Source organism: Staurois parvus, unplaced genomic scaffold, assembly GCF_062004578.1.
Source record: "Staurois parvus isolate SC_StPar_1 unplaced genomic scaffold, SC_StPar_1.0 ptg000086l, whole genome shotgun sequence".
NCBI lineage: Eukaryota > Metazoa > Chordata > Amphibia > Anura > Ranidae > Staurois > Staurois parvus.
Genome location: NW_028317882.1, coordinates 14967 through 543306, shown reverse-complemented (window position 1 = coordinate 543306; position 528340 = coordinate 14967). Strand labels below are relative to the sequence as shown.

The 528340-nt window shown below is 41.5% G+C and overlaps 2 protein-coding genes and 1 pseudogene across 2 annotated transcripts; 2 read left to right on the top strand and 1 right to left on the bottom strand.

The window, feature by feature from the left end:
* Nucleotides 1–24901: 24901 nt before the first annotated feature.
* LOC149468456 (neuronal acetylcholine receptor subunit alpha-7-like) lies at nt 24902–245627 on the top strand. Its single transcript, XM_089669961.1, has 10 exons — nt 24902–25405; nt 86823–86962; nt 134141–134185; nt 137278–137387; nt 154288–154367; nt 156463–156630; nt 159241–159435; nt 164421–164507; nt 229232–229341; nt 241618–245627. Exons 1-10 carry the CDS (start codon nt 25327–25329, stop codon nt 242140–242142), a joined length of 1539 nt encoding a protein of 512 aa, XP_089526087.1. The 5' UTR covers nt 24902–25326; the 3' UTR covers nt 242143–245627.
* Nucleotides 115524–115698, top strand: LOC149468457 (U2 spliceosomal RNA; annotated as a pseudogene).
* A 38316-nt stretch (nt 245628–283943) lies between the features above and the next one.
* Nucleotides 283944–521757, bottom strand: DNAH6 (dynein axonemal heavy chain 6; the record flags this gene model as incomplete). The annotated part of the gene is made up of 57 exons (XM_089670117.1): nt 283944–287260; nt 290653–290875; nt 297197–297348; nt 307010–307082; nt 307196–307381; nt 309411–309538; nt 315030–315159; nt 319155–319276; nt 323757–323876; nt 325077–325215; nt 330128–330274; nt 343147–343235; nt 345207–345367; nt 346671–346861; nt 351884–352047; nt 357201–357336; nt 363230–363463; nt 367704–367883; nt 372815–372995; nt 374174–374241; nt 379041–379205; nt 383050–383175; nt 385396–385599; nt 390624–390820; nt 397901–398024; nt 399219–399480; nt 400912–401147; nt 402481–402648; nt 410571–410813; nt 416624–416764; nt 418485–418637; nt 424827–425058; nt 426253–426407; nt 428138–428211; nt 429238–429384; nt 446140–446311; nt 450394–450525; nt 458489–458646; nt 470095–470242; nt 473718–473939; nt 475641–475784; nt 479469–479651; nt 489314–489436; nt 490409–490964; nt 493077–493184; nt 494260–494408; nt 496410–496577; nt 500938–501075; nt 501353–501514; nt 505013–505168; nt 506957–507082; nt 511866–511979; nt 512121–512285; nt 513716–513911; nt 514584–514680; nt 517110–517290; nt 521638–521757. Coding segments are annotated over 57 exons (9273 nt in total), but the record flags the coding sequence as incomplete, so codon positions are not given.
* Nucleotides 521758–528340: the final 6583 nt, after the last annotated feature.

Genomic DNA, 528340 nt, shown 5'->3' with positions numbered 1-528340 from the left:
AAATGTAGATTTTGAATGAACTTAGACTATAATGTAAGCTCATGAGTGCTAATAAGGAAAATATGACTACTGTCTAAAAATTGTCATTAAAACATTATTACAGATTCTCTTATATTCATCTAAATACAAATTAGTGCAAGAAGCCTTATCGGTCTCAGTCTATATCCAAATCTAGTATGATGGAATCATGCTGATATTTTAACAGCAACATAGTAAACGATACATAGACTAATGTACTGTAAGTATACATAATCTATGCAGGATGTATTCAGCAACGGCTTATTTCATATATCTGTTTATATTGTTAAACCATTTGTATAGTGAGTGATTAGAAGTAACCAGGAATTAAGCCAAAATGAATATGCATTTTCTGTAAACTCATAATACTGTGATGTAATAATCACTGTTGTCAGTTTAAAGTTTAGTTATTATTTATGTGAAAATCTATGATGGCCATCAGCATTTTCAAATGACCTATGCAATATAATAAGCATACATGTAAATAAACTATTTTGCAAAATCTTAATTGTAATTATTTATTGTTTAACACAATGTTTCTCGACCTTTTTTCAGTCAAGGCACCCTTTAAAATTATGGATAGTCTTAAGACACTTCATTCTAAAATGGGGTGCCTCCTGGACTGTCCATAATTTTAAAAGGACACCCCATTCTAAAATGTGAAAAACTATTCTAATAGTTTTATACAATGCAGCAACATCCAGGACACCCAACATTAGAGGTGGTTTATTCTTCCAAAGCAAATACACTTTTGCACACTGGTACTGAAAAGTATTCCAATGTTTCTCTTCTCCCTCTATCACTGAGCTAATGTGACCCCAGCAATGATGGAGAGGGTGTAAAGGAATTCCCTTGATACGGCTGGTGAATAGACGTGCGCATGTGCACAGAAATGCACGATTACGCACACGCACGGTGAAGATTGGCGCCAGACTATTTAAGAGGTGCCTCTGCCTGTGCTGAGTGCTGACTGGTCTTCAGCTGTTCCCCGTTTCCTGCTCGTTCCTGTGTGATTTCCTTGTTGCTGACCCGGCTTGTTCCTGACCTGACTCTTGATTACTCTCCTGCTTGATACTGGTTCCTGACTCCGGCTCTGCTCCTGACTTTGGCTTGTTTATGATTTGGTACCTCGCTGTCCGCCCGTTGATGACCCCTGCTATTCCTATGATATTGTTCCTGTCTCCCATCCCAGCTTCCTGCCTTGCTCTGATGCACACCTGGCGACCCACCATACCAGCTCTGCATATCCCTACTGTTCCTGAATCGGAGGTTCATCAGTCTTTCCAAAGTCTCCAACTGCAAAAGCTGCAAACAACATCTGCTGGCGCTCTTGTCCCCCTGGTCCCCAGACACCCTCTGTTCTACTTCCAGTGGGGTCAGGGCTAGTGACACAAGTGAGGCCGATCTCGTAATTTCAGTCTCCAATCAGGTACGTGACAGAGGGGCAGGCGAGGGTCAAACTAGGATGCTGTGCAGGCAACTGACATCCTCCTTATCAACCGATCATGTCATTGGTTGTCAGGACGCCGGTGGCTAGAAGGTCATAACGGTGCACAATGAAAATCTGTGGCTGTGTGTAACTAAAAGGCAGACTTGTTCCACCCGCTGGCTTGTATACAAGTTTTGGGCAATTTTTAGACATTTTGCCAAGGCACCCCTGAAGAATCCTCAAGGCACCCCAGGGTGCCTGGGAACCCTGGTTGAGAAAGGCTGGTTTAACACAGTGCCTACAGTTCTGTATGAATAATATTCCAAAAATCAGCCAATCATCAGTCATTGTCCATTGGTCTGACCCTTAAAAAAAGAATCCCAGTGAAAGCCTATTGGCCAATTTCAGTTATTTCAATTTGCACACCATATTTGTTCTTTATATTATTTTATTATAATAAGATTGCATGTGAGCGCAAGGTAAATTAAGCAGCTGGCATCAAAGGTAAAACCTCTTAACCACAAAATAGTCCAATAAATATAAATGCAGCGCTAAAAGTGGCAATAATAAAATAAGAGTCAATATTAATAATAATAATAATAATATTAATAATAGTACTGGTATTAATAAAGTGGGTGCTGTAGAGGGCTAAAAGGTGCTAAAATGTAGATAGTGAGCCATCATGAAATGACGCATACAGCTAGTACAGGCAACTGGTATAAAGTGACTGAAGTGCGTTTTTAAATACACAGAATGCAAAAGTCCAAATATAAAGGTGATCCGTGCTCCATGCTGGTGATCTCTGTGACGTGGACCAGTAATGTGAATGCACTCACCAGAAGCGCAAAAGATATGTGCATGTATATATATTATCCAAGTATGGTCATCTGAGTGTAGGCGAGGATGGCGGAATCATCTGGCACACCATAGGCACACAAGGCAACTCCAATCACTCACAGGACACTTTCAGCTCCCAGGGACAGCTCCAAGTAAGAGTCAGACCACCGGATCAATATCATCAAGAAATAGGAATATCTCCACTTTGGAGGCTCATATAAACCAAGCCAGAGAAATATGAAGCACTAATAGTGTAGTATTTTATTTTAGCGCTCTAGAGCGCCCACTTTATTAATATCAGTATTATTAGTATCTCTTATCATATTATATTATTATATGAGCCTTCATGGAAGTAATATTTTAAAGTGACATTTTAATATTATTAAAACACTACATTATAACAACGCTATAGAGTTATTACATTTGAGCAAAATTGTAATTGTGAGTCTAAACCTTTATTTGCAAAATGGTATGAACAAATATTATATACAGTATATTGGCCATCACAAGAAGTGTTACCATCTCTTGCTTTGAAGCATGATTCAAGAATTATTGTAGTGCTCAGAGTTTTCTTCTGAATATTAATACTTGAATGCTTTTCCTTGTAATGTCAATACCTAATTCTTGTACCTTGTTGCATTGCTAAGGGTACATTAATTTTATTTGAAAGGTTATTACTATTGGAGTTTGCTCTGCTCATGTCATTTTACAGGAGCAATGCTGGACTTTTAAATCACTCTTACATGAAAGAAAAACCTGCATGCCCCACCCTCTCCTAGCTTATAGTTAAATGGCCTGCAAGCCTGCTAGGCTGATAACAGTTTTTATATGCGTTAGCATTGGGCCAGCGTTTCAAAAGAATGAACCCAAAAAAGCTCACCCATTTTAAAACATAAGCTCAGTCAATAGGGCTCTTCTGTAAGAGGTGTAGTAATATTAACATTTAAATATAACTTACCTTGACTTAGGTAGCCTAGTAAAACAATCTTTTGGAATAAATGTAAATTATACACCGATACTGAAAGAAAAAACTCCTTGTCAAATGTAAGCAAGTACCCAAATTTACAACTTGAATAAAAGGAAAATTAGAATAAAAATAATATTCTTTTTTTTTTATCCCTTGAATCCCACTCTCGCTGTCCCATATGTGGAACTAAATTTGGACCGCCCACCTGTGGACTGAAATGAATCTTAAAGTTATAGGTCCAGGGTAACGATTCAGAGCATTGAATTCCTATACTTCAATAGGTTAACTGATACATTTTGGAAACACTGTAAGAACTTTTGTGAAGACAGCATCAGCAATGGAAATTTTTATTACAGACACTTATATAGCACTGTCAATTTATGCAGCACTTTAAATATATATCATACATTCAATCCATAACCCTGAAGGAGTGCACAATCTAAGGTCCCTAACTCACATTCATACACATACTAGGGCCTGTTTAGCTACCAGCATGTCTTTGGAGTGTGGAAGGAATCCCAACCAGGCACAGGGAGAACATGCAAACTCTGGGTAGGTAGGGCCTTGGTTGGGATTCAAACCAATGACCCCAGTGCTGCTAAGCAGGAGTGCTAAGCATTTAGCCACTGTGCTGACAACTCCTGAGATACCAATGTTTTTTGTTTATCTTAAACCAAGTACTTTTGTAACCCCTTCGTATTGGATGGTAATCCAGATCTTAATGTCTGAACCCATTTTTGCAACTTTGATATGTTAGTAAAACTTTACACAACTATATGCAAATAGTTAGTATAACCAGGTGAATTATACCTTGTTTTTTTCCAGGACAAATTGGTGTTTTATTTTGATGATAAATGTTAATGGCTATCTCCAGATTTTTTTTTACTATCAAAGGAAAACTACCACAAAATAGTAAAAAAAAAAAATACATTAGCTGTATATTTTACTATTAACATAACATACCAACAAAGAACAACCTGACAATAACAGCAATACCACATATGTATATTTTGCTTGTTATTTATACCCATACACACTGACACTATCTGACTCTAATACTACATTTAAAAATGGCTTTTTTAATCCTACCTAAAATACACTTGATCCTGACCTTTGACCCATACATGTGGTCCTGACTCTTAACCATAACCTTAATCCTAACTCTAACCCTGACAACGACCTAGATCAAACCCTGATCTAGCTATTTATTCTTTATTTTTTACACAAACTGTTCTTTTTTTTACAATTTGTTTCCTCTAGTAAGGAGAAAAAGATGCAATGCATTTTTTCTTCATTCAAGAGGAGAGAACAACACAGGGGTGAGGCTATCACAATGATCAGGTGAGAGCTCAGTCTTTGTGGGAGAAATTCTTAGTATGAACACAGTGGCACATACTGTATATGTGGCCCCACAGATAAAGACCCATTTCTGTGAGGCCGTATATATACGTACATTTGGAGGGGTAAAATTTAACTTGATAAATATGTTGTAAAATACAGCTTTGAAATATTGCTCAGCGTTGCTTGTGAATGTTTCAATATTAACCTCCCTAGCGGTCTGATTATGTCAGTATTTCTAGGCTCAAAGCTGTACATTTTTTGCATGGAAATGTGTATTTTTTTTATTGTAGGCCTGTAATTTTTAGGAATAACTCACTGAAATCTGTACGAACAAGAGTCTAGTAAACATCCCGGGTATGTTACAATTTGAAACACGAAATCATAAATTATAATATAAATAATCATAAAACATAATAATATAATAATAAATTTAATTCAATAATATAATCAAACCAAAAACACTGAAATTTGAAATTGAGCGTAAAGTTCGCACATCACTGAGCAAAGTCACAAAATCTTTTTCAGTGTCCGATGATGAATTTCACCACGAATCATTATCACTCAATTCTGCAAGTGGTTCTGATTTACTATCGCTGTTCTCTAGCTGGTCTAAAACCGCTTTTGGCCTAAAGGGATGCTTTTTGGATGCCATGGACATTTCTCAGTTTCCAGGCAAAAAGAACAGTAAAAATGCAGGCAGGGCACAGGGCAAAGAGCTAGGGACAAAATGTATGTGAAATGGTTTGATACAGTAATGTTTTACTATGCGATTTTAGTGTATTTAGTGAATGTCACTTTTTGACATTTTCAAATTTCCCACCTGTTCCGTCCCCCGTACGTCCCGACGCTCACAGGGGACGGAACCCAGATGACAGATGCCGGCATCCGCCAGATTACATTGCCGGGGACACTGCAGGAGGGACATCGCGGGAGCTCAGGACAAGGCAAGTGATCAAGGGATCCCGCAGCAGCGCCGCATGGTAAGCCTGAGTGTAGCTCGGGGTTACCGCTTGTGGTACTGAAACCTTGCCCCGAGCTACACTTGGGAATACCGCCAGGGGGGTTAAAGTGGATGTAAAGGCTGCATTCTCTACATTAAGGTAAAAAAACTTCTACTGTCAGCCCCCAAATACTTACCTTAGCCCGAACTCAATCCAGTGCTGTGCTCGAGAGCAGCGGCTCTCTCTGCACTCTCCCTCCTCACACTCAGTGAGAGCAGTGGGAGCCATTGGCTCCTGTTGTTGTCAATAAAATCCAGAGACAAGGGAGTGAGGGGTGGAGCTGAGCCACACAGAGCATGGCTTGGAATTGAGCCTGCATGTGTGCCACCAGAGGAAGTAGCTTCCTCTGGTGGAACACCGAGAAGAGGAAGAGCCCAGAGTACTGGTGGGGGGACCCCAGAAAAGGAGGATTGGGGTTGCTCTGTTCAAAACCATTGCACAGAGCAGGTAAGCATGATATGTTCTCAAAGACATCATAGGTAGAAAAACATATAGGCATTATAGATTCTTGCCATGTGGTGTGGGAAAGTGTGCATGGAAATGGATGTTAGGATGTCTTTTTACTTTTTATATTTGATGTTTTCCATGTCATATTGTAATTAAATCTTGGTCATAAGCTTCCCATCATATCACATTTCCTGGGTCCACTTGCAGGGAGGAATTTTAACACAACCCAATTCCAGCCAAACTTTTTTTGTTGTTTTTGTATAGATTGGGGAAGGCTCGAAACTTCATTTTAAAATGCTGTCTGTGTCCCTGTTAAGATGTTTCAGTCAGATTTTAAATGCAAAATGTGTTTTCGTGTATGTGATTTCTGTTCTTTTCCTGTTCTGTCTGAGATCACCTGGATAGATTTGTATACATTTCTATTATAAAGTTTGCATTTTTCTGCTGCCTATATCCGCATTGGGAGGATTTGCCCTCACTTCTTGACACCTGTCAAATTCACAGGAGAGTTCTTCTATAAGGGAATATAGATAAGCCTCAAAAAGCTGGCTGAGCTTGGCCAGAGTTGGGCTTTAAAATTACCATATGAGAATAAAATGCTGCCTTGGGACTGAGGCACTAGAAAATGAGCTATCTACTTCAAACAAAGGTATGAGCATGATTAAGATACCACCTTTGTCATTTGAGGCCACAATGAAGAGTTGCTCTTAAGTCATCTAGAGGATTGTAAAAAAAAGGAAAAGGAAGAGATAGCTCCACATGTCCTAAACAAAACTCTGCTCTTCCAACGCAAATACTACTGTGGACACAATGCCAATACGGGGCAAACAGACACAAAGTGGGGGAGAGCTACTAGACTTTGGTCTGGCTCAGGGGTGGACTGACCATTTGGAAACTCTGGCACTGCCCGAGGGCCCGGGGTCAGTAGGGGGCCCCATGAGATGCCCCTGGTACCTTTTTCATAGGCTGTTTTGAGTTTGGGCAAGGACACAGGGGACCCATGATCCCCTATTGCCCAAGGGCCCCATAAGTTGTCAGTCTGCCCCTGGTCTGGTTACTGACCTGCTATGCAACAGAAACAAGATATAATACCTGTGCTCAAATTCCAATAGTTTGTACGTGCATTTATCTATCAGGTGCTAGAGGAATGTAGCCTCATATTAACACTAGAAATCCCAGAGGAACCCTCTGCACACTGCTAGTTACCTTTTCCAGCAAATGTTGCAATAAAAATAGGGATTTTTAGTTCACAAATATTGCAATAAATGTTTAAGTTGGCCAACTGTGTCAAAGTCATCCCTCTATGGCCAGTCCTACTCTGCTCTGCCAACACAAATACTACTGTGGACACATGTATTGCAATATGTGTGAACTAAAAATCCTTATTTTTATTGCAACGTTTGGACCCCTCACACAATCCCCCTCCTGAACCCAATCCTCCTGTGTGCTCTTAGCAGCTGCTGGCAGGAGAGGACAGGAGGGAACCCAGAAGTGCTGTGGGGGACACGAAGTGGAATAATAGAAATGGTGGGGGAGCTCACAGGGGGGCAGGAGAGGAGAGAGGGGGGTACTGGGTGTAGCCACAGGCACTGTAGATTCCCCTCCAAGGAGATTCCCCTCTAATAGAAGAACCCAGTGTACATTGAACCGTGAAGTCAACTTTGTGAGTGTTTGCTGCTTCCTCCAGCCTTCTCCCTGCTCTCTGCCTTGCTCCCTCCTTGCACACTGCTCAGCCACATTGAGAACAGTAGCTTAGTTTGCCCTGGTCTTGGGGCCCCCCATATTGGTGTAGCACAAGGACCCAGTCGCAAGTGCGACCTTTGTGACCCTGGTAATTCCACCACTTGTGGAACTTCCAAGGCTCTGACTATTGACATTTATTAAGTGATGGCATGTTCTTGCCGTACTGGTTATATTCATATTTAATCACTTAAGGACCACCTACCTGCAATGTACTGCAGACGGGGGGCTCATACAGGCACAGGAGTGTACCTGTATGTTGCTGGCCTCTTCCAGGTACAGGGCGCACGTGCTCCCCAGCCTGCCAACTCCTGCTGTGATTAGACATAGCAGGATTTTGTCATTAGGTCCCAGCCAATGATTCGTGGCCGGGACCTGCTGATTGGCTGTATCCAATCACAGTCCAGGACCCTGTGTTGACAATCAACACAGGGCTCTGTAGAGCAAAGCAGGGAGAAGGGACAAATGGGGAGATTTACTAAAACTGGTGCACTAAGAACTTGATGCACCTGTGTTTGGTAGCCAGTGAACTTCTAAATTCAGCTCTTCAGTTAAGTTTTGCAGATAAAACCTGGAAGCTAATTGGTTCCTATGTACAGTTGCACCTGATGTTGCTCTCTCCAGCTTTAATGAATAAACCCAAAATATTTTAGTAAAAAGCAGCACATAATACATACATTAACACTTGTTAGGCACACACTTAACCCTGTGATTACACCAAGATGTAAATCCCTTAACAGCCAGTGTCATTACTACAGTGTCACTGGTAATGTCAGTGTTAGACAGTTCCCACCCAGTGTCAGTTAGTGTCAGATTCCCTGCTACACTATCAAAGTTCCACTACAAGTCGTTGATCACGCCATTAGTAGTAAAAAATAAAAAAGCAGTAAATAGTTTGTACACACTAAAACTTTCATGCAATCCAATAAAATACATTTATTGGGGTTTTGTTTTTACCAAAAACATGTAGCAGAATACATTTGTGCCTAACTTTATGAAGAAATTTGATTTACTTTATTTGTTTATATTTTTTTTTTCAGAACTTAAAAAATAAAAAATAGAAAACCCTTTGGTGATTAAATACCACCAAAAGAAAGCTCTATTTGTGTTGAAAAAGTCATACATTTCATTTTGGGCACAGCGTTTCATAACCTTGCAATTACCAGTTAATGTAGCGCAGTGCTAAATAGCAAAATCTACCAGAGCTGAAGTGGTTAATCTATTCATTTGTTTTTCACTAAAAAGGGCTTAGGGGTAAAGTGCAGCACAGATTTACTGTAGTACTGTAGGTGTCAGTTTTACTATTTAAGTATTTTATGGTGTATAGGATCAATATTAGGTCAATGCTAATACATGGACATCTCTCTTTCCTGGTACAAAAATACCCTTGTGCTTGCAAGATGTCTGTTTGGTGTGGAAAAAAATTTAAGCAAACTGATTTTCAAGGGATATTATTTTATGTTTTCTTATATCCTAAATTTATGTGGCAAATGAAACAGAACTATCCTTAGGCCAAAGTAATCAATGATGGAATGTGGATCTAACTGTAGTATATGAAATAGGATTTTGTCCTTTAGTAATAACAGAAATGAATGTAAACCTAAATTCAGTTTTTAGTGTGATTGGATTCATGCCTCAATCTATACAGTTTTCCTAAGCAAATCATTTTTGTGAAAGTTTTGCGATTAACATACTCTTAACATATATTACATTCAGTTAATAGAACAACACCTCCAAGAAAAAGTAACAAAAACATCCCATTAGGTTCAGGGATTACATTTTAAAGACTGCTTGTCTAAAAATGATGTCATAGATGGTTCCAATTGGTGAAATATCTTGCATGTTGAATATGGGATAAAGAGATTTTTACAGGTGAAACTCGAAAAATTAGAATATCGTGCAAAAATTAATTTATTTCAGTAATGCAACTTAAAAGGTGAAACTAATATATGAGATAGATTCATTACATGCAAAGCAAGATAATTCAAGCCATGGTTTGTCATAATTGTGATGATTATGGCTTACAGCTCATGAAAACCCCAAATCCACAATCTCAGAAAATGAGAATATTACATGCAATCAATAAAACAAGGATTGTACATAGAACAATATCGGACCTCTGAAAAGTATAAGCATGCATATGTACTCAGTACTTGGTTTGGGCCCATTTTGTAGCAATTACTGCCTCAATGCGGCATGGCATGGAAGCTATCAGTGGCACTGCTGAGTTGTTATGGAAAACCAGGATGCTTCAATAGCGGCCTTCAGTTCTTCTGCATTGTTCGGTCTCATGTCTCTCATCTTTCTCTTGGCAATGCCCCATAGATTCTCTATGGGGTTCAGTTCAGGCGAGTTTGCTGGCCAATCAAGCACAGTAATCCCACGGTCATTGAACCAGGTTTTGGTGCTTTTGGCAGTGTGGGCAGGTGCCAAGTCCTGCTGGAAAATGAAGTCAGCATCCCCATAAAGCTCGTCTGTGGAAGGAAGCATGAAGTGCTCCAAAATCTCCTGGTAGACGGCTGCGTTGACCCTGGACTTAATGAAGCAGAGTGGACCAACCCCGGCAGATGACATGGCTCCCCAAATCAACACAGACTGTGGAAACTTCACACTGGACTTCAAGCATCTTGCAGTGTGTGCCTCTCCATTCTTCCTCCATACTCTGGGTCCTTGTTTTCCAAATGAGATGCAAAAGTTGCTTTCATCAGAAAAGAGGACTTTGGACCACTGAGCAACAGACTGGGTCTGTTTTTTTTTAGTCCAGGTAAGACGCTTCTCAAGTTGTTTGTTGTTCAGGAGCGGCTTGACAAGAGGAATACGACATTTGAAGCCCATGTCCAGGATCAGTCTATGTGTGGTGGCTCTTGATGCAATGACTCCAGCCTCAGTCCACTCCTTGTGAAAGTCCCCAACACTTTTGAATGGCCTTTTCCTGACAATCCTCTCCAGGCTGCGGTCATCCCTGCTGCTTGTGCACCTTTTTCTTCCACATAACTTTCTTTTTGTTTTTTTCCATAAGGTTTATTAATAAACTCAGAGCATACAATTAGTACAGGTAATACAAGGTATCAGTCGGAAATACAATAGGAGGTAATACACATACAGTGAACAAAAAGATACATAGCAATACATAGACAAAGAATCAGACGTAAGTCATCCCAGGGGAAAGAAAACGGGAAAAATGAGAACATGCGAGCGCAGGAACATTAAAGGCATATCTGGTCTCAAGCCCTTATTCAGCATATTGGAATCACAGCACTGGCATGGTCAATGATATATAACCTCAGTTACCGAGCTGCAGCAAAGAGCAGGGCCAGCGAGTCAAAGGTTTGCGCTGGAAATGTATACAGTAGGTGTGGAGGGGGGGGGGGGGGTGCAAGGGCTTGTAGGATATGGCCTTGTACTTTTTATGAAACTGAGGTAACCCACTACAGGTTGGGTGGGTAAAGGGTTCGGGAAAGGAGATATGTAAAAGTAAAACATATGCGCAGCTGGATTGCAGATAGGGTGTAGGGCTCCTATGAGTAGAGAAGTGTACCAAAATAGAAAGGGGGGAATGAAAGCTAAACTCTGAGTAAGAAAGCAGGGAAAAGGGGATTAAGAATAAGCATGAAAAAGAAGGGAAGAGAAGAAGGAGAGTAGGTAAGTCACCTTTACTCTAGACTCCCAGGACATGAGAGATACGCACAACTCTGGCAGAGAAGCGAGCTGGGGACAGTTGCAGGCGTATCAGGGTGCCAAGCTCCAAGCAGTACAGGACATCGAGACAAAGGACCTCAATCACAACCTTGAAAAAACAGAGAGTCAATATATTGCCAGAAACACTAAGGGGTATCAAAGAGATTCAGAATCAATCAGTAAGACACATGAAAGAACGATATTCAGGGGTCGTTCGGAAGTGAATCCAACAGGACCACGTATGAGAAAATTTAGTAGGGTTATCCAGAGAAGAAGCAATCAGCTCTTCCATTTCAGCAATTCTGTTCAAGCGTATGAACCAATCTCGCACTGTGGGGGGGTGAACAGACCCCCAGAGAACCGGTAAGCAGACTTTGGTCACATTAAGCATATGCATAGCCAGAGATTTGAAATATAGATGTTTGGGAAGCGGAGTGTGGGGGAGGAGGAGTTGGGCCGGAGAGAATTCAATATCAAGAGTAGACAACGAAGAAGTAATCCGATGTACCTCCTGCCAAAAGGGCTGAACCATAGAGCAGTCCCACCAGATATGAAGAAGAGATCCAACAGGAGCCCCACATCTCCAACAAATATGGGGTCTGGATGGATTAAAATGATGGACTCTAGAAGGTGTATTGTACCAACGTGTCGCCAACTTGTAACCGTTTTCTTGTGCCAAACTTTCAAGAGCACTTATGAGAAAAGGTAAAGATTTGGTCCCAATCAGAGGAAGAAAAGTCAATGTTTAAGTCTCTTTTCCAAGCTTTGCAGGCGGGAAGTGAATCAGAGGTTCTGTCACCAAGAAGAAGCAGATAGGTAAATGAAACTAAATGCCTCCGTGGTTCAGCCTTTAAACAGAGTGACTCAAAGGAGGTGAGAGGGTGGACCCATTTATGGCGATATGCAGGAGAGAGAAGAAAATGCCTGATTTGAAGATAGGCCCAAAAGGGAAAGTTGAGATCACCCATAGTACTTGCCAGGGAAGAACAAGACTTCAGCTGACCTTTGTGAAAAAAATGGTTCGCTAAAACTTGACTGTGTGGCCAATGTGCTGATGGAAAGGACTTATGCATACCGGGAGGCAAGTCCGGATTGAGGCGAAGAGAAGTTAGTGGGTTGGGGGCATCCGAAATGGAGGCCGATTTACAGGCTAATCAAAAGGTTTTAAGGGAAGGACCGATTATTGGATATAGGAGGAGGTCTTGAGGAATGTGTTTGGTCAGAAGCCACGGGATTGATGCCAAGGGGGAAGTGGAACAAGAGTGTTCCAGCTGGACCCACACTTTGGTCATAAAGTGAATATTCCAATCGATTATCCTAGTAAGATGGTAGGCCCGATGGTAGAGTTGCAGGTCAGGTAGTCAAATCCCCCCTTTGGATTTGGGGAGCACAAGTTGGGAGAAGGAAATACGTGGCCGTTTATGATTCCAGAGAAAAAGAGAGCACATTCTTCTGGATGAAACGAAAATGGCGGGTGGTAAATGGATAGGTAAGGTTTGAAATAGATAGAGGAGGCGCGGGAGGATATTCATTTTTAGTATAGCCCTACCAAACCAGGAGAAGCATGGGCGATGCCAACTAGTTAGGTCTGCTTGGATGGCACCAAGGGTTGGAAGAAAGTTTTTGACATAAAGATCAGAGAGGTTACTCGTAAGCTGTATTCCCAGATAGGTAAGGGAGTCCCTTTCCCAGTGAAACAGGAACTCTGACTGACAAAAGGAAACCAGGTCTGGGGGAAGAGTAATGTTTAAGGCATAGGATTTGGAATGATTAATTTTGAGGTTCGAGATATATTGAAAAAAGGAAAAATCCTTAAGTAGGTTGGGCAAGGTGATCCGGGGCTCCGTCAAAAACAAAAGAATGTCGTCTGCGTAGGCAACAAGTTTGTATTCCTTGTCCGCCACGGAAATACCCCTGATATCTGGGTTTAAGCGGAGTTTGCGTAACAATGGTTCTAGTGATATCACAAAAAGAAGCGGGGATAGGGGGCAACCTTGGCGCGTACCATTCCCAAGAGGGAATGGATGAGATAGATGCCCATTCACATGGACCTGAGCCGTTGGACCAGAATACAGTGCCATAATGAAATTGAGCATGGTGTCCCCTAAACCAATCGTCTGTAGGGATGCCTTTAAGTAATCCCAGGACACCCTATCAAAAGCCTTCTCGGCATCTAGGGAAAGAATAAATCCTGGACTGCAAGAATCGTGAAGCCGGTGGAGAAGGTTAAGAGCCTTGATGGTGTTATCTCTTGCTTCCCTTCCCGGGATGAAGCCCACTTGGTCAAGGTCAATCAGGGAGGGTAACAAGGGAAGGAAACGGTTGGCTAGGATCTTTGTGTAGATTTTGATGTCTACGTTCAAAAGAGAGATGGGTCTATAATTGGTAACCAAAGTGACATCTTTACCTTCTTTGGGGATGACAGTGATATGAGCTTCCAGGAGGTGATGATGTTGCGTGGGGGGGTGAAGAGAAAGTGTTGAAGGCGGAGAGGAAGGGTCCACTCAAAATATCTAGAAACTCCTTGTAATATGCCACAGAAAGACCATCAGGGCCCGGGCTTTCACCAGGTTTCATTTGCTGGACGGCTCGGGAGAGTTCCTCCGCCGTGATATGATGTTCCAAATCCTGAACAGTATCATCAGGTACAGTGGCAGGACTATAGAGGCGAAGAAAGTCAGAGATTAGGGTGTCTCTAGGCTTATTAGCGACATTCTGGAGGGAGATTGTATAATGTTTTGTAGTATTGCTCGAAGTGAGATGCTATATCCGCATTTGAGGTGGCCAAAGAGCCATCCAAGCCCCTAATCTTGTGAACCTTTAAACTCGACATTTTTGTCTGGAGGGATCTGGCTAAGAATCTCCCGCTTTTGTTAGCAAATTCATAAAAAAATTTTTGCGACAAAATTAATCTGCGCTTAGCCGCCTTGCCTAGTTAGTTTAAGAGCTGTGTGCGGGTGTCCGTAAGATCAGATAAAGTCGAGGCGGCCTGATTATGTTTGTGCGCCTTTTCCAGGAATTTAATGTGATCTAAGAGTTGTTGTAATCGAGTGTGTCTCTCTTTTTAAGAGTTTTGTGGCCATAGCTATTAGGACTCCTCAAATGATGCATTTATGTGCCTCCCATTGAGTTAACGAAGAGGTATCTGAAGTTTGATTGTTTGAAAAATAGTCCGTTAATTGGGAGCGAACCTTTGCTTCACTGGCCGAGTCCGAAAGAAGAGAGGCATCCAAACGCCATATCTTAGAACGGGAATGTTTCTCCGGAAATCGTAATGTCATAGTGATAGGGTGATGATCAGAGAGGATCATCGGTTCGATGGAAGAATCATGGAGGAAAGAGAGGTCAGCTTGCGTGATATAAAGAGGTAATCGATTCTGGATTATTTGTTGTGTGGAGTTGAGAAAAATGTATAGTCTTTGACATTTGGGTGGAGGACTCTCCAAGAGTCGTGAAGTTGCAGATCTTGAAGTTGAGTGTGAATCTGTCTAATGGATTTATATGGCAAGAAAGAGCTTCCCGAGGAAGAGTCCAATAAAGGGCATAAGGGAACGTTAAGATCACCTCCCAAGATTAGGATACCCGTCTGGAAGGAGGAGAGTGAAGAGGTAATGGAGCGGAAAAAGGATACCTGTCTAGTGTTGGGTGCGTAAAGATTTGCTAAAGTGATGGGCCTATTGGCAAAATTACCTTTTAGAAACAGGAATCTACCATCCGGATCCAGAAGTGACTCCGAGATAACCAGAGGGAGGTGCTTTGCAATCAAAATGGAAACGCCTTTAGATTTAGCATGAGGGTTAGGAGAATGATAAACTGTCGGAAAACGGGAGTTAGTAAGCTTGGGTATGGCATCACAACAGAAGTGCGTTTCCTGAAGAAAAACAATATCCACTCTCTGTTTAAAAAGGTGCGAAAGCAGGAGAGTGCGCTTTTCAGGGGTATTCAGACCCTTCACATTAATAGACAGAACTTTCAGCGAAAGATGTCCTGACAGGAAGTTCAGAGAAGGCATGTCTGGGAGAGTAAAGGGAACCTAAAGGGATGGGAAAGGGGGTATGGGGAAGAGAGAGAAGAGAGGAAAGAAAAAAAAAAGGGAAGGGGGGGAGAGGGGAAGGAAAAGAAAGGAAATTAAATGAAAAGTAAGAGGAAAATGAGGGGAGAAGAGAGAGAGAGATAACCGGCAGTGGGGGTAGACCAGCTGACCCACCAAGATACAGGAAGGAGGAAAGAAGAACAAGAAAGAAGAACAGGTAGGAGGGAAATAGCAGAAAGAGGAACAAGGAATGAAAGGAAATGAGAGGCAGAGGACAAGGGAGTAAAGGCGGCTGGAAAAAGTTCAGCGAGAGCTCTCAAAACTTGCTGTGTGGGAAACGCGGTGGACTTAGATCCAAAAAGAAAGAGTCCGCAGGGCCATGGACCTTAAAAATGCAAGAATCGGGGAGGGAGGGTGAGCACAATTCGTTTGAATGAAGATATAGATGGGGCACAACCGCTATCATCCGACATAATGGGTGAGGTAAGACGCAGCAACAAGCTTAGGGATATCAGAAGGAAAATGTAATAAATGTCATGAGGGCAAGGAAACAGAATATATATTATTAGGGCATATAGTGGTGGAAGCATTGTATGTATGGAAATGAGAAAATGCACATCTAAGTGGAATGCAGTTGTGTCATGATCCTAAAGTTATGGGCAGAGTTGTGGTATTGTAGGTGTGCCGTGGTAGGGCCAGTGTGCGAGTCCATGCTGAAAATAAAACATCAGTGAAAGCCAGATGGAAAACCTGCATATCATTAATATGAAAAGCAAATCGTATCATAATCTGTTTATGGCAAAAACAATGCAACATCATAGAAACAGCAGGGCAACCATTCAACAAAAAAAAAGCAACCATCAAAGGAAACAATTGGGAAACATGAGACATAGTGCACCATTTATTTTTGGAACCCTAAGGTATCTCTCATCTGTCCTAACTCTTCTCTTCCCGACTCCCTCTCAAAAACTCAAACCATCCACCTCCCACCCCGCTCCGCAGGACTCCACGACATTCTAAAAATCAAGCAGCACCTCGTGTCTAAAAAGAAAAAATAGCGGTAGCTAGGCAAGGGGAGAGGGAAGAGGACGGGACCGGGGAGGAGCTCAGCAGAAACTCCGAATGATGGTTTCAAAACCTGTAAGCAGTAAATGTGGTTTAGATGGGTGTTATGACATGAGGTGAAGGAGGGGGCCGGACCCCGCAGGGAACAACACCTGGAGAGTGTAACGAGGTGATACTTGATTTCAAACAGATACAGTATGTAACATAATAATACTATGGAAATGACAGCCCGGGTCCCGGACCCCCTCCTTCCCCCAACCCAGTCCTCCCCCGCCATCCCACACTACCCCTGGAAAACGTATAAAGGCGAGCTGGAGTATGAAACCTCTCACAGTAAACTCTAATGAAGAACAGTAGGGATCATGGTCAGGGAAATACAGACAATATGTAATGGAGGGCATGGAATTCACCTCTGACCACTGCAAGATCATCAAAAGACCCCCGGGAAGCCATACAACTAAGCAGGGGCCGGGCATAGAGGGTCTGGAGATCCATACTCTCCAGAGACTCTATGCAGCAGACAAATCAGCATATACATTACAAACAGAGCTAGAGAAAGACTGTAGGACCATCCCCCAGGCTTCCATCAGAGGTAGTGAAAATGCAGCAATAAAAAGGCCAGTGACATGGAGGGTGCCTGCGGAGGTACATCAGGACTGGGGGTCCATTGAAGAAGCTGAGATGGAGAGGGAAAAGGTCTTCATGATCGATTAGGCGATTTTGGCAACATCTGCAGGGGCATCAAAAGACCTGGACCAGGGCGGATGGGATAGAGAGCAGAAAATGAAAGGGTGAAGGTGTCCAGTTAAATGGCCAAATAGGACCCGAGGTGCTACCGGCATGGTCCTGGAGTCGGATGAGAGGGATCCGGTAAGATCATAATCTGGATAAGTATTGCTGATGAGAGAAAGTCAGGGAAAAGATCAAAGAAGGGTCTTTAGGTATCATGGCGGGGTCTGCGATGTGCAGGAGAGGCCGTCGGGCTGTTGTTGGTGGTGGAGCCTCTAGCAGGAAGTCTCGGAGGAGTGGAAGGGACCGATCGGTGGTGGCGGAGATGGGGGCCTTGCCAATCCATGTCACTTGGTACTCGACCAGATTCAGTAGCATTTGGAAGACGCAAAGATCTGTACCAATCTGGAAGCTCAACTAGAGGAATGTCCAGTGCGGAACAGAAGCTGGGGAGATCCTCTGGAACTCGCGGGTAGGCTGTGCGCCCCTGAGCTTGAGCGGAGAGACAGAATGGAAATCGTCACCTGTATGGTATGTTATGAGAGTGAAGTGTGTCCAGCAGGGGGCGAAGTTCTCGCCTTTGTTGCAAGGTTATGGAGGAGAGGTCCTGGAACAGGTGTATCTCATTACCCTGAAATAAAGGGTGTCTTCTTTCTCTGGCCCTTCTGAGAATGTCTTCTTTGATTGGAAAGCTGACCAAGCAACACACCACAGCTCTTGGGGGGGTCAGAATCTCTGCCTCTGGAGCGAAGCGCTCTGTGTGCACGTTCCAGATCAATGGGTGCAGCAGGTGGATGGCCCAGCAGATCATTGAAGATCGCAATTACTGTTTTGGGGATGTCGCTCGGCTCCACAGATTCAGGCAAGCCACGCAATCTGATATTATGTCTACGACCTCTGTTATCCAGATCTTCAATCTGTCTATAAAAATCACGGATATTAGATGTGTGCGATACTGACAACTGCTGTATCTCCACTATGGCATCAGCATTAGATCTGCTTGTGAATTCCATCGCCTCTATTCTTGTACTTAACAAATGAAAGTCTTCTCTTAGGTCACTGAGGGCTGTGGTAAAAGTAGCTTTAATGTCAGCTGCAAATGCCTGCAGATCTCTTAAAGAAAGTGTATGAGTGTCTGAAGAGAGGTTATGCTGTGGGACAGATTCCATGCCAGCCCCAGTGTCTGTGTTCTGAGCACATGTTGTTGTAGTGGAGGGAGGAGGGGGATGCTGCTTGTGGTCTGTCCCTCTGCTGAGAGCTGAACAGCTCCTGAATATGTCTGGACTGCTTGGGGTTATGTGCCCGCGGAGAGCAGGAACGAGAGCCGGTGACCTTCCGGTCCGCTTTCCCCATCATGTAATGGCTCTGTCTCACCCGCTCCTCTGCTAATATCGATGCAAGGTCTCAGGCTGGCAGGAGCTCCCGTATCACATGAGCATCTTGGATCTCAGCAGACCATGCCCCCCATAACTTTCTATTAATGTGGTTTGATGCAGCACTTTGGGAACATCCAACTTCTTTTGCAATTACCTTTTGAGGCATTCCCTCCTTATGGAGGGTGTCAATGATGGTTTTCTGCACAACTGTCAGGTCAGCAGTCTTTCCCATGATTGTGATTCCTACTGAACCAGACTGAGAGACTATCTAAAGGCTCAGGAACCCTTTGCAGGTGTTATGGCTTAATTAGCTGATTAGAATAGGACACTTTGAGCCTAAAATATTGCACCTTTTCACAATATTCTAATTTTCTGAGATTGTGGATTTGGGGTTTTCATGAGCTGTAAGCCATAATCATCACAATTATGACAAATCACTGCTTGAACTATCTTGCTTTGCATGTAATGAGTCTATCTCATATATTAGTTTCACCTTTTAATTTGCATTACTGAAATAAATGAACTTTTGCACGATATTCTAATTTTTTGAGTTTCATCTGTATATCAGCTTGGGAAGTGGTTCTTTAGAAAAAGATTGGTTAAGATGTGACATACTGAGCAATATGAAATAATAATTGAAAAAAACTGAAAATAAATAATGTTTATTTCTCACTAAGGTTATCCATCATTATAATATAATTATATAATTTTTTTAAATATTTGAAATGATAAATGGACCTGGAGTGGAATTAAATGCTTAGGAAAAAATGTTTTCAACTTCTTACAAAATTGTCAACAGTTGTACCAGATGTTTTGTTTTACCACACTCTGGACCAAAGCTGCATGATCTGAGACCTTGATGGACAAGGGTCTCATTTTGCCTAATGAACTTTGTAACTACAACAACTATTTAATGATTAATGTTTGAATGTCCAAATCCAACTTTGCGTAATTCTAATTCTGTAGTTGTTGTGCATCAATATGACCAGAAGATGGTGGCAGAATACAAGATTCTTTAGTGAATGTGTATGGTCTGCCTCCTCTACAAGAGTACTGACACCAGGATCCACGTAAACTACATACATTTTGCAAGATAACAGAGCACACCACCCATTAATATTACAAAAAAAAAATGACAATTGATGCAAATGATTCAAGCTAATACTGAGGGATCTTTTTAAATATTAGTGATGCTTGCTTTGAAAAAGCTTGCAGATAGAAAGTGAAATGACCATGGGCCAAATTAGCCGTTTTTGAAATATGCTGTTTTTTTGCTACGGATTAAAAAAAGCAGAATGGGTGATGCCTAGAGTGCCTTTGTGAAATTTTCTATTGTATATTATACATGAACTAAATATACACAAGAGCACTGAATATTTTTTTTCTTTCTATTACCCGCTGTGGTGTACAAAAAGCAAAACACCAAGAATTGAACTAAAAAAATGTATGTGAAAAACACACAAAAAAGTACACTTAGGGGTTTGTCTCTAGTCCACCCTCTGAAAAAGTAGGACCTTCCCTGATGCTTGGCTTTTGACAGGGGCAAGGCACACTTGTGCTCCATCTAGCCAAAATGCCTGGTGGACCTCTCTTTCCATGGTCAGCCAAATTCAACCACTGAGGGTCTCTCCCAAAGAGGGTCTCTCCCAAAGAGAAACACTCGATTCAGGTGAGGAAGGAATCTGATAGCCACACATCCTCCCCCAAAACTTCAGGGTAGGCCCAAGGACCCACACCCTTTATTCAAGTGAAAAACAGATAAAAAAGCAAGTGACACACATGTGGAGAGAAAAATAAATTAAATAAATGCCAGTGCTTTGCACCTGGTAACAAACATTGCCCATGTCTTGACCCAAGAGGTACAGTGCAGAAAAACAGGGGGTGCCATGACCATGTGCTCATTCTCACAGTGGGTTTCTCAGATCCAAGTGATGCTAAGAGCACCCTTGGGGCGACCAACTCCCAAGGGGCACTGACACCGCTGCAGGTTCTCTGCCTTCCCAGCCCATGACCAGACCAGGTAGCATCATCCAAATCAAGAAGCACTGCCCCCCTATCACCGTGAAATTACTCACATGCTCCACCTTACCCATTGAGCACCCTAGTTTCTGTTCCTATGGAACAAACCTTCAGAGCCCCCCCCATCATACCAGCAGAGGTATTATACAGCCAACCATTTCTGCCAAGAGACCAGAATGATGGTAGAGCACCCCTACTGGACACTGATAAGAACAGATACTAAATTTGATCTCAGCCAAAAAACAGAGCCTGTTCACTACCTGGAAAAGTTAAACATTTATGTATGGGGAATTCCTATGGCAACCGGTCTTTCGACACCAGCTTCCATCTGCCGTTGATATACGTATGTAATGGTGAGTGCCACACAATAAACTTTTAATGGTTTCACTAATAAAAGAGGATGCCAAGCCTTGATATAAAATTAGTACCTTACAATTTATGCAGAGCTCCGACCAAAAACAAGGTAAAAAATAAATAGCCCATAAAAGACGAAATACCAAAACCAGCTTTTGATGCAAAATTGACTTTCAATACAGAGACTTCTTCTCAGTACTGTTTTCTGCCACTAGATTTCTTCAATCTGATGGCCGGCATCATTTCACTCCCTTCCTCTGAGCCAAGACTGTCCTGGACCTGCCCACAGCCTGTGACTAGACAGTGAATGGTGAGCAAGTACAGTGATGAGCTCATTACTCTGTCATTCTTCTCTCTTCTCCTATCAGCATGCTGTTTATCACAACATGAACTGATCGTTAGCTTCTTGTACTGCTTCTTCCTCTCAGACTCCAGCCATAATGCACATGCAGAAGGAGGGGAGACGTGTCAGTCCTTGCATTCCTCTTGCTATTGCTTGTTTCATGAAAGTGCTCAGAGCTGAGATAAGCTGCAGTTAAAAATCAGCCATCTCCTTCATAGCTGTTGTTGGATCAGCTGTAGCAAGAGGGGAGAGGGGCAGGTAAGACGCCATAACTAGAGTTGGATGTTTACATGCAGTACTTTGTCCCACAGTTGACATAACTGTAAAAAAAATAATGCTCCCCTTCCATATTACAGAGTTTCATGGAAGCAGGCACATGTATCATGTATGTGTAGTGTTATAGTGTTATATCTCGTTATATAAAACCTACAGGCAAGGCACTGGACAGGAGGATCTCTCAGCCTCACTGGTCCCCAGAGCAGAGGACCACCTGTACAGCCAGGAAAGGAACCTGCCCAGAAAAAGACCTGAAGGCAGCCACCTACCTAAATCTGAGTGAGTGAGTAGTCCTACACCCCCTGGGCCAGTTAAGGGAAAATGAGTACTCTGGTGGGAAACCTGATTAGCTCCATACCCGGGACTGTATCATTTAAAGTGGCAGGCACTGGATTCCCTCTCCTAGGGATTCCCTCAGGCAGCTGGATAAGAAGAGGATTATCTGGGGTCTGGGGTGGTACACCAGGGAAGCTGAAGAGCTCTCCAAGAAGAGCTTCTGCTGTGTAAAGACTGGTACATAGTTGCTAACAAGTTTGTGCTCTGTTTGCAGTTCCATTGGGCATCCCATACACCCCTTATCCCATCCAAGTTTAACACCCCTTTATAAAATAAAAAAAATAATCTCAAGGTCTGTTTACTGACTCCGAATGCAAGTCTGTTGAAAATGCATGTTGTCTGGGTGTTCTGGACTATAAGTGGACACAAATCTTCAGAAACGCCTATGGGACGGGGGTAAAGCGACACATATTCAAGACAGAATGACACTCACCATGATTACCTGTTATCTTTCATCATCACATCATACAACTTCATCTCATTGACTCAGAATATGTGAATAGAATCCAACTTACCAGTACATTTACATGATGCTACAACCTAATTGATTTGTGAATCAGGAAAAGGTAGTGTAGTTTTAAAAGTGATTTATCTCAAATCCATACAGTTTTATATATTAAAAAAAAGACATGAAGTTTTTTGTAATGCAGAAGTGTAACCAGTAATATTACAAAGGTACAGTAACCCTTTACAAGCAATAGCATTTTATTCTGCTGTAGACAGTCCCATATATGATTGGTTGGTTTCTTCAATGCAATGTATACACTCTTTAAAGTGGTAGTAAACCGCAAAAAAATTCTAAAAGATCTTCTTCCTGCAAACTAAGAGCATAATATGCTAGTATGCATCGCATACTAGCACATTATGAATGACTTACCTGAAAACGAAGCCCTCCAGCGGAGTGCTATCACGGCTCTCCGAGGCTTCCATCTTCACCCAGTCTTCCTTCCGGGTTTGCAAGTTGTGACCATCTGATTGGTCGGGCCGCGATGTCGTCAATCCCACACATGTGCAAAGAGAGTTTCGGCCGCGGTGCTGCTCTCTCAATGGACGGCACACTGTCCGTGAGAGCGCAGTGTACATGTGCCGGTGACATCAAAAGCGCTTCTAGAGTAAATATCTCTTAAACGGTGCACATTTAGGAGATAATTACAGTACCTACAGGTAAGCTTTATTAAAGGCTTACCTGTAGGTAAAATATGAAAAAAAAAGAATTTATTTCCACTTTAAAGCAAACAGCTACTGCACATACACACATGAATTACATATAAGAGAGTAGTTTTACCTGCCAAGGATGTTGTAATCATGCCCATTCAGTTCTGAAATATATACAGCCCCTTCACACAGCATAGCCCTGTCTAGTAAATCAGGAGACCAGATGTTTCTCTTCTGCAGTTAAATGGCACTTACAGGTCTTGCCCCTCCTCCAAACCTATGACTGGACAACAATTGGAGAAGTGTCAGAATGATGAGCTTGTCAATCAATGTCAGTCTGCATTTACCTCATATTAGCACATGTAACACAAATAGCTGGCTCTATAGGCTGCTTCTCACGCAAAAAATTACCTGCGTTTGTGTAGATGTGCCAACGGGCTCTGTGAGGACCTAAAAGCTGGGCAGAGTTTGTGGCATATCTGTGCATGTGACATAATGGTGGCAACGTGGGGTGGTGGAGCCTCCTGAGAGGTGGACTGAAGTTTCTCTTTAAATCTGCACTGATCTGGTCAATGATCTATGTCAGGGGTCTCCAGACTTTCTAAACAAAGGGCCAGTTAACTGTCCTTCAGGCTTTGGGGGGCCAAACTATGGCCAGTGGGATTAGAAAATGCCCTGGCATCAGTGGGTGGAATAGTGCCTCATCATTGGTTTTAGTGAGAGGAATGGTGCCCCATTGTTGGTGTCACTGGGAAGAATGATGCCACATTATTGTTGTCAGTGGGAGGAATGGTGCTCCATCTTTGGTGTCAGTAAGAGGAATGGTACCCCATCATTGGTGTCAGTGGGAGGAATGGTGCCTCATGATTAGTGTAAGTGGATGGAATGCTGCCTCAAGGGCAAGATAAAAGCAAGAAAAGGGCCACATCCGGCCCAAGGGCCGCAGTTTGGAGACCACTGATCTAAGTGATTGCTGGAAAAAAATCTTCCATCTAAATGCCCATTTTTACTTACCTTAACTGCTGTCGCATGACACCAAGTCCCTCTTCTATTGACTCCTGCTTGGGGTCCTTTGTTAAATGTCCATATTATTGCATACTCAATGTGGACACTTCCCATTGGATGGCTGGCAGCGGGGTCCTGATATCATCAAAGGGGAATGGTAAGGGACCAGTGGTCTTGGGGTGCCATCACAGTGCTGGATAACGGAACCCGCTGCAGTAAGGGACTTGAATTGGGGACTTAAGTGAATATTGCTGGCTACACCAGGCAAGGGGGGAAAAAAAGGTTGTCAACAAAGGTTAGAGGAGTTGGGAGGGATGGGTGGTAAAAAGCATTATGCTGAAGTGGGGCTAAAATAAAATATACTTCCCTTCTGGGTAAAGAGCTGCCCATTATATCATTCAGTTCATTCTTATTTTAACTTTCCATCTGGCTTTTTTTTTTTTTTTTTAAATCTAATAAAGCTTTTATTTTAATAAGCAGGAAAAAGTTCAGCCAAAACCGTACCAAGGTTCAATTTTATTAAATGAAATTTAGCACCTAATAAAGTAATTTAAAGTAAAATCATGCACCATTGATTATGCAATATACCTATGGAATGTAAAATATATCCAGTATTTTAAGTGAAATAAATATATATATATATGTGTGTATCTTGCCAAGAACTGAACCTGTTTGAGCTAGGAGGGCTGTAATTTGTGCTAGTACCACTGCTGACCCATCTGATGACTAAGTGGTTGTAGAGAAGAGTGAAAAGAGAGAGCAGATCTCCTAGGTGTTTAAGCTGCTTTGTGCTCCAGAGCTCTCAGCATCCTTTACTCTCTCTAGTCTTCCACATGCAGCATGCTCTGTACATACACAGCAAAGCACTGACATCCCTCTTTATCCAATGAACAATATCTATTGGCTCTCTTTATCCCCCTTGCTTGTTATTTCTGTCTGTAGAGGAAAGGAGCATCTAGTGCTACCTGTCTAGCCTGATTTATGCAAGATTCAGGAATGTAGCAACAGCTGGAAGTTTATGTCATCTGTGGGGTACAATGTTTTACTGTTCCTGCTGCTTTTTCAATGAAGATGCTTTATTTAGAGAACAGCTAAAAAAGATTCAGTGCTGGATCTATATCGGTTCAGTGTGTGACTTGCATTGACTTCATCTCCCTAGCCCTGTATTGCTAATACAATGCTTTTGGAGAACTGTCTGAGATTTCTAGCTTATGGTTTTTACCTATGGATTTTTCTCTTTCTGACCTTCCTCAGAGGTAAGTAGTTATGTTACTATTTCATCAGCTTTTACTTTCTTTTGTTAATAGGAATGCATGCAGTACACATGACTATTGAGGTAATGGGACACAAACTAAAACCTTCATTGATTATTTACAGGCAACTGTGACATTGTGACCTGTAGCTCAATGTCAGTGTAAAGGAATTTAAAACCACTTTTTTTAGGTGATTTTATGGTTTATAAATGAGTCTTTGGGTTGAAGGCTTGCAGGTATTTATCACCTTTGCAACAAATACTTTTTTTTTTAATGAATATGGGTAATAATAGAATTTTATTATATTAATTCCTGTTTTTGCATACATTTATCATGTTCCTCATATTATTATGCAGATTAAGTGACAGGTGTCAGTAAAGGGGTCAAACTATAATACTATAATACTACTTTTATGCAAACATTTATTTATATTCATAGTATTTAAATATTCTTAAAAAAACACTTGCTACAACTACTCAATCAAACCTGACTGTATTATAGTTTGTCCAAATATCTGTCACTGTCACGTTTTATGAGCAGCTTAGTCTGTGGAGAATAATATATATAGAGGCAGGATAAAAAAAATTATACTGAAAACTATCTTTACATGTATACTTTACATGTATTATCAGAATGCAATATTTTTCACAAAAAGTTTAAAAAATTCAAGATCAGTGCAAAATGTAATCAGATTTGCATGGATATAAGAAAAGTTTTACACAGAAAACTATCATTTTAAAAATAGCATGCATAAGTGTGAATTTGCTATCTTATTATTAGATATCTGTGCATTGCATTTTGCCCCTGTTTTCTATACATGACCCTCTTTTTTTCTGTAGAAGTATATAATATGTACATATGATACAGTGAGTATGAGTCATGAAAACTAGAAAAAAAAGAACAATAATACAAAATTGGAGTTGTTTTCCATGACATCTCATCCGAATTTATGTTTTCTAAACAAATTAAACCTGATCTGTCATTATGAGCAACAACTCATTTTTTTCTTCATTTTTTAAGAAGATTTCAAGGATTCCCTTTGTTCAGAAAGGTTTTAAACACGTGCATACACACAAGAGTAACATAGATATATATGGAAGTTCTCCTTCAAGTCATTGCAGGTTATTTACTAAAACTGGAGAGTGCTAAATCTGGCACAGCTTTGCATAGAAACCAATCAGCTTCCAAGTTTTATTGTCAATTGAACAAGCTGAAGTTAAAAGCTGATTGGCTGCAATGCCTGGATGTAGCAGATTCTGAGCGCTCCAATTTTAGTAAATCTTCCCCTGTGCTTGCATAGTAGACCTATGCATGCTTAATATTTTCGTTTTGTTTAATTTGAATGCATTCATTCATTGAATAATTTTGTTTAATCATATTCGTTATGTTAAATCGATTCATTTTTAGAATTAATTTCCTATCTTCGGCATTCATTTCATATATTCGTGGGTCTGGGTGGATTTGAAAAATTTTGTAGGTTTTTCTGGAAAATTGCTATATATTTGTTATATTATTGAATTAAACTGATTTAAATCAGACGGATTCCATATTTTCGGACGGTAGTCCAACCCACCAAGAGAAATGGCATGAGCCGGTTGGACAATATCGATTGGCGTCATGTGCATCCAAATTAACAAATGGAACAAAATTTGGATCCATTCATTATCCAAATCCAAATCAAAAAAAAAAAATTGAAAATTGAATTAATTTTCCCATGGGCCCAAACAGGTATCACAGCATGTGACATCATCGGAATTAAACAAATTAATTCATTAATTTTGTTATATTATTTTTTCTGATTCGTTAACATTTGTCACTATGTCCATTTGAAGACTTGTATATACCTGAATCTCTGAAAATGACATTTTCGTCAGAAAAAAGAACCATAACGAAATGCACATATCTATTGAGTAGTGATTTTTTTTTTCTGTATAAATAAGTAGATACATTTTGCTGCCATTTTTCAGAAAATGTTGATTCCGTGACTGTCATAATGCTGGAGGTTCAAGGCTTCCTGTTGGAGTCCAAGACAGCCAAGCATTTTCAGAAGGAGCAATGGCAGCCTCCATATTCATCTCATGACAGGTGTACATGGGGTGCTACTGGGGTGTATATTAAGAGACTGGAGTTTAGTCATTTACTGTTGTAAAGATGCCCCTTCTGTCTTTTAATAACTAATTTAAAAGTGTTTTGTTTGAAACCTATGGCACCCTTAGCACAAATGGATCAGTGAAAGGTTTAAATGTTTATTGCATGTCCTAGAAACAGGAATTCTTCAGAATTAATTAGCCATAAATGCTATTATATGCTATATATCATAGGAAATATTTACAATGAAAATTATTATAGAAAATACAACTTATGATTGTCTATTAGATTTAGTACATAGGCTGTACATGATCGGTATGAGAGAATTGGGTTAATTCACTAAAGTAATATGGACTGATCAAATACCAAACTAATTGTTCCCTTGCACATGATTGGGTATTCAGAGTAAACACCGTTTTACCTTTTTCTCTAAGGTAATTAAACATTTACTTTACTATGTGAACCGTTCCTTTACTAACATGTAAACCAGTATGATGGTGGATAACTCAAGCACCTTATCCCTGGAAAGTTTATAGCAAAAAGAACTTGAGTTCTTTTTGCTCTGTTTCTTTACTACATCGACCCTTTGTAAAAGAGTAGTCTCCACTATAGCTGGAGATGGTTCATAGATGTATAGATTATAAAAGACGATTACTCCAGGAAATACACTGGAAACATATTGTACAAAATCTGTCAAATGCGCCATTTGGTTCCTCAAAGAGAATCAGCCACAACTGGGTTTAAGGAAATATTTGCATTATCAGTCTCTAATGATTGCATATGCAAAGCCTACTCATTATGGAGTTACTGTATATTTACCTGTTTATTTAGCTTTGAATGCCATTTTTGTCAATGAATCTGAGAGCAAACTTAAAGTTGGCCATAGATGCCTCATTTAGTTGTCGATAAGCCAGAGGGGGATTCCCACATCCACACAATCAAGGTGGATGGAGGAATCTTCCCTGCTGTGCTATTGTATTCTGACAGTGGGATGCCTTTGCTGTCAGAATACACTGATCCTGGCCTGTGACCTGTCTTTTCTGCACCTAATCTAATCACTGTCCAAATCTTGTAGACTTTACCTCCATAACATCTCCAAAATATGCCCCTTTTTAACCAATAAAACTACTAAGCAACTCATTCACTCCTTTGTTATCTCTCGCCTTGACTATTGCAAATCCTTCTTCATAAGCCTTCCTTTATTCAGGCTATCTCCCCTTCAGTATGCCATGAATGCTGCTGCCAGACACATTCACTTTACCAAAAAATCAGTGTCCACCACCTCTTTCTGCCAATGCCTCCATTGGCATCCAATTTGCCCAGCAAATACAATTCAAAATACTAACAACATACAAAGTCATTTACAACTCTGCCCCTAGCTACATTCCCAATCTTGTCTCAATATATAACCCAAACCATCCTCTCCATTTCTAACAAAGCCTTCTGCTCTCTCCTCCCATGCTTGTCTCCAGGACTTTTCCAGAGCCTCTCCTATCCTGTGGAACTCCCAACCACAATTTGTCCGGCTATCTCCTACTGTCCACTTTTAATTGATCTCTGAAAACTCATCTCTTCAGGGAAGTCTATCCTGCCATCAGCTAACAACTGAATCTTTTTTTTTCCCATCAGTTCATTCATCTCAGTTAATTATCTTTTGTTTCACTTGCCCCTCCCTACTACATTGTTCTCAGAAGCAGGGCCCTCTGATCCCTCTTGTATTGAATTGTATTGGTACTGTACTGTCTCCCTTTCTATTGTAAAGCGCTGAGCAAACTACTAGTGCTATATACCACATTTTTCGCTCCATAAGACGCACTTTTTTCCCCCCAAAAAAGGGGGGAAAAGGTCAGTGCGTCTTATGTAGCGGCCAGTCCGGTATTTCCACCGCTGCCGTGTCAGAATACTGGGCCGGCCGCTCAGCTCTGCAGCGGGACCTTATGGAGATGACTGCTGACCTTTGGGGAGGTGGGGAGCGGGTACTTTGACAGGTACCCGCTCTTACTTCCACGGAGTTGTTCTTTGATCTTACCTGTTCCTCTATCCAGCGGCACGCTGTCTTCCCGGCTTCTGTAGTGTGGGCACTGGGCTTGACAGCCGGGTGCCAAGTGCGCATGAGTAAGAAGCAGTGCTTTTTGTGAATGGTAAGGCAGTACCTGGGACACATGACAGATCCCAGAAGCCACCGGACCAATCAAAAAAGGGCAAGTGCTTCTCGCTCATGCGTACTGGTACCCGGCTGTCATGCCGAGCGCCCACACTACAGAAGCCGGGAAGACAGCGCGTGGCTGGATAGAGGAACAGGTAAGATCAAAGAACAACTCCGCAGAAGTAAGAGCGGGTACCTGTCAAATTCAGGTACCCGCTCCCCCCCTCCCCAAAGGTCAGCAGTCATCTCCTGTACTGTCCGCAGTCTCTGGTCATCCCCGTGCTGTCCGCAGTCTCTGGTCATCCCTGTGCTGTCCGCAGTCTCTGGTCATCCCTGTGCTGTCCGCAGTCTCTGGTCATCCCTGTACTGTCCGCAGTCTCTGGTCATCCCTGTGCTGTCCACAGTCTCTGGTCATCTCCTGTACTATGTCTGCAGTCCATTAGTTCAGAATTTTTTTTTTCCTGTTTTCTGCCTCTAAAACCTAGGTGCGTCTTATGGTCAGGTGCATCTTATGGAGTGAAAAATACGGTAAATCCTGTATTATGTTAAAATAATAATAATCAGTGGCTTCAGCTGACTGACTGCAGCTGGCTGATTGAGAAATGTTTTCTAACAGTCCCGTTCAACAGAAGTCAATCATTAGATCAACTTCTGTTGAGTGGGAACAGCCATTGATGGCAAGTTGCTGTTCTGTGAGCTGATAACAGAAAATCCTGATCACTTCCCCAGGGAAGTCCAAAGTTACTATGGTAACATTATATTGCTCTGGTCACAGTGTGTTAAAAAAGAAAAAAAAGAAAAAGAAAAAAATGCAATAAAAAAAGAAAGAAAAAAGAAAAAATATTGAGAAAAAATTGTTTTCCTTTTTTTTGTACTGTCACCAGTCAGTGTCCCTGATTACCGCCACACCAGTTATATGATGGTGCTGAATGGCACTGGTGACAGTACGTAAAAACAAAAATTGTGAAAACATTTCATTTTCAAAAACAAATTATGACAAAAAAATTACAATTTCAAAAAACGCGCCATGCCTCTTACTGTTTTTATTTCCTAGCCCCAGTTCTGATTATATCTATTACTAAGCCTAAACCATAACTATACTTTGTATATCTATATAAGGCCACAGATTAAATATAATGTGATTTTTGTTTTTTCTAAAAAGCTGTTTGGCAACCAGTCAACCTGTAGGGTCCTATTGCCATTATGCCACTGTTTTTATGTTCCATATATATTCTCCTCACCTTTGCCTACCCCCAGTTCGCTGTTGAGGTATTGGAAGTTAAATCTCTATCAGGCTGGAGGATATTCACTGTGAGCCAGTCTAACAAAAGACCAGTTCCATTTGTCAGATGTAGACTGGGAGCAGGTGCCAGATGACTATATGTATAGTCTGAGGGTATAAACAATGGCAGCAGGACCCTAAAGGCATCTTCATTCTATACCAGATTTTCTGCAAAAGAAGGCACTCTGTTACATGTGTTCAAAAGAGGGGATTTGTGAAAAGAAATTCACAGAAAAAGCGGCTACATTATGAACAGAATGTGACACTCAGAAAAATTTCCAAAAATTATGCTTTATTACACATATATAAATATGACATATGGGCATTCGCCCTGGTTTACCATCACCTCAGTATGAGACAATACACACAGACCTAAAACCATATAAAATGACACCAAGACCGGTCTAAATGCATGTGCAACAGAAAAAATGACTACAAGAGTCTAATGTCCCTGTAGCACAGACACATAGGTGAACACTTCCCAAAAGAGGTGTATCCAAAAATTATACCATAGGCATACCATAATATTGAATATTATAAATAGAACAATACCATTATGGTGAATCCCAATCAGGGAATCCAAAAATTGTACTATGGATATAAATATCACATGTATGCAATGCAGCAAGCACAATATGCGTCAAAAAGAGAACAACAAGCCTCAGGCCTGTATGGAGGGAGACATGAATGTCAAATATGTGATGCAATACATTCCTGTGCCGGCACAAGTGGTTGGGGCCCATTCATCTGTAATATAAACAGCTGTATCCTAAAGCTCTTGAATGAACATATGCCCCATTTATTCCCAGGGTGGAAGAAAAGATGCAAAAAGCAGCACTCTGCTTGAAATGGTTTAGCCCCCAATACCATTTCAAGCAGAGTGCTGCTTTTTGCATCTTTTCTTCCACCCTGGGAATAAATGGGGCATATGTTCATTCAAGAGCTTTAGGATACAGCTGTTTATATTACAGATGAATGGGCCCCAACCACTTGTGCCGGCACAGGAATGTATTGCATCACATATTTGACATTCATGTCTCCCTCCATACAGGCCTGAGGCTTGTTGTTCTCTTTTTGACGCATATTGTGCTTGCTGCATTGCATACATGTGATATTTATATCCATAGTACAATTTTTGGATTCCCTGATTGGGATTCACCATAATGGTATTGTTCTATTTATAATATTCAATATTATGGTATGCCTATGGTATAATTTTTGGATACACCTCTTTTGGGAAGTGTTCACCTATGTGTCTGTGCTACAGGGACATTAGACTCTTGTAGTCATTTTTTCTGTTGCACATGCATTTAGACCGGTCTTGGTGTCATTTTATATGGTTTTAGGTCTGTGTGTATTGTCTCATACTGAGGTGATGGTAAACCAGGGCGAATGCCCATATGTCATATTTATATATGTGTAATAAAGCATAATTTTTGGAAATTTTTCTGAGTGTCACATTCTGTTCATAATGTAGCCGCTTTTTCTGTGAATTTCTTTTCACAAATCCCCTCTTTTGAATGCCTCTTTTGGCTACTGAATGGAGACCAAATATTGGGTGACATGATAATTCATTTGACAACCTCTTAATAACTACCTTTAATACTCTGTTACATGTGGCCTTTGTTTTTCCAAGTCCCAAGGACTACACTTATCTATTAACATGACCTAGCCATTTTCCTTGTCAGCATTTCCAGGTGTGTAAAATAGATACAGTGGGGCAAAAAAGTATTTAGTCAACCACCAATTCTGCAAGTTCTCCCACTTAAAAAGATGAGAGAGGCCTGTAATTGGCATCATAGGTAGACCTCAACTATGAGAGACAAAATGAGAAAAAAAATCCAGACAATCACATTGGCTAATTTGGAAAGAATTTATTTGCAAATTATGGTGGAAAATAAGTATTTGGTCAATATCAAAAGTTCATCTCAATACTTTGTTATATATCCTTTGTTGGCAATGACAAAGGTCAAACGTTTCCTGTAAGTCTTCACAAGGTTGGCACACACTGTTGCTGGTATGTTGGCCCATTCCTCCATGCAGATCTCCTCTAGAGCAGTGATGTTTTGGGGCTGTCGCTGGGCAACACGGACTTTCAACTCCCTCCAAAGGTTTTCTATGGGGTTGAGATCTGGAGACTGGCTAGGCCACTCCAGGACCTTGAAATGCTTCTTACGAAGCCACTCCTTCATTGCCCGGGCGGTATGTTTGGGATCATTGTCATGTTGGAAGACCCAGCCACGTTTCATTTTCAATGCCCTTGCTGATGGAAGGAGGTTTGCACTCAAAATCTCACGATACATGCCCCATTCATTCTGTCCTGTACATGGATCAGTCGTCCTGGTCCCTTTGTGGAGAAACAGCCCCAAAGCATGATGTTGCCACCCCCATGCTTCACAGTAGGTATGGTATTCTTTGGATGCAACTCAGCATTCTCTCTCCTCCAAACACGACGAGTTGTGTTTCTACCAAACAGTTCTATTTTGGTTTCATCTGACCATATGCCATTCTCCCAGTCCTCTTCTGGATCATCCAAATGCTCTCTAGCAAACTTCAGATGGGCCCGGACATGTACTGGCTTAAGCAGGAGGACACGTCTGGCACTGCAGGATCTGAGTCCCTGGCGGCGTAGTGTGTTACTGATGGTAGCCTTTGTTACGTTGGTCCCAGCTCTCTGCAGGTCATTCACTAGGTCCCCCCGTGTGGTCCTGGGATTTTTGCTCACCGTTCTTGTGATCATTTTGACCCCACGGGGTGAGATCTTGCGTGGAGCCCCAGATCGAGGGAGATTATCAGTGGTCTTGTATGTCTTCCATTTTCTAATTATTGCTCCCACAGTTGATTTGTTCACACCAAGCTGCTTGCCTATTGCAGATTCAGTCTTCCCAGCCTGGTGCAGGTCTACAATTTTGTTTCTGGTGTCCTTCGACAGCTCTTTGGTCTTCACCATAGTGGAGTTTGGAGTGTGACTGTTTGAGGTTGTGGACAGGTGTCTTTTATACTGATAACAAGTTCAAACAGGTGCCATTGATACAGGTAATGAGTGCAGGACAGAGGAGCCTCTTATAGAAGAAGGTACAGGTCTGTGGGAACCAGAAATCCTGCTTGTTTGTAGGTGACCAAATACTTCTTTTCCACCATAATTTGCAAATAAATTCTTTCCAAATCAGCCAATGTGATTGTCTGAATTTTTTTTTCCATTATGTCTCTCATAGTTGAGGTCTACCTATGATACCAATTACAGGCCTCTCTCATCTTTTTAAGTGGGAGAACTTGCCCAATTGGTGGCTGACTAAATACGTTTTTGCCCCACTGTATGTAGCTGGGGATACTTGGGTGGAGACAGTAGTATTTCAATGATATTTTTGTCTTAGCCATTTGGCTTTGTAAATACTCTACCATATACTATAAATATACTGTATACATTTTACTGCTATCTAAGGCCTTCATAGTTACACAGTAGTCAGGTTGAAAAAGGGAAAAAGGCACAAATCCATCTGGATCAACCAATAGAAAAAAATTATTACACTAATAGAAAAATTCCATATACAGAACCCTATACCCACAGCTGATCCAGAGGAAGGCAATAAAATTCCTATTAAGCATGTTTCAATTTTCTCCAGCTGGTGAAAAAATTCCTGCCTGACCTCCCAAGACAGTCAGATATTCCCTGAATCAACAATCCCTGGTGTTATTGCCTATACATGTTAATATCCAGTTATATTTTGTGAATTTATAACTATTTCCTGAGGTTGTCTATTACACATTTTCACAGCTCTTACTATGAAGAAACCTTTCTGTATGTAGAGGTTAAACCTCTTTTCCTCAAGACTTAAATAGTGCCCTCTTGTCCTTTGTAATGACTATAGTTCACTATATGAACCGCTTATGTATTTATGCATGGTAGTCATACCCCCTTTCTCACCTCTTCTCAAATTCAGTTCAGCAAATTTTTCTTCATTGCTGAGGTCCTCTGTGCCTTCTATCAAATTGATTACCCTTCTCTGTATTTTCTCCAGTACTTCAATATTCTTTTTGTGAATTGGTGCCCAAAACTGAACTGCATATTGCTATGTATAGGCACAAAATGTCTCTCATTCTGTGGAATTTATGCTTCTTTAATACACCAAAGTATTTTGCTTGTTTTAGAAACTGCAGCTTGACATTGCATGCTATCATGAAGTTCATGATCTACCAAAACAGCCAGATCCTTCTCCACCATTTATTCCCACAGTTGATATCCTCATTGGCATGTATGATCCATGCATGTTTTAGCCCCCAAGTGCATAACTTTACATTTATCAACATTAAACCTCATTTGACACATAGCTGCCCAATTAAATAGTGCATTGAGGTCAGCTTTCAAGTTGTAGACATCATGTAAGGACATTATTTCACTGCATAGCTTGGGGTCATCTACAAACACTGAAATATAATGTTTAATCCCAAATTCTAAGTCATTTACAAATATATTAAAAAGTATGGGTTCCAACAGTGAACCTTGGGGTACACCACTAATAAGCTTGAACCATGCAGAATATAAATCATTAACCACTACTCTCTGAATACGGTATTTTAGATAACTCTCTGTCCATTTACAGACTGAATTTTCTAAGCCTACAAACTTCAACTTACACATTAGCCATATGTGGAGCACTGTGTTGAATGCTTTTGAAAAATTCCAAGTATGCTATATCCACACCTACTGCTTTGTCTAAGTTTTTGCTTATTGCCTCATGAAAAGAAATCAGATTTGTTTGACAACTCCAGTCTTTTGTGAATCCATGCTGACTATTGTTCTAGCAAAAACATTTTTATGTGGTCTTTTATCAAAAGCTCAAGTATCTTCCCAACTATAGAAGTTAAGCTAAAAGGTCTGTAGTTACTTGGTAAAGGCTTTGATCTTTTTTTTAACCACCTCAATACCAGACAATTTTACCTCCTTCCTGCCCAGGCCAATTTTTAGATTTCAGCCCTGTCACACTTTGAATGATAATTACTCAGTCATGCAACTCTGTACCCAAATTAAATTTGTATAATGTTTTTTACATAGATAGAGCTTTCTTTTGATGGTATTTAATAACCACTGGGTTGTTTTTATTTTTTGCTATTTTCTTTTATAACATTTTGCAAATAAATAATCTATCTTTATAAATATAAGCTATAATCTTTGGTAAAAATAACCAAAATCACTATATCAATTAAAAGTTATGAAAGTTATAGAGTCTACAAAGTATGGAATATATATTTGAAAATTGATCAATCCTAATGTACCAACTGACTCTTGAGGCCCTAAATTGCAAGGACAGTACATATACCCCCTAAATGACCTCTTTTTGGAAATTAGACAGTCCAATGTGATTAGTAAGAGGCATGGTAAGTTTTTTTAAGTTGTCATTTTAACAAGTTATGTCTCACACACAATGTAGGCATACTCATAATTACACCCAAACACATTCTGCTATGCCTCCCAAATATGAGGATACCACATGTGTGAGACTTTTTCACAGCCTAGATGCAAAAGGGGCCCAAAATCCAAGCAGCACCTTTGGGCTTTCGAGGAGCATATTTGCGCATAATTTCCTGACTACCTATCACATTTTGGAAACCCTAGAGCACAAGGACAGTGGCAACACCCACAAAATAACCACATTTTGTAAAGCAAACACTCCAAGGTATTTTCTAAGAGGTATAATTTGTCTTTTGAAAATACAAGTTTTTGCCACAATGAGAAATAAAATGAAAATGATTATTTTTACACAAATGTGTCAATTAATAAGCTATATCTAACACACATCATAGGCATACTTAAAATTATACATTCTGCTACTCTTCTCTTGTATAGCGATACCACATGTGTGAGACTTTTTTACAGCCTAGCATCAATGAGGCTCCTAAAATCCAAGGATCACCAGCAAGCCTTGCAGCACCAGGACAGTGGAAACAACCATAAAATTATCACATTTTGGAATGCAAACATTCCAAGAGGCATGGTGAGTCTTTTGAAGACTTCATTTTTGGAAAATGTGGAATGAAAATGAGATATAATTATTATACACACATTTTTCAATTTAATAAAGTATTTCTCACCCACAGCATTGGCATACTTAGAGTTACAACCCATAACATGTTCTGCTACTTCTGCTGAGTATGTCGGATATCACATGCAAAACTTTTTCAATGTTTGGACTGATTATATGTACCAGGCATTGTATCTTGTGTATTACACTAATCAACCAATTGCATAAAAACCAACGTACTGTAATGGTCACCTCTATACGAGTGGTCAGGGAATATAGTTTAGTGTAGCATCACCTATATCAGCTCCAGTTTCTATAAGACAAGCAAGCCTAGCCTACTGGTGTGTGGCTGCTCCAAGGAATGCCATGCTCATTGGCCAGGAAGTACACAAGACTAAAGAAAGGAACCAGCTTCCAGCAGTACAGTTGTTCACAGAGGATGGCTGGGACATGGTGTCTCTGAGGAATGTAATGATGTGCAGATAGGTCAGTTTAGGTGCAGGCAGAGACATGATCAGCAAACAGGCAAAGGATCAGTCCAGGCAACAGGCGGAAATGTGGTCAGTAAACAGGCCAGGGTTAGTACAGGCAGCAGGCAGAGGCTACCCTGCACTGTTGTGGTGGCTATAAGGAACACTGTTGCTGGTGTACACTGGTCTGGTGACACTGAGACTGGTGTGGTGGTGGTCAAGAAAACTGTTGCTTGCGGCACTAGTCTAGTGTGGTGGCAATCACGAACACTGATTTTAGCTACACTGGTCTGGTGACACTATGGCTGGTGTGGTGGTGATTGGCGAACTGTGAATGGCTACACTATTAGGACTCATTCACACATGAGGTTGGAGGTGGTAAAACATCGCAGTTGAGCAACGGTGTTACCACTGTTCAACCGCTATCCCCTTTAGTTGCAGAGGGAGCGGCTGGGGGTGTATACAAGCTTTGCAGCTGTGGCTGTGCTTTGCAGCTGTGGCAGGAATTATACCCCTGTACTTCTGCTGATCATGACACATTCAAATGAATTGAGTTGCTTGTGTGGGGTCCAAGGGGTTAAAGCAGATGTAAGGAGGCTATGCTTCCTCACTACCTGTCAAATGCTCTCCAAAGAGGGAACCAAAAATGGATGACACTTCAGAGAGCATTGCACATGTGAACTCCTACAGTTTCCTAATGGTGAAACTGTAACTACAGTGACAGTGATCAGAGACACTGTAACCGTTGTGGTGGTGATCACGGACACTTTAACTGGTGCAGCAGTGATTAGGGACTCTAAGTGGGTGGTTTTGATTAGGAACACTGGTGATAGAATGTAGAAAACAATTTATATATATATATATATATATATATATATATATATATATATATATAAATAATTTTTTTTTTAATTTTTTATACTGTCACCAGAGTAGTGCACTGTCACTACTCTGGGGGAGTGATCAGGATATTTTTTTACACTGTGATTGTAACAGCAATCATTTTAACTCTCATGAGTGGTTTCATTCATGACTCTTGTTTACTGTTGTGATGCTGTGACTGGCCACTGCTTTCACATGGTACAGGGCTGCTGTGATTGGCCCTGTACACCATGTGATAACTGTGACCATACAGAAGATCACAATAGTTAGCAAGCTGTCATGAATGAAAGCCATTCATAACATTTGCTTTCTTGTGATCATGTGATTGCTATGATTGGTCGTAGCGATCACATAGTACCTGAGCCAGTCACAACAGCCCTGTATCGATCACTCTGTTCCTAATGGCACCTGCATGCATCTAAAAACGCAGCACATTTTGCGATTTCTCGACCACTGCATTTTTAAAATGCTGCCTTTTTCCTGAATAAAACACAGCCACAGCAGCCCATTCGAATACAGGCTACAAACCCACCATAGTGTGAACCAGGCCTTACTGTGGGAAAAAATATTGAAAAGGGTTTTGACCCTTCCATACTAAAATGAAAAAAAAAAAAAGAATGGCTATACATTAACTTTAATGTGCAACATGAATTATGAATACAATGTAAATATATTCGCTGCACATATCCTAACAATATATATGTAGTAACTGCTCAAAAAAATTAAAGGAACACTTTTTAATCAGAGTATAGCATCAAGTCAATTAAACTCCTGGGATATTGATCTGGTCAGTTAAGTACCAGAGGGGGTTGGTTATCAGTTTCAGCTGCTTTAGTGTTCATGAAATTAACAGCAGGTGCACTAGATGGACAACAATGAGGCAATCCCCAAAACAGGAATGGTTTTACAAATAGAGGTCACTGCCATTTTTTCCCTACTCATCTTTTCTGACTGATTTTCACTAGTTTTGCATTTGGCTAGGGTCAGTGTCACTACTGGTAGCATGAGGTGTTACTTGGACCCTACTGAGTTTTCACAGTCGGTCCAACTCCTCCAGGATGACATATCAATAAGTGCCATTGCCAGAAGGTTTGCGGTGTCTCCCAGTACAATCTCAAGAGCATGGAGGAGATTCCAGGAGACAGGCAGTTACTCTAGGAGAACTGGACAGGGCTGTAGAAGGTCCTTAACCCATCAGCAGGACCGGTGTCTGCTCCTTTGTGTAAGGAGGAGCAGGATGAGCACTGCCAGAGCCCTACAATATGACCTCCAGCAGGCCACTGGTGTGAATGTCTCTGACCAAACAATCAGAAACAGACTTCATGAGAGTGCCTTGAGGGTCTGATGTCCTCTAGTGGGCCCTGTGCTCACTGCCTGGCACCATAGAGCTCGATTGGCATTTGCCATTGAACACCAGAATTGGCAAGTCCGCCACTGGCACCCAGTGCTTTTCACAGGTGAGAGTAGGTTCACCCTGAGCACATGTGACAGACATGAAAGGGTCTAGAGAAGCTGTGGAGAATGTTATGCTGCCTGTAACATCAGTCAGCATGACTGTTTTGGTGCTGGGTCAGTGATGGTCTGGTGAGGAATATCTATGGAGGGACGCACAGACCTCTACAGGCTAGACTAGGGGTGGGCAAACTGCTGCTCTCCAGCTGTTGCAGGACTACACGTTCCATCATGCATCTGCAAGTCATAGCTGTAACTGTCAATTTTGTAATGTTGCAATGCCTCATGGGAAATGTAGTTCCAGAACAGCTGGAGAAACGCAGTTTGGCCACCCCTGGGCTAGACAATGGCACCCTGACGGCCATTAGGTATCGGGATGAAATCCTTGGACCCATTGTCAGACTTTATGCGGTGCAGTGGGTCCTGGGTTCCTCCTGGTGCACAACAATGTCCGGTCTCATGTGGCGAGAGTATGTAGGCAGTTCCTGGAGGATGAAGGCATGGAAACCATAGAATGGCCCTACGCTCTCCTGACCTAAATCCAATAGAACACCTCTGGGATATGATGTTTCGGTCCATCCGACACTGCCAGGTCACACCTCAGACTGTCTTGGAGCTCAATGATGCCCTGGTCCAGATCTGTGAGGAAATACCTCACGTCACCATCCATCGTATCATTAGGATCATGCCCCGATGTTGTCAGACATGCATACAAGCACATAGGAGCCATACAAACTACTGAGTACCATTTTGAGTTGCTGCAATGAAATTTCAGCAAAATAGACTAGCCTGCTGCATCATTTTTTACTTTGATTTTCGGGGTGTCTTTGAATTCAGTCCTCTGTAGGTTGATAATTTTAATTTCCATCACAAGATGGGGCATCCTTACTTTCCTAACACATTACCCAGTCCATTCCAGATCATTATAGATATCTAGCATGATATTTTTCCCCATTGAGATCTGATATGTTTTCAAAGTGTTTTTTTACTTTTTTTGAGCAGTGTCTATATATATATATAAAAAGGTAGACTAGATCAGAGTTCCTAGCACAAATGGCCATGTATATTTTTTGTTTGTGTTTTTTTTTATATGCATTCCAATTTTTATGTATACGTGTCAGGAAAGGTGTTGGTGGGGGTGGAGTAGTGAGGAAACGGTTCTGCTAATTTCAGTTCCACTTCAAAAAAGTAATTGTTTATTCCAGAACTGAAGAGAAAAGATCACTTTGGAGGTCACAAATCAGTATGCGGCCTTGTGCTTTTGTATGGTAATGTAAATCCTCGGTGACCTCTAATATCAAATGTTCCCCTTTAGGAAGTGCACTTCAAAAAAAAGTCTATTTCTTTTTGTGACTCTTTTTATTTTTACAACTGAAAGAAAAATTAATTGCTCAGATACAGCATATGTTTGTACTGTTGCTTTAAGGATTGTCTGCATTTCAAAACACACCCACATCAGTTGCTGGGTTACTATTTTTTTTACTTCAATTCACATTATACAGTTGCAAGAAAAAGTATGTGAACCCCTTGGGATTACGTGGAGTTTTGCATGAATTGGGCATAAAATGTGCTCTGAACATCATCTAAGTCACAACAATAGAAGAACACAGTCTGCTGAACATAATACTACACAAACATTAGATGTTGCCATGGTTTAATTGCACATAACATGTAAACATTCACAGTGCAGGGAGGAAAAAGTATGTTAACCTTTGGACTTAATAACTGGTTGACCCTCCTTTGGCAGCAATAACCTCAACCAAATGTTTCCTGTAGTTGCAGATCAGAGCAATCAGATTGTATTTTGGTTCATTTATTAAAAATCAAACCTAAACCAAAATTAAAAGCTACTGGTGCTAGTTTACTAAAGTAGTAGAGAATGTTCTCTTAGGAAAGAAAATGTTCACAATGCAAAGTGAATGTTCACTGAGCTTAATAAGTAAAATAAAGCCATGCTCACTTTAAACGCTTCCGCGCCACCCCATAGCAGAAATACTGCTATAGGGTGGCATGGGTGCGCAAAATCACGTATATATACGTGATTTTGCAGTTCCAGGTAGGGGGTGCCACCATTCGTGGCCTAGGCTGTCAATCACTGGGTCCCTGACGGTAATACCCCGCCGCCACCTGGTGATATCTAAGGATTTCCGCTGGGGGAGAGACCTGTATGTAAACAATACAGATCTCTCCCCTGTCATCTCTTGCACACTGCTTTGCATGGCTCTGCATAGCAGAGCCATACAAAGCAGTGTGCTTACAGTGAAACACACACACAGCCCCCATAGTAAAACAGCATACAGTTAACCCTTTGATCGCCCCAGATGTTATGCATAGCAGAGCCATACAAAGCAGTGTGCTTACAGTGAAACACACACACAGCCCCCATAGTAAAACAGCACACAGTCAACCCTTTGATCGCCCCTTCCTGCCCAGTGCCATTAGTACAGTGTCAGTGCTTTTATTAGCACTAATCACCGTATTGGTGTCACTTGGGATGTCAGTGACACCAAGTCAGTCACTGATCTCCGCCATTACTAGTAAACAAACAAAAATAAAAATTCCAGTATATACCTCCATTTGTAAACGTTGTAACTTTCACGTAGACCAATTAATTTACACTTATTGGGATTTTTTTTTAGCAAAGACATGTAGCAGAATACATTTTGGCCTAAATTTATGATGAAATTAGATTTTTTAAATTTTTTTACTGGACATGTTTAAAAGTAAAAATATAGTTTTTTTTTTTCAAAATTGTCAGTCTTTTTTTGTTTATAGTGCAAAAAAATTAAATTGCACAGGCGATCAAATAATACCAAAAGAAAGCTCTATTTGTGGGAAAAAATTTCATTTGGGTGCAGTATTGCATGACTGCACAATTGTCAGTTAAAGTAACGCTGTGCCGTATCGGAAACAATGACCTGGGCAGGAGGGGGGTAAATCCTCTGGAGGGCAAGTGCTTAAACACCTACTCATGACAAAAGGAAATAAGAAAAACATGATTTTTTTTCTTGCACTTGATTGGATGATTGAAGTGAACTGGATGATTGAATTGAACGCAGCATTATCATATTAACTAAGCTTAGTGAACATTATCTTTGCAAACTGAACATTCAGTTTCCTAAATGAGCACTCTCTACCACTGACACAAATCAGCATCATTATGTTATATGTAAAGGCTGTTGAAGATAGAACATCTCAGGGGCCATTAATATGCTTCTTTTTTTCATGTCAGTTTTTTGTAAGCACCAAAAAAAAAAACATTTTAGCTGTCAACTGTCTGAGGACACGGTTTATATTACTCTTGCAAGAACACATAAAGAAAAGAGTGCTGGGACTTTTAAAGGCTTGATAGACATTCCTACATACATAGAGATGAGTCATAAAAATGCTTTTTGCGTATATTTGTTTGAAGTGTACTTATTTTTTCTGACATGATACATGTATTATTTATAATGTTCAAGTACTTTTTTTTATAATTTGAGGTAAATATAAAGCGTTAGCGTTTTCTGTAGAAATTGCTCACTTTTCAGCTTGAAAGACTTCTGAAAACATTACCGCTGACGGATCCCTTGAATAAAGATAAGTTGAATAAACATACATCGATTTGTAAACACATAAAAACATAAAACATTTCTGCTTTTCCCAAGAGCAGTCACAGTCTGCAAATCTGCAATCTGTAAATGCAACTTTGCTTCTGCTTACCCGATGCCTGCTAGAGTTAATACCTGAACTGTACAGAACATTGCTGCAGTTTTCAAGGTAGCTGCTACAAGGTTACTGAAAGTGTTTTAGGTATATTTCAAGTTGACGTCTTGGTACACAAGAACATAATGATGTTGGAACAAGGTGAACAAAAAAACAGAAAGTGGTGCCTGCTTTTACTGTTCATTTACTTTTAAAGTATGGATTTACCAGTCTCACCTCCAACGATGCTGATGGGGACAAATAACAACATATTAAGCAAAATGTATGACGAAATTTGATTTTTAAAATTTTTTTTACTGGACATGTTTAATAGCAAAAAGTCAATAGTTTTCAAGGTAGCTGCTACAAGGTTACTGAAAGTGTTTTAGGTATATTTCAAGTTGACTTATCGGTACACAAGGAGATAATGATGTTGGAACAAGGCTATAAATACCGGTACAACACGGATAAGCGTTTTGGAGGGAAAAAAAAAACAGAAAGCATTGCCTGCTTTTACTGTTCATTAACTTTTAAAGTATCGATTTACCAGTCACACCTCCAACGATGCTCATGGGCACAAATAGCAACATAATAGGCAAAATGTATGATGAAATTTGATTTTTTACATTTGTTTTACTGGACATGTTTAATAGCAAATAGTCAAAAATAGTTTTCAAGGTAGCTGCTACAAGGTTACTGAAAGTGTTTTAGGTATATTTCAAGTTGACGTATTGGTACACAAGGAGATAATGATGTTGGAACAAGGCTATAAATACCGGTACAACACGGAAAGGCGTTTTGGAGGAAAAAAAAACAGAAAGTGGTGCCTGCTTTTACTGTTCATTAACTTTTAAAGTATGGATTTACCAGTCACACCTCCAACGATGCTGATGGGGACAAATAACAATTGCAATAATAATAATTAGAGATGAGCGAAGTATTCAAAAATTCGATTCGACTGATTCGGCGAATTCGTGGAAAAATTTCGATTCGAGTCGAATATATTCGCTGTGAATTTAACTTAAAAAAGGGTGTTTCTAGGCTTCAGAGAGACTTAATATTAGTGCTGAACACTGTACCTTTAATTTAAATGCCCTTGGAGTCTGCTGGGGAAGAGAAATAATACTGTCAGGCAGTATGACATGCAGATGAGTGCCGTCGATCTTAGAATCACCGCACACTTCACTCATTTGGCCAGTCACGGGGCCAAAACCAGAGTGTGGAGCCACAGTGTGGCGGTGGAGGCAGCAGCAATGGGAGGCCATACAGCACCCTATGACAAAAATGGAAACCACCAGCAGTGTGAGGAGACCTGAAAGTGGCACATGGCAGAGTGTGGCGATAGAGACAGCAGCAATGGGAGGCCGTACAGGGACCCATGACACACTCTGGACCTGGCAGCAGCATGAGGAGGCGGTACAGGGGCCCATGGCAGATTACGGGCCTGGCAGCAGCATGAGGAGTCGGTACGGGGGCCCATGGCAGATTACAGGCCTGGCAGCAGCAATGGGAGGCCGTACAGGGACCCATGACACAATCTGGACCTGGCAGCAGCATGGGGAGGCGGTACAGGGGCCCATGACAGATTACGGGCCTGGCAGCAGCATTTGGAGTCGGTACGGGGGCCCATGACACACTCTGGACCTGGCAGCAGCATGAGGAGGCGGTACAGGGGCGCATGACAGATTACGAGCCTGGCAGCAGCAACTTGGACAGGAGGACGTTCAGTTTCTGCACCGTCTGGTGCGTGCTCGCAAACTGCTGTCTCTTGGAAACGGATTCCAAGAAAGACTGCTGACGGAATCCGTGAAGAGGAGTAGCAGGAGAAGGAGCATCTGAACGAGCGGAATATGCCAACAAGCGACAACAGGGGCCCATGACAGATTACGGGCCTGGCAGCAGCATGAGGAGTCGGTACGGGGGCCCATGGCAGATTAGGGGCCTGGCAGCAGCTATGGGAGGCCCGTAATCTGCCAGCACCCTATGACAAAAAATGGAACCCACCAGCAGTGTGAGGAGACCTGAAAGTGGCACATGGCAGAGTGTGGCGATGGAGACAGCAGCAATGGGAGGCCGTACAGGGACCCATGACAGACTCTGGACCTGGCAGCAGCATGAGGAGGCGGTATAGGGGCCCATGGCAGATTAGGGGCCTGGCAGCAGCTATGGGAGGCCCGTAATCTGCCAGCACCCTATGTCAAAAAATTCTACACACCAGCAGTGTGAGGAGACCTGAAAGTGGCACATGGCAGAGTGTGGCGATGGAGACAGCAGCAATGGGAGGCCGTACAGGGACCCATGAGAGACTCTGGACTTGGCAGCAGCATGAGGAGGCGGTATAGGGGCCCATGGCAGATTAGGGGCCTGGCAGCAGCTATGGGAGGCCCGTAATCTGCCAGCACCCTATGACAAAAAATGGAACACACCAGCAGTGTGAGGAGACCTGAAAGTGGCACATGTTTGGGGCATGATTCATGGCGGATTTAGTCAGTTGTGTCAGGAACTGGTGGTTTGAAATCCAGACTAATCCACGCCTGATTCATTTTCACAAACGTCAGTCTCTCCACACTTTGGGTGGACAGTCGTGTCCTCCGCGGAGTTGCAATACCTCCTGCCGCACTAAACACGCGCTCCGATGCCACGCTACTGGCCGGGCATGACAGCCTTTCAAGGGCAAATTCAGCTAGTTGGGGCCAAAGGTCAAGTTTCGTTGCCCAGTAGTCAAGGGGATTGTCTACCTCGGTTGGCAGGGTGCTGTCCAAGTAGGCCTAAGCCTGTTGTTTGAGGTCCTGCTCCAGGTCCACCTGATGCTGCTGCTGCTGCTGCTGCTGCGGCTGGTTAGTAGTTTCCTCACTGCGCTGGTGAAGAAAGCTACTCATCATCGACTGCAGACTGAGGCAGCCGCTGCTGGTGGAGCTGCCACTGCTCCTACCACCCCACCCCTCCCCTGCTGCCATGGCAGCGGAACGCGAGCGCACAGGGCCCACAGTGTCTGAGGATGGACGTTGGCGCAGACAGGCAGAGACCAGCTGACTACATAGGTGGTTTTTATAGTACGTTATTTTGGCCTCCCTCTCAGCAGGTGTGAAAAAGGCCACCATTTTTGAACGGTAGCGAGGGTCCAACAAGGTGGACAGCCAAAAGTCATCCCTCTGTCTGATGGTTATTATTCGGCTGTCGCTACGCAAGCAAGCGAGCATGCTATGGGCCATTTGTGCCAAGGAATGCGAGGGACTCCCTGCCTCCATCTCCACAGCATACTGCCACGGTGCGTCTGGGTCCTCTGTCTCCTCCTCCTCCTCCTCTACCAGATGCTCCTGCTCCTCCACTCCTGTCCGCTGAGTGGAAAAACCACCCATTTCACTCAATAATTCCTGAGCACCAATGTCCTCCTCTACCTCCTCCTCTTCTTCCTGTCCTGCCCCCACAGGGGTCATGTGGCGTTGAGATCTGTGCGCCACGTCTACCGCACCCTGACCAGCCATTGTTAACAGCATTTGTTCCAGGACGTGCAACAGAGGAATGACGTCGTTCATCCCATAGTCCTGCCGACTCACGAATAGCGTGGCCTCCTCAAAGGGCCTGAGCAAGCGCAGGTGTCACGCATGAGCTGCCAATGGCTGACATCTAAGTTACACAGGGAGTACCTTTATCCGCTTTTAACATCAGGAAATCGGTGATGGCCTTTCGCTGTTCGTAAAGGCGGTCTAACATGTGTAGGGTTGAATTCCACCTTGTTGCAACGTCACAGCATGAGGAGTCGGTACGGGGGCCCATGGCAGATTACGTGCCTGGCAGCAGCAATGGGAGGCCCGTAATCTGCCAGCACCCTATGTCAAAAAATTCAACACACCAGCAGTGTGAGGAGACCTGAAAGTGGCACATGGCAGAGTGTGGCTATGGAGACAGCAGCAATGGGAGGCCGTACAGGGACCCATGACACACTCTGGACTTGGCAGCAGCATGAGGAGGCGGTATAGGGGCCCATGGCAGATTAGGGGCCTGGCAGCAGCAATGGGAGGCCCGTAATCTGCCAGCACCCTATGTCAAAAAATTCTACACACCAGCAGTGTGAGGAGACCTGAAAGTGGCACATGGCAGAGTGTGGCGATGGAGACAGCAGCAATGGGAGGCCGTACAGGGACCCATGAGAGACTCTGGACCTGGCAGCAGCATGAGGAGGCGGTATATAGGGGCCTATGGCAGATTAGGGGCCTGGCAGCAGCTATGGGAGGCCCGTAATCTGCCAGCACCCTATGTCAAAAAATTCTACACACCAGCAGTGTGTGAGGAGACCTGAAAGTGGCACATGGCAGAGTGTGGCGATGGAGACAGCAGCAATGGGAGGCCGTACAGGGACCCATGACAGACTCTGGACCTGGCAGCAGCATGAGGAGGCGGTATATAGGGGCCTATGGCAGATTAGGGGCCTGGCAGCAGCTATGGGAGGCCCGTAATCTGCCAGCACCCTATGTCAAAAAATTCTACACACCAGCAGTGTGAGGAGACCTGAAAGTGGCACATGGCAGAGTGTGGCGATGGAGACAGCAGCAATGGGAGGCCGTACAGGGACCCATGAGAGACTCTGGACCTGGCAGCAGCATGAGGAGGCGGTATATAGGGGCCTATGGCAGATTAGGGGCCTGGCAGCAGCTATAGGAGGCCCGTAATCTGCCAGCACCCTATGTCAAAAAATTCTACACACCAGCAGTGTGAGGAGACCTGAAAGTGGCACATGGCAGAGTGTGGCGATGGAGACAGCAGCAATGGGAGGCCGTACAGGGACCCATGAGAGACTCTGGACCTGGCAGCAGCATGAGGAGGCGGTATATAGGGGCCTATGGCAGATTAGGGGCCTGGCAGCAGCTATAGGAGGCCCGTAATCTGCCAGCACCCTATGTCAAAAAATTCTACACACCAGCAGTGTGAGGAGACCTGAAAGTGGCACATGGCAGAGTGTGGCGATGGAGACAGCAGCAATGGGAGGCCGTACAGGGACCCATGAGAGACTCTGGACCTGGAAGCAGCATGAGGAGGCGGTATATAGGGGCCTATGGCAGATTAGGGGCCTGGCAGCAGCTATGGGAGGCCCGTAATCTGCCAGCACCCTATGTCAAAAAATTCTACACACCAGCAGTGTGAGGAGACCTGAAAGTGGCACATGGCAGAGTGTGGCGATGGAGACAGCAGCAATGGGAGGCCGTACAGTGACCCATGAGAGACTCTGGACCTGGCAGCAGCATGAGGAGGCGGTATATAGGGGCCTATGGCAGATTAGGGGCCTGGCAGCAGCTATAGGAGGCCCATAATCTGCCAGCACCCTATGTCAAAAAATTCAACACACCAGCAGTGTGAGGAGACCTGAAAGTGGCACATGGCATGAGACACTGTGGACCTGGCAGCAGCATGAGGAGGCGGTATATAGGGGCCTATGGCAGATTAGGGGCCTGGCAGCAGCTATAGGAGGCCCGTAATCTGCCAGCACCCTATGTCAAAAAATTCTACACACCAGCAGTGTGAGGAGACCTGAAAGTGGCACATGGCAGAGTGTGGCGATGGAGACAGCAGCAATGGGAGGCCGTACAGGGACCCATGAGAGACTCTGGACCTGGCAGCAGCATGAGGAGGCGGTATATAGGGGCCTATGGCAGATTAGGGGCCTGGCAGCAGCTATGGGAGGCCCGTAATCTGCCAGCACCCTATGTCAAAAAATTCTACACACCAGCAGTGTGAGGAGACCTGAAAGTGGCACATGGCAGAGTGTGGCGATGGAGACAGCAGCAATGGGAGGCCGTACAGGGACCCATGAGAGACTCTGGACCTGGCAGCAGCATGAGGAGGCGGTATATAGGGGCCTATGGCAGATTAGGGGCCTGGCAGCAGCTATAGGAGGCCCATAATCTGCCAGCACCCTATGTCAAAAAATTCAACACACCAGCAGTGTGAGGAGACCTGAAAGTGGCACATGGCATGAGACACTGTGGACCTGGCAGCAGCATGAGGAGGCGGTATATAGGGGCCCATGGCAGATTAGGGGCCTGGCAGCAGCTATGGGAGGCCCGTAATCTGCCAGCACCCTATGTCAAAAAATTCTACACACCAGCAGTGTGAGGAGACCTGAAAGTGGCACATGGCAGAGTGTGGCGATGGAGACAGCAGCAATGGGAGGCCGTACAGGGACCCATGAGAGGCTCTGGACCTGGCAGCAGCATGAGGAGGCGGTATATAGGGGCCTATGGCAGATTAGGGGCCTGGCAGCAGCTATAGGAGGCCCGTAATCTGCCAGCACCCTATGTCAAAAAATTCTACACACCAGCAGTGTGAGGAGACCTGAAAGTGGCACATGGCAGAGTGTGGCGATGGAGACAGCAGCAATGGGAGGCCGTACAGGGACCCATGAGAGACTCTGGACCTGGCAGCAGCATGAGGAGGCGGTATATAGGGGCCCATGGCAGATTAGGGGCCTGGCAGCAGCTATGGGAGGCCCGTAATCTGCCAGCACCCTATGTCAAAAAATTCAACACACCAGCAGTGTGTGAGGAGACCTGAAAGTGGCACATGGCAGAGTGTGGCGATGGAGACAGCAGCAATGGGAGGCCGTACAGGGACCCATGACAGACTCTGGACCTGGCAGCAGCATGAGGAGGCGGTATATAGGGGCCTATGGCAGATTAGGGGCCTGGCAGCAGCTATAGGAGGCCCATAATCTGCCAGCACCCTATGTCAAAAAATTCAACACACCAGCAGTGTGAGGAGACCTGAAAGTGGCACATGGCATGAGACACTGTGGACCTGGCAGCAGCATGAGGAGGCGGTATATAGGGGCCCATGGCAGATTAGGGGCCTGGCAGCAGCTATGGGAGGCCCGTAATCTGCCAGCACCCTATGTCAAAAAATTCAACACACCAGCAGTGTGTGAGGAGACCTGAAAGTGGCACATGGCAGAGTGTGGCGATGGAGACAGCAGCAATGGGAGGCCGTACAGGGACCCATGACAGACTCTGGACCTGGCAGCAGCATGAGGAGGCGGTATATAGGGGCCTATGGCAGATTAGGGGCCTGGCAGCAGCTATGGGAGGCCCGTAATCTGCCAGCACCCTATGTCAAAAAATTCTACACACCAGCAGTGTGAGGAGACCTGAAAGTGGCACATTTCAGAGTGTGGCGATGGAGACAGCAGCAATGGGAGGCCGTACAGGGACCCATGAGAGACTCTGGACCTGGCAGCAGCATGAGGAGGCGGTATATAGGAGCCTATGGCAGATTAGGGGCCTGGCAGCAGCTATAGGAGGCCCATAATCTGCCAGCACCCTATGTCAAAAAATTCAACACACCAGCAGTGTGAGGAGACCTGAAAGTGGCACATGGCATGAGACACTGTGGACCTGGCAGCAGCATGAGGAGGCGGTATATAGGGGCCCATGGCAGATTAGGGGCCTGGCAGCAGCTATGGGAGGCCCGTAATCTGCCAGCACCCTATGTCAAAAAATTCTACACACCAGCAGTGTGTGAGGAGACCTGAAAGTGGCACATGGCAGAGTGTGGCGATGGAGACAGCAGCAATGGGAGGCCGTACAGGGACCCATGACAGACTCTGGACCTGGCAGCAGCATGAGGAGGCGGTATATAGGGGCCTATGGCAGATTAGGGGCCTGGCAGCAGCTATGGGAGGCCCGTAATCTGCCAGCACCCTATGTCAAAAAATTCTACACACCAGCAGTGTGTGAGGAGACCTGAAAGTGGCACATGGCAGAGTGTGGCGATGGAGAGAGAAGCAATGGGAGGCCGTACAGGGACCCATGACAGACTCTGGACCTGGCAGCAGCATGAGGAGGCGGTATATAGGGGCCTATGGCAGATTAGGGGCCTGGCAGCAGCTATGGGAGGCCCGTAATCTGCCAGCACCCTATGTCAAAAAATTCTACACACCAGCAGTGTGAGGAGACCTGAAAGTGGCACATGGCAGAGTGTGGCGATGGAGACAGCAGCAATGGGAGGCCGTACAGGGACCCATGAGAGACTCTGGACCTGGCAGCAGCATGAGGAGGCGGTATATAGGGGCCTATGGCAGATTAGGGGCCTGGCAGCAGCTATAGGAGGCCCGTAATCTGCCAGCACCCTATGTCAAAAAATTCTACACACCAGCAGTGTGAGGAGACCTGAAAGTGGCACATGGCAGAGTGTGGTGATGGAGACAGCAGCAATGGGAGGCCGTACAGGGACCCATGACAGACTCTGGACCTGGCAGCAGCATGAGGAGGCGGTATATAGGGGCCTATGGCAGATTAGGGGCCTGGCAGCAGCTATGGGAGGCCCGTAATCTGCCAGCACCCTATGTCAAAAAATTCTACACACCAGCAGTGTGTGAGGAGACCTGAAAGTGGCACATGGCAGAGTGTGGCGATGGAGACAGCAGCAATGGGAGGCCGTACAGGGAACCATGAGAGACTCTGGACCTGGCAGCAGCATGAGGAGGCGGTATATAGGGGCCTATGGCAGATTAGGGGCCTGGCAGCAGCTATAGGAGGCCCGTAATCTGCCAGCACCCTATGTCAAAAAATTCAACACACCAGCAGTGTGAGGAGACCTGAAAGTGGCACATGGCATGAGACACTGTGGACCTGGCAGCAGCATGAGGAGGCGGTATATAGGGGCCTATGGCAGATTAGGGGCCTGGCAGCAGCAATGGGAGGCCCGTAATCTGCCAGCACCCTATGTCAAAAAATTCTACACACCAGCAGTGTGTGAGGAGACCTGAAAGTGGCACATGGCAGAGTGTGGCGATGGAGACAGCAGCAATGGGAGGCCGTACAGGGACCCATGAGAGACTCTGGACCTGGCAGCAGCATGAGGAAGCGGTATATAGGGGCCTATGGCAGATTAGGGGCCTGGCAGCAGCTATAGGAGGCCCATAATCTGCCAGCACCCTATGTCAAAAAATTCTACACACCAGCAGTGTGAGGAGACCTGAAAGTGGCACATGGCATGAGACACTGTGGACCTGGCAGCAGCATGAGGAGGCGGTATATAGGGGCCCATGGCAGATTAGGGGCCTGGCAGCAGCTATGGGGGGCCCATAATCTGCCAGCACCCTATGTCAAAAAATTCTACACACCAGCAGTGTGTGAGGAGACCTGAAAGTGGCACATGGCAGAGTGTGGCGATGGAGACAGCAGCAATGGGAGGCCGTACAGGGACCCATGAGAGACTCTGGACCTGGCAGCAGCATGAGGAGGCGGTATATAGGGGCCCATGGCAGATTAGGGGCCTGGCAGCAGCAATGGGAGGCCCGTAATCTGCCAACACCCTATGTCAAAAAATTCTACACACCAGCAGTGTGTGAGGAGACCTGAAAGTGGCACATGGCAGAGTGTGGCGATGGAGACAGCAGCAATGGGAGGCCGTACAGGGACCCATGAGAGACTCTGGACCTGGCAGCAGCATGAGGAGGCGGTATATAGGGGCCTATGGCAGATTAGGGGCCTGGCAGCAGCTATGGGAGGCCCGTAATCTGCCAGCACCCTATGTCAAAAAATTCTACACACCAGCAGTGTGTGAGGAGACCTCAAAGTGGCACATGTTTGAGGCATGATTCATGGCGGATTTAGTCAGTTGTGTCAGGAACTGGTGGTTTTGAAATCCAGACAAATCCACGCCTGATTCATTTTCACAAACGTGAGTCTCTCCACACTTTGGGTGGACAGTCGTGTCCTCCGCGGAGTTACAATACCTCCTGCCGCACTAAACACGCGCTCCGATGCCACGCTACTGGCCGGGCATGACAGCCTTTCAAGGGCAAATTCAGCTAGTTGGGGCCAAAGGTCAAGTTTCGTTGCCCAGTAGTCAAGGGGATTGTCTACCTCGGTTGGCAGGGTGCTGTCCAAGTAGGCCCAAGCCTGTTGTTTGAGGTCCTGCTCCAGGTCCACCTGATGCTGCTGCTGCTGCTGCGGCTGGTTAGTAGTTTCCTCACTGCGCTGGTGAAGAAAGCTACTCATCATCGACTGCAGACTGAGGCAGCTGCTGCTGGTGGAGCTGCCACTGCTCCTACCACCCCACCCCTCCCCTGCTGCCATGGCAGCGGAACGCGAGCGCACAGGGCCCACAGTGTCTGAGGATGGACGTTGGCGCACAAAGGCAGAGACCAACTGACTACATAGGTGGTTTTTATAGTACGTTATTTTGGCCTCCCTCTCAGCAGGTGTGAAAAAGGCCACCATTTTTGAACGGTAGCGAGGGTCCAACAAGGTGGACAGCCAAAAGTCATCCCTCTGTCTGATGGTTATTATTCGGCTGTCGCTACGCAAGCAACCGAGCATGCTATGGGCCATTTGTGCCAAGGAATGCGAGGGACTCCCTGCCTCCATCTCCACAGCATACTGCCACGGTGCGTCTGGGTCCTCTGTCTCCTCCTCCTCCTCCTCTACCAGATGCTCCTGCTCCTCCACTCCTGTCCGCTGAGTGGAAAAACCACCCATTTCACTCAATAATTCCTGAGCACAAATGTCCTCCTCTACCTCCTCCTCTTCTTCCTGTCCTGCCCCCACAGGGGTCATGTGGCGTTGAGATCTGTGCGCCACGTCTACCGCACCCTGACCAGCCATTGTTAACAGCATTTGTTCAAGGACGTGCAACAGAGGAATGACGTCGTTCATCCCATAGTCCTGCCGACTCACGAATAGCGTGGCCTCCTCAAAGGGCCTGAGCAAGCGGCAGGTGTCACGCATGAGCTGCCAATGGCTGACATCGAAGTTACACAGGGGAGTACCTTTATCCGCTTGTAACATCAGGAAATCGGTGATGGCCTTTCGCTGTTCGTAAAGGCGGTCTAACATGTGTAGGGTTGAATTCCACCTTGTTGCAACGTCGCAGATCAGGCGATGCTGTGGAATTCCGTTCTGCCGCTGCAGCTCAAGGAGGGTGTGCTTTGCGGTGTAGGAATGGCTGAAATGCATGCAAAGTTTACGTGACATTTTAAGGATGTCTTGCAGTGGGATGGTGGATTTTAAGAACCGCTTGACAACCAGATTGAACACGTGAGCCATGCATGGCGCATGGCACAACCTTCCTTGACGCAGAGCAGACACCATGTTCTTTCCGTTGTCGGTCAACATGGTTCCGATTTTCAGTTTGCGCGGAGACAGCCATCTGTCGATTTCTCTGTTCATTACACTCAGAAGTTCCTCCCCTGTGTGACTACGTTCGCCAAGGCATACCAGGTGCAGAACAGCGTGACACCGTTGCGCCCTGCACATGTGATATGCCGGTCGGGTAATGGGACTTGGCACGGGGGTGGCGGCTGAGGACACGGCGGAAGAAGAGGTGGTAGAGGCGGACATCTTTGCCGGACCAAGGACGTGCAAACGTGGAGGCAAAAGCGGCGTGACCTGTCCAAGTTGCTGGTGCGGCTGTGACGGCACCACGTTCACCCAGTGGGCCGTAAATGACATGTACTGTCCCTGACCATAGTTACAGCTCCACACGTCGGCGCTGCCGTGCACTTTGGCAGAGACCGACATGCTCAAAGACTGGCCCACCATGTCTTCTACATGTGAATGCAGGGCTGGCACTGCCTTTTTGGCGAAGAAATGACGGCTTGGCACTCTCCACCGCGGCGCGGCACAAGCCATCATTTCTCTGAAAGGTGCTGAGTCCACCACTTGGAAAGGGAGGGACTGCAGCACCAGCAACTTGGACAGGAGGACGTTCAGCTTTTGCACCGTCGGGTGCGTGCTCGCAAACTGTTGTCTCTTGGAAACGGATTCCAAGAAAGACTGCTGACGGAATCCGTGAAGAGGAGTAGCAGGAGAAGGAGCATCTGAACGAGCGGAAGATGCCAACGAGCGACAACTCCCCTCAGCAGAGGTGTTGGAGCCTTGACTGGCTGATGGAGGGCGATTGACGTCGGGTGACGGAGCAAGTAACGGAGCGGGTGATGGAGCGGGGGCTGGGGCGGGCAGAACCGCCGTATCTTTATCACGGTTTTCCCAGGCCACCGAATGGTGACGCTGCATATGCTGCCGCAACGCTGTAGTCCCAACATGGGCCCCCTGGCCACGCTTGACTTTCTGGCCACATAGTCGACATACGGCTACGTTTACTTCCTCGGGCGGCTTGACGAAAAATTGCCACACCGCCGAGTAGGAAACTTTGCCCCCGATACTCCTCACTGGCTGACTGCTGCTTCCTCCGTGCACACCGGCACCACTACTGGCCGTGGTGGTAGGCTGCAGTGGAGCTGGTGCTCTACTCCGTGGCCGTTTGGCTCCACTGACACTGCTGCGACCCTGCTGCTGTCTCCTGGGCAACCCACCGACTGTTTTGCTCGCTGCCAAGCTGCCACCCTCTTCTCCTGATGATGCGGAAGAAATTGCCTGATGACGACGAGGCTGCCAAGTGCGATCAACCTCCTCATCATCAAGTAGGGTCTCCGCCTCACTACTAGCCCCCTCGGCTGCGTCTGGGTCAGGAGACAGACCTGTCTCTAGACCGGCTACCGAGCCACTCTCCTCGCCACTACTTCTTCGCCTGGCTGCTGAAAAGGCGGATGTCTCCCCCCGTTCCTGACCGCCCTCTGTTAGCTCTTCCTCACTGTACAGTGGGGCTGAGCCCACAGCATGCGATACTTCGCTTGGTGAGGGAACACCAAAGGACAGGGGCAGGTAGAGGACACGTGATTTCAGTGGGCTTGGTCCCGGGCCATGCCAACTAACGGTTGTGTCTGACGTACCCACCGACCGTTGGCTGTAGGTGTCAGAGGTGACCTGGGAAGAGGAAGACGACCGAGCCAACCAATCGACGACGGCAGGGTTGTCGGTGGAGACACGACCGCTGGATGACACCGGGAGCACTGGCCTCTGGCTGCGAATAGTGCTGTCTCGACCCCTTCCTCTGCTGCCACGTCTGCTCGCTCCTAAAACATTGCCTCCTCTGCCACTCCTCTGCATGTTGTCTGACATACTCTTTAATTAAACGATTATGTGTCCCTGAGTAACAATTCTGTGTCCCTGAGTAACAATTCTGTGTCTGTGCGAGTAACAATTCTGTGGCCCTAAGTAACAGTTCTGTGGCCCTCAGTAACAATTCTGTGTCCCTGATTAACGTTTCTGTGGCCCCAAGTAACAGTTCTGTGGCCCTCAGTAACAATTCTGTGTCTGTGCGAGTAACAATTCTGTGTCTGTGCGAGAAACAATTCTGTGGCCCTAAGTAACAGTTCTGTGGCCCTCAGTAACAGTTCTGTTTCCCTGAATAACAATTCTGTGTCTGTGCGAGTAAGAATTCTGTGTCTGTGCGAGTAACAATTCTGTGGCCCTAAGTAACAGTTCTGTGGCCCTCAGTAACAGTTCTGTGGCCCTGAGTAACAATTCTGTGTCTGTGCGAGTAACAATTCTGTGTCTGTGCGAGTAACAATTCTGTCTGTGCGAGTAACAATTCTGTGGCCCTAAGTAACGGTTCTGTGGCCCTCAGTAACAGTTCTGTGTCCCTGTGTAACAATTCTGTGTCTGTGCGAGTAACAATTCTATGGCCCTAAGTAACAGTTCTGTGGCCCTCAGTAACAATTCTGTGTCCCTGATTAACGTTTCTGTGGCCCCAAGTAACAGTTCTGTGGCCCTCAGTAACAATTCTGTGTCTGTGCGAGTAACAATTCTGTGTCTGTGCGAGTAACAATTCTGTGGCCCTAAGTAATGGTTCTGTGGCCCTCAGTAACAGTTCTGTGTCCCTGTGTAACAATTCTGTGTCTGTGCGAGTAACAATTCTGTGGCCCTAAGTAAAAGTTCTGTGGTCCTCAGTAACAATTCTGTGTCTGTGCGAGTAACAATTCTGTGGCCCTAAGTAACAGTTCTGTGGCCCTCAGTAACAATTCTGTGTCTGTCCCTGAGTAACAATTCTGTGGCCCTAACTAAAGTTTCTGTGGCCCTAAGTAACAATTCTCTGGCACTCAGTAACAATTCTGTCTGTCCCTGAGTAACAATTCTGTGGCCCTAATAACGTTTCTGTGACCCTAAGTAACAATTATCTGGCACTCAGTAACAATTCTGTCTGTCCCTGAGTAACAATTCTCTGGCACTCAGTAACAATTCTGTCTGTCCCTGAGTAAAAATTCTGTGGCCCTAAGTAAAGTTTCTGTGGCCCTGAGTAACAATTCTCTGGCACTCCGTAACAATTCTGTCTGTCCCTGAGTAACAATTCTCTGGCACTCAGTAACAATTCTGTCTGTCCCTGAGTAAAAATTCTGTGGCCCTAAGTAAAGTTTCTGTGGCCCTGAGTAACAATTCTCTGGCACTCCGTAACAATTCTGTCTGTCCCTGAGTAACAATTCTCTGGCACTCAGTAACAATTCTGTCTGTCCCTGAGTAAAAATTCTGTGGCCCTAATTAAAGTTTCTGTGGCCCTAAGTAACAATTCTCTGGCACTCAGTAACAATTCTGTCTGTCCCTGAGTAACAATTCTCTGGCACTCCGTAACAATTCTGTCTGTCCCTGAGTAACAATTCTCTGGCACTCAGTAACAATTCTGTCTGTCCCTGAGTAAAAATTCTGTGGCCCTAAGTAAAGTTTCTGTGGCCCTGAGTAACAATTCTCTGGCACTCCGTAACAATTCTGTCTGTCCCTGAGTATGAATTCTGTGGCCCTAACTAGCGTTTCTTTGTCCCTAAGTAACAGTTCTGTGTCTGTGCGAGTAACAATTCTGTGGCCCTAAGTAACAGTTCTGTGGCCCTCAGTAACAGTTCTGTGTCTGTGCGAGTAACAATTCTGTGTCTGTGCGAGTAACAATTCTGTGGCCCTAAGTAACAGTTCTGTGGCCTTCAGTAACAATTCTGTGTCTGTGCGAGTAACAATTCTGTGTCTGTGCGAGTAACAATTCTGTGGCCCTAAGTAAAGTTTCTGTGGCCCTAAGTAACAATTCTCTGGCACTCAGTAACAATTCTGTCTGTCCCTGAGTAACAATTCTCTGGCACTCAGTAACAATTCTGTCTGTCCCTGAGTAAAAATTCTGTGGCCCTAAGTAAAGTTTCTGGGGCCCTGAGTAACAATTATCTGGCACTCAGTAACAATTCTGTCTGTCCCTGAGTAACAATTCTCTGGCACTCAGTAACAATTCTGTCTGTCCCTGAGTAAAAATTCTCTGGCCCTAAGTAAAGTTTCTGTGGCCCTGAGTAACAATTCTCTGGCACTCCGTAACAATTCTGTCTGTCCCTGAGTAACAATTCTCTGGCACTCAGTAACAATTCTGTCTGTCCCTGAGTAAAAATTCTGTGGCCCTAATTAAAGTTTCTGTGGCCCTAAGTAACAATTCTCTGGCACTCAGTAACAATTCTGTCTGTCCCTGAGTAACAATTCTCTGGCACTCCGTAACAATTCTGTCTGTCCCTGAGTAACAATTCTCTGGCACTCAGTAACAATTCTGTCTGTCCCTGAGTAAAAATTCTGTGGCCCTAAGTAAAGTTTCTGTGGCCCTGAGTAACAATTCTCTGGCACTCCGTAACAATTCTGTCTGTCCCTGAGTATGAATTCCGTGGCCCTAACTAGCGTTTCTTTGTCCCTAAGTAACAGTTCTGTGGCCCTGAGTAACAATTCTGTGTCTGTGCGAGTAACAATTCTGTGGCCCTAAGTAACAGTTCTGTGGCCCTCAGTAACAGTTCTGTGTCTGTGCGAGTAACAATTCTGTGTCTGTGCGAGTAACAATTCTGTGGCCCTAAGTAAAGTTTCTGTGGCCCTCAGTAACAGTTCTGTGTCTGTGCGAGTAACAATTCTGTGTCTGTGCGAGTAACAATTCTGTGGCCCTAAGTAAAGTTTCTGTGGCCCTAAGTAACAATTCTCTGGCACTCCGTAACAATTCTGTCTGTCCCTGAGTAACAATTCTCTGGCACTCAGTAACAATTCTGTCTGTCCCTGAGTAAAAATTCTGTGGCCCTAAGTAAAGTTTCTGTGGCCCTGAGTAACAATTCTCTGGCACTCCGTAACAATTCTATCTGTCCCTGAGTATGAATTCCGTGGCCCTAACTAGCGTTTCTTTGTCCCTAAGTAACAGTTCTGTGGCCCTGAGTAACAATTCTGTGTCTGTGCGAGTAACAATTCTGTGGCCCTAAGTAACAGTTCTGTGGCCCTCAGTAACAGTTCTGTGTCTGTGCGAGTAACAATTCTGTGTCTGTGCGAGTAACAATTCTGTGGCCCTAAGTAAAGTTTCTGTGGCCCTCAGTAACAGTTCTGTGTCTGTGCGAGTAACAATTCTGTGTCTGTGCGAGTAACAATTCTGTGGCCCTAAGTAAAGTTTCTGTGGCCCTAAGTAACAATTCTCTGGCACTCCGTAACAATTCTGTCTGTCCCTGAGTAACAATTCTCTGGCACTCAGTAACAATTCTGTCTGTCCCTGAGTAAAAATTCTGTGGCCCTAAGTAAAGTTTCTGTGGCCCTGAGTAACAATTCTCTGGCACTCCGTAACAATTCTGTCTGTCCCTGAGTAACAATTCTCTGGCACTCAGTAACAATTCTGTCTGTCCCTGAGTAAAAATTCTGTGGCCCTAAGTAAAGTTTCTGTGGCCCAGAGTAACAATTCTCTGGCACTCCGTAACAATTCTGTCTGTCCCTGAGTATGAATTCTGTGGCCCTAACTAGCGTTTCTTTGTCCCTAAGTAACAGTTCTGTGGCCCTGAGTAACAATTCTGTGTCTGTGCGAGTAACAATTCTGTGGCCCTAAGTAACAGTTCTGTGGCCCTCAGTAACAGTTCTGTGTCTGTGCGAGTAACAATTCTGTGTCTGTGCGAGTAACAATTCTGTGGCCCTAAGTAACAGTTCTGTGGCCTTCAGTAACAATTCTGTGTCTGTGCGAGTAACAATTCTGTGTCTGTGCGAGTAACAATTCTGTGGCCCTAAGTAAAGTTTCTGTGGCCCTAAGTAACAATTCTCTGGCACTCAGTAACAATTCTGTCTGTCCCTGAGTAACAATTCTCTGGCACTCAGTAACAATTCTGTCTGTCCCTGAGTAAAAATTCTGTGGCCCTAAGTAAAGTTTCTGGGGCCCTGAGTAACAATTCTCTGGCACTCAGTAACAATTCTGTCTGTCCCTGAGTAACAATTCTCTGGCACTCAGTAACAATTCTGTCTGTCCCTGAGTAAAAATTCTGTGGCCCTAAGTAAAGTTTCTGTGGCCCTAAGTAACAATTCTCTGGCACTCAGTAACAATTCTGTCTGTCCCTGAGTAACAATTCTCTGGCACTCAGTAACAATTCTGTCTGTCCCTGAGTAAAAATTCTGTGGCCCTAATTAAAGTTTCTGTGGCCCTAAGTAACAATTCTCTGGCACTCAGTAACAATTCTGTCTGTCCCTGAGTAACAATTCTCTGGCACTCAGTAACAATTCTGTCTGTCCCTGAGTAAAAATTCTGTGGCCCTAATAACGTTTCTGTGGCCCTAAGTAACAATTCTCTGGCACTGAGTAACAATTCTGTCTGTCCCTGATTATGAATTCTGTGGCCCTAACTAGCGTTTCTTTGTCCCTAAATAACGATTCTGTGGCCCTCATTAACAAGTCTGTGTCCCTGAGTAATGGTTCTCTGTCCCTAAGTAACTTTTCTCTGTCCCCAATTATCGTTTCTGTGGCCCTAACTCTGTCCCTGTCCCTAGTACAGAGCGGTCTGCCTCTGTTCAATAACTGCAGGCAAATGAAGAATTCCAAAATGGCCGCTATTTATAGCTCGACCATTACACAGTGCTGGCTGGCTGGCTGCTGATTGGCTGATGCGATCACATGTAGTTGAGGAATGCATTATGGGTCAGCGCGCCTTGTCTGCGCGCCTTCCCAGACATCCCCGCTCCGTCGCCGCACATGTCAGCCGCCATTTTCTGAAAAATTTCGATTCGCGCGTCCGAATTAGGCTATTTTTCGGATTCGGCACGAATCGAAATTTTTCCGATATTCGACTCGAATTCCACTTCGGATACTTCGATTCGCTCATCTCTAATAATAATGCCCCTAAGGAGTGGCTTCAGCATCGCATTTCTCAACTTCCTCACAGATGTACCGCTTTACGCTATCAGACATTTGCAAGTGCTGCACATTACCTCTAAGCCTGGGTTCACATATGTGCGGTGCGGTATATCGCACAGGAACCGCACTGCATTACTGTGCAAATCACATGCGATTTGTGTGCGATACAATTAGAGCCATACATTTTGTATGGCTCTATTCACAACGCACACACGAAATATTTTAAAAGACCTCCTGCGCTTACATGGAATCCTAACCTTAAAGAAAGCTGCTGGCACTAAACTTATACCCAAAATAAGTGAATGATCAATCAATAAACAGTGCAGCGCTAATCAATAATATATATATATAAATATCCAATAAATAGGTGATACAATAGATAAACTCGATATACACCCCTGGGAGTATATATCCAAAATAATCAATAATAATATATTAATATCATGCGTGTAATCCCTTATAAGGAATATCTGGTGCAAAACGTGATAAATATAATCATAAAACAATATAGTGGCAAAAAAAACGTATAGTGCTCAAAACAAGTGAACCAATATTCAATTTCAAAAAAATGTCCAAACAATTGATAAAAGTAATGCAATGCTTAGTGGTAATCTTCACACTCCACTCTTCATGCAAAGAATAATGAGCAATGTGCGTGATTCACACGTGCCAATCCTTAACGGCCAGAATGCCCCCTCACCTCCTTACTTAGACCCCACAGGGCCAGCACGCTTTAGGATCAAGCGATCCTATCAGAATGGATTCCTCTCTGGATCTCACCTTTCACCTCCAGCACACACACCCGCACCAAAAATATCCAGGACACTTTTTTGGGTCCACACTAGAATCGGATTGCATAGATATTCGCACCTATGCAATTCTGCACATCACACAGCCTTTTGCTGACTGCTTTCGGGGTGTTGTTAGCTTGACATACACACCCGCAGCGATTCACATGAACAGGGTGTGATTCTGATGTGGAATTTGCACTGAAAACACTGCAAATTCTGTTCCGCATCAGTGTGAACCAAGGCTAAATCTGCAGATCTTTACCCAGAACACACAAACAGCTTCTCATTCTCACTCATCAACAGTGCAATGCAGTGGTTTATTACACCAGCTGTCACTAATTTGTATAATGTCTATAGTAAATTTGCTATGCTATCACTGACATGCATTTTTTAAGCAGCAGTGCTCACTGTCATTAGTTTATGTCAAGTTTGGTGGCTTGACCAGTGCAGTTTATTTATTTTAGTTACTTATATAGCACCATCAATTTGCGCAGCACTTTACATATATAGTGTACATTCAAATCAGTCCCTAACCCTCAAGGGGTGTACAATCTAAGGTCCCTAACACACATACTAGGGACAATTTAGACAGGATCCAACTAACCTACCAGCATGTCTTTGGAGTGTGGGAGGAAACCAGAGTACCCGGAGGAAATGCACACAGGCACAGGGAGAACATGCAAACTCCAGGCAGGTGGTGTGGTGGTTGGGATTTGAACCAACAACTCTAGTACTGCCAGGTGGGAATGCTAGCCATTTAGCCACTGTGCAGTTAGACAGGATCAGTTTTAGGATCTACTGGTTACACAGGTTGAAACAGCAAAACATAAAATAATACTGTAGGGATATATAAATAAAAAACAATGTAGCGCTACTCACATAATAAACAAGTGCATATAAATATATGTACCAAGTGTATCAATTAGTGAAAAATGCCAAATCAACTGTTGATCAAGTGATTTCATGCAAAAATCCAAACAATTATATGTAAACACAAAATTTAATGGTGATAATAATTGGAAACAATTGATGCTGATTAAATGCAATCTTCAAAAATAGTTATAATGACCTAAATCATATGGACAACATATATATATATCTATTTGTACAAATCCATTCAGTGTAAATAATACATAAAATCACGCATGCATATAGTGAACATACTATAGTGAAACCACAATACAAAAACAACTAAATCAGTGCTCTTCAAGTCCAATATATGCCGATGGTAACACTTAGATGACACACACTCGTGCTGATATTTGTGTGCAAGTGGATATGACAATCCGACCACCGTCTGGATATGCCTCTCACCTTACAGCTTTGACCCTTGCGGGTCAGAGCGCTTTACTGGATCCTTTTCACGGATCCTCCAAGCCTGCTATCACTCCAAATGGTCGCTCCTTGTCGCACTCAAATCCCTCAAGGGGTCAGCACTCCACTAATGGCTCCTCTCCAGGTAAGATCAAGTGTAGCACAAATCTCTCATATGAGACATAAAATAGATCCTCCCATAGTGTAGTAAGTTTATTTGTAAAGTAGAGACAATAACAAAAATAATAAACTCACATAGCAGCAGTATCCAGTTGAAACCTCATGCTTTCGGATGAGGAAACGAATGTATGGGTGTACAACAGGTGTACAGGTGTACCAAGATGGCCGCTACGCCGGAAGTGTGTCACTACGTCAGGCCGACGCGTTGCGTCACAATACCATGTGACTTCCTCAGAGCCCTACAGAGGACTGAATTCAAAGACACCCTGAAAATCAAAGTGAAAAAATGATGCAGCAGGCTAGTCAATTTTGCTGAAATTTCATTGCAGAAACTCAAAATGGCACTCAGTAGTTTGTATGGCCCCCATGTGCTTGTATGCATGCCGGACAATGTCAGGGCATGCTCCTAATGAGACGATGAATGGTGTCCTGGGGTATTTCCTCCCACATCTGGACCAGGGCATCACGGAGCTCCTGGACAGTCTGAGTGCAACCTGGAGGTGACAGATGGGATAATGATAAAAAAGTGACATTCACAAAATACACTAAATTCACATAGTAAAACATTACTGTATCAAACCATTTCACATACATTTTGTCCCGAGTGCTTTGTCCTGTGCCCTGCCTGCATTTTTACTGCTCTTTCTGCCTGGAAACGTCCATGGCGTCCAAAAAGCGTTCCTTTAGGTCAAAAGCGGTTTTAGACCGGCTAGAGAACAGCGATAGTAAATTAGAACTACTTGCAGAATTGAGTGATAATGATTCGTGTGGAAATTCGTCATCAAATAATGAAAACGATTTTGAGACTTTGCTCAGTGATGTGCGAACTTGACACTATATTTCAAATTTCAGTGTTTTTGGGTTGATTATATTATTGAATTTAATTTATTATTATTATTATATTATTATTTTTTATGATTATTTATTAAATTATAATTTATGATTTCGTGTTTCAAATTTTAACATACCCGGGATGTTTACTAGTCTCTGGTTCGGACAGATTTCAGTGAGTTATTCCTAAAAATTACAGGCCTACAATAACAAAAAGACATATTTCCATGCAAAAAAATACTTCTTTGAGCACAGAAATACTGACATAATCAGACCGCTAGGGAGGTTAAACGGCTGGGTGGCAGTCAGTGGGAAGGGGTTACAGAGATGGTACACAAGAACATATTTATGTATTTTCCTTATATTTGTGCATTTTGTTACATGTTTATCATGACATTTTGTTACGTTTAACAAAAATGTACATTTTTTTGCACCTTTTTCCTATTGTATAGAAAATTTGTATGAAAAATCTAAATTTCAGCCATCTCTGCATTATTTTGGCAAACTTAAATCTGTTATTTATAGAACTGATTGTCCAGTTTATTCCAATGCTCCACTATTAGGTTGTCAACAATGTTTGCTTTGTTTTAAATGCCAGTTTATGCAATTATATACCTTCTAAGAGGCAGCATGTGTGGAGTGTATGAGCACTTGCTGAACTGGCAGAACACAGGCAGCTTAACTCTTCAATAGGGTAGGCTTAATTCTTCAATGAGTCCAGAAGTTTAACCTCTTCAATACCAGACACTTTCACCCTTTTCCTGCCTAGGACAATTTTCAGCTTTCAGCGCTGTGACACTTTGAATGACCGTTATGCGGTTATACAACACTGTACCCAAATTACATTTTTATCATTTTTTTTCATGCAAAAATTTAGCTTTCTTTAGATGTTTTTTAAATTGTTTCGCTGAATAAATTGAAAAACACAAAGTTTAAACAGAAAAATTTTTTTTGCTTCTGTTATAACATTTTGCAAATAAATAATCTTTCTTCATAAATTTAGGCCAAAATGTATTCTGCTGCATTTCTTTGATGAAAATAACAGAAATCAGTGTATATTATTTTGTCTGTAGGAAAGTTATGGAGTCTTCAAAACTATGGGATATATATCTGAACGTCAATCAGTCTTGATGTACTGATGGCCTCATCTCATTTTTTGAGACCCTAAAATGTCAGGACGGTACAGATATCTCTCAAATGACCTCTTTTAGAAAGCAGACAATCCAAGGTATATAGTAAACGGCATATCGAGTTTTTTGAAGTTGCTATTTTTTATCACAATTTTTTGGAAAATGAAGAAATTTAAAAAAAAAAATTTCACATTTTTTTTTTACATACTGTCACCAAGACAGCACAGCATCGTCATATAAATGGTGTGGCAGTGATCAGGGAATTTTTATTTTTTATTACATTTTTTAACACTCCACTACTCTGGGGTGGTGGAGAGGTGATCAGGATTTTTTTAATATACATAACTGCAATAGTCACGGTGATCGTCACTGTTATAAACCACAATTTTTTCTGAATGAAATCCATTCATCCAGTGTGTACTACTGTGATTAGCTATTAGTGGCCACAATTAATCACATGGTACAGATGGGTTGTGATTGGCCCTGTCTGTACCATGTGCTCACTGCGACCAATCACATAGATCAACACAATAGTACATAATGAATTGTATGAATGGAAGCCATTCATTGTGTAAAGTTGTCATGTGATCTGCTGTAATTGGTCATAGGGATCACATTGAACTCAGAATGGGACTTTTAGGGGTCTAAGTGTTATTCGCCCATTTAGAGGCTTTTAGATGGACTGTGCTAAGAAGTTTAGATAATGGAGACGAGTGTCCTCTGATCATTGCACTGTGTTTCTGGAGTATTCCACAGCTCCCTGCACCCTAACCAAGTTCAACCTATATTAAAGCATCAAAAGATACCCCTAGACCAGTGGTCAGCAAGCCACGGCTCGCGAGCCACATGCGGCTCTTTACACACTCTAATGCGGCTCTTCTGTGTGCCGGGCGCCCGCTCCCCTCCTCTCGGGCGGCCGCCCCAAAAGTCAGGACTCTGCAGCTAGCCCAGCAATGGGCAAACTACGGCCCGTATACGGCCCGGCGGACCTTTTAATCCGGCCCGCGGAGCGTGGCAAACATTGGCTGTCAGGATGTAGGCGGGGCAGCGTGACGAACTCCTCTCCTCTCACAGTCCGCCCTGAAGACCGGAACGCCGTGGGAACACGGCGAGAGGAACGCGTGGAGCAAAGGTAAGTGAATTGACACAATATGGGGAATGAATTACTATAGGGGGGATGAATTACTATATGGGGGATGAATTACTATGGGGGATGAATTACTATAGGGGGGATGAATTACTATAGGGGGGATGAATTACTATGGGGGATGAATTACTATATGGGGGATTAATTACTATGGGGGATGAATTACTATATGGGGGATGAATTACTATGGGGGATGAATTACTATATGGGGGATGAATTACTATGGGGGATGAATTACTATATGGGGGATTAATTACTATGGGGGATGAATTACTATGGGGGATGAATTACTATGGGGGATGAATTACTATATGGGGGATGAATTACTATATGGGGGATTAATTGCTATATGGGGGATGAATTACTATGGGGGATGAATTACTATATGGGGGATTAATTACTATATGGGGGATGAATTACTATATGGGGGATTAATTACTATGGGGGATTAATTACTATATGGGGGATGAATTACTATATGGGGGATGAATTACTATGGGGGATGAATTACTATGGGGGATGAATTACTATATGGGGGATTAATTACAATATGGGGGATGAATTACTATATGGGGGATGAATTACTATGGGGGATGAATTGCTATATGGGGGATTAATTACTATGGGGGATGAATTACTATATGGGGGATGAATTACTATATGGGGGATGAATTACTATGGGGGATGAATTACTATATGGGGGATGAATTACTATGGGGGATGAATTACTATATGGGGGATGAATTACTATGGGGGATGAATTACTATATGGGGGATGAATTACTATGGGGGATGAATTACTATATGGGGGATGAATTACTATGGGGGATGAATTACTATATGGGGGATGAATTACTATGGGGGATGAATTACTATGGGGGATGAATTACTATATGGGGGATGAATTACTATGGGGGATGAGTTACTATATGGGGGATGTATTTTCAGTTTTAAAAATGTGGCTCTCAAAATAAATTTCAATCGTGGTTTTGGCGAGATTTGGCTCAGTTGAAAAAAAAGGTTGCCCACCACTGCCCTAGACTGATCATTGAGCCATGAGAGTGACTGTGTTATGTGGCTGTCTACTACTACACCAACTTTGGAAAGGAACATGGGGACTACTCAGGGGCTCTTTTGGGAGTGAGAACCACAAATACAAATTATTTTTTTTCCAGTCTTTTAAAATGTAAGTGGACAATGAATTTTCTAATCCTTGTCTCAGCTTGGCAAGCAAAACTATACTGAGTTGTAAAGTGAGAGGCAGGGAGCGTATATTTAGGGACTGTACTGTCAGCACCTAACAGGAGGGAATCAGGGGAACAATAACAAAAAGGCTGCTGTGGCAGCACAATGCTTCTGTCGCTGAACCTCAGCTCTCAAATTGCTAATGTTTGCTGCAAGATAAAACCTATATTGTGGCCTCTTTCAGTGCCCAGACACTTTAAAGTGTCATTCAATATTCCTGTAGCTTGAACTCAGCTGCCAAATTTCTAGTGTTTGCTCCAGGGTAAATCTTGCATTGTACCTCAAAGTTTAGGGCCTATTATGCTGCTCCAGCAGTCAAAAATATTTGTGGCTATTGTCTCTCAAATAATACATTCTAAATTCATATTACATATTGGCAAGCCAATGGGCAATATTATTTAAACCAAACACATAACTGAAACCTATATTTTAAATTGGAAATATTTGGAGATACATGAATGGGAGGTAGTTTGGAGAATATGGGTTTTTGGTTTTGAAGTGTTTTTGTGCATTCTAATTTCATTTTATCAAACTTTTAGGACAATGTAGTGTGATACTGTGAGAAAAAACAAACAAACAAAACGATACTATTAAATTGTTTTGACACTGACCAAATTGTATGAAGTGGAGGGCTTTAGCTTTATTTCTGAAAAAGCCAACATTCCTATAGCTTTTAGATCTGTTGTGGTTTCTACTTCCACTAATCAGATTTGGCCTATTGCTCATTGATAAAAAAAAATCAAGTATCACAGCCAAAACTACCTAAATAATCATATTTATTTTCAAGTTGGAAGAATCACATTGGAGTGCTGCTATTGTATTTAAGCCAAGTTTAATAAACATTAAAAAAATATCAATTACATTTCCAAAATATGTGATACCAGAATAAGGTGTTGCTAATGCTGCCTGTGTAGATCGAACTATTCTGTAACACAGGTAATATAGCATAAAGACATCTTTCAAGCATTTAATTAAAAGGGTATTTTTCCACATCATATCAAATGGACCCTCCCCCTGATATAGTATTTTTTATTCTTATATTTTATTTATTTTTATATTTTCTTTGTTGAATGTGTATGGCAGTATTAGCTTTGCAAATGGCCAGAATGTAGCATCAAGTTTGCCATCCCCCTCCTCTACCCTTGGTGACTATATCTAAAGACAATTACTAAATGTTGAATGAAGTAGTTAAGTCTATACATTTTTAGAAACAATAGCAGAGTTATGATAATAACAGGGGTTCATTTTCTTAAGGCAAATAAACTGCGCTTTGCAAGTACAGTTGCACTCATTTTCCGCAAAGCTTAGTAAATGAGGTGAAGCTCTGCTGATTTCCATCATCCAATCATGTGCAAGTAAAATGCTTTTTTTTTATTTTCTTTGCACCTGATTGGGTATTCTTTCCAAAGTGTAGTTGCACCACATTCACCAAGCTCTGGGGAATATGAGTGCAACTGAGCTTGCAAGTGCACAGTTTTTGTCTTTAGTAAGAAAACCCTACAGTTTCCTTAGTCCATTAAAAACTGATATTTCATTTTTGGTTAGTGCTGAAATATTAAGTAAATGTAAACCTTAACTGAGTGATATTTAGTTTGCTAAAGCACTATATATCTTAAACAATTGCATTTTGTAAAGTAAAGTAATTGTTTTCACTTTTTTCATCCTTTGTATGATGTCAGTTCAGTTGATCTGCTGCAACCACTTCTTGTCTACATACATGCACTGAAGCAATGGCTGCATGGCATTTCTTAGGACAGGTTTTTTTTTGGATGATGACAAAAGGGCTCATACCTGTTTAATGTGAATTGACGTGGCCCTTTGCAGTCTCCACTAGGAGAAATCTGGCAGAGTGACAGAGCGCTGTCACCCCATAACATTCCTAAGGAAGATGGCAGGGTCACCAGGTATTATTTTATCACACCACCCTACAGCAGAAATACTGCTACAGGGAGGCACGGGTGCGCAAAATCATATATATATATATATATATATATATATATACATGTGATTTTGCAGTTCCAGCTAGGGGGTGAGAGCCACCATTCGTGGCCTCGGCTGTCAATCACCTGGTCCCGGCAGGTGATTCCCCCTCCAGCACCCAGCGATCTCTGAGGATTTCCGATAGGGAACAGACCTATATGTAAACAATACAGATCTCTCCCCTGTCATCTCCTGCACACTGCTTTGTGTGGCTCTTCATAGCACAGCCATACAAAGCAGTGTGCTTACAGTGAAGCACACACACAGCCCCCAACAGTACACAGTTAATCCTTTGATCTCCCCAGATGTTAACCTCTTACTGCCCAGTGTCATTAGTACAGTGTCAGTGCTTTTTATTAGCACTGATCACTGTATTGGTGTCACTGGGGATGTCAGTAACACCAAGTCATTTCTCCCAGTGTCAGAATGCTCACTGCAGTCCCGCTATAAGTCGCTTATTGCCGCCATTACTAGTAAAATAAAAAATGCCAGTATATATACCGCCATTTGTAAACGCTATAACTTTCACGTAAACCAATTAATTTACACGTATTGGGATTTTTTTTAGCAAAGAAATGTAGCAGAATAGATTTTGGTCTAATTTATGATGAAATTTGATTTTTTTTAAAAATTTTTACAGGACATGTTTAATAGAAAATGTCAAAAATATTGTTTTTTTTCGAAATTGTTGAATTTTTTTGTTTACAGCACAAAAAATAAAAGATGGACAAGCAATCAAATACCACCAAAAGAAAACTCTATTTGTGGGAAAAAAAGGACATACATTTCATGTGGGTGAAACATTGCATGACCGTGCAATTCTCAGTTAAAGTAACGCAGCGCTCTATCTCAAAGAATGGCCTGGTCAGGAAGGGGGGTGCATCCTCTGGAGGGCAAGTGGTTAATGAAGCTGCAGATTTAAACTTATTGAAAATAACTTTTGAAATGACAATACAATGTCAAAGTGTATATGAGATTTTTGTGATTGGGTTTACATATACTTTAACAAGGAAGTAGCAGAGTAATCATTTTGACTGGTGTTTATAACTCGACAATGGCTTGTAAATATTAACATTTTTTGGCAGGTAATTTCACTTTAAGTTAAAATCCAACTTTTTTATTATCTAAGTCTTGTACAGATTTTCAAACCAGAGCATATGGGGGGGGGGGGGGGGGAAGTAGAAGGACAGTTTGTATAGATGACACAGTTGATTTCACATGGTACTGACTGAATTCCCTTGAAAGTGTAAAATGCGTAAGAGTATATTTTACAGGTTTCTGAATGTAGACTGCATTTCATAATACAAATTCTCCAGGCAATAGTAAAATTTCTAGCATTTGCATAACAGCCATACACTTCCAGTTTCAGATCTCATCCCAAACCCCAGCTTGGTACAATTCTTGGTAAATTTACAATTACACATAAGCATGAGCTTCATAGCATCACTGTTGTGAAATTCATTTTCATTTGTTATTGTAAGAAAAGCCATTGAGCCATGAAACTCATTTACATCTAATAGATGCAGTCACCCCAAACTATTCAATTCGTAGAAGTAATTCCTTTATCATATTCAGTATCCTAATCAGGAGTATATTTTCCCTAAAGGAAAGAAATAATAGTGTTCACAAGCAGTGGTACATCAAATCCCATGTGTTACTTTTCCATTGTGTTTTGCATATTTCCTACTGTTTTCACCATTCATATTTTTGAAAGCGTCACATACCTGCAGTAACCTTTACAGTAGCCAAATTATCTCCGCAAGGTTCAATGAGGCTCTTTTTATAAAGCCTAAAGTAGCAACACTTTAATTAGCATACATCAATAGCTAATTTTAAGATGACAGATAATCAAATGCCATTTTTATTGGACAAAGGGCTAGATCATCACATAACTTTACTAAGCATTGCAGAAGCAAAACAGGAGGAAAATTATTTTAAAACCAGCTATTAATGTATGAATTAGTTAAGGTGCCTATATGCTGCCCATTTGGCCAATGGACTATACCACTGAAAGGTCAGATTAAAATGGTGTCAAATTAAAATTTTTTTTTTTTAACCTTAACCACTTCGCCTCTTATTCCAGTTCACCCCCTGCTGGACCAGAGCATTTTTTACACTTCTGCTATGGACCTGTTCATTCAGCGATAACTTTTTTGTTTTAACTTTTTGAGCCATGTTAGTTTAAAAAAAAATTGTGTTACTGCAGATAAAAAGTGTACATTTCATTCTGTAATTTGTCCTGTTTATTTGTATTCTGGTACAAAGCTCTGCAAAGGTATTTACAAATTAAATAAAGGGTTTTTTTTTCAATTTTGTGCTTTTTTAAATGAGAAATGTGTAAATATGTAAAAATATTACAAAACAAAACAAAAATAGGTGATTAGAAACAAAAACAAACAAAACTATCAGCAGGAAAATAATAGTTGAAGTGAAAAGGAAACTAAGGAGTTAATTAGGGCTGACAAGGGTAAACTAAGGTTTGACAAGTTGCAGATCTAATATTCCTTTGAACTACAGATGAATGAACAGAAAGATACCAATGTAACAATGTTACAATGTATCTTTGTATAACAACTTAAGCTCCTGACTATTTTAAAAATATATTTTTTTAAAATATATTCTTCAGATTTTCTTTAACATATAAAAAAGTCATTTTAACATATATTTTTACATATATTTGTAAATGCATTCCAAAATGTAGATTTGTATTTTTAAAGACATACAGTATATTTGAAGTGTATTTTTAAAATTTGTTTTTATATATTTTGTAATAAAAACGCATTTCAACATGCAGTATATATATATATATATATTTATTGAAATATATTTTGAAATATATTGAATATGGACAAAATTGTAGCATTTCAAATACATGGCAATATATTTGGGAAGAATATTTTTAAAATATATTTCAAATATATTTTTCTTCTATATGGGGTGGCATATAGAGGAGTAGATGCTCTCCATTTCCCACCTGCAGCTGCTGAATGCAGGAGGGACAGAGAGGAGGAGAAGATGGCTCTCAGTGGCTGCTGGAGGGAAATGGAGTGCATTGGTTTCTTTATATGCTGCACTCATCGCCCCACCTAAACAGGTGTAGACAAATGTGACAGGGGAGCTGCAAGGGCCCCCTGAAGCATGGGGCTAGATCACAATTGTGACCTATATAACTATGCCTCTGGGCCAGGTATTGCCTGGAAGAATGTGCATGTTTTGTGAATTTAGGTGAAAACTTTTTTTTTTTTTTCTTGGCAAAGGCATTCCTGCAAATAGAGAGTAGAAGTTAAAAAAATATGTATCCATACAGAATTTGCAGGCTACTGGTCAAGTTTCAGCCCCTCCACAGTTTGTGGGTTGTCTACTGATTTTCTCTGTTGGCACATGTTGCTAAAGCCTCCTGGTGTTCCATTATCTGAATCCCCCTTCTGTCTTTGATAACAACTTTAGCTTCCACTATCACCAGAAACAGCTTTAGCCCTTACTGTTCCTCACAACTTCACTTTGCAATGAAGCAGCTGTCATACAGGAAAGCTTTTGTGTGCTTAACTAGTACTCAGGTAGCCCAAGGTTTCTATACACCAGATTATAAAACTGCTGGCCCAAAACAGAACTGGCTAATAATGATGTACATGGGCCAATAACTGTACTTAAGAGCTAAACTATGCTAGATGGTCAGATGAAGGAAGGTTTCACTATGGATAGGGTAGACAACAGAATATCAGCAAACCAAAGTACAGCAGTGCACTCCAGAATTAAATTATCCTTTGTTATGGGCAACAAAAAGTTTTGTACCTTTGCCTAAGACATACTGACCAATCATTGAGTGAACTGAGACATATGTTCTTCTACGTGCAAACAGAAGGAAGCACATACGCAGCAGTTGATCAATGGGGTATTGATGCCCAAGCAGGATAAGGGTTAGTTAGCAGTGAGAGACTGCGAATAGAAACTATGTGCCCTACTTTAAGAACTTGTGTGCATATGCAAAACCACTCACCATACAGAGAAATGCGAGTTTTCATAAAGATTCACACTATATTGCCAAAAGTATTGGGACACCCCTCCAAATCATTGGATTCAGGTGTTCCACTCACCTCCGTGGCCACAGGTGTAAATAATCAAGCACCTAGGCATGCAGACTGCTTCTACAAACATTTGTGAAAGAATGGGGCGCTCTCAGGAGCTCAGTGAATTCAAGCATGGTACCGTGATAGGTTGCCACCTGTGCAATAAGTCCATCTGTGAAATTCCTTGCTAGTAAATATTCCACGGTCAACTGTTAGTGCTATTATACCAAAGAGGAAGCAACTGGGAACAACAGCAACTCAGCCATGAAGTGGTAGGCCACGTAAAATGACAGAACAGGGTCAGCACATGCTGAAGAGCACAGTGCACAGAAGTCACCAACTGTCTGCAGAGTCAATAGCTAAAGACCTATATAAAGAATATTGGCATTAATGAACACAATACAGAAATGGAAGTTCTTCAAAAAGACTGTACAGGTGAAACTCGAAAATTAGAATATCGTGCAAAAGTTCATTTATTTCAGTAATGCAACTTAAAAGGTGAAACTAATATATGAGATAAACTCATTACATGCAAAGCAAGATAGCTCAAGCCGTGATTTGTCATAATTGTGATGATTATGGCTTACAGCTCATGAAAACCCCAAATCCACAATCTCAGAAAATTAGAATATTACATGCAATCAATAAAACAAGGATTGTACATAGAACAATATCGGACCTCTGAAAAGTATAAGCATGCATATGTACTCAATACTTGGTTTGGGCCTCTTTTGCAGCAATTACTGCCTCAATGCGGCGTGGCATGGAAGCTATCAGCCTGTGGCACTGCTGAGGTGTTATGGAAGACCAGGATGCTTCAATAGCGGCCTTCAGCTCTTCTGCATTGTTCGGTCTCATGTCTCTCATCTTTCTCTTTGCAATGCCCCATAGATTCTCTATGGGGTTCAGTTCAGGCGAGTTTGCTGGCCAATCAAGCACAGTAATCCCACGGTCATTGAACCAGGTTTTGGTGCTTTTGGCAGTGTGGGCAGGTGCCAAGTCCTGCTGGAAAATGAAGTCAGCATCCCCATAAAGCTTGTCTGTGGAACAAAGCACAAAGTGCTCCAAAATCTCCTGGTAGACGGCTGCGTTGACTCTGGACTTAATGAAGCACAGTGGACCAGCAGATGACATGGCTCCCCAAATCAACACAGACTGTGGAAACTTCACATTGGACTTCAAGCATCTTGCAGTGTGTGCCGCTCCATTCTTCCTCCATACTCTGGGTCCTTGGTTTCCAAATGAGATGCAAAAGTTGCTCTCATCAGAAAAGAGGACTTTGGACCACTTCTTTAGCCCAGGTAAGACACTTTTGACATTGTTTGTTGTTCAGGAGCGGCTTGACAAGAGGAATACGACATTTGAAGCCTATGTCCCGGATCCGTCTGTGTGTGGTGGCTCTTGATGCACTGAGTCCAGCCTCAGTCCACTCCTTGTGAAAGTCCCCAACACTTTTGTTTGGCCTTTTCCTGACAATCCTCTCCAGGCTGCGGGTCATCCCTGCTGCTTGTGCACCTTTTTCTTCCACACTTTTCCCTTCCACATACCTTTCTATTAATGTGCTTTGATACAGCACTTTGGGAACATCCAACTTCTTTTGCAATTACTTTTTGAGGCATTCCCTCTTATGGAGGGTGTCAATGATGGTTTTCTGCACAGCTGTCAGGTCAGCAGTCTTTCCCATGATTGTGATTCCTACTGAACCAGACTGAGAGACCATTTAAAGGCTCAGGAGCCCTTTGCTGGTGTTATGGCTTAATTAGCTGATTAGAGTGGGACACTTTGAGCCTAGAATATTGCACCTTTTCACAATATTCTAATTTTCTGAGATTGTGGATTTGGGGTTTTCATGAGCTGTAAGCCATAATCATCACAATTATGACAAATCACAAAGTTACATTACTAAAATAAACGAACTTTTGCACGATATTCTAATTTTTCGAGTTTCACCTGTATGTGAACACACTGCAAAATATATTCTCATGGGCAACAAGTTTAAAAGACTAAAAATCAAACCTACGTGGCTTATGGCGAAAGTTAAAAAGGCTATAGATAATAAGAAAAGAGCTTTTATTCAATATAAAAATGAAGGAGCACAATATCGTTTAAACATTACAAAGAATATAACAGATAATGCAAAAAGGAAATAAAGGCCCCAAAAATTGAAAACGAACGACAGATTGCAAAAGATAGCAGGACCAACCCCCAATAATTCTTCAAATATATTAATAGTAAAAAGGTTCGGTCCGAGCATGTAGGCCCTTTACAAAATAATCTAGAGTGCGTGACTGTGGATACAGATAAGGCAAATTTATTTAATACCTTCTTCAGCTCTGTGTATACAAAGGAGCATGGGGGAGCTCTTGTCCATAATGGGCTTGGTATTGACACAGCTCCAGATGATCCACATTGGCTCACAATTGATATGGTCCAAAAATATTTAGACAGAATAAAGGTGAAGAAAGCACCTGGACCGCATGGCATACACCCATGGGTCCTTAAAGAATTTAGCTCTGTCATTTCAAAACCATTGTTTCTAATGTGGTGCCAATATTTAAAAAGGGGTCAAAATCTTTACCAAGTAATTATAGACCTGTTAGTTTAACTTCTATAGTTGGGAAGATACTGGAGAGTTTAATAAAAGACCACATAGATGAGTTCTTGCTGGAAAAAAAATATTTTAAGCAACAGACAGCATGGATTCATGAAAGACAGAAGTTGTCAAACAAATCTGATTTCTTTTTATGACGGGGTGAGCAAAACCTTGGACAGAGGGGTGGCGGTGGACGCGGTATACTTGGATTTTGCAAAAGCGTTTGACACAGTTCCCCACACACGGTTAATGTGTAAGGTAAAGTCTACGGGCTTGGAAAAATCTGTATATGTAAATGGATAGAAAACTGGCTAAAATATTGTATTCAAAGAATAGTCGTTAACCACTTCCAGAACGCACACTTTACCCCCTTCCTGACCAGGGCAATTTTCAGCTTTCAGCGCTATCACACTTTGAATGACAATTGCACGGTCATGCAACACTGTACCCATTTGAATTTTTTATCATTTTTTTGAGACAGATAAAGCTTTATTTTGGTGGTATTTATTCACTGCTGGGATTTTTATTTTATTTGCTATGTAAATGAAATGTCCAAAAATTTTGAAAAAAGTGGTTTTTTTTATAAAATTTTGCAAATAAATAATATTTTACCATAAATATTGGCCAAAATTTATTCTGTTATCTTTTTAGTACTAAAAAAAAATTAGTTTATAACCAAAAATTATAATTTTTAAACTTTTTTTTTTACATTTTTATTTAATTTTTTTATATTATTATTTTTTATTTTTTTATTTTTTTTTACATACTCTCACCCTAGCAGTACAGTGTCACCATGGTGACACTGTACTACTTGTGGGTGGGGATAAAGATTTTTTTTTTTTACACTGATTGCTCTTACACCCATATAGGATGTAAAAGCCATCATTTCTCTCTCTCTCTGTCTGCATTCTTGCAGCCATTGAGAACTACTGAGTGAGCTGTGATTGGTCACAGCTTGTCACATGGTACAAGGCTGTTGTGAATAGCCTTGTACCATGTGACCTCTGTGATCATTCACAAATTTCACACGTAGTAAGCAATGATGTCACAAGTGACATCTTGCTTACTACTTTGCATGTGATCACTAATTGGCCAATCAGTGATCACATGATCGGGACCTCGTACAGAGGTCCCGTCCGACGATCGGTGTTTAACTGTGTTCGGAGGACACAGCGGGCACCAGATTGCGGTACTGCACGCTCCCAGGGAGAGCGCACAAGCAGGGTGCGGGGAGGCCATTTATAAACGGCCACCCGACCCTGCACTGCCACCGTCCGGCCGTTTATATATAACGGCCGGTCAGGAAATGGTTAAGTCATACTCTGAATGGTCTAGGGTTGTCAGTGGTGTACCCCAAGGTTCAGTGTTAGGACCCTTACTTTTTAATATATTTATAAATGATATAGGGTCTGGGATTATAAATCCCATTTCAGTCTTTGCAGATAACACCAAGCTGTGCAGTGGAATAACGTCCTTACAGGATGTCTTCAATTTACAAGCCGACCTCAGTGCACTGTTTAATTGGGCAACTTTGTGGCAAATGAGGTTTAATGTTGATAAATGTAAGGTTCTGCACTTGGGGGCTAAGAATATGCATGCATCATACATACTAGGGGGGGGGGGGTACAACTGGGGGAATCAATGGTGGAGAAGGATCTGGGAGTTCTGGTAGATCACAAGCTTAATAATGGCATGCAATGCAAAGCTGTGTTTTCTAAAGCGAGCAAAATCCTCTTTTGTATTAAAAGAGGTATAGACTCCAGAGAGAGATATCATTTTACCCCTGTACAAATCATTAGTAATACCTCATCTGGAATATGTAGTTCAGTTTTGTGCACTAATTCACAAAAAGAACATTGGGGAACTGGAGAAAGTACAGAGAAGGGCAACTATACTGATACGAGGCATGGAGGAGATCAGCTATGAGGAAAGATTAGAGGAACTGAATTTATTCTCTCTTGAGAAGAGGAGATTAAGAGGAAATATGATCAACATGCATAAATACATCAGTGGTACATATAGTGAACTTGGTGTACAGTTATTCACGCTGAGGTCATCACAGAGGACAAGGGGGCACTCTTTACATCTGGAGGAAAATAAATTTATTCTCCAAAAACGGAAAGGTTTTTTCACAGTGAGAGCTTTGAAAATGTGAAATAGACTCCCTCAAGAGTTGGTTCTGGCCAGCTCAGTGGATTGCTTCAAAAAAGGCCTGGATTCTTTCTTAGATACACAGAATATAACAGGATACTAACATTTATAGGTAAAGTTGATCCAGGGAATATCCGATTGCCTCTCAGGGGATCAGGAAGGAATTTTTTTCCCTGCAGGAGCAAATTAGATCGTGCTTTGCTGGGTTTTTTTGCCTTCCTCTGGATCAACTGTGGGTATAGGATTATAACTTTTTTTTTTCTATGGTTGAACTGGATGGACTTTTGTCTTTTTTCAGCCAGACTAACTATGTAACTATGTAACCTCCAAACTTTGTGTGGCCTTCAGATTAGCACAGCAAAAGTGCGTAGAGAGCTTCATGGAATGGGTTTCCATGGTCAAGCAGCTGCATCCAAGTCTTACATCACCAAGTGCAATACAAAGCGTTAGATGCAGAGGTTTAAAGCATGCCATCACTGGACTCTAGAGCAGTGGAAATGTGCTCTCTAGAGTGACGAATCACACTTCTCTGTCTGGCAATCCAATGGACGTGTCTGGGTTTGGTGGTTGCCAGGAGAACGGCACTTGCCTGACTGTATTGTACCAAGTGAAAAGTATGGTGGAGGGGGTATTATGGTGTGGGGTTGCTTTCAGGGGTTGGTCTTGGCGCTTTAGGTCCGGTAAAGGGAACTATTGAGGCGTCAGCATACCAAGACATTTTGGACAATTTAATGGTCCCAACTTTGTGGGAACAGTTTGGGGATGTCCTCTTCCTTTTCCAACATGACTGTGCACCAGTGTACAAAGCAAGGTCCAAAAAGGCATGGATGAGCAAGTTTGGGGTAGAAGAAGTTGACTGGCCTGCACAGAGTCCTGACTTCAACCTGATAGAACACCTTTAGGATGAATTAGAGCAGAGACTGTGAGCCAGGCCTTCTCACCCGACATTAGTGCCTGACCTCACAAATGTGCTTCTGGAAGAACAGTCAAACATTCCCATAGACACACTCCTAAACCTTGTGGACAGCCTTCCCAAAAGAGTTGAAGCTGCAAAGGGTGGGCCAACTCAATATTGAGCGCTATGGACCAAGACTGGGATGCCATTAAAGTTCATGTGCATGTAAAGGCAGGCATCCCAATACTTTTGGCAATATAGTGTATGTTGGTGTATGAACATCTTTATAAGAGTAAAAGTAAATGTGACCAAAATGTAGAATATGATAGTTAGAAATGATAAGATACTTCAACTTATAGAGCCACTGATCTGTACATGTTACCTAGGCCCCCTATTGCTGCTTAGGAGACAGTACCAAAAGGACTAGGTTGCAGCCTATTTACTTTTTTATGAAATAATTCCATCTCTCATGATAGCTAGCGATGCTAGTCTCCTGTGCATCATAAAGCAATACCTGTAAAAGAGAAGCATGAGGGAATGTGTGGGGTAGAGAGGCATGAAGAACTGTGCTTAATATGGAGGTGTTAAGGTATAGGGTGTAATAGATGTGAGACACAGGTTATGTTCAACACAATGGTGATGTAACTTCTAATTTTACAAGGTAATAACAGGTTTGTAAAGGCTTTTAACACACGCAACGTAGATTTATATCCTTTATGGTTATTGAGGAATATACTGTATTTCAACAAATGTTTTTGTGTCCCAAATTCAGCTTTAAGTCCCTGCACCAAAACTAAAGTAAACCAGCTTTAGGAAATATGGAACTGCTATGGCTGACCACATCTTGGAAATGCCTTTTGCTGTCTCCTATACTAAATACATAAATTAACAAGAAGAAAGAGGGTTTGTATGACACCCAAGCAATTAGCATTTTCAGATCAGAATAGGAATCCTCCATGTCTTCTCAGGACAAGTTTAATTTCATAGGTAAGGTTTGAAAGTTCACCAAATATTGTATGTATCCCTCTATGCTCAAAGAAATTGGAAGATGAGCCTGATGACTATAAATCACAGTTAAAGTGGTTGTAAAAGCTGAAGGTTTTTTACCTTCATGCATTCTATGTGAAGTCGCACAATTTCAAAGTCTGGTGAGATGCTGATTTCAGGTGCGATTTGCAAGGCATCTACTTTAGAAATTGGTGCGGCTTCGACCAAGTCAGAACCGCACCGATTTGACAGCTCTAATTGCGGACAACAAGGTGCGACTTGGCATACGATTTGCAAGTCATATGGCATGCAAATCACATGCCAAGTCGCACCCAGTGTGACCGGGGTGTTACTCACCCAGCACTTAACAACACACCTTGCGATACTTTAAAAAATGTATTAGGCCAATCATACTAAAATAAGAGAGGATTAGCAAGTATACTTATATAAACAATCAATAAGACATTACCATTACCCTGCAAGATATGGTTAAAAACCTGCAGTATTCTGAATAACAGTAATTAACAGAACTGAATTGCATTTTTTTAGCAACAGCATATAATGGCAGTCATAGGTGTGCACACAGGGTGTGCCGGATATGCCTGGGCGCACCCTAATCACCCCACTTGCATACCTCTGAACTGCCCTGGATTGATTGGGAGGGACCAATTCATGCTGTATCCCACAGCACTTGGCTCTAGTAATTAGTTTCTGTGTCTCTCCTGTAGCTACAGAATAAACAATGCATGTTTATTCCAGAGAGGGGACAGGCAGTAAAGGCCGGTAGGTAGGCAGAGCTGTGAATAACAGTGATTGACTTTGTACGGGAAGGGGGCGGGTGCTAAAGGGCAGTGCGGCAGTGGGGGCAGGGCTACAAGCTAATCATAGCCTTGCCCCTACTCCCCTTGCCATTCTTTGGTACCCGCCCCCTCCTTGGCATAAACAAACAGCACAGCTGCAGGGGAGACACAGAAAGAGGATTTTTTTACGTCTGTTCTTCTCCCTGGGCCTCTTCACAGTACTTGGGGTAGTGCAGCTTTGGTTCTTCTCCCCTTCTCCTATTCCCTGGTCCAATGGGCAGGGCTATGAGTATCTGTAATTTAGCTCCACCTAATGGGAAAGAGAATTGGAGATGGAGGCAAGAGCCAAAGCTGCACTACCCCGAGTATTGTGAAGAGTCTCAGGGAAAAGGAGAGCACAACTAAGCAGTACAGAGGTGAGACAGACGGTCACTTACTACTTCACTCTGTGTCATTACTGACCCCTAACCTCTGCCTCACTTAGCTCTGACCACTGTACCCTGCCTCACCTAGCACTGACCTTTGAACTCTGCCTCACCTAGCACTGACCTTTGAACTCTGCCTCACCTAGCACTTACCTTTGAACTCTGCCTCACCTAGCACTGACCTTTAAACTCTGCCTCACCTATCACTGACCTTTAAACTCTGCCTCATCTATCACTGACCTTTAAACTCTGCATCACCTAGCGCTGACCTTTAAACACTGCCTCAGCTAGCATTGATCTTTGAACTCTGTAGTAAGTGATGCAGAAGTGAGGTCAGTAGGAAGTGAAGCAGAGTTCAGAGGTCAGTAGTAATTAATGGTCATTTTGGCTTTTAGACTAATTCAGTGCAGTTTTCTCCCACCATGGGTGCAGCACAGTGTACCCATGGATTTCATGTAGGTTAGATGCGCTTTGCTATAGACGTCTATAATGTCCCACGATTTTGATACACTTTCTGAAAGAGCACCAAAACCACAGTTTCAGTTTTTTATTTCAGAAAGTGCACCAAAACCGTGGGACATAATAGCAGTCTATGGCAAACTGCAGCTAACCCACACCAAAACCGTAGGTACACTGCGTTGCACCCATGGTGTGGGAAAACCACATTGCATCAGTGGGAAAGCTCCCTACTGGAGGGAGGGAGGGAGGATCAAAAGCATATTTAATGGGTACAGGAAGGCTTTTGTTTTATTTAACCATGTCCCTTTAAGCCTCATCCATTGTAAATGCAATTTGGCCAAACCCACGATTTGCTGCAACTTTGGGGTTTGAGTTTTGGTGTGCACACCTTAATGCATTAGGCTGTGCACACCTATGATGATAGTCTTAACTTGCTATGACAGTGCCTGTATTGTCACACTGGCCAGTGAATGATGAAGAAAAAAAAGTTGTCCGGCAAAGTTGGGGCCTTTGAAGAAGCCACAACAGTTCCAAGCAGACAGAATAACTTTTATGATGTTAATCTCTTACCAGACCCAGGACACCCACTTCTGGGTCTCCAGACACATGCTCTGATTCAGTAAAAGTCAAGTTCAAGTCAGACAGGGAAAGTTGCTGTGATCTCTCTCCTTCAGTCCTGCTGAGATGCTCCCTCTTTTTCTTCCTTAAAAGTGTTGGGAGTCCTCTCTAGTCCAGTCTTTGTAATCCAAAGGGACAATTGGATTGGATTGTTTCCAAAACAAGGGGAGTTAAGGCAACACCACGGTGGCAGAACTACTACACTGAACCAGAAAACAAGAAAAGTCAACCACAGTAGGCACTCTCCAGGCATTGCCATGTAAGTTTGCGAAAGGGTCCTCCCTCATAAGTTATCACCTAGCAGTAGTAGCTAGTGGTCTTTACCTGATGGTCAGGGTTCTGATGATGGTCACAATCAGTCATTGCATCCAGCAAGTGAAACACTGATCCTCAGTGCAGGCTTTCTTTCAGAGTATGATGGCAGCAGCAGTCTCTGATTAGCACTCTTCTCCTGGACAGCACAGCATCAGATATCACAGTGAACTCTGGCCACACACCACTGTTACCCCTTTACAGCAACCTTGTGGTCCACTCTCCCAGATGCAGGCCCCTTCTCCTTGCTTTGTTGTGTCAGCCAATCACCTCCACAATTGCATCAGACCAGCCAATATGGCTGCCCCCTGCAATGAAGACACTCCATGGATGAGTATTGTAAAGTGGTCTTCCTAAAGATGGCTGCTGTACTTCTGTATTAATGAATATTCAGTTTAACCCTGTCTACACAGCGGAATGATAACACAGCAGCAACAAAGGAAGACGTTTCCCAGCAGTTAGCAGCAACAGTCCAGGTGACACCTAAAATGGTTACTTAAAGCAGGAGAGATACCTGAATTTGACCTGGTATCCACTTTTTGCAGTCCCTGTACAGCAGGCCTGAAGTGTGGGAGAAAGAAGCAGTACAAGGAGCCAAATAAGTTCATGTACTTACAAGAAGCATGCTGATGAAGGAAGAAAAAGCAGGGCAACTGAGATATACAGTGAAGGAAATAAGTATTTGATCCCCTGCTGATTTTGAATGTTTGCCCACTCACAAAGAAATGATCAGTCTATAAATCGAATGGTAGGTGTAAAAAGAAATGCATGTCTAACATATTATGCACTGATTTGCATGTTCATGAGGGAAATAAGTATTTGATCCCCTTCACAAAACATGACTTAGTACTTGGTGGCAAATCCCTTGTTGGCAATCACAGAGGTCAGACGTTTCCTGTAGTTGGCCACCAGGTTTGCACACATCTCAGGAGGGATTTTGGCACACTCCTCTTGGCAGATCCTCTCCAAGTCATGAAGGTTTGGTGGCTGACTTTTGGCAACTCAAACTGTCTGCTCCCTCCACAGATTTCCAATTGGATTAAGGTCTGGAGACTGGCTAGGTCACTCCAGGACTTTAATGTGCTTCTTCTTGAGCCACTCCTTTGTTTCCTTGGCCGTGTGTTTTGGGTCATTGTCATGCTGGAACACCCATCCACGACCCATTTTCAATGCCCTGGCTAAGGGAAGAAGGTTCTCACCCAAGATTTGATGGTACATTGCCCCATCCACTGTCCCTTTGATGCGGTGCAGTTGTCCTGTCCCTTCGCAGAAAAACACCCCCAAAGCAGAATGTTTCCACCACCATGTTTGACAGTTGGGATGGTGTTCTTGGGGTCATAGGCAGCATTCCTCCTCCTCCAAACACGGCGAGTTGAGTTGATGCCAAAGAGCTCGATTTTGGTCTCATCTGACCACAACACTTTCAACCAGTCCTCCTCTGCATCATTCAGATGTTCAGTGGCAAACTTCAGATGGGCCTGGACATATGCTTTCTTGAGCAGAGGGACCTTGCGGGCACTGCAGTATTTCAATCCTTGTCGGCGTAGTGTGTTACTAATTGTTTTCTTGGTGACTGTGGTCCCAGCTGCCTGGAGATCATTGACAAGTTCCTCACGTGTAGTTCTGGGATGATTCCTCACTGTTCTCATGACCATTGACACTCCACGGGGTGAGATCTAGGGAGACTGACAGTTGTTTTGTGTTTCTTACATTTGCGAATGATTGCACATACTGTTGTCACCTTCTCTCCAAGCTGATTGGTGATAGTTTTGTAGCCCAGTCCAGGCTTGTGTAGGTCTGCAATCTTGTCCCTGACATCCTTGGACAGCTCTTTGGTCTTTGCCATGGTGGAGAGTTTGGAATCTGGTTGTTTGATTGCTCCTGTGGACAGGTGTCTTTTATACAGGTAACAAAATGAGATTAGCAGCACTCCCTTTAAGAGGCTGCTTCTAATCTTAGCGTGTTACCTGCATGAAAGACACCTGGTTGCCAGAAATCCTGCTGAATGATAGGGGATCAAATACTTATTTCCCTCATGAACATGCAAATCAGTGCATAATTTGTTAGACATGTATTTCTTTAGAATTTTTTGTTGCTATTCTGTCTCTCAGTGTTACAATACACCTGTCATTCGATTTTTAGACTGATCATTTCTTTGTGAGTGGCCAAACATTCAAAATCAGCAGGGGATCAAATACTTATTTCCTTCACTGTAAGCTCATCACTGTGCTGCTCCTCCTTTCACTGTCAAATAACAGACTGGGTGCGGGCCCAGGAATAAACTAGGCTCATAAATAGAGGGTGGAATGATTCTAGTCATCAGGCTGAAGATGTCTAGTGGCAGAAAAAACTACTGTGGGGGAAGCCTCTGGATTGAAGGTAAATATTGCAGTGAGAACTGGTTTTGTTATTTTATCTTCTGGGCCTCATGTGTACAAACATTTATTAGGTGAAAACTCCTCAATCCTAAAATTCCTGGTGCTTGCCCTCACCTGGAGTGCTACAGTTGCCATGTTCAGTCACTATTGTAAGTGAATGGCTGTACACAGCTGTACTTGTTCTGTACTGGCTTTTTCCCTGCATGAGTTTACAGTGTACATTTCCAAATGCAAAAGTACATTTGGGGAAATACACTGTATGTGCAAGCATAGTTAATTTTTTTATAATAGCCATTACATTTTAGGCACCACTGGTAATGAACAGAAAAATCAGTTGGACAATCTGATTCCTGATTTACCCATATTTCCCCTTTCTTCATGTATTCTAACTATTCACACATTTTACTTTAAACGTACCCCTCTTTTTACATGGATGCTTATTACTTATGTTTTTAGAAAGTAATTTACATTTACAGTGGTTAAAAAAATGGTTTACAGCTAGAGAAATTATTTAAAACCACATCCAACCAAAATGAACCTTTGAGTTCTGGGTGAAAGCAGACAAGCTAAATTATCATCTACAATTCTTTTAATATCTCAAATGACTCTGTACTGAAACCTAGCTTCATCAACCTGCCATTTACATTATGGTTCCCTTGCAAAAATTAACAATATATTCATAAAATTTACATGACCCAAAAATCCTAAGTGCCTTTTGGTGAGCTTTTATATGCATGAGACCGAATGCAAAAGCAGCTTTTGAAGGTCAAATGGTGGTCAGCTACTGACCTGTATCTGCAATTCATATGTATACATCAAGTAATTCTAAATGTTCTCAGAAGAGTCTCAAACTCGTGTTAAACTGACATGCCCAAAGTCCATCTACACCAGCCCAACTAGTCCTGGCAACTGGAGGAAGGCTAAGAACTGTATGATAGAATCTCAGAGAATCCATGATATAATATTGGGGATTCAGCCCACCAGTGTCCACCATACACTGTTCCTCTTGAAACATAAAGATCAGAATAAGTATTGTGTCTCATGACCCTTTAACCAAGGCTCATCTTAATATCACTTGATTTCATCTAAAGTACTTTTTGTCTTGAAAGGTTCCCATCAAGGTGAATATCAAAGGAAACTTTACAGAGAACTTCTAAGGAATTACAATCGTCTCGAAAGACCTGTTATGAATGACTCCCAGCCTTTACTTGTAGAACTACAACTTTCTCTTCTTCAAATAATTGATGTGGTAAGTAAAACGTATATTTTGTATGTAGGTGATAGAAAAAAAGAAAACTGGCAAAGAAAAGAAAATGCTCCATTGATTTATTTTCATTACAAGCAAATTGTTTTTATTTTATTTTGCTTTGTGCTTATAGTGATGATAGCACTTAGTTACATTTCTAACAGGTAATTACACTGAATCTTGCAGTCAAACTTGTTTACATATTCACACACATCTTTTGTAATTAGAGTTGTATGAGCATGAATATCCTCTTGGACTAATGGGTATTAACATAAACTGTGGCTCGAAAACCCATAGTGCAAACATTGAACATGTTTTTCCAAAGCAGCTGCATGTACTAATTACTCAAGTAGGAAATTCAAGTTTTTTGTTAAAAGTCTCTTGAACTGATACGAACTTTGAAGGTCACAATTTTACAATTGCCCTATGTACTGTTACAGATACAATTGCAGGTATGTATAAAAGAGCAACCAGACTGAACAATTTTCTGCAAGACAGACCTTGCCCTGCCCTTAAACTCTCCATCTCTTCCATTAATCTGAGTATGCCTGTTCTTATATCCAAGGCCAAAGTAGATGAACAAATATCCGAGAGGTAACACCAACAAAGTAAAACTATTTTGATTGTGAAATACCACAGTCACATTGAGGAAGATTTATGAAAAGCAAATAGACTGTTCACTTTGCAAGAGAATGTTGCCTAAGCCTAGTAAAAGAGCTGAAGCTATGCTGACTTCCATTATCAAATCTTTTTCTTGCATATGATCGGGTACATTTTGCAAAGTGAAAATTCCCTGGCAAAGTGAACAGCCTATTTGCCCTTAGTAAATCAACCACATTGATTATCAAACAAAAATAATACGCTTCCGCCGGCCATATGCATATATGGGGCCTCTTGGCGGGTGAGCTTTAATGCCGCATATATGTTTCCCAAATCTAGACAGTCACAGTGGTCACATAATTGGAAAACTCCCGATCACAAGTAGGCATCAGGAGCTTTCTGGCACCCACCTCTAACTGTGCTGGGAGCGCGCACCCTGCGAGCTCCCAGCACAATTACCGGCAGGTATAGGAAAGTTCCCGATGCCTACTTGCGATCAGGAGTTTTCCAATCATTTGACCACTGTGACTGCTAATCACAGTGGTCACATGATCAGAATACCTGCTCTGTGTAACAGTTTTGCACAGAGCAGCCCCAATCCTCCACTTCCCCCCACCGGTGCTCCTGGCCCTTCCCTCCTGCCAAGTGCCCCCAGAACAAGCTGATTGCTCTGGGGGCACTCGTGAATGCTTGCTCCCAAGTTGGCCCTGTATGTCCATAAGACATATAGAGCGCAGCTCGACCCAGCCCATGCTTCATCCTCACTGGCTGTGATTGAGTGCATCAGGAGCCAATGGCTCCTGCTGCTGTATCTCAGCCAATGAGGAGAGAGAAACCTGGGAGAGCCAAAGCTCTAGTGCACAGCACTGGATCTCGATCTATGCTTGAAGGTAAAAAACCTTCAGTCTTCAGAACCACTTTGATATACCTAGAAATACATTTAAAAAATGTGCATTCGTATTTTAATAACACCTTCAACAATTTATTTATACAGACCTGAAGTAAAGAGCTTTGGGTTATATTTACTAAAGCTGGTTCAATCAGAATCTCATTTACCTCTGCATGGTAGCCAATCAGTTTCTAACCGCGGCTTGTTCTTTTTTTTTTTTAATTTAAATATTTATTACATTTTTCATGTTAATACAAAAACCCAAAAAGGGAAATAATTCTCATACAAATAGACATTTATAACATTTCTACCTTTCCCTTACTAAAAAAACTCTTTTCTTTCCCATCCCACTAACCCCCCTTCCCGCCCCTCATCCCCCCTCCTCCCCCTCTGCAGACTCTAGCCTATTCTAATCTCTTGAGGCTTATTAATTTTTTGCTAACATCCTAGATCATATTTTCCTATATTTCTCTTTCAATCCTGCTCTTTCCCACTTTTCCCATCTCCTAAAATAAACTCTCATCCTATCTTCCTGCATATGGCATGATCTTTCCATTCTACCTATCTGGTTTACTCTATTAATCCAGTCTTCCTCCTTCGGGACCTCAGATTTCCCCCAAAACTTGGGTATCAACCCTTTCGCCGCATTCAAGAAGTACCATATACCTGAATCTTTATATTTATTTACAGATGTCTCCACATTGTGTAGGAGGCACGTCGTTGGGTCTAACCCTATGTCAATTTCAGTTATTTCTTCAATCAGTTTGACTATTATCTTCCAAAAAGCCTGGATTTTCGGACATTCCCACCATATGTGAAACACCGTGCCTATCTCTCCACATCCTCTCCAACACATATTTGAATTTTCCCCATTCATCTTGTGTTCTACGCTCGGTGTAATGTGCCATCGTGTCACACACTTATAGTTAACCTCAACCTCTTTCATACTAACATTATCGTGTATCAATCTAAACAGCTTTCTCTATTTATCCTCATCAAACCCAACTCCCATATCCCTTTCCCATTTTGTTATAAAAATTAACTTTGTGTTTGTGTCTAATTCTGTGAGTATTCTATACACTTTTGAAATACCGTGCTTCCCATCCCTTCGTGTCTCTAACAACCTTTCAAACATATTCCACTCCTGTTTTAATCTCAGGGGTTTCGGTAGATTTCCAATAAAACATTTCAATTGATGATATTTCCACTCATCTATTCTAATAAAAATATCTCCCTTCTTCTCTATTAAATCTTTAAGTGATCTCAATTCCCCCTCCACCAAAACATCTCTCAGTTGGGTATCCTCCTTTCTAAACCATCTCCCTGATATCTTATTCTTTCCCGGGGGAAAGTACTCAGTATTTGTGAGAGGCATTAATATAGAATTCAATTCCCATTTCATGTTTTTGTGTAAATTGTCCCATACCCTAAAGACATTTAAAGTGTAGATACTTGTGCTTTCTTTAATTCCCCTGAACTGTGGTGGAACCCATATCATCTGACTCAATCTATTGCCACTAAGATCATTTTCAATTGTTACCCAACTTTTCCCCTTATGGTTAAATGTCCAGTCATATATTCTTGCTAAAACCACTGCTTTATAGTATCTCTTGACATCTGGTAGGCCCAATCCCCCTTTCTCTTTAGTCCTACTCAATGTTTCATATGCTATTCTAGGTTTTTTATTCTTCCATATGTATCTTGTTAATATTTTTTTCATTATCTTAAAGAAGGCTTCTGGAATTTTAATTGGTACCATTTGAAATCTATACAGTATTTTAGGCATAATTACCATTTTGACTAGGTTTATACGTCCTATCCAGGATGGATTTCCTCCTTCTAGTCTTTTTAACTCTTCCCTGATCTCATTTACCAAAGAGATATAATTTAATCTATACAAATGCTTAGATGAGGCAGTGAGTTTTATTCCTAGGTATTTTATCTCTTTTTCTCTCCATATAAAGGGGAATTCTTTTTGTAGTTTTTCTTTTTCATTCTTTGATATGTTAATATTCAGGATCTCTGTTTTCGTTGGATTAATTTTTAAATTTGATAGTTCACCGTACTCCTTCAGAATCTTCATTATATTTGGGAGAGTTATTCGGGGATTCCCCACATAGAACAATAAGTCGTCCGCAAAGGCCGCTACTCTATGTTCTATGGATTCTATCTGAATTCCCTTTACCGATCCACTATTTCTTATTATTAACAACAGAGGTTCGAGTGACAATACATATAGCAGAGGAGACAGTGGACAGCCCTGTCTTGTACCATTAGACATTCCAATGGGTTCTGATCTCTCCCCATTTACCGTGATGATTGCAGTAGGCTCCCTATATAATTTACTTATCCACTCTCGCATTCTATCGCCTATCCCCAGTACTTTTAAGTTGTCCATCATAAAGCCCCAGTCCACTCTATCAAATGCCTTCTCTGCATCAATTGACAAGAGCACCACCGGGGCTTTCCCTTTTCTACTTTTCTGAATTAGCATCAGGGTTCTCAAGCCTTTATCTCTACCTTCTCTCCCCGGTACAAAGCCCACCTGGTCTCCATGGATCCATTCAGGCATCAGATCCCTCAACCTGTTTGCTAACACCTTTGCATACAGTTTAGTGTCTGTGTTCAATAATGAGATAGGTCTATAGCTGGAGCACTGAGATGGATCTTTTCCCTCCTTGTGAATAAGTACTACATGGGCCTGTAGGGATTCTCTCCTCACTTCCATCCCACCTCCCAGAGCATTCATGTATTTCTCCAGCTTGGGTAACAGTACTTCACTAAATTTCTTATAGTACTTAACTGTATAGCCATCCGGGCCTGGGCTTTCCCCCCCCCCGTGCTTCTTAATGCTATTTTAATTTCTTCCTGGGAAATTTCTGCGTCTAGGGAGTTCAACTGTGCTTCACTTAGTTTTGGTAATCCCGCATTTTTTAAGTATGTCATCTTTTTTTCATTAATTCCCTCTTGAGCTTCTTTTAGAGGTCCTTGGAGACTAATATTATATAACTTTTTGTAATATTCCGTAAACACTTTAATAATCTCTTTATTTAAGTGGACCAACTCCCCCTTTGAACTTTTTATCTTTTCTATATAGTTCCTATTTTTCTTTTTATTCAAAGCTCTCATTAGATATCTTCCTGGTCTGTCTCCCCATCTATATCTCTCATTCAAAACCCTGTTGTATACTCTTCTCTTCTCCTCATCCATCAACCTCTCTAGCTCATCTTTTTTATCCAATAACTTCTGTCTCGTATCTTTTGTTATTTTCTTCTTATGGTTCTGCTCCAAGTCCAATATTTCTTTTAAAAGCCCACTGACCCTCTCTCTTCTTTCCTTTTTCTTCCTTGCTCCTGCCGCAATCAAGATTCCTCTTATGAATACCTTATGACTTTCCCAGACTGTAGCTATCGATACTTCCTCTGTTTCGTTCTCCTTAAAGTATACCTTAATCTCTTTCTCGATTTTCTGAACTACATCCTCATCCAGAAGAAGAACCTCATTTAACCTCCACCCTAATCCTCCAGTCCACCTTCTTCCCCATCCCATTTTCATTACGACCGGGGCATGATCCGAGAACGTCCTTGTCTCTATGTCAATTTTAACCAGATGATCTATAAGTTGATGGTCTATTAAGATGTAATCTAATCTCGAGTATATCTCATGTGCATTAGAGAAGAAGGTATAGTCTCTGTCTTTCTTATGCATTATTCTCCAGGTGTCCACTAGTTGATATTCATGCATCACTTTTTTCAAAGCTCTCAGAGACCTGCTCCCCTCTCTTTGCACGGAAGAGGTATTATCCTTTTGTGGGTCCATACAGAAATTTAGGTCTCCAGCTACTATCAAGCGCCCTTTTTTAAATTCCATTAATTTTTTCAACAGACCCTTCATATACATCTCCGGGTTTTTATTAGGGCAGTATATATTAGCTAAAGTACACTCAATCCCCTGAAGTCTACCTTTTAAGAATAAAAACCTCCCCTCTGGGTCGGTTCTTCTATCCTCCAGCTCAAATCTCATATTCTTTGCCAAGCCTATTGCAACCCCTTTTGCTCTTTTAATTGGAGAATCTGCATAATACCATGTTGGATAGTATTTGGATTTCAATTTCACGTTTGCCTCTATCTCAAAGTGGGTCTCCTGTAAAAATACCACTGACGTAGCCCTATGATGTAACTCATTAAACAACCTAAATCTCTTCCCTGGACAACTCAGCCCGTTCACATTATAGGTTATAAACTGTATTTCTTCCATCATTCCCAATTAACTCCATCTCTCTTCCAGATTGCCTCTTCCTCTTTATCCCTTCCGTCCTGCAGAGTATTGACCCAATACCTCCTCCCCTCCCTCCCTCCCACCCAACTCCCGTCCCCTCCCCCCTCCCTCCCACTCTCCCAACCCGCCCCCCTCCCTCGCCTTTCCCTCCACCCCCCCTCCCACCCCCCATTTTTTAGGCCCTCAACCCTCCCTCCCATTTTCCCAACCCGCCCCCCCTCCTTCCCCCCCCCTCTTTTTAGGCCTATTAATTGCCTACCAATCATTTGTGGTAATACTATCCACTTTTGATTTAATCTATAGGGCAAAAGAACTCCCGCCATGGACAGCTTTCCGCCCTCCCCCACCTCCCCTTTAACCCCTAAGTCCTACCAAAATATCTCATTAACAGTGGTTTGAGGATGGTAGGGATAAGGCAGAGAGAGACAGGAGGTAGAGAGAGAGAGATAAAAAAAAAAAGGGCTATCTCTCTCCCTCTCCTTCTCCCCCCCCCCTCCCCCCACCCCTCCCCCCACCAACACATTGCCAGTCCTCTTTTCTTTTCGTTCTGATTTCCCAGTGTTCTTCTTCCCAACCAGGAATCTCCATTCTTTGTAGTTTGAGTCTATCGCAAAAAATTTTCAAATCTTCTGGGAACCTAAGATATGCTGTAATTCCATTTCTCCATCCTATTAGGCACTCAGGGGTCCCCCATCTATATTGCACCTTCTGTTCTTTCAATCTTTCCAATAGAGGTCTAAGGGTTCTCCTTCTCCATAGAGTCTCTGGTGACAAGTCCGCATATATCTGTAAGTCCTTTCCTTCAAACATAATTACTGATTTTCCCTTTATCCTCTTCCAAATTTTATCTTTATCTAGGAACTCACAAAATTTAACAAGTATATCTCTTGGCCTTTCCTTTCCCAAATTTCCTTGGAGTTTTCCTTGTCTAAAAATTCCTTCTATTTTAGTCTTTTCCATATCAGTACTGTCCATTATGGAATTTAATATTTTACGGACCACCTCTTGCCAATTTTCTCCTTTTGAATTCTCTGGGACCCCACGTATCCTAATATTTCTCCTCCTGTTCCTATTTTCTTGTGTCTCAGCCTTATAGAGCAGTTTTCCTTGGGCTTTCCCCATATTAATTATTTCTTTTTCCAATTCAGCAATAATTTGGGACTGATTTTTAACTTTTTCCTCCGTTTCTTCCACTCTCGCCAAAAGGTGTCCCAAGTCATTTCGAATATTTACAATTTCTTGTTTTATTGTTTTCTCCAGATCTTTGAACATTTCTGCCATTTCTTTTTTGTTTGGTATTTGTAGCTCTGTCTCCATCTCTATATTGGCCGATATTTGTTGGCTGCTAATGTCAAGGCCTAATGATAGTCTAGGGCTACTTTCCAGGCTTAGATCTACTTCACCTTTTCCACATTTACCCTGAGACCTTTCTGGAGTTATATTTCCCTGGGAGGTGTATTTTTTAATAGTACCAGTCTGAGTCCCTTTAAGCCCACTTCCTTTTGCGCTTTTATTTTTCATTCTTCTATGGCTCTTATTCTTCTTTATAGGCTCGGGGGTTAAGGAGAGATAGCTATTAATATACACGTCACACCTTATCCACTCATTTGATTTTCAAGCTTTTTCATTCGTCTTTCCTCTTCTCCTTTCCACTCCTTTACATTTCCCACTCAAGGGGGTCCCCTCTCTTCTCTCACACACTGCCTCTCTCAACAGCCCACAAGAAGCACGTTATTTATCGAGACTCGATCAGAGTCACTCACCCTGATCGTGTCTCTCTTCTTCTCGGGACCCGACCAGCAGCTCTCTTCCTCTGTCCTTCAGCTGGGCAGTGTGTTCATTTTAGGGGTTTCTCCAGAGAATCCTCCGCCTTCCTCTCTCCAATCCCCCGTGCCTCTCCTCCTTCACCAGCAGGGCTCAAAACAGTGGGCCAACCAACAGGGCCCCAAACAGTGGACCGACCAGTATGACTCCCAATAGCTTAGTACAGTCAAGGTCTCAGCCAACAAGCCAGCAGACAGAGCTCTGGGTAGGGCCCAGCTGACAAGGCTCTGAGCACTGGATTGACAGGCAGCGCTCCAAGCAGTGAGGCGACCAACAGGGCATCAGACTTTCAGCCGTCAAAGAGGAGACCAGGTATTGGGTCGGCAGCCGTGCTCCATGGAGTAAGTCCGCAAGCCGGGCGGCTCCTCTCTCTCTGCACCAAACACCGGCCGGCTTCCTGGTTTCCCAGTGATGCTTAGCGGCTGGCCACGTGTCTACACCGCTCCACCTTGTCTCCCCGCAGCCCGACACACCTTCACCTCAAGCGCCGCAGCCGATTCCCGTCCCACGGGTCAGCCCTCCCGCAGAGCTCCTCCATCCATCCAAGGGGGACCACCGCACCGCAGCTCCACATCACAGGTAGGGGTTTGGGGAGGTGGGTGAAGGAGCTTGTCCGAGAGCTCCTACATCGGGCTCTCGTCAGCGGCCATGGTTAGGCTCCGCCCCCGTTAACCGCGGCTTGTTCTATTAAGCATTAGCAATGAAACCTGGAAACTGATTGGTTTCCATGCAAAAGTGCACAAGAAACTGAGTGAACCAGCTTTAGTAAATAAACCGATTTGTGTCTTGAGATATGCTGTCTTAATATTATAAAACAATCTCTTGCTGTCTATCAAGCCCATTTTTTAGATACAAATTCACCTGATTCCTAAAAATGTAATTTAACAAAGCGTAGTTAGTTTTTATCCATAGTCAATTTGAATAATATATGACATTTTAATTGGAACATCCTACTTGGTCCGTTAAACTGTATCATTTGTACATTCATTTATCAGCTTGAGGTGATTAGGAAATAAAAAAAATCACCAGTTTAACCTTGCGACACATAAAGGTCTTATTTAATCAACTGTATCCTTAATGAAAGATTTTTAGTGGAAGTGATTCTGAAATGTAAAGCTATCCATAGATTTTAGATAGACATTAGATGGTTTATGGACAATCAGGTAATGCAGCAAATTCAAGTCCAATTTGTAAACACCAGTTTGTAGTTCACATATAAAGTGCCTATACAAAGCTGTAAAAGGATACAACATGAATACAATACTAGCGATTCATTAGCTACAACACTGGACTGATCAAACAATTCTTCTTCTTCTGCATCATGCATTGTATTGGACAAAAACAGTTTGTGGCTCATGTAGTGGATGCCCGCAATGCCGTCTCTGCATGCAGAAGATAAGAATCCAGCAAGAAATAGTAAAATACAACCCCCTAACTCTGTACAGAGACGTACTACGCTAACTGTAACAAGAGAGACAAGGAATAACCAAGCCCAGACTTTTTTTTCTACCAATTATTAAATTAGCTTAAACTGTAGCAGGGACACAGAGGGCACAGTGGTAACAGCCAGATTGTAGGAACAAATCTTTTATGCCTTCACCAAGTCCCCCTGATATGAACCTGATAAGCCCAAGTTTGAATTCAGATCTGTGCAATGCAGTTGGTAACAGATTATAAATGTAAGGATGCCAGAATTTAATGCACAAAATTATGTAATGGGACCACACTTATAATTTGCCGGCTTAGTTGGGCCCTTAAGATGGTGCACGTCTGATGAAATTCACTGGAGCCATCATAGTCAAATCAATAAGCCATTAAACAGAATAAACTCAGGTGCTTGTGCAGATTACTGAAGTCAGTTTCAATAGTGTAGCAAGTTCAGTGTAAAAGACAGGTGGGAGGAGAAAGGGAGATTACCCATGATATGAAAGTTCGGGTGGTGAAATAACAAAGTCAATGCAATTGTCTGCAAGTGGTCTGATTCGCTGGGTGGGTTGTTGAAAGGATGGCAGAAGCAAATTGTGGTACACTGAAGTGTCAGTATCTGTTAAACAATGAAAAGGATGGTTTAGCAACCCTCTCACCAGATCCTGCACTTCAGTGGTATGTCCTGTCGGTGGAGTGGCCCTTTATATGCTGATGCACTAAACTTGGATGAACTTGTTTTGGTCTTCTGCACACTCAGGATGATTCCACAATCTGATTAGGATCCTTGTGTTTCTGCAGGACAGACTGGTGACTCTTGTGCGATTGCAGAACACTGCAAGCAAGGCCGGTGCTACCACTAGGCAAACTAGGCAGCCACCTAGGGCACACTGCTGCCTAGGGCACAGCCATGGTCACTGGTTTCCCTAATTTCTGCCATGACCAGACCTAGGGGGCTGCTAGGGGAACTGTACACAATGAAAGGGGGGGAGGAGTACCATTTGTGCTGAGATGAGTGGTTTGTGCAGAAGGGGGATGGGGGCTATTTGTGCAGAAGGGGCATAGGTAATGGGGATGATGGGGGGGGGGGGAATTTGTGCTCAGAGAGGGAATAGGGGGATATGTGCAAGGAGTAGGAGGGAGGTTTGGGGGGAGTTGGGGGAGATTTGTGCTAAAGGGGGGGGATTTGGGTAAGGTGGGAGGATTTTATGCTGGGAAGGGTAATTTGGAAGGGTTTTAGCTAGAGGAGGAATTTGTTCTAGGTGGGGGGATTGAAGGAAGAGGATTGGTGCTGGGTGGGGGATTGGGGGGCTAGTGCTAGTTGGGGGGATTGGGGGGAATTTGTGCTAGGAGAGGAGATCGGAGGGATTTGTGTTAGGAGAGGGGATGGGGGATTTGTGTTAGGAGGGGGGATCTGAGGGTGATTTGTGTTAGGAGGGGGAATTGGGGGGGTTTGTACTAGGAGGGGGGATTGGAAGGAATTTGTGTTAGGAGAGGAGACTGGGCAGTTTGTGCTAGGAGGGAGGAATGGGGGGGATTTGTGCTAGGAGTGGGAATTGGGGTGGGTTATGCTAGGAAAGGGGATTTGAGGGTGGGTATTTGTGCTAGGAGAAGGCATTGTAGGGAATTTGTTCTAGGAGAGGGTATTTGGGGAATTTGTGCAAGAAAAGTGGGATTGGGGGGATTTGTGTTGGGGGGGTTGTACTATGAAAGTCAGATTGAGAAGGGTTGTTCTAGGAGGGGAGATTTGGGTGGGGAGGAAGGATTTGTGCTGGGAAGGGTAATTTGGAGGGGGTTGTGCTAGGAGGAGGGATTTAAGGGGATTTGTGCTAGGAGATGGGATTGAGGGATTTATGCCAGGAAGGGGGGGTTGTTGGGGGTGAGGAATTGATTTTGTACTAGGGTGGAAAATCTGAGGGGAGAGAGGATGTGTGCTAGTAGGGGCAATGTAGGACTACAGGTAAAGTTTGATTTATTTTGGGAGGGAGGGTGCAAGTAGCTGGTCTTGCCTAGGATGCAAAATAGTCTAGCACCGGCACTGACTATAGGTGGACTGACGCCTCCACCTTAACCTCCCAAGCAACTGCAAGCAGATGAACAGTGCCTCCTTAGATCACTGGGCAGATGAGGAACTGACTGTGTGGAAAACTGGTGCTGCAGACTCCACATTTTTCTTTCCCCTCTGTCTCTGCCCATGATCTGGCACCAAGTGTTTCCAGTTTTCCTGGGTGGCTTTGTAAAATTCTCTCTCTCCCCCTCTTTGGTTGCAAAGGCCCCTGGGAACTGTAGTCACTATCCCAGCAGAAATCCGATGGAACTACATATCCCCTGATTCTTCTCTTCAGCTCTTTCCTACCCTTGACATCCAGTCTAAGGCGGGACATTGGAAGTCAGTGTGCAGTCATGCTGGGACTTGCTAATCCCACAGTAATTGATGCAAACAGTTACTGTTTACTTAAGGGACTTTATGCCAGCACCTAGGTACATATGCATAGAAATTCACCATATCAGACAAATAATTTCAAGCAGTTTACATTCTGTAAATAACATCCAACATGTCACTGTAACAAAGCAAAAAGCAAAAAATTACTTATGAACAATCTCTGAGATGGGGAGTTCTGCAAATGAAAAAGAAGAGTAATTTTGCCAGCAGGAGTGACTAGAAGAAAATCCCCTGCAGCTTTGCTATAAGCAATCATAATGTGTAAAAAAATATACCGATCACTTCGCCAGAGTAGTACAATGTTACTATGGTAACATTATACTACTCTGGTCTCAGCGTGTTATAAAAAAAATTACAAAAAAAGAAAAAATGTAATAAAAAAATTAAATGTAATAAAAAAGTAATAAAAACTAAAACAAATGTGAAAAAAGCATTCATTTTTTTTCTGTACTGTCACCAGTCAGTGTTCCTGATCACTGCCACACCAGTTATATGATGACGATGTACTGCAATAGTGACAGTATGTAAAAAAATGTTAACTTTTTTTTATTTTCCAAAAAATTATGACAGAAAATGACATCATCAAAAAAATTGCCATGCCTTTTACTAAATACCTCAGACTGTCTACTTTCCAAAAAGGGGTAATTTGGGGGATACCTGTACTGTCTTAAATTGTTTGGGCCTCAAGAAATTAGGTCAGTACAGTAGGATTGATCAATTTTCAGATATATACTACAGTTTGTGGACTTTCCTACAGACTAAATAATATACTTTGATTTGGATTATTTCCACCAAAGAAATGCAGCACTATACATTTTGATCTGAATTTCTGAAGAACAATTATTTATTTGCAAAAACGAAGAAAAACTTTTTTTTTTCAACATTTTTGGTCATTTTTTGTTTATTTAGCAAAATATAAAAAACCCAGTGATGATTAAATACCACCAAAAGAAAGCTCCAGTTCTGTGAACAAAATAATAAAAATTAGTTTGGGTACAGCGTTGCATGACCACGCAATTGTCATTCAAAGTGCGAGAGCTCTGAAAGCTGAAAATTGGCCTGGACAGGAAGGGGGTAAAAGTGCAAGTATTGAAGTGGTTAAACATATCAAGAGAGGCATAATATGTTCAGTCTGGAGGAAATAAGGGAAAGGGATACATGAATTAAACCTTTAAATACGTCAAGGGGATGAAGCAGGTTCAGGAGTGCAGTATTTTCAATATGAAACCAAAATCAAGAACAAGGTGACATGTCCTCAAACTAACAGGAGGAAAGTTCAAAACTAATCTTAGAAAGTATTTTTTTTAACCAAAAAGGTAGTTGATGCTTGGAACAGATGTTAAGCAGAGGTAGTGACTCAGTCCACAGTAAGTGGATTCAAACATGGTTGGGACAAACGTAGATCTACACAAAAAACACATAAAAGAAAACAAATGGGGCAGACTCAATGGAACACTTTTTTCTGCTGTCACTCTCCTAGTTTTCTATGTTCTTAACTGTGGTATGAAAAAAACTACACACACATACACAAAATGGAAAACCCCAACACACTCTAAAAAATAACAACCATGTAATATTTTTAGACCATATGGTCTCAGAGAGTTAGTAATGATTTACTGCAAGTGTTAGAAACAGCATCACAAAGAAGGTTGTTCTGCTTTCTCTTAAGATGTCCATGATACACACATAGAAGAATAAAAACATTAGACAGGTCCATATTCTTCTTCGTGTTGTACAGTTACAGCATAAAAAGTTGCAATATATTTTGAACAACCTGCCCCATTAATAATTAAATTCTCTCTTGTTTTGCTAATGTGTTAAATTATATACAGTTGCAAGAAAAAGTATGTGAACCCCTTGGGATTACGTGGAGTTTTGCATGAATTGGGCATAAAATGTGCTCTGAACGTCATCTAAGTCACAACAATAGAAGAACACAGTCTGCTGAACATAATACTACACAAACATTAGATGTTGCCATGGTTTAATTGCACATAACATGTAAACATTCACAGTGCAGGGAGGAAAAAGTATGTGAGGCCCTAGCTTAATGACTTCTCCCAGAGCTAATTGGAGCCAGGAGTGAGCCAGCCTTGACTCCAATCAGTGTGATGATATTGGATGTGTTGCTGACAGCTGTCCTGCCCTTAAAAAACACACACCTGTTTTGGGTTTACTGGTTTCAAGAAGCACTGTCTGATGTGAACCATGCCTCACAGAAAAAAGCTCTCAGAAGACCTACGATCAAGAATTGTTGACTTGCATGAAGCTGGAAAGGGTTACAAAAGTATCTCCAAAAGCCTTGATGTTCATGTGTCCACGGTAAGACAGACTGTCTACAAATGGAGAAAGTTTAGCACTGTTGCTACTCTCCCTAGGCGTGGTCGTCCTGTAAAAAGGACTGCAAGAGCACAGCGCAGAATGCTGTATGAGGTAAAGAAGAATCCCAGAGTGTCAGCTAAAGACCTACAGAAATCTCAGGCACATGCTAACATTTTTGTTGACATATCTACAATAAGGAAAAGATTAAACAAGAATCGAGTACATGGGAGGACACCACGGAGGAAGCCATTGCTGTCCAAAAAGAATATTGCAGCACGTTTGAAGTTTGCAAAAGAGCACCTGGATGTTCCACAGCACTACTGGCAAAATATACTGTGGACAGATGAAACCAAGATTGAGTTGTTTGGGAAGAACACACAACACTATGTGTGGAGAAAAAAAGGCACAGCAAACCAACATCAAAACCTCATCCCCACTGTAAAACATGGTGGAGGGAGCATCATGGTTTGGGGCTGCTTTGCTGCCTCAGGGCCTGGACGGATTGTTGTCATTGATGGGAAAATGAATTCCAGAGTTTATCAAGACATTTTGCAGGAAAACGTACGACCATCTGTCTGCCAACTGAAGCTCCGCAGATGATGGGTGATGCAACAGGACAATGACCCAAAGCATACAAGTAATTCGACAAAAAAATGGCTGCAACAGCACAGAATACGCCTCCTGGAGTGGCCCAGTCAGAGTCCTGACCTCAACCCGATTGAAATGCTGTGGCATGACCTTAAGAGAGCGATTCACACCAGACATCCCAAGAATATTGCTACACTGAAACAGTTTTGTGAAGAGGAGTGGTTCAAAATTACTCCAGATCGTTGTGCAGGTCTGATCTGCAATTACAGGAAACGTTTGGTTGAGGTTATTGCTGCCAAAGGAGGGTCAACCAGTTATTAAGTCCAAAGGTTCACATACTTTTTCCTCCCTGCACTGTGAATGTTTACATGTTATGTGCAATTAAACCATGGCAACATCTAATGTTTGTGTAGTATTATGTTCAGCAGACTGTGTTCTTCTATTGTTGTGACTTAGATGACGTTCAGAGCACATTTTATGCCCAATTCATGCAAAACTCCACGTAATCCCAAGGGGTTCACATACTTTTTCTTGCAACTGTAGTTACATAGTTAGTCTGGCTGGAAAAAGACAAGTCCATCCAGTTCAACCAAAAAAAAAAACAAAAAAAAGGTTATAATCCAATATCCACAGATGATCAAGAGGAAGGCAAAAAACCCAGCAAAGCATGATTCAATTTGCTCCTGCAGGGGAAAAATTCCATCCTGATCCCTGAGAGGCAATTGGATAGTCCCTGGATCAACTTTACCTATAAATGTTAGTATCCAGTTATATTCTGTGTATCCAAGAAAGAATCCAGGCCTTTTTTGAAGCAATCCACTGAGCTGGCCAGAACCAACTTTTGAGGGAATCTCTTCCACATTTTCACAGCTCTTACTGTGAAAAAACCTTTCCGTATTTGGAGATAAATCTTTTTTCCTCCAGATGTAAAGAGTGCCCCCTTGTCCTCTGTGATGACTTCAGGGTGAATAACTCTACACAGAATTCATTATATGAACCACTGATGTATTTATACATGTTGATCATATCCCCCCCTTAATCTCCTCTTCTCAAGAGAGAATAAATTCAGTTCCTCTAATCTTTCCTCATAGCTGAGCTCCTCCATGCCTCTTATCGGTTTGGTTGCCCTTCTCTGTACTTTCTCCAGTTCCCCAATGTTCTTGTTGTGAATTGGTGCCCAAAACTGAATTGCATATTCCAAGTCCTGTCCAGGGTCTTTTTATATTGACACACATGTCTGGCAAGCATTAACAACCTTGACAAAACATGAAGTACCTTATGTGAAATAGCCTTTGGAAAGGTCAATTGTTTTCCTCTGTAATATTTGTGTTACCTAAAGTTCCTTTTGTTAGCTGTGAATGCCCCAGCCTGTGTTGTGAAGTAGACCGATAGCTGGTCTTTTTTTAGGGAGTACTGGGGCCTGGACATATGGGGGTTTATTTACTAAAGCTGGAGAGTGCAAAATCAGACTCACTTCTGCATAGAAACCAATCAGCTTCCAGGTTTCATTGCCAAAGCTTCATTGAACAAGCTGAGGTTAGAAGCTGATTGGTTTCTATGCAGAAGGGAGTCTAATTTTGGACTCTCCAGCTTTAGTAAATAAACCCCATGGAGTCACCTAAAACACTTGGAGTCCTCCTGGACACATTCAGCACATACATGTATATTTGACAAAATTGCCTCCCAAGTATAATTTCTTCTATCAACTGTTACCACTGCTCTTTGCATCATAAGTCACACAAATAAAAAACATGATTTTTTCAATCCGTTTTAATAGTTTTCCCTCCAGCCAAGCTGGTATTAACTGCAATCAATTGCATTGCTGATTGAACATAAAAATAGAAAGTAATCAGAAGAGATATTTTTTAAAGTGAAACTTCACTAGACACACGGTAGAAATGATTAAAATATATGCTAACTGTACCTTATATTATCATATAAAATGATGTGTGTGCAGTGTACAAGTGACATTTTGATTTACAGATTTTATAACAGATGTAAAAACCAGAAGTATGGTAGATGCCCATAGCAAGTTTGGCTGTTAATGAGTATGTTCTTTTAACTTGTTACGCAGTAGTACTCATTTTATTTGCATTATTATTAATCTATACAGCATCATCTTCTGAAACACTTTACAGACATAGAGACATACAAGATATAAAACATATACTAATACAGGAAAAATAAGAACGAGAACACTCACTGAACAAAGATGCCTAGAGGTATCTTATAGCAATATTTCTGGATTTGCATAAGGAATAATTCTAACAATATAAATTGATATTTAGCAATTAGATTTCAGATTTAGCAATATATTTTTTAAACAAAGGGCCAGTTTACTGTCCGTCAAACTTTAGGAGGGCTGTGAAAAATGTCTTGGTGTCAGTGGGAGTAAACAGTGTCCCATCTTTGCTGTCAGTGGGAGGAATTGTGCCCCATCATTGGTATCTGTTGAGGGAATAATCTCCCATCATTGGTATTAGAGGAAATAGGGCCCCATCATTGGTGTCAACTGGAGGAATAGTATTCTATCTTTGGTATCAGTGGGGAAAAAAGCACTCCATCATTGTGTCAGTGGGGGGAATACTGTCCCAACATTGGTGTCAACAGGAGGAATAGTATCCCATTGTTGGGGTCAATGGGAGGAATAGTGCCCCATTTTTAGTGTCAGTGGGAGGAATAGTGCCCCATCGCTAGTGTCAGCAGGAGTAAAAGTGTCCCATCATGGGTATCAGTGGAGGGATCAGTGCCCCATCATTGGTGTCAGCTGGAGGAATAGTATCCCATCGTTGGTATCAGTGTGAGAAAATTTGCCCCATTGTTGGTGTCAGTCAGTAGAATATTGCCCCATATTGTTGGTTTCAGTGGGAGGAATAGTGCCCCATCATTGGTGTTATTGGGAGGAAAAGTGCCCTATTATTAGTGCCAGTGGAAGGAATATTGCCCATCAGTGGGAGGAATAGTGCCCTGTTGTCAGTGGCAGGAACTATGTCCCACTGTTGCTGATATCAGAGAGAATAATGACCCAGGGGCTGAATAAAAGCAAGCAAAGGGCCGCAGTTTGGAGACCACTGCTATATAGCATATATATTTCACTATAATGTATATAAATAACTATAGAGTACCAAGACTCATTAACTATATTAAACACATAATAAATACAATACTCAGTTGCTGAACAGGTTACATAGCATGTATTCTCCTGTAACTGCTCAGAAATTGTAGTATCTTTATAAATGACTGTCATGTAACTTGACAGTCCCCTTCAGATTGCATCAAATGACATCATTACACTTTTCACAAATAAACACTATGCATTCACCACAGCTTCAATTAATATTGTTATCCCTATGTAGCACACCCTTGGGTGATGCTTGGCTAGATATATAGGTTCAGCTCCCACCTGAATCTGGTGACACCTCTGATTATACCCAGAACACTCCGACACTCTGAGAATATTTTTTATGGGTTTTATTGAAGAAGACAAACCCTGAAAAAGAACTAGCCGATTTAACGCAGGTAATGTACATAAAACACAGATACCACTTTGCATAACACAGTAAGAAATCACTCTTCACTCGCTAAAGACTCCAAAAACTGACTAGTATCACATTGACTAGGGTGGCACATGAGAGTGACATTGACACATGAAACAATACCTGTTAATGAGGTTAAGCAGCTTATTGACATTTGTTATAGCAGTACTATCTAGAGCAGAAATAGCCTACCTAACCACTGGCCAGTGGGATGAAACTTAAAGTCTCTCAACGTTGGGGCCCTTTAATCAATGGAGGAGCACTCACTCTCTGCATGGGAGAGTATTTGTAATCCAGTGGTAGCAGGATAGCACAGTCTCCTTTAAGCAGAATCTTCCAGTGAACATTGCAATAGAAGAAAACAACACTTCAACAAATCTTTACCATACAGGTGAATCATGATGTATTAACACTTGCTCAGTATATTTAAAACAGCAAGGTTCTGTGGGGACTTGGAACTAAACACACTCTTCAGCCACAGCACAAATTTTGAGGAGACAAATCAGTAATATACAGAGACAGAGTTCTCTCATCAATCAGCAGCAGGAATAGCTAATTCTGAGCAGCTTGGGCTTTCCAAGATCTGTGTCACTCTGAGAATTAGAGAGCAGGCTTTCTCATGACCATTCTCCAGAGATAAACAGCAAATGCAGCAATATCAAAATCCCCTTTCATCACAGAGTACTCACTGTTTCTGGATTGTCCTCTAGATAGCATTAGACAGCAGTAGAAATCCTCTCTCTTTCAGCAGCTCCAAACTTTGAGAGACACATGCACTTGAGTGGCTGTAATCCTGAGTGTCAGGCAGGACAATCCTTGGTTTGCACACTGTCCTCCTGCAACAATTTCTCTGCTACACACTCCCAGCCCAGTCCATGGGCTCTAGCAGCACAGAGAGTGAGACTCTGTGACTTCACACCAGGAGCCCTTGCTCTATGCGGTCCCCTGAAAATGTCTGCCTCTCCACATGTGCTTCTTCTTCCTTTTTCCTCTCTCCCTTCCTCCACAGCCAATCATAAGTTCAGCTGCAACAGTGCTGCTATGGGTGGATCCTTCTCAGCTGTAGCAACCACCAATCAGAGCACAGTCCTGCTTTTCCTGTCTGTCACTCACAAAGAGGGAAAAGAAAAAAAAATGCTTTGCAACTGCTGTTAAAAATTTAAAGCAACCAGCACATCTCTACACTTACTTATGGAACTAGGGGTACACAAGAAAGGCACCTTTTTAGGGCATACCTTGAATCTGACATTTATTAAAACATTTTTTTCTGGGCTATAAGTTCAGTAACATTGATTAACCGAGGTGTATTTGCCACGAGTCAAACAAGGTGTTTGCCTTGGGTGGCATTTTTCAGAGGAGCAGTGTTGACCCCTGGAAGATGGGAGGCTGGTTGTTCTGTGTCGCACCAAGGAGGCTTCGAGGGGCACCAAGGCTGGGCAGCAGGCGGAAAAGTAGAGTGAGGGGAGCCAGGGGAGTGGCCTTGAGACTCTGGGAATGGAGCCGGGGTTCCGGAGAGCTGTGATGGTGAGTCTCAGTCTTTCTCCTTCTCTCCCAGGGAGGGGGGTCTGGGCGCCATGATGTGCGGGAGGGACATAGTATGTGTGGGGGTCACAGGTGGGGTGGGGGGTGAAGGGGCTGTCAGAATTTTTGTGTTGCCTAAATACACCACTGTACTTAGCTCTAATGTAATTTATCTGCTGTGATGTTGATTGCTGCTCAGTGTAGAAATGTTCCCTAAAGTGATGACAGGTCCTCTTCACATCACATAACTAACTGTAGGGGTTAGATTTTTCCGATTTTTCAGCTAAACTATTGCAGTACATTGAAAATGTCCCAGCAGTGATGCACCCTTTTCTATCCTTTCTTCCATTCAGAAAAGTCTGTGTACTGTTTTCACAGAATGCAACACGTTCTGTAAACAGAGAAGAGGATCCTGTCATTCATCTCCCTTTCCCCATTTACAGAATGTATTTCGTTCTGTAAAAACATACACAGACATTTCTGAAATGAAGAAGACCAGAAAGTGATGGATGGCTGCCAGCACTTCTTCCATGTACAGCTATGTTAGAGCCAAGGAAGTTTAATGATGTAAAGATTACCTATCATCACTAAAAGGAACATTTCTACACTGTGGAACCATCAGCATGATATGATATACACTTCATTAGAGGTAAATCATGTTAACTTTTCAATGATATATTTCAATAACCTTTAACAGTCTATTTAGCAGATCAAAAGGCAGAAAATAAGAGACCTTTACTAACATGCACTTTACAGTCAAACCCTATTCAGCTTAACTGTACAGAAGGATGGATATAGGAAGATGATAAATATGGGTGCTGTTTCCTATTGGTGAATAGCCATGAACATCTTGCAGAAGACTATGTGCAGCTTCTGACCTACGGAACTGCCACTCTTGCTCCTGTTTTGAACAGGTCTGTATCTTGACAGTCATATATTCTTCCTGCTTTGCAGCTTTCAAGAAAAGAGTACACTAGGGTAAACTCATGACCTGTATGCTTAAGGCCGCCAAACAAATTATAGCTAGAACATGGCTGACATATGCCTTCGCCCTGGAAGCTGTAATATCTAAGGAACAATGGATGCTTATGAATGATACATTGATGGCTAAACTTACTGACAACATACGTACCGTACATAAAACCCATGGATCACGAAAATTCATACCTACAGACTTTGATTGCTGTCTCCTAGATCTGTGAGCAATCATTCTACTTCCCACAGGCTGAAGGGAGACCTCCTAGCCTATCATGATGCTCCCACTCCCCCCATCTCCTGCCACCCCCCTTTTCTACCTACCCTCTTTTTTTCTCTTTCTCTCCATGCTCATTTCTTCTACTTTTTCATCTCTTCATTGCAAACCAGTGTCAGTGTTCTAGGGCACAGAGGCCATCAAGTGGTCATACTTATCTGCATTATATTGATTACAAAATAAATATTCCATATGGCACTTCAGCTGAAACCAGTCCTCTTAGATGGTGTAACTCTTGGACAACCAGATATGATAAAGGGGTGGGTGTATATTAGTTGGAGCCAAGAGGGCACTAGAGCAGCTCCTTAGTGAGTGGAAGCAGACTCTGAAAATAGAAAGAACACAAGGAGAAGGTGCTTCTAAGTGCAGCTGTTGTGGCGATTTATTGAGACACAAAGGTTAAAAACACTTACAAGATAGTAAGAGACACAGGCTCATCATATGTATCCAGGCTCACCATATATATCCAGCTTCTAGATGTGATAGCAGGGACCATTGAAGGTCTGATGAAGGAGCTTCTGAACATTCTCCAAAACATGTTACTGACGTCACTTCTGACGTATGCGTTCCACGTCAATCGGGGAACTGCGGCTGCCATCTTGATCCTGCACTCCACAGATACCATAGCCGCTGTTCAGCTGAATGGTCCCTGCTATCACATCTAGGAGCTGGATACATAGGATGAGCCAGGATACATATGACAAGCCTGCATCCCTCACTAACTTGGAAGTGTTTTTAACCTTTGTGTCTCAATAAACTGCCACAACTGCTGCACTTAGATGTACCTTCTCCTTGTGTTCTCATTATATTGATTAAAGCAAGTTGCGGGCTGGTTGCGGGTGCAGGAATCGCACATGTTCCCCCACAACCACCCGCAGCCAAATCGTGCTGCTCTTGCGTGACACACCGTGATGCCATTCATTCTAAATGGCACCCCTACACATCTTAGCCCACAGTGTGATCGTGGATGCGAACTACATGGAAACCACATCATGAAAAAGACCATGCGGTCTCCCTGCGGCTGCGTTTTCAGAAAGGTGCATGTACATGATGCATTTGAATGGGCTGCCATGCTTGAGCAAACGTGGGACGCACATCCCACAATAGTGTAAACCGAGGGTTGCACTTACTTATCATAGGCCTGCGTGCCTTGTTAATGATGTATGTACTTTGCATTGGTCATGGCATTTTGTGCCATCTTATGAAAACATTATTGATGATTGAACATGAACAGTAGGAGGGTGCCGGTTTATATGTTTATATGTTTATATGTTTCTTTTATTAATACTTGGTCAAGCCTTTTTAAATGTACATGTTGTGTGTCATTTTGGACACTATATAAAATAAAATTATATATATATATATATATATATATATATATACAGTATATATGTATATTTTTTTGTTTTTTTTAGGGGGGGGGGTCAATATACAGTGGAGCAAAAAGTATTTAGTCAGCCACCAATTGTGCAAGTTCTCCCACTTACAAAGATAAGAGAGGCCTGTAATTGGCATCATAGGTAGACCTCAACTATAAGAGACAAAATGAGAAAACAAATCCAGACAATCACATTGGCTGATTTGGAAAGAATTTATTTGCAAATTATGGTGGAAAATAAGTATTTGGTGAATATGAAAAGTTCATGTCAATAATTTGTTATATATCCTTTGTTGGCAATGACAGAGGACAAACGTTTCCTATAAGTCTTCACAAGGTTGGCACACACTGTTGCTGGTATGTTGGCCCATTCCTCCATGCAGATCTCCTCTAGAGCAGTGATGTTTTGGGGCTGTCGCTGGGCAACACGGACTTTCAACTCCCTCCAAAGGTTTTCTACGGGGTTGAGATCTGGAGACTGGCTAGGCCACTCCAGGACCTTGAAATGCTTCTTGCGAAGCCACTCCTTCATTGCCCGGGCGGTATGTTTGGGATCATTGTCATGTTGGAAGACCCAGCCACATTTCATCTTCAATGCCCTTGCTGATGGAAGGAGGTTTGCACTCAAAATCTCACGATACATGGCCCCATTCATTCTGTCCTGTACATGGATCAGTCGTCCTGGTCCCTTTGCGGAGAAACAGCCCCAAAGCATGATGTTGCCACCCCCATGCTTCACAGTAGGTATGGTGTTCTTTGGATGCAACTCAGCACATTCTCTCTCCTTCAAACACGATGAGTTGTGTTTCTACCAAACAGTTCTATTTTGGTTTCATCTGACCATATGACATTCTCCCAATCCTCTTCTGGATCATCCAAATGCTCTCTAGCAAACGTCAGACGGGCCCGGACATGTACTGGCTTAAGCAGGGGGACACGTCTGGCACTGCAGGATCTGAGTCCCTGGCGGCGTAGTGTTACTGATGGTAGCCTTTGTTACGTTGGTCCCAGCTCTCTGCAGGTCATTCACTAGGTCCCCCCCCCGTGTGGTCCTGGGATTTTTGCTCACCGTTCTTGTGATCATTTTGACCCCACGGGGTGAGATCTTGCGTGGAGCCCCAGATCGAGGGAGATTATCAGTGGTCTTGTATGTCTTCCATTTTCTAATTATTGCTCCCACAGTTGATTTGTTCACACCAAGCTGCTTGCCTATTGCCTGGTGCAGGTCTATAATTTTGTTTCTGGTGTCCTTCGACAGCTCTTTGGTCTTTACCATAGTGGAGTTTGGAATGTGACTGTTTGAGGTTGTGGACAGGTGTCTTTTATACTGATAACAAGTTCAAACAGGTGTCATTGATACAGGTAATGAGTGCAGGACAGAGGAGCCTCTTAAAGAAGAAGGTACAGGTCTGTGAGAGCCAGAAATCTTGCTTATTTGTAAGTGACCAAATACTTATTTTCCACCATAATTTGCAAATAAATTCTTTCCAAATCAGCCAATGTGATTGTCTGGATTTTTTTTTCTCATTTTGTCTCTCATAGTTGAGGTCTACCTATGGTGCCAATTACAGGCCTCTCTCATCTTTTTAAGTGGGAAAACTTACACAATTGGTGGCTGACTAAATACTTTTTTGCCCCACTGTATATCCCTCTATTTTGTGTGTCTTTTCTCTCTTTAATAGTGGATTTGGGTCAAAGCCAGGTTTTTTGGTTGATTTTTCTTGGTAAAAATTAGTACTGGCAACTTCATTTTATGAGTTCAGAAAAGAGTAATAAAATGGGACTTTGAGAACAATTTTACTGATTGGGTTCGCTTTAGGATTCTTACAGCATATAAGCAGCACATCACATTTCACCTCACTAGAGATGAATGCCATGCCTCTATGAATGAAACAAAATCTATGAATTGAAGGGGTGGGCCTATTAATCATCTGCTCATGCTCCATTCTTAAATCATGTTGCATTCATAGTTTCTGTAGCAATGTCTTCTGTGAATGGAGCTGATTGAAAAGGCTGGGCATAGTTAGGCACTCTTGATGAGAGCCTGTGACAGTCTCTTAGTTCTATTAAACTCCACCACACCAGAAGATTACAGTAGCAAAGGGGGGACACATGGACTGAGGGGGATTTTAACTAAAGGGAGAGGCATCAGAACAAGGGACACATCATACTGACTGTAAGGTATGTTCCTTGGGCTGATTTTTCTGGTTTTTATTTTGTCTGCACTTACGTTTTAATACTTTGTCCCTTGGGCCAGAAAACGATATAAAAAAAAATTTTCTAAGCAAGAAGGACATTCTTGATTCAAACCTTTATATTGAAACACGACAGCCCTATCCCATAGTGAAATGTGCCATATTAGCTTACCTATACCTATAAACCAGCAGTTCGGTGATTTCTTGCTATTACAGCATTGGTGGATTTATTAGCTTAGGCATGTCAATCTGGTGTTTTTTTATGTTGCTTGCAGCCCTCTTATTGCTTCTTTTTGGTCCTTCAGGCAGTTTAATCATTATAATTGAATGAGTCTACATGCTGTTCTATGGCTCATAAACCTTTTGCTTCATTATATAATTTTGCAGGTGAATAGTTCAGAAAATGCTTTCCTGTACCTTTATTATTAAAAGATTATTGTGATAAATATTGTGATGGCAAAAATAATGTGTTTGAACAAAGCGCTTATGCTTTGAGGCCGCTTAAAATGTTATTCTATTAAATTTAACCTTTGGTACAATAGGAGTTTGACATATTTGCCATTGCTATTAATTTCATGTCATTATAAATCTGGATGGAACAAGTGCCTTACAATAGCTTACGAGGGGGTGCAGTAGGAGAACCCTGTTAGTTTCTAGTACATGAAAGGGTCCATGCAAGAAGTCAAGAAGGAGGACATCCCTTTGAACGATGTTTAATGTGTAAGCCGCATTCACCACATTCCTGTACAATTCACATGCAATTCAGTGCCGTGCAATTTCAGCCTACTCATTTTGAATGAGCTGAAATTGCACCGCATCCGCACCAAAGTCGTGCATGCAGCAATTTTGGAAACACACTGCAACCAGCTTGCATGGTCATTTTGTACAATGCGATCTGGTGCAAGCAAATGCACTGTGTTTGTGACCTGTGTTTGGGGTGTTGTTAAGATTGTACTGATATCAGCTGCAGATCTCAAAGGCAGTGCTATTTGAGCCCTGGTTCACACAAGCCAGCATGCTGCGAGCATGAATTGCACCTGTTCCCACACCCGCAACCACCTGAAGCCGCATTGCGTTTCCCTTGTGAGACGCACGTGGGTGACATGGCACCCCCATGCATCTCATCCTGCAGCGCAAATGCAGGTGTGGGAACCATACAGAAACCACACAATCAAAAAGTCCTGTGGATGCGTTTTGGAAAAAGTGCATGCACCTTTTCCTTGCGTGAAACACAGGCACAGCAGCCCATTCAAATTAGTGTGAACCAGGCCTGAATGCATGGATTGTGGGTTTCCTGCATTGAATTCTAGTGTGAACTGAGGCTAAGTTTCAGAAAAAGGGTGAACTATAGACAATATAGGAATTCTATGGACATGCATCTCTATGGACTGACCAATCCATCAAAAATCCTGAAGAAAGAGTAGTTAAAGTGGTTCTAAAGTCTCAAGGTTTTTTACCTTCATGTATGCTATGCATAAAAGTAAAAAAAAACCTTCTGTGTGTAGCAGCCCCCCCCCCCCCCAACACTTACCTGAACCCCATCGGGATCCAGCAATGTCCACGAGAGCCTTGGTTTTGGGTTCAAGACTTTAGTATCACTTTAAGCCCCAAAGTAATATACTCATGCTGTCTTGTTCTTGCTACTCTTTGAGACCTGTGTGCAGCTCGACAACTAAACTTTCCTATCTTCCAATAATTTACAGTGCATGAATAAATCTTGCAGCTTTATTTAAAGAAACAAGGTGGGTGAACTTGAGAAGAAAATAATGTAATAAAGAACATGCAATCTAAACACATGTAGTAAAACAAATAAACAGAGATGCTGGTAGGGTGTAACAAGTACACGTGTAACTCTAATGTCCGCTGCCATTAAGTGGAGAGGGAAGTGTTTTTCTTTCATGTGCATTAAACCATGGTGGCTGGGCTTCTAGGTGGTTCTTCTTCTTTTGTGTATGGAATCAAGGGAAGTACGGTGGCATGGTGCCGTCAAACACTGCTAAAACAGCTTTATAAATTAGAAAGAAGCAGTGTTGTTTTGCCACTAAGGGGAGCATAGAACAAGGTCAATAGGTACAACATTAAATATATTTAAACCCTATGCTGGAGGCATGACAAACATATACAGCACAAGGAAAATAATGCATTTGACTTATTCTATATAGTGCTACTATGAACACCATCAAAAGAAAGAGGACTAAAAGAAATAGTATACAGCGGGGGTCAGCAACCAGTAGATCGCAATCTACTGGTAGATCACAGCCAGGTGTCTGTTAGATCGTGGTCTGGGCTTGCTGACGCGTCATCAAAGAGCATTAAACAGAGTGCAATGCAGAGGGACTACTTGTAAAGTTGGAGTTGTAGTAGGGAGTAAGAGCAACATAGACCGATGCCTGCTCTGTAGTGCTGGCTCCTGTCCCAAGCGGATTGATACCAACTGCACTCCACCTCTTATCCTGGCTAACGGTCTCCAGAGTGGTGCCAGCAGCAGGAAAGAAGAGATCTTCAGGTCAGTGAGGCAATACACCAGGCATAATAGTATAAGCCTGCTTTCACTCTGATGCGCTGCGGTTTACCCACGCCGTGGCTGCAGTGCAGTTTATCTCCAGCTCTCCTGTGGGTTTGCTTTGATTAGCCATAGACTTCTATTATATCCTGCAGGTTTGGTGCACTTTCTGAAAGCGCATCAAAACTCCATAGAGTTGTGGAGCAATTGCGGAGTGGCCCTACTTACCTGAATAGGTCAAGAGTGGCAGGCGGTAACACCCACCAAAAGCAATGGGGGGTTAATTCCTGTCAAAGCATGTGTACACCTTTGGCTGCTGGCTGGCTGATTGGGAGTGGTAAAAGCGCGACTCAACCACAGGTTTTCCACCCTCCAACTTTACGTGTGAATGAGCGAAGGGTGCCTCTGCCAATGCAACTAAGGGCTCATTCACAAGGTGGTGAGGAAGCGATATGTTGCCTCCTCATCACCTGATTTAAACCCACGACTGCCACACAATGAATGCGATTGTGACATGGTAGAGGTCTAAATCAGGTGTGCGGAGGTGACACTGTGTCTCTGTGATCTTTGACTTCTCCCACGTTGGTTAGGTAGACTTCTACCTCTATAAGGTTGCCTACCCCTGGTATACAGTATGTATAAAAGGCCCCCTGAGCCGCTGATACTTACCATGCCAGTGCTCCCCCTCATTCCTTCTGCTACCTCAGCAAAACCTTCTGGGGCTTTCAGGTATAGGGGAGCATGTGACGTCCTCCTATGTGTTGGTGCTTGGGTTAGGCTCTACTACTGTCACTTGACAGAGAGAGTGATGTCACTACTTCTTCTAGTGGCCAACGCTGGGGATTGTGGTGCTGCTGCAGCAGGAGATTGCTGGCCAGATAAGTATCAGTGGCTACATAGACACATAGGGGGTTACATAGACACTGTCTCTTTTCTCTGAATCAATATATTGATAGTGTGTCTTTAAATAATATGAAAACCCATTATTTCATATTCCTGAAATGTGCCTGCTGTACCACGCACTTGTATGAAAAAGTATGCTGTTATCTTTGTATTGCTTCCTTTTTGTGACATCTCTGGTGTTCCTGCCAGTAACTCTGCTTTCCTATAAAAAAAATTGACCACACTAGGCATGAGAGCACAACATGGTCAGTTCTCTGAAAACTCACTGTGCTCTCCTCCAATGATCAGACTTGTCCTGACATGACCCCCCCCCCCCCCCTTGCACAGCCAAGAACAGGATGCTGCCATTTCTCCTCCCATAGCTCTTATGAATCTGAGAACAGAGGGTATATAATCACTTATAAAAAAAAGCAATAAAAGGTTTATATAATGTTTTTATATCTATACACAAATGTTTTGCCTTACATTTCTATTTTAAACTGAATGGGTTGTATTACAAGGCGATAGTTTGCAATCACTTTAAAAGAAAACAAATTTAGCCCCCCTCTCCGTCCCATGCTAGGCACCCTCTGGTGCCTATTTTTACCTTTACTGCCACTTGCCTACTGGTGCAGTCATCGAGGTAGATGGGGGTGTGTGTCAATTAACACAACTCTTCCTTCCCCAAAATGCATAGCTTGATGGCTAAGTGGCCAATTTGCAAGTCCCAGCTCTGTCAATAGGACTTGGGTGAAAGTCCTAGAGTGTACAGTTAGGCCCCTTTCACATGGGTGGTCTCTGACAGCAGATCTGCCTACTTAGTAGGGGACCTGATCCCCCCTGAGCAGGCAGATGACAGGTCTGTGTCCGCTCTACTTATACAGTCTTCACAGATACAGCCCACTTTTATGGGCAGTCAAATGTAAATGAGGCTTCTCGGCCTTTTGGCTAAGATCAAGTGTAGTATCTGTTCTTATCAGTGTCCAGCAGGGGTGCTCCACGATCATTCTAGCTTTGCGGGGATGACTGGTTGTATAGTACCCCTGCTGGTATGATGGGGGCCCTGATGGTTATTACGGGGGGAACAGAAACCGGGAGCCCATTGGAGTTGGGGCCTGGGAGTAATTCCCCTTTGGAACGTCAGAGGGCCCAGTGTCTCCTGATTCGAGCGGATCTACCTTGCCTGGCCAGGAGCCGGGAAGGCAGAAAGTCCACAAACCAGTGCCCCCTGAGTGGTCGCCTCAGGGGTGCTCTTAGTAACACCTGGGTGTGGGACCCCACAGTGTGAAAAGGCACATGGCCACTGCGTTTACCACTTTTCCTGCACAGCGCCCTCAGCACCAGGCCTTCTGGCTAAGTTCGAGGCAATTTTTGCTACAGGCCTCAGGGCCTGGTCTGTGCACAATTTGGCACGACCACTTTTTTTATTTTTTATTTATTTAATTTTTCACTCCGTTTTGTCACTTTTTTCTCTTATGTGTGTGTTTTTCTCACAGGATGGAGGGTGTGGGTCCTCGGGCCTGCCCTGAAGTCTAGGGGGAGGATGTGTGGCCTTTTGGTTCCTTCCTCCCCTGTCCCTGGGGGGTTTTCTCTTCGGGAGAGCCCCCTGGCCAAGTACTGGGTGGCTTGCTTCGGCTGGCCACAAGGAACGGTGGTCCGCTAGGCCTTTTGGCTAGGGGGACCAAATGGGAACCTTGTCCCTGTCAGGAGCTACATGCCCCGGGGGATCAGGGTAGTGGTCCATCCCCTTCGGGGGAAGGACAAAGCACACCCCTAAGTGCACTTTTTCGTGTGGTGTTTTGCACTTGCACTTTTTTTGTGAACACTTACGGGTTTTTTCGTTATTTCGCACGTTTGCGGACTTAAAAAAAAGCAAAACAAAAAAACCTGTCCATTTACATCCGACTGTCATCCAATCCACTAGATGGATAGGGAACGGATCCCCCATTCGTCTGTTTTTGGCGGATCAGATAGTATGCAGGCGGGTGTAAACATACACATGCTGTTCCATAGAGGGTATCGGATGGTCGACAGGCCCAATCGATCCACCCATGTGAAAGGAGCTGAACAGACGATGCTAACTCCTTCTGAAAACATTACCTGTTAGCAAAAAGCTGGTGCAGAAATTTTGGATGCAAGCCATTTTTTTTTGTCCACTTACGTGATAGCACAAAGGAATTGGAATGAATTGCTCCTTTATTCACTTTCATCAAGAGCAGAGATGAGATCAGGTCTGTGTGGATCCTAGTCTGAACCCACCTGAGTGATCCCACCATGAAGCTGTCATGTGCTTAGCCATATAGCAGCTGTGGTATTCCCCATCCCATCAACCCTTGTATTTGTGCTGCTGCACGGTGGGTAATGTTTTAGCCACTTATGATTGGCCCAATATAGATGACAGCTTCCTGGCTGGGATCCAAACACTCATGCACACATCCCTAATCAAAATATTCACAAAGGAGTAGCATCATAAGGATCATAGCTATAATATCCACAACATTTTGAATCCTGTCTGACCATTTCTCAAACCAGGGCTGCACTAAATATCATATCACACATCTCATAGCCTTTAGTCCAAGCCCTATCACCCAGGTGTGTGTGGTTCTCAATACTTGATACATCGGCACTCTGTAATTAAATGACCACTGATTACAATGATCACTTGGCCATGATCACTGTAATACTGCACATAAATTCAATAGAATGAGTACACATTCCAACCCTAAGACACTAGGGGGTCTATTTTTTTGTTAAATCACAGTATGATTGTGACAAACATTTGCACAGCTGCAACAAAAAAAATCTAATATGATTATTTCCTATGATTTTCAGCACCATCTAGTGACCATAAAGAGGTATTTTTCCTGAAATATCTCAATCAGGAAAAATACCAGATTATGCCCCCTAGATGGTGCTGATGGTTATAGGAAAAAAATCATATTATAGAAAAATACAGCAATTTTTTGCAGCTGTGAGAATGTTTGTCACATTCAGAAATTCAAAGAATTTTTTTTTGTATAAATGTACCAATGTATGTTATTGTCAGGATCACCAGGTGCAAATAAAGGAAAAACGTTAACTAAGAACCACATCAAAGGACTGGTAAGATGCAATTTATTACATTTTTGTTCCTGGGTTTAGATACGCTTTAAGCTTCTAAGATCTACCAAACAGCATTATTTAAAAACATATACATCCCAACCTTATGGTGTATCATTTCTGAATACTTTAAAAATAAATTATTGTTACAGTTTATTTCATTTCTGTATTTGTGCATATTTTGCGAATATTAGAAAGACTTCAGTAAACTTGTAATAGAGTGCTAGTGCCTGAGGGTCAATCTTGTCTACCACTTGAAATGCGTTTTTTATGTGTACATTCCCATACCAATACCATCTGTTATTTAAAAGACTTTTTACAGAACATTATCAACGCTTAACTTGTTTTACTCCATAGCAAAGTGAAAAGTGAAGTGACCACAAGTTATATAATGCTAGCTTTACTTTTTTATACAGAATCATTGCTCATGTCTCCACAAATGGGCTTACATTGTGAAACAACAATGCCTTTATATTTACAATTCTACTTTCCTTTGCTAGACTGTTCACAGTTGAAAGACACACTAATGTGCACTATATTGTAATATTCCGAGGCATAGTAATTACAACTAGCATGTTATCATTTCCTTTATTGTCGCTGAACTGTATTTATTGGATCAGCTTTGATATGCTCCAAATGGTCATATTTTTAAAGCTCAGTTTTGCAATTTTGTTTCCTTTTGGTAATAAAAAATCAAAAAAACTTCACTAATAAATGATTAAAGCTAAATTTAAAAGATAGAAAAACTATTAAAACTATAGCTTTTAGCTAAGAGTGGTATGTGCTATTGCCAAGCATCCCTTCAATCCATAAGGATAGAAAAAGCCTGTAATAAAGACTGATCTTGCTGTTGAGCTATACATGAGATGACATACAAATAAAAAAATCTTCAAAACAGACCTGCAGCCAAAAATAACAAGATAAAAATGAGAAGTCCATTAAAACATAAAATTTCAAAACTAGCCTTTGCTGAAATATTTAGCTTCAATCCAGAATCCCCCCCTCCCCCCCCCCATGCTTATTTTCTGCTGCTAGATATCCTCCATTTAATGGCCAGCATCATTCAATTCACTTCTTCTGACCCGAGTTCATCCTGGACTTGCCCCAGCCTGTGACTGCACAGTGAAGGAGAAGCAGCAAAGTGATGAGTTTATCTGTCTGTCATTCTGCTTTCTCTTCCTGTTAGCATGTTGGGAGATGCAGCTTGGTGCGGGTAGTAAAAAACAGAGTCTGGTTGCAGCAAAACGTGGAACTTGTATTAAACAGAATGCCAACATTACAGACACCCTGGCGGGAGAACACCACTAGGGAAATAACTCACATTTCAATATAATAAGTATAGGAGGAGATGTGCCGACAGTGTCTGTTTCAGATGGTGAAGCACGGTCTGGCCGGTCCAGTCTCAAGAGGCAAGCTCCTTTCCAGGATAGCAAGTCCCTAATCTTTTCCTCCTCACTAGGAATATTTCCCTACCGCTAGTTACTGTTCCTAACAAGTGGGGCCTCTCTCCATACACTAGCCACAAGCACGCCAAAACAGGAACTTGAATAGACTCTGTTGACCCAAGATGGTTATCGAGGGTCACATGGGTGCAGCATAGCCAACCGGAACACTGCTCCATTTACCCAGGAAACCATAGAGAAACATTGTTTCTCTTGGACTTCCTCTCCAGGCTGACGTGCCAATCAGTATAAGCTCCACCTGCAGTGAAGAAACCAAACTGCACCTGCCTACAAGCGTGCTTCTTGTTAGTACGTAAACTTATTTGCTCTTTGTGCTGCATCTTATTCACAAAATCCAGCCCTGCTGTCCAAGGTCTGCAAGAGGTGGTTACCAGGTCAAATTTGGGTATGTACACTGCTTGCATTTAAAATTTACATTTAAAGCCAAACTCTGGGCATTGCAGAAAAACTTCTGAATCCTCTTATTACAACTCTTTTCAAAACTTGATGATAATTTCACACTTACATGGCTGCTTGACATCATCACAGGGCTCCTCTCCAGTTTTCCAAAGGAGCAGCAAGTGGGAGTGGTCAGCAGAGGACCCATGTGTCTTTCTGTACTCGTAGCTACTCCTTGTCAGATTACAGCCAAAGTTATTGTCATATCAGTGCTTTCCAGTATTTTGCCCCACCAACGCGTTCCAAGTTTCCTCCACAAACCAACACCTTCAACTAGTTGCATGTTTTTGCTGTGACTGACAAAGGCAGAATTTTGTCCTTACCGCTGTCAATCACAGCCAGTGAGCCAATGACAAGAGAGAAGGGGCAGCGCCAAGCTGCAGTTCCGTATGTGAATGGACACATGGAGCAGCAGGTGCCCCCATAGCTGTGGGGGCATCCAACAGGAGGTAGGGGCCGGGGGACCAGAGAAGAGGAGGATCTGGTCTGCTCTGTGCAAAACCACTGCAGACAGCAGATAAGTATTGTCATGTTTGTTATAAAAAAAAAAGCCTTTAGAATCACTTTATTTGCTGAAGGCAGAGTTGTAAAGAGCTGGATCACCTGAAGAAAGTCAGCCCTTGTTTTTTGCCTGTTTGCTACACTGCTGCCTTGGATGGAGCAGTCGGCTTCTTAAAGGATAAGTTCACGTATGGAAAATGTTACACACTCCACCCATTTTTAGGGTAGAAAATGTAACATGTTCCTGATCCTGCAGCCACTTCCCCGTACTAGCTGTCACTTTTTAAAAACAGCATGGCCGTGTGGGGCTCTGCCCATGTGGCCACATTATTCATTCATTCACAGTTCTGTGAATGAATTACAAGTCCTGACAGCCCTTGCGGCTGTCAGCTTGCAGTTCTCAATGAGCTTATCATGGCACTGTGGAGCACTGTGCTAGTTCATTGATTCTTTCTGTCACAGTGTATCTTCTTGCCCGTATAAGATACAAGCAGACAGATACACTGACAGGTTTGCAGGAGTCCTGCATGGCAGCAGTGATTTATTGATCACTGGTGCAATGCTTTCCAGACACCAAAAAAAAGCGAATGCACATTTCTTTTACTTTTTTTTTTTTTTTAAGTGAACTTATCTTTATGCTGGTCATACACTATACAATCTGTTGGTACAATCTGCTTTTGATTTACAAAAATGATGTAAAAGGAGGCCAAACCTAAACAATGAATTGATTCACTGATGTCAGTGCTGCCAAGCCTTTATGCACAGGGGGCCAGTGATGCGACTGGACACTTGTGTATGGGAACGGGCTGCAATAACTGGTCACCGATTTTAGACACTTTTTTTTTTCAGCTTTAATGATGCACTAATGATTACAGAACTACATTTGTGTCTTTTATATCTGCCCAGAGAAACTGGCCCATAAACTCTGTATTTCTTTTAAATACCCAGTCAGGTTATTAAAAGAAATAAAAAATACATTTTCTCAGGGTTAGTCAGATGTTTAAAGTAAGTTAGGTTTGTCATGGCAGTATAAAAATTGTTCCTTTTAGAAAATATGTTTCCTAAAATAAATTACAGAGAAAGCAATGCAACAGTGGTTCCCTACATAATGGACTGTAACCGTTGATGGTACTGAAATTAATGAAGCATCACAACTTTTTTGTTATAGAAGCTAGAGTGACAGTGCATTGCCATTGATGCAAATGACATGGTTTTGGGTCTTTTTAACTTGCATAAGTACAATCACTTTTTGGAATACTAATGCTGCAGATCAGAAGTTCTTAGCACTTAGGTTTTGGTATAGTTTGTAGAGTTGATCATGTTTCCTAACCTAACTCTAAAACCTTAGGCAGGACTTTAGTGGGGGGTCTCAATTTATTTGAAAAATCTTGCGAGCCAAGTAATAAAATTCCTATTGTTGGATCGCAAACTTCTAACACATAACTACCAATGTGACAAAGCGTGAAATAAAAATGTAGTATTGCGCTCACAACCTTCCAATCTATATAACTAAACAATAAAAAATGTGTATATGATATACATAGATGACTATTTGTGAATCTATTGAAATCCACTCTCATCAACAAAATTCAAAAAACAGTGAAAAATTACTAAATAATCATAATATAATATAGTATGATAATAATGTCCCACAGAAAAATTAGTGACTTTGTGCTGAAAAATCTTCAATATCTTTAAATAGGTGACTGCTTGTGCCTCCTCCCTCAAGTGAAGATGTGCGCTCACCTCATAGATAGCCTGCAATTAGGCTATTAAAGCTTGCGGTTCACCTCCTTTGGAACCTACTTGTATAGGAACTCCTGTTTATAAGATAACCATGAAATGCGACATGTGCTGTGGAAAAATATCCTCTCACTGGGTGCCACTCCAATGTCTTCTTTTATCCATGCGGTTCTCCATATATAAGAAAAATCCTGACATGGTGCTTTATCGTTTTAAAAGCTTTAATGAGTAGCTGACAGGTGGCACTCACATAAATCGTATAGTGGTAGTACAGCTGTCTCAGACCTCCGCTGACTGTTGGAGCTGTGCGCTCATGGTCCGATGGCCGGACTGACTCCCTCCGAGTGACGTGAACAGTCCCACCCCTACGCGTTACGCCACTAATCACGTGGCTTCATCAGGGGGATTTGATTGATTTTAGTGGGGGGTGTCGGCAGGAACTTTTCCCGTAATGCTCTTCTTCAGGGTAGGGTATCTTTTTTCTTTTTTTTTTTCCTCCAAAACATCAGACCCTTTGGGGTTTATTTACTAAAGCTGGAGAGTGCAAAATCAGGCTCACTTCACATCAGCTTCTAACCTCAGCTTGTTCAATTAGACTTTGACAAAAAAAACCTGGAAGCTGATTGGTTTCTATTTGGAAGTGATTCTGATTTTGCACTCTCCAGCTTTACTAAAAAACCCATTTGAGTGTGGTATTGATTTTAAGGAGGTACCTCACACAAATAAAAATTTTTAAAAAATGCATGAGGTCCCCCAGAAAGTCTATACTCTTCAGGTCTGATATGGATTTTAAAGAGAACTCCATGCAAAAAAAAAAAATCTTTTGAGGTCCAGTTAAAAATCCATACCAGCCCCTCCTGTCCACCTAAACCCCCTCCCTAAGTCAAAGTTAATCCCACTCACTTCACACCCCCCCTGCCACAGCACCTATCAGTTATTGCACCCCCAGTTGTCACAGGGCCTCTCCACCCACCTCACCCAACCAACTCTGGCCAAAGTACCCAAAATCCAACTCACCCATATCCTTGTTCACAGCACCTCTCACCTTCCTAATACCTAATACCTCTATTCTGCTCACAGAACCTGTCCAATCACCTTAACCAACCCCTTCCCGGGCACTTTGCACAACACCTCCCACATGCCTAAGCCCCTCCCTAGTCACAACTTCTCCACCTCCATCCTCACTTCCTCATCCACAGTGCCTACCAACAACCTCCAAGCAAAAGCGCATCTACCCACCTTATCCGCTATGGTCACAGCACCTCCCTTCACCCTACCTCTCCTGGACAAATCACCTTGCACCCCCTGTAACTGTACCTCCCACCACTCAGCTCGCTTCCCAGGTACTTCCAGCCACCCACTTTACTTAACACTGATCGTGCTACCCTCTCATCTCATCAGTTTGCTCACACTCCATTTGTTCCCAGAGACAATGTAGTACTCCCAGCTCACCATCCTCACTCCTCTATCATAACCACTGCCTCCATTTCATCATAAAACAAATAGCCTTTTTGCTCCACAAGTATCACGTATTAATATATTCTGAATAACCTCAGAAACATCTCAAACGGATGTCAAATAAATGTCATCAACACAAATCCAAAGTTTGTTGACGCAGTTCCTAAAACACACAGCACAGTACAGCACAGAATCTATCATTCTTCCAAATGGGAAATGTAGAACACCACTTTCCTCAAAAATGGAGTCTGTTGTGCTCCTGCATTGCTTTTATATTTGTATTGTGTTTAGTGGCACAGCCCTGTCTAGTTGGCAGTCTGGATGATCTGGTAGTCACAGTGAAGTAGCTTGAGACTCCACTGAAAATGACCAGGAATGGAAAATTATATAAGGTCTGCAACAGGTTGTAGATACCTTAGAAAGCAAATTGGTCAGTTCCTGGTTCACACAAAGCTAGTTGCTAATTTATAGTTTAAACTTTGAAATATGCTTTGAGCTTGTTAACATGAAGTTTTCAATTGTCCCATTTCTTCAAATCCTTCCTGAGGTGTATTTATTCATCGAAGATTTAACATCTTTTGAACAAGAATGTCATCACTCTGGCCTTCACATCATATTCTCTCCTCCTATCAACACTGACTCCTGCTGAGAGCTCCAAAATACTTTTATTATCCTACAAATTATCTTTCAATAACAAATAAAAACTAGGGTTAAAAACTCATCATGATATGGAATCAGACTCCTGCGAGACTTCACACTATGTATCCATTACTTATTTTTTTTTACCTTGGACTGGTCTGTTGTGGTGCCCTTCCTCCTGGTGTGCTTTTCTTCCAGCTCTTCTTCGTTTTCATGTGTGCATTTTTTTGGGTTTTTTTGCACTGCATAATCATAGTGTCTATCTTTGTTTGCTTTCTATGAATAAAGCACTTAGTCATAGACCTCTGTTTCCTTGCTGGCACAAGCACATGACTAAGTTTCATTATACACCTGTAAAAAGACTAGGAAACCTACAATTATGAAACCAGTTTATTGTTGCATTTTGCATTGCATAAGGGTGAGATTGTTTTATACAGTTTTGTGTATGCTTTACTTTTTTTTTTTTTTATTCCAATTTCTTCTTCTGACTTGGATACCTCATGTGGACCTCTTCTTTGATCAGGACGTAAGGTGCACAACTGTAACAATGCTGTTTCTATTCGTAACATTGCATTTTCATGAGAAATTACTTGTCAACAAAGGGCTCATATGCTGTTCGTTCTCTTGTGATATTTCCTACCTTGTAAAGGTATTGAAAACCTTTAAATAATACAAAAATTTGATCACATTTACAAAGTGGAAAGAATATCTCAATTAGAAGGAAACTTAGTGATATGTTTAATAGTATAAGTGCTTTGTGTGTGTCATCAAATTAAAAAATCAGCCTTCATTTGTTCCTGAATCACTTTGAGGATGATTTACTAAATTAATAATTTTAACAGTTCTTGAAATAAATGTGTCACCTTGAAAAAATGTTTTATTCCAATGTTTTCCACATACTTCAATATTTTAGAGGGCCACTACTGCAACTTCTATTGTATTCTGCATGCTTTAATACATTTAAAAATAGTATTGGGTATATGTTTATTTAAAATTATTTTTCTGCATATTTACATACAGACTAAGCTGTGCAACATAAATGACAGGGGTTGGGACAATGCCTCCAGGAGTGCTTTGTTTCTTTTGTCACATTATATTTAAAAAACAAAGCTGTTGCTTGTACAACTCATGCACTAAGGAATGGGCAAGCTTGCCTCAATATGATTTGCTTGGGTTATGTTGAAACCTGTTTGAAATTCACAAAACCCGAACTTAGTAGTGAATTCCACTACAGTCTAAGGGGACAAATCTTGATACTAAAATATGCCATTGGCTCCTGATGCTGTCAAACATAGCCAGTGAGGGGGGATCGAGGGAGAGGCTGAACCCCATTTTGTGTGTCTTATGGATGCACAGAGTGGGGCTCGGGAGGTAGCACACCCAAGTGCCCCCATAGCAAGCAGTTTGCTATGGGGTCACTGGGAAGTGGGAAGGAGCCAAGAGCATCAGTGGGAGACCCAGAAGAAGAGTACAGACCAGGTACAGTGCATTCCTAAAATATCATACTCCCCTTCACTTTTTTCATTAATCTACACTCAATACACCATAATGACAAAGTGAAAACAGAAATGTCTGTGAATTTATTAAGAAGAAAAAAACTGAATATTTTTATGTATTAGCAGCTCACAGGTAATAGGATAAAGCTAAAAAAAAAAGAAAACCCATTCTTCCCTTTTAAATATTGAGACCTTTAATTAGTACTTTGTTGAAGCACCTTTGGCAGCAATTACAGCCTTGAGTGTTTTTGGGTATGGAACGACAAGTTTTGCACACCTGGATTGGAGGATTTTCTGCCATTCTTATATGCAAATCCTCTCAAGCTCAGTAAGCTTGGATGGGAACTGCTGTTGGACAGCTATTTTCAGGTTTTTCCAGACATGTTCAATAGGGTTCAATTTACGGCTCTGGCTGAGCCACTCTCGGATATTCAAAGAGTTGTCCATAAGTCACTCCTGGTTTGTCCTGGCTGTGTGCTTAGGATCATTGTCATGTTGGAAGGTGAACCTTTGGCCTGAGCTCCTGAGTGATGTGGAAAAAGTTTTGATTGAGGATATCTCTGTGCTTTGCTCCATTCAGCTTCCCCTCAACCCTGACTAGTCTTCCAGTCCCTGCTGCTGAAAAACACCCCCACAGCATGATGCTGCCACCACCACGCTTCACTGTTCGGATGGTATTGAGCAGGTGATAAGTGGTGTCTGATTTCCTTCAGACATAACATTTAGAATGGAAGCCAAACAGTTCAATCTTGGTTTCATCAGACCAGAAAATCTTGTTCCTCACAGGCTGAGAGCCCTTTAGGTGCTTTTTTGCAAACTCCAAGCAGGCTTTCATGTTTGCACTGAGGAAATGCTTCCGTCTAGCAGCTCTGTCATAAAGCCCAGATCGGTGGAGGTCTGCAGTGATTGTTGTCTTTCTGGAACTTTGTTCCATCTCCACACAGGATCCCTAGAGCTCAGAGTGACAATCAGGTTCTAGGTCACCTCTCTTACTGTGGTCCTTCTCTGATTGCTCAGTTTGGCTGGGTGACCAGCTCTTAGAAGAGTCCTGGTTGTGCCAAACTTCTTCTATTTGAGAATTATGGAGGCCACTGTGCTTTTGAGAACCTTCAGTGCAGCAGAATTTTTTGTAGCCTTCCCCAGATCTGCGCTTTGCAATAATCCTGTCTCTGAGCTGTGCAGGCAGTTCCTTCGACCTCATGGCTTTTGCTCTGAAACAATATATATTGTTAGCTGTGAGGCCTTGTATAGAGAGGTGTGTGCCTCGCCAAATCATGTCCAATCAATTTAATTTACCACAGGTTGGCTCCAAGCAAAGTGTAGAAACATCTCAGCATTTATCAAGAGAAATTACAAGCACCTGAGCTAAATTTCAAGTGTTGTTGCAAAGGGCCTGAATATATGCCAATGTGATATTTCAGTTTTTTCTTTTTTATACATTTGCAAACATTTCTAAAATTCAGCTTTCACTTTGTCATTATGGGGAAGATTAATGAGGAAAAATTAATTTAAACAACTGTAGTATCAGGCTGCAACACAACAAAGTTGTACTTTTACTTTATAAATGCACTGTAAGTATAACATGTTTTTTTAATTAAAAAAGTGGGCCTTTAATATCACTAATCTTGAAATAGAAATTAGAGTGTATAGAGTGTATTATTTGACAGACAATAACTGCAATTTCTGTACAGTGGATGGACAGTATGTAAGCAGCTTAGTTAGGCTGCAATATTAGAGGGAGAAACAAGACAGCCACAGATAAAGGGTTCAGTGATTGTACAGTACAGCTTCAGCAGTCAGTGGGCAATCAGAAAAAGTATAAAAAGCTACACTGTAAAGCTGGGGTACACATGAGTCGAATTTCGATTTGTGTGTAGCCCTCTCTGTTCAAAAGAAGCTGATCATTAGATCAGCTTCTGTTGAACGGTTCTGTTGGAAAACCTTATTTGATCCACAGCTTGCAGCCAATCGGCTGCTGTGTTGATCAGTGTATTCTGACAGAGGAGAGTCCTCGCTGTCAGAATACAATAGAACACTATGGATCCATTATGGATGCAGTAATCTGTGAGTTTTGTTTCACTTGTTGAATGGAAAAAAAACTCAAAGTGTGTACCCAGTTTAACCATCTCTGAATCCAGTGGACAAAATAATTGACAAAAAAAAACTGCCTTGTGTTTACACATTTCAACCTATTGATGCAGCTTACATATTGTCCTGCCTTTGTGAATTTGATATACTACACTGTATATTTTATTGTAGAAAACACATTTTGCCTTTCTTCAGGTATTTTTTTTTATGTGTTTCTGGGACAGCTTTTATCTTCAATGTAACAAAACATCTTAATCATCTTAACCTTTTGCCGCCTGGCCAATGACCGATTCAGCGTTCCGGGTGGACGCCATATGGCGTCCTTTGGGGCATGCGCAGTTTGCGCGCCTGCGGAGCCGCGCAGTGGCACGATCTGTCACCGGCCATGTACCTCGGACACAGCCGATGACAGATCTGAGTACCGGCCCCGTTGCCGATACCATGTGACCTGCTGTGACCAAGCACAGCAGGTCACATGACAGTTGTATACAATGGATGGCTTCATTCAGGCCATCCATTGTATATTAGTGTGTCTAGCTGTGAATGGTCACAGCGATCACATTCACAAGCTAGGCCAATCACAGCCCAGCTGTGTCATTTAATTAGCCGTGGCCAAATCATAGCTAAGCACAAAAAAAAAAAAAAACCCTGAATGAATCGATGTCATTCAGGTAAAAGGTGTTAAAAAGAAAAAAAAATACTGATCACTTCCCCAGAGTAGTACAATGTTACTATGGTATGGTATAGTGAAATATGAAAAAAAATCGTAAAAAAAAGAAAAAAATGTAATAAAAAAATATATAATAATAAAAAAATAAAAAAAATATATATTTTTTTTTCATACTGTCACCAGTCAGTGTCCCTGATCACCGTTATGCCAGTTATATGATGACGCTGTACTGCACTGGTGACAGTATGTAAAAAACAAAATAGTGAAAATTATTTTTTTAATTTTCAGAAAAATTATGACAAAAAAAATACAACTTCAAAAAACTCGCCATGCCTCTTATGAAGTACGTCAGACTGTCTACTTTGCAAAAAGGGGTCATTTGGGGGATATCTGTACTGTTCTGACATTCTTGGACCTCAAGAAATTAGATTGGCTGTCAGTACTTCAGGACTGATCAATATATACCATATATACCATAGTATACCATAGTATAAATAGTTTCTATGAATTAACTATTTAGTAGCTACAAACTAAAAAATACATCCTAATTTGGGTTATTTTCACCAAAGACATGTAGCTGAATACATTTTGGCTAAATTTATGAAGAGCAATTATTTATTTGCAAACCTTTATAACAGAAACAAAGAAAAACGTGTTTTTTTTCAAAATTTTTGATCTTTTTTTGATTAATTTAGCAAAAAATAAAAACCCCAGTGTTGATTAAATACCAGCAAAAGAAAGCTGTGTGAAGAAAATGATAACATTTTAGTTTGGGTACAATGTTGTATGACCGTGCAATTGTCATTCAAAGTGTGAGAGCGCTGAAACCTGAAAAATGGCCTGGGCAGGAAGGGGGTAAAAGTGCCCTGTATGGAAGAGGTTAATAATCACATCTAAGTTTTTTGTTCTTCAACCTGCATACAAAACGATCCTTCTGCTGGTCAATATTTTTCTTTACACCCCGATCACATTGATCCTGACTTTGAAATTGTGCGACTTCACTGTAAGTCGCACGATTTCAATGTCAGGATATCATTGCGATTTGAGGTGCGATTTGCAAGACATCTGACACAGATGTCTATGCAAATTGAACCAAAAGTAGTGCATGCACTACTTTAGAAATTGGTGCGGCTCTGACGAAGTCGGAACTGCACCGATATGACCGCTGTAATTGCAGACAATAGAGTGTGACTTAGCATGCAATTTGCAAGTCACATGGCATGCAAATCACATGCCAAGTCGCACCCAGTGCAACTGGGGTCTTAGTGTCTCTGAGATGATATATTTGAATTGCTAGCATAGTAGCACACCTGCCTTGTTTGTGTGTCCAAATTTTAGCCCATTCAGCCTGGTAGCATTCAGGTACTGTCCTGGTAGTGGACAATTGTTACCAAACTGTGCCAAAGGGCTATAGCTCTGATATTTGTGGAGGGGATGGGAGGGGCTGGCTCAGACTTTCAGTGGCATGGTGCCAGCTGCCGGTGCCGGTGCAGGCATCTGCATGGATCCCGACTGTAAAGTCGTGATCTTTCCCGAGCCTGGACCGCTGTGTGACATGAGCAGATATCAGGCTTTAGCTGAAAATGGGACTAATGAACTGCATTCCTGTGATCCATAGAAGTATAGCCAAAATAGCTTTGGCTGTACTTTTTCTTTAAAGGTTTGCATTTTTTTCATTTATCATACTATAGATCTATGACATCCATAACAGACCAACACATTCTTACATTCTTTGATGTGAACTATAGATTATAAAACCAGTAACATAATCATTTGCATGGGTTACAGATTTTATATGCAGTCATATAGTATATGCTCACAGACTTGCTCTTACTTTCACACTAAAGTCAGGATCCCACGATGAGAATATTGTACGGATGATCGTCTGTTTTTTGGGGGTTTTTTTGAATGCTTGTCTCATATCAAAAATGCTTAGGTTAGTAAAGTTATGAAAATTCTCTTAAGACAAAATACAACTTCAAAAGTGATGTAATGTTTTGTATTGCATTGTAATGTATTCTTTTGTTTCTGAGCATGTTTGGTCTTGGTCACTCAATTTTTTTTTTCGTACTATGCTAATTACACAAAAATCGTTTGTTCTGTTATCCTCGAGAAAAATTTTCATGCTTGTCTCTTCAGATAGTTTCACATGAACTGTCATGATGGTGTCTTAGCAATCAGATTATCAGACGTTCACTTTGAAAGCTTTTTTTCATCCGATTTTCTCATCCGGTGTACTAGGCATAAGTCAAATTTATAAAATCACAGTTATATTTTTAAAGTGCACCTGTACCAGGACTATTGGCTTTAAACTTTTAGCATATTCATAACAAGCAGTCAAAGAGAACCCATCACTGATTTATCTGGCTGCAAATACTGTGAAGTAATTCCTTCTCAAAGATACACAAATATCACAATATCTGAAATGGGGTTTCAGTCAGTCAGTGCTGAGGCAAGATCATCCAGGGCCCAAGGCAAAGATAGCAAACTGCACCCCCTGAGCTTAGGGGTCCCTACTCCCAGCAGCCACCCACTTTATTTATAAATAGTACATGAGTGGCCAGAGGCAAAAAGAAAAGGGAGAGCATGCATGGCAGTCACAGGTGAGTGAGTAGTTGCACAGATTAGGGAGAAATAACAGGTTAGTTATATCAGATCACCTATCTATGAATTAACTATTTAGTAGCTAATATGTTAAAAAGGGAAAGGGGGGGGAATAGCAACTATTGTAGTTTTAACACTGGGTACATTCTTACCTCTTTACAATTTAAAAGTCAATATTTGAAATTTTGTTTACTTTTTTGTCTAAAATAGCTTAAAGTGTTAAGTTCACTTTTACAGAAAAAATGTAAAGTTGAACTAACATCATACACTCTCACTACCTACTAGTTTCCTGGTGTACTTAACTCTGAGGCTGCTGAGTTGTCAGAGCCGATCCACCAATCAGGAGATTTGAAATCCCCCCTCTCTTCTCTCTTTTCTTTCTGCAGGGCTTCCAGGACAGATCAGAATTAATTTGATTGGTCAGTGCATGCACATTGAATCTCTCTGGTCTGCCCCAGAAGCACTGCATGGAGGAGAAGGAGAAGAGTGGGACTTCAAATCCCTGGACTGCTAAACTAGCTGTGTGGACACTGACAGATCAGCAGCCCTGGAGGTAAGTACAGTGCAGTGGAGACTGCGGGAAGAGGGGGTATACGGGGTTAGTTCACATTTTAATTTTTTCTGAAAAGGTGAACTAAAACTGTAAATATTAAAATACAACAAAAATATGCAAACGTTGAAACAATTCTGATCTTTGAAGTGAGTACAATGGTCTGTCACCATTGTCTTCACTTCAGCTTCGACAAGCAATCCGTTTCTAACAGCTTACACGCACCTGCTATGTTTTTGAGCCAGTAGTGTGGCAGGCTTCCAAGATTCTGCTGTCCACAGAAAATAACAAACATTTCTTAGTCACTGTTGTGAACTTTGAAAAGATATTTCTCCATAATGCCTATAATTACAGAGGTGAATGAGTTTTTTAAAGTATTTTTAATACTTGTTTGGAATATATGACAACTAGAATGTACATAGTCAAGGTACATGTTCATTACTCTTTTAATTTGTTCTGCTTAAATGGTATGTATATCCATAACTAGAAAACTCTATTCTAAAATATATTCATCTAAAGATATTAAAGTGTATGTAAAGGCATTTTTTTTGTTTGGAATACAGTTGGGAAGTTTAAAAACCCCTATCTGTGTCATGCTGAGGAGTTTTCCCATTGCTTACTGAACAACAGAAAGTCAGAGGAAATCTTCCCAAAATTAGAGGAATTTCCATTTAAGACAGTTGCTAACAGAACATGTGTCCACACACATAGATTTCCTATCGCCTTTTGCTCTCATGGTAATACTAAAATGTAGGACTTCCTCTACAGGACCTTCTGTCTGTGTGATAGTGACTACCAGGACAAATAGAGGAGTGAATCTTCCTAGCATGGACACAGTCCACAATTAAAAACGTGGCAGAGAGCTGTACCCTTTCCTACTCTATCCAAAACGCAGAAGGGTTTACATACACTTTAATATCTTTTGATTAACATATTCTAGAATAGTATTTTTAGATTATCCTGAAAAAAAGTATTTAAAGTAAACTTGACATGGAAAAATAGGGGGAATGCCAATGTTGACCTTTTGAAATTACTACTTGCGTGGCTGTTATGCTGACCAAATGGCTTTAGCAATTTCTGAGCCACTAACCTGGAACAAGTATGTAGATTAGGAGAGTCAAGATAAAGTCATAAATCCATAATTTAATTATTGCTTAATTGTTTTGTGTTACTTTTGAAGCAAGAGAGTCAGCATGGCATAACATATCTCCTGTTGAATGGCCAGAAGTATAGAAATAGCTTTACTTCCCAGCATAAATAAAAGTTGCCTGAAGTATAGCGATATCTTTACTTCCCAGCATGAATAAAAGTGTAAACTGTAAAGAACCACTAGCAATCGAGAAAGTGGCATCCACCTGAGTGCACTTAGCTATTTGTTAACCAGCAGATTTTAAATAAACATTTTAAAGGAGTTCTTCTTTGATGTCAAACCCAAGTACCTGGTGTCAAGGACCTTTTAAAAACCCCCAAAGGCTAACAGAACACCTGGAAGGCCACACAGGTAGGGCAAGCATTTCACCTCAGTGAGCATCAGTCAATTTTAGATGCACAGCAATAGGAGTTTATTGTCTCACTCCATTCTTTAGGGAGAGAGGGTAAGGGCACAGGACATGCATGAATTAACAGAGTCTGGAAATATGGACCAAAAGTACTTACAGTCTTCACAGATGGGGAACCTTAAAGCCAACCCGGCACTCTGTTACTGACGTTCCTGATTCCAAGGCTCTTGTCAGTTTAGCTGCCAACAGCCTTGGGAGAAGACAGCATACTCCAGTGGGGTCCAAACGTCAAATTGAAGCTTCTCCAGCCCCTGAAGACATCTGGAGAATTTTTCCATGGTTCCTCAATCCCCAAAATACACAACTGCTACTCTATTAAAGAACTGTTTTTATTGCTGAATGCTTTATCTTTAAAGTGACTTATTCTATTACTGCCATGATATAGGGAAGTAAGATGAAATCTCCCCAATGAAGACAGAGACAACCACAAAATTCTATAATGGATCTACCCTCACACACTCCAAAAAAAACAGTTCCACTTATCAAAGGCTATTCCAGTATACAGGGCAAAATTGTTATTATGTTTAATGAGTGCAGTTGGTGTTAAAATAATACTTTTTAGTACATTTTTGTAGAACATAGAAATTTAGAAAGATCAAGTATACAGTACCTCTCAAGCAAACAAAAAAACACATGGGAGCTTTTATTGTTTACCTTCTTCTGTAATAGTTGCCTGTCTGTTATCCTGAGCTCAACACATGAGGTGAATTTCTGTTGATCCTTCATTCAATCATGTGCAAGCAAAAATGTTGTTTTTTTTATTTTCCTTGTGCATGATTGGGTATTCTCTGCAAAATGAAACTTCACTACGTTTACTAAGCTCTGGGAAAGTATTCCATTGCAAAGTGCAGCTTCGTTTGCAAAGTGAACATTGTATTTGCCTTTAGTGAATAAACTCCACTTTTATAGTGCTTTTCAAGCCACTGACCTGGAACACACCTGAAGGTCAGGAAAGAGCTTCACTTGATTCACTTAGCTCTGAAGAACATTTCCATGCAACTTTCCTTGCAAAGTGCAACTTCCTTTGCAAAGTGAACAGTCTATTTGCCTTTAATAAATCAAACTCATAGTATTGCATTAAGTGGGTCATCATGAAAGCATCTATGTTTTTTATTTCATGACAGGTTTCCTTTAAGAATACCTGTGCTAGAGTGTGCACATTGGTGCTTGAAAAATAATTACTGAACAGCAATTTTGAAACATTGACTCATTTTCCAAATGTATTTTATTCTCCTAGGATGAAAAGAATCAAGTCTTGATTACAAATGCATGGCTTCAGATAGTAAGTACAGATTTTTTTGTCATTTATGTCTTCAGAGCAGAATTTTATTACACTAATGAATTGCAGCACAAATCTCAATAAAGACCATTCCATTCAAGCTGTTTACACAAAATAACAATTACAATAATGTAATTTATTTTAGTGCCAAACTTAGTTGCTTGTGTGAGAGAAAAAATTAGGCTGCACCATTTAGAAACTCTATGCACTTTTCCTTTAGCACCTGTATGCTTTAACAGGAGCCAAATGTGTGAGATGGAACTCATGCAGTCTTATGGTTTGTGGCTCTTTTTAATTATTAGATAACAGAAAAAGGTTATTGTTTCTATGTCTGAAGAACTAACAAGCTAACCCATAAGAGTGTTCAAGGTCATATTCACAAGTAGAGTTTTTTGTTATAAGTGTGCTTATAAGCACACTCTCCTTTATAATCTACAACAGATAAAAAAAAAATCGCTCTGCCCCAACCACGTCTATGGGTGCCGCATTTTCTGCTCTCCTTAAAATCTAGCTACCTCTTTGTTATTCTGTGCCTTCAATACTAGCTTCAATATTTGATCCTATTCCAACTATTCTATTTACTCCAAAATATAAGTGTCTATGAGAGTTAATATGCAATATTATTAATTTACAGTAATATAATGTTATTGTTATGTACATATTGTAATATATATTAGAATCCATTGAAAATAAATATCCCAAGAGCCTCCCTCACTGTGCACTGCATTTGATTTTGGCATTTTCACTTAAAGCCCTACACCCTGCTTGGACCAAAAAAAAAATCCATTGTGTAGTGCAGTGTTTCTGAGCCTTTTATTGAGTCAAAACACCCTTTAAAATGAGGGACACTCTCAAGGCACCCTGTAAAATTATGGACAGTCTTGAGGCACCCCTTTCTAAAATGTAAAAAACTATTGTAATAGTTTTATATAATGCAGCAACATCCACACACATAGGACACTCAACATTAGACGTGATTTATTCTTCCAAATCAAATACACTTTTGCACACTGGTACTGAATAGTATTCCAATATTTCTCTTCTCCATCAGGCAGGGCAAACAGCTATGCTGTGCCAAACATCCTCCTTATCAACTGATGATGTCATTAGTCATTGGGATGCCGGTGGCTAGAAGGTCATAATGCTGCACAATGAAAATCCATGCCTTTGTATAACTAAATGGCAGGCTTGATCCATCTCTGGATTGTACACAATTATTGGGCAATTTTTAGGCATTTTGCAAGGCAGCCCTAAAGAGACCTCAAGGCACCGCAGTTTGCCTAGGCATCCAGGTTGAAAAAGGTTGGTGTAGTAGTAGATAAAAAAAACAAATATGTGGATTCTATACTTACCTCCTTTTCTGCACTGTACCCTGCTCACCCAGTCACCCATGCAGCGACACTTCTCTTTTGGGTTGAATGATGCACAACATCAATCCACTTCCTGTGTGTCTTGGTGTCAAGGACCTGTCTCCCATCCTGCACTCAGAACAATGCTGCAGAAAGTGGTGCCACCTGCAGCAATCAGGATTTAGATGCCACTCGAGGAAGAAGAGGGTGAATAAGACTTGTGACATCACTATAATGGTCCAAACACATTTGAGAGAGAGAGGGACACAAATGATGAGGGTAATCCCAAAACCTGGAGTTGGTCTTTAGAATGAATTGATCACAAAAAATACATGAAGGCTACCGGCCACTGCTGACCTCCTTCTGACAATAAAATTCACTTGGATGTTATACTTTAGTACTTTCTGAGACATTGCCCTGGAAGTATGCACTACAGATCAGAAATGTAAAAACTTTGTATCCACAAATGTGTTCCAGGTCAGTGACTTCTGTAAAGTAAGAGGGCAAGCAAAGCAGGCAGGCAACTGACATTTTTAGGCAAGGTGAGCAAAGGAAGTTTTTGTGTTTTTCTTCTGAAAGGTTTTAAAAGGGTCAATTCAGTGTCACAAAAGATCAATTGGACATTTTTCTGCCAAATGCAAGCATGTTCATCCCACACTTGATTTAGAAAATCACTCTTACATGTTACAATCTCATGAAGTATTGGCAGAGAAAACATTTAGTAAATACTACCAAAATATAATAAATATTTTATTTCTCAAAGCAGCACATTACAGATTAAGGACCAAATAATACTTTTGCAAGCATATTAACGCAACACACGTTAATGCACATTATATTTTGAATGACTTAAATTGCAAGAAAATGGAGCTCCAACGTACATGTGTTGCAACAAGTTAAAATACACAGTAGCTGACAACAGTACATTGTGGTTCATGGCATTGGATAAAATGCTGTCCATTTTTTGTCCATTCTTGTGTGTTGGCAGCTTAATCCAAATAAATGGGCTGCTGTAATGTAATGCACAATAATGGCAAAGTGTGAATGGGCCCTTATAGGAAGGTAATTGTTATTACACCCCATGATGGCACAGATTTATAAGTTTTTAGGTCTATGATTCAGCCCCAGTGTCTTCCATAAAAAGTAACAACGGAACAAGCCATGTCATGTACACACAAAATTGCTTAATTTGTTATTAATTTTTATTGAAGGCACAGGGGCTGAACCATAAAACCTAGAAAATAGAGAATAAGAAGAAAAGAGCTTTTGACTATAACAGCCAATCAAATTCTTGTGTAACCATTTTGTAAAATAAAAGGTATAACTAGACTGAAAAAATGGCCAATGTTCTGTGAATAAATCATATAATACCTTTAAAAAAATACATTGTTGGAAGGAAGTATTGTTCATGTTGCCCATAGTAATAAATTAGTTTCTCCTTGTCATTTTCTAACCTGTCCTAGAAACATGAATTTGATTCACTGCTAGAGGCAACACAGACTATTTTTCCTTCAGACACTGATTTGTCTGGAGTTTCTAAGTAAAGGCTCAACTAAGTTTCTGCCATTTTATTGTGGCCTATCAGTAGGCATATACAGAAACCTTTATGACTTGTTAAAGAAAATTTTAGAAACTTTACCCATGGTACTTCAAGCATAAATTGCTGCAGAGAATTAATGCATTTTGCATAGCATCATTGGTCCTTGCACTGCCTCAAAATTTACCAAGCAACATTTTTTTCACCAGTACTGGAATGATGTCTACTTAACATGGGACCAATCTGAATATCCTGGAGTCCAAACTCTTCGTTTTCCATCTGATCAGATATGGGTTCCTGACATACTATTATACAACAGGTAGAGTACATGACACTTTTTTTTTCCAAAAATACTTTACTGTTTTAAGAGAAGACAAAAGCATTTAGAGCATGTACAGCCATAGATCAGTCAAAACATAGACATGACATGTTGCTTTCCATTTCGCAAACGAGACAAATTGTAAACAGTTGTGCAAGACGAAATCATGTAGAACAGTACACATGACACTTTTTTAATGCCATATCTTCAGCTCTAGTACATAGGATTCCATTCCTTACAGGGCTCTACATTGAAAGTATTGCAGAGGTTTCTGTAACATGTTATATGCTGTCATAATTATACTGTATGTGTTTGCAAAATTTCTTTATAAACAGAAATCATTTATGAGGTTAGTGAAAGTGTGCCCTTCACTGAATGGTAAAATCACTTATACACTGTTTTGTTTTGTTTAGTTTGTATAATGTTGTTCTCTTCTCCATTTTCTCATTCATCATTATGGTGTCCCTAGAATTGTCCCCTATCCTTAGCTCAGCAGCAAATTGTACCCAGAAATGTCCACATCCAACTTAGTTGTGTCTCTGCAAAGAGCGATTCTTTCCATCTCTAGCTCAGATACACATCTGAACTATTGTCTCTATGCCTTCATTCCTACCCCAGTAGCTGCAATGCATTTCAACTGTGATCAGTGGATCCTGCAAAATTCTGCTGACTCTTCCTCCAACTCAGGTCTGTACTGAAGTATGGACCTTCATTTCAGAGCTTTAGGAGAGTATTATTGGGCTACAAATACCCTCTACTGTGGTGGCATATGGGACCTGTAGCTTTTTCATTCACAGACAACAAGAGCAGGCAGGGAACAGACCCCAAAATTCTGAGCGGGGGGGGGCAATTTGATGGAGTCCTGTGGATTCAGATCATGTTTTATGTTACATGCTGAATATGGGTATAACCTCAAACGTGGTAAGAAGGATGGACTTAGCTTTTATTTACAGGGATCAAAATTGGTTATAGGAAAAACAAAGGTGTGTTCATTCCCTTTAGAGCATCCATGATGCGTATGGAACGCCAGGATACACTCACTAAATATCCATATATTGATATTCATAATAATTTTCAGTAGATTTGCATAATGCTTCACTGTTTTAATGCCTCAACAGTTTATTTAGCCTCAGCATAATGCCTCAACAGTTTTTTAAGCAATGTTTCTTGCCTGGAGATCCTGCCAGCTTCAGCACTTCCTGTTTCGCGATGACAACACCAAGCCACTGCTTCACAATAAGCAGCAATATTAGCCTGCCCTGTGCACATCTTCAACTGCCGGGCTCTTTATTAGGTGGCAGCTAACCAATCAAGTGTGGAAATTTGCACAGTTTTAACATTACAGAACTATACCCGTGTTTATTGTTGCTTAGTACATTTAGAATGGTAATAAAAAAACAGACCTTATAATTTTAATCGAAAGACCCGTTTAGTTAAAGGCATAAATGATAAATAAATGCAGTGATGAGTTGATATTTTTATCCTAATAGGCGTTCCATTGTAATCTGCCTGGGTGGACTGACCTAATCCTTGCTGAGCCTATTAAAAGATCCTTCAATCTTCTTAGTAATACAATACTGGCACCATTTACAGAATGCTCAAGTTTTATACCCCAGTCTCAAAAACAAGACCGAATGGGGCTCCCGCTTTTATTGTTTGACAGGGAGCATAGAAGAATTTAGGGTTAAATCATCTCCCATTTGTGAGTTCATTGTGCTAATAATAAACTGGCATGCTACTTTAAGGTTCCTCCACCAGACAGTGATCATAGAATTTCACAGGATCCCAACTGGATCTAGTCCGTAAATGAGGTGATCGGGAAACATACAGTATTGCATCCTGTATATGGTGTCAGACAGTGAAGGGAAACCTGTCCAAAAGATATCATCATCACTGAGACCTATGTGTTTGGAAGGGTGGAGAAACAAAATCTATTAAATGAGTTGACTTGTTCTGGAAAAGCTGCTCATTTGAAACAAGGTTTCCCTCTGGTGAAACCCAAAAATGTCAAAGCATACAAAGGTCAAAGCATACAACATACAACAGGATTGCCAAACCAAAATGTGAACAAGTTCAAGTTGCTTTAATTAAACAGCCAACACATTTTGGGGGCTCACAAAACTTCCCTTTCAGCAGGGCTCAGTAAACTTTGACTAGGCTTACATAGGCTCAGCAAACTGGATAATCAGATAAAGCGATAGCTTGCTGGTAAATGAAAAAATACAATTGTGCAGCATATGTCAGCAAATGCTTTGCTATGTTTTATCCTTACTAAATCTATTTGCAATTCACCTGGCAAAAAAAAAAACTTAGCTTCAGCTGCACTAAATGTAGAGTGGATTTACTGATTTGGATGGTATTTCTCCATTTTGAATTTTTAACCATACAAAGTAAAAAAAAAAAATCAATACTAATATGAACAAAAATATATACAATTGTACAGAAGCTAATTCTAGTCTGCCAACAACTGAAATAAGTTATCGGCCTAAACAATCCATACACTATACAAATGTGATATAAAATAGAATGCTAGTTCTGCTGTTCCAGATTATTAAGCTATAGCAGTCCTCTTTTCTGAATTATGTTGTTCTTTATACAGGTATATACTATAGAGCAACTGCAGGTTGCATCTCAGGGCAATAAAAATCATACTATGTGCAGAATAAAAATACACAACTTAGCTAAATGAAAAGAAGTAAGAAGGAAAATTATACATTTAGCACAAGTTGCAAGAGAATTAGTATAAGGCTACAGAAGAAAAAAGAAAGCCATCAAAAGATGCAAATGCCATTGAAATGACAGATATTCTATAATCAGGTATTCAGGAGTGAGATAAGCACTACAGGGCTGTTATAAAAATTAGAGCAAAAATTGTGTATCTGTCCAGAGCAATCTATCACATCCTTTGCTTCATTAGAAAGCACAACCCTGACTGACTACTCTTTCCTATTTTGCCTTCGTTTTCGTTGCTTTTGTTTTTGTAGTTCAATCTTCTTGAAGCTAATATATGACACATAAATGAAGGCAATAATGGGTCAGTAGCCTACAGAGCCAATAATCCTTTGTCTGATATAGGTTAATTAAATATTTAGATTTAAATTGTTATCGGATTCTAGTTATCCTTGCACCAATTTTCAAAGGCCATATCTGAGTTCTCACCCAATTCATAATAGTTCCTTTTTTTAAAAAAAACTGATATTCTTTATACCTCCTCTCTGCTTATTATGTGACCCATCTCTTCTTTTCATCTTTTTCCTGTGTTTTACTCTTCTTGTTTAGGTAACTGTATCTAATTAAATCTGGGAACAGTTTAAAATGATAGAGTGGTTAGATTCATCCACTATTCTAGTTTTGAAGATATATAGTAACTGCTTATTAGCAGTCTTCCTAGCCTTCACACAGATATATTATACTGAGCAAGTATGAGTCTTTCTTCATCTGGTTCTGCCAGTCTAGCCATTGAGAGCAAATGAAACATATCAGCCTTGGTAAAGGCTTTTCTATAAATCTTCTTTCTACCTAGAACAGCTAAAAGAGAGAGATGCAGCTTTAGTCTGTCAGATCCTTTGTATATGAGTCTAAGATATCATTGTTGTTAGAAAAAAAAAAGAGATATTTTAAATCAGGGCAGCAGGGGCACACACTATTCCCGCAATTTGTCTTTCTCTAGAGAGCCATATACCAGGAGCAAATAGAGTAAGATTGTTTTTTCTTTGGCATTATATAAATAAGTTTCACATTTTATCTGCATTTTATTGACCCTATTTAATCATCCAATGAAAGGTTTCTTTCAGTAATTCAATGAACACTGTTTGTGCAAATAATTTCAGGCTTTCTGGTTCTTCAACGTAGGTTTCAGTATGATGGATGCTTTAAGTTTGATACTAACTCACCCCCCCAAAAAACGACACTTTGAACTTCAACAACTTTATATATTCAATAAACAAATCATGAACTGAGTTTAACATATGGACTTGTAGCAACCCTCTAGTGTGGTACTGGAATAATGTAGACAAATCTATTGTGTATGACTCATGGTAACTGTGTGAGTCTGTGATTAAGGTTGGGTTACTGCAGGTCAAGCTGGATGGCTTAACAGGTTGGGACTCTATTGCCTCCACCTGTTTCTGGAGGACCATGGGAACCTTCCATAAGCCAGTAGGTGAAAGAGGTGAAGACCTAATCTGCATGTTTATGGGAGTCTAAGCAATCCCATGTTTGGAGGCTCTGGTAGAGTGGTAGACCAGCCCATAAATATGAGATAGTCAGGCCGGCTGGGGAGTCAGGTGGAAGATGGAGTGCTGAGGAGACTGTTGGTGACCTAGGAGGGGTTCCCTAGGTCTAGGGGGGCTGGCCGTCAGGCTGGGCTTGGGCTAGCTTAGGAGGATCCATTCAACAGTATGGCATGAACAGGATCAAGGTCTGGAGCAGTGGGAGCAAGGAAGACATAGTGAGCATATCAGCACACCCAGGGTTTCACAAATGGAGAGACTGCCATATGTAGCAAGCTTTCCAACGACAGCACTGTGCTTAACCTACTATCCTTGTCCTGGGAAATGTTCAGAGCAGCCAGGAGGGCTAGTAGTGTCTGCAGTCTGTGGAGCTGGGAGCAGTTCTACAGGGGAGAGGAGATATCTTTCCATGTAGTTTACAAATCAGGCTGATTTTTAGAGGGGGGGCTGCAAGCTGAAAAGACTAATGGCTTTCAAGGAAAAGAACAGTCCAGGATCTGTTTCTGTAAATAGGAAGGAAGTTGTCCGCATATATTGATTCAGTCAAGTTGGTCATCCCATAATCCCTATTACCCTAGTCTTTCAATTAGGATATCCAACATACTATAAAGTCACAAAAAAAAGAAGTTAGGGGGAAATGAAAAGAAGAAGAGGGAATGTGGATATCTGTGACTTGTGAGTTACTGTACTTAAAGAGGTTCTTCAGCCAGGTTTCCAAAAATTAAAAGTTAGCAGCTACAAAACTGTAGCTACTGACTTTTAATAAACAACCACTCACCTGTCCAAGGATCCAACAATGTCCTCACTGGGGCCAGTTCTTTGTTGGTGTTCATGTCCCCAGCACCAGCATGTTAACTGTGGGAAGCCACCTGCACTCCTTGCAGCTTCGCAGCCAACTTCCCACTGCACATGCACAAGCCACACTGTATATTGTGAATGATCCCACAGCTTCTTAGGACCTGTGACATGTCCTAAAAGGTTGCAGGTGGTGGGGGGAGGGGTGTGAACTTCCACTCGGATCACCTATGAAATCTGAGTGGAAGAAGGTATTTGTCAAAACTAGGTATGCACTCCCTAGAAAATAAAATTCCAAATATGGTGGGAGAGGGGAGGGAGGAGGAACAGCAGAAGTTCCCCTTTTGGGTGAATTTCTGTTTTAAGAAGTCCTCAAACTCATCCGTACCATCATAGGGTAAGAATAAGGCAATCATCTAAATTAGAAAGTAAGTCATAATTGACTAAAGGTTTTTCAGAATTTTGGGCATAAAATCATTACATTTTTCAATCAGTTTTGTCTCTTTTACTTTCATCATCTCCATGGTAGGTGTATTTTTATGTCTGCAAACTGAAAAGTTATGGTTTTCCATGACTTGACAATGAACCCCTATATTGCACTGGCTGCTCTACATTCTGCTATGTAAAGCAAGCAAAATGGATGATATCCTACAGAGATGCACCTGCCAAACTGGAATTTATTTTCTTTTTAAAAAAATATTTATTTGTATTTACTGGTAAATTTCCTTGTATACTTTATTTTATATTTTGTGCTCCCAGCAGATCATCTGTATGAGGTGACACTAGATAATCAGAGCTGTCATTTGAATGTTCACATAAAGCTGTATTTCTAATTGCTGATCTATTTGTTCATGCTTGATATATGCATTAAATCAGTTTGATAAAACTATCACTGTGCTTATCATCTGGAGATTGTGACAGCTGACAGCATGACCGGGATGGCTTTCACATCACATTAGGTAATTTGTCCAGCTTATTATTCACAGCACAAGGTTTGTGGCAATTGTAATTTAGATGCATATGAGATTTGGGGCTATCAAAAATGATTAATTCTTTTCAGTGTTTATACTGCAAAAGAAGGTCACGGTAATATGGGTATGCACAAATGAAATTATTTATCTAGGTAAGGAATTTCTATTTTAATTATGATGATATAGGAGTCTGTTGAACGTAAAAGTATAGATAAAAAAATTAAATGACTTGCTGTAGATAACTGTATATTGACATTTCAGTATTATTTGACAATATTATCTTGTAAATTCACAGTCCAAAATCATGAGTATGGAGAGCCTACCATGAGTACCAGTAACATCATCTGTGGCAATCACCATCTCACAGACAGTCTAGGCTAAATATTATTAGGGTTTAATGTACCCAAGACTATCCAAAATAGAGCATGGTAGAAATGTACAATCACTTACACAGGAGACACCAGCCAAAGCATAGTGGACTCCTCTTTATATCTATATATTTACCATTACCACATTACAAACATTAACAAATAGATAAAAAATGAACTAAAAAAGGCTGTTTTAATGGTTGATACAGTAATAATAGCTAATCCTTTTGTATACGAAGCTGCAAAATATATTGTTTGATTGATGAGCTCTACTGTATATGGATTTCTTTATAGGATGCAATTTATGAGAACTATTATTACTACAATAAAGGCAACAGGAAAAAGAAACAGAGGGGAATGAAACATGGTTACCAACAGCATTAAAATGTATACTAGAAACAATGAACCGTTTACTTAAAAATAGCAAACATTTCATATTTATCTGCTCTGTGCAATGGTTTTGCACATAAGAGCCCCGATCCGCTTCTTTTTGCGTCCCCTGTCAGTGCTCTTGTCTCATCCCCCTCGACCAGTACCCCCAACAGCAAGCTGCTTGCTATGGGGGCACTGATGTGAGCTCATGCCTGAGCCCCGCTCTATGTGTCCATGGGACACCTAGAGCTGCAGTTTGGCCTCCCCCCCACTCTTTTCTCATTGGCTCACTGGCTATGATGGACAGCAGTGGCAGCCAATGGGTACCGCTGCTGTCTCAGCCAATGAGGTAAGAAAGATCCGAGACAGCTGAGGCTCTTGTGCACATTGCTGGAATAAGAGGGGGCTCAGGTGAGTATTAGGGGTACTGGGGGTAGAATACTACACAGAAGATTTTTTTACCTCCACGCATAGAATCCATGGAGGTAAAAAACCTTCAGCCTTTACAACCACTTTAAAATTACTGAGTAAAGTAAAAGGTGTTGAGTACAATACACAGAACAGCCAGCCAAATGTATATTCAGAAGAGAAAAATGGGGCGACCATCGGGTGGAAGGAGGTCATGACCCAACTTATACCATAGTGCCAATTCCCTATTAAATAGTAATGGAGAAAAAGATATTGAGTGGACTTTTTAGGCACAAAAACTCAGTACACAAAAGATAAAATCAATGTTCCTTTATTCACATATCACCTCTAAAATATGCCTTGTATATAGTTAAAATTACATTGCACACTTAAACCATAACTGATTTCCCACAACCAACCAACCATAACAAACTGATTCCAACAAGGGTGTTGAGTACAGATGGTGAGGACAGTATATTCCTTCCAAAAGTTGGGGAATATTCAAGCTGTGCAACAGACTCCCGACATGTTACGCAACTGAAGTTGCTTCTTCAGGGAAGCAATGCATTGCTAGCCCCTGAAGAAGCGACTTGCATTCCATTTGATTGGTAAGGGGTTTCTGATGCAAACAGGAGCCTGTCAACACAGGCCCTTGGTTGTGTCAACAGCTGTGTAGCCGATCCAAAAACATTTTTATACACCCATTTTTTTTCTTGTCGTTTATTATTATTTACTAGTAATATTAAATATTTATTTATTTTATTATTGTCAGTAGTTTATTTACAGTGGAACCCCAGCACAAATTGTGAAGTCACCACCTCTATGAGGTCTTTTTTTATATCTATGTTACTGGGGTGTATTTTTATGTCTATGTTACTGGGGTGATTCACCATCACTTTTTGCCCTGGGATAGAAAGTGAGGGGGACTCCAAATGTTTACAGTTTTACAGTCATCAGAACAGAGCATAAGACAATGGTTTAATCCACAGTGAACACTCGTAAGTTCCCTGTTGATCAGTGTTGTAGCTTACATGGGGTTAATGACCTCTTCTTTTTCCCTACATGACAGGGTTTGGACTTTGTGATCGAACATACAGGGCTGGGCACTGCATCCTAGAAGTCAGAGGCAATAAGACAGATTCCCTTTAAAGCTTTTGACACATCAGGATATCCCACTTTGTTCAGGCAGCTGGATCCTGGAGAAATCGTCTGTGCAGGAATGCCCCATCCTCTTTCTGGCTTGGAGTTTCTGGCGCTTCAATGGTTGGGGTTCATCAAGCAGAACAGCAGTACAGATGGCCTGACTGAGACACGCACCCTCCTTCCTCCTCCTCCACTGAGAAAACATATTTCACTGATTATACTACTTGTAACCCATTCTGTGAATGGGGGGAGAGAATCCTGTGACTGATCAGAATTTCCTCCATTCACAGATTGTGTTACAAGCAGTGTAATCAACAAAAAATAACTTTTTTTCAATGGAGAAGCACCATCTGTACTGCTGTTCAGCCTAAAGGGCTAAAACCATTAAGCATTGCAGCGCCTGAAGTTCAGTAACCGGAAGAAGATCGGTATCCCTGAAGATTTTTCTAGGATCCAGCTTGCACAACATGGGACATAGTTCATTACAGTTAAGTGATTAAATCTGTATAGATTTTTTTTTTTTAGCTAAACCTCAGCTTTAGGCTAACCAAGACTGTCTTTATTTTAGAGAAAGCACAGAATGTTTATGAACAGTTTGCATAAACGCAGGCTGATTAAAGTGGAACTTCACTCTCTACATCAACATTGGCTATTTGTAATCCTTATGCTGCTAGCATTAGTAAATAGATAGGAAAGTATATCTTATTTACTTATTTAAACTTTTTTTTTTAATGTATTCAGTTACTTGCTGGTTTCCATGCCTAGGAAAATGGTGTCATACATCCCAGTCGTCTTCGAGGTGGGCTTTCTCAGCTAAGCACATCCTCCTGTCAGCATGCCTAAACTAAGGGCATATGGATTCAAGGAAGTAAATGCTACATGAATCATCTGCCCTTACTCAAGATGGTCACATCCAGAAATGCTAAGGGGGGTTCAAAGGTTTTTCTCAGCAAAATAAAGCATGGAGACATGGATGGATGGAGGATTTTGCTTCGAATATAAAAAATTGCTTAAATAGCGTTTTTGCTTTATGGAGCTTAGATGCACTGTAGGTTTTTTAATCATATCGTACCTAACAAGGCAGTAAACATATTCTACTATTTGTTTTTTGGGCAAAAGGTCACTCTGTAATACATTTCCTCATAGATATTTTCTAGATAAAAATATAGAAGCACAAAAATCTTACAGTATTAAATTGGAAATTCTAATAAAGAGTCATGAAGGACACTTATGTAGCTTTATGGATAATAATGTTTGCATTGCTATGTCATTTTAAAAAAGCTTTAAAAAGCCAGAGCTAAAGACAAACACAATTATTTTCCAATATGTGAAAATGTTACACTTCAGCAACCAAGAGGTTTAATCTGCACAATCTAAAGAACAAATTTAGTCCTTGAATGTATTTTTACTGACATTTATATAATTGCCTTTAGTTATGTTTTTCATGTTATAACATACTGATTTACTTTGACAAGACACTGTAATCTGCAACAAGGTTGATATCAGTAGAAGAATGCATTGTTATCTCACTGTTTGCATACAACAGAATAGAAAGACATTAGAAGATGACAGTAGGAAGCCTATCACCTTTCAGATGAATACAATGGAGTTGTGAAGTGTAAATATAATTTCAATGGGTTACATAACCCTTTATTGCCCTGTTGCATTTAAACATTTAAATGTTACACAAACACTACCAATGCCTGCAGCAGCTTGGACAAGGGACAATACTTTTTCATGGCCCACTGGGTCAACAAGCAATTATGACACATAATGACAGAGGGAAATTGTAACAGTGTTAAAATTTCAGTATCAAACTAGATATTCACAGCACCTTGGAACTGAATACCAGGTATACGTGAAGGCCAGATAGATGAAAAACCTGGCATCCTGATACCATAGCAACCAAGAGGCATCCAAAAAACATAACCTGACTAGAATATATCTCATGAACATAGAGTTACCAAGAAGATGCTTAATGTTAAGGGTTTTTTAGTGGGGATAGCAGATCTGGATTTCCGTCATTGGACTCTGCAGGCACGCAGACTTTGGCACTCACAGCTACAGCCCTATGCTAGCAAAATATGATCTGGTTGGCAGTAGAAGATCTTCAAGGTTGAGCCCAAAGGAATAAATGTGAAACAAAGAGGGGAAACAATCAAACACATTTTGAGAGCTTAGACCACTTCTTATGACACAGGGAACTTACAGAGGCTGTGATGGGCGTGTCCTGGGCCTTGTTAAAGAACACCAACGCATCATGCTGTTGACTAACAGGATACAAATCACTATAGGGCCTGTGTCACTGGGCTTTGGGCTTTTGTCAATGGCATTAGTTTGGAATCAGTTTGAGAAGCTTCTGAGATCCTTCAGAATTAGCTGACAGATGCATCTGACATGTGTTGACTTCTTTCTGAGGTTACCTGCTTTAAGCTAGCTAGCTATCCAGTAATGGCAATTATCGTTGCAGGTAGAACAGGGGTATCAATAGGTATCTGTGCTACATAACACTATCAGAACCTGGCAACATAGTACAGCAGCCTAGTGACACAACAGAGCTTAGGGGCTAATGTTTTATAACCAATGAAATGCACTAATCATTGAACTATTTAAATTTTTTGTAAAAGATTCAATATGGTTGGGATATATGTGTTATGTAATGCCTGTTATACTTATTCTTAAACAGTTGTGCAAGCTTTAGGGATTAGGTTCAGGTTCACTGGTACTATGAATTTGCAGCAAGTCCCTGGGGTTTGTAAAGCCTTTGCCCCTGGTCAGTTGAGTCACAAGAGCCAATAAGTTGGAAGCATGAAAAAAAAAAGGGTGAACTCATAACAGCTATATTGTCAGTGTGTATTTAAACTGTTGTGAGCTGACAATTCCGTGTAGGGATTTTTTTGTTTATATTTACTATGTTTTAAATTTAAGCATGATACATGTCTGCCGTGGCAGTGTCTGGCTTACTGCTTGACAACGGGCTGATGATTAGCTATACAAATGGCCAGAATTAAATATCAAAATTCACCCCCATATAGGGTGCTTCACAAAGTTTGTGAACTACAAGGAGGAAAACTGTTTGTATTCTGAACCTAGGCAGATTCTCTCAACCCTAGAAAGTTTGAATAATTTAGGTTCCTTTTACACATGTGTCATGCAATGCTGGACACAATAACCAAAAGCAAGTCATATACACACAATACACAGGTAGTCACACCCAGGTACGTTTAACCAGCATTTCCACCATTATTCTAAGCATGTGAGGGAGCCTCTGCCAAAAGAACACCTGCCCTGGCACATCATAGAATTCACTCGGCACTCCAAGAAATAACAGAATCTAACTGCAGTATTCTTGCACTGTCAAAACCTCCACTTTTATTATCACATGACAAACAGGAGGATATATCTTATAGTCATTACAATCTGCATAATAACACACCACACCAATAATAATGTGAGCATTACAGCATGAAATAGACACATCTTTAGACAGCGTCACTACATAGAATTAATACATTACCAAAGCTACGGGAAGACGGGAAGGAACAGACCCCATCGGAATGCATAGGGGGTTGCGGAGAAGCCTTAAACGCGAGCAGTCGATGAGCCCATATAGCCTTGGCAAGAGTCCCAGCACCAGAGCATCCCCTTTTGCATAGGAAGGCTCCTACCCTGACTGCGTTCAAGCTCTCCATTTTAAGCCCTGTTTCTGGCAGCTTTCCTGAAGTGGGTGGGCGCCGTGCCCACTCTAGGAGGAGCTAGCAGAAAGGTTCCATGAGGAAAACAGAGTCACGCCCAGCCACTACACTGAACAAACAACGTTATCTCTCCATATCACACTTTTGCTTCTAATCAGCTTCTTATCTAGCCTAAACCTAAAGATTTCTAACTTCTCAAACAAGTAGACATCTTTAAATGCACAAACAAGTTCCTATCTAATTTAATGTAACATTTCTAGATGTCACAAACACATTCAATCTCACAAATACTTCTTATCTGCTTTAAGCAGTCTAATATCTTGTGACTCTGTTCCTTTAGCCTACAGAAATTATATCAATGTCATTTCTCATGCTCCTGGCATCTGGACAACGATGCTTTATTGTAAAAATTCCCCAAGAAACAAAGGGTCCAAGGCCAACACATTTCAAAGGCATTACAACATGTGTGGTGTGTTACAGTATTATGCGCATTAATTTGCATTGCGTTAATACAACCAAATCACAATGCACACATTGCTCCTGTTTTTGCATTGAGGTGTAATGCAATGCATACGTTTTGAGGTGAGTTTGCAAAGTGTGTTGGGCTGCCATTAAAAATAAATATCACCACAAAAGCACAGATAATACTTCGTTACCATGCCCTACCGTAAGGCACAGTAAACACACATATTACTGTGTTGTCACAGTACAGAGTACACAGAAGTAAAGCCAGTCATAAAGAAAGAGAATCTAAAATTCCTGAACCTCAGAATAGAAAAATACAATCTAATAGTATAATCTCCTAATATTCATTTGTAAGATCGTAAAATCACACTGTAACGTGTGGACAGCATTACTGCATGACCAAGCTACACCATATATACAGTATATTAAGTTTAGGTTGACTGGTGATTTTTAATTACATTATGTAACATTATATTCAATCCTCCATACAGCATTGTCCACCAAGAGAATTTGAAATAAAATACACTCAAACCCAACGGTTGCATGGTGGTGAGTGTCAGATTGACAGATGCCAATTATTGCTGATTTTGGAGGACCACCTCTTTCTCTGATAATGTACCTGCTTTTCAGTATTGCTTGTCTGGTTATTTTGGTGCAGGTCATGGATGTTACCTTTTTAGATTGGCAGTTGTGAGATAAATTATGGATTTTTATGTCTAAGAATGTCACAGATGTCTCATATCTAGAGAGGCTTGCGTGTTACTTGTGTTGCCTGTGTGGAAAAGATGTTGCGAAGTCCTGGGTGTCACCTTCTCAGGGATGTCTGCAGATCATAGTTGTCACTTTCCCAGAGGGATGCAGTTTCATCACCTGTCTGGGTAGCTGTGGAAGTGACAGGTGTCACATGTCTGGGTTTGTGTGGATTGTGAGTATCAGTTCATCTGTGTGTAGCTATGACTCCCTAAGCAGCTGCTGGAAGGTTGTTTTTTTTTCTATCCTGCCCAGTGGTGACCTGCTCGTAACTGGATCTGACAACTCCCCAACACACCAGTAGTGATAAAATGGACTATATTTAAGCAGGAAGAAGCCATGTAAGAGAAGTTCAGTTTAAACAGATGTAACAATGTTACATAACCTAATTTCAAAAACTGAAACAATTATAAGGGTAACAAGGTAAATAGCTACCTGTGTAACAGACCCTCCAGAATACACTAGGTGAGCAAAACAGAAATGACACTAACACCACAATAACAACAGTAACTAAAATACCAAATAGTTCAAATAACAGTACAAATAATAGTAAACATACCTACTGTGTGTAGGCAGTTTTCAACTACTGGCCAGTGAAACAATAAACCAGTTTGACAGTGGTGGGTCCTTTAAACTTGCATAGGAGTGATCACTCTTTAAGCAAGGATACCTGCAATCCACAAGCAAGAGCGGCGATATAATTACCTCTGGCATGTGGGTAGCTGCAGCAAATCCAGTTGCAAAAAGCAAAAAGATGTATTAAAGAAAAAGCCCGACTCAACAGACAGCCCAGTGGGAGAGTGCCATGCCAGGAAACACTCACAGTTCTGTGTGACTTTAGAATACAGCAGGTTTAGATGCACCAACAGCATCTGTCTCAGAGGTCAGAATGTAGCCTGGCTGCTCCAGTCCCAATGGGGAGGCATCTGATGTAGGATGGCATGTCCCTAATCATCTGGAACCACTATCACTTTCTCTGACAGACGGGTGCTCTTTCCCTCCCCTATCCACTTTGCAAAATGTTTGCTGGGGGCAGGGACTTTAAAAGGCTCTGCTGACCCAAGATGGCAACCAGGGATTACATGAATGCAGGGTAGCCAACCGGGATATTTCCTCAGAGGACCAGGAAACCATATGGAAACCAAGTTTATCCTGACTTCCTCTCCAGGTGCAGTATCAGTCCAGTTGAGCACCACCTACAGTGGAGGAAGCAAACTGCACCTGCCTACATTATTATCACTTCATTGCTATCAAGCCAGTACAATACATATGATAGCCAAACGTCCTCTCACCACACCAGTGCTATGTACATGTACTGCTTGTACTATCAGTGCAATTGGCTTCACTACAGCCTTAACTATATAATGGGGTGATTCCATTCTCCCGTACCATCACCTTATATTCTGCTGCAGAAACTATATAAAGGTCACAGATGTACCTGCATTAAGTGTGGTGGAATGACTAGCCTAACACAAATAATATCCAACCCTCTGGGTTAGGCATATAGTAATGGAATCATTGCATATGTACTGTGATTTTTGCTTATTTATGAGATGTGTTTGGAGCTTAGGAGACTTTGTAGTCAATTGGATTTAGTTCAGCATCATGGATACATGCGTATTTTCCAGCTAGGTCAGGAGACTACAATGGAACTTAAAACAATGAAAAAACTCAAGCGCCAACTAATCAATGTGCAATCAAGTGTCAGTGAATAAATGCTGCAGCTGACATCAATATATGTTCCCACATGAATGTGCAAAATATTGAAAAAAATGATAATGTAGCGCTGCTATCTAAAACATATTAGGATAGTAAACAATAATTCTTAATAAATAACGTGATCCTGTGCGAAAATAAAGTGCTTATACAAATCGTCCATAACAACAAATCAATTGCTTGGATGAATCAGTCCATATATCATATATGTGACCAACACCACTGATTTTCAAAGTGAATAATTCTGAATGCGCTATCATGGGATATACACATATTAGGCTTCATACGTGTCTATCCCTTGATAGTGCAGTCAGAATTGTGTCTTAAATCAAACGCAGCAATATAATCTGGTGCAACCTTTGATGTTGGGGGCTCTACCAAGAATGTGGTTTCAATGAGGAGTCATCTATCAAGACCTAGGCCCCTTTCACATGGGCGTTCCGTATGTCCGTTTTTCATCTGTCCGTTTTCTATGGACTTGCGGATGTAAACAGATGAACATCTTTTTACATCTGTTAATGTCCACATCCGTTTTTTTGAATGGAAGAAAATCCTATTTTTCTTCCGCAAAAAAACCTAGAACGGACGAAAAACGGATGTCAGTGGATGAAACCGGATGTAAACGGATGAAAAATGGATCTAAATGGATGAAAAACGGATGTAAACCAATGTAGATGGATGAAAAACGGATGAAAAAACAGATGAAAAAAACTGATGTAAACAAATTAAAAAAACGGATGTAAACTCATCCATTTTTTTCTTTGAAAAAACGTGACTTAACTGAAGAAAAAAAACAATGCCCGTGTGAAAGGACACTTAGACTGTTACTAAGATCTAAAGAGGAGGAACTGCTGTTAATTTGGATTTATATTTGTTGCTGTGTTGAGGACCCTGCATTTATTTACTTCAGTGTGGTTCTGATGTATGGACTATTTCTGAAGAATAAACCCTGTGGGGTTTATTTACTAAAGCTGATTTACTCAGAATCTCGTGCACTTCTGCATTGAAACCAATCAGCTTCCAGGTTTCATTGTCAAAGCTTAATTGAACAAGCTAAAGTTAGAAGCTGATTGGCTACCATGCACAGGTACACCAGATTCTGAGTGAACCAGCTTTCGTAAATCTCCCCCTTATTGTCTACTCTATATCACGGCAGACCAAAAAAAGAGGTGTAACATAAGAATTTGTTTTGCAAACTGCTATTTATGGATTTCTAAAATCAAGTGTATATTTTTGTGTATGTTTTTAAGTTTATGCTGTTTTTATTAAATGCATATTATTTAAATTACTAAACCTCAAGTGAACTCTACACTAATATTAACCAGACTTAAACCTAAATCTAAATAATATACTGTGTAATAGCTGCAAGATAGCTGCCTACAAAAATACCCACAAATAGTTTGAGTTGCTTATTCACAGTTTGTATTTAGCACTATTGTATGATTATGTGCAGGTCGCAGTATATTTAAAGAGATAAACACACTAAGAGACAAGCACTATAGAAATATTGTTTAAAGTGACAACGCTTTAGACACTTATTCTGTTTTTGTCACATTATATTTAAAAAGACAGTGCTTGGTAAAAGGTATATTGGGACAGCGCCATATATGTATGTTATAAAAACATATTATTAAAAGCTATATATTATGAAATTTGTGAATGTCTTTATATAGCTCATGTTGATGCAACCTAATAATTAGCTGTGCCTTAGGCTGGGCATACATTATACAATTTTCTTGATATTTTTGCTTTAGATTTACCAAAAACCATATAATATGAGGTCAAACCTAAACAACACTTTCAATTGCACCCAATTAGGCAGGTCCTTGCACAACATAGTTTTAGGTAAACCTAAAGAAAATTGGGCAGAAATTGGACAGAAAATTGTATAGTGTATGGCCAGTCCTAGTCTGTATCAGCACAGGCATATTGCACCTAAATCTCTACCACTGTCCTCTAACTCCATTTCTCTGTTTGTGTTTCAGTGCAGATGAAAGATTCGATGCAACTTTTCATACTAATGTCTTGGTCAACTCTACTGGTGCCTGTCAATATATTCCACCAGGTTAGTGTAATCTTTAAATACACAAAATAAACAATAACTTCCGTGGAAGCTTAAGAATAGTATTTTTGACATGTTGTCTAAAAATGTAGAAACCGCCTTTCTGCATTGTATGTTAATGAGGCATAGCTTACAGCAGGGGTCTCCAAACTTTTCAAAGGGCCGGTTTACTGTCCTTCAAACTTTAGGAGGGCCAAATTGTGACCAGTGGGGGTAGAGAATGCCCTGGGCCCAGTATCAGTGAAAATAAACATGGGGTACTATTCCTCCCATTAATACCCATCATTGGTATTAATGGGATGAATAATGCCCCATCATTGGTATCAGTGTAAGAAATAGTGTCCCATTGTTGATGTCGGTGGGAGGAATAGTACCTCATATCATTGGGAGGAATAGTGCCCCAAGGGCCAGATAAAGGCTAGCAAAGGGCCACATCCGGCCATTTGGAGACCTCTGGCTTACAGTATATGTGAACCATCACCTTGTAAAACAACCCATTCAGTTAAAAATAGAAATTAACATTTGTGTATATGGTATGTATAAAAAAAAAATACCTTTTTTCCCTTTTTTATAAGTGATCACATACCATCTGTTCTCAGCTGCATAAGGAGCTCAAAAAGCTAGGGGAGAAGAAAGAGCAGCACACTAATCTTCCCAGTGAAGTGAATAGATGGTCATGGGGGGAGGAGTGTCACTACAAGTCTAATCATTGGAGGAGAGCAGGCTGTGTTTCTAGCACAGATATAGAACTGACTATGCTGTGCTCTCATGCCTAGTGTTGTCAGTTTTCATTAGGAAAGCAGAGGGACTTGTAGAAAGAACATGTATTTCACACAAAAGAAGCAATGCAAAGAGAACAGGATACTTTTTCATACAAGTATATGGTACAACAGGCACATCAGTAATATGAAATGTTAGGATAACATATTCCTTAAGTCTGTGTGGGGACAAAGACACTGTGAAGCTTTCCACAAATTCTTCAAATAAGCCATAACACCTTCTCTTAGAAACATCTAATAGGTAAAAAATATATACTTTTTAAAGAAAATGTAGGCATGGTGGGTGATTGTGAACACATAACAAACATATAGTGGATTTTTTTCAAATGTACTTGCAAACATGGACATGTGCTTTAAGCTGGTACTTTGACTGCTGCCCCAGGTTTCAGGGTGGCTCCTTTCTTTTGCAGCGTCCAGTGGAGCCACCTTTTCATGCAGGCATTAGACTTGTGTCTCTCTACACCAGTGTTTCTCAACTCCAGTCCTCATGGACCCCCAACAGGTCATGTTTTCAGGATTTCCATTATTTTGCACAGGTGATTTGATCAGTTTCACTGCCTTAGTAATTACCACAGCTGTTTCATCTGAGGGAAATCCTGAAAACATGACCTGTTGGGGGTCCATGAGGACTGGAGTTGAGAAACACTGCTCTACACTGTGTGCATCAAAAGAAACAAACAACTCCATAACCTAGGGTTTCAAGGCACTTCCCTTCTCCTCCCTTCTCACCTGTCCAAGCTAACAGACTGACTTTAGACAGCTGTCCACTGTTAACCCTTTCTTGTGAAGACTGGAAGTTCAGAGAAGCAGCAGAGAGAACAGGCACTGGCAGCATTGAAAGTTGTAAACTGCATGTGCTGTGGTAAGTATTTTAACAAATAGTTTACTGAAGAATATTTATTTTATTTTGGTTAATATGTTAAGCTAAAAAAAAGGTGTAGGTTTAATACTACTATGGCAACACTAGTACTAGATTCCACATGGCCATATTATGCAATCAATCAAACACATGATCAATGGAACTGTAGCAAGCAGTGCTGGCTTGGCATTCCTGATTGTCTTCTGCTGATTTCTGATTCTGAGGGACCTCTCTTGATCACTGTCTTTATTAGATGAGTTTATAAGGTATCTGCAGACACATAGGCACCATGCAGTCTGATCCCTGCTGAAGGTACACAGCCAGCAGCCCAACCACAGTAAGGAGGGAGTTTCCTCATGTCCCCAGTAACACCGATCTGCTCCTAGCTTCCTTGGTCTCATTGAACTATAATAACTTAATACATTAACTTTTCAACTTTTCTTCTCTTACATTTTTTCAGGAATTTTAAAGAGCACATGCTATATTGATGTACGGTGGTTTCCTTTTGATGTGCAACGGTGCAAATTAAAATTTGGATCTTGGACTCATAATGGATGGCTTCTTGACTTACAAATGCTAGAAGCAGATATTTCAAATTACATTTCTAATGGAGAATGGGATCTAGTAGGTAAGAAATCTGAACAAAGCCCTTTTTAATTAAGAAACTAAATGCCCACTAAATAGTTAAGAGAAGGTTATACCTTTCCAATATTTGTTGTTGTTCGGTCTATAAACAAATTACCTTCAGCTATGTGGAGTTGCCATCACTAGGATCACAGAGACAAAACATTACCTTATGTTTACAAGCAAAGTTCTGCCATTTTCTGAAGGACACAATAAATACTTCATGGGTCTGCTCATGCATACAAAGTAGAAGGAAATATATACTAGATAATAAGTAATAGTTGTTTTACAGAGAGTTGATAGTTTCATTGCCTTGTCCACATTTGATATTTGGCCATATCTAGCTGAATCAACATTTAAGGATTTCATGGAATATTAGCTGATCTGTTTCCTTTTTGTAATACACTATGTACAGTAACTAGAATAATTTACACTCTCCGGCCACTTTATAAGGTACACCTGTTCAATTGCTAATTAGCCATTCACATGGCAGCAACTCAATGCATTTATGTATCTAGACATGGTGAAGACAAATTGCTGAAGTTCAAACCCAGCATCAGAATGGAGAAATAAGGGGATTTAAGTGACTCTGAACAGGGCATGGTTGTTGTTGCCAGATGGGCTGGTCTGAGTATTTAAAAAAAAAAAAGCTGATCTACTGGGATTTTCATGCACAACCATCTTTAGGCTTTACACAGAATGGTCCGAAAAACAGAAAATATCCAGTGAGCGACAGTTGTGTGCACGGAAATGCCTTGTTGTTTGAGGTCAGAGGAGAATGGGCAGACTGGTTGCTGCGACATTCAGATGGTAGGGTCAGAATTTGACATACACAACATGAAAGCATGGATCCATCCTGTCTAGTATCCACAGTTCAGGCTGGGGGTGGTGAATGGTGTGGGGATATTTTCTTGGCACTAGCAAGGTGTACCTAATAAAGTGGCCAGTGAGTTTATAACATAATATAAAAGAAAAACAAGTCTCCAAAGACTTTTTCTTGTTTTAATAGGCTGACAATAACAATAATGCTCTTTGATATTTGAGCTTGTCTTAATGTTATTGTGAATTAATTTTATTTCCCCCATCCTCTGGAACTCACTACCCCAATCCATCAGACTGTCACCTACCCTACTCACCTTTAGGCGCACCCTGAAAACCCATCTCTTCAGGGAAGCCTACCCCGCCCTCACCTAACAGCCGATCTCCTCCACTCCTCCTACCACTCCATCCCCCACAGCCACTCCCTCCTGTACCAATATCCCCTCCCTCCTAGATTGTAAGCTCGAAAGAGCAGGGCCCTAGACCCCCCTCGGGTTTGTTTTGTTACTGTATTGTCTCATGTTCTGTCCCCCACTATAATGTACAGCGCTGAGCAAACCTTTTAGCGCTATATAAATACTGTATAATAATAATTTCATTTTTACTACGTTTTCTTTTGCATTCAATTGTTTTCATAACTGGGCAGATAATGTTCCAGAATGTTTATTTAAATTTTTTTTTAAGTTTGACACTCATTTATGTCAATGCACATACATAGACAAACCCAGATTTCCTTGAATGCATGTTTTAATTTTACACACTTCATAGCATTGATTTGAAATGTAACTGAAACCCTTTTAGCACCATCTGTTAGTAAGAGTCTAATTCCTCATGAGAAGGAATGAGAGAATTTTCACATAACCTATTTCAAGCTGTTGGACACCGACTGGCATCAACATATACAGTATACGATATAGAAGTATTTCCTATATGCTGTTTACAGGATTTTTATTGCCTTCAGAATTAACTTATCATCATAAAGAATTTTGGCAGGTGTGTTGATGATGTATTAGAAAATGTATTCAAGAGTAAATTTTCCATAAAGTTAAAGGTACACTAAAAGTTTAGTGTGTTGGTAAGCATCCCCCTATGTCAGGTCAGACAAATACCACATAAAATGACCTGCAGAAGCTCAGATTATGGCTGGTGTGTGTGCTATAGATGACAATGTACAATTAATGTGTCCAGTGACAGATTTGGCTATTTTTAAACTCCAAAAATCTGAACACCCAGCTGAAATACATACATGGGAAATGTTAAATCTCTCAAAACAATCATTATTTGCAGCCCATTTTGGTCCAGGCAATGCTGCCAAACAGTACAGGTGTGTGATTTCCATTGTAGCATTGGTCAAGGTGACAATGCAGTGGGAGCATGTAGATGAGGTCAGCCCTCTGCTCGCTCTCCTTTTTCATTCAGAACTGTCAGCATAGGTTTTTCTACATACACTTAGCCTTCCTTTAAACGTCTACTACAATACTTGCATTAAAAATACATTTATTGTTTTAACTAGCTGTATTAATAGGTCTTTTATATACTATGTCTCCCTGGAGATCAGATTAACATTGCAGAGATTATGATCAACGGCTATCCTCTATGCCAAAGAATGAGCCAAAATGTAATAGCCAAATATAATAGCTGTGAGTGGGATCTGTGGTGCAGGTTCCAATTAATTACTTACCCAAGGACTGCTTCCACTGAAAGCATTTAAATTTTTTTCTTACAATGGAAACATTTCTAATGCTGTGCTCCTGGCATAGAATAATTTCTGTACAATATATTTTACCTCTTTTAGATGTGCCAGGGAAAAGAAATGAACTATATTATGACTGCTGCAAGGAGCCATACCCTGATGTTACCTACACAGTGACCATGCGTAGACGCACTTTATACTATGGATTAAATTTACTGATACCGTGTGTCCTTATATCTGGGTTGGCATTGCTTGTGTTCCTCCTGCCTGCTGATTCAGGAGAGAAGATATCTCTAGGTAAGCAATAGATTATTTACAAAGTAATAATGGAAAAGATCTATAATATATGTTCTCAGAACATAATTATGTCTTATGATATTGTCTGCTTATTATTGCTTCAGCGTCTAAGCACAGTATTATAGGTTTGACTAATTTGCTAAATAACAATTTACAAAAACCTTAATGTTCTTTGTAATGTATCATATGTAGCGAGATAGTAGTACAGCAATTTAAATTTAATTAAAAGTCAGCATGTAAAAACATTATACAGTTGTACGTAAATAATTAGGAATACAGCCATACATTTAAAAATAATCTGAAATCGGCTTCTCTAAATATGTCAAATTAGAAGTTTAAATTAATCATCTGGCAACAGATTTTAAGACTCTTTCCTTATCTTCTAATTTCCAACAGCCATGTAGTATTACGAGAGATTGCTCCCAACCTTCAAATTAAACATTTAAAACCACAGGGCATATTTCACTCAATCTAATCTCCTACACCTCCTCAAACACATGTCTCAGTTGGACCATAGTTGGACATAGGTGTCTGATTATGAACCAGCAGTAATAGATTGCTGCTCAGTTCTCCGGCATTCTCGGAGAACACAGTTCTCCTGTGAATGCCGTTTATGAAGCATATGTAGATCATTTCTCCAAACAAAGGAAGAACGGTCTACAAACGCTAGAAAATGGCTGATTTTACTATAATCTCGTGAGATTACAGTAAAAGATCAGTTTACTAAACAGAGGTAAATTATCTCTGCTTAGTTTTCAGTCCCTCCGATTCTCCAGCTCTGGGCTGGAGAATCTGGAGGGAGAACACAGATCTCCAGACAAGGGCTGAACATATTCTCCTGGGTGTCATAAACTGTGAATGACCAGAGAACAGCTGTGATCCTCTGAATCTCAGCTATTCTATGTGTCATAAACGGACACCATAGTACCACTACAACAAAAACAGATCCTTGCAAGACCTACAAATCATGACAATTGCACAAAAATTGGCACTGCTAGAAGGTATCGATCTGAAAATAAAATCACCAAGTCCAACAACAACTGTTGTGAACAATGTTTTTTATGCTATTTTACATGAAAAGTAATATACAATGCACATTACGCAAAAAGTACTTATTAAAAGTACATATTAAAAATAATGAAGCTTAAAGAATACTACTTATGCACACTGGACACTCTGTAAAAGCCTTTCTCCTGGCAGCAGGAAAACATTTGACACTGGTAAACACATGTACCACATTTAGCCCCTTTGACATTTAATTGGCCAGAATAATAATTTATTCTGGCCATTGAAATAAATAACGCTCAAGTGCATCTAGCACTAATGAGCTTTTACATGTGTTTTTGTCACATTGAGCATTTATCTGCCAAAACTCTCTTCAACTAGATTCTTCTGCATTCAGGAGAGGAGCATTTTACTGCCTCTAAATGCTGTTGCTCCTAAACTTGAGTAAAAGCCTTTGTGTGCATGGACATATAGGCTATTATTAGGTTGTGTGCAGAAGCTTTGGCAAAAAACGCCAAAAACTCCAAAACATGAGTTTATAAGCAGCAGTGTGTGCATGAGGAGTTAAACTCCTTGAAACTGTGATTAAGTTCTCTTTGATAAATGTTATTTTTTTTTTCACTTTTCACTGTGTTAAATATAGTATTGTTTTAAACATCTTTTTTGAAAAAATGAAAATGAAGGAAATATGTAAGACAAATTAGCATGCAGTATAAATGTTCAAATTGACCAGTAAGCTGGTATGCTATGCAAAATATTACTTTTTAAAGAAAAAGAGTAAAAACTAGTGAGTGCTCTTTGTATATTGGGGCATACTGGGTAGCACAGTGGCTAGCTCTTCTGCCTAGCAGCTCTAGGGTCATTGGTTTGAATCCCAACCACAGTCACTACTTGCTAGGTGTTTGCATGTTCACCCTATGCCTGTGTGGATTTCCTCCAGGCACTCCAGTTTCCTCCCTTACTCCAAAGACATTCTGGTAGGCTAATTGGTTCCTGTCTAATTTGGCTCTAGTATGTGTATGAATTTTAGTTACAGACCTTAGATTGTAATTTCTTGAGGGTTAGGGACTGATGTGAATGTACAATATCTATGTAAATTTATGGCTCTATATAAGTACCTGTAATAATAATACTGTGTGAAATTATCACGGTGCAGTCCCCTAAATAGAGGAAAGTGTTGCAATGACTAAACAGCTTTGTGCATAAAAAATTGTATCACATGCACAGTTTCTATCTAGTTATAAACAACATGCTTGGGTTGATTTACCAAAGGCAAGGGAAGTTGCACTTTACATGGGACCTTTCCCCAGTGCTTAGTGAATGAAGTGAAGGTCTGCTGACTTCCATCATCCAATCAATGCAAGAAAAAAATTATGTTTTTTTTTTATTTTTCTTGCACGTGATTGGGTATGCTTTGCAAAGTAACATTTTACCACATTGCATTTCCCATGCAAAGTGCAATTTCCCTTGCAAGGTGCAATTTCACTTGTGAAGCTCCAATGAAGAGCCTATTTTCCTTTAGTAAATCAGCCCTGCATGCTGGAAGAGCCACAGCACATTGTGGCAGGACATAGACATCTGACACACCCATAAGTATCGGATGTGGAAGATTCTAGTGGTGCCTGTAGCTCTGCAAGAGAGCAATGATAGGTATCAATGCAACCCATTCCAGTGGCATTGGACCCAATTCACGAAGAGTTATTTCCCTCTTTAAAATCTGATATAAAATAACTCATAGCTTTTTTTCAAAGTTTTTTGCAATTTATAAAAAAGCTAATAAAATAAAGCATGAGTTATTTCATCAAAATTTTAAGTATTTTATTCCTGAAACCATGCAGTATTTTATCTCATGTGAGATCCAGTGGGATAAATACAGTGGAGAAAAATTAGAACCCGTCAGTTTGTATTGCTAATGTAGCAGATTCTCTCCTGTACCACTGATGGGTTGATGGCTGCTACCAGGTCTTTTAGCTGGGCCGCTCCTTCCCTGCTGTACTGGTGGTCCTCACTCTGGGGGCCAGTGAAGCTCTGAGTTTTTCTCCTTTCCCACTCTGCTGCCTGTAGGTGGGCCCCTCTCTCCATCTGGGTTCCCTCCCAGGCTCCTGCCTACCTCACATCTTCCTCATTGTCTTCCTCTCGAACTTTCTTCTGCTGCTGAGTAGGCTCCCTTACTTTTAAGGGTGTTCTGGCCCCTTACCAAGCTTCCTGTTGGGGATTGGCCAGGATCCCTCAAACGTACAAGCAAAACACTCCTCAGATCCACCCACTGCCTCTAGGCCTTCCTTCAAAGCTCTAGAGCAGGGGGAAATTTCAGAGGGGCCGGCCTGCAGAGCCTCTCAGCAACTGACCACAATTTGACCTTCTGATTATTACACCAAGGCTACTACTCAGCCCTCCTCTCTAAAAATCAGGACTCTAGCTCCCCCTACCTAACTAGGAGGACCCTACACTAATAAAGGGGTAAAAATGGTTTAAAACATAGAAATATGTCAACTCACTAAGTCAGTGCGGTCCCTGCAGCATATGTATTAATACAAAAGAGAAAATGTGACTAGAATACCAGTCAAAGTAAAGCTGCTTTCACAGGACATATCTGGTTTTTCAAAAACAACTTTGCTAAATTAAGTAAATGCAAAATATTTTTATACAAGTAAAATATTGAATGAAAATAGTATCATAAAATTACACACATACATAAATATCCTTCTTCCACCAATAAAAAAGACAACATGTCACTGGGGAGATTTCCTTTCACTTCCTGTCACATAGAAAAAACAAGTGAGAGGAGAATCCCTACAAATTAAAAGAATCTCTTGAGGACCTCCAGGTCACCAGAAGTAGTGTCCCAATTGGAAGATTTCACTTCTATTACTTTTCTGGGGACAACTCAAAATTTAGGATTTTCTTTTACTTTCACTTTCAATGATAATGGTAAACAGGACAAATAGAGAGGGTGAATCTCCCTAATGGGGGCACAGATGGCAATAAAACCTGACAGGTGTTTTAATTCCTCTCCACTCCATCCAAAACTAAAGTTTTCCCTAGTGAGTCTTTATGTAAATAAACTCCAATGATTGTGTGTTTTTCATATTTAATTTTCTATGCATTACTGTTGAGAAACTGATCCAAAAAGGTAAAGACTGCTTCAACTTGGCTATTATATTTTTACATTCCTTAAAGGGATAGTTCACCTTCACCAGAAAGCTGCCCAATGCAGATAAGGGGTGTTTGTAGGAAACAACAAACTGTGCAGCTCTGACTAAAGTTGAATAATGCCCTTGTTAAAGGTATAGTCCATTTACATATCTCATGAAGCCTGACTGGAAAACTCCAAGTGCGTAGCTAGGTGAGGCTTGGTTATTACTGCTCACCTCCACCATCACAGAAGTAAGCTTTCAGACGCTGACCTCAGAACTACTGCATCAGAGGAGAGAAAGAGCAATGTGAGGGGCTTTGAGTCAGGAAAAAAGCTAACTCCAGTGATGGTGGAGGTGAGCAACAATGACTAGGCCTCACTTAACAACTTCCTAGCAACATCCTGGGAGTATTCCAGTCAGGCTTTATTAAGTACATAAATGGCCTACACCATATCAAGGGTATTATTCAACTTTAGTCAGAGACACACAGTTTATTATTATCCTCAGACACTCCTTTTCTGCATAGGCAGGTTTCTGGTAAAGGTGAACTAACACTTTAATTACTGCATACCTGGACCACTACATATTTAACTTATGCATTTATATATTTCCCTTATTGAATTGACTTTAACGCTGTTTTATGAGGTATTTACTGAGTGTTTTTGCTTTTTGAGGTAAATAACTCATAAAAGGATACTGAACTGACAATTTCAGCATTGCATGAGATAACTGGAAAAAATATGTTGCGCGATTCATTTCTCTCTTTAGTGAATTGAACCCATATCTGTAGCTGACATGAAAGAATATTCAAGGATTAATTATTGTATTTCTCTGATAACCTAGGCATCACCGTTCTGTTATCACTGACAGTCTTTATGCTGCTTGTGGCAGAAATTATGCCTGCAACATCAGATTCTGTACCTCTAATTGGTAAGTCTGTTTGGTTTTGTCATTATGTGCTTGGGTTGTACCATTTCACAGTCGAAAAGTAAAATGTTGTATATTAGATGAAAATCAAAAGCAGATTATCTTAGACATTATCACATCTTATGCCCCCCATATACGTATAGAACATCAATGAAAATTTTAGTTTTTGAAAAGATCGTTCGATATTCGTGCTGTTAGTGAACTCAACTTTCGATTTCGAAAGTAGGTCCGGCTAATGTCGATGGATCCGAAGCAAAAACTTTCATCGTTTCAACCAAAGTGTATAAGTTTATGTGGTAATCAAAACAAAAAATACCATGTCTAGTATTTCCCATGTCCTTTGGTGAATAGGAGGAAGAATCTTTGAATTAATTTTATTCTATGTGTTTAGTGGACAAGTCGTTGTCGAGAGACGAATAGTCATTCGCACTGTAAACGGCCGATATTCTATACGTGTATGGCCAGCCTTAGACTGTAGTAAGTGAAAAGTATTTTATGCTGAACTGTATGCACACAACTAAATACAGGAGAGCTGTTTTATATGCCAAAGGTTTTGTATTTTTGTCTATTCATTCTGCAGGTTCACACAGCTATGGCAAACAGCACAGCTGTGCTGGAGGCCTGACTTTTCTCTGCGGAAATTAAGAATACCATTAGGTCTTGTCCCTGCCCCAGCTTCTGATTAGGGCAATGAAGATGTAGCAGCAGCGTGATGGAACTTTGATTTTTTGTTCATCCATTACTGAGATTTATGCAGCCTGGCAGTTGTTTTTACTATAAGTCAGCAGCTACAAATACTGTAGCTGATGAATGTTAAGAAATAGGCACTCACCAGCCCAGGAGTCCAGCTCTGTCTTTACCCAGGCCAGTTCTTTAGTCTTCGTTCCTCAGCTCATCTATATTGGCTGTGGGAGCTGGCTATGACTTGCTGCTGTTTCTTAGCCGACTCTCCACTGTGCATGTGCCAGGTAGCCCTGCACTGTCAGATTGGTCCCTCAGCCTCCCGGGACATGTGATATGACCCAAGAGGTTGCGTTCAGGGGGTGGGGGGCTTTGGCCAAACTTGCATAATTCTTGTCTAGGTGAGAAAAGTGGAATATGAGTGGGTGCTGGTCAGAAAAAGGTATATGCCCCCCCCCTCAAAAAAAATCTTTCAAATATGAAATGGGAAGGGAGGCAGATTAGTGGTACTCTCACTTTCAGGTTTATACAGCCTATAGCTAGACAATGAAGAAGCAACTGATGGACCCATTCCTCTGCTCACCTCTCCATTGGCATGTTCCTTATCAATTCACTTTTATGGAGCATACTACTGCTGCCCCTACTTCTCCTATTGTGAATTCTTCTGTTTAGGTTATACCAACTGGCTCACATCAAATTAAATTGGGTACTTATGCTAGCTGCATTAACATTAGATTTAATCATATGTACTGAATACATATCTACCATAATTGATTTTTTTTTAAAATATTTGCCTGGTTTAGGCTTTTTCATATGCACACTACAGTTGCATCTTTATTTTTAAAATGTTAAAGTGGTTGTAAAGGCTGAAGGTTTTTTTATCTTCATGCATTCTTTGCAAGAATGTGAAAAATCTTCTGTGTGCAGCAGCTCCCACCCCACTAATTACTTACCTGAGCCCTATCACGATCCAGAGTTGTTCACGAGAGCCTTAGCTTTCAGGGGACTCTCTCTCCTCTTTGGCTGAGACAGCAGCAGGAGCCTTTGGTTTCCATTGCTGTCAATCACAGCCAGAGAGCCAATGAGGAGAGAGGGGGGGCAGGGTCAAGTCATGGCTCTGTGTGTGAATGGACACACAGAGCAGTGGCTTGGGAGTGAGCCTGCTTGGGTGCCCCCATAGCCAGCATCTTGCTCTGAGAGCACTTGGCAGGAGAGAAGGGCCAGCAGCGCCAGCAGGGAAACAGTGAAGAGGAGGATTGAGGCTGCTCTGTGCAAAACCACTGCACAGACCAGGTAAGTATGGCATGTTTGTTATTTTTTTTTTTAAAGATGCCTTTAATATCACTTTAAGTCACTGTTGACACTGAGTATTATGCAGTTGCTGCAATATAACAATGTTTGTAAAGTGGTAGTAATCCCCAAACCTGTAGGCACAAGGAATATCTCGTAAAAGTGTACTGTTTAGGAGATATTAACTATTTCTGGAGCCGGTGACATCACTGATGCATGTGCACTGCGGTCTGAAGGGATGGCATGCCGAGTATGTTGTCCCTTCAGCAAGGGCGGACTGACAACTCATTGGCCCCCTGGGCAATAGGGGATCATGGGGCCCCTGTGTCCTTGCCCAAACCCAAAAAAGCCTATGAAAAAGGTACCAGGGGCATCTCATGGGGCCCCCTAATGACCCCGGGCCCTCGAGCAGTGCCCGAGTTTCCAAATGGTCAGTCCGCCCCTGCCCTTCAGAGAACTGTGCCGCCATCGTAGCTCTTGTGCACATGTACAGGAGTGATGTCATATTGGCTCAGCGGTTCAACGGCTGGAGCCCATGAACCAGGAAAGAAGACAGGGTGAGGATGGAAGCCCTGTCAGTGGTGACAGCAAGCCGCTGCAGGGCTCCATTTTAAGGTAGGTCTTTCATAATGTGCTAGTATGTGATATATACTAGTACATTATGACATTAATTTGTAGGGGATTGGATTTTTTTTTCAAGACTTTACTACCACCAAAAAAAGTTTCAAATAATATTACTATTAAAAATATATTGTCAAAGCTCAAGAATGTATTTTGTAGAGACAGATTCTGATGTGTAGTTCACTCCCAGTGGTTATGATGCTGACATGTTGTTATGAGTATCCATCAAGCAAAGGGTGAATGTTTAGCCCATTCATCTATATTCAATATATTATCATTAAATATTCCATGTTGCATTCTGTGCTCATCTACATCTATGTAGACAACTGGTTGTTATACCTCTTGCTTTTATATTGTCACATACCTTGGTTGGAGGTCAGGTTGAGGAGAGAGGCTTCCTTTGTAGCTTTGGTCCAAGCACCCCTGAATGTGGTGACAGAGGTGCAAGGCTCAAAGAAACAAAGGTGCCTGTAGCTTGATAACGAGTGACTGCCACAGTCAATGATGTAGTCAAGGTGAGCTAGGGTCATACACGGTGAGAGCAGCATGGTCAGGAGGCAGGCCAGAGTCGGTACCAGGGAAGCAGACAGAGCAAGGTCTAGTACCAAACTGAGGTCAGCACCAGGGAAGCAGGCAGAGAATAGTCAGAGGCAAGCCAAGGTCAGAATCCAGAAACCACAGAGCAAGGTCAGGAACAAGCTGGGTCAGCAAAGGAAGATCAATCAGCAAAAGCAGAAACACAGGAACACGGACCAGGGGGAGCTGAAGAACATCCAGTGATTAGCACACAGCAGGATCTCCTTTAAATAGAGAGCTTGGCACCAATTCAGGGGGACGTGCACACCGATGCATGCTGGCGCACACACAAATGCAGCAAAGTGAATGCTGGATATTAGCCCTAGCTTTTCTGTGTGCCGGTACACAGCTGTACTAGTTTCCTGCCATATATGTTGTATATGCACACAGGTAGCTTAATGCCTTTCATGTTAGTTTATTAAAGGGGTAGTTCTTTTGCATTAAACAGCCCTTGTAATCAAGGAGTCCCAAGTAAATGCATCCTCTTGTGAAGAAATCTGTTGCTTAATTTAGACTGATTTACCAAAGAAGTTGACAATCTTCGCACACTAAATTGTGTTAATATTCACTGTTATTGTCCAGTCATATGAAAAGGCAATTACTGTGCACTTTGAGTACCTAATCATGTGCAGATGAAATAAGTAAACACAGAAATATTTAGTAAATCAGCCTCATCATGTTTATAAAGGATCCAGTTTAAGTTGACTTGACTGGCAAAAATGTAAGGACTTTTTTTTCCAATAGATAGATGAGCCACTAAAATTTATGTGTACTTTTCTTTAAAGAATTTGTATGCACATGAATCATTTTGGTATACACAAGTATTAACATTTAATCATTCAAAAATAAAGTGAGCTGAATGAGACTAATTCATTCATGGTAAATAACTGCAGATGCCTCGAGGAAAACATTCATGCAATTCTGTGGCTTGGATGAACTGAAATGTTTCTAATTTGCTGGGTTAAAAATATTTGATCTATATTCCAATAAGGACTGATCTAATTGACGGGACTAAATAGATCAGATTTTTCTCTTCTCATTCATTATATTAGAGTCTTCTGAAATGTAGAATTCTGGGTGACAGTAAAACAACCAGACTTGTCTTGTTTGTAATAGTTACAGTATAAATAACCACAATAATGTCTTCCATAATTTAAAATCTTTGATAATATAAAAATATATATTTATGTTGTTTGCAGTGGCTACAGTAAAATATCATTTAAATCATCTCATCAAAGTCTTTGTGCTGTAGACGTTTTGGTGACACTGTGTACTGTTTTTGTTTCGAATGATACTGGCACAACATCAAGTAAGGAACAATTGGTGTTTGAGTGTTGTGCCTCATGGTGGGACTTAGATTAGTTGTGTGGGATAGTTTGTAAAAGTACATGTAAACCTAGTCACAAAAATCTCATTATTCTCATTGTAATAATTTAAAAGTTACATTTCAACAATTTTTAATTGTCATCTTTCATTACAATTAGAGATGAGCGAATTATTCAAAAATTCGATTCGGCTGATTCGCCGAATTCGCGGAATAAATTCGATTTGAGGCGAATATATTCGCTGCGAATTTAACGTGTAAAAAGGGTGTTTCTAGGCTTCAGAGAGCCTTTATATTAGTGCAGAACACTGTACCTTTAATTTAAATGCCCTTGGAGTCTGCTGGGGAAGAGAAATAATACTGTCAGTCAGTATGACATGCAGATGAGTGCCGTCGATCTTAGAATCAACGCACACTTCACTCATTTGGGCAGTCACGGGGCCAAAACCAGAGTGTGGAGCCACAGTGTGGCGGTGGAGGCAGCAGCAATGGGAGGCCATACAGCACCCTATGAAAAAATGGAACCCACCAGCAGTGTGAGGAGATCTGAAAGTGGCACATGGCAGAGTGTGGCGATGGAGACAGCAGCAATGGGAGGCCGTACAGGGACCCATGACACACTCTGGACCTGGCAGCAGCATGAGGAGGCGGTACAGGGGCCCATGACAGATTACGGGCCTGGCAGCAGCATGAGGAGTCGGTACGGGGGCCCATGGCAGATTACGGGCCTGGCAGCAGCAATGGGAGGCCATACAGCACCCTATGACAAAATGGAACCCACCAGCAGTGTGAGGAGACCTGAAAGTGGCACATGGCAGAGTGTGGCGATGGAGACAGCAGCAATGGAAGGCCGTACAGGGACCCATGACACACTCTGGACCTGGCAGCAGCATGAGGAGGCGGTACAGGGGCCCATGACAGATTACGGGCCTGTCAGCAGCATGAGGAGTCGGTACGGGGGCCCATGGCAGATTACGGGCCTGGCAGCAGCAATGGGAGGCCATACAGCACCCTATGACAAAATGGAACCCACCAGCAGTGTGAGGAGACCTGAAAGTGGCACATGGCAGAGTGTGGCGATGGAGACAGCAGCAATGGGAGGCCGTACAGGGACCCATGACACACTCTGGACCTGGCAGCAGCATGAGGAGGCGGTACAGGGGCCCATGACAGATTACGGGCCTGGCAGCAGCATAAGGAGTCGGTACGGGGGCCCATGGCAGATTACGGGCCTGGCAGCAGCAATGGGAGGCCATACAGCACCCTATGACAAAATGGAACCCACCAGCAGTGTGAGGAGACCTGAAAGTGGCACATGGCAGAGTGTGGCGATGGAGACAGCAGCAATGGGAGGCCGTACAGGGACCCATGACACACTCTGGACCTGGCAGCAGCATGAGGAGGCGGTACAGGGGCCCATGACAGATTACGGGCCTGGCAGCAGCATGAGGAGTCGGTACGGGGGCCCATGGCAGATTACGGGCCTGGCAGCAGCAATGGGAGGCCATACAGCACCCTATGACAAAATGGAACCCACCAGCAGTGTGAGGAGCCCTGAAAGTGGCACATGGCAGAGTGTGGCGATGGAGACAGCAGCAATGGGAGGCCGTACAGGGACCCATGACACACTCTGGACCTGGCAGCAGCATGAGGAGGCGGTACAGGGGCCCATGACAGATTACGGGCCTGGCAGCAGCATGAGGAGTCGGTACGGGGGCCCATGGCAGATTACGGGCCTGGCAGCAGCAATGGGAGGCCATACAGCACCCTATGACAAAATGGAACCCACCAGCAGTGTGAGGAGACCTGAAAGTGGCACATGGCAGAGTGTGGCGATGGAGACAGCAGCAATGGAAGGCCGTACAGGGACCCATGACACACTCTGGACCTGGCAGCAGCATGAGGAGGCGGTACAGGGGCCCATGACAGATTACGGGCCTGGCAGCAGCATGAGGAGTCGGTACGGGGGCCCATGGCAGATTACGGGCCTGGCAGCAGCATGAGGAGGCGGTACAGGGGCCCATGGCAGAGTGGCAAAGCGTAAGCAGCTTAAATTGAAGGCCATACAGAGGCCTATGTTAAAAATAATAACAGATTACGGGCCTGGCAGCAGCAATGGGAGGCCCGTAATCTGCCAGCACCCTATGACAAAATGGAACACACCAGCAGTGTGAGGAGACCTGAAAGTGGCACATGGCAGAGTGTGGCGATGGAGACAGCAGCAATGGGAGGCCGTACAGGGACCCATGACAGACTCTGGACTTGGCAGCAGCATGAGGAGGCGGTATAGGGGCCCATGGCAGATTAGGGGCCTGGCAGCAGCTATGGGAGGCCCGTAATCTGCCAGCACCCTATGTCAAAAAATTCAACACACCAGCAGTGTGTGAGGAGACCTGAAAGTGGCACATGGCAGAGTGTGGCGATGGAGACAGCAGCAATGGGAGGCCGTACAGGGACCCATGAGAGACTCTGGACTTGGCAGCAGCATGAGGAGGCGGTATATAGGGGCCCATGGCAGATTAGGGGCCTGGCAGCAGCTATCGGAGGCCCGTAATCTGCCAGCACCCTATGTCAAAAAATTCAACACACCAGCAGTGTGAAGAGACCTGAATGTGGCACATGGCAGAGTGTGGCGATAGAGACAGCAGCAATGGGAGGCCGTACAGGGACCCATGACAGACTCTGGACTTGGCAGCAGCATGAGGAGGCGGTATAGGGGCCCATGGCAGATTAGGGGCCTGGCAGCAGCTATGGGAGGCCCGTAATCTGCCAGCACCCTATGTCAAAAAATTCAACACACCAGCAGTGTGTGAGGAGACCTGAAAGTGGCACATGGCAGAGTGTGACGATGGAGACAGCAGCAATGGGAGGCCGTACAGGGACCCATGAGAGACTCTGGACCTGGCAGCAGCATGAGGAGGCGGTACTGGGGCCCATGGCAGATTAGGGGCCTGGCAGCAGCAATGGGAGGCCCGTAATCTGCCAGCACCCTATGACAAAAAATGGAACACACCAGCAGTGTGTGAGGAGACCTGAAAGTGGCACATGTTTGGGGCATGATTCATGGCGGATTTAGTCAGTTGTGTCAGGAACTGGTGGTTTGAAATCCAGACTAATCCACGCCTGATTCATTTTCACAAACGTGAGTCTCTCCACACTTTGGGTGGACAGTCGTGTCCTCCGCGGAGTTACAATACCTCCTGCCGCACTAAACACGCGCTCCGATGCCATGCTACTGGCCGGGCATGACAGCCTTTCAAGGGCAAATTCAGCTAGTTGGGGCCAAAGGTCAAGTTTCGTTGCCCAGTAGTCAAGGGGATTGTCTACCTCGGTTGGCAGGGTGCTGTCCAAGTAGGCCCGAGCCTGTTGTTTGAGGTCCTGCTCCAGGTCCACCTGATGCTGCTGCTGCTGCGGCTGGTTAGTAGTTTCCTCACTGCGCTGGTGAATAAAGCTACTCATCATCGACTGCAGACTGAGGCAGCCGCTGCTGGTGGAGACAGCCATCTGTCGATTTCTCTGTTCATTACACTGAGAAGTTCCTCCCCTGTGTGACTACGTTCGCCAAGGCATACCAGGTGCAGCACAGCGTGACACCGTTGCGCCCTGCACATGTGATATGCCGGTCGGGTAATGGGACTCGGCACGGGGGTGGCGGCTGAGGACACGGCGGAAGAAGAGGTGGTAGAGGCGGACATCTTTGCTGGACCAAGGACGTGCAAACGTGGAGGCAAAAGCGGCGTGACCTGTCCAAGTTGCTGGTGCGGCTGTGCCGGCACCACGTTCACCCAGTGGGCCGTAAATGACATGTACTGTCCCTGACTGTAGTTACAGCTCCACACGTCGGCGCTGCCGTGCACTTTGGCAGAGACCGACATGCTCAAAGACTGGCCCACCATCTCTTCTACATGTGAATGCAGGGCTGGCACTGCCTTTTTGGCGAAGAAATGCCGGCTTGGCACTCTCCACCGCGGCTCGGCACAAGCCATCATTTCTCGGAAAGGTGCTGAGTCCACCACTTGGAAAGGGAGGGACTGCAGCACCAGCAACTTGGACAGGAGGACGTTCAGCTTCTGCACCGTCGGGTGCGTGCTCGCAAACTGTTGTCTCTTGGAAACGGATTCCAAGAAAGACTGCTGACGGAATCCGTGAAGAGGAGTAGCAGGAGAAGGAGCATCTGAACGAGCGGAAGATGCCAACGAGCGACAACTCCCCTCAGCAGAGGTGTTGGAGCCTTGACTGGCTGATAGAGGGCGATTGACGTCGGGTGACGGAGCAAGTAACGGAGCGGGTGATGGAGCGGGGGCTGGGGCAGGCAGAACTGCCGTATCTTTATCACGGTTTTCCCAGGCCACCGAATGGCGACGCTGCATATGCTGACGCAACGCTGTAGTCCCAACATGGGCCCCCTGGCCACGCTTGACTTTCTGGCCACATAGTCGACATACGGCTACGTTTACTTCCTCGGGCGGCTTGACGAAAAATTGCCACACCGCCGAGTAGGAAACTTTGCCCCCGCTACTCCTCACTGGCTGACTGCTACTTCCTCCGTGCACACCGGCACCACTACTGGCCGTGGTGGTAGGCTGCAGTGGAGCTGGTGCTCTACTCCGTGGCCGTTTGCCTCCACTGACACTGCTGCGACCCTGCTGCCTCCTGGGCAACCCACCGACTGTTTTGCTCGCTGGCAAGCTGGCACCCTCTTCTCCTGATGATGCGGAAGCAATAGCCTGATGACGACGAGGCTGCCAAGTGCAATCAGCCTCATCATCATCAATTAGGGTCTCCGCATCACTACTAGCCCCCTCGGCTGCGTGTGGGTCAGGAGACAGACCTGTCTCTAGACCGGCTACCGAGCCACTCTCCTCACCAGTACTTCTTTGCCTGGCTGCTGAAGAGGCGGATGTCTCCCCCCGTTCCTGACCGCCCTCTGTTAGCTCTTCCTCACTGTACAGTGGGGCTGAGCCCACAGCATGCGATACTTCGCTTGGTGAGGGAACACCAAAGGACAGGGGCAGGTAGAGGACACGTGATTTCAGTGGGCTTGCTCCCGGGCCATGCCAACTAACGGTTGTGTCTGACGTACCCACCGACCGTTGGCTGTAGGTGTCAGAGGTGACCTGGGAAGAGGAAGACGACCGAGTCAACCAATCGATGACGGCAGGGTTGTCGGTGGAGACACGACCGCTGGATGACACCGGGAGCACTGGCCTCTGGCTGCGACTAGTGCTGCCTCGACCCCTTCCTCTGCTGCCACGTCTGCTCGCTCCTGAAACATTGCCTCCTCTGCCACTCCTCTGCGTGTTGTCTGACATACTCTTTAATTCAATAGTGGTTGTGAAGCAGAAAGTAACGATTCTGTGTCCCTGAGTAACAATTCTGTGTCCCTGAGTAACGATTCTGTGTCCCTGAGTAACGATTCTGTGTCCCTGAGTAACAATTCTGTGTCCCTGAGTAACGATTCTGTGTCCCTGAGTAACGATTCTGTGTCCCTGAGTAACGATTCTGTGTCCCTGAGTAACGATTCTGTGTCCCTCAGTAACAATTCTGTGTCCCTGAGTAACAATTCTGTGTCCCTGAGTAACAATTCTGTGTCCCTGAGTAACGATTCTGTGGCCCTAAAGTCTCTGTGTCCCTAACTCTGTCCCTAATACAGACAGGTCTGTCTCTCTTGAATGACCGGAGGCTAATGGAGAATTCTAAGATGGCCGCGATTTATAGCTCCACCATTACACAGTGCTGGCTGGCTGGCTGCTGATTGGCTAATGCGATCACATGTCATGAATGAATGCATTATGGGTCAGCGCGCCTTGTCTGCGCGCCTTCCCAGAGATCCCCGCTCCGTCGCCACACATGTCGCCGCCATTTTTGGGAAAATTCGATTTGTGCATCCGAAGTTTGCTAATTTTCGGATTCGGCGCGAATCGAATTTTTCCTAATCTTCGAAACGAATTCCACTTCGTCATGTTCGATTCGCTCATCTCTAATTACAATAATGCCTGGTGATCCTGCAAAAAAGGTTTTAGGCAATACTATGAATAGGAGAAAAGGAGTGCCCGATGTCCAAAAGAATGCACTTTTGATGGTAGATTAGGAGGCTTTTATTGAGAATATCAGCAAGTTCATCAAGCTATTTTGGAAGAAAAGCCCCTGCCTTCTTCAGGGCTGTTGCTGATCACTATTAAATGGGAAAAATTCCCACGTCAGTTATATATTTTCCAGGTTTTGGAGGAAAAAATTAGTGACTGCTGTCATTCCAGGGACAGCAATGAGCTGCATAAGCGCATTCTGTTGGACATCGGGTGCTCCTTCTTTTCTACTATTCCAAGTATACATGTGGAAACAATCTCTAAACCGTAACAGAAAGGCAGCAGCCCAAACCCTAAGAGGGTTTACCGCCAATATCCACCATTGGGTACAACTGACTAGAGGGACTTCTACCTACCCACCCACGCAACCACCCACCTACAACCAGTGACTGATCCAGTCAGTCCAGCATAGTCTTCAGCACAAACAAATTAGGCAATACTATGTCCCTTTCTCCCAGTTGTGTTGCTTTGTTCTCACTCTGTCACATGGGCTTCTGATGGAGATACACATTTTATTGGTATAGTCCACTGTTTTTACAATCAGAGAAATTTTAAATAGCTGTTGCTGGAGCACATGTATTTAGACAGGAAGTGACTGCAGGACAGGAAATAGCAAAGATGCTGAGGGGGGATAACAGTTTATAATTTACAGGGAATTCAATTAGCAGTTACATCTAATCTTAGATTGTCTCCGAAGTCCAGGACAATTACTGCTTTTGATCATTTCTCACCAGAAGTTTTTAGTATTAATCTCCTGCTTTCTGCATGTTTTGAATTCCCCCTGACGAAGACAAGTGACCTGTGACAAAACATGTTCGGTGGAGCTTAATGACGACATTGTGCATCAATCTGGAAGTGGTTGTAATTTGCTGCTAGAGGTTGTATATTGTTATGTTGGCATAATATTGATGAACAAAATATAAAGTGAATTGGTGCAGCGCTACCCCAATTCTACCCTACTCCCACACTAGCCTATACCAAAAAACCATCAGATAAATATAAATAAACAAATAAATGAATTATATTTATCTGATGGTTTTTTTAGATAAGCTAGTGTGGGAGTAGTGTAGAATTGGGGTAGCACTGCACCAATTCACTTTATATTTTGCACATTATCCATTTGGTATATGGTTGGGTGTTTAGCAGCCCCCTCCCCAGAATTGTCATTAGTCCATTTTGAGTATCGCAGAAGGTCCCTATCAATTTATCGATAATATTGATGAAGTTTACCTGTGTGCACTGATGAATAGGTGCACATTTCAATTTGAATGTGGTTTTAAAGCTTTTGAAAAAATGTGGTTTTAAGCAGTACACACTGTGTGGTATATTTTTTTTTTTGCCTTGAGTGATGGTGGACCAGATTGGTGCATACAGAGTCTGGACCCCAGGAAGGGGAAAAAAGTTTTCTATGATCTCTATAAAATACAGGTCATCCTTTTAAAGTGAGAGCACATCTACACTTGTGGTGGAGGAGTGGTGTGAATCAATGGAGATACTGCACAGAGTGAATGGAAGATTTGTGACACCTGGGATTGATTTATTTTTTGGACAATGCAGTTGGATTATTATAATGTATGTGTATACACGGGATCGAACTTTCTTGGATTATATTTTTTTATGTTCTTGCACAACACATTCTATTTACAATGTATTATGCTTAAATGAGAGTAGCGCTGGACTGTTATCCTTAATTTTAATATTTTATTTATTTTTTGCTTTTGATTTTTAATGCGTGAAGTACATACAGTATTAGTGTTAGCTGACTACTGGAGTTTGTGTATAGAGATTATACATATAAGTAACAGCGCAGACGTTTCACACTGTATACATTTTATTAAATTCTTGTTGCCTCTTCATCTTACAAGAGGATTTTATGAATGCAAAGTTTTGTAAAATCTTAGTCTACTGCTAAAGTGATGAATTGTATAATTGCCTTCTTCTGAGAGCCTAGGACATTGGTGATGGGAGCAACAGTATGGATTTGATCATGTCTGAGACTTTGGACATAGGAATGACTAAATGATCTGTGCTCCACGGAAACAAAGAATGCATCTCCCAATGAAAAATGTTTGACTGTGAAGGGAGGCAGTAACACAGGGTAACATTGCAATTATGTATATGATTCTGTCATCTGATGAACTTTACGAGACTGTCCCTAACTGTTTTATTCTGTCTTTTTACATGAAAACTTTCCCATAGGACATGCATACTATATACAAAGTGTAAAGGTTCCTATACACAGCCTAATAATGGCAAGGGTGGTGATCAGTTTGTGTATTGCTTGGGACAAATCAGGTAACTGAACTGAATTGAGTGAAATAAGAACTTCCTAAGTCCAGAATTGCTCCCTTAGACATAGAGGGTTTACAACTTGTTATTAACCTTAATGTTATATCAGAAAAGTACCTTTTAGGTGCATGAAAATAAAGGATGAGCAAAGCCTTACAGTTCTCTTTCATTAGAATGTGACTATCCTTACTAGAAAAGCCTGCCCCCTGCCAGCAGGTTGTAGATAATGACCCTTGCTCTCAGTGTGGAAACACTAGTTTGTCCTCAGACCAACAGGTGATCACACTTTGTTAGTTTTGCTATTCAGAGGCATGATCAAACCTGTCATAGAGGAGAAGAGTGGTGGTATACCATGGATACAGGCAAAGCATAAATTACAGGTGTGCTGATGGATTCCCCATTTTTGGGGTATACACCTCAAAATATTGTGTTTCTATACATCTTACCTTAAAAATGGAGCTCCTGGGACATAATTGCACATCATGCTCTGCCTATAGCTTTTACCTAGATTGTAGTTGCTAGTAGAGGAAAACCAGCTGACATCTGTTTAGCACATTGCTAACTTCCTGATTATCTTATTCAATGAGCTGCACAATCCTTTCATCACTCATGGATGTAGGACATCCAGCTTCTAGTTTGTGAGATCTTGGCTGGATTGGATTCTGGATTCTGCTATCTTCCTAGCTTGGTGGTTGGACAGAATGTAAGGCAGTTGGAGAGGACTAATATCTCAGGTTTAGAAAGTGTGTTACCAGACAGATTTAAAAGACACAACTTGAAACCAGGAAAACACAAGGCACTCATGAACATTAAGCTTTAATTGTAAAAAAAAGAGAAGATAAAGGTAGAGAAGATAAAGATTACAGAGAAGGTCCAGTCAATTACTTTTTGACTATGTGATTTTTCAATACCTTGAATACCTTGTTTTTTCTGGATCTCTTGTTTTAGAATATCACTATTACTGAGGCCAGGAACAAATACTTTTTAGAAAACTGTGGACAGATTTCCAGTCATTTTAGATGAGGTTTGATGGCAGCAAACCTCTTTGATTATCCACCCCACCACTATACACTCACCGGCTACTTTATTAGGTATGCCTGTTCAATTGCTTGGTAACACAAATTGCTACTCAGCAAATCACATGGCAGCAATTCCATGCATTTACTGCATCTAGACGTGGTTAATACAACTTGCTGAAGTTCAAACTGAGCATCAGAAAGGGGAAGACAGGGGATTTAAGTGAATTTGAACGTGGCATGGTTGTTGGTGCCAGATGGGCTGGTCTGAGTATTTCAAAAACTGCTGAACTGCTGGGATTTTCACACACAACCATCTCTAAGCTTTACAAAGAATGATCCAAAAAAGAGAAAATATCCAGTGAGCTGCAGTAGTGTGGACGAAAATGCCTTGTTGATGTCAGAGGTCAGAACAGTATGGGCAGACTGCTTCAGCTTCAACATTTAGATGGTAGGGTCAGACTTTGGTGTAAACAACAAGAAAACATGGATCCGTACTGCCTTGTATAAATGGTTTAGGCTGGTGGTGTAATGGTGTGGGGAATAGGTGAGTGTATATCTGCATTCTCCATTTTATCTGGTAGATTCATGTTTCTAAGTCGCTTAGCCATTAGCCGATTTTCAGGAATGTCAATGTACTAATCGACATACCTGCACACACACTGACCCAGAGACCCAACTTGCTAGAATTCTGAGAGGCGAGCATGTGTTCAATCCTAATGCTGTAAGAGAATGACAGGGACACTTTAATTTTTTGCTGTTGGTAAGAGTCATTAAAGCAAATATAGCCAAACTGTGATTTAGGGTTCGTATTATTCTTGGTCTTTATCAGTGAGTTAGAGCTTTAGAGGTGCTCTCAAAATTTATAGAGTTAGGAACTACAGAATATTGGGGTGCCATGCAGAGGCTCTGTAGCTTACGCATGTATTTGCAAATGTGTGCTAACTAAACCCCTGTTTTTAACGCATTCTGTTAGACAGGTTAATTTGGTTTGTTTGCAGGCTGGTTGGCAAGTTGAGCACAAATATAACACTACAGAGAGTCTACCACTTAATGCTGGAAGTACATTCATGTATAAAATGCATGGTGTGTACTGTTGCTTGTAATGACATTTAGGAATCTATAGCAAGGGTTAATTTACCAAGTATTCTTGAATTTACTTCCTTACAAATTTTCCATAATAACCTTTACATTTTGCACCTTACATTCGTTTCTCTGCAAATAATTAGAGCATATGAAATAGTATATTAGATATACAGCTTTTTGGAAGTTGGCATTTAGGTCAGAACATACTTTGTTCATCTGTTCATTAGATTCTTTTTTCCCTTGTGAAATAAGAGGATAAAGCTTTTCATGCCCTAGAATGTAAAAGCCTTGGGGGTTGGATGGAGCAGCTATCTGTAAACGATTGTCTAAAACAATCCAAGTGATGTCTTCTCTCTGTCACCTAATACCAAGCTGGAAATCTGGCAATATAAACATTGATGAAAATTAGGAATATTTTGGATGAATAATGTGAAACAGGATGATTAAACTATCCCATGACAATTGTATTAAAATACTCTTTAATATTCATCTTGACTTATTAAAAATTTCAGAGCTGATATAGAATGCAAGAGACAGTATAATTATGCGTATATTTTACAAAAAAAACTTGAAAGATTTTGCCAATCATTGAAGCGCTTTACAGTGTAACATAAATGTTTATGCATGACAGATTCTTTATTTGGATTCTTTGGTTTCTGTTAGGGCTTAGCAATTATCATTTGATCTTTAAACAAACTGATAGAAATCCCCCTCCTCTGTTCCAGAATCACCCGCAGCACCTCAAGACATCATTATGTCAGTCTTAACATTGCAGGTTAGAAAGTTACATAGTCAGGTTAAAAAAAAACAAAAACACGAGCCCTTCAAGTTTAATAAAAAATAACTTACTCCCTCTGAATACTGACAGCACAGTTAGAATGAAATATGTCCACTCATTAAAAAAAAAAGTGCTGCATTTAATTAAAGGTACATGTACACTTTCAATCCCCCTGAAAAATCTCACAAATATGTGCTGATCCTGTGTCACTGTTGCACTGCTACCAAATTCAAAGCAGCGGTATTCCTTATGGAGGCTGTGGCTGCTTTTGGGATAAGGGGTAGAATATTGCAGGGGAGATGACCGCCAGCAATGACAGTCATCATCCCTCCTGCAATATTCTACCCCCTTATTCCCCCTGGCAGTCATCCCCCCTAATGCATCCCCCCTGGCAGTCATCCTCCCTAATGCATTTTACAATACCTGTTGGGTGTCCTGTTCAAATTGCAGTCTATTGCAAATATTCTAATGCTGTGAATGGAGGTATTGCAATGTTTTAGGTTTTGTTTCTGGCAATAAATTACTTTCATGTGGATTTCTAGATTTTGCAATATCTGTTAGGGGGTCCTGTTCAAATTGGGGCTCCTGTAAATTGGGGCCTAGTACAAGTGATTTAAAGTGATCTTAAAGGTATTCTTTTAACCTCTTCAGCTCCGGAAGATTTTACTCCCATGATCAGGCCGATTTTTTTTGCTATTCAGCACTGTGCTACTTTGTGCGGTCATGCAATGCTGTACCCCAACAAAACATATCCAATATTTTTTTTTTAAATCAAATGTCTTAACAAATTTGGGACAAAATGTATTCTGTTACATGTTTTTGATTTTAAAAAATCCTAATAAGTGTATAAGTTATAGCACCTACAAATTATGATATACAGTATATCATGGAATTTAATTTTTTTGTATAGACTACTAATGGCTGCATTCCGCAACTTGTAATGGGACTGGGCTAGTGTGGGGCGGGCATTTGACACTAACTGACACTAGGAGGAACTAACTGTCACTGACATCACCAGTGACATTAATATTGGGATCAGTGATAATACTGTCACTGTACAATAGCTGGGAACATCCAGAGCGATCAAGAGGTTAAATATGTGCCTAACTATGTGTAATGTGTGTACAGTGTGCAGTTTTTACTAAGATTTCACTGAGTTTCTCATCCCTGCTTTGCAAAGATGAGAAACTGTCAGATGGTTCCCTCTGTACAGAGCTTTGTGTTTTTTACCAACACAGAGCTTTGGGCTGTAAATATACACAGCCAATCGGCAAGTCCTGTCCATGTGGAAAGCTAAGTAGTTAACCCCTTCACGCCTAAGGGTAAAACAAATCTAAATGCCTAAGCACAATTCTGCAACGTTGACATGTGATAGTAAAAACCGTACATATCATCACAACTGCTTTGTACATCCAGGTGGATTGTACCTTGTTTTTTTCAGGACTAATTGGGCTTTCATTTGATGGTAAATGGTAATGGATAGCTCCTAATTTTTTTATTATCAAAGGAAAACTGGCCCAAAATAGTAAAAAAAAAAATCATTTTTTTTTTTTAGCTGTGTGTTTCTTGTTACGACCATAACCTACCTCCATAGAACAACCTAAAATAAATTCTCCAGCTCTTGACGATCGCAGCAATACCATATATGTATATATTATTTGTTGTTTGTACCCGTAGTACATCCCAGAAACAATAGTACGCATTTTGTTTTTGTCTTTTTTTTTTTTTCACCTAAAACACACTGACACTGACATTAATGTTAACTGACACTGATACCAATTTTTCTTTTTTAAATCCTGACCTTGACCCACAAAATAACCCTGGCACTGAACTAGATCAAACCTTGATCTAGGTATTTTTCTTTATTTTTTATTTTATTTTTTAATATTTATTTATTTATCTTCTTTTTTTTTCTTTTTTTTTTTTTACACAGACATTTTTTTTTATCTCCCTATGTCAGGAGTTAGAGAGATACAATGTATCTCTCTTCTCCATTCATAGAGAGAGAAAAAACAAGGGGGCCGGGCTGCACAGTGACTGATCACTGTGTTAGCCAATCAGAGGCTATCACAGCAATCACGTGACCCGGATTCAGGAGTCCCGGGTCCCGATCGTTAGAACGGGACCCGGTGCTCTCAGTGACACCGCGGTCTCTGTGCTGGGAGCGCACCGAGCGGCGCGCTCCCAGCACAGACAGGTACGCAAATATGCAGCCCCATAGAAAAAAGCCCAGTTCCGTGAGGCCGTATATTTGTGTGCCGTTGGCTTCAAGGGGTTAAATAACTAACATTTCATACTTACCTGCTCTGTGCAATGGGTCCCCCACCAGCGCTCCTAGCTATTCCCCTCCTTCCCAGTACCCCCATAGCAGGCAGCTTGCTAAGGGGGCACTCGTGCAAGCTCAATCCCAAGTCAGGCTCTGTGTGTCCACTGACACGCAGTGCTGCTCAGCTCCACCCCCTTCCTCATAGGCTGTGAGAGACAGCAGCAGGAGCCAATGCTGCTGCTTCCATGTCCAGTGAGGAGAGAGAGGAGAGAGCCCTTGCTCCTGGGCACAGCTCATGATTGAGATCAGGCTCGGGCAGGTATTTAGGGGGGCTGGAGGGAACATGCTGGATTACCAAATAGGCAGAGTATACACCAGCCTATGGGTCCAATGCCAAGCAAAATAATATTGATATCAGGTTTCAGTGATAGTGAGCCCTTGTAGATCGCCATCTTGGGGTTCCCCAGGGTGCTGAGTCAAAGCCATTGCCTGCTTCTTCACCAGGGCCCCTTATGGTGGGGATGGAGATGCAATAAGCTGGAACCAGATCACAGCCCCCAGGTACACCCAGCTGAAGATGCAGAGATCACTCTCGTGTTCAGAGTACAAATGGCAGGAAACAGAAGAAAATTCAGGAAACAAGCCGGGGGAAGCACAAACAGTAGGTGAGGCCAAGGTCTGTACATGGTAAGTCAGTCACTGAATACACATAATAGTAAGCAAACAGGAGCTCAGAGATCTAGGAAGTTGCTCGGGCAACACAGGCTGCATATATTATATAGGGAAGCGAATTGGGACACGGGTTAGAAAGTGATAGAAGGGAAAGCAAATATAAACCTGCAAAATAGCAGGCAATGCCCATAGATGAGCACAGAAGCCAAACAACACATGTGAATGTGATCACAGGTCAGCAGAACCACTGCAGCAAGAAGATAAGAGCTACACAAGCAGGAAAACTGTAGGCTAAATCATGACAGTACCCCCCTCTTACGATGCTTCCCCACTTGTTTAGGGACAGGCTTGAGAGGAAGTTTCACCAAACAGAGCAGAAACATCTATAGAAGGAATCCAACATCTTTCCTCAGGACCATATCCCTTCCATTCAATTAGATATAAAATCCTCTCCCTGTAGAATTTAGAATCCAGGATTTAGTTGATTTCATACTGATCCATGGTATGTACTTTTGGAGAAGGGCGACAAAGAGGAAGGGAAAACCTAATTTTAGGTGAGAAACATGGAAGACATTAGGGATCTGTAAATGTGAAGGGAAATGGAGCTGAACGTGACAGGATTAACATGGCAGAGGATTGTAAATGAGCAATGAAACACGGAGCAAATCTCATTGAGGATACTTGGAGATGGATATTCATACTGGAGAGCCAAACATTCTTGCCAGGTAGGAATTTGGGACCCACACAGCAATGACGATCTGCAGCTACTTTGTATTTGGAAGCTGCCAAATGTTAGTTCGTGGAAACATCTGCCCAGATAGAACTGAAGGATTGTTGAGTCTCTGCAGCTGCAGCCACCACAAAAGAGATGTTAATGGTAAATTGTACACAAGGATGATGACCATACACCGTGGAAAAGGGCAACTCACCAGTACTAGTATTAGCGTGGGTTTTGAGGGCAAACTCAGTCCAGGGTAGAAAGTCTACCTAATCATGCTGATGGGCAGAAACTAAAACAAGATACAGTTCAATATTCTGGTTGACCCTTCTAGCTTGCACATTAGACTGCAAGTGAAAGCCCGAGGAGAAGTCCAACTTGATTCCTAAGGATGTGGGACGTTTGTTTGGTATTCAAATGTCGGGTGGGTTGCAGGTACTGGAGGTTCTTGAGATCGACATAAATCAGGATGCCATGTGGCTATCCCTCCAGTAGATGCCTTCATTCTTGCAGCACCAGCTTAATAGCCAGAAGTTCCCAATCCCCGATGGTGTAATTTCATTCAGCATCTGAAAACTTCTTAGGAATTAAAGTAATCTTGATGTTAGGTTTCAGTGATAGTGAACGTTTGTAGATCACCATGTCGGGGTTCCCCAGGGTGGGGAGTCTAAGCCCCAGCCTGCTGCATCACCAGGGCCCCTTATAGTGGGGATGGACTTGCAGCAACGTAGAGCCAGGTCTCGGCCCTCAGGTACACACAGCTGAAAATGCGGAGACCGCTCGCATGTGCAGAATACAAATGGCAGGAGACAGAAGGAAGTCTAGGAAACAAGCCAAGGTCAGGGAGAGTTGCAGGAAAGCTCAAACAGTAGACAAAGCTGTAAGACAAAAATGTAATAGTAGGCAAAACAGAAGCTCAGAGAACTAGGAAGTTGCTCAGGCAACGCAGGCTGCACTGAGCATGTATTTTATATAGGGAAGCAAACTGGAAGGCAGGCTAGGAAGTATTATAAGGGAAAGGAATTATAAGCTCACAGAATAGCAGGTAATGCCCATAGGTAAGCACAGAAGCCAAACAACACATTTGAATGTAATCACAGGTCTAGGAGAACTACTGCAGCACGGAATAAATATTTCACAGGCAGAAAAACTGCAGGCTAAATCATGACAATTGATTTGATCTTGAAAGCAAATTACAATTAAGCTTTCTTAAATTGTTTGAAAACAATAGACAACATTAATCAAGCGAAAGAAACAAAAACTTTATATTAAAGATTCTATAGAGAAAATACTGTATTAATGTAATGTACCCAATAACAGCTTAAAATACATAAACCATAGACATCAATTCCTATTAGGTTATCTCTTAAAAACTCATCTTCTTTCAGATGTCAGTTTGTAAGAAAAAAAAATTTGGTTCATCCTATGTACGTGTAATGTACAGCAGTGATGGTCATCTTCCATCTAGGCACCAACGTGCACACTACTTAGTTCAATGTTATCCCACTAGAAGGTGTACACAACAAACCTCCAGAAACCAGCAAAGGGGGCCCCCAAGGTTTTCACTGCTTAGGGGCCTCCACAGAGTTTATTCCAGCACTGGGATGGAGCTGAACAGAAGTTTTTTTTACCTTAATGCAGGGAATGCATTATGGTAAAAAAACCTTCTGCATTTACATCCATATTAATACTAAGGTACTACATTATTTTGTGAGCTTTCTTCTATAAATACATTTAGACTGTAATATTTGAGAATAGCTGTTTAAATAGCTGTTGGAGGTTCTGTTCAAAATGTGGCCTAGTACAAATGATTCAATTTTGTGTATGTACTGTGCATGAGGCAAAGGTTGTCTACACAGAGAAAATAGATTGAGAAGGTCTTGCATATGCAAATGAAAAAAATGTGCCTAAGCCATATACTTGATTGACTTGGAAGTATTCAGATTCCCATTGACTTCTAGGTTTTGAATTACTTTGTAAAAGGCAGTGCAAACTGTTGGAATTATATAAATCTTGTATAATAATATTGGAAGGTGGAGGTCCTAGTCTACATAGGGTCTAGTACAAATGATATTTGGGAGGATTTTTTGTGTGAATATATAGCCCTCTAATGTTTATGTCTTCAGAAGAAAATAGCTGATGGGGGACCTTTACAAAACTGGGCCTAGTACAAGCAATTTAATAGTTCAATAGGTACTACAACAGTTTGGGAGACTTTTTGTCTAGTGAAAATTGTACACTCTCTAATTTTGTTGTCTTGATTAAAAGCTGGTTGTGTCTCGTTCAAAATGAGACCTTGTGAATGTATTTTAATACAATCCTTTGAGTCACAAAAATAGTTTGTAAGTTTTTTCATTTAAATAAATACACTCTGCTGGTGAATTTTGGCTTAAAATCTGGTTGATGTTTCCCTGGTAAAAATGTGGCCTAGTAAAAGTGCTTTAACACTGTGCATGGAGTCATTACAATATGTATGCCTTTTTTCTGTGAAATAATACACTATAAATATGATTAATTGCTGTATTATTATAACTTATCTGGTCCCTCTTTCTCACACCATGGCCTAAAAAAGCTGCTTATTTTATCAGAATTGAGTCTGTAATATGTTTTCTTTTCTGTGAAACAATACACTCAAATTTAGATTTTTTTGATGAACACCTGACTGGTCCGCATCTCCTAAAGGCCTGCTCACACCACAAAAAAAATGGCATGTAATACTTTTATCTATTTGATGCAATAGATAGAAACAGATAGAAATTAATGTAATATAGTTTTACTAAAAATTGTGCAATACTGTGTATCATGGTGCATTGCAACGCATGTGTGTTGGAGCTGTGTTGTCTTAGTGTGTTGGATTGCTCAGTAGTTTTACCAACCTACAGCTACATTAAGGGGGTTATTTACTAAATCCTTCCAGCTACATACAAGGACATTAAGGGGGTTATTTACTAAATCTAGTGCAGCTCTGTTTAGCTGCAGCTTCTAGGTTTATTGCCAAAGCTTAATTGAACAAGCTGAAGTTAGAAGCTGATTGGCTACCATGCACAGTGACACCAAATTCTGAGAGAGCTTGATGTGGTACCCTTGAAAATGAATGAAACTGTAATGCAAACACAGGTGATGTATTGCAACACAAAAGTGTGTTTCAACAAACCCAGGACCCCTAAATTCACTTTATCTGGTTTCCCACAGTAGACAGAACATGGAAATGCAATTATTTTAGTAAATATAAACTGCTAAATACTTTTTCTGATCAGAAGTTAGAGCAGTCTTGTGACTTCTTTCAGTGTCCAGCCGAGCACTGGGTAAAGTTTGTAGGAGTTTTCTTTCTGCTCTAGGAGGATGCAAAATCCCTGACCTCTGTCTGGACAGTGCTGATTGGCCCTGTGCTGACCACACCCTCTCTAGCAATACACATTAAACTGAGCATGTGTAGTGTGTCTTCACAGGATATGTCTTATCAGGAGATAAGAGGGGGGCACTGGAAGAATGGGAGGATCAGAGAAGTCAGGATCAAACAGCAATTTTAAACAATGCAGAGGATTATCCCCTTAGGTTCCACAGTTAGTATAACAAATATGCTTTACTGCATATACAGACTGATTTTACTGTTGTGGGTTTAGTAACACTTTAATGTCCTTGTGGCAACAATAGTTCAAACTACTTAGCAATCAAAAAGGTCAAGTTGCTAGTCAAATCCAGCATTAGGAGAGTTTGTATTTAGGATTTGGGGATTGCAGTCCATTTCTGTGAAGCTTAACAAAGCATATGTTAACTAAAATGTTTTGCATTAAAAATATATGTCCACATTGAGATGTTAATCGTATAAAGTTGCTCAGGAGCAGAACACCGTGGTGGATTACAATCCTACATGTTGTGGAATGAAAGAGTATACATACAGATTATGATTTTTGTTATATTATTAGTTTATGAGAGTACATGTATAAATTAATTTTTATTTATTATAAAGATTGCCTTTTACTTCAAGTGTTTTTATGGCTTATTCTATGTTTTATTTGCAGCTAATTACACATTGTCATTTGTCAGATATAATACTGTTTTTTTTTACTTCCATGAATGATGAAAGACATTTCTAGTGCCTACTATTTGTTAAATCATGAGGCTGTCCTTATATTTCACATTTGCAGCATAAATATTACGTCATTATGTTTTCATGGATAGAATCAGACTTGGATAATGAAAATGTATTATCAATTAAACATACGTTACATGACAATATTTTTCAGTTCATGCAGATATATGCAGGGTTGCCTCTCCATCCTTTGAGCCTGTATGCATACAACCTTTTGTAATATATATATATATATATATATATACATATATATATATATATATATATATATATATATATTCTTCTTTTACTGATATTTGACAAATTACACTGTTCAACAGGTAAAAAGTTTTGGGCATAAAATTAGCTAATCTTACATAATTTTGGGGTGCTGAAAACGAAAATGACCCTAAAAAATGTTGATTGGCTCTAGTTTCCATGATATATTCACCCATCTAATGACGTAAGCCATTCAAAATTATGATGCAACTTCAGCTGCATATTGCGCAATTGATACTGGTGACCAATAGAAAATTGCATGTATACTGAGATGATGCAATATTAGCCTTTAATTGCATCACTTCACTGCATAAAAGCTGCAGTATCTGTAGCTGATTGTAGTTCAACAGCGTCTTTACATTTCGTTTTATGCTTATATAGGCTACTCAGTAATGCCTCGAACTTGTGTGAATAAAGCAGATAATTTCTGCTATATCTGCGGTGAAATAACTTTTATCTCACAAAAAAGGAGGATAACAGGAATGATTAAGAAAGCCTACAACTTGTATTTTGGCTGCAAGATAGGAGACCAGGACAAGAGCTGGGCACCACATATATGCTGCAATTCTTGTGGGACGGCACTGGAGCAATGGTTGAATGGAAAAGAGGCATCTATGCCTTTCGCTGTGCCAATGATTTGAAGAGAGCCAACAGATCATGTTAGTAATTGTTACTTTTGTATGGTGCCTCCAATTGTAAAAGGGCTAAATAAGAAGAAAAAGTTATCTGTGCAAAATCCAAATATTCCATCGGCAATACGTTCAGTTCCTCATGGAGAGGGGCTACCAATTCCTAAAGCACCAGAATCCTTCGTGGTTGAGTCAAGTGAGGAAGAACCTGAAGCGTGTAGTCACGTGCAGTTGTAAGAGATAGCCCTTTCCTCGAATACAAGAGAAAAGCCAAGAGAAGCAAAACCGACACAAACTGAAGACAAAACTAGTGAGAATCCTAAGTATTAAAATGATTCAACTTAGCTTATGGCTATAATTTTTCTTGGTAATCCTATGCAATATATTATGCCATTTAGGCTTTGTTATGTAGTCAATATCACTTGCTTTATATTTGTGGAAAGACATCTATCTATATAATTATTGTGCATTATGTAGTCATTACGCCTATAGTAGAAAACTTTCCGTTTACAGAAAAACTAGAGCCAATTGTTTCCAAAACTGGCAAAAAATAAAAATTTGTTGAACAGTGTTATTGATTAAGAAATGTAGTCAGTTTATATTTTCATAACGTTTTAAAAGCATTAAATCAAAGACAAATAACTCATGTCAATATTATCTTTTAATAAATTCTAAAACTGTATATAGAGTAGTGCAAAGTGGTAGAAAATACATTCTCTCTGATGTCATCAATGAGAAATTAATTTAAGGATCAATCATTATTGTTTTATAAATAATGATCTATGATCTCAATGCTGCAAAAATTAACACTTCTCAGGACAAAACTGGGATACATACCAAATACTGTATATTTCAACTTTCATTGTGCACTGCAGATGGTCAGTAGGGATGCAAAGAAATATGCAAAATGAGAGTTTTCATCCCCTGAAATTTCTGTAACATTTGAGAGATTTCAGTAAAATTTCACCATTCTGACAATATGCATTGGGCTGAGAAAGACGACATTAACTGTGAAGTTTAATCTGATTGTCTTTTGCCTTCCCTGGTTTCTGGTCAAATGTTTATTAAAACCTTTCTGTTGTTATTACATACCTTATTTTATACCCAATGTTGTCATCACTAGAAGGTTGAATTACTGAAGGCAAATAGACTGTTCACATTGGAAGCGCAGTTTCATTCATTTTCCACTGAGCTTAGTGAATGGGACAAAGTTCAGGTGATTTCCTTCATCCAATCATGTGCAAGCAAAAATGCTGCTTTTTTTATTCCTTGCACCTGATTTTGTATTCTTTACAAAGTGAAGCTTCACCACATTCACTAACATTTGGGAAAAATGGGTGCAACTGCACTTGCAAAGTGAACAGTCTATTTGCCTTTAGTAAATCAACTCCTAGGTCTCTGTGTGCGAAGCAGGCTGTCATAGCTCTTGGGGAGGGGCTATACATAGCTACATGAAAACATCACAGCAACAGCACCTTTACTCAAAATGCCTCTTTAACTAGTAGCCGACCGCAGATAGCCGAATGATGGCTGCACTTCGGCCGGCCAGTTCTGAGTGGACGTCATATGACGTCCCCCCAGAACGTACTCTCCAGGGGGCGCGCACCCGGCGATCTCCGTGATCGCTGTGTCCTACGGACACAGCTGATCACGTGATGTGGTAAAAGGCCAATCACAGCGGCCTTTTACCACGTGATCAATGACACGCTGATCAGAGGGAAATGCAAGTGCCGCTTCTCGGCTGCACTTTCCTCACACTGTCAGATCGCGAGGAAAGTACTGCCGAGAACCGGCAGTTGTCAGAGCGGGGATCGGCACCGATCATCAGGGCACTGATGATCAGTGCCCTGATGATCGGTGCCCAGCAGTGCCACCCGCGAGTTCCACCCACCTGTGCCCAGCAGTGCGCCCACTAACTCCGCCCACCTGTGCCCAGCAGATCACCCACCTGTGCCCAGCAGTGCATCCACCTGTGCCACTCTGCAGTGTCACACCTGTGCCCAGAAGTGCCACCTACCTGTGCCCAGCAGTGCCACCCACCTGTGCCCACCCACCTGTGCCCACCAGTGCCACCCACCTGTGCCCACCAGTGCCACCCACCTGTGCCCACCCACCAGTGCTGCCCACCAGTGCCACCCACCAGTGCAGCCCAGCAGTGCTGCCAGTCAGTGCCACCAGTCAGTGCCCAGCGGTTGTGCCAGTCAGTGCCGCCAGTCAGTGCCCAGCAGTGATGCCAGTCAGTGCCGTCTATCAGTACCCATCATCAGTGTCACCTATCAGTGCCGCCTATCAGTGCTGCATATTAGTGCCGCCTATCCGTGACACCTCATTACTGCTGTCTATCAGTGCCGCCTATCCGTGCCACCTCATTAGTACTGCCTATCAGTGCCCTTTAGTGCTGCCTATCAGTGCCCAACAGTGCCGCCTATCAGTGCCCATCAGTGCTGCCTCATCAACGCACATCAGTGAAGGAGAAAAATTACCTGTTTGAAAAATTTTATAATAGAAACAAAGAAACTTTTTTTTTTTTTCAAATTTTTTGCACCTTTTTTATTTATAGCGCAAAAAGTAAAGCGCCCAGTGGCAATTAAATACCACCAAAAGAAAGCTCTATTTGTGAGAAAAAAATGATCAAAATTTAATATGGGTACAATGTTGCATGACCGCGCAATTGTCAATCAAAGTGCGGCAGCGCTAAAAGCTGAAAATTGGCCTGGTAAATAAGGGGGTATAAGTGCCTGGTAGGCAAGTGGTTAAAGTCATGCAACTTTGAAGCTGACTATTCAGTGGGACTTCATTACGGCTTGCTGACACTCTTCATTTAACCTCTTTCCTACCATGCTATAGCTGAAAGACGGCTACAGCGTGGTTGTCTTGAATTCTGGGACAACGTCCATGGATGTCATTCCAGAACACGCCCCCTGCGCACCCCCCGCAGCATGCACCCGGCACCGCCGGTGATCGCTGTGTCCTATGGACAGCTGATCATGTGCTATGGTAAACGGCCAATCACAGCAGTCTTTTACTACTTAATCAGCTGTGTCCAGTGACACAGCAGATCACTGGGTAAATACAGCTGCTGATTATCGGCTGCACTTTTCTCACGCTGTCACAGCGTGAAGACAGTACTGCAGATAACCAGCAATTGTCAGAGAAGTGATTGGCACTGATCATCAGATATATGGATGGAGTGCCCTGATGATCAGTGTCCAGCTGTGCCGCCCACCTCTGCCACCCACCTGTACCCATAAGTGCTGCCCACCTGTACCCATCAGTGCCGCCAACCTGTGCCCATCAGTGCCACATGTGCCCATCAGTGCTGCCCATCAGTGCCGCCCATCAGTGCTGCACATCAGTGCCACCTATCAGTGCAGCATCATCACTGCCAGCTCATCAGTGCCGCCTATCAATGCCGCCTATCAGTGCCTCCTATCAGTGCCCATAAGTGCTGCCTATCCATGCCCATCAGTGCTGCCTATCAGTGCAGCCTCATCAACTCACATCAGTGAAGGAGAAAAATTACCTGTTTGCAAAATTTTATAATATAAACAAAGAAAAACTTTTTTTTTTTACATTTTTTTGTTTATAGCGCAAAAAATAAAACACCCAGTGGCAATTAAATACCACCAAAAGAAAGCTCTATTTGTGTGAAAAAAATAATAAAAATTACATATGAGTGCAGTGTTGCATGACTGCGCAACTGTCATTCAAATGCGTCAGCGCTGAAATCTGAAAATTGGCCTGGGCAGGAAAGGGGTATATATGCCCAGTAGGCATGTGGTTAACAGTTGTCAATTCAAGTTGCAAAAAAATAGTGCAGGAAACCTGAATCACATCGATTTGAGCGGTTCCATTACCAGTTGTTGGGTATGACTTTGAACTCTGAAGGGGCATGATAAGTCGCACTGCTGTGAACCAGGGCTAAGAGTTTCCACTTTGGGTAAATTATGCAGATTGGTAATTTTGTGATTACATCGATTTTGACCAAATCATTCAACAAATCCCTGATGACCATACCATGTTCACTGTTTTTTGAATAAAAGGTTCATAACACAGTGGCTAAATGGTTAGCACTTCCGCCTGGCAGTACTAGGGGCGTTGGTTCGAATCCCAGCCACGACACCCCCTGCCTGGAGTTTGTATGTTCTCCCTGTGCCTGCGTGGGTTTTCTCCGGGTACTACGGTTTCCTCCCACACTTCAAAGACATGCTTGTAGGTTAATTGGCTCCTGTCTAAATTGGCCCTTGTATGTGTATGAATGTGGCTTAGGGACCTTAGATTGTATGCCCCTTGAGGGTTAGGGACTAATGTGAATGTACAATATATATATATATGTAAACAGTGCTGTGTAAATTGACAGCGCTATATAAGTACCTGAAATAAATAAATAACAACATAGAAGTATCACTAATAGTAATTACAGGATAGTATTGTTAATTTTGGATCCCCCATAATAGTTGTGTAAGTGTTTATTAGATTATGTGTTCTATAAAAAAAAACAAATTCCAGTAAATTATTGTTAGTACATGTAAATGCAGCATTATCCTCAAAAATTCATGATTGTGAATCCAAATCAAAATTGTAAAATGAAATCAAATCTATGAAAAGGGATTTCCAGTAAAGACCTTTACTACTTATCCTGCTTGTCATTAAAATAAAATATTGCATCTAAAATTATTGTTCAGCCTTTAACATGTGCAGAGACATGTGCAGGGTTAATATGTGTAGTATAAACCGGGACCTAAAAGAATCCTGTGCGTATGTATTGTGTGCATGAATTTGTTGTGTATTTTTTTCATTTATTTTTGTATTTTTTAAATTTAATATTTCCATTTATTTTTCTACACTTTACTTTTTCCCTTATCGAACTTTGATATTGTCACAAGCAAATTGACAAGGCCCTTCTATAGTTGTATAAACAGCTGCTGCTCTTCATGGAGATATTGGGTTGTTATGTCTCCCCTATGGGATGCAAATAGAGCTTAGGGACATGGGGCCCACAATCTTCCTACTTTCTTTCACTCCTACCTTTTATCCCTAGAACCTTTATGTTTACATTGCACCCCTATTTGGTTAAGTATTATATTCAATTTGTACTCGTCCTTGAAGCATTACTTAGTTGCACTCCATGTTTCATTACTGCTATATAGCTTCAATTAATTTTTAAAAGCTGCAGCTAACAAATTCATTAGTGAACATTTTCAGTGATTAATATGATTCACGTCTCTTCATTAAAAATTTTTCGCTTTTGATTATTTTAGCTAGACATAAGTCATTAGACATAAGTATGCATGCTGCAGGCATATTTAAATAGTTTTGTTTCTAGCAAGTGGACCATTCCAAAATTAATAAATTAATGTTGACATTGCTGTATTTTTGAGAAGCCATTTATGGTTTAGGAGGTCCTTTATACATTTTTTTCTGTTGTATGTAGAAAAGATTCTGTAAAGTAATTTTACAATTTTGCATATAAAAATGTACTTGCATTGTAAAACTACATTATAATAACATGTATTTTTCAAACTAAGCATTACCTTTTATCATTAACAGAAGTCCTTGGACTTTAGGAATATGCTAGGCAGTGTGCTGCCAGAAGGAGCACACTCATTCTCCTCTTCCCCAGTGAATAGACTGCACCCTTGTACCTTTGGCAATTCACAAAGTAAGAGGCTACAGTAAGTGGGTGATCTGTGTTAGACCTATGGAAACCCAGCTAAGAATTTCACAGGAACCAGAAGTCACATAATTGTATCATCTCCGAGCCAGTATCTCAATCAAGGGAATAGATATTAACTAGAATAACAACAAGGGATTCGACCAGTCCCTTCTGTCAATATAAAATTTACATATTAGTTTTTTTGGGGTTTTTTTTCTGTTGCGATCGCCCTGGAACCCTTTTTGTTTTTGTCCTCTTCTCCTTACTCTTCGTCCCTCTCTTTTCTTTTGTCTAATCTGTTTTATACTATTTGTACTGATTGTGATTATTGCTTTGAGTGCCGCACCCGCAATACTAAATCCTCATGCTGGACTCCTTCGAGAGCCCTACGTTTGGAATACCCATCTACATTTGGAGAGGCTCCATTTTATATCTTCTCCGCTTCCTGTATGCTGATATAGTGACAATTTTTCCTTAGAGTTTATATTGTCATTGGTGTCTAATTGTTCACTCATTCTTTTCTCCCTTTTGTTTTTTTGTTTTTTTATTTTATACATGGCACTTAAGTATACAGTTTAATTTTGTCTCTCCACGAGTACATATTCATTGACTATACAATATTCATCGAATACCTTGTATGTCTTATTCCTGTTGGTCAATGCATTTGTTTTTGACTGATTCTTTGCTCCTATCTATTCTATAATAAAATTCCTTGTAAAAGAATAACAACAAGGGAGCATGAGGCTGTAAATATTTATCTGTATCGCTAGACGTATTTTTTCTGCCCAGTAACAAAAAGCAGACAGCAAAAAAAAGGGGGGGGGGGTGAAAAAAGAATTCACAAAAAAAAGTGCTTACATTATGGACAGAAAGTGATACCCACAAAGTTATCAAAAAATTATGCTTTATTGCAAGATTTGCACATATTTAGACATTTAGGTAAATACCACAGTTAGCCATCACCACAAGATGAGCCAGTACCAAAAGAACTAACCTAAAACAAAAAATAATAAAAGAAGGACGTCATGACCAGCCACGTATATGATTGTGCTGTAAAGACAACGACACAAGGTCTTATGTATATACAGATAGAAATAGATATTAATCCTGCATAGGGCCTGATGAAGGAATTGTCAGATGGAAATATATAGTGAAAGATGCTAAATTCTTGTACACATTAAATGGCTTGCATGCACATGAAAATATATTTGTGGATACTAGGTTTACTTTAAAAATTGCTGTGATAATTACATATAAACTGCACTTAAAGGATACGTTCTCGTTACATGTTACATCCTTAATTAGCGTGTAACATGATAACATGTTACTAATGCAGCAGTCCCGCATTCCCCCCTCCCCGATCCATCACTGTGACAGTGGTCCAGGAATCCTCTCCCTGTACCCACTGTCACAATTAAAAACAGTGCAGCTGTGCCAAGCTCCATCCACACAGCCACATTATTCATTCACAGAGTTCTGTGAATGAATGAACTACAAGTCCTGTCTGTCACCGTGGCAGACTGCTTATAACTCTCAATGAACTGACAGTCCAAACTGATCAAAACTGCATAAACAAAGTATACTTCCAGTAAATGTATCATGTCAAAGTGATCCAGAGCTTAAAATGGTTATAAACCTCTGAAATGAAAAATGAACAGAGCATATCCCTCTATAGTGTGTACTTACAGCAGCAAAAAACACTTACAATAGCCGGCACTAAAACCTCTGCTAGTATGGGATTGCACATATCATAAACCGGTGACACATGATCCCATAACAGCACTGGTCGTAGTGCCAGCAATTGTAGGTGTGTTTTTAGCTTCTCTAATAAATTGGTATTCAAATGGAGAACACTAGACTGTGCCTTCTGCTTTTATACATGTATTCCTGCCTTTTTGATTTACTGACCTAAATGGGAAAGATATGTGACCCACATCAAGAGTTCTTTACCCAAAAAGGGTCCAAGAGCTTTGTGACCTGCCTGGTAATGCAGGGGTCATTTATTTGAGGTGAGCGGCGCTTTGTAAATTGGTGGTGGAAGCATGAAGAGCACCGGTGTTTACATAACAAAACATCCACTTTTTAGTTTCACATGGTGTGGGTAATATTGGACTATATTATTTTATTATCTTTGGATGTGACTGTATTCATGCATACCTGCTTAGGTTGCACTGCACTAGATTGATAAGCATTAGTAGTTTGCATTTAATACCCTTTTTAAGCAGAGACGTAGACAAAAATACAAAACGCAGATTTACTTTGTTTAATGCGTAACTTATCTATTAACTATTTTTAATATTTCTACTAAATATTGTTTCCTATTTATCCTGAGTACAGAGACCCTAAATATGTGTAGGTGTTGACACATATGTCTGCACTTTATGGATGACAAAAAAGTTTGTGTATTTTGGGGGGGTGTACTTGTCAAAGATTGTACAGAGAAATGCACAGAGTGAAAAAATGGGTAGATTATCCCAAGTAAGATTCAGTGGACTTTAGATTGTACACCCCTTGAGGGTTAGGGGTGAACAATATATATGTGAATGTACAATATATATGTAAAGGGCTGCGTAAATTGACGGCACTGTATGAGTACCTGAAATAAATAAATGGGTTTTGCTCAGCAGTATCTGGCAGCAAGTTCAAATCTTGCTAGTACAGTAGCTAGTTGATAGTACAATAGCAATTACAGTAGTGAATATTTGTGGGAATGTTCAATAATTGTTTCAGCACCATGGATAGCAAAGGCAAGCAAGCTAATTATAATTAATTGACAGCCGGAACTGCAAAATCACGTATATAGATGTGATTTTGCGCACCCGTGCCACCTTGTAGCAGTACGTCTGCTATAGGGCAGACAAGAAGTTGTTAAAAAAAATACAGTGTGCCTCCCTCCCAGAGCTACTAGGCCTGCAGGCTAGTATCCCCATAGCAAGAGAGCAGCAAGTGTACATCCCCTGCTATCATGATACAAGCCCACATGCCCTTCAACAATGTAGGGCCATCTTAGCTAGATAATGTAATCTAAAAGCATGTTACATTACTTTGCAAGGACACAAAAACCTCAGAGAAACCTTTGCAAGCACTAGGGGAATATAAAAACATACCACTGAAAGTCGGTAAGGTCACGAAGGCTTGGAAAAAAACAGTTCACACCCTTTACAGAAGTTCACCGCCACCTAGATTTTTTTCTTATTAATGAAAAGCTTTCCAGCATTCTTTCAGATACCCATGAGAGATTTTTTTAAAATGTGGACTCCTTGAATCCAACATGCCCATCCTGCCATACCAACAGGCAGTTTTACAGTGCTATAATTATAGTGGCTCCATAGCCCGTGTTCGAGCACTATTGATGTCCTCCCTTTGACTCCTTTTAGCTCTCTCCCCTTTTTTCTTTTTCTCCTTTTTTTTTAATTGGCTATCCTACAGGGACGATTTGCAGTTTAATCTATGTACTCCTTGGTTTGATTATACACTCTGTGTATTTCATATGCTAATATCACTCTCACTAATGCCTGCTTCCGTGCAATAGGCGTATGGATCCTCCTCTGTTCCTCACACTGATTCATTGATACAATATGGTCAATGTACTTCTTGACACACCATCTACTTTGTCACTTATTGCAGTTTTGTTATTTCATGCTCGACCACTTTTGACCTTTCCCTGTATACACGATAGTGGTTGTAATTATATCTTCTAAAATCAAAATTCTTCAATAAAAATGTATTGAAATGAAAGTTGGTAAGGTCTTTTTTAGATGCTTGCACATGTGCAAATAGCAATACAATTGTATGCATTTTTATGGGAAAATTTTTATATTTACAGACTATAAGCCTATTAATTGTGTTCTTGTGTGTATAAAAATAATTTATCCAATACATTACATCATCAGCAAATTTCTCAATTCACATGGACTGCTGCCTAGCAAGGTATACAAGGTACACATGAAGGATAGGAGAGAAACTGTAATGTAAATTCAGAAAAGCTACATAGCTTGATGTTTTGCTCAAGTGGATTGAGAGCTTCAGTCAATCACAACAACTCAGAAATTTAATCTGATTACAAACTTGAGTAAAGACAAAGTATTTGGTATAAACACCTAGCAGTCAGATGAACAATCTGTTTAAAAACACTTGGAAATCACGAAGAAGCGAACTTTCCTACAGCAGATAATGAGGATCTTCATTTCTCCAATCAATTTTCTAGGGCAGCCAAATTGCACAAACCCAGTAAAAGTGAGTCATAATGCTCCAAGGAAATGAAGTGCAGTGGGGACTCTAAAAGTGTCAGCCTTTTTTTTTTTTAAATGCAAGAGTACAAATGTAGCCAGCTCACCTGGACATTTGGCTGGGTTATCACCAAAGGGTTGCACATCAGTGAATGTAATGCTACAGAGAACTATCAGAGACTGCAGACATAGTTACATAGTTAGTCTGGCTGAAAAAGACAAAAGTCCATCCAGTTCATGCTATAGGAGATGGTCATAGACCATGGAAATACTACAAGAAATGGCTAGAGACTGCAGGCATGCTATAGGAGATGGTCATAAACCATTGGAACACTACAAGGGATGGTTAGAGACTGCAGACATGCTACAGGAAATGGTGATAGACCAATGGCATACTACAAGAGATGCACACAGCCTGAAGACATGCTACAGGACATGGTCATGGGCATACACAAAGAGATAGCCATAGACTGCAGACATGCTACAGGAAATGGTGATAGACCAATGGCATACTACAAGAGATGCACACAGCCTGAAGACATGCTACAGGACATGGTCATGGGCATACACAAAGAGATAGCCATAGACTGCAGACATGCTACAGGTGATGGTGATAGACCAATGGCATACTACAAGAGAAGCACATAGCCTGAAGACAAGCTACAGGACATGGTCATGGGCATACACAAAGAGATAGCCATCAACTGCAGACATGCTACAGGACATGGTCATAGACCAAGGACACACCTCAAGAGATGGCCATAGACTGCAGTTTTCAGTGACCCCCCCCATAGGCCAAATAAGTAGCACAGGGTCACAGGTTGGATGTCAGGGATTACCATGCTTTATTTCAGGTCACTGCACACTGTCTGGCATTTGGCATGTGGACCAATATAGTACACTTATCATGGAGACTTTACAAATAAAGTGTGTATGCTGGGGAACACATTGGGGGGATTTACTAAAACTGGAGAGTACAAAATGTGGTGCAGATCTGCATATAAACCAAGCTACTTTTAGGTTCATTTGTCAAAGCTTAATTGACCGAGCTGAAGTTAAAAGCTGATTGGCTACCATGCACAACTGCACCAGATTCTGAATATCTCAGTTTTAGTAAATCTCCCCATTGTGTGCCTCAGAGAAATATTCAGGTTTTCAGGTCTCATTTGTATCCTTGGGGTCTTTAAAAGAAAGCTGCCTATTTTACTGGAGGCCTGCACGTGTCTTCTCTTTTTCCTTATGAAATTAAGAAACAAATATAGTTTTTGGAATGTAAGAGCTGTGCTAGACAAAGGAGATGGAAAAAAATAGGGAAATCATATAATAGGAAACAGGAAAACGCACAATAAATAAGGAGCTTGGAGAGTAAAAATTATACTTTCTGGGCTTAAGTGGAAAAAGGGGTATAGGTGCAAAAAAAATCTGCTAGGTTGTAGTATACTTTATTATATACCTTTTATACAGAGGTAGGTGAAAAGGAGAAAAGAGAAAGTGCAGGCTTTCTCTTCAATAAAAAAAAAACAATTCATAGTAAAACTGGAACCACTTAGCTGCCAGATGATATAAGAAAGATATGTGAAAGATTAAGAGCAGGATGTTTCCTTGTTCCAGTGCTATGCAGAAGTCAGGAGACTCAGATAGATAGTTCCATGGAAAAATGACCTATGAATTCATGAACAAACCATGTAAGCAAATTAAAATTCTAACAGAGGACTGCAACTTTCAGATTAGCAAGAGCAGAAGCATAGGAAAAACTGAAAAAGTGAGAAACATAGTACGTGATTTAAGTGAGAAAAGATGTTACAGTTGCTTTTAACAGAGAAAAAGTAAGGGTCACTAGGGAATTTACACAAAAGTATAATGAAAAGAAAATGGAAAAAATGGCAAGAACAGTTAGTTGCTTAGTACACTTGCAGAGGAAGTATAGACAGCATCAGAAAATATCAAATTGACCAAAATTTTAAAGTTTAACAAGTTTCTATCAGTTGTTTTTAGGTTTATTAAATCAATCTCTATATAAGTTTTTGTCAGTTAGGAAAATCTGGAATAAAAGCTATTAGTTTAGTAAAGCCTAGTACACATGATGAGAATATCAGACAAATGATCATCTGTTGGTTTTTTGGGGTTTTTTTGCATTCTAGTCTCATATCAAAAACAATAGGTTACTAAAGTTAAGAAAATTCTCATAAGACAGAATACAACTTTGGAAGTGATGTAATGTATTGTATTGTAACATATTCTTTCATTTCCCAGCATTGTGTGGTCTTGGTCACTCAATTTTTTTTATACAAGTACAATACTAATTACACGAAAAACGTTTGTTCTGTTATCTTACGAGAAAACTTTTCATGCTTGTCCCTTCACATATTTTTGCATGAACTGTCATGATAGGCTCTTGAAAGCTGTGTACGGACAATCTGATTATCGGATGGTTACTCTGAAAGTGTTTTTTTATGTCTGATTTTCTCACCATGTGTACTAGGCATTGAAGTGGTATATAATGGCTATACATGCAAGGTGCAAATTGAAGAAGAATGATCAGAGCCAGTAATAATAAAAACGCATAAGATAATGATAACTTACACGTTTTTATTATTAAAGTGCACGGAAAATAAAAAAAAACAGCATTTTTGCTTGCAGATGATTGGATGAAAGAAATCAGCAGAGCTTTTCCTCATTTCTTTGTATTACCTATTATAAGTCTAGTCATTATAACACGCAGAAGGTTTTGAGATAAAATTAAAAGCAGTATGCAGTTTAAACAGACCTCAATGTGCCCCACAGTTCAAGTCCAAGAGTGTCACTAAGCGTATTATTTAGTACTAGGCGGTAGGTGGCAATAGCCTATCCTGCAGTAAGGCTAAAGTATCAACATGGATAATAATAAGACAGTCAAAAAACTTAAAATAAATAAAATAAAACCAAAAAAAAGTAATTTTTTTTTACATTTTGCTTAATTGTTACTGTCACTGTTTATTGTTGTTTGTGGCATGGTGACTTCATTGTTAATAGTAGCTCTAAAACTGGAGTCTGCTGGAGAGATTATGACACCTTAATTATATCTTTCTCCTGTTGGCATGGCACAACAACAGGTTCACGCTCCAGCTGCACAAACGTGCCTTACCTTTCTCCCTGCCGCTCTGAGGCATTGGGGTTGATTTACAAAAGTCAAATAGGCTGTGCACTGCAAGTGCACTCCAAGTGCACTTGGAAGTGCATTGAAAGTGCAGTTGCTTTAGATCTGAGGGGAACGTGCAAGGAAAAGAAAAAAAACTGTGTTTTTGCTTGCACATGATTGGATGAAAGAAATTAGCAGAGCTTTGCCTCATTTCAGAGCTTCCCCTCGGATCTAAAGCAACTGCACTTTCAATGCAGTTGCAGTGCACAGTATATTTAACTTTTGTAAATCAACCCCATTGTGTTCTTGCAAGGCTAAGGGTCTCACTATAGTGCTGTTCGCAGCACAACATCCATGCCATCAGCAACTGTCTCCAAGTATTCATGTGCATATGTATCACTATGACATTCCAAAAGACCAGCTCCATTTTTCACACCCTATGCCCTTTAAGTTTTTTTCCTGCAGCCTTCTGGCTGGTCTGCTCAAATAACAGAGCCTTAACTTTCTCCCTCGGCAGCGGCATGGGGTGGTCCTTCCCCCTAGGCAGCATGATGTTCATGTCAAAATGCATGACTACCGTGCTGTCCTGGAGTATTGTTAAATCAGTGAGATCAGCCATGAAGGCCTTGGCACACAGGATGTGAAATACATGATGCGGGGCATCATTCAGTCTAGAAGAGTAGCAGCAAATTGCAACCACTGCAAGAGCAACTTTGGACTTAAGGTGAGTATTACAGGCTTTTTTTTTTTACTGTACTGGGTCTCACACAAACTAAAAGATAGAGTTGTATTTTAATTATCCTGCTGAATCATCCATGTTTACTCACTCAGTGCATAGATTTATGGGTTTTGTAAATGTGGTCCTATGTCTAATATTTGTGGATAAATCAATACCAGTTTTCTTATCGCCTCAGAATATATACGGTATATAAACAAGTACTGTAGAAAAAAAGCTTTTTCTGAAACCAGATTAGATAGTTTTACTGTGAAATATAGCAGATTAGTTTATTTCTAGAAGGTAATTAAGACTTAATATCCAAGTGAGATATACTCTTAGTTTTAATTTGAGGTATGTTGATTATCTGGTGGAAAATGTGCAATTTAGGGTGAAATAATGAGATAATTTGGCCTTTTCAAAGCATGTATTTTCAAAGAATCTCACTATGAAAGAAATGTTATCCATGCAGATTTCCATTTGTGGGAATCAAATGTGGTAATACATTTATAGCACATCTGCAGTGCATATTAGTGGGCATTAAAATGTAAAATTACTCATTAAACCAAAAACGTATAAGATTTAAACTTCAACCATTAATGAAGATCATTTTATCTCATTACATTCCTTTACTCATTGTAATTGAAGAAAGTTCACAGAGAACAATTTAGCTATCCAAATATATATTTTTATGACTTGGTTTAAAAAAATCTATAGATTAATTCAGCAGCCACGATATTAAAGTGCATAATTAGGGAAGAAGTCTTATTAAAGCCCAATTCCAGGACTTACAAAAAAAAAAAAACTAACTACCTTTGCAGTTTGGCCCCACAAACTGCAAGGGGCAAATGCTCATTAGGTCTGGATCAGGGGTATCAAACTCACTTTCATTGCAGGCTGTATCAGCATTATGGTTGCCCTCAAAGGGCCAGTTGTATCTCTGATACTTTCCCATATTAAATAATTGCCTCTGCACTTGATTATTACTCGTTTTAGTAATAACCAAAGTAAGTGCATTACATACAGAGTGAAGCGGGTTCAGGGGTTTTCTATGTGGGGTTCAGTTACAGGGGTGCCCTATTAAGGATTAGGAGTGTGTTACATACAAAAGTGCAGAGCCCAGGAGTGCATTACATACAGAGTACAGAGTCCAAGAGTACACAGCATACAGATACAGTCAGGTCCATAAATATTGGGACATCAACACAATTCTAACATTTTTGGCTCTATACACCACCACAATGGATTTGAAATGAAACGAACAGGATGTGCTTTAACTGCAGACTGTCAGCTTTAATTTGAGGGTATTTACATCCAAATCAGGTGAACGGTGTAGGAATTACAACAGTTTGCATATGTGCCTCCCACTTGTTAAGGGACCAAAAGTAATGGGACAGAATAATAATCATAAATCAAACTTTCACTTTTTAATACTTGGTTGCAAATCCTTTGCAGTCAATGACAGCCTGAAGTCTGGAACGCATAAACATCACCAGACGCTGGGTTTCATCCCTGGTGATGCTCTGCCAGGCCTCTACTGCAACTGTCTTCAGTTCCTGCTTGTTCTTGGGGCATTTTCTCTTCAGTTTTATCTTCAGCAAGTGAAATGCATGCTCAATCGGATTCAGGTCAGGTGATGGACTTGGCCATTGAGAACATTCCACTTCTTTCCCTTAAAAAACTCTTTGGTTGCTTTTGCAGTCTGCTTTGGGTCATTGTCCATCTGCACTGTGAAGCGTCCAATGAGTTGTGAAGCATTTGGCTGAATATGAGCAGATAATATTCCCGAAACACTTCAGAATTCATCCTGCTGCTTTTGTCAGCAGTCACATCATCAATAAATACAAGAGAAGCAGTTCCATTGGCAGCCATACATGCCCACGCCATGACACTACCACCACCATGCTTCACTGATGAGGTGGTATGCTTAGGATCATGAGCAGTTCCTTTCCTTCTCCATACTCTTCTCTTCCCATCACTCTGGTACAAGTTGATCTTGGTCTCATCTGTCCATAGGATGTTGTTCCAGAACCGTGAAGGCTTTTTAGATGTCGTTTGGCAAACTCTAATCTGGCCTTCCTGTTTTTGAGGCTCACCAATGGTTTACATCTTGTGGTGAACCCTCTGTATTCACTCTGGTGAAGTCTTCTCTTGATTGTTGACTTTGACACACATACACCTACCTCCTGGAGAGTGTTCTTGATCTGGCCAACTGTTGTGAAGGGTGTTTTCTTCACCAGGGAAAGAATTCTTCGCTCATCCACCACAGTTGTTTTCCGTGGTCTTCCGGGTCTTTTGGTGTTGCTGAGCTCACTGGTGCGTTCCTTCTTTTTAAGAATGTTCCAAACAGTTGTTTTGGCCACGCCTAATGTTTTTTCTATCTCTCTGATGGGTTTGTTTTGTTTTTTTAGCCTAATGATGGCTTGCTTCACTGATAGTGACAGCTCTTTGGATCTCATCTTGAGAGTTGACAGCAACAGATTCCAAATGCAAATAGCACACTTGAAATGAACTCTGGACCTTTTATCTGCTCATTGTAATTGGGATAATGAGGGAATAACACACACCTGGCCATGGAACAGCTGAGAAGCCAATTGTCCCATTACTTTTGGTCTCTTAAAAAGTGGGAGGCACATATGCAAACTGTTGTAATTCCTACACCGTTCACCTGATTTGGATGTAGATACCCTCAAATTAAAGCTGACAGTCTGCAGTTAAAGCACATCTTGTTCATTTAATTTCAAATCCATTGTGGTGGTGTATAGAGCCAAAAATGTTAGAATTGTGTTGATGTCCCAATATTTATGGACCTGACTGTATGTGGTTGTGGTTGATTACAGGTTGTGCTGTAAACAGAGTACATGGTTGAAAACTGTGCTACATATAGATTGCAGGGTTTAAAGCTGTGCTATGCACAGTATGCAGGGTTCAGCCTCTTTCACAGGATGTCCACATCTTGATTCCATCCCCTCACCTCAGCTCTGACTTCTGCACAGGTCTCCTTCAGCAGCCCTCATATTCTCCACCCAAAGCTTCCATGTATCTCATGTAGCTGGCCTGTCTTTAGTACCTCCAGGCCGTGTAGGCAGCCCCACCTTGCTCTCTCACTTGCAGGGAGATCATTTATCATCATCTGTCGCAGACGTGAGTGTGTGCAGGGTTATGTGAGAGCCATGAGCCACCAAGAGAAAAGCTGTCCTTGTAAACACAGAAGGCTTTTGTGATTACAAATGCCAGCAGTAAGCAGGGAGCAGGAGAGAGTCAGAGGCTCTGGCTGAAGAAAAGTGCTGGGTGAGAGGGCCACATGAAATGGCCAGTAGGGCCAAATTCGTCCTATGGGCTTTATGTTTGACATATGTGGTCTAGCTCATGAGATATACAGTATAATACCCGTCTTATTCCTAGCTCTGGCAAGCTATAGCCACTTATGCTATTTCGGGTTGTGGTTGTTCCCTCGCCACCCTCACATACAATGCAGGGCTTCATGACGTTGTCGAGTGACTGTGGCCCCAAGCATCTTAGAGAAAAGTCTTCAGGGGACTGTTTGCATAGATGGAGGGAACCTCCTGGAGCAAGGAATGAAATAAGGATTATGCCTTATTCCTTGTACCCTAGAGTTGATGAGCATTTAACCCTTGCAGTTCTGGGGAGGGGGTTCTCACTGCAAGGTAGTTTTGGTAATTCCCAGAGTTTAATGTTAAAGTAGAAATATACTCACCTCCTCTCATTCTCTTGCCAATGCGGATATCTTTGCCTGGTCTTTTTCAGAACTTAGGATCTTCTACCATACGTGTGGGATGACATAACTCCTGTGTATGTGCATGGGAGTTCATTGACTGTAGGTAAGCTGAGAATACACAGTACAATGAGTTATGCATGCACAGCTCAGTGTAAATTCTAAGCAAAATTACAAAGAAGCTAATCAGCATAATCCTCAAATTAAGTTTTTAATATGACAAAAAGCAAATAAGGAATATAATAAGCTATAGGGGCACTGTTTGTTGAGTTTTAATTGTGTAATTTGATTCTGAAATATAGAGCATACCATACCTTACATTATTCTGTAATATATGAACAAATGGTCATGATTAGTTGACTTTTAACAAAGGTTTGTACTAACAAGATTAATGGTTTTACAAAATGTATGTTGTCATCATTGTAGCACCTGATTTGAGATGCAGTGCATATAAAGTCATGCACTGGTCTTAAATTATGTTTTTCCTTTGCTAAGATTGTTTTTTTGCAGAAGAAACATTGCATATCTCTTCTGCAATTAGATGCCCGCCTACTCGCAATTTGTGCACCTTGTAATGAGGATCTTCCATCTAAAGGTACCCATTAAGAATGAATGAATATGCCAAGGTTAGGTTCGGTAACCCCTGTGTATATATATATATATATATATATATATATATATATACACAAACACAGTCTTGTATTAGCCACTACACACAAGACAGGAAGAAGAGTGCCCACTTAGCAACATTCAGGACTCCTTGATAAAGATGCGCTGCATCTCGTCAAAATATCTATACATTAAACTTTACGTTCCATATTTTATGTTCTATATTTTAAGACCAGTGAGAACCTCTACCTTTTGGCTATATTGATCACGAGTATAAACTTGAAAAAGGTTCTAACAACTGTTTGCAAAAAGTTGACTTTCAACAAAAGTTTGTACTAACAAAATTAATGGGTTTACAAAATTTATGTTGTTATCCATTTAGCACCTGATTTGAGATGCAATGCATATAAAGTTATGGACTGGTCTCTAAATATGTTTCTCCTTTGCTAAGATTGTTTTCTTGCATATCTCTTCTGCAATTAGGTGCCTGCCTACTTGCAGTTTTTTTACTTTTCAATTATAGTCCCACTAAACTACCTCTTCTTTCAGGAGTAGTTAATCACAAACAATGGGGTTGGGAGTTTGCAACTGGTAATGGGGATCTTCCATCTAAAGTTACCCATTAGGAATGAGTGAATATGCCCATGTTAGGTTTCCAAACAGTTTCTCAAATTTTGCTAAAAGTTAGAAGTTTACAAACTTTGGGGCAAACCCTATTGTGTAAGTGTATGGAGGGCAAGACTTTTTCAGTTTTTCAGTTCAAGCCATTTTTAGGGCTAATATGCAAACTATTGTCAAACAAAGAGAATGAGAAGCCAGACATTGCCATAGGGGCCATGTAGCAATGCCAAATTATTATTATTATTATTATTATTAATAATAATAATAACTAGAAAAGCTACAATTTCTGGGGAAATTGTGTGAAGTGTTCTTGCCTCCACCAGTAGTCTACAACTGGAGTGGGCAGAGATACTATGTGGAGTGGCTTGTCACTTTGCTGCCTGCTCACACACCTGGGTTCCTATGGCAACTCACTCTACAGCAAGGGCAGAGAAGAGCGGTTAAAAACAAACTGCTCCAACTTGCTCACTTCACTGGCGGTTGCCATCTTCAAACAGTTGTAGTTTCAAAATTATAGATCCTACAAAGAGCTTTATATTGTGAGAATCACAAGACCCAGACCTACATTTTGATGCATAAAAAGTCTCTGAAACATTAATAATGAAGGCACAGTCGCAGTTTAGAAATTGCCCTTCAAATTTGAGGTGACTATAGTGGAGTTTCAATGAATGTCAATGGGCGGCGTGAGTTGCAAACAAATGGTCATATTGTGAAAACTATCAGGACTGTGGCTTAGCCGTGGACATTTTTAGTGGCAGCAGGGATAGCTGAACGTTTTGATATAAGATTTGTGTAGGTGGGCTTGAAAATAAGGGAGTGATGGCAGTTTAGATATCATGTCCTGATTTTTCAGCTCACACTCTAGCTTTTGTCAGCTCCCACTCTAGTTTTGAACATTCCGCCATTCATTCCTATGGGACCAATTTCACTACAAAAACGCCGATATTTCGTGAACCATTCGGCAAAACGTTCCACAAAGTAATAGCACACCAATCAGGAACAATCCGCACGTTTTGGTATATTACTGTCTAAGTAGAGTAAAGACTGTGAGAGGAATTAGGGTAGTAAATTTGGCTATAATAATAAGAATATATATGTGAGATAACAGTAAGTGGTATTGCCATGCAAGAACACTTAATAATAATAATAATAATGAAAACAAAACAAAGTATTTCTCCCTATATATTCTTGTTAGCTCTCTAACACACACTGACAATATGGCTACTGTGAGCCCATCCTATTATAGAAAGAGGGCTAGGTTATTGACCCCCCAGGGATTCACCATGAAAGCACAATAGTAACTAGAAAAGCTACAATTTCTGGGGAAATTGTGTGAAGTGTTCTTGCCTCCCCCAGTAGTCTACAATGTCATTGGGCAGCGTGAGTTGCAAACAAATGGTCATATTGTGAAAACTATCAGGACTATGGCTTAGCCGTGGACATTTTTAGTGGCAGCAGGGATAGCGGAACGTTTTGATATAAGATTTGTGTAGGTGGGCTTGAAAATGAGGGAGCGATGGCAGTTTAGAAATCATGTCCTGATTTTTCAGCTCACACTCTAGCTTTTGTCAGCTCCCACTCTAGTTTTGAACATTCCACCATTCATTCCTATGGGACCAATTTCACCACAAAAACGCCGATATTTCGTGAACCATTCCACAAAGTAATAGCACACCAATCGGGAACAATCTGCACGTTTCGGTATATTACTGTCTATGTAGTGTAAAAACTGTGGGAGGAGTTAGGGTGGTAAACCTGGCTATAATAATAAGAATATATATGTGAGATAACAGTAAGTGGTCTTGCCATGCAAGAAGTGCAAACAATATCCCTAGATTAGGATCAGAAGTGATATAGTCCTGTAGTACTTTGATTGGAGGAATAGCTTTGTAATGTAGATAGGTGGTTGTTCTGTGCTGACTTGTAAGTGACACAAAATGACACTTAGGGACCCTTCACCCTAATGTGTTGCAGTACATACATGTTTTACGACAAACTAACATAACACATAGCAATCCATGAAAATTGTGGTGCATTGCAATTGCAATGTGAATATGAATACTGCACATATACCATACATTTATAACCGCAACACATAATGTGAATAGCACTTATATGGCTATTGCGAACCTTTGAGCAATCACTGAGAGCAGAGCCTGCAATTACAGTCAATCAGCTTGATGGTGGGGTATAGGAACACATCAGCTCATTACTGTTGGATAGTGTTTTCAATCGAGAGGATATGATTGCAACGTTTTTAGCTAAGCATGGCTCAAAAGCACTGAATTAATTTAAAGTATAGTTTTACACTTTCCTTACACCCCAGCCTTTCTTGTGCCTCATTCACTCAGTCACCTATTGATAATCTTTGGGTTCAGGTCAAACATGGGTTCAAGGTGAACCCAACTCCTTGGCAGTTCAGGAGAACAGTGAACCAATGCAGCCAATCACTGTTATAGCAACCAAAAATACTGTCTTTCCTCGCCTTTAATTTAAGGTTGGGTTTAGAAGGGCCAAAAATGAGTGAGCTCCCTCACTATAAAAGGCAAGGTTCCCAGAAACCTTTTTTCAGACTGTGTGGGAGTAGATAGAGAGAGCTGACAGGGAAAGCTAGCTGTGCAATACAGTGCTCTACAGTACTGTGCACAAAAATGGGTTAGCTTAGTGTTTTAAGGTTGGGGTTTTTTTAGGTTTTATTTGTTTTTTGGGAAGATATACTTTATCATAATATTTTTAGTTTTTTTTAATTATTTCAGGGTAAGCAGCTTGAACTTGTGACTTACGCAGTTAAAGCGGATTTTTGCAGCACATAATCACATGCAAAAGTGACTGCAGAGCTCAGTCCCAGTCCCGTGAAGAATGAGATTGAGCTCTGCAGTCACTTTGCAGCAGTTGTTTTCCTATTCCAGGTCACAGCCCTGCCCAATTTCCATTTGTCTCTCTCGGTCAGTTGACCATATCAACCTCACGTATGCTTATCAGATGATGTTTTTCCCAGAAACTGTATATGCCATTATAATCTTCGATACTGTACCTTGTGACAAAGAAATTGGAGAAATTCAGTCACAGAGGCACCAGCTAAGCGGTCGCAAACAATTTGCCCTCTTGGAAGCTCAGTAAGCTCTAACATTACTCCGTATTACTAGCAGCGCACACAGTGAATGATAAAAGTGAGGCTTCCCATCTGTTAGCTAGGTGTCTCATCACACAGCTGAAGCAAAAGAATGTTACATCACTTCCACTTTCAATGCAAAACACAGTCACTTCCACACATGCAAATCATTTAGTGTTTCCATTTCCATGTTGTCTAACCCCTGTACAGTATACACACACACACATACACACACACACAATCTATTATTGGCCACCACACATAAGACAAGCAGAAGAATGCCCGCTGTGCAATATTCACATCTTCTTGATAAAGATACACTGCATTTCATCAACATATTGATACATTAAACTTTAAGTTCCATATTTTATGTTTTATATTTTAAGTCCTGTGAGAACCTCTACCTTTTGGCTATATTGATCAGGAGTATAAACTTGAAGAAGGTTCTAACAACTGCAAAACAGAAAACAAATTGAAGTTTCACCTTTTGTAACTTACATTTTAAAGTAAAATGAATATGTAATATTTGCTTTTGATATTTGTTATTCAAACAGATTTGTCAGCTGAGCTGTTCTCAAATAGCCATTGTTCACAACTTTAACCATGCATGATATTCAACACAGAAATTCTCAATACAAATTGTTATGCTTCAAAGACATAAACCTCTGTTTATACATTCTTTCATAAAAAGAGCTTGAAATTGCTGGAAGAATCACAGCAGATTACACAGCTGTATAGCATTGTTAGAATATTGAACTATCTACAATCATTATTACAATGTAATTCACAAAGACTGAAGTCTTATCTGCCATGCAAGGACACATTCCTCATTTTCCAGCAGATTGGGAAGATTTCATCTGCTTAAAGTAATCCATATGAAATGCAGAAAATTGAATGTTTTTATACTTTTGTTGTAATTGCTTTTTTGTTGTGTAGTGCTGTTCTGGAATGGGGAGGGGGGTATATGAAATGGCCATCACTATACACACTATGAAATGGATATTGCTGGCTATCAGGACAGCTAAATCCTTGCTGAGTGAAACATTGACAGTGCCCCTGTATAAAAGGGGTCCTCGGGAATATGGGAAGAACTCTCCTACTGGTGAACTGCTCAATTTGACAAATTATATTCTTTAAAGCCAAAGTGAGCTTTCAGATTAAATCAGCTAAATATGTTCCCAGTGCATCAAACAGGCATGCAGTCATACATTTTGTATTCTTTGGAAAGCAGCCACAGTCTTTGTAGAAAAGCGCGTTCCCTACCAGCATGCTTAAGAAATGTACCCTTGCTCTTTGTATGGAAGAGCTAGAGCTAGCCAATCAGGAGAGTGCATTCTACCTGCTGATAGGAGAGTCCCAGCTTTTATTCAGCAGGGGACACTTTACAGAAAAACGATTGCTTTCACACAGGGAGCAAGGGTTGCTCTCTGAAGCATGCTGGCAGGGGTAGGATTTTCTACTTAGTCTGTGGGTGCTTACTAATGAACTGTAAGACTTTTATTCAAGGAAGATTTCCTGATACCTATTAGCAGGCACCGACTTTACAACATTATTTCAGCTATGGCACATGTGGCCTTTGCTGCCTAAAATCAAGTGGCAGCACAATACAGTATATCACACTGGTGTTCAGTAGCAGGAATTTTTTCTTGAGTCAATTACTTTACTGATGTTTTTTTTAAGCAAGCCATGGGTAGTGGAAGTTCAAAAATGGTGGACAAAGTTACCAAAGAACCCATTTTTGGGTCTCTCCATACAACTAGAGGTTCAGTGAAAACATCTATATAGCCATGTCTAGCTCTATGTGATAATGATAGGACACACAGCTGATCTACATCTATCATAAAAGTCTTGAAATGCCTTTGTGTAGCTGCGCAGTCTGATCAAATGGTATATCCATCTGTGAAGTACAACGCTGCTCAGGTCAGTTATCTCTAGGTACCCTTGTCCTCATTGTACATGTAGCACCCTGTCTTTGGCTGGGTGGTAGTTAGCCAGACTGGTTATATAGTTGTTCACTCATTTAGGTTGGGTGGCTTCTCACTGCTGCCAGTAGGTGTCACTAGGGCCACTGACAATAGTATGAAATTTGTAACAAGACTGAGTTATGAATATTCGTATTTCCTTCAGCCAATCCAGTAGGAGGTTCAAGGCCACTTGTGCATGCTAGGCAAGGATATAAATATTTGGGCAGGGCTATTGTTCGCTCTCTTCCCCCGAAAATGTTTGCTCACCCTTGCCTCCTGAGGTGCTACCATGCCTCCGGAGGTCAGGGGTGTGCTACATACATAAATGAGGAGGACCTTGATGATACACATTTTAAGAATGTTGAAAATGTAAAATTTCATAACATTTTATGGCGCTGTCTTTTACGGTTTCTAAATACTTGTCATAAGCTTGTTACAACCTTCTGTAGAAATGTATTTTATTGTGGAAAAATAGAGTTGTTATTATAATGGATCATTTACTTTACAAGAAACCTTCGAACCAGAACAAATGCCACTGTAGAAAATTAGATGATTTTCTAGGCAGCATCTGTTATGCTAACTTCTGTGGAAAGGATGATCATATTCATAGACATAAAATTAGAGGCTTATTGATATCAAGGGGGTGAAAAGTTCAGCATCTGTTAATGGAGCTTATAGCTTGCTTCAGAAAATTATGTATCCTTTAGAGACAAATCACTGAATACTGATATGTATTAATTATAATTTTCTCATTTTTATTTTTTATTATTAAGGTAGATGGTTCCCATTAACTGCATAAACAAAAAAGGTTACATAACTTAAAAAAATCTCTTTGGTCATTTAACTGCCAGGGCATATTAAAAGGGAAACTTGAAAAAACAAATAACCAAAATTAATATAATTCATACCATAACTAGCAGAATTACCACACACACTTAACTATGGTCACTGCATTTAAAGTACATAGCTAAATACATAGGTGGAAAACTTATGAGAGATGTTTACCTGATAAAAGATTTGTATTTCTCTTCTTCCAGTGAGAGATTGACACAGTTCTGTCACACAACATAGCCCTGCCAGGCAGGGAAGGAGACCATTTTGCTGCTCTTGTCAGGAGCATCCGGAGCTCCTGATCCATCACAGCTGTTGGTCTCATTCCAATATCCTGGTTTTCGCGGTGACTCATTCTACCTGTCTGTCCAGCTGCAAGGTGATTGATATGACCATTCTCTGGGTGGAGACCAAACTTGATTTCAGCCAGCCAAGCCTGCAGTCTCATGCTTGTGATATTACTTTCGTAACACCTGCTGCAAGCTTTGTGTCTGTCTGTCCTTCTCTGCTGGTAGGATTCCCTCACTGACAACCTTGAAAAGGATATCGACTACTCTCTGAAATATGCTTGCCTTTTGACTATGGATCTGACTTTGACTATTCTGAACCTTGCCTGCTTTGTACCTGGACTGTCATTGAACCATTTTGCCTGTCTGCCAGCTGCAGGTGCCTGTTTTTTCTGCTCACTTCGTGCCTGCATTGTGTATAACTCCTGGGGGGCAACTGAGTAAAAGTAGGCCTGCTTGCCTTATGTGAAAGGGGGCTGGTACAGGTGAAGAACACAGAAGCCAGCGATAATGTCTGATTACCTGCGTTAGGAGTAAGTGTGACAGCTTTGCTGCAGTTTAGTAACATTTTTAGGTCTTTTCCTCACCTCCAGAATGTGAGGGGATAGTGTATGCCGACACAGCAGACTGATAAACCCATTAGGGATCAGTAAATCTGTCTGGGTTTGTTTAGTGGGGTTTATTGAATCCCACTTAAGACCCAAACCTAAATTCAAACCCTATTGAAGTCAATGGGAGGGGGGGGGTTGGGGGCAAATCTTGATACTAGAGTCTGGCAATTTGCAAGACAAGCTATTTTTTTAGAAAAATCAGAAAATTGGTTTATTAAAAAAAGTAAAACAGTTTCCAATGCAGTCAAGAGACAATACACTTTAGGGCATACAAGCAACAATACTATCTAGTCAGCAGATGTAACATATTTCAACTCAGAATAAATCAGTTTATTCAGAATCGGGCAGAAACAACATACCTACAGTAGGTATTAAATTACACAGCAAAAGGAAAAACCGAGTCAGGCATATCCAAGCTATCCATATCCCTTAGGGAAGCAATCTATCTATGACCAAATAAATATGGCTCAACTCAGGGGTATCCAGCCACTGGAACCAGTTTCCTGAGTTTATCCGGGCACCCTCTATGTTGGACACCTGTTGATCGCGGTTTACCTGTCGACCACGGACAGTTGACAGGTAGACTGCCAGTAACTCCTGCCTTTTAGGTGCCGGTCCTTCTCCCCCCCCAGCCTCCTCCACTGCTGTCATCCTCAAATCACAGCGGAGAGCAGGAGGCAGCACAGCTCAGGATGGAGGGTGGGAGGAGGAGCTGGCCAAATTAACCTTTCAAGTTAAACCGCTGGTGATTGGTTGATAGGGTGGTCCTATCAATCAATCAACAGCTTGTTAATATGAAAAGTCGCTCTGACAGCTCCTACTAGGCCACTGCTTTGGGAGGGAAGGGGGTAGGAGGCAGAGAACACTGCTGAGGGGTGGGGGAGGCTAGAGGTCACTGCTATAGGGGAAAGGGGAGAGCAGAGGACACTACTGTGGGGGGAGGTGATGTGAAGGACGGTAGAGGATACTGCTGTGGTGGAGGGGGCAGAGGACACTACTGTGGGGGGAAGTAATGTGCAGGGGGCAGAGGACACTGTTATGGGGAGGGCCACCCCCACAACAGTGTCTTCTATTCAGTCCCTTCACATCACCCCCAACAGTTGTGTCCTCATCCCCCCCCCCCTTTCCTCCATAGTAGTGTCCTCTGCCCCCTCCCCTTCCCTCCCAAGGACAGGTATTTTAAAAATCTGCTGTATTGAAAAAAAATCTGCTTAAGCAGCCACCTTAGGGTGCCAGTGCAGGAAGGGGGGGGGGGGGGGGTAAAATCGAAATCCCCAGCCACTTTCTGGGAATTCAGATTTTTAAAATATCTTTCTTCTGACTATCCCCTTTATTTCCACCTGCAGCAGCTGAAAGCCAGCAATTCTTCCTCTCCCTCCTGCCAGCGTAGAGATGCTGCAGGAGGAAAGTCCAGGGGATCGGTTCTGGTAAATGCCTCCCACGCTGCCCCTACTGTCCTTGTTCCTCTTTTGTTCTGCTGCCTGACCCACTGTGTGCTCCCTTTTCAACAAATTGTAAAACATAAAAACTTCTGATGCCATCTACTGCCCTACTGGCACCAACCTCTGCCCTACTGACACAGTTCACTGCCCTACTGACTGAAACCGTCCACTGCCCTACTTACACCGTCCACTGCTCTAGTGACTGACACTAACCTCTGCCCTACTGACTGACATCGTCCATTGCTCTACTGACTGACAATATCCACTGCCCTACTGACTGACACCGTCCATTGCCCTACTGACTCACATCGTCCATTTTTAAGGTAAGCTAAGTTTGTATTTTTACAGTGACATTTGTTTTGTTATATTTTTCTGTTTTCCTTACTATTTAGTTAGGTCTTGCTAGTTTATTGAAAGAAAGGGTGTGCTGTTGCGCTTAGGAAAAAAATTGTATGTATAAAAAATACACTATATACATATATATATATATATATATATATATATATAAAATACCAATACAGCAGCAGTCCTAATTGTGTACTCTCATACACAAAATCTTAAATAATTCTAATAGATCATACAATCAACTAAATACCACTTGTCACTTCAGTATGGAGGTTCCCCATTAAGGATACAGCACCATTGCACTAAAACTCACATGTTGGGACTGAATACCAATATTTATTTTAATTTTGTTCATTGTTATCACTTTAATTTGTACACTGGTATTTAGTAGATTGTATGACCTAAGCGCGTTCTATTTGAAATATTTAGGTCTTGCTAGTTAATTTCTTTTTTCTTTTAAATGGTGCTGAACCACGATGATCTTTGATTTCGTTCATGCTGTTCAGGTAGATGTCCATCTTTCAAAGTTTGCCTATCCCTGCTCTATGTTAATACATATAGTGATCTGGCCTAAGAGTCTCTCCCATTTGTTTTAACTATTCTGCAACTACCAGTGGTTCTGCTGATTTCCAATGTAGTAGACTCAAATTATGAGCTTGGAACAGGTCTCTGGCTAAAGCTTACCTACATAACTCCTGGAACGGGAGATCACTGAGAATAACCAATAGCTATCATTTAGTGTCTTCCCTGAGTGTGGTTTGAAATATTTTGTTTAAAGTATCTATAACTCCTGTCCAGTAGATGCAATTTAGGGTATCTCCACTGCAAGTGAATCTCCTTGGTCTCTGCTACATCTGCTACACTTGGGGTCAGCCAACAACTGAAATAGCTTCAAAGGTGTATAGTGCACTCCTAAGAGAACATACAGTATAATTGTGTTCATTTTTGTGACACATTAAGTGAGGAAATTTGAAGGTCCTTTTAATACAACTTTTAGGGTGACATGGAAAATACACCAGTCCTTATAATTACACGCATGAGAGATGCCATTAAGCTGTATATAGTGTTATGGAACAGGATTATTTTCATTGACAGTGTTAGTGACACTTTTCTGGCATCACATAGTTTAGATATGTAATTTATTTTTTTACATGATGCTTAGCTTAAACAAAAGCAGCACCCTGATTCATTTAAACCTTTTTTAGCTAGCTCAGACTGTTACACATAATCTTGTATAAAGGAATATGCCCGAATTGACCAATGGAAGGGACAGCAATAACAGATCTAAAAACAGTAGTAAAGTTTACGCTTAAAAAATAAAGATATAATACAGTTTGGCCAGTGTCACAACAGTTCAATAGTATAGTTGTGAGCTTCTTTTTTACAGTACTTTACCACATTGTCTCAAATGTAATAAAATGTCAAAAGTGCTCAAAATCCCTTTAAAACTACAGCACTACGTTCCCTAAATCCTCATGTACCCCTACTTATTGTCAAAATATTCAAAACATAGATTCAGGTATGGTATGTATTGGCTAGTGACAGGACAGTAAGCAGGCATTTAGGCTGCAAACAGAAAGTGACAAGGTTTTATCCTGAACACAAATATTAGAGTTTATTTATTCAGTGGCTGGACAGTATGTAAGCAGCTAAGTTAGGCTGCACTAAAAAAGGGATTGATGAGGAAGGTTTTTTTTTTTTGCTTTTTTTTTGATAGTAGAGTTCTAATGTTGCCCACCCTTCCCAGATGTCTTTTCCCTATCTTAATTTATTTTGATCTATTTTTATTCATTTATTTTGGGGCAGCTGTGTACACTTGCCACTGACACAGGCAAAGTTGCCCTTTATTTACAGCCTGTTATTGCATACTTGGGCATTAAAGTGTCATTTAACAAATGAAAAATAAATCATGGATTCTCATCATGCACGATAAACGACACTCCCCGAGAGAAAAAAACTGCCAAAGGCAGGCCATTAATGCTATGGGCTTTTGTCTGAAGCGGATCAGGACTCCTATTAGACTGTTGTTCAAGTTGGGTCCAGTAAGGAGCATGTTGTTAAGAGAAACACCTTCATGTTGAGTGCTGGAATCAAAGGCAACTCTGATTTGGTCTGGTTTGCGTGGGTGATACACGCCAAAGGATGGACGGTACCAGCATTCTTCTCCCTCCTTTAGTGGTGGTGCAGTCTCTGCATGATCTCTGTCAAATATATTTTGCATAAAGTCCACAAAGTGTCTTTGCATCTCTGGTTTCCTGCTTAAATTGCTATTTAACCACTAGCCTACAGGGCACTTATACCCCCTTCCTGCCCAGGCCAATTTCCAGCTTTCAGCGCTGTTGCATTTTGAATGGCAATTGCGCAGTCATGCAACACTATACCCATATAACATTTTTATCATTTTTTTGTGACAGATAGAGCTTTATTTTGGTGGTATTTAATCACCTCTGGGTTTTTTCTTTTTTCTTAAACAAACCAAAAACCACTGAAAATTTTGAAAAATAAAGTTTTTTCTTAGTTTTTGTTATAAAATTTTGTAAATAAGTGATTTTTCTCCTTCACTGATGTGCGCTAATGAGGCTGCAGTGATGGGCACTGATAGGCTGCACTGATGGACACTGATAGGTGGCACTGATGAGGAGGCACTGGTAGGTGGCACTGATGGGCATTGATTGGCATCACTAATGGGCACTGGAAGGCAACACTCATATATGGTACTGATAGGTGACACTGATAGGTGGCACTGATAGGCGGCATTGACTAGCACTGATAAGCTGCACTGACTGGCACTGTTAGGCGGCACTGATAGGCAGCACTGACGGGCACTGATAGGCGGCACTGATGCGCACTGATAGGCAGCACTGACTGGCACTGATAGGCGGCACTGATTGGCAGCACTGATAGGTGGCACTTACTGGCATTGATAGGTGGCACTGACTGGCACTGATGGGTGACACTGAAAGGCAGCTCAGATGGGCACTGATATGTGGCATTGATGTGCACTGGTAGGCACTGAAATGTGGCATTGATGTGGCACTGATGGGCACTGGCAGGAGGCATGGATGAGCACTGACAGCTGGCACTGATGGACACTGACAGGTGGCACTGCTGGGGCTACACTGATCATCAGGGCACTCATTAGCGTACTGCTTGGACTTTGAAGAAGGGGACATACCCCGAAAGCTTGTCCTCAAAATTGTATGTTAGTGCAAATTAAAAAAAAGTATCATGGACAGTACTCAATTGTTTCTGTCTTGGGAGACAAAAAGGTAGGGGTGCTACCCAGTTATTGGAGTTGTCTTGAAATAAGTCATTGTCCATTACTCTGATAAAGTATTTGCCTCCCATTGAAGAAGCCAGTATATCATCTTCACTGGTTGTATTAAACACTGTAGAGCCAAGGTCGTTGTCATGGGGAAAGAAAGGGTTTGTGTTACCTGAGACACTATGTCGCCATCTGCAGCTGGCTGTCTTTTCTTTCACCTAGTAGTGATGCGGGCATGGCTCAAAGTAAGTGTTTTGGCCATTTGGCAGAATATTTGCCTTTAATGCACTTGGTGATTGACAGCTTCCTGTACTGTCATTGGCAATAACAGGAATAGCGGTGACATAATTGTACAAATATGACCACGTGGCCACATGTACACAATTATGTTACCCTCCTCATCCCTGCCCCTTTGTTTACATGACCAGGAACATACACTGAACAAATTAGTGAAAGAAAAGTCTGTACAATATACAAAAATGCATGTTTATCTATCATAGACTTTATTGGATGATACTCAATTTCCATTTTCCTTTGTTTTAAACAAATGGATGCTTGTGATATGCCTTTCATGAAAGCCTTCAGTGTGTTCTAATGGTAGGGTACCCTATTATTGGTGAACAGTACCGCTGGTTCTGGGACAAATTCTCTGCCTTTTTCCTTCCCATATGGATTTTTGTCCTATTCTTGCTGTTGATAAATAATGTCAGTGAAACAGTTAATCCAAAGATTATTTTTCTCAGTCGTATAAGGATTATAAATATCAAGAACAGCTTGTGTCAGACACTTTCTTTCACAGAAACAGTGAGAAGTAATAGCCAACCAGCTTGGTGTCTAAAACCAAAGGCAACATATGTATACGGATTTTTGTAGCGATAGGAAACAATCTGAAATAACATTCCTTTGAAAGTGATGACCCTAATTCAACCCAGCCAAGCAAAATAATTTAGCCTGCCCTGTTCAGATGCCCCTGGAAGCATATTGTCACCTATCATTTCTGGTAATGGTCAGGGATAAGAAAGCATCCATTGATGGAGACTATTGTTATTTTTCTGCTTTGCCGTTTTGCCTTTCAGTTCTGTTTGCGTTAAAGAATCTAGTTTAGACTCAAAAAAACCTTGAAATCTGACTTCACTTTTTTCTTATATATTTTACATTATTTTAAACCTAACTTAATAGCAGTAGTTGACTTCCAAAGAAGATTCAGAGTTGGGTGCCATATAACTGTCAGTATTTGTTTTTTCTGTACCAGTTTTATTTGCTTCCAATGGGAAATTTGGGGGAAGAAAAGTGACTTTAGATAAAAGCAAGGGCAACTCTCTCATCCTGCTATCAACCAATGGAGACGAGGACTTTGGTGTGCGTATTAACACATTAACTAATGTGAGATGTTTATGCAAGACTGGACTTGCAGGTGCGCCCTTCCACTGCTCTTGGCTTACAGATGTTATACTGTGTATATCTAGCCAACACATCATGGAACATTTAACTGCCAGTTCTTATTACTTCTAATATGGGGAGATCATGAGAACATTACAGTTCTACATTGCCGATTGCTGCTTTTTTAATAAATGTTTTCAGTCTATTTTTGTTCCTGCCATCTTTCCAATATGCCTATCAGAGGGTTCATTGCTCCCTTTGGTCTAGTTCTGTGTTCTGTAATACTGGATATATTATTTTATTATTCCCAGAGAATGTGATGGCTATGTATACTGCACAATATGGTGTTACTTTGGGGGGTAAGGGATAGATTTTCTTTTATCAGGTCTGTTTTATATGTGGTCAGTGTAAATAATATATTTTGTATTCCCACATCATTTTCAGATATACTGCTTATCTGTTCCTTCTGCCATATTAGTGGACTGAATTGTATAAGTTGACATCTGGTTCAGTAAATTGAGTTTAATTTTACGTAAGGAATTTTTAAAAATTTGTTTTAATTGTCTCTACAAGAATAGGGAATAGTTTCCACAAAGGAGAAAAGGATTCCGTATAAAAGCTAGAGCTAAACTCAGGTGCCTTAAAATAATATTTTTTCTTAGTGTCAGTAAATTACAAATGTAATTTTTTGTTAGAGGTTCCCAAATACATTTGTCTGATTATTTGTGTGCTTCTGTTCTTGTAAAACACATGCAGTAAATAGTAAATAGCTGGCTATTTTAGCTTTTCCTCATTCCTGCTCAGCAGTCTGATCTTCCTTGCACAGTGTTGCCACCTATTTGCACATGCTCTGGCTTTCTCGTGCGTCCTTACACATAGCTTCCTCTGTACTTCTCATCTCACACAGCCCCGCGTGACTGGCAGGAATACCTGGCAGGGTGGCTTTAGCTGGGTGATTGACAGCGGCCCTTCCAGGGAGCCTCACTGTTAGAAAAGAAACAGCTCAATTTTACTGGCATGAATCCATCTTGTTAATGTATTGCGCCAAATTCATGAAGCATTTACTACACTTTTGGTTTTGCACCAAATTCAGATAGTTCTAAAATGCTCCCCTTTACATTGTGTCACATTGAATTTACCACTTTTTCATTGTGTTGCATTGGATGTGACATAATGTAAAAGTGGAGCTAATTAAGAAAAAATAACACACTATACATACCTGCTGTGTGTAGTGGTTTTGCACTGAGCAGCCCGGATCCTCCTCTTCTCAGGTCCCTCTTAGGCTCTCCTGGCCCCTCCCTTCTGTCAAGTGCCCTCACAGCAAGCAGCTTGCTATGGGGGCACCTGCTGCACTGTATGTCCATTTGCACACGGACCCGTGGCTTGGCCCCGCCCCCTCACTTTTCTCATTGGCTCATTGGCTGTGACTGACAACACTGGGAGCCAATGGCTCCCGCTTCTGTCTCAGCCAATGAGAAGAGGGAGTCCCGGGATAACCAAGACTCCAGTGCACATCGCTTAGGTGAGGGGGCTTAGGTGAGTATTGGGGGGGGCTGGGGGGTGATGCTGCAGACAGAAGTTTTTTTACCTTCATGCATACTATGCATGAAGGTAAAAACCATGAGCCCTTAGAACCACTTTAAGACCCACTCACTTTTGGTGTACAGATAAAAAAACAGGCACAGCGTAAGCCAAATTCAAGTACTAGTTCTAGACGGGTACAAGAATTTGGTGCATTCTTCACCACTTTTAGAATGCATGAGAGACACTTTTACCAAATCTGCCTGCACCGGTGTTTATGATTTCCAGGGAGTGTGTTTCGTGGGACCACATTTATCACAGGATAATTATTACAAATATATTTATATAATACTCTTTTTTTTGTTCATAACTGAAGTCATATGACCAAATGTGCTTCAATCTGCTCATTAAGGCTTGGGACAGAAGATGAGTTTACACAGCAGCAACATCAGCAAGATACAATAGATAATGCTCTGTGGCCCCAGATCAGGTTGTGCAGTGTGGAAGGAAAGGAGACAGACCACATGTCCTGAATAAAAAAAAGATTTAAAGTGATAATAAACTCTTACATAAACCAGCTGAAGTGACTGGCCTCAGGTGATACACAGTGATGAATTAAATTGTCCTACATAGGCTGTATCTGTTTACCTACAGTCTCCTTTTCCCTACACATTTTCTAAAGTAAACCGTTAAGATTGGATTTCATAGCTTCCAGGAGGCAGGGGACAGGGTCATACACTGCACAGCACAGAGCAGAGTGTAATCTGGCACCTGAGTGAAGGGAATAGACACACCACCATCTACGCAATCTCATTATTATTATTATACAGTATTTATATAGCGCCAGAAGGTCTCATAAGGAAACATGCACATCTGAGGCTGTCAGTCATCTGTTGTGTGCTAGAAAGGGCATCTCTAAGGATTGCCTGGTGTCTGGAAAAACTGTCAGAAGTGACCTATGCAGATAGCAGAGGAAGGAGAGAGAAGACAGGTTTTATACTAAGTGCTATAGACTGAGGCAAGTACACACCATATGAGATTATACTTTTTTTATTTTTAATTTCAGAGGTTTAAAAACCACTTTTTGAAAAATGTGTTTTAAGACGATTCTGTGATATATGGATGAATTGTTTAGTTTTATTACTCACAACCATCATAGCCAGCAGGGCGTGCATGGGTTTACATACACTTTAACAGTCATAAAACATTTATAGAAGTTATTGCACATTTATAAGATACAGTGCTCAAAACAAATTAAAGGAACACTTTGAAAATACATCAGATCTGAATGGGGAAAAATCTCATGCTGGATATCTATACTGATATGGACTGGGTAATGTGTTAGGAACTTAAGGATACCCGATCGTTTGATGGAAATTAAAATTATCAACCTACACCCCAAAATTATCAAAGACATCCCAAAAATCAAAGTGAAAAATGATGCAGGCTAGTCCATTTTGCTGAAATTTCATTGCAGCAACTCACAATGGTACTCGGTAGTTTGTAAGGTCCCCACATGTATGCATGCCTGACAACGTTGGGGCATACTCCTAATGAGACGTCCAGGGCATTAATGAGCTCTTGGACAATCTGAGCTGTAACCTGGCGGCGTTGGATGGACCGAAACATGACAACCCAGAGGTATTCTATTGGATTTAGGTCAGGTGAGCATGGGGGCCACTCAATCGTATTAATTCCTTCCTCCTCCAGGAACTGCCTGCATACTCTCGCCACTTGAGGCTGGGCTTTGTCTTGCATGAGGAGTAACCCAGGACACCCACTGCACCAGCGTAGGGTCTGTCAATGAGTCCACATATATCATCTTGATACCTAATGGCAGTCAGGGGGCTATTGTCTAGCCTGTAGAGGTTGGTGCGTCCCTCCATGGATATGCCTCCCCAGACCATCACTGACCCACCACCAAAACATTCTCCATGGCTTTGCCAGACCCTTTCACGTCTGTCACATGTGCTCAGGGTGAGCCTGCTCTCATCTGTGAAAAGTACAGGGCGCCAGTGGCAGACCTGCCAATTCTGGTGTTCAATGGCAAATACCAATTTAGCACTATGGTGTCAGGCAGTGAGCACAAGGCCCACTAGAGGATATTGGGCCCTCAGGCCACCCCCATGAAGTCTGTTTCTGATTGTTTGGAGGTAATTTTTTAGGGCTCTGGCAGTGCTCATCCTGTTCCTCTTTGCACAAAAAAGCAGATACCAGTCCTGCTGATGGGACCATTTACGGCCCTGTCCAGCTCTCCTAGAGTAAATGCCTGTCTCCGGGAATCTTCTCTATGCTCTTGAGACTGTGCTGGGAGACACAGAAAACCTTCTGGCAATGGCACGTATTGATGTGCCATCCTGGAGGAGTTGGACTGCCTGTGCAACCTTTGTAGGGTCCAGGTATCGCCTCATGCTACCAGTAGTGACACTGACCCTAGCCAAATGCAAAACTAGTGAAAAACAGTCAGAAAAGATGAATAGGGAAACAAATGTCAGTGACCTTCACCTGTGAAACCATTACTGTTTTGGGGGTCATCTCATTGTTGCCCAGCTAGTGCAACTGTTGTTAATTTCATTAACACCAAAGCAGCTGAAACTGATTAACAACCCCCTCTACTACTTAACTGACCAGATTAATATCCCCGGAGTTTAATTGACTCAACGCTATACTCTGATTAAAAAGTGTTCCTTTAATTTTTTTGAGCAGTGTATATTACAATGTTTTGTATAGAATGTACATCTATTATGTAGTGAATTACAGCCAGGCGTTATAATTTTATTACTATTAAAATTTCTTCATTATATCAAGGCTGCATACAATGCCCCATTAAACAAGAATGGCAGTTGCATTATATTGTTTATATTGCTACGTTAACATGGCAAACATTTATGAGTGTTAATAGGCTATGGAAAGCTTGAGCTTGCAAGTAGTGCCCTTACTGCTCAGGAAGGTAGCCCATTTTTACAAATTACAGTGTGAGTTTGTCCTGTAATCATCAGAAACCTCTATAGTTTCCCATGCTGCTTTCACTCCAGGATTCAAAGCATCACATTCCTTAAACAAAAGAAATAATTCAGCATGCTCTTTTGTCTTGTCACTTGTTTCTCAGTGAACAGGCCTGAAGGAATTTGTTTCCTGTCAGAAATAATCCCACGTATTCTCTATGTAAAGATGTCTCTTCTCTTTAGTAGTCGTTGCTGACAGAGAAGGACACAAAATAGAAATTCAGGTATGCTGTGCTGTTATGATGTTGGCAGAATGGAGTGTATGATAGAGGGATGAAGTGTTGTTCATTTGAGTAGACTCAGTTATAGAATGTCACAATAAAGTATAAGCGGTGCTAAATTCTGCCGGAGCAGGAGTTTTCTAAAGTGAAAGGAGGAGAGGTGCCAGGAGGTGGCAGCTACTGAATCAAAATTTAAGCAACATTACAACTAAAATCCAATTATGTAACATCTGAAGTTGGTGTTTCCAAGTCTGCTGAAATCCAGGCCTGCTTTATTATTATAAAAGCCAGCCCCTGGTGCTGTCTATGAACAGGCAGAATTGATTCACAATTCTTGGATGTCACATTTTCAGCAGGCCAGGCCAGTACCTCCACAGCATATTCCAACAAGCTCCAGTCAGTGGTCCATTCTTGATACCCAGTTGCTTTTTATCATTTCAGTATCAGCCATGAAACCAATATAATCAACAATCATAAGGTTCAGGCACTACCTATAATTGGTGCCAGTAGCCATGTCTGACTGTCACGATCGCGGCATCAGACCCCAGACCTTCTCACCCAAACTCATGACCGGAGGACTAGCCGATCTAAAACCGCGATGTAACGTGCGTAACAATGCCACACCCAGCTGCACCCTGCACAACGATTTTCCAGCTAACAGACCACAATCGATGTACCGGCAGCCTGGGCAATTGTTACTGGATCAGGTTAATTACGCAATTAACCCTTCACACTGCCACCAACTCCTTTTTGTACAGAGAAAGATGAAACTCGGCAATATCAGCTATAACACTATACCGATTGAAATAATGGACTGCATATCACGGTCATAACACAGGCCTGTTATACAGAGGGTTAAACAAACAGTAGCGTTCTCTTTAGAGGCAGGGATTTGTAAATTGCAATACAGAGCTATAGAAACAGTTCAGCACTTTCAGAAAGAAAGATTTATTACTAAAAGGTCAAACGGGTGCAATAAAAATATTTACAGAAAAAATATGTAACTAAGATATATATATATATATATATATATATATAAATATACAGAGCATAACAGCACAGCAAAGAGATATCAGAGAGAGGTGAAAGGGTTAAGGTACTTGCGAAAGTCCTGGGTTAGCAGATCCAAGTTTCAGAGCAAAAGGGCACGTATCTCCCCAGGTGGTATTGATGTTAAAAATGGGAGACGTCTTCAACTTCCTTATCTTAGGCCTGACAACCGGTTTTGTAGTCCCCAGCAGGGGGTGGCTCTGCAGTCAAGGACCAATCTCCGCTAGGGCGTGGAGAGATGGGTGGATGCCTCAACTAGAGCAAAAATCTCCCATAACTCATATTTGGCCCATAACTTTTCATCTGCAAAAGTGACATTCGGCCCGCGGGTAGATTATTATGCAGACAAGTCTGAGGATTGATTAGATATGAATTATGAAAGTGTACACTAAACGGTTCACAAGATCTATTTTTCTGCTGTCCTGTGTGTCCGACAAGGCGAGTGACCCATCATACTGTTCGCCTGCTCATCGTCCATCTGACGATATGTTCGGTTTTTATGTAAGTCTCTCATATTCCAAGATATGAGACTTAGGGGAAAAATGGTTTTAACCAAGGTTATCTGATTCTGTCACCTATGCTGAGTTAGGTTTTATGAGGTTGGAATCTCTCTCAACTCTGGAGAAAGCTTGCCTTATCTCTTCCGAGGTGTGAAATGGTACAGCTTTCCCAGACAGCTAGGCACCTAGCTCAGAGATGCCTTGGCCTGCCAGTGACCCACAACCAGCACACACACACACACGCTGGCCAAATGTCTCCTCTCAGAGAGAGAGGGGGAGGGAAGAATAAGGGAGAAATGGATACTTTTAACAAAATGGAGTCTGCTTCCTGCACTGTGTGTTGCGCACGTTTTCGACACTGACCATTATGGCTTTAAAAGCGCTGTTCAAGAACTTCTTCAAAGTAGCACATTGTATGTTTCCTGTGGGATGGAGGTAGTCTTGTATTTGCTTTCCAATAAGGTTGAAACTCAAAAGTTGTCCCTCTCCTTAATCACCCTAATGCATGGGGCCTTTCTTAGGTATGAGAGCATCATCACTGTGAACAACATTGTTCTCTTACAGCTCTCCCCACCCACATATAATGCTCTAGGTTTGGGACAGGTATTCAGGACAGAAACAGCTGCACATGAGGTTTAAGACATGGGCTAGGCAAGCCACATATGTGAAGTTCCTCAGGTACACAGCAGACAGCAAGTTTGCACCATTACCGCACATGACCTTGCTGGTTTTTGACTGGTACGGAATAAGCCTTATTTTAGCCTGGGCCTGGAGAAATGCAGGTAACTCTTGCCCGGTGTGCCACCTTACCCAGACATACAAGTTGCAGCATTGCATGGCAGTGTTTTGCCTAAAACAGTGTGGACATTGCATAAGCTCTGGGGCACTTGAGGGGACCTGATGTCAAAGAGGACTCAGAGGATGAGGTCAAAACATGAGTGTGTAGATCTCACATAGCTCTTGTAAAAAAATAAGGCAATACAAAAAAATTGAGTGGCTTCCCAGAGCTGCATCTATCCCTATTACAGGCCCAATAAGATTAACCTAGCGCACAATGGAAGATATATAGCATTGCTGCCCAAGCTTACAGGACCAGGTGTCTGTGGTCACATGCACCCTATTGCCGACAACATAGTCCCACATCAGAGACATATTTCATCTACATGAAGGTAGAGATCTCTGCAAAGCTTTCACTGAGACACTGGGTGAGCTTCTGCAACTGGCAATGGGGAAGAGAAACCAAACAATTCCACCTTGGCTTGTTGAGATGCTAGTCTCACAAATCATTTTGTTGCTAAATCATAGATTAAGATTAAGCTCCATTTGATATGAAAAGCTTTAGGCAGGACAACTTTTGGGGTGTTTTAGTGGTACGCAGCCATGTCAATCTGTTGTGGCTGTCAGACAGAAATGAGTAATTTTGCTGGTGAGAATCATGCCAAAAAGTGGAATCTTGCAGATGGCTTTGTCCACCTCCAGTATTTGTTGGACTTATTCAACAAGACAAGGAAAAGAGCAAAGATGAAGAACAGCAATTTAAATCATCCAATTGGACCTCTAAGCAATGAACTCTGTTTATTTAGGAAATTACTTGTATGGCTGCTATAGGTTATGGCATAAATAGATTTGCACATCCCAAATATGCACACCCGTTTCAAATTGCACATTTCATGACTCTCAATTGAGATTAAATAAATGTGCCTTTCCAAAGAGATTCAATGCTTTTATGCTCAGGAGAATTTAGAAAACTGTGTGTGAAATGTCGAAGATGCCATTCAGTGATTCTTGATCTAATCACATATTTCTACAATGCTTCTTTACATTGCCTTGAGTTAAGCTGTAGATTAGTAGGAGCACTTGTCACACAGCAGAAAGGATGACTTCATAAACAGCATTTCAAGTTTTTTAGAGGTGTTTGGCAGAATTGTTTCACTATGGTTGCTCCAGCAGTATAGCTTCTTATTTATGATGATGGCAATGCTCTTCTTTAGGAGCAGGGAGCACTAGGAGCACTCAGCTGCCTGCCATTTTAGTACTCATTTTACTACTCTTTAACTTTTATTTGTTTTAATTTCTGTACAGCAATTGTCAGCTGTAAAATTTACAGTTTTGTTCTTATTTTGCAGCACAATATTTTGCAAGCATCATGGTCATCGTTGGTCTTTCCGTAGTTGTAACAGTGCTAGTGCTACAATTTCACCATCATGATCCACAGGCAGGAAAAATGCCAAGATGGGTAAGTGTCTTAGTTTAACCCCATTAAGGTCAGAGCTACAATGCCAATTGCAATTTCTTTCTATTGGGAGATTTAACCACTTGCTCATAATCATCGCATTAGCAACACATCAGTTATAGTGTTCTGCAAATAGGGTGACTGCCATTAATTGTTTGTCTCAGTAGTGAGAGAAATAATATCACCCAAGTAGCCTTAGTTGAATGTACTGAAATAAAATTACATGTTTAGTTTAAGCAGGTAACAGATGTACTTTAATCTTCATAATTAGAGGTAATTGAAATCTAAATGCCAAGACCAAATTCAGCTGTGTCAGTGTGCTTCAGTTAAAGGATAGGCTCACCCTTTGGACAAAAATAATAAATGCAAATTTTTTGCAGGTAAAAAAAATGTGTATTTATTATTTTTGTCCAAAGGAGCCTGTAAAGCATTGCATAAGCGATTACTAGATTGCTGATGTCATGCAGGTCTTCTGCAGACCTGTCAGAATATCTGCTTGCCGTACTTGATGTACGGTCAAGCAGATATAGTGATAGGAAGATTTAATGAACTACCACGGTGCTCCACAAAACTACAAGCCCACAGCCGCTAAGGCTGCCAGGACTTGTAGGCACTCATTCACAGAACTCTGTGAATGAGTGATGCGGCCGTGCGGGTGCACAGTTTTCAAATCTGACAGATAATACGGGGAGAAGTCTCCTCGTACTATCTGTCAAAGGGAGGGCGGTGGCGGGCACAGCTGCGGCTATGGGAACATGCTACATGTTCCTCCCTAAAAAAGCGGGTGGAACACATAACATGCTGCAAAGGTGAATTTATCCTTTAACTTGACCATAATTCTGACTAATGGCTAATTAACCTACCTAAAAAATGTTAACATTGCTCTTTAAGAAGATATAAGGTTTATATTTGGTTCACTGTTTTATTAAACATGCCTGCTCAGGCCAATCATACCGGAGAATGCTAATAGTCAGACTGAAGATGTCTTTGGTTACGGTCCCACTAGACTTCAGATAAATGACTTCTGATTTGACTGGCCATAGACAGATAAGTGGACCATTTTGTGTCTATAGTAGCTGTAGACAGCTCGAGCTGACCTTTTTGTAAGGAAAACAATCAACTGAGTAAGATTGTTATAAAAGTTAATACATGTATGAGCGTGAAAAATTAATTAAAACATAAATGATTTCAAAACAATATATTTTCCCTCAAACTAGTGTAATAAATACATTCTTTGCTTTTGTCAGTTTTGTCCTAAATTTCCTGCACTAAAGTGGTGGACATTAAACACACCAATAAGTCTCTGATCAATCAACAGCAAAGTGGCATGCCCTCTACAAACATGGCTGCGGTAATACTGTATTGCAATACCATAGATTTTATTCCTATAGTGGCCACCAAGACATTGGCTGAAAACTCCAGAAGATTGCTTTTTTCAATCACTTGCTTGAATGCCTATATGACAAGACAATTGCAACCCCCTCAGGCTCACTTGTAGAAAGTTTATTTGCAGCTTTCTCATCAGAACAACAAACGATTGTGCTGTGAACCCTACACTCGATTCCCCTTGTGTGGGCTCCATTTCTGCTGAGTAAACTGAATAATGCACTGTGTGTAATCCTGCCAACAGGGTTAGAGTGAGGAACACACTGCAAGGTATAATTTTTCTGATGCTTTACTGAGCAAGAAAGCTAAACACCTAAGGCTTGTGGATAGCTAGGACATTCTGTTCGATGGAACATGAAGCAGGTACTGCAGTTTTTAGACTGACATCACATCTCATAAACTCCTTCATGAGGCTTAAAGAAAAAGAAAACATGAGTGAACAGCTAATGATCCCAATAAGATATAGGTTGCTTTTTGCGTGAAGAGCAAAATCTGCTATATTTCCTGCGAGCCACTGTTCAGAGTGACTTTTGTACATATATAAAAAAGGCAGGAGAGATTTTACAGTTGCCCAGAGCATTTTGAGATTGGTCATTGACAAATCAAAATGCTCTTCTTTGGCCCTAAGAAGACACAAAAGTTTTTAAATGAATATTAATAAAGAGCTTCATGATGGTCCACCTGTTTTAATTTTGGGCCCCTTCCCAAGAACAAGTGTCTAGATATGGACTTCTGACTCTTCTTTGTCTTCCCTGATTTGCAGTAACCCCAAATCAACCGATTAAAATTCCTCCTTAAAGCAGAGCTTCAGTCTCATCTGAAAAAAATAAAAGTCAGCAGCTACAAAAACTGTAGCTTCTGACTTTTTAAAAAACAGCCACTCCCCTGCCCTACAATCCAGCAGTGTGTTCACACCAGCCAGGTTCACTGGCCGTCCTCTCTCCCTGGTACGGGCATCTTAAGTGTGGGCAACAGGCTGTGGCAGCTTGCAGCTTCACAGCCGGGTACCCACTGTGCATATGCTAGTAGCGCTGCACATTTTGAATGGTCCTGTAGTCTTCTGGAACCTGCCATGTGTCCCAGAAGACGATGGGGAGGGAGGGGGAGAGGACAACTTCCGCTTCTTTATTGCCTAGGCAGTCGGAGACGAAGTGGGATTTGGTACCTGTCAAAATCAGGTACATGATCCCCCCTACACTCCCTAAAGGTGCCAACTAGGGACCAGTCCTTAAAGCAAAACTTCCCCTTTTGGGTGGAGCTCCGCTTTAAGTGATTTGACCTCAGTAAGTTAAACAGGTTTGTTTTTTAAAGTATAACTTAAGGCAAAACTTTTCCCTGACGCCAACATGGAAGCACACACATGTGATATGTCTCTGCCCCTATATCCACCCACAGGACCTGTGTATATCTATAAAAGTCTGACTGAGAGCAACCTGTCCCATTCTCCTTTTTGTCCGGAAGATCTCCACCTGCAAGACCGTGATGTTGCAATAAGTCCCTACCTGCCGACTGAGTCGGAGTCCGCCTGGGTTCATCCTCTCCCAGGCACAGTCCTACATTTTAGGTTGCTAAATGCCCCAACAAGGTGGGGAGCCCCTTCTGGTGGTCTTTTGGGGCTGAGGAGTTCTCTAACTAGACATGTCAGAACCTCATGTGCTGCACCTGAGCTGGCGTTTATTTGCTGGAGTCCATGCTACATGTGTTTCTCTGCACTCTTGAGCAGGATCATGGTGCTGGAGCTAGTGCTGCCTTTTTCTTTTCTCCCACAGGTTAGGGATATCCCTGTTTGTCTTCCTCCCTTGTCTCTGCATTAATTAGATTTTGTCTATTTTCCTTTGTGAGAGTGATTTGAGGGGTTTTCTTTTGTCAGCAGTTTTCCTTTCGATTGCTGGCCAGCGTGTGTACACAATCTGGTCCAGGATTTGTGGCTGTTTCCGGTCTCATGGCTGGTTATGGCATGCACACATACACTGTGCAGAGGGCCTCTTGTGGCAACCATCTTTGTTAAGGCATGTTCAGGCTCACGCAGGTGCAAGGTGGGTTTGCACTGGAAACATCTTCTATTTTTCCCTTACTTATGCTGTGGACGAGTGAGGGGGGGAGGGAGATGATTCAGGCACATGTCTATGATCTGTTTGCTTCTTTCAATGTCTTTCATTTTACTTTCTGCGCAGTGCTGACAGCCTTGCTCCAATATGAGCCTTTTGCCACATAATCAAGACCTCCATGTGCTCAGGTAGGGACCATCAGTGTGGTAAGTAAGAAGAAGAGTGCCTTTCAATGAGCGTGGCCTTCATCTTCTGGTACAACCCAGCCCAGTCTTGCTCTTGCTTAGGGGCCAGTTCACACTGCATTTCAGTTGCTTTTTTTCTGCATCCAAAATGCACAGAAAGTAGATTACATGGCCTCCCTCCCACTATAACCCCTCCAACTCTCCCCTCCTCTGACCTCGCAACCGCCCTGCCCCCCACCAGACTTAACATCCCGCACACTATAACTTCCCCAACACTCCGCTCCTTCAGCCTTGCCACCACTGAGGAGGTCACCAAGGTCTTCTCAGAAGCCCGCCTCACCACTTGCCCCCTTGACCCTGTCCCCACACAACTCCTCCGGGCACCCTTCCCCTGAATCCTACGCTCCCTCACCCACATCTTCAATCTCTCCCTCTCTACTGGCACATTCCCCTCCCCCCTAAAGCACGCGCACATCACCCCCATACTCAAAAAACCCTCCCTGGACCCCACTGACCTGAACAACCTTAGACCCATCTCGCTGCTGCCATTCACTTCCAAGCTCCTTGAGCGCTTAGTCTACAATCGCCTAAGCGCCCACCTCACTGACAACAACCTCCTCGATCCACTACAGTCTGGCTTCCATCCCCTACACTCCACCGAAACCGCCCTACTCAAAATCACTAATGACCTGCTAACCGCCAAAGCTAATGGCCACTACTCAGTCCTCTTACTCCTTGACCTCTCCGCGGCCTTCGACACAGTTGACCACCCCCTCCTCCTTGATAAACTACACTCCCTCGGCATCAGAGACTCCGCTCTCTCCTGGCTCTCTTCCTATCTCTCCCAACGCTCCTTCAGCGTTACCTATAATGCTACCACCTCCCCTTCTCTCCCCTTCTCTGTTGGGGTCCCCCAAGGCACTGTCCTCGGGCCCCTTCTCTTCTCCATCTACACCTCCTCCCTCGGCAAACTGATACACTCCCACGGCTTCAACTATCACCTCTACGCCGATCACACGCAAATTTACCTCTCTACCCCTCAACTCACCCCTTCAGTCTCCGCCCGTATCACCCACCTGCTGAACGACATATCAGACTGGATGTTGCTCCACTTCCTCAAAATGAACGTCTCCAAAACCGAGCTGCTAATTTTCCCCCCAGCCCACGCCCCCCACCCTCTACATCATGACCAACAATGCCACCATCAGTCCCACCCCACAAGCCAAAGTCCTAGGTGTCACTCTAGATTCAAACCTGTCCTTCCAACCCCATGTCCAATCGTTCGCAAGCTCATGCAGGCTCCACCTCCGCAACATCTCCAAAATACGTACATTCCTAACCCCAGACACTACTAAACAACTCGTTCACTCCCTTATTATCTCACATCTGGAGTACTGCAACTCCCTCCTCACCGGCCTACCTCATCACAGACTATCCCCGCTTCAGTCTATCCTGAACTCATCCACCTTACCAACTGCTCCTCTTCTGCCACCCCCCTCTGTCATTCCCTCCATTGGCTCCCGATTGCCCAACGCATCAAATTCAAACTACTAACACTGACATACAAAGCCATTCATAACGCTGCCCCAAACTACCTCACCGACCTGATACCCAAATACCACCCAACCCGTAATCTTCGCTCCTCACAAGATCTCCTACTTTCTAGCTCCCTGGTCTCCACCTCCTACGCCAGACTGCAGGACTTCTCCAGGACTTCCCCTATCCTCTGGAACTCACTACCCCAATCCATCAGACTGTCACCTACCCTCCTCACCTTTAGGCGCACCCTGAAAACCCATCTCTTCAGGGAAGCCTACCCCACCCTCACCTAACTTCCGATCTCCTCCTACCACTCCATCCCCCACAGCCACTTCCTCCTGTGCCACTATCCCCTCCCTCCTAGATTGTAAGCTCAAAAGAGCAGGGCCCTTGAACCCCTCGTGTATTGTTTGTTGCTGTATTGTCTCATGTTCTGTCCCCCACTATAATGTACAGTGCCGAGCAAACCTTTTACCTTACGGCGCTATGTAAATACTGTATAATAATAATAATAACATGTTTGTCAATGTCATTGTTCACATCAGTGCTTGCAGTTCCAGTGCGTTCCAGTTGCAGAAACAGAAGTAGAACAGGCTGCATTTTTTTCTGCACAGAACTGTACTAGAAGAAAATGCACCATAACGCACATGTCCCTATTTCAATTGAAGCAATAGAGGGGAAAAAATGAACTGAAATGCATAAAGAACACACTGGGATGCATCAAAAATGCACCGGAACATTCAAAAAACACGTAAAAAATGTACATGCAAAAAACACATCCGGAACACACCTGAATTGCCTTTCGACCCTGAGGTCGAGCTAAAAGAGCGTTGCCATGCCATGGCATGATGAGTCCAGTGGCTTTTCCAGCCCGTTGGTCTCACCCAGGAAGCACACAAAATTCCCAGTGAGTGTTGACATCTCTACTTTCCTGAGCTCTAAGTGTGACAAAGGATAGAGTGCTGTGCCTGCGGCGTGGACTTAATACCAGACTAACATGTCTGATGATATTGCCGCTGAAACCTCTCTAAGGACAAAGGATGCTGGAAGCTAGCAAGTCAAGGTCCTTCATGGACAAATAGTTAATGATCCTCTGAATTCTCCACCACTTATGCCACCAAACTCCAGGCACAACGCCAAGGATGCAGCCCTGCACAGCAGTACAGGGCACCACAGCCCTCCTTACCAAGGAGGCCCCAAGTCCATCATAGCCATTTTTATTCCTGGCTCTGGAGGCACCTTTATCCAAGCCATTCACTTTTGCCTTGCACCTGGCTTCACCAGAGGTAGAAGGTCAATCATATTTCTTGAAAAGGCTAAGCGGGGTCCAAGTGTCTCTTCGGTCCAGTCATTCATTAGGGTAGCAGGCCCAGAACGGGATGACCCAGATGACTGCCTTAACATACTTCACGGTTTCAAGGCACAGCCTTCCACTCTCCCCAATGAATGGAAGGATGACAAGGTTGTTTCAAGAGGAGTGGCAATAGTGGTATGAAGTTTTTCTTTAGTAAGCCGCTGCAAAATTATACCTTATCCAGGAGGAAAACATCACCTCTTTGTTGAAGATAATGGCACGGCCACATGCTAACGCACTTAACATGCATTGCAGTAACACACATTACAGCACTGCACTCCACTGCAAAGATATGGACAATACTAAACTAACTGTTAAATGCCCTATGAAAAGCGACTACGTGGAATCACTTTTCAGAGGAGTGACTATGTTATCTGCACATGCAAACAAGCCCTAATGCTCATGTTTGACAGGCAGCTCTGTATACCAATCAGCATCCCTACGCTAAGCACTATTTCAAGAGCTGTCAATGGTTAGTTTGGGCTTCCTCTTCATAGGAGGTCAATGCTCAGGTGAGTTCTCTCAGCTAGTTTGACCCACTTTACATTTCAAGGCTATTTCGCCAGAATGAGAAACTTCAAGAGCTGGTGGAAGAGTGTGCAAAGGCACCTTTCTGAAGAAAGAACAGGCATGGTCCATTTTGTTCCTTTTAACCCCTGAAGGAGAGGACACCCCCACCCGCCAGCTTATGTGGCTGATTCAGTGCACAGACGGTAAAGCCCATTTTTGGGATCCGTGGGTGCCTTCTATGGTAAACCTTGGTGGTTCAGACATCACCCTCTAGAATTATTCTTCATCCAGACCAGAGTAACATTTTCTGCTAAAGAGGTGGATGTCCTCTTTAAATACATCAATGACATGACTATGACTTCTGTGTCTGTATGAAGAAGACTGAAGATTCAACTGGGGATTGACCATTCCAGTTCACATACCTTCCTTCATGGCTCTCCACCTAACAGATGACCTTTGCGAAGGTCTTTATCTCTGTGTAGCCCCTATGAGGAATGGAGTGCTTTGCATCCATCATTACTTGGATGGTATTCTACTGTTGGCCCAGAGCCCAGATCACCTACTAGTTCAAAAGGGATTTTCATCCGGCCAGCTTGAGGAGTTTTGGTTGGATTGGAGGTGTCAAAACAGTGGGAGCAGACCCATCTATTCATCAATACAGAAGCCCAGTTCAATGCTCGAGTGAGCACTTTTCTGCTCCTTCTCAGAATATGCCAAGGTGTAGGGAGCCTCTTCGGAAGTGGTATCTCTGTCAGTGTTGTCAAGCTTCCCAATTCAGGGGTCTCCTGGAAACGATGATGTCTTGCATCACTATGCTACCCTGGGCACACTGGATTCTCTGCACGTTCCAAAGAATTTCCTTTTTTGCAATACAGACGTTGGCACTTGAGCTGATTCAAAGTGCTTCTCCTCAGATGTACAGGAGTCTCTGGGTATGGGTGTGACAGGGGACCACTGGATCCTGTATGGTAGGTTCATTATCTTGGACTCCTTGTTACCTTTGATGCCTGTGTCACAGGGCGGATCACCACCTGCAGTTACTATCTGTGCTGTCACCTCGCATTCAGGCTTGACTGGTTATTCAGCATGATGTCAACACAGCAGCAGTTTTATGCATTTAGAAATAAAGGAAACTTAACAGCAGAGTCCAATGGAAGTGGAACTATCATGTCCATGACCGAATGTAATCTTCAGAGGTTCATTTGGTTCCCAATGAATGGGTCTTTAATCGAAAAGATTTTGTTCATATCACTCAAATGTGTGGCCTCCCTCAGTTGCTCCTGTTTGCATCACCATCCTTTCACAAGGTGCCTCTCATGCTACCCTCACCCCCTTTGGTGGAGGAAGTGGACGCTTACTCAGCCAAGGAATAGTTGCCTAGCAAATGGATTTTCTCTACTGCCTTTGGTCATGAAGTTCCAGGAGGGGCTTTTGTCCGAGAGTCTCACTGTGATAACACGCATGTCCGATTAGCCTGCAGGGCTGGGTTATACCCTAGCCATGGAACTGGAGTCTGAACCAAGCACTTCAGCTACCAGTGTTTCCACAACACCTGGCCCAGGATGGATTGGAAATTGAGAGGGAAGGATTGAAGGATTAGGGCCACCCTCTTTCAGTGGTAAATCCTGCAGGATTTCAGGAAGGATGTGAACAAATGCCATTTACTCTGACGTCTGGAACAAGTTCACAGTATTTGCAACTGAGCAGGATTTTGATCACCCAGTTGCTATAATTTTTAGACACAGATCTAAATTTGGGGCTCAGCCTAGTTCTGTAAGAGCTAAATTTTCAGCCATTTCAGCTTCATCAGGGAATATGAGCGTGTGAGTTGCCAGGGGAGTGTTTTCAAGAGGTTGGTCCTGAGACTTTGCCCTGAGGAGGAAAAACATTTTCCCCTGTGGGATTTTATTCTGGCACTGGATTTCCTTGCCAGGTCTCTGTTTGCACCAATAGAAAGGAGTCTGCAGTAGGACATCACTCGAAGCAGCGTCCCTCGATAACTTCAGGGGTCAGAGTTTTGAACCAGTAAGCACTTCAAGCTACAGAGTCCTACGTTTTCTTTCTTCTGAACAAGTTGGGATCTATGCCCCTCAAGCACCTTTGTCCCCAGGTGGCTTCAGTTTTCATCTTACAAATTGGTGATTCCATCCTTTATGGCACAGATGGTACCTAACCTACACAAGCTGATGTACCAGGTATCTAAGATGCCTACCTTCAAGCTGCTTCCTTGTTTAAATCCTCTGAGAGGCTGTTCATGTTTTCATCAGGCAAATTCAGAGGAGAAAGCTGCAGTAAACCTTGTCATCTTGGAGTGTCAAGGTCATCCTGAAAACATAGTGGAGCTAGGCAAGAGCCTCCAGAAGTTGTAGAGGCCTATTCAGCCAGGTCCATCTCTACATTGGGAGCAGCACATGCAAAGTGTCTATGAAGACTTTTGCAAAGCAGCAGGCTAGTTACCACAGTGCACCTGCCTCAGGAGCTACAGGGAAGATCCAGGAATTTATATGTCAATGGACTTCAACAGAATGGTAGTCTATGCTTCCATGTCCATTGTAATGCAGTTTGATTATACAGTTTAGCCCTCCCTGTTTAGCTAGTTATTTATCACATGTGTGCTGCCATGTTGGCATCAGGAAAATGGAAAATTGTATCATACTTACCGTAATTTTCCTTTCCTGACGCCAATCCATGGCAGCATATGAACCCTCCCTTGTTTGATCTTGATTGTACGGAGAATGGTTGCTCTCAGTCAGACTTTTATAGATATACACAGGTCCTGTGGGTGGATATAGCGGCGGAGATATATCACATGTGTGTGCTGCCATGGATTGGTGTCAGGAAAGGAAAATTACGGTAAGTATGATACAATTTTCCGTTTTGTCAGTTTTGGATAGAGGGATTTTATCAGCTTTTAATTTTTAGATTTTATGTCAGGTTTTCATTGCTACCTGTGCCCCTGTTAGGGAGATTTACCCTCTTTATTTGTCCTGTTTACCATTTATCAGTGAAAGTGGAAGAAAAATCCCAAAGTTTGGGTTGTCCCCAGAAAAGTAACAGAGAGGAAATCTTCCAATGGTGACACCAATTCTAGCGACCTGGTGGTTCCCAAGGAATTCCATTAATTTTCAGAGATTTCCTATCACTTCCTGATTGGCTATGGGACAGGAAGTGAAAGGAAATCTCCCAAATGGGACACAGATGATGAAAAAAAAATCTGACAGGGGTTATAGGCCTCCCTTACTCTATCCAAAATGAAAAGAAAAGCTTTACCTATAGTTCTTCTTTGAGGGTTTAGGGTCAGAATTTCTATTAGGCACTGTAGACAGGTGCCTATAGGTGACAGCAGTAACTGGGTGGCATTTCATTTTACAGTTATCAACCACCCTTTTTTGACACTCATCAGTTGAAGTATAGTGATCTCATATTAACTTATTTACGTTGTCATAATATTCTAAACAGGTTATAAACCAGAAATACAAGAGTTCTTCCTTTGAACCTGAACTGCATTTAGCTAAAAGTTCATCTGATTTATTTATAAAATGTTTTTATGAGTCTGAGAGCAGTAACACCTTCACTAACATTTCATATGCCTCAGGCAGAAATATAAAAGGCTAGGTCTATAAGGAAAGCTAAAAGAGTGATTAAACTGCTATAAACAAAAAGCAAAAAATCAGCTATCCAAAGGATTATAGACCTAAACAAACAATTTGTATGCTTAGATCAGGTTATATTATAGTTGTTGGTTTTTCTGTTGGAATCTCTCTGCTAAAACTTCCAGCTCCAACTATGCATGTCCATTATTATCTTGCTGATAGAGCAAGTCGGCTCAGCTGCCATTTTGAACATGTTTAGGACATTAATTTCATGCTGAATATGAGTGCAAGAACACTAAATTGGGCTCATTCATACAAGCTGTGAGCTGCATTGTGCCCTTCATCTGCTACTATTGGGCTTGTTATGGACTGTGGTAATTAACCACATTGTTCTTCGCAGGTGAATGGTGTTGTCTATACCTGATCTCATCCATGTCTGAATGGCAACTGCATTCATTTACAGAAATTAATGGAGCCTATCAAGAGCCCATTAACAGCATGCAACTGCTCACGTATTTAAATCACACTATAAAGGAGCACAGAAAGTATTTGCAGGAGTTATTTTTTATTTGTCTCCGTTATTAGTGTAGTTAGATAGATATTAGGATGGAACAGAACTTCCAGCAATGAAAACATTCAAATGCTAAAATAATCCTTAACAGCTATGTTCAAAACTAGTGAGCTTTTACTCAAAGCAAACATGAAGGCAATTTGTAGTATAGTGCAGGCTTCTTGCTGATGTTTTGATTAAAGGCTTGCTTGTTTCTGGACCTGGCTGTTACAGGTCATTTTTACATTTTAAAGTAACTTTTTCTGGATGAGGACTGAGGCCCCGTTCACACCTATGCTATTTGCTTTTTGTCCATTTTGCAGTGCTTTTTTGCATTTTTCTACATGCGTTTTTGACGCGGTTTTGTTTTGCGTTTAGTTCAGCCCTTTTCTTTTCTTTTTGCTGGGTAGAATAAAAATGCAAAACATGGCAAAAACGTACTACCATGCATTTCAGCAGATTCTCCTTTGAACTCCATTGTAGCAAAAATGCTTCTTTTTGCTTTTAAAAAAAGTCCCTGACCCTTTCCAAAAACGCAGCAGTTCAAAAAAGCAGAGATGTGAACATGTTCCATAGGAAACCATGTTAAATGGACTGTAGTACGATTCTCCAAAAAGCACTAAAAAACCGCATTGGTGTGAATGGAGCCTGAGATCCATAATGATTGCAGAGAGTAGGAGTGTCAGATCTCCCACGTTATCAGGGTTTCTATTGAGCTGTGCTGAATATTACATATCATTTGGACTTCATAATCAAGTTTTGTTGGCTGAAGTTCCTGAATTTCATGCAAATCATGGACAATTCTAGTATGTTCACCTTAGACTAAATGTAGTAGTTGAACAACTCTACTGCAACCAATTAGTGGTTTTCCACTAATTCCAATGTGTGATTTCAATAACTTTCTAGTGTCAAATATACACTGGTATTTTGGTAAAAGTACCTCCAAAAGCTTATAGGTAAAGTCCACCAACAGTAAACATTTCTAGAATTGTATTGCATATAACTTTTAATATGAAGGTATCTGATACAGGTACATTCAAATTATTCTTTATTAACAATTTAACTGAGTGAAATATTACTAAATCATATTTTTATGTTGCTTGCGTCACTTCAGGTACGGGTTATCCTGCTCAACTGGTGTGCATGGTTTTTAAGGATGAGAAAACCTGGAGAGAACAGGAGGCCTATCCCCTGCAGATATATGTACCCCAATCACCACCATTCCAGCATTAGCAGCATTGAAATGAATATTGCACCAGCACACCAATCCACCAATGGCAACCTCTACTGTGGCTACCACTCCCTGGAAAGTCCTTGTTGTCCACCAAACAGTGACTCTGGAGTTATGTGTGGAAGAGTGACATGTCCTTCCCTGGAGGACAGTGACCTTGTTCAAAAGAAATGTTTGCGAGAAAGCATGCCAGAGATTGTTAAGATATTAGAAGAAGTCCAGTATATTGCCAGGCGTTTCAGAGACCAGGATGAGGGCGAAGAGATCTGCAGTGAATGGAAGTTTGCTGCTGCAGTTATCGACCGCTTGTGTCTTGTTGCTTTCTCACTTTTCGCTATTATCTGTACAATTACCATCTTGATGTCAGCACCGAACTTTGTAGAAGCAGTTTCCAAAGACTTCACATGAGAAAGCATCAGGATGTAGTTTGCAATTGCAAATAATTTATTTTAAAGAAGTTAAATGTTGTTGCTCTTGTTAAGTCTATAAAATGTATTTTAACTAATTAAAAAAATAACTGTGTTGGTGACAAACTCAAAAATATGTACCATCTAGATAAATTATTTAACATCAAATGTTGTCCATAATAGTGTCACTATATGCTTCTGTGTCCTATAGCAGAAACTTAAATTCCAAATATTTGAAACTGGAACATCATTATACCAAATTCTTGACCCAACAACTGCCCTGGCTTGTCCATCTGTTTCAATGTGTACCAAAATCCAAGGTATATTTAGTATCAACAGATAGATCAATAGACAGGGTCAACTCACAAAGCTATATAATTTATTTTAACTGTTGACAATAGTTTGTCAGTCAATTCATTTCTCATAAAATTGTTCACTTCACAAACAACAAACAGGTATTAATATAGATAATTTTTTTGTATGAGATAACCAATGAAAGTCTTTATTTCTTTTTAATCTTCATTTTTTTCAAGATTATATGTAAACCCAAAAGAGTGGTGAAAAACCTTTTTTTCTAAAAAAAAAAAGGCAATTGTTTGTGCTATGCGTTAGCAAACTAAATATATTCAGTTAGGGATTATATGTAATTTAATTTTTACAAAAAACTCTGTTCTTCTCAATTTCATACCAATTTACATTTAGTACCAACTAGAAGATACAAATATTTTAGGAGCAAGAGACCCCATTAAGAATTTTGACCTTTTTTGCCTACAATATACTGCAAAAATTGTAACTTAACTTACATGCTGATCTGCCCAATAACAACTTTTCTTAACTTAATGGAGAAGTTGGGCCAAAGCTCTTTTGGCACTATTTGCCCGTAGGTCACAGGACACCGAGAATGAGCAACAGTCTTTGATCGCTCAGCTCTTGGTCTTAGAGGTGGTGGAGGACAGAGCAGCATCAGATTGATGCTTCTTCCCCCTTGGTAAGTATGTAGTTAATATTTTTCAAAACTTCACTTGTAAAGTATTGTTTAAAGGAGAACGTTAGTCTCTGGGTACACTGGGCATGCTTGTGCTCCTCCCCTTGTGTTTGTTTACTTTCTTTTATTAAAGCCTGCTCTTCCCCTTGGCCACCATTCTAGCCTAGGTGACATTCTCCAGCAATCTGAAGCCTCCTGGGATATGTACATCCCATCCCATAATGCTTCATTTTCATTCACAGAAGCTGGAGGAGGGGTACCTGGCATGCGTTATCAGGGGGTCAGGCTGCTTGAACCATGAAGAGGCACCCAGCACCGGCACCCAGCACCTAATGATATGAGGACAAAAATGGAGGAGCTGAGTACACCCTGTGACAGTGGTAGAGCGGGTCACATATCAGAAGCACTGGATCCGCTGAGCAGGTGAGTATCTGACTTGAGGAGAAAGCTGTATTACAAGTAAAATAAAAAAAAAAAGAGGAGGGTGGAGAGGGACCAACGTTCCCCTTTACGCATAACTCCAGGAACAGAGATTTTTTTATGTTCTAGTGTACAACAAATGTTACAGCTACTAAAATTTCATATAAACTTGCTAATATATATATATATATGTCAAAAATCTTTGGCAATTCTGTCCTATAGAGCCTTGGTTAGGCACTTCCTGTTAGGGTGACAACTGTTTCCCAATTGTATTTCTGCATTGTCAACCTATCATATGCACCCCAGGTATAGACGACAAATAGCCATGCTGCAACATATTGAGCAGGCATGATCCACCACTATCATCATCCAAAAACTTGCCGAGAGCAACTATGTGCAACTGATGCTGGAATGAGTGTATGTAGAAAGGCACAGACAAATCACAGTTTTGCTTGAAAAACAAATAATGCACAGTAATGAAAATTATTGCATGGCAATACTGTGCCTTGTTTGACAACAGATTCACCATACTGGAGAGGGCTCTTTGCAAGCTCTAAGTTGCTACTTGGAACTCACACAGGGATGAGGAACGCGTTGGGCACCTAAGCAGCCAATTGCCAAACACAAGCATTGTCAGGCAGTAAAAGGGGAATGAGCCACATACTTTTTTCATAAGTACCAGCTTTTTCACCTTGCTCTCAGTAGTCAGACACATCAGTGAAGTAGTGAAGGGAAATATAGACTGCTGGTGGAGCCACCACTGAAGTGAACCTGTTGTTTTGCTTGGTATGGGCAAGGCACAGGTTCACTTTAACCTCCAGCAAACTGACACATTTTAGGCAGTTTCATTAATCAGTGTTTCCTACAAAGCATAATAGAGCATAACTTAAGTTGGCTAAAAAACATCACAGATACTGAAGCACTTTGCTTGAAATTCCTGTTACCATTACAAATGGCCAAAATCATTTTGCTGGCTGTTTTGATATGTATAATATATCAAGTGTTCCCATTCTAGAACAAGCAATGTTGGGGATTGGGGGGGAAATTCCAATGGCAGCATTTGCAGTGGTCAGAGTGGGGGGTTAGGGAGGTGGCAGATGCAGTGGTTAGAGTGAGGGGTGATTGTGGGTGAGAAGGGGCACAAAAGTGGTGAAGTATACAGGTGTGGACATGGGGGTCACCATGCAGGAGTAGTGCTGGGGAGATGGGAGTTTGGTGCAGTGGTAAGGGTATAGTGTTCAGGCTGAGTGGTGATAGCACACGGGGGTAGGGGTCAGGCACAATTGTGAGATCAAAGGGGTGGTGTACACAGGCACAGTGGTGAAAGCAAGAGAGGAGGACTGAGGTCAAGCATGGTAGTAGGGTGGCAAGAGCAGAGGAAATGTATAGGTACAGTGTTGAAAGTGGAAGGGAAGTGGGGTTGGACTTTTTCATGTGTGTAGACATAGTGGTGAGAATTGGGGCAGGTAGCATGAAGAATACTTTCAATGGGTGTACAAGGAGTGGTGGTGAGACAAAGTTGCACTACCTTAGATACTGTGCACTCATTGGTACATGGCCACACTCTTAATGGTGGCTGACCACCCCTTTACCTGCCATATTTAAATGAAACCCACATTTGTTTGGGTAGGCCACTGGGTGAAGTTATTCTTTAAATATTTGCCTTCTTAAGTAGCATTTTTACTTCAATTACCAAAACATTATTTACCTGAACTAACTTAATGCGTATTCGTAATGCTCATTTTGACCAGTAAATCACAATTTCCAACTGAAACTAAAGGTTAAACCAAAATGCATTTCACTTCCTGTATTCTTAACTTACAATTAGCATGAAATATGGGATTTAAACAATATCTAACTATACAGTAAGTTTACCAATGAAAGTTTAGGTTTGAATTAACCATACGTAAATCAGGAATATATCACAATTTCACTGTTACAACAATAAATGGTTCACGTTGCAATACTTGCCAATTTAATATTTTACTACAAGCTACAGATGTTTTGACATTGTTGTCAAATAAATTGAAGCTTATTGTTCCAAATATGGACCTAAATGAATAAAGATAAACTATACACATTTTTCTGTCTCCTCTTTCTGTTGCTAGAGCACCGCTATTCTCTATTTGATTCTGAGCGAGCTGTTAATATTTCTAGGCCTATGTTATCAAGGCATCTGGAGGAAAGTTACCATATATTTAATGGCTCAACTATTCAGATTTTCCATCGCATTCTTCTTTTTCACATTCAGGTAGTGAAAGGCTGAATATTATTACTTGGTTTTGGTGTCACTGTCTGAAATTATTCTCTCAACCACCTTGATAAATAAGGTCATATGAGTCTTTTGTAAGTCAAAAACTGTTCTTGAGTAATAATCAGAAGCATAAACAGTTCCTGGTGGATAATCAATGATGGTGATTAGCAGAGAGCTGCACAGTGTTCCTGCTATGACCAGTTATGCTTTCTGATATACTAAGGATAATTTATGAATGCCTGCTCTACTTTCACATTGCCTTTCCACTTCGGTCCACTAAAGAGAAGGTGACGAAAGAATAATTAGTGCAGGAGCACACAGGTGATTGTTTTGGTTGCTCAGTCAAGCAGTAATTAATCTCTATGAGTAATGATTGATCACTACACAAGTGGAACAAATGGCTCCCTATGGTGGGAGCTAGTAGCATGAAGAAACCTGTAAAGGCAATCAATTACACTCATTTCGAACATCATACAAATGAAGTCTGATTATTTTCTATAACAGACTACTACTGTACTCTGTGTGCAGCTCAACTTATAGAAAGCCATTTGTTGCACCTGGAACCCAATCAATTACCCCACCGTCCCATTGGAAAAACAGTCAATTGCCCCTGTTTCTATAGTCATCAGTGCTTGATGTAATTTTTTTTTACAGCAATATCCCTGGGATTATTGAGTAGCCCATATCTTGCCAAATGACTCTTAAAAACAGTGAAGGAGTATATTCGCATGAGATTTGGCCATTTCCCAGCATCTCGCCAGAGGGTGCTTTAGAAACAAGCCAGAGGAAAGGTATATACTGTATACTTTTTAATTTTTTTTCTTAAATTTTTTTTCACTTTGCTTACATTTTTTGTGTGAGGGGAGTGGTGCACTTTCAATAAGGGGACTTCTTGCTGCAAGGTCTGATTTAATCCCTAGTGATTTTAGAAGCATGATTCAGCCACTGAAAATCACTGCACTTACATACACTATATTGCCAAAAGTATTGGGACACCCCTCCAAATCATTGGATTCAGGTGTTCCAATCACCTCCATGGCCACAGGTGTATAAAATCAAGCACCTAGGCATGCAGACTGCTTCTACAAACATTTGTGAAAGAATGGGTCGCTCTCAGGAGCTCAGTGAATTCAAGCGTGGTAACATGATAGGTCGCCTCTTGTGCAATAAGTCCATCCATTACATTTCCTTGCTACTAAATATTCCATAACTGTTAGTGGTATTATGACAAAGTGGAAGCAACTGGGAACAACAGCAACTCAGCCACAAAGTGGTAGGCAATGTAAAATGACAGAGCGAGGTCAGCGCATGCTGAAGGGCATAGTGCGCAGAAGTCACCAACTGTCTGCAGAGTCAATAGCTAAAGACCTCCAAACTGCATGTGACCTTCAGATTAGCACAACAACAGTGCGTAGAGCTTCATGGAATGGGTTTCCATGGCCGAGCAGCTGCATCCAAGCCTTACATCACCAAGTGCAATGCAAAGCGATCCTTGCTACTAAATATTCCACGGTCAACTCTTAGTGTTATTATAACAAAGTGGAAGCAACTGAGAACAACAGCAACTTAGCCACGAAGTGATAGGCCATGTAAAATGGCAGAGTGGGGTCAGGGCATGCTGAAGTGCACAGTGCGCAGAAGTCACAAAATGTGACGCATAGTGCGCAGATGTCGCCAACCTTGTGTGGCCTGCAGATTACCACAACAACAGTGTATAGAAAGCTTCATGGAAAGGGTTTCCATGGCCGAGCAGCTGCATCCAAGCCTTACATCACCAAGTGCAATGCAAAGTGTAAGATGCAGTGGTGTAAAGCACACCGCCACTGGACTCTAGAGCAGTGGAGACGTGTTCTCTGGAATGATAAATCACGCTTCTCTGCCTTGCAATCTAATGGATGTGTCTGAGTTTGGCAGTTGCCAGGAAAACGGAACTTGCCTGACTGCATTGTGCCAGTGTAAAGTTTGGTGGAGGGGGGATTATGGTGTGAGGTTGTTTTTCAGGGTTTGGGTTTGGCCCCTTAGTTCTAGTGAAGGGAACTCTTAAGGCCTCAGCATACCAAGACATTTTGGACAATTTCATGCTCCCAACTTTGTGGGAACAGTTTGGAGATGGCTCCTTCCTGTTCCAACATGACTGCGTACCAATACAAAGGTCCATAAAGACATAAATAAGCGAGTTTGGGGTGGAGGAACTTGACTGGCCTGCACAGAGTCCTGACCTCATCCCGATAGAACACCTTTGGGATGAATTAGAGCAGAGTCTGCGAGCCAAGCCTTTTCATCCAACATCAGTGCCTGACCTCACAAATGCTCTTCTGGAAGAATGGCCAAACATTCCCATAGACACACGCCTAAACCTTGTGGAGAGCCTTCCCAGAAGAGTTGAAACTGTTATAGCTGCAAGGGTGGGCCAACTCAATATTGAACCCTACAGACTAAGACTGGGATGCCATTAACGTTCATGTGCGTGTAAAGGCAGGTGTCCCGATACTTTTGGAAATATTAGTGTACATCAATATTATAAAATCATTACATGCAATAGTATTTCAACACTGTTATATAGCATTTAAAAAGAGTATTAAATAATTATTCAGCCAGTAGCACATACCTACCAGACGTCCAGCTAGGTGTGATGTTTAAAAACACTCCTAAAGAAGATTGTCACCTGTGATTCTGTGAAGAGACCTTGAAACCAAGCATTGGTCTGGAGCCCTTTATTGGAGGTCTCTTTATTGTCGAAAGAAACACGATGAAGGTGCTGGAATATAAGGGTATGTGTATGATGCAAATAGAGTACATGCTTTTCTTGGACTTTTAGCTGTTCTTAAAGCGGAACTCTACTCTCTCAAGCAGCATTGACTATTTTTAATTCTTATGGTGTTAGCATTAGTAAATAGATTGGAAAGTATATCATATTTACTAGCTTTGAAAATGTTTTTCTATTTCTGCAGTTACTTCCTGGTTTCCTGGCCTAGGGAAATGATGTCATACATCCCATTAGTCTCCAGGAGGGGGCAGGGCAGAGTAAGGCTTTTCTCAGCTACCCACAACCTGCTAGAGCTAAGGCCGGATGGATTCTGGGAAGTAAATGCTACATGAATCATCTGCTCTTACTCAAGATAGCCACGGCCAGAAATGCTAAGGTGGTGTTTTTCAAAGTGATTTCTCAGCAAAATAAAGCATAGAGACATGGGCGGAGTTTGCTTTGAATATTAAAATTATCTAAATGTTTGGTTTGTGTGATCAGATGCAGTTTATTTCCCCTTTAAAGACATCATGACCCTTGTTCATGTGGGACAAAACAAATGCTCATTTTACTGGTGGCTTAATCAGAAGTACATATTCTGCTTCTATTTGTTCCTCTGCTGCTCCTTTTGACTGCTGGAAGAAAACCAAATACCTAGTACATACTTAACAGAATGGGTAATTGACTGAATGATCTTACAGGGTGTTAACTGTAACCTGCAATTTACTAAACAGGTACAAAGTTAAAATCGTTAATACAAAACAGGTACAAGATAGGAAAAAGCATGCATATGCTGCAGAAAAATACAAAACAGATTAGGAAAGTTGCACAAAGATGTACTCTTCACAACAATGTATCTATGGCTCAATCAGTAAGGTGTCTGCATAGCATAGTCTCTATTAGGGCTCTTTCACACAGATGTTCCGATCGGGTCCACCTGCCTGTTTTTCAAGAGGACCCGATCAGAACCTCCATTCTCCTCTATGGAACAGCCGGTAAAAACGGACATATGTCCCTTTACACCTGCCGACATCTGATCCGCCAAAAAGGGACTGATGGGGATCCAATTCAAGCTGCTCTGTGTCTGCTCTGCAGCAGCAGATCGGACAGAGAGCTGTCATCTGCTTGCTCAGCGGGGATCAGCGGAGAGATAAACGCTAAACGGGTCTGCTCTATGTGAAAGGACCGTTAGACAAAAGAGAGTATACCTGGGAATCACTACTTCAGTAAAACAGTTCAGAACAAAAACAGTTATACGTGCTTATCCTCACTGAAAGCATTGCTCACAGTGAAGTCCAGGGTAGCTCTGGTAACACAGGTGAACAGCAAGAGGGATCCAAGTGCCACCCCACTGGAACTGGAGCTCACTGGTAGCAATCAGGGAGGTGCTCTCCACAGTAGCTCCTATATATGGTACTTTATAAAGATGGAAAAGGATATAAAAAGATATCCAAAGCATTGAGTACTGTTCAATCACGTATTAAGAAGTGAAAGTTTTTGGATCTTTTCATAACAAGCCAAGGTCAGGTAGACCATGAAAGATTGCATCCACAACTGCCAGAGGAATTGTTTGGGATACAAAGAAAACCCCACAGGTAACCTCAGGAGACATACAGGCTACTCTGGAAAAAGATGGTATGGATTTTTTTAAGGAGACAAAACAACAATTCTTAAACAAAAATAAGTTGTATGGTCGACTTGGCAGAAAGAAGCCTTTACTGTGCCAATGCCACAAAAAAAGCCCAGTGAGGCTTGTAAAGGTGTTGTCTGGCATTTTGTAACTGGGATTTTTTGTGGAATTGGCATAGTAAAGGCTTCTTTCTGTCAACTCGACCATACAGCTCATTTTTGTTTAACAATTGTTGTATTGTGCTTCTTAAAAAAGCACAATACCACTGGGTCCTATCCCTCCGTCGTACCTCTACATATCCTTACCGCAAAACGCCCTTTGAGCACGCTTGTTAGCATTCCCCAGAGTCCCCTGGTCTCATTTCTGTAATTTATGCCTCCCTTAATAGTAGGTCTTCCTCATCACACCTGTCTTATGTCTCTGAATGGGAGCGAGATCTGGGTGTTTCTATTGCGGCGAAGGATTGGCGTAGGGCCTGGGGGATGGTGGCGAAATCTTCATTCAATACAGTCACTCTTGAGGCAGCCTACAAAGTTCTACTGCGGTGGTACTGGGTCCCGGCTTGAACTGCTCACTTTAATCTGACTGGCAAAGATAGGTGTTTCCGGAACTGTGGTCTACGCGGGGACGTCTTGCACATTTGGTGGTCTCTCCTGTGATTGATAGGCTTCTGGTCTAGGGTTTTTGGTTTGCTATTTCATATTACGGTCTGTAGGGATGCAAAGGTGGCCCTCCTGCATTGCCCAATCTTGGGTCTGTCTAGGACTCAGCAGAAATTGGCTTCCTACCTATTCATTTCGGCCAAACGCGCTATAGCTCAAGCTTGGAGAACCCCTTTGGTAGCCTTCCAGGGGGTGAAGACCCGGATGAATGCTATGTTGTTCAATGAACAGATGTCTAGCATTCTTCATGATTCTCATCTGAGATTCCTTAAGGTTTTGGAACCTTGGATATGTTATTCCTTACCATCCCTGCCTCCTACTAGTTATGGCCCCCTATAGTTGCTGCCTGTGATAGCCCCGGATCCGTGATCTCTCTAGTTTCCCTTCTTTCATGTTTTCTTTCTGATTCCCTTTTGTTTTATTTTATTTTCTTCTAACCGTTCTTCTTTTCTTTTTTTTTTTTTTCCCGATATTATGTTGGATTACTGCTGCTATTTGGCTCGGTTTTTTGCCCTTCCTTCTTGATGTCATTGGACATTTCGTTATTTGACTAATACAAGTCAGCAGGATGTCTCTGTTTATATGTTATTGTTCTGCTCTGCCCCTGCGAGGGCGTATTTTGAGCTTTTTGTATTCTTAAAAACAAAACTTTCCTAATAGAAATATTGAAACAGAAAAAAGCACAATACAACCAAGGCCAAACATTCCAGGGTATGAAACCTTTTGATCAGGTGATTTCTGTTATCATTTCTGTTATCATTATGATTTAAAAAGGAGCCAAAAAACTATGTGATATTAAATGGCTTCATATGATCACTACCCTTAAATAAAAGACAGTTTTCTTGCATGATCAATCATATTTTTAATATCAATGCCAAAATTTCACAATTTCTGCCAGGTTATGCAAACGTTTGTGCACAACAGTGACAGAGATTGCTCAGGTTGCAGCTTTGATTTGGTTTATGCATAGCAGCTCATTCATTCATTCATTCATTTTAGAAAGAGCTGGAAATAAGCCAGGGTAATATACTTCCATTTCCATGCTCCTTAGTTCCATACCACTTAGATCATAGTTCTGTATTAGTCGTTAGTACCATACCTCCCAACTTTCTAAGAAGGGAAAGCACAAACTGCACAGGCAAAAGACACAACCAGGGGCGGACTGACCATTCGGGCATTTGGGCACTGCCCCAGGGCCCAGGGTCAGTAGAGGGCCCCATGAGAGGCTCAGTCTGTCCCCTGGATTTGCCCACAGCTTATATGCAAAAAGAAGATTTAGGCAAGCCCCGAGGAGGCAGTGAGCCATGGCATCCATGTCTGCAATTCATGCAGAAATCGGAGAGGATTAATGCTGGCCGGGATCAGCGAGCGATGGTGGATGGGGCAGTGGCAGGTAGAGATGAGCGAAGTATTCAAAAATTCGATTCGACTGATTCGGCGAATTCGTGGACAATATTCGATTCGAGTCGAATATATTCGCTGTGAATTTAACTTAAAAAAGGGTGTTTCTAGGCTTCTGAGAGACTTAATATTAGTGCAGAACACTGTACCTTTAATTTAAATGCCCTTGGAGTCTGCTGGGGAAGAGAAATAATACTGTCAGTCAGTATGACATGCAGATGAGTGCCGTCGATCTTAGAATCACCGCACACTTCACTCATTTGGCCAGTCACGGGGCCAAAACCAGTGTTTGGAGCCACAGTGTGGCGGTGGAGGCAGCAGCAATGGGAGGCCATACAGCAACCTATGACAAAATGGAAACCAGCAGGAGTGTGAGGAGACCTCAAAGTGGCACATGGCAGAGTGGGAGCAATGGGAGGCGGTACAGGGACCCATGTCACACTGTGGACCCAGCAGCAGCGTGGCCAGGCGGTACGGAGGCCCATGGCAGATTACAGGCCTGGCAGCAGCAATGGGAGGCCCGTAATCTGTCAGCACCCTATGACAAAATGGAACCCACCAGCAGTGTGAGGAGACCTGAAAGTGGCACATGGCAGACTGTGGCGATGGAGACAGCAGCAATGGGAGGCCGTACAGGGACCCATGAGAGACTCTGGACCTGGCAGCAGCATGAGGAGGCGGTATAGGGGCCCATGGCAGATTAGGGGCCTGGCAGCAGCTATGGGAGGCCCGTAATCTGCCAGCACCCTATGTCAAAAAATTCAACACACCAGCAGTGTGTGAGGAGACCTGAAAGTGGCACATGGCAGAGTGTGGAGATGGAGACAGCAGCAATGGGAGGCCGTACAGGGACCCATGAGAGACTCTGGACCTGGCAGCAGCATGAGGAGGCGGTATATAGGGGCCTATGGCAGATTAGGGGCCTGGCAGCAGCAATGGGAGGCCCGTAATCTGCCAGCACCCTATGTCAAAAAATTCAACACACCAGCAGTGTGAAGAGACCTGAAAGTGGCACATGGCAGAGTGTGGCGATGGAGACAGCAGCAATGGGAGGCCGTACAGGGACCCATGACAGACTCTGGACTTGGCAGCAGCATGAGGAGGCGGTATAGGGGCCCATGGCAGATTAGGGGCCTGGCAGCAGCTATGGGAGGCCCGCAATCTGCCAGCACCCTATGACAAAAAATGGAACACACCAGCAGTGTGAGGAGACCTGAAAGTGGCACATGTTTGGGGCATGATTCATGGCGGATTTAGTCAGTTGTGTCAGGAACTGGTGGTTTGAAATCCAGACTAATCCACGCCTGATTCATTTTCACAAACGTGAGTCTCTCCACACTTTGGGTGGACAGTCGTGTCCTCCGGAGTTGCAATACCTCCTGCCGCACTAAACACACGCTCCGATGCCACGCTACTGGCCGGGCATGACATCCTTTCAAGGGCAAATTTATCTAGTTGGGGCCAAAGGTCAAGTTTCGTTGCCCAGTAGTCAAGGGGATTGTCTACCTCGGTTGGCAGGGTGCTGTCCAAGTAGGCCTAAGCCTGTTGTTTGAGGTCCTGCTCCAGGTCCACCTGATGCTGCTGCTGCGGCTGGTTATTAGTTTCCTCACTGCGCTGGTGAAGAAAGCTACTCATCATCGACTGCAGACTGAGACAGCTGCTGCTGGTGGAGCTGCCACTGCTCCTACCACCCCACCCCTCCCCTGCTGCCATGGCAGCGGAACGCGAGCGCACAGGGCCCACAGTGTCTGAGGATGGACGTTGGCGCAGACAGGCAGAGACCAGCTGACTACATAGGTGGTTTTTATAGTACGTTATTTTGGCCTCCCTCTCAGCAGGTGTGAAAAAGGCCACCATTTTGGAACGGTAGCGAGGGTCCAACAAGGTGGACAGCCAAAAGTCATCCCTCTGTCTGATGGTTATTATTCGGCTGTCGCTACGCAAGCAAGCGAGCATGCTATGGGCCATTTGTGCCAAGGAATGCGAGGGACTCCCTGCCTCCATCTCCACAGCATACTGCCACGGTGCGTCTGGGTCCTCTGTCTCCTCTTCCTCCTCCTCTACCAGATGCTCCTGCTCCTCCACTCCTGTCCGCTGAGTGGAAAAACCACCCATTTCACTCAATAATTCCTGAGCACCAATGTCCTCCTCTACCTCCTCCTCTTCTTCCTGTCCTGCCCCCACATGGGTCATGTGGCGTTGAGATCTGTGCGCCACGTCTACCGCACCCTGACCAGTCATTATTAACAGCATTTGTTCCAGGACGTGCAACAGAGGAATGACGTCGTTCATCCCATAGTCCTGCTGACTCACGAATAGCGTGGCCTCCTCAAAGGGCCTGAGCAAGCGCAGGTGTCACGCATGAGCTGCCAATGGTTGACATCTAAGTTACACAGGGAGTACCTTTATCCGCTTTTAACATCAGGAAATCTGTGATGGCCTTTTGCTGTTCGTAAAGGCGGTCTAACATATGTAGGGTTGAATTCCACCTTGTTGCAACGTCACAGCATGAGGAGTCGGTACGGGGGCCCATGGCAGATTACGGGCCTGGCAGCAGCAATGGGAGGCCCGTAATCTGCCAGCACCCTATGTCAAAAAATTCAACACACCAGCAGTGTGTGAGGAGACCTGAAAGTGGCACATGGCAGAGTGTGGCGATGGAGACAGCAGCAATGGGAGGCCGTACAGGGACCCATGAGAGACTCTGGACCTGGCAGCAGCATGAGGAGGCGGTATAGGGGCCCATGGCAGATTAGGGGCCTGGCAGCAGCTATAGGAGGCCCGTAATCTGCCAGCACCCTATGTCAAAAAATTCAACACACCAGCAGTGTGAGGAGACCTGAAAGTGGCACATGGCAGAGTGTGGCGATGGAGACAGCAGCAATGGGAGGCCGTACAGGGACCCATGAGAGACTCTGGACCTGGCAGCAGCATGAGGAGGCGGTATATAGGGGCCTATGGCAGATTAGGGGCCTGGCAGCAGCTATAGGAGGCCCGTAATCTGCCAGCACCCTATGTCAAAAAATTCAACACACCAGCAGTGTGAGGAGACCTGAAAGTGGCACATGGCAGAGTGTGGCGATGGAGACAGCAGCAATGGGAGGCCGTACAGGGACCCATGACAGACTCTGGACTTGGCAGCAGCATGAGGAGGTGGTATATAGGGGCCCATGGCAGATTAGGGGCCTGGCAGCAGCTATGGGAGGCCCGTAATCTGCCAGCACCCTATGTCAAAAAATTCAACACACCAGCAGTGTGTGAGGAGACCTGAAAGTGGCACATGGCAGAGTGTGGCGATGGAGACAGCAGCAATGGGAGGCCGTACAGGGACCCATGAGAGACTCTGGACCTGGCAGCAGCATGAGGAGGCGGTATAGGGGCCCATGGCAGATTAGGGGCCTGGCAGCAGCTATAGGAGGCCCGTAATCTGCCAGCACCCTATGTCAAAAAATTCAACACACCAGCAGTGTGAGCAGACCTGAAAGTGGCATATGGCAGAGTGTGGCGATGGAGACAGCAGCAATGGGAGGCCGTACAGGGACCCATGAGAGACTCTGGACCTGGCAGCAGCATGAGGAGGTGGTATATAGGAGCCTATGGCAGATTAGGGGCCTGGCAGCAGCTATGGGAGGCCCGTAATCTGCCAGCACCCTATGTCAAAAAATTCAACACACCAGCAGTGTGTGAGGAGACCTGAAAGTGGCACATGGCAGAGTGTGGCGATGGAGACAGCAGCAATGGGAGGCCGTACAGGGACCCATGACAGACTCTGGACTTGGCAGCAGCATGAGGAGGCGGTATATAGGGGCTCATGGCAGATTAGGGGCCTGGCAGCAGCTATAGGAGGCCCGTAATCTGCCAGCACCCTATGTCAAAAAATTCAACACACCAGCAGTGTGAGGAGACCTGAAAGTGGCACATAGCAGAGTGTGGCGATGGAGACAGCAGCAATGGGAGGCCGTACAGGGACCCATGACAGACTCTGGACTTGGCAGCAGCATGAGGAGGCGGTATATAGGGGCCCATGGCAGATTAGGGGCCTGGCAGCAGCTATGGGAGGCCCGTAATCTGCCAGCACCCTATGTCAAAAAATTCAACACACCAGCAGTGTGTGAGGAGACCTGAAAGTGGCACATGGCAGAGTGTGGCGATGGAGACAGCAGCAATGGGAGGCCGTACAGGGACCCATGACAGACTCTGGACCTGGCAGCAGCATGAGGAGGCGGTATATAGGGGCCTATGGCAGATTAGGGGCCTGGCAGCAGCTATGGGAGGCCCGTAATCTGCCAGCACCCTATGTCAAAAAATTCAACACACCAGCAGTGTGAGGAGACCTGAAAGTGGCACATGGCATGAGAGACTGTGGACCTGGCAGCAGCATGAGGAGGCGGTATAGGGGCCCATGGCAGATTAGGGGCCTGGCAGCAGCTATGGGAGGCCCGTAATCTGCCAGCACCCTATGTCAAAAAATTCAACACACCAGCAGTGTGTGAGGAGACCTGAAAGTGGCACATGGCAGAGTGTGGCGATGGAGACAGCAGCAATGGGAGGCCGTACAGGGACCCATGACAGACTCTGGACCTGGCAGCAGCATGAGGAGGCGGTACAGGGGCCCATGGCAGATTAAGGCCTGGCAGCAGCAATGGGATGCCCGTAATCTGCCAGCACCCTATGACAAAATGGAACCCTGGGCTGGGGCAGGCAGAACCGCCGTATCTTTATCACGGTTTTCCCAGGCCACCGAATGGCGACGCTGCATATGCTGACGCAACGCTGTAGTCCCAACATGGGCCCCCTGCCCACGCTTGACTTTCTGGCCACATAGTCGACATACGGCTACGTTTACTTCCTCGGGCGGCTTGACGAAAAATTGCCACACCGCCGAGTAGGAAACTTTGCCCCCGCTACTCCTCACTGGCTGACTGCTACTTCCTCCGTGCACACCGGCACCACTACTGGCCATGGTGGTAGGCTGCAGTGGAGCTGGTGCTCTACTCCGTGGCCGTTTGCCTCCACTGACACTGCTGCGACCCTGCTGCCTCCTGGCAGCAGCAATGGGAGGCCGTACAGGGACCCATGACACACTCTGGACCTGGCAGCAGCATGAAGAGGCGGTACAGGGGCCCATGGCAGATTACGGGCCTGGCAGCAGCAATGGGAGGCCCGTAATCTGCCAGCACCCTATGACAAAAAATGGAACACACCAGCAGTGTGAGGAGACCTGAAAGTGGCACATAGCAGAGTGTGGCGATGGAGACAGCAGCAATGGGAGGCCGTACAGGGACCCATGACAGACTCTGGACTTGGCAGCAGCATGAGGAGGCGGTATATAGGGGCCCATGGCAGATTAGGGGCCTGGCAGCAGCTATGGGAGGCCCATAATCTGCCAGCACCCTATGTCAAAAAATTCAACACACCAGCAGTGTGTGAGGAGACCTGAAAGTGGCACATGGCAGAGTGTGGCGATGGAGACAGCAGCAATGGGAGGCCGTACAGGGACCCATGAGAGACTCTGGACCTGGCAGCAGCATGAGGAGGCGGTATATAGGGGCCTATGGCAGATTAGGGGCCTGGCAGCAGCTATAGGAGGCCCGTAATCTGCCAGCACCCTATGTCAAAAAATTCAACACAGAAGCAGTGTGAGGAGACCTGAAAGTGGCACATGGCAGAGTGTGGCGATGGAGACAGCAGCAATGGGAGGCCGTACAGGGACCCATGAGAGACACTGGACCTGGCAGCAGCATGAGGAGGCGGTATATAGGGGCCTATGGCAGATTAGGGGCCTGGCAGCAGCTATAGGAGGCCCGTAATCTGCCAGCACCCTATGTCAAAAAATTCAACACACCAGCAGTGTGAGGAGACCTGAAAGTGGCACATGGCAGAGTGTGGCGATGGAGACAGCAGCAATGGGAGGCCGTACAGGGACCCATGACAGACTCTGGACCTGGCAGCAGCATGAGGAGGCGGTATATAGGGGCCCATGGCAGATTAGGGGCCTGGCAGCAGCTATGGGAGGCCCGTAATCTGCCAGCACCCTATGTCAAAAAATTGAACACACCAGCAGTGTGAGGAGACCTGAAAGTGGCACATGTTTGGGGCATGATTCATGGCGGATTTAGTCAGTTGTGTCAGGAACTGGTGGTTTGAAATCCAGACTAATCCACGCCTGATTCATTTTCACAAACGTGAGTCTCTCCACACTTTGGGTGGACAGTCGTGTCCTCCGCGGAGTTACAATACCTCCTGCCGCACTAAACACGCGCTCCGATGCCACGCTACTGGCCGGGCATGACAGCCTTTCAAGGGCAAATTCAGCTAGTTGGGGCCAAAGGTCAAGTTTCGTTGCCCAGTAGTCAAGGGGATTGTCTACCTCGGTTGGCAGGGTGCTGTCCAAGTAGGCCCAAGCCTGTTGTTTGAGCTCCTGCTCCAGGTCCACCTGATGCTGCTGCTGCTGCGGCTGGTTAGTAGTTTCCTCACTGCGCTGGTGAAGAAAGCTACTCATCATCGACTGCAGACTGAGGCAGCCGCTGCTGGTGGAGCTGCCACTGCTCCTACCACCCCACCCCTCCCCTGCTGCCATGGCAGCGGAACGCGAGCGCACAGGGCCCACAGTGTCTGAGGATGGACATTGGCGCAGACAGGCAGAGACCAACTGACTACATAGGTGGTTTTTATAGTACGTTATTTTGGCCTCCCTCTCAGCAAGTGTGAAAAAGGCCACCATTTTTGAACGGTAGCGAGGGTCCAACAAGGTGGACAGCCAAAAGTCATCCCTCTGTCTGATGGTTATTATTCGGCTGTCGCTACGCAAGCAACCGAGCATGCTATGGGCCATTTGTGCCAAGGAATGCGAGGGACTCCCTGCCTCCATCTCCACAGCATACTGCCACGGTGCGTCTGGGTCCTCTGTCTCCTCCTCCTCCTCCTCTACCAGATGCTCCTGCTCCTCCACTCCTGTCCGCTGAGTGGAAAAACCACCCATTTCACTCAATAATTCCTGAGCACAAATGTCCTCCTCTAACTCCTCCTCTTCTTCCTGTCCTGTCCCCACAGGGGTCATGTGGCGTTGAGATCTGTGCGCCACGTCTACCGCACCCTGACCAGCTATTGTTAACAGCATTTGTTCCAGGACGTGCAACAGAGGAATGACGTCGTTCATCCCATAGTCCTGCCGACTCACGAATAGCCTGGCCTCCTCAAAGGGCCTGAGCAAGCGGCAGGTGTCACGCATGAGCTGCCAATGGCTGACATCGAAGTTACACAGGGGAGTACCTTTATCCGCTTGTAACATCAGGAAATCGGTGATGGCCTTTCGCTGTTCGTAAAGGTGGTCTAACATGTGTAGGGTTGAATTCCACCTTGTTGCAACGTCGCAGATCAGGCGATGCTGTGCAATTCCGTTCTGCCGCTGCAGCTCAAGGAGGGTGTGCTTTGCGGTGTAGGAATGGCTGAAATGCATGCAAAGTTTACGTGACATTTTAAGGATGTCTTGCAGTGGGATGGTGGATTTTAGGAACCGCTTGACAACCAGATTGAACACGTGAGCCATGCATGGCGCATGGCACAACCTTACTTGACGCAGAGCAGACACCATGTTCTTTCCGTTGTCGGTCAACATGGTTCCGATTTTCAGTTTGCGCGGAGACAGCCATCTGTCGATTTCTCTGTTCATTACACTGAGAAGTTCCTCCCCTGTGTGACTACGTTCGCCTGGACCTGGCAGCAGCATGAGGAGGCGGTATAGGGGCCCATGGCAGATTAGGGGCCTGGCAGCAGCTATGGGAGGCCCGTAATCTGCCAGCACCCTATGTCAAAAAATTGAACACACCAGCAGTGTGTGAGGAGACCTGAAAGTGGCACATGTTTGGGGCATGATTCATGGCGGATTTAGTCAGTTGTGTCAGGAACTGGTGGTTTGAAATCCAGACTAATCCACGCCTGATTCATTTTCACAAACGTGAGTCTCTCCACACTTTGGGTGGACAGTCGTGTCCTCCGCGGAGTTACAATACCTCCTGCCGCACTAAACACGCGCTCCGATGCCACGCTACTGGCCGGGCATGACAGCCTTTCAAGGGCAAATTCAGCTAGTTGGGGCCAAAGGTCAAGTTTCGTTGCCCAGTAGTCAAGGGGATTGTCTACCTCGGTTGGCAGGGTGCTGTCCAAGTAGGCCCAAGCCTGTTGTTTGAGCTCCTGCTCCAGGTCCACCTGATGCTGCTGCTGCTGCGGCTGGTTAGTAGTTTCCTCACTGCGCTGGTGAAGAAAGCTACTCATCATCGACTGCAGACTGAGGCAGCCGCTGCTGGTGGAGCTGCCACTGCTCCTACCACCCCACCCCTCCCCTGCTGCCATGGCAGCGGAACGTGAGCGCACAGGGCCCACAGTGTCTGAGGATGGACATTGGCGCAGACAGGCAGAGACCAACTGACTACATAGGTGGTTTTTATAGTACGTTATTTTGGCCTCCCTCTCAGCAGGTGTGAAAAAGGCCACCATTTTTGAACGGTAGCGAGGGTCCAACAAGGTGGACAGCCAAATGTCATCCCTCTGTCTGATGGTTATTATTCGGCTGTCGCTACGCAAGCAACCGAGCATGCTATGGGCCATTTGTGCCAAGGAATGCGAGGGACTCCCTGCCTCCATCTCCACAGCATACTGCCACGGTGCGTCTGGGTCCTCTGTCTCCTCCTCCTCCTCCTCTACCAGATGCTCCTGCTCCTCCACTCCTGTCCGCTGAGTGGAAAAACCACCCATTTCACTCAATAATTCCTGAGCACAAATGTCCTCCTCTAACTCCTCCTCTTCTTCCTGTCCTGTCCCCACAGGGGTCATGTGGCGTTGAGATCTGTGCGCCACGTCTACCGCACCCTGACCAGCCATTGTTAACAGCATTTGTTCCAGGACGTGCAACAGAGGAATGACGTCGTTCATCCCATAGTCCTGCCGACTCACGAATAGCCTGGCCTCCTCAAAGGGCCTGAGCAAGCGGCAGGTGTCACGCATGAGCTGCCAATGGCTGACATCGAAGTTACACAGGGGAGTACCTTTATCCGCTTGTAACATCAGGAAATCGGTGATGGCCTTTCGCTGTTCGTAAAGGTGGTCTAACATGTGTAGGGTTGAATTCCACCTTGTTGCAACGTCGCAGATCAGGCGATGCTGTGCAATTCCGTTCTGCCGCTGCAGCTCAAGGAGGGTGTGCTTTGCGGTGTAGGAATGGCTGAAATGCATGCAAAGTTTACGTGACATTTTAAGGATGTCTTGCAGTGGGATGGTGGATTTTAGGAACCGCTTGACAACCAGATTGAACACGTGAGCCATGCATGGCGCATGGCACAACCTTACTTGACGCAGAGCAGACACCATGTTCTTTCCGTTGTCGGTCAACATGGTTCCGATTTTCAGTTTGCGCGGAGACAGCCATCTGTCGATTTCTCTGTTCATTACACTGAGAAGTTCCTCCCCTGTGTGACTACGTTCGCCTGGACCTGGCAGCAGCATGAGGAGGCGGTATAGGGGCCCATGGCAGATTAGGGGCCTGGCAGCAGCTATGGGAGGCCCGTAATCTGCCAGCACCCTATGTCAAAAAATTCAACACACCAGCAGTGTGAGGAGACCTGAAAGTGGCACATGGCAGAGTGTGGCGATGGAGACAGCAGCAATGGGAGGCCGTACAGGGACCCATGACAGACTCTGGACTTGGCAGCAGCATGAGGAGGCGGTATATAGGGGCCTATGGCAGATTAGGGGCCTGGCAGCAGCTATAGGAGGCCCGTAATCTGCCAGCACCCTATGTCAAAAAATTCAACACACCAGCAGTGTGTGAGGAGACCTGAAAGTGGCACATGGCAGAGTGTGGCGATGGAGACAGCAGCAATGGGAGGCCGTACAGGGACCCATGAGACACTCTGGACCTGGCAGCAGCATGAGGAGGCGGTACAGGGGCCCATGGCAGATTACAGGCCTGGCAGCAGCAATGGGAGGCCCGTAATCTGCCAGCACCCTATGACAAAATGGACAGCACCAGCAGTGTGAGGAGACCTGAAAGTGGCACATGGCAGAGTGTGGCGATGGAGACAGCAGCAATGGGAGGCCGTACAGGGACCCATGACAGACTCTGGACTTGGCAGCAGCATGAGGAGGCGGTATATAGGGGCCCATGGCAGATTAGGGGCCTGGCAGCAGCTATGGGAGGCCCGTAATCTGCCAGCACCCTATGTCAAAAAATTGAACACAACAGCAGTGTGTGAGGAGACCTGAAAGTGGCACATGGCAGAGTGTGGCGATGGAGACAGCAGCAATGGGAGGCCGTACAGGGACCCATGACAGACTCTGGACCTGGCAGCAGCATGAGGAGGCGGTATATAGGGGCCCATGGCAGATTAGGGGCCTGGCAGCAGCTATGGGAGGCCCGTAATCTGCCAGCACCCTATGTCAAAAAATTCAACACACCAGCAGTGTGTGAGGAGACCTGAAAGTGGCACATGGCAGAGTGTGGCGATGGAGACAGCAGCAATGGGAGGCCGTACAGGGACCCATGACAGACTCTGGACCTGGCAGCAGCATGAGGAGGCGGTATATAGGGGCCCATGGCAGATTAGGGGCCTGGCAGCAGCTATGGGAGGCCCGTAATCTGCCAGCACCCTATGTCAAAAAATTGAACACACCAGCAGTGTGAGGAGACCTGAAAGTGGCACATGGCATGAGAGACTGTGGACCTGGCAGCAGCATGAGGAGGCGGTATAGGGGCCCATGGCAGATTAGGGGCCTGGCAGCAGCTATGGGAGGCCCGTAATCTGCCAGCACCCTATGTCAAAAAATTCAACACACCAGCAGTGTGTGAGGAGATCTGAAAGTGGCACATGGCAGAGTGTGGCGATGGAGACAACCCACCGACTGTTTTGCTCGCTGCCAAGCTGCCACCCTCTTCTCCTGATGATGCGGAAGCAATAGCCTGATGACGACGAGGCTGCCAAGTGCGATCAGCCTCATCATCATCAATTAGGGTCTCCGCCTCACTACTAGCCCCCTCGGCTGCGTGTGGGTCAGGAGACAGACCTGTCTCTACACCGGCTACCGAGCCACTCTCCTCGCCACTACTTCTTCGCCTGGCTGCTGAAGAGGCGGATGTCTCCCCCCGTTCCTGACCGCCCTCTGTTAGCTCTTCCTCACTGTACTGGATGACACCGGGAGCACTAGCCTCTGGCTGCGAATAGTGCTGCCTCGACCCCTTCCTCTGCTGCAACGTCTGCTCGCTCCTAAAACATTGCCTCCTTTGCCACTCCTCTGCATGTTGTCTGACATACTCTTTAATTAAACGATTCTGTGTCCCTGAGTAACAATTCTGTGTCCCTGAGTAACGTTTCTGTGGCCCTAAGTAACAGTTCTGTGGCCCTAAGTAACAGTTCTGTGGCCCTCAGTAACAATTCTGTGTCTGTCCCTGAGTAACAATTCTGTGTCCCTCAGTAACAATTCTGTGTCCCTCAGTAACAATTCTGTGTCCCTGAGTAACAATTCTGTGTCCCTGAGTAACGTTTCTGCGGCCCTAAGTAACATTTCTGTGGCCCTAAGTAACAGTTCTGTGGCCCTCAGTAACAATTCTGTCTGTCCCTGAGTAACAATTCTGTGTCCCTCAGTAACAATTCTGTGTCCCTCAGTAACAATTCTGTGTCCCTGAGTAACGTTTCTGTAGCCCTAAGTAACAGTTCTGTGGCCCTAAGTAACAGTTCTGTGGCCCTCAGTAACAATTCTGTGTCTGTCCCTGAGTAACAATTCTGTGTCCCTCAGTAACAATTCTGTGTCCCTCAGTAACAATTCTGTGTCCCTGAGTAACAATTCTGTGGCCCTCAGTAACAATTCTGTGGCCCTCAGTAACAATTCTGTGTCCGTGAGTAACAGTTCTGTGTCTGTCCCTGAGTAAGAATTCTGTGTCTGTCCCTGAGTAACGTTTCTGTGGCCCTAAGTAACGGTTCTGTCAGGAATGGACTGGCCAGCAATGTTGGGACTCACCTGCCTTTTGATCTGCAGTACCAGGGCTGGCCAGCGGGTGCTCCCAGCAATCAGAGACTCAACCTTTCAGCCAGCTAACACCTGGAACTGATGATACTGGTGTATTTAAGGGATGGCCAGACTTACAGACTCTGCCTTGGTGTTGTGTTTGTCCTGGGCCCTGCATCCTGTTTCTGTCCTGCATCCTGTTTCTGAACCGCTGCTGACTTCTCCTGCTCTGATCCCGGCTCGCTCCTGACCATCCCTCTGTCTGACCCTCTGTACCACGCTGCTTGCTACCTGTTCTGATCCCTGGCTTGTGACCCCGACCAATCTCCGCTTGCTCCCCCTGTACCCACCTGCCCTATTGATATTGACCCGGCCTGCCTGACGACGCTTGCTTGTATGTACTGTTATCTGTGGGTGGTTTGGTTTGGTTTGTTTGCACTGTATTATGTTTTAGTATTGCACTGCGTTTATGCTTGTATTGTTAGTGTTAATAAATTATATTGTTTATAACATATCTGAGGTCTGCGTTTCCCTGCGTCAGTCACACATCTCTGGTCACACCTGGGAGCCCTGACTTTACACCAAGGCCAATCCTGACCAGAAGTGGCTGCACAGGGAAGCCATCTTGGCTTGTTGATGGGAAGGATGGATCTGGATGAGGTTGCGTATTTATATCTGCTAGTGTTTGATGACAGGGAGTATGCTTATCAAACTCTGAAGGAGTATCCCCGGGATCAACTACTAGAATGTATACGGCTCGCTCATGTTCTAGTAGATCAGGGCACAGAGTTCTCTGAGGTGCAGCCTTTGATTGAGGTTTGTGCAGAGTTGGTTTCATCTGGTTCCCCCGAATGCAGGGATGAATTTTTGCCACCATTTAGTGCAGACCAGATAGAGTCCCTGGTGTGGTTATTAGAGGATGATGTGGGTTACTTTCTGGAGCGTTATTCCACATGTTCACCACAGACACTAAGAGATTGTATAAACGCAGTACAGTCATTGACCAGACAGGCTTTGTGTAAGCTCAGCTTTGTTCAACCCCTACTGCAGACATGGACAGACTTGTTGCACCCAGCCTCAGTCAGCTTACAAAAACCCAGTCCTGCTTCTAACTCTTCTCCTGTATTCCCACCAGCTCCTCCAGTTACAGCCCAGTATACTTGGCTATCTACCGCATGTCAGTACCCTGTTCCCACTCGCTGCACCTATCCTGCCTTTAACCCTGTAAAAAAGCCCTCTGTAGCAACTGCTCCCTCTCCTGTTCCATCCTCCAGTTCTTCTCTGTCTCCAGCTGCTCCATTCGTTTGCAGACCTGCGTTTACTTGCAGTGCTCCAGTAGTTAAAACCAGAAAAAAGCGAAAATTCTTTCCAACCAATACCATCCTGCCAGTATCCAAACCGGTGAGCCTGCCTTCCGTGGTTCAGCCTGAAGCCTCTACTCAGCCTGAAGCCTCTACTCAGCCTGATGCCTGTACTCGGCCTGATGCCTGTACGCAGCCTGATGCCTCTCTTCAGCCTGATGCCTCTACTCGGCCTGATGCCTCTCTTCAGCCTGAAGCCTCTACTCGGCCTGATGCCTCTACTCGGCCTGAAGCCTCTACTCGGCCTGATGCCTCTACTCGGCCTGAAGCCTCTACTCGGCCAGATGGCTCTAATCGGCCTGATGCCTCTACTCGGCCTGAAGCCTCTACTCGGCCTGAAGCCTCTACTCGGCCTGAAGCCTCTACTCAGCCGGACGCCGGCATTCAGCCTGATGCCTCTACCCAGCATGATGAACTGATCGAGCCAGACGATCCAATGCCTGGTGACCCCTGTGCCCACTGCCTTGCCAGATGACGCGGTGCCCGCTGGCAAGCCAAATGACCTGATGCCTGGTGACCCAGTGCCCGCTGTCATACCTGGTGACCCGATGCCTGCTGTCGAGCCAGACAATCCGGTACCTGATGACCCGGTGCCCACTGTCGTGCCTGTTGACTCGGAGCCCACTGCCTTGCCAGATGACGCGGTGCCCGCTGTCGAGCCAAATGACCTGATGCCTGGTGACCCGATGCCCGCTGTCCAGTCAGACGATCCAATGTCTGCCCCAGTGCCCGCGGTCATGCCAGTTGACTCGGAACCCACTGCCTTGCCAGATGACGCGGTGCTCGCTGTCAAGCCAAATGACTTGATGCCTGGTGACCCGATGCCCGCTGTCCAGTCAGACGATCCAATGTCTGACCCAGTGCCCGCGGTCATACCAGTTGACTCGGAGCCCACTGCCTTGCCAGATGACGCGGTGCTCGCTGTCAAGCCAAATGACTTGATGCCTGGTGACCCGATGCCCGCTGTCCAGTCAGACGATCCAATGTCTGACCCAGTGCCCGCGGTCATACCAGTTGACTCGGAGCCCACTGCCTTGCCAGATGACACGGTGCCCGCTGTCGAGCCAAATGACTTGATGCCTGGTGACCCGATGCCCGCTGTCCAGCCAGACGATCCAATGTCTGACCTAGTGCCAGCGGTCATGCCAGTTGACTCGGAGCCCACTGTCATGCCTGGTGACTCGGTGCCCGCTGCTCCGCCTGGGGGCCCGAGACCTGTCGCTCCGCCTGGGGGTCCAGCGCCCGCCGCTCCACCTGGGGGTCCGGCGCCCGCCGCCCCGCCTGGGGGCCCGAAACCTGTCGCTCCGCCTGAGGGCCCGAGACCTGTCGCACCGCCTGGGGGTCCGGCGCCCGCCGCTCCGCCTGAGGGCCCGAGACCTGTCGCTCCACCTGGGGGTCCGGCGCCCGCCGCTCCGCCTGAGGGCCCGAGACCTGTCGCTCCACCTGGGGGTCCGGCGCCCGCCGCTCCGCCTGAGGGCCCGAGACCTGTAGTTCCGCCTGGGGGTCCGGCGCCCGCCGCTCCGCCTGGGGGCCCGATGCCTGTCGCCCCGCCTGGGGGCCCGATGCCTGTCGCCCCACCTGGGGGCCCGATGCCTGTCGCCCCGCCTGGGGGCCCGATGCCTGTCGTTCCGCCTGGGGGCCCGAGACCTGTCGCTCCACCTGGGGGTCCGGCGCCCGCCCCTCCGCCTGAGGGCACGAGACCTGTCGCTCCACCCGGGGGTCCGGCGCCCGCCGCTCCGCCTGAGGGCCCGAGACCTGTAGTTCCGCCTGGGGGTCCGGCGCCCGCCGCCCCGCCTGGGGGCCCGATGCCTGTCGCCCCGCCTGGGGGCCCGATGCCTGTCGCCCCGCCTGGGGGCCCAATGCCTGTCGCCCCGCCTGGGGGCCCGATGCCTGTCGCTCCACCTGGGGGTCCGGCGCCCGCCGCTCCGCCTGAGGGCACGAGACCTGTCGCTCTACCCGGGGGTCCGGCGCCCGCCGCTCCGCCTGAGGGCCCGAGGCCTGTAGTTCCGCCTGGGGGTCCGGCGCCCGCCGCCCCGCCTGGGGGCCCGGCGCCCGCCGCCCCGCCTGGGGGCCCGATGCCTGTCGCCCCGCCTGGGGGCCCGATGCCTGTCGCCCCGCCTGGGGGTCCGATGCCTGTCGCCCCGCCTGGGGGTCCGATGCCTGTCGCCCCGCCTGGGGGCCCGAGGCCTGTCGCTCCACCCGGGGGTCCAGCGCCCCTGCCGCTCCGCCTGAGGGCCCGAGACCTGTAGTTCCGCCTGGGGGCCCGATGCCTGTCGCTCCACCTGGGGTCCGGCGCCCGCCGCTCCGCCTGAGGGCCCGAGACCTGTCGCTCTACCCGGGGGTCCGGCGCCCGCCGCTCCGCCTGAGGGCCCGAGGCCTGTAGTTCCGCCTGGGGGTCCGGCGCCCGCCGCCCCGCCTGGGGGCCCGATGCCTGTCGCCCCGCCTGGGGGCCCGATGCCTGTCGCCCCGCCTGGGGGTCCGATGCCTGTCGCCCCGCCTGGGGGCCCGAGGCCTGTCGCTCCATCTGGGGGTCCGGCACCCGCCGCTCCGCCTGAGGGCCCGAGACCTGTAGTTCCGCCTGGGGGCCCGATGCCTGTCGCCCCGCCCGGGGGCCCGATGCCTGTCGCCCCGCCCGGGGGCCCGAGGCCTGTCGCCCCGCCCGGGGGCCCGAGGCCTGCCGCCCCGCCCGGGGGCCCGGTGCCTGCCGCTCCGCCCGGGGGCCCGGTGCCTGCCGCTCCGCCCGGGGGCCCGGTGCCTGCCGCTCCGCCCGGTGGCCCGCTGCCTGCCGCTTCGCCCGGTAGCCCGATGTGCCTCTGCCCGGGGTCCTGCCCGATGTGCCTCTGCCCGGAGTCCTGCCCGATGTGCCTCTGCCCGGAGTCCTGCCCGATGTGCCTCTGCCCGGAGTCCTGCCCGATGTGCCTCTGCCCGGAGTCCAGCCCGATGTGCCTCTGCCCGGAGTCCAGCCCGATGTGCCTCTGCCCGGAGTCCAGCCCGATGTGCCTCTGCCCGGAGTCCAGCCCGATGTGCCTCTGCCCGGAGTCCAGCCCGATGTGCCTCTGCCCGGTGTGCCTCTGCCCGGAGTCCAGCCCGATGTGCCTCTGCCCGGTGTACCGCTGCCCGGAGTCCTGCCCGGTGTGCCAGTCTTTGATATCCCGCCAGTTACCAGACCCGGGCGGTGGAACATTTTTCCCAGCTAGGACTGTTTGGAGCGTCCTGAGGCCGCTCCTTGAGGGGGGGGTACTGTCAGGAATGGACTGGCCAGCAATGTTGGGACTCACCTGCCTTTTGATCTGCAGTACCAGGGCTGGCCAGCGGGTGCTCCCAGCAATCAGAGACTCAACCTTTCAGCCAGCTAACACCTGGAACTGATGATACTGGTGTATTTAAGGGATGGCCAGACTTACAGACTCTGCCTTGGTGTTGTGTTTGTCCTGGGCCCTGCATCCTGTTTCTGTCCTGCATCCTGTTTCTGTCCTGCATCCTGTTTCTGAACCGCTGCTGACTTCTCCTGCTCTGATCCCGGCTCGCTCCTGACCATCCCTCTGTCTGACCCTCTGTACCACGCTGCTTGCTACCTGTTCTGATCCCTGGCTTGTGACCCCGACCAATCTCCGCTTGCTCCCCCTGTACCTACCTGCCCTATTGATATTGACCCGGCCTGCCTGACGACGCTTGCTTGTATGTACTGTTATCTGTGGGTGGTTGGTTTGGTTTGTTTGCACTGTATTATGTTTTAGTATTGCACTGCGTTTATGCTTGTATTGTTAGTGTTAATAAATTATATTGTTTATAACATATCTGAGGTCTGCGTTTCCCTGCGTCAGTCACACATCTCTGGTCACACCTGGGAGCCCTGACAGGTTCTGTGGCCCTCAGTAACAATTCTGTGTCCCTGAGTAACAATTCTGTGTCTGTCCCTGAGTAACAATTCTGTGGCCCTAAGTAACGGTTCTGTGTCCCTCAGTAAAAAATTCTGTGTCCCTGAATAACAATTCTGTGTCCCTCAGTAACAATTCTGTGTCCCTCAATAACAATTCTGTGTCCCTGAGTAACAATTCTGTGTCTGTCCCTGAGTAAGAATTCTGTGTCTGTCCCTGAGTAACGTTTCTGTGGCCCTAAGTAACGGTTCTGTGGCCCTCAGTAACAATTCTGTGTCCCTGAGTAACAATTCTGTGTCTGTCCCTGAGTAACAATTCTGTGGCCCTAAGTAACGGTTCTGTGTCCCTCAGTAACAGTTCTGTGTCCCTGAGTAACAATTCTGTGGCCCTAAGTAACGGTTCTGTGGCCCTCAGTAACAATTCTGTGTCCCTGAGTAACAATTATGTGTCTGTCCCTGAGTAACAATTCTGTGGCCCTAAGTAACGGTTCTGTGGCCCTCAGTAACAATTCTGTGTCCCTCGGTAACAATTCTGTGTCTGTCCCTGAGTAACAATTCTGTGGCCCTAAGTAACGGTTCTGTGGCCCTCAGTAACAATTCTGTGTCCCTGAGTAACGTTTCTGTGGCCCTAAGTAACGGTTCTGTGGCCCTCAGTAACAATTCTGTGTCCCTCAGTAACAATTCTGTGTCTGTCCCTGAGTAACAATTCTGTGGCCCTAAGTAACGGTTCTGTGGCCCTCAGTAACAATTCTGTGTCCCTGAGTAACGTTTCTGTGGCCCTAAGTAACGGTTCTGTGGCCCTCAGTAACAATTCTGTGTCCCTGAGTAACAATTCTGTGTCTGTCCCTGAGTAACAATTCTGTGGCCCTAAGTAACGGTTCTGTGGCCCTCAGTAACAATTCTGTGTCCCTCAGTAACAATTCTGTGTCTGTCCCTGAGTAACAATTCTGTGGCCCTAAGTAACGGTTCTGTGGCCCTCAGTAACAATTCTGTGTCCCTGAGTAACAATTATGTGGCCCTAAGTAACAGTTCTGTGTCCCTCAGTAACAATTCTGTGTCCCTCAGTAACAATTCTGTGTCTGTCCCTGAGTAACAATTCTGTGGCCCTAACTAACGTTTCTGTGGCCCTAAGTAACAGTTCTGTGGCCCTCAGTAACAATTCTGTGTCCCTGAATAACGTTTATGTGGACCTAAGTAACGGTTCTGTGGCCCTCAGTAACAATTCTGTGTCCCTGATTAACGGTTCTGTGGCCCTAAGTAACGGTTCTGTGGCCCTCAGTAACAATTCTGTGTCCCTCAGTAACAATTCTGTGTCTGTCCCTGAGTAACAATTCTGTGGCCCTAAGTAACGGTTCTGTGGCCCTCAGTAACAATTCTGTGTCCCTGAGTAACGTTTGTGTGGCCCTAAGTAACGGTTCTGTGGCCCTCAGTAACAATTCTGTGTCCCTGAGTAACAATTCTGTGTCTGTCCCTGAGTAACAATTCTGTGGCCCTAAGTAACGGTTCTGTGGCCCTCAGTAACAATTCTGTGTCCCTGAGTAACGTTTCTGTGGCCCTAAGTAACAATTCTGTGGCCCTCAGTAACAATTCTGTGTCTGTCCCTGAGTAACAATTCTGTGTCCCTAACTAACGTTTCTGTGGCCCTAAGTAACAGTTCTGTGGCCCTCAGTAACAATTCTGTGTCCCTGAGTAACGTTTCTGTGGCCCTAAGTAACAATTCTGTGTCCCTGAGTAACAATTCTGTGGCCCTAAGTAACGGTTCTGTGGCCCTCAGTAACAATTCTATGTCCCTGAGTAACAATTCTGTGGCCCTAAGTAACGGTTCTGTGGCCCTCAGTAACAATTCTGTGTCCCTGAGTAACAATTCTGTGTCTGTCCCTGAGTAACAATTCTGTGGCCCTAAGTAACGGTTCTGTGGCCCTCAGTAACAATTCTGTGTCCCTGAGTAACAATTCTGTGGCCCTAAGTAACGGTTCTGTGGCCCTCAGTAACAATTCTGTGGCCCTCAGTAACAATTCTGTGTCTGTCCGAGTAACAATTCTGTGGCCCTAACTAACGTTTCTGTGGCCCTAAGTAACAGTTCTGTGGCCCTCAGTAACAATTCTGTCTGTCCCTGAGTAACAATTCTGTGGCCCTAACTAACGTTTCTGTGGCCCTAAGTAACAGTTCTGTGGCCCTCAGTAACAATTCTGTGTCTGTCCCTGAGTAACAATTCTGTGGCCCTATCTAACGTTTCTGTGGCCCTAAGTAACAATTCTCTGGCACTCAGTAACAATTCTGTCTGTCCCTGAGTAACAACTCTGTGGCCCTAACTAACGTTTCTGTGGCCCTAAGTAACAGTTCTGTGGCCCTCAGTAACAATTCTGTGTCTGTCCCTGAGTAACAATTCTGTGGCCCTAACTAACGTTTCTGTGGCCCTAAGTAACAATTCTCTGGCACTCAGTAACAATTCTGTCTGTCCCTGAGTAACAATTCTGTGGCCCTAATAACGTTTCTGTGGCCCTAAGTAACAGTTCTGTGGCCCTCAGTAACAATTCTGTGTCTGTCCCTGAGTAACAATTCTGTGGCCCTAACTAACGTTTCTGTGGCCCTAAGTAACAATTCCCTGGCACTCAGTAACAATTCTGTCTGTCCCTGAGTAACAATTCTGTGGCCCTAACTAGCGTTTCTTTGGCCCTAAGTAACGATTCTGTGGCCCTCATTAACAATTCTGTGTCCCTGAGTAATGCTTCTCTGTCCCTAAGTAACGTTTCTCTGTCCCCAAGTAACGTTTCTGTGGCCCTAACTCTGTCCCTAATACAGAGCGGTCTGCCTCTCTTGAATGACTGGAGGCAAATGAAGAATTCTAAAATGGCCGCTATTTATAGCTCGACCATTACACAGTGCTGGCTGGCTGCTGATTGGCTAATGCGATCACATGTCATTAAGGAATGCATTATGGGTCAGCGCGCCTTGTCTGCGCGCCTTCCCAGACATCCCCGCTCCGTCGCCGCACATGTCCGCCGCCATTTTAGGAAAAATTTCGATTCGCGCATCCGAAGTAGGCTATTTTTCGGATTCGGCGCGAATCGAAAATTTTCCAATATTCGACTCGAATTCCACTTCGCCTACTTCGATTCGCTCATCTCTAGTGGCAGGCACTTCGGCCACCTCTCCTCTTGGGGGATTCAGCGGAGGTCCACATCCCTGCCATTAACTTGGAGAGCTGGAGGTGGTGGGCAGACAGTGCACTGGAGAGCCGTTGCTGAGCTGGCAACCTGCTTTGTGTGCAGCAGATCAGCAGGGGCAGACTGACAACTCATGGGGCCCCCTGGCAATAGGGGATCATGGGGTCCCTGTGTCCTTGTCCAAACTCAAAAAAGCCTATGGAAAAGGTGCCAGGGGCATCTCATGGGGCCCTCGGGCAGTGCCTGAGTTTCCAAATGGTCAGTCCGCCCCTGCAGGTCAGTGTGTAATGCCCAGCCCAGGTCAGCACTGCAGCTAGTCAGGCTGAGTGTTCTATCCTGCCCAGTGTTTCCCGTTATAGCAAGTGTAGCCAAGATTCCCCCATTCCCCGGCCAGGTAACACAGGCACAGTTGTGAGCTGTATGTGCTGGAGCCTGCTGCTTCTCCCTTTGTCCGGAGTATCAGGACCCGGCTTTCTGTGTTCCCCAGCCTGTCAGACTTGAGTAGCACACAGCCGAGGGAAGTGTTCTAGTTGTGTGCTTCAGGTCTGATAGCTGGAGCCTGCACTGTGCTGGGATCGGTGCCTGCTGCACTGCTGTGAAGCTTCTGTAAACAGGTGAGACAGAACTGTGGAGAGAAGGGGGGGTTGGGGGTCGTTTGTGCATAGAGTTAGCTGTAGTGAGGTTGGGGGTCTAGTGCAGAGGTGCCAGCGGGGGGGGGTTATGAAGAGGAGGGGGGGCGCTGAAGGGAAGGAGGGTGAATTTGTGAAGAGGTGAGAGCTCTGGAGGGGGGGGTGATTTGTGAAAAAGGAGGGGGAGCACTGAAGGGGAGGGGGCACTGAAGGGGTAAAGAATGGGGGGGGGGATTTGCGAAGAGGTGAGAGCACTGAATGGGGGAGGGGAGATTTGTGAAGAGGTGAGAGCACTGAATGGGGGAGGGGAAATTTGTGAAGAGGTGAGAGCACTAAATGGGGGAGGGGGAATTTGTGAATAGCTGAGAGCACTGAATGGGGGAGGGGGAATTTGTACAGAGGTGAGAGCACTGAATAGGGGAGGGGAAATTTGTGAAGAGGTGAGAGCACTGATTTTATTATGTGCCTTGTGTGATACAAACACCTCAGCACTGCACAGTGCGTATTCCTGAGTACAATTTGTTATGCAATACTGAGTGTGGTACTCTCTACCTCTTGTGCAATGTGTAGATTTTTTTGGTGCTGCTCTAGATCTCTCTGCAAGGAATGCCAAGGTTGGGGGTAAGGAGTTGGCGAGGGAGGGTGAGTTCCTGCACCTGTTCTGAGAAAAAATGCCCTGGCTACAAGTAATAAACCTAGCTCACAACCCTGTCTTTCCCCCTCACCTCCTGGCTGCAGAAAGGACCAATTAGAGAAACCAGTGGTAATGATGCACAGTAGTCTACAGCAACCAATTAGTAAGCGGTAATGATGCACAGTAACTTATAGCAACCAATCAGTGAGCACATTGATATGCAGTAACCCCTAGTACCAATCAGTGAGCCTCAACCAATCTGAGAGTGTGGACAAGTTATTTATGTTTACGTTATTAAAGTTTTTTTTTAGATAAGTCTATGGGCGTGTTTGGTTTTTGGGATGTTGGTATGGAGAACAAAATTGTATGGTGGAAGGGGCCCAAGAACATTTTTGCCCAGGGTCCAATCAATATTAAAGATGGCCCTGGATATGACCCAAGAGTGCACTCAGTGTTCAGATATCATTGTTATATATAGGGAATAACACGCAGTGTACGGATATCAGTGTTATACATAGGGACTAGCAGTCAGTGTACAGATATCAGTGTTATATAACAACTGATATCTGTACACTGACTGCTATTCCCTATGTATAACACTGATGCCTGTACACTTTGTGTTATTCCCTATATATAACAATGATATCTGAACACTGAGTGCCTTTCCATATATATACTGTATATATATATATATATATACAGTGGGGATCGAAAGTTTGGGCACCACAGCTAAAAATTTGTATTAATGTGCATAAAGAAGCCAAGGAAAGATGGAAAAATCTCCAAAAGGCATCAAATTACAGATTAGACATTCTTATAATATGTCAACAAAAGTTAGATTTTATTTCCATCATTTACACTTTCAAAATAACAGAAAACAAAAAAATGGCATCTGCAAAAGTTTGGGCACCCTGCAGAGTTAATATCTTGTACTGCCCCCTTTGGCAAGTATCACAGCTTGTAAACGCTTTTTGTAGCCAGCCAAGAGTCTTTCAATTCTTGTTTGAAGTATCTTTGCCCATTCTTCCTTACAAAATCTTCCAGTTCTTTGAGATTTCTGGGCTGTCTGTCATGCACTGCTCTTTTAAGGTCTATCCATAGATTTTCAATTATGTTGAGGTCAGGAGATTGTGAAGGCCATGGCAAAACCTTCAGTTTACGCCTCTTGATGTAATCCCCCGTCGATTTCGAGGTGTGTTTAGGATCATTATCCATTTGTAGAAGCCATCCTCTCTTTAACTTCAGCTTTTTCACATCAAGTTACCATCCAAAATTTGCTGAAATGTTATTGAATCCATTTTCCCTTCTACTCGTGAGATGTTCCCTGTGCCACTGGCTGCAACACAACCCCAAAGCATGATTGATCCAACCCCATGCTTAACAGTTGGACAGAGGTTCTCTTCATTAAATTCTGTGCCCCTTCTTCTCCAAACGTACCTTTGCTCATTTCGGCCAAAAAGTTCAATTTTAACCTCATCGGTCCACGGAACTTGTTTCCAAAATGCATCAGGCTTGTCTATATGTTCATTTGCAAAGTTCAAACGATGATTTTTGTGGCGAGGACGTAGAAGAGGTTTTCTTCTGATGACTCTTCCATGAAGACCATATTTGTACAAGTATCTCTTTATAGTGGAATAGTGTACCACAACTCCAGTGTCTTCCAGATCTTTCTGGAGGGATCGTGCAGTCAAACGTGGGTTTTGAATTGTTTTTCTCACAATCCTGCGAGCTGTTCTGTCTGATATTTTTCTTGGTCTTCCAGATGTTGCTTTAACTTCCACTGTTCCTGATGACTGCCATTTCTTAATTACATTCCGAACAGAGGATATTGACATCTGAAAACGCTTTGCTATCTTCTTATAGCCTTCTCCAGCTTTGTGAGCGTCAACTATTTTCAGTTTCAGTTTTCTAGACAACTGCTTAGAAGAACCCATGGTGCTGATTGTTGGGGCAAGGTCAGATGAGTCTGGGCATTTAAAACCTTTGAGATTGACATCATCTGGTCTTCCCAGACGATGATTGAAAACAATCCATGACACTGGCAGGTCTCAGCTTTGCAAAGGGGGCAGTGCATGCTTTAAATTCTGCAGGGTGCCCAAACTTTTGCAGACACCATTTTTTTGTTTTCTGTTATTTTGAAAGTGTAAATTATGGAAATAAAATCTAACTTTTGTTGACATATTATAAGAATGTCTAATCTGTAATTTGATGCCTTTTGGGGATTTTTCCATCTTTCCTTGGCTTCTTTATGCACATTAATACAAATTTTTAGCTGGGGTGCCAAAACTTTCGATCCCCACTGTATATATATATATATATATATATATATATATATATATATCACTGATATCTGTCCACTGAGTGCCACTCAGTGTTCATATAGCAGTGTTTTATATAGGGCGGAACAGCAGGGCATTTTTTGCTATTCTGCACTGCACATTGTGTGGGTGTGGCTTGAGTGTGGCCGAGGACACAGGGGCCCCTTGATCTTCTATTGCCCGGGGGCCCCATGACTTGTCAGTCCACCCCTGGACACAACCCTGATGCACCCCCATTTATGCTGACAATGAAGATTTAAAACACAATACAAAAAAGAGGTTAAACCAACAAGTACTGTTCTTTTCCCCAATTTTCCTTTATACTGACTTTTTTAAAATATCAAATGGAATTATTTAAAGTTTTGATGAAAAGTTTGTTGTAATGTAACACTTTTGGTAGCTAGTTATTTTTTTAAGAGCTCTATACATCAGACTAGAAAGAGAGACAACTAAGGAAGAAAGATGGATGGAGAATCTGGTTTTCAAAAATGTCCTTCTAAGGGTTAGTTCACACCACAACCTCTGCATTCAGTGTACATCTCCACATGCACATTTACACCCATTTTTAATTAATTTTTAGCTCATTTTTAATACGTTTCTATTGTGATTGTGATGCATTCCAGTGGGTTTTTTCCCTTTTTTTTTTCATAGGAAAAATGTGTTTATGTATTATCCAGTGCTCTGATGCACATTTACACATGTTATACATGCTATTTTTGAAAGCACTTAAACTGAACACAGTGGTGTAAACTAGGGTGGTTGGAAAACATTGATTTTACTGTGCATGCATTCAAAATGCACATGAAAGCATCAAGTGTGAACAAATCCTTAATGAGGGACAATTGGGAGCTACATAGTAGTAAACACAGACAGCAAGGAGTACACTACTAGCATCTGTAAACATCAGCAAAGTGCCAAACGACATCACATTTTGTAATGTCATCACTAAAGCAGGCCATAGATGGGTCGAAAATCGGCTGAAAATTTGTCCAAAAGAATAATCGGCTTATTTTCGGATCGTTAGTGGGTGAATTGGTCGGCAGTTTTTTGTGATTTTGACACATTTTTTTAATCGGTCATGTTGAAAAAAAAACGGCCGATTTTGTCCATCGGACGATTTTCAAGGCAATGACGGGCAAATCGGCCGATCTTTTTACCGATTAAAAAAATGCGCATGAGCCGTGACCTGCAAGAAAAGAAGAAAAAAAAGATGAAGACAAAGAAAAAGAAGAACATCTGTATCTATTTGTATCCATTTCGGATACAGTTGTTTCTATTCGGATACAAATAGATATAATGTTGCAACCGCTATACTTTTAAATGTCATATATAATAGCGGTGTCCCTCCAGAGAGCTCCGCTATTATATTTGACATTTAAAAGTATTGTGGTTGCAACATTGTATCTATTTGTATCCGAATAGAAACATCTGTATCCGAAAGGGATACAAATAGATACAATGTTCCAACTTTGCTATACTTTTAAATGTCAAATATAATAGCGGAGCTCTCTGCAGGGACACCACTATTATATTTGCAGGCCGTAGACGGGACAAAAATCAGCCAATTTTTTTTAACAATGGTGGTAACGTCGGCCGACTGAACGACCGATTTTTCTTTTAAAAAAAAAAAAAAACGGACGGTTTTCTCTCCGTCTATGGCCTGCATAAGGGTCCCTGTGCTTGGGAAAGGACTGGTCAACTTTTTTTTCTGTACATCCTGGGACACAGACCGTCTTCAAATTCATAACGATAGGGATATGCTGGCACCTTCAGGATATTGGAGACTCACAAGAAACAGGAAAGGCAGGAAGTCTGCTCCCAGGTATAACCCCCTCCCCTTTATTCCAGGTTCCAGGTTTTTTTCCTAGTACCTTAGGTGATGGTCATGTCCGTGCAGCTCTCTGTATGAAAATAGCTAGTTTCTCAAAGGTTCCAGCTGGGATTAGGAAACTGGTATTGTCTGAATCCATGTCCTATACTTTTCTATACTAAGAAAAATGGTACCCACACCACACATTGGCTACATAGGGACTTTCTGTAAGTTGCCAGTAGGTAATGGACCCTGTGTAGTGCAACCTTGTGTAATAATATATTGCCTTGTGGACCAGTAGGGTACTATAGTGGTCCCCTACAGGGAAGTCAAGTCGATGAAGGCCCTTGTGGTGAAGCCTGCAGTGATGGGTGAAGATTGGGGCCCCTTAGGGAAGCCCTGCAGTGGGAATGGTGAATACCCTGGATTAACCTTATGCTGGTACCCATGCCCTAGCTAGTGGCCCCCAACACCCCCCCCCCCAACTATATGCTCTGTCTAGCTAGGTGTGTCAGAGAGTACAGAGCTGTTTTCAGAGTTGCGGGCACAAGAATGAAAAAACTCAACTATGCCTTTACTAGGTTTTATCAAGCAGACATTTGTGCCACTGAGGATGCTACTTTCGGCTGGTGTATGTGAGGTTTTTACTTTTTTGGGGTCGATGGTTGGTAGTTGGTTGCAGTGTGCGTGCCCTTATTTCATTGCTTTGGGGCATCCTTGTCATTATGAACTTGAAGATGTTCTGTATCTCAGAAAGTATGAAAATGAAAGTCAGATTTTTGGTTACCTGTAAAATCCTGTTCTTTGAGTACATTACAGGACACAGAAGTCCTGCCTCTCTTGCTGGCAATTCACTTGCTACAAAAACTGGAACCTGGACTGGAAGGGAGAGGCTATATCTGGAGGGAATGTCCTGTCTTTCCTTTTCATGCCAGTGTCCATTCACCTAAAGGTGCCAGCCTAACCCTACCTTTATATATTTTAAGATGTTTTGTGTATATGATGTACTCATAGAAAAGGATTTTACAGGTAAACAAAAATCTGACATTATCTGGGTTCAAGATGTGTCACTTTCTCTCTTGAAAAAAACATGTAAGTCACAAACCTTCTGAAAAGGTGTACTGGCATCAAACTGTATTTATCTTAGGTACATTAGGGGCATGTATTAAAGTGGTTGTAAAGGCTTAAGGATTTTTGCCTTCATGCATTCTATGAGGAGGATCAGAGCTGTTCTGTGCAAAACCACTGAAAAGAACAGGTAAGACATGTTTGTTATTTGAAAAAATTCTCTTTAATATCATGTTAAAGAAGAAAGGCTAGAAAAGTGTCTATATATTCCATAACAACTAATGAAATACCCATTTTCTCTTTAATTAAAAATTATGGGTTGGATGGAATGTACTTTTATAGTACAGTTTTTATTTTAGAAACAATTACGTAAACCTGATCCTGTCATAAAACATCCCTCCATGCAGAACGGTTTCTGCTAGAATAACAGCTAGCACATTTATGGGTTTTCTAATTAACACCAGAACTAATTATGCTGACAGTATAAGCTTGGGTTGTCACAAGTACTTAAACAAACTTGTGCAGTTCCACTTCCTAGTTCACTTCACTTTATCATCACTGAAAGTGAATAAAGTTCCTTGGCATTTAATATGCCCTTGTTAAACAAAAACAAAGGCAGACCAAAGCCAAGACATAAACGTTCTTAATAATGGGTCTTTCCCAGGAAACTAGGTTTGATACAAAGTTTCACCAATGACAAAATATGTTGTTTCACATGTTCCCATAATCTCAAAAGCTTTTTCTTTTATATTTTCCTTTATTGATTCTACCTTCATTTGAATCATACCTGTTTATGTACCATCATCCACACATAATTCTTTTCCTAGGGTGACAAGAGAAATTCAGCTGCAGGAATTCTCATCTTTTCATGCATGCTCCAGAGTTGGACTACAAAGCAAAGTGCGTTGGTACATTCCACCATAGACACCACAGTAGAATAAAGATGCTGAGCAGCATCACTGAAGCAAGCATACATGCACAAATGTGCATACAAAAACCATTATATGTTCCTTTTAAATGCCACTCAATGCCTCATTCTAAAAATTCCTTGTCCTGTATCCCTTTTAAATGTGTCTTCTGGGTACAATTTTTCTTTATTTTCATTCTTTCATCTTCCTGTAGTAAAGAATAGATTCTTTGGCATGGAACAGTGGAACAGGGACACAGAAGTAAAAGTTAGAAACTCATCCCAGTCACTTAACACTTTCCGAAACCCCTGAGTAGGATCCATTTTTACCACTTCAGCTTTCATACATGCACTCTCCCAAGAAAAAAAAAAACCTCCTTTAGCAATACACACTACTAAACTGAGCATGTTCAGAAGGGCTATGGGTTCAGTCTCTCTTATCAGCGTGGACATTTGAACAAGAGAAGAGAAGAAGCAGAGAAGTCAGGATCAAACAGCCTTTTTATACAATGCAGAGGATTAACCACTTTCTTTCCACAGTGAGTATAACAAGCATGCTTTCATGCATATACAGACTGATTTTACTGTTGTGGATTGCCTGCCTTTACACACACCAACTTTAATGGCATCCCAGTCTTAGTCTGTAGTGTTCAATATTAAGTTGGCCCACCCTTTGCAGCTATAACAGCTTCAACTCTTTTGAGTGTTTTTCCAAGATGGAGGCTTGTGGCGTGCCTCTTTCCCCTCATGGACATCGCAGCATGGAAGGATGCAGAACGTGATGATGTCACTACGTTGACTCATTTCATCCGCCAATCATCGCGGACTTCGTCAGAACTGGGAGGGGACAAACACTGGGCAAGACGGAAAACCGCCAGTACTTAGGATGACTCCAGGGAGTTCCTTTAATTCCAAGTGGCGCAATACCACTTCCACCGGTGGCAAGTAATCCTTGAATAGAGCACAGTCATATCTTGCAATCTATATATACGGGACTTAAATGTTCGGAACCTCATTAAGGAACTCCAGCACTCTTATTTATAGAGACATTTTTGGGCCTTTTAGAGGTGAATATTGATTTTTTATCTTGCGATAAACATTATCATTTGGAAAACGGGACGGTCTGTCCTAAGAAAATCTCAAAGGAACCGCTTTGCTCTTACATAGAAGAGTAATTGTTGGAGTCATTAGAAGGCTATTTACATACATGTCCAGTGCAATATTGCACAATCAAGATATACCTATTATAGTTTATACAATTTTTGGCATCTAGGAGGCTATACACCTCTCATCTTTATTCAGGATCCACATAGATCCATATTCTACAAGTGGTAACAAACATGACCTCCATCAGGGTAATTATTTCCTTTTTTGGAACCGCCCATTATTATGATTGATTTTTTGTGTATTAACATCCGTATTATTCATTTATTTATTGTAGATTTATCATTACTGTTATCCACTGAAAGTATCCTAATTTAAGGAATATCGGCCGACTGAAATTGGCCATACACAACGAAATTGTCTTAACCAATCTGTGTGATGATGATGAATTGCAAAGAAGGTAATATTGAATACCATGATATACTCCTCCTTCAGAAGCCATGTTTTTTGTATTAAGGGTTAAGCTTGATGATGCAAGATAAGAATATGCCTATAGCATCTATTCCAGGATCCTTTTACTTATCACATATTTATTCTTCAGAATTTTCATCATTCATCTGTCATCACCACATTTTGATGAACATATGAAGGAAATGTTTGATATCTCAAAGATAGAAGACAAAGATTATGAAACTTAAACACTGAAGATATATGTATATTTGGATTCAACACTATGGACTTCCTGTACCTAAACATAGAAGTCTTTGCCCAATATTCAGTTTAGCTTTTTCTGCCATAGATGCAGCTAAGTGAAAACGCAGAACTTTTTTTGTTTTTTGTTTTTATTTATTGATTTTATTTTCATGATTGACAATGTGTTCACCATGATTCCAATGCCTACCTTTCCATGATCTAATTGATCTCAATCAAATATTTGCATCCACTATTTATAGTGAATATTTACTCTGCATAGGATTCATAATATACCATCTTTTTTTGCAGGTCTGCTCTTGTCAGCTGCTAACTTTTTCTGACAAACAAGATAGTACATATTTATTATTTAGGTAGAGGGAAGTCAAAACCACCCCCCTATTTATTCACATGTTAGTTTTGAAAAAAAAAATTTTTTACTGAAAATTAAAAGTATACTTTGTATGTCAGGAAAAATAATGAGTTTTTTTTTCTGCTCCATCTTTAACATATACTGTGTATCAGCAATTTATGGTCACAATGTGGTTATGATGATTCTTTCAAGTAGATGGTTTTGTAGTGCAGTGTTTGCCTTCTTATTTAATTCTGTAAATGTCTGTACAATATTGAGTACATTTTTTAGAGACCAGTTTTCAGAAAGTACTTAGTGAAAACAGATGCCACAAAATAATCTTCTTATCAAACACGTACAATGGACAGTAAGTGCCTTTCAAGTCACACAAGTATCTAATACAAGCAAATAAAACAGCAGATGCTTAATGATTCTCCACTTATGTATTAGAATGTATGTTTGTTTCATGTTGAAGTCTGGGATCTTTGATTATCAGTTTCTTCTAATTTTCAGTATATTGTTACTTAAAGCTGTCATTAAGAAATGCTATTTAACACAGTAATACACAGTCTGCTTAGTAACACTTAATTCCAAGTGAAATACCATCTGTCTGAGTCTACTGTTTTGCTTGTTGGCCAACATAGCTGCAGTTTTCTATAGTGTACATTTGTTATATTCTAACCAAGCTGACTCCAATATATCTTTTGTAGACAGGCTCATATAACACAGAGAGGTTACAAGTTTTAATAATGGGACAAAAGGGCATCAGTTTTAGGCCCACTAGTAAAAGGGTCCCCCGGGTTACTTGAAAGTGGCAAAAGCTGGTAAATTTTAAGATGTTAAAGAGTTTTTATTTCAAAGTGAAAGCCCAGGATCGATTTAACTAAGCCTATCACTGTTGTCACCCCCTTTCTAAATCCTGTTCTAACTATCCTGTAAAAGGAAGATGGTTATACTTACCTATTCTGAAGGTGCTCCAGTCTGGTCACATGATCTACCCATCGGCTGACCTCAAAGAAGAGAAGAGATTGCTGATCTTGGCTGCAATGCCTGTGTGGTGACAGCACCCATAGGCTTACTATGGGGCAAATGTTGTTGGCTGTCCCTCCTCTCCCCTGAAGCTGCTGCTGGGAGCCAATCAAATGACTGATCCAACCTGAGAATAGGTAAGTATAAGCAGCTTCCTTTCACAGGGTAGTTAGAATAGGATTTAGGAAGGGGTGGGAGCAGGTTTTGGCTTAGATCAATCTTTGACTTCCACTTCAATATCTTGAGGCTCCACAATATTTGTAGCCAAGTCATATTACTGTTGCTTTAGAGTGAACCTGTGCTTCATACATGTGCATCCCCCTCCACACACACAAACTTTTTCTTGCCCACTGAAAGCCAATGGAAATACCCTTTAATATGTGTGTTTACATGCTTTAAAGACAGACATGTATGTTCTATTAAGTGAAGGTGTAATTTACCCATGCATTGTAATGGTGGCCCCAGCAGTAGTTTATAGTTATCTTTCCTTCACTCCCCCAGCACTCTGTTTGGCTGCTCAGAGCAAAGAGAAGATCTATGTAAGCACCTGTGCAGTTGAATAGCAGCCCCATTATTTTTACTCTCTGTCACCCTATGTGAGCTCCAAGTCACAATGTACAGTTTGTTGAAGATGCCTTTCTGTTGATGATTGAACTGGCTGCCTGAATGGTCAATCATAAAGCAGCAGCATTATTATGTGAGTCACATGCTCAGTGTTGCCAACCTATCAGATGGAAATTCACTGACATGACACCCAAATCTTACTGGCACAGCCAAGTTTTTATTGGCATTTCCAAAAGTTACAAAATTACAGTTTTAAGTACAAATTTCAGTATTTAGGCTACAAACAAGTACAATATGCAATTAGCAATGTGATTTAAGGTAGATGTTAAGGCAAAAAACATATTTCTTTATTTTCAATATAGTAAGTAAGTAGCTCAGGGATGGGACTCAGGAGGGCCAGAAATTAGAATAGGCAGGCACACACACACATGAAACTGACTCTTAAAGGGATTCTGACAGCAGTGTGCAGCAGCACAGATGATGATGACACCTCACCGACATGACAAGTCCCCTCCTGAGTCACAGTGACAGTCTCTCTCTACGCCAGGTCGTTCCTCCAGTCCACTCCAGTCCAAACAGCTCCTGGCTTGCCTTGCTCCTGTCCTGCAGACCTGCACGCAAGGCTTCAGCTCCCTTGCACCATGACATTCGGATAGTCTTGGACATCTCCAGCATGCGCAGTTCCAAGCCAAGCATCACAGCTATATCTTTAACTGGCAAACTTTTTCTGTCACTGGCATTAACTGGTAGGAAAAGTGCCCATTTTTTTCTGGCTGCCAGTAACAATACTGATGGTTGGCAACACTGCACATGTTTCCCTTACCCTGAATTTGAATGTTTCTTTTACCTCCAGGTGCCAAGTAGAGGATCAGGTGAGCTAAGGGAAGGTGAATATTTGCTGCTTTTGCAGCCACCATTAATTTTTTGCAATCTGGATACTGTTAAAGAAAATGATGCTTTTAAAGATGAATTCCACTGAAATGTTTCTTTTTGTTTGGAACTAAATGGGGAAGAGATTTAAGTGAGGTGAGGGAAAATCTGCAACAGAGACGCAAACAGCAATAAAAGCCTAAAGCCGGCCATAGATGAAGCAATTTCTTTTCCTGCAACCATGGGTTGCAGAAAAGAAAATCCCGCCAGGAGTTATCATAGCTGCTAGCAATAATAACAAGTAAAATCTGACAGGTTGGTTGCATCCTGCCCATACATGGTTCGAATCTCAGCTGGTCCCTGCTGAACCGGTTGAGATTCCATCTGTCTATAGCTGGCTTAAAGCGGAGTTCCACTCACTCTGTCAAAAAATAAAAGTCAGGAGCTGCAAAAACTGTAGCTGCTGACTTTTAAAAAATAGCCACTTACCTGTCCCTCGGTCTCGCGGTGTCCCCCCCGCAGCTTACAGCTTCACAGCCGGGTACCCACTGTGCATGTGCGAGTAGCGCTGCACTTCATGAATGGTCCTGTAGTCTTCTGGGACCTGTCACTTGTCCCAAAAGACTACAGGGAGGGAGGGAGGGAGAACACCTTCCACTTCCGATCGCCTACGCGATCGGACTGGAAGTGGGAGCGGGTACCTGTCAAATTCGGGTACTCACTCCCCCCCACCCCCAAAAGGTGCCAGTCCTTAATGGGGAGCGGGGGAGCAGTCCTTAAAGTGGAACTTCCCCTTTTGAGTGGAGCTCCGCTTTAACATGGGTTCTAACCTTCCTCATAACTACTAAAAAAGTGTTCTATGTCCCTGTTGAAGTTCCCTCACTTCCAGTCTTAGTATTTTTTAAATAAAATGTGGAACCCATAGCAATATCACAATACAGGATAACCAGTTTTCTTAGTGGACATCTTATGTCCTTTTGTTACAGTAAAATCATTAACCTATATTTCCATTGCAGACTTGGTACCTTTCTTTTTTATAACATACTGATACCAAACATTTGTTATCTCTATCAAAATGAGTATTCTTCTAACCTGGCATTTCGCACTTGACACATCTGTGACAGCACAGCCTGCTCAAAAACAGGAGTCTTGAGATGTTGTTGGTATGAGGTTGGATAGAGGATGGTATCACAATAAAAGAAAAAAGTGCATTTAGCTTTATTTGATATACCAGTGTGAAGAGCAACAGAAAAACACAAAGTAAAGTAATCAGAAATCATGTTTTAAAGTGAACCTTTCCAAATTCCAAGCATGTAAACATCATTATAGCTTAATGTGCTCTATAAGCTGAAAACTACTTTTTACTTTAAAAAAAAAAAAAAGAAAACACAGCACATTAGCTAATCGGCATCTGCCACCACCCCTTCTGACCACAGACATATGCAGAGAGCAATGATACATGTGACAGGAAAGGAAGATGCGACTGAGGACTGTGACTGACAGTTTGGCTTTACATTCTCTATGGTATGCAGGAGGCAAAATGGCATTGTCCAAATGGCCAGATTCCAGGGTCAAAGAGGGCAGACTGGAGCTCACTTACTGATTTTATACTGATAATTTTGAAGAAAAAAACAGATGCTTCTCTTCATTTCTGTTATAAAACATAAATATCCTTCATAAATTTAGACCAACATGTATACTATGGTAGGTGTCATACTTATACCTGTACAAGCAGGAAGCAGATGCAAACATACTTAATTCATGTGCCCACATGGCAGTTAACTGCTATCACCATTTATTTAACATGTTTAAACTCCAAGCCAGGGGCGGACTGACCATTTGGCCACTCGGGCACTGCCCAAGGGCCCAGGGTGGGTAGGGGGCCCCATGAGATGCCCCTAGTACCTTTCATAAGCTTTTTTGAGCGTGGGTGAGGACACAGGGGCCCCATGATCCCCTACTGCCCAGGGGCCCCATGAGTTGTCAGTCTGCCCCTGCTCCAAGCCTACTTCCACTTTACTATGATAACCAATCCAGCGTTAGACCTGTCTCTGTCTGTTCCTCCAGATACAACTTCAAACATGCATCTAACTGTGCCACCTGACCCATTACAAAATTCTGAATTTTGCCAATATCCATTTTTCTGCTTCATCATCTTATCTTATCTGACAAAAAAAGCCATATCCTCAAGAGTAGAGGAAGGGGTGGGCTGGCAGTATGTAAAAACAGCCAGTGTTTACACTTGTGATCACCGTGATTGGATCCCAGCAATCATAAGGCACACAGTCACTCCACTTCAAGTGACTCCTCGAATTCTGCCTGTGATCACAGGCATTGTGCATGTTCGTGGCATGTGCATACACTCTAACAAGAACATTTAGAAACATCCAAAAAAAAACATCCACAAAGAGTAACACAGCTAGGTGGATATCAAAATAAATATATATTTTCTCTTTTAAAACCAGTTAATAATAACAGTGAACATTTGTAAAACATTTGGTATTTTATTTTAACAGGTTGTGTCTTTTCTTGTCCTGTATTTATTCATTTAATTGGCACAGTAGTGCTGATCCTTTTGATACCCAGTAGTCACTTGGTCTCTTTGACGGTAAAAGCACAGTAACCACAAAATTAGTGGAATGACCTAGTAAAATAAAGCAAAAATAGGTAAGAGATCAGTTCCACTCATTGAAACCCCTGTATAAGCCCTCATGCACACTTGACGTTTTTACAGCTGCTGTTTTTGGCTTCTGACATTTTTTTCTATAGCTAGTAAACCCCCCAGCATGTTATCCTAGGTGTCCATGCACACATAGACTGTAATCAAGGTTTTTTGGCTGGGACGTTTTTTGACTGGAAAAAAAGCCCAGGACTAGTGGGTTTCTAGAGGAGTTTTTTAGCTGCAAAAACGCTGTAATGCTGAAAAATGCGGTAAAACGCTGCTAACCGGTGTTTTTGGACTTTTTTTGACCAAAAAAAAATTTTGTTTCTTAAAAAAAGGCTAAATAATGCAAACGCGGAAAATGGCGCTAATCATGGCAAATCGCCACTAAACGCTAATGCGAAAACACAAAAAAAAAGCTGAAAAACAAACATTTTTAACGTGACTTTACACAGCTAACGTTACTAGCATTATCAAAACACCCCATGTGCATGAGGACTAAATGTTCAAAAGGGCCATGTCACCATAATGGTACATTCTTTTGACACAGGGTTGCGCTTTGGCATAGAAGATAGTGTTGTAGAAGAGGTGAATGTGCAAACAAGGGATTAATATTACGTTATGGAGAGTTAGTGTTAGGATTGGTTTCATAGCTAGGGTTACAGGAAAGTTTAGTACTAAGTTTGCATATAGGGCTAGTGTTAAGTCAAAGGTTAGAAGAAACAAGAAACAGGGAAGGCTAGTGTGAGAAGGGTATGACATTACATATAGAAAATGCAGCACATGCATATATATACATGAATACACTGAATATGCCTTTACATGACTTAACAGTGACAGTGTTATGTAAAACAATAATCCACGAATCCACTGAATGTGCACTTACAGACCTTAAAAGTGATAGTGTAATATAAAACAATGAACCACAGTGCTTGTGAACACTTAATAATGATCAAACAAGTCCCATACATTCCACACTGGCTGTATTTGGACAGATATATTCACAATTAAATCCTCAGTGCTTGTGACCACTTTTGTATAACATCAAACGTGATGGAAGTCCCATATAATCCATGATGACTGTATGTGCGCAAGTGTATTCACACTGCTATATTCTAGTGTACAGTGCTTCTGTGACACCCCTTTGGGCTCCTCCACCTTCCAACACACTTATGCGCTCACCTTAGCATTTAACATAATAACATAATAACAGGTCAAACTACGCTTTTCCCTTTTAACCCGGGCAGGTATATGTAAAGTACAACTTCTTCCCTCTCTTTGCCAATGTCCTGGGACACCGCAGTGTAAAGCTCACTGACACAGTGATCTTCAGCATATTTGGTTGCTGTTATCCCACTTGCAAAATGGCCGGTTTGTGGCTTGACGTCATCAGCCCACCCTACACGTTACGTCACAACACGTGACTTCATCATGCGCTGCATTTTGTATTTATAATTTTGATCTATGTGGGAACACATTGCATGCCAGCTGCATAATTTAGATTAGGAGTGTATTCCGCTGAAGTTTTTTTCACGATATTGGGGTATGACATTACTCACTGTAATGCTTTTAAAAGGAGTAACCTGTTTTCTTGGGCTGGAAGTGAATGTATGTGAATAGGCAAGTCCTTTAGACATTCCATTTGTCTGTTCATATAAAGCCAGAGCGGTTCAACTAGCTATAGTAAAGTGGCTTAAAAGCAGTTTATCACTGCAAAAACATGAGTGAAAACTATATAAATAACTTAGTTCCAGAGCAATATGAGTAAACAAAGCCTCTTTTTCATGTCTCAAGGTCAGTCTGATGCTGTTGAGGTCATACCATTTAATTTCACAAGATTTACTAATTTAAAAAGTAGGCAGTCTTAGCTTTATGCCCACATGATAGTGTTTTGAAAATCTTGGATTAGCAAAATTAGCTGCAATAGATCATAAAGCTGGATGAAATATAAAAAAGGGAAATTTGCTAAATGTGTAGCTTTCTATTACTTGCAGACTAGATTTAAAAAATGAGATCACAATCATAGGCGTTGCTGCAGTCCAATACTATGACCTGCTTTTCAGTCATCAGTATACATGCCTAATGACATTTAAAGTTATATTAAAGTATTACTAAACCCAGAAATCTACATTCACTCTATCTGGTCTCCCAAAGTACACATAACATGAAAATGCAATTATTTTAGTAAATATAAACTGCTAAATACCTTTTCTCATCAGCAGTATATAGCAGTCTTGTGACTTCTATCACTTTCCAGCCGAGCACATGTTAAAGCTTGTAGGAGTTTTCATTTTCCTCTGACTGTCCTATGAGAATGCATAACCCCTGAACAGAGCTGATTAGCCTTGTGTTGATCACATGCACCCTCTCAAAAAAAAAACCCAAAAAACTCTCTAGCAATTCACACCAAACAGAGCATGTGCAGAGTACCTCCTAGGGCTCTTTGGCCCTGTGATGATCACATGCACTCTCCCAAGGAAAAAAACCTCTCTAGCAATACACATTAAACTGAGCACGTGCAGAGTGTCTTCACACGATATGTGTTATGGACACTGGAAGAAGGGGAGGATCAGAGAAGTCAGAATCAAACAGCATTTAAACAATGCAGAAGATTAACCCCTTAAGTTCCACAGTTGGTATAACAGGGATGCTTTACCAAATTTACAGACTGATTTTACTCTTTTGGGTTTTGTAACACTTTAAAGCCATGATTGTTTAGGCATTTTTAGCTGCTGATTGAATCACCTACTGAGTAAGCAGCGTCTTCATCTTTTTTATCCTTGTTCAGTTTAAGCTGGTGCCAAATAGTTTATTGAGGAATGATTATTTTATTGTGCTCAATGTTTTGAAGCTAAAAAAAACCACTGAGGGTTTAAAACTACTTTAAAATACATTTATTTCAGACAGTATAGTGGACACAGGGACTCTGGGCTCTGTAGATAGACAGGGCTTTGTGTTGATGGAACTTTGGGACAGAAAGAATTAATTATTTAACACAAAAGGGTGGATTTACTAAAGGCATATAGACTGTGCACTCTGCTACTATGAAGTTGGTGAAACTCTGCTGATTTTCATTATCCAATCATGTGCAAGCAAAAAGCTGTTTTTTATTCTCACCTGATTAGGTATGCTTTACTTAAGTTTCACCACTTTCACTAAGCTCTGGGGAAAATGAATGCAACTGCACTTGCAAAGTGTGCAGTCTATTTGCCTTTGGTAAAACAGCCCGAAAATATCAGAAGAAAGTGACCACCAAAGTATTCTGTAGACACGTGAGAGTTCCTCTGGCAAAGCTAAAAAAAAAAGGTAATGCAATTGGCTACATATATGCTTTTTGCTCTTATAGCCAAAGTTTTGTTTAAGAATATTCTTACCTGTGGTGGAAAGTGTCCCAGCTCTGGCTCCAGTCTTATAAAGTGGTGCTTGGTACAAACTGGAATTAGCTTGGTAGTTTTGGCATGGTTCAAAGTGTATTACAGGTAGCATGGGATTCATTTGTCTTGGCAATGCATCCTCAATCACCATGTTTTCATCATCCCAGCGACTGGCATCCATATACATCCCATGAACCAACACACCATCCTCAGGAGTAGGTAGCTGGAAAGTGATAGTAAGTTACATATATAGTTACATAGTTAGTCTGGCTGAAAAAAAGACAAAAGTACATCCAGTTCAACCATTAAAAAAAAAAGTTATAATCCTACACCCACAGTTGATCCAGAGGAAGGCAAAAAAACCCAGCAAAGTATGATCCAATTTGCTCCTGCAGGGGAACAAATTCCTTCCTGATCTCCCGAGAGGCAACTGCATTCAATGTTTCTGTTGAATTTCAGAAAATGTCCTTTATAATACATTGAGAACAGCATGATGAACAACCTGCTGATTAGATCATTTAAGTTCTGGCTGCTGGCTATGTGATGAGGCATATTTGCTGAACTGTTTCTGGCTTATTCTGGTGTTTAAAACTGAACTCAGGGTAAATTACGGATTACATTTATATTACAGCCTGCTGTAAATAAAATGGAGGGTAGATTTTCTTCCAGATGCAATTTCTGCAATTGTTTGGTATGTCTCATTCCTACATTTGCACACTATATTGTTGAGAAGAATATAACAAAAAAACAGTTTGATCAGGCCACTAGTCCTGATCTACAGATATGTGCATGAGAGCACTGACATCTGAAAATTCACAAGGTCAAATATGAGAGTTAATTGCAGTACTAGTATATAAAACACTTATGTTTTCATACTTATCCAAAGTTCCCCCGCACCCCAACTATCAAGCTATAAGCTCTGCTTGCAATGAGCAGGCAGGGACTGAGACATTTAAAGTTTTCCTATTTAAGACTGTTAAGAGCCCATCTTATTACCAAGGAATTAAACACCCTGCTCTACACATGCACATTTTAGTCATGAGTAGTTTACTTCATTGGATGAATGAATGATGCATTCCTTTGGACAAAGGTAAATCAACAACTGAAATTTTGGACCTTAATATCAGGCTCGATATTTTAGGGGCCTATTCATATTTGCTCATTTCTCTGCAGTAAAACACATGCATTTTACTGCATTAAAATGTATTTCATACATTTTCATAAATCCCATTCATTCCTTTTGTGGCAAGCTCAGATCTAAGTGCTACAGTCTAGTGTGATGTTTGAAAGGGAAACTTTAAAGACCTAATCACACATACATGCATGCATTACCAAATGAGATGAAATGTATGTGTAAAGGTGTGAATGGGCTGTAAAAGTTAATGTATGTTGAGCTCTATGAGATAAGTTTCAGGTGATGAGGTGTTCACAATCTGAGCTGAAAATAAACAGCAACATAAGACACTAGGATGTGCTCTGTTTCCTTCTATTCATCGGTTACAGTGTATGCCCTTGATCATTGCTCAAGACTTTTCCTTCTGGATTCAAATAATTAATTTGTGGAGCCTGTTGACCATCATGCGGTCTGCAGAAAAAGAGATCAACCTGAACAAGGGTGCAGAGACAGCACCAGCTGTAGATAAGCTCCAGTTTGGTCTACTCTATAGGTTGACTTACTAAAGGCAAACAGAATGTTCGCTTTGAAATAAGCTAGATAAACAATCTATATGCTTACAAAGGAATTATCCTCATAGAGGACAACCCCATTCAAATCGCAAAAATAATCCATCAATGATGCCCCTGACGATGTCATTGATGACGAAACACGTAGAGGGAGCTAGAGCACAGGACATCAGCACGCACCGGAACGCGGCGGTCATCTTGTTGGTTAGAAACATATCATTCATTATATGGTGACATGCTGTTTTATATGATTATTTGATGTACGTATATTACTATGCTTTGAGGCAATACATCTAAATCATCTTACTACACTATGAGGATTGTTTTTGCAATTTGAATGGGGATAATTCCTTTGTAGGTTCACCTTCTAGCCCACCTTCTGATGTGAAAGTTTGGAACAAAGAGTGTCCAGGTCTACGGCGTGCCTTTTGGAATTTATACAGTGCTTTTTGTCCCATCCATAAGTGGGGGTCACCATGATCTGGTAAGAGGCAGTGTTTGGTGATGCTGGACTTTTTTCTATGTTCTCCTTTTCATTTTGAGACATTAATAGCAGTACTGAAGTTCCAGTGAAGAGGGGCTTATTCTATATATCTTCATTTCTGTGGATTGGACTTCCAAGTTCAAATTTTTTTGAAGCGCCGCATTTCTGTATATTATTTTATGTGTGTTGTTACCTGCAATAATGTGGTGGCTGCTCATGTGGATTGAATTATTTATTCTTTCATCTTTTTATTTTAAATAATTTTATATACTATAGCGCGGAACTGTAAACATTTTTTAATCTATATGCTTACTCACTAGTAGACATTATTTTGTAAAATCCCTAGAAAAGATGTTTTTGCTTTGGATCACCCTAACATATGATCAAGAAAATCCACAGAAATGTTGGTTCTGCTTTGTGTCACCTAAGATATGATCTATGCAGTTATGCCCCAGCTAGATCCTTTTGGCTACCTTGAATCCAACTATCTTCGTGGGAATTCATTTGTTATTATTGTTACAGGTAGTAATTAAAATTAATTTTTAATTTTCTTACAGCTAGACCTGTAAATCAGTATCTTATTATTCAGGAATGTAGACGTTTGGACATATCAGTGATGCTAACATACTGTAAAAGGCATTTAAAAGGAACAAGGGTACTTTGCCCATTGGAGGCAGGATTGACAGTCTAAACTGGGTTGCATGTAATGGTCCTGTAAGCCTTATCTCTGTTGTATTTTAGCTGCACATTTTACAAGGTGGCTAGTACATAAGAAAAAAATAGGTTCACAATATTTCAGTCTAGCTTGACATTGCTTAGTTTAATGACTGTATTTGCAGTACATACTGTAATTTCCACAGAATGAACACATTATCGTGTAGGTGAAACACAATTATGTTTCTGGTCTTTTCATCCAAGGTGACTGAATTCAATTTTCTGCATCATCCACAAAGAATAGACAGTGTATAGACAATAGTAAAAAGATAATAAGCAATCATGTACTACGCAGTACCTGGGTTATATGAGATTATCAGGTCAAAACAGTTTACAAGCCTGGGTATTATTTATGATTGCACATACCTACTCTATAATATAACCTGTTCTGTGTACACTTTTATGTTTTGCCTCTAATACTGCACATATGTTAACTTAAAATAACACTGATATTAATTACTGATCAGTTTGCTTGTTGTTTTTCTTATTTAATCCTTTTATTATAAGTTTCAATGCATTAACATACAATGTTGCTGTCATGACTTGGGGGAGATTTACTAAAACTGGAGCACTCAGAATTTGGTGCAGTTGTGCATGGTAGCCAGTCAGCTTCTAACTTCAGCTTGTTCAATTAAGCTTTGACAATAAAACCTGGAAGCTGACTGGTTACTATGCAGAGCTGCACCACATTTTGCAACATGCAGTTTTAGTAAATAATCCCCACAGTGTAGATACAGGGAGGAGGTAGAATAGCTTGCATAATCACTTACTAAACACCCTATAGCAGTTTTACTGCTACAGGGAAGCCGCCCTGTGCAGATTATACATGATTCTGCGGGTAGGGGACAAGTGTTTCCCCCTACAAGCACTCTCAGTGGCCCCCGTAAAAGTCAGTCATCAGGTTCTTGACAGCTCTTTGATTGGTGAAGGAACTGACAGGAGAGAGAACTGTGAATGTATACAACACAGATCTATCCCCTGTTAGCGGGGATGTGCTAGTTTTTAACTCCCTGCAAAGCAGGACGATAAAAACAGCACATCCCCCAGTAGAACAGTAAACAGTAAAAGCACTCCTTAACACACAGTCAACCCTTTGATCACCCCAGGTGTTAACCCCTTCCTGCCCAGTATCACTAATACATTGACAGTGATTTTTATTAGCACTTGATCACTGTATTGGTGTCACTGGAGATGTCAGTGCCAGTTAGTTAGTTCCCACCCAGAGTCAGTTAGTGTCAGAATGCTGATTCTGAGGGCTGATTGGCCCTGTGCTGATCACATGCACTCTCCAAAGAAAAAAAAAAAACCTCTCTAGCAATACACACCAAACTGAGCATGTGTATGTGACTATGGATTCAGTCTGTATCAGGTAGTCATTTCAACAAGGAGGGGCAGAGAAGAAAGGATCAAACAGCCCTTTTACACAATGCAAAGGATTAACCCCCTTAGGTTCCACAGTCAGTATAACAAGCATGCTTTACGGCATATACAGACTGATTTTACTGTTGTGGGTTTAGTAACACTTTAAGTGGTTAAGACGTGTCATATTTGCTTTGTTGTCTTTATTGCTCTCATGACAGAAAGCCAGTGCAAATCTCTCCAACAGGAACATGGGTTAGCAGAGTTGGAATGTGTGAAGTAAAGGGAAATCTCACCAACTGGAACACCAACAACAAAAAGTAACCAAACTTCTAACTGTTCTCCACTTCATAGAGATGGGCTTTAATATTTTATTATCATCTGTTTACACAAAGGAATTTGGTGTTTTATTTATATGTTTTAATTACACAGCCAAAATGTACTTGCTAGAGGCCGTAGCGCTGCAGGGAAATCACTGTGGGCAGTTTGATAGTGCCACTAAAAGGCCAGTAACTTCATACAAAATCCGTCTGAAGGAAAAGCAGTTCCTCTTGTCAACAGCAATCTAGGACAATCTCCTCTTCATTCCATAATATTTTCTGGTGTCCCTCTACATGTACAGTTACCACATACTGAAATTGTATACAAGATTTAAGGCCTTGATTGGTTGGAAAAATTGAAGATTTTAAAAATAATATACAGGAACATACATAGGCTAAGCCAAGGAAATATCTCTCCACAGCCTGTGCAGCACTAAGGGGCACACAGACATCTTTAGTCTGCTTCAATACCTATTAACGCTATCAAATGGTATGAAAAGAAAACCGTATATATATATATATATATATATATATATATATATATATATATGTTATAAAATACATTAAAAGCTGTTTTACAAGTGGTCTGACTTCAGAGATATTTTTGCAACTCCAGGGACTGTCTGTGGAAATCAATTATGAATCAGGAGACAAGGCCACAGCTTGGCACCAGTGATCATTGGAGTTCATTGCATTTACATCCCCCTAGTTCCATTTATTTTCTTTCCTTGCAAGGTCTAATGCACTGTTGTTAGAGACAAGTGTACATAACCAACACCATACAAAGTACCGTATATACTCGAGTATAAGCCAACCCGAATATAAGCCGAGGTACCTAATTTTACCACAAAAAACTGGGAAAAACTATTGACTCGAGTATAAGCCGGTGGTGTCAGTGGGGGGAGGAATAGTGCCCCATCGTTGGTGTCAGTGGGGGGAGGAATAGTGCCCCATCGTTGGTGTCAGTGGGGGGAGAAATAGTGCCCCATCGTTGGTGTCAGTGGGGGAAGGAATAGTGCCCCATCGTTGGTGTCAGTGGGGGGAGGAATAGTGTTCCATCGTTGGTGTCAGTGGGGGGAGGAATAGTGCCCCATCGTTGGTGTCAGTGGGGGGAGGAATGATACTTACCTTGCTGACCCCTGCTCCAGCCTGGGCTCGCTCGCTCCCTCCCTCTCCCATGGTACACACTTACCGGTCAGATGTCTTCCTTCTCCGGCCGCTCTCCTCCTCTTCACTCGCTCGATCTTCGCGGTGCCGCTCGGCTCCTCCTCTCCAAGCTCCACCTCCTCGCCGGTGATTGGGCGCCTGTGTGCCTCTCCTGAGCTACAGTTCCGGTGGCCAATCACCGGCGAGGATTGATCCCGGGGGTGTGTCCAGATGACAGGGACGGCATGTCATCCCGCGCACACTTGGAGACGGATAGAGGAGCGGTCCCTGCTAGACATCTGCAGACGTTAACTCAAGTATAAGCTGAGGGGGCCGTTTTTCAGCACAAAAAATGTGCTGAAAAACTCGGCCTATACTCGAGTATATACGGTATGTATTCTAGTCTATCAGATCACAAAGAGTTAAAACTGTTTGTACGTTCACAAATGTACCCAACTTTTTTTGTAATAGAGTAAAGATTAGAACTTATGACAAGTTCTTATCAGTGTCTGTGTGCTCATTGGGGAACTTTTAATACATTTCTGATGAACACAACAGCAAAGCTGGAATGGGAAATATTCACACGGGTTAATCGACAGCATAAAAGAAACTTTACAAAGGTTCTAATGCTACCCTATTAAATATTATATTAGACCTCTACTTCAAAAGGTCATTTGAACCACAAGTTCTCTTATACTGCCATGTCCCTAGCTGATAGATGACAAATACCGAAGGTGCAAATTTTCAGAATTAGTAAGCATGACCAAAGTTTCAAAATGTATGCATTTCTCTTTACTACAAAATCACGTAAGCTTACTTAGACAAAAATGATCTATACCTGTTTATCCATTGGCAGCTCTTCTCCAAACTTGATGTTTTTAATGGCCTCAATGACAGCTGCCTGGTCTCGATAAAATGGAAGAATGTTGTAATGGAAACTAAGTTCATCTATAGGCAAGTTATATTTTCGAGCATGGTTTTGAAGTGTTCCTAAAACAAAAGAAGGTCACTTAATATAGACAGTTATATTATATTATATACACAAAACTGTAATACAGTAAAACATTTTTAAAATGAACCTGTGTTTTCAGTTCTGTATTCTCTGGTCATAAAGGACTCTGCAGGAACAAGTAGCTTATTAAACATTTATGTAGGTTTATGTACATAGGAGCTTAGGTGGTCTCCAAACTCTGTCAACTTTTATTTGCATTTAGTGGCCCTGTACACTGCAGACACAACCCACATGGAAGAAAAATATATTTTAAATATATCTTAAAAATTTCCTTCTCAAATATATTGCCATATATTTGAAATGCTACAATTTTGGCCATATTCAATATATTTCAAAATATATTTGAATTAATATATATATATATATATATATATATATATATATATATATATATATATCTACTGCATGTTGAAATGCGTTTTTATTACAAAATGTATGAAAAATATTTTTAAAAATACATTTCAAATATACTGTATGCCTTTAAAAATACAAATCTACATTTTTGGAATGCATTTACAAATATATGTAAAAATATATGTTAAAATTACTTTTTTATACTTGTTTATATAATATATGGCAATATATTTGGGAAGAATATTTTTAAAATATATTTTTCTTCCATATGGGAATACTTGTGGGGTATAAACATCACTACATGCAACCTTAAAAAAGCCAACTTGAACTTTTCTAAACACAGCTCAAAGATGATGGTGCTACTTTAGTGCCCATGTACATGAACCCTTAGGCTAAATGAACATATTGTATCAGCCATAAGGAAAAAGTGTGAGGGGTGTTATGTAGCACATCTGGGTGGCATGGTGATTTTTATCTCTGAAAATTAATCATTTTCAGCACTGAGCTATTGGTGAAAATGTTATAAGCACATACATGTTTAGCACAAGCAAAATGTACATAAAGAAGGGTGCAAATTTTGCACTGATGTTTAAAGAGTACAAGGAGTGGCAATTTAATTCCAGGAATGCCCACGTTGTAGCATTATGGTGGTGAGTCACACAGCCATGCGCATGTTCTGGCAGGTTCTAACTTGCACTCACCTGGGTTGCACACCAGCTGACTCAGTCTTTACACAGTAGTAGAAGAAATAACACGTGTGTATATAAAATAAAGGGTGTTGTTGCCATCATCCCTATTTTTAAATAGAGAGAATTGTACCTTACATTTGATGTGATTTTTAAAGAAACCTTAGAGTATATATAAACCAAACAATTGTCTAAAAAGATTTGACATTTTATTTGATGCATCAACACATATTTCCCCAATAGAATATAACAATTCTTGAGAACATATTTGCTTGGAAATATTTTTAGTTATTGCATTGAATAGTTAGTGGTATAAGTGAGTGGTATTTTTGCAAGATGGAAATCAGCTTCAAAGGATACCACTAACTATTCAATGAAATAACTACAAAGATTTTCAAGCAAAAATGTTCTCAAGAATTGTTATATTCTATTGGGGAAATATGTGTTGATGCGTCAAATAAAATGTCAAATCTTTTTAAACAATTGTTTGGTTTATATATACTCTATATAGGTTGCCTTAAAAATCCCACCAAATGTAAGGCACAATTCTCTCTATTTAACACATGTGTGTGTTGCACTGTTGGTGGAAAATGAGTGACGAGAATCCGGAGCAGCAAATTAACATAAAATTTTTTGAAAATTGTCAAAATTGCGAATGAAACTAGCTCTGTTACAATAGGTTTATGGTGAACATTCCATGAAGAGTCAAATGTATCTGAATGCCATAGACGGTTTAAGGAGAGGGCGGAGAATGATCTCAAGGATGTGAGAAGTGGGCAGCCAAAAAAGCAAAAGATAGATGCAGATGTGGACAGAGTGTAAACCCTCATATGATCAGATTGACTACTGAGTGTGCAAATGATGGCAAAAGAAGTGAATGTCAGGTTTGAACAGAATTTGGGATAGAGAGAGATTTCAGCAAAGATCAAATCTTGAAAGAACATCAGAAAGAACATTGTCTTCAAGTTTCATCTGATTTCTGAAGAAGGCAGAGGAGTTTGATACCGATCCGTTCCGGAAATTAAATTGTCACACCTAGTATACTGTATATATTGGTGAAAACCTTATTTTGTGTAGCCCTCAACTTAACCCTCAACCCATGTCAACTCAACCCCTAACCTACCTCTAATCCTTAAAGTGGTTGTAAACCTGCAGTACATGCAATACAAAAGAAAGACACCCTACTAATGTGTCCACATAACAAAAACAAATTGCTGTACATTTACCTTAACAGTTTTATCCCCTGCACCTGTCTGAGCCCTCAGAATATCGTCGATCAGTGGGCGAGTCGTGACCTCACTGGACTCTCCTCCCATTTCTACACTCCCTCCAGCCTGACAGCGGGACAGCAAGAACCCCTGGTGGCTGGCCACTCCCCCTCATGTGTACCGACCAATCTGATCTTATGGAAGGCACCACCTGATTTCAGCATGGCCAATAATGCTGAATGCTGAGGTACGGAGCAGCCAATCGTGGGTAAGCCAGAGGAGGTAAAGGGAGTGATTTGTGGATGGAATGCAGGACATACGGCCCTTTCTCTCCTGCTTGTGCATCAGAGAATTATGTAATCTGTAAGTCACAGGAGAGGGGGGGGTGACACCATTTTTTGTCATGTGTCGCTTTTTAAACCTGCTAGAAAGTGGAGAGGATTTGACAATGCTGGATTCACTTTTCCTTGCAACACTGGGGACAGATGGCTTGTGATGCTTAACTGTACCAGGTAAACTGTTTAGTTTATTTTTTATTTTTCAGGCTTACAACCACTTTAAATTTAGTTTCAACCCCTAACCTCTAATGCTAACCCTTTTTACTTGAAGTATATCTACACCCAGTAACATAAACTTGATTTATTGCAGCTTTCCAATGTATAGACGAGGTGACTGCATTAGTTTTATTTGCTTTTCACACTTTCTCTTTATTTTTACCTGATGATCTGCCAGTAGCACAGTTCATGCTATATTAACCATACAATATTTAAATTGTATGTAAAACTAAAAAACACAATTTTATATATTGCAGCTTATCACTCTATAGATGTGGTGGCTGCATACGTATCTTTTTTTCAGCTTTCCTTTATTTTCACCTAGTGATTCTGCCAATAACAGACTTCCTGTCTTAGAGTGACAATGTTCACTCATCCTTCTGTATCAGGACAACAGAAGCAGGATAGGACTACCCATATCTTCATCTCTCCTCTCATGTAGTTACTACTAGTGTAGAACGGTAGTAGTTGATGATAGTCAGCAAAGGTAGAGCACATGAAGTTAGTTTACAAGATTTCTGTAAGTATCAAAATGTTTTTTTGCTCTTACAGAACAGATACGACACAGTGCTTTTAATGGTAGATATAGGGCTTATTAACTCCTATGTGTTTGTAGGCAGGTGCAGTCTGCTTTCTCCACTGTAGGTGGCGCCCAACCAGAGCAGTATCACAGCCTGGAGATGAAGTCAGGAGAAACATGGTTTCTCTATGGTTTACTGGTTCCTGGAAGCAGTGTTCCAGTTGGCTACGCTGCATCCAGGTTACCTCTGGTGGTCATCCTGGGTCAGCAGAGCCTTTATAAGTAGGGAAGTGCATCCATATGTCAGGGAAAGTGATAGCAGCAGGAAAAGGTTCCAGACGAGTAGGGACTGGCTAGGGCCTTGCAATTCTGCAAAGAAGCCTCCTCTTTGCGACCAGCCCGGCCTGGCCGCATTCCACCCTCTGAAGACAGATACTGCCAGTGCATCTTTTTCCAGCTGCATCTCTGTATTAAACTGAACTGTGAATTCCACCCAAGTGGTGTTCTCCTGCTGGGGTTGTTTGTAGTTTGGCATTCTCTTCAATACAAGTTTCAAGTTTTACAGCAACCCAACTGTGTCATTACTGCCTCTGCACCATGCTGCAACTACCCACATTAGAAAATGCATATTTATTTTACTCAAAGTACTTAATGAGTTTTTAGTGAATTTGTGATTTGTTAAGATACACAATAAATTCTGCTTGGATAATTTTTTATGAATTATAGTCTCTAATCAGCTGTCATTTGTGTGATTACACATTTTACTGCCTGAAATCTAGCAGTAGTTTTATATGAAAAAATATGGTAATAACCAATGACAGAATTGGGTAATGGTAATTTTCTATGGATATTCCTCATTGTCAACTACTGTACAAACTGATTAGTGTATCAGTTTAGCAGAGTATAACTAATAATGTAAATATAAACTAATATGTAAATTTGTATTCTTTAACATATTATTATAATATGATTGACAATTAAGGACCAATTAGAAGAGTCAGGTGTATTGGTATTTTCTATAAAAACAGTGTGTGTGTGTACAGTGAAAATGTGTCATAAAGTGCATGTACATATATAACTCACTTGTGTATATAAAACACACGCGTGTAGGCATACCCTGATTACCAGGTTCCTTGGTATTTTAGTTGTTTGACCATTCTTCCAGAAGTGCATTTATGAGGTCAGTGACTGATGTCTGATGAGAAGGCCTGGCTCGCAGTCTCCGCTCTAATTCATCCCAAAGGTGTTCTATTGGGTTGAGGTCAGGACTCTGTGCAGGCCAGTCAAGTTCCTCCACCCTAAACTCCCTCATCAGGAATAGGAAGGGGCCATCCCCAACCTGTTCCCACAAGGTTGAGAGCATGAAATTGTCCAAAATTTCTTTGTATGCTGACTCTTTAAGAGTTCCCTTAACTGTAATTAAGGAGCCAAGCCCAACTCCTGAAAAACAACCTCACACCATAATCCCCCCTCCACCAAATTTTACACTTGGCACCAGGGGCGGACTGACAACTCATGGGGCCCCTGGGCAATAGGGGATCATGGGGCCCCTGTGTCCTTGCGCAAACTCAAAAAAGCCTATGAAAAAGGTACCAGGGGCATCTCATGGGGCCCACTACTGACCCCGGGCCCTCGGGCAGTGCCCGAGTTTCCAAATGGTCATTCCGCCCCTGCTTGGCACAATGCAGTCAGGCAAGAACTGTTCTCATGCCAACCACCAAACCCAGACACATCCATCAAATTGCCAGACAGAGAAGCATGATTCATCACTCCAGAAAACACATCTCCACTGCTCTAGAGTCCAGTGGTGGCATACTATACACCACTGCATCCAACGCTTTGCATTGCACTTGGTGATGCAAGGCTTGGATGCAGCTGCTTGGCCATGGAAACCCATTCCATGAAGCATCACTACGCACTGTAGTTGTGCTAATCTGAAGGCCACACAAATTTTGGAGGTCTTTAGCTATTGACTCTGCAGACAGTTGTCAACTTCTGTGCACTGTGCGCTTCAGCATGCACTGACCCCGCTCTGTCATTTTACATTGCCTACCACTTCGTGGCTGAGTTGCTGTTGTTCCCAGTTACTTCCACTTTGTTATAAAACCAATAACAGTTGACTGTGGAATGTTTAGTAGCAAGGAAATTTCACGGATGGACTTATTCCACAGGTGGCAACCTATCACCACGCATGAATTCACTGAGCTCCTGTGAGCGAACTATTCTTTCATAAATGTTTGCAGAAGCAGTCTGCATGCCTAGGTGCTTGATTTTATACACCTGTGGCCATGGAGGTGATTGGACCACCTGCATCTAATGATTTGGAGGGGTGTTCCAATACTTTTGGCAATATAGTGTATATCAGCATTTCTCAACCAGGGTGACCAGGCACCCTGGGGTGCCTTGAGGTTTCTTCAGGGTGCCTTGGAAAAATGTCCAAAAATTGCCCAAAACTTGTATACAAGCCAGTGGGTGGAACAAGCCTGTCTTTTTAGTTATGCAAAGCCACATGTTTTCATTACGGGCGCACAGGCAGCATTACGACCTTCTAGCCACAGGCGTCCTGACAGCCAATAACATCATCAGTTGATAAGGAGGTTGTCAGCCGCCTGCACAGCATCCTAGTTTGATTATCCCCTGCCTCTCTCTGTCAGTGCTGGGGTCAAATTAGCTCAGTGATGGAGAAAAACTGAGGCAAAAGAGAAACATTGGAATATTAGTCAGTATTAGTGTGCAGAAGTGTATTTGCTTTGAAAGAATAAATCGCCTCTAATGTTGAGTGTCCTACATGTGTGGATGTTGCTGCGTTATATAAAACTATTAGAATAGTTTTTCACATTTTAGAATGGGGTGCCTCAAGACTCTCCATAATTTTAAAGGGTGCCTCGGGACTGTCCATAATTTTAAAGGGTGCCTAGACTGAAAAAAGGTTGAGAAACACTGGTGTATATAACACATACAGGCTAAGCACAGTCTTAGAACGCCAGGTGCCTTAGCATTTTTTCAAATTAAATAGAATGTGTCATAAGGTGCATGTGCATATGTAACTCACTTATGTGTATATATAACATACCCATATAATCACCAACAATACAATATTAACATGATCAACACATAAATAGAAAACATCTTTTTGTGCAAAGTCCAAAATTTTAATTAATCTTCTTTCCTCATATATACCATCACTATATACTTCAAAAGTTCTTCAAGGAATCAAGTGTTTTTATCTAACTAATTTTGTCCTCTGTGAAAAATCACTTAAATCACCATCAAGTTGTGTGTCCACCACCAATTGTGCTAGCTTCAACTCACTAGAATGTATTGCTGGTAAAATTATAAACCAGCCACCAAGCGTTCCCCTCTGGGGGTTATCCTTATGAAACGTCAGATCACCGACTTTTTTCGAAGCTCCAGAATCACTGAAATTTCATATATGCCAAGGAGAAAGGAGGAAGAGAGCTCACATAGTGTAAAAACTTTAAAACTATTTTATTAAAATAACATAAAAACCACTCAAATTTTTCAGCGCCATCACCGACACTAGTATAAACAACTTAGGCTTGTATTGGGATCTCACTCGGGTTATCTCAGTCTGCCATAAGCGTTCCCGATGTGCGCAATGATGTCACATCCAATGATGAAATGCGTTGGGCGGGGGCTTTGGACATGACGTCACTGCACACATCGGGAAGACTCTCTTCCTCCTTTCTACTTGGCATATATGAAATTTTGGTGATTTGAACATTTGAAGTATATGGTGGAAAGAAGATTTTTAATTAGAATTGTGGATGTCAGGAATGGATTCACCTGCCGTGTGGGCTGCAGTACCAGGGCTGGCCAGTGGGTGCTCTCAGCAGCCAGAAGCTCACTCCTGCAATCAAGCCATCACCTGAGGCTGATTGCAGGAGGTGTATTTAAGGAATGGCCAGGCCTGCAGTCAGTGCCTTGGTGTATTGTTCCCATGAGCCCCTGTACCTGCATCCTGTCTTCTTCCTGCCTTATCCTGACTCTGCTTGATCCTGACTCTGCTTGAACTCTGCCTGCACCGACCTCAGCTACTCCTGATCAATCGTCTGCCTACTCCTTGTACCTTGTCTGCCCGTTAGCTACCGACCCGGCCCGCCTGACTACGTTGTGCTCCATATATATATACATATATATATATATATATCAGTTTAGGTTTGGGTTTGTTTCACCTTGTTGTATGTATTTGTGTTAGCTTTGGGTTTGGTTTGTTGCACTGCGTTTATGTTTGTGTTGTCCTTAATAAATTATCTTGTTTACATGCTATACCTGAAGTCTGTGTGTCCCTGTGTCGGTCCACACACCTCTGGTCATTCCCGGAGCCCTGACATTACACCAAGGCTAGTCCTGACCAGAAGTGGCTGCACAGGGAAGCCATCTTGGCTTATTGTTGTGAAGGATGCACCCTGAGGATGTTGTGTATTTGTCGCTGCTAGTCCTAGATGACAGAGATTATGCCTATCAGACTCTGAAGGAGTATGCCAGGGATCAGCTGCTAGAATGCATTTGGATCGCTCATTTCCTAGTAGATCAGGGCACGGAGTTCTCTGAGGTGCAACCATTGATTCAGGTTTTTGCAGAGTTGGCTTCATCTGGTACCCCTGAAAGCAGGGATGACTTTTTGCCGCCATTTAGTACAGACCAAGTAGAGTCACTGGTTTGGTTATTGTAGGATGATGCGGATTACTTCTTGGAGCATTATTCAGCATGTTCACAACAGGTGCTAATGGATTGTATAAATGCAGTGCAGTCTTTGGTCAGACAGGCTTTGTGTAAGCTGAGCTTTGTTCAACCAGTACTGCAGACATGGTCAGATTTGTTACATCCAGCCTCAGTCAGCTTGCAACAACCCAGTCCTGCTTCTAATCACTCCTCTGCTCAAAGCTCTCTTCCTCCAGTTCCCACAGTACCCCCCGTGACAGCCCAGTATACCCTATCTACCATATGTCAGTCCCCTGTTCCCACTCGCTGCACCTATCCTGCCTTTAACCCTGTAAAGAAGTCATCTGTAGAAGCTGCTCCCTCCGTTTACAGACCTGCATTTACTTACAGTGCTCCAGTAACTAAAACCAGGAAGAAGCGGAAATTCTTTCCAACCAGCACCATCCTGCCAGTATCCAAACTGGTCAGCCTGTGGTCTGAGAACCCGCCTTCTGTTATCCAGCCTAGTGCCCGCTGTTCAGCATGATGCCCAGATGCCTCATGACCCAGTGTACGCTACCCAGCCTGATGATCCTACCCGGCCTGATGATCCTACCCGGCCTGATGATCCTACCCGGCCTGATGACCTGATCCAGCCTGATGATCCTCCCCGGCCTGATGACCCAATCCAGCCTGATGACCCAATCCAGCCTGATGACCCGATCCAGCCTGACGCCCCGGTGCCCGCGGTCCAACCTGACGCCCCGGTGCCCGCGGTCCAACCTGACGCGCCGGTGCCCGCGGTCCAGCGTGACACCCCGGTGCCCGCGGTCCAGCCTAATGCCCCGTTGCCCGTGGCCCAGCCTGGTGCCCGCGGTCCAGCCTGACGCCCTGGTGCCCGCGGTCATGCCAGATGACTCGGTGCCCGCTGTCGAACTTGGTGACTCGGTGCCCGCTATCGAGCTTGGTGACTCAGTGCCTGCTATCGTGCCAGATGACTCGGTGCCCACTGTCGAGCTTGGTGACTCGGTGCCTGCTGTTCTGCCAGATGACTCGGTGCCCGCTGTTCTGCCAAATGACTCGGTGCCCGTGGTGCCGCTAGATGACTCAGTGCCCGTGGTTCTGCTAGATGGCTCGGTGCCCGCTGTCGTGCCAGATGGCTCGGTGCCCACTGTCGTGCAAGATGGCTCGGTGCCCGCTGTCGTGCCAAATGACTCGGTGCCCGCTGTCGTGCCAGATGACTCGGTGCCCGCTGTTGAGCTTGGTGACCCGGTGCCCGCTGTTCTGCTAGATGGCTTGGTGCCCGCTGTCGTGCCTGATGACTCGGTGCCCGCTGTCATGCCAGATGACTCGGTGCCCGCTGTCGTGCCAGATGACTCGGTGCCCGCTGTCTCGCCAGATGACTCGGTGCCCGCTGCCTCGCCTGATGGCCCCGTGCCCGCTGCCCAGCTTGATGTTCCGGTGCCCGCTGCCCAGCCTGATGTTCCGGTGCCCGCTGCCCAGCCTGATATATCATATATAGCTCAAAAGGGAGCTCTGCAATGTGGGAGTCCTTTGCAGTATGTGTAATCCGTTTCAGACAGGCCACTACCATCTAAAATAGAAATCAAAGCAGCTAATGCAATCTGAATTAGTAGATAATAGTGCATTACCTGTAAGAAATCCCTGAGGGAAAAAGAACCCTGAAATCCAGAAAGACTTTGGCTGACCCATGCGAATCCATGCCTAGAAAAAATTCATATTGCATGTATTATGTTGTGTACTTGCATGAGAGACTATTAACCGTGTGCAGATATAACATTTGATTTTGGAACAGACAGAATCTCATGCCTACTTACATCTATAAATGAGGTCCTCAGTAGCAGGTCTTTGACCCAAGATCCCAGGGGTTTTAGTGAGGGATATGCAGCATTAGCCCACAATGTGGGAACCTGATTGTTCAGGAAACTCTTGTATATTTGCTCCATTTCCTCAGACATGACCACAAAGCCAGCAATAGCTTTATTGAGGGTCTCTAGAGAATTCTGTGGGAAAAACAGAACAAATCATGTATGGAATAGCTGCATTATACTTAGCACAACATAGGTTTTACTAATGGTAAATCTTACAACAAAATACATTACCCAAGGGAATAACTATACTGATAGTCTTATAGCAAAATTCCCTCTGGCCCCTTGCCTTCATGTTAAAAGTATTCTCATTCTTCCCTTTATTAAATCAAAAACTAGTGGGAAGCAATGTATTTGCTGATTTGCAATCTTATAGACGTGCCTATACTAATGATTCAATAATCTAATCCTGATTTATTTCCCACTACAAACTGATGTATCTAGAAATGTCTATGTAAGTAGATTCCACCATGCCCCAAGCCACTGGTAGTGACATACTGAAGGTTGCTATGGCTGTATCTATAGCGGATAACGGAACTTGAGAGAATATTTCATATTTTTCCTAACTCAGTTTGGCAAAGGGTCAGTCCATCAATATCAATATTGATAAATATTCACTAAAACAGTATAAAGACTAAATAAAAATATAACACAAGTTTTTGACAAGTCCTTTATTAAAAAATCAAAAATATGTCCTCTGGTGTAGATCCATCATCAATCACGATGCCCGTTGCCACTGCCAACCCAAAAAAGTGAGGGAAAAAACCCTCAGGTCTGGATGAAGGCTCCCACCATCTGGTAGCTCCGTTGTCTGATAGCTCTTAAATAACCAGGGGGCGGGGCCATCCAGTGATGTCACTGGGAGACTCAGGCCCCTTGTGACATCACCGACATGGGGCATGCTGGGTCGGTGACGTCACAAGGGGTCTCCCCACCTACAAACAGACCCCCATAACCCTGGCGTGGGGTTCCCCTTAAAATCCATATCAGACCCAAAGGGCCTGGTACGGATTGAGGGGGGACCCCCACAACATCTTTTTCACAATTTTTTTTATTTCCGACAATGGGGTTTTTTTTATACATTTAGCTGTCAGCTGACAGCTGATTACTCATCCGTTGTTAACGACGGGGTGGCTGGCCTCCCGGCCCTCTCTTTAACAACGGCTGCACTTCTTAACGCTAAAGCTACTTAATGTAGCTTACACACTAGGCTAAACACTGCTAAATACCGGCAAAAAAACACTAAAACATTAGCCTTTTTTGTCCAGCATTTCTACAGTAGTTTTTAGCTTCTCTAGTGTGCACAAGACCTAAGTAAAGTTTGATGATACAGTGCCTTGAAAAATGTTCTCTAACAAACCTCTGAGGGCTTCACAGGACAGCTGTATTTATACTGAGATTAAATTACACACAGATGGACTCTATTTACTAATTATGTGACTTCTTAAGGCAATTGGTTCCACTAGATTTTAGTTAGGGGTATCAGAGTAAAGGGGGCTGAATACAAATGCACACCACACTTTTCAGATATTTATTTATAAAAAAGTTTGAAAACCATGTATCATTTTCCTTCCACTTCACAATTATGTGCCACTTTGTTTTGGTCTATCACATAAAATCCCAATAAAATACATTTACGTTTTTGGTTGTAACATGACAAAATGTGGAAAATTTCAAGGGATATGAATACTATTTCAAGGCACTGTAAACAGTGTCCCGTACATGTCTTGCTTCTGTTATCTGTCTGATTCAGCTTCAGTGATAGTACAACATTGTAAGTCCGGGCAACATTCTACAGAGGACTGTAAGCTCTGTGTGAAAGCAGTGATCTCTCTGTCCAGCACATCCTCCTGTAGAGACATAGCTCTGCAATTAGCACAGTTTATGCTCCCTAATAATTGCAAAGCTCTCACTCAGCAAGGAACATGTTGAACCACTGCAGAGAGACTACTGCTCTCATACAGAGCACACCGTCCTCTGCAACATGCTTTCTTAACTTAGAACTTTGTGCTGTCATTGGAGCTGAATTAGACACAAAATGAAAATAAGACCTGTACAGAACACTGTTTTCCTGCACACTTTACTTAAATTATACTATAAAAAGTGGAATTTTCAATTGGGCTTTAACACCTAAGAAAAACTATATTTCTTCAAGCAAACTTACTCTGAGTACTTTGAGAAGATTATTAAATCGATCTACTTCTTGTCCAAGTACGGTCGTCAATGAACTAACGCGTCCCTTGGAGTCCTTAGTAAACAATGTTTCTGATGAAGCTTCCGTGTCCAGTTTTTCTACAAAACATTTTCAAGTTTATTTATTAATCCCACAATTTACATTGTTTAATAAATGCAAAATATAGCTGAGTGCTGCACACTAGATGAAGATTGTCAGAAAATGATGATTCATTTACACAGAAAAATAATACACTGTCAAAATATCATTATCACTGAATATCCAAAAGCAATGAACCATGTTCTGTCTAAAACATCTTACATCTAGACTGGATTTTATTGTTTTATATTCAAAATTTGCATTGGTGTTGTTAGTACAAGCAAGAGCTTGTTTTCTGCAAATGGATGATTTTTTGGCTAGGTTTACCAAACTGGTATTATTTCCAAGTTTTTGTGCTGCAACCCTTAAAGTATAACTAAAAGGCAAAACTTTTTTTTTTTAGTTTTGGATAGAGTGTATTAGAACACCTGTCAGTTTTTTATTACTGTCTGTGTCCCTATTAAGGAGGTTCACCCTTTCTAATTTTACTGTTTACTAATATCATTGAAAGTGAAAGTAAAAGAAAATCCCAAATTTTGGGTTGTCCCCAGTAAATAGAGGGGAAATGTTCCAATTGGGACACTAGTTTTGGTGATGTGGGGGTCCCCAAGGAATTCCCTTAATTTGCACGGATTTCCTCTCACTTCCTGTTTGGCTATGGGACAGGAATTGAAGGGAAATCTCCCCAATGGGACATGGGTTATAAAGGTTTATAAGGTTTGCTTATAATTCTGCTTTAACACCTTCTGTTCTATCCATGAATATTTTCCTAGCATAAGTCCTATATAAAATTCTATATTATATATTTACATAAGCAGCCTTTGAAAACATTAAAGATAAATAGGGTGATAGCTGGGGTGTCTACCTTACAACATGAAAATTTGGGTTCTTGGCAGGCAGAATCTTCTACTTGATGTCCATTAGATGCAGCTCCTACTTGATTTTGAACAGTGCCTCTTATTTGTTTAGGTCAGGTGTGTCAAACTGGTGGCCGTCCAGCGGTTGCCAAACTAAAAGTCCCATGAGGCATTCCAAAGCTGACAGTTACAAGCATGACTCCCAAAGGCAGAGGCAAGATGGGACTTTCACAACAGCTGGAGGGCCACCAGTTTGACACCCCTGCTTTAAGCCCAATGTAGTCAGGCTGAAGTGCCAAATACTCAGTTGTGATCTGTTATGTCCAAGTCTAGTAAAATGATCTGAGATGAAAATGCCTGGAAATGGCTATATAAATTATGGTAAGCAGGTGCTGCAGCGACTGCCAACTGGGAACTTGTATCGACACAAGGTTAAGGAATACAGGGCCAACACACCAACGTTCTATTTTTAATAGTATCCAGACGTTTCTTGAAGCAATCACATCACAGCAGAGAGCAACAATGTTTTGGGGCTGTGCAGGACCTCTACTTCAGGCATTTGACAATGCCTGAAGACGGGGTCCTGTATGACCCTGAAAAGTCAATACCCTATGCTGTGGTGTAATTGTTTCAATAAACATCTGGCTGCTATTTAAAAAATCCTTGGTGTGTTGACGATATATTCCTTAACCTGTTATATCTAAGGGTACTACTAAATGCACACTGACTTAAAAAAAACACTCCTTCTAGGAGCATTTTGCGTTTTACCTGTAAAAGCAACTAATGTTATCCTATATGTCTATGCACATTAGGTTGTTTAGATCAGTGTTTCTCAACCTTTCTTCAGTCAAGGCACCCTTTAAAATTATGGACAGCCCCGAGGCACTCTTTAAAATTATGGACAGTCTTGAGGCATTCTAAAATGGGGTGCCTCAAGACTGTCTTTAATTTTAAAAGGGCACCCCATTCTAAAATGTGAAAAACTATTCTAATAGTTTTATGTAAAGCAGCAACATCCACACATGTAGGACACTTAACATTAGAGGTGATTTATTCTTCCAAGCAAATACGCTTTTGCACACTGGTACTGAGTAGTATTCCAGTGTTTCTCTTCTCTCTCAGTTTTTCTCCATAGAAATGTGACCCCAGCACTGACGGAGAGGGGCAGGGGAGGGTCAAACTAGGATGCTGTGCAGGCAGCTGACATCCTACTTATCAACTGATGATGTCATTGGCTTGTCAGGCTTGTATACAAGTTTTGGGCAATGTTTAGACATTTTGCCAAGGCACCCTGAAGAAATCTCAAGGCACCCCAGGGCGCCTGGGCACTCTGGTCAAGAAAGGCTGGTTTAGAGGGATATTTTAAGATCAGCGTTAAGACGCAGAAAAAAACCCATTCTGTTTGCATTTTTGAAAGTGCTTTTCTGGCAGAAAAAAATGCTAAACACCCCTAAATGCTGCTAAATGCTCCTAAACACTAGTATAAAAACATTCAAAATTGGTGTGTTTTCCTGCCCAGAGAACTGATGTTTTTTTAAGCCAGTGTGCATGGACTCTCAAATATCCTTCTGTTTGAGATGGCATATGACACTTTTGGTTTAGGTTTTCATAGTTTCTCAACTGATTATAATCTAATTTTATGGGATTTTCTATATTATTTTGCACTTATTCCTGAAAACAGTCTTTGATATGGTCTCTCTTTTCATTTGACTTCAACAATTTGATAAATTGCCAATTGTCTATGTAATACATTATCTCTGTGTACTCTATATTACAAAGACCTTGTCTTATCTATTCTGAATACGTACAACATGGGTGTATGTCTTTGTCGACACTGATGTTGTTACTTTATGCCCATTTCAATATTAAAAAAACCTTTTGGGATTGAAAAAAAAAAGGATAGGAACCCTGTTACAAGCAATCTTCCATCTCAAAAATCCAATATATAAATGAGTTGATCATACAGTATATACAGCAAGAATGTATGAAAACAATATTTCATAATCGTCAACTGTCCTATTTGTGGGCATGTTTGAGTTTTCAGCAGATACTCTTACAGACATGGAGAAAAAGTTAATGGCCTGGCTGGAATTTTTGTGTCTAAAGATATTTCCATTGTAATGCAGCACTTATGAGTGTCCATATATGTAACATACTACTGTATATGACTTTTAAAGCACATCATTTTGGGAGCTGCAGCATTTGAAACACTAAAATGAACAGCATAATTCATCTTATCCAGATTTTTATATTGTCTTTGTGTACATTTTATATAGGGTTTGATAAGTTCATAAAGGTGAAGCTTGTCTGTTCCTTTAGGTTAATAAGAATTGGGTCATCACTGACTGTACTGCTAATCTAATATGATGTTTCTGAAAGTTACATTCAGTGTCACTTGCAGTAAACAAAAGCACAGTCTCAGCAGCTCTTAGGTTACCCTTACTTCAATCAAGGAAATGGCCTATAAAAGGGGCAAACAACATAGAACATAGAGGTGAAGAACACTGAATAAAATGTCTTTCAAAATGTATCTGATACAAAATGTAATTCTTTTGTTAACTTTCAAAGAAGAATACAAGATCCACAGCTAGGGTCAGAAAAATTATAAATTGTAGTTATAGTTCATAAAAATACTCAAGCAATAAAGTTTCAAGGTGAACTCCAGTGAAATTTTTCTGGGGGATAGTGTGTTGTAATGTTTGGAACCTCAGTGTGGTTTTGAAGAAAAGTTACAGGTATGAAGAATGCCATACCTGTGGGATCCCTCTAGATCAGCAGTTCTCAACCTGTGGGTTGCGAACCCTTTGGGGGTCAAACGACCCTTTCACAGGGGTCGCCTAAGACCATCGAACGACCCATGTTTCTGATGGTCTTAGGAACCGAGACACCGCTCCTCTATCCGTCTCCAGGCGGTCCACCCACATGCAGATACACCCACATTTCCCTGGACCGCAATGTGTGGGCGGGATGACATGCCGCCCCTGTCATCTGGCCACACCCCTGGGATCACTCAACAGCTCCGCCTCCTCGCCGGTGATTGGCTATTAGGAATTGACTATTCCTCCCACTGACACCAATGATGGGGCACTATTCCTCCCACTGACACCTACGATGTGGCACTATTCCTCCCACTGACACCAATGATGTGGCAGTATTCTTTCCACTGATACCAATGATGGGACACTATTCCTCCCACTGATACCAATGATGGGACACTATTCCTCCCGCTGACATCAGTGTTGTGGCACTACTCCTCCCACTGATACCAACGATGGAAAACTATTCCTCTCGCTGACATCAGTGATGTGGCACTATTCCTCTCACTGACACCAATGATGTGGCACTACTCCTCCCATTGCAAAATTACAGTTATGAAGTAGCAACAAAAATAATTTTATGGTTGGGGGTCACCACAACATGAGGAACTGTATTAAAGGGTTGCGGCATTAGGAAGGTTGAGAACCACTGCTCTAGATGATGGAAATTTCCATTTCAGGTCCTGTGCCAAGCTGCTGCTCTGCTTCGTTGTGAAAACAGGGGGATGGCCGTAGGGCATGGGCACCATTCAGAGAATGATTTGCATTTTCTAAATGAATACAAAGCATTCTCTGATTTTCCAAGGTGGAGAGCATGATGACACACTCCTTCTCTCCACCTCATCCAATCAGAGAACATTTTGCATTCATTGAGAAAATGCAAAGCCATCTCTGAATGATGCCCACATAAATATATCCGTACCTGGAAATCCTTTTAAAGTACTGCCTTTATCCCTGTTAGGAAAAGGTAATGCGTGTGCATATTGTGTGTTTCTAAAGTAATGCCAGCTGCCTTGCTGCAGTGCTGACCCCTTTGCTTCAGTGCTTCAAATTAGTGACCCGGAACATGTATGCAGATAAGGATTTTTTTTCTAAGCTTTCCTAATCTGCATATCATTCCAGTTTAGTAATTGGATATTTTTAAAGCCAGTGGGACAGCAAAAACAGGCATGCAACTTGTATTTTCAACAGATGATCCACAATGACAGCCCCATATATCTCATCACAAGTTGACTAATTTAAATGCAAAGAGACTGCTAGCATGTTATCAGCTATCTACAAAAGCTAGCTGTTTTCTGTTTGGAAGAAGAAATTGGAACACCCACAGGAAACCTGAGCATTGCATCATTCATAAGGCAAGCTAGGAAATAGTCTATGGCCAGATGGATGTGCGCAGGTCCCAGCTACAACTTTCATGCTCCTGCAATGTACAAGGGAGAAATCTGTGACCAGCAAAAATGGATTCATCTGCAGACAGTTGGTGCCTGATGAGGGCAGGCTATACCAGTGCAGACAATGCACATGGGGTGGCTTCTTAGTGTCTATTGCAATCCCTACTGATGGCAATTCATAGTAATTGAGGAGGTGGGGCTATTCTGTCTTAATTTTAAACTAAGGCAAACCATAGATTATACAATTTTATTTCTTTTCACCATGGGTGGAAGAAAAGAAAATTACTCGACACCTCAATCAACACAATTAGTGTTGATGGTGGAATCCCTCCCGCAACATTATTGCACACAATGATTACTGCTAGTGGCTATAGCCACTGGCAGTGATAACAAAAAAAATCACATGTATGTTAAGATCTTATAGGTTGCTTATACAATAATGATTACCTGGAAGTTTTGAGAGGATGGAGGTAGCCAGTTCACTGACAATTTCATCATTGCTCTTTCCAGTCCCCCTAGCTGTAGACCTTGGCTGTACCTCCAAGATGGTGTTAATTAAGGTACTTGTCTCCTTGCGCTGCATAAAAAAGTACAGTTTAGTCATTTTAAGTGATATTGTTTTAAAGAAATGTGCTTGTGATTTTTTAGTGAGACAACTCTTGCACTGCCAGTACCCGCTGGGATCTTCTTCCTGGCTTGGACAGTGATTGGATATGCACACACATAGTTCAAGTGTCATTTCCTTGGTTTTTCTAAATTACTTATAAAAGCCAGCCATTACAGAAACAATGAGCTGCAGTTGCAGACCTCCAAACAAAATTTCACATTGCAGTGTTGTTCTGATTTCAATACTTTTTCAATCACCACCACAGTAAAAAACAGTCAGACTTCTCTATCTGCATACCTGTTCCAGATCAATGACCTAGAAAGTACTTAAGTGCAGAATCAGCATGGCAAGCAATTGGCACTTTCAGAAGAAGCAGTTTCAACTTCTGTTTGTGTTGTGACAAGTACTTTACTATACTTTGTTTATTTTTTACTTGGAAGCTATTTAACAAGGATTAAACTGTATCAGATTTAAAAAATAAAAATATAATTTTGTAAATAACATTTTTTTGCTAGTTTTGTTGTAAATGTGTGCTCCCACTGCAGCTTACACCTGACGAGAATGCATTAGAGTAAGAGTTAAAGTTAGGGTTAGGATTTAGGGAGCTTAATTTGCGGATGAGGTTATTTATTGAAGATTAATTTTAAGTGGGTGGGTAAGGCAAGGGTTAAATGTAAAGGGTTCATTTTAGGGTTAGGTTAAGATTTTGGTGAGGACAGGGTTAAGTGTTAGGGAGATTCTAAGCATCAGATTAAGATTAAAGGACATGTGTGAGAGTAGCTAAAAATCAATGTTCAATTTCCAGTCCTGAAAACCATTATAATCCTTTGATAGAATTGCTTTCACCAAGGCAGCATCTATGTGGTTTGACTGTGCATTTGTTTTAACATAACTGTTATAAATATTAGATTTAATTAAAAAGAGAAAAGATAAGCTAATGTTATATTTGCTTGAGATGTAAATTAAGGCTATTTTATTAGCTTTAGATAGTGGCAAGGGGTTAAAAACCCTTTAACCAGGGGGTTGAAGGAAAAAAAAAACTGACTCAATTCCCCTGTCCACACATTTGATGTGAATGGGGGAATCTTCCCCGCTGAGCTATTGTTACATAGTTGACATAGTTGGTAACCTTGAATAAAGACATCTGTCCATCTAATTCAACCTGCATAGGTGTGCATATGTGTCTGTGTGTTTATGTCAATACCATTTCCCATATATATGTATATTGTGTTCACTAAGGCTAGGTTCACATCTCCGCGGTGCTACGGGCCGCGTTTAGCACAGGCAGGAGAGCCCATTCATTTGAATGGACTCCCATGCCCCGGGACACGCAGGGAAGAAGTCCCTGCACTTCTTCAGAAAATGCAGTCCGCACAGGAACCTCAGTTCCCAGTACGGTTGTGATTTGCAGTGGCGGCGGCGTGCCATTAGAATTAATGGCACCCGCCCGCAGGTCCGCATTCCTCTGTGCGGGTGGTGCAGCTGCACGGATTTTTGTGCGGATCCGCAGCGGTACCACCCCTGTGAACCAGGGGTAAGAAGCCCATCTAAGAGTTTTTTAAACTATCAACACTTCTTGCTAACAACACTGATTGTGGGAGGGAGTTACACATCCTTACCGCTCCAACAGTAACTCTACGCAGTTAAGGATGAACTGCTTCTCCTCAAATTTCAATGAGTGGCTTCTTAAGCTTCCTCAACCTTAATAGTTTCCTCCCTATGCTGGAATCACCATTGAGGTATGTGTATATCAATATAATATCTCCTCTCAAGTGTCTCTCTTCTCCAGGGAGGATAAGTTTTGTGTTTGAAGCCGTTCCCCGTAACTGAGGCTCTCCAGCCCCCTTATAAGCTTTGTCGCCCTTCTCTGGACTCACTCCAGTTCCAGCACTACATTTCTGAGGACTAGTGACCAGAAGTGAATGGTATACGCAATATGTGGCTGAACCAGAGTCTTGGAAAGTGGTAGAATTATAGTTTTTATCTCTTGAGTATATGCACTTTTAATGCATGGGAATATTCTGCTTGCTTTGCTTGCTGCTGCTTGGCATTGCATGCCATTGCTGATCCTGTGATCTAATAGGACCCCCAGATCTTTTTCAATCTGGGAATTCCCCCAGTGGCTCTCCTCCTAGAGAGTAACTTGAACCCCAAGTGCATTGCTTTATATTTTTCAACATTAAGCCTGAGTTCACATATATGCGGTGCGGTATATCGCATGTGATTCGCACAGGAACCGCACCACTTTCCTGTACAAATCACATGCCATTTGTCTGCGGTGTGATTGGAGCCATACATTTTGTATGGCTCTAATCGCACCGCACCCGCACCAAAAAGGTGCAGGACCCTTTTTTGGTCCGCACTAGAATCAGATCACATGGGTATTCACACTTATGCGATCCGATTCTGCACATTGCACCGCATTTTGTGGACTGCTTTCGGGGTGTTGTTAACTTAACATACACAACAGCAGCGGTTTGCATGAACAGGGTGCAATTCTGATGCGGTGTGGAATTTGCGCAGAAAAAGCTGCGAATTCCGCACCGCATCAGTGCGAACCAGGGCTAAACCTCATTTGCCATATAGTTGCCCACCCCTTTATTTTACTGAGGTCCTCATGTAAGGTTTCTATATCATGCTGTGAAGTTATTGCCATTCTTAGTTTGTATCATGAGCAAACACTGAGATTGAAAAGCAGTGCACCAGTGATCAGCAGATCACTGTTGCCATGCAGGAATCCTGAAAACCTGTCAGTGTATCTGTGTGTTCCTACCTTATACAGGCAAGCAGATACACTGTGACAGGAAGAATCAATGAACTACTGTAGTGCAACAGTGCCGTGGTAGTTCATTAAGAACTACAAGATGACAGCTGCAAAGTCTGTAGGGATTTGTAGTTCATTCATTCACAGAACTCAGTGAATGAATGATGTGGCGGTGTGGGCAGAGCCTGTCCCGGCCACACTGTTTTCAAAAAGTGACAGCTAGTATGGGGAACATCTCCTCATACTGCATTCACAGGGAGAGAGGACAACGAGCAGCAGCTGCAGCAGTGGGAACATGTTACATGTTCCCAAAGGTGAACTTACCCTTTAAAGGGGAGCTCCACCCAAAAGGGGAAGTTCCACTTTAAGAACTGCTCCCCATTAAGGATTGGCACCTTTGGGGGGCGGGTACCTGAATTTGACAGGTACCTGCTCCCATTTCCGGTCCGATCGCCTAGGCGATTGGAAATGGAAGGTGTCCTCCCTTCCTGTAGTCTTTTGGGACACGTGACAGGTCCCAGAAGACTACAGGACCATTCATGAAGCGCAGCACTATTCGCCCATGCCCAGTGGGTACCCGGCTGTGAAGCTGCAAGCTATCACAGCCAGGTGCCCAAACTGAAGATGCCGGCCTCCTGGAATCCAGGGTGGCTGGTGAAATGGGCTGCGGGGGACACACCACGGGACCGAGGGACACGTAAGTGGCTGTTTTTTAAAAGTCTTTGTAGCTGCTGACATTTATTTTTGACAGGTGAGTGGAACTCCACTTTAAGGAAATCTCCCTAAAAGACACATATGGCAAAAAAACCTCCAAAATGACAAAAAAGGCTTTAGTTATACTTACTGTATGTTCTTCATAGAAGTATCCTACATGATAATTGTTATGCTATGAAGAACATTAGCATTTTTAAAAAAAGGTTATACTTTGTTCTGTATTAAAGGAAACCAACTTCTACATATCCCTTGTTTAAATATTATTCATTGCCATGGCTGGGATTGCTGTGAAAAGCTTATGTACAGTTTGCCATCTGATGGTTTCAAAAGAAACGTTATTATTGGAAGATTGACATACAAAGGCAACTAACGCCTATTATCTCTGTTTAACAGACTATTATGATTAAATCATCATTTTCCTTTGAGCTGTACTGCAATCCATGCTTCACACAATTAAATTAGAGCAAGTACCAATAAGCACACAAACCTGGAAAGCTAAATTGGCATTTTCATGCATTCCGAATATTTCTGGATCATCGGTCAAGGGCAGATTTTCTATGTACTCTTTATACAACTGCAGACTGTCAGCATCTGGACTGAAATATATACCTAAAGTGTGTTTAAAAATACAGCTCATTAGTTTTTGCTAATTTTTTTCTAAATAGGAAAAAACACGTAAAGAATATGGGTTTGCACAAAAGCATCTATTGAAATGAAATACACTGTAGCCTGAGGAAAGGGGGATTTATAGACTACGACAATTACGAATAATACTGTCCATCACACAACAACCCCTGAAATACTTTTGATATAAAAGCATGTGGCTGTTGTTACATTCCAAACATTTCTATTCAATCCATAATTCATGGTAGGACAAATTAAAATATTGCTATTATTCTGGACCTCAACCAAGGCCTACTTTGCATTACCAAATGTCATCCTGCACTACTCAGCTGTAACTCTACAAATTTAATGCACTTTACTTGACCAGTATGAATAATGCATTTTTGGGAACTAGTCATTTTATTATACGGAAGAAGGCATTTACTTGTGTGCACTACTGAAGTCATTTGGAGTTTGTAACTATTCAGGTGTTAAATAATTTATTGTACATTTTAATGTGTGTTATTACCATTTGTGAAAAAGAAAACCGTGTTGTACGTAGATATTTAAGAATTAAAGGGTTATGAACTCTTCCGAGGAGCGCACTACCTTCTCACATAGAATGTGAAGCAGGACTTCTTCAGCATCTCCTCATCATTGAATACACCTATTAAATAATATATTATATCTGTGACCTTGTGCAATGCTTAAAACAAACACAGTAAAAGATGCTGTTCTGCTGCTCACATACCCACAGGAAAAATGTAAATTGGAGGGTTAACTTATAGTGAGAATTTATTCAGGCAAATAAGACATAACAACCTAATCAATGAAGAATTTTAGCCAAAATAAATTTGAAGCCCATCTCTAGGCAAAAGTGTTTTCTCCCATGCAGTGGGGATGTCCCGGCATGGCATGTGCCTGCATGTGCTTCTCTCCCCTAGAAAAAAACAAACAGCTAATCCATGCAGTGTGAGCACAGCTTCACTGCATGGGATTTTTTTTTTTGCCGAGTTTGGAAAGGTTAAAACACTTGCTACATTTTAATCGCTGTATTGCCATTGAGGAGATTTTGACTTCTCAAAATGAGGGAAAATGCTGTCTTTGTCATTGGCCACCACTCACCAGAATAGGAGTACCTGTTGAAAGATAACATTTTGGATCTGTCCTAACTTTCTTTCTAATTAACATTAGTCTAATGACAAAATTGTCTATACCTATTCCCCACTCAAATAAAAAAATAGAAAATATTGGTTGGAGTTCTACTTTAAAGAAAGAAAATGTATTGAAAACACACAATGCCAGGCTATATATATATATATATATATATATATACATACACACACACACACACACACCCTGTTCAAAATTATTATGCAAATGATATTTTTCTCATTTACCTAAATAACTGATGTAAAAAACAGTCAGCATAATTCTCATGTTATCAACTATTAAGAGTACAATTCACATTTTATTGAACAAACCTCCTAATGATAACAGTATTTTTTTTAAACATAAAAAACTTACAATGCACTGTTCCAAATTATTTCGCACAGTAAGTTTCAAAACACTTTATAGGTTGTAAAGAACTGAAAATTGTAATTTGTTGTGTTTGCAGCATATTTACTGAAATCAAAAGCTATTTCAATCAAACTTTTAACAACATTTTAACTTTTTAAACATTTTAACAGGTCACGTTACATTTTAACATAGGACCCCTTATTTGATAGCAGCTTCACAAGTCTTGCATCCGTGGAACCTGTGAGTTTTTGGACAGTTTCTGCTTGAATTTGTTTGCAAGATGTCAGAATAGCCTCCCAGAGCTGCTGTTTGGATGTAAACTGCCTCCCACCCTCATAGATCTTTTGCTTGAGGATGCTCCAAAGGTACTCGATAGGATTGAGGTCAGGGGAGGATGGAGGCCACACCATGACTTTCTCTGCTTTTATCTCCATAGCAGCCATTGATGCAGAGGTATTCTTTGCAGTATGAGATGGTACATTGTCATGCATGAAGATGATTTTATTACGGAAAGCGTAGTTCTTCCTTCTGTACCAGGGAAGAAAGTGGTCAGTCATAAACTCCACATACTTTGCAGAGGTCATCTTTACACCTTCGGGGACCCTAAAGGGGCTGACCAGCTCTGTTCCCATGATTCCGGCCCAAAACATGACTCCACCACCACCTTGCTGACGTCGCAGCCTTGTTGGAACAGGGTGGCCGTCCACCAACCATCCACTACTCCATCCATCTGGACCATCCAGGGTTGCACAGCACTCATCAGTGAACAGGACTGTTTGAAAATTAGTCTTCATGTATTTTTCTGCCCAATGCAGCCGTTTCTGCTTGTGAGCATTGGTTAGTGGTGGCCGAATAGAAGGTTTATGCACAGTTGCAAGACTCTGGAGAACTCTACACCTTGATGTCCGTGGGACTCCAGAGGCACCAGCAGCTTCAAATATCTGTTTGCTGCTATGTAATGGTATTTTAGCAGATGCTCTCTTGATCCGATGCATGGATCTGGCAGAAATCTTCCTCAATGTGCCTTTATCTGCACGAACCCGCTCTGAATCAGCCACAAATCTCTTAATAGTGCGATGATCACGCTTAAGTTTTCGTGAAATATCTAATGTTTTCATACCTCGTCCAAGGCATTGAATTATTTCACTCTTTTCGGCAGCAGAGAGATACTTTTTCTTCCCCATATATCTTGAAAATGGTGCTCTGATTAATAATATGGAACACCCTCCTTTAGTAGTTTTTCCTTAAATTGGGCTCACCTGCCAATCTAATTATCACAGGTGTCCGAGATTATTTTCAGGGATCAAAAGAGCCCTGACACACAATGCCATCCATGAGTTAAACTGAAAAACAAAATATTTAATCTTTGTGACACTTAAATATAATTTGCATAATAATTTGGAACAGGGTGTATATATGCAGTATATACACTGTATATCACCCTCTGGTGTGCATACTTTAATTAGGTAAATTTATTTTGGCTCAGAAGTAGCTGAAGTGAACATGTCTGTGGGGTTCAAGCTCAGATCAGGCTGGAGGGTTCTGCAGGTCAAGCCTCTGCCACCCCCCCTGGTTCTGGAAGTTTCCAGAAATGTCTAGAAGGCAGAGGGCGGAGGTACATGGGCAGAGATCTGAATATTCATGGGAGTTTGACCAGTCGCCAGGCAGGAGTCATAGAAAGGTGGTAAGATGTGCCCATAATTATTGAAAAGCCTGGCCAGTGGCTGTTTTTGCTGGTTGGAGTATGGAGTGCTGAGGTTTGTGAAGCCTAGAGGGGACCTGGGGCTGGGGGCTCTGCCTCCAGGCAGGATCTGAGGAAGAAGGGCAAGGACCAGTTTGATCAGAGCGATCTTCACCACCCTTCAGTCTCATCCAGGAGACACCCTGAATTACAAGGGAGGACTTGTACAGTAGGAGGCCTGAACAGCAGTCTCTGCCAAGCAGCAAGATTTCAAGGGACAGAGTGAGTACCTCTACTTTCACCACCCAAAGCCTATAGGGGAAAAGCAGCCAGGTACAATACCCAGCTAGCCATTTGGGAGAAACAGCTTCTTCCAATCTTCAACCCCTGCCTGGGATAATGTGCTAATGTGCTAGTGCTGGGATTAGTATTAGAAAGTGCTATGCCAGTCTGTTGAAAGTAATTTCCCCTGGAAACACAGTCTGGAGTTTGTATTAAGAAGAAAGTGTAGCCACTGTGGTCCTCAAATTTTGTCTACACTTTTCACCCCCAAAGCCTACAAGGGAGATTGCAGATGAGTACAATATTCAGCTAGCTTTCAGAAAGACAGCATACTGCTATCCTCAACCCTTGCTTGAGGAATTCTCAGTTGAAGCCAGGTAGGCTGGCATTTTCTACGAAGGGAACATAGAGCTCCTGCATACAATACAGCACAGTGGCTAAATGGTTAGCACTTCCACCTGGCAGTACTAAGGTTGTTGGTTCAAATCCCAACCACGGCACTACCTGCCTGGAGTTTGCATGTTCTCCCTGTGCCTGCGTGGGTTTCCTCCCACACTCAAAAGACATGCTGGTAGGTTAATTTGATCCTTTCTAAATGATCCCTAGTATGTGTATGTATGAATGTAAGTTAGGGACTTTAGATTGTATGCCCCTTGATGGTTAGAGACTGATGTGAATGTACAATATATATGTAAAGCACTGCAAAAATTGACAGCGCTATATAAGTACTTATGATTAATAAATATATCTATTCTTTTAATAATAAAGTGCTATACGATAGAATTGAATATAGATAATAAAGCAAGGCAGTCAGCAAGGCGGTTAACCTAATTTCTATGAAGTACTAGGGTAAAAAAGATAGAATTGCATACGTATACACTTATATAAAGGGTTGTTATTCTTCTGAAGTTACTTGTTGTGCATTAGGTTAACAGTTTAGACAAGAACAGTGATGAGCGGTTTCAGATAGCTAGTAAGACCTATATACCATTTTTTTTTTACCTGAGCTAGAATAACAGTAATTGTCTTCAAGGGTCTCTGGAGAAAAGAATCTCCTTAAGATTGTCCTTAAACATCTTTGGTCCCATGCATCAGTTACTCTTCCTCCATACGTTATCTCCCCTGGAAAATAGTATAATGCTTCAGTTTTACTGTAATTTTTTTTCTTTTTTTACAGTAATTTCTTACAGCTCAACAGATTTGTCATACTTATGCTTAAAGGTCCTATGTGGTGCAGAGCAATGGCAGAGAAACGATGATAGACACCATGGATAACTAGCACCTTTCATACAAAACAACAACAGCTCAGTGGGTATGCAGATAACATAGCTCTGCTGTGTCTATCTAAAACTGCTTTACTTTAACTGAACTGAAAAATAGATCATTCCTGTATAAAATATTCAATAAATAGTCCAAACAACAGCAATATTACTTAGTAGTATATTACTTGGAAAGAGTATAGCTAGTAAATCTACATGGGACTTAACAGTTTCATCATGCTGACAGCCCCTTCTCCAAGATCAACTTAGATAATTATATGAATGTGTATTATTAGCTACTATTTTTACATATTAACTCATAGTATTTCTGTAGAATTCTGTAGAATTTTCAAGCATACTGTATGTCACCTTTACATTTTATTGAAACTTTATAGACATATGGTTGTTTATAGTCTTTTTTTGCTTTGTATGCCCCTGACACTAAGCCTTCATGCTATATTAGTCCAACCAATAAAAAAGACATTGGTCTGCAATAAGAAAAGAATGGACACCACACTTCAACCACACAATTAAACCGGCTTTAGCTATGAATTTAGGAAGAACTCTACAGTGAAGATGTAGAATAGAAAAAGTTTTGTAGGGACAGCACAATCAAAATAAAGGTAGTAGCCTGGTTCACAGTAGTGCAACTTCTGAAGGGACCTGAATTGCACCAAATTGCATGCCAAGAGAAATCTCACTGTTTTCGACGGTGCCCATGCTAATCAACTCGACTGTGGAGTGATTTTGGAAAAGGTTCCTGCACTGCTTTACAGTGCAGCTTGGCCCCATAGAATATGCAAAGTTCCATCAAAGTGACATGACATAATCAAGCTGTAAATCGAATCAAACTCACAACGCAGTAATGTGAACCAAGCCATAGTTGCATCATTTCTACTGTACACTTTGCACATATGACATATATGTGCACATTTGTTACTTTCCTGCAATTGTTAAAATGTTTAGAAATAGCATAAAAAGGACCTGAAAAAATCTCCCCAAATGTCTTTTCAAAGTTGGGTACTATATTTAGACCCCTGATTTTATGTTCAAATACACATACCTGTTATATAAGTAAGTGCGTCCCATGGTATTTTTCCTTCCTGACAGTACAAGTTTAAATTAAGCAGAGCACATTCTCTGTCACTGTCATTAAATTCATAACAGATGTTCCATCCAAGTGGTCCAAACTTCTTCCTCTCCTGCAACAAAACCATTTGAAACTGTGGGTCAATGGGAAGGAAGGGAAAATGGAGGTGTAATTTAAAGGAAACCTTTGATAGAATATGGAGGCAGACACTGCTTACCTCTTCTTCAAAAAATTTTAGTTGCTTGGCCATCATGCTACTTTCTAAGGCACTTAACTTGAACAAGTACATAGATCCCCTTGAACCTTCTAATCTGCATGCTTGTGCCAGGTCAGGCAACAGCCAAGCAAATAGGAGGAGGAGGTAGGAGGTAGCTAATGGCACCCCTCATGTTTCTTGGCCTACTTTCTTTAAGGTTAACATGTAAGGCAAGAAAAGTACATGTTAAGATAGCCTTATGTTAAGAATTAGGCACAGGACCACTACAGTGCTTCTGCAAAAATAACATCAGGAGGACAATAATATCTATTGTTTAAGTATCTGGAAAAAATGTCACACCATTTTCTACTGCTTTTAACATGTTATTTTAAACCAAAGCAACATAAATGAATAAGCAATTGCTAAGACCTCTGCTTAGCTGTAATTAGTGTATATTCAAAGTCATGCCGTACTGTCTACTTGACCTTTGGTGTAATTATGGCTTCAAAACTGTAAGCATTCTAGAAAAGTGCTTGCTTCATTCATGAAAATTCTCCCTAAGCTGTACTTTCAACATATCCAGCTGAGCCTTAAAACTGCCATGTCACTAAGATGCCAATTTTAAATCAACCTAAACAAATTCATGGAAAGTCATTTCCATCTACTGGCATACAGAAGCTCCTACACACTGATATCCCATAGGCATATTCAAACAATATGGCCACACAGATATGGGATAAACCTTTGCAAAGGAGACTATTTTTAATTTATGAAAAAGTATACTATAAAAGCTTTTAGAATATAGAAATGATTGTGTTTGGTAAAATATTCATGTACATTTAGACATATAGAAATGTTATATTTAGTTTCTTATATTTTAATTCTTAGGAATTAAACAAAATTACAGACATAGAATTAAATCCACAGTTCCCTAGTTCAAGGGTTTACAGGGTTTCGTATGTGACATACAAAACCATCTGTGGTCCCTTTCAACCCTTAGGGGTTGATTTACTAAATAGAAATAGGATGTTTATTGTGCAAGGGAGTTTTCAATATGCATGGGAATTTTCCCTTAGCTTACTGGATGTTGTGAAAACTAATTTTTCAAAGAAGGATGTTAAGCAACAGGAAGAGGACAAGGCAGCCCTGCAGTGAAGATTTCAATAGAATCCAGCAGCCTGAACATCGTGAGCCATATTTCATTACAAGTAAGTAATGTAAGAGAAGTTGCTGCAGAGCAAAAAACAGTTTTTAACTAAACTTTAAGCAGTATTAAACGCTGGAGGCCTCATCTGGACCCACTCACCCAGACCCAATGGTCGGAAAGGTGGTGGAGTTGGTTTGTTTCTATCCCCATTGAGCACATTTCAAGTCCTCCCTAACCCTCCCTCTCTATCCTTCTCTTCTTTCGAGACTCACTCCACTCGGCTGTTTTCTCCCATTTCTCTGAGGATTGCAGTGATCTATCTGCCTCCTGGACCGGTGTCCTGCTTTCTTGATGATTTCTCCGCCTGGCTACCCTACTTTCTCTCCTCTGAACTACCCACTACCATTCTTGGAGATTTTAACATACCTATTAATGTCAACAACCCAGCTACATCCCAACTCTTCAACCTAACCTCATCTTTTGCATTAGTAAAATGTATACAGTCCTCCACTCACTCTGATGGGAATACATTAGACCTTGTTTTCCCCATCTTTGCACTCCCTACAACCTCACAAACACTCCCTTTCCTCTCTCTGATCACAATCTCATCACCTTCACAGTTTCCCAGTAAGCATTCACCCTATATAAATCTGCTTTCTCAACATACAATACAATTCCTCCCTTCATGCTGCCAAACAAGCCTACTTTGTCACTCTTATTAATACCTGGTCATCCAGTACTCGTCGTCTCTTCTCTACTTTTAACTCTCTACTTTCTCCACCTCCACCAGTACCTCACTCACTGCTCAAGAGATTGCAAATCATTTCAAAAACAAGATTGATGCAATTCGTAGGGGTATCACCACTGCACAGACACCCATCCCACTTAGCATACCTTATACTAAACCTCCCTCAACACTTTCCTCTTTTGACTTTGCTACTACCGAAGTGGTCACTAAGGTTTTCTCAGAAGCCCGTCTCACTACCTGCCCCCTGGATCCTGTCCCCTTACAACTACTACGGTCACCCTCTTCTTCCATCCTATGCTCCCTCACTCACATCTTCAATCTTTTCCTCTCTACTGGTGCCTTCCCCTCCCCTCTAAAGCATGCCACATCACTCCATTACTTAAAAAGCCCTCCCTGGACCCCACCAACCAAGCTTTCGCTCACTACACTTCACTGAAACTGCCCTACTAAAACTCACTAATGATCTACTAACAGCTAAAACCAATGGCCACTACTCTGTACTGTTACTGCTTGACCTCTCTGCGGCTTTTGATACGGTTGACCATTCCCTCCTCCTCAAAAAACTCCACTCTCTTGGTCTCAGAGACTCTGCTCTCTCCTGGTTCTCCTCCTACCTATCGCAGTGCTCCTTCAGTGTTACTTATAACGCTGCCTCCTCCCCTTCACTCCCTCTTTCTGTAGGGGTCCCTCGAGGTTCTGTCCTTGGACCCCTTCTCTTCTCCATCTACACCTCCTCCCTTGGTCACTTGATAAACTCCCATGGCTTTAAGTACCATCTCTATGCTGATGACACACAAATCTTTCTACCCCTCACCTCACCCCTTCAGTCTCCTCTCGCATTAGTAACCTACTAAGCGACATATCGGCATGGATGTCACTCCACTTCCTCAAACTCAATCTTTCCAAAACTGAGCTCTTAGTATTCCCCCTAGCCCGTGCCCCCTCCCCTGACTTCTCCATTAAGATCAATAACACAGTCATCATTCCCTCCCCTCATACCAGGGTACTAGGTGTAATCCTAGACTCCCATCTGTCCTTTCAGCCCCAAATCCATTCACTGTCCAAATCTTGTAGACTTCACCTCTGCAACATCTCCAAGATATGCCCTTTCCTAACCTCGGAAACCACTAAGCAACTTATTCACTCCCTTGTTATATCTCGCCTTGACTATTGTAACTCCCTCCTCATTGGCCTACCTAATCGCAGGCTATCCCCTCTTCAGTCTATCATGAATGTTGCTGCCAGACTTATCCACCTTATCCACCTTACTAACCGTTCTGTATCTGCCACCCTTCTCTGCCAATCCCTCCACTGGCTTCCCATTGCCCAACAGATAAAATTCAAAACATTAACAATAACATATAAAGACATTTATAACTCTGCCCCAAATTACATCAACGATCTTGTCTCTAAATATCACCCAAACCGTACTCTCTGCTGCTCGCAAGACCTCCTGCTCTCTAGCTCCCTTGTCTCCTCCTCCCATGCTCGTCTCCAGGACTTTTCCAGAGCTTCCTCCATCCTCTGGAACTCTCTACCCCAATTTATCAGACTATCACCTACTCTGCTCACTTTTAGGCGATCTCTGAAAACCTATCTCTTCAGGGAAGCCTATCCTGCTCTCAGCTAATAATGGAATCTTCTACTCTTCCAACCAGTCCATCCCCCACAGTTACTACCTTTTGTACCACTAGCACCTCCCTCCTAGATTGTAAGCTCCAAGGAGCAGGCCCTCCTTTCCCTCTTGTATTGAACTGTATTGTTGCTGTATTGTTTCCCGTTATATTGTAAAGTGCTGAGCAAACTGTTGGCGCTATATAAATCCTGTATAATAATAATAATAATAATATTACATTTTTTTCGTTTTGGGTTTAAAAAGGCTTTCAGTTTTAATATGAATGAGCCCTTAGGACATAAACTGAGTTGTTACATCTCATATATAGTAAGCTGTACTAAAATATATTTCAGATCATAGATGCACTCAGTGCTTTTAAAAACCAAATCTGTTCAACAGAGCTCCAATCTTTGCAGGAAAGGTTTGTATAAACTATAAAAGTGCCATAATCAGAACTGCAGTGCAGTAAGTAGGATATATAGCCAAAGATACATATGACGTGTTGAAAAAAACACAAACCAGCAGTATCTCCAAAAATACATTTAAAATCCTGCCATCAATAAATTCCCCTGCAGTTCATGTCTCTAGTGATTCACTATGTTCCATGGTCTAATAAAAATAAAAATAATAACAGTATTGAATGCCATTCATGATGTATCGACTTTAAAGCTAAACTCCAGGAGAAAAAAAATTATTTTGTGCTATTTGCTGTACAAACATAAATAATTTCTATTGATGCCTGTCTCATATTTGACTGCTGCTCCTTTTGGTAAAATAGTTCATTTCACTCTGACCCCACAATATGTAAGTGCCAAATGTAGTACCATTGATAATACATTTATCAGTTTGGTTGCTGTACACCTCCTGGAAGTAAAAAAAACTTTGTATTCTTTTCACTAAATGCAAGGCTTTTTATGATTGGACAGGTAAATGTCACGATCTCCTATTTTCCAATCACAGAAAGCATTGCATTCAGTTAAAAAAATACAAGGCTTTTTCTGAATAGAGGAGGTGTACATCAATCAACCTGATACAGGTACTACCACAATTTATTAGCAGTTATGGGCTGAATGAAAGTAAATGTTCTCTTGATTGAAGCAGCAGCCAAACGTGGGACAGCATCAAAAGAGTTAATTTATTTTTACACAGTAAATTACCCTTCTGTCCTGGAGTTAAGCTTTAGGCACAATACCATAACAGTACTGAAGTTATGTGCGGCCATAGTACACTGCCAGAAGTGTTAACCTTTTCTTTTAATTTATGCTAACAATTTTCAATACATGTTCCAGTAGATTAGTCAGTAGAAAACGAAAGTCACCTGAATGATAGCGTGGAAAAAGCAAATTCCAAAAATAACTTTTCTCCATTTTCTGCCAAGCAGATGCTCTTCGAAGAATGTGGGAGTAATTTCCGTAAAGGCGCGACGGATATTAGCACGGAGACCTTTTGGAGGCTCATTAGTAACCTGCAACACAAAACCGTTTGCAGAAAATGTAATGACCTCTTTGTTGAACATTGAATTTTAACATCTCGTTGTCTTCTTGTCCGTGCCAATTACCTGGTTTCCATGCTGCCGAAACAGAGGATGTTATGCTGGTCGTGACAAACATTTCTAACTGATGTTAATCAAAAATAGCTTTCTTGATTTCAACACTTGAAGTTATATTGAATACAAATCTATTTCTTTTACTTGCAAATATTGAGCATCATTAATTATATGTATAGTATATATATAGGCTAACTGCATATACCCATACAGACTAATCAGGTGGCAGCATTTATTAAAACATTTTATAAAATGCACAGGAAAAATTATAACTTTAATGGACAACACTCAGGCTTTTCATATTCAACATATAAACATGTTTTGTTTGTATTGTTTGTCTTACATTGTAATGATGGGTTCACATTTTGTGGTTGCAGTTTGTAGTGTCATGGCTAATCGATTCCCCTATATCCATGTATTCATTCACTTAGCTTGTCCCTAGGGACAGGCAACTTGCTTCAGATTGCACATACAGTGCATGCCTTGCCATTTCCTCTGTATTGCATCACAGAATGTGGGAGGGCTAATGAGATGAAAACACATCTTCCAGAACACAGAGCCCTCAGTTAATTGCTCTGCCTGTTTCTGTCTGTTTCATATCTAACTACTGTTTGGCTCTCACATGCAGAACACTAGACTGAGAGAGCCAGGAATTTTGGGTTATCTACTTCCTTCACAGAAAGGGGTTTATTTACGAAAGCTGGAGAGTGCAAAATCAGGTGCACTTCTGCATAGAAACCAATCAACTTCCAGATTTTATTGCCAAAGGTTAATTGAACAAGATGAGGTTAGAAACTGATTGGCTACCATGCACAGGTGTTTCAAATTCTGAGTGAACCAGCTTTAGTAAATCTCCCCCACTGTGTCAGTTCTCACACCACAGACATACCCTCACCGGACACTTTATTAGGTACACCTGTTCAATTGCTTGTCAACACAAATTGCTAATCAGCCAATCACATGGCATCAACTCAATGCATTTAGGCATCTAGACGTGGAGAAGACGACTTGCTGAAGTTCAAACCGAGCATCAGAAGGGGGAAGAAAGGGGATTTAAGTGACTTTGAACATGGCATGGTTGTTGGTGCCAGATGAGCTGGTCTGAGTATTTCAAAGACTGCTGATCTACTGGGATTTTCACGCAGAACCATCTCTAGGGTCCGAAAAAGAGAAAATATCCAGTGTGCAGCAGCTGTGTGGACGAAGTGCCTTTTGATGTCAGAGAGGTTGGAGGAGAATGGGCAGACTGGTTGCTGCAACATTCAGATGGTTGGCTCAGAATTTATCGTAAACATGAAAGCATGGATCTATCCTGCCTTGTATCAACGGTTCAGGATGGTGGTGTAATAGTGTGGGGGATAGTTTCTTGGCACCAGCAAGGTATACCTAATCAAGTGATTGTAGGTCATTCAATAACCCTTGCAGTGCCATCAGGCATAACTCATGTTTGAACAAAAACAGAAACATCTGACACAAAAATCTGAACATTTACTCTACTATAGGCTATGCATACGGGCCAAAAATGACACCAACAAACGACATGATCAATTCATCCTATGCAGTTGAAAAACACCAGTTGCAGGTAGGTAGGTTTATTTATTTATTTATTATTTATTTCAGGTACTTATATAGTGCCGTCAATTTACGCAGCGCTTAAACATATATTGTACATTCACATCAGTCCCTAACCCTCAAGGGTGTACAATCTAAGGTCCCTATCTCACATTCATACAATGCCTTTGCGTTTTGTGATCATAGACAACCATAAACACAACTGCATTTATGAATGCAAGAATTTGGCTGAACATATGGGCAACAATTGTCTTGAAGCAAGTAGAGGTCAATGAGTGGAACCACAGTGGCCAGTGGAGGACACAGTCTTCTACATATCTGGAGGTGTGGAATAAGTACTGACCCAGAAGCACTGCTCCAGAGTTAAGTTTTAGCAAACTGGCCAATGGACAGGTATAAATACCATTTTCTTCACAGTGCCTTTTTTTTTTACTTACCCTAGACATAGTCTTTCTACAGGAAACATGGAGGCTGTCATTGTTCAGGTCAATGATCCAGAAAGCATTAAAGTCAATGGGTCACTAACATTTTCAGAAGTAATTCAGCAATGGCTGCCTCAACATTTCCCATATGACAATCACAAAGATTTAAAAAGTCACACATGGGCCAAGCACAAAACGGTGATTTGTTGTTTGCCATAAGGAAACAATCCAAACTATTTCAATTCTCTACAAATCCATCACACTGAGCTTTAGAATGAAATTTGTTTTTATGAGCTCTGATTAAATCTTGCCCTGAAATAATTTTCCAAGGCTACAGACATCTGTCAGCATACACAGATGTGACATAAGCTGAGCATTACAACACTTCTATTTGGAAAGCTTACACTGCAGAGACATGCTGAATTAAAAAACTTAGAATGAAATGCCTTTTTCTACATCGCTGTCATCATACTAGAATAACCATTTTGGACACTGTGTTACATTTAAATTATAAAAGAGAACAGCAGCAATGTGAAAATATGGTAGGCAGAAAGTGTGTTTTGAAGTACAAATTTCATATTTCATAATGTCATATTTATTTAAAGAGGAAATGAACTCTGGAAGCTGTGCCCCAAAAAGACAGGTAGAGGGCAAAGGATCACCAACACCCACATGGAAGAAAAATATATTTGAAATATATTTTAAAAATATAACTTCCCAAATATATTGCCATATATTTGAAATGCTACAATTTTGGTCACATTCAATATATTTCAAAATATATTCCAATAAATATATATTTTTTTAAATATATTATTCAGATTTTTTTTACATATAAAAAAGTCATTTTAACATATATTTTTACATGTATTTGTACATGCATTCGAAAAATGTAGATTTGTATTTTTAAAGACATACAGTATATTTGAAATGTATTTTTAAAAATATTTTTCATATATTTTGTAATATAAAAACACATTGATACACATGATATATATAAATATATGTGTGTGTGTATATATATATATATATATATATATATATACACACATGATATATGTGTGTGTGTATATATATATATATATATATATATATATATACACACATGATATATATGTATGTATATATATATATATATATATACACACACACACACATGATATATATATATATATATATATATATATACACACACACATGATATATATATATATATATATATATATATATATATATATATATATAAATATATTGAATATGACCAAAATTGTAGCATTTCGATTATATGGCAATATATTTGGGAAGAATATTTTAAAAATACATTTCAAATATATTTTTCTTCCATATGGGTATTCCCTGTGGTTTTCCTGCAACTCAGCTTTCCCCACTAATAGCTTCCCATGCCTTGTACTGCACTTTGGGTGGAGGCATCTTGATAGGAGAAGGGCTTTGCTTACTTATGTCAGAGCCTCCAGCAAACAGAACAGTGAGCAAAACAGTAGTGATATCACCAAATGTTACTGAAAAATCTCCTAAGACTAGATAGAGGTCAGGCACCCTCAGAAACCACAAATTGTATGGCTATATGTCAAGATATATCCAAGAAAAAGGTATATTTTGTAGGGTGCTTTTTAGGCATCACACCCAAAGTCCCTATAACATAGTAAATGTTCACTTTTTGAGGTCAGGTCCACTTTACATGCTATCTGTTTGAAGGTAAAAATTGTCAGTTACAAGGATACAACCAGCAACAAAAGAACATTATCCGCTTAAATGACACCTGTCCAGTGTGCACACAAATTCTGCTAGACAGCTAAGAATATGAATAACACAATGTAAAATGATTTCGCACACAAGTATACAGTATTATCAAAAGACATTGCACACCACAGGGACTATGAAGAGGAGCACAGATGGTCTATATATAGAAGTAAAAAGACTAGTATGCTACTGCACTTTGATAACACTGATAAGGGTTTTATGGTACAAATGTTACCTTAAAAAATCTTGAAAAAGATAAATGTTAGTAAAAGCTGAACTAATATACATTTGTCATAGCAACTTATGAGCTCTGCTTGATGACACAACTGGGTTAGTGACCTTCCTCTTCTTTACTGCAGTAAAGCATTATAGCCTGGTGACCTGCCCAACCCTCAGCTTGTGATTGAGCAGTAAAGAAGCCCATGGCCTGTGACTGAACAGTGAAAGAGCAACAACACAGTTATGAGCTTGTGTCCCTGCTCTCTCCTCCACTCAGCACATTCTTCAGTAGCACATGAATTTTAGTAGAATTTATTCTCTTGAGGAAAGGTAATTAAACACTTGCCTACCGGGCACTTTTACCCCCTTCCTGTCCAGGGTAATGTTCAGCTTTCAGTGATGTCACACTTTGAATGACAATTGTGTGGTCATGTGGCACTGTACCCAACAAAATTTTTATAATTTTTTTTGAGACAGATAGAGGTTTCTTTTGATGGTATTTATTCACCACTGGGTTTTTTATTTTTTGCTAAACAAACTAAAAGAGACTGAAAATTTTTGAAAAAAAAGTCTCTGTTATAAAATTTTGTAAATAAGTAATTTTTCTCCTTCACGGATGTGCACTAATGAGGCTGCAGTGATGGGCACTGATAGGCTGCACTGATGGGCACTGATAGGCTGCACTGATGGGCACTGATAGGCAGCACTGATGGGCATTGACAGGCATAACTGGTGGGCATTGACATGCATCACTGATGGGCACTGAAAGGCAGCACTCATATATGGCACTGATGGGCACTGATAGGAAACACTGACGCACACTGATATGCAGCACTGACTGGCACTGATTGGTGGCACTGATGGGCACTGACTGGCACTGATAGGCAGCACTGACTGACACTGATAGGCAGCTCTGATGGGCACTGATATGTGGCATTCATATGCACTGATATGTGGCATTCATGTGCACTGGTGGGCACTGGTATGTGGCATTGATGGGCACTGACAGATGGCAATTATGGACACTGACAAGTGGCATTGATGGGGCTACAACGATAATCAGGGCACTGATGATCAGTGTACATCTCCCCTCTGAGGAATGCTGCTTACCGTCTCTCCTCTCCTCACGTGCTGTCAGCGTGAGGAGAGGACTGCCGATAACTGGCATTTTCTATTTACATGCAATCAGCTGTGATTGGACATAGCTGATCACATGATAGAGCATACGTCATCGGCTCTGTACTGCGATTGGTGATCCGCTGTGTCCCATTGACACCACACACCACCAATCGCCGTGCCGCGCTCTCCCAAGAATGAAAGAACCGGCACCCTCCTGTCATTTCTTTATATGGCGGGCGGGAGACAGTTGAGGGGGCATATGATCACCATGTATAAATACATACTGTAGGTTGTCCATATAGTGAACTTGGTGTAGACTTATTCATTTTCAGGTTATAACAGAGGACAAGGGGGCATTCTTCATGTCTGGAGGAAAAGAAATTTAACCTTCAAATACAGAAAGGCTTCCTCACAGTAGGAGTTGTGAAATTGTGGAATAGACTCCCTCAAGAACTAGTTCTGGCTAGCTTAGTAGATTGTTTTTAAAAAAAAAAAAAAGCTGGATGCATTCCTAAATGCACAAAATATAACTGGATACTAATATTTAGTGTTGGGCTCTATGTTTGAGTTGAACCTGAGTTTGCCTGGAACATGGGCCGTTCGTGTGTTTGCTGAACACACAAATGATACAGGCGCTTGGCTGGCTGTTCGCCTACAGCTCCCCACAATGCACTTTGCTCTGACAGTGCATTGTGAATGGTCAAAGCAATGCACCTGATCACAGGTCAAGTGCAACACTTTGGCCAATCACAGCATAGGATGAACCCCGCCCCTTAGTGACATCATGACAGTATTTAAGAACTGTCATTGGGGCACAGCTGTCAGACAAGCCAGCGTTGCGAATGGAGCGGTTTTTAATTTTCTTTTTTTTGGGTAGCGGCGGTGGCGGGCATCATGATTGATGTTGGATCTATTTCGGGGGACTTTTTTTTATTTTTAATAAAAGACTTGTCAAAGACTGTCTCCTATTTTTTTCACACTACACTTTTTTTTGTGAACGGGTAGCAATACCATATACCCCATACTCATTCACATGGGGGGGGCCGGGATCTGGGGGCCCCCTTGTTAAAGGGGGCTTTCAGATTCCAATAAGCCCCCCAAACACAGACCCCCACAACCACAGCCCAGGGTTGTGGAGAAGAGGTCCTTGTCCCAATCAGCACCCCCCCCATGTTGTGGGCATGTAGCCTAATATGGTTCTGGAGTCTGGTATGGATTTTGAGGGGGGGCCCACACCATTGTTTAAAATAATTTTGGTGTTGGGGTTCCCCTCAAAATCCATACCAGGCACAAAGGGCTTGCTTTAAATGGGGGGGGGACCACGCCATTTTTTTTTACATTTTTTTAAATTGTCGGACAATGCCAACAATTCTTTTTTACATTCATCTGTCAGCGGGGAGCCCCACTGACAGATGAAACATGAATTAATGTTTCACTACTAAAATACTGCATTACTTAATAATATAACTCATGAGGTATTTTAGTAACTGAGCAGTATCTTACCATATACTCAGATGTGATAAGATACCGCTCAGTAAACTGTTCGTGTAGAGTTGTGTTCGGCCCATTACTACTAATATTTATAGGTAATCACAGCAGTATAACTAATGCAGGGAATATTCACCTACCACCTGGTGGATCAGGAAGGATTTTTTTTGGAGCAAATTTTATTGCTTCATTGGGGGGTTTTGTCTTCCTCTGGATCAACTGTGGATATAGGATTGTGTATAGGGAGGTTTTCTTTTGTTTGTTTTTCTCTATTGGTTGAACTAGATGCAATTGTGTGCATGGAGGACACCTGATTAGCCCTTAATGCCCCTCCCTCTCCCAGTCTCAGTGGTGCTTTACAATGGAGGCTGAAATAAAGTTAAATTCAGTTATATTAGTTGCATTTAAATTCATTCAAAGTTTTTTCATAAATACATAGCTACAATAATTTGTGTTTTTTAACATCTGCCTGGAGTTCAGTTTTACATTTGCTAATGCTATGCAAATAAATACTGCAAAATTTCAGAACCACTCAGTAGTCTGTAATGAACTGGGATTCAAAATGGCTTTATAGCACTGGGGACATGGGTTTAAGTGTGCACTTGCATAATACCTTCTATACTATTTAAAGTAGACCTTTGTCTTAAAGGTCATATTGTCCTGCCCTGACCCCCCCCCCCCCACTTAGAAATATACATTTTGTTGTGCTGTAAAGCAGCATTTCCCTGTTTCTCCCCGCCCCCTGCACGTGCGCACATGTGCTGCAGGGCTCCCGTCCCGAGAGAGCCCTGCAGCACATCTGCACATGCACAGGTTTCCCTGGCCATCTGCATATGTGCTAAACTTTTTCACATGCACATTAAGTCATCTGAATAGCCCTTTAGCACATATGGGAATACGCCATAATGGAAATGCCCGAGGGACGCAAGTGGAGCCACCAAGGAAGACAGACTGAAGTTCCGCTGGGTGTTGTTCTAATTAAGTGTTCTTGCATGGCAAGACCACTTACTGTTATCTCACATATATATTCTTATTATTATAGCCAAATTTACCACCCTAACTCCTCCCACAGTTTTTACACTACATAGACAGTAATATACCGAAACGTGCGGATTGTTCCCGATTGGTGTGCTATTACTTTGTGGAACATTTCGCCGAATGGTTCACAAAATATCGGTGTTTTTGTGGCGAAATTGGTCCCATAGGAATGAATGGCGGAATGTTCAAAATTGACAAAAGCTAGAGTGTGAGCTGAAAAATCAGGACATGATTTCTAAACTGCCACCACTCCCTCATTTTCAAGCCCACCTACACAAATCTTATATCAAAACGTTCAGCTATCCCTGCTGCCACTAAAAATGTCCACAGGTAAGCCATAGTCCTGATAGTTTTCACAATATGACCATTTGTTTGCAACTCACGCCGCCCATTTACATTCATTGAAACTCCACTCTATCCACCTCAAATTTGAAGGGCAATTTCTAACTTGCGACTGTGCCTTCATTTTTAATATTTCAGAGACGAACTATGCATCAAAATGTAGGTCTGGGTCTTGTGATTCTCACAATATAAAGCTCTTTGGTGTAGGATTTATAATTTTTAAACTATAACTGTTTGAAGATGGCAACTGCCAGTGAAGTGAGCAAGTTGGAGAAGTTTGTTTTTAACCACTCTTCTCTGCCCTTGCCATCGGAACCCAGGTGTGTGAGCAGGCAGCAGAGTGACAAACCACTCCACCCAGTTACTCTGCCCACTCCAGTTGTAGACTACTGGTGGAGGCAAGAACACTTCACACAATTTCCCCAGAAATTGTAGCTTTTCTAGTTTCCTCTTACAATGCAAAAAGTAGTAGGATACTTGATTTCCAGGTAAAACTGGCTCTAGTCTGATAGTATGGATTCTGTGTTCTCTATCAGGTGCTATCGCATATGTTGGTGCTATCTTCAATATAAATATATTATAATTAATATAAAATAGTCAATAAAAAATATTTTAAATTTAAAAAAAAAGTTTTGTATATCTCAACAGATTGATCTCCCTGAAGTTACAAAGTGCCCTTGAGCAGACTTCAGGCTTTACCGTTGATGGTGTGATATATAGTAAAATAATAGTAAGGTTACCAGTTTCTAATAAGCCATATAGGTTTAGGTCACAACATGGAATCATGCTATTAAAAGGTGGCAATCAGCCAATCAGTCATTTACATTTTTATCAAAACATTTATTTGCATCAATGTAACTAATAACCACGTAGGGTTTTTTAACCTGCACATTTCTGCGGGAGGCAAGATGCAATCACACTGAAAGTGGTTTCCAAAACAGCATTCTACAAAGACAAAGATGTAATCACATCTCAAAGCTGAAGCGTTTACAGCGGAAAGGATTATTATGATGTTTGCTTTCTCTGATGAAAGGGTCTTTAGCTGAGCCACAGATAAAGTTTAGTGCCGCACAGCCACATTATGCAGATGCATAAGACATGACAAACCTTTCAGAAATCACTCTTGCACAAGCATTTCTTCTACACATGCTTTAAATTTAGGTTTTTATTTATTTTTTCTGTAGGCTTAAAAGCCTTAGCATTACTGACAGCATGAATGTTACGCTGGTAAACAGATTCAACGCTGACAATTTCAGATCCGAGGTGTCACTAAATGTCACATATGTATTCTTTTCTTTAACGTAATGATTACACACATGGCGGTTATTACAGACTGCTCAGTCCTATTCAAAAGCGAATAAGCTATGGACTGGAAATTGTACTCCCCTTGGGGGCAATGAAGGAGGACGACTTGCATAGAACAAGGAATAAAAATAGGAAATGTAGAAAAGCTTAACCAATTTGTTTCTCTTCGAGGCCATCAGTGCAAGCGCAATTAACATTTGTGCTGCTTAAGCAAACCTATACTATGGCGATTTAAAGAATAAGCTACACTGTTATGTAGTATGTACTCAAAACAAACACAAATGGAAAGTATATGACTTCTTTTGGGTCGTTTGGTTCTACATTTCCCAGCATGTGTTGCTCTTTCTACAGTTTGACTTGTGTACCTGAAATTCCTTGGATTTGATGTCTTCTCTAAGACATCAAGAAACATGCAGACAGGAGGAAAGAGCAGAGTGGCCATGGAATGAATCATCAGTTCTCTTCTCTCTGCATTGTTCAATAACAGACTGGGGGTGGGAAGGTGTGGTGGCTCTACTATTTTAACCAGTAAGGTCAGGTCACGTAAGCTGGCTGTGCTGTGTAATAGGACTAATCAGTACTTGGAAATTTTGGTATTATCTGAAGTCGCTTTACAGGTTATAACAAATTTGACACAGACCTGTGTTAAGTACAGTTGACTAAGTGGTTTGCACTTCTGCCTGGCAATACTAGGGTTGTTGATTTGAATCCCAACCACAGCACTACCTGCACGCAGTTTGCATGTTTTCCCTGTGCCTGCGTGGATTTGCTCCTGGTACTCTGGTTTCCTACCATACTCCAAACACATGCTGGTAGGTTAATTGGCTCCTGTCTAAATTGGTCCTATTATGTGTATATATAAATGAGGGTTAGGGACTGATGTGAATGTATAATCTGTACATGGAAGGCACTGCGTAAATTGATGGCGCTATATAAGTACCTATGAAAAAAAAATACATATGCAGTAACAAAAATATGGTAGTGAAAATGTAAAAGTCACATCAAAAATCACTTTGAGGTAAATGTTGCAATAAAACCTCATAATATACTGTATGTTTGCAGCCTGAATTGAAGACAGACACAGTTTTTGTTTTACCCAGCTGTATTTACTCAGTGCAACTTATAATATCTAAGTGAAAGATATAACACCAACATGTTAGAATCAAAAACAGAATCACTGAATTGGAAAAAGGATCACCCCCTTGTGTCAGTATTTTGCTGAACCACCTTTTGCTTTAATTCCAGCCCTTAGTCTGTCGGGATATGTCTACTAATTTTTCACATCTAAACTTTGCAATATTTGCCCACTCTTCTTTGCAGAACTGCTCAAGTTCAATTAAAATTGATGGTGACCGTTTGGACTGCAGTCTTCAAATCATTCCACAGATTTTCAATGGGGTTCAAGTCTGGGCTCTGACTAGGCCACCTTTTTCTCCTTCAACCACTATGTGGTCATTTTTGCTGTGTGCTTTGAATCATTGTCATGTTGGAAGGTAAATCTCATTCCCATTGACAACTTTCTGGCAGAGGACAACAGATTTTCCTCAAGAATGTGATGGTATTTTGCCCCATCTATTTTTCCTTCTATCCTGACAAGTGCTCCAGGATATTACCACCTCTATGCTTTACTGTAGGAATGGTGTAATTTTGATGGAGAACTGTATTGAATTTCCACCAGACATATCGTTTAGTGTTATGGTCAGATGAGACTAAAATTTAACTATTTGGCCTCAACACCTTTTTCCATGTGGCCCTAGAATCTTCAAGGTGCGTTTTGGCAAAGCTCGGTCATGACTGCATGTGTCCTTTCATGAGGAGGTGTCTGATCACTCAGTTCTCACTGCAGAGCCGGCAGAGAACAGATGCAGCAACGGATCAATGCTGCATCCACCCAGGTGAGTATAACAGTGGTAAACTGTACTGAATTAATAACATTGATTGTAATAGCACTGCAGAGAGCTAAGGACAGCATTAGATTTTTTTGCAGAAAGTACTGTATACCACTTATCAAACAAAGCACATTCAAAGGTATGCTTACAAACCAAAAGGAAGCAAAAAAGGGACAATCATTTTTAAGGCTAACATACTCTTTAACCACTTCAACTCCGGACACTTTCACCCCCTTCCTGTCCAGGCCAATTTTCAGTTTTCAGCACTATCACACTTTGAATGACAATTGCGTGGTCATGCAACACAGTACCCATATGAATTTTTTACCATTTTTTTGAGACAGATAAAGCTTTATTTTGGTGGTATTTATTCACTGCTGGGATTTTAATTTTTTTTGCTATGTAAATGAAAAAGTCAAATCATTTTGAAAAAAAGTGTTTTTCTTTTACAATTTTGCAAATAAATAATATTTCATCATAAATCTTGACCAAAATGTATTCCATTATCTTTTTAGTAAAAAAAATAAATAAGCCAAATTAGTTTATAACCAAAAATTATAATTTTTAAACATTTTTTTTTACATTTTTATACTATTATTTATGGTTTTTTTTTTTTTTACATACTGTCACCCTAGCAGTACAGTGTCACTATGGTACACTGTACTACTTGTGGGGGGTGATGAAGATTTTTTTTTTTTACACTGATTGCTTTTACACCCATTTAGGATGTAAAAGAAATAATTTCTCTTTCGCTCTGTCTGCATTCTTGAAGCCATTGAGAACTACTGAGTGAGCTGTGATTGGTCACAGCTTGTCACATGGTACAAGGCTGTTGTAAATAGCCCTGTACCATGTGACCTCTGTGATCATTCACAGATTTCACACGTAGTAAGCAATGATGTCACAAGTGACATCTTGCTTACTACTTAAGTTCACCTTTGCAACAAGTCACATGTTCCACCTGTTTTTAGTAACATGTTCCAGCTCCTGCCTCCTCCCCCCCCCAATCCTCCCTCTCTGTAACAGCAGACAGAGGATCTTCTCCCGCACCTGTTGTCAGAATTTAGAACCAACGCGGCCTTGCAGGGCTCCGCCCACAGAGGTCTGTGAATGAAGGAACTACATCTAAGGTTGGCATCCACAGGAACTGATAGGTGTTCTCGTAGTTTATTGATTCTTCCTGCCATTCAGTAACTGTTTGCCCATACAAAGGCTGGGCAGACAGCTGTATTGAGTATCTGCATTAGCCTGACCTTGCATCTGGGATCTGCTGACAGCAGGTGCAATGCCTCACAGACTGCAGAGAAAAAAAAATCATAACTGCACATTTTGTAACCTGCAAAAAATATGTGCATTTATTATTTATGTAAAAGTTGAACTTAGCCTTTACTTTTTGACAATTTTGACAATTTTAAAGCCAATATAATTTATAAATAACTTGTGGAACCACAGTTCATTTATAAAAAATAGAAGAGAAACGTGGAAATACTGACTATGGCAGTACATGCTAGTTGCAGGTTTGCTAAGCACAGTACCTTGACTTTTCTATTTTCTCCAGGTTTTTACTGATATCAGTTTAAATGCATGTGATATTCAACATATGGTTTGCTTGTTCAACTGCTGTTCATAATCTCACCTTGACAGAGTTCTGGAGTACAGTTACAGGGAAGGTTCTGCTTGGCATAGAGCTTAAAAATAATCTGAAATTCTCGTTGATGGAAACATCTGTAATATAAAGCATTTAGATTATAAAACACAGCAGAATCTAATTAAAGGTAAAATCAGTCACCTTGATCTACCCAAACTGGATATTAAAAGATGGAAATGAAAGGACTTCATGCTGAGCATTTTTCCCATGCTGCTTAACAAAATGATAATGACAGGAAAAGTAACTAATCTTTAATTAGCTGTGGGGTTCTAGGTCAATATCATTTTTCCCCAAGGCGAGCAGAGGTTCAAGGGCTGTGTCATTTTTTCCAGGGAATATAAAATTAGATTGATTTCCTTGAGCACTGAAGGACCAGGCAAGTGTCACTTCAATATTCTTCAGTGAGCTTATATGGAAACCTGTCAAATCAGCGATCTCATTTCAAGATGATGCCAGCTAGAAAGATAATGAAAAATGGCACTGAACATTACAGGATGGGTGTTAAAATGATCACTATCAGACCTGAAATGTTGCATAGCTACAGCATATATACAGTACTATAGTGCCTTAAAACTATCTTGTAACATACAAAAGTGAAAATTCAGCCATTTGCAACCAGCTGTTCATCTGGCGTCATAATCTGGGATTATATCTTTTACAATAAACTGATGTAGATTAAAGCAGATAAGAGAAAAATAAATACAGAATCAATGTTATTGTCATCCCCACAGTCCTGTAAGCCATAATCAAATAATAGCTATTATGTAAGGATGGAGAGCAGAAGCTCAATATACTTTCCAGACAAGAAAGTCCTGGTGCTCTGACTCACTTCAGATCACTGTTCTTACTGTATATAAGAAATAAAAATGGAAGCAACAAGATTTTTTATTGTACTCATGTAAACACAAGTATCTAATTTCCTGATGTTCATTTGTTATTTCTACTGGACCATGTATACTATCATGACTTTTACTTGGGTATTCATAGGCACAAGTCTATCAACGTTTCCTGTGCTAGATTTGTAGTTTCTGCCTGCCTAGGCCAACAATCTTGTGCCACCATCTATGACTAAGGCCGACCAAGGCCAAAACTCATAAGCTTGTTACTTTTTATGAAGCAAGATGATATGAAATAAAAGCAACATTGGAGGAGATTGTGTGTGCCAACATTCTTGTATTTATACTTACATATCCTGTGAAGGTTCATGCATCACATTGGAGAAGTACAGGGGTAAAAGTAGAGGTGGAGGAGTGTATTTCAGAAATTTCTTGTGCCACCTATACCTACCGTGTGGACTGCTTAGCCTTAGAATCACACTAATATGATCAAAAGTCATAGGCACATATATAATACCAAAACTAAGGGCACAAAGTCTGACAGAGTCATGTTGCCTACTCTCCAGTACAACCTAGAATGATCAACTAGAACAGTATGGAAACCTATTTACTTACTCTGCAGTTTGGCACTGACTATAAGTACACAGTGTAGTATTTCAACACAAAAAGGGACAGCAAAAACGAGGACCCAGCTTTAATAATCTGACAGTTAAGGGAGCAGACTGGAATCATTAATAGGATATGAGAATGTGTTACTGACTGTAACCAGCACATAAGCTGTGTGCTGCTGGTAGCAAACCTACCATTCTAAGTTGTAACCTATATTGGCTTCGCAGGATCCAGCCTCAAATTTTCCCTTTGCCACTTATGGATAGTAGTCAGGGACAAAATCAACTGCTGCCAATTTGTTTTGTTTCAGCACCATGGAAAGCTACAGCAGATTCACCTGCAACATAAAATCTTTTTTTGTATCTATTCTACATAGGAGTTTTGACAGCTGTTCACTGCCTGCTACATTCGCCAGGTGTAAATAGAGAGAATGCGACCAGAGAATGCCAGGAGTGCTATAGAATCTCACATGGGTGAATGTCATTAACAGTTTCACTGGGTGATTAAGAGACCCCATACTATACAATGCAAATTTCTTTTTTCTATATAGCATTCCATATAATCAGCAATAAAGAAAAAAAATATTTTTTTCACTTCACATACTTGGTTCTGTAAAAGTTTTTATAAGTTCCTCCATAGGTAACATCCACGATACAGCCAGATGGCAGTTCTGTAGGAATATCCAGTTCCCGGTTTTCATGCCATCTTTTATCATTCCTTCTGCAATTGGTCCCTGGCCTTGTCCTAGAGATATTGACTGTACCCTGTAAGAGTTAAAGTGATAATAAATGTTTGTGTATTTTTTGTTTTGTTTTTAATGAAAATAACAAACATGTTATACTTATATGCTCTGTCCAATGGTTTTGCTCAGAGCAACCCAGATCCACCTCTTCTCGGGTTCCCCGCCGGTGCTACTCCCACCTGCTGTGTGCCCCCATAGCAAGTCACTTGCTATGGGGGCACTCGTGCATGCTTGGTTCTGTATGTGACACTGTATGTGTCCATATGACACACACACAGAGCGGGGCTCAGCATCACTCCTCCTCCCTCCCCAATGGCTCCTGCTGCTGTATCTGAACCAATGAGGCAGCAAAAAGCCGAGAGAGTCTTAGCACTCGTGTACAAAGCTGGATCGAAATCAAGCTCAGGTATGTATTGGGGGGGGCTGGACTGTGGGGCAAGCTGTCTTTACAACCACTTTAAATTGCCTAAAATTACAGAGTTTCTAACACTATACAATTTTGTATTTTGTTTTAACTTTAAGGGCTCTTGCACACAGGCGCCAAACATTAAACATTTTTAGACATTTAGGCATTTTTTATTACTGATCCAAATGCAGCCCACTGCTTTCAATGGACCTGTACACACTGGCACATAAACTTATATAAACTAGTGCTGTTTTTAGATCAGTAAAAAAATCTGGTCAGTATTTTATGTGCGTACACTAGACAGAAGAATATTTGTGCACATATATACATGTAAAAACACGCACCCTGCAAGGACCATACTTGTGTTCTTTTGGAGCTGGAACTTTCAGGAAGGACCGTAAATATAGAGAAAGATTAAAACTCTTCCATGTAAAATGTTATAACACCATAGAAATTGGAAACACATCATATTTTTCTAAAAAAAAAGTTTCCACACAAAACTAGCAATTTGCAGGGTATTTGGGAGCATTTATATTTGTACTTTTATTTTTTGTAGGTTGACAATGGTATTACATTATAAATCCCTCAGATTATTTTTGTTAGAAGAATATAAATGAATAACAGAAATTTAACACAAACCTATGGAAGAAGTTTGATATCCCTAAGGTAAAAGGATGGAAAAATAGGTGGGGGGAGGGAGAGGAGTTCAAGTCTATTTCTCAGAACCAAATCACTAGTGATAACACAAACGATCGTGTTTTGGAATTAGAATGCTGGCTAAAGGCTTCTTTGACCTAGCTGACTAATATCTTTGGTCCAGGCAGTTAGTGTTTGTAAAATTGATTTCCAATACTGGGGGAGAGAGAGAGTGAGAGAAAATGAATGCACATGACTATAACACTTGATGGATTTTTCTTACCTTTCCAAATATCCCTTTTCTTTTGCAAACCTTTGAAATGCTCCCATTGGGTCTGATCCAGTACTTAGTATAAAAACTAAAGGTGTAGAGGGTGACATGTCTTGGTAGAGGGTAGTAAGGTCGACGGGTGGGTTCTCAATGAATTTTTTTCCGAGATTAAGAATCACAAACTCTGTGATCGCAAAAACAACCTAAAAAAAATCCATATCCTTAATATGAGAAACAATAATTTGAAAATACATATTCATAAAGTGCATCTCAGTTAGACTTTTCAGTAAAAAGTTTACACATCTGTTGATACTAAGATATTATGTATATGAATATATTTTTTCAGTACAGGTACTCCAAAAGCAGAGTTTGACAAAAGGTACACCTATGGGCAGAATGTGTATTAAGCAGGGAAAGACAATGTTATGCCACTGTATTGTCATAAAGGGGCATTGGACTGTTCCAGACTGTTCTTTGACTTCCTGTTGATTAAGGAGAAATGCAGAATTATATTGAGGCTTATTTGCATATTGAATGACAATGGAAAATACAATACCACATCCTTTTCTGTGAAAATAATTGCTCATCAATTGCACCCATATACAGTAACTGTTATAGTCATTGATATGGCAGAATTCAAACATTGGAATTTGACTTTGGCCACCTTGACCTTATGAATGAGTGGTGGTGAGGACAGACAGAACATGTCTCATAATGAGTGATTTTTAAAGCTGGTAATTAAGTGTTCTGGCATGGCAAGACCACTTACTGTTATCTCACATATATATTCTTATTATTATAGCCAAATTTACCACCCTAACTCCTCCCACAGTTTTTACACTACATAGACAGTAATATACCGAAACGTGCGGATTGTTCCCGATTGGTGTGCTATTACTTTGTGGAACGTTTCGCCGAATGGTTCACGAAATATCAGCGTTTTTGTGTTGAAATTGGTCCCATAGGAATGAATGGCAGAATGTTCAAAACTAGAGTGGGAGCTGACAAAAGCTAGAGTGTGAGCTGAAAAATCAGGACATGACTTCTAAACTGCCATCACTCCCTCATTTTCAAGCCCACCTACACAAATCTTATAGCAAAACGTTCAGCTATCCCTGCTGCCACTAAAAATGTCCACGGATAAGCCATAGTCCTGATAATTGTCACAATATGACCATTTGTTTGCAACTCATGCCGCCCATTGACATTCATTGAAACTCCACTCTAGCCACCTCAAATTTGAAGGGCAATTTCTAAACTGCAACTGTGCCTTCATTTTTAATATTTCAGAGACATACTATGCATCAAAATGTAGGTCTGGGTCTTGTGATTCTCACCACAATATAAAGCCCTTTGGTGTAGGATTTATAATTTTTAAACTACAACCGTTTGAAGATGGCAACCGCCAGTGAAGTGAGCAAGTTGGAGAAGTTTGTTTTTAACCACTCTTCTCTGCCCTTGCTGTAGAATGAGCTGCCATAGGAACCCAGGTGTGTGAGCAGACAGCAGAGTGACAAGCCACTCCACCCAGTTACTTCACCCACTCAAGCTGTAGACTACTGGTGGAGGCAAGAACACTTCACACAATTTCCCCAGAAATTGTAGCTTTTCTAGTTTATATTGTATCTTTGGGTAAAATGTAAAATCATATATTTATTTTCACATTTCACATTGTATTTCAATTATTTCTAGCCTACTCGCAATAATCTTGAACAGTCATGAAGTCTGTAAACTCCCCACTCATTTACTTTCTGGAACTCTGTGGCACATATTATTATTATTATACAGTATTTATATAGAGCCAGATAGTTTGCTCAGCGCTGTACAGAGTAGTGGGGGACAGTACATGAGACAATACAGTAACAAAACAGTATACGAGGGGTTCGAGGGCATATTCACTATGCCTTGTAAGTAGGTACTGCTGTGTCAAACATTTCACAGAGCCTGCCTTCCTCACTACAGCAGTGCTGAGAAGAGCAGTTTCAGGAGGTGGAGCCTGTATAGGAATCGCTGCTTGCAGACAGCAAGGTACCATGTAGTCTTTAGAAATTGAAAATAAACAGCAGAGGAGAAGCTGCAAAGCATGCAGAGAATCCAGGAAGTTGTGGAAAGAGATGGACAAAAATAGGCAGCATTTACAACAGGGAGATTTTTCAAGTTAGCTTATATTGGATTGTCAAAGAAAAGTATCGTATGTATTGTTATTACAATGATAATGTTACAAAATGAAAGTGTATGCTGTGATCATAGAACTCCTTTAAAAGTTATATTAGAATGTAGTGGGACAGGAATGCATGCCTTTATATTGCAACCTGTTGATAGTAGCAACTTTGGAGTTGTTCTTTTAAGTTAACTTCGATTGGAAGTTTCATTATTTTTCCACATTATCTTTTCTTTAAGAAGTACACTTTTGTTTACCTTTATAAAATAATGCTTTATGAAAAAAAAAATTAAATATATTTCTTCTTTACTTTTTAGAATGCTATCAGTGTGCAAATATTTAACATGCTTCTCAAAATGTAAGATTTATTACAAGGTAAAAATTAAAAATGCTAAAACGTTTTTTCCTTTATTTGTCTAAATAAATGAGCACTACCGATTTCTAATCCTAGCAATGGTAATTAACTGGTATTTAAAGAAAGCATTGTTGAGTATACAAAAAAAAAAGAACAAGAATAGAATTAATTGAAATTGTACCAGAATCTGCAAACAGCATTTTCTTTTCAGTTTAGTAAGAAGATTAGTTTCCTAATACTGCATGGACAAGAGAATTGGTTGAGATTGGGTCATTCATAAGAATTGTGCATGCCCCTTAATGGGTGGCTTGCAGATAATTGAAAACAAAAATTCCCCATGACACTTTCCAGCTAGTCAACATAAATAAAGTCTGTTGAGACAGTGTCATCATTTTAGTCTGAAAACAGAGGTTTTTTTATTGCATGCATTTGAAAATAATAATGAAGCCTTGCTGCTGCGTCGAGGCACCTCAGTAAAGTGTTGTCCCTAACTCTTAACTATCTGAGTTCCCAGTTTTGAGAAAAACATAGCATTATGTAAATTTAAAGCAGTCATCCTTTGGATGAAGTCTCCTCCTCCTTAAAGATACAGAAACTAATCAGATGCCCAGACTCACTCAAGGTAGCTTAAGACCCAAGTGTGGTTCTGCACCAAAAAAAGAGAATATGGAGGTACTCAGATTAATTTATATTCAGCAAAAGGAAAGAAAGAATATTTTATTATATTTTGCATTGCCCTACCCATCTGCACCTTTCCAGGTTTTGGTGGTTTTAAATAGAGTCCAACAGTTACTATACTTGCTTTGGTAGATAACTGAGACACTTTAGACTGTTGAAACGAATGTAGAACTGAAGTAACACACCATAATATTCAAGTCCAAATACAGATTTATTCCAATGATAGATTATTTGAAAGGCAAAAGCGTTGGGGGGGGGGGGTAACGCCTCACCCTTCATTAGGGCTTAGAAGAATGTAACAAAGATGTAGTGGGGTTGATTTACTAAAACTCAAGAGTGCAACATCCGGTGTTGCTCTTCATAGACACCAATCAGCTTCCAGGCTTTTATGTCATAGCTTAATTGAACAAGCTGAAGTTAGAAGCTGATTGACTACCTGAGCTGATGTGCAATGTGGCCACAGAGCCAAAGGACACCTTTTTTATGTATTTGCTGTGCTGTAGCTCCGCCCCATACTGAAGCCTAATTTATGGATGTCTCCTAGTTACAGCTAGCACTGCAGACAGTGCCACCACCCCCACCTAATTCTCATTGAGCTGGATAGTGTATATTGTATGTGGACCCCTTCCCCCAACCTCATACCACACCAGTATTATTTCATCAGGGGCGTAGGGGTTACAATTGTGACCCAGCCCCATGCTGCAGGGAGCCTTTGTGGCCCCCTTTACGCCTGGATGGGAGGTGCGGCGGGGGTGACTGCATATAGAGGAACCGATCTCTCCATGTTCCTCCTACAGCTGCTGAATGCCTGTGGGAGGGAGAAGAGGAGAAAGAAGAGGCATTCAGTGGCTGCAGGGGGAACATGAAGAGATCAGTTCCTGTATATGCAGTCACCTGCCCCCTGCTCCTCCTATCCAGCTTCTTTCGACTGCACTCCCTGTGTTCCCAGTGGCTGCAGCCTACAGGACTCTGAGCTGAAGGAGCTAGTGCTGACAGTCCCCCCCCCTTTCCTGCAGGAACGAAGAGAGGAGAAAGAGCTGCTTCTGCTCCTCCTCCTCCTTCCACCCCTCCCTCCGCTCCTGTGATTGTCCTGCCCACACTGCTGGAGTTTGAAGCCCAGTAGGAAGAGGAAGGGTGCAGCCTGCTGATCCATCCATGCACTGTGAGTGAAGTCTCCCCCCTCCCTTTTGTCTCCTGCCTCCCAGTGAGTACTGTGATGTAAAAGGTACTCCTTTTTCCCTTTCCTTTCCTTCCCTTTTCTTCCCTTTCCTTCCCTTCTCTTTCTTTATTCTTTCCGTTCTTTCCTTTTTTTTTCCTTCCTTCCTTCCTTTTTAGACTAATGATATCTTAGCTAAGCCCCCCAACGGGGTTCCTAAGAAAAATGTAAAAAATAGTATTTAAAAAAAAACCTACTGATACCAGTTCTAGTTATGCCACTGCCTTTCATATAGTATGTGGAGTTTACTAGCTGTCAGCTTGTGTTGCTGTTAATGACAGCACACTGGAGTTGAGCGCCATCATTTTCTACAACCTATGCCCACAATAACAGAAGCCAGCTAGTACTCCAGTCTCTGTCAGACAACTAAGCCCAGAACTGCTAGCCTTCTATTTTGGGAAAGAGACAAGAAAAGTAGTTGGAGTATGTTGCAGTAGACTTGTGTTGTGAATGACAGTGCTCATCTCTAGTTTCATTAACAACAAGACAAGCCGACAGCTACTTTTTCAGTCTTTTTTCTAGGAATAGCTGGGGGCTGGCAGACAAGTCTGGACTCAGTCTATCTTCCAGTGAATGGCTAGTAGAAGAGCTAAACTCAGTCTTTCCTTAGGCTACAAGATTTCATTTCAAATCAGATGTAATCCCCTTCTCCTCTGGTGGAGTGACGAACAGTGAACACAGAGAAGAAGGAGCGGTGACATATAGGGCTGACACTTTAAGTACACTTTAAGTGTATTGCTTAGTGTTCATGTTTTCAGTTAAGGGGATAACTTTTTTTACCTGTGGTGTATATTTTACAGACAATAGTTACATACCTTTTCTTCCATTATGCTTTTAACAAGAATCAGCTTTTGAAATAAGGTCAGCCTCTCATCCCATGAATCATGCACAGTTCCATTTTCCTTTCCAGGTTGTACTTTAGACATCTGGGTGTTATTGCCATCCAATGAAGAGGGGTTAATTTGGGTTTCTAGAGACCCTGAAAATAAAGACAAGCTATTATCACTGACAATATATATAATTTCCTTAAAAAAGTGGTTGGCTTTGTAATTCTGGAACATATTAAGTAGAAATACCAACAAAATAGGAGTCACATGAACACGTTTGGACATTGTAAATGATTAACTTCAAGTAAATGCACTGGGGGGGGGGGGGTATTATAAGGTAAACCAAAAACACTCTGTAAGATATATAGCTATTATTTGACTTAAAATATATCTAAACACTGACAATGAACATCTTATATTTGCTGCCTTTTCACCTGTTATACTATTTAAGGCATTTTGTCATATCTGTTTGTTAAATGCAAAAACGTCTTGTTGATCACATCGCAAATACAGAGCTGTCTTGTGCACAATTCCTGTGCTATCTCAAGAAGAGTCGTTAGTCTACCTAGTTCTTATGAATTATTATTCTTTGTTGTTCATATAGATAAGTTGGAGGGTTTGGGTAGTTTAGCAAAAGAAAACTGGGCAGGGCTGATACCACTCAGTCCACAAAAATTCTGTGCAGCGTCTTGGATCAGGGTTTTTCAAACAGGGTGCCACGGCATCCTGGGATGCCACAAAGAGTCCTCAGTGGTGCCACAGCAAAATGAAATATAGCCCTTTACAGTCCAGTTATATAAGGTATGTTAACATCTTTGTACAGAGAGGAGGGAGAGAGCACACCCCGTACCTCCTCCCGGCTCTCTCCTCCTATATGCTGTTATCTGTACTCTTGTCTCCAGGCTGCTCATGTGGGGCAGTAATCTAACCCTGCACAGTCCTAAAAAAAATTCCACCCCCCCCCCCACTGCCCTGCAGGAGATGGGGAGAGGATTTGTGCTAACAGGGGGGATCTGCCTTACACACTACATTTTAGGTTTTTTTCAGTAGGGGAACATGTGTGAAATTGGGTGTTTTCCCACACTGCACAAAAATGCACTGCCTTTTGCCTAATTCTTAATGGCACTTCCACGCAATTGCATGTATGTTTGCACCCATTAAAACACATGGTACCGCAGTACAATGCATTTTGGTGCGGCACAATTTAAAAATCATGCCAGAACCTCTATTGTGTGTTTCACAAGCATAGAGCAGCTTATTGAAAAACACGGAGGAACGTGCAAAAAAGCTCACGTGCTTGGACACATCTAGTGTGAAGAAGGTCTCAGACTAATGTGCCCCAGGAATGTTCACAATTCTAAAGGGTGCCTTGACTGTAAAAAGTTTGATAAACACGGCCTTGAATGATGATTAGGGACTTGTTGGAAAATGTATTTAACCAATGCTACAGATTTATCACATTAGAACACTTGTTGTCCAGCTTTAGGTAATCAGAACCTGTATACAATGCATCACTAATGGTAATGGAAATATGGCCAGATTACCTTTTTAGGGGCTTTATCAAAGCTGGAGCAAGAAAATTTGAGCTTATGTAGAGCTGAAGCTCTATTGCAAGTGATAAGAATGCCAATCTGGGTACCTATAAAATGAGTGATAACATTGAACTCATTGCTTTAGAAAGAAAATTTGCTTTTCTCAAGACTTTGCTCCAATTTTCAGGATTCCCCTTTTGTAAGTGTAAACATACAGTGACTTCTACAGTACTACACTTTATTCAAAAGGATGGCTGCAAAAGGAGGGCATCCTTTTACAGATCCACAAGGAAAAAAAGTACTACAGCAATTATTTTGACATGTTTTGGGTCTTCTGCACTCCCTTTCATCATGGCTAGAGGAGTATGGATTCTAAGATCCATAAAAAAACAAAAATGATTGTCTCAAGATAAATATTTTGTTGAGGACTTCATTCATTTTGGCATAGCCTAGCCTAAAATTGTACTATATACTTCACTAAAAAGGAACCCAATGCAGTTTTTGGATTCAGGGGCTTAGATCTACAGGTTCAATAATCTTTGTCAAAGGACAGGGCTCTTGCATCCTTATAATTGTAATTAGGTCTGTAGGCAAAGACTACCGATTCACTTAAGAGCCAAGCAATGGTACCCACAACAAATTAAGGAACTAATGTAACTTGGAGACCTATTTTAAGCACCTCATAAATTTTGTTTATCTTTATTTGTCCACTTTCATGAAAATTCCCATTTCCTTTGCTTTGCCTGTCCTCTGAGTGACTATTTATGAGGTTCACTGCTGAGACTTCAGTATCCACTTTTTTAATAAATGGAATAGAATGAATTACTAAACATTCAAAATGGAGTTGATTTTAAATTAATAGTCCCATGAGCTTACTTTCTTTCCACAATAATTATTCCCCTGTGGTGGCCTGAGTCTGCCACTTGTAAATTAAAAGCCGCCTCTCATTAGAGTGTTATTTTGTAGCTAACGAGCTTGATGTTATTTTACACTGTAAGTTGATTGCAATATTTGCTTTTATTCCCAAAAGACTGATAGCCTTGATTGTGTGGGGAAGAAATCTAATTTCATAGTTCTTTGAAGGATATAAAGAGTTCCACTTAATGAATAGATCATTATTCTCAAGATAATAATTTAGTAAACACATTTTTTACTCAAGACTACTAAGTGGGTAGCTGGACACACCTGTATCTTATGAGTACACTTGGACTTGTGATCAGCAGACAGCACAGCACTACTACTACAACCAAGCACATAGCCTTGCAATGCAATGCTGGTGGCCTATGATGGATTCTCACCTTTCCTTACTCTATCTAAAACTTAAAAAAGGTTTGGATATATACAGTATAACCTTGAATTTGCTGACCGTATAACCTAGTTATATAGCAGCAGAGTGTCTCTCCTGCGCCAGATCATGTGCCTAGTACATAATCCGGCACTTCTGGGTAGGGGGCACGCACGCACCGCCGGCGGCCCGAGCTGTACTGGGATTACACACAGCACAAGCCGATCAGCGGGTAACAGCAAATGAATGACTTCCAATACCCACTGATCAGCGAGGAGATAAACAGAACAGATCTTTGCCTATGTAAACAAGGCAGAGTTCTGTCTTGTCAGCAGTGATTAGGGATGGACTGTATGTTCGAGTCGAACGTTAGTTCGATTCAAACATTGGCCATTTATGTGTTCGGCAATCACATAAATGGCAAGGGCGTTCGGTGGGCTGTTCACCCGCTGCGCCCCACAATGCACTGTGCTCTGAGAGTGCATAGTGATTGGCCAAAGCAATGCACCTGACCACAAGTCAGGTGCAATGCTTTGGCCAATCAAAGCTCAAAATGACATCACCCCCTTGTGACACACTATTTAAGAACTGTCATCACAGAGCAGCTGTCAGACAGCTGGGAGCAAGCATCAAGAGTAGAGCGTTTTCTTTGCTTTTTTTCAGGTCAGCGGTGGGCATTGTGATTGACATTGGATCTACGTCCGGGGACATTTTCTAAATTTTTGTTTTTAATAAAGAACTTGTCAAAGACTGTCTCCTGTCATTTTTACACTACACTTTTTTTGTGAATGGGTAGTGGTACCATGTATCCCACATTCATTAAAGGGGGCTTCCAGTTTCCGATAAGCTCCCCGCCCGCAGACCCCCACAATCACTGGCCATGGTTGTGTGGAAGAGGCCCTTGTCCCCATCAACATGGGGACAAGGTGCTTTGGGGGGGAGCCCCCCACCCCAAAGCACCACTCTATGTTGAGGGCATGTGGCTTGGTATGGTTTGGGGGGGCACTCACTCGTCCCCCCCTTTCCTGACCTGCCGGGCTGCATGCTCGAATAAGGGTCTGGTGGATTTTGGGGGGGGACCCACGCCATTTTTCTTTATTTTGGCATGGGGGTTCCCCTCAGACTCAAAGGGCTTGGTATGGATTGGGGGGGGGGACTTCACGGGCTTCTTTTTTAATTTTTTTAATTTCCAGACAATGCCAGCAATTATTTTTACATTCAGCTGTCAGCAGGGAACCCCGCTGACAGCTGAAACATGAAAGAATGTGTTTAGCAGCTGTGCGGTATCTTACCGCATACTCAGATGTGGTAAGATACCACTTAGTGAAATGTCCCTTCCCTCTGATCAAAGTTTGCGGTTAAAATTTAGTGATGTTCGAATGTTCGGCCGCAAACCGAACAGGGGGTGTTCGGCCCATCACTAGTGGGGATGTGCTGAATTTTGTTGCCCTGCAAACCAGGGAATAAAAACCAGCACATCCCTTAGTGAAAACAGCACACTGCACACACAAAAACACTGGTTAACCTGGTTAATACATTTAACCCTTTGATCACCCTAGATGTTTAACCCCTTCCTTAACAGTGTCATTGGTACAGTGTCAGTGCATATTTTTAAGACTGATCGCTGAAATAAAACACTAGTTCCCACAAAGTGTCAGTTAGTGTCAGATTGTCCACCGCAATATCACAGTCCAGCTATAAGTTGTTGATCATCGCCATTACTAATATAAAAAAAAATCCAGTATATATATACCATAGTTTTTAGATACTATAATGTTTGTGTAAACCAATTAATATACGCTTATTGGGATTTTGTTTTACTAAAAATATGTAGCAGAACACATATTGGCCTAAATTTATGAAGAAATTAGATTTTTTAATTGGATATGTTTTGTACCAGAAAGTAAAAATTATAATAATATTAGGGGGGGGGGGTTCCAAAGACTGGCTCAATCACGCAATGCCTGTTTAGCATCTTGAAAGGGTCCTTTCTGTAAGCCAGTTTATTTGAATGGATCAAACGTATTATAGCAGGAGTGCACCATAATATCCACTGGTGTTTTTTCATATTCAGAAATGTGGACAATATCATGTGCAGGACAGTAAGAAATACGTCCATTCCTATCTCACTCCAAAGCATTTCATCCTATTGATGGTAATTCAGAAGAAATGAATTATGGAGTCATTTGGTATAACTTTATAATAAACACCACACTTGAAGTTGAACAAAACCAGACTAAACTATTTCTAGTTTTTCTGCTTCTAATGACAGAGTTGATATGACCTTTATTAACAATTGAAACTGAAACTGCTGGTAATATTAATATGTGTAGCACTCCTGCTTTTAGGGTGATGTGGAATGACTCCCGAAGTATTGTGGAAGGCATGACAGGTTTTATATAAAACCAAAAAATGTATTTTTCTCCCTGTTTGCTGCTATATCAAATATATTTTTTGTAGACAGATATACATATCAACGCACACTTACCTAAAGAGATGGTAATTGGTAAAGATAATATATCAGCTTTTATCCCTTTAAAGCATGGAAGTATCTCCTCTAGATCACAACAACTGACCCAAATGGCATCAGAAAGCCAGGGTACATCTGGTTTACTGGGGTGCTCCTGAATAAACAAAAGAGTAACAAGCATTAGATTAACAAAGGCTTCAATCAGGACTTTAGACTAATATTTCCTCCTTTCTTTAACACTACTCAAGCAAAAAGGTTGCTTATGATGAGCCTTGTCTGCCCATTCATAATATTATATACTCTTGATGTTATTCACATAGTTCTATTTTAAGATTAATTTATTTGGTCCTAGTTTTCCCACCTAACCATAGGGGTGCCCACCGGGTGTGCCAGTTGTGACTAGGCACACCCTAATCACCCATAGTTGCCAACATTCTTAGATAGTATGCACTTTATCAAGATGAATCTCCTCCCCCTACCATCTACCCCAGCAGTTTCAGGTGCTCCTACCTCTTGTGGAGGACTGCAGAAACATCCCCAAGGGGGATCCTGCCTCCTCCTTGCTTTCTACTAGTACTGCAGTTATGTTTAAGTGGGCAGGATGGGGGTGTACCCGGCCTCTGAGATCACGCACAGCATGCCTTCTTCTGGTGGTGTGTCACATATGAGCTGAGCAGAAGTTAGAGCATGTATATGCAGAATATACATATATGTATATACAGTATATATATATATATATATATATATATATATATATATACACACACACGCATGTGTGTTTGAGCTTTGGGGTGCACACTCTAATGCACTGGACTTCGCACAACAATGCACCTAACCAAATTTGGTTATAATATTAGAGGCAGGGGTACGCCTTATGTGCTTTAAATTCTATATATTATAATATGATTCCCAAAAAAAAAACCCACAACTAGCATGAGCATGTAACCCTTTTATTGTACATGCTGAAGTCTGTACATGGTATCTTGATGCCACTGATCGAGTGAAATTCCGTGACAAGCCAGTATGTCCGGTACCACTGCAGCAGTATTTTTTAACCTTATATTTTATGTACAGTTGTGTTCAAAATAACAGCAGTCAGACATCACTAACCTGATCAATCACTGTTTTTGGTAGAAATTATATTTCTACATGGCAAATAATTTACTAGCAGGTGTAGTAGAGTAATAGAAATCCAACAGACCCAACAGTCATGACATGCATGCTGCTGATTCTGTGTAACTGAATCACTAATTAAAAGGGACATGTTCAAAATAATAGCAGTGTGGAGTTCTATTAGTGAGGTCATTCATTCTTTGAAAAACAGGTGGCAATTATTGCCCTTATTTAACCTCCCTAGCGGTATGATTATTTCAGATTTTTGGTGCTGAAAGCCGTACCATTATTTTGCATGGATATATGTAGTTTTTTTATTGTAGGCTGTAATTTTTAGGAATAACTCACTGAAATCTGTCCTAACAAGAGTCTAGTAAACATCCCGGGTATGATAAAATTTGAAACACGAAATCATAAATTAAAATTTAATAAAAAATCATAAAAAATAATAATAATATAATAATAAATTTAATTCAATAATATAATCAAACCGAAAACACTGAAATGTGAAATATAGCGCCAAGTTCGTACATTGCTGAGCAAAGTCGCAAAATCGTTTTCAGTGTCTGATGACGAATTTCTCCACGAATCATTATCACTCAATTCTGCAAGTGGTTCTGATTTACTATCGCTGTTCTCTAGCTGATCTAAACCCGCTTTTGACCTAAAGGGACACTTTTTGGACGCCATGGACGTTTCTCAGTTTCCAGGCAGAAAGAACAGACAAAATGCAGGCAGGGCACAGGACAAAGCACTAGGGACAATATGTATGTGAAATGGGTTGAAACAGCAATGTTTTACTATGAAAAATGTGTTTTGAAAAAAATAAAATTTTTTAAAATTTTCAAATTTCCCGCCGCCGCCGCCGCCTGTACGTCCCGACATCACAGGAACCGGAACACAGAAGCCGGATGCCGGCATCGGCCGGAGGAGATGGCCGGGAACGCTGCAGGGGACACATCGCGGGAGCGAAGGACAAGGTAAGCTCTGCAGGGACTCCCTATGCAGCGCCGCATGTTAAGCCCGAGTGAAGCTCGCGGTTACCGCTTTTGGCACTGACATTTTACCCTGAGCTACACTCGGGAATACCGCTAGGGAGGTTAAGGAAGGAAGGCAGCAAATGTTGTACATGCTGCTTACAGTGCATTTCTCCCTGAAATTCTGAGGAAAATGGGTCGTTCCAGGCATTGTTCAGAAGGACAGCGTACCTTGATTAAAAAGTTGATTGGAGAGGGGAAAACATATAAAGAACTGCAGAAAATGATAGGCTGCTCAGCTAAAATGATCGCAAATGCTTTAAAATGGCAACCAAAACCTGACAGACGTGGAAAAAGCAAAAAATTACCATTCAAATGGATAGAAGAATAGCCAAAATGGCAAGGACTCAGCCAACAATCAGCTCCAGGAAGATCAAAGAAGGTCTAAAGGCCTCCGAAGCTGTGATAGGTAGTCAGGAAGTGTAATGGGGAAATAAAGCCCTTTAAAAGCCTGAAGGTGCTTATTGGATTTTGGGGTTCTGTACTTTGCTAGCCTGCCAAAATGTCTCTCACATGTGGTATCCCCATACTCGGGAGACGTAACAATGTATTTTGGGGAGTAATTCCACATATACCCATGGCATGTGTGAGCAATAAATCATTTAAATGACAATATTGTGTAAAAAGAAATTATTTTTTTTTGTCATTTTCCAAAAAAACTTGTGTTAAAAAAATAAATTCTTCTATTGACTCAATATGCCTCTCAGCAAATAGTTTGGGGTGTCTACTTTCCAAAAAGGGGTCGTTTTGGGGGGTGGGGGCATTTTATGCCCAGCATTAGAAATTTATGCCACACATCACTCACTCTTCTAACCACCTGAAGACCAAGCCTTTTCTGACACTTTTTGTTCACATGAAAAAAGTCAGTATTTTTTGCTAGGAAATTACTTTGAACCCCCAAACATTATATATTTTTTTAAAGCAGACACCCTAGTGAATAAAATGGTGGGTGCTAGAATTTTTTATGTCACATTTTTCAAACGCAAATTTTTAGAAAACAATTGTTTTAAAAAAAAAAATACACTTTTTTACTTTTAATGCACAAAAACACAATATATTGGCCAATTATTTGGTACTTTATAAAAGATGATGGTATGCTGAATACATAGATACCAAACATGACATGCTTTAAAACTGCACATGCCCCGTGCAATGGCGACAAACTGCATACATTTTTAATATCCATAGGCAACTCTTTAAAAGCCTTCACAAGCTACCATTTTAGATTTACAGAGGAAGTCTAGTGCTAGAACTACTGCCCTTAATCTGACGTTCGCAGCGATACCTCACATGCATGGTGCAACCGCTGTTTACATACCGACACAGGATCAACGCTCTCACACGCAGGTACGCGCGTGGTGCTTTTTTAAAAAATATTTTTAAAATTATTTTGATTTTTTTATTATTTTTACACTGTCACTTTCATTTTTTTTTGATCATTTTAATCCTTTCACAGGGCGAAATTTTGTGGAGCAAATTCAGGGTTACCCCGAGGACGACAGAGTGTGTTGTCATGAAATGCATAAATCACATTATATTCTCATATCTATGCCTGGCCATGGCAGCAGAGAACACGGGCATATGATGAATCGGGTCTGTGGACCAATACAAAAGCAATTCATTTTTTTTAGTAATACGCATGTTGAGGGTTAGACCCACAAAAATTTTAATTCGGAAACCGTAATGGGTTTCCAGGCGAATGGTCTGACAAGGTTTGAATTTGAGTTGGCGGTATATTGCTGATCTGATCAAAGATATTGATCTGTTCAGGCACTATACTAGCAGTTGAGGTTTATTGTGTATGAGTGTGTTCCTGGCAATCAAGGGGTTAAATGTGATTACTGGTGTATGGACGGGCAATCTGACACTATCTGGGAGGGGAGTGAAAACCAAGGGAGTGCGAACCACGTATATATCCGTGATTTTGCGCACCCGTGCCGCACTGTAGCACTATTTCTGCTATAGGGTGGTCAGGAAGCGGTTAAAGAAGTGGTTTTCATTATGGTACTGCGTTACTTTAACTGACAATTGCACGGGCATGCAACGTTCCACCCAAATGAAATTTACGTCCTTTTTTCCCATGAATTGAGCTTTCTTTAGGTGGCATTTGATCACTTGTGCGGTTTTAATTTTTTTCACTATTAAAAAAAAAGACCAACAATTTTGAGAAAAAACAATATTTTTGACTTTTTGCTTTTAAACATGTCCAGTAAAAAAATTTTAAAAAATCTAATTTCGGCATAAATTTAGGCCAAAATGTGTTCTGCTACATGTCTTTGCTAAAAAAAAAATCCCAATATGTGTAAATTAATAGGTTTACGTGAAAGTTTTTGCGTTTACAAATGGCGATATAGATACTGGAATTTTTTTTATACTAACAATGATGGCGATCAGCGACTTATGGCGGCGATCAGCGACTTATGACGGCGATCAGCGACTTATAGCGGGACTGTGTCGGGCATTCTGACACTGGGGGGAACTGACTTGGTGTCACTGTCATCCCCAGTGACACCAATACAGTGATCTGTGCTAAAAAAAAAACACTGACACTGTACTAATGGCACTGGGCAGGAAGGGGTTAGCAATGAGTGGCAATCAAAGAGTTAACTGTGTGATGGGAGTGTTTTACTAGGAGGCAGGGGGTGTGTTCTTCACTGCAAGCACACTGCTCTGGATGGCTCTGCTCAGCTATCCAGAGCAGTGTGCCCGAACTGACAGGGAGGAGAACTGTTGGTAAACAAAGCAGCCCTCCTCCCAGGGGCGGACTGACAACTCATGGGGGATCATGGGGCCCCTGTGTCCTCGCCCACACTCAAACCACACCCAAAAAATCCTATGAAAAGTACCAGGGGCATCTCATGGGGCCCCCTACTGACCCCAGGCCCTCAGACAGTGCCCAAGAGCCCGAATGGTCAGTCCGCCCCTGCCTCCTCCCTGATGGTGATCGCCGGTAATCACCGGGCACCGGCAGGTAATCACCGGCGGCCGTGAATGGCGGTGTGGGGAGGGTGTTTGCGCGCATCCCCTACCCAGAAATGCAAAATTATGTATATATGTATGTATACGTGATTTTACGCAATGAAGCACCCCTGTAGCAGTCTATCTACTATAGGGTGGTCCTTAAGGGGTTAAAGCATGATCTGTCCTGAAGAAAACAATATATAATATGCTGGCTACAAACATAAGGAAAGCATAATGTGTGGAACTGAGACACCTCCAAAATGAACAAAATGCTCTGGAACCTAGAGGGATTATGGGAGAAAAAGGCCTATAGACCTAAGTGGTTTAACAAATGAAGGTACCCCAGGAGCTGTATGAAGTACACTAGTTGAGAAACTGCAGTGTGTCCAATTAAGATGTTCAGTGAGCTTCACTTCAATAGGCTGCCATGGCGATATGATGAAATGATGCTCTGAGCAGTGCCATCAGAGAGAACACAGTGTTCCTCCTCAACCTCTACTTGGCTCATTTCATAACACAATGCACTCCTCTACTCTTACTATAGAGTGAATTCACAAATGTCAGTGCGGCTACAGTTCATATCAGAACTCTCCCGTTCCTTCCTGAGCCTCAGGTCATTCCTATACAATGAGTTGATTCAGTGCGCTACCTGCGAGACTTTATATTTTTTGCATTAGACATGTTACATGGTTCAAGCAGACTGCATTATGTCGTATAAATAGAGCAGTTTTCTCAATGACAGTCGGTTCATTCAATAACAAACACTGGGAGCTAGGAAGCTTTCCTTATGGGTTAATGGCATGATGCACAAGATTAAGCTTATCGCTATGTTTACATGAACACATTCCTCCCTTCAGGCCATAGGTTTTGATTCAAGCTATTGAGATATGAAAACATCCAGAAGATTTATCTGCACTAAAAGCAATAAAATCCCACCTTATCTAAGCCTGCAGCCCCTCGCAGGAAAAAATTCCATTCTGACTCAGTGATTTCTCCATTCTGTCGCATGATCTCTATGCAGAGCATAAAGCTGTAAATAAGCTTGTGCTGTTCAAAAAGGCCGCGTGAAACATTGGTATAAGCTGAAAAAAGAGTTTGCTTGAGAAGGATTGCTAGACGGGTGTCAAGATCATTACTCTTTTCAGCAGATTCAATTGTCATGTTGAATAACTGAAAAGAAAAAAAAAAAGTCAGCAGAAAATAGCATACCTTGAAGGAGTTCCATGTAATTGCAGAGCATACAAATAGAAGAGACACAAAACAGTATATTTTTCAGTTGTAAGTACAGTTCACATTTTTCACTTAAGGGATTATTCATTGCAGTATTACAAAGAGCAATGATTTTGTGATACATGGTAACCAATAGCAGAGACATTTCAGAATAACATAAAGAGATATACAGTTAGGTCCATATTTATTTGGACACAGGCACAATTTAAATTTTTTTCAGGTATTGACCAAAACATATTCAAGCTACAGTTGCAAGAAAAAGTATGTGAACCCCTTGGGATTACGTGGAGTTTTGCATGAATTGAGCATACAATGTGCTCTGAACGTCACCTAAGTCACAACAATAGAAGAACACAGTCTGCTGAACATAATACTACACAAACATTAGATGTTGCCATGGTTTAATTGCACATAACATGTAAACATTCACAGTACAGGGAGGAAAAAGTATGTGAACCTTTGGACTTAATAACTGGTTGACCCTCCTTTGGCAGCAATAACCTCAACCAAACGTTTCCTGTAGTTGCAGATCAGACCTGCACAACGATCTGGAGTAATTTTGGACCACGCCTCTTCACAAAACTGTTTCAGTGTCGCAATATTCTTGGGATGTCTGGTGTGAATCGCTCTCTTAAGGTCATGCCACATCATTTCAATCGGGTTGAGGTCAGGACTCACACTGGGCCACTCCAGAAGGCGTATTCTGTGCTGTTGCAGCCATTGTTTTGTTGAATTACTTGTATGCTTTGGGTCATTGTCCTGTTGCATCACCCATCCTCTGCGGAGCTTCAGTTGGCGGACAGATGGTCGTACGTTTTCCTGCAAAATGTCTTGATAAACTCTGGAATTCATTTTCCCATCAATGACAACAATCCGTCCAGGCCCTGAGGCAGCAAAGCAGCCCCAAACCACGATGCTCCCTCCGCCATGTTTTACAGTGGGGATGAGGTTTTGATGTTGGTGTGCTGTGCCTTTTTTTCTCCACACATAGTGTTGTGTGTTCTTCCCAAACAACTTAATCTTGGTTTCATCTGTCCACAGTATATTTTGCCGGTAGTGCTGTGGAACATCCAGGTGCTCTTTTGCAAACTTCAAACGTGCTGCAATATTCTTTTTGGACAGCAATGGCTTCCTCCGTGGTGTCCTCCCATGTACTCTATTCTTGTTTAATGTTTTCCTTATTGTAGATGTGTCAACAAAAATGTTAGCATGTGCCAGAGATTTCTGTAGGTGTTTAGCTTACACTCTGGGATTCTTCTTTACCCCATGCAGCATTCTGCACTGTGCTCTTGCAGTCATTTTTACAGGACGACCACGCCTAGGGAGAGTAGCAACAGTGCTAAACTTTCTCCATTTGTAGACAGTCTGTCTTACCGTGGACACATGAACATCAAGGCTTTTGGAGATACTTTTGTTACCCTTTCCAGCTTCATGCAAGTCAACAATTCTTGATCGTAGGTCTTCTGAGAGCTCTTTTCTGCGAGGCATGGTTCACATCAGACAGTGCTTCTTAAAACCAGTAAACCCAAAACAGGTGTGTGTTTTTTAAGGGCAGGACAGCTGGCAGCAACACATCCAATATCATCACACTGATTGGAGTCAAGGTTGGCTCACTCCTGGCTCCAATTAGCTCTGGGAGAAGTCATTAAGCTAGGGCCTCACATACTTTTTCCTCCCTGCACTGTGAATGTTTACATGTTATGTGCAATTAAACCATGGCAACATCTAATGTTTGTGTAGTATTATGTTCAGCAGACTGTGTTCTTCTATTGTGACTTAGATGACGTTCAGAGCACATTTTATGCCCAACTCATGCAAAACTCCGCGTAATCCCAAGGGGTTCACATACTTTTTCTTGCAACTGTATAGTTATATAATGGATATGGGCTGAAAGTGCACACTCTCTGGTTTAATTTGAGGGTATGTACATTCAAATTGGAGGAAGGGTTTAGGAATTACACCTCTTAAGAGTAGACATCCCCCCTTTTTCAAGGGACTAAAAGTAATTGGACAATTGAATATAATCATAAATAAAATGTTCATTTTTAATATTTTGTTGAGAATCCTTTACTGGGAATGACTGCCTGAAGTCTTGAACCCATGAACATTACCAAAGACTAGGTTTCACTATGAACATCACTACTTTACCTGCTACTTCTTTATTAAAGCGTAAAGAGAAATTCCAAGTATGCATATTTTATATATAGTTACTGTACATTGGTCCAGCTTGGATCAATGTAACTATGTACTCGTATATACAATACTTGGCTAATCCCCTCTAGAAGATGAAAATAACTGTAGACACCACTACTGCATTCTCAACACAGGAGGTTGGCCATTCAGCATAACTGCCATTCAGAGAATGCTCTGCATTTTCTGAATCAATACAAAGCATTCACTGATTGGACAAGGTGGAGAGGTGGGACAAGTACATCACATTATCTGCCTCCTGTAATCACTGAATGGAGCCCATGCCAAATGGCCAACCTCCTGTGTTCACAATGCAGCAGGGTTGCCCCCGGCGCCGGACCCAAAAGCTAGTGGGGATATGATCAACATGTATAAATACATCAGTGGTTCATATAGTGATCTTGGTGTAGAGCTATTCACCTTGAGGTCATCACAGAGGACAAGGGGGCACTCTTTACGTCTGGAGGAAAATAAATTTAATCTCCAAACATGGAAAGGTTTCTTCACAGTGAGAGCTGTGAAAATGTGGAATAGATTCCCTCAAGAGTTGGTTCTGGCCAGCTCAGTGGATTGCTTTAAAAAAGGCCTGGATTCTTTCTTGGATACACAGAATATAACTGGATACTAACATTTATAGGTAAACTTGATCCAGGGAATATGCGATTGCCTCTCGGGGTATCAGGAAGGAATTTTTTCCCCAGCAGGAGCAAATTGGATCATGCTTTGCTGGGTTTTTTTGCCTTCCTCTGGATCAACTGTGGGTGTAGGATTATAACTTTTTTTTTAATGGTTGAACTGGATGGACTCTTGTCTTTTTTCAGCCAGACTAATTATGTAACTATGTAGTGGAGATCACTGGAGTAGAGGTTTAGTAGCAGTGTCTACTTCAGTAATTTCCCGCTTTCATGGGCATCGGCCAAGTATGGCATATGTATAGTTACATTGGTCCAAGCTGGATCACTAAATAACTAGGTATAAAATATCAGTACCTGGAATTCCTCTTTTAAAGCGTCACATCCTTAAAGAACATGTATACTTAAATAGCATAGAAAGTAGAAACCATACTTGGTTCTTTAAGTAATGAAGGTTTTAGAATATTTTAAAAGTGTCATGTTTAAAGCAGAACTTTATGTATTTTGTTATTTAAACCCTCTTTCCCTTCAAATTAAAAAAATTTCCCAAATCTCTACTCACGTTTTTCACACCCCACGTTGCCTTCCAGGATCTGCTCCATCATCCAATACCAATGCTTGTCCTCTTCTGGGTTAAATGATGGCCTGCATCATTCAACCTCCTACCTGTGAGCCCAGGCTGTCATGGGACCTCCCTCCCTTGTCCCACCTGGGTGTGCCTCATTATGCAGCAAGAGCTTGCAATTGAACTATGAAACTGCCTGCTGCCCGTGCTAGAGAGCATGAAGAGGGGCCCCAGTTTGTCATGTGACCATGTGGAAAACTCCCGGAATTAATATCCTGGGACTTTTTCAAAAACAGGTGCAATAGGGTACAGGAACATTGGTTTTTCTGGGATTGAAAATAAATTAAGATGTGCTTTAAGTATAATCTTCTCTTGTGAGACTTCACACTGTTCATCTGTTACCATGTCAATGCAGCCAATAAAAGATTTGAAATTTAGGTGTAACAAGCTAAATTGCCACTTAACTTTTCAGGACATCAACATCTAGCCTCTTTGTAAGAGGCTTCTGCAAAAGACAGTAGGATTCTTTTAGTAAGGCCCAAATTCAATTTTGTTCTGCTGGTGCTCACATTTTGGATTTTCCCTGCCTTTCTGTCACTGGGGCTTGAAGTGATGGTAAACCTTGACAATGAGTTCAAAGGCAGCAATAAACACCTAACAGAAGTGCTATCCCTTTACAAAATCAATATTTAGGCTCTGATTGTCATTCTGTTGTGCTAGAATATGTAAGGAAATATCTGAATGGATGTTGTGATAGAAATATAATCTCTAGTAATATAAATATTTAACTTACTTGTTTGAAATACTTTAATGAGAATTGATACATCGGGTCTATTTCTGAGAGACTGGCAATGACAAAATACACAACGGACCCTTGGGTGGCCACTGTCCTGTACTTTTCTCGAGCTGCATTAATCTTTTGTTCTGTGGCTTCAGCTTCTTGCAGCCTAGTTTTGATAGCACCAGAAGTTATCTACAGTCAATGAGAAAAAATAAAATTTACAATGTTACAAGAGTTCAGATTTACCGTTTAAGTTACTGTGCACAATCTACATAAGGGACACTACTGCTCTAACATTTAGTCCCCTTTTGGCGGTTTTTTCTACAGCCAGTAAACTTCCCAGCATGTTATCCTATGTATCCATGCACACATAGACTGTAATCAGCGTTTTTTGGCAGGGGCGTTTTTTGGCTTGAAGAAAAACCCAGAGCTAGTGGGTTTCTAGAGGAGTTTTTTGGCTGTAAAAATGCTCTTACACTGAAAAACACGGTAAAGAATGGCAAACTGGTGTTTTTGGACTTTTTTAGAGCAAAAAAAAGCTAAAAAATGCAAAATAAACACAAAAAAAATGCCACTAAATGCTAGTGCAAAAATGCTAAAAATCACTGAAAAACTCACATTTTTATGTGACTTTACACACAGTGTGCACACAATGTGAGCTACTGCAGGGGGACTAAGGGAAAATTGTAAATGGAGGTACAAGTACATGCTGTAGCACATTTTTTCTCTAATGGGATGTCACAGTTCTACTTTAACCACTTGCCTACTGGGCACTTATACCCCCTTCCTGTCCAGGCCAATTCTCAGCTTTCAGTGCTGTTGCACTTTGAATGACAATTGTGTGGTCATGCAACACTGTACCCATATGACATTTTTATAATTTTTTTCACACAAATAGAGCAAACAGGTAATTTTTCTCCTTCACTGATGTGCGTTGATGTGGCTGCACTGATAGGCAGCACTGATGGGCACTGATAGGCAGCACTAATGGGCCCTGATAGGTGGCACAGGTGGGTGGCACTGATGGGCACAGGTGGGTGGCACTGATGGGCACAGGTAGGCAGCATTGGTGGGAGGCACTGCTGGACACTGATCATCAGTCCTCTGACAATTTCTGGTTATCTTGGAATATGAGAGACTTACATAAAAACCGGACACCTCGTCAGATGGCCAATGAGCAGGCAAACAGTTTGATGGGTCACTCGCTTAGCTCGGACCATCAGGGAAGCCGAAACAGAGAACACGTGAATCGTGCAATATATAATTTCATAATTCATATCTAAATAATCCTCAGACTTGTCTGCATAATAATATACCCACGGGTGGACTGTCGCTTGTGCAGATGGAAAGTTATGGACCAGAATATGAATTATGAAAGATGTGGGCTCCAGTTTAGGGTTCTGCCTGACGATCCCTCCCTAAACAGGGGATTGGTTTTTACCTCAGAACCACCCCCTGCTGGGAAACTTTAAAGCAGGCTGTCAAGCCTAAGAGAAGAAAGTTGAAGACATCTCCCATTTTTAACATCAATATACCACCTGGGGAGACCTGTGCCTTTCGTTCTGAAATGTGAAACATGATCTGCTTATATCCAAGGCTTATTGGCAAGTAACTTAACCCTTTAACTTCTCCCTGTTATCTCTTTGCTGGGCTGTGCTCTTTTCTATGTATATATATATATATATATATCTTAGTTACATCTTCTCTGTAAATATTTTTATTGCACCTGTTTGACCCTTTTAGTAATACATTTCTCTTTCTGAAAGTGTTGAACTGTTTCTATAGCTCTTAATTGCAATTTATGAATCCCTGCCTTTAAAGAGATGCTACTGTTTGTTTTAACCCTCTGTATAACAGGCCTGTATTATGACCAGGTTATGCAGTCGATTATATCAACCATCATAGAGTTATAGCTGAACGCCGAGTTTCCTCTTTCTCTGATCAAAAAGGAGGTGGTGGCAGTGTGAAGGGGTTAATTGCGTAATTAACCTGACCCAGTAATAATCGATTCAGGCTGCTGGCACATCGATCGGTATCCATTAGCTGGAAAATCGTTGTGCAGGGTGCAGCTGGGTGTGACATTGTTACGCACGTCACATCGCGGTTGTAGATCGGTTAGCCCTTCGGTCACGAGTTTGGTGAGATGGTCTGGGGTCTGACACCGCGATCGTGACATATGGGACTCTAAAGGACTTTCCAGCATGACAATGACCCTAAGTACAAGGCCAAGTTGACCCTCCAGTGATTACAGCAGAAACAGGTGAAGGTTCTGGAGTGGCCATCACAGTCTCCTGACCTTAATATCATCAAGCTACTCTGGGGAGATCTCAAACATGTGGTTCATGCAAGACAACCAAAGATTTTGCATGACCTGGAGGCATTTTGCTAGGACGAAATGGGCAGCTATACCACCTGCAAGAATGGGTTTCTTTAAAAATGGTACATACTATTACCAATTCTCCAAGGTTATGCAAACTTTTGAGCACAACTGTTTTATAAATATGATGGAGTTGATTTATGCTATAAGCAGAGTGAATGCTTAGACTGTTGGGTTATACTGCCGCCTACAGGAGAATTAGACACTGGCAAGAAAAAACCTTTGGCCAGCACAGGCTACCCCCACCCACAACTGTCATATTTACTAGGAAATTAGTAAAGACAGCATGAAATAAGCACACAGGGGATGGACCTGTGTCCCTCAATGGACTCCAAGAAAATTATTTTAGGGCTTTTTACACCAGTCTTCGTCTCTGACATTTGACAGACAGTGAGGACATTTGACAGACAGTGAGAAGGCATTGTATTGCCTCCTCACCTCTTGTTTTAACCCCTTGAATCCCACATTAGCACCCTTCGTGCTTACAGAGCAGCCACATTCACTTGACTGGGTCACGTTTGGCAGGGGTTAACACCCCTGCCGAAAGTGACAGCAGGAACAATTCTTGCATCAAAGAAAAGCATTATGCACCCCTGGCTGCTACCTCTGCAGATAAAGGGGATACAGGTTACAATACAAAACATCCTATTTTCTTTATTGCCTAATGAGGGACACAGGAATTCTTAGAATCCTTAGACTGTTGGGATGTCTAGAAAAACTCCAACAGGATGGTGGGCAACAAAGCAACATGGGGTAATGGGTCCAAGAAAAAAAAGTAGCACATCACGACCAAACTACAAAGACCCTTCCCTAGCTCCTCTCCTGTTACATCTGTTGCCACCGTAACACTGCAGAGGGAACCGTGTTGCATGCCTAACTCTATCCATTTATACACCCTTATTGGAACAAGATACACAAAATAATAAGTAAACTCTCAATTAATGACCTATGTCAAGACCCAGCAAGATACCTTCTTCACTCACATGATATGTCCAAATGACAATATGAAAAAACAATGCTAACACAACTAGAGCATGCATACCCATACTATAGAAACAAATATAACCTCTGACAATCCCCCAAAGGCTGACTGAAATTAATAAAATAAAACACACTAGTTCCAAAATTGAGACAATTAAAAAAACTTGTCACTATCAGAATGAATTTACCACACTTGCAGAATACAGAACCCCGCTGATAGATGCTTGATCCTGGCTGCACGAAGGAGTTCTCACATTGCAGGAGCTCTAGGTGGGGGGTCCCAAGGGGTGTGCAGGAGTAATGGGCTTGCTTCCCTTTCCCCCACCACACTTCTCCCCCACCTTCTCTGTTTCACTTCGCCCTTTTTTTTTTCTTTTCTAAATAACATCTCGACCTCCCCTTCTTTTCTCTTCTCCCACCACCAGCACCCTCTCAATCTTCCTATAGACTTCCTTGACACAGCATATATACTCATCCCATCTAGCAGTGGTCTTTCATACTCTGCCATCACTCAGTGTAAACTTTCCCACAACACTATTTATACAAATGTTGACATTTTTGCACTAAAAAAGTCCCAAGTATGATGTGCCTCTCCTTCATTTTCCTAAAAATGCTGTTGTGTGTCACCTGACTGCATTTATTTGTAGCCTGCAATACATTAAATAAAAACATTTACAACACAAGCCAAACACACACTGAGAACTATTTGCAGCTCAAACAGCTGCCTGAAGGACCCAAAAGCCCAAAACTGGCATCAGATAAGCCCCAAGATACATAAAATAGAAAACAAAAACAGCACAAAGTGGTAGTTTTACAAACCAGGAAGTTTGCATAATGCACAAAAATACATAAATCAATCACATCTCTAGTAGAGTATACCTTGATAGGAATGGGTGTAACCCGATTTCTCAAGACCAGAAGTGGTCTGCCTAAGACACTTAAAGATGATGGACTGAGAAGCCAGTGTACCCATACTGGGTCCATCCGGAATAAAAAAGAGTTGACCAGTCTTCCCGAAGAATCAGTGACTGAGATACTTTCACAGCCCAAACAATATACAGACGATGGAAGGGAACTCTTTTTTTTTACGAACTGGAGCCAGGCAGTGACGGGAGAAGGAAGTAGGAAAATTAATAGTAACAATTTCCATGCCAAGTCCAAACAGAAAAAAGGAGGACTCCCCCATGTAGTCAACTTTCAAACAAATGGGGGAGATTTACTAAGACTAGAGCACTCAGAACTTGGCTCAGCCATGCATGGTAGGCAATCGTCCTCTAACTTTAGCTTGTTCGATTAAGCTTTGACAATAAAACCTAGAAGCTGACTGGTTTCTATGCAGAGCTGCACCAGATTTTGCATGCTCCAGTTTTAATAAATCTCCCCCATAATGTATAAACAAGTACAAATCACCATAGATACACTCTCTGCTACTCTAATGCATAGCCAATTGTAACTGGAGGAACCAAAAACATTAGTGATACCAATGTAAGTAATCAACTGTCAAATGTTTCTTGAATAAAGCAATGACACAGATTAGAAAAGAAAAAAAAAACTTTCATGTAGTGACCCGCTAATAGCAGTCTGTTTCTGACAATAGTGCTATAGAGTTTCAGAAACAATTAACCAGCTGCAGACTCTGGGCATACTACACAAAAAAAGAAAATGTAATCATTGTGTAACACATCCAGTCCTTCTGCCCTGCTGCCAGGAAAAATTTAGATCACAAGTAGGGAATCCATAGTCAACAGGTGGATGAACAGCTGACCTTTGATTCCTGAAGGGTATTGATAAGTTCCTCATTGTCCAGGATATTCCCCTCCGATGTAAAAAGTAGCTTTAGTATCCGTTCCTCAATCGCTTTCAACTGGTTCTTGTCAGAATTTATGCGGATAATAAGCTGGTTTCTCTGTTCCTCTAGATCTGGTCTTTCAATCCTTACAACATCACTGAAAAATTAATATCATAATTAGTACTTTCACATGTATGACTGGCATTGGAAAATGAATAATCACAAATTATAAGTTTCCACAAATTAAACATTATTACTGTAACTCAGTAAGATAAATGATGATATGCTTAGTGTTTCACAAAGCTTTTGCAGATTGCATAGCACCTGAAAACATAACACAACATAGCCTAAAAATCACTCAATAGATTTAAAACAATGTGAAAAAATGTTGCTTATTGATCTTCCTGTGCATGTTAGTTCTTAAAAATCCCAATTAACAAGCATTTGTTGGAAGCAACCAAGGCCTTGGCCTAGAGCAGAACTTCACATTGGCTTGCATACCATCTCCTGTTTTAGGAATGCTATTGATTTCTGATAGTACTGGCAGATGTGCAGCTGGCAGCATATTGTTGGTTCTGTAGAGAAGGCTGTTGTTGGTAGCAGTAAAAACTGTCTTATACTACATATAGTCCACTACTAAATGACAGAGCAGTGAACAGTTGGGTTGATTTACTAAAAGCAAATAGACTGCGCACTTATTTTTCCCAGAGCTTAATGAATGCGGTGAAGCTTCAGTTTGTAAAGAATACTCAATTAGATGCAAGGAAAAAACATTCATTAAACTCTGGGGAAAATTAGGGCAAGTGCACTGGCAAAGTGTACAGTTTATTTTCCTTATATAAATCAACTCAATTAACTCTGATATTTTTAATTTAAAAAATATAAACAGCAAATGAACTGCTGTGCAATACACAGTATTAAAACAATTATACAGATTAACAACTTGCCAATTCAAGCACAAATCTTTCCTGACTACAGGGTAATTGAAGATGAAAAGCATTTCAGTTTTTCAGTTTGCTGCTTTTTAGGATGTTCTGTAGATTTTTATACATGAAAAATATCTGGTGTATTTTTTCTTTTTTCTTTATTTTTTTGGGAGTTCTTCTTTACTCTTTATATTGAACATGCCTAGTGATTAAGGATGGGTTAGGTGCCTTTTTTTTTTTACAAAGTTACCCAAAATAAATACTCTTTATAGTGTTGTTTTAAATTGATTATGTTTTACAAGTTTTTTTTACATTCCTCTGGAACAAATAGGGGTTAAGGGTTATTAGGATGCAAGGTAAATCTTTTTATACCTGGTTGGACTCAATGTATAGAATAAAACTAAGTTACCTTAGCAGCTGATCCTCAAGGCCAGATCTGGTCACAGTGAAATTGATTACAGTCACTTTAATGCACACCTAGATAGAAAAAAAAAAAAGATAAAAACAAGAGACAAATTGAAAGACACATGTATGTTGAAATATCAGAGGAAAAAAGTGTCTATATATTGTATATACAGGAAACATAACTGATAAATATACCTAAAAATACAGGTATTAGCTTTAACAGCAATGGAAGCAAGAAACATGGTGAGCACTGATACATAGCAACCAATCAGAAATCAGATATCAACTTTAAAAATTTTAGAGCAGTCTTTCTAGAGTTGATTTTCATTTGCCTACTATACATCTTATGTTATTAAAACCCCATTCACGTACTCAGCACTACCAAAATCCCTATAAATTCCAGGCTCAGTGGTGCCGATCCCCGCTTCTGACACATGTTTCTGCGCAGTGGTTCTGTTTTGCCATACAGGTTGTAGGCCTCCCCTATTCATTTTAGGTGGTCAATCCTGATTAAAGCTGCCTTATGCTGCAACTAGAGGTAGCTGTGAGGACAGCTTTTCATCAAGCTGCTGCAGCCATGGTACATTGGTTTCAGTGGGCCTTGGGCTGATTGATGACATCTACAACAAAAGTAAGGCTGTTTTTCACCCCAAACCAATAGGAATATTTCAATTTATAAATAAAACTAGAGCATATTAAAGCATACTATATGGCCATTATACTCAAATGTGATCAGATTTTTCATAAAGCAGTCCAATAGCATGTAAAAAAAAAAGGTATAAAAATATAATAGATGTAGTAGCCAACCAGACTTAAGTTCGGTTTTGCAGTGAAAAGAAAATCTATAATCTGTTGCTAAAGGCAACACAGACATTTTTGCATGGGAAATGTTTGTAGATAATACAGAAACCCATATACAGGCTCTTATAAAAAAAAATGACGCGTTTTCCATGTAACCTGCTATTTGCCATGTTTAATTTTCACTCTGGCCTCAGCTATATGAATTATCTTTAGTTGTAAAAGAATTACACAAACCATTCACTTTACTAATATTCTTCACCCTAACTGTAACATCACCAGCTTATTGTGCATCATGCTACAGGATAACAGATAAATGCAATTAACCAAGTAACGCATGCTAAGTCTTATAAATCATCATCAATATGCTTTATGATGAAGCTCCTGTAGTATTAGAGCTAGGGCCTTTGTCATTTTCATCAGTGCAAATTGTTTTATGTGTTTAACTGTAGAGCAAATCTTTGAAAATCCCCCTAATAAAAATATAATCACCTTACATACCACATCATTTAGCTGAAATCTATTGCAATTGCCATATACCAGAAGATATTTAATTTCTTTTCAAAAGTTTTCAGCTACATTAAACTGTTATGAATATTTCTCTGCCAGCATGTATGACACCACTAAAAAGGTCAGTGCATCTATTTGGGAAAGAATATTCATTTACAAATGTAACAATCTGACAACTCAGTGAAGCAATGGCTGCTGCAGGCTGCAGTAAATACCTATAATCTTCCAAATCAATTATATTTAATAACACTGACTGGATTATTATATACAAAGCACAGCACTGATTTAACAAGCAAGGCTCAAAATGAATTTCAATTCAAAGTATTTTTATGATTATTTCCACAAATGATATGTACACAATGTAATGACAGCTGCCATACTTTCTCTGTTTCTTGTGGTAGACAGCCTGCTGCTTGACAGTTTGTCTCTAACTTTTTGCAACCAGTTGTATTGTGTTACCAGCATTAAATAGACATGCATTTTTTAAAGTGAACCTTGCACTAAAATGTAATATCTGTTTATTACATTAAAGCCCTCCTCCCTATGCTTCTTCACTGGAGAGGTTAATGTTATGGTTCCAGTGAGATCCTGGGATTGCTGAGTAGCAAAAGTGGAAGGAGGGGTAATTCACCTTAAGAACATTTGATTTTGCCCCATTCTAACAGCTGTTTCATTTGCATATAATTGATGTACATGTAGTAATGCTAGATGAAAAAACTGTATATGCAAATGTTGTATGTGTTGGGTAGAGTACTAACAGTTATATTGGTAATCCAGTTACTTCAAAGAAATTGTCCTTTTCGGTTAGTCAGTACTTTAAACAATTGACTATTTCCAGCTAATCCAACAAAAGTAGGAAAAAATAAGCCCTACCCATTGTTTTTGGTTTTGAAGGATTTGGCACTAATAAAAGTGATTATACGCCCAAAAAGCCCATGTGGGTAACATGCTCCTCCATACCCATAAGTATTTGTTTTGGCTCCCAGCAGGGAACAGAGTTGCAGGTGAGCAAAGTAAAATAGGGTGTTTGACTTACCTTAAAAAAACTTTTTTTGGAGTACATTACAGGACACAGGATCTTTAGTTCTAGTCCATTGTGTTATGCAACTGCCTTCAGGTGTTTGGACACTGGCAAATAAAGCTGTAAAGACAACCCCATCATGTCCCCTATAACTTCCAGCAAGCCTCAGTTAGTAGCATGCAATAAGGAGTGAATCATAAGTACAGAGTAGAGGGACATGTGTCCTGTAATGTACTCCAAGGAAAGGATTTTACAAGTATATAAAACAAAATCCTGTTTTCTTAATCATACATTACTGGACACGGGATCTTAGTCTTAGACCATTGGAATGTTCAAAAGCAATGCAACTGTGGGTGGGGAACACAGCAAATAAATGTCAATAGGCGGCCAATGTAACAAAATAGGCAAACATAGCACTCAAAATCAGAAAACAGCCTATTTATTTAGTAGTTCCAATCCTAGCCTGTTTGAATAGGTATGCCTATCTACTAACCCATTCACACACTAGCACAGGGCAGCAGGTCCAGCTAATGGAGGACAGATGAATCTGAAAATGCACTCAGGGACCCAAGGCATGTGTTTGGACCAAACAACCAAGGTCTGACAGAGAGATGTGGTCATGACGGCAGACTGTATAGCAGAACCAGCCAGGAAAAATGTGCCTTGAAGAGGGCTTTTAACCTCATATCCACATAGTCCTTAAAACGGGGACATCCTCAGGAGACCCATTAAGGTCTTGTTAAGGCAGGAAATAGTTGGGTCCACAATATGAATGGTTCACTTCTTTAAGAAATCCTCTACATTTGAGTACTGATGAGCAAAACGCTTGGGAGGGATGAAGATTTTTTCAGGGTAAGGCCAGTCACTGTACAAAGAGACTCTGGAGGTTAGTGTACAAAGAATGATTTGCCAGCCTAAGCAATAAGGAGCCAGGCCTGTATATTTTAGTCAGATAAACACAGGCTGCTCAAGGGCAAGATTTGTGTACTGCATCAGCGAGGATTGAAATAGTATTTTTAAGCTTGGGGAAGAATGGGTATGCTCCTGAGCAGAGTCCTCTAAGCCAGATGGTAAACCTTCCTCTTAAGTGAGCACAAAAGCTGTAAGAGAAGTACCAAAGATGGACACTCACGGAAAGTTAGAGAGAGCCCTTTTGTGTCACCTGTGATCTGAGGCCTCTAACAGGGCAGCTAACCTACCCATAAAATCGACATAGAGACTGAAAATTCCTCTCTGGAAAGAAGCAGGAAGGGGGTATGCCAGAAGGAGCTAGGGAGGCCTCTAGAAAGGGTACAGATTAGGGACAAAGAATAAGGACTGAGGTCAGGACAATTAAAATCAGGACTGTTAGAAGAGGTTCTGCAGATCCCCCAAGCCAATAGCTATGTGTGAGCTGGCAAGGCCCACTGAACTTTTCCCACTGCAACTATGATACTCCATGTGCAGTGAGGGTTAACCCTGCAGGGGTGCATGGTCTATGCTGCACATCAGAAAGGATTATGCCTTTTGTGACCAAATAACTGTAGGCAGTGGGAGCCATTAACATCCAAGGAACTCTTTGCTGAGTGGCCAAGATTTTATCCAGCCCACAACAACCCTGGTTTTCAGGCATTGTGTGTCATAAAATGAAGACCTGCGCATCCCACTGCCAGCCACGACCTTGCTCTAGTTCCCAGCACAAATTCCCCCTCCACACACACACACTCTTCGGTGGTTGGTTGCTAGGACATTTGGTGTCCTAGCAACCAATAGCATGATTGCCCTGCCTCCAACATTTACAGGAGGAATGGACTTCTTATGTCTTGACCTGTTCCACCTTCCAGCTTCCACCCTGCTGCTTTACCACCTTAAAAGGTAAACGAAGACTCTGCTGGATACACATGAATGGGTTGTGCCCTCTTTGATGTAATGGGGACAATGCTGTGCACCCCTTATTCATACATTTACATTTAATTAATTAATTAAAATGATTTTTTGGCTTGCAAAATACACACTTAGAAACAATTACAGTAGGTCCTGTGTCTTATAATGGACGATTAAAAAAGGTAAGGATATGCTGGTACAGAGGATTAAAGCTAACCTGTTCCTTTGACCTTAAAGTGGACCTACACTACATCTGAGCAACACAAGTCAAAAATGCTATTTAATTCAAAGCAAATGCACCAATCCATTCTTGTCTCCATGCTTTACATTACTCAGAAATCACTTTGTAAAACACCCCCTAGCATTTCTGCCATTTTGAGTAAGGGCAGATGTGATTGCAGGAAAAAAAATAGCATAATGTATGGCTTGCCTAACCTTTTCACATACAGGTCACAATGGCAGCTCCTTTAATTTCATGATAACATTACTTTAAGTTACTATTAACCAAGCTAAAAACTGTATTTTGTAAGCTTTGCTTAATCACTATCACCTTGGCTAGTTTTTAATTTTGATAACATATTTTGGAGACTACTTGCAGGACATTGTTAAGACAACATAATTGCAGATCATCTTGATTCAGCATCACAATGATAAATGTGGAACGGCTGTTGTTCCTTACCTCAGGAAGATAATGTGGATTTGGCATTTTAGTTGTCATATAGAACCTAAAGTTCTTATCATAATCAATGTCAGAGTCTCCAAGGCGAATTAGCGTTCTTCCGCCTGACACAAAGGTCTGCTTGAGAAGAATTGGCTCCAGAGCAGGATCTAAGCTTTCCTTCAGCTTTAATTAAAAAACACAGAATCATACATAGCTCAAGTCACGATTATTGAACACTTTGTGAATTATTGCAGAATATATCTCTTTTAAATATGTACAAATTCTAAGCTCAGTTTAGAAAAGTTGATTCTATTATGGGATATTTCTTTCTAACGCATTCCATTATGTAAACATTATGTTTTTTTTGTGTTATACCTTTGTAATGGGTATTTCAAACATCTCAGTACTTATTTTCACATATATAGCTTTAATTACTGTATTTACTGTAGATGTGTTTTTTACATGAAAGACCACCTGTCTTAAGTATAAAATACAATATTTCAGCAATGCTAAATCATCCTGACTTCTAAATGACCCTGATCCTCACATAATGTCATTCCTTCATGTCAATCAATTTCAGAGTAATGAGTACTGGATTATGTATGTTAAGAGAGTAAACAATCTACAGGACCATATAGAACAGATTAGAGTAGCTGATTTATGAAATGCTTTTGTTAATAGTTTGCATTTTCTGAGTAAATAGCTAGGCTGACACACAACAACCAACAGGGCTCTATAATTTGCAGTCATCAGAAATAAATTTAGCATTTAGTGCCAAACTTAAGAGGGAACAATTTGCGCTGTTGCCAAGCAGATGTAATCAAGCTGTAAAACGGACATTGGCTTTGGTTCTCTATCAGAATTACCAGCATAGAATCGCATAGTAACTTAACAGGATCATTTCTCTGTCCCCAATCTTAGAAAGACAAGAACACCATATCATGGGACACTTCACTGAAGGGTGTTGATTGTATCTTTAATCTGTGCTTTAGGCCTGAACTTCTTAAAGAAACCACATGCAAGGTTTCCCAAAGGTAACAGTAAATTAATAAATAATTGTGTTATGTTAAAAACTCTAAAGTTTATTTCAATTAGTTTCTAACAGCTTGTTTACTTTAAAATGCTGCCAGCCTACAAGTATTAACACACTGCCTGTCTTAAATATTTTGAAAATGCAGTTCTCTACAATGCTTATAGATACAAAGATGAATAGTGGCTTTCTTTTAAAGTGTTTTCACCGTTTGTTTAGAATCTGCAAATACTTTAGTATATATGACCTGGGCTCAGGTTCGCTTCAAGGTCCATAGATTTAGCACAGTTATGTAGTGCTGTGTGCTGTGTGTTACCTGATATAAAATGATTGGATGGTTGTACTAGATAGTTGTTGGCAAATCTATGACTTATGAAGACAGAAAGTACAGAAGATTTAGACTTTAGACTCAGTTAGCTCCTCAGTTTTGCCATTGAAGTTTTCTTGCTGCATCTTATACCTTTGTACTCATCTGTATGAAATTTAGTTGCATCACCATTGTCTGTTAACGTTTGTATTCATTTTATTGAGTAATGAATAAAAGTGAAGTTTTAGGACCAAGTAGGCTTAATGCACGATGAGATTAGCACATCACTTTTGCAATAGAGGTTAACGTAAATTTCAGCATAGTGGTCCATTTGTAGTAATTTGATATCTTCAGGCACTTTGTTATAGATTATTAAAATATATTGTCAGCTTAAAGTGAACCTATGTTTTGCCTATGGTGCCATATTATATGGATGAATCGTGGAACCAGCTTCGGGGTCTACCTCCCTTCTTTGTCCCCTCCATAATACAGTAAAACATTGGCATGCCATCTTGGATGCTTAGACAGATGAATGGCAAGATCTGTTAAAAGACTTATTTTCCCATCTGGACTGACAGTAAAAAAATTATTCAGATCTTGGATCTTCCAAACTCCATATCATATCTAAAAGGACTTTAATATTACGCATATACCAACAAACATCAATGGACTGATTTACTAATGAAGCTGAAATCTTAATTCAATATATTATATAATTATCCACTTAAGTGAAAAGCAAATTCCTGCTTAATCTGCATGATAGAGGTTTTAAAGTAAACAGGCTTTTCACATGATTGGATATCAATTTATTAAAGGAAGAATCCAAAACGAATATGGGAAAACAAATAGCTTCTCTGACTGACCCATCTCTGCATGTACTGTTGGGAAACAGTATGGCAACTATTCGATAAAAAAAAAAAGAAAATATATTTTCTCTCTTAAATGATGGAAAAAGTGACAATCGCACAGATGATAAATTTGATAACAAGGTATCATTTATGCTTGTAGTGGATCTCTTATTTTAGCTTAACCACAGAATTAATGTGGCTAGGATGGATTTAACATGTATCAAATGGTAAGTGAAAAATTATATTTTGTCCCTCCTGTAAGACAAAATGAAGCAATTTACAAAAGTAAACAATACAATAGCAAGTATAAATGCTAATTAGGAAGAGAATGTGCAAGGCCAAGTCTAAGCAGAGCATACTAATTGTGCTCATAAGAAGCAGAATCTCTAGAGATCGTCTTCTCTTCTACCAATACTGTCCTGTACGATATGCTTGTTATCCAGGGATTTTATAAGAACTAGCTCAGCAACACATTGGAAAAATCAATGTGAAAGAGGAAGTTCTGTTTGTCCAAGAACTACCTTGTGAATGACAAGGGCATTCACTGAAAAGAGCCTTTGTACTATTCATTACAAACACACACCAAATACTCCCTGAAAGAAGCCTTTGTTTACTCCATTTATTACAAAAGTCTTCAATGGCAAAAAATATAGAAAAATTCCAACCAAGGAAGATGTGACAATGTATGGCCTTAGCAAAGCCATTCTAAAAATGTTATCTCTCCACTTTGCAGATAGCCGTATGTCAAAGTCAGCTTCCTATTACCTATTACTGTAACCAGGTTTTGTGTTAAACACAAGAAAAAAAGATAACAGGATTCTTCTTATTGACAATGATTTTGTTTTGTTTGATGTGGTCATAGTTGCCAATTGCCATGAGTATTAGTCACAAGTTGCAGAATGTTTTCATAAAATGTTCAGCAGAGATGACAGTGGTTTGTCTTTTAACCACCTTCCATCTTCATAAAGAAACCCTGTCACCACACTTGTGCTGCCAATTGGAGCAAAAATAAGATCATTAATTTAACAAATAATGTCCCCATAACACTATATGTGCATTTGCAATATTTTAAGCATGCTATTTATTTGTAAAGTTCTTCACTGTGTACATTCCCATTCCCTGAGATGCTGCTGGGCCCTGGAATCTTGGATGTAATGTCAGCAGACACGGAGGAGTCAAATTTGCTAGCAATGTCAAAGGTACATTAGAACCAAATAAAAACATTATTTATGGAAAAGAAAAATTGCTGCATCCATCAGCTCTGATCACACTCACCACTGACCGCTAATTGCTTAGTTCACAGTCTTCTCAAAGCAGAGAGCAGTGACTGTCAGTCACTGCTCTCCATTCTGTCCCTACAGCGCTCACTGGATCACCAAGCTAGAGAGGGGGTGGGCACAGCTGGCTTTGAGCGCTGAGAAGAGGAGCCAACTGTCAATCAGGTTGCTGGGTGGATGCCAGGAATATGATCAGAATCCTTCCAGAGCCTGGCTGTAGCCCCCTGTCATCTAATTCTGGGCCGGGGGGGGGGGGAACAAGCAGGTGCACTCCTCTGACCCACAAGAGAAGTATGGCCAAAATAGCTTTGGCCATACTTCTCATTTATGATACTTGATTTTCTGTGTTTTTAATTTCCTTTTTGCTACGTTGGTGACAGGGACTCTTCAAGGTGACAGACATCAAACACCTGACTGGTGAACAGTATTTTTTACAGCAGTCACATAAATATAGTGCTCATACTCTAGGTGTGTACCTGTTCATTTTTCCTGACAGCATCCACAGCAACAATAAAAAAAAATTCAAGACAATATGGCACATAAAATTAGATCAGCTTGTGCTTACCTCTTCTAACAAAACTGGCAGACCAAGTCTAATAGCATTTTCTAATGTCCGGAGAAAACCAGCATCCGTCAGTTTAATGACTTTTAAGCCATTTTTAGTTTCTCTGTTTCGAATCCAGCGATTAGCCTGAGGTAGGAAATTAAAAAATGGTTGATAATAGGTGTTTTTCCTATACTTTTGCTGTAAGAATAATTGTTTCAGTATCAAGCTGCTAGCAAACATGGAATCTTATGAAAAAAAGCTACTAAAAAGTAAAGCCTACATAAAAGAATTTTACTACTTTCAAGCAAATCTCATTGATTTAAGATTTAAGAGATTATTCCTAAACCCAACTCTGTAATAATTTCTGTAGCCAGGTGCTTGGATATAAATAGAAAGTGAGAGAAACACTGGCAGCAGCTGCTGCCCTGCAGTGCTGAACTTTTTAACAGCTAAATCAACAAGAAGAGGGAGCTGCTGAGCAGGAAGAGTTCAAAAGACTGAGTCAGGCAGCACTGCACTGTGGGAATTGTAGTCCAGAGGACAGACTCTACTGCAATCAATAGCTTTTCAACCACATTTCCTAGAGAGAGTTTGCCAACAGCAGGGAAAAGAGCTGCATTTTCTCAGAGAGACTGGAGAGTGCACATCACTGTCCAGTGTGCACCACTACAGCTGCATATCAGTGGTCTGAGCAGAATCCAGAGTGCTGGGTTTGAGGGTGCCAACAGCCAGAGTCACCTGAAGGCAAAGCAGAGAGTGGACTAATCACTGTGTGTGACTGGATGGTGAGCTGAAATATCACTGGGACTGGTGAGCTGCTGCTGTGGGGATCTAGTATCTGTTGCTAGAGAAAGAGACTGAGCCCTTAAGGAACTGACCATACAGCCATCTAGTAGCCTTATTGCTGCCTGCAGGCTTGACTAGGACTATTCTCACATGCACCATTGACACAAATGGGCCCCAACGCTAGCTGGCTGAAGACACTGTCTCTTTACAGCTGTTACATAGAGACCTTCACCTATTGCTGAATGTCAGACTAGTTATAGTATTATTATTCACTTTGCAGTTAATGCTTATATGCACTGTTTATTGATGACTGCTGAATCATGGGTTAATCCCAGTCTAGTGGTACAGAACATCATTCTAAGTTACCTTGACAGTGATTATGCTGTCTAGTGGATTGTGTTTGGACCTACCTTCGGTTTGTTCATTTATGCTCAAACCACCATTTATTCCAACCCTTAAAAATACATTGAGTTCATTTACCACTAAAAGATCTTGTATCTATTTCCCAAGCTGAATTAAAGTATGTTCTTATAAGTGTTTGCAGTAACGTTCATTCAGCCAGGTGTGTCAGAGGGGCTGAGGTTGTTCTTGGAGTCAAGGCACAGAACAGAGAGCCCAAATTACCTATGGGGGTAGCACTACATTTTTTAAAAAGGTCCCCTATACAGTGTTAAAAAAAGCCACAAGAATGCACTCCTGCAATGGACTAGGGAGCATTCTCTCAGGACTTTGAGTACCTAGCTATATCAGTAGGTAGCAGAGAGGCATGGTAATGTCACCCATACTTCCCGGAAGCCAGGAACAACGTATTTTTTGTATTTTTTTTTAATTACTTGTAAATATTTTTTTCAGCTAATTTGTTTGGATGGTGAGAAGCAGACAGGAATGTGGACATTCTATTTTTAATGGGAGGTCCATTTTAATCAATAATTTACCATGAAAAATAAATATGGCAAAGACAAACCAAAACATCTTCTCTTTTTACTGATTTTAAAGGATACCCTGTACAGTCGTTTAAACATAGTAACTTTGTCAATGAATATATATTTATATATAGTAATGCATAGTCATAGTGTCCAGAATACAAGACAAAGATTTGGTAATATTGCCTATTAACAGTTAGTGCAAGTTAGTTACAGGTATGAACAGCGAAAAATCATCACTGCTAGAAATGTATTAGGTTTATAGAAAATACAGCAAATAACTCTTGACCTGTGCAAACAAAATCTACTATGTGCTGATCCCAAAGCAACTATATCTTATAGCTCAGCAAACAATGTCAGATATAGCTCTAAACATACAGACAATTCATATATAAAACATTAATGTGCTCAAATAACAAAAAGAAAACTTGCACACTGAAATGTGTTGGATTACAAGGACTAAAATAAATGTTTTGTACACATTTTTATATGCATAGGATATCTTTAAGGTATTTGAGGTGTCTGCGGGAAGGTATATAGTAAAACTTTATGCAAAGAAATCCAAATCTCATACCATCAGATATCCTCCTAATCATTGTAAAGCAAAATAAATTTACCTTCTTTAATTCATGTATTATTTGACACAGTATAGTACCTGATCTTGTGGATCAATCATCAGAGGCCAGCGTCTCCCACGAGTAACCAATATGCCATTTTCAGTGGAAACATGATCACGTGGTAATCCATCTGTATTCCATTGGCGAATTTCATAGGCATCACCAAGAATATTTATCAAGCTGAAGTTTGGACTTATAGGAATCTCTAGCTCTTGACACTTTTTAATCCAGCAATCAATTAGCTATAACAAAATAAATTATAGCACAAGCATAATATAGGTACCATCCAAAGCATTCCATAGCTAGCTGATAGCTAGTCTTAGCTATTAAAAATAAATATATATTTGTTTTTTCCAGGGATAAATACAATGGCATATATTTATGAAAAAACAGAGCTATTCCTCCTGAAAATGTACGTGCATTTTTCTGTGCAAATGTCAGCAAAATCAAATGTTACTAATTTATTTTCTCGCCAGGCTGGATGTTCTTCTGTATTTTCCTGATTCACACTATTCTTGTGAATGAAGAAAATTTAACCTTGAAAGAAAATAGCCTGATAATAGCCTAATAGCATTCGATTTTGCCAGTATTTGCATAAAGCAAATGCTTGTGCAGTTTCGAAGGACAAATAGCTCTGCAAATTTCTTTTTGAATACACCCCAGTGGGAGCTGCTATTACAGACTTTTTTAGGGCCAGTGTACTCTCCCTTTGCAATTTAACGAGAAAGCAAAAGCAGCTTGAAGCAGGTTGGTGCACCTTAAAAGGATGTTAAATGCCAGTTAGAAGTGAGTAGCTGCAGGTAAATGTATCCTTTAAAGAAGACTAAAAGAAACTCTGAACAATCTCAGAAGCATCTCAAACTGATCTAAAATGCAATCCTAATGCACACAGCATTTGCCCATCAACACAAACTGTAAAAGGTGCACATTACACAGAAATATTTTTGATCTTAGTTTTACTTCTTTGCTATCTTGTAGCATGCTTAGAGCTAGTGAAGTCTTAAAGTGGAGTTTCAGTTGAATTAAAATAAAAATAAAAGTCAGCAGCTACAAAAACTGTAGCTGCTGACTTTTAAAATACAGACACTCACCTGTCCCTCGGTCCAGCGGTGTCCTCACCACGGCTGGTTTCGCCAGCCGACTTCTCTCCCTGATGCCGGCATCTTCAGTGTGGGCACCTGGCTGTGACAGCTTGTGGCTTCACCGCTGGGTGCCCACTGCGCATGAGCAAGTAGCGCTGCACTTTGTGAATGGCCCTGTAGTCTTCTGGGATCATGTGTCCCAGAAGATTACTGGGGGGGAAGAAACTTCTGCTTCTGATTGCCTCAGGCGATTGCCCCCCCCCCCCCCCCGCTCCTCAATGGTGCCAATCCTTAACAGGGAGCGGGGGACAAAGCCTTAAAAAGGAACTTCCCCTTTTGTGTAGAGCTCCGCTTTAATGTCTTCCTGCCCAGCCCCTACTTTCCTTTAACTGGGCTATTATGCCTGGTGGGTAAGAAGGTCTCCCTATTCATGTGACCACTGTGATTGTAAGTCCCTTTTGCTCCTGATCATTACTAGAGACCGGAAGCTGTCTTTGATGGCATGGTCTTTGTGCTAGGAGCATGCAGTGAGTGTGCTCTCAGCACAGAAACCTCTGCTGCCCATGGATACATATGTGAAGCATGTGGGTGTAAAAACACACCCTCTTGGCTGCCTCACATATGCATTACATGGGCAGAAAGAGGTTAACCATTAACTACATATGTTGCTGGCCTGGTGGAAGATGTGTTTAAATCACAAGATTGGCTGTACAGAATTACAAATCCATAGTCAATTACAACAGTAAAAAAACACTGTATTTGTATGTCAATTACTGTATGTATATCCCAGTTTGCCCAGAGTTTTTCTTTAAGAAATCTTTCTAGATCTACCCATAATGCTCAGGGCTACTTTAAGACATTAGTGAACTAAGGACAAGCACCTAATTAGTGTACCCCCTTCACTTTCCCTATTATTATGTTGGGAAAAAGCATCAATGGTGGGCATTACACGGCTCCTGATATTTTTAATTACTTTAGTAATTGACATGATATTTCACAGGCATCAGAATTGTCATTACACATTTATTTACACCAAAGCCTGGCATTTGCAATAAATAACTCACACTTCATATTCCCATTGGGCTCCCCATTTCAATTAGATCACCCTAAACAAATACCTGCTATTCTTATATATGTGTTTATGTATTGAAGATCATCATTGTCAATGCAGGGAACATTGCTAAGTTATCCTTATGCATGCTAAGTTTGGATCACTTGTGGGTATCTGTGTGTTTTCTGGATGATCACACATAAATTAACATATGTACATAAACTTGACAGATTTGGAAGTTATCTCCAGTATTCCATGAAAGTAATAAGTCATAGTTATGCTACTTCGGGCATGATATATTTTTTACTTCTCAGCTTCCCATGGTGATGTTTAACGCTTCGTGAGCTCAGCCCCAAGAGTTACTGCCACATAGCATAACAACGGAACTAGCCTAGGGAGACTATCAGAGTAGGACTGATTTATCTGGCTCACTGCATGCTTCGCTTATCGTACTGACAGCACAAGAGACTGTAACTTTCCTCTTTATTGCAATAGTGAGTACCATATATCAGAAAAAGTAACCATATATGGGATCAACTCCTATTATTGACTGAGAAATTAGGATCACTTATGGATTCAGACCCAGTAAATCCATCAGGATGCGGGGGCTCTATCCACCATGCAAGAATCCGCTATGCCGACCAGCAGCTGCAGGGGGAGCTGAGGATAGGATGAAAAAGGAGCTCTGCGCATGCTCCGAAAAGCATCACTGTTCCACGCCCGTTCCGTATCTATATCACTTCCGGTTGCGGTCTCCTGAACAGCGTGCGTTCCAGCGACCCCGGAACTTGCGGCTGCCATCTTGGACATCCTATCCTCAGCTCCCCCTGCAGCTGCTGGTCGGCATAGCGGGTTCTTGTGCGGTGGATAGAGCCCTCACATCCTGATGGATTTACTGAGCCTGATTTTACTGCAAGTTTGTAAGTGTTTCTAACTGTCGTCATTAAAGTTCATCTGGATATACTGCAATTAGAAGCACATTCCTGTTTTATCCTCTTCTAAATACAGAGTCTGCTTCAACTCCCAAAAGTGCTGCCCAGTGCCTGTGTTCCAGTACCTCCTCCATCCTTAGCTGACATCTCTCTGTCCACAGCCTCCTCCATTGACGAGCTATATATACATCCTCTACATAGATTCAGACCTATTAATGCTATCTAGGAGAAACAATATTTATGCTAAAATCCACTAAGGTAGGCCACAGACGAGTAGAAAAAGAACGTTCTGTTGAATGAAATGTGGAAATGTTGTTTGTTTTTTTCATTCGATTGTGTCAGCATTGTTTCAAAATTGGCCTGGCCCTTATTTTCTTCATCTGCAGAAGTGATGTAATGTATTTTAACTTCATCCATCCCCCTACTGTACACTCCCTCTGTACTTTCCCCTTGTCTATTTAAATCAAAGCACATGAGCGAAAACATTATTATTCTTTTTTTAACTGCAAAGTATTCTGTTTGCAGACATTATGGCACTTTATGTACTAGACTTCCCGTAGCAGACTTGAAGTTTCCTGGTGCTGGGAGTGCATTAGTACATAAGGTGTCAACCCATATTCATTATAATGCAAGCACATTTCGTGTATTCCCTGGCATGCAGAAACATATCTCGTTCTTGTTACCTGCTAGTCATACATGTTTAATGTTATGTATAAAAGAACTTTCTTGACAGTGAGCATTCATTTCTTTCCGGTTCACTCTTTCTTAGCTCATGTGCACTTCATTTTCATTTTATTTTTTCATGCAATTCCCCCATCAACAATTAGAAATTCTTTGTTTAAAAAAAAAAAAAAAAAAAAAAAAAAAAAATTTGGTGGATCAGGCACTTTTGGTTGCGGCATGAAAATCGTGTGTTGCTGCAGGCACTCTAATGGTGTGAAACCCAAAAGATCTATTGACAAGAATTTTTGTTCGGTTTTCTACTCGATAGTGGCCTGCCTAAGTTCCACTTAATTTACCAACACACTAAATTTAGCAGACTTTTCACAGTTCTTTCTGCTTTGGGATGCAGCCTCTTGGCTTGTGGTTCTGTGCAGACTAACATCAATCAGAATTGCAGAGAGCAGTGCTCAGCCAGAACCAAGGAACTCTGTATTTAATAGGCTACAATTCAAGCCTGATCAGAGAAAAAAAATACTGAAAGCTATCTGGATTTGGTGAGCAGGACAACAAGCTTCATAAAATTCAGTGTAACTTTAGAAATTTGGGGAGCTGTAAGGGTGCACCTGTGGGCCGTATAGTAAAGCAATTGTAGGTCCCAACATTTGATAGCCATTGTTATCTTTTGTAATGTGGTGTCTCCATTGGTTCACTTTAAGGGCCCTATTACTGTTGTCCACTTTTGCTAGATGTTTTTCCATTGAAATGAAAGGAAATGCAACACAAATCATGTCAATAAATGCACATTAATCCACACGAGTATACATTTGCATGTGTTGGCACAGATTATGACCTCAATGCAAAATTTCCCTACAGAAAGAGACAACATGGTAATAAATTAAAGAAGCCTTGCAGCAACTTGGTCTGATATTTGCATGTAAACCCCTGAGCCATTTTAAAGTTGCTTAGCTGTTGTGAGTTCTGTCCAACTGCACAAGGATGCAACACCACTCTGCCAGGCAATAATGGAAGATGTGGTGTGGGAAGGGTATAGTTATAGTGTTCTCCTAGAACCTAATAACATGATACACTGTTCTGTTCCATACTAGTTGTACAACCTTGTACAATATGTCCTTCATGTAAATGTTGTGCAACATATACTTGATTATAAGCATTTGTTATCATCAAGCATTTAAGCACACAAGAATGTAATTTACAGCACAATGACCTTTGCAAATACTTCATCAAGCCTACTTAAACATTACATTGCTACAACAGAATATAAATAAGTTATATTAACATATCTGTACGTTCCTATGGATCCGGACATTGATGCTTGCATACTATTATGTGATCCTGTAGGTCAAGGGTCAGGTAGAATCATGTATACATGCATTAATTAGTATAAATTACTTTAAACGCATAGCAAACACACATGAAACAATCAATAAATAAACACACACACATGCATGTATCAATAAGAAAAAAAGGTTTAGTTGGGAAACACTAGATCTTAAAAATAAAGAAAAGTATACACTCACCAGTTGTCTATAAACAGCTGTAAATGCACCAAAATAGGCAACACATGCAGCAGCAATGAAGACATTTCCTATAACATTTGAGATCTCTTCTTCAAAACTTTCAATACTCTCCTTCCATCGAACCTGTTCGTCTCCCAGGGCTGCAGTTAATTTGCCTGCCCGGTTGAGCCGTGCTTGTGTAAGAGCCATGGTTTTTGCTAGAAAAAATATATACATAAAAAGCATATAACAAAAAAATTGTACAATTCCACATTTTAATATAATTAAATAAAATTAAAGGGTGTTTTCCAGATTCTTTGCATCTCCAGTTGAACTTCATGATAAAGATGTCAATTTCAGAATACAGGTTTTGATAATATCCCATTCTGACTGACGACCCTGTTTTTTGTGTCTTGTATGGTACTAGCCATGAGTCAAAAACAACAAAATTCTCTATACAAACTTCTGATTGATCAAGTGGAAAAGTTTACAATCCCTAAGTAGGTCTGAAACTCTTAAAAAAATGGGGAATACTACCCAAGGACTGGATTTAAAAGTGTCTCTCCGACTGCAATGCACATGTTTCTGGCGCAGTAGTGCAGAATTTAGGGAGTTAAAACAGGCGGGGAGGAGGCAACATATCACCTCCTCACCACTTTGGCATGTGAAATCAACAATGTTGTATATAGTTTCGTTAACATATATGCACTGCACCAAACATGAATCATGATATTTGTTTCTATTTTTTCATGAATGCGTTAAAGCCAAATGTTTTCCCTAAAATAATAAACATGTTATACTCACCTGCTCAGTGCAATGGTATTGCACATAGCAGCCCTAAACCTCCTCTTCTGGGGTTCCCTACTGGTGCTTTGGGCTCCTCCACTTATGTTTAAATAATGTGAACCAGCGCTTTGGATGTGACCCATTAATTCACCACAGCTGCTGTACCAAGTGCTATACTAATCGTACAAGACCTTATATATGCCCTATCTTTTATACAGCGCTATTGGTTTTTGTTTATACATGTGCAATAAACAACCATATTTTCTACAATGCTCATATCCTCAAATAACAATTAAACATGATTCAATAAAGTGTCCTTTGTGTTTCAATAAAGTCTTTCTGTGCATATAAAGTGTCCAAGTGTTTTCAGTTATTCACAGTATAATGCACAATGCCTTCAAACTTACTACAGAGTCAATGCTCAAAAAAGTGCTCCATTTCCAACAATCACTGCCATAGTGTTCCCAAAATCCTCCACCATAAACACATAACACTCACTAGATTTATATCATATGTATAAATAGTGTTGCGTTAACTCATATATAAATAATAGTCCATAAAAAGTTCAAATGTGATAATTCAATCAAAATATGAAATATAAAAAATATAAAGTGCTTGAATGGTGAAAAATCAATACAATGTGCTCCAGGCAAATGAAGCCTTTTCAAAAAAACACAGTGCTCCACCTTGCCTTAGTGTTCCGCCACCTAAAAATATATGGAAGGCTGTCCACTTCATACCATGGACCTATAAATTAATACAGGTCAACCAAGCATGGTAATTCCATCAAAGATGCTCTAGATGTCAGCAGAGAGCTGATGACAGGCACCCCTCCAATGACAGTATAAATGGGACTCTGAAACAGGAAGAAGGGTCAGCCGCACATCGGAGGATTGATGAATATAGTGTATATTTATTGATCCATAGGACACACAGAACACCAGGACATGAATATAGGACCTGTTAACACGTTTCACACGATCTCGTGCTTAATCATAACCATTCGTTTTGATTAAGCACGAGATCATGCGAAACGCGTTAACAGGTCCTGTATTCATGTCCTGGTGTTTTGTGTGCCCTATGGATCAATAAATATACACTATATTCATCAATCGTCCAGTGTGCGGCTGACCCTTCTTTCTGTTGCACCATGTGTGGTGGCGAGCCAGAGCCTGCACATCTTGTGGATTGATCTGGATTGTTTGCCTGAGCGGTATACCTTTTGTTCTTTTTTATATATAGGACTCTTCTCAGCTTAACTCCACATACAGAAAGAACAGAGGGCATCTCCTATAGTGTAATACTATTTATTTTCATATAAAAATGTTCCAGAGTGTCACTCACATGATAGAAGCAGTAACTGATCAATTTTGAATTTAAAACTCCTGGCAATGACATCACTAGGCTCCACCCCACGTGTTACGCCATCCATATATTTTTAGGTGGAGGAACACTAAGTCAAGGTGGAGCACTGAGTTTTTTGAAAAGGGTTTATTTGTCGTATTGATCATATTGATTTTTCACCATTCAAGCACTTTATATATTTTATATTTCATATTTTGATTGAATTATCACATTTGAACTTTTTATGGACTATTATGTATATATGAGTTAACGCAACACTGTTTATACATGTTTTATGTTTTAAGTGTGGTATCACCTTTTAAGTGTTATTGCAGCGGCTCTATTCTATTACCTTATTCACAAGTGTGATAGTGCACATTGTTTTATTTTATTTTATTTATTCACTAAATTTTTATGACTATCTATCACAGGTGAGTCATACAAGGCTTAGTATCATGGATAACCACAAAATTAGGCAGCTACAATATTTAGGTAGCTCCTTTCAACAACACTAACATTTTACAGTTTATTAGTTAACCCCTTCCCGCCAACGTCACACAAATATGCGGCCCCACAGAACTGGGTTTTTTTCCGTGAGTCCGCATATTTGTGTACCTGTCTTTGTGCGGGGAGTGTGCCGCACAGGGCACTCCCAGCACAAAGAACGGGGTGTCACTGAGAGCCCCAGGTCCCATTCTAACGATTGGGACTCGGGACTCCCAATTCCGGGTCACATGATTGCTGTGATAGCCTCTGATTGGCTATCACAGTGATAAGTCACTGTGAAGTCCGCCCTCCCTCCCTCTCTATCCCCCTGCAGAGAGAAAAAAAACTGTTTGCAAAAAAAAAAAATATTTAACAAATAAAAGAAAAAATAAAGAGAAAATACCTAGATAAAGGTTTGATCTAGTTCATTGTCATGGCTAGTTTTGGGTTGGGGTCAGGGTAAAAGGTCAAAGGTCAAAGTTTTTTTTTGTTTTTTTTTTAAATTGGTATCAGTGTCAGTTAGTGTCAGTGTGTTTTAGGTAAAAATAAACACAAAACAAAATGTGCACTATTGTTTCTGGGCTGTAGTACAGGTACAAACAACAAATAACATACATATATGGTATCGTTGCAATTGTTAAGAGCTGGAAAATTTATTTTCGGTTGTTCCTTGGTGATACGTTATGGTAGTAACAAGAAACACACAGCTAAATGAAAAAAAAAATTGTTTTTTTTTACTATTTTGGGCCAGTTTTCCTTTGATAATAAAAAAAATCTGGAGATATCCATTACTATTTACCACCAAATGAAAGCCCAATTTTTCTTGAAAAAAACAAGGTATAATTCACCTTGATGCACAAAGTAGTTGTGATGATATGTACGGTTTTACTAACACATGTCAAAGTTGTAAAATTTCACTTCGCTTTAAGGTTTGTTTTACCCTTAGGTAAAACAAATTTTGTAACTGCATTGTTGGTTGGCCTTTGGTGAAATATCAGAGGTCTAAACAGACCCCTGATATGTCACATTTGAGACAGAGAAAGGGACTGAGGAGATTGATTCCCCAGTCCTGTTCTCTGCAGCTTCAGCTGCACTGGATAGTGAATGAATGGGAGGTGATCTGAGGCTTCTTGTAACAGTTAACTATGCTTCAGTGATGAATGGATACAGGTGCGATCAGTGACGATCACTGTTTTCATTCAGCTAAGGAAGGGGAAGGACATATGTATTGGTCCCTTCCCCTGCTCTTCATCCTGAAAATATTCCCCCACCCTGTGTGACCACAGCAGCTGCCAGGGGACAGGAGAGGAGGGAAGCCAAAAGCGCTGCAGGAGAGGGGGGGCAAATAGGTGACCTGGGGCAGCAGGGGGATGGGGGTACAGATACCTGCAGCTCAGCCAGAGGGAGAAACAGGAGGAGAAGCTGACAGCACTGCAGGGAAGGGCACAAGAGTCAGCAATAGCCAACCTTCCTGCTCGGGAGGTGCCTGGGCCCCCCTTTTGAACTGATGGCACCTGGGCCCAGTACAGGAGAGCTGGTTGTACTGCCTTATCAGTAGCACTGCTGGGGACAGTCAAATACAATTCCCATTTTCATATAAAAAAGTTCAAGTTTACTACTAGCCGGTGCGATATGGCCAGTGTTATAGGGCTCTCTTAAATGAGCCAACGTAAATCCTCATCATCATTAGTGATAATCAATAGCTATTTCTAATTTCATAAAGCATAGGATATTGAGGCTGATTTGAAAAAAGATTTGAGAATGTTCACATAATAAAGATGTGAAGATTCACTTCATTTATCTAGTCATGTGAGAAGAAAATTCTTTAGTAAAGCAGGCTCATCAGATTGATATCTAATAGAATTTAGTTGTTCAAGCTGTCTTGCATAAGAATCTTGTTCAATGACAATTTACTAGAACACTGGGCAATATCATAAATAAAATATCCACAATATCTGTGGCAGCAATCCATGACAATAGCCAAAGTTTGGTGCATATATTTATGGGAGAGAAAGTTGTCACTAAAAATCCACTTTTAATGTGAAATAAGCATATAAATAAATACATTTTACCCTGTCCATTTATGCTACAGGAAGGTTTAATAGAGGGTCTGTTTATAGTGGAGGGAAGCATATGGGGCATGCTCCCCAAATATTCATCAGCATTATGTGTGCACAAATACTATTCCTTCAGCTATAATTTTACCACTACATAATCCTCAGTATTCCACAAAACTCCTACATGTTTCACTGAACATGTGCTGCTCACAGAAGAATCCACTGAATGGCATCATTCCATTTTTATATGCATTACAGGGGTAGGGTCCTTAGCTGACGCCTTTCATAATGGAAACCATGTTAATTCTGGACAACATCAAAGTGATGTCTGGATGAAATAAAAGTTGAGAGTGAAAAAAAAAGTTGCCCTAAGTTAAGGTAAATAGGACAAGACATCCCTCCCTTCCCATTAAGGGCAGTTCAATTTTATTTGAATGTATGTTAGCAGCTCAGAAATTCTCTGTCTTGTCATGGCTCAGTGAATCCTATAAATTCTAAATAAGTTAAGGTCAGCTAGAGGCAAAGGCATTAATTAAATTGGAGGTTGTCAGTTTAGGTGTGGTAAAAGCAGCATTCCCCCTAAGGCATACATTTAACCTGCTAGGCGGTTTTAGATTTTTGGAATATATGTCTGATGGTCTGTTCTTTCAGCTGTTGTCATAATTTCTTTTTGTGATGGCAGCACAGTAAACTAAATGCTCAGTAGTAGAACATCACCAACACATTAAATGCTCAAAAACAGCCTCTCTAAGTCACAAAAAATAAAATGTTTCAGAGCCGTACATCAGCCCTTTCTTTAGGCAAGTGACCTTTCTTCCCAATGAAGGGGCTCATGTATGGCCCAACAATGTTGCATTTTCTGTGATACAGAAGCACTTTTTGAGCATTCAATGGGCCGGTGATGTTGTACTGAAGATTTGTGCAGCTGTGCCATCTGCTTCTTTTACTGCAGAACTGGTTTGGTCCAGCCTGTGAAACAATTTGGGGTGCAACATACTTTCTTCTTGAAGCAGACTAAATGCTGACATCTCAGTGAAGTTAATCCTGGGGAGCAATGGTTTAGTTGGAGCCAATGCATGAAGAAACGGCAGAGCAATGCACAACAGATGTAACTGGCATGACAGAAATACCAGAATTATTCCAGCTCATGGAGGTGGGCTTTCCCACCATGTGACCACTGGGAGCTGTCCATGACAGCTTAGTCACTGTGTATGGAGAGCATAGTGAATGCACTCAACACAGAAAGCCATTCTCCGTGGATGCACATGTGTGGCGGCTCAACACTTTAAAGCTCACTTTCAGCATATATGCATATGGCCAGCGGGGACAGATTAAAACTTGTGCTATGCAGTAAAAAGAAACTGCTTTGTGTTCTGTTTGCACTGTTCCTGAAGAAAACCTATTTTTTTTTTTAAAGTGATTCTAAACCTTTAAAGCAGTAGTAAACAGAGTTTTTGAAAAATTGCTGACAGACAGGACATTTATGATAGAAGAGACCCTGTTGGTCTCTTGTGTCATAAAAGCTTCCTCCTACCTTTCAGCCATCAGGTACACTGAGCTACGCATGTGCAGCTCAGTGTATATATATATATATATATATATATAGCCTCTAATCTGTGCGCATGCACGGGAATGACGTAATCACAGCCTGGCCATTCAAGCAGCCGAAAGGATGGAATCCTGAATGGAGGATCAGCGAAGATGGAAGCCTGCAGGATTGATTACACCGCAGCGCTGGACGGTTTCTTTGGCAGGTATGTCTGCCATAATATGCTGTGCATACGAGAATATTATGGCATAACCCACCTGGGGCCCCCAAAAAATAAAACTATTAGGCAAACTTAACTACCGCCTTCATTTTGAAAAACATAACAAATATGTTATACTTACCTGCTCTGTGCAATGGTGCACAGAGCAGCCCAATCCTCCTCTTCTGGGGTCCCCCACTGGTGCTCCTGGCTCCTCTTGCCTTCCGATTAGCAAGCCACTTGCACAGAGAATGGAAACCTTAAAGGATAAGTTCACCTTTGGGAACATGTTACATGTTCCACTCATTTTTAGTTTTCAATGAACTACCACGGCACTGTGGAAGTTCATTGAAGCTCCCTGTCAGAATATCTGCTTGCCTGTACATCCCGTACGGCAATCAGATATTCTGACAGGAGATCTGCATGGCATCAGCGATCTACTGATCGCTGGTGCAATGCTTTCCAGGCTCCTTTGGACAAAAATAATAAATGCACATTTTTTTTACCTGCAAAAAAAATGTGCATTTATTATTTTTGTCCAAAAGGTGAACTTATCCTTTAAGGCTTTAGAACCACTTTAAAGTTTATAGAAATATCTATATATATAAATTTATTGTACACACAAACATACACTCACATAGGGCTATAATAGATGGGAAATCTCAAGCAAAGATGTAAATTAGGAGTTCTGGCAATCAGATAAGAAAGTTCTGCTAGTACCACTTAACACAATATCAAATTTATATTCAGCAAGGACATATCTAGTTATTAGTTATAAAAGATGCTGTTTTGTCTTCTGATCAGGTATGATTTTATAGTAAGCAGCTCTAAAAATTCTTCTATGGTACGAATAGAAAAGGAAATCTCCAAAGCTTACCAAGGCTTTCTTTCTCCCCAAGGCTTTTATCATATTGATCCTGCAGCTCTTTAATTTGTTCTTCCACTTCTTTTAGTTTTCTTTGCTTCTCTTGAAGTGTGGCCATTGTAGCATCAAGTTCAGCCTGAAAGCAGAGATACACAATGCCAATATAACGTAATGCAGCGTATATAGGGATAACTCCCAGAACTTTGAATATACAACTGTCAAAAGACCATTAAGAAGTCTGAGATGCTGACAATAGTAATTATTTAATGTTGTAAGGACGCACGGATAGAAATATCATTTTAGGTGGTCTTTACTGCAGTGAAACCATATGAACAACTGAGATTAGCTAGGTTGTGGTCACTAAGGAGGAATATGAGGGTTGATTTATAGCCCAAAAAATGGAAAGAAAAGTTGGGGGTGTTACCCATAAGATCAAGTTATCTACTTTTTTTTATTGCCTTCAGAATTGTGGGAATTTGCCCCAGAGCTTAAAGGAGAAATGCAGCCAAAGCTCTTTTGGCTGTGGATCACAGGAGTGCAGTTCATTCTGCACTCCTGTGACCCGGTTTCAGCTGACAGCGGACTGTCTGCTGTCGGCTGATGTCACTCAGCTGGTCCAAGCTGGGGAAAGATCCCGACTTCAAAGTCAGGATCCACCCCAGACTGGAGCGACACCTGACTCGGCCTCTAAGCAAAGCGTTGAAAGCCTGAGCCAGCCGCTCCCTCCCCCTCCTCAGCCCAGTGCTTCAGTGAGTGCTGGGGGTCTGAGCAGACAGAGGTGACTGACAGTCCTGCTCAGAGCATTAAGGTAAAAAATGCTTGGGCTTTAGAAACACTTTAAGCGCCTGAATATAGCAAAGGTACAAGAGTCTTCCAGGGGGAGAATATACAGGTGAAACTCAAAAAATTAGAATATTAAAAGTGGATTTGGGGTTTTCATGAGCTGTAAGCCATAATCATCATAATTATGACAAATTACGGCTTGAACTATCTTGCTTTGCATGTAATGAGTCTATCTCATATATTAGTTTCACCTTTTAAGTTGCATTACTGAAATAAATGAACTTTTGCACAATATTCAAATTTTTCGAGTTTCACCTGTAAAAGCTCTTGCTGTTACAAGGAACTGCCATGCAGGATTTTCTGACATACAAACCAGGTTGTATTAATTATCAAATAGGATAACCTACCCATATATGTATAGTAGTTATTTGCATTTGGTTTACAGATGAGATTATCCAGCATTATCGAACAGCAGGAGAATTCATGGGCTCTACTGTTCCGTGATTATGATGGAAATGTATATGCAAATTTTAATAAACGATGTTACCTGAGCAGTAGCAAGTTTTTGTTTTTTCGGCTCCACTTCTTTGAGCACTCTGGAATAAAGATCCATGGCTCTCACCCACATACACATGGAACGGCACGCTTTGGACACCCTTTCTACCTTTTCAGGTATGAAATTTGGATTAATAATGTATTTTTGTAGTTTTAGCAGAATTTGGGGCTTTATATTTTCTTTGTCATAATCCATAAGCCGTTTGAGAAAATTGGAATCTCCCAGCAGCTGTTTAGCTGTAATCCAATCAGGTCTGAAAAAAAAAGTGTAATTAGTTGTAAGCCTCAGTTTTCACAAGGGCTCATTTTGAGAAAAGGATAGCTGTCACTTCTAGGATTATTTGGTAAAGCAATGAAATTTGTAAAAATGTTTTGCAAAGTTTAGCAAAACGATCAAGTTTCAATAGGTAAACTAAAGATTAATTCTAACAGCTCCCACAGTTCTATTAAATCCTATCACACCAGAAGATTATGGCAGGGGGGGGCCTCAATGGAAAAGGATTTCACCAAACAAAAGAGGCATCAGCAGAAAGGACACATCTTACTGACTCTACATTATGTCCTTTGTGCTGATTTTTGCGTTTTTTTTTACTACACTTTTAGGAAAACACTGTGCTGGGAAAATTTAGAGGCTCCCAAATTTGTTTGCATCGATTGTATATAAAAAAAAGCCCACCCACGATGTGTTAAATGTCTATATTTGATACATAAATGTCAAAAGGGAGTAAAGTGGTTTTACGCATATTTTAAGCTCAAAAATGCTCTTGGCCAAAGCACTATGACTAAGACCCTCTTGTAATTGTAAAATGATTATATGTATCTGATGTTAATGTTTTTGTAAAGATGGACTTTTAATTGGTTATAGGCGTCCTGAAAATCTGTAATTTATGCTTTATGGTATCAAAGCCCAGTCCTGGTGCCATGCACCACCTAATTGTTTAGGCAAGAAGGGATCTGCTACTACCGGTACTTTGTAATAGAACAACTGTCACAACAGAAGCTTACATACAATCTTTTTAAATGATCAGAAGGCCAGTCACAATTAACAAATAAAGGGCAATTTTAAAATGAAGCTAGAATAGTATCCATTTATTTTCTGGATATTATTATAACAATAGACAAAGCTAAAAATGTGTATTGGTAATGTATATTCCTAACACTCATAAAACTATAGAACCAAATTACTATTGCAGACCACTAAGAAGTTGTTCCCAAGGCAGTGCTACTTGCTGAACTAAATGTACCAAAATGGCATCTTTGGACAATTAAAAGTAGCAGACTGATAGCAGAAGCAAAGATATTAGTTCCTGAGCTGTAACATCATACAATACGCAGTGGTCTAGGCACAGCTCCTATTTTCAGTGAATCCTCTTACTTTGCAGTAAGTGAAGAAGTGTCTTCTTACATTAGTGGCCAATGAATAAAGTGCCCTTTACAATGGTGGCCAGTGAAGATGTGTACAGTTACAATGGACGCCAACTGTGTGGGATGCTTTGGTGGTTAATAACTCCTCCAAAATGTAAAGTCATACACTTTTATCTCAATATTTTACAACAATCATATTTTAAGTATATATATAAAAAAAAAAATAACAAATGTTTTATATTCACAATAAAAGTTGCTATATTGTCAGCAGTATTTGTATTAGATTATATCTATGCAATGAATGTCAGTGCAATGCTTACTTTGCATTAAGCAGAATGCATATGGCTTCCATGACTGTCATGACCAAATCTGGTGGGTTAGTGAACACTCTGATTTCAGATATGTCTGCCTTATCCAAAGAGTCAAGAGCTTTATTGGCTGCTTCTAGGGCAGGCATAGCTTCATCAAGATCTCTCTGGGCATCATCAGCAATCGCCTGGGTTTCCTCTGCTTTAACTTTTGCAATTGCCTCATCTTCTTTTACTATTCGTCGCACCTGAAAACATAGGTATTACAGTGATTTGAAAAATATGCTTTAGCATGGAATATATCTGTAAAGTTTTTCATTTGTTCCAGTTGTTTCACTTTACAGCTGTTAGCGGTTCATCACATTCAACTGGACTAGTTCTATAATGTTGACGACATTTTGCCAGTCATCCAAGTGGCTTCCTCAGCTGAGGAAGTATCTGTACCTCAATTGAATTATCATGTTTTAGTAAACCATCCCTGCAAAAATCATATTGTTCCATCCCTCAGTTGCTCAAATCAGTAGTTTCTAAATCACCAAATAAATAAGCATTTGGAGGGATCCTACATGTTTGCCAATAGTGACAAGAAGATCAGATCAGTTTAGAATCAGGATTTAACCCAGATCAGGATAATTCATGTTGATCAAACAGTCAATGAATATCTCTTTACAAGTTCACTTCCGTAGTGAGGGTTCCCTAACCTTAGCTGAGGGAAGCAGTGATGTTGTCTTTATTATGACTAGAACTCTAGCACATAGCATTATGGTGCGCCACATCATCATTACATCATTATCCTTACGATAATAATAAGCTTTCAATGCTCACTGACCTGAGATCCGCAAATGATGGCAGGGGCTCATTTTGCAGAGCATAGGATTAGAAATAGAACTGCTAGATTTTATCTATGGTCAAAATTTAAAAACATAAAATCATTTCCACATTTAATTTTAATTATTTCTAGCCTGCTCCTATTAATCTACATGATCTTGAAGGCTAAGAACCTACTTGTAAGAATCCCACATATTTACCTCTTTTCTGTGTTATATTCTGTGATATATACTCCTATGCCTTATGAATATGCAATGTGTGTCACACGTTTCATAGAGTCTGTCTAAACTACAGGAGGCACAGTCAGTACAGGAAACATGCCACATCATATATGTTTTCAGGCAGCAAGGTATCATGGAATATGTAGTCTTTTGAAATTGAAAGTGAACCAAAGGAATTAGGAAAATAGAGGCTGCAAAGCATGCAGGAAATCCAAAAAATTGTGGAAAAACATGGCCAGCAGACAGGTAGCATTCACAACATGAAAGAAGAATTTTCAAGTAAGTTTATATTGGATTGTCAAATATAATTATAGTTTGCATTGCTATTACAATTTTGATGTTATGAATTGAAAGGTGTATGATGTGTTCATAGAACTAAGAATTCCAAAAATCCAATTTACATACAGTACTAGTACAATATTTTATTATTACTATTATTGAGGCTATTATCATTATTATTACATTATTGGTACATTTTTATACAGCATTGGTAGAAAGTTTGGACTCAACGTTGACTACAAGCAGTCCTTACCTGATCTGCATTTTCTTGGTCTACTGACAGTTTTTCCATTAGAGCTTCGACATCAATAGATTTCTGTTTAAGCACGGGTTCTAAGGCTGACAGATCTACCTTCATTTTGTCAACAAGGATGTTTGTCTCCCATAGCTTACTCAATCCATTTTTTACACGGTCACGTGCCTACAGAAGATGTATTAAAAAAAACAGTATAAATATACACCAAAACACTTCCAATATAAAAACAACACTCAATGTTAAACAACCAGAGCTGAACTACATTGAAAGCTAATAAATATGATATGCTTCCATTTTAGAACATAGCACTTTCTAGATAAATGTAAATGTATATTTGAGAATGGGAAGGGGAAAAGAGTATTATATTAATTATTTTCATTAAAGGAAGCAATAACAGAAGATTTAGTAAGACCACATGATTACTAAAGCTTAACTATGGTTTAGCAACATTTAAATGTTTGTCTAGGCCGGATGTCAGCAACCCATATGTTACGATCTACCAGTAGATAACAGCCAGGTGACTGGTAGATCGTGGTCTGGGCTTGCTGACCCATCATCCCAGAGCATCAAACAGAGTGCAATGCAGAGACTTCTTCTAAAGTTGGAGCTGTAGTAGAGAGCAAGAGCTGCATAAGCCGCTGTCTCCTCTGTAGTGCTGGCTCCTGTCCCACGCGGAGTGATATCAACTGCACTCCACCTCTTATCCCAGCTAGTGGTCTCCAGAGTGGTGCCAGCAGCAGGAAAGAAGAGATCTTCAGGTAAGTGTGAAGAGATACACTGGGCATAATAACATAGGGCTGCTTTCACACTGATGCACTGTGGTTTACCCACACCGCGGGGTGAAGTTAATTTTCCCTGCAGCTTTTCTTGCGGGTTTGCTGCCATAGCCATAGACTTCTATTATGCCCTGCAGGTGTGGTGCACTTTCTGGAAGCACACCAAAACTCCTGAATGAAGTGGACCACACCTGCAGGATATAATAGAAGTCTATAGAAAATCGCAGCTAACCCAGGAAAGTTGTAGATGCACTGTGCTGCATCTGTGGTGCAGGTAATCCGTAGCACATCAATGTGAAAGCAGCCTTATAGGAGGCTCAGAACAGTAAGGGTTCATTTACATTTGCAGTTTGGGGGTTGGTAAAAGTTAAGACGTGTTTTTGCCACCCCCTTTAGCTGCAGGTGTGAAGTTGTGCAGGAACAAAAGGTTTATCTCGGGGGGGGGGGGGACTTGGCACTGTATAATCTAAAGAAGTAGACCCCACCCACACTAGACTCTTGGCAATTACTGGCTTATTAGGGCAGCTGGCCGTGGTTGCCACAGTATAAGCAGAGTCCCTGCGATCTTCTTCTAGCCTTTTCCCCAGAGGATAAATTTGTAGCACCAATTTGCATGGGCACCTCCTCCTGGAGAGGTTGCAAGGGCTCAGAAAGGACTGATGAAAAAGTGGGTAAATAATCAAACCTCTCTGTATGCCTTTCCCGTAAATGCCTGTCTATACGGATGGCTACTTGCATGGCTTCATTCAATGACTTTGGTTCAGGGTAGTGTACTAAGGAGTCCTTAATGGAGTCTGATAAGCCTAACCTGAACTGGATTCTTAGAGCTGGGTCATTCCACCTTGAGTCAGGCTATGACCAGCAATGGAATTCAGAACAGTATTGCTCAGCGGTGCATTTACCCTGATGTAATGACTTAAGGTTAATTTCATCATAGAATAAACCCAGTGCCTTGAAAAATGTTTCAACTGACCCTCAGGCTGGGTCATCTGTGGAGAGGCTTTAGCCCAAGACTGGGGGTCCCCCTGGAACCATGTAATAATCAGATTAACCCGCTGTGCGCTGTGCTTCAGAACCAGAAGAGCGTGGTCTCAGCTTAAATTATAGCATACAACTGGTTTTAAAGTTAGAAAACATACGGGGGTCACCAAAAAAATGGTAAGGCAGCTTAACCTTGGGCTCTGATTCCTGCGTTGCTGCTGGAGGTGCGTTTATACATAGAGACAGTTCAGTTCCTGGACTAGGTGCGTCAGTTTGCAAATCTCCCCAGCAGTCCATCTTCACAGGAAAATGTTGTTAAAAGTTTTTGATAATGTCACTCTTACCCCTAATGCAGGTGGTCAGGCACTGTAGCTGGCTTCTGTGTTCTTCACCTACAGCAGCCTCCTTTCCCATAAGGCAAGCAGGCCTACTGGTAGTCTGTTGCCTTCAGGATTTATACACAGTGCTATAGTGCCTGGCTACCATACTGGGGCAAGTGCAACCTGAGCAGAGCAAGCAGGTACTTGCAGTTGGCAGGGTGGTTTGGTTTAATCACAGTCCAGGTACAAGGCAGGCAAAGTTCAGGATAGTCAGGGCCAAATCTGTAGTCAAAGGCAGACAAAGTTCAGAAAGTAGTTGATATTCAATCCGAGGTGGTCAATGAGGGAATCCAAACAGCAGAGCAGGATAGACAAAGAGCTTGCAGCACGTGTTACAAAAGCAGTATCACAAGCATGAGACTGCAGGCTTGACTGGCTTAAATCAAGCTTGGTCTCCATCCAGAGACTGGCCACAACAATCACCTTGCAGGTGGACACAGACAGGGATACATCATAGTCAAAACCAGAATGCTCAAATAAGACCAGCAGCTGTCAAATGACAGGAGTGTTTACATGCTCCTGACACATTTTCTGCTTGTGTGTTTGGCTCAATGCTTTTTAGAGAAATCTGTACTAAGATACAAATCAAATTTTAGGGATCCTCTGCAAATAAAGTAATTTTGGTGAGATATTCCCAAAAGGTTAATCACTTCTAAAGGGATGAAGACCCTGCCACGTTCCTTATTATAACATTGCAAGTGCATCAGCTGATTAATAACAAAAAAGTCACACCGATTAAGATTCACTGTGCATTTTTTTCAGAGCAGGTAGAAATCTGCAACAAAGTTTGTTAAAACCACTGCAATGTACATAGATCACACTGAGTGGATTGTTTTTTTTTCAACAAAAAATGTTACTAAACCCCGGACATTTCTCTTTAAAGTGTTACTAAACCCACTATATTCACTATATCTGGTCACCCAAAGTACACAGAACCTGGAAATACAATTATTTTAGTAAATATAAACTGCTAAATAGCTTTTCTTATCAGCAGTATATAGCAGTCTTGTGACTTGTATCAATGTCCAGCTGAGCACTGGTTAATCCTGTAGGAGGAGTTTTCATTCTCCTCTTACTGTCCTATGAGGCTGCATAATCCATGACCCTCTGTCTGGACAGCGCTGATTGGCCTTGTGTTGATCACATGCACCCTCCCAAAAAAAAACAACTCTCTAGCAATACACACCAAACAGAGCATGTGCAGAGTGCTTCCTAGGGCTCTGTACTGTCAGTAGATGGATTGGGGACAGCAAACGAAGGGGAGTATCAGAGAAGACAGGATCAAACAGCCTTTTTAAACAACATGGAAGATTAACCACAGTGATATAACAAGCATGGTTTACTGCATATACTGACTGATTTTACTGTTGTGGGTTTAGTAACACTTTAAATTTATTTAATATAACAACACAAACAGCAATGAAATGTAGCAAAGTGTCCCAGCTGATATCACTTTATCCAATTTATCCAATTTCTGTTTCCGTGGTATAAAGCAGTAAAAAATATATAGAAAAAAAAAATAGTTTTAAAGCCTGGTTGTGATTAGGTCAACAACACCTGAGTGTCAAGTATAAAATACATAATCCATAGGCATCAGTGAAAGCACTCTGCTTCATATTTGCAGATAAAATATAGCAAAAACGAGAGCAACATTAAATGGTATTCATTCACACAAATGCCTGCATTCTTGTCCTACTTATTGAGATTTTATACTGTGTTTCAATTACACATACAAATCTCAGGGAGGAGAAACAGATGGGCCAGAATTACTCTTGGGTATAAATAGTTAGTCAACTGGAAAAAAAAAACATTTTATATACTACCTATAAATAAAAGATGCCAGACAGATAAATTAGTGAAATGCATAATTAAAAACCCTAAAATGTGTATTATGATTTTGTATTCAAAAAGATTACGCTAACCCACAATTTGTTATGTTTATGATTAAAGGAGAAGTCCCGCTCAAAACCAGGAATTTAGAAAACTGTGAGTAACAGATTGCGGTGGACCATTGAATTGCAAGTGAGAATTTTTCAATTAAAAGCTGATGTAAAGATATGAAATTGTTACAAAAGTGCCACATGAATAGCCAGTGTTGGAACTTGGCTACTTGAGTAATGTTTTATCACCCTACTATCAAAATTGCATGCAATCCCCTGTAAAAAGCCACATATTTTAAATCATAGAAAAAATCTTTGATGGAAATATGGTTATGCAGCAAAGCTTTTAGCTGGCCAAAGATGATTCATTTTTACCTTCAGTCAGTGGGCTAAATGAAAAAAAAAAACAGATTCCTCTATCCCCATAAACAAGATGGATGGAAGAATCCCCCTCACTGGGACATTCTGTTCTTACAGGTGGACTCGACATTGTCAGAATACACCAATCAGCAGCTGCTGATCACCAAACGTTTTCCAGCCTGTGTACATTTGACAGAAGTCGATCTAACAACCCACATGGAAGAAAAATATATTTGAAATATATTTTAAAACTATTATTCCCAAATATATTGCCATATATTTGATATGCTACAATTTTGGCCATATTCAATATATTTAAATACATATTTATATATATACTGCATGTTGAAATGAATTTTTATTACAAAATATATGAAAAATATTTTTAAAAATACATTTCAAATATACTGGATGTCTTTGTAAATGCATTCCAAAAATGTATATTTGTATTTTTAAATATATGTAAAAATATATGTTAATATTTTTTATATGTGAAAAAAATCTGAAGAACATATTTAAAAATAAATTTTTTTATTATTATTTGGGAAGAATATTTTAAAAATATATTTCAAAGATATTTTTCTTCCATATGGGAATGGCCACACACTGGCTGAAATTTGTCTGAATTTCGATCCACCTAAGTCCAGCTTAAGAGTGGTCCTTGAAATTTATACTATACTTTAAAGTGGTATAAAACAAAAATGCATTATATTGCAAATTACGGTACCAATTCTTAGACGTGATGGTTGCATTAATTTTCTTTAGTCTTTTTTTCCAGCTAGTGATCAAGCCAGTGTAATATTGTTTTACTTACTTTAACAGACCAAGCTGTCCAGCAAAAGTGGGAGCTGGAGGGTTGAGACAAACCATTTTCCACTGACAGGGGTGCTTATATTATTCATTCATATAAAAGATTTTTTTAAAAAAAAAAACAATGTTGTTATAACTGCCAAAAAAGTGTTAGCTGAGTTCAACTTTAATTTTTTAGTCTAAAACCCCCTTTTTCAACCATGGTGCTGTTCTGGGTTCTTCAGGGGTGCCTTGACAAAATGCCTAAAAATTGCCCCAACATTATGTACAAGCGGGGGGATGAATCAAGCATGCCATTTTGTTACAAAAAGACACAGGTTGTCATTGTGTAGCAATACAAACTTGGGCACTGTGCGGGCCAGCCACCAGCATCCTAACTACCATGACGTCATTAGTTGATAAAGAGGACGTTGACCACCTGCACAGCATTCTTGTTTTCCCTCCCCTGCCCTTCTTCATCAGTAATAGGGTCATGTTTGCTGAGCGAGGGGGAGACCTGACGGAGAAGAAAAACACTGCAAAGGTGTATTGCTTTGCAAGAATAAGGCACCTCAAATGTTGAGTGTCCTACATGTGTGAATGCTGCTGGGATATGTCAAAATATTCCTTTTAGAATGGGGTGCCTCGAGATTTGGGCATAATTTTAAAGGGTACCTTGACTGGAAAAATAAGAAAAACTGATCTAAATCTGCTAGTACATCTATGGAGAGGGTAGTCTCTCCATAGAGTCACAATACTGCTGTCCAAAGATGTGTGCTTTGCTCATCCATCCAGAGTGGAGACACCCTTAGAAAGGAAGTGTGCTACAGACTGGATCATCAAGTGAGAATAAAAGGGAAAAAACCCAAAACACAGAACTAATGCAGCCACCACATTTAGGGCTCATTCACACCTGACTGTTTTTCCAACTCTTGCCAAACGCCCCTATAGTTTTTACCGCTCCACAAATGCTGCATGCGCGGTTTAGCGTTGGTTGCTAGGCGTTTGCCAAGCGTTAAAAACACCCCACAAACGCCTATAATGAAGTTTGAATGGTGTTAACGCTCCGCAAACGCCCCACAACCGCGTCGCAACCGGCCGGGCGTTTGCAGAGCAGCACCATAGACTTGAATAGGAGGCTTCAACTCCTCCTGACTTGACCAGAGGCATCCGTTTTGCTGTGACGCACCGTGATGCTAACGCTCCCGTTTGAACAGCACCATGTGCTGCAATGTGCAGAATTTTCCCAGGCGTTTCGGAAACGGTAAATACGCTTCCCAAACGCCTGTCTGCCATTTGCTGGTGGCTGGTGTGAACGTAGCCTTAAGGATTGGTAAGCTGCAAAATATTACATTATTTTCTTTTTTCAGTTTAATCCTGCTTTAAAACTGCAGGCCCTCATTAGCACAACACTGCGGCACAACTGATTGGCTCCATGTGCTGCTTCTCCCTTTCCTAGTCTAAGTGCCAATATACAGGGGATTAAGAAGGTTAAGTCAAATTTAGGTACTTTAATTGCTTTCATTTAAAAAATAAATGTAATGATGTATCAATTTTGTTAAGTAAGAAAATTAAAAAAAGACACAAACTAATGTGCTACTCTGCCACACCTCATGGCCCATTTGGTATGGCAGGAGACCTGTGTTTTTCTGCCACAATTAGGTAGCATTTACAAGTCTTGTCCCTCCCTCAATTTGTGACTGGATAGTAAGAAGAGAAGAAGCAAAATTAAGAGCTCGTCTCTGTCATTCTCTTCTTCCCTTCTATCAGCAAGCCCCTTGTTAACACAAAAGCACTGCAGTACAACTACTAGGCTCTATTTGCTGCTTTTTCCTTTGCTAGTCTAAAAGAATAAAAGACGCTGATGTCAAATGAAATATAATCTGGCCATAGATGGGTAGAATTTCAAAGGAAAATTAGTGGAGTAAAATTGACATGGATTTCAAGGAGCAGAATGGAAAATAGTTCTCAAACAAATGAATTTCTAACAGTGAATGTGGTTTTCATTCAGTAAAGTCCATTCATTCCAAAATCAAATGTTAAAAGTTTCCTCCCACATTCGAAAGACATGCTGGTAGGTAAATTGGCTCCTGTCTAAATTGACCCTAGTATGTGTATGTATGAATGTGAATTAGGGACCTTAGATTGTACACCCCCTGAGGCTTAGGGACTGATGTGAATGTACAATATATGTAAAGCACTGCGTAAATTGACATCGCTATATAAGTACCTGAAATAATAAAAGCAAACTAAAGACAGCCATACATGGGTCGAATTCTAAAAGAGTTTTCTTTCAAAAATCTTTTCTAAGAATTTTCATTTAAATTTTGCACTATTAGTGGGCCACAGCAACAGCCAATTTTCAAGCGACCATCGAATTTGAGTGATTGGGCACGTTGGAAATGTTTTGAAAAAACTAATACATTTTTAATCAATGATGGGAGAATTGTGTGAGAAATGTAATCGAAAAAAAGCTGTAACCTGGAAAGAAAAGAAAATTCTTGGCCACAAAAATTATTTTCTGAAGCAACATGAGGTGAAATTAAAGGTTTGGTTGGTCGAATTTCGAAAATTAATGGTGGCACCATCAGATTACAAAAGGCACAAAATTTCTGATTTTCTCAAGAAAAGACCTTAATTAAGAATTTTCTTTTGAGATTCTATCCATTTATGGCCAGCTTTGGGTACTTCAGCTACTTGTCTTCCAAAAAATACAAAATGAAATGAATGTTGAACCAATCAATACAGAGCTGCATTAGTTGGTGTCTTTTATACTTTCAGAACTCATCTTGGTATCAGGGAGGGAGGGTCTAGGCATGTGCCATAACAGTAGGTTCATTCTTCATCGTATGATTAGCTCTAATCACATGTAATTATAGTTTAAAACACATTGATAAAACATCTTGTTACTTAGACCTTACCGAAACCAACTGCTTTCTTTTGTCACCTAGCATTGACAAATAAAGATTAATTAACTCTAAATAAGAGGTGGGAGTGGTGTAGTATCTTCTTCTCAGCTCTGCATAGTAGCGTTCAGCCATTTCAGTGACACTCATGTGGATCTCCACGCACATTTTAGAAAGTCTGTCCTTTATCTCCTCGCTGCCAAGGTCAATGTTGGTGAAGAAGGTTTGTGATACAGAGAGAAGGGCTTCTCTGGGCCACTGTGAGTCAAACCAAGAGAGAAATAACGATAAAAAAAATCCTTTGTAATAACTTTTATTTTTACTTTACATTAAGAAATCTTTCTCTGGGCATTTTCTAATAACCATATAAAAGCAACCTAAATCAAACATATTCTTTTATTCCTTTGACTAGAGAGTCTTCTTCAGAATTACAATTGAAATATTAAAATACGTGATATTTTTTCAGAACAAATTGTACTAAAACCCCCGGAGTAATATAGATTTAAAGGTTACTTCAATGTAGTGCAATTCAGGGAGTCTAGTGCTTTACTGATAACATTAATTAGTGCCTCAGTTTTACAGATTAGAAGAGTTTACGGTAACATTAGAACTATCAAAGAAATATTAGCATTGAAGTAATTGTACAGTATCATGAGATTATTTTAACAACTTGAGTAACTTTCCAGCAGATAAACAACATATTTTTAATTATTCTTCCACATTAAGATAATGGACATAATAATGTAATCACATTGGTCATAATTCCAGTGCATTCACAAAAAGGCAGGTTAGAGCAAACTGGGCCTGACCCATATATAAATGTTTACCAAGCAAATGAGTTAAATTCAAGTGCCACTCAAACTAAAAAACTTTTTTTTTTCATTTGGAATTGAGTAAATAAGGATTATAACCACTATCAGATATTTATTGCTGTCTGTGTCACCGCTGGGGAGGGACAAATGCACCAATAAAGAGCAGACAGACATTCTAACAATTTCCTATGTTATCCAAAAAAGTCTTAGCAGCACTTTAACCACTTGCCTACGGGGCACTTTTACCCTGTGACGGGAGTCACTTTGGGTGGGGGGCCCATAGAACCCAGCTCACTTTGGAGAGGTGGGGAGACCCCTGTCTCAGCTCCCCATATCCCTCTTATTTGTAAATCACCCTGTGCCTGTTAGGAGTACAGGGTGATCTGTCCTAATATTGGGGTGGGGGGTTGTGGATTGTTTGGTGTTGTGTGGCTGCATCCCATTGTTCTATTGTTTGTCTTTCTTGGGAGCAAACTATTATGGGATGTACAGTGGGGATCGAAAGTTTGGGCACCCCAGCTAAAAATTTGTATTAATGTGCATAAAGAAGCCAAGGAAAGATGGTAAAATCTCCAAAAGGCATCAAATTACAGATTAGACATTCTTATAATATGTCAACAAAAGTTAGATTTTATTTCCATCATTTACACTTTCAAAATAACAGAAAACAAAAAAATGGCATCTGCAAAAGTTTGGGCACCCTGCAGAGTTAATATCTTGTACTGCCCCCTTTGGCAAGTATCACAGCTTGTAAACGCTTTTTGTAGCCAGCCAAGAGTCTTTCAATTCTTGTTGGAGGTATCTTTGCCCATTCTTCCTTACAAAAGTCTTCCAGTTCTTTGAGATTTCTGGGCTGTCTATCACGCACTGCTCTTTTAAGGTCTATCCATAGATTTTCAATTATGTTGAGGTCAGGAGATTGTGAAGGCCATGGCAAAACCTTCAGTTTACGCCTCTTGATGTAATCCCCCGTGGATTTCGAGGTGTGTTTAGGATCATTATCCATTTGTAGAAGCCATCCTCTCTTTAACTTCAGCTTTTTCACAGATGGCATCAAGTTACCATCCAAAATTTGCTGAAATTTTATTGAATCCATTTTTCCTTCTACTCGTGAGATGTTCCCTGTGCCACTGGCTGCAACACAACCCCAAAGAATGATTGATCCAACCCCATGCTTAACAGTTGGACAGAGGTTCTTTTCATTAAATTCTGTGCCCCTTCTTCTTCAAACGTACCTTTGCTCATTCCGGCCAAAAAGTTCAATTTTAACCTCATCGGTCCACAGAACTTGTTTCCAAAATGCATCAGGGTTGTCTATATGTTCATTTGCAAAGTTCAAACGATGATTTTTGTGGTGAGGACGTAGAAGAGGTTTTCTTCTGATGACTCTTCCATGAAGACCATATTTGTACAAGTATCTCTTTATAGTGGAATAGTGTACCACAACTCCAGTGTCTGCCAGATCTTTCTGGAGGGATCGTGCAGTCAAACGTGGGTTTTGAATTGTTTTTCTCACAATCCTGCGAGCTGTTCTGTCTGATATTTTTCTTGGTCTTCCAGATCTTGCTTTAACTTCCACTGTTCCTGATGACTGCCATTTCTTAATTACATTCTGAACAGAGGATATTGACATCTGAAAACACTTTGCTATCTTCTTATAGCCTTCTCCAGCTTTGTGAGCGTCAACTATTTTCAGTTTCAGTTTTCTAGACAACTGCTTACAAGAACCCATGGTGCTGATTGTTGGGGCAAGGTCAGATGAGTCTGGGCATTTAAAACCTTTGAGCTTGACATCACCTGGTCTTCCCAGACGATGATTGAGAACAATCCATGACACTGGCAGGTCTCAGCTTTGCAAAGGGGGCAGTGCATGCTATAAATTCTGCAGGGTGCCCAAACTTTTGCAGATGCCATTTTTTTTCTGTTATTTTGAAAGTGTAAATGATGGAAATAAAATCTAACTTTTGTTGACATATTATAAGAATGTCTAATCTGTAATTTGATGCCTTTTGGAGATTTTTCCATCTTTCCTTGGCTTCTTTATGCACATTAATACAAATTTTTAGCTGGGGTGCCCAAACTTTCGATCCCCACTGTATGTGTTTATGTGTATTAGCTTAGTGGGAGGGGGGGGGTGTCTCCAGCAGCCTTCCCTCCTGATGGGACTGTCTGCTGGTGTGAAGTTTGAATACCTGTGTGTCTCTTGTTACTAAATGTAGATTGCCCCACCCTGTGTCATTATGCAGGGAGGGGGGACTGTCCCCTGAGTGAATATATCTTGTATCTGTGTTCAAATAAAGTAGTCTACATGCTGGCTTACTTCAAGACTGGTGTCGTCTAGTCTTGTATGGTCAGCTGTGGTGTCTGTTGTCGGTGTTTGGACGGGGAAGCGGTATTCTAATGGAAGTACCCAAGCGCAGACTGGGGTCGGCTTCGTTACATACCCCCTTCTTGCCCAGGCCAATTTTCAGCTTTTAGTGCTGTTTAACTTTGAATGACAATTGTGCAGTCATAGAACACTGTACCCATATGAAATATTTATAATTTTTTTCACACAAATAGAGCTTTCTTTTGGTGGTATTTAAGAACTGGGTTCTTTATTTTTTGCACTATAAACGAAAAAAGAGCACAAATTTTTAAAACAGTTTCTCTTTGTTTCTATTATAAAATTTTGCAAACAGGTAAATATTCTCCTTCACTGATGTGCGTTGATGGGGCAGCACTGATAGGCAGCACTGATGGGCACTGATGAGGTGGCACTTATAGGCAGCACTGATGAAGCAGCACTGTTTGGAACTGATGAGAAAGCACTGATGATGATACACTGATATGCAGCACTGATGGCCACTGATAGGCGGCAATGATGGGGACTGATAGGCGGCACTGACTGATGGCACTGATGGGTGGCACTGATGGGGGACACTGCTGGGTGTCACTGCTGGGCACTGATAGGCACTGAGAGGTGGCACTGATGGGCGCCACTGCTGGGCACTTTTGGGGCTCCACTGATAATCAGGGCACTGATTATCAGTGCAGATGTCCTCTGTGACACTTGCTTGTTATCCACAGTACTTTCCTCATGCTGTGACACTGTGACAGCGTGAGGAAAGTGCTGCTGATAACCAGCAACTGTATCCACTTTGTGATCAGCTGTGTCATTGGACACAGCTGATCACGTGGTAAAAGGCCACTATGATTGGCCTTTTACCTTGTCATGTGATCAGCTGTGTCCACAGGACACAGCGATTACAGACAGCGCTGGGTGCACGCCACTGGGGGCGCATGGGGGGCGCGTTCTGGGAGAACATCATATGAGACCCTCCCAGAACTGGACAACTGCACTGTAGCCTTCATTTGGCTATAGCCCTCTATTGTCTGTACGTGACTCTGCTGCTTAATGTTCACAGGGTTCTTTATACATATCACTTCCTGTCTCTGAGTGTCTGGGAGAGAAACCCCAGAAGAGGAAGTAAATAGAGAGAATCTAATACCACATGTCCTACTATGGAGGAGCTGCTACTAATCCAGTCCAGAATCCAGTGCAGAATCATGATTGTTCACATGTTTAATAGTTTACTATTGTGTTCATAGCTTCTGGGTGTAACTGTATATGTTTAAAGAATGCTGAGTATGTCTGTCCCATTATCTCACATGCACTATACCAGATAGCCTAATCTGTGATATGGTGTGTATGTGTACAGGAGCGGACTGACAACTCATGGGGCCCCCGGGCAATAGGGGATCATGGGGCCCCTGTGTCCTTGCCCAAACTCAAAAAAGCCTATGAAAAAGGTACCAGGGGCATCTCATGGGGCCCCTACTGACCCCCCGGGCAAGAGGGGATCATGGGGCCTCTGTGTCCTTGCCAAAACTCAAAAAAGCCTATGAAAAAGGTACCAGGGGCATCTCAGGGGCCCCCTACTGACCCCGGGCCCTCGGGCAGTGCCCGAGTTCCCAAATGGTCAGTCCGCCCCTGTATGTGTAGTGGTCACTATATATTAATAGGTGAACCTGTTCTTTGAAATAGAGTTTATATGCTGCTCCTGTTACTTTAGTTAACCCCGCCCCTTCTGGCCTGCTATTTTATAGCTAGTTTTAGCTCAGGGCTAAATAACCAGCATAGGCTGGAGCCAAGTTAAGCTTCCGACGGCCACTTCTGGTAGTTAGAGGTCTAGTTGCATGGCAGATTAAAAACTACTAAGACTATTAAGACGCAGAGTAGATAGGCTGACTCTGAATTCTAGTGCCACCCCACAGTTTCTGCTGGTGAGAATATGCATTCCAGGCTGGTTGGACAATGAATGGAGGATCTCCCCATTCATGAATCTCATCTTCAGGTCTCAGACACAAAGTCAATGCTACATTGCAATCATCTGCAGGGGCCCCTGCAACTGAACTTTTCTGCAATTCATCTAGAGGTATCTTTATTAATAATTATATATACCTGTGTATATGTGCACAATTTCACCAGAACTCTTGTTGGGCCCTTTGCTGATAATACCTGCCTGTAAACTGGAATTATGCACAAGTTGCACTATTAATCTTTTTGTATATAAAGCCCATACTGGTGTGCATCTATAAACATTATGGTTAAGGCCATATGCTGGATGAAGTAGTTTCCTCTGCTCCCAATAACTTTGTTTGGATTACTAGTCAATTTCTCAAAAAGGGTGTAGGAACTGACAAATTTATTATCAAATCCACTCTTCCACAGAAAAGAAGGGCTACATATGTATCAGGACAAAATAAAAAAAATATATATTCAGTAAATCTCTGCAATACATGCATGTTTCTGCATGTTTTATCTGTTGATCTACCAGAAATCCACTGTGGTCCTAAGTTCCTGTTTAGCTGACAGCACAGTGCCTTTTCTGCACTGAAAACTCAGCCAGCACTTTGAGCCTTGCACGCTGTACTACAGAACACAACATGTCCTCCCACCTTCTCTGTCCCTCTCCATATGTATATAATATTTTTTTCCAGTTGCTGTTTCTTAACTCCCAAGAGCCTTACCACACACTGTGCATAGGAAAAAAGCTTTCGGGAGATGTCGTTCTAGAGGTGTATCTGCATCAATAGGAACTGAGCTCTCAGAAGCTGCTACTGCGAAAATTTGAGAAGCCTGGTGATAATGGCACAGTGAGTAAAAGCTGTTTCTTGCTACAGGGACAAGGTTAAAAAAAACATTTTAGAGAAGAGAAAAGGCACAACATATTTTTTTGTCACAAGACACTCCATGGGGTTTAATCTACTAACCTGTACAAACCAGTCTATTGTGCAGCAGTTAACTAGTGATGGGAACATGCGACATCTTGCTCTGAAGGCCTCTCCAACAGGACTCATGCACAAAACAATGTGCAATTTCTGTCGTACTCGACTGATAAAATACTGAAACACCTAACATGCAAACAGAACAGCAAGCAAACAGTCAGTACACTGTTATACAAAATGACTTTCAGCTTTATTTAACAAAAAAAAAAAAAAAATTATAAAGTCTAGTACACACGGGGTGAATGTTGGGATTGGCCGGTTTAATAAAAACCTGGCCGACATTCGGTCCCTGTGTACGGCGGACAGTCCACAAGAAGCTGGCTCAACAGCTTCTGTCAAAGGGTACTGGCCAAAAAAGGTCTGGCAATCAGTATCCGATCAGCGCTTTCAGCCAATGGCTTAGAACGGTGACTGGTGTGTTATGGTGGGAGGGCCGTTCCTCTGTCAGAGAACAATTGGTCAGTGGGGGGAGACTGCTGTAATAACATTGGATTGTCAGTACAATGGCTCCTTATGGTCTCTGCAGTGTGTACCAGGCTTCAGCATATAGCAATTAAGCACAATCAATCATTTACTTGACTGAATTAAGCAAGACACCTCTGCCAAACAAGATTCTGTGCATGGGGGAGTGCATGCACTTCCCCTTATTCATACAATGCAAAGCTTAGAATTCAAGTGGCCAATTGACAGGTCTTGAGCACTGTCACATGGGGGCAGATAAAATATCATTATCCCAATGTCAATTCTGACACAAACCAACATAGAGCTTAAACAGCTGCCATGGTTCTGGTAGGGGAACAGGGTGACAAGAGAGCACAGATAAAGTAACTAGCAACAATGGGTTGTGGGCAAAAGAACAGATCAACTTTGAGATTTACAACATATGAACCCTTTACTAAATAAAGACCAATGTGTCTACTTGATGGACCATGTCTGTATTATTATACCTCCCAATATTCTTTTTTGCTCAAGCAAAATGCTTCTGTATGACCTTCTCTCACATGCTCCATGCTGGGATATGGCGGAGTAGCAGCCACACCCTGTACTAAACCTATCTGTGTATACTTCTTCTTCACCCTTCTTCTGTCAACAGTAGGGGAGGAGATCAACAGAGCAGTGGCAGGAGCAGAGCAGCTTGCAGAGGGGGACAAGGTGAGTTGTAGGTAATCAGTGAGTAGCAATAATGTGCAGTAACCTTTAGTAACCAATAGATCAGTGGTAATAATGTACAGTAACTTCTAGCAACCAATGAATGAGCGGTAATGATGTGCAGTAACCTCCAGCAACCAATGGATGAGCAGTAATAATGTCCAGTAACCTCTATCAACCAATGGGTGAGCAGTAAGGATATGCAGTAACCACTAGCAACCAATCAGAGAGCCTAGACCAATCAGTGAGTGTGGACCAGTTCTTTATGTTTACATTATTAAAGTCTATGTGTGTGTGTGTGTGTGTGTGTTTGTTGTTTGGGATGTTGGGGTGATGAGCAAAACTGCATGGAGAGGGGCACAAGAAAATGTTTGCCCAGGGTCCAATCAGTATTAAAGACGGCCTTGAATACATTGTATATCTGACTGCATATCTAATTCTGTGATTTTATTTGAGCTTGAAGATCTACCCAAATTGACTACACTTTCAGTTTCATAAAGATGACTTTCACATGGTGTTATATAATTTGGCATATTAATTGATGGCCAAATACAAGTACATTATGATGGAGCTTCCATTAACTGCAACAAAAGATAAAAAAGGAAGTCATTATGTTCTCCCAGTGCCATAGTATATGTATCTGTTACACCAACTGCTGAGCCACTGACGTCAAGCAAACATTTCCAAAGTTGGTTACCTCATCTCTGTTTCCTTCAGGTATTCCTGCCTCCTTTGCCTTTGGTCTAGTAGCTGCCAATACAAACTCCAACTCATCTTTCTCAAACAAGTTTGGTACCTCCCCAGAATTAAGCATGTTATTTATATCTTCAAGGAACTCTTCAACGACAATCTACAGGTTTGAGAAAATTTTTGTGAGAAACACAAAGCAGCAATTTTCACAATGTTCACCAATTCCCACACCAATATTTTACCCTTTTACATGCTTTAGGCATTTACGTATATTGTTTAGACTAACTCTGTAAGGGCTTTATGTATAGGTGCATTTGTTAGCAATTTGAAGCAACTCATATTTAAGGTTTATCCTCTAAAGGCATACAGCACTTTATTAGTGGACTGCCTTAAAGCAACCATTTCCTTTGGCAGCATTTACAAAAACCTCCACTACTCATATGATCATACAGCATTTTATTAATGGACTGCTTTAAAGCAATCATTTCCTTTGGCAGCATTTACAAAAACCTCCACCACTCATCTGATCAACTGACTGGTACATATTAAGTGAATAAAATCTGTGTTCCAGTAGTCTGTCTCCAGAGACCCATCTATTTCTCCACTGGGCACATCCATTTTGGCCAACCATAGAGAAGGTGAAGTCAGGCTGTCAATCGCAACCCGCACATTAAAAAAGAGACTTCACCCCTTCCTGTGACAATCATGCATCACTGCTTTCTGCATACATCAGCTGCCATGGTGAATGGTTAGACATAGAAATGAGGACTTAGCTACTGACATTTTACAAAATGTCAACATTTACATATAGGTAATAGCACTGTTTTCCTTTCTTAGACTGCACATTATGAGGAAAGTAGGGGTACTATTTAAACAGCCAATGGAGCAGATTATGGGGGCACCACTATGTTTATATTCTAGTACAGGGGTCTCCAAACTATGGCCCTCCAACTGTTGGAATACTACAAGTCCCATTATGTCTCTGCCTCTGGAAGTCTTGCCTGTAACTGTCAGAGTCTTGCAAGGCCTTATGGGACTTGCAGTTCCTCAACACCTTGAAGGCCATAGTTTAGGGATTGAAAAGGTCCACTTGCTTTTAATTCTTTCACACATGAGTTAAAATCAGTATTGTTTGCTAGAAACTTAGAACCCTCAAACATTATACATTTTCTGAAAGCAGAGGCCCTGGAAAATAAAATGTCGGCTATTGAAATTTTTTATGCCATACAAAATTTTCTCAGCCATTTCCCAAAGACAAATTTTCAGGAAAAAAATTAAATTTCTGCACACACAAACACAATATAACACCTACTAAAGGTGATGTTGCTTTGAGTAAATAAATACCAAACAAGTCAAGACTCAAAATTGCATGCACCTTAGAAACGGAAATAAACTACGGTACCAAAAATTTACAGGTTATCAGTTTTAGAGTTAATCATGAATGATGGCCTTAGAATTATTCCTCTCACTCTGACATTCATAATGATACCTTATCTACGCAAGTGCTTCCATGCGTGTTTATGTGTGGGGGTGCTTTTTTATTTATTAAAATGTTTTTTGGGTTTTTTTCCTTTCATTTAACTGCATTGCTATCACAAGAGAGCTAACAAGTCCACTGTATGATAGCTTTGAGCACTGATAGGTCCTCATTAAGGAGACATCAGGGTCTATTAGACCCCCAATGTCTCCCCTGCCCTCCAAAGCAGCTAACCAAGCGCAGATCATGCCTGATTATCTGCTTCCCTAGCTGTTACAGATGGGGAATGACACCTCTGAAACCAGAAATGACACAATTAAACAGTTCCTCCATCTCCTTTGTGTGAAGGGATCCTGGCTATTTACCATACTTCACTGTGGGCAGCTGCAGGAGGGGAAGGTGGCCTTTCTCAGTACCAAAAAAAGTGATTGGGCAGCTGTAGAGCAGCCTGGATCACTTTCACTAGACAGCCAGTCGCCTGTAAAAATCTGTAACTGCTGCACAATAGACTGTAAAATCGATGCAGATTATGGCTGCAACCACTTTCTAACAGGCCATATATACAGTATACATACATCGGTCAGCAAACGCTTAATTCTTTTAGGAGCTGCTCAGCCTAACGGTAAAACTTACCTAAGCCTTTGGGGATTTAACATACCATTATACATACAGTGTAGTCCAAATATATAAATACCTTCAAATCACAGTAATTCTTTTTATATATGAAAAGGCTACAACTTGAAAAGTGTTAGCACTAATAAAGATGCAAGAAAACATTTTCCGAACCATTCAACCACTTTTTGTGTGTAAGTCTTAGTGACGTACAGGCCTCTGTGGCTTTGTTCAGCTCAAATACTAAAGGACCACAAGGTAGGATTAAGAGGTCTGCATGCAGCCTATGACAGGTTCACAGGTCTGCTCTGTATTATATTTATGCTTTTCTACATTAACACATTACCTTATATGCTCTCTTCGAACAGTCTTATAAATATATAGACAATATAATTCAGACACAGAGATGAATAATACAACAGATTAAAGAGCACCCTTTCACTTCATAAACTACATCTTGAGACTGAATAATATACTAGCCAAAAGCAAAGTATTAGTATATTTAGTGCTAGAGAAAGCACCCAGGCTTATTTAAATGAAGTAAAGAGAGTAATAAAGATATGCAGCATACAGAGTCATAGCATACATCAGTGAAAGGTCAATTCTCACTAGTTGCTGTACATTATTTTTAAACATTTTTTTTTTTTCATTTTAAATAAGCCTACTAGTGTCATGTTATATTTGTTAAAGAAGATCTTCACTCTAGAAAAAAAAGTCAGCAATTACAAAAAATAAATAGAAACACACCAGTTCAGGGATCCAGTACTATCCTCACCTAGGCCAGGTCTTTGTCTTTGGGTCCCCTGGGCCACCTTCGTGGATGTGGGGAAGCTGGCTGTGACTTCCTGGTGCTTCCCAGTCGGCTTTCCAGTGCACACAGCCTCCTGGGTCTTGTGTCGTGTCCCAGGAGTTGCAGATGGGGAAGGGGGGAAAGGCTAAATGACCTTCCGCTCAGATTGCCTAGGTGATATGAGTGGAAGTGGGAGCGGGCACCTGCCAAAAAAGGCCTCCAGTAAAGGTAGAGGAGGGCGGGAGCATGGAGAAATGCAAAACTTCACTTTTTAGGTGAAGTTCCCCTTTAAATGTCAGATAACATACCTTTAAGAAACATTTAAAAATTGCTGCTTACCTTTTTACATGCTTTTACTTGCTGAAAAATCTTAGTTGGTTTTCCCCTTTTATGTTGGGGGGTGTAACAAGCGTACACACAGAGATGGACGCGCTTCAACCATTTTGGCTTCAACCTCCATCTTGGCAAAGGGGTTAACCATCCTAACATACATATTTCCCCCTCATTCTACCCCTCCCTCTCTGAGAGTCACAGAGACATTTGGCCAGTGTGTATGTGTGTTTGGAGTGTCACAGGAGGCCAGGGCCCAGCAGGGGGCTAGGAGCTATAAAGTCCCCAAGGGAGATGGGGCCTAGCTGTCCAAAGAACCTGTGCAATGTAACACCTCATATAAGATAAGGCAAGCTTTCCCAGGAGTTCAAAGAACATTCCCAGGAAACACGACCAGATAACCTTTGTTCAAATCCATTTTTCCCCTATGTCTCATATCTTGGAATATGAGAGACTTACATAAAAACTGGACATATCGTCAGATTGGCTAACAGGAGACGAACATTTTGGTAGGTCACTTGCCTTGTCTCGAATACATAGGAAAGCCGAAAAATAGATCAGTGTATAATTTCATAATTTATATCTAATCAATCCTCAGACGTGTCTGCATAATAATCTACCCACGGGTGGAATGTCATTTGTGCAGATGGAAAGTTATGGGCCAAAATATGAGTTACGAGAGATTTTGGCTCTAGTTGCGGTATCCGCGCAGACCTCCACGCACTAAACGGGGTATTGGTCCTTGACTTCAGAGACACCCCCTGCTGGGGAACTACAAATTGGGCTGTCAGGCCTAAGAGAGAAGAGTTGAAGAAGTCTCCCATTTTAACATCAGTACCACCTGGGGAGACCCGTGCCCTTTCGCTCTGAAACTTGGATCTGCTAACCCAGGACTTTGGCAAGTACCTTAACCCTTTCACCTCTCTCTGATATCTCTTTGCTGTGCTGTTGGTCTCTGTATATTTATATATATATATCTTAGTTACATCTTTTTCTGTAAATATTTTTATTGCACCCGTTTGACCTTTTAGTAATAAATCTTTCCTTCTGAAAGTGTTGAACTGTTTCTATAGCTCTTAATTGCAATTAACGAATTCCTGCCTCTAAAAGAGACGCTACTGTGTTTGTTTAACCCTCTGTATAACCAGCCTGAGGTGACCATTTTATACAGACGATTATCTCAACCATTATAGTGTTATAGCTGATATCGCCGAGTTTCCTCTTTCTCTGTACAAAAAAGAGGTGGTGGCAGTGTGAAGGGTTAATTGTGTAATTAACCTGACCTAGTAACAATCGCATTCAGGCTGCTGGTACATCGATTGTGGTCCAATTAGCTAGAAAATTGTTGTGCAGGGTGCAGTTGGGTGTGGCATTGTTACACACATGACAGCGCAGTTTTAGATTGGCCAGTCCTTCGATCACGAGTTTGGTGAGAAGGGCTGGGGTCTGACGCCACACCCGTCACATATTGGTGACAGCGATCGTGGGATCATTGCATATTGGTGGCAGCGATTACGCGTTCGTGACAGGGGGGCTTTACCATAATTAACCCTGTCTCTACTGTGCTGGCAGATGTTCATTATCAGTTGTAAACTAGCTAGGCACACTGTTTGTCTAAAGAAAAAGTCAAAGATCGCAAGTCTTGAGTAGTACATTGTTTGGTAATACACTCAAAGAAAAAATTTCCCTAATTGCACATTGCAAACTATTTTGAAAATAGAAGTTGCCTACAGAGGCCTATGAAAAAAAACCTGCTCCACAGAAACAGCAAGAACGGTGAAACTTAAAAAAAATAGTTTGGGATATTCTGTGTGAGTGGGAACACACAACAAACGTAAAGTGGGTAAGTAAAAAAAGTGGTGCTGTGCTACTTCACAGTGAATAAAACAATACACATTAATAAATCAGTGGAAAATAATATAACTCCAACAGGTGAACAATCCACATACAACCATAAATGAATGTGCAAATACTACCACAAAGGTGAATGCCACAATAGAATGATCCCATGGCAATAAATATAAAGATGATGCATACAAAGAATCATCAAGTGTGCAAATGCGATGATAAAAATGTGCAAATGCGATGACATAAAACAACGCTGCATCAGCAATAATAAAGTGACATATATATAGACTGATATATCACAAAAAAACTAAAAAAGGAAAAAAAACCTCAGATGTGCAGTGGATAAATAAATTAATATGAAAGTGGTATCAAAACGTGGCAACAAGAAATGAACATGGCCAGGGGTGGACTGACAACTCATGGGGCCCCCTGGCAATAGGGGATCATGGGGCCCCTGTGTCCTTGCCCAAACTCAAAAAAGCCTATGAAAAAGGTACCAGAGGCATCTCATGGGGCCCCCTACTGACCCCAGGCCCTCGGGCAGTGCCCTAGTTTTCAAATGGTCAGTCCGCCCCTGAACGTGGCCAAAAATACCAAAAGTGCATTGAATGCAAATCTATAGCTGCAAAAGTATTCTTGAGGTTATAGTTTCTCCGCAGCTGCTGGGTTTGAAGATTTCTGGTCTTCTTCCATATGAAACAGAAAAAATATGTTTTATGCAGGGGTAATCATTTCCTATATCAGCTCTTCAGCAGTGGTATAGTCCAAATCACAATACTGTGTGAGCCATTTAAATTAGTCCATATGACTATTCACTGAGATATTGTTAAATTTCCCATTTCTCTGTGATTGCTAATCACAGTGATCACATGATCAGAAGTCCTTCCTACTGGCTCCCCATTGCCACTCTGTGAGCGGGAGCTGTAGATGAGAGAGTGGTTACAGTGTTGAGGGTGCTCAACTAAGAAAGCAAGCTCTTGATGCAAAACAGCAAAGCATTTACTGCATATGGTAGCTTGGAATAAGGCCCACCTAACATACTGTATGTGTATTGCCAGCAGTAAGTAATAAAGAATATGTAAAACAACTGTGGCATGGGATTCAATATCAAAGCATAAAAGGACAGATCAGAATAATGACAGTTTATACAATTATTTAAATATTAAATGCAGTATAATACCAGATTGTGGTAAATGCAATTCTTACTTTGTTGTCACACAGCAGGATTTTACAACTAATTTGTAGTGTGTATGAAACAGTCATGGAGGTACGCAGCATTTGACTTATTTTACCTGAGTGTCTGTAAAGAGAAAAACCATGTCCTTGTCTTCCACCCCAGCCATTTTATACAGCTTTCTGAGATCTTCATGGAAAGAGTCATAATTGTATCCCCGGCTTAGTTCTATCTGAAAGCACTTATATCCGCACATGTGAGCAGCAAGCCTGGTCAGAGACTGTTTACCAGTTCCACCTACACCAACCAGGAGAGCATTCCCTCTTTCCTGACGAATCATGCGTGCAATCCTATGAGCAAAGGAAAAAAACAAGCTTTTTTCTAGATGATTTGAGCTTTTAATTAAGTAAACAGTCTAGAGGGCTCCAACCCAGGTTATTTAAGGACACCCACTTTAAAGACATCATTAGAGGAGAAGCAGAACACACAATGGAGAGATTAAGTGCTAGTGCCAATGGTCCCTTTGTTCCAAGTTCAATGTGCATTTGACAGAATTTTAAGATGCTTCTGAGATCATTCAAAATTCAGTGCAATTGCATTTGGCCTGCAGTTGACCTGCTTCAAGCTGCTTTTGCATTCCCATAGATTTGTATTGGAAAAGATATGGTTCTGAAACAAAAACCCATCAGCATAGGTCCTATATCTTCTATTTGGCATGTAAAGGCCCTGGAAGAGCTTTAGTCTGTGCCTGCTCAACAGCTGGTCATATGTATAAGGGCAATTTCAGACACCACCCTGGCCAATTGGTCACTGGGGAATGGACTGATTAGATAAGTTTAAAAACCCTGCTCAAATAGTATTGTCATTCCAAGCCGAGCATACTTATTTAAAGAACTGCCAACTGATTGACACTCCTCTGGGTGGTTAGATGTCAAATACATTTTGAAACTTTCTAGTCCACCTAAAGAATACAAGGAAATGATCTTAAAATGTAGAACTCTTAATATTGACAGATGAAGATAAGAAAATGTGTCAAAATTTGCTCTACTAAATGCCATATTGGCATCAACATGCTGATTTATAAACTACTTAGTACAAAGTAAAATTGTAAAGGGACCCGCTGAACTCCTTACTAGTTCATACAACCAGCCTGCATCTATTCTCTTGTTAGATAGATTCCACCACTGGGACTGGGAATTCTGCTTTGTAATCCCCTGCTTCCTTTGTAAGTAAATAAAAGGGATGTCACTGTGGATTCTGATCACACTGCTACCTAGAAGTCAGCCTTGTGGGTAAGAAAATAGAGTGCAGGCTTTCAGTACATCATGAATCTACAGGAGCTTGTAAAATGACCGAAGGGCCCTTTTGCCAATGCACAAAATGGACTGGTTTGCCTGGTGATAAACTAGGAATACATATTTGGACAGATCAATATTCCCATTGCTATTGAATGTAAGATTGATAAAAATACAAACTATGGATGACAGATGTGGAGGATACATAAGAATGGAACACAACACCATCTTTTATTCTATGGTCTGTACCTGGACACATGCTCTATTGCATCCTGGAAAAACACCAGTTTGACATCTTTAGCATTGGTCATGTTGTAGTCATCTAGATAATCCTGCAAAACTGATCGAATCTTCTCCATGTCAGTCAGGTCTTCATATACTCTTTCAGCCTTGTCAACCCCAACCTAAAACCAGAGTTTCCATTACAATCGTTTAAGATTACAGTGTGAGAGCTCAACAGCCTCAGTGGAATTATCAGCATTAGCAAAAAATTAGCTCAAGAGAATGCCATGCTTTGTCATTATGCATCAGCTCAGCTGTGTAATATCTGCCATGTATGTTCACATTCATACAAGTTTTATCATAAATGAGGTTATTTGATCTGGCATTTTGACATATTATAAAATAACCAAAGTAACATTTTTCTAGCTTGATTTACAGATACTGAAAGAGTTATAGCGATTCCAAACCTGCAATTCACTTTGTAAGTTTTAATATCCACCGCAAGTGAACTAGTAAAAGGATCTTTTGTTTCCCTTACTAGTATCCCTCTATACCATATGCTTTATTCCAGGGCACTGTTTCACCATTCTCTAACCCTATCAAAGAATGCAGTTACCCATCTATTCTCAGTAAATTGGACTTATATTAAACATGTGGCACACACCTGTATTGATGTGGTATATCACCATAACACTGATGCCCTTAATTGGGATTCTGAGATCTTGGCTTAGTAAAGTTCAAATAAGGGAATGCGTGGAAGGATGTCATTGTGCATTGTTAAATTCATGCATCAAATCATCAGTATGAGTCATGCTAACCTCTTCACCTATTCATTTGTTGACTAACGGTTAGCAGGAATAGATAGGGAACCATGCTTTGAAAGAAAGAACAGGTGGCTATGGGGGGACTGTAGTATGCCCTGCATGTAGGAAGTGAGCTGATTTACTGGATAAATTAGTACACATCAGAGAAACACAGTTAATATCTGATTGCTCCATATCAGTCTACTCATCTTTATCATCATTAACTGCGCAATACACAGAGATATGTGCCATAATGTTTAGCAATGCCTAGTATCCAGAAATAAGCTCGCCTTCCCCAGTTTAGAGCCTATATGAATATCTAATGTATCAAATACGAGCCATTGTAGGAGAAGGTATTTACTGTAAAAGCATCACAAGGATGAAGTATTGCATGACTAGAACACCTAGTAATTTTGCTCTGCTAAAGCAGGGGATGAACTAGTCAACATGTTGTGCCTTAACTAGTCTATGGGCAAAGTTGAAGGTACACAATCCGAAAAGTATAAAATTGTTATTTTTACTGAGAAAGTGAAAATGTCATTTTATACTTGTGCCCCCAAGGACTCAATTTATCAATGTTCTTGAGATTACAGCTGTTGGTTACAAGTTCAGTTCAAAACTTTGACAAACGAGTCCCAAACTGTCTACATTTGGAAAGTAATATTGTTTTAATTAACTAACATCCAATTTCCATCCAATTTCAATTAAGTATTTCATATTTATTGCATTTATAAATAAGTACACATTTATGTTTTGCCCAAAAAGGCCACATTTCAGTAAGATACCTTGATCTGGCATTTTTAAACTTGATGTGCTCAGTTTAGCACAGTTTCAGTCTGTGAGCATCAGAGAAAAAAATAAATTGCTCTTATAGCTGACATACATTTCTGGGTGATCCGGTCCCACTAGACACATGTGATTAATAGCTTGGCATAGATGACATTTCTGTCATGGTATCAGAATCACATGACCTAAAAGCCTGTCATTCTGTCACTGCAGGGCCTCTCTGTACACATATGCAGTGTGCCAGGATAGATGATTTTTGGTGGCTGCAGTACATTGTGTTTGGCTGGAAAATTTTTACAAAAGTGATTGCTCTTTATATTTACCTTAATAAAATCACCAAAAATGACGGGCTTTGTAACAAAGTATTCTGGCTCAATCTGAACTCCAAAGTGTTTACCTGGAAAAAGTAAATGAAGAAATAATGATGGGTGGATCTATTAGACAACATTGTTTTTGAATATCTTTGGTCTTAATAATCAAAGTTCCTGAACAAAGAACTGCCTGTATATTCTACAGCAGTAGTTTTCAAGCTTGTGGAGACCAGAGCCTGTTAAAGTCTTCCAAAACCTTCTTTGCCCCAACATTAACAAAAAAAAGTTTATATTTGCACATTAAAAGTTTGGGAATATAAAATATGTTTTGAAATGCTGGATGGCTCTTGATAGGATTGGGAGTCACTGTGGGAGATGGGAGTTCTAGAGAGGGTTAGGAGACTTTTCAACAGACTTGAGGGTCTTGTAGGGGATGAAGTTTCTGGAGGGAGCTGGTGGCAACTGTGGAGGTTGGGGTCTCTGTAGGGGGCTCACGGTCACTCCATAAGGCTGGAGGCTTTCAGGGTTACTGTGGGAAACTTGAGGTACTAAAAGGCTTGGAGTGCACTATAGGAGGTTGGGGAGTTACCATGGGACACTGCTGGAGGTTGGGGGCACTATGCAAGGCTGGAGGCCTGCCAAAAGCTAGGAGGGGGCACTGTGGGAGGTTGAAGGGCACTGCAGGCCACTGTGAGGTCGGGAATGTACTGTGGAAGGTTTGGGGCACAGCCTGGTTCTTGAGAACCACTGCTACAACAACTAATTGATTCCAAATCAAATGTATTTCTGAATTCAGATATGAAAAAAGGAGAGCTGAAAAGGCATCAGAGACATTAGGCTCAATTCATTAATACAGTGGATAGATAAAGTCTACACACCCCTGTTAAAATGTCAGGTTTCTGTAATGTAAAGAAATGAGACAAAGATAAATCATTTCAGAACTTTTTCCACCTTTAATGTGACCTATAAACTGTACAACTCAGTGAAACAACAAACTGAAATCTTTAATGGTTCCAAAACTACTCAGCACCAAACACACAGCTTCTAAATCACCTATGTGCACATTTTAGATTTACTGTCACACAATATTAACTAGTAAAAACAAAACTCACTGGCCATCTCAGACATCATTGTATGGAAATACTGCTTATCTTCACTGTTGATAAGACGATCATGAAAGACCCTTTGGCACTCATGGCAAAACAGTCTGAATATCTGCATCTGATCTCGTACAGTTCCTGGATCACATTGGAGAATACCTGCAAAGAACATGTTGTAGTTTAACTGTATCTATATTTACAACAGAAATGCAAAAATAAGATAATACTAAAAATTAGCTCAAACATAGAGGTTTTACATCCTTGGCGCCCAACCTGTGGCCCTTGGGCCCCTGCAGACAGTAATCAGTGTTTCCTTTAGCTAGGTTCTTATTCAGGGCGGTAATAGAAAAATATTCTTTGGCCTGCTGAATCAGCCAAAAGCCAAGCCAAAGGTGGCCCTGAGATATCTCCATTCACACCCATCCCTTTCCTCTTTTTAGATATTTTTCCTCTGCTCTTTTATAATTGATCTTGGTTGAGAAACAAATGTGGCACTAGTAATTTTTAAGGGGGCTGACGTGGAAGCATTGATTTGTAAAGGGTCTGTGATAGCAGTGATCTCTTGCAGTCTCATGTGATGTGTCTTCATTTTATGACTGTCTGCTGAAGCACGTGTTCAATATTTAATAACAATAGAACATGTGCAGTCTTTGATAGCTTCCAGTTGCTTTACATTCACTAAATACAACATGGGGCCCTTCAGTGATGTCAGAGGCCACACATCTACACCAAGAAAGTTGCTTTAGATCTTCATCTAGCACAAGAGTAAAAATGTATAGTAATACATAGCAACAGGTCACACATCATGGCCAGATCTAGAAGGGTGCTGGGGTGGGCTATGCCACCCCAGATTTTAGTTGTGCCCCCAAAATCCAACCCCTCTCATCTACCCCAAATGCTCTGCCTGCCCGCTGAACCGTATTGTGCAGACAGCTGCACTTTCCCTTTCCTTTCAGCTTTGTAAATGTGTTGCCCAGCTACATCAACTATCGGGTCAGCAGGAGTTCCAGCAGGCCGGGAGAGGCTGCCTGTACCACTCCTAAGTCCTCTAATTAGCATTGAGATCTTCAATCACTCCCATGGCAGCCGGAGTTGGTGGTCAGGGCTGGGGGTGTGGCTCCCTCCTCCAACAGACACCTTCACTCTGGCTGCTCCAAAGTTGACGATGGGGAAAGGGGAGGAGTGGACATCGGGAGCCTTTATCTCGAGGCATGTGATAAGTGACTGGGCACACTCTCACTATCACACTGTCACTGACAACCCTAACCTCTCACTGTACTGCCACTATACTACCCTAATCTGACACTATGCTGCCATGATTTGTCACTACACTGCCCTAACATGATACTATACTTCCCTAATCTGTTACTATACTACCCTAATCTGTCACTATGTTGCCCTAATCTGACACTATACTGCCCTACTATGATAATATACTGTCCTAATCTAACACTATGTTGCCCTGTTCTGTCACTATACTGCCCTAATATGATACTATGCTGTCCTAATCTGACATTATGATACTCTAATCTGTCGCTACACTGCCCTAATCTGTCTCTATACTGCCCTAATCTGACACTATGCTGCCATAATAAATCACTATACAGCTGTAATCTGACACTATACCCCCCTAATCTGATACTTTACTGCCCTAGCCTGACTCTATACTGCCCTAGCCTGACACTGAACTGATCTCCTCCTCTTCTATCCTCTGTGTGAGGATAGAAGAGGAGGAGCTCTGCTTCCTGTGCCCAGGCTGTGTGCAGTGCAGGGATGGGAGAAGGAGCTCTGCTGAGTGCCCTGCCAGCAGTGACCCCTGTCCTCCGCCCTGGCAAAAGTGACCCCTGTCCTCTGCCCTGCCAACAGTGACCCCTATCCTCTGCCCTGTCAGTTGTGACCCCTGTCCTCCACCCTGCTGACCCCTGTACACTGCCCTACAAACTAATGGCCTCTGTACACTGCCCTACAAACTGTTGACGCTATACTCTGCCCTGCTGACCCCCTGCGCACTGCCCTGCTGACCTCCCATCCTCTGCCCCCTGACATTCTTTATTGCACCCCCACATCAGACAGGCTAGATCTGGCCCTGTAACACATCAATGTTTCCTATATTCTGACAATATTAGAAATGATCTATGTCAATATGAAGCACATGAGCAAAATTATACTTAACAGAACAGTACAAAGAGAAAACAGCTAAATAAACATTAAAGTGGGTCAATAATGCTGTATATTTTGAACTGTTAATGGGACATACTTAGCCATGTCCTAGTTCTATAGTTAGTACAGCTGTGATTCTGATATAGCACATGCATACCTATTTTATATCAAGCAGCTGTTCACAGCTAAGTTCAATATATAGCAGGCTGCTTTGCAATTTCAGAATTCACACAGCATACTAATAATTCTAAATTTGCTACAGAGAAGGGAAGCAATCAATTTTAATAATTCTGACAGTGGAAATGCTATTAATTCATATCTGCTAGAAATAATTAAGTCATAATAACATGCCTGTAGCAGGAATATGTGTATATCATTAAAAGCGAAAAATAGTGCTAGGCCTTTTACAAACAACAACCATTTTGTTTAATATGGCTTCCCGTGGTTCCTTTACACATGTGTTAGTCTACTGCTGGAAAGTCTACTAAACTTCAGAAACCTTACAATGAATTCTTGTTTCTTAAGATGGCTGTAGAGGGATCAAAATTCAGCATGGCCGTTCCCACTTGACAAAATTTGATTTAGATATCAATTTCTGTTGAATGGGACGTTTTGAATGGGGAAATCCATTTGTTTGAATGAATCCCTTTTGTTTTAGATTTTAAATGGATCATCTACAGTGTGTCCAGCCTTAAAAGGCCATACCTTGATAGAAAAATAAAAAAAAAGCCAACTGTACCATGCATGACTGATGTAATGCTTGGAATAAATCAATGATAACCATACATTCTCAATTTATTCTATTATTCACCCATTAGTAAAAGGTGGAAATATAAGCAATAGATAGGAGATAAACAGCTATTGATGCGACTTGCCTGCATTTTTGCATATTCTGTGGGGTCAAATCGCACTGTAGATCAAACCAAAGTAGCACAGGAAACTTTTTCAAAATTACACCATGCCAACTCACTTTGATGAGAATGGGCACCACTGAATATAATGTGATTTTCTTTGTCATGAGATTCAAGTTGCATTAGAAATCACACTTAGGCAGGAATATGGAAAAATTAGAACATAAGGTAGGGGTGCTCAACCTTTTCAAGAGCACAGGCCACTTAAGTTATTTGGTAACTAGTCTTGGGCCACAATGAAATTAAAAGGTTCAGAATTTAAAATTTTTTAATTTGAATAGCATAATGAACATTTTCGTCCTGCTGCCTCTGAATGACAGCAGGAAGGCGAGGAGGATAAGATGACTCAGTGGTTGCAGGAGGAAAATGGTTCCTGTATATGCTGCGCTCGCTGCCTTCCCTATCCAAGTGTAGAACAGAATGTGAGAGGGAGGCAGTATGGGCCCCCTGGAGCATGGGATGGAGTCAACATTGTGACCCCTGATGCTACACCACTGGTTGGGGGGTGGGGTGGTAAAACACATCTCAATTATAGGGATTTCACCACCCCCCAAACAGCAAATGTAAATGAGCCCTAACTCTCCTGAGCCCACTGATGTCCTGGGTGTACCCACACCGTGGGTGCAGCACAGTGCACCTGCGGCTTTCCTGCAGGTTAGCTGCACTTTGTCACAGACTTCCATTATATCTTGAGGGTGTAGTGCACTTTCTGAAAGTGAACCAAAACTCTTGCATTTATTCTGTTGCTAGAAAGGTCCAAGGCGAAGTGCACTTGGTATCACTCCACCTGGGACAGTAGCCAGTGCTACAGAGGAAGCATCAACTTATGCATCTCTCTCCACAGCCACAGTGCAATGCAATCTGATGCTTTGGGGTGATGGGTTGGCAAGCCCAGATCGTGATAAACGAGTTGCCAACCCCAGGCATGTGCTTTCCTGGTTTGAGGTTGAGGGCCACATCAGAGGGCTCCCAGGGCCACAGGTTGAGCACCCCTGACATAAGGTGTGAGATATATTCAAGTATCATCTGATATAAATGATACAGAACTACAAATGAAGAAGTCAGTAACAAATTCTTGCAATAAGAGACAATACATTTTTTCATAAAGGTATAAGGAAAACCAAGATAGCACAAGTCTTTTCATATAGAAAGAGAAATGAGTCTAGTATAGCAATTAAGTGTACAGTGCAGTCAGAACAAATGGACATGATAGTGGCTTCTCAGTTTTGCTATTAGTAGATTTCTGACATTTTTAGTAAATGTTTTTTTATAAATGGAATAAGCAGGGCAGGATTTGGACCAGAATGAAGCAAGCAAGCAATAAAGCAAGGTATTGATCCAGGGGTAATGAATAAGCGTTGTCTTGACTGTGAAATGCGTTTACTTACCAGTCCCTCACTGTATTTCCACTGTCTGTATTGGTTTTATCTTGGTTCAGTAAAGTGGAATGTTTGGAGTGCAGCCAATTGGACGTCCTTTGTTCTCATCTATGCAGCAACATGAGCTGGGATAGCACCTACAGGAGGAGTTGTGCTTGGAGATTGGGAGTCTCTCTACCTTAAGTAGTGGTAAACATATACTGATTCAGGGGTAGTTAGAGAATTCTGAGTGAATGGGTCATTAAGGAAGTTTGAATGCAAAAGAAGAAAGTAGAAAAGGGTTGTAAACAGAAGTAAAGGAAGCCATATATCGTTCTTGCTGAATTGGCCTAAATTTGAGCTGGTGATAGTCCTGTCGGCACCTGTCTGTCACGGTCGCGGTGTCAGACCCCAGACCTTCTCACCAAACTCGTGACCGAAGGACTGGCCGATCCAAACCGCGATGTGACGTGCGTAACAATGCCACAACCAGCTGCAGCCTGCACAACGATTTTCCAGCTAATGGACAACAGATCGATGTGCCGTCAGCCTGAGTGATTGCTACTGGGTCAGGTTAATTACGCAATTAACCCCTTCACACTGCCACCACCTCCTTTTTGTACAGAGAAAGAGGAAACTCGCAATATTCCGATACCACTATAATAATTGAAATAATCGTCTGCATAACCCGGTCATTGACACAGGACGGTTATACAGAGAGTTAAAACAAACAGTAGCATCTCTTTAAAGGCAGGGATTCCTAAATTGCAATTAAGGGCTGTAGAAACAGTTCAACACTTTCAGAAAGAGAGATTTATTACTAAAAGGGTCAAACAGGTGCAATAAAATATTTACAGAGAAGATGTAACTAAGATATATATATATAAATATACAGAGAACCATAGCACAGTAAAGAGATATCAGAGAGAGGTGAAAGGGTTAAAGTACTTGTGACATTCCACCCGCGGGTATATTATTATGCAGACAAGTCTGAGGATTATCTAGATATGAATTATGAAATTATATGTTGCACGGTTCATGAGTTCGATGTTTCGGCTCCCCTGATGGTCCGAGATAATTCGAATGACCCATCAAACTGTTCGTCTGCTCCTAGCCAATCTGACGGAATGTCTGGTTTTTATGTAAGTCTCTCATGTTCCAAGATATGAAACATAGGGGAAAAATTGATCTTTTAAAAATGTTATCTGGTGTGGGCTTCTTGGGAATGCCTTGAACTCCGGGGAAGGCTCCATTATCTTTTTACGAGGCGTGAAATTACACAGGTTCTCAGGGCAGTGGGACTTCAGCTCTCCTGAGGGGGGCTTTGTAGCTCTGGGCTCCCTGCTGCTCTAGCCTGCCAGTGACCCACAACCAGGTGTCACGGTGGTTGAACAGAGAGGAAGGGGGAGGATGAAGGAAAAAGATTTCAGGACGGTTAATCTCTTCGCCAAGATGGAGGTTGAAGCCAAAATGGTTGAACCGCGTCCATCTCTGAAGCGCGCGTTTGCGACACCCCCCCTCAGGTAGTTGCATGGGAGGGAACTACAAGTTCCCAGAGTTTCACCGTGTGTCAACCTGGTACCGCTGCACTGCGGGAGAACCAAGGTCCGTCTGAAAAGGAATCTTTCCTCCCCGGGAACACTGCTGTGCCGACCAAGTGGGTGGTCATGGGTGGGCACCAGTCGGCTGTGGCTATCCGAATACCGTGGCAACTGCCGGGGTGCCCACTTGTTCACAAAACACTTCGGCTCAGGGGTGTCACCTGCTAGCATATTAATATGTAGCTTTTTGTCGAGGTAGAGAAGGAGATTTCCCCCTCCCATCTTCTTCCTCAGGCCTAGGACTACATCTGGCCCAAAGGTAGTGGCGCCTGTGTGCACCGGAACTGGACAGGCGAATTCTAGAACTCGCCTCCCAGTGGTGTCCACAGGTACCTTCATCCAAGATGGACAGTCCTCGTTACCTGCTAGCATCCAGGACACAAGTTCCTCCAGTTTCCTGTCTGCTAGGTCAGTCACAGATCCAGCTGAGCCATGATAGTTGCACCCAGGCGTCTTACCACAGCCAGCTGCACCCTGATGTAACCTGCTTTTTGGCCTGGGAAGCAGACCAGGCCACCACTGCCTCAGTCTCCCCATGCCCAGACCTCTGGGGGTCTCTTTCTACCGGTGGTTCCCAAAGCTGAACCACTGACATGCCCCTCTGACAGTTACCATTCTCGACTGTCAGACTAGGCACGGCCATTTGTTCCTGACTAATGACAGGGGCCCAAGTTGCTCTTCCCAGACAGGGCCGAACACCTCAAGGCCCCTAAAGTGTTCAACTGCACCCAGTTCCACTCCGCATTGCAGGTCATTCCTGACCTCTGGAGAGGTGGTTGGTGCGTTCTTAACCCCAACGAGCTCTCCCGTGGATTCAGGCAAGCCACATGGGGTAGTGAAGGCTGGCTCGTCCTAAGCCTGCTGGGTTAGAGAGGGTGGCCCATACCCCTTGCTCAGGTCCATGACGGTAAAACAGCGGGCACCCTCCGGATGCTCCATCACCTCATGGCTCTCGGGCATGGGGTAGGCCACAACCACAGGGCTGGTGCTCAGTTGTCCAAGATCCTCACAAAGGCTGGTCATCTGATCCTAGTTGAGGACCGCGACTACCGGGGATGCCCAGACCCTAGCGGACCCCTGGATTCCTGACTGCGCCATTTCCTCGGTCTCTTTGGCCCATTCAGCCTGCACCTCCTGGGAGAGGACATTGGCGGAAGGCAGGAGGGAGGCGGACATTTTGCCGTCTAACTCCTGAACCGCACGGTAAGCTCTCCCCGGGTTCTCCTGAATCCAGACACCATCTATCAGAGGCATTGCCAGCAGCTTCGGGACCTGAGTGGAAAGGGGAGGGGATTGAGGCTGAGAGCCACAGCCCCCTCTCTGAGCTCCGGAGACCCCTCGCCTTTAAAGAGACGCTACTGTTTGTTTTAACTCTCTGTATAACCGTCCTGTGTCAATGGCCGGGTTATCCGGACGATTATTTCAATTATTATAGTGGTATAGCGATATTGCGAGTTTCCTCTTTCTCTGTACAAAAAGGAGGTGGTGGCAGTGTGAAGGGGTTAATTGCGTAATTAACCTGAACCAGTAACAATCGCTCAGGCTGATGGCACATCAATCTGTTGTCCATTAGCTGGAAAATCGTTGTGCAGGGTGCAGCTGGGTGTGGCATTGTTATGCACGTCACATTGCGGTTTGGATTGGCCAGTCCTTCGGTCACGTGTTTGGTGAGAAGGTCTGGGGTCTGACACCGCCACCATGACATATTGTTGGCAGCGTACGTGGCATACTTGCATTAAGAGCTTCAGGCAGTGTTAAAAAATTGGCTCTGCACTGAAGGATTGTAACCTTTGTGGAAACAGTCCTTAGAAACAGCGGTGCATATTTTTTATATATATATATATATATAGAGAGAGAGAGAGACATATGGCAACAGCTCCTTCCTTTTTTCTACTTTCTATTCTATCTTTGCTTGCAATCATGCCTGGTGCAGCAGAATACAAGAAAATGAGCAAAAGTAATTTGAGTGCGGAATGTACCTCACGAGGATTGGACGCCGGTCACAAAAATCGTGAAGATTTGATTAGTGATCTAGTGGAGTATGATAGCCGAGCAGATCAGAACTCGGGGGAACTTGAACATGAAAGGGTTCCCGATACTCACATTCCCAGTGGCCCAGAGACAGCCTCGCAGAATGGGCATATAGAGACTGACACTGGAAGATCACCGAGTGGTATTGTCACACCACCGCCTGAGAGGGCCAGCACCGGAAAGCCTGTAACCAGCAGAGACTCTCCTCAGATGCAGGAAGCCCTGAAACGCCTCATGGAGACAGATCTTGAGGCATACCTGCGGTTCCTTGAATGCCAGGCTGACAGAGAAACTGTGGAATGCCAGGCTGAGAGGGAAGCTGATCGTCGGCACGAGCTGGAGATGGTGAGGCTCCAGCCCCAGCAACAGGTGCAGAACCTCGGGTCCCTAGAGCCACTCTGGCCGTGGGCGCCGCCAAGTTTCCAGTGATGGACAAGGATAGTGACATTGACACATACTTACTGTCGGTTGAAAAAACGTGCCGTCAGTACCATGTGCCCCAAACATAATGGGCTCAGTACCTGACACCAGGGTTACGAGGCAAGGCCCTGGACGTGTTTGTTGAATTGCCAGAGGGGCAAGACGATGATTACGAAGTTTTGCCATCATCCAGAAGTACCAGATGACCCCGGAAGTGTACCACAAGCGGTTCAGGTCCATGCAGAAGGGACCTGGGGACACTTACACGGATGTGGTAAGTCACTTATGCACCACATTCTGACAGTGGACTAAGGGACTGAAAGCTGACTCCTATGAGTCTTTGGAAGATCTCATGATACAAGATCAACTTTTGCACATTTGCTCTGCAGACGTCAGACAGCTTGTCTTGGAGAGGCAGCCAGCATCTACTAAAGCTGCAGCCGATCTGGCAGATACCTTCGTCCACACGCGGGTGTCTGACCCTCGCAAAGCTCCTCAAAATGGCTGGAAAGGGGGGAAATCGCCCCTAGCAACCTCTCCTACTTCGGTGAGTCAAGCTTCCCCTCGCCCAACACCTGCAGCGTTTGGAGCCAAGCCATCCCTGCCTGACAACCGCAGATGTTTCGCCTGTGGGAAAGACGGACATCTCAGAACGCAGTGTCCTGAGCAGAAGCAGGCGACATCATCTGGCCAGCCGGCCAGAAACTCTTCTTCTGTGCTGTTTGTTCGCAGGAAGATGCGGGTAACCCGCGCCAACTTGCAGCAAGTCACTGTGGGCAACCGGTCTGTAACTGGTTTCCGGGACACCGGGGCAGAAGTCACCTTGATTCGGCCAGAGCTGATTTAGCCAAAGAACCTCATCCCAGGGAAGTTCCTTACCCTCACAGGAGTTGGGGGGACCCATTCTCGCATACCCTGTGCAAAGGTATTCCTAGATTGGGGTGCAGGAAGGGGGATGCGGGAGGAGGGGGTCTCGGAGGAAATTCCCACACCTGTTTTGTTGGGTGCTGACCTAGGCACTCTTGTTTTATGCCCCTGCCGAGAATACCCGGAAGGGCCCCCTGGAACTCTCTGGACATGCCAAGGTACTGTGGGCAGATATTGGAGTAATGTCTGGGCCACCTGTGGATGGACAGAGGGAGGGGGCTGGGAATGGAGTGTGGCTACAGGATTCTCCATTAGCTGGAGAACGAGAAGAAATCCCCTTGCCTGGGGAGGTAGATGGAGGTTGAAGCCAAAATGGTTGAACCGCGTCCATCTCTGAAGCGCGCGTTTGCGACACCCCCCCTCAGGTAGTTGCATGGGAGGGAACTACAAGTTCCCAGAGGTTCACCGTGTGTCAACCTGGTACCGCTGCACTGCGGGAGAACCAAGGTCCGTCTGAAAAGGAATCTTTCCTCCCCGGGAACACTGCTGTGCCGACCAAGTGGGTGGTCATGGGTGGGCACCAGTCGGCTGTGGCTATCCGAATACTGTGGCAACTGCCGGGGTGCCTACTTGTTCACAAAACACTTCGGCTCAGGGGTGTCACCTGCTAGCATATTAATATGTAGCTTTTTGTCGAGGTAGAGAAGGAGATTTCCCCCTCCCATCTTCTTCCTCAGGCCTAGGACTACATCTGGCCCAAAGGTAGTGGCGCCTGTGTGCACCGGAACTGGACAGGCGAATTCTAGAACTCGCCTCCCAGTGGTGTCCACAGGTACCTTCATCCAAGATGGACAGTCCTCGTTACCTGCTAGCATCCAGGACACAAGTTCCTCCAGTTTCCTGTCTGCTAGGTCAGTCACAGATCCAGCTGAGCCATGATAGTTGCACCCAGGCGTCTTACCACAGCCAGCTGCACCCTGATGTAACCTGCTTTTTGGCCTGGGAAGCAGACCAGGCCACCACTGCCTCAGTCTCCCCATGCCCAGACCTCTGGGGGTCTCTTTCTACCAGTGGTTCCCAAAGCTGAACCACTGACATGCCCCTCTGACAGTTACCATTCTCGACTGTCAGACTAGGCACGGCCATTTGTTCCTGACTAATGACAGGGGCCCAAGTTGCTCTTCCCAGACAGGGCCGAACACCTCAAGGCCCCTAAAGTGTTCAACTGCACCCAGTTCCACTCCGCATTGCAGGTCATTCCTGACCTCTGGAGAGGTGGTTGGTGCGTTCTTAACCCCAACGAGCTCTCCCGTGGATTCAGGCAAGCCACATGGGGTAGTGAAGGCTGGCTCGTCCTAAGCCTGCTGGGTTAGAGAGGGTGGCCCATACCCCTTGCTCAGGTCCATGACGGTAAAACAGCGGGCACCCTCCGGATGCTCTATAACCTCATGGCTCTCGGGCATTGGGTAGGCCACAACCACAGGGCTGGTGCTCAGTTGTCCAAGATCCTCACAAAGGCTGGTCATCTGATCCTAGTTGAGGACCGCGACTACCGGGGATGCCCAGACCCTAGCGGACCCCTGGATTCCTGACTGCGCCATTTCCTCGGTCTCTTTGGCCCATTCAGCCTGCACCTCCTGGGAGAGGACGTTGGCGGAAGGCAGGAGGGAGGCGGACATTTTGCCGTCTAACTCCTGAACCGCACGGTAAGCTCTCCCCGGGTTCTCCTGAATCCAGACACCATCTATCAGAGGCATTGCCAGCAGCTTCGGGACCTGAGTGGAAAGGGGAGGGGATTGAGGCTGAGAGCCACAGCCCCCTCTCTGAGCTCCGGAGACCCCTCGCATTTCCAATCCAGGTGTGCTGTCAATGTCTCGGACTCATGTTTGTTTGCCTGTTGACACACCATGACAGGTCAGCTCAGATGACAGGCTTTCAGGTTTCCAGCCTCCTGTGGATAGGCTATTAGTCCTGTCAGGCCTGTGTTGTGGAGTTCACACCTAGCCCAAGACTGAAATCCCCATATGAATGGCTTTCCAGGGCTGCCTTACTCGTGGAACTACAAGTCCCAGCTAGCTGGCCTCTGATGGTCCTTTGGGAATCGCTTTTCAGTGCTGCCTGATGCATGTAACTACAAGTCCCAGTCGGCTGTCGTGTACCCTTCTTAGCAGGGCAACTCACAGCTAGCTGACCTCTGAAGTTCCTTTGGGAATCGCTTTTCAGTGCTGCCTGATGCGCGGAACTACAAGTCCCAGCCGGCTGTTGTGTACCTTTCTTAGCAGGGCAACTCACAGCTAACTGACCTCTGAAGTTCCTTTGGGAATCGATTTTCAGTGCTGCCTGATGCGTGGAACTACAAGTCCCAGTCGGCTACCTAGTCCTATGCAAGGCCAACGGTTGGGCACTTATCAAGGCACAATCTTTTGAGCCTGGGCAAGGGACAGGCCTATCCATACCCTCTCTTTGCTCAGCCCCCAGAGATTGTACCTCTGCCCCCTTCACAGCACTGTGGGTGACCCCCAACACTGAAAATGCATCATTTGTTTCATTATGAACATCATAATCATCGTTAGCACTACCAACATTCCCATCAACATTACTGACATTATCAATGACATTACTGACATTACCATCAACGTTGCTGACATTATTATCCCCATTGTCATCATCACCATTATCAACAGTCACGTTTATAATATCAATGACACGAGTTCAATACCTCCCCAGGCAAGGGGATTTCTTCTCGTTCTCCAGCTAATGGAGAATCCTGTAGCCACACTCCATTCCCAGCCCCCTCCCTCTGTCCATCCACAGGTGGCCCAGACATTACTCCAATATCTGCCCACAGTACCTTGGCATGTCCAGAGAGTTCCAGGGGGCCCTTCCGGGTATTCTCGGCAGGGGCATAAAACAAGAGTGCCTAGGTCAGCACCCAACAAAACAGGTGTGGGAATTTCCTCCGAGACCCCCTCCTCCCGCATCCCCCTTCCTGCACCCCAATCTAGGAATACCTTTGCACAGGGTATGCGAGAACGGGTCCCCCCAACTCCTGTGAGGGTAAGGAACTTCCCTGGGATGAGGTTCTTTGGCTCAATCAGCTCTGGCCGAATCAAGGTGACTTCTGCCCCGGTGTCCCGGAAACCAGTTACAGACCGGTTGCCCACGGTGACTTGCTGCAAGTTGGCGCGGGTTACCCGCATCTTCCTGCGAACAAACAGCACAGAAGAAGAGTTTCTGGCCGGCTGGCCAGATGATGTCGCCTGCTTCTGCTCAGGACACTGCGTTCTGAGATGTCCGTCTTTCCCACAGGCGAAACATCTGCGGTTGTCAGGCAGGGATGGCTTGGCTCCAAACGCTGCAGGTGTTGGGCGAGGGGAAGCTTGACTCACCGAAGTAGGAGAGGTTGCTAGGGGCGATTTCCCCCCTTTCCAGCCATTTGGAGGAGCTTTGCGAGGGTCAGACACCCGCGTGTGGATGAAGGTATCTGCCAGATCGGCTGCAGCTTTAGTAGATGCTGGCTGCCTCTCCAAGACAAACTGTCTGACGTCTGCAGAGCAAATGTGCAAAAGTTGATCTTGTATCATAAGATCTTCCAAAGACTCATAGGAGTCAGCTTTCAGTCCCTTAGTCCACTGTCAGAATGTGGTGCATAAGCGACTTACCACATCCGTGTAAGTGTCCCCAGGTCCCTTCTGCATGGACCTGAACCGCTTGTGGTACACTTCCGGGGTCATCTGGTACTTCCGGATGATGGCAAAACTTCGTAATCATCGTCTTGCCCCTCTGGCAATTCAACAAACACGTCCAGGGCCTTGCCTCGTAACCCTGGTGTCAGGTACTGAGCCCATTGTGTTTGGGGCACATGGTACTGACGGCACGTTTTTTCAACCGACAGTAAGTATGTGTCAATGTCACTATCCTTGTCCATCACTGGAAACTTGGCGGCGCCCACGGCCAGAGTGGCTCTAGGGACCCGAGGTTCTGCACCTGTTGCTGGGGCTGGAGCCTCACCATCTCCAGCTCGTGCCGACGATCAGCTTCCCTCTCAGCCTGGCGTTCCACAGTTTCTCTGTCAGCCTGGCATTCAAGGAACCGCAGGTATGCCTCAAGATCTGTCTCCATGAGGCGTTTCAGGGCTTTCTGCATCTGAGGAGAGTCTCTGCTGGTTACAGGCTTTCCGGTGCTGGCCCTCTCAGGCGGTGGTGTGACAATACCACTCGGTGATCTTCCAGTGTCAGTCTCTGTATGCCCATCCTGCGAGGCTGTCTCTGGGCCACTGGGAATGTGAGTATCGGGAACCCTTTCATGTTCAAGTTCCCCCGAGTTCTGATCTGCTCGGCTATCATACTCCACTAGATCACTAATCAAATCTTCACGATTTTTGTGACCGGCGTCCAATCCTCGTGAGGTACATTCCGCACTCAAATTACTTTTGCTCATTTTCTTGTATTCTGCTGCACCAGGCATGATTGCAAGCAAAGATAGAATAGAAAGTAGAAAAAAGGAAGGAGCTGTTGCCATATGTCTCTCTCTCTCTATATATATATATATAAAAAAAATATGCACCGCTGTTTCTAATCCTTTAGTGCAGAGCCAATTTTTTAACACTGCCTGAAGCTCTTAATGCAAGTATGCCACGTACGCTGCCAACAATATGTCATGGTGGCGGTGTCAGACCCCAGACCTTCTCACCAAACACGTGACCGAAGGACTGGCCAATCCAAACCGCAATGTGACGTGCATAACAATGCCACACCCAGCTGCACCCTGCACAATGATTTTCCAGCTAATGGACAACAGATTGATGTGCCATCAGCCTGAGCGATTGTTACTGGTTCAGGTTAATTACACAATTAACCCCTTCACACTGCCACCACCTCCTTTTTGTACAGAGAAAGAGGAAACTCGCAATATCGCTATACCACTATAATAATTGAAATAATCGTCCGGATAACCCGGCCATTGACACAGGACGGTTATACAGAGAGTTAAAACAAACAGTAGCGTCTCTTTAAAGGCAGGGATTCCTAAATTGCAATTAAGGGCTGTAGAAACAGTTCAACACTTTCAGAAAGAGAGATTTATTACTAAACGGGTCAAACAGGTGCAATACAATATTTACAGAGAAGATGTAACTAAGATATATATATATAAATATACAGAGAACCATAGCACAGTAAAGAGATATCAGAGAGAGGTGAAAGGGTTAAAGTACTTGCCAAAGTCCTGGGTTTAGCAGATCCAAGTCAGAGCAGGAGGGTGCTTTGATCTCCCTATGTTACGATGGAAAAATGGGAGAATTCTTCAACCACCTCCCTTAGGCTTGACAGCCTGCTTTAAAGTTTCCCAGCAGGGGGGTGGTTCTGAAGTAAAAAGACCAATCCCCTGTTGAGGGAGGGATCGGCAGGCGGAACCCTAAACTGGAGCCAACATCTTTCATAATTCATATTCTGGTCCATAACTTTCGAGCTGCACAAGTGATATTCCACCCGCAGGTATATTATTATGCAGACAAGTCTGAGCATTATCTAGATATGAATTATGAAATTATATGTTGCACGGTTCACGAGTTCTATGTTTCAGCTCCCCTGATGGTCTGAGATAATTCGAATGACCCATCAACCTGTTCGCCTGCTCCTAGTTAATCTGACGGGATGTCTGGTTTTTATGTAAGTCTCTCATATTCCAAGATATGAAACATAGGGGAAAAATTGATCTTTTAAAAATGTTATCTGGTGTGGGCTTCTTGGGAATGCCTTGAACTGCAAGGAAGGCTCCGTTATCTTTTTACGAGGTGTGAAATTACACAGGTTCTCAGGAAAGTGGGACTCCAGCTCTCCTGAGGGGGGCTTTGTAGCTCTGGGTTCCCTGCTGCTCTAGCCTGCCAGTGACCCACAACCAGGTGTCACGGTGGTTGAACAGAGAGTAAGGGGGAGGATGAAGGAAAAAGATATTTCAGGACAATTAATCTCTTCGCCAAGATGGAGGTTGAAGCCAAAATGGTTGAACCGCGTCCATCTCTGATGCGCACGTTTGCGACACCGTCCACTCAAAGTGACTCACTTTAAAGATGCCAAACATAAAATTTTAGTACAAAATGTTCCTGCATCCAATCAGATGCACGCAATCTCTGGGTGTTCTGAGACTGCTGGAGCAGTGACTGCTGAATACAAAAACTATCAGTGGTGATTCCTCTATCTACATTGTTTAGAAATCTACACGTTTGGCCCGCTTTAGAATTTTTATTTTAAGGGGCTGACTGTATGTTTGAATGAGAAAGAGAATTGCCAGCAGAAAGGTGATGTGAAAGATTAAAAGCATTCCAAGTAAGTTTGTATATCAGGAAACTTTCATTGGTAATGTTGCTCAACTAGAAAATGAGTGTCAGGGTTTTTAATTAGAATTAAAGAGGTAAACAGTGGTGAAGGAGAAACCTAAGCACAAGTCTTACAATATTGTGTTTTAGTCTTTAGTTTCAGTTCACATGGGCTCCAGATTTTACATTCTACTCTAAAGAGCAATGAGTATAACATAATATAATGCTTTTTTAGTAAAAACATGTGTCCAATTGGTATTTTTAATACAACCTACTATGTGAATCCCTATTTATCCCTTTACAATTCATTAAGATGAGAGGGCTGGTTACAAATCAACCTCATTTGGCAAAAGAAATATTTGACAGCGACAATAATCTCATAGCCACAATGATAATGAAACAACCATTACAACAGAGTTTATACAGGCTGTTTTGAAGTTTTTACTCTGCTTGACCCTGTAACCATGTGAATGCCCTTTAAGGTCACCATGGGCCCCTTTGGTAAAAACATGGCATATCCTCTTAAAGCCTATGATGAACAAGAACTGTCAGAAGAATGTAATTTCAATATATGTTATTTAAGCTGTACAATGTTTCTATGACACTACCAGCTACATAAACAAAATACTGTTTTCTGAAATGTAAGTTGATACATTTATAGTTGCTGTTAGCTTGTTTTTTGCTTTTCTTGGTTGGTGTATGTGCTTTGAGATGCTCATAGCAACAACATGATTTATATCCATACAGACACAAGTTCAGAACACCGAAAAAAAAAAACAGTTTAAGAATTTAAAGAATTTGTAGGTCCTGTTTGACTTTTCTATGCAAAGTAGAACATTTTTTTTCATGTAGGAATGGAATGAAATAATAAAATACATGAGTGCATTATTCAAGCATTCAATGGTAAAATTCGCTCAAATAAGATTTGAAGATTTGCCCAGCAATTCCTTGGCAGGATTCTTCCTATGTATTATATGACATTTGTAGGTTGAATCCTTTTAATTTGAATCTTGCCAGAACCAATGTTCATAATACAGTAGCTTTCCACGGTGCTGAAATTGTGTTAAAGCTCACCTTAATTCTAAAATGAAATTACTGCTTATCAGAATTGAATGACTGTTATCAACCACACTTAAAACCAAAGGTTGTATAAAGTAATTTTGGGTTAAACACTGAAACTGTAGCTCATTTTCATTTATGTCTTGACAATATACATTTAAAAGTATACTTGGTCAGGGAAAACAATGTACCTTGAACACACTTCGACAAATCACGTAAATTAAATACATAATGGGATTTTGCAGGAGTTGGAAGAAGATCAATGCTCATTCGGTGGTAGATTTCCACTGCAGCATCCACTATATTGCTTGCACTCTGCTTTACTGCCACAGGAAAATCTGTCAAAAAGCCATTAAGGATTGCCTACATAAAGAACACACAGATGTAATTATTATTTTGATTTAAAAAAAAACATTTAGCATACTCTTTTATCCCAGGAAAATAACCAGGACATGAAAGTCTAAACATAGAGGTGCAAGTTACAAAGCAATTCATACGAATTTATAACATGATTCCGCAAATACACATTCAAAGTATGCAAGTTCTTTTGACATCACAAAACAAAATCACCAAGCATTTAAAATTACTCTAACTTTGCTGTGAACATATTTATGACTACTAGATGCTTCCCATATACATTTCAGATAAGAATGTTAGGGAAGGATCAGATAATCCAAAACAATGTGTCCTTAGTAGATGCTACAATTATGTCATGCAGCAGTTTTTTATGACTCCTGGAGCTTCTGGTTATCTCAACATTAAGTGGAGTTAAGTTTATCTCAACATAAATTCTGGCCTTGCCCTCACTCTAAATTAAAATTGCTATAAAGAGAGTGGGATTGCTTTGCGAATGTCATGACATGCAGACTGGCATTGAAACTCAAGCACACCATAAAGGCTACCAGTATAGTATTTGTTGACTAATTTCATAAAGTGAAATTTACTGGAGGAATCTGGATTAGAAGATATGATACTCATTATAACAAATTATATTGCATGGCAAACAGATAACATAAGTCCAAAATGTATGTTACGTGGTACCTGTGGCATCAACATAAAAAAGGCTATCTTGCCTTACAGTATGTACAGTAAGTACATTGCAAAACAGGATAGATAAAAGATATGCAGCAGTATTCTGCTTAATTTAAAGTGGAACGTTAGTAAAAGAAATGAAAATATGCTTTAACATTTCTAACATTGAAATATGTCCATGTGCAGTGCAATAAAGAAAAAGATGGTCTACATCTTTTATAGAGTCATAGAGTGTTAGCTCTGCTAAAGGAGTAGGAGCAGTGGCTCTGCTAGGGGACATGTAGCGGGGGTACTACTAGAGGGACACAGAGCTGCACCACAAGGGGGACACTGTTCAACAAACCTAGAGTGGTGGCAGTGTAGGAGGGCAAGGACATTAAATCAGAAAATTAATGCTCTCTGCCTGCTTTCATGTCAGAAAAATATGGCAACCTCCAGGAAACTTTCGACCTGTAAGGAATAATTCATGGACATGCACAGTAGGGCCTGGGATATATGTTGAAATAAATCTATATTAAAGAATAGCACTTGCATGTTAGATATAATGTGTAATTAAACAACTAGTACTGACCCAAGTTCAACTTTAAGTACGCATTTTATCCTCTTTACTTCTAACACCATGAGTAGCATCATTAGGTGTGCCAACGTATATTACACAATGCACAAAAATGGCCTTGGGCATGAAAAAGTTACTTCTAGAATTATAGTATATTTAAATTGTGCGGTTACAACAATTATATTCTTTGGCCACATAATTTATTATCTTCCTTTTTTACCCCCTTGCCAACCTTAAAAATGATAACATGGATATGACATCTGCAATTGCAGATCCAGAAACAGGATGCATGCTGCTCCATCTGTCTGGCTTTTAACAGTACAATGTGTAAGGATAAACTATACACAACTCAAGACTGGCCATCTGGTTCCAGGTAGACATGGATAGAAAGAGACAGTTGAGAAATCATGTATTTTTCCCAATCAACTGTAAAGAGTGAAACAGACAAGCCAGTCAATCTGTACATTTGGTGCTTCATCTAATGACCACCGCTCAGTCTCCACCAGCTATTTTCTATGTATGCCACCGCATGTCATACTATCTTGATAATACAATTTATTTTAGGGGTTATTATTAAAAATACAATATATATATTTAGGATCTTGATAGAATGGGTTGTTTTAATCCAGAATGCTGATTGTTGATTGCAGTTACATTTTTTACATGTAATGTACTTGGTTTCATTAAAGAAGATCTTTAATATGGATTACTTAGCTTAGTAAACTAGTTTAGTAAACTTGCATCTACAACATTAATAGTTAAATTACATACTTCATTAATGTGAAAATAAAACAGTAATGTACAAGCGCAAAAAAAATACAGATGCAGTGTCTACCTGAAACCAAATGGTTAGTCTTGGGTTTGATATATATTTTTATCTTGTATTTTTATATCTGTAGGCAAGAGAATAATCAAATGACATTGACACTCCTATATTCACTGTCTTGTGGTCAGCAGTAGGCTAAAATAGAAGTCATTAATCTTCGTTTTTTCCCATGGAAAACATTGGGAATCCATCAACTGAGTCCTAGGGGCAGATTTACTAAAGGAATACAGATGTTCACTTTCCAATGTGAATTTTCAAATGAGCGCTAACCTATGTTCAAAAGTGTAAAAGAGACAATGAGAAAACCATTGTTCCCTGGTGAAAGGGAAACTTCGCACTACCTGGATTCTTGAAAACTAGCATAGCTAGGATTAATTATGCTAAAGGTGTGGCTGTCCAATTTAGTGGAAGCTAGCTGTTTACACAGTGGGGTTGGTTTACTTAAGACCAAAAAGAGTGTACATGGGTGTGAGATTGCTTAATATGTCTAATGGTACCATTAGTAAGGGACATTTAAGGTACCAGAAAGAGTCATAAAGTGCATACATACAAATATGTGTATGACCACGCATTTATAAAGTGCATACAATATAACAAAAATTGGTAGCTTTTATTTAGAAAGTCAAAAAATCGTACATAATCAAGTCTAATTCAACAAGACTCACACATAGTAAAATACTACACCACCGTAATCACGTTCCCCATGTTGCCTTTCTTTTATTCTAAATCATGAGAACACTGTCTTCTAGAGGTCCATTTATAGCATAATCACAACATTATTGGAGAAAGATGAACAACTGACTCTACGGGTTTCATTGATTTACAACTTGGTGATGATATATTTATATATATATATATATATATATATATATATATATATATATATATATATATATATAAATGGACCTTTAGAAGGCAGTGTTTAGAATAGTAAAAAGGCAACATGGGGAACATGAACGTGGTGATATAATATTTTATTATGTGTGAGTCTGGCTGATTTACTAAGAGGTAAATAGCTGTTGACTTTGCAAAGAAATTTACACTTTGCAATGGAATTTGCCCCAGACCTTAGTACAAAGAAAATTAAAAAAAAGCATTTTGTTTGCACATGATTGGATGATGAACGTTGGCAGAGCTTCACCTCATTCACTAAGCTCTGGGGCAAATTTCCTTGCAAAGGGCAATTTCCTTTGCAAAATGAACAGTATATTTGCCTTTAGTAAATTAACCCCTTTAACCCCCAAACCTTATGGGAAACCAGACTACGTTGGTCTGCAGGGAGAGACTGTGTAATGGCCTTTTTAATATCATTATTATATATTATTCGATTAATTATATTATTATTTTGTGTGTGGTAATTGGTTGACTGGCTAGGATTATTTTGTTCTAAGTTTTTTTTTTTTCCCTTTGGAAAGGCAATTAAGTTATTTGATGCTGGAAATCCTGTTTATGTTTATATGATGCTTAAAATAAAGCTGGTTGTGGCCATTTACCTGTACAAAATTTCATTCTAAAGCTGTCTACCTCTAGAGACTGCTTTTTTGTACGGTGCAAGGAGGCAGAAAAACACCATAAGAAACAATTTCATGAAATATAGATTGAAGGGCCATTAAGTAGTGGATGTGTATGGATTTTTAGAGAATAGGTGCAAAATGTAGTGTCTCTTTAACCCTAGAACATTCCTCTGAGCGGCTGAGAGTTTATGCTGTGGCTAATCTACAAATCTCTTAATTTAGTACAATAAAAAAAACTTAGAAAAAAATCTTGGAAGTCGCATGAAAAATTATATTAGACAACTGTTGAAATAATTATGCAGATGAAAATTTTAAATATCTGCTGATGAACAATGCACTATAGTTTCTCCAAAATGTACCTTTCAGTGGAAATCTATCATTAATCATTTTACAAATGCTACCTAAACTGTTGAAATGCAGATTAATCCTTTGTTCTGAAAGAACATAACACCTTATTGAAGGATCCTGGAGTACAGGCTGATTTCACTTTCTTGGGTTTGCTGAAGAAAGCACTGACCTGAAAAATCTGTTTAAGGCTGTGCTCGGAGGGTGTTGGCAGGCATAACATGCTGAAGTGTCTTATAAAGCGAGGAGTTACTGGATTGCGACCTCCACCTGGAGGAGCACAAGCAGCTGCAATAGTCACGTCCTACGGGAAAAGATGATAACATCATGCACAATCTGTGTCAAATAATACTGTGAGATGCAAGAGCATTCAGCCAACTCCATGTAACAATATCCATAATAGAAAAAAGCCCTGAAATGACCTCTTTAGTAAAAGTCTGAGTGATGTTATTATATCATGTGAAATCTACTCACCAAAAATGGAAAAGGTATACAGAAATATGTTTAAAAAACATATATGCACAGAAAATAAGAGCATAACTTATTAATTATTAAGAGCTAGTCAACAAATTCTGGACTGGCCAAAAAAAACTAAATGTGGGTGCCCCCATATATTCAGGATATAATGCTTGTTTAGTCTATGGGAGCTATAATAAACAGGATTACTTACCCTACTACAAGGTCCTGCAGGATTTTTCTAAATCTGGAAGTGATGACAGGTCCTCTAAAGCTGCTGCTCTTCTCTGGTCACATCTTCTCCCCTCTTGCTGACATTCTCTCATACAATGCAGTACAAGCAGCTGCCACTGGCCCTGCATTGTACATGATGACGTCAAGGCTATGCCAATATTCCAGGACAAGAGGGAAGAAGACTGCATTGGCTTCCGCTAGACAGAAGAAAAAGTACTCCTTTTCTATTAGAGTTTCGCATGACTAATATACTGACTAATATACTGCACAATGTTTGGGGGCGGGGAGGGCATCCACATTTTTCTTTAAGCAATCCAAAGTTAAACTTTAAAGTTAACCTGTCATTGGAGAAATACAGGGCTGCCATTACTGACTTTCCTGTGAGAATTCTAGTTGACTGGCTGGCATGCCTAGTGGTGTCACTGACGTGTAACAAGCATGCAAATCATAAAAGTCAGAGTACCATCAGAACTATACTGCATTAGTGTTCAAAGACAATGACTCATTTTTAAACAAAAGGTTCAACATGGCAGCCATGCCATAGCTTAAAGTGGAATTTCGCTCTCTCAATTAACATTGACTATTTTACTACTTACGCTGCTAGCATTAGTAAACAGATAGGAAAGTATATCATATTTACTTGTTTTGATTTTTTTTTAACATTTATTCAGTATCTCTTTGGTTTCCATACCTAGCCAAATTATGTTATACATCCCAGAAGTCTTCAGGAGGGAAGGAGGAGTTGTCTCAGCTAAGCACGCCCTCCTGTCTGGAAGCTTGAGCTAAGGGCAGATGGATTCCAGGAGGTAAATGCCACATGAATCATCTGCCCTTACTCAAGATGCATGGTCAGAAATGCTGTGGGGTGTTTTTCAATGTGATTTCTCAACAAAATAAAGCAAGGAGACATGGATGGATGGGGGAGTTTGCTTGGAATATTAAAAATGAAGTAAATAATGCTTTTGGTTTGTGTCAGATACAGTGAAGTTCCACTTTAATCCCTAAAACAAGCATACCAAACCCTTTCTGCTACCCTTAGAAAAAGATTGAAAAAAACCAGACTGTGACTGACTATATATATATATATATATGTGTTGGGGAAAATAATGATTTGATCCCCTGCATATAAGTTTGCCCACTTACACAGAAATGAAGGGTCTATCATTTGTATCATAGGTGAGACAGAATATCAACCAACAATCTAGAAAAAACACGATACAAATGTTATAAATCGAGTTGCAGTGAGCAAAATAAGTATTTGATTCCCTACCAACCAACAATAATTCTGGCTCCCACAGACTGGCTATGTGCTCATGTGGTACACAGATTAGCCCTGTCAATTTAAGAAGGTGCTCCTAATGGGAACTCATTATGTGTATAAAAGACACCGGTTCACAGAATCTCTTTCTTCCATTCAAACCTCACCACCATAGGCAAATGACGGACGTCAGAGACAAGATTGTAGACCTGCACAAGGCTGGAATGGGCTACAAGATCATCAGCAAGAAGCTTGGTGAGAAGGAGACAACTGTTGGAGAAATTATTTGCAAATGGAAGAAATACAATATATAACCATCAATTGCCCTCGGTCTGGAGCTCCATGCAAGATTTTGCCTCACGGGGTAAGGATAGTCGTGAGAAAAGTGAGGGATCAGCCCAGAACTACATGGAAGGAGTTTGTGAATGATCTCAAGGCAATTGAAACCACAGTCACCAAACAAACCATTGATAACACAATGCGCTGCCATGGATTGAAATCCTGGAGCTCCTGCAAGGTCCCCCTCCTCAAGAAGGCACATGTACAGACCAGTCTGAAGTGTGCCAATGAAAATTTAAATGATTCAGAGAAGGATTGGGAAAAGGTGCTGTGGTCAGATGAGACCAAAATTGAGCTATTTGGCATTAACTTGACTTTCCGTGTTTGGAGGAAGAAAAATGCTGACTATGACCCTAAGAACACCATCCCTACAGTCAAGCACGGAGGTGGAAACATTATGCTTTGGGGCTGTTTTTCTGCTAAAGGTACAGGCCGACTTTGCCGCATTGAGGGGCCAATGGATGGGGCCATGTATTGTAAAATCTTGGATGAGAACCTTCTTCCCTCAGCCAGAACATTGAAGATGGGTCGTGGATGGGTCTTCCAGCATTACAATGACCCAATACATACCGCCAAGGCAACAAAGAAGTGGCTCAAGAAGAACCACATTAACGTCATGGAGTGGCCTAGTCAGTGTCCAGACCTTAATCCTATAGGAAATTTATGGAGGCACCTGAAACTATGAGTTGCCAAGCGACAGCCAAGAAACCGTAAGGATTTAGAGAAGATCTGTAAAGAAGAGTGGATTAAAATTCCTCCTGAGATGTGCGCAAACCTGGTAACCAACTACAAAAAATGTCTTGCCTCTGTGCTTGCCAGCAAGGGTTTCTCCACCAAGTACTAAGTCATGGTTTGCTTGGGGATTAAATACTGTACTTATTTTACTTACTGAACTGCAACTCAATTTATAACATTTGTATCCTCTGCTTTTTCTGGATTTTTGGTTGATATTGTGTCTCTATCATTAAAATACACTTATGATAAAATTTATAGACCCTTCATTTTTTTGTAGGTGGGCAAACCTTCAAAATCTACAGGGGATCGAATAATTGTTTGCAGAAGCAGTCTGCATGCCTAGGTGCTTGATTTTATACACCTGTGGCCATGGAGGTGATTGGAACACCTGAAACCAATGTTTTTGAGGGGTGCCCAATACATTTGGCAATATAGTGTATATTTATGATATATAAGATATACCGTGTATATTATATATCTTTTTTTTTACGGACAAAAAGTTAAACAAGACATTCAACACAAAAAAACACACATGCCATTTTAAATAATTTATTTTCACATGTTTGCAAAAGCTTTCAGTTAAGTGAACTGAAAATAGGTTGTATGTTTCATATGTATTTTTACAAAGACAAATGAATGAGAACATTTCCATTACCCATAATGCATTGTAGTTAATAAAGTCTAAGAAATTGACAGCTCTAAAAATCTATGTATAAAAACAAAGGAAAACAAAAATCTGATGAAATGCATAGACAGACAACCTAAGAAATAAAAAATTAAGTTTGTACTTTTGACAACAAAATCATCTCTGTGCTGATGGGTTAAAATCACCTTTTGTCATCAGGGAGTCACTGGTTCATGGATTTAGCCATCAAACAAATTCTCTCTGGCACTTTTGTATTTCAAAACCTACTATTTAGGGAAAGGCACATTTCAGATCTAACAAGTACACTAGGAAGGCATCACTGCACAAGAAATGCTTTTGTCTGACAGAAAAACAGAAAATCTAAAGCCATAAAATATATATATATATATATATATATATATATATATATATATATATTCTGTCTCTATCATTAAAATACACTTATGATAAAATTTATAGACCCTTCATTTTTTTGTAGGTGGGCAAACCTTCAAAATCTACAGGGGATCGAACAATTGTTTGCAGAAGCAGTCTGCATACCTAGGTGCTTGATTTTATACACGTATAGTGCGTATATATATATATATTTTATATATATATACACACTATACAGTATATTTGTCAGTTTGTTTGTTACTGTATGACATATACAAGAATAAGTATGGAGAGATGTATAGTCAAGTCTTGTCAGACGTCAGATGTATTGGTCCCATTTCTACCTGCGGTGGTGAAATGTACAGAATCTGACAGTTTCCATATCTCTAATCAATACTGCACAGTACACAGCATACACAAACATCTCATGATCAGTGCACACAATAAGGTGCTGTCATCAGTTGACCACAATGTAATGAAAGGACAAATTGCATAACTACAGAGGTCCATAAGGCAACCAGCAAAGAGTGCAGAGCTTTATCTGATGATAAAATGCTCAGAGTAAAGACACCTGATCAAAGTCATTTCACCAGCAGAAAATAATATAGAGTCTCATCTTTTACTATGTACTGGCAACAATAGCATGAGCAAACTGGCTATCAGATATTTTTGACAGAGATCAAAAACATAAATACAGTGACTTCTGCAAGCTTACATTAAAGCTGAACCCAGGCACACAGCTGAATACATATATGAAAGCTATTTTACCATCTATTTTTATCCATCCAGTTCTGAGATTTCACACAGTGCTACCTGGCAGGGGAGGAAAGTGTGGGGTTTATGTATAAAAATGTGTGAATGAGTAAAATCATTTGTACAGGCACAACAAATCATCATCATAATTTGCTTTATATGTTTATTTCCTAGAATCGTCAGTGCCACCTAGTGGAAATAATGTAGTATTTTTCAAGAATGAGATATTTCAGGAAAAATACTGCATTATTGCCAATAAATGGCATTTAACAATCCTAGGAATTAGAAGTATTAAATAAATTACGGTGAAGATTTGCTGCCCCTGTGCAAATGATTGACACATTTGTATAGTGATTTCTTTCTCTCTGTGCTGCAGTTTCACTTTTAGGTTTCCTCTCTGTCCCCCACTCTAATACTGGGCAGTGAAAGGAGAAGCAGCACAGTGATGAGCTCTTCTCCCTGTCAGACTGCTCTCTCTTCATGTATCTGGGTGGATGATTGATAGCTCTGCACCCTCCTTTCATAGATCGTATTTCATTCAGAGAAGCTGTAGTATTGGCTATGAATAGAGGAGTTGGGTGGAAAGGGCAGGCATCGTCAGACTCTTTTGATGACAGCCCGTTAGTTGTGTTAACCTGTAAGATTACAGATTATGGATGGAAAACGATTTCTACTTATAGAAGAGGCATCAAAACAAGGCATACATCCGCCTGACTGTAAGTTATGTCTCATGCTGATTTTTCAGGTTTATATTTTAGCTACACTAAGGTTCCATTACCCCTTGTGCGACTTGTCATGCGACTTTGGACATGAAAGTCTCATGACAAGTCACAGGCCATTCTTTTGAATAGCACCTGTTCCAATCGGTGCGACTTAAAGTTGTGGCAACTTTAGAAAGGTGATTGCACCGTTTTGATGCGGTATTTGATGTGACTTTGATCCAGAGAGTGTAAAGTCGCTCCAAAGTCAAACTGGAAATCGTGCGAATCGCGCAAGTGTGAATGGAGTATTAGGCTTTAAGGCTGCCATTGCAGTGCTTCTCTGATTGAAAATGCTAGTTTCCATGCTGTTACACTGACACCGAGGCTTTAGTACGCTCATTGACATAGGACAAGTATGCAAACTAGGAGCTTTGACTTTTTCTTTGAGCTCACTAGTTGTATGCTTGTTCTGGCTCAGTAACTCAGAAAGGATTGAGACCAGAGACAGCCAGACAACCAGCATTTTAAAGGAGGTCAGTGATAATATCTTCCGTATTTCTGTCAGTGCATACAAATGTTACGCCAAAGCATATACAGGCATACCTTGGTTTACAAATTTAATTTGTTCTGTGGGACTTTTTGTATTGCGAAAAATTTGTAAACTGAAACGCGGTTTCCCATTGGAATGCATTGAAAACCAATGAATCCGTTCCGGAGGTCAGAAAAAAGTCAAAGAAAAGTTTTTTATTCAAAAGTCTTTATAAAGTGCACTTTAACCACTTGCCTAATGGGCACTTTTACCCCCTTCCTGCCCAGGCCATTTTCAGCTTTCAGCACTGTCGCACAATGACAATTGCGCGGTCATGCAACACTGTACCCATATTAAATTTTTATCATTTCTTTTAGACAGATAGAGCTTTCTTTTGGTGGTATTTAATCACCACTGTTTTTTTTATTTTTTGATAAACAAACCAAAAACAACTGAAAATTTTGAAAATAAAAACATTTTCTTAGTTTGTTATAAAATTTTGTAAATGAGTAATTTTTCTCCTTCATTGATGTGCACTAATGAGGCTGCAGTGATGGGAACTGATAGGCAGCACTGATGGGCACTGATAGGCGGTACTGATGAGGAGGCACTGGTAGGTGGAACTGATGGGCATTGACAGGCATCACTGGTGGGCATTCACATACATAACTGATGGGCATTGAAAGGCAGTACTCATATATGGCACTGATAGGCGGCATTGATAGGAGGCACTAACTAGCACTGATAGGCGGCACTGACTGGCACTGTTAGGTGGCACTGACTAGAACTGATAGTTGGCACTGAAAGGCGGCACTGATAGGTGGCACTGACTGGCACTGATAGGTGGCACTGAAAGGCAGCTCAGATGGGCACTGATATGTGACATTGATGTGCACTGGTAGGCACTGATATGTGGCACTGATGTGCACTGACAGGTGGCATTGATTGAGACTGACAGGTGGCACTGATGGGGCTACACTGATCATCAGAGCACTGAGCTCCAGTGTAGTCATCGGCTCTTTCCGCTGATCGGTGATCCACTGTGTCCCTGGCACCACCGATTGCCGCGCTCCACGCCCCCAGGGGCGCACACGCGCGGTTAGAGTGGGAGTACGTCATATGACATCCTCCCAGAACAAGAGAACAGCCTTTCACCTGTCATTTCCTTATATAGCGGGCGGGAGGCGGTTAAAGGCATAGTACTGTACAGGGACGTGATAGAAAAAAAATTGTAAATGCATTGAAAAGCCATTAATCCGTTCCGGAGGTCAGAAAAAAGTTCAAAAAACTCTTTCAAAACTCTTTATAAAGTGCACTTTACAGGCATAGTACTACGCAGGGACATGATTAAAAATTCATAAATGCATTGAAAACCAATTAATCCGTTCATATTGCAAAAATAAATTGTAAACCAAGGCATTATTTTCAATGGATTTTCATTCGTAAACCGAAAATTACGTTATCCGAGGCATTCATAAACCAAGTTCCGTCTATATACAATATTTAAATTGTATATGTAAAAACATTGGGGTATCCCTGGTCAATTTTTTCTAGCTCGTCTGAATTATGGGAATTGATACATTCCTCTCATGTAGGGAGGTCACTCAGGATTTAGGAATTCCGAGCTATCCCATGACTCCTCATAACCAACCTTCTATGTCATGGATAGCATTTGATGATTATCCTGTCAGTGTCTTGAAGTGGCCCCTAGGGCATTTTGTTTGTTTCTTTTCCCCCAGCACTACCTCCCCACCCCCCACCTTTTTTCTTTCGTCTAGTCAAACGCAGTCTTCTCTTTTCTCATTATTATACCATTTTACAAAACCTTGGTAGGCATTTGAAATCAAACTAAAGCTGGTAGCAGGCCTTTGAGGCTTGTGTACCATCTAATTTTGTACCTTACCCATTTGTCTATGAGCTTTTCTACTCAGCTTTGGTGAGCTTGCTGTATGAAGTATCTGACCGCTAGGACAATAATGTACTTATTGTATATGTTTGTCTGGTGTACTTGTGCTCAGCTGCGTCTGAGATGCCTTGATCTTTAACACAGTTTACCTTTGCCTATCCTTGAATAAAGAATTAAAAAAAAAAAAAAACACTTGGGGAAATTTAATCATATTCAGAAAAAATAGACGTCTAATTATTACTTTTACGATTTATATTAATATATTTTAATTTAATTTAACAGACCAAATATAAGTCATTTATAACAGCAATATTGAAAAGTCAGTTTCACATTACCTGAATGTCTTTCCAAAACATTTTTTCTCTGTCATAAAATCCTTTAAAATCTTGATATTGGCGAAGTAATTCAATAGGCGGTTGGGATCCATATCGATCTAATTTTGGCATGTTTAAGTCATCTACAAAGATGATGACTCGCTTGTTAACGGGCGCCCCTGAAATGAGGGCACAAAAAAGACAGGTAATATGTCAGATACATTCATTCTGGGTATAAATTCATGCAAGTAGCCTAATACTGAAACACAAAACGTTCTATGTATAATTAACCACTTGCCCTCCTGAGGATTTACCCCCCTTCCTGACCAGGCCATTTTTTGCATTACGTTATTTTAACTGATGATTGCGCAGTCATGCAACGCTGCACCCAAATGGAATTTATGTATTTTTTTCCCCACTAATTGAGCTTTCTTTCGGTCATATTTGATCGCCTGTTTTTTATTTTTTGCGCTATAAAAAAAAAGACCATCAATTTTGAGAAAAACACTATATTTTTGACTTTTTGCTATTAAACATGTCCAGAAGAAACATTTTTAAAAATCATGTTTTGTCATAAATTTAGGCCAAAATGTATTCTGCTACATGTCTTTGCTGAAAAAAATCCCAATATGTGTAAATTAATTGGTTTGCGTGAAAGCTATAGCGTTTACAAATGGCGGTATAGATACTGCGACTTATAGTGGGACTGCGGCGAACATTCAGACTTGGTGTCACTGACATCCCCAGTGACACTAATACAGTGATCAGTGGCAAAAAAAAGCAATGACACTGTATTAATGGCACTGGGCAGGAAGGGGTTAACATGAGGGGTGATCAAAGGGTTAACTGTGTGCTTGGAGTGTTTTACTAGGGGGCCATGTCAGTGTGCTTTACTGTAAGCACACTGCTGTGGATGGCTGTGTTGTACACAGCCATCCAAAGCAGTGTGCCCGAGCTAACAGGGAGGAGAACTGTTAGTAAACAAAACAGACAGTCCTCCTCCCTGTCGGAGATGCTCAGCAATCACCAAGTGCCGTTTCCTACCCAGAAATTCAAAATCACACATATATATATATATATATATATATATATATATATATATATATATATACGTGATTTTACGCACCCCAGTATATCTGCTATAGGGCAGCGGGAAAGCGGTTAAAGTGGAACTGAACCCTCCTATCCTTTACAGCCAAGGGTGTTGCCATCTTAGCCTCTGTTTGATCTGCAGTTGCCACGGTGTTGCACATGTGATAAGTTCTGATACCAGCTTTTTGATGGCTTGTAGACTGTTTTTTCTCTCTGTAGTCCTGTGATCTGTGATTTACTTTTGCTTGGAAATGCCTTAAAATACCCTGTTCCCTTAGTGAAAATGCTCTCCCTTTCTAGGAGGAGGTCTGCTATTGAGTGCTAATTAATCATACCTCCCAACTTTCTGAGATGGGAATAAGGGACACCTATTAGCAAAAGTATGTAGGCATATGACATACCCCCTGCCACTCCCCCCACCCACCCCTTAAAGGAGAATTATACAAAACAATTATTGTTTATATCATGGCTAGGTTCACACTCATGCAGTACGGTACATCGCATGTGATTCGCACAGCAACCGCACTGCATTCCTGTGCAAATCACATGCGAATTGTGTGCGGTTCGATTTGAGTCATACATTATGTATGGCTCAAATCACAGTGCATCCGCACCAAAAAGGTTCAGGTCCCTTTTTTGGGTCCGCACTAGAATCGGATTGCATGGGTGTTCACACCTATGCGATCCGATTCTGCACATCACACCGCTTTTTGCGGACTGATTTCAGGGTGTTGTAAACTTAACATACACACCCACAGCAGTTCGCATGAATGGGGAGCGATTCTGATGCACAGAAAATGCTGTGAATTCTGCACCATATCAGTGTGAAACCAGGCTCAGTTTTGGAATTTACAAAAGCAGCAATTTAGAAATTGGATGAAAGGTTTAGCACTGTAAAACACTTGTTGATAGATAAGTAGCGCATGTCTACACAACTATATAGATCAGACCAAAATTAGGGACAAATGAGGAAGAAAGGGGGACAGGGGGACTTTGTTCAGAAAGAGGGACAGTCCCTCTAAATCAGGGACAGTTGGGGGCTATGAATTACTGAGAGTGCGAAGTCTAACTCTGGTGTCTACTGGACTGCACAGTCATATTTAAAGGCAAATTTGTCTTTATTGTTTTATATAAATTTAACAAGCAGAGCACAGGACAAATAAAAAACAAGTACAAATCCAGTATCAAAAGAAAAACATCAGAGAGGTAGTTATGATCCATGGGGATAAATAAAAATAGTGCAATATAACAGCGTGAAGAAAGGATCAATAACCGATATAATGGAGGTATAACATAACAAATTGCCAGGGGGGGTTTCCCCTGGCACGGTGTATGGACCAATGTGAAAAAACTCTGCATAATCAAGATGGTAAATTGTAATTGAGGAGAAAGAGAAAAGGAAGAAGAAGAAAGAAGAGAAGAAAGAGAGAGAGAGAGAAAAAAAAGGGGGGGGGGGAGGAACCAGAATGAAAAAGAAAAGGGGGGGCCAGTGTAAATGGTATTGAAGGAGGAAAAAAAAAAGAAAGAAGAAGGGGGTGGGGAGCAGGGACGGCAGTAAGCAGTAGCGAAATAGCTGCCCATGAGTGTCACGTGGAAGCAACCTTGATGGATATAGCACGGCATGAGCCATAGAGTCCAAATGGCGGGAAAGCCAAAATGAGATCGAGTTGGTGGAACAAGGCACAGCTCCACTAGAGCGTAGCAGGGGCACACATATCATGGAGAGTCGTAGAGGAGGAGAAATGAAGCCAGACCGACCCCAACAGCTTATGTTTATCATAAGTATCATTAGTAAACGCCAGCATCTCCTCCATACGCTTGTTATCATTAAGCACGGAGACCCACATCGGAAGAGGGGGGGCAGCTGATTTCCGAAAAAGAGGTATTAATTGGCTGGCTGCAGACAGGAAGAAACGCAACAGACATTTCTTCTGTGATGCCCGGGAGCCCAGCAATATAGAAAGAAGAGCAATTTCCGGAGAAAGGGTCAAGGACTTCCCAAAGATCTCGTTATACACAGCAAAGACCTGCCGCCAAAAGGGTTGTATTCGATCACAATCCCACCAAATGTGGAGTTGCGTACCAACAGCTCTCTTACAGCGCCAACAAAGATCAGGTGTAGAAGGAAAAATTTTGTGTAGGGAGAGAGGATCCCTGTACATCGGGAAAGAAGCTTAAAATTATTTTCTTGTAAGTAGCAAGAAATAGATGATTTACGGGTGAAGTGAAACACATGGACCACTCCACCTCTGACACCTCTCTACCTAGGTCCCGAGCCCAAGCCTTAGTGTAGGAAGGTAGTTCAGAGTAAAGAGCGTTATGGAGCACTTTGTAAAGGGAGGGAAGGACATGTCTCGGCGGTTCAGAGAGGGAGCACAGTCTCTCAATCTCAGAAAGTGGACGTTGAATGTTGGAGGAAGAGTGTAAGGACTTGCAAAATGAGGATAGGTGTAAAGTGGTCAACCAATCTCTAGACCCACCTTGAAGGAGTGGAAGACCCGATTGGGGGCAAATAAAGTCCCGAGCTACGGGCCAGGAAGCACGTGTAAAGGGCCCAATAATAGAGGAGCCCAACCTTTGGGGAAGGGTGGGGTTTTTAAATAGGGATGACAAAGGAGAGGGATCGGAAGATAAGAGAGCAATTATGCCTCGTTTATACCACAGCCGTAGCATGGCTAAGGTCAAGGGAGCAAAGGCAGAGAAACGCTGATAGTCCCGATCGTAACCCCATGGTAATGCTCGAAGATCCACCTGAGAGAGATCTTGTTCAATCATACAAGAGACCTTACGAAAAGGTCTAGGAAACCAATCAAGCATTCGGGCCAGCAACGTAGCTCTATAATAAAGCTAAAAGTCCGGTAAACCTACTCCGCCATCAAGTTTTGGGTAGGTAAGTAACCTGTGCTTTAACCTAGAGAACCCACGGTGTCAAATAAATCTAATTGAAAGGGAACGTAAAGAGAGGAAAAAACTCTTAGGAACAGTGATCGGTACTGTCTGAAAAACGTATAATAGCTTAGGTAAGGTATCCATCTTTAGGGTGTTGATACGACCGAACCAGGGGAGGGCTGAAGTGCCCCATGTTGCACAGTCATATTTAGAAACACTTCACAATTGCTGTAACGGCAACGTAGAGGTAAGAATTTGAAAATGATTGTTAGTAAAAGGCCTATCTGAAAACACATCTGTTTGTGTGGCTTTATTGGGGCCTTCAGGCACAAGCACAATTTTCATGGTGATCTGATCAATTTTTGGACACTTCCCAAAGCAAAAAAGCCAACCATGCTACATGAATCTTATGGCACTTCAGTATATTTACTTTTCAAAAAGGTCCCAATCTGACCTTCAAATTCCTAACTGCAGGTTCCAAAGGTTGAAAACATTTTAGATCCAGTGAAAACAGCTTTGCGTGGACTGTTGCAGTTGACAGCTAGCTTCTCCCCTCTAACTGTAAGCACCACATGATTTATTGACTAATGCCTCGTACACACTATAAGAAAATCGTCCAAAAATTTTTCGTAGGAGGACCGATCATCCAATAATCTGATCGTCAGTACACAGCTTTCAAGAGTCGATCACGACAATTCGTACGACAATATCCGAAGGGACAAGCGCAAAAAATTTTCTCGTATGACACCAGATTGCACGATTTTCGTTTAATCAGTACAGTAGTCGTCTGAAAATACAATACAAATACAAGGCAATACATGCCATCACTTTCGAATTTCTTTTCTTTCAAAGGAGAATTTTCGTATATTTAGTAACCTTTTCCCTTTCGATGTGAGACTAGCAGGCGAAAAAAAAACGGCTGATCGTTCGTCTGATATTCTCATCGTTTGTACGGGGCATTACTTTAGTACATTTCTTGCACACAGGTGAAAAAGATTCTACCTTTTTTTTTCTGTTTTGTTTTGTTTTTGTACCGCTAAGAACACAGGTGCATTGTTGTCTATAGAAAAATGCACAGCTGCAAAAAGATTCATAATGCAGCAATGTATTCAAAGCCATAAAAAAGAAGACAATTTTACATTCGAGTATAGTAATTTTCACATATGTAAGTACAGGTGAAACTCAAATAATTTGAATATCGTGCAAAAGTTCATTAATTTCAGTGATGCAACTTAAAAGGTGAAACTAATATATGAGATAGACTCATTACATGCAAAGCAAGATAGTTCAAGCCGTGATTTGTCATAATTGTGATGATTATGGCTTACAGCTCATGAAAACCCCAAATCCACAATCTCAGAAAATTAGAATATTTTGAAAAGGTGCAATATTCTAGGCTCAAAGTGTCCCACTCTAATCAGCTAATTAAGCCATAAAACCTGCAAAGGGTTCCTGAGTCCTTAAATGGTCTCTCAGTCTGGTTCAGTAGGAATCACAATCATGGGAAAGACAGCTGACCTGACAGTTGTGCAGAAAACCATCATTGACACCCTCCATAATGAGGGAAAGCCTCAAAAGGTAATTGCAAAAGAAGTTGGATGTTCCCAAAGTGCTGTATCAAAGCACATTAATAGAAAGTTATGTGGAAGTGAAAAGTGTGGAAGAAAAAGGTGCACAAGCAGCAGGGATGACCGCAGCCTGGAGAGGATTGTCAGGAAAAGGCCATTCAAAAATGTTGGGGACTTTCACAAGGAGTGGACTGAGGCTGGATTCAGTGCATCAAGAGCCACCACACACAGACGGATCCTGGACATGGGCTTCAAATGTCGTATTCCTCTTGTCAAGCCGCTCCTGAACAACAAACAACGTCAGAAGCGTCTTACCTGGGCTAAAGAAAAACAGACCTGGTCTTTTGCTCAGTGGTCCAAAGTCCTCTTTTCTGATGAGAGCAACTTTTGCATCTCATTTGGAAACCAAGGATCCAGAGTATGGAGGAAGAATGGAGAGGCACACACTGCAAGATGCTTGAAGTCCAGTGTGAAGTTTCCACAGTCTGTGTTGATTTGGGGAGCCATATCATCTGCTGGTGTTGCTCCACTGTGCTTCATTAAGTCCAGGGTCAGCGCAGCCGTCTACCAGGAGATTTTGGAGCACTTCATGCTTCCTTCTGCAGACAAGCTTTATGGGGATGCTGACTTTATTTTCCAGCAGGACTTGGCACCTGCCCACACTGCCAAAAGCACCAAAACCTGGTTCAATGACCGTGGGATTACTGTGCTTGATTGGCCAGCAAACTCACCTGACCTGAACCCCATAGAGAATCTATGGGGCATTGACAAGAGAAAGATGAGAGACATGAGACCGAACAATGCAGAAGAGCTGAAGGCCGCTATTGAAGCATCCTGGTCTTCCATAACACCTCAGCAGTGCCACAGGATGATAGCTTCCATGCCACGCCGCATTGAGCCAGTAATTGCTGCAAAAGGGGCCCAAACCAAGTACTGAGTACATATGCATGCTTATACTTTTCAGAGGTCCGATATTGTTCTATGTACAATCCTTGTTTTATTGATTGCATGTAATATTCTAATTTTCTGAAATTGCGGATTTGGGGTTTTCATGAGCTGTAAACCATAATCATCACAATTTTGACAAATCACGGCTTGAACTATCTTGCTTTGCATGTAATGAGTCTATCTCATATATTAATTTCCCCTTTTAAGTTGCATTACTGAAAGAAATGAACTTTTGCACGATATTCTAATTTTTCGAGTTTCACCTGTACATATGTACATTTTCACATGTATACATAAGGAAATGCGAGCATATACATGTAAATTAAAACATAGGGTTTGATTTACTAAAACTGGAGAGTGCAAAATCTGGTGCAGCTCTGTACAGAAACCAATCAGCTTCCATATTTTTTTTTGTCAAAGCTTAATTGAACAAGCTGCAGTTAGAAGCTGATTGGCTACTCTACACAGCTGCACCGGATTGTTCCCCTCCAGCCACCATGCTTTTCCAGCGGCACGCTGACTACTCCATACTCCATACTGATGACAGCTCTTCACCCTGTATACCCACCTGATCGATGTTCACACCGTACCACGGTTTTCATGCTATTATTTACCTAAACTATGTGAGTGTTCCTACCTTTTAACCTGAATAAAGTGCTATGCTGCACTTAGAGGAGCTTCTTCTTCTTCTTCTCTCATCCTACGCAGTCTGCTACAGTACTTTTTGGAAGCATTGCCCTTAGTGCCATATGGACCCACTCAAGTCTATCCACAACAGCACTAACACCCCACACCATGATAGCCCAGGCTGGAGCAGTTTTGCGCTGATCACCCCCCCTTCATTTCTTCTAACTAGTGCGTGGAGGATGAAGGAATTGATACCATTGAATGGCCCCCACGCTCGCCTGACCTAAATCCAATAGAACACCTCTGAGATATTCATGTTTCAGTCCATCCAACGCCACCAGGTTGCACCTCAGACTGTCCAGGAGCTCAGTGATGACCTGGTCCAGATCTGGGAGGAAATACTCCAGGACATCATCCGTTGTCACATTAGGGGCATGCCCCGATGTTGTCAGGCATGCATACAGGCATGTGAGGGCCATACAAACTACTGAGAACCATTTTGAGTTGCTGCAATGAAATTTCAGCAAAATTGACTCGCCTGCTGCATCATTTTATCACTTTGATTTTGGGGGTGTCAGGGTGTAGGTTCATAATTTTCATTTCCACCAAACGATAGGGCATCCTTACGTTTCTAACACATTACCTAGTCCATATCATTATATATATCCAGCATGATATTTTTCCCCATTGAGATCTGATTTGTTTTCAAAGTGTTCTTTTAACTTTTTTGAGCAGTGTATATTATAAATAAATAAATATATATATATATAGTATAATTTTTTTTAATTTTGCATATAAAGTAATGACTTACTATCTGTGCTGGAAATCTATTCCAAGCATCGTCTATTCTTTCGGTAAAATTATACTTTCTAAGATTAGTTGTGAACTCTGCTCCTGTTAGTTTGAGGTCATGTCCCTATGCTCTTTGCAGCTAGAAGTTGGTGGAGAACAATTTTACACATCTATATGCTATACTCCAAGTCTTTTTATGGAACATATTTGGTGTTTATTTATTCAGCATCTTTCTGCCAATCTCTGCCAGCAAGATCCTCCGTATAAACATTGATGAATTATTGCATCCACGTGCAAGAGGCCTTAGATTGCTGTGTTGTTGTTGTAGCAATATTAAATTAAGATATTTAATGAGATTTTGCATTATAATTATTTGTTGTGTTTACTGTATATAATAGTAACACACTACTTAGCAAGATCTTAATGATCTAAAAAAAATTAACAGGTCATGCTGCTTTTTTATTAGCCACCTGTGATTTACATAAGGTAAAAAAAACAAGTTTTTTTTAATAGCAGATAATTTTTAAAATTTTGTTGACTGTACTCCTGTATGAATGTAAAAAAATAAAGAGAAATACTCAGGTACATTCAATATAAAACAAAGCTTCTCAGCAAAAGATTGACCGGCAATGCCATCAAGTGTCTAAATAAGGTGCACTACTCATGAACCTTTCCATCATGTTACATAACATATCGTGTGTGCCACTGACTCTGTTCCCTTATGCAGTATGTTGTCAAAATTAAAAGAGACGAGAATCATTTTAAAAAAAATCACTATACTTTGAGGCTGACCTTCCACATGCAATAACACAAAAACACAACAGAACTAGTCTCACAGTTTCAACTGGAATGATCACACACTATATTGTTGAAGTATATCAACTTCATTATTTAAAATGTACATTTTATATCTGCTTGAAGTTCAGCTTGAAACCAATAATTAATTGTATTTCCATTTTTCATAGATTATTGATTGATGGCTGCTTGGAATCAACAGGATAAATACTGTACCTGCTTTGGTCTCTGTATAGTAGCACGTAGGGATAATCCCAATGGACAAGTTTAGGTTTTTAATAGAGGGTCAGGTTTTTACTACTGTGTGTGTTCCCACTGGATTTCCTGTCTATTTGATGAGTTAAAGTGACACTAAGCTCTGGTTTTCAATTCAAGTATGTATTCTTAATTCAAAAAGTATTTTCTTTTGCTCGCAACCCCCTCCAAATCTCCATTTTTTTTTTAATTCTGTATTTTGACTTCCTGTTAGAGGGTGGCTGTGTTGGTTCTCCATGGTCCCACTATATGTAGGAATGTAGCCACCGTCTATTGCTTGCCTCTGAGATGGATCAGACTATAGACTATGGGGTCTGTAGTGTGTATAGGATGTTACTAAACACAGAACAGGTTGTTAGAAGAAAGCTTCTTAAGGAGCAAGGGAGAATGTCACCAGCACACCGAGGATCACCAATATGGGCCCAAAAGTTTTAATAAACGATCACATAGTTACAGCAAGGCAACGTTTCGGAGTGTCGCAGGACCCCTTCATCAGGCATTTGACCTGTCACATGCCTGATAAAGGGGTCCTGCGACACTCCGAAACATTGCCTTGCTGTAACTATGTGATCGTTTATTAAAACTTTTGGACCCATACTGGTGATCCTTCGGTGTGCTGGTGACATTCTCCCTTGCCGATTCTGTTTGGTTCCAGCCGATGGTCGCTGTAGCACCCACTTATACACACAGCCATTTTTAACGCAGGAACATGTGCATTTGGATTGTACACTTATCTTCTCAAGGAGAATACAAACAGCAATAAACAGTTGTTTTTGTTAATATCTTTGTAGACTGGGGAGAGCTAGAACCACTGTCAGGTTTTATTGCTGTCTGCATCCCCATTGGATGCAGATGACTGGTCTCAGACAGAACAGGAAAAGAGAATAATCTACTCAAAGGAGGCCTGGACAGTATTTAAAACATGCTCCAAAATAAGAACAAAAGAAGGTGAACCAGCCTTGCGCATTACCTCAGCGACAAGAAATTTATTGAAAGATAAAACAGATGTATACTCACAAATGCCAAAATTTCATAAGCATATAATATCCAATACCGGACAATCAGACCAGAGTCATGTGCGAGTCCCAAGTAAAGGAAGACCCTAAAAAATGCCTGATACGGTTAGAAGGGAGATCCCTTCTTCCTCAGAGCCAGTTAGACAGGATACTGTATATCATCCTCTCTTATATATCTAAAAATGGTTTAAATCAGTGAGGGAGGGGTGTCACATACAGCATACTTAGACAGAACATACAAACTTTTAAGAACATAACAATTGGACATTCCAATAAAACCTCTAATGAGTAATTCATTTAAATCTAAACATTATAAAAATATGAAAAGTATTTAAAACATGATAGAGGGTTTGTTTCCCAGTTAATAAAATAAAATGTTCTGACAGGAGATGGCCTTTAACCGCTTAATGCCCGCCCACAGTACATTTACTGCTGCAGGGCAGACCATGTGCGCAAAATCATGTATATATAAGTGATTCTGCATTTCTGGGTTAGGGGCCGCATGGGAGGCGCCTGGGGCAGCCGATCATGGCCCCAGGTGTCAGTCATCGGGTCCCAGCCGGTGATTACCCGCAAGTGCCCAGTGATTACCGGCGATCACCAACAGGGAGGAGGGCTGCATTGTTTACCAATAGCCCTCCTCCCTGTCAGTTTGGGCACACTGTTCGGGATGGCTGTTGCCACAGCAGCGCTGTATGGCAAAAAAATAGCATAAATTGCAGTATCTATACCATAGTTTGTAGACGCTATAACTTTCACACAAAGCAATCAATATACACTTATTTGGATTTTTTTACCAAAAACATGTAGCAGAAAAACTTTTGGCCTAAATTTATAACTAACTTTGAGTTTACTATATATTTTTTATAGCCGAAAGGAAAAAATATAGTTTTTCTTCAAAATGTTTGGTCTTTTTTTGTTTATAGCGCGAAAAATAAAAAGCGCACATGTGATCAAGTACCACCAAAAGAAAGCTCTATTTGTGTGAAAAAAAGGACGTAAATTTTGTTTGGGTACAGCATTGCATGACCGCGCAATTAGTGCAGCGCCGAATAGCAAAAAGAGGCCTGGTCATTAAAGGGGGGTAAATCCTCTGGATGGCAAGTGGTTAAAGTAAACCTGTACTGAATTGAATCTGGCGAATGTAATTGATGATATCCTCTTGCAAATAACAGCTGCCATGCTGCCGTAGGCTTTATTCCTTTCTGAGTAACCAACCTGGAATAAGTATACAGTTTAGAGTAAGGTCAAATTCCTGATTTTCATATTTGTTTTTGGTCAATGACTCTGAGAGTAATGGAGCTTTGGGATCAGCATGACAACCATGCAACCAGTGTTTTCAGAAAGACAGATTGACCATGGCAACCTACTTATTTCCCTAAGTACAGATTTCCTTTAACCCTGCTGCTATGCACAGACAGCAGGCAAAAGTTTATTCCCATCATGTACTGAATAATTTTCTCAATAGTACCAGATTTCACTAGCTGGTGGCACTGTTATTGAATTCTGATACCCAGCCTATGGGTCTTAGGAAATGTTCCCAATTTCACCAGCCTCATGACCTATGAAATCAGACCTTCCAGTTCCTGGAAATTCTTTTCATATTGAATTATAAACCCATAAACTCATAAAATGATAACCTTACCCAAGATAGTTTTTCTCTTCTTCTCTAGCTTTGACTCTATTATCTCCTGTGTCCGTGCAGAGGAAGTCTGGGCAGAAAAGTTTATGTACACAGGAACATATCCTGCTTCCTCTTGAATTCTGTTCAGTAATCCTCGAGCTACTACAGACTGCAAGTTACAAGTACACAAATACATAAAAATTAGTGGATATGGCATAATGCAAAAAATTCAAAAAATTCTGCATTGCTTTTGCAGAAAGTTATAATATACCACATCGAATGTTAATATACAGTTTATGGTTATTTTGTAGCTTTTTATTCTACTTTATAGGGTTGGTATAATATCAAGAATTGTATGTCAGTCCAGGCAATTGCTATATACAGCTGATTGACATGCATTAAAAAAAGAGAGTGTTTTTTTTTTTATTTCTCTATTTTACAGTAATGTTAAAATATCCCCATCCAATGAGAACTGTTATTTGTTCATAGATAAAACCCAATCACTAAACTCCTATATAAGTTTAACTTGTCAATGTAATCTCAGGAGTCATTTAAATATGTATAAATCTGCAGCTTGCATTACAATAATCCATGGTGAAATTATAAAACAAAAAAAAAATCTTTGGTGATCCTGCCATAAAGGTTCTTTTTCAGACACTTCCAATTGTATGGTGACAGCTTTTTGTCCTTGCCTCCCCCTGCATTGTCCCCTAGGATTTCTGATAAAGACTACAAGCAGCCATTCTCATATGGAAAAAAAAATATTTGAAATATATTTTAAAAATATTCTTCCCAGATTTATTGCCATATACTTGAAATGCTACAATTTTGTCCATATTCAATATATATATATATATATATATATATATATATATATATATATATACACTGCATGTTGCAATGTGTTTTTATTACAAAATATCCCAAAAATACATTTCAAATATACTGTATGTCTTTAAAAATACACATCTACATTTTTGGAATGCATTAACAAATGTATGTAAAAATATATGTTAAAATTACTTTATATGTCAAAAAAAATCAGAAGAATATATTTAACAAATATATATTTTTAAAAATATATTCTTTTAAAATATATTCTTCAGATTTTTTTTAACATATAAAAAAGTCCTTTTAACATATATTTTTACATACATTTGTAAATGCATTCCAAAAATGTAGATGTGTATTTTTAAAGACATACAGTATATTTGAAATGTATTTTTAAAAATATTTTTCAGATATTTTGCAAAACAAAAGCATTTCAACATGCAACATATAAATATATATATATATATATATATATATTTATTGAAATATATTTTGAAATATATTGAATGTGGCCAAAATTGTAGCATTTCAAATATCTGGCAATATATTTGGGTAGAATATTTTTTAAATATATTTCAAATATATTTTTCTTCCATATGGGTTTAACAACACAGTACACAGGCATGGTCTGCGGTTGGCACCATCACGAAACCTGCCTGTGGAAAAACATGCAGCAATTGCCAAGTGCATGCATATATGAAGTAGCTGTAAAGAGGGCTGCAGGAGATCAGAAGAACTGAGATGTTACAAAGGATTAAAAAATGTGAAAACAGTATAGTATTAATAACCAAATGCACAGAGCAAATGAAATTGTCTTTCAGTTTGGGTATATATAAATTTTAATTCAATATTTGTTTACTGATGCCTATTGGTTTTACTGGTGCACTGTAACAAACACAAAAGTAAAGTAATATTAAAAATACAGTTCACAAACATTTATATTTATTTCACAGCAATGTATGATCAATCGGTAGCAAATGTGTTATATATTTATATAAGTTTGTGGAATAATACAAAGTTTTCCACCAATAGGGTATTGCCTACAAATAGAGCACTCCAATCAGTAATGCAAATAATCTTTTTACAAGCAGATCATTTAAGGCCCTCCTTAACCACTTGAGGATTTGGACCATCAGAGATATACATTTCTTTCCCCTTGCTACCCCTACCACTATTAAAAATGATCAAAATGACAGATGGGAATTGCTTTATATTACATAGCAGGAGCTGCTGTCAAAAGTGTAAGCACTCCAGTATAAATGCAGAGCCTGCAAGTGTCATTGAGTAAATACAATGCATCAATGTATTGTTTCATTGAATGTCCTATTTCACTTATATGTAGATCAAAGGAATTGCTTTTGATGTGACATCAGGTAAAGTAGCCCTACACATTATTTATATATATATATATATATATATATATATATATATATATATATATATATACACACATACACTGTATATATACTTTGTTTTTTTTAAGAAAAGTGTATTTCTATTTAACCCATTATTAACCCTTAGTTAATCACCCCTAATAAACAGCTGCCTCCCCAATGCTATTATTTTTCTGCTAAATTTTTTATTCAATTTTCCATTAATATTTAATTTTTTTTGTTTATTATTTTTCAGTGTAGCATAAAAACAAAATGTGCAAAATTGAAAGAAAAAGGCTTTTGTAAATAACTTTACCTTACATTGTACTAGAAACTAAATTTTAGTGGCATTTTAAACAGAACAAATGATTGAATACAATGTATACTTATTATTTATGATAAAACTACTTTTTTAACTAACATTGGTCAAGATAAAAAATATTTTTTTTCCTTTTTTACATCTTTTTATCTGTAGAATGTATAGAAAACAAAGTCATTTTTGAGGGAAAATATTGTTAAATGAAAGCCTAGCTTGTCCCCAAAAATCAATGTACTACTTCTAAAGTAGTGACAAAATTATCAGCAAATAAAGAGGCCCAATTTAAAAATTGCTCTGGACAATTTAGGATATGATAGCTGAAGTGATAAAAACAAATTTGCTTTAATGTATATATATAGTCAGGCATTATAATCTGCAGTAAACTTACACATGGTAATCTCATTTAAAATTTTTCAACCTGCAGTTTTCATTAAAATAATACCTGCCATAAAGGTCCTTGTTCAGGTCCTTTCTGTTATAGGGTGACAACACTCAGTCCATGTCTCCTAGTTGCTCTCCTGCATTGTCACCCTGTAACAAGACCTTCTGATGGAGCCAATAAGTGGTCGTTTAAACACACATTATTCGGGCAAACCTGCCCTGGGAAATGGCATTTAGCCATGGCTGCGGCGCATGCATGTAGACAAAAAGCAACTGCAGGAGATCAGCCACACTGAGAAACAATAAAGGATAACGAAAGCTGAAAACTAGTGATTTACTAAACATAATGTCCTTCATGTATGGTTTCCATCTACTTTGAGTGAACCTTTTACAAACGATATCAATTAAAATTAAGTGATAAAAAATGTGGAACCAGAGGTTACCTTCATTGAAACACTATGTCAAAATTCTCAATAGATTGCCATAGGCAGCTGAAGTTACAGGTATAAGTAGATCTTGACATTTCCCACCCCCTTCCAGCCTTTTGAGTATATTGACCAATGGGGTTGCATACTGCATTAAAGGACCAATTAGATTCAGACTGGAGGGATGTAGAAATGTATGATTTTCATCATTTAAATAACAGCCACAGATTATTATTATATTATTATTGGACTGTCCTAGTATATCCATCATTACAGAAATGCAAACTTTCCAAGCAGTTTTCCACTGTAACCTACCTTTCCCACACCTGTGGTACCGGTAAAAAGCACAGAGTGTCGTACAGCCAGCAACTTTTCCATTAAGTAACCATACCGGACAGTATCAGTTGTAGGAACAAGCATCTCAAAAAATGGCACCTCGCTGTTATATTTGAATGAGGGAATGATTCTCTCCCATGGATCTAGGCGCTTGGTGTCATAATCCATGTATACACTCCATAGGTCACCAGTAGAAGGAAGCTGGAAAACATCAATATACGCAACATAGGTAGAGGAATAATCTTCTATTTACTGAAATTAAAGTATAACTAAAGACAAATTTTTTTTTTTAGTTTTGGACAGAATGGAGAGGGATTAGAACACTTGTCAGTTTTTATTGTTGTCTGTTCCCCCCAATAAGAACATTCATCCTCTCTATTTGCCCCGTTTGCTATTATCATTGAAAGTGAAAGTAAAAGAAAATCCCACATTTTGGGTTGTCCCCAGAAATGTAATGGAGGGAAAATCTTCCAATGGGGACACTAGTTCTGGTGACTTGGGGGTCCCCAAGGAATTCCCTTAATTTGCAGAGATTTCTTCTCACTTCCCCTTTGGCCATGGGACAGGAAGTGAAGGGAAATCTCCGCAATGGGATACAGATGGCAAAAAAATATGACAGGGGTTATACCCTCCCTTACTCTATCCAAAATGAAAAAAAAAAGTTTTGTATATAGTTGTACTTTAATAAATAACATTCATTTCACCGCAAATAAGTTGGGAGCTTCAACAAATCTCTTAAGGTGCATTTATACCTTTGCGTTCCCTTTTTTTCCCCACATTTTTGGCAGGTTTGTCCTGCAACTGCATAGCACAGCCTATTTACTTGAATGGGCTGCACCAAATGCATCAAAGTAGCTCACGTACCTTTATTGCCAGTGAGCCAAGTGCATTTTGCAATGCACGATTTTCACGTGTTTGGAGTGCCATTAAGAAATAATAGCACGATGAGTGCTTTAGGGCATTTTTCATGCATTTCCGGAAACACACACATCTCTGCTAGAGTTCCCAGAATGCCAAGCTGTGAATGCGGCCTGATACAGTTTTACAAAACAATTGTTGAGATGTTACCGTTTACTTTATCTGTTTCAGCATTTTTTAAAAATCTTTATTCCCAATGTTAAATATAAAGTAGATTTTGTCTTCGTAGTTTTAAGCCACCTTAGAAAAATAAATAAAATACTTATTTATAAAATAATATAAAATAATAATTTATAAAATAAAGTTGTGTGTATGTATATGTGTGTGTATATATAAATATATATATATATATATATATATATATATACATACATACATATACTCTCTATATATAGAGAGAGATTCTATATACACACATATAAACACACACACATCCTTAAAGGATGGATCTATGGATACTAGTGCTTGTTTTAAATGTCACAGTGCCTTGTCATCAGCATGATAACTTATAATACTGCTGTTCACCTGTAATAGAAGGGGATTTTTAATATCATGCAGGTACAAAAGCAATATAGGTATGTACTATGTTTTCTATGCATGCTCATTGGTATGTTTTATTTTATTCAAACAACTTTGTGCTCTTTTATTTTGTTTTTATATATATATATATATATATATATATATATATATATATATATATATATATATATATATATATATATATATAAATATTAATAGTGATTTCTGCCTTATTTGAGCTTCAAGCTTGAGAAATGCAGCACTATTTTCTTTTTTAATAAATGAACAGTGACACCAAGTGGCCATATTTGTTGTTGCATGAACTAGTGTTCTACCCTCTAAAATTAAACGTGCACAAGAAAGTATGCATTTACTTGGGAAAGAAATGAAACAAGCAAAAATTCTTATTTAGAAGAATAGGTGACCTATATTTATTAGCACAGAAAAAAATGTTCCGGGGCTTACCTTAGCTTCAGGGTTGTCTTCAAACTGCTGTCTGATAAATGTATCAAAAGCATCCCAGTGATTTTCTGTTAGATTTCCTCCCACGGACCAGACATAGCAGAAGACAAATGTTTGACAAACAATGCTATTAAGTCTTGTTTGGTCCTAAAAACGGTAATCATTTGTTAATAGAATCTGTTTACAAAGCGTGTTTTTTATTTTATTATACCATCATGCCCTACATTTTTTTGTATACTAAAATCCTTTTTCCAACATTACCTTATGTGTTTAATAATTTATTATTGTGTATATTTTCCTATTTAGGATCAGATGTCATATTAGAATCTTTCCTTTACCCATGTTTTCCTTATTGGAGTCTCATGCAGCTATTTGTTACTCTGCCATGCACATACCTTTACAACTTCTATCTTCAAATCTTCTCTAGCTTTATTACGTTTTCAGTCTAATCATCTTATATGTTTCCCTTCAAGATCTCTCTTAACCACTTCCTGTCCGGACACTTTTACCCCCTTCCTGTCCAGGGCAATTTTCAGCTTTCAGCGCTATCACACTTTGAATGACAATTGCACGGTCATACAACAGTATACCCATATGAATTTTTTACCATTTTTTTGAGACAGATAAAACTTTATTTTGGTAGTATTTATTCACTGCTGTGATTTTTATTTTTTTTTGCTATGTAAAAGAAAAAGTCCAAAAATGTTGAAAAAAGTGTTTTTCTCATAAAATTTTGCAAATAAATAATATTTCATCATAAATCTTGGCCAAAATGTATTCCGTTATCTTTTTAGTAAAAAAAATAAATAAACCAAATTAGTTTATAACCAAAAATTATAATTTTTAAACATTTTTTTTTACATTTTTATTTACATGTTTTATATTATTATTTATTTTTTTATTCTTATTTTTTTTTACATACTGTCACCCTAGCAGTACAGTGTCACCATGGTGACACTGTACTACTTGTGGGGGGTGATGAAGATTTTTTTTTTTTACACTGATTGCTTTTACACCCATATAGGATGTAAAAGCAATAATTTCTCTTTCTCACTGTCTGCATTCTTGCAGCCATTGAGAACTACTGAGTGAGCTGTGATTGGTCACAGCTTGTCACATGGTACAAGCCTGTTGTGACTAGCCTTGTCCATGTGACCTCTGTGATCATTCACAGATTTCACACGTAGTAAGCAATGATGTCAGAAGTGACATCTTGCTTATTACTTTGCATGTGATCACTGATTGGCCAGTCCGGTGTTTCACTGTGTCCCAGGGAGCACGCACAAGCAGGGTGCGGGGAGGCCGTTTATAAATGGCCACCCGACCCTACAGTTCCACCGTCCGGCCGTTTATATACAACAGCCGGACGGGAGGTGGTTAATATTTGTGTCCTCTTTATTTCCCTTCAACATGTCCTATTCTTTCATCTCTGTTCAATTTCTTCTTATTCTTTGTCTCAACTCATCTAAAATTTCTCTGCATAGACTCCAAATTTCACTATTCTTAAATATTTTTCTTTTCTTTCTCTTTCTTTCTTTTTCTTTCTTTCTCTTTATTTCTTTTTCTTTCTTTATTTCTTTCTTTCTTTCTTTCCATCCTCTGCTAACTAAAACATTCTTTCCCCATAAAAATCCTAATCCTACATGTTTCACCACCTTTGTGGCTTCATCGGGGAATAACAAGCGCTATAAAGTGCTTTCAGTGCTACATTGTTTACAATTTCTTATATTAAGCAAAGTGAGCAGCCTATTTGCCTTTAATCATTTTTTCTTTATCACAGGTACACAGGAATGTAGTAATTCTTAGACATTTGAGATGACCAAAATCAGCCCAGCTGAGGGATGAGCAATAGTCAATGAGACATCCAACATATCTAGATGTCTTACTGTAAGAGTATCTGAAGAAATCAATTCCTGAATGAAAACAAAGAAGAAGGAGAAGGGTCAAAGCAAATATGGAAATTGCCATGACTGATGGGAAGACCTGGACAGGTAATCACTACTAGGGGGAATCAGTTAGCTGAAAGAATGATGGATCACAACTAATAAGGTGGAGGACAACCGATCATCCACAATAAAGAAAACAGATGGAATAGCAAACTACCTGAACAGGAGAACGAAATGTAGACCAGCTGCTAAGGTGGAAGAGTAGGTTTAATAACCTAAAGCCTAAAATATTTATCCTTTGACTTCAGGGAAAGGAGGGTTGGACAAAGTGGGGTTTATTTACTAAAGCTGGCTCACTCAGAATCTCGTTCACCTGTGCATGGTAGCCAATCAGCTTCTATCCTCAGCTTGTTCAATTAAGCTTTACCAATGAAACCTGGAAGCTGATTGGTTTCTGTGCAGAAGTGCACAAGATTCTAAGTGAACCAACTTTAGTAAATAAACCCCAGTATGTCCAAACCAAAACACTAATCAGTTAACAGCTGGAGGCTTAAAGTGATTATAAACCCTTAGCTGTACCCAGTGAAGAGACTGGCCTCAGGTGACACACAGAGATAAAACAGTCAAAGTCCAGAATTTAAAAAGCTTGTCTGAGCCTCCAGAAAACAGGGGGAGGAAAGCTGAAGTTTCACACTGCAGAGCTCAGTGAGGAGAGCTCTGAGAGCTGCATGGAGGGAAAGTCCTAACCTCCCTTCACAGAGCACACAGGAAAACAGCTGAAGCTGTCAATCAAAAAGATATGTGCTGGAGACCCCTCCCCTGTCACCTTTTTTCTCTTGGTGTTAGAAAAAGGTGATTCATGCTGATAGCAGGGGAACAAAGAACCAAACAGAAATTACACTTAGTGCGCTTACTTGAAACAAGTACACACTGTAGAGGGATGGGCTTTGTTCATATCTCATGTCAAAGGTTTACAAACACTTTATGTAAAACACCTTCAAACCCATGACTTCAGGGAGAGGGAGATCCATATATTAGGATGAAGGAGCAAAAAAAATAATTTATCTTCCAGTACTGAGGACTTACCCTATCCCACTCCAAATTAGGGAAAATCTGCATCCAGATAACAGAGTTCCCTGTCTGCTAACCTTCTAGGGAAGTACTGGAGTCATTAGGATGGCGCATTCATGTGCAGACCCTTCACTGTTAAAACAGATGACGTGATCTGAAAGCAATACTTTGAGTCTAAGAAAACAGTTTGGACATGAATATCATACCCAACACTGTCCATCGTCAGAAGTCAGTAATCAAGTTATGTGTAGGGGGAGTTCCCAAAATTTCAGAGGTGAAGATCTTGCAGCCTCAAGATAAGAGAAGTCCAACAGAGGTCAGATTAAAAGACTGACTGATACAGAGATCCCCTGATGACTGTCTATTCTGTAGAACCGAACCAAAGGAATAGGTAATATGAAACATTTATTAGGAGAATCCTTCCATAATGAGAGAAAGGACTGCTAGCAGGACTTGTTGGTTCAAAAGACCAATTTTGTGCCAAAATTCCAGATTCTTTAAATCAGGAGAAAAGTATAGAGGGATAGCACAAAAAAGGGGAACAATGTGAAATTGAATTTCCCAACAATCCCACAATACCCTAAAAAGAGGTAAATAAAAAAGACTCTGCTATGCTCAGCAAGTGTAGATGATATGATCCTTGGTTTATCAGGAGCTGTGGAAATCTAAGAACCACTGACTCTTTTCAGTGAAGGTTTACTGAGCATTCCACAATAGGGATGCTGGAAAAAGAGCACAAGGGTGAGCATAAGAGTCAGTGACATGGGTGGGGTGCTGTGGTTAATGAGTACACTGAAGTGGCAGGAACCAATACCATGCCTAATCATAAACTCAGCATTTCTACTGTATTTAGAGGTGCAACTTATTCGTTTACCATCTTTAAGTCTGGTGCTCCTTTTCCAAGCAGTAGGGATTCAAGCAGGCAGCACAGTGTGGTTACTTTACTGATATCCACTTGTGGGATAGCTTGTGTGCATTTTCTAGTGACAAACGTAAGGCCATCTTCAATGTAACGTTCAAACAGATCCAAAATATACTGCTTGGTATCATCGTTTATCTATAATGACATATATGAGATTATTAGGTGCAAAAAATGTACACTTTTTTATTTATAAATTACAAGTTCAGTGCACTTAGGTGACCCGCTTGCAAAATGCTACATGCTACATATTATACATACTTTTATTTTAACTTTTTTCAATAATCATTTTCTATAATCACACAAAAAGAACAATACAGTATGTGTTATGCAAGACAAATATTTTTTTTTCATCTTTCTTCTTTATGATAATGATAACGACTAACATGCTTTTTTAGGTTTCAGATTCCAAAATGACATGGGACTGTATCTGTCATTCCTTAAATGAAAACTCAATTTTCACTATTAACAATTTGGGATATAATAGCGCTATGATAATGCTATTATAATTTTTTCAGAACAGAAATTGGCAATAAATATTAAGAAGGTTGACATACAATAAATAAATAATAATACATCCATGGAGGCAATTGTGTCTTTTCTCAAATACAATGAAGTTTAAATGGAAATAAAATATGAGGGACCGTAGATTGCAAGCTCCTTGAGGGCAGGGAGCAATGTGAATGTGCAATGCATTTATGTAAAGTGCTGCATAAATTGATGGCACTGTACAAGTACAAGTACCTGTAATTAATAAATAAAAAAATAATTTGCGGGCCAGATGTCTAAGTTCCTTATGATGAAGAATATTGAATTTCTGAAACTTTAAATAAATGTTTCTTTTTACAAAGGTAGCACTTACTGTACTAATTTGATAACATTTCCTTTGGTCCCTGGGAAATAAATTTCAATCAAGTGGTACATATTCTGTAGTAAAAATGTAGTATTTAAAGCTGAAACTCCAGGTATATACAGTATATAATACAAAAAATAATGCAGCTATGTATTTGTTAATAAATTATAGAACGTATTGTTTAAAGCAACTAACGAAAGTGCCAGAATTTGACTTAATATCAACCTCTTGCAAGCCACTGTACAGCAGCACTCAGACTGGGAGAGGTGGGGGGGGTCAATGAGGTGTGTTGCATGCTAACAAGCAATATGCTGATTGGATGAGAAAACAAAGTAAGTAGATAGATAACTTCATCAGTCATCAGCTGTTTTTTTTACTGTCTAGTCAGCAGGCTGGGGGTTGAGACAATAGATCCATGTATTTCTTTTACAGTCTATAACTGTAGCAGAGAAAGAGGTGTCATCCACTTGTCTGTTCTTTCTGGTGAGGCTGTGTAAATTTTAACATTAGGTGGAAAGAAAAACAAATCCCTTGGGAAGTAAAACAGCACCCTGTATTTAATTTGCTTATTATGCTGTAGTTCAGCTTAAAAAAATTCCAATCAAGTGGAAGTAAAAGCAAAACCTAACTAACTTTAAACCTACTCTCAGACACATTCTAAGCCTGATCTATCTAGCCCTGTAAAGAAAAAATAGCTATATTTACCTATTCTGAAGCCACTCCGGTCCAATCTCCTGCGGCGCCTTCTGTGTACAGCAGAAAGCTGACAGTGGCTGGGAAATGCCTAGAAAGTGACGTCATCTAGACTTACTGTGGAGCCTCTGCTACACACTGAAGCCTCCACTGACAGCTGAGCCTGGGCCTTGCAGAATAGGTAAGTATAGCGATTTTTTTTTTACTTTACAGGGCTAGATAGATTAGACTTTAAATGTGGCTGAGAGTAGAATTAGAGTTAGTTAGGTTTTGCCTTTACGTCCACTTAAAAAAAAAACACGAAAAATAATTATGCAGTAATGAGGACAATGAAACTTTTCATAGTTCACAATACATCAGAACAGTAACACATAATCAAAAATGTGTATTCCTTCAAATCACCGCAAAAATAATATTATCACATATGTGAATAAAATGTTTAAAAAACAAATAAAACGGGGCGCTCGTGAGCAGCAGCCAGGATGGCTGCCTATTAATTTACTGTCTCGGCCACCGGACACATCGGCCGATTTCTGACCCTCAGGGGGGGTCCCTCCGCTTCCTCCCTGGCCCCCTGTCCTTCCAGCACCCTGATGGGGAAAAAAACCCCGGCCCCCCGCACCTCCAGCGTCCGGCGGACCGTTCGGGAGGTTGCGGCCTACCCGCCGGAGATCGCGGGTGAAGCCGCGGCCTCGATTTTGGGCCGGCCGCCGGAGGCTTCCAGGACCCCGGCCGCGGATTCGCGATTTTCGCCCGGGACAACAGCTGAAGCCCTGGCTGCAAGTTTGGGTCCCCTGCCATCACTACCTGCAGGTGAGATGGATCCTGGCAGTGGGGAGGACCTGGATCCCGAGCCATCCCGGCGGTCGCACATTCCATCCCTGCGGGATGCCGAGCTCCTGCGCCGCTTTAAAAGTATGCTGCAATCAGAATTGTCCTCCGCTACCTCCAAGCTGGCCGACCGTCTTTCGCGGGAAATTCGGGATTTGGGCAATCGGACGAATGACCTCGAAGATAAAATGGACGCTGCGGCCACAGTCATTGAAACTCACGAACAGGACCTGTGCGACCTTAAGAAGGAATTGGCGGATGCACTACTGCGGCTTGAGGATTTCGAAAACCGTTCCCGCCGTGGCAATTTGCGGTTAAGGGGTATTCCGGAAACGGTCACGGATCTTACCTCCACTGCTACTGCTCTGTTTCAGGAGCTGACACCCGCTATTCCCATTGACCGGCTCGAATTAGACCGCATACATCGTTCTTTGGGCCCCAGACGACCGGATGGGCCCCCGAGGGACATTATCATCAAGTTTACTTATTACCGCACTAAGGAAACTATCCTCTTGGCGGCCAGAAATAACCCTGATCTTAGCTTCCAGGGGCACCGCTACCAGCTTTTCGCGGACCTCTCTCAGACCACTCTCCAGAAGCGACACCAGTTGAAGCCCTTCACTTCGGTCCTGGTGAAACACAGAATTAAATATACCTGGGGCTTTCCGTTCCGCCTCACCTTCACCTACCAGGGCCGCAGTCATTCTGTGGCTACGCCGGAGGAGGCCCATTCTCTCCTAGAATCTCTACATCTTCCCTCGCCGGAAGCTGCTGATCGGAGCCCGGCTCATTCATCTAGATCCTCGGCAAGGCCGCCCCCTCTGGGCCGCATCTGGGAGCGGTCGTCCAACAGGAGGGGGGCTCTCCCTCAGACCCCTTCGCGATCAAGTCCTTCCTGTTCTTCTCCAGGCTGACGATGCGCCTTGGAACTCCCACATATCGTCTCACCGAGGGACTACCCTGACGAGATCGTGAGTTTGGTCCTTAGGGCCTCCCCGGTTTGTCGACATTCTAGGTTGAGACTGCTCCGGCTTGCCCTTTTGGGTTTCATCCCGGGTTGGGGGGGGGGGTCTCTTCCTGGACTTAGGAATCGGGACTTTTTGCTGCCGCAGCCTGTTTTGGGTCCATGTGATGGTGCTTGGGTCTACGTTTGTGGCATTGGGTGATGGTTCCCTTGGGCTCCGGGGTGGGAGGTTGACCCGGTGGGCCTGGTTGGGTGGAGGGGGGTTGGCCCCTGTGGTTCTCCGAGTTTCTATGGGGAGGTCGTCGCGGAGGTTCCTGCTCCTGGGACTTTTAGTTTATTAAGATTTACTATATTCTATTATGTACATTGCCTTTTTGCCCCCTGAGGGCTTCTGTTTTGATGTTTCCATTTGCAGCCATGTGTCCGGTGGTAGAGTTACCCCTAACTGTATCCTTCATGTGTAGGATGCACATCACCATTGGTGTGACACGATTGCACTGTTGTGTATATTTTTTGTGTCTTTTTCTTTTTTTCTTTCTTTGTTCTTCTCTTTTTCTCTGTTTTTTTTTGTTTTTGTTTTCTGCAGGGTTCCGGGACGCCATGGTCCGATCGCCATTGGGAGTGGAAATTGCTGGCTGCTTTGGGCTTTTTTCTGCTGAGCGTGTTGCGTTGATACCGCCATGGCCTCACCCCTTTTGAAAATACATTCACAAAATGTTCAGGGCTTCAATTCGCCTCAGAAACGGGCTAAAGTTTTTCATCACCTCAAGTCGCAACAAATTGATGTGGTATGTCTACAGGAGACCAGGTTTTCTCAGTCCTCCGCTCCGCGTTATCTTTCACCTCACTATCCCATCTTTTACACGGCCTCGGCTCCTGAGAAGCGTCGGGGTGTTCTGATAGCTTTTAAACGCAATCTCCCCTTTGTCTGTGCTCGGAATATAGCGGACCCCACGGGCAGGTATTTGCTTCTGCAAGGCACCCTCTGGGACCAGGAGGTTACCTTTGTCTCTTACTACGCGCCTAACCGTTTCCAGCATAAATTCTTTTCGCATCTTTGCACCATTATTTCTCGACACTCTAAGGGTCTTCTTCTTGTTATGGGGGATTCGAATGTTACCTTAGATTCCACACTGGATAGGCGCTACGCACAAGGAGCGACCCCCTCTCATGACTTGGTGCTGGAGGAACGTATGCGCTCTCTTTTGCGGACGGCGGGGCTAGCGGACGTCTGGAGGGAACTTCATCCAACTGAACGCGACTTTACATTCTATTCTAACCCTCATGACAGTTTTTGTAGAATTGATCATATATTCATGCAGGTCCAGCAACTCCCCTCGGTCCGGCGGATAACTATTCCCTCCTCACCCTGGTCAGACCATGATCCTTTGGTACTCCTCCTTGCCCTTTCCGGGTCAGAACGACGCCCTTTTCATTGGCGCATCAATGACTCTTTACTGACCACTCAGGCTACCTGCCAAGAAATAGAATTCTTCTTACGGACATACTTTACGGAAAACTCGGGATCGGTCTCTTCAGCAGTGCCCCTATGGGAAGCGCATAAGGCCACGGTGCGGGGTCATGTTATACAGCTGGCTGCAGTCCGGAAGCGGGAGCGGGAACGTCGACTCTCGGAGCTTCATTCTCTCCTGGCCTCTGCGGATGCGTGTTGGAAGTCATCTCCATCCGTGGCCCATAAACGCGCTCGGGACGCTCTGGCGACAGAATTGGACCTCCTTGCCTCTTCGGAGGCGGAACGGGCCTTGCGTTGGACCAAACATAAATTCTATTCCTGTGCTAATAAGCCCGGTCCCATGCTAGCCAGGAAACTCAATTCTGTGGGGAAACCCCATAAACCGATTCGGCTTCGACTTTCCACGGGTGGCTGTACTTCTAATCCCCAGCAGATTGTTTCCCGATTCTCGGACTTCCTTTCGCGCCTCTATGCTGCCCCAGATCCCTTCCCTGTGGCCCAGGCAGAGGCATTCTTTCAGGACCTCCATCTTCCTGGATTAACCGAGGCAGCACAGGTGGCCCTCAACGCAGGTGTCACCGTACCAGAAGTGCTACAAGCAATCAAATCTTTACGGTCCACCGCGGCCCCAGGTCCAGACGGCTTCTCCGGTCTCTATTATAAAAAATTCTCAGCCCTATTGGCGCCCTTTTTAGCTGCCTACTTTAATGAGTTACGACAGGGCTCCTTGCCCTCTCCGGACGCACTTAGGGCACATATCTCTATGATTCCTAAGACGACCGCTGATGTCCAGGAACCGCAAGCCTTCCGGCCCATCTCTCTTCTTAATGAAGACTTGAAAATATTGGGCAAGATCCTTAGTTTTCGCATCAATAAGTATTTGTGTAGCCTGGTCCACAGGGACCAAGTAGGGTTCGTCCCCGGGAGGCAGGCGGGTGATAATGTCCGTAAGGTGGTCCATCTTATACATTTTCTGCAACAACGGAAAATACCAGGATTCTTACTGTCCTTGGACATATATAAAGCTTTTGATTCTCTATCCTGGGAATATCTGCGGTTTGTGCTGTCTCGCTGGGGTTTCGGGGATTCTATTCTCTCTTGGATTCAAGCCTTGTATTCCTTTCCTTCGGCTTCCGGTAAATATGCTGGGTATTTCTCGGATCCCTTTCCTGTTGGGCGAGGGACGAGGCAGGGCTGCCCGCTGTCCCCGGCGCTCTTTGTCCTGGCGCTTGAGCCACTGGCTTTAGCGCTCCGGACCGACTGCAATGTATCGGGGGTTCCATACGCGGGACAGGAGTTTAAGCTGAGCCTCTTTGCGGACGATGCCCTCTTGACCCTTACTAATCCTCTGACGACACTTCCTAATTTGCAACGGGTTCTTGAGCGCTTTTCCTTGATCTCGGGTCTACGTATTAATTTGGATAAAACCGTTGCTCTCAATATTACTTTGGCTTCAGATTTGGTTTCGCGCCTACAATCCCACTTCCCTTACCGGTGGGCTTCCTCTTCTCTTGAATACTTGGGCATTCGCTTGACCCCCACCTATGACTCCCTTTTTGCTGCAAATTATTATCCTTTGCTTAGATCCTTATCTTCTCTTATGCATTCCTGGCAATTTCCGCACCTGTCTTGGATAGGACGGGTTCATTCAGTGAAAATGACCATCTTGCCGAAATTGTTATATTATTTTCGCACCCTCCCAGTGCGGGTTCCCCCTCATTTTCTTCGGTTGCTTCAGGCGAAGTTTATGCGTTTTATCTGGGCCAATAAGCATCCCAGAGTTTCTAGAAATACGCTCTTTGCTCATAGACTCCAAGGTGGTCTTGGGGTACCCAATGTAACTAAGTATTATCAGGCGAGCCAAATTGCCCCGCTGTCTATGTTGCACGCTTCCTCCGATGTTCCTCTCTGGGTCCTGCTGGAACTGCCTAATTGTGCCCCTATCGCACTATCGACACTTCTATGGCTTCCCCCTGCCCTGCGCCCTACGGCGCTGAGTCCGATGTTGCTCCATGGCCTACGAGTCTGGGACTCGGTACGTTACTCCAGTGGCCTGATGTCACCTTTCCTGCCCTTGCTTCCAATCGTTAATAACCCTCTTTTCCCGCCGGGTCTAGATCACCCGAGGGCATTTTCTTGGTGGGTGGCTCATGGTTTCTCACAGGTGCGACACTTTTTGATTTTTCGGTCCTTTCCCACCTGGAATGTCCTCCGGGAGTCTCGGGATGTTCCCCCAGCGGAATTTTTTCGGTACCTTCAATTGCGGCACTGGCTACTCTCGCTGAGGGCCACTTCTGCTTTCCCATATCAGACATCTGCCTTTGAACGGCTTTGCCAGCAGCGTCCGGGCGCCCCGGGCCTTATCTCCCTTCTTTACGCAGCTTTGAACAGATGCTCGTCGCACACTTCTCTTTCATATGTAGTTCAGTGGGAACGCGACCTGGGAATGGCTGTGGATCCGGAGGACTGGAATAAAGCCTGGTCCCTCATAGCTAAATGTTCGTTTAATACAACCACGCTGGAAGCAGCCTATAAGGTATTGTTTCGTTGGTATTGGGTGCCGGCTCGTTTGGCCCAGGCTAACCCTGCCTGTAGTGATCGATGTTTTCGGGGTTGTGGCCATCGTGGCGATGTACTGCATATCTGGTGGTCATGCCCGAGGTTGGTTCGTTTTTGGTCTCGTGTGTTTGGCCTCCTTTTCACTTTGTTTCATCTCTTCATACGCCGGGATGCTCGGTATGCTTTGCTTTATTGCCCCATACCGGGCCTCTTGGCTCGTCAGCAGCGGTTGGCTTCCTATTTGTTTTTATCGGCCACTAGGACAATTGCCCAGGCCTGGAAGAGTCCGTTTGTACTTTTTCAGGGGGTGCGGGATCGTATGACTACTATGATGCTCAATGAACAGATGTCGAGTATATGCAACGACTCTCAACATAAATTTTTGAAAATATGGGAGCCATGGTTGCAATATGCCTTTCCCACGCTCCCCCCGGCCAGTGTAGGGAGGTGATGGAGTTTTGTATTGGCGCTCATGGACCCTTGCTCTCTGGTGTGTGTTTTTTTTTTTCTCTTTCTTTCTTCTCTGCTTTTCTTCTTTCCTTTTCTGTTTGTTTTGATGTGACAGTGGACAGCTGTCTTTAGTTGCAATAATCTGAGTTTCACTGATGTTATTGTTACCTATGTGCCATTGATAGCCCCTACGTGGGCATACGTTTTGCCTTATTGGAATTAGAGCGTTGTCTGCTCTATTATGCATTTTCTATCGGTGCAATTGATAGCCCCTGCGTGGGCGTGTTTTGTTGCCTCTGTTTTATACTGTTTAAAATTAATAAAAACCATTGAAATACAAAAAACAAATAAAACTAACACCAAATCTATAGTGCTTTCAGCACATAACCCATATGTGCTATAATCTGAAAAAAATGGTGCTGTTTTAAATCATGCGTAATAATACGTTCTTTAAAGAACCCTTTGACAAAGTTAGGTGACAAAATGCGTCAGGGTGAGGGCACACAAGTATTATTTACAACTGACATATTCCTTTTGCAGCCAGCGAGGATGGACGGGTGAGACACTGCAGATGCGATACACCCCACCATTGTGGGATTATTGGTGTTGGGTATGCAATAACTCTTTGTGAGTATGTTACTGGTTTTATAATAAATTGAATTTTAGAGGTATTACACTATTGGCTCTTTCTTATTTTCTTTCCTGCGGTGGACTGATTTTGATGGAGGACTTCCTACCATTATATGACCATTTGTTTACTGAAGGGCACAGCCATTATGGAGGAAGAACCATAACTGTGATTGATATTCACCACAAGCGTTGCTGCTTATCAGTGTTAGATAAGCCATAATATCTGGTGAGTGTCACTGGATTGGGAGTGATCTCTTTGGAGCATATGGTGTAACTGAAGTGGAGTTTTGCTGATTATTGACACATGTGGAAGGTCTATCCAATCACATGGTGGTTTGGCTGAAAAGAAGGACCCAGTTATTTGGTGGACTTATATACTGATTTCACAGCACGTTTTTGGTTTTCACTTTTATGAATTGAACTTTTTAATGTATTTATTTATTCGTATTATTTATGCATATATGTTTTAGCACTTGAGCACTTTATTTGTATTTATGCTGCTTCTATTGCGTGACATCCCTGGCCAGGCGGGATCTCCTGGATGGAAGGGGTTGGGGAAAGACCTGGCAACCTACCCTGTAAAAATAATTGCTAAGAGAATTCATGGAAAAGTCACATACAAGTGATGGTCCATGCAATCGCCAAGGGTCGGATACGACTGAATGGATAGATAGATAGATAGATATTGGGTGAATCAATCAAAAATGCTTTATTTCTACTACACTATGCTTTGATTGGTTTGGGTTTTAACTTATTACAGCCCTTTTCCCAAGGATTTAAAAATAAATTAACCATTTAAATAAATGGATTAATCAGTGCTGATCTGTTATGTAATTTTGTGTGTATATGGTAGTTAGTAGAAACCATTTCCTATTATGGTAGAATGATAACTGATAATATCATGGGAAAATGATTTCAGCAGAGATAAATATGGAAGAACAGGAGGGGGAAATATGATCATAACTGAGTAATTGTGAAGGCAAGAGGCAAGCAAGGAGGAAAGTCACAAGAAGCTTGCTTGCATATTTTGTTTCCCTTAGGAACTAGTACAGAGTACACAGTAATTTGTCCTAGCTTTCCACATGCATTTATCTGCTGTGGCTTCTCATTCTGACAAATAAAATCATGGCTCACTGCCAGGTGGAGGAAAGAGTAATGGCAGGTTGAGTAAATCAGGACAGTAGAATTAACAAGATGTGCAAGGGGAATGTAATGATGATATATGAGATGTAGCAGCGTATTAGGCCATTATTAGGCAGACTGTAATGCTAGCCTGCATTTTGTAATGCTTAAATGTATTTGTAATCAATCACTTCACATGTAGAAAGTGCTGATCGAGCACCTACTTTGCTTGGTAGGCCAGCTATCCAGGTCTGCACGTATGGCATCCACTTCAGTTCCTCTGGATCAATGTAAACCATGCCACATCTGCTTACCGTGGCAGGCGATGCCACTTTTAGATCTTGGACCTGCAAGTAAAAAGTTTTCAGTAAGAGTGTGTAGGAATGCGATATTGAACAGTACAATACCTTATACTGTAATAGCCTGCCTGTCTGTAACATAACTGGATATACATAGGGAGGAGCAAAACTTAGAGCGATTTCTCTAAAATGGCAAAATGCATTGGAGACAATGGGGAGAAGAAATTAAAGTGGTTTTAATGGCTTTTAAGGGTGCAGTGGATTTAAATGGCTCTTAAGGGTTACAGATGCAGATATTCAGGACCTGTCATTGTGCCAAAAAACAGCTCCTTTTATGCTTTTTTTTTAAAGAAAGAAAAAAAATTAAATCTACAGTACACAAATAACAATCAAATATACAAATATAAAGAACACCTAAAAAAATCTTCTAAATAAATAAAAAAAAAATTGAAATAATTTTTCTACGTGAGAATTTCACCTAAGGAGATTAATGAGTAAAAAACAAAAAATTTGTAATTCTGTGGCAAAATCAGTCTGCTCATATCTAGTTATACTGACAGAGGTACATTGGTAGTGCTCTCTATTAGCTCAATTAAACTGTTTAATATACCGAAAGCCAGATGGTGGTTACAGTAGAAATTTTGTATATTTACTTAGCTATACAGCTATTTAGATTAATGCTACTTAGCCTCACATTCCAGTATAAGGAAATAAAAATAGCTCTTACCCAAACATCATGTGAAAATAGCAACCGTGGTTTCCTTTAGACAGGAAATGGTTCCTAGACGAATGCCATTTTTGCCATTACGCAAAATTAGAAAAATACAGCAAGGGATCAGTTATAATATTTGAAAAAGTTATGTTTTGCCAGAATAAGCATTTAATGCTGACTAATTCTTACAATTTTTAATCAAAATGCATAACCATAATCATGACTATAACCTTTAAATGTTTCCACACACATAGCAACTCTGATGGCCAATTAGTCAGGCTTAAACATACCATGTTATAAAGATTTACCTCAAAGACCATATGAATCTGTGGCGTGAATTTTATCCTTTCACTGTTTGCCAAACAGAGCATCTTGTTGTCATCCAGGACAGTGTTCATGTTTTCAATCCACAAAGCATCCACTGGGCCATCACAAACAATCCATTTGTGGTCCTTTGATGTGTCATTCACAGCTGCTCGAACGCTTAGTGCCATTAACCCATCCTTCCACTCCAAAGTTAAATTATTAACTTCTCCATATAGTTCACCCATTGTGATTGATTTGGGATTGAGTACGTATGTTTTAACAGGTTGGTAAAAATGATGTGTTTCACCGGCATTAAATAAGGCGGTCAGTGCATCTGCAAGGATTTGGTAAACTGTTGTTTTTCCTCCACCAGTTGGACCGACCAGCATGACACCATGCCTCACAATCATGGTTTCGAAGAACTGGATAACTTTGTGAACCATTCTAGCCACAGGCTGTAGACCCCGGGCAAGCATTACATCTATGATGGTAGACTGTAAAGAACCATAGTCGTGTTCAGGAATAATAACTCCAGGGAAGAGGTCAGATATGATGCCACTGAGAAAAAAGCAAAATCTTTTTATCCGAAACTGGGACTCAAAAGTATTATGTTAATAAAGTTGTACTACGAACACAAGAAAGATATCATTCAATGGTATTAAAAACACTTCACTCAACTACTACATAATTGTCTGTAGAATCAGAGAATGCTGACTGCAGATAAAAAACTAAGGGCTCCATTAAGTGTGTCCTTTTTTTATTTATTTTTTTTTAACCTGCCTCTAAATAATTTAATTTTGAATTTCCTGCTACAGTAGATACTTGTTTTCCTACTAGTAGTAAAACACCTCTTACCCTATAGGTTACCTTAGAAACTATTTTCCACATGTAATTCCTTTACACACAGTTGTGCTGAAAAGTTTGCATATCCCGGTAGAAATCGTGAAATTTTGGCATTGATATTGAAATTAACACTGATCATGCCAAAAGTTGTCTTAAATTTAAGGATAGTGATCATATGAAGCCATTCACTATCACATAGTTGTTTGGCTTCTTTTTAAATCCTAATGATAACAGAAATCACCCAAATGGTCCTGATCAAAAGTTTACACACCCTGGAATGTTTGGCCTTGGTACGGATACACAAGGTGACACACACAGGTTAAAATGGCAATTAAAGATTAATTTCCCAAATCTGTGGCTTTTCAAATTACAATTATTGTGTATAAATAGTCAATGAGTTTGTTAGCTCAAGGATGCGCTGAGCAGGCTAGATACTGAGTCATGGAGAGCAAAAAAGAACTGTCAAAAGACCTAAGTAACAAGGTAGTGGAACTTTACAAAGATGAAAAAGTATATAAAAAGATATCTAAAGCCTTAAGTACCCACATGGAAGAAAAATATATTTTAAATATATTTTTAAAATATTCTTCCCAAGTATTTTCCTAAGTAGATTTGTATTTTTAAAGACATACAGTATATTTGAAATGTATTTTAAAAAATATATTTCATATATATTGTAATAAAAACGCATTTGAAAATACAGTATATATATATATATATATATATATATATATATATATATATATATATATATAATTTTTTTTCTATTGAAATATATTTTGAAGTATATTGAATATGGCCAAAATTGTAGCATTTCAAATATATGTCAATATATTTGGGAAGAATATTTTTAAGATATATTTAAAATATATTTTCCTTTCATGTGGGTATGACAGTCAGTACTGTTCAATCACTTGTTAGAAAGTGGAAATTTTGGGGATCTCTTGAAACCAAGCCAAGGTTAGGTCGACCAAGAAAGATTGCAGCCACAACTGCCAAAATAATTGTTTGAGATACAAAGAAAAACCCACAATTAACCCCAGGAGAAATATTGGTTGCTCTGGAAAAAGATGGTGTGGTTGTTTCAAGAAGCACAATACTGGAACTAAAATGAGTTGCATGGTCGAGTTATTAGAAAGAAGCCTTTACTGTGCCAATGCCGCAAGAAAGCCCAGCGAGGCATGTCAAGGTGTTGTAATTGGCATATTGTAACTGGGCTTTTTGTGGAATTGGCGTAGTAAAGCTTCTTTCTGAAAACTCAACCATGCAGCTCATTTTTGTTCAAGTACCGCCGTATTGTGCTCCTTGAAACAACAACACCATCTTTTTCCGGAGCAGTCTGTATTTCTTTTGAGGTTACATGTCTGTCATACACAGAAACATAACACAGAAACCTTGTACCATTTTTGCTGTCTTTATATTATTTGTATCTTTCAGGTGCTGAGGGTCCCAAAAATACATAATATTTCAAGTGAGTCCCCATTAAAGCTCAGTGGAATCAGTTCCTTTCTTCTACTAGTAATGTCTCTAATGATACACTCATTGAACTCTCATGAACTCACTCATACACTCATGAACAAGACCATAGCTACCATAACTGCTTTCATGGGCGCTAATACTAACACATATTGTGATAATTTTATCAAACATGGCATCATTGTATTGAGATTGGCAGCATTTTTAGTCAACATTCTGATACAAATATTATTGGTTATTTTTTTGTAACACCCACAATAAAGAAAATAGATCACACACATTCCATATATTGATCCACAGCCAATAGATCAACATATAATAATCTATTATGTTTATGTATATGTGGCTCACCTGAAGAGTTCAGCATCATCTGTTAAAAACTTTGGTAGATTTGAGTCCCGTAAAGCACGAATAAGGACAACATCCTCATTTAAATTTGGATGTTCTCTTTTGAGTGAGCTTTCAAGGTAAAAGAAAGGAACAAATAAATGTATAAGAATATTAAAAATATAAATCACTTTGCCATAAATTTCTTACATTTTCTGACTTTTAATGGACTAGTCATTATTTTGTACCATGTAAATACATCATAACGCTTGCGTTAAAGATATTGAGATCATTTGCAGTTTCAGTAGACGAACTCCATGACTAAGAAATCAACAATGGCTATATAGTAGCAGTGACAAGCACTTGAAATCCATAGATCTCTAGTGTATTGAATCCGTATATTCAGACACTAAAGTTGATTTATTAAAGGAGTACAGAATTTTCACTTTGTAGACATCTAATTTAGGTTAGTGAATAATGTGATGCTCCATTAACTTCAACTATCTTAACTTGAACAAGCAAAATTTTGTTTTGTGTATTTTACCTTGTGCTTGATTGGTTACCATGACATAACAGATTCTGGAGAGGAGGACCAAAAGGAAATGAAAAGCCCCCACTGAACAAGTGCAAATCACTGTAGTGACTTCTTGAAATAGAGGGTATCTACAGTATATGTTTCGCTTTCATCACAAATCCCATAAGCTTTTAAAAAGGTTTATTTCTCATTTTAGGATAGTGAGCAAAGCTAATGTATGCAAATTCCTTTATGCTTCGTAGCCATCTGTACACCTAGAACCTCTGGTTTACAGTATAGATACAGTCTAATATTACACAGCCATTTATTCCTTCTGGATGCAGCTGTTTTCCAGTTTATTGGTTATCATCAGTAAAGTGCATGTATACAAAAGCTTCTGTGAAGTAGGGTTTCGGGAATGAGAAGACATGATTGGATAGTCATAGTAAACAAAACTTTACAATATTTACTAAGCTAAGTGAACATTCTGTTTTCATTTTATACTCATTTAGTAAATCAATCACAGTGAGTGGGTTGCAGGAATTATCATTTAATTCAATAGCAAAATTAAGCACTTTTCTTCTAAATGTGTGACAACAGTCTGGAACCTAAGAAAATAGAATATACAATTCTGCTGTATCCATTCCTTTCAATAGTAATTGAATATTTATAAAATTTTACCCCATTCCTTACCCAGCCATGACCAGGACAGATTTTACAGCTCTCATTCCAAAATCATAGTGATCTTGTTGTGATAACTGCTCACTGCACAGTTTATACATTTGTGTCATCTTCCTGGCCAAAACTTTACTGGACTCAAATCCTTCAGAATACAGAATAACCTGCAATAAATTATCAGCGTTAGTCTACATTCAACTGCATCAAATCTGTCATTTTTCAAGGTAAGCTATAACCACGTAATTTTTTTTATAGATATTCTGAAAGAGATTTGCTTGATTTACATTTTTTAATCAATGTGTGTTGTTTTAAAATGTTTGCTTCTATATACCAATACAAAAAAGCACAATATTGCAGCAATTTCTACAAACTGATTTTTTCTAAACAGCCAAGTATTCTCCTATATGTGTTTTAAAGAAAACCAGACACCTTTATCAGGGCTTGAAATTATGGTGGGGGCGAGTGTGTCCCCCAGGGCCATCTTGCTGAGCAGGCTCGGAGCTGAGGCCGGAACTGTAACTGGCACTGGGAGCCGTCAGACTGCTCAATAGCTGAGCGCAGTGAAAGCAAAGCAAGGAGTGTGTGCTGTGCTCTCTGCCTCCCCCTAGAGTGCAGTACCCGGATCTGTGAGTGAACAACGAAGTACTGCAACTTTTTATGGAGGGTGGGTTGTGTGTGTGTGTGTGTACGTGCACATGTGTGTGTGTTTGTGCGTGTCTGTGTATGCATATACAATTGTACATGTGTCTGTGTGTATGTACATATGCGTATCTGTACATGTGTCTGCGTGTATGTACATGTATGTGTGTGTACATGTGTGTATGTATGTGCATGTATGGACATGTGTCTGTGCGTGTGTATTTCTGTGTATGTACATGTATCTGTGTGTATGCGCGTCTGTACGTGCCTGTGTGTTTATACATGTGTCTCTGTGCGTGTGTGTAAATGTTTCTGTGTGTATGTACATGTCTGTGTGTGTGTACAGGTGTCTCAGTTTGTGTGTGTTTGTTGGTGGTGAGTAACTCTAAGGCCTGGCTAGTAGCTCAGGACTTACAATTTTAAGCCCTGCCTTTATGACTAGAAACTTCATGGCACTTGTTTTCCATAAGGTCTCAAACTACTATAGCAATCATTTTGAAAAAGATAAATAATATGTTTAGCAACTATTGTAAAAGAAGTGACTAATGCTATAGGCTTATATATAGAAGTGGATCTGTAGATGATCTGGATCTGAAAGGATGAAGCCTTTCAGAAGTGGGTTATGTCTTTTGACAGTTACAGTTAGACTAATTTTACCTAAAATAAAGAATAAACTTTATACATGGCAACTATATGTAGTTTTTCAACCTGTCCTACACAAAAGCATATGCCTAAAGGTAATGTACATTTTGATCATATCTTCTTTATTCATTTTGTTAATATTTGATATTTAGGATTTCCACCCAGCAGGTGAAGTGTTGGGCTACTTTTCACATGCTAATTGGACCTATCTAAATTGCTGAAAAGGCCTTTTGTGCACAATGTTCAATAACTGAAACTCAAATTACACACACAGATTAATTTGAAGCTACTCATCTCTACATGAAATTACCCCTGTGAAAACTCACTACAACTATCAGCCACATCCAGAAGAGTCCCAAAATGATATTGTGCAAGGCTGTGTGTTTTGAGTAAGGTGATGAGCCAACAAATCACTTGATGAGGCATTTATAAATCTTTCATATACACCTGGTAAGTACCCAGAGGTCTTTTTTCCTTTATGTAGACAAGGTCGGCAACCAGGTGAGGATAAATCAAATTTCTCTTTATTTCATCCAAGCATTACACATATTCCAGACAGAGCATCTTATTCAACCTCACGTGGCTGCTGACTTTCTCTACATGGAAGGACTCTTGTGTTGCATGGTGGGCATGGTGAGTAGAAACAGAGAGCTCTTGCCAGCCCTGATTGCATGATTGGGTTGTAATGCCATTATCTTGCATATGTGTCTCTTTTCCTTTATGGAGGGAAATATTTTCAGGTAGTATATATAAATATAACTACGCCAATACATATTAAAACACAGAATTTGTAAAAATGTAAGATCATTATACCAGTGTGTGTATATAGTCCCACAGTTTGATAATGAATAGATAAACTATATTATTATTGTGCATGTATTTACCTCTGCAATCAATGCATAATTTGGTACCATCATAGAGAATGGTCTAAAGAGAGCCTTGAGGTTGTCAGGCAGCTCAGTCCTTCCAGCATAACCAGGATTCATTGTGATAAATGCTGCACATGTCATAACCAGCTTAATCTCACGGCCTTCAAACATGAACCTGGATAGCTAAAAACAAAGCAGAGGAGAGCATGTCATGTATTGTAAATAAATAGAGAGCATCATACATTTATGTATTTTAGCAAAACATTACTAATAGCTTTATTAAAATTAAAAGGCAGAAGGACAAATTGTTAAAGTGTTACTAAACCCACAACAGTAAAAGCAGTCTGTATATGGAATAAATCATGCTTGTTATACTCACTATGGAACCTAAGGGGTTAATCCTCTGCATTGTGTAAAAAGGCTATTTGATCCTCACTTCTCTGATGCTTATTCCAGTGCCCCTCTCTTATCTCCTGATAAGAGATATTGTGCAGAGACATTCTGCACATGCTCAGTTTGGTGTGTTTTGCTAGAGAGGTTTTTTTTTCTTGGGAGAGTGCATGTGATCAGCACTATCCAGACAGAGGTCAGGGGTTTTGCATCCTCCTAGAGCAGAAAGAAAATTCCTCCTGCAAGCTTTAACCAGTGCTCTGCTGGACACTGATAGATGTCACAAGACTGCTCCAACTGCTGATGAGAAAAGGTATTTAGCAGTTTATATTTATTAAAATAGTTGCATTTCCATGTTCTGTGTACTGTGGGAGACCAGACAGAGTGAATTCAGAGTCCTGGGTTTAGTAACACTTTAACCAGTTGCCCGCCACTCTATAGCAGAAATACTGCTACAGGGTGGCAGGGCTGTGCAAAATCACGTATATATATATGTGATTTGCATTTTCGGTTAGGGTGTCCATGCGCACACTTCCCTACCTGCACTGCCATTGGCGGCTATAGATGTCAATCACGGGGTCCCAGCTGGAGATTCTCTACCAGCACCCAGCGATCGTAGAGTAACACTGACAGGGAAGAGACCTGTGTATAAACAACACAGGTCTCTCTCCTGTCCGCAGTAACCTGCAAAGCAGAAAATACACAGCAGCATGTTTCCCAAGTAAAAACACAGAACACGTTGTAAAACAGAACACACTGTTAACCCTTTGATCGCCCCAGATGTCAACCCCTTCCTGCCCAGTGTCAGTGTTTTTTATTAGCATTGATCACTGTATTAGTGTCACTGGAGATGTCAGTGGCAGTTAGTCAGTTCCCACCCAGTCCCTCTATAAGTCGCTGATCACCCCCATTACTAGTGTAAAAAAAATAAAAATAACAATTCCACTATTTATACCATCATTTGTAGACGCTATACCTTTCATGTAAACCAATTAATTTACATGTATTGGGGGGTTTTTTTAGCAAAGACATGTAGCAGAATCTATTTTGGCCTAAATTTATATAAAATGTTTTTACTGGATATGTTTTATAGCAAAATGTCAAAAATATTGTTTTTTTTTTTCAAAATTTTCAGTCTTTTTTTGTTTATAGCGCACAATTTAAATAACGCATTGGTGATCAAATACCACCAAAAGAAAGCCCTATTTGTGTGGGAAAAAGGACATATATTTCATTTGGGTGCAGCATTGCATGACCGCACAATTGTCAGTTAAAATAACACAGCACAGTATCGTTAAAAATGGCCTGGTCAGGAAGGGAACGTAAATCCTCTGGAGGGCAAGTGGTTAAAGAACCAACACTGGGTTCCATTCTATCAATAATCAATCTCACTAGTCTCAGATCTTCAGCTTCCATTTTAAAGACAGACAAGAGACAGACAAAACAAAGGATAGGAACTCAATGGCACAGCATCAGCACCTTCGCAGGAGATGACTACACAAATGACACCAAGATTTATATCCAGTTCTGTTTTAAAGAATACCTATACTAAAAATACTACATATTCTGATTACAGTTAATGTAATGCTAGTATTCAGCATATTATAATATTACATGGTTTTCAACATTTATCTAGATTTTTGACACATTTACATGTAGATTCAGTTAACAAGGATTTTGGAGTATATGTTTTTACATTTTTTCCAAAAGACCATAATGCACGTTTTTTTTTACAACTGCTCTTCCAAATTATGTTTTTTTTCCACATTATAAAAACCTTTGAAGAAGCATGGACAAAGTAAGAACTCTGGTGTAGGTGTTCCACTAGTGCAATCCCCAAGAGATATAAGAAGCCAGCATGAGATTTATCTTGTCAGCATCCACACAGATAAATATCCATTTTCAAAACACATGCAAGTAGAAATAAATCAACAACTACATATATATACTATATTGCCTAAAGTATTGGGACACCTGCCTTTACACGAACATGAACTTTAATGGTATCCCAGTCTTAGTCCGTAGGGTTCAATATTGAGTTGACCCACCCTTTGCAGCAGAAGCTCATTTATGAGGTCAGGCAATGATGTTGGACGAGAAGGCCTGGCTCGCAGTCACCGCTCTAATTCATCCCAAAAGTATTCCATCGTGTTGGGGTCAGGACTCTGTGCAGGCCAGTCAAGTTCCTCCACCCCAAACTCGCTCATCCATGTCTTTATGGACCTTGCTTTGTGCACTGGTGCGCAGTCATGTTGGAACAGGAAGGGGCCATCCCCAAACTGTCCCCACAAAGTTGGGATCATGAAATTGTCCAAAATGTCTTGGTATGCTGACACCTTAAAAGTTCCCTTCACTGGAACTAAGGGGCCAAGTCCAACCCCTGAAAAACAACCCCACACCATAATCCCCCTCCACCAAACTTTACACTTGGAACAATAGTCAGGTAAGTACCTTTTTTCTGGCAACCACCAAACCCAGACACGTCCATTGGATTGCCAGACAGAGAAGTATGATTCAACATTCCAGCGAACACATCTCCGCTGCTCTAGAGTCCAGTGGTGGCGTGCTTTACACCACTGCATCTGACGCTTTGCATTGCACTTAGTGATGTAAGGCTTGGATGCAGCTGCTCAGCCATGGAAACCCATTCTATGAAGCTCTCTATGCACTGTTGTTGTGCTAATCTGAAAGCCACATGACATTTGGAGGTCTTCAGCTATTGACTCTGCAGACAGTTGGCGACTTCTGCGCACTGTGCGCTTCAGCATGTGCTGACCCCACTCTGTCATTTTACGTGGCCTACTACGTTGTGGCTGAGTTGCTGTTGTTCCCAGTTGCTTCCACTTTGTTATAATACCACTAACAGTTGACTGTGGAATATTTAGTAGAAAGGAAATTTCATGGATGGACTTATTGCACAGGTAGCAACCTATCACGGTACCACGCTTTAATTCACTGAGCTCCTGAGAGCAACTCATTCTTTCGCAAATGTTTGTAGAAGCAGTCTGCACACCTAGGTGCTTTGATTTTATAAACCTGTGGCCATGAAGGAGATTGGGAGGGGTGTCCCAATACTTTTGGCAATATAGTGTATATATATATATATATATATATATAAAACAAGAGGCCTACTCTTCCTACCAGACTGATTAGTTTAGACCCCTTCATGGCCATTCACTCAGAGGGACAAGCGCCCCCTTCCTCCCCATTTTTTTGTGGGCTTGGTTATTGGCCTGTGGATGGAGATGCATGGGACACCCTTATATCATGTATATTATGTATGGTTATATTTGTTGGCAAATATGTGTCTGAAAACCATATTCTTCAGTTTAATCATAGATTTGGTTACTATTTTAGAGGTGATAAACACTGCAATGTGCCAAGGTCTTGTACCAGCAGATCACCAAAATAATGTATTCGTTTTTGACAAGGGGTGCTAACTATTATTATATAATTGTTCTGTAAAACACAATAATCAAGATTATATCTGCCACAAATTCCTGAGGGGTGTTGCTGCAATATAAATTTAGAGAGATACTGTGTGTAAAACAAATTTTACTCAGCCACGCTAGAGGGAGAATATGCATTTGATCAACAATTCTTGCACAAAAAAATCCCAAATCCTGAACAACTTTGCAACAGATTCACAGTGTCCTAAACTCTTGAATAGCTGGTACATGTTGGCACACAACTAAAGAGATAAAAAGGTGCAGCACTAGGAAATATAGTGCTAATGACAACTGAAATGTTATGAGCAATATACAAAACTGTTATGAAAGGCACAGTGTGCAATATAATTGATAATCACAATAAAGTAAAACATCCAGATCACAAGATATATATCATATAAATCTTGCAGGATCCTGTCTGTGGTGATAATAAACAATCCAGAGGTGAAGACTGTTAGATAAATAGAGATATATTTCCTAGCGCTGCACCTTTTTATCTCTGTAGTCTTTTGGAAAGGTCTGTTGGTTACCTTTTTGGTGTTCTAGTGGCTTTTACATTTCATTTGAATACGGTATATTTAGGTAGCGCTCGCCATACAGTCTATACATATGTTGGCACACGAGCCTTTAATTTTTTACTTTACACAAAATAAACAGTAAAATGACTGTGCTTTTAATATTTCAGTGTACCAGTAACTGGTTACCTTTGCTGCCTTTGCATTTCTAATTGTAATGAGCTGCTGAGCTATTACAGACAGGACTTCAATGTCAATTCGGTTGAATTCATCGAAACAGCACCAGGCTCCAGACTGAGCCAAACCACTGAAGAAACGACCCATCATCTACAATATACAGAAAAAATATCAGGATAAATCAATTTGCTGTGTTGTCCAAATACATTGACCTAAGCTTTTAATTATTTGTTCACTATTCAAATCTGCTTATTGATACCACATTTTGTAGTATTTTGTGAAATACACTAAATAGCACATTTGGTAAGTATGAAAAATAGATGTTAGCAAAGGACTAGAAATATTTCTGAGACATCCTAATTTCATCCTTGCCTATACTGGTAACCTAAATTGTGCATATTAAAGACTGCAAACACAAGTTGCATACCTTATAATCAAGCCCATCAGAACAGTTGAACACTACACACTGTATAGCAAGAGCCTTGGCAAGGTCCTTGGTGGTCTCAGTTTTTCCTGTGCCTGCGGGTCCAGCAGGGGCTCCACCTAGATCCAGCTGAAGTGCTCCCATGAGACACAGGTAGCATCGGTCCTTAGGTAGGCAAAAAAAAAAATTGCTCTGCATTAATCACCAACTGTAAAGATTATCTGTAAACAGAATTTCCAACTTTTAACATCATTCTAGATCAGGGGGTCTCCAAAAACTATGAAAAATTACAACAAGGGCTATAGGTATAGCTTCAGCGCACTGCTGATTTTTTTAAATTATATACAGTATTTAGGAGGATGAAATCATATGAGTCTTTATCATTCTTTATACCAGATCCACAAGATCAGCATTAGTTATTGTTGCATCCAGTGATTCCACACCTTTAGGCTGAAGTTTAATTTGAATATATATTGCTTTCCCTGCCCTCTCCCCTTCACCCCATGGGCATGCTAATAACATTTTTAAATAGTTTTCAATATATACAGTACATTATTTTAGATCCAGTGCTGTCACCAATAGGTCTATGTGTCTTTCTATGTTCGTTATGCACGCAGTTCATGGCTGGAGGGTGCTGTACATAGCTTCCTGAAAACATCACATCGCCCTGTCTCAGTACTTCTGTCAAAAGCCCTCAACCCTAATGAAAGCAAGGGCTTGTTTTTGTGAGAAGCTATAAAAATATGCTTTTATGGGCTTACATCAGTCTTAAGGTGGAACTAAACTCTCCAAGGACGAATCCATACATGTACAATGCTCCGGTTTCAATGTTCTGGCTGCTCTGTGTTACCGGCTAGCTAGGGGGCAGTGTGATGCACAATTCAGTGCACTGTACTGTCCCTTTTTTTTGTTTTGTACCAGCTTTATTTGAAGTGTACAATGAAGTGTACAATGCGATGCGATGTATTGCGCTGCCTGACACTGCAGTGCAATTTGGGCCGGTGCACTGCAATGAAATGTAGCATCTCTGCACTTTATCATAGCACTAGGCAGCGTTGCTGTGTGAATGGAACACAGAGGAAACAATTGTTTCCTCTGTGTCCCTGCGGTGACAGACGTTTTAATATGAAGTAAAACATCCATCACCACACAAAGTGTGAATTGACCCTCAATCAACATTAATATTTTTAGACCTTACGCTGCTAGCATTAGTAAATAGATAGGAAGGTTTATTATATTTACTTGTTTTAACCAGTTTTTTTATTAAATGCTTTTTTTAGTTGCTTCCTGGTTTCTGGCCTAGGCCAAAATGATGTCATGCATCCCAGGAGACTTCATGTGCTTTTTCTTCTTTCATCTGGAGATGGGAAGGAGGGGCTTTCTCAGCTAAGAACACCCTCCTGCCTACTTGCCTGCAAGCATAAAGACATGGATGGATGGATGGATGGGTTAGCATTGAATATTAAAAATATATTAACCACTTCCAGTCCGGACACTTTTACCCCCTTCCTGACCAGGGCAATTTTCAGATTTCAGTGCTATCACACTTTGAATGATAATTGCGTGGTCATGCAACACTGTACCCATATGAATTTGTTACCATTTTTTTGAGACAGATAAAACTTTATTTTGGTGGTATTTATTCACCGCTGGGATTTTTATTTGTTTTGCTACGTAAATGAAAATGTCCAAAAATTTTGAAAAAAAAAATTTTGCAAATAAATAATATTTCATCATAAATCTTGGCCAAAATGTATTCCGTTATCTTTTTAGTAAAAACAAAAAAATAAGCCAAATTAGTTTATAACCAAACATTAGAATTTTTAAACATTTTTTTTTACATTTTTATTTTTTTTTTATATTATTATTTATTTTATTATTTATTTATTTTTTTACATACTGTCACCCTAACAGTACAGTGTCACCATGGTGACACTGTACTACTTTTGGGGGGTGATGACGATTTTTTTTTTTTACACTGATTGCTTTTACACCCATATAGGATGTAAAAGCAATCATTTCTCTTTCTCTCTGTCTGCATTCTTGCAGCCATTAAGAACTACTGAGTGAGCTGTGATTGGTCACAGCTTGTCAGATGGTACAAGGCTGTTGTGACTAACCTTGTACCATGTGACCTCTGTGATCATTCACAAATTTCACATGTAGCAAGCAATGATGTCAGAAGTGACATCTTGCTTACTACTTTGCATGTGATCACTGATTGGCCAATCAGTGATCATATGATCGGGACCTCGTACAGAGGTCCCGTCCGACGATCAGTGTTTCACTGTGTCCGGAGGACACAGCAGGCACCGGATCGCGGTGCTGCGCGCTCCCGGGGAGCGCGCACAAGCAGGGTGTGGGGAGGCCGTTTATAAACGGCCACCCGACCCTGCAGTGCCACCGTCTGGCCGTTTATATACAACGGCCGGTCGGGAAGTGGGTAAATACAGTGTTCCATTTGTGGTGCTCACATACAGTTTAGTTCCACTTTAAGGAGTGGACATTCCTAAGCAGATGGCATTTGCATGCAGACTGCCCTAGGTAATGCCCACCTGTCATGTTGAGCCCCTATGAAATTAAATGCAAAGAAGAAAAGGGGCAAGACAGAAAGGCTGGACAGGAAAAGGCTAAATGATGCTGGATGTCCTCCAGTTTAGAAATAAGGCAGGCTCTCTGTGAGAAGCTTGAGACATGTGTGGTAAAATCAGATTAAGCATTTTCAGTAAATGAGAAGAGCCTGTACAAATGTGCAGTTTAAAGTGGACCTATCAATAAAATTCACATTGCATGTGAATCCACTGGGCAAACATCTGCAATATGAAATCGCTTCATCCTATTTTGAGTTAAAACATTTATTTCTTTGTTGGTATGAATAAAATAATGTTACTCAGCTGATACATGTTACCTATGGCCTAAGCAAACATCCACTGACATCTGACTTTTAGGAGGATTAAGATAATTTCACATATTGACTTTAAATTTGCCTTAAATTTCAGACCTGGATAGACAAATATACAAATCCTTTGACACGGAAAAAACTCCCATATGTGTATTTTTTCGGTGTATTTAGTTATTAGCCTTAAGTCTAAAACAATTTGTTTTAAAGCGGTTGTAAACCTTAGACATGAAATATGAACCAAGCATATCCATCTATAGTGTGTACTTGTCTTAATCCAGAGCACTAAAGCTCTGGGCTGAAATTTGTATGTTTCACCAGGGGACCTTGATTTTCTTTTTTTCCTGACACCAACAAAAAGGTGTCAGAGGAGGGACCTACAGCACACAGCATGTGATTGACAGTCTCAGCTCTGTTCCTGTGTGCTGTGTGAAATGGGGAGGGTGTTTCTTCCCTCAAATCAACTCTCAGAGCTCTTCTCACTGAGTTCTGCAGACTGTAATTTCATGTCTTCTCTCCCTTTTTTCTGAAAGCTCAGACACGCTTTATAAAATCTGGACTTTGAAAGGATGTGGAGAAGAGAAAACACAGAAAAACAGGTACAACTTATATAGAAAGATTTGCTTCATCTCTGTTTATCACCTGAGTTCACTTAACCGGGTATGTGTAAAGGTTTACAACTACTTTAATGTACACGGCACTTTTAATCAGTACACCTTTTAAATGACAGCCTAGAACTGTACAACTTAGGAAAATATTCTCACAGTCAGGGGCGTGATCACCAGTCGAGGACAAGCACCAAGGTATTCATAAGCATAGGTGTACTGAGACAAAGCCATCCGGGCCACACAATTATCCAGATCAAGGTCCCAATAATAGCGCAACTGTCTCTGCCACTCAAAGCTGTCAATGCTGCTAACCTAAATTTAAAAAACAAAAAACAAAAACAAAATTATATAACACAAAAAAAAAACCTTTAACTTTATCTGAAAGGAAATATTGGGTCAGATTTGTGTAAGTAAATGTCATCATAAAGCAGTTTGTTTCAATGTTTTACCTCTATATACCCTGTTTTGAAAATGGCACATCCATTACAACTACTGTTTTATATATTTTGTTATTTCATTTAACTCTTTCATATTACTTATTCTGCTTACTGGGCAAACTGCGTTTTAGCTAATGCATCTTTGCACTGGTGTATATCTGAAAACCTGCAATCTTACGATGTGCTGTATATGCAATTAGATGTCATCGTCTGGCCTTTTTGACTGTCATATCCATCACATAAAACTTGCTTAGTGACTTCCTGCATTACTATGAAGGTCCCACGTCTCAAGCCATTGACTCAGATCAATAAACAAAACGGTCATGTCAGCAGTGATACACAAAATGCATTTAAGTCTCTCATCCCTCAATTGTTCCCATAAAATTATTTATGTTAATGAAAAAACAAAATAAATATGGACAGATTTTGCTTTTTCCAGATAAATACAGCACATAGCTCACTTTTTTCAGGCTTACTATTGTGGCAGGCACAAGGAGCATAAACTGAAAGGGTAGATCTGTTGTACAATAAATTAAGGATATTATACAGTAAGTTAAATAGAGAAAGAGAGGGAGAGAAAAAAAATAATACAAACATTGATTAGAATAACAGCCCTACAGATATCTTGTCACTATAAAGCCAAGCTGGTAATATTGCCCCCCCACTAATGCCCCCTTCATGACTTTTCCATCAAGATCAATAATACAATTATCAGTCCCTCCACTCAGGCAGGGTACTAGGTGTAATCTTAGACTCTGACCTGTCCTTTCAGCCCCAAATCTGAATACTGTCAAAAGCTTGCAGACTACACCTCTGTAAAATCTCTAAAAGTGGCCCCCTTTTTAGGTAATGAAAGTACAAGCTACTCATTCACTCTTTTGTTATCTCTCGCCTTGACTATAGCCACTCCCTTCTCATTGGCCTACCTCTCCATAGGCTACCCCTCTTCAGTCTATCATGACCAGTCTTACCAACTGCTTAGTTTCTGCCAATCTCTCCACTAGTTTCCCATTGCCCAGCAAATTAAATTCAAAATACTAACAACATGCAAAGCCATTGACAACCTTTCCCCAAGCTACTTTACGAATCTTGTCTCCAAATATCACCCAAACCGTCCTCTGCACTCCTTTCATGACCTCCTGCTTTTAATACAAATAGTTACATAGTTAGTCAGGTCAAAAAAAGACAAAAGTCCATCCAGTTCAACCATTAAAAAAAAAGTTATAATCCTACATCCACTGTTGATCCAGAGGAAGGCAAAAAAGCCCAGCAAAGCATGATCCAATTTGCTCCTGCAAGGAAAAAATCGCCTTCCTGATCCCCCGAGATGCAATCAGATATTCCCTCCAGATTCCAGATATACTTTTAATTCTTCCATCAGCTCATCCCTCACAGTTATTACCTTTTGTACCACTTGTCCCACCCTATTAGATTGTAAGCTTTTATGCGCAGGGCTTTCTTAACTCTCTCCCTTTAGATTGTAAACTGTCTCCCTTTAGATTGTAAAGCGGCTGTGAAAAGTAATATAAACTTTGTACTATAATAATAATAATTTGCTTATTATTGTAAAATAAATTTGCTACAGGTATTGCTTTTGAAAACCTACACATATTCATATAAGAAATTGGATGAGTCATGCATTTATGACAAAGGGTTGCATTACCTGGTCCTTTACAAGGTCACTGACAATGTCTCTTGCATGTACATCAATTGTTATTAGTGCAGTTATAATATTTCTATGCAAAGTAGGAAGATGGCCTCGGACAAGCCCAGCTAAAGCATTTAATCTCTAAAGTGAAAATAGGAAAAACAGTTACAATTTTAAAAGTGTAAAACATCTGTGCATTTAAGTAAAAGTTACTTGACATTGATGCACCCTGGGTCATTTTATTATAAGGGCTCTTGCACATGGCCATAATTTGTAGAATATACAAGGGTCGTTCAAGTCAAACCAGGACTTTGAATTTTGCAGGTATAAAAAGTGATACCAGTATGGCGGTACTACACACAGTACTAAGTGTGTCCTATTACTGATAGGTGGTGCACATGTCATGGGCCAGTCCAGAGACCGTTAATTAAGATGGCAGACAACAGTGTTAGTATGTGCATGGAACAGCGTGTGGTGATGAAGTTTCTTGTGAACAAAGGCATAAAACCCACGGATATCTACAGAAGACTTCAAGCACAGTACGGTGATGAGACGCTCAGCCGCAGTAATTCTAGGTTCACACCTATGTGTTTTATGTTCTTTTGCAGAAACATACAACAGGCTAATTGGGACAGGTTCACATGTCCGCGTTTTCACTCAGTGCATATTTTGGAAAGGGTCAGAGACTTTTTTAAACGCAAACTGTTGCATTTTTGGTTCTATAGACTTCAATGGGGACGCTGCAGAAAAGCATGTAGTGCGTTTTTGATGCATTTTGCTTTTTAACCTACTCAGCAACAAGTTTTAAAAAAAAACACAAAATGCATCAAAAACGCATATGCAAAATGCACCACAAAACGCACTGCAGAAATGGATCAAATGCAAACTGCATTGGTGCGAACCTAGCCTAAGACATTTGAATGCTGTAAACATTTCAAAGATGGCCGTACATCCGTCAGTGAAAATCCCAGTCATGGTGGTTCCCAGCCCACAGCAGTCATTCCTGTGACCATTCAGTGCATGGAACGCCTGATCCTGGATAACCGATGCATGACCTGTCGTAAACGTGCACAAGAGATGAATCTTTCTGTAGAAATGGTGAACACTGTGAATATTTATCAGGCACACTGACAAATATTTCTATGCCAAAGCTTTCCAGGCATTAGTTAAACGCTGGGATAAGTGTACAAATGAAGTATGTGGAAAAATAAATGCAGTTTGCACTTCATGAAATTTGTTCTTGTACTATATAAACTCAAAAGTCCCAGTTTAACTTGAACACCCCTCATAGGTATACAGAGTAAAAGACAGTTGTAGTCCTGGTGTGCAGCATATTGTTACCCTTAAGAATGAATTACAGAAAATGCTGTGCGCACCTATACATGCATAACAACCGACGCAAGTGTTTATTTGTACACGCATACAAGTGTATTTTTCAAAACGTACAGTATAATTATGAATCTAGATACTAACACAGGGGTTAAAATTTCGAGTCCAGACCTACTAGCCAGGCACAAACCTTACTCGTGTCCCCCAAGGCGGTGGAGAGCGGGCCTCGTGTCCCCCAAGGAGGTGTAGAGCGGGCCTTGTGTCCCCCAAGGCAGTGGAGAGCAGGCCTCGTGTCCCCCAAGGAGGTGTAGAGCGGGCCTCGTGTCCCCCACGGCGGTGGAGAGCGGGCCTCGAGTCCCCCGCGGTGGTGGAGAGGGTGTCTCCTCTCAGCGTAGGAGAGCGGACCTCTCCTGCACATGTCCCCTCAGCGGCTGCCACTGTAATGGCGATGCTGCGGAAACCGGAAGTTGTAAACCGGAACTCAGCTTCACAATGAGGCATGGAGCACATGTGCAGTCGCTCCATGCTTTTCATCTGTGCTTGCCGCTTGCAGCCGCTCGCCACAGAGGAATTTCTCCTCGCATTTGGCGAGCGGGCGAGCAGATTTTTCAAGCCCTGTACTAACGGATATAGTAGAAGCAAGTTACTTAATCTAACAAGTGACTGGCTGCATGCACAATAGTTCCTTTCTCAGAGATTGCGTTTAATGCTATAAAAGGCAGAGTCAATAAAAATGACAAGAAACAACTTGCAAGATTTGTTTCAAACCGATGAAACATTTCCAATTTACACATAACTGTTAAGTGCATCTGTGCCCAGGCAATGGACTATAGTTATTATTATATTCTTAACAAGCTGTAAAATAGCTTTAAGGCCCCAATCAGACAAGCATGAAAAACAAGCGGACCTGAATGGAAGGTCCATGCAGCCCCATGGACAGGCGGGTGTAAGCAAACTTGTGTCCGTTTACATCCGCCTACCTCCGACTCTGATCAGGTCCACTAAAAATTATAGAAGATGACTATTCCAATTTGACAGGCTGGATCGGAGGCCTATAGAGCACAACATGTTCTGTCTTTGTCCATTCTGCATAAACAGATGGACACGAATGTGACATCCATCCTGCTCTGCTCTGATCAGCAGGGATAAAATCACAGATCCCCTGCTGATCAGGGCAGAATCAGGCCCATGTGAAAGGGGCCTTAAATTGACAATTTCTGACTTCTCTAGCTGTATCCTCAAGATCACAACAAAGATTACGTTTGTTTTGATTGGTTCCTGAAGGCTGGTGACATATGAGCATTTTTTTTTCTTCGCAGGGACTAATTGCTGGTACAAATCGCTAATGCCAGTAATTAGCAGCGATTTGTAGCTAGTGGTTTAACCGTAGAGTAGCTGGCTGTTTGCTACAATAGTGGGTTGTGGTTTGCTACAAATCACTCTCCTTCAGTAATTTGCAGTTGAAAAAAGCAATTGCTGCAACATTTCACAGGAAAGCATTAAGAACAATTGTCAGTATCGGTTCTGCCAGCAAGATGAAACACTGATGAATCTTGATCACTTAGCAACCAAGCGACAAATCACGTGCACTATCAGCCTGGGTTCACATTTGTGCAGTGAGGCATATTGCGTGTGATTTGCACAGGAACCGCACCGCATTCCTGTGCAAATCACATGCAAATTCTGTTCGGTGAGATTTGAGCCATACATTTTGTATGGCTCAAATCGCACCGCATCTGCACCAAAAAGGTGCAGGACCCTTTTTTGAGCCACACTAGAATCAGATCACATGGGTATTCACACCTATGCAATCTGATTTTGCACATCGCACCGCGTTTTGCGGACTGATTTCAGGATGTTGTTAACCACTTCCCGTCCCATGTACATAAACAGCCGAACGGGAGTAGTGCAGGAGCAGGTGGCTGTTTATAAACGTCCTCCCGCATTCCCTGCCTGTGCGTGCTCCCTGGGAGAATGCGCACAGAGATCCGGTGCCCGCTGTATCCTCCAGACACAGCGGAACACGAATCACTCTACGGGACCTCTGTGTGAGGTCCCAATCATGTGATCACTGATTGGCCAATCAGTGATCACATGAATAGTAGTAAGCAAGATGTCACTTCCTGACATCATTGCTTACTACTTGTGAAATCTGTGAATGACCACAGAGGTCTCATGGTAGAAGGCTATTCACAACAGCCTTGTACCATGTGACAAGCTGTGACCAATCACAGCTCACTCAGTATTTCGCAATGGCTGCAAGAATGCAGCCAGAGAGAAGGAGAAATGATTGCTTTTACAGCCTTTATGGGTATAAAAGCAATCAGTGTATACAAAAAAAAACAAAACAATCTTCATCACCCCCCACAAGTAGTACAGTGTCACTGTACTGCTAGGGTGAAAGTGTGTTAAAAAAAAAACATAAATATTAATCTAAAAAAAAATAAAAATGTAAAAAAATGTTTTGAAAAATTATAATTTTTGGTTATAAACTAATTTGGGTTATAATTTATTTTTAGTAAAAAGGTAGTTGAATACATTTTGGCCAAGATTTATAAAGAAAGATTATTTATTTGCAAAATGTTATAAGAGAAACACTTTTTTTTTCAAAATGTTTGGACTTTTTCATTTATATAGCAAAAAAAAAAAATCCCAGTGGTGAATAAATACCACCAAAATAAAGTTTTATCTGTCTCAAAAAAATGCTAAAAAATTCATATGAGTACAGTGTTGCATAACCGCGCAATTTTCATTCAAAGTGTGATAGCACTGAAAGATGAAAATTGGCCTGGGCAGGAAGGGGGTGAAAGTGTCCAGACCAGTGGCGGACTGACCATTTGGAAACTCGGGCACTGCCCGAGGGCCTGGGGTCAGTAGGGGGCCCCATGAGATGCCCCTGGTACCTTTTTCATAGGTTTTTTGGAGTTTGGGCAAGGGCACAGGGGCCCCATGATCCCTTATTGCCCGGGGGCCCCATGAGTTGTCAGTCCGCCCCTGGTCCAGACTTGAAGTTGTTACCACATACACCCATAGCGGTTCGCATGAACAGGGTACGATTGCGATGCGATGCAGAATTCGCACAGAAACCACTGCAAATTCCACAACGCATCAGTGTGAACCCAGGTTTAGTAATCCCATAAAAAATCATTAAATGTTTCTAATCTTTTAAACAATGGGTGGGGAGGAATAATTGTTGCAAGAAAGTCAACCATGTGTCATCAGCTTAGAAATATATGCGGTTTGTTTACATTTATTGGCTGGCAGCCTGTCAAGAATCTGTTCTACAATGAAAATAACTGAGATTTCAATGTCTTTCTTGTAAATAATGATGATAATGTACATCACTCCACAATTCCTATAGCTACAGGTGTGAATGAGCGCTTGATTTAAAATGCTTTTACTGCTTGTTCGGAATATGTAAACATTTTAGTGCGCACAGTCTGGGCTTAAGTTCACTTCAAGAATATACTTGAATAAAACAATAAACAGGAAATACTGAAAGACATTACACAATTACTGACATCAAATGGTGTGGGAAAATCTAGTAAAATGCATCTTCAAGATAGCATGTGATCTGTAGTATATACGAACTTACCTCAAAATTAACCTTTTCAAAATCAGCCACTGAACTCGAATTTTCCTCGCCATCCCCTTCAAGGCAATGGGTGAGATCTCTGCACCACATGAGCTGAGAAATTGTCAGCACCACCTATAAAGCAAATAATAAAGTGCCAAACAAGTGAACTATCGTACTGTGAATTTCAAGTGAACTGTTAATAAAGTCTTTTTTTCTATTGAATATATGAGCTGCAATGGTTTATGCTAGCTTTATTTATAGCATATATATTACCTGAGAGGGATGTCCAGCAACTACCCACTCCACTCTGCTTTTATTCTGATAATCAGCGATAGCAGCTTTACTTAGACGTCTAAGAGAGCTGAACATAGCCTCCTCCACCTTGCCCAACCAGTCTTCAACATTTCCTCTGGCCTTGAGCCCTTTGCCCAAGCTCACCTAGTAAAAAACAGTTACATCATTTACTGTCAGCAGAAATATACTATGAAAATGTTGAGAACAAAAAGGAACACAAACCCTAAAAGATAAGAGAGAAAAAATATAGCAAAAGAAAAATATACCTAAAAGGTATCATGTTGTGCTTTTTTTTTGTTTTGGAATGATGAGCAGCTGCATTATGTTTTAACCACTTGCCCTCCAGAGGATTTATATCCCTTCCTGACCAGCCCATTTTTTGATATGGTGCTGCGTTACTTTGACAATTATACGGTCATACAATGCTGCATAAATGTTATATAAATTTAGACCAAAAATGTATTCTGCTACATGTCTTTGCTAGAAAAAAAATCCCAATACATGTAAATTAATTGGTTTACGTGAACGTTATAGCGTCTACAAATGGCGGTATATATCCTGGATTTTTTTTTTTTCGTAATACTAGTAATGGCAGCGATCAGCAACTTATAGCGGGACTGCGGAACTGTGGCAGGCATTCTGGCACTGGGGGGAACTGACGCCACTGACATTCCCAGTGACACTAATACAATGATCAGTGCTAATAAAAAGCACTGACACTGTACTAATGACACTGAGCAAGGAAGGGGTTAACATTTGGGGCGATCAGAGGGTTAACTGTGTGCTGTTTTACTGTGTTGTCTGTGTGTGCTTTACTGTGTAAGCATGCTGCTTTGTATTGCTCTGCAGGTAAATAATTACAATGTTATCCAGTCATATTGTTGTGCGCAGTACATTCCACTCCAATAGGCATTCATTACAGCTGAGCATAAATTTTTCATATATTTGAATAAAGGTTATATATTTTAGATTCATCAATTGGCCAGATGGTGCGTAGGGAAACACACCCTCGTCCAGTATAGAAATGCAAAATATTAAAGCCAGAGGGTCAACATAACAGCAAGGCAAACAGAATTTCAGCTGGAAGGCTCAGCAATAGCAGCCTTCATGTTTCATCACCCTTAAATGTATATGTAAAGTCCAAACATGTTCTTTTAATTTTTCATTTTTTTAGCCATATATTTCCCATTGGAGAAACCTCACTTCACTTCTTGTCCTGCAGACCCAACAGAAAGTGAAAGGAAATATCTTCAAAGTAAGTAAAATCCCCTTTTAGACTGTTGTCAGAACACTTGTCCCCATCTAAAGATGTTCCTTCGATTCCCACTGTTCTGATGACAAAGCAAATGTTTGACTGTCGCTCATGTTTAGTGCTGGTGAGAGCAGTCACTGCCTACACAATCAAGTTAACCAAAATTTGGATGTTTACCAATATCACTATAATACCTATATCACAGATATGCATAAATAATTCTCTGAAAGTTCTGAACATTCTTTGCAAGTGGTACAAATAGATCTTTCATAAAGCAGCCCCATGTTTTCAGCTCATAAAAGGTCCAAAAAACAAGCCTTACTCTCTCTCCTTCAGGCGATAACATGGCCAATATATCATTGGTGAAAACTTTCTCCTGGTCCCCATCTGATGGTGCAGTGGCAAACTCAAGTCTGGCAATTGCATCAAAGCACTTCCTTAAATGAGGCTGGACAGCCTGTGGATTGCGTGTCTGGGCTAGTATTTCTAATAATTCATCATTAGAAAGGAAGTAAAACCTGTATAAAAATACAATGCAGATACCAAGATCAACACTTGAATTCACAAAGAGTGTCGCAGAATCTAAACCAAGGGTCCTTAATCACTTCAGTCCATCAACCCCTTTATAAAGTTTCAGACTGTTCATCAACCCCATCAATATAAATGTTATAAACTCTACTTTAACTAAAGCCTTGTACACACAGGCCGAAAATAAGCCTAAATCAGCTGGTTCAGCAGGAATTTCAGCCCATGTGTACAGATGTCTGTTCTACAAAAGTTGTGCTCAAGGCCAGCTTCTGTCATACGGGCATGCTGGAAAAACCAGCATCCGACCCAAATCTGATCAGTTTGTTCTGGTGTTGAGAGGGGATCGCTGCACTAACATCACTTGTGTTAGTACAGCAATCTCTAATTTTTTTACATTCAGTCTGATGAGTTGGACGGAAAAAAAAACTGTCTGGATTATAATAACTGCTCTGCATGGACAAACAAAAGGTTTGCTTTAGGTTCATAACAAATTTCTATTATCAAATCAATACAGTTATCTAGGGTTCTCTCACTCATTCTGAGAATTTCCATTGTGTTCAGCCTGTTTTTTTTCAAGCAGCTGCAATTTAAAGTAGTAAAACAAATAATGCACAGTGAAGTGGGGACAATCGACTTAATTAAGAATGAAGTTTGTTAGTGACCTTGGGAACACAACACGTTTGGATTCCAAATAAGCCTCCAGGCATTTCTGAATCTGATCAAGGAGTGTGTTGTTATTCTGAAATGTCTCCAGAAGACCTGAGCAGGAAGGAACATTATATTAATTAAATCATTTCCAGTAGCCTCACTCATTATGCAATATAAAAAAAAATAACAAGCTGTGTGGTTAAGATGTATGTATTATGCAACATTATATCTAATAGAAAACTATCTATTAATAAACTTCTAGCACACAGATGATACATTTAGTGCAGGAATTATTGATGTTGAGATAATGATTCTGCTGCTGCGCATTCTCTGACAGCTCTAGCGTACCCTTTACTGCTCCTCTTCATAAAAATCGTACTCAAGGGAATAAGACTTTTTGGGGGTAGTAAACTGCAAGCTCTTGGTTTGTTTGAAACAGACCAAAACAGAAAACAGGGAAATAAAACATCACCACTGACCATATGTCAAGCAAAATAAGTCTTGTGTTTCCATGCTTTTTGTTTTGTTTCTTTGGTTTTGTTTTTTTGTTTCTCTATATCCATGTAAACATTTTCATTATGGAGTTGGCCTTTAACCACTTGCCCTCTTGAGGATTTACCCCCCCTTCCTGACCAGGCCATTTCTTGCGTTATGGCGCTGTGTTACTGTAATTGACAATGGCGCAGTCATGCAACGCAACACCCAAATGAAATTTATGTCCTTTTTTTCCCCACAAATAGAGCTTTCTTTCAGTGGTATTTGATTGCCTGTGCACTTTTTATTTTTTGTGCTATAAACAGAAAAAGACCAACAATTTTGAAAAAAAACTGTATTTTTGACTTTTTGCTATTAAACATATCCAGTAAAAAAATAAATTTAGGTCAAAATGTATTCTGCTACATGTTTTTGCTAAAAAAAAATCCCAATAGATGTAAATTAATTGGTTTAGGTGAAAGTTATAGCGTTTACAAATGGCGGTTTATATACTGCAATTTTTTTCTTACTAGTAATGGCGGCGATCAGCGACTTATAGCGGGACTGCGGCGGGTATTCTGACACTGGGGGGGAACTGATCTGGTGTCACTAACATCCCCAGTAACACCAATACAGTGATCAGTGCTAATAAAAAGCACTGACACTGTACTAATGGCACTGGGCAGGAAGGGGTTAACATCTGGAGCGATCAAAGGGTTCACTGTGTGCTGTTTCACTACTTGGGCTGTGTGTATGCTTCACTGTAAGAACACTGTTTTGTATGGCTCTGCTATGCAGGAGCTGACAGGGGAGAGATCTGTGTTTATACACAGGTCTCTCCCCTGTTGGTAATACTCAGCGATCAACAGGTGCAGGCGAGTAATCACCGGCTAGGAGCAGGTGACTGACAGCCGAGGCCGGGAATGGCGGTGCGGGTAGGGTGCGCTCGTGGCTCACGCGTGCCCCCTGCCCGGGAATACAAAATCACATATATATACGTGATTGTGCGCACCCCTGCCGCCCTCTAGCACTATTTCTGCTATAGGAGCAGAAAAAAAAATAGTTTTTGGAGAGTTTTTTGGAGAGGTTTTCCCAGCAGAAAAAACACTAAATGCTCCTAAAAACTCCTAAATGCTACTAAACGTTCCTAACAGCTTGTTTCTAGCTTTTTTCTACCATGTACTATAAGAACACTAATAAAATAAAATGCTCCTAAATGCTACTAAATGCTACTAAACTGCTATTACCAGCATATTTTATCCAGTGTTTTTTCCCCACGTTTTTTGAGCTTTAAAAAAACTTTTATGTGCATGGAGCCTTAAAGTAATTTTTAATTGACTCTAGCGCCATCATTTTTTCCATGTTAACTGCACATGTGTTGAGTTGTGTGTAACTGTAATATTTACAGATATTTACACATTCTCACACAGAACTCCCCCTAACAATGCCTGATTTTTTCTCAAGAAGGACTGAGCCATCTTTGTTCAGGTATTATCCAGCGTCAGCATCTACTTTCTGGACTGAGATACTGGGTCAGAGATGACTAGTCATGAAAATCCTGGAGCTTGAGCAGTTCTTGGATGTCGCAAATGTGGCAGCTCAGCTCCCAGCTGAAGCCTCCCATCTGGTGACTTGTTAAAAAGTTACCATGTTGAATTCTGATCACGGATGGTGGGAAAGGAGGGGTGCTTGGGAGAGGAAATGTTTCCTCCTGGCTGCAGCAGGCTGATGACATTATCTCAGCCTTGGCAAAGTTATCTATTGGATCCCAAAGACAGCTTTTTATTGAGATAAGGTAAATCTTTGTTTTTAATTATATCGGGACATGTCAGGAATTTATATATGCAGACATGTAAATTTATTAACAGGTCCATTTTAACACAATCTCTCTGTCCACCATCAATTATGGATTTTCCAAAACAGACCTCAGGTCAGAACATCTCCCTCTCCTAAATACCACAGTCTATGCCAAGCTTGCTGGAGGTTCTGTTGCAGTTATCAAGCAGGTATTATTTCATTCATGTCGGCCTATGATTCCAACCAGCAAAGCAATAAATAATGTATACCTGGCTGAGTAGCTGCTCTAAGAGCATTAGGCAATCGGTTCACTTTGCGCATTATCTCTTTCCAGGATTTATCCACCTGTAAAAACATCTTGGCTTCAGCAGGTAGTTGCCTTTGGATATCAGGAGCGCTAAAAATGCTTTCTAAGTACAGCCAGTTCCTTTGACAGGTCAGCCACTCATCCTAAAAAAAAGGATAAAGAGGAAAGTGTATGCTAATAACTTTTGGAACATGTGCCAAGTGACATTTTAATGTGCATAGCACATCAAACAATATTAACCAGCCTGGTTTTAGTTCACAAATATTAGATCAGTAAAAGATAAAAAATATATATTTAGAACATCTCTGCAATATATTTCCCCATGTTTTGCCTCTGAAAACACCACAAAGACTGTAAGTACAGAAAAAATTGCTTTCCCAGAAATTCAGTGAGTTGCTAACTTCCAGTAAGAAGCTGACGGCACGGTGCCTCTGCACACTAAAAATTGTTTGTTGGATTCTCTTAAAAAAAATTAAGGCAGCATTTCACATTTGAATTTTGAATTAAATGTCGATCTAAAATATACATTATCAAAACATATTATTTGTAATAAATACAGTGCTACTAAAAAAATACTATAAAAATCGCAAAAAATAGTACAAAATAGTAAAAACAATGAATAATTATGGTGCAATTCAGTGCAAAGTTGCATTTAAATATTCACAGTGCTCTAAAGGGTCGGTGCTCAATCTTCATAGGATAATCCAGAACTGATCTTATTGTTTACCAATTTAATATTTGCAGTAGTGAATACATATAACTAATAAATATTGATGTGAAAGGTGAATAGCAAGTGCAATAATGTATTCAAATATTTACAGTGCCTTAAAAGTGCCCTGTGCTTCAAGTTAGGAATCTACTGTATATGTCCAATCCCCGAAGATAACAAAATTGTACACAGTGCTCCACAACAGTTGCACTCTGCACATTTAAAGTGCCCCCCCCCCCCCCAATATGCAGCACAACCCCCATCCATGAGAAACCTGCGAAACAGCGAAGCCTCACCAGATGATGTTGTGACTCCTTGTTATACAACAGGGTCAAATTGCACTTTATAATCTCCTTAGGACAATTTCCACCGTATGCCAGTCCTTCACCTATATCCAATTGGTGTTATCTCTCATCATATACATTAAAAAGAGAACAAGAGGGGCGCCATAGTTTAAAACCTTTAATTATTTAAAATCAGCATAAAATGTCCAATACTCTACTTACATGTACATGAGCTTCTGCTTGCTCTCATAAGTAAAGCTCAATCATGTATAGCAGCTGGCTACACCACACTGATGTAAGGTTGTGTGCAGGATGACGTCAGTGCCTATAGCCCCACCTGATGTGACGTATATAGAGGATGATAAAAATTTTTTAGCACTGTATTTATTTACTTAATTGATCTTTGATATTGTTGGATATCTGGTACAGCAGCTTTTACTTTTTGAGTGATAGGTGTGATGAAAATTAGCACGTTATTAGTTATCAAATTACCAACACTTACATTTCTGTTTTCAATCAAAAACTAGTACTTGAAAAAAATTCATTAACACCAATAATTCATTGTAAACTATTCTAACGTAACATTCTGTTTTTCCATTTACAAATATTTAGTTGGGATACTTCATTTAAAGTGGTTCTAAAGGCAGAAGGTTTTTTACCTTAATGCGTTTCCTCCCACCCCCCAACCAGCCTCCCCTAAATAATTTCCTGAGCCTGATCACAATCAAGCATTGTGCCCAAAAGCAACAGCCGTCTTTGTCCTCTCTCCCCTCATTGGCCATGTAGGCAGCAGCGGGAGCCTTTGGCTCTTGCTGCTGTCAATCACTGCCTATCAAGAAAGAGTGGGGGCGGGGCCGAACTGCACTCTGTATGTCAATGGACACAAAGAGTATGAGTGCCCCCATAGCAAGCTGCTTGCTATGGCGGCACTCAGGAGATAGGAGGAGCCAGGAGCGTCGGCGGGGGAGCCGAGAAAAGAAGGATCAGGGCTGCTCTGTGCAAAACCATTGCACAGAGCAGGTACTGTATGTATAACATGCTTGTTATTAAAAAAAATTACAATCACTTTAAGTGAGTGGTATGAATTTACAATTTTATGTTGTGTTAACAAAACTTTGCTTGTTTTATTATGAGCGTTTATATAGCACTAAAAATTTTACACAGCACCTTACATACTTTCACATTAGTCTCTGCCCTCAAGGAACTTACAATGGAAGGAAACCCATGCAAACTGTCGTGACCAGGAGAACCCCACTACTGCTAGGCAGAGGAACTAACCACTAAGCCACTTTTAATTAACACTTTTTGTGTATAATATAATTTAATAGTGAAAGCAGGAAAATGCTTTTGGTACTACACTAGAAGAGTTTTTTCCTTATTACCATATACACTGCTCAAAAAAATTAAAGGAACACTTTTTAATCAGAGTATAGTATCAAGTCAATTAAACTCCTGGGAAATTGATCTGGTCAGTTAAGTAGCAGAGGGGGTTGTTATTCAGTTTCAGCTGCTTTGGTGTTAATGAAATTAACAACAGGTGCACTAGATGGGCAAAAATGAGATGACCCCCAAAACAGAAATGGTTTTACAGCCAGGTGGAAGCCACTGACATTTTTTCCCTACTCATCTTTTCTGACTGTTTTACAATAGTTTTGCATTTGGATAAGGTCAGTGTCACTATTGGTAGCATGAGGCGATACCTGGACTCTATAGAGGTTGCACAGGCAGTCCAACTCCTCCAGGATGGCACATCAATACGTGCCATTGCCAGAAGGTTTGCTGTGTCTCCCAGCACAGTCTCAAGAGCATGGAGGAGATTCCAGGAGAAAGGCAGTTACTCTAGGAGAGCTGTACAGGGCCATAGAAGGTACATAACACATCAGCAGGACTGGTATCTGCTCCTTGGTGCAAGGAGGAACAGGATGATCTCTGCCAGAGCCCTACAAAATGACCGCCAGCAGGCCACTGGTGTGAATATCTCTGACCAAACAATCAGAAACAGACTTCATGAGGGTGGCCTGAGGGTCCAATGTCCTCTAGTGGGCCCTATGCTCACTGTCTGGCACCATAGAGCTGGATTGGCATTTTCCATTGAACACCTGAATTGGCAGGACTGCCACTAGCGTCCTGTGCTTTTCACAGATGAGAGCAGGTTCACCCTGAGCACATGTGAGAGACGTGAAAGGTTCTGGAGAAGCTGCGGAGAATGTTATATTGCTTACCCTTAGCATGACCATTTTGGTGGTGGGTCAGTGATGGCCTGGGGAGGCATATCCATTGAGGGACGCACAGACCTCTACAGGCTAGACAATGGCACCCTGACTGCCATTAGGTATCGGGATGAAATCTTTGACCCATTGTCAGACCCTACGCTGGTGCAGTGGGTCCTAGGTTCCTCCTGGTGCACGACAATGCCCGGCCTCATGTGGTAAGAGTATGCAGGCAGTTCCTGGAGGATGAAGGAATTGATACCATTGAATGGCCCCCATGCTCGCCTGACCTAAATCCAATAGAACACCTTTGGGATATCATGTTTCGGTCCATGCCACCAGGTTGCACCTCAGACTGTCCAGGAGCTCAGTGATGACCTGGTCCAGATCTAAGAAGAAATACCCCAGGACACCATCCATCGTCCCCTTAAGGGCATGCCCCAACATTATCAGGCATGCATACAAGCACATGGGGGCCATAAAAACTGCTAAGTACCATTTTGAGTTGCTGCAATGAAATTTCAGCAAAATGGACTAGCCTGCTGCATAATTTTTTCGCTTTGATTTTCAGGGTGTCTTTGAATTCAGTCCTCCGTAGGTTGATAATTTTAATTTCCATCAAATGATGGGGCATCCTTACATTCCTAACACATTACCAAGTCCATATCAATATAGATATCAGCATGATATTTTTCCCCATTGAGATCTTATGTGTTTGCAAAGTGTTCCTTTAATTTTTTTGAGCAGTGTATAACTAAATGTTCAGGATTTATTGTCAAAGAACAATAGAACTATTGCCTTCAATAATAAAATACCAAACACACACAAGTGAAGTCCTCCTAATGCTTCTTTCTAAGGTGGGGTGGCAACTATGTTGCAATGCGCCCACATTCAGAGTTGCCACACTTACGTAGGCTGTGCCAGCTTGCACTACATTGGAATGAAAAATGTTTCAAGGGGCATAACCATCAGCATTGTCAATGCTGATTCATAAGCTCTGCTTACAGCTTTCTGAACAACTTTTGATGCCAAAACCATCCTACTTTAGTCTGTTGTGTCTGAAGGAGAACATTTGTGACACAAATCAAGGAGGATTTGGCTCAGTTAGGGAAGGTAAAGGATGTTTTTTGTTTAATTTATGAGGCTTGTATATTACAAAGTTATTTGATTTGGGGCTTGTTTAGATTGCCATACAGGAGCCTTTAGTTGTACCTTAAGGGAAGATGAAAACCTATGATAATTATATACATTATCACAAACACTATTATGTTAATTGTTTTTACTCACAAGTGTTTGATTAAACAATGCCAAGTTTCTTTGCCATTCATCAACACGTGGCTTGATAGGTCCAACATAACGGGAGGATGCAATAGTCGATATGTTTATAGTGCTATCATCCAGCAGAACCTGAAAAAAAAGAAATTTACGTTGTTAGGTTTCTCTCTCTGCATTCAATTAACATTTGGTATTTGCAATATGGGTACTCTTAATATTAAACTATAGACTCCCAAACACAAGGGGCACATTTATGAAACTCAGAAAGGCTGACATGTGTTCAGTCTCTGAGCCCTGCATATTTTTTATCTTAAAAGCTAAGTTCACCTTTTGAAAATAAATAAATAAATTAATGATCTTTTTTTTTTTTGCAGGTAAAAAAATTCACAGAGCATTGCACACGTGCTCAGCAGATCTTAGGCTCCTTTCAGGATAGCTGTCTGCCTGTACCTCCTGTACAGAGCTGCAATTACTTAAGGGCAGGAAAATCAATGAACTACAAGAGCTTTCACCAGCGCCCTCGTAGTTCATTGAGAACTACAAGCCATCAGCCACAATGGCTAAGGGTACCTGTAGTCTATTCATTCACAGGAAACTGTGAATGAATGACCCAGCCATGTGGGCACTGTTTTCAAATTGTGACAGTGGATGTGGGGTGAGGATCACCTGCCCGTTGTCACAAGGGAGGGGGTCAGCGGAAGAAGTTATAGATGCTGGAACATGTTACAAATTCCACCTCAGAAACAGGTGGAACATTTAACATGTTCCAAAGGTCGACTTATCCTTTACAAATATTTATATAATATACATGTTCCAAATCCATGTTCTTTTCTGATTTAAGAAGTAACTAGGTGGAAAAATGTGCCAATCGACCTACACAAATTTTAAAAATATTTCTTAAAATGTATAGGCATTACATTTAGGAAATTCGTTATTTAAATTTCATGTATATCCAACACTTTTTTCTCTGATTTTTAAATAGAGTAGAGGAGAGTTAGTACCCCTTTCAGTTTATTTTTTTTTTGTCTGTGTCCAGAGACACAATAGAAAGTTAGGGAATATCTCCCAAAGTGAGGGGAATTCTACCCTTGGAGATTTGTTCCACAGGTGTCCTCATTATTATATTTTCACTTGACTCTTGTTGTAGGAACACCTCTAAAAGTTTTTGTCGCTTTTATTCTTGGTGACAATAGTCACTAGTACCAATAGCAAGGTGAATCTCCCCAATAGGGACACAGGCAGCATACAAAATGTACAGAGGGTCAATTAATATATTTGCTTCATAAAAATCATCATAAAAGTTTGCTTGGATAAACTTCTCTTGTTTGTCTGAGGATCCCAAATCTTCTGGTAAAAGATATACATCTGACAGTATGCTCTGAGTGTGTCTAGAAGAGCCTTTTTCAACTAGGGCTGCTCTAGAGATTGGTAGAGGTTCCTTGAAGAATGATTGATATCCTGCCTGACAATGCCTGCATACAGTGCCAGGAAAAGGTCATCCAGCTGTCAGGGCAAAGATACGAAATTGCATCCTACCATGATGGGCTTTGATGGTTCCACTCCCAATAGCAAACCACTTTTCTCTGCATCATTGCACAGCTCCAGATCTACCAGTCAGGTTTCACATGGACCTGGAAGAGCATTGTGGCGTTGTGGGACCTTCTGACTGTATGTTCTCTGCCGCTCCTGGTCTCCTTGTGCTAATTATAAATAGTACTGGACTGGCCAGAGGCAAAAACAAAAGGCACAGCATGCATACCAGCCACAGGTGAGTATGTAGTCTCGTCAAGAGCAGGGGCAGACTGACCATTTAGGCACTCGGGCACTGCCCGAGGGCCCGGGGTCAGTAGGGGGCCCCATGAGATACCCCTGGTACCTTTCATAGGCTTTTTTGGGTGTGGTTTGAGTGTGGGTGAGGACACAGGGGCCCCATGATTTCCTATTGCCCGGGGGCCCCATGAGTTGTCAGTCCGCCGCTGGTCAAGAGGATATTTTGATGATAGGAGGTTATAGGCAGGTGGGAGCAATTTTTAGAGAAGTATTTTTGTATCATTATGTCATGCACTATTTATGCTATATGTTTGATCTATGCTCTATATCCTTTATATATATATATATATATATATATATATATATATATATATATATAATTAATCCCTCAGGTTGTTTACCATCTATCACCATTGCCAATTATTGCTAATTCACTTTAATCCATTGCATGCTCCCCACTGGTTCAGGTATCCATCTGAGGTGCCTGGATTTCCAAGCGCTGGTTGTCACCCCAGATGATCACGTTGTCTCTACTCTTCTTTTATCTTTCTGTCAGAGGTGGTGGTGTCAGTTAATGTATTATTGTGTATTTTGATTATTTTTCTGCAATAAACTTTTTGATTTTTTTCTAGAATCAGCGGTCTGTCCTCATTGGAACCCTTTGACCAATGGGATACCTTTCCCCTGGTTGTTTTTTTTTTTCTTTCTATAGGTTTATTTGGTTCCAAGGACACCACTTTTGGTTTTCATTAGTGAGTCGGCTGTTATTATGTCTATTATTTTGGGGTTATCTTTTTGTTACTTTAATATTGTCTATGGTCTAGGGCAGGGGTGGGCAAACTTTTTGACTTGAGGGCCGCAATGGGTTCATATATTGGACCCGGGGGCCGGACCAAGAGTAGATGAATGATGTGTATGTGTCATCCATAGTAAGTATAGTAATATTCCCCCATAGTAAGCATAGTAATTAATCCCCCATATAGTAATTCATCCCCCATATAGTAATTCATCCCCCATAGTAATTCATCCCCCATATAGTAATTCATCCCTCATAGTAATTAATCCCCCATATAGTAATTCATCCCCCATATAGTAATTCATCCCCCATAGTAATTCATCCCCCATAGTAATTCATCCCCCATATAGTAATTCATCCCCCATAGTAATTCATCCCCCATAGTAACCATAGTAATTCATCCCTCATATAGTAATTCATCCCCCCTATAGTAATTCATCCCCCCTATAGTAATTCATTCCCCATATTAATTCATCCCCCATATTAAGTCCCCAAGTCCCCCCTGTGTCAATTCACTTACCTTTGCTCCGCGCGTTCCTCTCGCCGTGTTCCCGCGCCGTTCTGGTCTTCAGGGCGGACTGTGAGAGGAGCCTAGCTCCCCTCACGTTCGTCACTCTGCCCCGCCTACACACATCCTGACAGCCATCCTGACAGTATCACGCTCCGCGGGCCGGATTAAAAGGTCCGCCGGGCCGTATACGGCCCGCGGGCCGTAGTTTGCCCATTGCCCATAAGACGCACCTAGGTTTTAGAGGCAGAAAACAAGATAAAAAATATTCTGAATCAATGGACTGCAGACACAGTACAGGAGATGACCAGAGACTGCAGACACAGTACAGGAGATGACCAGAGACTGTGGACACAGTACAGGAGATGACCAGAGACTGCAGACACAGTACAGGAGATGACCAGAGACTGCGGACACAGTACAGGAGATGACCAGAGACTGCGGACAGTGCAGGAGATGACTAGAGACTGCGGACAATGCAGGGGATGACCAAGAGACTGTGGACATAGTACAGGAAATGACCAGAGACTGCGGACAGTGCAGGGGATGACCAGAGACTGCGGACAGTGCATGGGATGACCAGAGACTGCGGACAGTGCAGGGGATGACCAGAGACTGCGGACAGTGCAGGGGATGACCAGAGACTGCGGACAGTGCAGGGGATGACCAGAGACTGCGGACAGTGCAGGGGATGACTAGAGACTGCGGACATAGGACAGGAGATGACCAGAGACTGCGGACAGTACAGGAGATGACCAGAGACTGCGGACAGTGCAGGAGATGACCAGAGCCTGCGGACAGTGCAGGGGATGACCAGAGCCTGCGGACAGTGCAGGGGATGACCAGAGACTGCGGACAGTGCAGGGGATGACCAGAGACTGCGGACAGTGCAGGGGATGACCAGAGACTGCAGACAATGCAGGGGATGACCAGAGACTGCGGACAGTGCAGGTGTCAGGGATCTCCTCGATCCCCGCCGCGATGGTCCCGGCGACTCGGGCACTAGGGACTCCGGGCCGGCCGCGGCTTTCGAGTTCGCGCATGCGCAGTAGAAGCCGCGGCCGCCCGCTGGGCACCAATGGCAGCGCATGGCGGGATATTTAAATGGCCCTGAGCTGTCATTCAGTGCCTTCTGGTCTTCCCTGTATCCTGTACCTGCGAACCTGTGAATTGTAAGTTGCTGACCCGGATTGTGCTCTGACCTTGTTGTATTCTCCTGCCCAGACCCTTGCTTTGCCTGACTTCTCTCTTGAATGCCCCCTATTGGATCTGACCTGCTGTTACTGACCTGGCGTGTGACCCGACTATTCTCTGCCCGCTGCCTTGTACCATACCGTCCTCCCTGTTACCGACCCGGCTTGTCTGACTTCGCACCTGCTCAGCCATCCATCCATCCATCCCTCCCAGTGGGGTCTTCTGACCTCCTCATATCAGGATCTTCCCCGTGGGAGCCCTCAGCGTATACCACTACCACTGACGGGTTTACCCAGTAGCCACGACCTGGTCTCGGGGAGCTCCAAGTCCATCCCCACCATCAGGGGCCCTGGTGAACAAGCACCCTGGGACTTAGACTCCGTGCTCTGGGAACGCCTATTTAGTGGAGTGCTAGTGGTACCGCCGGGTGGTCCCTTACAGCAGGAGATGACCAGAGACTGCGGACAGTGCAGGGGATGACCAGAGACTGTGGACAAGGACAGGAGATGACCAGAGACTGCGGACAGGACAGGAGATGACCAGAGACTGCGGACATAGGACAGGAGATGACCAGAGACTGCGGACATAGGACAGGAGATGACCAGAGACTGCGGACATAGGACAGGAGATGACCAGAGACTGCGGACGTAGGACAGGAGATGACCAGAGACTGCGGACAGTACAGGAGATGACCAGAGACTGCGGACAGTACAGGAGATGACCAGAGACTGCGGACAGTACAGGAGATGACCTGAGACTGCGGACACAAAGTGCAGCGCTACTCGTGCATGTGCACTGGGCACCAGGCTGTCAAGCCGAGAGCCCACACTAAAGAAGCCGGCGCAGGAAGACTGCGCAGCGATGGACCGAGGAACAGGTAAGGTCCCGCTGCAGACCTGAGCGGCCGGCCCGGTATTCTGACATGGCAGCGGTGGAAATACCGGACCGGCCGCTCCATATTCGCTCCATAAGACGCACTGACATTTTCCCCCCTTTTTTGAGGGTGTGGAAAAAGGTGTGGAAAATAGCAACTTTTGCAGTTTCAAAACACTGGGTGCATGCTTGTGTTGATGCCTCTTTAAAGTGGTAGTAAACTCTTGTTCTTTATTTTTACTTACAGGTACACTTATAATAAAGCTTAGGCAAAATCAATATCTCCTAAATGTGCACCATTTAGGAGATAATCTAGCAGGCAGCAGCAAGTGACATCACTTTGAAGGAATGACATACCAGTGCCCAGGGATTTTTTTCATTGGGAACGTGGGGGAACGCAGTTGGGGCACCACCAAAACTGAATGTACATAATGGCAAGGGGTGCTAGGGTGTGCTGGACGGTCTGTTGATGTTGGCTACTGTGAGGGGTGTCACGATCCCATGATCGCTGCCACCAATATGTCACGATCGCGGCGTAAGACCCCAGACCTTTTCACCAAACTTGTGACCGAAGGAATAGCTGATCTAACCCGTGATGTGACGTGCATAACAATGCCACACCCAGCTGCGCCCTGCACAACGATTGTCCAGCTAATGGACCACAGATCGATGTACCGGCAGCCTGAGCGATTGTTTCTGGGTCAGGTTAATTACGCAATTAACCCTTCACACTGACACCACCTCCTCTTTATACAGAGAAAGAAGAAACTCGGCAATCTCAGCAATAACACTATAATGATTGAAATAATCGTCTGCATAACACGGTCATAACACAGGCCTGTTATACAGAGGGTTAAACAAACAGTAGCGTCTCTTTAGAGGCAGGAATTCGTAAATTGCAATAAAGCGCTATAGAAACAGTTCAACACTTTCAGAAAGAAAGATTTATTACTAAAGGTCAAACGGGTGCAATAAGAATATTTATAGAAAAAGATGTAACTAAGATATATATAAACATACAGGGACCAACAGCACTGCAACGAGATATCAGAGAGAGGTGAAAGGATTAAAGTACTTGCCAAAGTCCTGGGTTAGCAGATCCAAGTTTCTGAGCAGAAGGGGCACGGGTCTCCCCCAGGTGGTATTGATGTTAAGATGGGAGACTTCTTCAACTCTTTTACTCTTAGGTCTGTGAGCCTATTTTGTAGTCCCCAGCAGGGGGTATCTCTTAAGTCAAGGCCCAATAACCCGTTTAGGGCGTGTAGTTATGGGCGGATGCCTCAACTAGAGCAAAAATCGTCCATAACTCATATTTTGGCCCATAACTCTCATATCTGCACAAGGGACAGTCCACCCGCGGGTAGATTATTATGCAGCCAAGTCTGAGGATTGATTAGATATGAATTATGAAAGTGTACACGGTACGGTTCACGAGATCTATTTTTCTGCTTTCCTGTGTGTTCGAGACAAGGCAAGTGACCCATCAAACTGTTCGCCTGCTCATTGGCCATCTGACGATATGTCTGTTTTTTATGTAAGTCTCTCATATTCCAAGATATGAGACATAGGGGAAA

What these genes read in the sequence shown, in the direction of transcription:
- LOC149468456 (XM_089669961.1), top strand. Translation starts at nt 25,327, where the DNA reads ATGCTTTTGGAGAACTGTCTGAGATTTCTAGCTTATGGTTTTTACCTA. An exon ending in GACATACTATTATACAACAG is followed by an intron (nt 137,388 to 154,287) that starts GTAGAGTACATG and finishes TTTGTGTTTCAG; the next exon opens with TGCAGATGAAAGATTCGATG. An exon ending in CTGTCAATATATTCCACCAG is followed by an intron (nt 154,368 to 156,462) that starts GTTAGTGTAATC and finishes ACATTTTTTCAG; the next exon opens with GAATTTTAAAGAGCACATGC.